Source organism: Natator depressus, chromosome 7 (genome assembly GCF_965152275.1).
Source record: "Natator depressus isolate rNatDep1 chromosome 7, rNatDep2.hap1, whole genome shotgun sequence".
Taxonomy (NCBI): Eukaryota; Metazoa; Chordata; order Testudines; family Cheloniidae; genus Natator; species Natator depressus.
This window is the reverse complement of record NC_134240.1, coordinates 38044644-38522739: the sequence shown is the minus strand read 5'-3', so window position 1 is coordinate 38522739 and position 478096 is coordinate 38044644. Positions and strand designations below refer to the sequence as shown.

Genomic DNA, 478096 nt, shown 5'->3' with positions numbered 1-478096 from the left:
AAACTACCGCCTGCGCCACTCTCAGAAGCAGCCGGCACCACATCCCTGAGGCCCGGGGGCGTGCAGAGGGCTCCGTGTGTTGCCCTGGCCTCCAGGCACCGCCCCCCGCAGCTCCCATTGGCCGGGAACAGGGAACCACGGCCAATGGGAGCTTCGGGGGAGGTACCTGGAGGCATGGCAAGGGCAACACGCAGAGCCCTGTGCCCCTCCCTTCCCCAGGGGCCGCGCAGGGACATGGTTCTGGCTGCTTTGCATCGCGGCGTGGGGCCAGGGCAGGCATACAGGGACGTAGCCCTGGCCCCGGTGCGCGCCGCTGCCACCCCAGAGCTGCCTTAGGTAAGCGGCGCCAGGCCAGAGCCCAAACCCCTCCTGCACCCTGCTCCCCAACTCCCTGCCACACCCCGCACACCTCCTGTACCCCAACTCCCTGCCCTGAGCCCCCTGCCTGCACCTCACACCGCTCCTGCTCCCCAATCCCCTGCGGCACTCCGCACCCCAACCCCCTGCCCTGAGCCCCCTGCCGCACCCCGCACCCCTCCTGCACCCCAGCCCCCTGCCCTGAGCCCCCTCATACACAACCACCCCTCCTCTGCCCCAATCCCTTGCCCTGATCCCGTTCCTGCACACCACACCCCCTCCCACACCCTGCACCCCTTCCTGCACCCAAACCCCCTACCACAGATCTGCATACAATTTCCCCACCCAGATGTGGCCCTCAGCCCAAAAAGTTTGCTCACTCCTGCTCTAAAAGATATGCTCTAGTTCAGGGGTTCTCAGTCCTCCACAAACAAATGTCAGGAGGTTGTGAGCACTATACTCTTTCCATATTGCTAAAGGGATAGACTGGAGGGGGATTTAGAAGGGTCCTGCCTAAAGGTTAAGAACTAATTTATTGTGCTTGATACTGTTCTCTTATGCAGTGATGAAGAATAATTTCTTCCACTATAGGAATCACTGTGTTCTGCAGAAGATCAAACTACATGGTCGTAAAAAGAAAAGGAGGACTTGTGGCACCTTAGAGACTAACAAATTTATTTGAGCATAAGCTTTTGTGAGCTACAGCTCACTTCATCGGCTGCATGCAGTAGAAAATACAGTGGGGAGATTTATATACACAGAAACATGAAACAATGGGTGTTACCATACACACTGTAACAAGAGCGATCAGGTAAGGTGAGCTATTACCACCAGGAGAGTGGTGGGGGAAGGGAGGTGAAACCTTTTGAAGCGATAATCAAGGTGGGCCATTTCCAGCAGTTGACAAGAACATGTGAGGAACAGAAGGGGGGGAAATAAACACAGGGAAATAGTTTTACTTTGTGTAATGACACATCCACTCCCTGTCTTTATTCAAGCCGAAGTTAATTGTATCCAGTTTGCAAATTAATTCCAATTCAGCAGTCTCTCGCTGGAGTCTGTTTTTGAAGGTTTTTTTGTTGAAGAATTGCCACTTTTGGGTCTGTAATCGAGTGACCAAAGAGACTGAAGTGTTCTCCAACTGATTTTTGAATGTTATAATTCTTGATGTCTGATTTGTGTCCATTTATTCTTTTACGTAGAGACTGTCCAGTTTGGCCAATGTACATGGCAGAGGGGCATTGCTGGCACATGATGGCATATATCACATTGGTAGATGTGCAGGTGAACGAGCCTCTGATAGTGTGGCTGATGTGATTAGGTCCTATGATGGTGTCCCCTGAATAGATATGTGGACACAGTTGGCAACGGGCTTTGTTGCAAGGATAGGTTCCTGGGTTAGTGATTCTGTTGTGTGGTTGCTGGTGAGTATTTGCTTCAGGTTGGTGGTCTGTCTGTAACCAAGGACTGGCCTGTCTCCCAAGATCTGTGAGAGTGATGGGTCGTCCTTCAGGATAGGTTGTAGATCCTTGATGATGTGTATGGTAACACCCATTGTTTCATGTTCTCTGTGTATATAAATCTCCCCACTGTTTTTTCCACTGCATGCATCCGATGAAGTGAGCTGTAGCTGACGAAAGCTTATGCTCAAATAAATTTGTTAGTCTCTAAGGTGCCACAAATACTCCTTTTCTTTTTGCAGATACAGACTAACACGGCTGCTACTCTGAAACCTGTCATTATACACGGTCATAGTGGTCCCTTCTTTTGAATCTATAAACCAGACATCATAATAAAATAATTGAAAATTAAGGTTCCAAAATGATGTCCAGAATAGAGGATATACCTTTTATGAATTAGGAATATGTAAACAACCTTAGCAAATAAAAGTATATTTGTTAACTGTATTTTAGCATCTGGACATTTTTCCTGCATAAATCTCATTCATAATCTTATTGAATGGTAGCAAAACAATGAGACAGGAGCCAGTTGCCATCATCACCCTGGCTTTTATACTGCCTGGTACATAATGGATCAGAGTGCAATAGAAAAGTATGAAACTGTCCATTTTAAACTCCCTTTGATTTAGCTGAGTAACACCTCACTGTGCTAGTGGGATAGAGTGTCTGCTGACACATCTATACAGCTGACTCTGGATGTAAGGGAGGTGAGAGTAGGCCTTAGGCAGAGAAAACTAGGGTTTGGGACCGGGATAGTCTGAGGGGAAGACAGTAAAGCCTGGTGTAAAGTAATTGGCAGCCACGCCTGAGAAGAAGGTTTTAGCTGAGGTGTCCTGTACTATTATTTTGAAAGAGTCTTTGTTAATAAGCCAGGCCCCAGGAAGGGTGACTTTAGCTCTGAGTGTGTCACTTTGTTATGAGGGGAGCAGGAACACTCACTTGCCTCCCAACTGTCAGAAAATTATATCTGTGGGATTTCTTCTGTAGCAGCAGTGACATCTATTGGCTAGTTAGAAAAAAAGAGCCCCCTGAAGTACATTGTACATCCCATTATAGTACTGAAATGCAGAGGTCCAAAAAGCAATTGGATCCCAGCAGCTTGTTTGCATTTATTTTTCCTATTAAAAAGTTTAGGAAATACTGCCATGAAAAAAGTTAACCATCTTTGTAGAAAAGGAGGCTGCTACTTCCGCTGTGTGTGGCTGGGTTAGGGGATTACAATGTCACCAATACTCACACTGTTACTGCAAGTGTCATGATTCTGGCCCCTCTTTTAGGGGCTCTCATGAGAAAATGCTGATGGCCGAGGGAATTTTTCCTGAGCTGCATGCTGTTTCCCTGTCCATTGCTAGAGAGGGCCATCTTTACCCATACGCAAAGCACGCAGCTGCGTAGGGCACCCGGAAATTTGGTGCACCAAATTTCTGAGTGCCCTGCACACCTGCATGCTGCTCTAGCTCCTGCTCTGGCTCTTCCCCAAGCTCCCGCCCCTGCTCTGCCCCAGCCCCGCCCCTTCCCCACCCCTGCTCCGCCCCAGCCCTGCCCCCACTCCCCTGAAGATTGCAGCCAGGCCCGACCCTGCACTCACCGCGTGGTAAGTGGAGCGACCTGGCTCTAGCCTGCTCCACTCCCCTGGCTCCCAGCCGCACCACCTGGCATGGCTGAATGCAAGGTGGGATGGGGAGGGGGCAGACTGCAGGAGCCACCCAGGGGATCTAAATGAGCCTGCTGGGACTGAGTTGGAGTGGGGCATGGGAGGGGCTATAGGAGTCTGCCAGAGGGGAGCAGAGAGGTCTCTGGGCAGTGGGAGGGGTGAGGGCAGGCGTCAGGTGCACAGTGGAACTGGTGCCTACATATTCATGTGTTCACATTTTGTATGTGTTATAGGTTGAAAATTCATCCTATACTTGTCACGTGCACACACCATGGGCAGGAAGAGGAAGTTCAAAAAAGTCAGAAAGTTGGCAAAAGCAACTGATTCTTTTTTAAGCTCATAAGTTTTAGGCCAATCATGATTTTTTTGTGTTCTAACCCATGGTTTTCAACCTCTTGAAGTTGGCATTACTAGTTAGTAATGGAGTGTGAGACTTTTCACCACTTGGACATTGATTTAGGTATTGACCAGATCACCAGCAACCAAACCTCATTACCACCTGTATGGGGTTTAGTTTGGTGACCTTAAAATTAACATTGGCCCTATCTTGCAGGAGACTTCTTGCACTGCAAGATGAATTCCATTGAACAACATTGAGTTGCCCCAACATCTAGATGTCACGGAGACAAACAACCTTCTCATGTGTAGAAACTATCACTCTTGAACACATTCACAGCGCAATTTGGAGAAAGCTTGCATTTGTCACTACGTATGTCATACCAACTGTGTGGAATAATCAAAGGGGCCTAGATCCTCTAAGGTATTTAGGCTTCTACCTTCCACTGAAATCATTGGGAGTTAGGTGTCTAAACACTTTTGAGGGTCTTGGCCAGGGTGTCTGCCTCCAATACTGCAGTCTGGCACATTTCTTAAGCACCAAACTCACTAATAGTTAATCAGCAAGTTATTGGTAATTGGTCTGTTCTTTAACAGGTTTCGATTGCAGCAGGCACCATTGTTCTGAAGTAGTGTTGATATACACAGAAACTGTAATCCTTTAACAGATGCACATGTATAACAAGTGAGTTTCTATTAAACTTCCTGGATCTTTAAAGGTGATCCATCACATTTATACTCCCTGATGCCATAAGGGAAATATTAAAAAAGCTAGAGTTGTGTTCTTTCACTTTCGACAAAAAAATAATTTTAATAAAAGTAACAATGATGAAACAAAAAACTCATGAATGTGTGATTCTAAAGGAATTAAACTTAGTACAATGAAGAAAATCTCTGCTTTTCCTTCTAAAATTGTCCTCTGCCAGAGAAATAGCAGGTAATCCACCACAAAGGGACAATCCTTTACCTTTGAAGCCTCATCCCCATTATGTGTGCAGTTAAGTATGCACAACTCATCTCCACCATCTGAAACCATGTAGCCACTAAGCAGCCAATTGTCCATGTATTGAAAGAATATCACTTCTCTGTCACATACAGTACATGTGCCACATGCTTCTTATGTGTCTGTTAGACAAAACGGACCCTCACTGGGCTTACTTTGGATAGAATCCCAAGTCATTTTAATTCATGTAATAGAGATTTTTACATAAGCAGCCAGGTTAAGTGTGGCAGAATCATGGAGCCAAACACTTTGTACTCGTTTATACAGATTAGGTTGTGTAACAAAACCCAGTGAATGCACTTTCTGCTGGTAGAATCTTTACTGTCTTAACAGCTTTGGTCATGTAGATATAACATGTACATTTTCATATTAGAAACCTCAATAAAACCCATGGAAAAAAAATACATGATCTGTGGTCTGTTAACAGAATATTGAATCTCCATGAAACTAATGGGAGTCAACCCTATTTCTAACTATTATTTGAACACACTTCCTTTCTGGCAAAGAAGCAGGTGTGTGTGAGTGCATGTGGAAAGAACATGAGGAAAAGCTGTAAGAGAAAAATTATGAATCTATGCTATTATAAAATGTATTTCAGTGATACTACAAAACTTATGACCTAGATAAGGACCTACAGTCAAGATTTTATGACTGTACCAGTTTACGAAGATAATACTAACAGAGGTCACACCCAGATAAAGAATGTTCCTGTATAGACTGTTTATATTCAGACTGCTACAAGACAAAGTCCATTGGATAAACTCTTTTGGAACATAGTATTAGCATGATTCTTAATCTTCTACCACCATTTTCATTCATATATATATATATATATATTATATAGTTATTTGAGAAACAGCTGCTTCATAAAAACGTGACTGGCTTACAATCTTGTGAAAAATGCTATGATTTCAATTCAGAACTTAATCATTAAAGGATGAGTTTTAAAAATAAGTTTATATAAACATAGTAAAATAATATTTGTATAGTCTGAAAGAAAGCTTTGGAAGTTCAGCAGGTAGGTGTAAGGAAGCATACTAGACATAAGGTGCATGTTCATTTAATTTGAAGTTATATGTTAGATTTAAGGCTAATTTCAGTCTTTGCATATGAAAGTGCAGTGCTGTGGACCCTGGAGCTATTCTATTTTTTTTTGTTTGGTAAATCAAATCACACTTTTATGATCATATTACTATTTATGAAGTGGGGGGAAGATACTCATCACTGAACCCGCACAGAGCCAGGATGTGGCACTGCCTGAGCTCTTCTACTCTTGGACTCTGGTTTTGCAGGGATTTGTTGCTTCTATAGCCCAGTCCTCCAGCCAGGTCAGTTTTCAGTTCAGTCCCCTTCCAGGGTAACAGAATAATCCAAACAAAGGGAAAAAACCCCTAAAGTCTTACAACCTTTCTGCCAGGCCTTTAGCCCCTATCCGCTAGTCAGCCTTTGCCTCTTTTACTCCTGAGACAGAGGCTTGTCCCCAGCCCATCGAGGACCATTACCACACCCAGCGTCTTTCTAACCGCAGTTTGTTGCTTAGATTTCCTAAACAAAACACAAAAACAGTTCCTCAGCCCACCCTGGGCTACAGCTCCCAGGGGATTTTCCCTTTTGCCTTTCACAGTCCTTCCTGCTTCAGGGCCTATTACAGGATTCTTCTGTGCTCTTTCAGCTAAGCATCACTTAGGGACTTCTGGCGGCCATTTTTTCTTCAGCAAGCTCCCAGTTCTTTTCTCCCCTCCCAGGGAATTTCGTGGTGCTTCTGCTTCCTTAGTGGCAGGTACCCCACCCTCTTAACTGGCAAAACTGGGAAGCACCTCTCCTAGCACAGGGGTGCTACACCTGTTTTATTTAAAGGGACCAGCCACTTTGTGACACTTGTATTTCCTTTCTTGCTGGGGAAGGAGAACCGAGGCCCGCTCTCTCCTTTGGGTTCCAGCCCAGGGACCCTGCATTCAGAAGCAAAGGATTATTCTTTACAATCCCTCTCTGCTTCCTTGGGCTACTCCTACTTCCCTGTTTTTTCATCATCATCTCTCACCAGGCTGCAGCCTCTGTTACTCATACTCTGGAGTTCTGTATCCTCATACAGCTTCTTCCCCATTTTCTGGTGGTCTCCTGGCTCCACAGTCCTCTCTTCTAGGATGCTTTGAGCCTGCCTTCATAGAGTGATCCCTCTCCTCCTCAGCTGGGCTTGATACTAAATTAGGTCTGACCTACCCTAACCCAGGTGTAACCTGGTGGGCTAATTAGACCCTAAGGCTCCTTTTACCCCTTTATGTGCCAGTGTTAAGCATTACTTTCCCCCATTTTTAGCATCTCTATATTTCAGAAAGCAAACTCCAAAACAGGAATCATGAAAAAAAAAAAAAAAAAAAAAAACAACCCAGAGGTTTACATTTAGGAATGAAGAACTGATATATGACCAAAGTTTATCATATGGTGGAGTGACTGAGTTGATGCTCGACACGCATACATTAATCTTCAAAAAACAAGAAAAGAAATGAATTATAACCAGATGAATGCAACAGAATTAAATTTACTTCAGAAGTAGGGTAAATGTTTGCAAAGTCAGACAAAGTACAAAAACAATAACTATAACGTCATAATTTCGGGGGGTGGGGTGGGGGGGGAACATGCATCATCAAAACCACATAATTATGTTATATGTATCCAGAAACACAGGAAGAAATCAATGTTTTTTGGAAGTAACAAGAGTGTCTCTCTGCCTCCCAAGTGGAAGAAAAAGCTCCTTTTCTAATACCAATGCCAATTCAACAAACATAAAATGCGTAAATTGCCCAATTATTTGGCTGATGTGCCTATGAGGTCTGTCAAGCCACAGGGTGCTAGTTTGTGCCTAGTCCTGGACAGATGCTCAGAGAAGGTGCAAGTAATCTCCGCACCTCTGCACAGGGTTCACAAATATTTATGTGAATGATGTATAGTTCATATCAGGGCTGTCAAGCAATTACAAAAATTAATCACTGTTAAACAATAATAGAATACCATTTATTTAAACAAATAGTTTTGGATATTTTCTACATTTTCAAATATATTGATTTAAATTACAACACAAATACAAAGTGTACCATGCTCACTTTATATTTATTTTTAATTACAAATATTTGCACTGTAAAAAAACCAAAACAAATAGCATTTTTCAATTCACCTAATACAAGTACTGTAGTGCAATCTCTTTATCATGAAAGTTGAACTCACAAATGTAGAATTATATACCAAAAAAACCCTGTATTCAAAAATAAAACAGTGTAAAACTTTAGAGCCTACAAGTCCACTAAGTTCTACTTCTTGTTCAGCCAATTGTTCAGACAAAGAAGTTTGTTTACATTTGCAGGAGATAATGTTGCCTGCTTCTTGTTTACAATATCACCTGAAAGTGAGAACTGGGGTTCACATGGCACTGTTGTAGCCGGCGTTGCAAGATATTTATGTGCCAGATGCACTAAAGACTCATATGTCCCTTCATGCTTCAACCACTGTTCCAGATGACATGTGTCCATGCTGATAATGGGTTCTGCTTGATAACCATCCAAAGCAGTGTGGAGCGACGCATGTTCATTTTCCCATCTGAGTCAGATGCCACTAACAGAAAGGTTGATTTTCTTTTTTGGTAGTTCAGGTTCTGTAGTTTCCGCACTGGAGTGTTGCTCTTTTAAGACTTCTGAAAGGATGCTCCACATCTCGTCCCTCTCAGATTTTAGAAGGCACTTCTGATTCTTAAACTTTGGGTCGAATGCTGTAGCTATCTTCAGAAATCTCACATTGGTACCTTCTTTGTGTTTTGTCAAATCTGCTGTGAAAGTGTTCTTAAAATGAACAACATGTGCTGGTTCATCATCCGAGACTGTTATAACATGAAATATATAGCAGAATGCAGGTAAATCAGAGTAGAAGACATACAATTCTCCCCCAAGGAATTCAGCCACAGAATTAATGCATTATTTTTTTTTTAAAACAAGCATCATCAGCATGGAAGCATGTCCTCTGGAATGGTAGCCAAAGCAGGAAGGGGCATATGAATGTTTAGCATATCTGGCACATAAATACCTTGCAATGCCGGCTACAAAAGTGCCACACGCACGCCTGTTCTCACTTTCAGGTGACACTGTAAATGTAAACAAACATGTTTCTCTTAGCAATTGACTGAACAAGAACTAAGACTCAGTAGACATGTACACGCTAAAAGTTTTACATTGTTTTGTTTTTGAGTGCAGTTATGTAATAAAAAAAGAAATCTACATTTCTAAGTTGCACTTACATGCTAAAGAGATTGCACTACAGGACTTGTATGAGGTGAATTGAAAAATACTATTTTTGTCTTTGCCACTTTTACAGTGCAAATATTTATAGTAAAAATAATAAAGTGAGCACTGTCAACTTTTTTAAAATGTAGAAAAACAACCAAAAATGTTTAATAAATTTCAGTTGATATTCTATTGTTTAACAGTGTGATTAAAAGTGATTAATCGTGATTAATTTTTTTAATTGCCATTAAATGTTTTGAATTAATCACGTGAGTTAACTGCGATTAATCAACAGCCCTAGTTCATATGACTGTTGAAGGGAAACGAAATTTAGACCCTTAATTGACCTTTATTTCGCGAGGAAACAAAATCTGCTTTGAGCAGAAGTTTCTCTCATTACAGTAGAACCTGTATAAGTAGGGGCATAGCGAGCAGATCGAGGGACGTGATCGTTCCCCTCTATTCGACACTGGTGAGGCCTCATCTGGAGTACTGTGTCCAGTTTTGGGCCCCACACTACAAGAAGGATGTGGATAAATTGGAGAGAGTCCAGCGAAGGGCAACAAAAATGATTAGGGGTCTAGAGCACATGACTTATGAAGAGAGGCTGAGGGAGCTGGGATTGTTTAGTCTGCAGAAGAGAAGAATGAGGGGGGATTTGATAGCTGCTTTCAACTACCTGAAAGGGGGTTCCAAAGAGGATGGCTCTAGACTGTTCTCAATGGTAGCAGATGACAGAACGAGGAGTAATGGTCTCAAGTTGCAATGGGGGAGGTTTAGATTGGATATTAGGAAAAACTTTTTCACTAAGAGGGTGGTGAAACACTGGAATGCGTTACCTAGGGAGGTGGTAGAATCTCCTTCCTTAGAGGTTTTTAAGGTCAGGCTTGACAAAGCCCTGGCTGGGATGATTTAACTGGGAATTGGTCCTGCTTCGAGCAGGGGGTTGGACTAGATGACCTTCTGGGGTCCCTTCCAACCCTGATATTCTATGATTCTATGATTCTATGAACCTCAGAGTTAAGAAAACCAGAGTTATGAACTGACCAGTCAACCACACACCTCATTTGGAACTGGAAGTATGCAATTAGGCAGCAGCAGAGACAAAAAAAGAAGCAAATACAGTACAGTACTGTGTTAAACATAAACTACTAAAAAAATAAAAGGGAAAGCAGCATTTTTCTTCCGCATAGTACAGTTTCAAAGCTGTATTAAGTCAATGTTCAGGTGTAAACTTTAGAAAGAACCACCATAATGTTTTGTTCAGAGTTATGAACAACCTCCATTCCAGAAGTGTTCATAACTCTGAGGTTCTACTGTATTATTATTTGTGTTCCAGTAGTGCTTATTGGTGCCAAGTGAGATCAGGGTACCATTGTGTTAGGCATTGTGCAAACACACAATAAGAGACAGTCCCTATCCTGAAGAGCATACAATCTATAGACAAATAAGACAGGCAAAGGGTGAGAATGGAAACAGAAGTATGAAATGTCTTGTCTAAGGTCCCCCAGGTCATTAGCAGAGCTGAGAACAGAACCTGGGTGTCTTCCCTGCTACCCAGTGCCCTATCCACTACACCACATTACCATCTCAGCCCATTTGATGAAAGACAGACAGGTGTTTCTCTGCAGGAAATCACCATAGCCTGCCAATAGAAGTGCCAGCCCCTGACAAAACTATGGTGGAGGTGCCCATATTATGACTGTCCCCTGGCAATTGCAAGAGGCTAACCATGTCTTTTCAGCAGGCCCCTTTGTTAGTCCCTTTGCACTGCTTCCAATATTCATTCTGGTTGGGTCTACGCTGGACTTTTAGCTTAAAACTTTGCACCACTGCTACCACTGTACAGCAACTGTGTAGTGATGGCCAACTCCATAAGGAGGTAGAAGCAAGAAGGCAAATGGAGAGTTTTTAAGACTGGCAAATATCTGAAAAACGAAGGAGATTCACACCAGAACCAAGACAAAGTTAGACAATGCCATTGTGATACCCACATTGGTCTACATTTCTGAACCTTGGCAAAGGTTAGGCCACAACAGGAGCTTAATGCATTCCATCAGAGATACTTGCAAAAAATACCTGGTATCCGCTGGTAGAATAAAGTAACTGATGCTGATGTGTTACAAAGGACTAGCCGGCAGACTATAGAGACGTTTTGAGAAAGGAGACTGGAGTGGTTTGGACATGTTGTATGGATCTCAAAAAACTGTATTCCTAGACATGCCCTTGACTGGATACCACTTAGTGGGTGACAGAAAGTGGACAACAGATGTCATATAAGAAAACTATTGAGAAAGATGCCATGGTCATCGCAACCAACCATAATGGAGCAAGTGACATTAGACAGATGGACATGGAAAGACATTCCATTGCATATCACAAGACACAAGAGGATCTAATAATAAAATGCAGACACAGTAGGTGTGCTAGTTTAGACCAACTGCCAGTGTTTTCATAAGCAAATAAACTGTTTGCCCAACTCTACAACAGATGTACATTGTGTTTTATTATCTAATAATGCTTGCCCAACTTTGGAAAGCACTTTAGAGATCCTTGAATGGTAGGCATGATATAACTGCAAAGCACCACTCGTTTTTTTTAAGTATTTCAAAGAGAAATTTGATCTGAACCACAAAGTTCTGATCAGGATCCATCCAAACTCTCCCAAAGTTTTGGTGTGTTCAGATTTAATGGGTTCTAGTTTGGATTCATTATAAGCCACAATATTCAGAAAGAAATTTAGACAGAAGTTTTCCCAAAGTTTGGAAGGGTCTGAATATGTTGGATTTGGAGTGCCATTTCATGCTCATCTTCAATTCTAGTACTTCATGTGTATTCAAGTTCACACCTAGGGACAACGGGCTGTTCCAACCCCTCCAGTCTCAGTTGTTGAAACAAGGCATATGGCAAAAGCCAGATTTATTCCCTGTTTATTTTTAAAGAGCTTGCCATCAGGTTAGATTATTATTCTCAAACCTTTACTCCAGATATTTTTCAATAATGAGCAAAAAGTGGTTTATGTCTGTCAGATACAAGAGACCAGTACTAAGAAATATGCCTGTAACAATCCACCAACTCCAGCATGAATCTAAACTTAGTTTTTGTTACAGTGCCTTTCCTAAACGTGCTGTGCATGAAGAAATCTGAAATGAAAGCTATATCTATTAGATTGTAACCTTTACTTGTTATACCAGAGATGAGAACTACATTCAGCGCTGGTCACCCACTGATCCACAGTTTCATGTGTATGTGGCTCTAATCTCACTTCCATTTCACAGTATAGATATTAAAAATGATATGCCAAGAGAATACAAACCTGCCAGGTGCTTTCCCCATGACACAGAGAACATATTGGTGTACAGAGTTCTGATTACTAGTGTTTGATTTCAAGTGTGAAGGAACCAGCTGAAGTGACATGAAGAAGCTGGGTCACGCACGAGTGTCTTCTCTTAACTAGGGCAGCAGTATTTCTGGTAACATTTGAAATATGCTGACAATTGTTTGATAAACTATGTTATGAAACCAAAGAACTTCAGAAACTAAAAAGCTTAAAGGGGGCTATGGTCAGTTGGAAACTGGCTGACCAGAGCTAGTGCCAGCTGGCCAGTTTTGATAGGATGGTGTCAATGCCTCCACTCTATTTTATGTAAAAAGAATAAATATCACACAAACAAGTATTTCATCAGATTGAGATAAAATAGATTCTTCATTTTTTCAGACCCAGGGAAAAAGGCTAAGACACTGGATTGTGACATATCCAACAGGGTAGAGGTAACACTCAGTGCCAATAAAATAAACAGCCAGTGGAACGAGAAACTAAAGAAGCAACATATTACAGATGGAAGGCCAGTAACGGGTTAGATTCAGGAAACAGGCTGATTGCCACAAGACTTACTGCTATTATTTTTAACATTGTGTTGTGCTATTTAATGTTTTTGAGGGATGCTGATTGTCAGCACTATATAGTGAGGTCCTCTATTTGCCCCATAACAGGTACAACATAATCAGTGGCATTTAAACTTCACTTGACACTGCCCCACCAATTGTCCCTGTATTTGGACTGACGTACGAAGTTGCTTCAGAAAAGGGGAAGATGCACAGGTGACCATATAGTGAGACTAGAAATGGAGGTACAAAAAAGGATAAGGATTAAGAACTTTATGATAATAGTCTTCCTGGATGTTTAAAAAGAATGACATACTATGGAAGTAAGGCCCCCAGTATAAACTACCCAAAATTGGAATAAAAGGGAGAAAGTTTTGCTTGATAAGGGATTTTTAAGTGACAGAATGATACAAGTCAAAGTCAGAACAGCTTTATCAAAAACTTAAAAGCTTACAAATTGAACTCTACATGGGAGTATTATCAGCCCTACTTTATATTCCATTATGATAAATGACCTCCTGGAAAGTGGGCAGACGGGAATAGGTATTTCCCTTTTTTCAAATGATTGTGCTAGATGGGCTAAGCATAAAAGACTTAAAATAGTCATGGAAAAGATAAATCAGGCACTCCAGAGAATTATTAAGTGGGGGAAATGACTGGGGATTTAAATTCTCACTTGTGAAAACAAAGGAAATGCTTTTAACTAGGAAAAACTGACTTATTTCTTTGTGGTGAGAAAATTCAGATTGTTCAAAAATGTATGTTCCTAGGAGTAGTGTTTGATAATATATTAACTTGGAAAGGCCACATAGATAATATCATGCAAAAGTGTAAAAGTAGGATGCACTTACTTAAAAGTGTGGTTGGAAGCAAATAGGGTGCAGGTAAGAAGGTATTAATGGTATGTAGAGCATGGATATGACCAGTGTTAAATTATAGATGCCAAACTTTTGGTTCAGCCTGAAAAACAACTCTTAAAAACTTGGAACTGCTTGAGGCCCAAGTTCTGTGATTGGCATGTGGCACAATGATAACACCACCAGCAAGGACAGGCTGATATTGCATTGCCTTGCACCTGGTGTAGTCATCTTATGAAGAGTGGCTGACCAATAACTGAATTACTGTACTGCACTCTCAGTCTTGCAATATTCCTTTTATTAGAATATGATGCCCATAAATGGGCAGAATTTTTTTACTATGTGCACACCTAAGTTAAACTTTGCCTTTCATTATTTTGAGTATTTAGCTAAGACACTCTGCTTTCTTCCTTAGACCTAAAGAAGAGCTCTTTGTGGCTCAAAAGCCTGTACCTTCCCACAACAGAAGTTGAACCAATAAAAGATTTTACCCCATCTAGCTTGTTTCTTTGCTTTTCATTGCAGTAATGGTCATTAGTACCAATGCACTTTCACTTTTGCTGGTACAGTATTTCATGTTTTCATTTGTTATAAAAAGCTAAGCAAGAGGAAATTACAATTAAAAAACCAAGCAAGTTCTGAACAGCCCGGCTACTAGAGTATTTCAGATTGACTGTGTTTCAGCAAGCCATGACATTTCCCTGGTGGCTGCAATTAGTGCTTTTCTTTAAAAAAAAAATATATCCATAAGTCATAGCCCTTATGGATGCGAGGTCAGCATCACAACATAGCAACTGCTGCACCATGTCAGAGGCCCTGTCATGACATGATTAGTGGTGCAGGAATAGCTGGGGACCTGACGTGTCTAATCAAGTACTGTGATGGCCTGGACTTTATTGCAATGCTGCAAGTTTTGTCACAAGCCAAGGCTGGGACCTGTCATGATGTCGCAAGCTCTGCAATGCACCCAACTGGTGTGTCACAACATGGTGAATTCTAGAATGTAAAGGGTTATCATGTCACAATATGCTGATTTCTGCCAGAGCAGTTCTATGTCACAATACAATATGCTGAATTCTGCAGCGTGCCAAGATTACCATGCAGCAAATGTGTATGAGGGGGTGGAATGTTGGCAGTGACTGTTAGGCCGCCTAGACCTATAATGGGTGACAGTGCAATACTGCACCCAGTAAATGCCACACCTCTGTTCGGCGCAAACCCCAGGCATATGCACATCAGCTCACCATACTCCCTTTTGGTTATATGATCTACTTCAGTGTCATGGCTGAAAACGCTCGCCCTGCGGCACTTCAAGGGGTGGTGACACCATTTGACTGTGCCAGGAAGTGATGCTAGAAGTAAATAGCGGTGAAGCTGGTGAGTAGCCCGTAGTGGGGAGGGAGCAAGAGTGGATCGCCTTCTCACCTTTGGTCGGGCTGGTAGGATGGGAGTGGTGGCACAGGGAGCCAGGCAAGCGGATCCTGGGGGCCCTCCTGGGCAGGCAGTGCACCCCATACCTGGCTGCAGGTGTCCTTGTCCTCTGGGGTTCCACTTTTCCTTGGCTCCCGTTCCCTGGGGGAGGGTGTTCCTGGTCCCTGGGGTCCAGCTACCCCCAGCCCCAGTACCTGCCCTTGTCCTGGCTATTCTGCTTGCTCAACAGGTGTTGGAGGAACCCAGGGTCCAGGCCCTAGGTCTCAGCGTGCCCCTCTGAGACAGCAGGTGGCGATACAGAGTCAGTGTCTAACTTTCCTAGCACTGCTCTGAGTTGGGCCTAGTTAGGCCTAGGTTGGAGAAGCCAGGAGGAATTCTTTCAGACCTCATCTGCAGGTCTTAAAAGCTACCTCTGGCACAGCCTGTCCACAAACTGTCAAATTACATTTATTTTCAAATTAAAATGTCTAAATCTTTTATAAAATCCAGGTTCAATAGAAATGTTTCCACTGTTAAAATGTCTTTAACAAAAATTAATTAACCAAACATAGCCATGCCAGGTTAGAGGCCCAAATCTTGCAGCAGTGAAAACTTGAATATGAGACTGGCATTGCTGAGTTTAGAGACAAGTTGAAAGAAATGCAAAAAGTGACAACTTGATGTTTTTTCATGCTTAAAAACATTGGGTGTTACTACAACACTTAAAAACATTGGGGAGGGATAGCTCAGTGGTTTGAGCATTAGCCTGCTAAACCCAGGATTGTGAGCTCAATCCTTGAGGGGGCCATTTAGGGATCTGGGGCAAAAATTGGGGTTGGCCTTGCTTTGAGCAAGGGGTTGAACTAGATGACCTCCTGAGGTCCTTTCCAACCCTGATATTCTATGATTCTAATAACAGATAAATTGGTTTATTTACAAAATCTGACTTTAAAGCTGAGTGTGTCTTATACATATGGTCTATCAGTGGTGTTCCTGTAAACACACGAGACTTCAGCACCTTGTCAAAATACTAGCTTTTTAACTGGAGAAGTGTTTGGATCATCTGGTGGCTGTAATCAAACATCTTTAGTTGCAGAGGATGTAGTGGTTGGGAAGTCAATTTAATTATGTCATGAATGTAGAAAAGACCTTAAATAGGTAAATTTTCATTTTTCAGTATGCTATAAATTTCTGTGGAAAACTTCAGTTTGTATCTCTATTTGGTTTATAACTTATTAAAAAACTTTTCACACTATTGATTCTGAAGGCCCTTTAAGAAAACTATTTGCATTTCTTTAAAAGGAGTTGTTAATAACACAAGTCAAGGTGGAAAGGAATGTCTTGCAGAGGCTTTGTATGTTGCTTAAATGAATTACTTTCAATGTTATTGCTTGTACCATCCTATTAAATTGTATCCATCCGTATCTGGAGGAATAAGTACTCGAGCACAGATGTATTATTATTACTACTAGGCTGAGTAAACTAATACTTGCTTATTACTGTAGAACATCTATAGGATGAGCCATTCTTAGACTGATTCAGCAAGGTACTTAACGTGTGCCTAATTTCAAGCACGGGAATAGGCCTTTTTACTTCAAGTACCTTGCTGAATTGGACTGTTAAGGAATTAAACCTGAATTTATTTTTTTAAAAGTCTTGATGCCTGGTTGCTTTATTTGGGATATTCTTAAAATAAACTTTTTTGGGACATTTCAGAGGTTGTTTAATATTATTTCTTTAAAAGAGTTTCCCAGTACGTGTATGCACCATCCACTAGATGTCTCTGTTCTGATATTTGCTGCACAGAGATTGACAAATCACAAGTAATAGTGTTTGGCATAAATATATGACATTAGCAAAATATACATGTGTGGTAACCATGTACCCAAGAAATATCTAGGTTTTCAAAGGATGGGATAGGCCAAAAAAAAAAAAATCATTCAGATAGACACTATGGTACACCATGCAAAATGAAGTAAAGCTGTCTTGATAGTGATAATTCCATAGTATGATAGAAAACCCACATTCTAACAAAATTAGAATGTCTAAAACTAAGATATAGATATATAGATATTAAACCTTGCTGTATAACAGTAAATGATTTGAGACGCTATTAAATAAGACTTATTCATGGTACCAAAAAATCCAGCTGTTGCTAAAAATACATAAATGCAATGATGCAGTCCTATATGTAAAAAGAAAAGGAGTACTTGTGGCACCTTAGAGACTAACAAATTTATTTGAGCATAAGCTTTCGTGAGCTACAGCTCACTTCATCGGAATGCATCCAATGAAGTGAGCTGTAGCTCACGAAAGCTTATGCTCAGATAAATTTGTTAGTCTCTAAGATGCCACAAGTACTCCTTTTCTTTCTGCGAATACAGACTAACATGGCTGCTACTCTGAAACCAGTCCTATATGTTTTCACAAAATTAATATAGTGTGGAGCACTATAAATAGAATGATGCAGCTTTCTCAATCTGAAATGAGAAAAAAATCAAAACCAAATAGAAGGATGCCCCTCAAAACTTACTAACAAGTAAGGAAGAACATTTGTAAAGAGTAAACTGTGTGCGTGCATGTATGTGTATGAGAGAGAAAAAGAGAGAGAGAGAGATTGTATACATACTCTGAACATAATGTTTGAAACCCTGGCAGAAATCACATCTGATGCTGAATGTGACCTCAATGGGTCAGAAGGGGATTGCATGATTTTACAGGAAGACACGATTTAGTGTTACATCTTTGCTGTATTTAGAAATAATAGAATAACTGAGTGCATGATACAGACCGGAAACACTTTGCACGAGACAGATGTTGCGCAAAGAAAAGTGTAGCTGTGGTTTTCTGAATCTAGCTCTGTTAGATTTCAGAAATTCTCCTGGAGAAGGAACTGCCTTTCCAGACCAGCTACTGAAGGGGAGAAGAACTCAGAATCTTACAGAAGCCTTTCTGTTGCTGTCAGCACCCGTGAGTTTATGGGGTCCACAAACTAGAAAATTGTTCAATCTGAACAAAGATGTGATATAACAAAACTACAGAGCATCTCCTTGCAGTGTTGTAGGGAGATGGTGTTGGACGAGGATCATTGATCTGTTCACATAAGTCAGTGGGAGTTTTGTGAAAAATCAGTGACACAATATGGCCCTGTGAGAATATACTGTATAATCAAAGTGTCATTTTTGGAAGAAAAAGAAGAGTGCTTCTTAAACTTAGGGCTAGATTTTTAAAATTACTTAGGTGCCTAACTCCCATGGAAACCAACAGTGCTTGTAAACTTTTAAAAATCTGCCGTTAATCTCTTAATTATTGCAATGTTTTCATTAAAAATATTTATTTCAATTTAATTGGGGATCTAAAGATTTTTCTATTTGGTATTTTGATTATATGCTTTTTGCACTGTTGATACACAACTTAAATGGAAGAGAGCTCAGAAAACTACTTAGAAAATAGTGAGGTATTAATTTGATGAAAGGAAGTTTTGATACAAAAAGATATGAATAAGTGCTTTTGACAGTGGCAGGATGATTGTGGCATTAGGTGGGTTGAGTGCTGATGATTTTGAAATAAAAGCAAACTCAGTTATCATGGTTGTAAAGTAATTGCTGAGATTTATAAAATATATTTTTTTAAAAGTAATGTCTATTTTATATCTTTCTTATTTTTTTGTGGTTTCATTAACTTGTATTACAATGATTTTGTTTAATTTACCTAAATTGTTAAAGATGGAACACACAACTTAAAAAAGGTTATAGGTTATAGCTTTGATATTTGCATTTTAGTGCTAATAGTGGTAGACATCAGGAGAAATGGCAAACATAAGAAACTGAAATTGTGGGGAGATCTGGTTCTGGGGTACAGCAAAGCTATGAATATTCTTCCTTGTAAAGGGGCTAAGCCGGGGCTCGACCCTCTCCGGGGCGGCGGGGAGCCACACCAGCTCGCTACACACAGTTGACTTTGGGGGAATTTGTCCGGCCACCGGAGTCTCCCTCAGCAGCCCTTGCGGTAACTGGAACGAGCACCATAGGCCCGGGCCTTGAGTCAGGGGGAGGTACCAAACAGTCAGTAGCTCAAGCCCTCAGGCAGGGGCTGAGCAAATAGTTCAGTGTTAACAGGCCCAGGCCCAGGCCCTGGGTCAGGGAGGGGCAACAAACAGTCAATAACTCAGGCCCTCAGGCAGGGGCTGAGCAACACAGCATGTGTGAATTAGCCCAGGCCTCCAAGGACCTGGAAGAGGGGGAGACTGCCACCCACAAGTTGGGTGGCAGGGGGGACGCAGGCCCGCCCACTCCATTGCATCCCAGCCCGGGGCCCTAGCAGCGGCAAACGACTCGCTGCTGGGTCAGTAGGGATCCTGACCGCAACACACTGACGTGGGTTCTGGCAGAGTTACAGCCAGACTAGGGTCGGCTGTCCCTGGGCTACTTCCTAACTCCCCTCCTTCTGGTACCTGGATCACAGTGGTGTTCTCCAGGGGGTCCAGCACCATAGGTTCCTCAGGGCAGGGGACTAGCGGCAGGTCCGGCAACTCCCCCAGATAGCTGGCGCAGGGCAGGGCAGGTCCGGCAACTCCACCGGATAGCTGGCGCAGGGCAGGTCCGGCCAGTCTTGGCGTGGACCTGGGGCCGCAGGATTTTCCCAGTCGCGGGCTAGGCTGGCTATGTCTGGCCTCCCCGGAGGCTGGTCCTCTAGTGAGCTCTGAGGGCCCGCCATTCTACTTCTGGGTCGCCGCCAGTCCCCCTGAGGGGCGGGCTCAGAGCTTCCTGGCTCCGCCCACTCCTGGTGTCTGGAGGGGCTCGACCCTCTCCGGGGTGGTGGGGAGCCACACCACCTAGCTACATTCCTCAATTGTTTTCTGCTCTTAAATTAAGAATGATATTGTGGTTATTGTTCCTACAGATGTAAGGTGATGTCTTATCTGCAGAATGTGCCAAAACTCAGTATTTATAACACTTACATTTATTACACAGATTCTTAAGGGTCCATGATATGCACACATCTCAAGTTTTCCTTCTGTATCCCAGTTGGCTAATACAGAAAGAATTACCCTGCATTTATAAATTAGAAATGTCATATAGGGAATAACCTTTATTAGTTCTGCTATGTTGTGCTTCAAGCAGCGCTGGTTCTTTACTGTGACTGAATGTGATAATGCTACTTTTATTACAGAGATTATTCCACGGCAGTGGAATGGAAAAGAAAGAGGTCTCTGCTCTACCCCATGCCCACCCTCTTTTTTGCTTTCCTCCTCAACACCTGTTTTGCTGCTGCTCATAGTTTTCCCATGTAGCAGCAAGGAAATAAAACTGATATTATTTTTACAGTTCAGTTGTTTTCACCAGAGTTCTGAATAATAGCTGGAAGACAGACCAGAGTCTAGTTAATTTCATGTTACTGCTTGGCAAATCTGTGAGCAGCAACAGAGGCACTCTCTGCCTGAAGACTCAGGAAGACAACATTACGCCTGTTTACATTTGGTGTCTGGAAGGTCATCTTTCACAACCTTAAGGGCTGGCAACCTTTTTAAATAAAAGTTTAAATTCTTCAGAAATTGGGTGGCTTCGGCTCCTATTTTCAGCAGGGGAGGATGACCATTTTCTAGTAGTGAGTGCATTTTTCAGGTCCTCTTTATAATGGAAAAAAACCTACAAAAATAGTAATAAAGTGATATGCCTAGAAAAGCTGTAAAAACAGAAGAAAGAAAATTAGGCCATAAAAGTACAATTTAGATGGGATCCAGATGGAAGTAGGGACTTAGAAGAACTCACAATAAATCTGAAAATAGTGACTACTGTGGAGGTGATATAAATGCGACAATTGGTCATAGGTAGAACTAGCTGAAATTTTTCGCACAAAACATTTTCCATTCAGAAAGTGTTGATTTTGACAATTTTCTGATTTTTCCAATCAGGAGAATGAAAATGAATATTTTTATTTCAAGTCAATATTTAAAAACAAAATTATGTTTTTCATTTCAACATTTACAATTCTTAACTGCTTGGGATTTTTAATTTGATACTTTCACTTTCCATTATGATTTATAATGGAAGCTAATTTGGAAATGTCAAAATTCCTTACAGCAGGAGGAAAATTCTGTTTCTTGATCAACTCTATAGTCATAGGCAGTTAATATTGCACAGTAGCTAGAAAGAACTGGGGCAGTGGGATAGCTGACTACCTTTAAAGTTCGTATGCAGTGCAGGGCCGGATTAACCTTTTGTGGGCCTGGCGCCAAACATATTTGTGGGCCCCCATGGAGGCAATGGAGCATGGTGCGGGGAGGTCAGTCCCCAGAGCGAGGGGCCAGCCGGGGTAATGGGGCATGGCATGGCAGGGGTGACCCCACTCCACCCAGCAGTTGCCAGACACACAGTGGCCTGCCCGGCCCTGTGCTGCCAGCCTACTCCTTCCCCTCTGGGGCAGGCCCATGTCACGCCATACAGCCTCCCTGCACAACACCCTCCGACTCCCGATGCCCAGCGTCCCCCCAGATTCCCCACACACAAATGCACAGGGCCCTGCACACCACCCATGCCCGATGCTCCCCTGCCCACGGCCCCACCACAACGGCCCAGTGCCCCCACAGAACCCCCCACTCCCTAGTGCCCCAACACACACAGATCTTTCCCGCCCCCTCACAGCCTAACATTCCCCCCCCCCCCCAGACCTCCCAGAGACCCACTCCCCCAAACCCTCTCTCCTGGCTGCACTCACTGGCTCTTCTGGGAGGTGATTGTGTCTGCTGGGCTGAGCTGGCAGCACAGCCAGGGCTGGCCCCGGGGCTGGGAATTGCTCCATCCCTTCAGGAGTGGCGCAATCAGTCAATTGCCTGGAGGGGCCCAGCCAAGTCCCCCACACTGTCCCGTCCCCTCCACCTGGCTGAGACTGGCCAGGCTTCTGCACCAGTCCCAGGTGGCTCAGCTCCGGGGAAACAGATGGGGCCCCACAGGTGGTGGGAAGCAGAGACTGCCTGGAGCTGGGGTGCACTGGGGTCCAGCCAGGGGGCAGAGAGGAGCAGGGGGGTGAGGCCAGGGGGCAGAGAGGAGCCCTCAGAGGACCAAGTGGTGGGCAGGGAAAGGAGCGGGGTCTCACGGCGCAGTGCAAGCAGAGTAGGCCAGGGCCCCTTCTGAGCATGGGCCCAGCTCCATGGAGCCACTGGCACCATTGTAAACCCAGCACTGATGCAGTGTTGTTGTAGTCATGTTGGTCCCACGATATTAGAGACAAGGAGTGTGGGGGGGTTATATTACCACATCCACTTTATCTCAGCATTTAAAGGGACACTATCAATCTCAAAATTGCACTTCTGCCTGTAAATATTTTACACTCTTGTTAAATTATAATAAGTGAAAGAATAAAACCAAATTTTTTTTGCAGTCTGTTTACGATGTGCATTTGACAACAGCTTAATATACAATCATTTTCACCTTTAACTCTGTATATTCTGCTATCAGTTTCCTTTCTTCTTGATGTGGGGCTTTTGGGTTAAAACGGGGGAAAGAAAAATATGTAAAAATAAGTTGGTATGAGTGTAAAAGCACAGACACTGGCAGAGGGGCTCAATGGATGGCATACTACTTTATTTTTTGGTCTAGATTAGATTTCAGGTTGATACCCAGCAGCAGGCTAAAGAGATGTCAGTTTTAAAAGTTGATTGTTATAAGTACGTCTTCACCTATGCTATATACACCATGATTGCAAATGAAAGCCCATTAAAAATTAAATTGTCATTATTTGAGCTCTTAGTTGAGAATATACATTTCCCTCAGTTTAGAATATGAAAGTTAATAAAGTCAGATTTACATTCCTTTCCCTCTAAAATTGCTTCACTTTGAGATTCTTAGTGCTGTAAACTTTGTTTTAGATTTAGGGGGGGAATGTTTATTTGCTGACTAAGCATTGTTTTCAGGGAGATTAGTGTAAAATTCTGAAAACATTAGTGTTTGCTTTTTTTGACAGTTCATTTTTACAAAATTTTAAGTTTGTGCCAAATAAAAGTAGATAAAGGCCTTCTAAAATGTAAACATCCCTGGTTGTATGGTATAACTCCAATTTGATAAGTCTTCCATTATAGCAGTCAGCAAAATATTTTTCGGAACTGATTGTTTTATTCACAAATGAATGAAGGGTGGACACTAAGCTTTTTTTCAGACTTGCTATTTGTAGGTTTTGCTAAATTAATTTCACTCATTTAAGACAAAATGTTGAAATATATTAATCAAAGGTAGGGAGTGTTTCTTCCCCATCCAAATCAAATTTGTTTCAGAACTGGCTTTTGGCAACACTTCACAGCTATGTTGATTATCAGGGTGGCCAAACGCTTTGAAGCGACGTTGACCGGGGAGAGGGACACTTCAGTCAGCTGCAGGCTGGCTCTTTACTTGCCAGGTGATTTTTGTTCTTATTCCACCTTCCCTTCTGGCACCCATCTCTTGGATTTTGTTGGCGCTAGACCCGTCTCCAGCTGACTCGAGCATATTCACTCATGGTAACAGCAGAAGCAAATGGAAGAAAGGGGTTGCTGCTCGCATGGGTGCTAAGCTGCGGAAAACAGGCGAATTGTTTAAATACGTTGGGCGGACCTTGCCTAAGATGGCGCCCCGGGCGAGGCTGGGGGTGGAGCTCGGCGGGGGGCGGAGCGGGGCGCGGTGATGGCGGACGGGGCTGGGAGCGGAGCGCAGTGGGTGATGGGAGCGGAGCGGAGGATGGGGGAGGAGTTGGGGCAGGTAGAGGTGGGGCGAGGCGAGACAGGCGGGCGGTGCTGGCGGACCGGGGCTGCGGGAGGAGTTGGGCAGGAGGCGGAGCAGGGGATGGTGGCCGAGGGGGCTGGGGGAGGAGCTGGGCGGACTGGGAGGTGGAGCGGTCGGAGGGGCAGGCGGCGCGGGGGATGGTGGCGGACCGCGGCGGAGGTGAACAGGGCTGAGGGGCGGAGCCGGGCTGGGCGGGGGGTGTCTGTTGTTCTGACACTCTGTAGAGGGAGCCCCCCCACCGCCCGCGCACGGTGCCCTGGGCGGTCGCGCAGCCCCCCCGCAAGGCCGGCGCTGGCTGCTGGGCCACATGTGATTTCTGGAGTGTGCTTTGGCCCCCCTTGAATCTGGTGTTTATTAGGTTTAGTTAGACCAGTTTTGTCTTTGCGTCTCTCTGGCACTGAATGAGCATGTTGAAGAAAAAATGTTCCCGAAGAAGCCAGAACTTAATTTACAGAAGCGGGGTGTGTGTGTGTGTGTGTACACGTGTGTGTTTGTACACACGCACACCCCTCTTCCCCAATTAAATTATCGCTTCTTACATAGAGAGAGGGCTTGGCTAGTATACTAAAGATTTTCTCATTTTGTGTGTTTGTTGTAAATGACATCTGTAGGTTTTGAAAAACAAAACACTGTTAAAATAAATCTCCAAAGCCAACATAATCAGCTCTATAAGTAGCTATCAGGAATGACTCTTCTCACAGAACTTTTGTCTGTTTTTAACAGCTTTAATTGTATAAAATAATGGCAACTGCTGGTAGTGAGGCACATAATCCTCTGGAACCTGGAATCCCAAAGCTACAGTTTGTTCCCTTCACCAGTGCCTTGGATGCGGGATTCTGGCATGAGCTGACACAGAAGAAACTCAATGAGTATAGATTAGATGAGACTCCGAAAGGTATCAAAGGCTACTACTATAATGGTAGGTAAAAACTGAACTTTTTATTAGGCATACCAGATTTTCTCCTGTTGTCTTTTGTTTAATTATATTTCTGTTATAAGAATTTGTACTACGTGTACAAAATATTCCACAGTCATAATAAGACACAGAAAAAAGATATGAGGGGTGGGTGTGTGTGTGTGTATGTGTATAATATATATATATATATATAAAAAAAAATCTGTGGCTATATGAAAAACTAGAGATTCTTATTCTATTCATATTTATTTCAATGGGAGCAGGATTGTACCCTTGGTTCAGGAAACTATATTTGGTCTGTGAAAGCGGCAGAGAGTCCTGTGGCACCTTATAGACTAACAGACATACTGGAGCATAAGCTTTTGTGGGTGAATACCCACTTTTTCAGATGCAAGAAGTGGGTATTCACCGAAGAAAGCTTATGCTCCAGTACATCTGTTAGTCGATAAGGTGCCACAGGACTCTTTGGTGCTTTCACAGATCCAGACTAACACGGCTACCCCTCTGATATTTGGTCTGTTGTTTTTATTGTGACATAGTTGCTGCTGCTGTTATTTAAAAGAAACTTTGTTTTTGTCCAGGTGATCCTTTTGGTCTACCAGCTCGTTTAACATTGGAGTTTAGTGCCTTTGATGTGTAAGTACTTTATGTGATTTTGCAGCTTAAAAAAAAAGGGGGGATAATATAGTTACACCTAATTGACGAATCACTTATGAATATGCTTGGTGTGCATCTTCTAAGAGTATTAGCAGAATTTTAATGAGGATCTACCCACATTTTGATATCTCAATTTGATTTTCACAATTGTCCTCACTAATGACTTTGAAAAGATAGGAGCTACCACTGGAACTATTTGTCTGCAGGAGATTGTAAATGTCACATTGAAACACAACAAAATCATCTCAGAAAACACTGTTTAACATCGGGAACTGAAGAAAATTGTGGAAAACAAAAATTGTATGTACATAAGAATGGCCATACTGGGTCAGACCAAAGGTCCATCCAGCCCAGTATCCTATCTACTGATAGTGGCCAATGCCAAGTGCCCCAGAGGGAGTGAACCTAACAAACTTGTAACTTGATATCAGGGCTATTTTAATTTCTTATGGCAATATTACAACAACCAAGTGTTCACTTATGCAATGAGGAAGAATTCTACTGCGGGAATTACTGGGTGGAATAATTCTCTTACCTGTTTTATGCAGGAATTCAGACTACATGATCAAAATGGCCTCTTCTGGCTTTAAATTCTGCAGAAGTTGCATGTCCTGTATATTTATAATTTTCTGATAATCATTTAGGCCTTGGTCCTACAAACACTGCAACTTTACTCATGTAAACAGTCTCATGGAAGTCATTGAACTACTCACATCCATTGAATAAAGCAAGCATAAAGTATTTGCAGTATTGCAGCCTAATTTACTAAACCATAAATTTTACCAGTAAAGAAATTGAATAAAACACACTAATATCTATAAGGAGCATTGTCTAGTTAATGTTGCTATAGGTAACAAAACCTGTGGATTTTCTGACTTTAACTGTTCAACATTAGTACTATGTTGTTTTATGTTCACTTTGGGATGTCTTTGTTTTTAAAGTACCACTCTTAACTGAATCACTTTTTTTTTTTTTTTTAAAGTTTAAAAAAAAATTGATTTTTTAAAAAAGATGTATTTATCCCAGAGATTCCCCAAGGGGCTCTTCACTGAAAATCATAATGCTCATGGAAAATTTACATTATGATGTGACATAGGTTGGATATTAGGAAAAACTTTTTCACCAGGAGGGTGGTGAAACATTGGAATGCGTTACCTAGGGAGGTGGTGGAATCTCCTTCCTTAGAATTTTTTAAGGTCAGGCTTGACAAAGCCCTGGCTGGGATGATTTAGTTAGCTTTGAGCAGGGGGTTGGACTAGATGACTTCCTGAGGTCCCTTCCAACCCTGATATTCTATGATTCTATGACATTTGAACCTCCTTGCACCTTCTAGAGATAAGTGAGTAACTGCCATGATGTGGAAAATGCAGTAAGCAAGGAATGTCTTACAGGCTTTTATGAATAATAGTAGTAATTTTATTTAAAAAGACGCTCAGTGAGCAATACACTTAATCAGGTGCTTAAGCTGATTACCATTCGATAAAGCACTAAAGCATGTGCTTTGCTGAATCGGGGCAAAGCATCTCCACCTCTGTTAGGGATCTGAAGTACAGCACAAAAACGTCTAAATTAAATTTAAAGGCTATAAACACTTAATGGAGTATTTGGGGAATACTCTTAAAAGGCAGAATTCTCATATGCTTTTGAAAAGTTGCTAGGAATTTACTGAGGCAGGTCAAACCGTACATACAAGACTGTCTATCTTCATAATCTTTGTCAGAAGTATAAAACTAATATTTTCCAGCTCTTTCCTATCTCCAATACCACAGTGGCATTTGTTATTGTGTCATGAGGTGTCCTCTGCATTTCTAAGCCTTCAGTTGATCAAGTCATCCTAATAATTACTGAGTTGCATGTCTCTTTTGTCCCTGAATGCAAGCACATTTTTGTAACTGCCTGCAAGCATTTTAAGTGGAACTGTCCTTGACTCGCCTTCTGCCTCATTGTGATGTGTATATAGTCACCACTCTGCTTGGAAAACTCTGCATCCTTGGAGCTTAATGTGAGAGTTCCCATTAGTTACTGTGAATGAAAGCTCTGGCAAAAATGCTAGTATGTGGTTCCAAGAGTGTCCTTGTCTCCTGTCTAGGAATGCTGCCACCCCAGCACACTGCTGTCCTGCTGTCGGAACGTTATATAACACCAACACTTTTGAATCTTTCAAATCCTGTGATAAGAAGTCACTTTTGGAAAAAGCAGCAAATGAGGTGAGGATAACAATTAAATACATTTACAGAGAAAATAAGATTTGGGGAAAGCTAGTGAACTACTTTGCAGTTTGCGTCCCAGGCAGTGGAGAGACTATCATCCCCCACTGACCCATCTAACCGCGGCTTTGGGATACAGTTGCTTTTGGAGGAGGCAGTTTAGTGTCTTCTGCTTGCTTCTGATCACCTCTGGACAGCAACAGTTAGATGATGGTTCTCAGTAACCTCCATGCTGAGTGCCGCTCAGCGACCCCCCCCATGTAATAACCTCGTGACCCCCTCAAGGATCCCGACCCCCAGTTTGAGGACCCCGGTATATGAATAATCATAACATCACACAATGTACAATAAATGAATGCAAAAATGAACTAATTGGCTACATTTGGGTTTGTTTCTAACTCTGCACAGCATGCCACCTGTCTGCGCTTCTAGACTTTTTTGTGCTTGTGATCCTGCCACTGGGATTTTTGTCAGTTTCAGTATCCTACATATCGCAAGGATGAGAGATCTAGGAGAACAAACCAACCCAAAGCTGCTGTGTTGGTTATGATTCATCCATATGAGGGACTGTTGCAGTAGAAAAAACATGTTAATTGTGAACATTTTTATGTGAAATTATGTAAAACCTTCAAAATTTAAGCCTAGATATCTGCTGGTATAGGCTGTGTCTGTCATATGGGAGACGTAGTTCTGGATGAGCTCTGTGCTTCTGATCCTTACCTGGCAGAATGAAAGTGAAATGTAAAGCCTATAAGAGTAGAACTGTCATTTGTAATTCCCAAGACGCCAGGACAAACCAGAGCTTTGTTGAAATGCCTGCTTATGGGGTGAGCATTTATTAGAGCATGGGCTGAATTAAGTAGGGAAAAGTCTTGCCTAAATTACTGAGAATATTACTTAATCCTGCCTTGGCACAAGGGGGTGGAGTAGATGACCTCTTGAAGTCCCTTATAGCCGTACATGTCTTGTCTATGATTAGTTTGAGCTTTTAACATATATGGAAGAAGGAAAGATGAATGAATCTCTCCATATGCTGCTTTTTTGTGATTTTTTTTTTTGGTCCACTGACAGATATGGGAGACGATAAAATCGGGGACTGCCCTTGAAAACCCCATGCTCTTGAACAAATTCCTGCTTCTGACTTTCGCAGTAAGTAATACAATTTATTCCATACTCTCTGAATAGTGAAACACAAATAACAATGAACCATGTCAGTGAAAAATAGTAATATAACTACTGTAGTTACCAGACTGCATTTTGTACATTCATGTGCTTCTCTACAAATGTAAAGGATTCTTGGATTCCATATATAAAAATAAATAATGGCAATTAAACTCCTGGGTCAAGTGAGCACAATAAAAGTCAAGACTGATCAAAGAACCTGCAGGCTTGATTCACTTATTCCCTGAGCGATAAATTTGCTGGAGAGATGGGAAGATGAGAATAAGTGCTAAAAGAATATTGCTCAACTCTTTCATCACGGGTACAAGCACTCTTATCATAGTATAGCTCATTCAGTCATGGGCACTGACGTTTCGAAGTGCCAGGGGGTGCTCGACCCCCAGCTCTGATCCAGGCCTTTCCCCCACTCCACCTCTTTTCCCCCAATGTTCCACTCCTACCCCGCCTCTTCCCGCCGCTGCTCCACCCCCTTCCGTGAGCACGCTTGCTCCTCCTCCCCAGAGCCTCCTGCGTTCCGCGAAACAGCTGTTAGTGGCGAGAAGGGGGGTGTGATGAGGGAGGGGGAGGCTCTGTTCTGCGGGGCCTGCAGGTGGGCAGGAGGCGCTGAAGGAGGTTGGGGAGCTGATAGGGAGGCTACCAGTGGGTGCTCAGCGCAGTATTGGTGCCTATGCATTCAGTTAAATAGTGCATAACAACAAGTTTATATTCTTCTTTTGCCAAAGGATCCCAAAGTAATTCACAACCCACATACAAACACAAACTTTGCTTAGTAACAGTGAAGGTTGCATTAGAACACCCCAAGCACCCCCCGTAGCCTCCAGTACTGCAGAAATACATAACTCTAACAAATAATGAAAAGCAATACCCACCCTAACTTTAATCAACCTGCACTTGCAAAACCTTAATGGCCATCTCCTACTCTCTTGCATCAACAGATGGGCATGTCTGACTGTCCCACAGTCCGTTAATTTAGAAAGGTCTTCTGATTCAACATTGCTCAGGTCCAACAAGTTAAAAGTTTTAACAAACATTGGCCTGGACAACACATACTAAAGAATTACACGCACTATACCTTAGACTGCTTGTTTTATATTTAAAAGGGATTTGAAGAAAAGGTAGGACAGTCCAGAATTTTTTTTTATCACATGGTGGTTTTTTGGAATAGATTTAACTAAACTCCGGATGATTTTTTCCTTCTCTTTTCTCCCCACTCCTGCCCTTCAGAGTATTCAAATTAATTCTACAATTCAAAACACACAATTTTTAAATAACTTTGTCATTGCTACCAAATTGAAAATTTGGCACAGCCTTAACTGTGGTGTCACTTTTGTGACACCACACTGCAGAACTGAAATGTAGTCACTGCTGGGGTCAAAAGCAGCTGTTTGCTGATGCACAGCACACTGCACAGTAATGGAAAATGTTGATGAAGAGCAGCAGGCCAAAAATCTACACCTAAAGCAATAAATGGGAAAGGATACTTATTGTCCGTTCAAAGACAGAACCTTTCTGGAAACTGCACCAGGGTTTGCGCAAAGTAAGTTTCACGGTACTCCATTTGTCTGCCTTTGAAGGGTGAGTTGATCTGATGGAAATTGAATGTTTCATTGCAAGTATACTATGTGTTGCAATGTTTAGATGACTAGACTAAGCTTCCTTCACTAAGTTGGGTACTAATGTTCCTCTTCCGAGGTAGAGGAAAATGAGAAAATGATTGTAATTATAAATATAGGTTGATGTTTTCAAAGCCAACTAAGTTTTAGCCATGCAACTCCCATTGAAGTTAATGGGAGCTGTGTTCCTAAATCCTCTAGTCTGCTGTGAAAATCTCAACCAAGTATCTTTAACAGTTCCAGTTAGCCCTATATGTCTAGGTTAAGTTTACTGCTTGCTGCACCTTCTCCTTGCCTTTTGTGCTTTCTCTCACCTAACTAACTAAGCATGTGCAAATATACCACTCCTGAAAACATATACACATGCACTGAATTTAAAGGACAGATATAGTCCTACTGAAGTTAGACCTGTGTGCATGTTTTTGCAGGATTATGGCCATAGTTTCCTTTATAACTATAAAAAATTTGTTACGGGTGTATTTCTCAGATTACAAGTACATACATTCTAAAATATCTGGTTGCCTGTGTTTCATTGGACTTCAAGGAACTTTCTTCACTATAGCTAAAAAATAGAAGTGTTATAATGTTTAATTTTTAAGTCTGATACTTCCATATATTTGGCATAGCTCAGAAAGAGATTATTTTATGTTAGAACCTTTCCTCATATGAAAAAAATATACAAAATACTGGTATCAAATGTCATGAGACGTTAATATATTAAACTGCTCTTTCTGATTAAAAGATTTACAGATTCCCAATATAAAAGCTGAATTATGCGTTTAATCAAGTTTCCGTATACTTTGTGTGTGTGAGTGAGTGAGAGAGAGAGAATGGATCTGTGTGGGTGTATCTCGTTTCAAATATAATAATCTCTTAATTTACTATAGATACCACTGTATAGATTACAGAAAACCATGGCCTTTTTAATAAAGATATCCTAGAGCACAAATTATTTGATCTTTTAAAGATCAGGTCGAATTAAAACTGTGCAGAGATAATGATCTCATAAACAGTGCTTACTTTCACTTAATGCCTGTCTGTGCTATAAGGGAATATTTAAATAAGGAAAAGTTCACCATGTTTATTCATGACAACTGTTTGTACAGAGTTGTCACTTTTGACAGCCTTTGGGATAAAAAAATGAGGGTATGCAGACTCAGATGTTTTGGTCATGTAAAGTGCAGCTATGTTGGTAAGAGAGACCAACAGATCAAGATGGAAGGAAAAAGACAGAGAAGCCAACCCAAGAAAAAGTGGTGGGATGTCGTAAAGGAAGACATGTTAGCATGTGGTATGATAGAGGATATGGCATTAAACAGAGCACTTTGGTGGGAGAGGGCTTGTTGAGAGGACCCCAGTTGATGGAATTAACACGAAGAAGGAGAGAGAAAAGTTCAGAGGTAAATCGAGGGTGATTTCTGACTGGGCTGGACTCCACATTGGTCACACATTTGTGGTGACCATTTTAAAAGCTTTCATCCATCTGGTCTATTTAAGTAAAAAAAAAAAAAAAAACCCCTAACCATATGTATGATGATGTGGCATATTTAAAACTCTAGCTTTGCTCAAAAATAGAAACAAAAAAACAGTTGGAATATGCAAAACTGATTTGTGTAGCTGTCCAATAAAATCAGTTTAACAGTAGAAGTGGAGTAAATTATGTCTAGTGCAGGGATTCTGAAATATTTTACAGTGTCTCTCTTGGATACAACCTCTCGTTCCATTCTTGATTTGTATGGAAATCCTTACACAACATATATCTGGCAACTGCAGCAATTGTTTACATTGAAAAGTAATATTAGGATGTTATTTCTTGTATGTTTGGCTGTATTTTAATGCAATTTAGTAACGAGAAAAAAAGAGAGCCAGCCTCATGTGACCAACCATCTATCCATGGACCACCAGTAAGTAACTGCTTCACAAACTTGCAGCAGTCCATGGAACACAGATTGGGAACCTCTGATGCAGCGGTTCTCAACCCATGGCCCATGGGCTGCATGTGGCCCAAGTAGCACACAGCTGCAGCCCAGCTCAGCTGTATGCTAAAGGCTGGCCTGCATGGCAGGGTCTAGGTTCCCGGCTGCTCGGCGTGGTCGGGTCCGGGCTGCTGTGGCAGGGTTGGGGCTGCTGTCCCGCCCTGTGTGGCGTGCATCTGAGGCCTTATTGCAAAATTCCAGGAGGCCTCTTGGGATCTGGGGCTGCATTGCTATATTTGCCAAGAAATTAAAAAGTATATTTAATAATAAAAAAAATGGAATTAACTCAGTTTCCTATTGTGTAATTTGTTGACACAACTCTCATGGTCCCCTAGTCTGCAAACTACTTACACACATTCTTAACTTTACTCCAATGGGTCTGCATGAGCAAAGTTAAAGACCTGCTTAAGTACGTGCAGAATCATGGCCATAGCTGTAACTGGGAGTGCTATAATCACTCAGTTTTTAAGTGGCTAGTTGGGTTAGTAATTATTTGTCTTCTAACATGTGCATATATATTTTTTTTCCTCTAGGATTTAAAAAAGTATCGCTTCTATTACTGGTTTTGCTACCCTGCTCTCTGCTTCCCTGATGGCATACCTATTGTTCGGCAGGCAGTCTGCCTAGGTGAAAGGTTCTCTCCAACTCAGGTACTCAAACACCCACTGTCAAATCTTTAGTACTGATCAATCTTTCTTATTGCTTGTAAAACTACATATTTTGTCCTTGAACTTGGTGAGTTTTAAGTAGTGTAGCTAGTTTATTTCTGAGTTATTGATTTTATACTTTTCTTTTTTACATTATAAAATTCTCATTTTGATGTTTTATTGCCTCTTGCAACAATCCAGTTAGGCGAAGAGATTGAGTATAAATCATGACTGGGCTCATGTTGGTAGCTTTGGACAGAATAATGAATGTACAAAAGATTTTTAAGCATTTCAGAGACAGTGTGGTCTGGGAGAGTAGGTGGTTAATAGAGCTGATAAAGAAATAGTTTTCCTATCTTATGAGAATTTTTGAGATTCTGAAAAAGTTCCCCACTACATACTGGGGAGGGGGGGGGGGGAGTCAAAATTTTCACAAGATCTAAAATTTTCTTGTATTTCTAGCAAGTCGGTTGAAACATGTTCATGATTTTGAAATATTTTGTTTCAATTTTGACCATTTAAAAATGTTTTTTACTTTTTTTTTACTACAAATTAACGTAAAATTCTAAAGAAGAATCAAAAAATAGTTTTTAAAATATCAAAACGGGGCAATTTAAAAAAAATTTCAATTTTTTTTAAAATAGGCAGTTCATTGAAACCAGTGTTTTTCCACAATGGTTTTGGTTTATACAGATTTGGCATTTTCCAATGAAAAAACGTTTCATCAAAAAATTCCCAACTAGCTCTAGTTGTTAGCCTGGTGGGAATACAGAGCCTGGGGAGGGACTTGGTCAGCCTTAAGAGAAATTTATCTTGCTCTCTCCTTTTGTGTGTCGTCTTTATTGAAAATATTAACTCTTCAGGGCAGTGAATGTTTCTTGTGTTTGCACACTACTTAGCACAATGGGGCATGTCTGGGTACTACTGCAGTACAAGTAATATATATTAATAACTTTTGAGTCTAGAGAACATCATGGCTGTCCTGGAAAGAAGAAGGTGGTTGAGGGTATCGTGGATGATGATTTATCTGACAGAAAAGGAGGCTGGTGTGATAGCAAGATTCTGTCATCAGCAGAAACATTTGACTACTGAACTAGAGGTCAAACTTGAGACAAGAAGGTGGTAGCAAAGAAAAAGCTGTTGGACTGGATTAGAAAGTGTAGACATGCAGAGGAATGGTCTCAGGAAAACAGTTTAAAAAATAGGGCGACTGTTTGGCAACAGCTTCAGGCTTCTTGGTTAGAAACTGAAAGTTCACAGGAATCCAATTATTTAATAACATTGATTTTAAATCAGTTTTCTTTAGAGTTATGTCTTTAATAACTGTTTCAAATTCTAGAAAAAAAAGCTAAACAATTATTTTATTATTCTGACTAAAATGATTGTAGATGGAGCATCTTATAGTGAAAGACGAAGATTGACATTATAGGAGCATATTGAGGATACCGTAAGCCCTTTGTACTAAAAAGGGTCTTACCTGAATTTTGTAAATTGAACATGTATTTTTAAATGGTGCTGTTTCATCTTAATGTGTGGACTGTGGTGGAGCCTTTTTCATTGATGGCTCAAGGTGAGACTGCACCTTTCAATTTTTTTCTTTTGATTGAAAGTACGGTGATAGGATAATCTAAAGCAGCGGTTCTCAAACTTATTTGATCGAGCCCCCCTTTTTTGTGTCTGTAGTCATTTACGCCCCCTCTCTCCCAAGTACATATACCTCCACCCAGCTCTGAAGGCAGAGCAGACAGCAGTGGCTGCTGGCTGGGCACCTAGTTCTGAAGGCAGCGCCACACCAGCAGCAGCCCAGAAGTAAGGGTGGCAATGTGAACAGTGATATTTGTCAATACCACTTTTCACAGCAGACTTAGCGCCTCATTGCCACCCTTACTTCTGTTCTGCTGCTGTTGCCACTCCAGGGCAGATAGCCAGAACTCTGCCTCCCCCAAATGGGGGGTGGGAAGGAGAGCTTGAGCCTGGGGTTGCCTCCCACTGAGGGATGGTGGGAAGTGGGGGGAGAGCCCGGACCCAGGTGGCAGGGCTCTGGCTGTCAGTCCTAGTGCGGTGGGGCTCCAGCTTTCCCCTTTATCCTGACTTTCCGGGTGTGCACGGCTGTTCTGCACAAGCGCCAGCCACCTGGGGCTGACAGCCAGAGCTCTTAACCAAAAAAACCCACCCCACAGCTCACGCCTCCCTTGACACATTCCCATGCTTCTGTTGGGAGGCCCGCCCCATAGTTTGAGTACTGCTGGTGTAAAGCATTCTCATTGGAAATAAATCATCATCATCCTTCTAGTTCAGGAAAATGTTGGTTCAAAAGATATGCCTGGATTATTTGTAGAAGTACGGCAAAAAATGTTAACACATGACTGTGCTGGGAAGAAGGGAACTAGGTTATGAGACAGAGGGCAAGTAGGAACTCCTGAGGGGAGAATGAGTCTGTTAGTTCTGTGCTACTAAGGTAGAAAGAAATTGTAGAGTTACTCAGTTGTACCCTTTGTTTTAACTGGGGTGAGTTAGTGTTGAACTGTGAAGTGCTTTTAATGCCACTAGAAATTGGTGGGAAGCTGAGCCCCATAGCGAGGTATGTGGGAGAGACACTTGGTACAACAGCGCAAACTGTACTACACAAAGCATTTTATCATCTAACAGTGGAATACAATTAAAATATACCTCTAGAAATGGGTTAGATGTAGTCTTACAGGAATGTTCTAGGTGGTTACTAATGAGCATTAGAAGAATTGGTTACCTTTACTATAGCAATTTGGATAATAACAGTTGTATGTAGTGGTGGTGTTGTAGCCGTCTTGGTCCAGGGATATTAGAGAGACAAGGTGGGTGAGGTAGTATCTTTTATTGGTCATGCTGTTGTTGGTGAAAGAGACAAGCTTTTGAGCTACAGCTTATCTCTCTAGATATTGCCTCAACCACCTTGTCTCTCTAATTAATAACAGTTGAGTATTTTGAAAGTAGGAAAGAGTTTAATTTTTGTGGTTATTCATACTTCCTTTTTAAACAGAATGGAGGACTAAAGACTGTTTCTCTGAAAAAAACGTAGTTTATGTGGGATGGTATTCAATGGTACAGTTAAAGTGTAGATGTCAGGATATAAAGAAGCAATTGCAGCTGACCACTGAAAACCGATGTACCAAAGTAGATGGAATGGATGATGCTGATCATTATGCAGCATCATGATCAGTGTTTACCAGCATCCGATCCATATTTTTGTACTTCAAGGACAAATCAGAGCTCTCAGCCCTCTCTCTCTCTCTCTCTCTCCAACAGTGGGACTATTATTATTTAGGGGACTTCCATATTTGCAAGTTGTTTTGGCCCTAAGAATAACACTGTAATTTTGTTTTGTCTTTTTTTCCCATATATCAGTTTGCAGCAGTGACAGAAGTGCTTCTTCTGCTTGTTTTGCATTGAGGATTATATGGTTTTAACTTTTGCATATTACTCTCAAATGCTTGGTTATAAATTTTTTTAAAAAACTACTGAATAAATGGTTAAAAACTGTTAGAATAGATACACTTGTGTTCAGCAAGTTAAAAGAAAAAAAGCATTACATATTCAGTAAAGGAAATATTTTTCGACTCCCACAAGCACTGTTGAATTAGGATAATTCCAACCATCTGTTATGATATCTTTTTTGCTTTCAGATTCAAGCGCTCCAGAAAGCATATGATGAACTTTGCCAGATGGAAGGAGTTACAGCCTTGCCTTACTTTTTAATCAAGTATAATGACAAGTCTGTTTTGGTGTCACTGCTTAAAAACTGGAATGATTTTTTCCAAGATCAAGAAGAAAAGGTAAGGGGAATTCTGCACATATGCTCGAATGCCAGAATATTTGCGCTGAATGTACAAACTGTTTAACCTCTGGCTAGAATACTATACTGAGATCCAGTGCTTGTCTACTGAGTAGAGTAGGTCAAGTCTCTGAACACCAATTGCTCCCATTGATTACTCCTGGACTTCAGGGAGTCTAGTTTTAGGCATCTCAACCTGGGTGTCCAAAAGTCCAGACATCCCAAATTAGTGGATGGTTTGAAAATTTGGTACTTGCGCTCTTTATACTCATTACCCCGCCAATAAAAGAGAGATAATAAAACTTAGCTGTTATGAGGATGAGTTAATAATATATCTTAGTCACTTTGAACACCTAGCATTATGTAAGTACAAAACCCACCTATATTATTATTTATTTGCTTGTATGCTGCATGTAGGGGAGGAGTATGCAACAATTCATTTCTATAGATGCTGCACTAGCTTTAAGTACACCTGGAAATGTTATAACAGTGACCTTCTACGAAAGAAAAATATATCATCCCATTATAAATTAATAAAGAATGTTAATATGAATATATTCAGCTTGTACCTTTCAAAGTACCAGCAATAATACAAGAAAAACTGGCTCCTTTTTAAACTCTGCTGAAAAGGAAAATCTGTATTTGAACAGTGTAAAGTTAAGTCCTTCATAGTCCTGTAGATGTGATGCAGGCTAAATGTTGGTTAGATGAGGTTGGAAAGGTTTTTTTATGTTATGGGGAAATCATTCTCTGCATGTCTCCTTTTGAATGCGAAAAAAGCACTCTACATTCCTTGGAGCCACAAGAGAATTTCCATCCTGATCATTCATAAAGCAGAAGGCATCAAGGCAAGGGTTGGCCAAGCTAGTTATACATTACGTAGTACTTATCTGTTTCATTTATCATCATGTTGTCCAGATGCCAAGCTTTGTTAGGTCCTTCTGAAATTCTTCAGAGCCCTCTTTATTTTGATTAACCTTAACTCAGAGCCTTGAATAGTTTTGCTTACTTTATAATCCTAAAAATTTACTGAGGAGCAAAGCTCCATAACAGAGGCTGAGGGAGAGGTAATTGTGCAGAATAGAAGTCTGTAAAGCAATTCATATCTCACACACAGGGAAGAAATTAAAATAGTCATTGAAGTAGTTCAACTCTGTTTTATAGCATTTGAGCTCCTATTATTTCCTCTGCTTTTTCCATTCTTTTTCTAAAATAAGGAAATATTGTATTGTGGCTATGTAGGTATTTTGAAATAAGGAAACTTTAAAGACTGAATTTAAAAAGTGGCACCGTAAGTGTGATTTGAAATAATATTAGATCATAGATACAAGCATGGCCTGTCAGATGGGATATTCCTCTATATGAGAGAAGCCTGTATCATACAAAATAAAGTCCTTTCTTAGTGTTCAGTTTGGAGGGCAATAACTGAGTCTGTGCTTAAATCCTTGAATAAAGGATTGTCCTTGCAGTGACTTTACCTTTACATTGACTGACTGACCCAGCATCTATTACCCTGTCTCCTTTTATACCATGATTATACACCATCCATCAACAGGAAGGCTTGCTTATGAATCAAGGCAATAATCTGACCACTTGGTAGGCATCTTAAGCAGTTTTAAAAAACCCGTTTGGGCTTAGATAGTTGAGGAAATGGATATGATGCAGTGAAGTACAAGTGAATGTTAGGTGGCCAAAATGAACAAAACTGGCAGCTTTGGGAAGCATTAAACTGCTTAAAATGGCATACAATACGTCACAGTTGCGTAGGAGTTGTTAATTCTTTTTTAAATGCCATATGTGATTTCTTACTGACATAACATTTAAAATAACAAGATACACTGACAGCTATTACTGTGAATCTTGTTCTGTTATGCATAGAGTTTTCAATGGGACTGTTTTGTTTGCAGGTGACAGTTGGAGTTTATGATCCCTGCAATTTTACCCAGTATCCAGGATGGCCGCTGCGGAACTTACTGGTCATGGTAGCACACAAATGGTATTGGTTTTATCGCTTATTAGATGAGGCCTTTTTTGGCCTATCTGACTTACACAGCACACCCTGAACCTTAACTTTGCCCCTGAAATATGGAAAACTATATGCAAAGGTGAAAATAAGAAATTACTAGGAGTGTGTTGGAAATGGATCCCTTGAATAGGAAATGGGATTCCATAATACTTTAGAAATTTGTTATTTTGATCTTTCTGTATATTTTTGAAAGTTTTAAGTGGGCAAAGGCAAGGGATGCAGCCTGTTGCTACTTCCATATAATCCTTCATTTCTTGACTCCTTTCCCCACATTCTTAATGGTTTGTTTCTAGATTTTTGAGCCCTATTTTTAAATTCTCTCCACTCCAAATCTTTCTGCAATTTAACCTGCTACATCACATTCCAGAGCAGAGATTTATTTCTGAAAAGTTTGGTAAAAGTTAAAAAAAAAAAAAAAAAAAATCATCTTTTGGGGGAATTTGGAGCAGAGGAGGGTTAATAACTGGGTTTATAAAGGGAAGCTGGCTTTAACTTAAACTAAGGGGCAGCTACTACCACTTCATCATATAGCTGATTTCTACATGAGTAGAAGCAAGACCTGAAAGCCAGTCTAGTCTCTGGATTTATTTGTTGTGTGGTACAGAGTAATTGAGGATGCTAATGTGTGCAAGTGTCATTGGAAAGCTGTCTTGCTCTAGAGAATAAAACTGTCAAATGACCACCAATGGTACATGAGCTAAAGTCTGAAGAACACATACCCTAAAGTTCTTCTGCATTGCCAGGTTGAACATCTGTTTTTGTTTTGTTTTTTCACACTGTCATCTTTTGCATTATAAAATACCATCCATCTAACATTGGGTTGTTTTATTGGTTAACTTAAGCTGAAACTTCAAATTTTTGACCTTCTAGTAATGTGTAATGAGACGACAAACCGTCATGTAGCCACGTTAACAGTGGCATTTTCCAGGCTGCTAGGTGAACGATAGCATAGGAGGGTATATCCATGTGCATATCACTTATCTGTGCATCCTGTGGGGATATGAGAATCCCCAATTCCATTATTTGCCAAACACCTAATTATTTTACTTTGGTGCTCAGCCGTGAGTGAATATGAATAATGGGTGCAAAGCTAAGTTGGTGAAGGGGGAGGATACAAAAACTGAATCAGATGAAGGATTCTGAGGAGCGTGCTAAGTCATGGAGGAAGTAGGATGGCACCTCCTTCTACACTGTCATTGCAGCTTTATTGTACTCTGGGGCTTCTCTGGGCATTATGCCTCAAAACATATGTTGCTTCTAGTTCCCAGTAACATTGTGCAGATGGGTAGTTAACAGTGGGGAAGTCCCAAGTGCAATTTCAGGGGAGCTGCACCAGTTTCCATATAAGAGTGAACTGCTTTAGGTATTCATTAATCATACTGGGTTTCTTCATATTTGATCAGATAGACGTATAGGCACATTATCGTATATGAATCCAATATCAATCGAAGATTTGTCATAGTCTGAGTTTCCAAAGGTTTAAACCTCTATGACACCAGAGGACTAATAAAGCGAAGTTCCTGCTTGACTATCCTTCTTTTCTGCTGGAGGAGTTCCAGATCTTTTATAACTACCTTGCTATTTATTTTATTATTTTAATGCCAGGGGTAGCCACCTCCATTCAGTTGAAGTGCTCTGCTTCAGAGACAGGACCATGCAAGGCGTGAGAGACCTAACACACAGCAGCATCTTTGAAATAAAGCTTCCACAGATGCCACAGAGCCCAGGTAATCCATTGTCAAAGGATGGCTTTCAGAATATGGAAACTAATGTTACTTGACTTCTCTTCTCCATGATCACTAAGAAGATAGAAGAGAGGTTCGTGCTGCTAACTTGTTGCTGATGTTAACCGCTACCTCAAATATAGTGCATCTTAAGTATCAGAGGGGTAGCCGTGTTAGTCTGTATCCACAAAAACAACGAGGAGTCCGGTGGCACCTTAAACATTAACAGATTTATTTGGGCATAAGCTTTTGTGGGTAAAAAACCCACTTCTTCAGATGCATGGAGTGAAAATTATTCACCAGCAACTACATACCACACCACAGAAACACTAACCCAGGACCCTATCCCAGTAAGAAACTTCATTGCCTTCTCTGTCCCCTTATCTACTCTAGCGACACCATCATAGGACCCGACACCATCATAGGACCCAGCCACACCATCAGAGGCTCATTCACCTGCACATCTACTAATGTGATATATGCCATCATGTGACAGCAATGCCCCTCTGCCATGTACATTGGCCAGATCGGACAGTCTCTACGTAAAAGGATAAATGGACACAAATCGGACATCAGGAACGATAATGTACAAAAGCCAGTAGGAGAACACTTCGGTCTCCCTGGACGCTCAATAACAGATTTAAAAGTAGCATTCTTCAACAAAAAACCTTCAAAAACAGACTTCAAAGACAAACTGCTGAGTTACAATTCATTTGCAAACTTAACACCATCAGTTTGGGCTTGAATAGGGACTGGGTGTGGCTGGCTCACTATAAAAGCAATTTTCCCTCTCTTGGTATTGACACCTCCTCATCAATTATTGGGTGTGGACCACATCCACCCTGATTAAATTGGCCTTCAACTTTGGTTCTCCACTTGTAAAGTAACTCCCTTTTCTTCATGTGCCAATATATATTTGTGCCTGTTTCTGTAATTTTCACTCCATGCATTTGAAGAAGTGGGGTTTTTACCCACGAAAGCTTATGCCCAAATAAATCTATTAGTCTTTAAGGTGCCACTGGACTTCGTTGTTTTAGAGCATCTTAAATTATTCAAATGTCTTTCTGAAGAAAATAGTTTTATTTGCTAGAAGGAAAGAGGATAATTTACTTTGAGAGTAAGATTTTTTTTTTTTTTTTTTTTTTTTTTGCCATAATCACCGAGCCTTTATGCTCTCATTTTAATTACAAGCATGATACAGCAACAGGTAATTTCTGTAACAGTGCATACATTATTCATGTATGTTATCATTTCTTATTAAAAGTTTGTTTAATCACTAGACTACCAAAAATACACACAATCGTAATAAGTGCATGAAACTCTCATTTCTGAGAGTACAGAGTAGATTTATAAAACCACAAAGATCACAATTTTGGTATGTTTGGAGTTTGGGGTGTTTTTGTATCTGTCTCGTGGTATTAAGACCTGAAGGAAATTAGAGCAATGCATTGTAAATTTGGGAAACCAGGAATCAGTTGCTATTGATAATATTGCATCAGAACTTATTTATAGGTCCTTTCATCTGAGGGTCTCAGAGTATTTCACAAATAATAGTTAAAACAAAAGTCACCATGCATGCAAAGTCAGCAAGTGGGTTTATACCCAGATAGGGACACCAAGGCATGGAGAAGTGAAGTGACTTGCCGAAGGTCACTTAGCCCCTAGTCCTGTGCACCACTTTAAACATGAGTGTAGCTCTTTGCAGGATCAGGACCTTAGCTAGTCTTTGTCAGAGCTGGGAATAGAACACAGATGTTCTGATTCATATGCCTCTCTTCTAGCTCTGAGAATCACACTGTTTATTACTTATAAGAAGCTTAAGAAATACCTGGGAAAGAACCGTGTAGATATTAAAATAGTTAACAAGCTTACAGATGGAGATAGAAAATGTAATATTAAATATTGCTAATCAAAAGAACCACACATTCTTATTCTTGTAAACTTTTTCCTCCCTTTCTCTCACTTCTTCCCATGTCTTTTCTCAGTCTCTAAAGTGCCTAGCACACTGTGGCTGCTCTGTGCTGAAAAAATACATCTGTAGATGCCAAATTTAATACTCACATACAGGAGGCTTCAGTTTAAAAGCTGATATAGGCACATGTGTGTGGGTGAACAAGATTTTTGGTACTCTTGTGGGGATCTGGAGTTCTGCTGTCCCCTGCCCCAATGATGTCCTTAGGAGAAGACCCATCTGTCTTGACAATGGCCTGAGATTTTGAGGGTTAATTCCCAGCCAGACTCCAGAGACAGCTCAGGGAGACACTCACAGCTGGGAACTAATTAGGTGCAGCCAAGTCTATTTAGGTTCAGTATGTTAGAGGTTATGTCCAGACTAGGAAAACAAGTTGCGTTTAAAAGCATGTTAGCTAAGACTTTTCAACTAACATGCTTTAAAACACTAGAATAAAAAGCAGTGAGTGGTGCACTCAATATGAAAAAAGGGACATTTTCTACCAAATTTTTGCCATATAATAGAATCTATATTGCAGTGAAGAGTTCAGTTATTTAACATCCTTAATGAATTGACAGTTTTGGGAAAGGTGGTGGTAGGGCAGGGGGTGTGTGTGTGTGGTTTTTTTGTTTGGCAAGGTGAGATTTAGGTTTTTAATATGGAGGTTTTTTGTTTGTTTGGCTTTTTGAAAAGTAGATTGTCCAAAAGCTGTTGGATGGGAGAAAAACCAAAAAGGAGGCATGGGTCCAAGAATGGTGAATCTCAGCGAATGTATGGATCCTAAAAGGTATGTGGTGGTTTAAACACATTTATAATCTGATCAGGCCTGAAATATACCAGGCTTTGAGGGTATGGGGAACGAGAATGTAAGGTCCAAAGACTACCTGGATCTTAAATGTGCTTTGTCAGATAAGAAAATATAGTTGTGATAATCCTGCCGTCCATTTTTACCAGGTGCAATGTATACTCCCATGAAAGGTCCCATTGAAGACAGTGGAACTTCTCAGAGTAGAAAGCACCATGCCTAGTAATAAGTGCTTCCAGAATGGGGCACTAATTTGGAAATCCAGATTAGTTATTTTTTAAAGTTAAATTGAATGCAAGCTGTATTTCTGTGTACCTGTGTTTCTGTGCATAGACCTATGTTTGTATTGTTGAAGTCTGTGATTTTATTGTCCTTCCTTTTTAGTTTAACTTCATCAGTGCAGACTCACAATGTACTTAATGGCTGGCAGGACATAAGAACAGGTTGACTGCTGTAAAGAATGTGGCCTTGGTAACTTCCATCATTGTGTCCCTAGGTTTTGATTGTGCAGGGTGCAGAATGGTCCTGTGAGAAGGTGCATGCCCTCAACTGCTGCTGAAGTCAGTGGAAGTTGAGGGTGTTTAGCACCTTGCGGTATTGAACAGTTTTAATTTTATGGATAGTTTTCCACTCCCTCTACTTCTGAGGTCTACAAGTGAATGATGGAAAAGGTAGAAAAGATACACACAGCCCTTCCTGAGGAGAAGCTGGAAGATGCAAAAAAATTAGTGTATGATGCATAGCTGTACTCAATGACTGGATGTGATGTAGTGGATCCCTCTGCAAAAAAGAGGTGATAAAAACAAATCAAGACTTATGTGAGACTGAAAGAGGGGACCATGGTGAGTGTAAGGAGGGCTGGTTCTGGCAGAAAGAAGGCTCCTGTTTGTGTCATTTATCTCCCTCATGGATAAGCTGCTGTGATCTGCTCTGCTCAGAACTTTAAAACCCTGATGCATTGACCAGCCAGCAAATCCGACATAGGCTAAAAATAAAATTGGTTAACTGCTTTGGTATCCTTTAAAGCTTCCACACAGTGATCAATACTGCACTCATGTATAATCATTCTTGTGCAGTGTGAGGGTGATTAGCTGAGTGGCATCAGAGAAAGAATTTAACAAAGTAGCAGGCTAGGGGATGGGACAGATTACCTGTGGCATTTGGATGGAATCTGAGGTGAAAGGCCACTTCTCATTTTCAAACTTGGGTCAGAGGCTGTTCACCTTGAAATATAAAATGTGGGTCAGTGACTTGTCCAGCAGACTTTAGGGGCGTGATCCAGTTCCATTAACTTCCATGGGCTTTGGACTTAATCCAAAGTAATTAAATCATTTTTCCCCACCTTCCCTTACAGCATGGGGCATGGATTGCCTGCTAGAATCATCTGGGCATATCTCACCTCATCACTTCCCTGCCTTTGCAGAGGCCTTGAGCATTGGTGGCATTGTGGTCTCTCCTGTTTTCTGTCTGTGGCACACAGTAGTTTAGTCTCCTGAGGATTGAAATGCTTCAGTCCAACTAGTGTCACTGGGCTTAATATAGGAGTACTTGAGTGAAGTATATAATGGTCTGCGCTATTCAGGAGGTCAGACTGGATGATCTAATGCCCCTTCTGGACTTAAACTCTATGAAAATAAATGTCATTTTCATGGACTGCCTTATTTGGTTTAAAGAACAGGAGTACTTGTGGCACCTTAGAGACTAACAAATTTATTGGAGCATAAGCTTTCATGGGCTAAAGCCCACTTCATCGGATGCATAGAATGGAACATATAGTAAGAAGATATATACATATACATACAGAGAAGGTGGAAGTTGCCATACAAACTGTAAGAGGCTAATTAATTAAGATGAGTGATTATCAGCAGGAGAAAAAAACTTTTGTAGTGATAATCAAGATGGTCCATTTAGACAGTTGACAAGAAGGTGTGAAGATACTTAACATGGGGAAATAGATTCAATATGTGTAATGACCCAGCCACTCCCAGTCTCTGTTCAAACCCAAGTTAATGATATCCAGTTTGCATATTAATTCAAGCTCAGCAGTTTCTCGTTGGAGTCTGTTTTTGAAGCTTTTCTGTTGCAAAATTGCCACCCTTAAGCCTTTTACTGAGTGGCCAGAGAGGATGAAGTGTTCTCCTACCGGTTTTTGAATGTTATGATTCCTGATGTCAGATTTGTGTCCATTTATTCTTTTGTGTAGAGACTGTCTAGTTTGGCCAATGTACATGGCAGAGGGGCATTGCTGGTACATGATGGCATATAGCACATTGGTAAATGTGCAGATGAATGAGCCCCTGATGGTGTGGCTAATGTGATTAGGCCCTATGATGGTGTCACTTGAATAAATATACGGACAGAGTTGGCATCGGGCTTTGTTGCAAGGATAGGTTCCTGGGTTAGTGTGTTTGTGGTGTGGTGTGTGGTTGCTGGAGAGTATTTGCTTCAGGTTGGGGAGCTGTCTGTAAGCGAGGACTGGTCTGTCTCCCAAGATCTGTGAGAGTGAGGGATCATTTTTCAGGATAGGTTGTAGATCTTTGATGATGCACTGGAGAGGTTTTAGTGGGACTGAGGGTGACAGCTTGTGGCGTTCTGTTATTTTCTTTGTTGGGCCTGTCGTGTAGTAGGTGACTTCTGGGTATCCTTCTGGCTCTGTCAATCTGTTTTTTCACTTCAGGAAGTGGGTATTGTAGTTTTAAGAATGATTAATAGAGATCTTGTAGGTGTTTGTCTCTGTCTGAGGGATTGGAGCAAATGCGGTTGTATCTTAGAGCTTCGCTGTAGACAATGGATCGTGTGGTGTGTCCTGGATGGAAGCTGGAGACAAGTAGGTAAGTATAGTGGTCAATAGGTTTCCGGTATAGGGTGGTGTTTATGTGACCATCGCTTATTAGCACAGTAGTGTCCAGGAAATGGACTGCTTGTGTGGATTGGTCTAGGTGGAGGTTGATGGTGGGATGGAAATTGTTGAAATCATGGTGAAATTCCTCAAGGGCTTCTTTTCCATGGGTCCAGATGATGATGATGTCATCAGCATAGTGGTTAATTACTTATGGGCCTCTGGAGTATACGATTTTTCCTAGCCTGAAGTATATGTTTAATGGCAATCTTGTCAAATACCTAGTGAGTAAGTTTTTAAAAATAGGACAATTACTGATTGTCTTGTTCTTGTTTCAGCATCTTTCTAATTCATTTGTAAGAACCACAGTAAACATTTGTATAAAAGTTTATTGCTTTACTATTTTTGGTGTATTGATATATGAGAGGACAATAGGATAGAATGTCAAAATTTGCATAGGTAAATAATGCTGTAGGTAAACAGAGCTTCATCTTTTCCTTTTTTATTACTATATATCTGATTAACAAAATGTTTAGTAGAATTTATTCATAGTACCTTTAAGAATTCTCTGCAAGGGCCAAAGTATATGAGAGTAAATAGCATGGACTGATTAATGTCAAATCTGTTGACAAGGTTCTTTATTCATAGCAGGGAGTGTAATGCTGAAGCAGATTCTGTGATTTTTACTTTTCATTTTAAGTATTCTTAGAGATGCTTATACTGTATACTGATTTAGCTATTTTATTAGCTAGTGCAATGTTTCCCGACCGTGGATGTGCTCCTCTAAAGCTCAGTTAGATACAGATATGCAAGATAAATTGATCTCTCTGTTGTATATCTGCATTTAGCTCTGTAGTATCTAGGCCAGAGGTGGGCAAATTTTTTAGCCTGAGGGCCACATTGGGTTTCCAACATTGTATGGAGGGCCAGTTAGGGGAGGGAGGCTGTGTCTCCCCAAACAGCCATGTGTGGCCAAGCCCCTGCCTCCTATCCGACCCCCCCCCCCTCCCGACAGCTCCCCCAGGACTCCTGCCCCATCCAACCTCCCTGTCTCCTGACCATCCGCGGACCCCCCATCCCTGACTGCCCCCACAGGACCCCTGCCCCATCCAACCCCCCTGTTCCCCGCCCTCTGACCCCCTCGACCCTTATCCACACCCCCAATCCCTGACGATACCCCCAAACTCCCCTGTCCAACTCCCCCCCCCCCCCTTACCGCGCTGACTGGAGCACTAGTGGTTGGCAGCGCTACAGCTGCGCCACCCAGAGCACCGGGTCAGGCCACGGTTCTGCAACTGCGCTGTCCGGCCGCCCAGAGCGTGGCACGGAGGGGGAGGGGGAACAGCAGGGGAGGGGCCGGGGGCTAGCCTCCAGGGCCAGGAGCTCAGGGCCGGGCAGGAGGGTCCCACGGGCTGGATGTGGCTCGCAGACCATAGTTTGCCCACCTCTGATCTAGGCACAAGTGGCTGTGAGAGGAAGAGCTCACATGTAGCCTGCTAGCCTGAGCTTTCCAATTCTGCATCCGTGCTGCTTGGGTCAGCCCTGTGAGCACATTCACCCTTTACTAGAGACCCTTCAAAGGTGGCTATCTCCTTTTTCCCTGTAGAGAAGGATGATCCATTGCTTAGGATGCTAGCCTAACACCCAAGAGACCCAGGTTCAATTCCCTGTTCCACCACAGACTTCCTGTGTAACCGTTGTGACTTATTCTCTGTATGCTTCAGTTCCCCATCTGTAAAATGGGGATGATAATACTTTCCAACCTAAAGGATAAATACAATAAGGATTATGAATAAATATAGGCTAAATACGTTCAGGATTGTGATGTAATCAGATAATTGATGGGAGACATGTAAAAACCTCAGACAGAATATAGAAACAAACTAAAAAGTCAGCGAAGAATAAATTTAAAAATAGAGAAGACAAGGTTTAAAAAGAGAAGGAAAACTCATCTGAGATCAAGCGGACAGAAAGAGAGAGATGATAGCAAATGCTGGGGTATATCACAGAGGGATATGGGGCAATGAGTTGGGGGGGAGCTCCAGCCTGCCGTACCCAAAATAAATAAATACAAACCGAGAACCGGTGCTTAGTTGGAACAAAAGGCCAATGCTGCATTAGAGAGTGTTCAGGAATGATGATGTTTGGTTTTTTTATTTCACTATATAGGTTAGCTGAGTCATCTGTGGATCTTAATCTTAAATTGATGTGCTGGCGGTTGGTGCCTACTCTTGACCTGGAGAAAGTTGTGTCTTCTAAGTGTCTGCTGCTAGGAGCTGGTACACTGGGTTGTTGTGTAGCCAGAACCTTAATGGTAAGTACCAGAGTTACTCCTGAAGGTAACTTGCTCTCTCTCATAAAGGTTACTTTTTTCATCCTTGTGCTAAAGAATGGAAGAATACAATGAAATCAACATATGTATGGGATATGTGTGTATCACAGAAATCTTGCAGTTTTATGTTTTGTTTTTTTAATTAAAAACTGCCCAGTTACAAAGTGAAATTTTGTCCTGAATAAAATAACACATGAGTTCACAAAATCAAATTCAAACCAAAATATTTGAAATAAATAATTGTGCCAGTGAGAGACAGTTCAGTGTGATCAAAAGGAATTTTACTATAGCAAGCTTCTAAAACTGTAATAACAATCTGAAGTTAAACCTAGAATTTGAAAATGTGAACAAAAGTCCACTTACGCTTTTAATGTTATAGACTCAAAGGGGTTTCTGTTACATCCTTTGAACTAAAGTCTTACAGTGTTAAATTAGTCATTACCAATTACTTGGATTTTTTTATTTGTTTAGGGATGGGGAGTCAGACAGATCACATTTGTGGACAATGCAAAAATCTCCTATTCCAACCCTGTACGGCAGCCTCTATATGAGTTTGAAGACTGTCTTGATGGTGGGAAGCCTAAGGCACTTGCGGCAGCAGACAGACTGCAAAAAATATTCCCAGGAGTGGTAAGTAAAATATTTTGGTGGTTACATCTCAACATATTGAGAAGACAGCTGACTTTAAATAGCTCCATAGTATTCCTTTGGTCTTCTCATGTTAATGCTTAAAGAGAAAAGGGGATCAGGAAACTGAAAGGCAAGGAAACAAAGTTTATACTGCAGTCACTGGCAAACTATAGGAGCTATTTTCACATGCAGGGAGCAAGGGAATGAAACTTGTAGCAATAAAAATATGTAACAAAATGAGTTCTAAGGGCTCATCTCGGCTGCCTTTCCGGAGAGTCACAGTAGAGAAATGTTCTCCGGTTTCTCTTCTGTGGTGTGTTTTTAATGTGCTCTCAGAAATGGCTGATTTTGGAACAGTTCCACTGAATGCGTTTAAAAGCACTGAGCATTCCACACAATCTTGAGGCTCTTATCCATGTTCCCTTTTCAGTCACATGTAAATAGTTTGGTGTTTAATTGCTTATGCACTTGAAGTTTTCTTTCATTTTGAGACAATTAACACAAATCAAAGCCATCTTGGTTATTGCCCTGATCTGTCTCCATTCATTGTCTGATATTTTCTCCTGCCAGACTTTCAAGTAATCATTTTTCTGGTATTAAGATCTATTTGCAGTTTGCTATAGAGAGAAGTCTGCATTATATTTTCACAAGTGCATCTAAGACCATTGCTGCTGTTCCTTAAATGTCTGGTTTCCAACCTGTTGAAAAGCCAGAGAATTACCACTGGTAGTGTCTGTTAAATTACAGATTGGAAATTACCGGAGTGGGGGTTAAAAAACTAGTGGTATTGTATGTGTTCTATTATCAAGCTTGGGAATTTTAGATAAAATATAATTAACAATATAGGCATCAATCCTGAAATGAGATAGCACAGGAATCTGCTCACATGCAATCAGTGGAACCTTTTATGGCAGTATGGGTCCCTTCATGTGCATCCAATGGCCAGTGGTGCACAGGTTAGTACCATCTTTTCCCTGATCTTTTATGCAGAGTTTGGTAAAAAGTAAAAAAAACTGGTAAAAAGTTAGGTGGTAGGAAGACTGGGATAACCTAATACCCGATCTAGAAGGGACTCTCTTTACCTGCACATGTTTAATAAGAAAATCTTATTTTAAAATTATTTCCATCATTTAGAAAGTGTCAGATCTTTCACCTTTATCTGGTAATAGTGCCTTTGGACTGAAATGACCTAGTGTTCTCGAGATCACCACAAGAGAACATTATTCATTTGGAATGATCAGTAGTGTAATTTCAGATTTGGAATTGTTTCCTTCTATATCTGAAAGTGTTTGTTTTCTTCTTGGCTGGTTTTCTCCCTAACTCTTTTTTTTTTTTTTTTTTTTTAATAGTAAGTAGCCTATTTGTCATTGAGTAGTCTGAAATACGTAGTTTTCTATTAGATCAAGTGATGAACTGCTGTTGTTTTTAGACATTTGGGAAAGGTTCAGAAAATGATTTGATATAACAATAGAGAATAGAGTTATAAAGATATAAAAGATGTTGATTTAAAATTGGAGCAGTTACGTTTTCCCTACAAGCTTTACTGGAAATATATTCATAATCTTCATCCATGCAAACACTTATCTACATAAGTTTATACACCTGATTACCTGCATTAAGTTCAGTGGGGCTGTTCATATGTGTAGTTACTTATGTGCATAAGTGTTAGCAGGGTCAATGTTTGCCCATATGAATAGATGAGCCTTGAGACATGGCAACAAATGCTGAAGGTGTCCAAAAGAAATTGACCACTGTAAACTTAGTTTCTAAAGTATTAGAAATAATGATTTGGCAAAATATTTCAGTAAAGTTTGGTTAACATTCCAAAGAAACATCATTTGGGCTTAAATTTTGTATCTCGGCCAGTGTATCTAAGCTAGATGGAACACCACTGGACCAACGGATTTGGATCTTTTTGTTTGTTGATAGCAGAGTTGTTATTAGACATTGGAATTACAGGGTTGGAGTTCACAATAGTCAGTAAAAACAGCTTCTTCTGAAAGCCTCTTCGGAATGGAGGGCTGCGTGATGTTGAATAAATATGGGCATCTTTCCTAATATTTGCAGAAGAATCATGACATTCAAACAGCAAATGCCATTAAAAAGGAAGCATTGGGGGTTGCCAGAATGCATATAATGGAGGGGGGTGGGGGAAGAAAGTGAAATGTAAAGTAGTAACATAACACAATTCTACTAGGTGAGAGGTTAAGGCAGGAGAGGATCTTGTGTATTACACTGAATATGTATTTTTATGTCTTATTCCTCTCTGTGGAGCATGCATACAAAACTGTTCACAGGGTTTATTACCTATCTTATTAAAATGTGTTTGTTTATATTTATATTTTTTGCAGGTATTATATCTTGTAAATAGTAACGCTTTTTTTAAAGTGTGAAATAGTATTATCCTGATTTCAGGTGTGAGAGCAAACGTCTGTATATTTTTAATGTCCCCTTGTCATAAATATAAAGGGAAGGGTAAACCCCTTTAAAATCCCTCCTGGCCAGAGGAAAAATCCTCTCACCTGTAAAGGGTTAAGAAGCTGAAGGTAACCTCGCTGGCACCTGGCCAAAATGACCAATGAGGTGACAAGATACTTTCAAAAGCTGGGAGGAGGGAGAGAAACAAAGGATCTGTGTGTCTGTCAGTATGCTGCTTTTGCTGGGGATAGAACAGGAATGGAGTCTTATACCTAGCTAGATTACTTAAAGTTCTGTGTTAGATTATGATTTCTTTAAATGGCTGAGAAAGGAACTGTGCTGAATAGAATGACTATTCCTGTCTGTGTGTCTTTTTTTGTAACTTAAGGTTTTGCCTAGAGGGATTCTCTATGTTTTGAATCTAATTACCCTGTAAGGTATCTACCATCCTGATTTTACAGAGGTGATTCCTTTACTTCTATTTACTTCTATTTCTATTAAAAATCTTCTTGTAAGAAAACTGAATGCTTTTTCGTTGTTCTCAGATCCAAGGGTTTGGGTCTGTGGTCACCTATGCAAATTGGTGAGGATTTTTACCAAACCTTTCCCAGGAAGTGGGGTGCAAGGGTTGGGAGGATTTTGGGGGAAAAGACGTGTCCAAACTGCGTTTCCCAGTAAACCCAGTTAGAGTTTGGTGGTGGCAGTGGATATTCCAAGGATAAAATTAATTTGTACCTTGGGGAAGTTTTAACCTAAGCTGGTAAAAGTAAGCTTAGGAGGTTTTCATGCAGGTCCCCACATCTGTACCCTAGAGTTCAGAGTTGGGGAGGAACCTTGACACCCCTATTGTCCACATTTGCTTCTATATTATTTTTTAAGATTGATACTGAACAATTATGAGTAGAATTTGGCCCAATAACAGGGATTACTCTGGTATTCATTTCATGTGGATCCATGTAATTTAAAACATTGTTCTCAAAAGTGACATAGTCTCTTCTCTTCACAAAAGCGGTGTAGTGTCTTCTCTTCCCAACTCCTAAATAGTCTGTAATACTCCATTTATACTTCAGATGTCTGTATTTCTTCTTGGTTTAGCTGCTGCAAGTGATGACTTTTTTCTGAATCCCATAACCATGTGGGCTTTCCAGATATTTTTCTCACCTTGATCTGTGTCCTTAATATCTTCAAATTGTCAGTGCTCATTATTACTTCAATGAATTCAGCTTCCTGTATGCTTGAAACCATTAACATTTCTGCACACTGTATCCATTGTGGCCTTGTTTAGAGGCCTGTACCCTGTTTGCTCTGATGTCCCACCTGACTTCCATTCTGTTATTAACATGTGAGAGATGGTGGCTTTATGACAAAGATAATTAAGAATATCCTGTTTCTGTAAGGAATATGAGAAGCTGAATGTGAAAATGTCTGTTAGACTTTGGCATTTTTTTCTTCACTGCTCTTTGGTTTTACGCCAGAGACTAAAAAGGCCGGCTCCTAAGAGGTGTCCCTTGTTTTAAGTGTCAATTTAGTATTTTGAAACAGAACACGTGAACATAAGATATTGAGCAGACAGTTGGTGGAGGGGGGATACTTTTAATAAAAGTATTCATGTGTCCCAAGACCAGTGGAGGAGCAGGGTAAGAAATGTGCATACGCACAGTGGCTGTGCAGATTTCCATGAGAGATCAGCACTCACATCTGGGTCCAGATTTTCAAAAGAGCTCATTACATTGGATAGCAAATTCTTTTGTAGATCTGGCCATGACTGTGACAGTAGAAGCTGCAGAGCACATCTGAATATCTGGTCCTATGTGGGTGTACCAGCAATGTTGGGGGGGGCCGGCGGCGCAGTTCTGACACATGACTTATGCTGTCTTGCCTCCTGTTTTCTACAGAATCCTGCTGAAAGGAATTAACTATGGGAAAATATTGCTGTAAATGTATGTCTGAGATAATTAAACTTTACATTTGACCTTATGTGATATCCAGCCAATCATGTAATGATTCTTTAATATATGAAGGTTTCAGAGTAGCAGCCGTGTTAGTCTGTATCCGCAAAAAGAAAAGGAGTACTTGTGGCACCTTAGAGACTAACAAATTTATTTGAGCATTAGCTTTCATAGCTCACAAAATGAAACCTGTCAAATAAATTTGTTAGTCTCTAAGGTGCCACAAGTACTCCTTTTTTAAATATATGAATGTATTAACTCCTTTTCTAATTATTATTATTTTCTCCTATCCACCTTCATTATTAATAATAAAAATAAGGGTGTTTTAAATATTATTGAAAAGCATAAACTGTGTGACATTGCTCTGTTACAGCTGCTCATACCCTACCCAATTAAGTAGACCTTATAAAGAAGCTTCTTTCCAAATGTTTTGGAAATAAGTTTTAATTATTCCAAGGACTACCATACTCAGCTGTACCAGCATATTTCTGTTCTGCTTCTATTTCTTGTTTGTAATGCCATCATTATTCATCAAATTCCCTACTGCCACTAACCTATAGTAATAAATTTGGCAATAGATTTGAGATGAGTTACTGAATTATAAGAAATGAAAGCTATGTTTGTATTTTATTTTAACTCTTAGGTTGCAATAGATGTTTACATGCACCCTATTATTATTATTATTATTATTATTTTTTATTTTGTTGTGCAGTACCACCTGAAGCCTCAAGGATCTGTGGTTCCACTGTCAGGCACTAAACAGCCAAATAGGAAATGACAGCCTCTGCCGCAAAGACCTTATGAGCTAAACCTTACCAGCACACTTTTTGTATGTGGCAAAATGGGAAAATACACAAATATTATACCAAATGAGTCTGTAGTAATTCCACAGCACTCATATTAGTACTTTTTAAAATACAACAAAACAAACACTTTGCCAGTGAAAGGAAGCACAAATTTGCTTCCGTTCAGATCTAACACGTGAGCAAAACGTCTCTTTATACACACAAGGACTTTCCTGAGTAAATATTTCCCAGTTGTTTGATTTTTGTTTTGTTTGCTGCTTTGATCCTCTCCTCCCCCGCTTCTTTATTCCAGGCAAAAGCAGTGTTTTTAAATGCTATTGTAAACAGTATTAAAGTGCTGCTGCACCACTATAATTAAGTTTGCATCATGACTTCTGTTTAAAGGTTGACCCAAGTCCTCTAAAAAATGGCACAATTAATTGGATTCCTTTAAAATTGTGTGTGCTTCAGGAGGGTGCGGGATAGGATTAGTGACCCAAATATGGGGTTATTTGAGCTAGAGGTTGCAGAAATATAAGCCCCCACAGCCATTTTTCAGAAAGTTTCTAGGTGTGTTTGTTTTTGTTTTGCACAGACATTAAGATCAGACTGTTGATGTAACGTTGGTCAAAACAATCTCAATTGGTTGAGTTTTAGCCAACATACTGCATAGCACCACTAAAATCTTTGGTGGACCCAGGTTGAAAACAGTATTAAGGAACTTTACAAGTTCTGACACCCAACTGCTTCTCACCGATGGGGTATATCTGTTGGATGATGGTTGGACTATTTTTCTTTCAAACATAAATATTCTGGAACAGAGATCCTGGCTGTGAGTTCTCTCATTGGCCCTGCCACAAATTCCACCCTCCAACCATTTTGGAACATTACCAGGAACACCTTTCCACTGAAACTTAGTTGTCCTTTGTTTCAGGCACTGCATGTGAGTTGGGTTATAGAAGATGGGGAAGTAGCGGCAATAGAGACACTTGTATACCTGATAGTGAAGACTTCAGGGAGATGCATTCCCTGCTTGTGGTGGGGGAGGCCTGGGTATTGTAGTGGAGAGGGAGCCAGGTTGGAGGGTAGAATGCAGTGAATGGGTCAGGGCATGGTTGGGGAGGTTTGTTGAATCAGGGTCCAGCTGTGGCTGGCTCAGTATGCAGATTGTGGGACAAGAGATGTACAACTGCCCTAAGTGACTACTAATTTCTACCAACATATTTCTCATGTTAAAAAAATTGGGAATTCAGTGTCAAAAACTACATTAACACAGTTAAATTTGTTTGGTGGTAAGAGTGAATGGGTTGTAAAAGGAGATAAAGAATTTGTACATTTTACTAATTGGGGCTGGCAGAATAAAGGTATGTGTTTTAATAGGGCATATTTGGGCATTGCTGAAAGAGGGAATGGGCAACCTTAACTGTGAATTTCCTGGTTTTCAGACGTTTGAATTTTGCTCAACACAACATTCTACAAAGGGATGACATACCCTCAAGTTATATTAACTCTGTGTTAATGTATTTTTTTGCTGTTGAATTAATAGTTTAGTTTAATTGTTGTCTTAAGTTTATATTGTATATAAGCCTCTATCTGTCACAGCTGTATGCCCTCAATCCAATTATAAAATACATGTACAGTGCTAAGGGTGTGAACACTGAGAAATAAAGCGCATCAGAGAGTTGTTACTGAATATGTACAGTGTTGCACATAGTACAGATGACATAGTACTGCCTGTTCTTAATTTCCAAGAGCCAAAATCTGGTCCTAGTGCACAGCCGAATTGACTGAGGTGTGTGCATGGGATCTTACTGTAAAGAATACCCCTCAGGTATTCCATGTCAGCTGCTGCTTTCTTAGAGCCCTCAGTAGCCTTCATTGAACTTATGCCTTCCCCATTATTCTCCCTTAGGGGGAATGGACAAACCTGGCCAGCTTCCACCTTGGCCCCAAACCTAACCTGTACAATTTTGAGGCACCCGGGTGGTGCAATATCCCTTTCATAGGTCCTGGTAAGTGTCCCTGCCTTGCCATATAGTGGAACATTATTAGCTCTGCTTCAATCAAGGAACTTCATATACACAGCGTGGGAGGGGTGGGGGTAGGAAGGGGTCACATTAACAAAAGATTTAAAAGGACATTGGCAAGATAAAAATCTACTTACTCAACAGCCATTCCTAGTCCAATGTTTGAGCAACATGCCAAGCACATATTCATCTGTTTACTGTAAGTTGTCCTGGTGCTTTATCAAAATTCCTGTTCAGGCGCATAAATACTTGTGAATAAATAGATTAGGTATCCAGGATTTTATATCAGTGAGGAAATAGCCAATACTGTCTTTGAGTGTTCAAAAGCCTGGACAATAATTTTAGGTTACTCTCTCCCTGTCTCTCCCCCAGCCATTGTTTCACTGCTGTGGGGAAGCTGGGGCTGGAATGTACATGCTGGTACCATTGAAAAGGGAAGTATTGCCAGAATTACTTGTAATTTACATAGTTTTTAGAGAGGCATTTCTTCCTTCTGTTGTTGTGCAACATTTCTATAGTTTAAACTTACTAGTTGAGGTTTTCAAAGCCAGATAGAGAATTGAGACAAAGATGGTAAAATCCTGGTACCATTGAAGCCCTGGAAAAACACTGATTTCAGTGCCATCAGGATTTCACAGATTGCTCCTCCCATTAATTTTAGTGGGATTGAGTATCTATCCAGTTTTCCTATCTGGCTTTAAAACTCTCAGCCACTGTTTCAACCTTTATGTCTCTTGTACTCATTAATTTTACATCCTGTCTCATTGAGAAGCAGAGTAGCAATTTCGTACAAACTACAAATAAAACAGAAACCTTTGAAAAAGAGCTTGAGGTTTTTTTTAAAAGAATATGTTCGATACTAATTATAGTGATCCGTTTAACTGTAAAGTAGGAGAGAGATTGATTAGTGGAATAGCAGGATTGATGGACTTTTGCCCTTTTGACAGATGTATGGTATGCATTGAGTCATTCAAATCATTCATTGACTGCTTTCCTATAGCCATGATGGCTATTATTGGCCTATAGCATATAATTTTTATGTAATACCCTTCCCTGGACTAATCAAACGTGAAATGCATATGTTTTCAGAATTCTGTCTCCAGTAAAAACATATTCGATAGAGAAAAAGTTCGGAGTTTCATTTAACGGACCGGTTAGGTTAATGCAGAAATCCTGCTTTATATCTTTTTTTTTTTTTCCAAAGGGTTTCACCTGTGACACTATCCTGTAGCTTAGATTTTATTTATGGTCCACATCAGAAGTAAGCATTTACTTTGGTGATGAGGGGGAATATGAATTGTGTGAGGCAGGGAATTAGAAATGCTACTAAAATGACAATGTTCCTGAAAAATTAATCCTAGCCTTCAGAAGAGGTGGTGGCTGTGCCAGAAATTATTTTTGATTAAGATTAGCTTTCTGTTTTTAAGAATATGATAGTTGAAACTACATATAAAAATTTGATCAGCTGTGAAGAGAAGTATTGGAAACTCCAGCATGCATTACTCATTTTTATGATAGTGCACATATTAACAAAAGGCCAAATAACATGTAATGCAATACAATATTCTGATGTTTGTTTCATGTCCTGTTTAATTTGTACAGTTTTGGATAATTGTTCAGCTTTTAAAACTCTGTTTGTTGAGGTGTCAGTATCAGCGAGCAGAGCTGGCCTTAGCCTTTTTTTTTTTTTTTTTTTTTTTTTGTGGTGGGAAACAGTTTTCACCCCAATCACATTGTATGCACAGAGCCAGCCTGAAGTTTTGGAGTTTTGGGGAGGGTTGGTGATGCAAGTTTTGGAGATACAAACCAAAATATCTCATTCTTCCTGAAGAAAAGTATGTGTGTGGCATCTTAAAGACCCTTCCTATCTGTTCATCCCAGCCTTCTGCTACAGAACTGGATTCCAGCTACTTGTGCTGAGGTCTGAGCACAGATGTTAAGATTTTAAAATAAATGTTGCAAGGGATAATTATTTAAATAAGATGAAAGTGTGTGGATACATTAGACATGCACATGCTTACGATCAGCACCCTAATACTAGAGAGTTTTTGTGCATTGTGGTGGATTTGAGCATTTTACAGCTATTAACTACTGAATCATCACAACTTTTAGTGAGTTACCTATTATTACACCTATTTTGCAGATGGGAAAGTAATGGCAGAAAGGGTCAGTGCCTGATTTCCAGAGAGGCAGAGCACCCGAATCTCCCATTGACTTCAACTTGAGTTAGGGGCACTTCTACAAGTTAATTCCCAGGTACCTTCGTTGATTTCTTGTCAAAGCTGTGATTAGTATGCAGGCATCTCTTATCCTTGTGCTTAGTCCACTACACCATTTTGCTTTCAACTCCATTGAGTTTCCTGAGAGAGAGATCCTGCAGGGGCCCCAGTGCTATCAGCAGCCCTTCCATGGCTATGTGTGGATATGGGTTCCGTCCAGGTATATCAAAGGACTCGAAGCCATGGTTTTCATACCCAAATGGTTTGCGTCACTTCACATGTTCAAGGAGATCTTCAAGAAAAGAAGAATTAAAAATTCACCACCTTAAAGAATTTTGTTTTGTTTTTAAGATTCTCCTTTACCTGGTGAGGTTCCCCTCAATTGGGGAGGGGGAAGGAGAAGGAACCACAGCTACAGACTTTGTCACTTCTAGATTTTTGGCAGTACCATTTTCTTATTTTAAAGTGATATTGTTTTAAAAGCTAGCATGGGCGTGGAGATACTATGTATATAATTATTAATTATGTATATTATGGTTGTGCCTGAGGGCCAGCCAAGAGTGGGGTCCCATTGTGCTAGGCACTGTACAAACGGAGCAATAGACAGTCCTTGCCCACAACACACACAAGCAGAGTAAACAACATGATGGAGACAAAAATTGTGTGAGTTCTGAGGTTTTTTGAGGGGAAGGGGGCTTTGTGCAGGGGGATCAGCTAAATGGAAAGAAAATGGAAGGGGAGTGAAGGGGGCTGGACAGGGAACAAGAGGGTAGGAAGGGCAGGTTTTATGTCAAGCGGAGGCGAAGAGACTGTGAGGGCAGGGGATAGGGAACAGTCAATCATCACAGGGTAGAGAAAGTCAGAACTTCCTACAGTCATGACTGGAACATCCAAAGGTGAAAGAGGTCCCTGCTTTAGCTGATTCTGCTCCTGTTGGAGTTTTTGGCTGTCTGTTCTTTACACTTTTCCCCATAAGCTCACATGGTGGGGGAGGAAGACAGGGCACCTTGTGGGGCAGAGTTGGGGTTGGGGGTGAGTCTCCTGTACAGTTTTATATTACTCTGTATGTATTTACTGGAATGTTTCATGAATGTGCTAGAATTTGAAGGCACTGTGTTTGAATTCAGTCGATTCATGTTTGGTTTTTCACATGACAGCAGCTTGGTCAGACAGGGCAATGAAGGTGGCACTCATTTCTGTAAAATACTGTGTACACAGGGTTACACCCAAATTTTGTATGCGTGGATGAGACTTTAATATGCTGCTCCACTATTTGTCATCTTATTTTATTCTCATTCTGTATTTTTATATAACTCTTGTTCTTTTAATAATTTTTCTCTGCATTTGTAAAATTTTAAATGCTGTCAAATGGACCTTTGTTTTTCTGTATAATTAGACTTGAAAGGATTAGATTTTAATCAGTAAATGTCAGCAAACAATTTCACCTTACACACACAAACTGATGGAAAAAATACTTCCGTTGATTGAAATTTACAGATAGGCAATGTCGTAAATATAAAGGGAAGGGTAACCACCTTTCTATATACAGTGCTATAAAATCCCTCCTGGCCAGAGGCAAAACCCTTTCACCTGTAAAGAGTTAAGAAGCTAAGGTAACCTCGCTGGCACCTGACCCAAAATGACCAATGGAGGGACAAGATACTTTCAAATCTGGAGGGGTGTGGGGAGAACAAAGGGTTTTGTCTGTCTGTGTGATGCTTTTGCCGGGAACGGATCAGGAATGCAGCCTTCCAACTCCTGTTAAGTTAGTAAGTAATCTAGCTAGAAAATGCGTTAGCTTATTTTACCAGCCATTAAACAAAAGGAAATCTGTCTTTTTGTAAGTTAAGGTTTTGCCTAGAGGGATTCTCTATGTTTTGAATCTGATTACCCTGTAAGGTATTTACCATTCTGATTTTACAGAGGTGATTCTTTTATCTTTCCTTTAATTAAAATTCTTCTTTTAAGAACCTGATTTTTCATTGTTCTTAAGATCCAAGGGTTTGGGTCTGTGGTCACCTGTACCAATTGGTGAGGATTATTATTAAGCCTTCCCCAGGAAAGGGGGTGTAGGGCTTGTGGGGGATACTTTGGGGGAAGACGTCTCCAAGTGGGCTCTTTCCCTGTTCTTTGTTTAAAATGCTTGGTGGTGGCAGCATATGGTTCAAGGACAAGACAAAGTTTGTGCCTTGGGGAAGTTTTTAACCAAAGCTGGTAAGAATAAGCTTAGGGGGTCTTTCATGCAGGTCCCCACATCTGTACCCTAGAGTTCACAGTGGGGAAGGAACCTTGACAGGCAAAGTAAGAAAAATGCTTCTTGAGAACTTACTGGTTTGATTTAAGAACACTTACTTTGTATATTTTGACCTGTGATGGTGACGATTTTTGTTTTAACGGTTATAAACCTTGAACTTTTTGAATCTCAACATATGCTGTTAAATAATTCTGACCCTGTCCCCATAATTTCCATCTACTGTTAAAATGTAAATAGATAATCAAAAACAATGTTTAAAAACAAACATTGATATTTTTCATAGAAATTATATAAAAAAATTTGAAATCTGTCAAGCCAATTTTAAAATATATGCTCTGCACCAAACTGAACACTTAGTTATTGCAATAGACGTGAACACTGAGGTGCACCATCTACTGGTAAGTGAACTCAGCTACATTACCACCATCACTTAAAAGCACAGTTTTAAAAAAGAACATGTGTTTTAATAATCTTTTACACAATCCCCAAATTTCAGTAGTTCGTGTACATGTGTGTACTTACACACTAAACTTTACACAAAGTGTGTGTGTGTGTGGGTATATACACACACGTATTTATAATGTGTTATCATAGAAATTATAACCTACATTAACTTTTGTATTTTGTCATGCCAGCCGTTAATCTTGTGGACTGTGTAATATTTCATTTGGACAGGAAAAATAATAGACAAAGGCTGATCTTCAGCTAAAAATTCACTTCCCAAATACCACCAGCATCCTGCTGAAACAAAGCATTCATGTGTAAATGAGTGTCTCATAGAAGCCTTTAATTTTGCAGGATTTCTTAGATGAGTAGGAGACATTTTGTGCTAGTTAATTCACAGCTAGTTTTATTTTAAAAAAAGACAAGTGGAAAATGTTCTTAGTTATTTCCCATTTTATTTTTCAGATTAGAGTATTAAAATCTATCCAATAATTATGGAAATCATCCACCCATAAAGATTCTGATTTGCATTATCCTTACGAGTGCGCATACATTTGAGGCCTGTGATACATTTGATATGTTATCTGTATTATGGGCAAAAATATAAAAATGACAGTGATATTAATAGGTTTAAGAAGGACTGTTTGGTGCAATTTAAATAGCCATTCTTTTCAAAGACTTAAAAGATGAATAGCCAGTGTGCTTGAAATTCCATTATACCAGGAAGCAAGTGATTTGATTTTTGGGGGGGGCTATGTCAATGAAAAAAACTTTAGGTTCTGATCAGGGAAAAAGGTTAGAAATTTCCCTGGATCCTGCTTTTGTACATGGCCAAATTATTTTAAACTAATGGAGCTGAGTCAGAGGATTCAGTGTTGGTCAGAATTGCAAGTGTCTCCTGGAATGGAAACGTCATTCAAACTAGTCTCTTCACTTATTCTTCTCCAACAGTTGTACACCCAGTTCTGTAGGGAGGAAAAATTAGTCTTCCTCAGTCATGTATCATTTTGTAATGAAGACTTAAGTAATATCTGGATCAAACCTCCCTGAAGCTGCTGTTCTGCAGCAAGTGCCTTTACATAGAATTCCCCTTAACAATGTGTGTTCATTTTTTTATGGGTATTTTGTTATATATTCTTGAATTCTGCACTAGTCTACGCTAAAGCCTCCTGTTGTTTTTGCGCCTCTCCCTGCATACACACATGCTTGTTTGCTTCATCAGCTGTTATGTTTTGCCTTTAAACTGTAAGCTCTTTGGGGCAGGGACTGACATTTACTGTATGTTTATACAGGGACTAGCACACTAGGACCCTGACCTGGTTGACTCCTCTAAGGCTGTGTCTGCACTATGAGCTAGGGATGCGATTTCCCTGCTCATGTTCTCATCAGGCTGCCACAAGTATAAATAGCAGGGTAGCCACAGTAGCCCAGGTAATAGAAACCTGCCTGAAACCGGTGAACTAATAGCTGCATTGCTATTTATACTATCACTAGCTTGATGAGAACTAGTGCAAATGTCTGTACAGGAGCAGGGGAATCCCATCATTAGCGTGTAGTGTAGACATAGTCTAAGTTGTACTGTAATATATATGGAGGGTCTTTTTCTATCTGATAGCAGATGTTTTACACCTTACCAGACAAGCAACATGGTTCAAATGACCCTTCCTCCATGTATGTCCTTTTTGAACTCTCTAATGTATGTTCAGTTGAGTTCACCTTGTTCAAATATGGACATGGAGGAGACATGTTGTAAGGTTCTGCTGCAGGATGAGGCTGCTCTCAGCAGCTCCGAAGTGGAAGCCTGTAAAGCATCTGACAATAGGAGCTATGAGTCTCGGAAGTGATTTCCTTCTATATCAAGTTAATATGTGGCCATTCAAATTATACAAGTATCACTGAAGACTGAAGATTTTTATATTTTATAGAATTTGAAACAACAAAAGTACAGTGTATGATGCTTCCCATCTGTCTAACGGCAATTGGGTAAAGATTCAATCTCAGATAAGACCTAATAGAGGTCTTACTGTTCACTTTGTGTAAAGTAACTGGGGAGCTGATCTAAGACAAAAGCTATATGTGAATAAAATTAATTGCTCTAGTAGGTCAAATTTGGAGGTTGTTTTAAAGATACTTGTAAGGCATAAATAAAATGGTGCAGTCTTTTTAATCTTTACATTTAAGAAATGATGAGGCAAGACAGTCCGTGCAAAAACTTGGTACAAAAGTCAGTAGTACGGAATTTGATCTTCAAACAGATACTAGGCTTAAGAATGGTTTTTATGAGGTGCAGCAGTTGCTAATGAATTTGCTGAAGGTTTAAGGCATTTCTGTTGGTGCCAGAAAAAAGTATTTAAATCCAGTAATTTACAGAAAGATGATGTGGGGTTTCAGAATAATTTGTAGAGGCAGGGTTCTGCAGCTAATATTGTACAGAATGATTTCCAATTTTGGCCTGAATAGTACAGTGGAGTTGTTCTAATAAAAGAAGAAAAATAGTGTAGTTGGTGAAGAATAATCAGCACAGTCTTTTTTTGAAAAATGCTCAAAATAGTGACTGCTTTAAAATGTTCACATTGTTTACTAATCACTAACTGTGTTCAGCACTGTTCAAAAACTAATATCGACAGTCCCTGCCTTGATGGATTTATAATTGAAGGGGCCTATTTTGTAAACACATAGGCATATGAGTAACTTCATTCATTCTGTTGACATGCTGCGGGACTACTCAGGTGCGTGGTTGTAGGATCAGATCCTTAAAGACATCAGGGCCATAACATATGGTTGAAATGTTGCATTGAGGTTTGTCCAAAATAGAGTTGCATACAGTCCAGTCAACCCTTCCACAGTGAGATACCCAAATATTTTTGCTTAGTATCTCTGTCCCTGTAAAAACAGGGCCACTGCAAAAGTGATTATTCTGTCTTGTAATTCTTGATTGTCCAGACTAGTCAAATGGAATGTGATCTTCTGAAAATCTGGTTGAAAAACATTGGTTAAGTGGGCTAGATCCTTATAGTTACACAATAAATGGAACTATGCTGATTTGTGCGGACTGTTCTCTTCTATATAGGTTTTAGGGCTGTCAGGCAATTAAAAAAATAATTGGGATTAATCGCACAAATAAAAAAATTAATCACTATTAATTGAGCGAGTAAAAAATGATAGAATACCATTTATTTTAAATATTTTTAATGTTTACTACATTTTCAAATATATTTTCAATTACAATACAGAATACAAAGTGTACAGTGCTCTCTTTATATTTTTGATTACAAATATTTGCACTGTAAAAAACAAATTCTATTTTTCAGTTCACCTCATACAAGTACTGTAGTGCAATCTCTTTATCATGAAAGTTGAACTTACAAATGTAGAATAATGTAAAAAAAACCAAACCTGCATTCAAAAATAAAATCTAAAACTTTAGAGCCTACAAGTCCACTCCGTCCTACTTCTTGGTCAGCCAATCACTCAGACAAATAAAGTTCATTACAATTTGCAGGAGATAATGCTGCCTGCTGCTTGTTTACAGTGTCAACTGAAAGTGAGAACAGGCGATCGCATGGCACTGTTGTAGCTGGCGTTGCAAGATATTTACGTGACAGATGCGCTAAAGGGTCATATGTCCCTTCATGCTTCAATCACCATTCCAGAGGACATGCTTCCATTAATTTTTTTAAATCATGATTAATTTTTTTGGCTTAATCGCGTGAGTTAACTGTGATTTAATTGACAGCACTAATAGGTTTTTATACTGCTTTCATTACCATAGTATGTGAGCCCATTTTAAGTAGTGCATTAAGCATTGTGACTATATATCTTTCGCATGGTGTTTTTTCTCTTGTCCTCCCTCCAGGGAAGAAGCAGTGTGTGTTGTTTTGGCAGAGTATTAGGTTTGTGTTTTTGTTTTGTTTTGAAGTATACACGTTGCTGTGTATTTATATTTTAAAAGGCAAGGTTAAAGAAATGCGGGTCAAAGAAAAACTGAAAATCTGACTCAACATGGTTACCATGTATGTGTATAATCTTAAAGATTACAATACTGAGACAAATTTAGCTCTGGTGTAACTCCACTGAAATCATTGGAGGTATATCGGAGATTAATGTATACCATAATCCTTGTCTAATTTTTGAGGTTTTTTTATTCTTAAAAATATTAATCTAAAACTTACTCAGCCAAGCAGAAATTAATCTTCCTGGTGCATTGTACTCGGGTGATGGAATGCTGGAGGTGCTGCACTGAAGCTATGTTTACTTACATATGGTTGCAAATGATTTAAAATCAATTATTTTGGTGACACAGTTTTCAGCAGTCTTCTGTTTCCTGTAGTACTCTATTTCATTCCCCAGTATGATTTCTGGCTATTCATTCTAGCTGTTTTTTCCTTACATCTGAGAAATGTGGACTTTATCAAAGGCTGACTTCTCATAAGGACTACAGTAGTACCCAATTAACTCTTGTCTTGATCTTGACTGTTCCTACAATAATTTAGTGGCTAAGGGCAAGAATAATTTGGCTGTTCTGTGAATAATATCCCTTCAGGTCTGTTTAATACATTGTTCTGAAGTGTCTATTTCCTATGTGTTTTCCCCTAGAATGCAGAAGGATTTAACATGAGCATCCCCATGCCAGGTCACCCTGTAAATTTTTCTGAAGTCACCATGGAACAGGCTCGAAAGGATGTGGCTCATCTTGAACGTCTCATTGATGCTCATGATATTATTTTCCTGTTAATGGACACTAGGGAAAGTCGCTGGCTTCCTGCTGTCGTTGCAGCCAGCAAGAGGAAGGTCAGTAGACATGCCTTGTTAATATTCCTGTAGTCATACTGCAACTCTCACTTAATGACTTGCCATGTGTGGTTAAAAGTACTTGACAGGAACATGCAATCGCTGACCAATCAGCCGGAATTACATCATGCCATTGTAAAAGTTTTTGCACTAGGCATTTTATCAGTAGACTCAAAGACAAAGGTGCGTGATGAGGGGGAATGGCAACTTGTATGTTATGAAGGAAGACTGAAAGAACGACGATGAGAGTGGAAAATGATACAGGATGTCAAAATGTTGTTGACAGTTGCAAACTGTCTTTCCAAAGTAGACTTTTAACTTTTGAGACCTGAAGGCAAACTACACATGCAAAAAAAAAAAGTATGGATTAGCCAACATTTCAAAAGCCAACCAACAACTTTGGATACTTCTCTGTAAACTCACCCAGCAATATACAATATCTGGGCTGATCATATCTATCCAAGGTATTTATGTGGCCAGCATTAGCATAACATCTGAGTGCCTTACTATTTGTAATGTAAATATCTTCACAGTCTCTGGTAAGGAAGTATTATCCCCATTTTACACATGGGAAAGTGAGGTCTAGAGAAAGTAAATGGCTTTTCCGAGGTCACACAGGCAGTCTGGGGAGGAGCAGGGAATTGAACCTGAGTCTTCTGAATCTCAGGCTAGTGTCACAACCACTGGAGGATCTTTCTTCCCTTGAAGGCAGTGGCGTTACATGTGTAAGTGTTTCCAGGATCAGGCTCTGAGACAGTCACTCTGTACGCGATAGTTCTTTTACAGTCAGTTTACCTGCATCAGATAACATACAACAGAATCAGTGAATATGAACAAGTTTACCCATAACTGCATGCTTTTAGGAATCTGTTCCTGAGTGTGATTCTTACTAGAATGTAATAAAAATTGAAATTGAGAATCGGAAAGAACACACTCTTTTTTAGGTTAAGTGAGAATTAACCGCCTCTCTGTAACTCATGGCCCTTTACCTTTCTATTAGTCGTGCTCTCGAGTGTCAAACTGAGTTCAGGCTTCTCCTGAATGGAAGAATATCCTAAATCTCAGATTATAGAATCCTGCCACCAAAATTTTTCAGCAAATTAATATTCCACACATTTGGTCAAATGGGTTAGTTAGGAAACTCTTAATTGCATTGCCCTGCACATTTGATTCCTAAATTATTTTGAGCAAGACTTTGTTAAAGTAAGGTGTTTATAACAACAACTTTGTCACATTTTTAAGAGTTAATGCAAATTAAGTTTACACATCTAAAAGTTACAAAGTTGGAAAATGCACATGTTAAGGTTTTAAAAGCATGAGAATTGTACCACATTGCACGTTCCATATATTTTGTGGCCTAAATGTAATGACATTCACAGCAATACATTGTTACAAATTAAATACAAGAAAGAGTAAAGGAAAATAGTACGTATATATGACACCGCTGAATCTGTGTTAATTTTGGAACATTAACTTTTACACTGTCTGACTTTTTTGTGAATTTTAGCTGTGCACCCTCAACTTTGCACGAACATAGTTTTTGCTTGTAATTTCTTAGTTGGTGGTGTATTTTAAGAATAAGAAAGTGATTGGACAATAAGAAGAGAGAATCCAGAATTGCTTGTGATACTTACAAGCAGGCTTTTTGTCTTGTAAGTTCCTTGCATGTGTGCATCTCCCTTGGAGTGTGCACCTGTAGACTTAACCAAACTTTCTCTGCACTTGATCCTGAACATTTTTAATGGCATTTTTAAATCCTAAACCAATTATGTTCCAACCTAGCAATCCTCTTTGAGGATTATGTCCATGTCAAGTTTTTAAATGTCAACCCACTTTTCTATGCCTCTGTCTAATAAGTGTGAGTAGAATTCTGTTTGGTGGCATCCAACCATGGAATTTTTTTTATTCTTTCATAATTAAAAATTGGTAAAATATTTTATTCTCAAAACTACAACAACAAAAATCACTTTAGAATGGAGCTCAAACATAAAAAAACTCCACAAAAATTGAATTCTTTAGGAAGTTATAAACATATGAACACTGGCCATTTATAATCAAGAAGATTTTGGTATCTCAACAATAGCCCTGATCGCCAATGAGATCTGTGCAGTTGAAACTTCATGCCTGAATGGAGTCCCATTAAAGTCATTGATGTGCCTGAATCCTTTTATCCAGCTCCATCTTAAGGTACGGTGAGTAAAGGTCTGTGCCTAGGACTTCAGTTTCTGGAGTCTCCATAATGAGAGAAGATTCTTATTTTTCATTTACAAACACAATTTGTGTCTTGCCCTCCTGGATGCAAAGAAAAGCTTGAAAATGTGACCAGAGAATAAGTGATGCTTGTTTGACTTTTCAGAAAGCTTGAAACCATAGGTCCAAGAGACATGAACTGGTCCATTCATCTTAACACTGAAACCCGCTGCCAGGCTCTGAGGGGATCGACCACTGTGGGAACCACACATGGTTGTATCTGGGGCTGCAGACTGACTTAATTCAAACCTGCCTCAGTCTGTGCCTGCACAAATATTTCTCCACCAGGAAACCCAGTAGTTTAATTACTTTTTGTTCTGAAATTGATTGCCACTTGTGGTTCCAAGATATTTCATTATTGTTTTCTTTGAATTCCTTGACAACACAGTACCCAACTGGTCACACCAGTTTCTTCTCAGGTGACCTTTGTTCCCACATCCAAAAACATTAAAGAGCTATCTCAGACTGAATACTGTATTTAAGAATCAGCTGCATTGCTGTTTATAGGGAGGAATAGTTAGAGTAAAATATAGCACGAGGACAAGTATGTTAATATGATATGAAGATAGAGGGAGGACATTTTTCATTTAAACAAGTCAGCTAAACTGTTTTGACTTTATTGTGGGGAAGGGAAAGAATCTAAAAGCTAGAATCTGAAGAGCTGCACTATACTGTGCGGTCTCTTCCCCAGCATTTTAATGAGACTATTGTGCTTCAAGGGACAAACTGAAGAAAATTTAGAGTTAAAATAGTAGACAAACCATCAAATATGTCTCTGATCTGTCAGCTGGGGGTAAAGTCATTTATGGTCCACACTACTGAAAAATAAGAGGAATTTGATGAACGATTATGTCCTTTCATATTGACCTGCGAGTCTTCAGATGAAAATGAATGAGAAACTTAATGAGTTTTTGTATAATCCTCTTTCTTGATCCAGACTTTTCAGCAGTCCACACTGTGCTTTGGCAGTCACATCTGAATTTCTCTTAGCTATTTAAATATTACACGCAAAAGACTACATTAAAAGACCATTATTAAGGTTGCAAAGTCAAGCACTCAAAAGTTAAGAAATGGCAGAATTAAGGTTGCCTGTGCAACTGTAATTTGGCCACTTGTTCATATGCATTATCACATAGTCTTTAATTGTAATATCATATTATTTTTCCACGGGACCCCTCCCTCATTCAGTGCACAGAATGAACTGTGCTCACTTAATGAGCAGCTATTCAAAAAATTTTCACCTTGTCATTCAGTATGTGGCCCTATGCCTTATTTACCACACACTCTTCAAACTCTGCTTTGGAGATGGAATTATTATACACTATCCAGATTCTGCAACAAATGAAGCAAGGGACCTACAGACAGCAGCTTTCTTTACTACACAATCCTGATTTATCCCCAGACCAGGTCCATCTTGTGCTGTGAATGAGTCCTCCCAGTTTCAATATCCCTCCCTGGATTCCTCTCCTAATCTCAGTGTCCGCCAGGCTCCCTATCTCAGCATCTTTGCTCTGACATTGCCAATTCTGTCCCCACACTCAAGCTCTTAATCAGATCTGTCTTCCTTCTTCTCTCTGCCTCATTGCTTCTCCCCCCTACTTCCTAATCCAGTCTCATTCCCCCACCCCACGCCCCCCAAAATCTGCTGGCTCCTAGTCTGTCTCATTGCTAGCCAGTCCCAGGTCCACCCTTCCCAGTCCCATATTCTTTGTCCACCCCCGCAAGCCTCCAGTCCCTGTACCCAGGACTCCTTCTCCCAATCTACTCCCTCGCTGCAGATCTGGTTGTTGTCCCCTCGGCATTCAAATCAGGTAGTGTCATCTTCCTTGGCTCAACAGGGGGTATTGGGAGGACAAGTGAGATAAGCTCCTTCCTCTTAGTGCAGGTGGGCCTGGCCTGTAGAAGCCCAGAGCTGCAGTTACTGGGAAGTCCTGCTCAGCCTGATGCTCAGAGTCTTTGGGGAATTTAGTTGCAAAAACTGAGAAGTCTATTGAGCATATACAAACTGTGATTTTTCAAAGTCTGATAAACTTGGCCAAATTTGGGTAGATTTTCACAGGGATGGTAAAAGGTGCATCTCTGACACAAAGGGCACCCCTTGCCAAATTTCAGCATACTTGCTCCGAAGTATGGCGGTGCTAGAGCTTTCAAAAAAGGTCACCAGAAGTTTTTAATGTGGACAAAACAAAGTATATTTCCCTAGCCTCATTCTTGAAAAGAGATGAGCTGTTTTGGCTGAAATTTTTCGAAAACATTCAGCTTGAGGTAGACACCTGACATTAAAAATTTCAGTTCAAATTGTTAAAGTTTGGAAAAGCTATAAGCAAGTGAAAACAGAGTCTTATGGTGGGATGTGTGAGGCAGCCTTAAAAATAGGTGGTGCTACCAATCCCTCCTATACTACTGGTGTTTTGAATATGGGCTGTTCCCTCTTATCAGAGGTCCTGTGTGCTTGATGTTGAAATGAAGTTATAATCTTGGATTGCTTGCTGTTGAACTGGCTGTGTTGTCACAGATTCAGCACTGTGATGTCACTACACAGGGTTGAGGAGGAAGATAAACAATTATATATAATAAGGAAGAAAAACCCTTGTTAGAAATGCACACATTTTTGAAAATCATCACATTCCTAGGACAATCTTTAAAATCATTACAGATAATTATTATTAATAATAAATAAATGTATTACTATAGTGCCTGGAAGCCCTAGTCATAGACCAGGGTTATTTTATTTATTTTTTATTTAAATTAAATATAGGTTTATTTTATAAGATGAATGTATTTAAAATAAATGTGAAATTATTACAACATATGTCAAGGGCTAAACTTACTATTATCTATTTAAATAATTTAAATAAAATAACACAAATTTTAAGCAGGTTTCAGAGTAGCAGCCGTGTTAGTCTGTATTCGCAGAAAGAAAAGGAGTACTTGTGGCACCCTAGAGACTAACAAATTTATTTGAGCGTAAGCTTTCATGAGCTACAGCTCACTTCATCGGATGCAGTCAGTGGAAAATACAGTGGGGAGATTTATGTACATGTTTGCTGCTTAAGTTTTCAAGAAGGATTAGACCATTGAACTGGTAGAAGTCACTGGTGAAGCATCTGGAACCAGAGTTTGTTCAAGTGCTAAACCAGCTTCTGATAGCAGTTGCCTCTTCTGCAGGTGCAGAGAGAATATTTTCTTCACTTCATTTTATTCAACTAGTTCAGTTCAATGATTAGTTCATTCAAAGTTAAGAATAAGTTAAGAATTGAAAAAGCAGGCAAGCTTGTTTTCCTCTCCAAATCTGTGAATAAAAACTAGGTGTGAGAGGGTGAGATCTACTAGTTCTAAAATCTTGAAGGTCCTATTGACCATAAACAATCAGTTCAATTCACTTACTACAGATAATACTTCCTTTGTTTAATAAATCAATTTTAAATGCAAAACATGTTTTGATAATTACTTTTCTTCTATATCCAGGATATTTAAGGTAGTTCTATTTAACTGATGAAAAACCATTTTAAATGTTTTTTGTGCATTTTTAATCTAATTCAATTTCTATCCGAATAGAACTTGGCACAAATAATGAATAACAAAATTAATCATCATCTAGTAAATAAGAAATGTATCATTTAACATTTTCTAACATAAAAATGTAAAAAATAGGAATCTGAATAAATGTAAATTAAGCTACATAATTGCTTAAATAAAGTATGCACCTAGTTAACATAAAGAAGCATGAAATTTAGTGTAAAGGCTATATTTTATTGTAAATCAACATGTTTTTTTGATTACCAACCAATGATGATCCTCTTTTCTTAAGGAAAATAACTACAATATACAAATGCAAAACATGATTAAAATCGATTTAAATCAAGCTGTCCTGTTTGATTGTTTAAATCATGATTAAAATTGATGAGTCAGATCACTTTGATTTAAATCATGTCACCCTGATACAAATAAGAATGTTTTAACACTGGCCATCTTTTCCTGAGGGCTCAAATCCCACTAAATAACTGACATTATGTTTACCATAATATACTGCAGATCGGTTAATTGCTTTTAGAACTGCCTGTCTAGAGTCGGTAACATTACAGTACTTGGCTTGGCTTCACAGTATGCCTTTCAACATGCTAATTGTGCAATTAACTTTACAGCCTGCTATGTCTCATCCATATTTTTAGTGAAACCTGCTGGTCTAGTTGTTGATCCTATAATCAGTCCTATTACAGGCATAATGGTTGTTTTCCCATATCCACGTAGATATTTTATTTTTGATATTCGGTTCCATGCTCAAGTAAATCCCTGTTATATGGTTTGAGGAGAGAATAGAATTGTGTGTATCCTGAGTGTTGGGTTCCTTTTCTGACTCTACAGGAATGAGGGCCTTAAATAGGTGATTACTGGTATTGCTCATTAGAACTTCTCTTTTTTGGATGACAGATTGCTTTGTGTTGCATTTCTGTTTTCACATAGGAGTGTTTAATGAGTTACATTTCAAATCACAATGAAATGAAAATACTGAATAGTATTTCAAATGAAATGAAAGACTGATCCTGCAAATAATTACTGTTCCTTAGGGTACGTCTACACTACCCGCCAGATTGGCAGGCAGCGATCGATCCAGCAGGGATCGATTTTATCGCATCTAGTCCAGACACGATAAATCGACCCCTGAGTGCTCTCCTGTCGACTCCTGTACTCCACCGCCATGAGAGGTGCAGGCGGAGTCGACGGGGGAGCAGCAGCAGTTGACTCAGCATGGTGAAGGCACCATGGTAAGTCGATCTAAGTACATCGACTTCAGCTACGTTATTCATGTAGCTGAAGTTGCATAATTTAGATCGATCTCCCCATGTAGACCAGGGCAAGTAGTATTCAGAATACTTCAATAGCTCTGCTTGAATCTACTGTAAAAAAAACAAAAACAAAAAACAAACAAAAAAAAAAACCCCAAACAAAAAAAACCACACATGGCATATTGGAAAACACAATGTGAGTTGGAGCCAGAAATGATGTTGTTTAACTACTGTGCCTGATTTCAGTCTTAGTCACACCAGTGAGATCTGACTTTAGTAGATCAAAATCTGGCCCTATATTTATAAATGTTACATTAGTTTATAAATGCCCCAATTCTCCCCACTTCCTTAAGTGAAGGACCATCTCTCTGTGCTGGAGATAGTGATATGAAGAGTGCCGCCTCTATGGTACGTTCCCTTAAGGAAGTTGGCAGGACTCTACTAGAATTTTGTCTCTGCTCCACAAAAGGACCCGTGGGGAAGCGGGAACAATTTAATGCAAATTGACTTTCACTGCTTTTTTTTTTTTAAATATGGAAGTCCATCTGAGAGAAGTTCCAGGGTCAGCAGCAACTGAGCTTGGTGCAGCTCTTGTAGGAGCTACAGTGGCCAGAGACCATTGAAAGTTTGGGTCGCTAGGTAGCAGCATGCAGGCAAGGAGCCTTGTCACGTATGCTTGTGCCTCTGGGAAGTGCAAGCAGTGAAGAAAGGACTAACCCATCTCCTGATGGAAGAATTACCAGGAAATTCCAGCACTGAATTACCAGGATTGAAACGTCTGGAATTTTCCACTCCTAGGCAGGAAGAACCTATGGGAGGCAGCATTTAGCAAACTGTTAATGATAATCACCTTGTTATGGAGTTTATATCACTTCTACATCCAGTTCAATTGTTTCAACAAGTGAGAAACTAATTTTGCCATGGGTTTGTGAAAGAATCCTGCCAAAGTTCTCGTAAAACAATAAATTGAAAACCTGTATACAAATGTATGGCTACTGATACAATCTGGGATGTGAAGCTGGCTGCTGTATTTGTAAACAGGCATACACATAAATTATGCCTTTTCAAACATTTTCTTAAATATAACATCTATGCTTGTGTTTGATATAAACAGAAGACTCAGGCTCTCAAAAAATACTTTAAAACAATTGGGTCATACAAGAGCCCTTTCCAAGTTGGAGATAAGTATTTGTCTGAACTAGGGGTCAGCCAATGAAATTAATAGGCAGCAGGTTTAAAACAAACAAAAGGAAATACTTCTTCACTCAATGCACAGTCAACCTGTGGAACTTGTTGCGAGGGATGTTGTGAAGGCCAGAACTATAACACAGTTCAAAAAAGAATTAGATAAGTTCATAGAGGATAGGACCATCACTGGCTATTAGTCAAGGTGGTCAGGGATGCAACCTCTAAACATCTGACTGCCAGGTGCTGCGAGTGGATTATTAGATGGATCACTTGATGATTGCCCTGTTTTATTTGTTCCCTTTGAAGCATCTGGCATTGGCCACTGTCAGAAGACAGGATACTAGACTAAATGGGCCATTAGTTTGACCCAGTATTTATGTTCTGAATGTCTCATTTGAGTGTGGGGGGGGAAGGTATTTTTTTTACACTTTTTCCCCTTTTGTCTTTGGAACACAAATACACACAACTTCTTCTATAGAGAAGCTTGTTTATTGTTTACCCTTTCAGAAAACTCAACCCCATCAAGTCTGAGCACAGCATTTCTGTAGGGCTCAAACTCAGCAATTCAACTCTCTTCATTAAACCTGGTGTCCATGTTGATGATGGGATCATTTTTGTATGTGTTCATCTAACTCCAGATAGTATTTCTGAAAATATATTATATGAAGAAATTTGACATTCTTTAACAGTTTAACTGTGGTTTGTATTTTATTGTAAGTAATAAAATTCTATTTATAATTATCAAAACATATAAGCTGTTTTTTCTTTGGCTATGTGTGCTCTTTATTTTTTTTTTATAGCTGGTCATCAATGCTGCGTTGGGATTTGACACATTTGTTGTGATGAGACACGGACTAAAGAAACCAAAGCAGCAGGAGTCTGGTGATTCATGTTCCAACAGTGCCTCCAGCTCTGCTGATCTCCTGGGATCATCGCTCTTTTCAAACATCCCTGGCTATAAACTTGGCTGCTACTTCTGCAATGATGTTGTAGCACCAGGGGATGTGAGTAGAGCTTTGTGCAAATAGTTACCGTGGACCCATTTCATGTTTGTTTTTATTGCATTAAAAATTATCCCTTTATGAAACCTCATTTGTCCCTGTAATTGATGTTTGTTTATAGCAAATCCCTTTTACTGATATTCAGAGAAATACTGCCACCCTGTATTCATTGAATGATGGGTATTAAAAAATGTCTTGTGTAATGGGGTAGCTAAGTACTTTCAAGTAAGTGTGTGTGTGTATGTGTATGTGTGTGTGTATATATATATATTGCTTTTCTTTTTAGTCCACCAGGGATCGGACATTGGATCAGCAGTGCACAGTCAGTCGACCAGGATTAGCAATGATAGCCGGAGCCCTTGCAGTAGAGCTAATGGCTTCAGTTTTACAGCATCCAGAAGGGTGAGTCATATTTGAGGGGAAAGGGTGGTGTTTATAGGACAAAAGGTATTTTGGGGAAGGAACAGTTCTCTCTGGTATTTATTACACATTAAGTAGACTTAGAGAAGTCCCATAAGTTCTGAATATTAATAAACATACAGGTATATCATGCAATGCAGACTTCATTATTACAATAATACAGTTAGGTTTTTGGTTAGAAAAATTTGCTAATTTCTTGTTTGAAGAGAGGACATTTGACTTGCCTATTGCTTTTGTGCATTTGTTATCTTTAAAAGAAGTATTGAAAACATAACATTTGCAGTAGGAAAAAAATGGTTGCTAATAATCTTAGTGTTCCAGCTGCATATTTCTTTGTAATGAGGACCTACATAACTATTTGCTATGAAGCCCATCAGGGGCTTCATTGTAAGCCAAAAAAATTGTGAGCTTTTTAGCTTAACCCAAAAGTTATTGGGCTCAAAGCAGAAATCACTGGGTGAAATTCTTTGGCCTGTGTTATGCAGGAAGTCCGGCTAGCTAATCATAATAGTCACATCTGACCTTAAAATCTATGAAAAGAAGAATAAATAAAGGAAGTTATGATTTAGGTCTGAGTAAGTGATATGTCTCTGAGGCCCTGATGCTGGAAAGGGATCCTTGCAGGCCTGTGGTGAGTCTGATAGGGACCTTCCAAGTGGGTTCCCTTGCAAGATCAAGGTTCTAAAGCGTAAGCTGGTTATGGAAGGAAATGTCTTAGAGCTGGGAAGGAAACGATGTTTTTTCCCCCATGAAAAATTTTAACACAAATGAATTTTTCTCTCCTGGTCAACAGTTTTCTGCAATTTTTTAGGTTTTCAGGTTTACAACTGGAATGTTTTGGTTTTTAACAAAAATGTTTTGTGAATATGTATGTCATTTTCTGTCAGACATTTCAGAAGATGATTTTCCACGAGCCTTAGGCTTAGTCTTTTGTTCTAATTTTCTTTCTTTGATTTTTGCCAGTGGTTATGCTGTTGCTAGCAGCAGTGATGACAGAATGAATGAACCACCTACCTCTCTTGGGCTTGTGCCTCATCAGGTCAGTGAGCTAGGAATAAATAAGCTTCTTGATACATGTAGTTGTGGGGACTTATTTTGTGTCTTGATAAAAACATGACATAAATTTGCAAAATGAGGTATGCTAACTGAATAAGGAGATATATGGCCCAAACCTAGACTGCACTCTGGCTGCTTTGTGCTGTTTGGATCTGTGTGGAGGAGTCCTGTGGCAGTATACACTTGTGTCTTTGTCCCAGCAATCCCTAGCTGCCAGGACTGCCTTCAGGGAAAGGAGGGATGGCCCTGGGTAGCCAGCATAAAGTAAAGCAGTCTTGAGACTGCTTTGCTTTACACAAAGAACCAGCAGCCAGCTAGCTTCAGTATTGATGGCGAAGGAAGCTAAAAAGATGCCTCAAAGTCACCTCTACTCACCCCTCTGACCCCCACTGTTCCTGAGATAAAACATAGCTCAGCTGCGGCCCAGAATCAGGCATATAATATTTCACTTACCATCATGTTCTTCAGAATATTTGAGTATATGTGGAGTAACCACCTTCAATTGTTTTCTACTTAACACAAACTCCATTATTATAAATTCCTCAGTAGTGTCCTGTAGGCTCTATTGCATATAGAGAAATCATCTGGATCTTCACTTACTGCATTTTAGGGCTTGGGACCCATAGTCCAATCCTTTGTAAAGCTTGATACCACTCTACCAAACTGGCCATTAGTCTACCAAGCTGGCCTACAACCCCTCTTGACTGTGATGCAGTGCTGGGGACTTAAAGCACAGCATTTCCAAGGTGACAGCCTAGTTTCCTCTTTTGTCCAAAATCCTGTTTGTTCAACTGTTCCCAGTGTCCCTCTGAGAATTTTGGCTAATTGAGGTTGTGTGGCATCCTGAATGACATTAATAAAGGGTTAGATCATGTATTTCAGTGGCATTTGGGGTCTTTGTAAATTGTAAAATCAGACTGGACTTTAGTTTAATGTCCCAAAAAGAGAAGGTAAAATGATTGGTGATTGGTTTGTTTAACATCCAAATAATTAAAGGGAATGATCTTTATAAAAGTACATATTCAGTTCAGTTTATATATTTTAAGTGATAAAAATATCCATACTTCCTGTTTGATAGTTGTGGAGTTTTAGGAGATTAATTGAAACAACTCACTTTCTCCAGGGATGTTTTTGTATCTGTCTCCTAGCACAGCTTGCATATTATCTGAACTGAGTGCAAATAAAGATTTCTACATTTATCCAGAGGGGATTGTTTTCATTTTGAGATAAGGAGAAATAACAGCCAAAGCAAAACCTCATTCTCTTTATGATCAAGGCATTCACTTCCAACATGAAAACATATATACTCACAAATATTTGCTTTCTTAGTTAAAAAGTCCTGCCTTTTATTCAGAAAGATTTCTCTTTGTAATATTGTGGATATATCTCCTTCTAAGAGAAATGGGATAATATGGTGAAAACAGTATTTAGTTGAAGTTGGGAGGAGAGGGAATGTGTTTAACAGTGACCACCATTTTTGAAGGTTAAATCTTCAATAAATAGTAATAGATTTGCTCTGACTTCATTGTGTATGAGTTTTAACCTTACACTTGTGACTATATGTATCAAAATATCAATCTTATGCTGGTGTACTCTGTAAAACAAAATTATATTTCCACTTTCTCTTAAATAAAGAATACCGAATCAGTATTAATATAAAAATAATTTCCTGTTCACTGCCTTCCATGTTTGGATGCAAAGAAGATTGAATTTTTTCTTGTTTGTCACTAATGCTGTATTCTGCATGAAACTTGCTGTTCCTGCGGGTATTCTCCAGCCATTCATGTAGGTCAGAAATAATATTTCCCATTCCCTATACTTTCTGTAAATGAAAATTGTGTACATATATCCTGTAAGTAGCCCATAGTTTGTGTTGCAAACCTTGCATGTATTCACTTGCCTCATTGTCCTTTACTGAATTGTATTCTTAAGATATGCTCTTCATAAAATATTAGACTTGAGACTGAGAAAACCTTAATTTAGTTATTTTTCTTGTGTGAGACATGGTTTTGCTTCCACATTTTATGTTAAATTAGTCTTTTCCATCCAGATACTGTTAAGCAAAAGTTTCTTCATTGGGTGTCAAATGTCAAAATAAAGGAATCCAGGTCTTCTAAGTACTATGGCAACTAATCCTATTGTGTATTGCTTATCTCTTTGAGCAATGCAACTGTCCAGCCATTCACTCACTTCACTAGATACTTTTTTCTGATTTTTAGTGTCTAAAGAATTACTTTATTGGCCACTCCTTTGTTTTACCTTCTTTAAGCCCGGTGAATATGCAACCGTATGTGGGGAAAGTATGGTAGCAGTATTTGTGTAGTTACTTGCTAGCGTTATTGCAAATTTTAGGATTTTTGTCTCCCTTCCAAAGGAGGAAATGCATTAAGTCAAGCTACTGTTTTTGTGTCTAGTAAAACTACTTTTTACAAAGTGGTCAGAAATCCTGTGTTTATTACAAGAGACATTTGCACATATAATAGTTAGCTGTGTTGCAATGCCTTCATGCAAGGTCAGCATTTTCTTTCTCACCCTGTCTCCCTGTGTTTGGACAAAGAGTTCCCTGTTGGTTAAGGAGATGTAATCCTATCATTTTGCCCCCTTTGCCCATACCATATTCCTTTAGTATAAAAGGAAGGAACTGCCTTAGTTTCCCAGTCTAATTTCTCGTTAGGAACATTTTAGTTGGTATTTCTTATAACATTGCTGCATCTCTTTTTTTTTTTTTCTTCCCTAGTTATACTTTTTCCTGTGGCTTTTAAGGACATCTTGGCTTCATTTTTCAAATAATTTTCTCTAATTCTGGGTGCTTCAGTCCCAAATTCTGATTGATACTTGCATCAAATAGAAACTTACTTCATGAATAGTCTCAATTCTGATGGCAATAGAACTGCTCATAGCGTAAGGCATTATTATTCTTAGAGTAGTGTCACACACACCTTTGATCGGAGATTTTCACTAGCAGTGTCCATTCAGCCCGCACATGCGCTGCTGATATTCTCATGACCCTCACCAAGGCTATGTCAGACTGCACAGGTGAAGTGTCCTCAGTTCCTTTTCAGCCATCTCTGCCTGAGACAGGTCTTAGCATGTCTGCATTGTGCGTGCTTTGGCTATTTGCTGGCTGCAGTCTAGCTTGGTATATTTTAGTTTTTCGTTAGTAGTAGTTAGTTACTGGTTATTTGGAAGATTATTTTATTTCCTCCCAGTAGATCCTCCCTGAGAGTGGCATGCCTAGTTCAGCAGGTTTAAATACTGCATTATGGGTAGAGAGGGTAGCCCAGTCAGTAACGGACATGCTAAGTGCAGTCACTGCCAAGGGGAGTCTCTTATCCCACAGAAATGTAATTTCTGTTTAGCCTTCAAATCCAGGGCATAGAGGAGCCAAGCTGTGACTGTTAATGATGGACTACTGCCTTTGCTCCACTTCAGTCAGACCACAAGAACCACAACCTCACTTAGTGCTGCAACTCAACTTGGTAGCACAACTCTGCTTGGTACTGCAAGACTTTAGGTACCCGAAGGATCCATTGTGATTGCTGAGCGGGAGTCTCCATTGCTTCTAAGTATGGATGGTCTCCTGGTATGAAGAACCGTTTGGTCTCCAGACCATTATACATCTTCAGTAATGTCTGACTCACCTCCCTTTTCATTATCATCAATCTCTGTTCAGGCCTCTCCTGCATACCCATACAGGAACCCCCTTTCTTGAAGAGACAGGGAGAATCATAGAAGATTAGGGTTGGAAGAGACCTCAGGAGGTCATCTAGTCCAACCTCCTGTTCAAAGTAGGACCAACACCCACTAAATCATCCCAGCCAGGGCTTTGTCAAGCCAGGCCTTAAAGATCTCTAAGGATGGAGATTCCACCACCTCCCTAGGTAACCCATTCCAGTGCTTCACCACCCTCCTAGTGAAATAGTTTTCCCTAATATACAACCTAGACCTCCCCCACTGCAACTTGAGACCATTACTCCTTGTTCTGTCATCTGCCACCACTGAGAACAGCCAAGCTCCATCCTCTTTGGAAACCCCCTTCAGGTAGTTGAAGGCTGCTGTCAAATCCCTCCTCACTCTTCTCTTCTTCAGACTAAACAAGCTCAGTTCCCTCAGCCTCTCCTCATAAGTCATGTGCCCCACCCCCCTGATCATTTTCGTTGCCCTCCGCTGGACTCTCTTCAATTTGTCCACATCTCTTCCACAGTGGGGGGACCAAAACTGGATGCAATACTCCAGATGTGGCCTCACCAGTGTCGAATAGAGGGAAATAATCACTTCCCTCGATCTGCTGGCAGTGCTCCTACTGATGCAGCCCAATATGCCGTTAGCCTTCCTGGCAACAAGGGGACACTGCTGACTCATATCCAGCTTCTCATCCACTGTAATCCCCAGGTCCTTTTCTGCAGAACTGCTGCTTAGCCAGTAGGTCCCCAGCCTGTAGCGGTGCATGGGAGTCTTTCGTCCTAAGTGCAGGACTCTGCACTTGTCCTTGTTGAACCTCTCAGATTTCTTTTGGCCCAATTCTCCAATTTGTCTAGGTCACTCTGGACCTTGTCCCTACCCTCCAGCATATCTACCTCTCCCCCCAGCTTAGTGTCATCCGCGAACTTGCTGAGGGTGAAATCTATCCCATTATCCAGATCATTAATAAAGATGTTGACCCCTGGGACGCTCTGCTTGATGCCGGCTGCCAACTAGACATCAAGCTGTTGATCACTACCTGTTGAGCCCGACAATCTAGCCAACTTTCTATCCACTTTATAGTCCATTCACCCAATCCATACTTGCTGGCAAGAATACTGTGGGAGACTGTATCAAAAGCTTTGCTACAGTCAAGATATATCACGTCCACGCTTTCCCATATCCAGAGAGCCAGTTATCTCATCATAGAAGGGAATCAGGTTGGTCAGGCATGACTTGCCCTTGGTGAATCCATGTTGACTGTTCCTGATCACTTTCCTCTCCTCCAAGTGCTTTAAAATGGTTTCCTTGAGGACCTGCTCCATGACTTTTCCAGGGACTGAGGTGAGGCTGTAATTCCCCAGATTCTCCTCCTTCCCTTTTCTAAAGATGGGCACTATATTTGCCTTTTTCCAATCGTCTGGGACCTCCCCCCGATCGCCACGAGTTTTCAAAGATAATGGCCAGTGGCTCTGCAATCATACCAACCAATTCCCTCAGCACCCTCGGACGCATTAGATCTGGACCCGTGGACTTGTGCATGTCCAGCTTTTCTAAATAGTCCTTAACCTGTTCTTTCACTGCTGAGGGCTGCTTGCCTCCTCCCCATACTGTGTTGCTCAGGACAGCAGTGTGGGACCTCATCGCTTTTGGTGAGAACAATATTGGATGTCACCCCCTCCCCCATATGGTCCTCCATGCTCATATTGGGATCCATGGGCAGTTGATCGCCAGCAGTTCTCCAACCCTCTCCCATCAAGAAGATAGGAATCAAGATTCCACTTCCCAGCACACCACTCAACAGGAGTTCCCTTCCTTCAAGTAGTGCTCCATTACCCACCTCCTTTCCCTCTGCTTCAGAGTTTCCTTCTGAGACTCTGCGGTGGAGAGGGAGCTGAGGGTGGTTCATTTGTGCATCTTGATATATCCTCAGTGCAGGGCACAAGGATATCAACAGTGCATGCGTGGGCTGAACAGACATTGCAAATGACAAGCTCCAACCAGAGGTGCATGAGTCATGTGCACACACCTGAAATGGAGCACCCATAGGGAGACACATTTTGAAGAATTACATTTAGTGAGCAGAGTGAGTAACTTCTCTTTCAGTTTGACTAAGAGGATTGGAGTGTAGTCCTCCGTTTTTGGGTGCCCAATCTGAGACTTCTATGACCTGATTTTCAATTATGCTCAGTTCCACACCATTCATGTGTAAAGTCTGGCTGCTTGCATAAATCAAAGCTGACAATGTAATAAAAATTAGGCTTAATACAAGAAAAGAATATTTGATATGTATCTATTTTTAATAGAAAATAAAAGTAGCAAGTTAATGTAGTTACTTGCCTATATATAAATTCAGATATTGTATGTCAGTGCCACCAAGTGGTTAATTGAAATAATAAGCAACGCAATTCAGAACTGAGATTGAAATATTCTCCTTAAAACTGAAAATAGTGATAGGACCACCTTCTGCCTTCAGAGGAAATCCATCAACGTACATCTGAAGGCAGAATTTGGCCACAGACTGCATGAGTACCCTGTGTTTGGAGACACTCTATCATAAGAGGGTGAGTTCAGGATAATCTCCACATAAGATCTGAATTTATTTGTAGTATTCTTATTTGTTTGTTCAAAACACAGAAGAGGAGGTAGTCCCTGCTACAAGGGCCATGTGATCTAAATGGATAGACAAATAAACCCAGAGCATGGTCCTGTTGTATAGGTTATTATGGGTTTTAAATATAGTTTTATGATCAGTGCATGACACGTTTCTTTCTTAGTTAACTTAGGTTTGACTCTTGGAAGAAGAGAGGGTGATTGCTTTGTGCATGAGGCCATAGGTGAGAGAGAGAGAGGTGCAGAAATAAGGAATACCATGGAAAAAAATAGGAGAAGGAAACAAAATGGGCGATGAGAGAGGGTTCAGGAGAAAAAATAATTTCTTCCTGATCTGCATTTGTGAGCCTGTGTCAGATCATTAAAGTAACAACTTGAACCCAGGGTCCTGTGGTTAAATTAATTTGTTTTATTGTAATAAAAAGGAAAAGTCAATAAAACTTTTAAGTGTTTATGATAATTTTGGCAGGAGGACACCAGAGTTAATCCCTGCCCACCATTCACAATGTACCATTGTAGTAATTCTGAGATAAGAGTGTAGTCTAAAAGAACATGACAGACCATAAATAACAAGGACCCAAACGGACACAGTACAGGCTCAGTGTAAGGGCTGGTCCACACTGAAAAGTTACATTAGCATAGTTACGTCTCTCAGGAACATGAAAAATCCTCACCCTTGAGAGACGCAGTTAAGCCGACGTACCCCTTGGTGTAGACAGCAAGAGGTCAGTGAAGAATTCTTCTGTCAACCTAGCTGCTGCCTGTGGGGGAGGTGGATTACCTACAGCAACAGGAGAACCTCTCTCATCGCTGTACTAAGTGTCTTCACTGAAATGCTACAGCAGCACAGCTGTATCACTGCAGTTGTACCACTGTAGCTTTTAAATGTAGACATAGCATTCAGTGTCTATTTGGGCTCTTGCTTTTGCAGTGGAGCTGTCAATTTATACCAGCAGGGGGACTGTCCCGTTGAGTCTCAGTGCAGGTTTATACTAAAAAGGTAAGTTCACCCAGCTCTGTCGCTCAGGGTTATGAAAAATCCACACCCCTGAGCGAGGCAGTTAAGCCAGTCTATCCCCTAGTGTAGACAGGGTTAGGTTGACAGAAGAATTGTTCTATCAGTCTAGCTATCTCCCTCTAAGGGAGGAGGATTAACTACAGCAGCGGGAGAACCCCTCCCATCGCTGTACTGAGTGGCTACACTGAAGTGGTACAGCGGCACAGCTGCAGCAGCGGTTTAAGAATAGGCATAGCCATACTCTTACCCCAGGATTGTTGACATAGCAGATTGTGACTGCTCTTTTTATTTTAGAGTAGGGATTTACTCTGGTAGGTGTCGTTGCTCCCGCTTATTCTTGTACATTCTTTTGTGTGCCGGTTGCTTGCTGCTGTGACCGCTAATAGCTCTATTTAAGCTATGCTTCATTTGCAATAGGTATTTTGAAAAGCATTTAGGCTCTTCTCCTGGGTTGGCGTGCCTCTTTTTTTTTTTTTTTTGTAGTTAGTTCCCAGGAGATGCTGAGAACAAACTGAAATCAGGAGCCTCTGAGGACAAATTCAACTATCATAGGTTATGTATGTTGCCTGATATCTGGCTTGCCCTGATGTCATTTTCCTACAGCTGTATAAAGTTCACTGTTTAAAAAGTATCAGATGTAGCCATTATGTAATTTAATGTGCAGTTATGGCTTTGAAATTATGATTCAGTTTTTAGTAGACAGGTTAACCTCTGCCAGTCTCTTGTTAAAGTGAAGTGTCTAGACTAAGCAAGTCTGATGAAATTGATACCATAAATGAATTGCTGTGCAGTCATTTGGGGCCAGCTGCTGTCAGTATGAAATACAATATTTTTATGTTGAACTTATCTTTTTTTTGTCTGAAAGGTTTTTATTTTCGTTTGAACTGTATTCTATCTGTATTGGTTTTTAATGTAGCTCCCCAAAATCCAGTAACGGGTGTGAATGTGGGACCAGATTTTGACTCCTGCAAACCTGCTCACTTCTGTTAGATTGTTTCTGTAGTTTGGATAATATATTTTGTCCATTTATTACTGTTACTTTTCACCAAAATAATAGAGCATGGGTCCTCTTGATAAAGAATGTTCTTGGGTTCAGAGCTTTTTGCACAAAAGTCGTATGAGTACAAGCCGTCTAATTTGCCAGTTCAGACCTTTCTATATGTTTTATGTTACTTAAAAATGTGGCCTTCCTTCAATTGCAACGTATGTTTGATGTAAAGGTGATTTGAGCAATGAGAGGCACTTTTTTGATAAATTATTGATCGTGAGTAATTATATTGTCACATATGGCTAACTTAATTGTATTGTTACAGTAGTTACCAAAGTACATGGCAAAATCAATGTAGTTTACACTGGAACGATGCTGTTACTTACTGTTCTCTGTTAGTATTAATCTATTACAACTGACCTGAGTGTACTCTGTGGCAGTGTTATGGGTTTCCCAGCATAACAGAATTACAAAATGGCCAACATAATAATGGTGAAAAGCAGTAATAATGTCAGTACCTCCCAAGCATTTTGGAAGCATCTATAGGAGGACTGACCATCAGAGACACCAAGGTGGTAGTGGGGTAAGGTAATAATAATAATGTATAAATATTAATGCAGTGTAGAACCTGCTAAATAATTAGAATGATCTTGATATAAACAACTGATTTCCAATTCTGTATGAAGCAGAACATCCAGTGAGAGGCAAGGTGAGTGAGGTAGTATCTTTTAATGGACATGTTGTGACATATTAGACTTAATTTTGTGGCCCCTGCCACATAATTTATGTGGCACTGACTCCCTCTATGCCTTTCTCTCACCTCTCTAGTCAGGTTCAAACAGCAGCATCTCCTTTGTGTTTTGATTTATATTTTGCTAATGAACAGTTTAGTCTATGCTGTCCTAAATTTTCACTGTTCAGCAGGTTGCTGATTTTTATATTGATAGTGAATAGCAGAAGGTCTTGGGGGAAACTGGAGGCTTTGACAACCTGGTAGTGGAAATAAAGTGTGGAAGCTGTTTTTTGTTTTCTTTTCCCCATGAGAGAAACTGAGGCTTTTGGCACTGGAGAAGGGATGGGTCTCCTCTTTCCCTCCCCCTTTGGGACAGGAGCAGATTTGACTTAAATTTGGGAATATGAGGGCTTGAATTTCCTGATCCCCATGCTGGTGACCTTTGAGAGCAACTAGCTGCCCCTCTGCATCCATCAATGAAAAATAGGCATGTTTCTGCTAAAATGCTCAATAGTGAAATGGTTAATTACATTTAAATTGTTGTCATATTTCAGAGATAATATCCACTGAGATGAATAGGATAGTTCACATCTCAGAGAGCTATTGTTTCAGACTATCTGCAGACAGGTTAACATTTCCATTTACGTCATTACTGTACATTCAGATCTCATGCGGAAGGTTATCTTTTTAAAACATAATGGGTGAAATTCTCTGGAAATTGTGTGTGTATTAGTTTTCTTTATACTTTTCTAATATGTCAAATAGGTCAGCAGCTGCCTTTTGGTACGGGAATACACAATGTTTACATTTTCAGATTGTAATCTTTATAAAGAGAGAGAAGCTAGGGAAATGCACAGGAGAAGAAAGTTATGACATGGCTGGCTGTTTTCTCAACATTAACTAAAAAGTTCAAACTGCAGGTGGTGCTGTGCCTCCGTTCATATTTAAATATTATTGCATTTATATTGTCCTACCATTACACGTGTCTGTAGAAAAATCAACCAATTCACATATTGTACCAGTACAGATTTAATAGAACAGACTATTGAGGCCATTAAATTAGCACCACTCTGATTTTGCAGAGGTATAGGATGATCATTCCCTTGCTGAACATGTCTAACTCAGCTAGAATTTTGGAAATACGCATGCTGTAATTACATGATATGAATGTACATTTTATTTCTTTCCAGATTCGCGGCTTTTTATCAAGATTTGATAATGTCCTTCCTGTCAGCCTTGCATTTGACAAGTGCACAGCCTGCTCTCCCAAAGTAAGTCTGAGTTGCTTGTATTTTATTTCTGAATATGCAGTGTTTTACAATCAGGTTATGTGGCATCTAAGGTTGGTTCACTCAAAGACACTTCTTTTTCTTGTTTCTTTAGGATCTGGGATCTAACCCAATACTTATTCCTATGTCCTGGCTACAGATTAAACCATTTTGGTCTGACTCCCCTCTCCCTACACTATTTTCTGGTTTTCCTTGGGTTGCATAGAGATGTCAAGTCTGTCACCTACTGTCTCTCTACATCAGAGTTTCATGCTGACATCTAAAAAAATAGATACATTATGGGCAAAGTTAGGAAGCCAGTATAATGGGGCTTTTCCCTTTATCTTCAGTGAAAAGGCACCAAGAACAACATGCTGCTGTACTGTTAATCCAGAGACATTATGACATAGTTTAAAGTGTACAGTTGAAGAATCTTTTTTAATTATTTGAGAAATGATTTCTGAAGTCTGCTTCTGCCTCTTTTTAACACACTTGCACTGGGTGCCTTTTGCAGTTAGGTAAAGTGTGAATAGCTGATCTTTCTTGATAAAGACTTGTATGTAGGGATAAAGTAAAAATTACCTTTATAACTGTGTAGTATTAAAGAGGTGCTTAGTTTTCATGCTAGTGCTGACATCCTGACTTGACTAATGGATTACAGGAGTTACTGGAATTCTGAATTGAATCTTACCAGAAAACTGGTACATACCACTCATGTGTCTGTGTGAGGCCTCTTCCTTGCTGGATTGTTTTCCTGTATTGTATCCTTGAAAACTGTCTTTGGCAACTTTTCTGGGACTGTGTAGTGTAAGTCCTAGTGGTCTTGACTGGGATATCTCAATATGAAGAGTCAGTGGTTTAAGTCAAAATTTGGCACACATGGAAATGCTGTTAATTCAGTCAAGTTTTGTGTACCCAGAGACTCGCTGCAGGAATTTCTTTCCATTCTTTACACTAAACTCATCCTTCATATTTAAAAATACAGATCTTGAGGGGCTGGGGATTCTTTTTTTTTTTTTTTTTTTTTTTTTTTGAAGATTTAGAGTTCTGTCTTGCAGAAACTTCTGTTGATACAGTATACCGCTCACTCCTGTAGTATAGCTTATATGTTAGTCCAGGCCCTCAAGGACTTTTATGTGCATATTCTCTTCAAAAACTCCAGTGCTAAATTTACAAACTCTTAGTTCTGTTGGGAGCACATCTCTACTCTCTTGAGTAGCTAAGCAATATAGTGGTCATTAAAAAAAGTCATTTTCTCTTTATTTCCACTAGTATGTTTTTGCAGAGGTACTCTATGGAGGGTTATCCTATGTGTTTTGTTTTTTATAAAAAAAAGTTAATCAGTTTATCCTGTTTTTTTTGAAAGTACGGAATCTGATATTTCATACTAAATTTGTCTGTCCACCTAAGTAGCCTTTTCACCTCCTGTTCATCTACCTTATGACTAGAGATACTGACCACATACAGCTTTGATGTACACGTACTTGTGTGTACGTGTACACACACACCATTAAATTAAATGCGGGTATCCGTTTTTGTTAGCAAATGATTTCCTCTTGGTGGTCATTTTAAAAGAGCCCTGTTTTACATAAACAATCCTGATGATTTAATAAAAACTGACTTGGATTTTAGCAGCTGTGCTATTCCCATAGAGATCACTTTTCATGCGGTTTGAGTATTAAATTACTTTTGTGCTGAAAAGGTTGCTTCATTGGTACATGTATTTCCTTACAGTAGAAACACAGCATTTGTTTATTTGGCTAACTCCCTTTATTAGCATAGGAGTATGTCACCCCCTATTATCTGGATATCTGATACTAATACTTCGAAATGACAAATCCAATTATATTTTCATGGTTTTTTGTATGTGAATTTTTCTTAATGCATAAACTTAGCATAATTTCATCATGGCTCAGATCAGAGATGCCATTGATTTTACGTTCACTCTCCTGTGCTGTAAATGCTTTTGTAAAAGCTGTTTTTTGGCATTATTGCACTGATTTTAACATTATTAATTTTTATTCTTCTGTCCCCAGTCCCATTCTTGCATTATCATTTTACACCACCTTTGAATAAAAAGAAAAAAAGTTAAACAGCCACAATGTTAAATTTTAACAGGTACAGCTGGTAGATGGTGAAGAGGCAGCTAAACTGCCTTAACGTTTGGAGTTTAGATTTCATTTCACTTCACTTTCACCTAGAAGAGCCCCAGACATTGAAGCATCAAGTTATCCCTTGTCTGTCCCAAATAGGCTGCATGCCAAGGAGGATCTCATTTCTCTGAGGCAGTTGTTCAGGAATATTGGGATGATCACAGCAGGAAACCACTGGGTTTTTTTGTTTTTTTGGGGGGAGGCTGATTTTCCCTCCTATGATCTCCTCCAATCTTTATTAGTGCTGCACATGCTGGAATGGCAAGCTGACTACTGCAAAATTAGTGACCCTGCAGTTTCAGTTTGATAGTGGGTACAAAAGAGCAGTGTAGGGGTACACTCACTGTAGTATCTAAAAGTCTCACCACCACTGGCCTGAGGCAGAAGAGTCCCAAGTTCTTCAATACAGAATAAATCAGTTTATGATAACAAGTGTGTTTTCGTGGGATAAAAGGTTACAGTTTATTAAATGTTGTGGAGATAAAGGTGTCTGTTTGTTCCTCAGTTGAAATAGGGAGGAAAATCAGGCCACCTGCTCCTGGGGAGTGTTCAGATACTATGGTGAAGAGCACTATTACAAGTGCTTAAGTAGGTAGATGGAACAAGCAAGCAGTAATGCTTGTGTGTATCTTTGGATGTGCTAGTAGTTCCATTGACTTCAATGGCATTATTGTTGTGCCCAGTGTGGAGCACCTTATTAGCTGATTGCTCGAGGAGACTAATGAAGAAGCATTTATTCTATAAAGCTATTACATTTCCTTTTTAATCATAACATCAATGTTTACAGTACTGTTCAGTCTTCATTATTTTTTATATTTCATAGCAAATAAATAGGACCCTACCAAATTCACGGTCCATTTTGGTCAATTTCACGATCATAAGATTTTTTAAATTGTAAATTTCATTATTTCAGCTATTTAAATCTGAAATTTCATGGTGGTGTAATTATAGGGGTTCTGACCCAAAAAGGAGTTGTGGTGGGGTCACAAGGTTATCGTAGGGGGGTTACAATACTGCTACCCTTACTTTTGCGCTGCTGCTGGCAGCAGTGCTGTATTCAGAGCTGGGCAGCTGGAGAGTGGCAACTGCTGGCCGGGGGCCCAGCTCTAAAGGCAGAGACGCTGCCAGCAGCAGTACAAATGTAAGGATGGCATGGTATTGCCACCCTTACTCCTGTGCTGCTGATGGTGGGGCACTGCCTTCAGAGCTGGGCGCCTGGCCAACAGCCGCCACTCTCCGGCCACCCAGCTCCAAAGTCAGCCCAATACTGTGACACCCCCCCCCAAACTAACCTTGTGACCCCCTTGCAACTCGCTTTTGGGTCAGGACCTACAATTTGAGAAACGTTGGTCTCTCCCCGTGAAATCTGTATAGTATAGGGTAAAAGCACTCAAAAGACCAGATTTCACAGGGGAGACCAGATTTCATGGTCTGTGACTTGTTTTTCATGGTTATGAATTTGGTAGGGCACTACAAATAAGCTATCTGAAACATAAACTTACTCTCAGCTACCCTTCACCCATCAAAATCGCTGCTCATGCTTATTCCTAGTGTTTCAAGTCAATACATTTCACTTTTTTTTATTTTCTAAAAATAGGACTTCATTGTATCCTTACTAACGGGATTGCAAACAGAGAACAACCCTTTCAACTTTAGTCTATGATAGCAGACACAATTAGGCTGAAAAGCTTTCTGGTAACACAAACAAGATAGTGCTGCAAATGTTACTAAAGGAATATGATTAAAGTGAGGAAAATGCAGTTAGGAGGCATTGATGAACCAGAGCCCTGATTATGGACTTTGTTTCCTCTGGAACCCTGTTGACTTTCAAGAATTTGGTATGGCGGAGTATCATCCTCGTGTCTCAAGATATCTCTCATTCTTTCCTGATGATCTCTTAGAGAAGTGAAGATGATGACATATTTTATGTTTTAAAATGGTTGAATAAACATTATTTAACAAACATAACATTCCTGTGAGATAGGTAAGTAGTATTTATCTGAAGGAAATTAAACATAGTCTGAAGCATAGTCTACACTGATGTGGCTACACTGGCAAACCCTCCTAGTGTATACACCACTTATACTGACAAAAAGGTGCTTTTGGCAGAGGGTTTAATACTGGTTTGGCAAGAGAGTGTGTGAGATACATACAAAGAGTCCCAGATGACACATACCAAGAAAATATGAAGACAGGAATGTGAGTGTGACACCTCCTGGAGGTACCCAAAGTTGAGGCATCTCGCTAACACCTGCCTTTAGCATGAGGAAACCTTGGGTGTGCCTGCTGGGGGTCAGTTCCCCGACTCTACCAACCTCTGGCAACACAAGCACTGCGTTCCAGGCCTCTGCAGGCCCAGCTGTCTCTGTACGTGTTAACAATAAGCACACTCCAATGCCTGAGCATTCAAAGTGTCCCCCTGCAGTTCCCAACCCCATTCCACTGGATACTCACAGAATTCACAGACCCGCTACTCCCAAAGGAATAGTACACACCTGCTTACCAGTTATACCTCAGGATCACCACGCTGCTCAACGCACAGTATTTAAATATTTTTTAGTAAAAACAAGTAGTAGTTTAACAAAAAATTGAAGAAGCATGTAGAATTAATGGACACAACTGGTTACGTATAAAATAAAATCGTAACATGCTTTTTAGAGCCTAAACTTAACAAACAAGACATTTTTTCTCAAAAAGGTTAGCTCACCCAAAGTTTCTCTCCCAGTGTTAAACAGCCAGACCAGCTGTGATCCCCCACTGGCAGCTTATCCCCTGGGTGAAGGATAAGTGGGTGTACCTCAGCACCTCCAGATGTATTTCCAACAATCTGTTGTCTTTGCTTGTAAAAGGGTAATTTTGCTTGTTTCCTGTCTAGAATCTCCATCTAAGCATCTCCTGCCTGAAAGACCCTTGTTTATCACCTTCTTGTGACCAACCCCAACTCAGACCTCAAGAACATAATTTACAGTATATAAACATAAGTTCTTATATATTATCGGTACACATATTTTGCAGTAATTATGATGGGCACTGACACACTGGTTTTCAGTGGAGAACTAGTATGTGGATACCAGACCCAGGGAATCCCTGTAACCCTTAGGCACTCCTGTACCCTCTGCCTGTTGGCACCAAGAGGTCCCTGCTTCACAGGGTGAGCAATGGTGAAATTTATTTCTTTAGAGTTGAGTACTGGCAAACATGGTTAAAAATCTTAAAACCTACATCAGCACAGAACATAACTCTAATGGTGATGTGACTATACTATGGAATGGAGGAAGAGGGGAAGATTTCAATGGGCAGGATCAAGTTTTTCTTATTTGTGCAGGGGAGAAATAGTGGGCAGGCTAAACATGAGCATGAATTGGTAGGAATTTGGGAGTTATGTCACTTTTTAATACGCAGTCTGAAAGAGTGGGTCTCAATCAGGGGTACACATACCCGTGAGGGTATGCAGAGGTCTTCCAGGGGTACATCAGCTCATCTAGATATTTGCCTAGTTTTACAACAGACTATATGCAAAGTACTAGTGAAGTCAGTACAAACTAAAATTTCATACAGACAATGACTTGTTTATACTGTTCTGTATATTATACATTGAAATGGAAGTACAATATTAATATTCCAATTTATTTTATAATTTTATGGTAAAAATGAGAAAGTAAGTAATTTTTCAGTAATAGTGTGCTGTGACACTTCTGTATTTTTATGTCTGATTTTGTAAGCAAGTAGTTTTTAAGTGAGGTGAAACTTGGGGTATGCAAGACAAATCAGACTCCTGAAAGGGGTACAGTAGTCTGGGAAGATTGAGAGCAACTGATCTAAAAGACTCTCTGGGCTGTATAACAAAGTACCATATAGAGTAGAATGGGTGTATTTTGTTCCATAATTTCTCAATTAATCCATAGCAATGGGTGGAAACAATGTGATACGGTATGCAGACAAGAATCCAAGCAATTATACCAGATAAGCCTCCTTGCCCATAAAAGCCCCACACTAAATAAATGTGCACACACAATATGGGATAGGGCACAATAAGCATATGCCCAATCTCAATCCCCACTGCTTGCCAGAAACTACGAACCAAGTGATGTTCTCACAGCATTTGTTGGTTGTTCAGGGAACTGGATACCTTTTGGAGGCAGTTGTGGAAGCAGTTTTTATATCATCATAGCAGTGAGGTCTATGAATGCTCTACACTCATCAAATTCAGGCAGAGTCACGAAGATGCAGATGTACTTACTACTACTAGATGATGCAGGTTGTTACTATGAAACCAGGTAGCATACCAAAGTCAGCAATGCAAGACCAAAATTTGGGTTTCAAGTTACAGTGGTTTATGCTATAAAGGAAGTATGTTACTTTTTAAATATTGGTCAGATCACCATCAGGAAGGCTATGCAAAATATTTACAAGTTTTGCTAATAATGTCTTATTTGCTATAAGTCTCATGACAATCATGGATTCTTTCCAAGCTCTGAAAATGAGAGTACTGTAAATATACTTTTTTTGTAAACAATTGTTTTAGATCCCCTTTTCCATCCAATTTACCTAGTAGTTACACCTTTGAACTACTTATGCCATTCACAAAAATGTATATGTAGTAGTAAAATTCTAGTTGAGGAGTATTTTAAGTCATGTATTTTAACTGTTTTAAATCTGTACACCTTTTCTTTTCCTGAACTCATCTCTGTTATTTTGATGACTGTATTCCACACTCTGCAGAAGTGCTAAATTACCAGACACAAGGATCAGATTAATTCCTGGTGCAACTCTATTGACTTCAAAAGAGATACATCAGGAGCAAATTTGCTGCTGAGGTGAGAAACTGGTATGCTTCTCAACGACGAGTTAGTACGAGATCATTCGATCCCAGTCGATGGCATCTTTTTATGTAATATCCAGAGATGACATGGTTTGTGGAAGGCTAGGAGTCATCTGGCATTTTGTGAGATTAAGCTACCCTCAAAAATATTTTCATATAGTCAAGGCTTGTTTTGAGTTCATGCAAGACTGCTCTGGGCTTTTCAGTGAGGAATGTGTATTTTCAAAGCTTCTGACTCCAGGATGAGTAATTCCCACTCCCATAGATGAGTGGCTGGATTTGCTGTGCCAAATAGGGTATATATTTACGAGATTTTTAATTTTGTAAACTAGAGGGTCACATTGTTCACCCACTTAAGAATGCTGAGCAAACCCAGATCTTGTTACCCAACTCTACCAAGATGAAAATAACTCTTTACTCCAGCAGTTCCAATTACTTTCGGTATAAGAGGCTATTTCCACTATGGAAGGCAAATGTAACAGTTGGATATGTGAGATAAGAATAGAATTTTAAATGCTGCTTGGAGTATAAATAATGTTTAAAAAACAACCCATCCCACAAAAAAGAACTTGTTGGTCGTGGATCTGGGCACTATTGCCCAAGAGAAATGCAGGCTCTGTTCCCATTGAAGCAAATGGACTTATTTAGGAGCATTGAAAAAGCAAGTTAGAAAAATTGACATTCTGGAACATAATAATCTTAGAAGGCTTGATTCTGTGGGGGCTTATATAGTTAATTTTCTAGATGTTTATTGTTGGGGATTGCAATCCAGAAATAACTATTATTAAATTTATGGTCCCAGTATTTATTCTGATATGTTAACTATTGAGAAATTCCTAAGTTTTTAAAGTGTTTTGCAAACAGTATCTTTAAGGGAGAAACTTCCTATCTTTAGTTATGATGTTATGCATTCTGGTTCAGCCTTGGAGTAGGAGTGTGGATTTTGTCTCCTTTAAGTGATTAAAGATGAAAATTGTATACTTGGTCTTGATTGCTTAGCAATAATTCTATATTGTGTATATTTAGGGCTCAATTCAACTCCATTGAAGTCAGTGGAGAGACTTCCATTGACTTCACTGGGAGTTGGATCAGACTCTTATGGTGGAATTTTGAAAAGCTCCTGAATCACATACTCTTTTGAAAATCATACCTTTAAATTGCCTTATATTTCTTCCCCACTCCAATTAGTGGATGACATACGGAAATACTCATTCCTGGTCATAACCATTCCTATTGTGTAATCTTCTGTCACAGTGCTCCCCCATGTAAAACCCTTCTTTTGTGGGAATGGGTGTTCAACACTTCACAGGCTCAGGCACTTTAGAAGGCTTCAATGAGGTAGAAAACCAAATGAGAGACGAGACTATGGGTCATGCCCAGTAACAAGGATTCCTTTTCCCTCCCTCTAGCTCTCACTTCACTTACTTCACCACAGGAAAATCTATAGTAGTGTTGTTATCTTTACTGCTTGGGGCAGGCTGTGATTAGCAAAGCTACTAGACTGAGAATCCATCTTTAGTAAATGAGTAACATATTTTTGCCCTACAGAGCAGATCTGAGGAAATTACTCTCGTTATTTGTTGTTTGTAGTTTTTTTAATCTGGTGAGGTTTTTAAAAGCTCCCTGATATATAAATGATATGGAGTGTCAGTTACACTTATACAGTGATAAGGGACAATCAATGACTTATTGCAGAGAATCCCAGATTGCTGTTAACGGAGCAGCTGCTGGAGCTGACTGGTCACTTGGTGCTAACTGGTTTCCTTGTTTCCAGCTGCTAACTTTGTATTAAGAGAAACTAAAAATATATAAAATGTTACTGTAATTGGCCTGATCACAAATGAGGGGAGGAGGTCACCTCATGCAATTGTGAGGTGAGAAGGGGATAGTCCAGGAGGCAACCTTCCTATTAAGTAGTAGTCCACACATGCATAGGAAACCCTTATGTAAAACTATGGGAGTTGGCAGTTTTCAAAGTTAAATAGCTTATTAAAAAATAACAAAATTACCCCTGCCAAAAATAATTAGTCCACATGATGGAGTAATTACTTTAAAAATTTTGTTTAACTAAGCTTGGTTTTTAAGTTCTGTCCTGCAAAAATATTATATTACTTCTAATGTAAAGATTTGTGTGGTATTATAAGCTCCACAAGGAAGCAAATTTTTCACAGCCAAGTTATAGAACATTGAAAAACTAATATTGTAAGAGACAACAAGCATGCAAGCTTTACTAGAGTAGTGCAAATGGCCTTGATACAATATCTTCATACAGCGTTTACTCCACAATTCAGTCTCTCAAGCCCAATGATGTGTTGTGCAATGTATGACAGTGCGTTTGTATGAATTCTTTTGACTCATGATTTCCTACCTCTGTCTTGTCTTCTCTCCCTGAAGCTATTGTGTTTCTTTTTGGGTAAATCAAAAATATCATAAAAACTCACTTTGATTTAAAGTACATTCTTACTGTCAAAGGTCTTTGAAGCAGGCACATGAAATAATAAAATCAGGGAGTAGTGAATGATTGTCTATAAACCAGTAACATATGTTGTGCTGTGACAAGGTTGATCTCCACCCTCCCCTAACCATCCTCCCAAACTAGCGCCAAATGCAAGAGAAATAAGGTTTTGAATTTCTGTAGATTTCCTTTCCAGAACTCATAAAGTCAGATTTCATCTCACTGGATACAAGTCATTTATAACTGTTCCTCTCATTTCCTCAAGATTTTTGCATACTTAGGGGCTGATGCATTCTGTATGTTTTTATTATTACTTTTATTTGTCAGTTGGATCCAGGATTCTGTGTGTGATTAATTAAGAAAATATGGGCAATGGGTGTGCATCAACATGGAAGCAACATTCTGGTGCAGGGTTGGTTTTTTGTTGTTTGTTTGGCCTATTGAATAATTTTTTATAAAAGAAATAACACTGGCCACATGTTCACCAGCTGGAATTTGAGATTCCATAATTCAAGTAATTACTAATAACCCCCATTATATTGATGCCTCTAATATAGCAAGAAAACATTGGCACAAAATAACTGCTTATATCAAACACAAGCTGTCTTTCCTAACTGCACAGAGTGCCATCACTTTAACATCAAGGCAGGGTGCATTTGATTTAACTTAGATTGATTTAAATCATTATTTAAATCAGTAGTCAGGAAGACTCTATTTAATCATAGATTTCTACATAAAAGTGCATTCCTGTTGGCTGTTATAACCTTAATCCATATTCTTCACAATTCAGTGATAGATGTAGGTTTCATTTTTAGAAGGTACACAGTATACATTTTTAAAGTGATTGATTTATTTTGAAAACTTTTCAGATTAGTTTTACAGCTATATCAGAAAAGGAATGATTGTTTGGTTATTTCATTTACTGAAAGTAACTGAAGCAGATATTTATGAAGTCATTGGGAGGTGAACTATCTCCAATACAACAGGTTAATCATTAATATTTGGAGGATTTTCTTGCCATGCTGTATTAGGAGGAGAACATCACCAGACAGACATTAAAATTGTTTTATTTAACGAAAACAACATTATGTATTCTGGATTTTTTTCTTTAACTGAAAACGTAATATTTTAACAGAACAAGCATATGAATTTTTGGATTTAGTTAAACATTCAAGTTTTTTAAAATCAGGTCTGTTTTTGTTAAAATTGTTTTTAACTAAAATAGTTAAATGAAATATTTTAAAAAAACGCAGAAAATAAGACAGTCAGCCAGGTCAACTTGAGAAACTTAAAATATTGGCTTCTGCAGCCAACTCAGTCATCCTCACCTTCATTTTCCTGTTTGTTCTTCATCTGGAAAAGAAAAACAAGCTTTCCAGCTTTTTCAGATCCCAAATGTTTTCTCAATTTGGAATGAATTAGTCCAAAGGAAGAAAATATTCTTTCTACACCGGCAGAAGAAACTACTGCTGTTAAAAGTGAGATTATCACTTCAACAGTCTCTGAATCCAAGTGCTTAAGTGACTTCCACCAGTTCACTGGTGTGACTTTCTTTAAAACATTATCAGCAAACCTATATTTCTTGACTGGTTCACCCTTAGCTCTGAAGTTTATTATAGTTGGCATTATGGAGGGATCATTGCTGGATGTCCATGTCATAGCCAACTCCTCTTTTTCAGCAGTTTGACCCTAGTACTGAGTATTGGGAATATTTGCAATAAAATGAGCTGGAGATAGTGCTTGTCCCATTCGTTTTTTTAATGCTTGAAATTTAACTATCATTGCATATTTCTCGTTTTAAGATCTCTCAGTTCCTTCCAAATTTCAACAGCATCGGCAATAAAACAGCTATTTCCCTGCATTTTGTTCAACGCTACAGAAATAGGCTTCAGGGTACTCGGCACATGTTCAACCTTTCTCTTAAGCCCAATGTTGAGAACTTTGGCTGTGACAGTGCCATCTTTTTTTGCATGATTTTGTTCACAAACTGTCATCAGATTAGGCCAGTTCTTGATATAGTGCTCAAAACAGTCCACTACTGAGTTCCATCGCATGTCTTGTGGGAGAGTTAGCTTGGTTCCTCCCGGTTTTTTCAGAGCAGCTGCTGCAAACTGGTTGTTATGGAAGTATTTTGCAATTTCAACATTAGCCTTTATTTCTGGAACACTGAAGTCTTTGGCTAGGAGGTGCATCGAATGAGCACTGCAATCATATGTTAGCTTGGGATTCTCTTCATTCTCTCCTAAATTTCTTCTCATCTTGGATACATTTGCAGCATTATCTGTGAACAAGCTGAGTACTAGACATTTGAATTTTTTTCCACAGTTTGTTATAGCTTTTACTGCTGCTACTTGTAAGTATTCTGCTATGTGTGCATTTCCTGATGTATTAATTGTTTCATAAGGAGGACATTCCCTTATTCTGTTGTCACAAAAGCATATACAATGGGAGCATTGTGGATATTGCTCCTCCCATCAAGATTCAGGTTAATAATTTCACCCTCTAGACCTTTTGCACACTGCTCAATTTCTTTCGTACACTTTATCCAGCAATTTGCGTGTGACATCTGTTCTGTTGGGTGGACTGTATCTTGATCTTAATGACTGAACCATGTTAATGAAGTGTGGGTTCTCAATCATACGGAAAGGAGAGTTTGTTTCATAAACAAACCGGGCAATTTTTTTATCAATTACTACTTTTTTGTAGTCTGCTGGTTCTTATCACAAACTTATCTGTGGTTGTTTATGGATGACGGAGATGTTTTTTCTTTTTGCTACAGGTGATATACTGTGGCTATGTGACATACATGATGTGACTGAAACACTATCATTGGCAGATAATTCTGAAACTATAGAGAATGATTATGATCTTGAAGGTGGATAGTCTTCAAAGTCCTGTATGTTGAGGATGGATTCTCCTAAACAAAATAAGTCAGTGCAGTTATTTAATTATTATTACCATAATGCTCATTTAGTATTACTCATTGCATTCACTGACACTCAGTACTACTTTAAAGGTGAAATTGTAAAAGGAAGATCTGCCTATTTCAGCTACCTATTTTTTTATCACAACTGCATCTAAAATGATAGTACCATAGAGTAACAGCTATATTTTTAGCTCAAACATGAGAATTCAAGAATACTCTAGAAGGAAGACAGGCAGTCCTTAAAGAAGTATGAAATAAAAATGTTTACCAACCTGAAGATCCTCCGTGTTCAGACATGTTTCTTTCATCATCTTCAGTGCAGTTTCCTCCTGAGAAGGAACATTTCTCATGATGTTGTTTCATTCGGGTAACCAGGCCTTGCATTTCTTTGTTGCACTGTTTGCATTTTGCATGCATTCCTGTCTTACCCACAGGTAGAGGAACTTCATTAAAATATTCCCAAACTGGGTCTCTCTTACAGCCTGCTGCCATTATAGGTTTTCCCTTCTAGTGAGAGAGTGGAATGGTAGAACTCAAATCAGTGACGGCTAGAAATACCTCAAGACTTCTGGAATATGCTGCTCAAACAGTTTCACTTTTGTTTTTACTGCCTGTCCCTCCCTTCTCACATTTATCTCCAGGCTTCTTCTCCTTGTCCACATCTATTCTGCCCCCACCAATCTTCTATTCATTCAACTTTTTGAAATTTTGCACTTTTAGAGAGAGGTAAGGGATTGACTGTGTGGACACACAGTTTCAGAGGTTGAGGTGTGTTATTTCACACCTCTACCATTTATTTATTTATTTTAAAACATTTTTGCTGTTAACAAGCATGTTCTTTCTGGAGACACAAATCCACAGTTTGAGAACTGAAAAAGTAAGCATCTCTGATGGTATCTTCTAGATTGAGCACAGAGTCCCAGTGGGTAGATAGAAAGATTAACCTAAATAATCTATACAGAAGCCCCTGGAACTCCATAAGATTGGGTGCCTAATCCATGAACTATTGGAACTCATTTACGAAACTTTTCTTAAACATTACATGAATATATTGTCTCTTACTAAAAAATTAGAATTTATAATCCCTATTCCATGATGAGATATCTTTGAGCTATAATGATCTTAATTAAAAATATCTTTAGATAGGTTTTTTCCTCAAAGCATTTTATCAAAAAATCCAATTTAAATAAAAGAATCTGATTTTATTTTTTGTTTTAGTTTTTTTAAATCATTGATTTATCCACGCTACATCAAGGCGTTCACATGAACAGGAAACCAGCTTCTCTGGGAGAAGAAAATCCTGTCATGAAGCTGTTTCAGGATTATGGCCGTGTTTTCTATGGAGGTGATAAGCAGTAGGCTATCTGAACACGGATAAGGCTCCGTGTTTGTCATGGAGATCACGGAAGTCACGGATTCCGTGACCTCTGTGACTAGTGCAGGAGTCCATTCAGCTGGCCTGGGAGCCGCTTGGGCAGCTCCTGGCCTAGGCACACTGGCTGCTGCTGGGGCAGTCTCTGGGTCTCACACCCCTCAGCAGCAGGTGTTTCGGTGTGGGGGGGCTCAGGGCTGGGGATTTGGGATGTGGGGTGGTGCTTATCTGCGGGAGGGGGCTCCCCAGAAGGGCGACAGCAACTCCCCTCCTTCAGCTCCTAGTTCCATGTGCCGCCTCCGCCTACAAGCACCACCCCCGCAGTTCACATTGGCCGTGGTTCCAGCCAACGGGAGCTGCAGAACAGGGGCTTGGGGCAGAGCAAAGGCAGCACATGGAGCTACAAGCTGGAGGTGCTCAAGCACCAGCGGTGTCCCCCGGGCCAACCACCCCCCCCCCCCCGCCCTTGAGCACCCACAGTGCCCTCCAGACCATGCCTCCTCGAGCACCCAAGGCCCCCCCCCCCCGGACTGTGCCTCCCCGCCGCCCCCCGAGTAACCAGGCCACGTTCCTCAGCACCTGCAGATGCCCCAGAATCGACCCTCCCCCCCTCAAGTTTTAGTGAGGGGTATATAGTAAAAGTCATGGACGGGTCATGGGCTATGAATGTTTGTTTGCTGCCCGTGACCTGTTCATGACTTTTACTAAAAATACCTGAGACTAAAACGTAGTCTTAATCATAGATCTTGGTGTGTGATGTTTATGCTTTGGAATTTTTTTTTTTTAATTTAAACTCCATAGATTGGCAAGTTTACATGCAGGTGATGATTTTAGTCATAGAGACTAAATTTTCAAACATGCAGGCACTCTTGTGTATGGGCAGTTTCACCTCACCAATCTCCCAGGCATAGGCGCATACTCCGTGGGTGCTCCAGGGCTGGAGCACCCACAGGAAAAAAATAGTTGGTGGTCAGTGCCTACCAGCAGTCCCATGGATCACCTCCTCTCCCTCCCCCCCACCCCCCAGTGTCTCCCACTTGCCAGTGGCCCCGCTAATCAGCTCGTCCCCATCCCTCCCAGTGCCACTGCAGATCAGCTGTTCAGCGGTGTGCAGGAGGCGCTGGGGGTAAGGGGGCCAAATGGTGCAGGAAGATGTGGGGAGGGGTGGGGCCTTGGGGGGGAAGGGGTGGAGTGGGTGGAGAGTTTGGGGTCAAATGCCCCTGGGAAAATGAGGAAGCCAGCACCTCTACCCCCATGTATGCATACAAATGGGTAATGCCTTAGTTAGATTTGTGTAGTGTGCAAGTTTAACAAGTTAGGCCAAAATAGCACTGAGGCAGGCTCTGCAGCTTCTTTTAAAATGGCACCTGTGACAGGTTATCCCCCCCCCCCCCCCCCGGGTGCCACCTGATATACTGGGATTCCATTGAGTCCACCCATTCCACCAGCCTGGACTCCCTCAGCTTGTCCTGCTTTGCCAGGCCCTCAGGCCTCCTCTAGCACACACAGAGGTAGGGACACACCCACCTGCAAAGGCATACAGACACTGAGATCAACTCTGTGTGGGAAGACTCCGCTCGGGGATTGCCCAGCACTCAAGTACACCCCCCCAGGAGAGTAAACCCAGAATTGTATTGTCTTGCACTGCACAGAAATCTATATAGCATAAGCTCATGAAATCCATCCCCTCCCCCAATGTAGAGGAAGATATGCATAGCTTTTTGGCCCCTCCAGTTATGACTTACACAAACTGGTTTTAGAATAAACAAAAAAACAAGTTTATTAACTACAGAGGATAGATTTTAAGTGATTATAAGGAATAGCAAACAGAACAGCAGATCACTGAGCAAACAAAACACGCAAACTAAGCTAAATACACTAAATTAACTGGTTAATAGTAGTAAATTCTCTCGCTAAATATTGTTTTATGCAGGTTGCAGAGTTTCTTGAAGGTAAACTGCACTGCTTGCAGCTTAAATCTCCGAGTATTCGTTTCACAGGCTAGACCTTTCTCGCCTTGGCTCAGCCCCCCCACCACCCCGCTGTGCCCTGCAGTAGCTTGGTTCCTTTGTTTCTTCAGGTGTTTTCAGCACTCTTCCTTCTTGGGCAGGGAGGCAGTGGAAAAGAACCAAGATTAACTCACTCCCAAGCCTTAAATAGGATTTGCATATGGCGGGAATCCTTTGTTTCCCAGTTTGAACCCCACCCTCTCCTACTGGAAAAATACCAGCCGTTCAAGATGGTGTCCAGTACCAGGTGACGTGATCACAGGACCCTGTAGTGTCAAAGCAGCATCCCAGGAAACTTCTCAGGAAGGAGGGAGATTAGTATCTTAGAAGTCCAGTTGTCCTTCCTAATGGCCCATCCAGGCTGATTGCCTACTGTCTGGTGGGCGTTCCCCACGTGCAAGCATTTTTGTAATTGATACATAGTCCATATTCCTAACTTCGGATACAGAAATGATACATGCATATGTAACACCGACAGACCCTGGTCGTAGGCGGGTGGGATTGAACCGGAGACCTCTGGAGCTTCGTGCATGAGCCTCTACTGTATGAGCTAAAAGCCGACTGGCTGTTAGCTCAGGCTGTAGCGCATACTCATTTTATCTCTCTCTCTCTTTAAGTGGTCTCAGTGCCACTAGATGGGACATAACACCACACCCAGAAGTTGTGTGGGTTACACATACAAATAGGATAATCACATTCAGTAAATCATAACCTTTCCAGTGATATCTCACATGACCCGTCTTGCATAAAACATATCTTAGTTATGCCATATTCATATAACAATATTTCTATGAAGAATATGGGGTGTAATGTCACAGTACCATTATTTCTCATTCAGTGAGGCACCACTTGTTTTAGATCCAAATACGTCCAGTATTAAATGTCTCCAAATAAGTCTAAGGTTTCGTCAAACCTTAGATCCAGGAGTTTTTCAGTTATATGAGAAATTCCACTATCATAGCAATACAGATGTAGATATAAGTAAGTTTCTAGCTCTCCTGGTAGTAGATGAAAGCTTCAAGATGTGATCCAATTGCTCCATAAAGACTCAGAAACCAGAAGAAAATTAAAAAGAACATTAAAAAAATGTGTTTTTTTTTTTTTTTTTTTTTTTGCAATTACATGATATTTTGTGGCCTGACTCATGATTTTTGAACTCTTGGGGTTGGTAAAACTGTACCACTTTCTCAGATGCCCTTTTGCTATTTCTTGGTGTTTTAACTATGCATTTGCAGCATAAACCTCATATCAGTTCATGCATTCTTCTGCATTTCTTGTTGTGTCCCTCATTTGGAATTTGTAAACATCTGTACCTGTTTTTCATATTTGAACTTTGAAAGTTGAAAGCCATTGTCTGTTGGGCAAATACCATTTTAAAAAAACACGCATAAATATATATTTGCACAATTCAAGCTATACATTAGATTAATAAGGTGTTTTGGGGAATTGTCTACATCTGTTTTTACTGGAGTGGGCTGTTAGAGTTCAAGCTTTCAGGACACATTTTTTCTATTTTCTTTTTAAATCAAAAGAGCGAAGGAAATTGAATTAAAAACTAAGATAAAATGTCATTAAGGATCTGGCTGCAACTGATGAAACTTGGTAAATCGATATGGCTAGGATCAAACTCTGTTCCTCAACCCTGTTTGGTCTAGGTATTGCAGCTCGTCCAGATTATAAAATCGACTGTTCTTTGGTACCCTTTGCAATACAGATTTTAAATTATTGGCTTGATTTTTCAGCGGTTCTGAGTGCCCTCAACTTTAATTGAAGTCAAAGGGAGCCTGGGGGCCTTAGAATCTCTGAAAAATCAGGCTACAAACCTTGTTTTTTTGGGTAAATAAATCACCTCATATGGGCAGCAGGGATTTTCCTGTTGGGTTGACTCAGCACATGGAGATCAAAGACTGACATTTCACTTCCCTCTGCTTAGGGGACTGGTTCTGTGCAAGATAAAATTTGGTGGTTCTTTGAGTGCTTGTTCATGTCCATTCCAATCAGGTGTGTGCGCGCTGTGTGCATGCCATCCGGAAGATTTTCCCTTAGCAGCATCTGTAGGGTCTGCCTGGGTGCCCCCTGGAGTTGTGCCTTCATGGCGCCCAATATAGCGCCCTGCTGATCCCCCCCCCCATCCCCTCAGTTACTTCTTACCATCAGTGACAGCTAGCTGGAACATCGCTTGCTCTTGCTTGCAAGCACTTTGGCAGTGTCCTCTGTAGTTAATTGTACAGTAGTGTAAATAGTTAGAAATAGTTTTTGTTTGTTTGGGGGGTTCCCCCCACATCCCCAACAACATCTTCCCTGCCTCCAGGGTATGCCTGGGTCTCCAAGGTTTAAACTCTGTGAGGACTGTGGCAAGTTTATGCCCAAGAGTGACCCACACTCTTCTTGTCTGTGGTGCCTTGGGGAGAGCCACCAAAAGGACAAGTGCAGGATCTGCAAGGGGTTTCGACCTAAGACCCTCAAAGACGGGGAGCAGAGACTTAAGATCCTGCTGATGGAAGCGGCACTACGGCCACATTCCGACCCTGGCACCGCAGAACCCGCACCAAGTACTTAATCTTTGGTTTGCAGTGCTCTGGCACCGATGGTGTGCGAGCTGGTGCTGAACAAGATCGTAAGGCCCCTCGGCACCGCCACGCCTCCGGCCATAAAAAGCCGTCTTCTGTGCGGCACCACCGTCAGTCCCCGGTGTCACTAAAGAAGAAAAGGCCGGATTGGGGTCAGTCCCCCCGCCGCTAAAGTCCAAGGGACCTGTGGTATCCACGATCACTTCGAGCCAGGCTACCTCATCCCTACAGCCCTCTAGGGTTTCGTTAACTCCTGCCCCGGCTGGGGTTCAGTTGAGTCCGAACTGCCCACAATCCCCGGAACGCCAAGGTGACCACCTCCAGCTCCCATCTACACTGGCGGCATTTGAGGTGGCTAAGGACCGTATGTGCCTCCCAGTGCCATCCTCCCCGCAGAGGAGGGACAAGTTGGTGGTGACTGAGTGGCCCCACTTTCAGTCAAGGGGCAAACCAGCACTGATGGCTCACCAGTCCACCTCCCCGGCACACCTCTCTCTGGCACGGCCCATCCATGCAGGGGAGCCACACCAATCCCCGGCCTCTCGGCACTGCTCTCCGGCAGCCCAGGGCACCACTTCTCCATGGTGGTCCTGCTTGGAGACCTTGGAGGCGGACTCGTATCATTCCAGTAGGACCAGGAGCAGGAGGTCCAGATCCTGCCATAGCCATCAGCCATACGTGGCACCGTGGCCTCCGCAGTGGCAGCCTTCATCACAGTGGCCCTTTTGGACACCTTGGGCATATCACCAGAGCCAGGGACAGGTCCAGGGCCAAGGTCCAAGTCGACGTCTGTGTCCTCGTCGTCCTTGGCTCCCCCGCAGGCAATGCCGGCATCACTAGCAGCAGCACCACTGACCAAAATACCAATACTGCTGTTACGCCCCACAGCTCCGGCATTGACCCTCCCATCAGCAACACCGCCGATGGCTTCGGCTTCAACTCCACTGGCGTCGATGAGATCGGCACCGCCGGATCTAGCATTTTCAGCACCAGCCTCGGCACCGATATTTCCAACTCCAGCGGCCCAGGCACCACACACCACGGAATACCACGTGCCATGAGACCCACAGGGCGCTGAAGTCAGTGAGCAAGGTCCGCTGCTCGGCCTCTCTTTCTCATCCTCCCCAGATGAAGCAGTCGTGGGGTTGTCAACGGCCCCAGCTCTGGAGGATAACAGGGCACTCCAGCAGCTCTTATACCGTGCTGCCCAAAACCTGGACATACAGGCAGAGGAGGTGGTGGAGGAATCTGACCCAATTGTTGACATACTCGCATCCTCTGGTCCATTGCGGGTTGCCTTACCTTTGATAAAGATAATTGTTGAGACGACCAAAATCCTGTGGCAGACCCCTGCTTCTCTGGCCCCTTCGGCCAAGAGGAATGAAAGGCGGTACTTTGTCCCTTCTAAGGGATATGAACATTTATATACCCACCCACCCCCTGACTCACTGGTGGTTGATGCGGCCAATCAGCGGGAATGTCAGGGCTTCCAGGGCCCCTCCCCTAAGAACAAGGAGGCGAAAAGATTTGACCTGTTCTGCAGGAAGGTCTGTTCTATCGGTGTCCTACAGCTCCGCATTGCAAACCAGCAGGCCATCGTGAGCACACGCACACACGCGCACACGCACACACACACACACACACACACACCTGCTCTGTGATGGCCAAGTTTGCGGAGCTCCTGCCGCAGGACTCTCGTACTGAGTTCTCTGCATTAGTGGAGGAGGGAAAGCTGGTCTCCCGAGCTTCCCTACAGGTGGCATTGGACGCAGCAGAGGCAGCCTCAGGTACAGCAGCCACGGGGGTTGTAATGAGAAGGGGCTCCTGGTTGCAGGTCTCTGGTCTGCCCCACGAGGTCCAGTAAACGATCCAGGACCTCCCCTTTGAGGGTTTGGCCCTCTTCTCCGACAAAAGAGATAAGAGACTCCATAGTCTGAAGGACTCAAGGGCCACCCTAAGATCTTTGTGGCTCCATACACCAGCCACCCAGCGTAGGCGTTTCCAGTCACAGCCTCCCTCCAGGTTCTACCAACACCAGAACTGCCAGGACGCTTCTCGTAGGTGGAATAAGAGTGGTAGAAGGAGGCAGCACCTCTCCTCGGAGCAGAGCTCTGGCCCTAGACTCCCCTTTTGATGGTGTGGTCGAGGACGGCACACCAGTACCACAACTGGATCCATCCCTTCTTACCTTCTCGTCCCGTCTATCCCCTTTCTACCATGCTTGGTCCCGTCTCACCTCGGACCGCTGGGTGCTCCGCAAGGTAGAGAGGGGACACTCCATCCAATTCTGTGCCCTTCCACCCCCCTTCCCCATCCCTCTTCAGGGACCCCTCTCACAAACAACTTCTAATGCAGGAAGTGCACTCCCTCCTCTCAGTAGGGGCAGTGGAAGAGGTTCCTCAGGAGCAAAGAGGCAAGGGCTTCCAGTCCCAGTATTTCCTAATACCAAAAGCCAAGGGTGGCCTCAGACACATCCTGGACTTCCGGGAGCTCAACAAGTTTGTCAAGAAACTCAGGTTCTGCTTGGTCTCCTTGACCTCCATTATCCCCTCATTGGATCCAGGAGACTGGTACGCTGCCCTTGACTTGAAGGACACACATTTTCATATAGCAATAGTTCCACCTCACAGATGATACCTCATGTTTGTGGTAAACAACAGCCACTATCAGTTTTCCGTCCTGCACTGTGGCCTGTCAGCAGCACCTCATGTTTTCACCAAGTCCATGGCAGTCGTTGCAGCGTTTCTGTGCAAGTGGCAGATACAGGTTTTCCCGTACCTTGACGACTGGCTGATCAAAGGCTACTCCAGATCTCAAGTGGAGGAGCAGGTCAGCTTCATAAGAAGGACCTTCCTCAAACCAGGTCTCCTTCTCAACGAGGCCAAATCCACATTGTCCCTGGTGCAGAGGCTAGAGTTTATAGGCACAGTGCTGGACTCGACTCAAGCCAGGGCATACCTCCCGGAAGCCAGATTTAGGTCTCTGGGGGGACATCATATGGGGCCTCAGACAGTTCCCTACGACCACAGCAAGGAACTACCTGAAACTGCTGGAGCACATAGCCGTGTGTATCTATGTAGTACAGCATGCCAGACTCAGACTTCACTCACTCCAGCCATGGCTGGCTTTGGTTTATCGACTGGCTTGAGACGCTTTGGATGGCATCGTAACCCTGCCCCGCCCAATATTAGACTCCCTCCTGTGGTGGCTCGACCCACAGGTACTCTGTTCAGGAGTGCCCTTCGTCAGCCCCCAGCCATCCCTTTCATTAGTGACGGATGCCTCAGATCTGGGATGGGGAGCACATTTGGGAGACCTCAGGACACAAGGTCTCTGGTCTCAGGCGGACCTAGCTCAGCATATCAATGTCAGAGAGCTGAGAGCGGTGTGCCTGGCGTGCCAGGTTTCAGAGCTCAGATATCAGGCAGATGTGCATCAGTCCTTATGGACAACACCACTACAATGTTTTATATCAACAAACGGGAATGCACGCTCCTCTCCCATGTGCCAGGAAGCCCTTATGTTGTGGGACTTCTGTGTAGAGCACTCGATACACCTATAGGCATCATACCTCTCTGGGATACAGAACGAGCTGGCGGACAGTCTCAGCCGATTTTTTTTCACAGCCTCGAGTGGTCCCTCTGGCCGGACATAGTGAGCTCAATTTTCCATCTCTTGGGCTTTCCCCAAATAGACTTGTTCGCCACGTGCAGCAACAGGAAGTGTCAACTGTTTTGCTCCTTCATGAATCGCAGCCCGGGTTCTATCGCAGATGCTTTTTTTTTTTCATGGGGGGGGGGGGGGGCGTCTGCTTTACGTGTTCCCACCAGTTCCATTGGTCCACAAGGTGCTCCTCAAGATCCACAGGGACTGTGCCCTAGTCATATTGATAGCTCCGGCCTGGCCACACCAACACTGGTTCACATCGCTCCTGGAAATGTCTGTGGTGACTCCGGTCACCTTACCGCTTGTCCTGGACCTGATCACGCACTCAAGCCTAGAGTCGCACCACCTCACAGCATGGATGGTCCATGGCTAAATGCCACGGAACTGTCCTGTTCCGATCAAATCAGACAAGTTCTCCTTGGCAGTAAAAAGCCCTCCACAAGGGCAACGTACTTTGCCAAGTGGAAGAGGCTCTCTCTCTGGTTGGAGCAGCACCATAAGTCGCCGATGCTCGCCTCGGTGCCATTTATACGGGACTACCTCCTCCATCTTAAACAATAGGCTCTGTCTATGTTGTCAATAAGGGTCCACTTGGCCGCCATCTCTGCCTTCGATCCCGGCGCAGACGGCCACTCAGTCTTTGTGAACCCTATGGTCAGCCGATTTCTTAAAGGTCTTGACAGACTCTACCCGCAAACGTGACAGCCTGTCCCGGCTTGGGACCTTAATCTGGTCCTTTCCAGACTTACGGGTCCACTATTTGAGCCACTGACGACGTGCTCCCTGCTTTATCTCTCATACAAGGTGGTGTTTCTGGTGGCGATAACCTCAGCCAGGAGAGTGTCAGAGCTCAAAGCCCTAACATCAGAGCCCCCTTTACGGTATTCCATAAGGACAAGGTTCAGCTCAGGCCTGACCCAGCTTTTCTCCCAAAGGTTGTCTCCCAGTTTCACATCAACCAGGACATCTTCCTCCTAGTGTTCTGTCCTAAGCAGCATTCCTGCGGCAGGGAGAGAAGGCTTCACTCTTCGGATGTCTGTAGAGCGCTGGCCTTCTATATAGAGAGAACTAAGCCGTTCTGAAAGTCCGTCCAGTTATTCGTAGCGGTGGCAGACAGGATGAAATGTCTCCCCGTCTCATCCTAATGCATCTCATCGTGGATCACGTCATGCATTCAGGAGTGTTACACCCTGGTGAAGGTGCCCGCTCTGCCGATCACCGCACACTCCACCTGAGCTCAGGCCTCCTCAGCAGCATTCCTGGTGCAGGTCCTCACTCAGGAAATCTGCAGAGCAGCAACGTGGTCCTCGATACGCACTTTTACGACGCACTATGCGATCACATAACAGGCCAGAGACAATGTGGCCTTTGGACGAGCCTTGCTCCATCAGTGGATGACTCCGACCCCACCTCCTGAACTTTGGCTTGTGAGTCACCTGATTGGAATGGACATGAACAAGCACTCGAAGAAAAAACGGTTACTCACCTTCTCATAACTGTTGTTCTTCGAGATGTGTTGTTCTTGTCCATTCTAATACCCGTCCTCCTACCCCTCTGTTGGAGCAGCTGGCAAGAAGGAACTGAGGGGTCAGGGATCGGCAGGGCTCTATATGCGGTGCCCAAGCTGACTCTACGGATGCTGCTAAGGGAAAAATCTTCCAACTGGCGTGCACACACTTGATTGGAATGGACATGAACAACACATCTCAAAGAACAACTGTTACGAGAAGGTGAGTAACCTTTTTTTCCCCTTCTGATGGTTCTCTGAGTGGTAGGAGCTCTTCTGTTGGGTGAATGTTATGTTGGAGGGGCTTTTTCCTTCTCTGCTCTGTCCTCCAGTGGGTACCATGAATGTTGGTTTTAGCCTGTTTTCCATATGTAGGAATAAGCGTGATGTTGGAGTTTCATACTAGGAATTGAAGCCAAAATTGTGTAACCCTTATAATGAGATAATCAGATTAGCATATGACTTGGGTATGACACAGTGGAAGGGAACAAAGGGATGGACAAAAGTGACAATAAGAAGACCATAAGTTTGTGAAACATCAGCCGAGAGTCAAATGTGGAGCCTGTGTGTGCATGCATGTGTAACCATTATCATTAGGCAGTTCCCCATGAGTGTGGATCTTAAGAAGGGATCTGAAAGAACACCAGGTAATCATATTATTTTGGGAAAGGCATTCCATGCATAAGTTACAGTATGGGCACCTATGGGAGAAGCAGACAGGTCATAGAATCATAGAATATCAGGGTTGGAAGGGACCTCAGGAGGTCATCTAGTCAAACTCCCTGCTCAAAGCAGGACCAATCCCCAACTAAATCATCCCATCCAGGGCTTTGTCAAGCCTGACCTTAAAAATACCTAAGGAAGGAGATTCCACCACCTCCCTAGGTAACGCATTCCAGTGTTTCACCACCCTCCTAGTGAAAAAGTTTTTCCTAATATCCAACCTAAACCTCCCCCACTGCAACTTGACACCATTACTCCTTGTTCTGTCATCAGCTACCACTGAGAACAGTCTAGATCCATCCTCTTTGGAACCCCCTTTCAGGTAGTTGAAAGCAGCTATCAAATCCCCCCTCATTCTTCTCTTCCGCAGACTAAACAATCCCAGTTCCCTCAGCCTCTCCTCATAAGTCATGTGTTCCAGTCCCCTAATCATTTTTGTTGCCCTCTGCTGGACTCTTTCCAATTTTTCCACATTCTTCTTGTAGTGTGGGGCCCAAAACTAGACACAGTACTCCAGATGAGGCCTCACCAGTGTCGAATAGAGGGGAACGATCACGTCTCTCGATCTGCTGGCAATGCCCCTATGTATACATCCCAAAATGCCATTGGCCTTCTTGGCAACAAGGGCACACTGTTGACTCATATCCAGCTTCTCATCCACTGTAACCCCTAGGTCCTTTTCTGCAGAACTGCTGCCGAGCCATTCGGTCCCTAGTCTGTAGCGGGTTCTTCCATCCTAAGTGCAGAACTCTGCACTTGTCCTTGTTGAACCTCATCAGATTTCTTTTGGCCCAATCCTCTAATTTGTCTAGGTCCCTCTGTATCCTATCCCTACCCTCCAGGTATCTACCTCTCCTCCCAGTTTAGTGTCATCTGCAAACTTGCTGAGGGTGTAATCCACACCATCCTCCAGATCACTTATGAAGATATTGAATAAAACCGGACCGAGCCTTGGGGCACTCCGCTAGATACCGGCTGCCAACTAGACATGGAGCCAGTGATTGCTACCCGTTGAGCCCGACAGTCTAGCCAACTTTCTGTCCACCTTATAGTCCATTCATCCAGCCCATACTTCTTTAACTTGCTGGCAAGAATACTGTGGGAGGCCGTGTCAAAAGCTTTGCTAAAGTCAAGGAACAACACGTCCACCGCTTTCCCCTCATCCACAGAGCTAGTTATCTCGTCATAGAAGGCAATTAGATGAGTCAGGCATGACTTTCCCTTGGTGAATCCATGCTGACTGTTCCTGATCACTTTCCTCTCCTCTAAGTGCTTCAAAATTGATTCCTTGAGGACCTGCTCCATGATTTTTCCAGGGACTGAGGTGAGGCTGACTGGCCTGTAGTTCCCAGGATCCTCCTCCTTCCCTTTTTTAAAGATGGGCACTACCTTAGCCTTTTTCCAGTCTTCCGGGACTTCCCCGGATCGCCATGAGTTTTCAAAGATAATGGCCAATGGCTCTGCAATCACATCCGCCAACTCCTTTAGCACTCTCGGATGCAGCGCATCCGGCCCCATGGACTTGTGCACGTTCAGCTTTTCTAAATAGTCCCGAACCACTTCTTTCTCCACAGAGGGTTGGTCAGCTCCTCCCCATGCTGTGCTGCCCAGTGCAGTAGTCTGCGAGCTGACCTTGTTCGTGAAGACAGAGGCAAAAAAAGCATTGAGTACATTAGCTTTTTCCACATCCTCTGTCACTAGATTGCCTCCCTCATTCAGTAAGGGGCCCACACTTTCCTTGACTTTCTTCTTGTTGCTAACATACCTGAAGAAACCCTTCTTGTTACTTTTAACATCTCTTGCTAGCTGCAACTCCAGGAGTGATTTGGCCTTCCTGATTTCACTCCTGCATCCCCGAGCAATATTTTTATACTCTTCCCTGGTCATTTGTCCAATCTTCCACTTCTTGTAAGCTTCTTTTTTGTGTTCAAGATCAGCAAGGATTTCACTGTTAAGCCAAGCTGGTCGCCTGCCATATTTACTATTCTTTCTACACATCGGGATGGTTTGTCCCTGTAACCTCAATAAGGATTCTTCAAAATACAGCTAGCCCTCCTGGACTCCTTTCTCCCTATGTTATTCTCCCAGGGGATCCTGCCCATCAGTTCCCTGAGGGAGTCAGTCTGCTTTTCTGAAGTCCAGGGTCCGTATTCTGCTGCTTTCTGTTCTTCCTTGTGTCAGGATCCTGAAGTCGACCATCTCATGGTCACTGCCTCCCAGGTTCCCATCCACTTTTGCTTCCCCTACTAATTGATGGGAGGCCACCACTGTTGGCAGAGCAAAGGAAATGGGTGGTGACTTGATGAGATAAGAGAAGCACCTTGGAGGTAAGGACCAGAAGTTTGTTTGGTGTTAGAGAAGGGAGAGGAAGAGGAGGGTCTTGAAGAAGGCAGTGACATGATCAGATTGATTGATCTAGGACAGTGGTTCTCAAACTTTTGTACTGGTGACCCCTTTCACATAGCAAGCCTCTGAGTCTGACACCCCCCCCCTTGTAAATTAAAAACACTTTTAAAAATATATTTAACAGCATTATAAATGCTGGAGGCAAAGCGGGGTTTGGGGTGGAGGCTGACAGCTCACGACCCCCACATGTAATAACCTTGCTACCCCTGGGGGGGTCCCGACCCCCAGTTTGAGAACCCCTGATCTAGGAAGATTATTATGTCAGCAGCATTTTGAATGGATCTGAAAGGGTCAGGATTGCAGGACTAAAAAGAGGAGATGAGGGCCTGTATAGAAGTTTTGTCAGTCTGGACACAGACGAAAGGGTGAGTCATGGAGGTGTTAAGAGAAAAGCATCATGATTTGACTAAAATCTTATTGTGGGGGAGGGCAGAGTTAATGATGCCCAGATTAAAAGAGGAGAAAGGGAAATTTAGAAAGATAAAACTTCCAGTTATTTTATATAAAGAAAAAATCAAAATATTATAATACAATAATGCAATAAATTTTATATACATAAAATACAGCATATATTTTAATATGAAATTTAATTTTAAATATGATGGGGCCTCAATTAAGAGGCTTTATAGTGTGTGCCCTTTCAGTGCTATGGATTACTCAAAAATATGGGACATTATAAAGAAATTATCCTTCTGCAAGATGGTCTTGTGGCCTTAGAAGCTGACTTATAAATGCATATTTACTATTTAATAATGACTTTTAAAAATCTACTGATAATGCATTTATTAGTTATAAGTAATCTCCCATTTTATTTTCCCCAGATCTTTTAATATACTACTGTTTCAGGCTTTGCAGCTGTATTATTAATTTAAAAAAGCTTAAACATCACAAAAGATTAAAACATGATGTGATAAAAATGAACATCTAAATATGAGCAAGTTTGTACATCAGTGGTGGACACAAGGACTCTGGATGTGGATTCAGTTCCGGACTCTGTCACAGATTCCTATGTGATTTTTAGGGCCAGATTTAGAGGTATGTACAGTGTACTGTATGGATAGTGCCATGCGCAGAGAGATTCCATCCCAGTTGGGGAGGGGAAGAAGAGTTAAAAGTACTAGTAGCACTTTCTAGTTAAATTCTTAGGCCATCAATTTTAGATGTCATGAAAGGGTTTGCTGTAGGTGAAATATACAAGGAATCCATTTTAGGAGATGGGACAAGCACACTAGGTTCCTGAGAACTTTACACACACAGGCATAGGTGAAGGGGGAAAATATTGTTGGGGGAAGGTTGGACCAGGCTGGGAGAGACCTAGAGAGTGGGGTTCGAGGGCAAGCCCGCTCTGCACTCACCCCAGGCAGCGCTGATTCCTGTCTCATGGGGCTGGGTCCAGCTGTATCCGGGCCCAGTGCAAGGGGAGGATTGGAGACCGAGCCTGTCCCACACTTACCCTGGGGTAGTGGCTGCTCCTGTCCCTTGGAGGTTGCAGAGTGAGCTTGTCCAGGACTCATCCCAGGCAGCAGCAGCTCGTCTCCTGTCCTGTGGAGTTGGGCCTGGGGATTACAGATTGAACCTGCACTCACCCTGGCTCCTGGACCTGGTGCATTGGAGAGCTAGCTTGGGCAGCAGAAATTCCACATGTTCCCCAGTGCTGGTGTGGCCCTGGCTCCCCATTCTGACACACTGGCTCTAGTGGTTTCCTCCAGCTTCTTCCTAGTGACAATAGTGTCATGTTGCACATATCAGGGCATGCAGACCTGGACATGCATGGGGGCAGGGAGGAAGAGAGCCAGGCAGTTGGGGAGTTGATATGTAGTTTGATTTGGAGGGGCTCGGCCCCCTCTAGCCCTAGCCACCTGATACCTATACATACAGGGCAAGGTTACACAAACAGGATACATTAGTAACTTTAAAAATGTTTTCCTTCTCTTCTCCCAGTCCCCTAAAGTAAGGATTGGAATCTGAAGCAATCTCATAGTAGGATAAAAAGAGCCAAACTTGGCAAGACACCTTTGAGGACATGCTGTATAGGAGGTTAATACTTTCTGTTTGCTGTCAATCACACACCCAAAGTAATCTACTTTACATTTAAATATTGACATTTATGAACACTTACAACCTGTAAGGAACAGACAAAACATTTTCAAATTGCTACAGATCCTTCCCCCCAACTCTAAATCAAAGTAACAATTTCTCATTTAGATGAATTTTTAACATAAAACATTTATACTTACATGAGCTGAGAATATTTTTTTCCACACTGATTGCTTTCCTTTTAAATATTAATTACAGGAAAATAGGGAGGCACTTATTTATACATGTGGTATTTTCAGTAATTGGGCACCAGCCAAAAATGATGCCATAGCTGGCTCTTGGTCTATAACCATCCAACTATTTCAACATAACCCCCTCAGGCTTGCACCTGGACTGCAGTCCTTTTCAGAAACTTAATTTTATGAATGAGATCATAAAAATAGTATAATGTATGTATGTAGGTATATGTGTGTGTTTGTGAGTGTGTACTCAAACTCACTCTCAGCCATAGTGGTGTGGTATGATGGTTTTATTGGCATGAATTTGGGATGGTCACAGTTCAATGAGTGGTGCAGTCATAAGTTATTTATGCAAGTCATCATTAGTGATTTCTGATAAACTCTTATATCACATCATGCATTTTTATAAGCCCCCCACATGTTACAGTAACCGATTTTACAAATGTTTCAGTTCTTCTTCAAGTGCTTGCTCATGTCTATTCTACGTTAGGTGTGCACATGCTGCGTGCACTGTTGCCAGAAGTTTTTCCCTTAGCGATATCCGTTGGGCTGTCTCAGTTGCTCTCTGATATCAGGCGCTTATATGACAGTATAAGGGGCACTACCTGTCCCACACTCCCTGAATTCCTTCTTATTGCCCATGACGGTCACTGGAACAAATCCTCTTGCTTTGCCAAAGTGTTATTCAGTGGTTTCTCTTCAGCTTAGTTTATTAGTCTTAGTTTTAGTAGTAGTATAAATATTGTAAATAGTATTAGTGTAGATAGACCCTTTAACGTAGAAGGACTCCCTTTGCCCCTGGGGCTGGGCATGCCCTGGTCCCTGGGCTTCAAACCCTGCACCTCCTGCGGCAAGCCTGTGCCGGTGAGTGACCGACACTCCAGTTCTATGAAGTGTCTGGGAGAGGCTCATGTACAACAGTGTTGTGATATCTGTTGGGACTTCAAGCCTCGTACAAAGAAAGACAGGGAGGTTAGATGAAGGGCTATCTTAATGTAAGCCACACTTAGCTTGGCGTCAGAGCCAAGCTGATTGAATCTGGCACTGAGCACTTCAGCTTCGGTGCGAAGTGCCCTTCCGGCACCGTTGGTTTTTCGGTGCCATTCTCCATCTCCGATACCGAGAAAAAAAGATAAGAAGAAATGGTCCAAGTGGCTGTTCTGGAACCTGTGGGGCTTTCCCCCAGTACCAGGACTGCCGTCCAACTGTTCCTATTCAGTTGTGTCCGACTTTGGCACCAAACCCATACTCTGGTACTGAGCTCAGTAACAACACGTAAGACATTGACCTGGATAACATCCCCCAGGCCCAAGAGGAGGAAGGCCCCCCACCGGTTCAGGCCTCTTCCTTCTCCTCCCCAGATGAAGCTGTCTTGGGACCGAGCAGCTTGGTGCCCCAGGATGACTTTAGAGTCCATCAGCATCTTCTAAAAAGGGTGGCTGTTAACCTGGGGCTGGAGGTGGAGGTACTAAAGGAGTCATCACATAGCCTCATTGACATTTTGGCCACAGCAGCCCCATCCAAGGTTGCCCTACCTGTCAACAAGGCTGTTCTAGGTCCGGTCAGGTTTCTGTGGCAGATTCCATCTTCTCTCCCTCCCATGGAACCTTTGAAGGTGCACCTGAGGGTACTATATCAGTTCCCACATAAGATCCTGCCCCCCTTTTTGTTTTCTGACAGACTCTCCTACTTCAGCCCAGCAGGATTCCTCATCACCTCAGACTGCTGAGTGCTGTGTGCGGTGGTGGACGATTACACCCTTCAGTTTTCTTCCACCCCTCCCTCTCGCCATCCCATACCCATGCCTGTTCTGGGACCCTTCTTACAAGCAACTTTTAGCCCAAGAGGTTCAAGCCCTCCTGCGGATAGGGGCTGTGGAAGAGGTGCCTCAGAACTTGAGAGGGAAAGGGTTTTACTCCCAATATTTCCTAATCCTGAAGGCCAGAGTTGGTCTTGGACCCATCCTAGGCCTGTGTTGTCTCAGCGGTTATCACAAGAAACTGAGGTTTCACATGGTCTCTCTGGCCTTCATCATTCCCTCCCTGGATCCAGGAGACTGGTACACCACCCTCAACTTCAAAGACACCTATTTCCACATTTCCATCTTTGGAGGCCGCAGAAGTTTCCTCAGGATTATCATAAACCAGACCCATTATCAGTTCACCATCTTTCCCTTTGGCCTGTCTGCAGCCCCTCGGCTTTTTATGGTATGCATGGCGGTAATAGGAGACAAGGCGTTCAGGTCTACACATAACTGGATGACTGGTTGATCAAGGTTCCGCTCAGAGGCTCAAGTGAAGAACAGCATAAGCCTAGTCCAAACCACCTTCCAAGCACTGGGCCTATTAATAAACGAGCAGAATCAACTCTTGTTCGAGAACAGAGTTTATCAGGGCAATGCTAGACTCAAACCAGGCCAGACCTTCTTTTCAGAGGCTCAATTCCAAACAATGTTAGATCTGATATCCAGGGTCAAGGTCCCCCCTGTCATGACAGCCTGGTTTTGCCTCAAACTTTTGGGTCACGTGGCCATGTGCGTTTACGTGGTACGGCATGCAAGATTGCGCCTCAGACCCTTGCAGACTTGGTTGGCCTTAGTGCTTAGGATTCCCGCCCTGGTCCTCGCTTCCTTCAACTTGTGGAGGGACCCCTGTCAGTAACTGAGTGTTCCCTTTTTAACCCCCCAGCCTTCAGTATCTTCAATTTCGGATGCATCAGATCTGCGTTCGATCACCTCGGGGCCTGTGGTCCCAGGAAGAGCTTTTCTTACCCATAAATGTCAGAGAGCTCGGGTCTCGGAAATCAGGGCCCTTATATCAGAACCACTGTATGTGGTGTTCTTTAAGGACAAGGTTCAACTGCACCCACCTGGTGTTCTTTCCAAAGGTGATCTAGCAGTTCCATAGTAACCAGGCTATTTTCCTGCCAGTTTTCCTCCCGAAACCACACAGGAATTCATAGGAGTCCTTTGGACATTAGACAGTCCCATGCCCTCTACATTGAGAGGATCAAGCTGTTCCATAATACATGCAACTGTTTGTGGCAATAGCAGATAGGGTGAAAGGCCTATCAGTTTCAGCCCAGAGAATCTCATCCTGGAGAGTCTCCTGTTTTCATGCATGTTACGAGTAGGCGGGCATCCCTCCTTCTGCCATCTTGATCACTTATTTTATGAGAGCTCAGGCCTCTTCAGCAGCGTTTGTGGCCCAGATCCCAATCCAAGACATCTGCAGGGCTGCAACCTGGTCGTCGGTGTTCCAGTCCTCATGTCCATGAATTCTGAGCCCACCTCCTTTGGTACCAGGGCTCAAAATCCATAAGGCAAGAACCCAACTTTGATTACTTTTTAAAATCTATTTATTTTTAAGCCAAACTCACTATTTCGGGGGACCTGACTCATGATTTTTGAACACCTACGGATGGCAATATTGCAGGAGTGCAAGGTGATTATAACCTAAAATTCTTGCTCCATCTAAAGGGCAGTAGCTGGCTGTCACTGTATGAAAATAAAGTATCCTTTTTATGACATTGCACCCACTAATCTGTCACCCCCCAGACTCCATTCTCTCATCCAAAGCCACAAGCAGCCTGAAAAGGCTCTTTTACAAGAATAATCAAACTGCACAGAAGTGTTTCCTCCTTCCCCATCAATATTGCACCTGCCTAAGTCCGAGGAAATGTTCAGTCTTAGGCAAAAAACAGATTTTTCTAGACATGAAAACATCACAGCTTTAAGGTTTGATATTTCCTGTTACTGCAGGGCTAGAAAGAGAAGTGTCATACTACTGGAAAAAGAGGATTCCGACCTTCCCAATGGGATCCAGAACTTACTTCTAGAAAAGCTATCCTATGTCATTTTAGAGCTTTTCATGGCTTCCTCTGAGACTTGTGTGGTTAGCCTCTTGGTAACTAAGGTATTTGGATTTATAGGCAGATGGATATGAAAAATAAACCCAAGATTTTTAAAAAAACAAAACCAAAAAAAAATGGATACAAACCTTTCCATAACCGTTGTTCTTTGAGAAGTGTTGCTCATGTCCATTCTACGTTAGGTGTGCACGTGCTACGTGCACCATTACTGGAAATTTTTCCCTCAGTGGTATCTGCTGGACCAGCTCCAGCTCCCTTTGGTGCTGTGCGCTGTTGGCCCCACACCCTCTCAGTCCCTTCTTGCTGGATAACTCTGACTGAGGGACAGGACAGTGGGTCGTGGAATGGACATGAGCAACACTTCTCAAAGAACAGTTATGGAAAGTTAATAACCATTTTTTCTTTTTCGAGTGCTAGCTCATGTCCATTCCACATGTCGCTTCTCAGTGAGTTAACATTTATAGTAATCTTAAACATAATTATATATTTGAAAACATAAAGCATCACGGTACCTGTTCTGGCTAGCTGACTTCTAGGTGCCTGCAAAACCTGCCAGTGTGTATTATTTTGTCTGACAAAATGTAACTTTCTGTGACCTTCTTTTCTTGAAATGGTTAAACTTTTTTCTATTTTTTGTAGGAGGGTGGGAGACAGACAGAGGGGAGTTATAACAAAGGACCAAGACAAGTTCTTTACTCAATACCAGTATCTGTTATTTCGAGCACAGCCTTAGAAGGTGACTTACAAACCCAATTTATGATTTAATAATGACTTTTAAAAATATAACTAGTAAATCCATTATCAGAAGAAGTAATCTCACATTTTATTTTCCCTGAAGCTTTTAATATACCATTGTTTCAGGCTTTGCAGCTGTATTATTAATTTTAAAAAAAGCTTAAACAGCACTAAAGATTAAAAAATGATGTGATAAAAATGAACATCTAAACTTGAGCCAGTTTGTGCATCAGTGGCAGGCAATTAAAATCAGCAGCTTGTATTTCATATTTTTACTTAACCATATGGTAAATATGATTATATGATATAGTACAAGAGACAGAGATTCTCTTATTGGATCTCTTTCTATCCAAGAGTTCAGACTTCTTTGTGAAGCAGACTGTTAAAAGCATCTAATACCACAGTTATACATCTGTTTTGCATTTCAAAACAAGCTCTTTTACACTAAGTCCCCTATATTATTCCCCTATCATCAGATTCAATTCTTCTACTTTAGTAAAGAGACTGGAATATAAAGGGCTGCTAATGAAATGTATAAGTTACAAAAATAGTTTCAGTACTAGACTAATTAATCCTGGTGGTTATGCAGATCCACAACTTCTTTTATTCGATTAAAGAGCCATCATGTAAGCAGCTCATATGAGGCCAAAGCTCTGCAAAGTGAAGACTGGAAGGGAGGGTGTCTCATCAGCCTAGGAGAAAAGCTACAATCATCAAAGACACGTGCAGATGCATTTGAAAGGGAAATTATTTTAAAAGATGGTGGATCGCTCTAACTCTGAGCCCTGGTCTACACTAGGACTTCAGGTCGAATTTAGCAGCATTAAATCGATGTAAACCTGCACCCGTCCACACGATGAAGCCCTTTATTTCGACTTAAAGGGCTCTTAAAATCGATTTCCTTACTCCACCCCTGACAAGTGGATTAGCGCTTAAATCGGCCTTGCTGGGTCGAATTTGGGGTACTGTGGACACAATTCGACGGTATTGGCCTCCGGGAGCTATCCCAGAGTGCTCCATTTTGACCGCTCTGGACAGCACTCTCAACTCAGATGCACTGGCCAGGTAGACAGGAAAAGAACCGCGAACTTTTGAATCTCATTTCCTGTTTGGCCAGCGTGGCAAGCTGCAGGTGACCATGCAGAGCTCATCAGCAGAGGTGACCATGATGGAGTCTCAGAATCGCAAAAGAGCTCCAGCATGGACCGAACTGGAGGTACGGGATCTGATCGCTGTATGGGGAGAGGAATCCGTGCTATCAGAACTCCGTTCCAGTTTTCGAAATGCCAAAACCTTTGTCAAAATCTCCCAGGGCATGAAGGACAGAGGCCATAACAGGGACCCGAAACAGTGCCGCATGAAACTGAAGGAGCTGAGGCAAGCCTACCAGAAAACCAGAGAGGCGAACGGCCGCTCCGGGGTCAGAGCCCCAAACATGGTGCTTCTAATGATGAGCTGCATGCCATTTTAGAGGGTTCAGCCACTACTACCCCAGCCGTGTTGTTTGACTCCTTCAATGGAGATGGAGGCAATACGGAAGCAGGTTTTGGGGACGAAGAAGATGATGATGATGATGATGATGAGATTGTAGATAGCTCACAACAAGCAAGCGGAGAAACCGGTTTTCCCGACAGCCAGGAACTGTTTCTCACCCTGGACCTGGAGCCAGTACCCCCCGAACCCACCCAAGGCTGCCTCCTGGACCCAGCAGGCGGAGAAGGGACCTCCGGTGAGTGTACCTTTTTAAATACTATACATGGTTTAAAAGCAAGCATGTGAAAGGATTACTTTGCCCTGGCATTCGCGGCTCTCCTGGATATACTCCCAAAGCCTTTGCAAAAGGTTTCTGGGGAGGGCAGACTTATTGCGTCCTTCATGGTAGGACACTTTACCACTCCAGGCCAGTAACACGTACTCGGGAATCATTGTACAACAAAGCATTGCAGTGTATGTTTGCTGGCGTTCAAACAACATCCGTTCTTTGTCTCTCTGTGTTATCCTCAGGAGAATGAGATATAATTCATGGTCACCTGGTTGAAATAGGGTGCTTTTCTTCAGGGGACACTCAGAGGAGCCCATTCCTGCTGGGCTGTTTGCCTGCGGCTGAACAGAAATGTTCCCTGCTGTTAGCCACAGGGAGGGGGGAGGGTTGAGGGGGTAGCCACGCGGTGGGGGGAGGCAAAATGCGACCTTGTAACGAAAGCACATGTGCTATGTATGTAATGTTAACAGCAAGGTTTACCCTGAAAGAGTGTAGCCAGTGTTTTATAAAATGTGTCTTTTTAAATACCGCTGTCCCTTTTTTTTTCTCCACCAGCTGCATGTGTTTCAATGATCACAGGATCTTCTCCTCCTTCCCAGAGGCTAATGAAGATTAGAAAGAAAAAAAAACGCACTCGAGATGAAATGTTCTCCGAGCTCATGCTGTCCTCCCACACTGACAGAGCACAGACGAATGCGTGGAGGCAAATAATGTCAGACTGCAGGAAAGCACAAAACGACCGGGAGGAGAGGTGGCGGGCTGAAGAGAGTAAGTGGTGGGCTGAAGAGAGTAAGTGGCGGGCTGAAGCTCGAATGTGGTGGCAGCGTGATGAGAGGAGGCAGGATTCAATGCTGAGGCTGCTGGAGGACCAAACCAGTATGCTCCAGTGTATGGTTGAGCTGCAGCAAAGGCAGCTGGAGCACAGACTGCCACTACAGCCCCTGTGTAACCAACCGCCCTCCTCCCCAAGTTCCATAGCCTCCACACCCAGACGCCGAAGAACGCGGTGGGGGGGCCTCCGGCCAACCAGCCACTCCACCACAGAGGATTGCCCAAAAAAAAGAAGGCTGTCATTCAATAAATTTTAAAGTTGTAAACTTTTAAAGTGTTGTGTGGCATTTTCCTTCTCTCCTCCACCACCCCTCCTGGGCTACCTTGGTAGTCATCCCCCTATTTGTGTGATGAATGAATAAAGAATGCATGAATGTGAAGCAACAATGACTTTATTGCCTCTGCAAGCGGTGATCGAAGGGAGGAGGAGAGGGTGGTTAGCTTACAGGGAAGTAGAGTGAACCAAGGGGCGGGGGGTTTCATCAAGGAAAAACAAACAGAACTTTCACACCGTAGCCTGGCCAGTCATGAAACTGGTTTTCAAAGCTTCTCTGATGCGTACCGCGGCCTCCTGTGCTCTTCTAACCGCCCTGGTGTCTGGCTGCGCGTAACCAGCAGCCAGGCGATTTGCCTCAACCTCCCATCCCGCCATAAACGTCTCCCCCTTACTCTCACAGATATTGTGGAGCACACAGCAAGCAGTAATAACAATGGGAATATTGGTTTCGCTGAGGTCTAAGCGAGTCAGTAAACTGCGCCAGTGCGCCTTTAAACGTCCAAATGCACATTCTACCACCATTCTGCACTTGCTCAGCCTGTAGTTGAAGAGCTCCTGACTACTGTCCAGGCTGCCTGTGTACGGCTTCATGAGCCATGGCATTAAGGGGTAGGCTGGGTCCCCAAGGATACATATAGGCATTTCAACATCCCCAACAGTTATTTTCTGGTCTGGGAATAAAGTCCCTTCTTGCAGCTTTTGAAACAGACCAGAGTTCCTGAAGATGCGAGCGTCATGTACCTTTCCCGGCCATCCCACGTTGATGTTGGTGAAGCGTCCCTTGTGATCCACCAGAGCTTGCAGCACTATTGAAAAGTACCCCTTGCGGTTTATGTACTCGCTGGCTTGGTGCTCCGGTGCCAAGATAGGGATATGGGTTCCGTCTATGGCCCCACCACAGTTAGGGAATCCCATTGCAGCAAAGCCATCCACTATGACCTGCACATTTCCCAGGGTCACTACCCTTGATATCAGCAGATCTTTGATTGCGTGGGCTACTTGCATCACAGCAGCCCCAACAGTAGATTTGCCCACTCCAAATTGATTCCCAACTGACCGGTAGCTGTCTGGTGTTGCAAGCTTCCACAGGGCTATCGCCACTCGCTTCTCAACTGTGAGGGCTGCTCTCATCTTGGTATTCATGCGCTTCAGGGCAGGGGAAAGCAAGTCACAAAGTTCCATGAAAGTGCCCTTACGCATGCGAAAGTTTCGCAGCCACTGGGAATCGTCCCAGACCTGCAACACTATGCGGTCCCACCAGTCTGTGCTTGTTTCCCGAGCCCAGAATCGGCGTTCCACAGCGTGAACCTGCTCCATTAGCACCATGATGCATGCATTGGCAGGGCCCATGCTTTCAGAGAAATCTGTGTCCATGTCCTGATCAGTCACGTGACCGCGCTGACATCGCCTCCTCGCCCGGTATCGCTTTGCCAGGTTCTGGTGCTGCATATACTGCTGGATAATGCGTGTGGTGTTTAATGTGCTCCTAATTGCCAAAGTGAGCTGAGCGGCCTCCATGCTTGCCTTGGTATGGCGTCCGCACAGAAAAAAGGCGCGGAACGATTGTCTGCCGTTGCTCTGACGGAGGGAGGGGCGACTGACAACATGGTTTACAGGGTTGGCTTCAGGGAGCTAAAATCAACAAAGGGGGTGGGTTTACATCAAGGAGTATTTCAGGCAGGACTTCACGGAGGGTTCCAATAAGAAATGGTGCACCTAAGTTATTGTTCTTATTGGAACAAGGAGGTTAGCCTGGCCTCTGATTGATACATGGCTAGATTTACCTCGCTGCACCTTCTCTGTGAGTGACTGCAGTGTGACCTAGAGAAATGAGACCCCTAGATGGGGGAGGAGGCAAATGAGTACAAAAGAAATCTGGTCTATTTCTTGTTTTGATCCACTCCATCTATCTTTTACATCTTTGGCTGGCAGCAGACGGTGCAGAAGGACTGCATGCCATCCACATCTCATGTCTGCTCGGCAGAAGACGGTGCAGTAGGACTGCTAGCAATCCATATTGCCTGCCTGCTCACCGTAAGACTGTTCAGTAGGACTGACTGCCGGACTTAAGAGAATGACCTGGTCAAGTCACTAAAAATTTAGTCCCTGTGCCCATGTCTGCCCAGGCGCTCCCAGCCGACGTGGCCAGGAGCACCTTGGACATGACGATGACGGCTACCAGTCGTATTGTACCGTCTGCTGCCACAAGGCAATGGGTTGCTGCTACTGTGTAGCAATGCAGTACCGCGTCTGCCAGAACCCAGGAGACATACGGTGACGGTTACCTGAGCGGGCTCCATGCTTACGGTGGTATGGCGTCCGCACAGGTAACTCAGGAAAAAAGGCGCGAAACGATTGTCTGCCCTTGCTTTCACGGAGGGAGGGAGGGAGGGAGGGAAGGGGGGACTGACGATATGTACCCAGAACCACCCGCGACAATGTTGTAGCCCCATCAGGCATTGGGATCTCAACCCAGAATTCCAATGGGCAGCGGAGACTGCGGGAACTGTGGGATAGCTATCCATAGTGCAACGCTCCGGAAGTCGACTCTAGCCTCGGTACTGTGGAAGCACTCCGCCAAGTTAATGCACTTAATGCACTTCTGTGGGGACACACACACTCGAATATATAAAACCGATTTCTAAAAAAACGACTTCTATAAATTCGACCTTATTCCATAGTGTAGACATACCCTGATAGTGGAATGGACGTGGAGTGCAAATAAGCATGCTACTTTGCTGGTCCCTCTTCTACAGGGGTCTGAAGAGGAGCGTGCTGTGTGGGAAAGAAATCGGAAGAAATAGAAGAAGAAAGGAGGAGGTGATGGGATAGTTCCATAGTTTCACAGTAGCTCACATTGGTGGACAGGAGAGGATGGTCTTTTTTGTTGGTTGGTTGGTTGGTTGAGAGTGCAAAAGTACCTAGCAACAGTTCCACTATTCAGATGAGTTCTTCCCAAAAAGGTCCTTTGTGGGGGCTTATGCAAAACTCACATTATTATAGGTAATTGTGACACAAGAACCTCTTAATACCAACTGGCAAGAAGGTACCTACCAATTACAGGAATCTCCTGATTCTGGTATGTACACTCTAGTTCATGAAAGAATGTCATGTGAGGTCTCAAAGAAAAGGCCATGTCTCTCTGGTCAATATCTTTGTGAAATGCATGTACAGATACTGTGTAAGGAGTTTTATGTATATTTAGTACAAGTATGTTCTTAAAGTCTGTCTAGGTACTGGTTTTCTGTCAGACGAGATGTTTATCCATCCATCTGTTGACATGTAAATTGAGTATTGTCTTGTGGGCACTGGATCTCCTAACACTAGGTTTAGAAGGATGAGATTTTTATCAAAATGTCAAATGTCTATTTCACCATACAGACAAACCAGCAACAAAATATTTCCATCAACCATCGAAATTTACAGATATGAAAGTAAGAGAAATGCTGCTTGAGAAATTGTTGGTTTGTTTTAAGGATATTTAAAATAAACATCAATATTATCTGTTGAAATTATCAGAGAAGAAAAATAGAATTTGTTCAGGCCTACCTACCACCAGTCTGAACTGAACATAAATGAGGGATTGTGAGAACTTCAGAAAGAAATTACAGGAAGAAAAAAAAACAGCAGGGGAGAGGGCAGAAACATAAGTTGAGGGGCACTTCAAAAGTTTACTCTATAGTATTTGGTGGGTGAATAAAGAAGACACCCTGGCATCCCTCACTTAGGGAGTAAATGGACAGTGAATTTGTTTCATGAAAGTGGGATCTCAGCCGGGCTTGGCTGATAATGCTCAAGGGAACTTTGGGTGAGATAAACTTCTTTTGACAGGAGGTTAGCCTGTTGGTTAAGTTTAGTCTCTAGAAAGTATGTTATGAGTTTGTTTTATATGTAACCATTTGTTTTATATGTAACCAAGAGATATTACTCACTATCATTTAAATTCTTTGATAATAAACTAATACTTGTTTTCACTATAAATATATCTGAGTGCTCTGTTGTTAAGCAAAATGATGATCCTGCGTTGACTCTTACAAGCTGGTGGATACTGTTCCTTTGGGAACAGAAGGCCTGGTAATACTGTGAGTATTCCGTGGCTAATCATTGAATTGTAGGGCTGGAAGGGACCTTGAGAGATCATCTAACTCAGTCCTCTACATTCATGGCAGGACTAAGTATTATCAAAACCATCCCTGACAAGTGTTTGTCTAACCTGCTCTTAAAAATATGCAACGATGCAGATTCCACAACCTCCCTACGCAGTTTATTCCAGTGCTTAACCACCCGGACAGGAAGTTTTTTCTGATGTCCAAGCTAAACCTCTCTTGCTGCAATCTAAGCTCATTGCTTCATGTACTATCCTCAGAGGTTAAGGAGAATAATTTTTCTCCCTGTTCCTTGTAACAACCTTTTATATACTTGAAAACTGTTACCATGTCCCCTTTCAGTTTTCTCTTCTCCAGACTAAACAAACCCAATTTTGTCAATCTTCCCTCATAGGTCATGTTTTCTAGACCTTTAATAATTTTGTTGCTCTTCTCTGGACTTGCTCCAATTTTTGCACATCTTTCCTGAAATGTGGCACCCAGAACTGAACACGATGCTCCGGTTGAGGCCTAATCAGTGTGGAGTAGAGTGGAAGAATTATTTCCTGTGTCTTGCTTACCACAGTCCTGCTAATACATCCCAGAATAATGTTTTCTTTTTTGCTGCAGCAGCAAACAAAATGTTTTTTTTTTTCAACAGTGACTAATATTTAGCTTGTTCCATTATAACCCCCAGATCCCTTTCTGCAGGACTCCTTCCTAGGGAGTCATTTCCCATTTTGTATGTGTGCAACTGATTGTTCCTTCCTAAGTGGAGTACATTGCATTTGTCCTCACTGAATTTCATTCTGTTTTCTTCAAGACCATTTCTCCAGTTTGTCCAGATCATTTTGAATTTTAATGCTATCCTCCAAAGCGATCAATGGATCCATGTTAGTGATCAATGGCTCCATGTCTAGTTGGCAGCCGGTGTCAAGTGGAGTGCCCCAGGGGTCGGTCCTGGGGCCGGTTTTGTTCAATATCTTCATAAATGATCTGGAGGATGGTGTGGATTGCACTCTCAGCAAATTTGCGGATGATACTAAACTGGGAGGAGTGGTAGACACGTTGGAGGGCAGAGATAGGATACAGAGGGACCTAGACAAATTGGAGGATTGGGCCAAAAGAAACCTGATGAGGTTCAATAAGGATAAGTGCAGGGTCCTGCACTTAGGACGGAAGAACCCAATGCACAGCTACAGACTAGGGACCGAATGGCTAGGCAGCAGTTCTGCGGAAAAGGACCTAGGGGTTACAGTGGACGAGAAGCTGGATATGAGTCAGCAGTGTGCCCTTGTTGCCAAGAAGGCCAATGGCATTTTGGGATGTATAAGTAGGGGCATAGCGAGCAGATCGAGGGACGTGATCATTCCCCTCTATTCGACATTGGTGAGGCCTCATCTGGAGTACTGTGTCCAGTTTTGGGCCCCACACTACAAGAAGGATGTGGATAAATTGGAGAGAGTCCAGCGAAGGGCAACAAAAATGATTAGGGGTCTGGAACACATGACTTATGAGGGAACTGGGATTGTTTAGTCTGCGGAAGAGAAGAATGAGGGGGGATTTGATAGCTGCTTTCAACTACCTGAGAGGTGGTTCCAAAGAGGATGCTTCTAGACTATTCTCAGTGGTAGAAGATGACAGGACAAGGAGTAATGGTCTCAAGTTGCAGTGGGGGAGGTTTAGGTTGGATATTAGGAAAAACAGTTTCACTAGGAGGGTGGTGAAACACTGGAATGCGTTACCTAGGGAGGTGGTAGAATCTCCTTCCTTAGAAGTTTTTAAGGTCAGGCTTGACAAAGCCCTGGCTGGGATGATTTAATTGGGGATTGGTCCTGCTTTGAGCAGGGGGTTTGACTAGATGACCTCCTGAGGTCCCTTCCAACCCTGATATTCTATGATTCTATGATTGCAACCCCTCCCAGCTTGGTATCTTCTGCAGACTTTGTAAGTGTACTCTCTGTCATTATCTAAATCATTGATGAAGATATTGGACAGAGCAGACCCAGAACTGATCCCTGTGGGACCCCACTCAGTATGCCCATCCAGCGTGACTGTGAACTACTGTTGATTACTTTCTGGGAATGGTTTTCCAACCAGTTATGTACCCACCTTATAAATAGCTCCGTCTAGGTTATATTTCCGTAGTTTGTTTATTAGAAGGTCATGCAAGATGGTATCAAAATCCTTACTAAAGTCAAGATATACCCCATCTGCCATTTCCCTCCTGTCTATAAGGCTTCTTACCCTGTTGAAGAAGGCTATTGGGTTGGTTTGGCATGATTTGTTCTTGACAAATCCATGCTGTTACTCATCACCATATTATCGTCTAGGTGTTCGTTCATTGTTTAATTATTTGGTCCATTATGTTTCTGGGTACTGAAGTTAAGCTGACTGGTCTGTGATTCCCCGGGTTGTCCTTATTCCCCCTTTAATAGATGGGTGCTATATTTGCCCTTTTTAAATGCTCTGGAATATCTCCTGTCTTCCATGACTTTTCAAAGATAATTGCTGATGGCTCAGATATCTCCTCAGCCAGCTCCTTGAGTATTTTAAGATGTATTTCATCAGGCCCTGGTGACCTGAAGACATCTAACATATCTTAAGTAATTTTGAACTCGTTCTTTCCCTATTTTAGCCTCTGATCCTACCTCATTTTCATTGGCATTCACTATGTTAGATGTCCAATCACTACTAACCTTTTTGATGAAAACTAAAACAAAGTCATTTAGCACTTCTGCCATTTCCACATTTTCTGTTATTGTTTTCCCCCGGTCATTGAGTAGCGGGCCTACCCTGTCCCTTGGTTTTCCTCTTGCTTCTAATATATTTATAGAATGTTTTCTTGTTACCCTTTTTATCTCTAGCTAGTTTAATCTCGTTTTGTGCCTTGGCCTTTCTAATTTTGTCTAATGATCTGCATACTGCAGCAGGGGCGCTTAAAATTTTTGTAGTGAGGGTGCTGAGAGCCATTGAACCAAACTGTAAACCCTGTATAAAATGGAAACCATTCCAAGTCAGGGGGTACGGTAACACCACCAACACTCCTAGTTCTAGCACGTATGAACAGCAGGGAATGCTCTGAGGACTCGGGGGGTTGGTGTGTGCTTATTACTTCCTGTACAGAGAGCAGGGCCTGCAGAGGCATGGAAGATAGTGCTTGCGTTGCCAAAGGCTGGTGGTTTCAGGGAGTGGATGCATCTCATCACCACCTGCTGTCTCTCTCAACCCTCGGTATCCCTGGTGAGCATCACAGTAATATATTTTAATAGATAAGTGTATATGTACATACCATATATCAAATATTTGTCTTCCAGTAAAAGTCCTGTTCAGACCAATCATCCTGATGTCCTGAGAACTGTATTAGCAGCAAAGAAAATAATTCTAGTGAACCAAAAAAGCAAAACCACACCAACCATAGAGCTTTGGATTCCTGCCCTTTAGGACATCGCTAAACAGGAGAGAATTCCCTTTGTACGCAACAACAAATTGGGCACTTATTTAATCTGGAAATGCTTTTTGGAATTATGTTGTGATTAGCTGATGTCTCGACTGGATTTATTTCTGACTACCTGCAGAGTACGCTTGTGTGGTTTTTTGGCGTGGGAGTTTGGGATGAGTAATTTTCTTCCTAACTCTGTCTTCTGCTTTCTTATTATGTTCTATAGCTACAAACACATCTGATGCTTCCACCTGAGGGTATGGGATATCTGTTAATAAGGATAACATGTCCTCATTGCATTTCTGTAGTACAGTGTATGTTGATCAGATACTGATGCTATGTCAGATACCAGTTGCTACCATTTCTCCCTTTTATAGTTTAATGTTTACTTATTTATTTTTAGTTCAGAAAACTGGTACAACTTTTAATTATAAAGGCCCTCTTGTGGTGATGAAATTTCAGGTTGCCTTGTGGATAAAATCCATGTGGTTCAAACCTCAGCTAACTGTATCTGAGGAGGGAGAACAATATTTGGAAGGGACAAATGCTAAGTCTTTCATGTTTGAGCTCAACCCAGCTCAAACATGGATGTGCTGGGAGAACTTCATGCCATAATCTCTGCTTTGGGTCTTTTTTCCTTCCTGACTGGCAAAGGCAAGTGGGTGGGAATTATAGAATCTTTAGTGGTGGAAACTGTCAGTGACACCTTTGAAGACTGTATGAAGTGTTGTTGTAGCAGTGTTGGTCCCAGGATATTAGACACACAAGGTGGGTGAGCTAAAATGTTGTTGGACTGACTTTTGTTGGTGAGAGAGAAAAGCTTTCGAGCTTATACAGAATTCTTCTTCAGGTAAAGACAGAGTGCCATTTGCACTGGAGAAAGCATGTGCTTGGGCTCTGTATCTCCTGATGCTGACAATATAGCCATTATTGACCACTATCTAATCTTCCATATTTGGTTAAGTTTAGGGACAAGTTTGTGGTAAGAGAACTTTGTGTACCTGGATACCTCTGACTTCCTAGATTCTTATCAGTTGTGGTTCTGACCTGGGTACAAAATAGATACCACACTTGTCACATTGATTGACAGTCATCTTCTGGTGATGGATAAAGATCAGATGTTCAATTATTATGTTTTTGACACTGTGGGTTAAGAGGTGTTCAGTGTCTTGTTTCTGGCTGGAGTGGATAAGGCTGCTCTTGCATGGCTTTGTTCTTTTCTCTCAGAGAGCTCCCAGAGAACAGTGTTGGGTGATAGCTCTTCAGCTTGGAGGTTTCTCTCTTGTGGAGTACCAACAGGTTCTGCACTGTCATCCCTCCTAATCACTCTGTAGATGAAGCTGTTAGCCGAGTTAGTGAGGAGGTGCGTTTTTATTTAATGAGCAATGCAAGTTTTGTTACTCTCTTGCTTCAGTTCAGCTAGTGCTAAGAGTGGGTAATTGTCAGAGTCTATTTAAAATTCATTCTATTTTAAGAGTTTTAAAGAATGGCCAGAGCTTGGGATGGGCACTCTTTCATGAGGTAGTTTATAAATTGAATAAATAAATATGGGCTGGGAATTTCAGGTGGAGTTTAAGGTGTTGACTTTGACCTGTAAATAAATCCTTAAATGGTCTAGGTCTATCCTACCAGAAAGACCATTTTTCTTCCTTTGTGTGATGCTACTACTGTTGAGATCAGTAGACATGGAGTTGTTGCAATGGTATTCTCCATGATAGGTTCCTTGACTTACCAGTTTCTTTTGGTCTAGTGCCTTGGGTTGTGAAACTTATAGACTCTATTCTTAGTTTGGTCCAAGGTAAAGTTTAATTTTTTGTTGTAATACTAGAAATATGCCTGTAGTCAATGAACTATTCAACTTAAAACATATTTTGTTGTTAGCTCTTTTTTAGTTTTGTTGTTCAAAATCTTGGGACCTGTTACATGAATCATAGAATTATAGGACTGGAAGGGACCTTGAGAGGTCATCTAGTCCAGTCCCCTGCACTCATGGCAGGACTAAGTATTATCTATACCAGAGGTGGGCAAACTATGGCCCGCGACCACATCCGGCCCACGGGACCCTCCTGCCCGGCCCCTGAGCCCCTGGCCCCACCCCTGCTGTTCCCCCTCACCCGCAGCCTCTGCTCACTGCGCCGCCAGTGCAGTGCTCTGCGTGGTGGGGCTGCAAGCTTTTGCTGGGCAGCACAGCTGCAGAGGCTCGGCCTGACCCGGTGCTCTGTGCTGCGTGGTGGCATGGTTGGCTCCAGCCGGGCAGCATGGCTGCTTGTCCTGGTGATCTGGGCAGCTCGGCTGTAGTGCCGCCAGCCACTGGTGCTCCAGGCAGCACGGTAAAGGGGCAGGGAGCAGGGCGGGTTGGATAGAGGGCAGGGGAGTTCGGGATGGTGGTCAGGGAGCGGGGGTGTGAATAGGGGTCGGGGCAGTCAGAAGGTGGGGAACAGGGGGTTTGAATGGGGGCAGGAGTCCCAGGGGAGGCAGTCGGGAAGGAGATGGGGGTTGGATGGGGCGGCGGGGGGCAGTCGGGGCAAGGGTTCCAGGGGCGGTCAGGGAGAAGGGGTGGTTGGATGGGGCAGGGGTCCTGGGGGGGGGGCCATCAGGGGAGAGGGAACAGGGGGTGTTGGATGGGGTAAGAGTCCTTGGGGGGGCGTCAAGTGGCAAGAAGCAGGGGGGATCAGATAGGGGGCAGGGGCTGGGCCATGCCTGGCTGTTTGGGGAGGCACAGCCTCCCCTAACCGGCCCTCCATACTATTTCAGAAATCTAAAGTGGCCCTCAGGCCAAAAAGTTTGCCCGCCCCTGATCTAGACCATCTTTGACAGGTGTTTGTCTAACTTGCTCTTAAAAATCTCCAATGATGGAGATTCCGCAACCTCCCTAGGTAATTTATTCCAGTGCTTAATCAGCCTGAAAAGTTAAGAAATTTTTCCTTATGTCCAACCTAAACCTCCCTTGCTGCAATTTAAGCCTATTGCTTCTTGTCATATCATCAGAGGTTAAGAAGAACAATTCTTCTCTCTCCTTCTTGTAATAACCTTTTATGTACTTGAAAATTGTTATCATGTCTCCTCTCAGTCTTCTCTTTTCCAGACTAAACAAACCCGATTTTTTCAATCTTCCCTCATAGGTCATGTTGTCTAGACCTTTAATCATTTTTGTTGCTCTTCTCTGGACTTTCTCCAATTTGTCCACATCTTTCCTGAAATGTGGCTCCCAGAACTGGACACAATACTCCAGTTGAGACCTAATCAGTGCAGAGTAAAGCAGAAGAATTACTTCTCATGCCTTGCTTACAATACTCCTGCTAATACATCCCTGAATGATGTTTGCTTTTTTTGTAACAGTGTTACAGTGTTGACTCACATTTAGCTTGTGATCCACTATGTTCCCCAGATCCCTTTCCGCAGTACTCCTTCCTAGGCAGTCATTTCCCATTTTGTATGTGTGCAACTGATTGTTCCTTCTAAGACCTGGTCTACAGTACGTGGTTATTTCGGAATTAACTGAGTTACTTCGAAATAAAACTGATTCGGTCCACACGACCAAACCAGTTTTTTCGATTTAAAGGGCTCTTTAATTCGATTTCTGTACTCTACCTCGGCAAGTGGAGTAGCGCTAAAATCGAGATCGCAGTTCCGGGTTAGAGGTACTGTGGACGCAATTCAACGTTATTGGCCTCCGGGAGCTATCCCAGAATGCCCCCTTGTGATCGCTCTGGACAACACTCTCAACTCTGATGCATTAGCCAGGTAGGCAGTAAAAGCCCCAGGAACTTTTGAATTTCCAGTTTGGTCACCATCAGCACAGGTGACCATCAGCACAGTCCACCATCACAGGCGATCATGCAGAGTCCACCATCACAAGAGACCACACAGTCCCGATTCGCAGACAAGCTCCAGCATGGTCCAAACGGGAGGTACTGGATCTCATTGCATGCTGGGGAGACTAATCTGTTATGGCAGAACTACGTTCCAAAAAAAGAAAGGCAAATACGTACGCTAAAGTCTCCAGTGCCATGACGGAAAGAGACGCAGAGCAGTGTCGTAGAAAAATCAAGGAGCTCAGGCAAGTGTACCAAAAAGCCAGGGATGCGAATGGGCGCTCTGGATGAGCCACATACATGCCGCTTCTACTGTGAGCTGCATGCAATTATGGGAGGTGACACCACCACTACCCCATCACTGTCCATGGACACCTGCAAGAGGGGAGTAGCATGGAGCGAGGAGGATGAATTTTTGGAGGACGAAGAAGAGGAGGAGGAGGACAGTACACAGGCAGCAAGTAGGGAATCTGTTTTCCCCCCTAGCCAGGAACTATTCTTAATGCTGGAGCCAATAGCCTCCCCCCACTCCCAAGGCATGCTCCCGGACCATGACCCTGGAGAAGGCACTTCTGGTGAGTGAGAGCTTGATCGGAGCCACGCGGTGGGGGGAAACCCAGCCGCGCTGGGCTGTTCGCGTTTAGTTTAATGGGCTCACCCCTGCTCTGAGTCCCATCGGAGCCACGCAGTGTGTGTGGGGCGGTGGGGAGGGAGGGTGTTGTGTGAAGCGATCATCCCAGAGAGCCCGCAGGCCCTCCTTTTATATGGCAAACCCACCAGGCATTGCTTGCTATGGGAAGGGGGGCCCGGCAGATTGAAAGCATTGAAATGAATGTGGAAGAAACAGAATCCCATGTGCCCCTAGGGCTTACAATGGCTGCCTGCAAGCTGAATTCTGTTGCCCGGCCACATGTGATGGCTTACTCACACCAAAGTGGCAGGCACTTCAGTATAAGAGGAAAAATGAGACCTTGTACAGAAAGAACATGTGCTGTGTACTATGAATTGGCTGTTTCACTAAGAAAGCGTCCCCTTTGTTCTCTAAAATGTATCTTTTAAAATACTACCCTCCCTTTTTCTTCTCCCACAGCAGGTGCAAATGTTTCAACGTGGCCCCTATGTACTCCGTCCCAAAGGCTGGTTCAGATTAGAAGGCGGAAAAAACGAACTTGGGATGACATGTTTGCCGAGCTCATGCAGTCCTCCCACACTGATAGGGCCCAGCTGAATGCGTGGAGGCAAACAGTTACGGAGTCGCATAAAGCATTACATGAATACGAAGAGAGGAGGAATGTGCGTGATGAGAGCAGGCAGGATGCTATGGTCAAGCTCAAGGGGGAGCAAACTGACATGCTCCGCTGTATGGTGGCTCTAATGCGGGAAAGGCAGTAAGGCCACAGACTGCAGCTGCAGCCCCTGAATAACCACCCTCTCTCCTCCCCAAGTTCCATAGCCTCCTCACCCAGACGACCAAGAACACGTGGGGGTGGGAGGCTATGGGGACCCACACAGTCAACCCCAGAGGATTGCACAAGCAGCAGAAAGCTGGCATATCCTAAATTTTGATTTGGTTTCTGGACTTGTGCTTCCCTCCTCCTCCACCCCCCAACCCAATACCCACCCACGTCTAGCTTCTGATTTCTCTCAATGTTTTGTGCAACAAATAATAAAGAACGTTTTTTAAACAATTGTGACTTTATTTCCTTTCATATATATAGAGGGTGGGTAACTTTAAGAGAAACAAACACAACTGTCACACCGTACCCTGGCCAGTCCTGAAACTGGCTTTCAAAGCTTCACTGATGTGCAGCGTGCCCTACTGCGCTCTTCTAAGCGCCCTCTTGTCTGGCTGTGCGAAATTGGCTGCCAGGCGAGTTGCCTCAACCTTCCACCCCACCATAAATGTCTCCCCCTTACTCTCACAGATATTGTGGAACACACAACAAGCAGCAATTACAATTGGAATATTGGTTGTGCTGAGATCTAACCAAGTCAGTAAACTGCTCCAGCGCGCTTTCAAATGTCCAAAAGCACATTCTACTACCATTCTGCACTTGCTCAGCCTATAGTTGAACTGCTCCTTACTACTCTCCAGGGTGCCTCTGTACGGCTTCATGAGCCATGGCATTAAGTGGTAGGTTGGGTCCCCGGGGATAACTATTGGCATTTCAACATCCCCAACAGTAATTTTCTGGTCTGGGAAGTAAGTTCCTTCCTGCAGCTGTTCAAACAGCCCAGAGTTCCTGAAGATGCGAGCGTCATGTACCTTTCCCGGCCATCCCACGTTGATGTTGGTGAAACATCCCTTGTGACCCACCAATGCTTGCAGCGCCATGGAAAAGTACCCCTTGTGGTTTATGTATTGGCCGCCCCGGTGTTCCAGGGCTAAGATAGGGATATATGCATTCCGTCTATCGCCCCGCTGCAGTTAGGGAATCCCAGCGCATTAAAACCATCCACAATAGTCCGCACATTTCCTGAAGTCACTACCCTTGATAGCAGCTGGCCAGTGATTGCGTTGGCTACTTGCAGCACAACAGCCCCCACAGTAGATTTGCGCACTCGAAACTGATTCCCGACTGACCGGTAGCTGTCGGGCTTTGCAAGCTTCTACAGGGCTATGGCCACTCGCTTCTCAACTGTGAGGGCTGCTCTCATTTTGGTGTCTGCGCTTCAGGGCAGGGGACAGCAAGTCACAAAGTTCCATGAAAGTGGCCCTACACATACAAAAGTTTCTCAGCCACTGGGAATCATCCCATACCTGCAACACTATGTGGTCCCACCAGTCTGTGCTTGTTTCCCAGGCCCAGAATCCTCGTTCCATGGCATGAATCTGGGCCAACACCACCATGATCTCCCAATCGCCACATGTCATGCTTCTAGGAACGTCTGTGTCCATGTCCTCATCTGTGTCCATGTCCATTGTAATCGCGCTGTCATCGCTTTCTTGCCCGGTTTTGCAGGTACTGCACATACTACTGGATAATGTGCAAGGTATTTACAATGGTCAAAACTGCAGCGGAGATCTGATCGGGCTCCATGGCTATGGCGTCTGCATGGGTAATCCTGGAAAAAGGGCACGAAATGTAGGAGAGCAGAGTGGCAGTGGAAGAGGTGCTGTTTGGTTCACGGTAGCCGAAAAAAGGCAGGAAATGGTTGTCTTCTGTAGCTTTCACGGAGGTGGGAGCCCAGGACAGACAACATGGAGAAGCTCGGAAGCGCGGCAATAGCGGGAGACCAGAGTCGGCAGCGGAAGCTGTGCTGCTCGATTCACGATGGCAGTGGAAGTGTTCGATGAGGAAGAGAAAGAGTGGATAGTAGAGATTACATAGGAAGATGAGAGGAAATGAGAGGTGGATTCATAGTAGCAGGAGAGCAGCGGTGCACCGTCTGCTGAAAGCAGTATGGTGTCTGTACGCCAAAAAGGCGCGAAACGATTGTCTGCCGTAGCTTTCACGAAGGGAGGAGCAACTGACGACACCCAGAAACACCCATGAGAATATTTTTGCCCCATCATGCACTGGGAGCTTAACCCAGAATTCCAGTGGGTGGCGGGAACTATAGGATAGCTACTCACAGTGCACCGCTCCGACATTCGATGCTAGCCTTGGTACTATGGACGCACTGCGCCGAATTCACGCACTTTAGTGGGGACATAGAAGACCAAATGTATAAAATAGCTTCCAAAAATTCGAATAGAATAATTTTGAAATAATTTCATACTGTAGACGTACCCTAAGTGGAGTACTTTGACTTTCTCCTTATTGAATTTCATCTTATTTACTTCAGACCATTTCTCTAGTTTGTCGAGATCACTTTGAATTTTAGTCCTATCCTCCAAAGCACTTGAAACCTCTCCCAGCTTGGTATCGTCCGCAGACTTTATAAGTGTACTCTCTATGCCATTATCTAAATCATTGATGAAGATATTAAACAGAACTGGACCCGGAACTGATACCTGTGGGACCCCACTCGTTATGCCCTTCCAGCATGACTGTGAACCACTGATGATTACTCTCTGGGAACGGTTTTCCAGCCAGTTATGCACCCACCTTATAGTAGTTTCATCTAGGTTGCATTTCCCTAGTTTGTTTATGAGAATGTCATGCGAGACAGTACCAAAAGCTTTACTAAAGTTAAGACATACCACGTCTACTGCTTCCCCCTCATCCACAAGGCGTGTAGAAGAGTGCTCTAGTAGCGATGTCTGTCTAGGGTTGATATTATAGATTTTCAAGACACTGACACCGTAGTGTCATGTTTGCCTTCCTAACCTAAATATATCATCGTAGGATCATGTGAAGCCAGCAACATGTTCACAGGAAAGAGTGTATGTATAACAGAATTGAGTTTCAACTCTAGAAAAATAAAGTTTAAGATCAATTTATAGCAAAAGGAGATTTGGTCATAATAGCATAACATTCATATGCAATTTAAATGGGTTCTGTTATAGTTTAACAGACCCCAAAATAATATACCCTAAGCTCATAGTTTCATGAATTAACATACCTTATTTTATTAATATTCATATTTTATCAACAGACCTTTTTTTAAAAAGTACATTTAATTGGAACTTTCATACTGATCACATTGCAAAGAAGCATTACAACAACATACAAAAAAAATTCCTCCACTTCCAGGTCATACATCGAAAACCAATACTGTGCACTGAAAATGTCAGTGCAATCATGCAAGCTGCTCATTTGCAAGTACACATAATGCAAACATAAGTATTCATGCATAGCTATCCTGGCAAATATAAAAGGGCATAGAGGCATACTTGAAATAAAGCAGGGCAGTTTGTATACAGAACTCTGGCTGCTGAAGGAATGATACTGGGCCCAGGAGGGAAGCAGCAGCAGGAAAGGTTCAAATCTGAGTTGAGTCACAATTCCTGGGAACTTTGGAGATGGGCATTTGGCTAGGATCTAATGTTGTCTGGGTTTAGGAGGGTAGAAGTTAACAGAACTTGGGAGAGGGAAATTAGGCTGGTGCTGTATTTCACTGAGGGCAAGAGGAAGCAGCAGGGGGACAAAGATTGTACCAGGGATTTGACATGTGTAACTACTTGTTTATAGCTTCCAAGTTGTTAGTATTAACAAAAGAAAATACACATGATTTAAAAACTGATTTAACCCTTGAGAGTATCCTTTTAATAATATCAGAGGGGTAGCCATGTTAGTCTGGATCTGTAAAAGTGGCAAAGAGTCCTGTGGCACCGTATAAACTAACAGATGTATTGCCACAGGACTCTTTGCCACTTTTATTAATACTTTGTCACTTGAGCCTGTATTACCTTTTTTCCACTTCCTTGACATTTGATTATCCAGAAGTAGTGTACATCCTTCAGATTTTAACTGTGGGCAAGGACCAATATGTTATGTTATCATCTGCTTTGTATTTGAGATGCTTCTAATTTTTCAGGATAATGCTAATTTTTCAGTTTATGGCAAGTGGACCGTGTGTTGCTGTTACATACCATGAATATAATTTGGCCTATATCTTTAAAGAGATGTCATATAAACTGTGTATTGTGGTTCCAACAAAGTAAATTAATAACAACACATATTGGATAATGATGATAACTCTGCAGACTACATGTCTGAAAGCAGTCCAAGTTTATAAATTGACTTCTATATGCAGTGTTTCACGAAGAGCCAGATGCAAGAAACTGCTGCACATCTGGTTGTTTTTAATAGACTTTTGGAATGGAGAATAGTCATTAAAATATATATATGTATATTCAAAGAGTAGTTTGAAAAGGTATTGCAGTATATGCTAGATAATGTTAAGAAAGGCACATCTTAAATGGAAGGCTATTTCCCAATTCTCTTCATATACATTGTGAGCACTTAGCTAATGGTGTTGTTTTGATTTCTAAGGAGTGAATTTTGAAAAGATCATTATGTAAGAAAGGAATACTTGTACATTTGTAAGCAGTTTGTCTTCTTACTCAGATTAACTTCTCACACAGACCTATGCACTGAAGAGAAAACACAAAACCCCTGGTATGATGGAATACATCTCTGGAGTATTAATAACAGTTTCTCCAGATTTCCTACTAGAACATATAGTGCTATTAACGTCTCAGTATTTAAATGTGTATGGCTTGATTTAAGAAGAAGCTTAATTCTTCATTCTGTTGTATCCATTTATTTGTCCTTCCTCAGATTAACGCTGTTAAGAGATTATTGATGTCAGCATTCAGAGATTTCCATTTCAGTTCATCTCCAAAAGTACCACCTCCAGAACTGTTTAACTCTTTGATTTTTGCACCAGCTTTCCTCCTCTTTAATATAAAATATTTTTCATTCTTTCATAATTGTCTGTAATACTTGGAAACCTAAGTATGCAATAGCTAATTGTGCTGCTAAATGAACATCTAACAATAAGATTTGAGTCAATCTCCCAGGCTCCTTAGCCAATTAAACTTTTATAGTGCGGTCAGCTGAAAACTATTAGATTCCCCTGGGGCAGTTTGCCGGAAGTTCTAGAGTACAGTATGGGAAAGCCCTGTAGACATATTTTGCTGCATCTCTAATGATGAATGCTGACAGTTTGTGCAAGTTCCCACAATTTCTGCTACAGCAATGCAAGGCCTGTTTGTGCTCCTAGGCTTTTGAGGAGGGGTTGAATTAGACAAGAATGAAGTTATTGAAGAGGGGTAAGAGGTGATTTTGGTTTATTTTAAGTGGTTGGGCAAGAAGGACTTCTTTTCTGAGTTGTACATTTTTTTTATAGTACATATACTAGGAGCATTGAATGGATGCTTCATTTAAAATAAAACAAAATATAATCACTTACATTGAGTCTCACTTAGTTGAATCTATGTAGTGATTATTAAAGAGTACTAGCTGCAGCACTTCCAGCTTCTTTTGCAATCCAGGGAGAATGAGCTACTTCAGTTTTAGGGGAAGCTACCTACCTGCTGAAGCAGAGTGAATGTGATTCATAGGAGTTAGCAGTACAGTTCCCAGTTGTTTCACCACAAAAACATTGAAAAGTGGAATATGAACAGTACATAACAGGATAAGTTTTTTACTAAACATTTCAGCTTTGTGTCATTCTCTTGTTTCTTATCCAAAATGCTTAGCATTTTACTTAAGATGTGGTGATTGGGAGGACTTTTCAAAATGGACAGGAAAAAAATATGTGAGAGAAATGGTATATGCTATGTACGTATATCAGATATAGGAAGAAATATAGTAATTTTCTGTAGTATGTGATTAAAAAGTCATACCATTAGGAAATTAAAAATCCTATGTAAAATAGAACTCTTGTCAAAGGAATGACATGTACACTCTGTTGCGATGGCTAAAAATTTGGTCCCAGTTGCACACGACATACAAAACAGAACAAATAAAGTGTAATGGAGGTTTCCACCAGGTTCTACAGAATCTGCAAAATTTTTCTGCATGATTTTAAAGGAGAATACAACTTTTTTTATTGGCATTTCTTGTATGGGTAGTTCTGAAATGAAAGATTCTCTGCAATGGTATGAAAATGTTTGTAATACTGTCAATGCTTCTCCTCATCCCTACACCACTGTGATTTTCTTCATTAGTCATTGCACAATAATTGTATGGGTGTGCAAAAAGCTTACCCTTTATTTCATAGACTATATGTAGCAATGAATAATAGTAAACCTTTTACATGTTATCTTTATATCCTTTTCTGTCTGTTTACTTCACAGGTCCTTGACCAGTATGAAAGAGAGGGGTTTAATTTCCTTGCAAAAGTTTTTAATTCCTCACATTCCTTCTTAGAAGATCTAACAGGTCTGACTTTATTACATCAGGAAACTCAAGATGCTGAGGTAAGAAAATACACTTCAGACTTCAGAGACTAAACACATAATGGCAAAAGGTACCTCATCCTTAATATTCAGCGTTATAAACATGGGAGTAAATGATTCACTGTTAGAATTGATCAGTGACATTTTGTTCACAAAATCATTTGTGCGTGTCACACTGTGCAGTGAGATAACAATATAACATCTTAGGGTTACAGGGTCATAAATACCCTTGCAAGAGTGAGATAACCAGTTCTTCTAAGATCACAAGACCTATAGTACAGTATATATGTTCACAGCCAATTAGACTTCTGTTAGAGGAAAAATAACCACATTTCTCCTTGAGTTTTTGGGGAAATTAATTGTAAGAAAAAGTAGCTGCCTAGTGAGTAGTGTCAATGTGTGATCCTTCCTAAAGAAATCAGTTGTCTCTTAAGTCAATCAAAAGTTAAGTTCTATTTTGTTATGGGGGATGTGGAAAATATGCCACTGCTATCATAGTGACCAAGAAAAAATGAGACACTTTTTGGCTTACGGGAAAATGCAGTGGATAAAGATCTATAAAATTTTGACTGTGTGCCACTTAAAATCAGACAGATAAAAGTTCTGAACAGTGTGTTGTTTTGATGATTGGTGACCCTTTTGATGCCTATAAATGTCTATACTGTTGTACATCTATAATTAATCTTGCAGTATGGTATAGTAATACCACATGAATGTTTTTAAAGTTGGCTGTAAGAAGTGATTATTCAGTTATTGTAGCCTGTATAAAAGGTTTTAGCTGTTTTTTCAGCTGGAAATGGCTCATCAGTTTTGCTTAACAAGTTTGCTGGGATAATGATGACTTGGCTCTTGGTCTCATGTTTTAACCTTTTAAAATAATTGCAGCAGATGCTGGAGACAAGAAACCATGTAATACCTGATGGCTTATTAAATCAGATTATTAACCCCCCAGAAATCATTACTTGCAATGATAGGATCCAACAAAGCGAAACAAGTACCGTACAGTTTTTCAGATGCTACTTATTAGCACAATAGTGGTGATGCCTTGGTCTAATTGCCATACATCAGTAATTTTTTCAGTTTGCTTAGAAGACTGTGTGGCTCTAATGGCATCATTAAAGGGAATAGTATTTGAACTGATTTATAATGTATCCTTTCACATTTATTAGTCCATGAGTATCGTCTGCAAGTTTCAGAATGTATTCAGGTGTTTCCACTTGTCAATTTGTGGATATTCTATAATCTACAAAAATATATAGAGTGATACAGATTACTATGAAGTTGAGGCAGTTTACAACTTCATACATCTATAACTATAATTCCCACTTAAATTGGGTGATTATTATAAAAGCAGAAAGTATCTGATTAAAAATGTGTGGGCAGCAGAGTAGATTACATGCATAAACATTTAATAATATGGAGCATAACATGAACTGTAACTCACAGATTTCAAAAACTGGTTTTTGTTGTTGCATTTCAGAGTAATTACATAATATCAATATTTTCTGGCATAAAGAACTAATAGCTTCTTCCAGCAGAATGATTAATCCAAAAACTGTGATAGTATATTAAATTGTATGCAATAATTAAAGTAGTATTAATTTTTTATTTCAGTTAGTGAACTTTAAAAAGTCTCCTCAGTGCCTAATGTTGGCATGAATTATGCAATTGTCTTACACAATTTAAAACAAACAGACCCTTTTCATGTAAGGAAAAATAAAAAAAAACAGATTTTTAACAAAGCTATTTGTGTGTGTTTCTCTTCTGAGCAAAAAGAGTGACTCAGCATAGGCCACACCCTTAATTCTTATTCTGGACTGTTGTCTGGTATATTGAATTTTTAAAAAATTCTCTTACAAGTGAGACTTTTTTAAAGTGCTGTTTTACATTCATTGTTTCTATTTATGACATGATACTATCAGATACAGAGCTCAGTTTAACCCTATTAATCTCATGAAGAATCATGACTGAATCCTGTTTTCCAGTTTGCTTATATTGTCCTCATATTTGCGCTAGAAACCTTGCTGTTCAGAATGGAAGAATCTTAGCATTATGGTTTTGCCCATACTTCAGTACAGATATCATTTATTCATGGGGAGCCAGTGTGATCTCAATGAACAATCCATTGCACTGCAGTAATTCCCATTGCTTACTGATTAGGGCCCAGATTCTGCAAAGACTTATACATGTGCTTAACTTTGACATCAGTGGAATTACAGTATGGAAAGTTAAATTTATTAAACCTAGATTTCCATAAGCTCCATTTTATATAGTAGGTGCATTGAGGTTGCTGGCATGAAAATTAGTTTATGATGTGAAAGCGTTGCAGATGTTACAATCAGCTCAAGTACCACAGTACTGTACATGCAAATAAACTTTTCCTGATTACTTCCCGCTCCTTTTGAGAGACAACAGAAATTCTTGGATAAAATTGGAATTGCTAAACATTGGAATAAATAATATCTCCTGTATTTTATGAGAACCTCTGTGGCTTGTGGTGGTCAAAACTGTGTTTCTATTACCCCAATGAAATCAGAATGTTCATGTAAAAGAGGGTCCAACAGGCTGAAAATTAGAAGAACTTAAAGCCTGTTTACCTGGAGAAATAACTGCTAACACCTTTCTTTGATTTGTAATGCCTCCTGTATTATAATGCTCTCTTTGTTGCATTTTTGCCACTGCTGACACTTTCATAATGATAAGAATGGATCTTTCTTCAGAGTACAAGGTTTTGTAAAAATTGCTTTACAGAATGTGCACAACTGAGTTTGTGTTACTATTTCTGTTAATGTTTTTTACCCTTAATGACCCGCCTGTGGAAACTGTTTGTCTGAGGTCAGTTTACTTGAACAATAAGGCTGATATAGCTTATACTGGTGAGTTCTGGGGAGCATTGCCTGATGATTTATGAGGCTCACTGAGGGGCATGGTTATTGCTGAGCTACCTTTTGGGGAGACTGTGCTATCCTAATCTTCATATGTGTTTGCATGATTATTACATGTAAATATTATTTTTAGATTGACTCCAGGTAGTCTTATATTTGATATGACTGTTTACAAGGCAAGACTAAATGGAAAATTTTGTATATTGTAAGATATGTGTGTTAGGGTTTTTTCCTGTGAGTTACAGAACTTAATTTACATAAATATCTTCTCACTCGTAACTATACATATATGATTGCTCCTGTTACAGGGCTGCTTATTTTCCAGGACTCATTAGACTTCTCATGGAATTTTTGTTAGATACTGTATGGTACTGGAGACCATAAAAATCAGCTTTTAATAACTAAAAAGATTTTCCTTCCTTCCTTGGTAAAGTTAGTCCATTGCCACAGTTGCAACTGAGGATTAATGTATAAACAAGTTTGAAATCTTAATAGGAAATTGTTTTTGAGTTTTATGAATGGACGAAAAATATTGTAATAATTTTCAAACTATGGATAAACAACCACTTTTTTCCCAAAGTCTCAACAGCTGATCAGCTGTTGTGATCTGTACAGGATGTCATGTTTGTCTTTCTCCCAGAGGATAGAAGTGACTTCATCTGTACAAAGTGCAAACTGGTCTCCATATTGGAAAAGAAGGTTAAAGGACTAGAGACGCAAGTATCAACCTTGCGTTACATCAGAGAAAATGAAGATTTTCTGGACAGAAGTCAGCGTTTGGTTCTGGAGGCACAACATGCTGAAGAATCAGAGAGGGCAGCGCAGAATGCGGAAGAAAATTGGCAGCATGTGACCTCCAGAAGAAAAATGAGGAGAACCCATGTCCCCCCTGTGCAGATAGTGGTAAGAAACCATTTTCAGGCGCTCTGCACAGGTACTACTGCAGCTAATGATTTGGAAGAGCCATCTGAGGCAAAGGATCAAAAGGAGACCCCATCGACCAGAAGGCATGAGATGCATTGTCCTAGGGATGCGGGTTCCACAACCACCACTCCCAAGAGGAGGAGATGGGTGGTGGTGGTCGGGGACTCCCTCCTAAAGGGGACAGAGTCATCCATCTGCCGACCAGACCGAGAGACTTGAGAAGTGTGGTGCTTGCCTGGAGCTAGAATTCAGGATATGATGGAGTGTCGAATTGTGGCGGTAAATGCATGGTTACGCAGATGGTGTTGGAGAGAGGGCTTTGGATTCCTCAATCGTGAAGAAGGATTGCTAGAAAGAGATAGGATCCACCTAACGAAGAGAGGGAAGAGTATCTTCGCAGGCAGGCTTCCTAACCTAGTGAGGAGAGCTTTAAACTAGGTTCGCCGGGGGACAGTGACCTAAACCCTGAGGTAAGTGGGGAATTGGGATACCAGGAGGAAACGCAAGGAAGAGGGTGCAACGGGCGGGGGCCTCCTGATTCATACTGAGAAAGCAGGGCAATCGGCTAGCTATCTTAGGTGCATGTACACGAACGCAGGAAGCCTGGGAAACAAGCAGGGAGAATTGGAAGTCCTGGCACAGTCAAAGAACTTTGATGTGATTGGAATAACAGAGACTTGCTGGGGTAGCTCATGTGACTGTAGCACTGTCATGGATGGGTATAAACTGTTCAGGAAGGACAGGCAGGGGAGGAAAGGTGGATGAGTTGCACTGTATGTAAGAGAGTGGTATGATTGCTCAGAACTGCAGTATGAAACTAGAGAAAAGCCTGTTGAGTCTCTTTGGGTTAAGATTAGAAGTGAGAGCAACAAGGGTGATGTCGTGGTGGGCGTGTCCTATAGACCACTGGACCAGGAGGATGAGGTAGACGAGGCTTTCTTTGGACAATTAACTGAAGTTTCCAGAGCACAGGCCCTGGTTCTAATGGGGGACTTCAGTCACCCTGACATCTGCTGGGAGAGCAATACAGCAGTGCACAGACAATCCAGTAGGTTTTTGGGGAGTGTTGGGGACAACTTCCTGGTGCAACTACCGGAGGAACCAACCAGGGGCCATTCTCCTCTTGACCTGCTGCTTACAAACAGGGAAGAATTGGTAGGGAAAGTAGAAGTGGGTGGCAGCCCGGGCAGCAGTTGAGTTCAGGATCCTCACAAAAGGAAGGAAGGAGAGTAGCGAAATATGGACCCTGGACTTCAGAAAAGCAGACTTTGACTCCCATATGGAACTGATGGGCAGGATCCCCTGGGAGGCTAATATGAGGGGAAAAGGAGTCCAGGAAAGCTGGCTGTATTTTAAAGAAGCCTTATTCAGGGCTCAGGAACAAACCATCCCGATGTGCAGAAAGAATAGCAAATATGGCAGACGACCATCTTGGCTAAACAGTGAAATCTCTGGTGAGCTTAAAGACAAAAGGAAGCTTACAAGAAGTGGAAACTTGGACAGATGATTAGGGAGGAGTATAAAAATATTGCTCAAGCATGAGGAAGACCAAAACACAACAGGAGTTGCAGCTAGCAAGGGATGTGAACAGTAACAAGAAGGGTTTCTACAGGTATGTTAGCAACAAGAAAAAGGTCAGGGAAGGTGTGGGACCTTTAATGAATGGGGGAGGCAATGTAGTGACAGATGATGTGAAAAAAGCTGAAGTACTCAGTGCTTACTTTGCCTTGGTCTTCACAGACAAGGTCAGCTCCCACACTGCTGTCCTGGGCAACACAGTATGGGGAGGAGGTGAGCAGCCCTCAGTGGTGAAAGAACAGGTTAAGGACTGTTTAGAAAAGCTGGACATGCACAAGTCCATGGGTCCAGATCTAATGTATCCGAGGGTGCTGAGGGAATTGGCTGGTGTGATTGTAGAGCCATTGGCCATTATCTTTAAAAATTCGTGGTGATCGGGGGAGGTCCCGGACGATTGGAAAAAGTGCCCATCTTTAAAAAAGGGAAGGGAAAGAGGAGAACCTGGGGAACTACAGACCGGTCAGCCTCACCTCAGTCCCTGGAAAAATCGTGGAGCAGGTCCTCAAGGAAACCATTCTGAAGCTCTTGAGGAGAGGAAGGTGATCAGGAACAGTCAACATGATGAGATAACTGGCTCTGTGGATATGGGGAAAGCAGTGGATGTGATATATCTTGACTTTAGCAAAGCTTTTGATACAGTCTCCCACAGTATTCTTGCCAGCAAGTTTAAAAAGTATGGATTGGATGAATGGACTATAAAGTGGATAGCAAGCTGGCTAGATTGTTGGGCTCAACGGGTAGTGATCAACAGCTCAATGTCTATTTGGCAGCTGGTATCAAGCAGAGTGTCCAAGGGGTTGGTCCTGGGGCTGGTTTTGTTCAACATCTTTATTAATGATCTGGATGATGGGATGGATTGCACCCTCAACAAGTTCACTGATGACACTAAACTGGGGAGAGAGGTAGATACGCTGGAGGGTAGGGATAGGGTCTGGAGTGACCTAAAGAAATTGTAGGGTTGGGTCAAAACAAATCTGATGAGGTTCAACAAGGACAAGTGCAGAGTCCTGCACTTAGGACGAAAGAATCCCGTGCACTGCTACAGGTTGGAGACTGACTGTCTGAGCAACAGTTCTGCAGAAAATGACCTGGGGATTACAGTGGATGAGAAGCTGGATGAGTCAGCAGTGTGCCCTTGTTGCCAAGAAGGCTAACAGCATATTGGATTGCATTAGTAGGAGCATTGCTAGCAGATCGAGGGAAGTGATTATTTCCCTCTATTCGACACTGGTGAGGCCACATCTGGAGTATTGTGTCCGGTTTTGGGCCCCCACTACAGAAATGATGTGGACAAATTAGAGAGAATCCACCGGAGGGCAACAAAAATGATTAGGGGACTGGGGCACATGATTTAGCCTTCAACTACCTGAAGGGGGTTTCCAAAGAGGATGGAGCTCGGCTGTTCTCAGTGGTGGCAGCTGACAGAACAAGGAGCAAAGGTCTCAAGTTGCAGTGGGGAGCGGTCTAGGTTGGGTATTAGAAAACACTATTTCACTAGGAGGGTGGTGCAGCCCTGGAATGGGTTACCTAGGGAGGTGGTGGAATCTCCGTCCTTAAAGGTTTTTAAGGCCTGGCTTGACAAAGCTGTGGCTGAGATGATTTAGTTGGTGATGGTCCTGCTTTGAGCAGGGGGTTGGACTAGATGACCTCCTGAGTTCTCTTCCAACCCTAATCTTCTATGATTCTATTATACATAATGTGAAAACAGCTTGTCCAGTTAGCCTCAAACTTTCTACTGAAAAAAACCCTTATCTGGGCAGAGAGGTAAGCAACAGAGGTTTTATGCAAAAAAACAACCATGTATGAATATAAAGTTAGTCTCATGAGTGGATCTGTCACAATCAGATTTGTAATGTAAAATGTCTTCCAGCCTTAACTATGTAGCCACTTTTATGATTCAGTGATATGATTTCATATGCAGAATAACCACAACTGTCAAATTATATATTGATGACATCCTGTAATATTAGCAGGCCCTCATGTAACAAAATATATCCAGTCACGTTCTGTTTAAGGCCCTAATTCAGGAAAGGCATTTGATCACATACTTAAATTTAAGCCCATGCTTGTGTCCCTTAAGCACATGCTTAAGTGCTTTCACTGCATAGGAATGGACTTAAAATCACATGCCCTAGTGCTTTCCTGATTCAATACCTAAATGTAGCTTAAACAAGTTGCTTCTTAAAGGTTTAACACATTTTTATGTACCCAGAGAAATTTTGCGTCTTAACATGCAGAAGAAACAGGCAAGCGGTTGATTTTCTTCGATCAGTGTATGTTCCATTTAAGAAATATATATCCATTACATCAGTTATACTCAGACATCAGTGGTTCAGGAGCCAAATTAGTGATCAGCATTTCTCAAAAGAACCACAGTAGTCTGAATTCATTTTTCATTTCCTATAATACTATAAATTCAATTTAAACAGTATGATGGGAAATATTGTGTGTGTGTGTGTATTATATATATATATAAATTCTCACAGCAAAATGACTGACCAAATATTATTATTTTATCAATTACAATTGGTGAATAACATAGTAAAATAATCCTGATTGGTTAATAACTTAGATTGTTTAATAATTAAATCACAGTGTTTTAATATCATGTGATGCAAAGAGCTGCAGGAGACACATTAAAGAGCCACTTGCGGCTTGCAAGCCTCAATCCGAGTATCGCTGCATTATGTGAAGCATTTAGTTTTATGAATGCATTAGAATCATAGAATATCAGAGTTGGAAGGGACCTCTGGAGGTCATCTAGTACAACCCCATGCCCAGAGCAGGACCAATCCCCAACTAAATCATCCCAGCCAGGGGCTTTGTCAAGCCTGACCTTAAAAACTTCTAAGGAAGGAGATTCCACCACCTCCCTAGGTAACGCATTCCAGTGTTTCACCACCCTCCTAGTGAAAAAGTTTTTCCTAATATCCAACCTAAATCTCCCCCACTGCAACTTGACACCATTACTCCTTGTCCTGTCATCTGCTGTCACTGAGAGTAGTCTAGATCCATCCTCTTTGGATCCACCTTTCAGGTAGTTAAAAGCAGCTATCAAATTCCCCCTCATTCTTCTCTTCCGTAGACTAAACAATCCCACTTCCCTCAGCCTCTCCTCATAAGTCATGTGTTCCAGACCCCTAATCATTTTTGTTGCCCTTCGCTGGACTCTCTCCAGTTTCTCCATGTCCTTCTTGTAGTGTGGGGCCCAAAACTGGACACAGTACTCCAGATGAGGCCTCACCAGTGTCGAATAAAGGGGAACGATCACGGCCCTCGATCTGCTGGCAATGCCCCTACTTATACACCCCAAAATGCTGTTGGCCTTCCTGGCAACAAGGGCACACTGTTGACTCATATCCAGCTTCTTGTCCACTCTAACCCCTAGGTCCTTTTCTGCAGAACTGCTGCCTAGCCATTCGGTCCCTAGTCTGTAGCGGTGCATTGGATTCTTCCGTCCTAAGTGCAGGACTCTGCACTTGTCCTTGTTGAACCTCATCAGATTTCTTTTAGCCCAATCCTCCAATTTGTCTAGGTCCCTCTGTATCCTATCCCTACCCTCCAGCATATCTACCTCTCCTCCCAGTTTAGTATCATCCGCAAACTTGCTGAGGGTGCAGTCCACACCATCCTCCAGATCATTAATGAAGATATTGAACAAAACCGGCCCCAGGACCGACCCTTGGGGCACTCCGCTAGATACCGGCTGCCAACTAGACATGGAGCCATTGATTACTACCCGTTGAGCCCGACAATCTAGCCAGCTTTCTATCCACCCACTAGTCCATTCATCCAGCCCATACTTCTTTAACTTGCTGGCAAGAATACTGTGGGAGACAGTGTCAAAAGCTTTGCTAAAGTCAAGGACCAACACGTCCACTGCTTTCCCTTCATCCACAGAACCAGTTATCTCATCATAGAAGGCAATTAGATTAGTCAGGCATGACTTTCCCTTGGTGAATCCATGCTGACTGTTCCTGATCACTTTCCTCTCCTCTAAGTGCTTCAAAATGTATTCCTTGAGGACCTGCTCCATGATTTTTCCAGGGACTGAGGTGAGGCTGACTGGCCTGTAGTTCCCAGGATCCTCCTCCTTCCCTTTTTTAAAGATTGGCACTACATTAGCCTTTTTCCAGTCTTCCGGGACTTCCCCCGATCGCCATGCGTTTTCAAAGATAATGGCCATTACCTTCCCTACACATTGTATGATAGCTATGTGTAGATCTGCTTTTATTCTTACTGTAGAGTGTAAGTGCAGTAAAGCGTGCAAGATTTCTGTATTTACTGGATAGGTAGTTTGCAATGTTTATTAATATTATCCATCAGTCCTGTAATATTTGAGTGTTAACAATACCACTTTATAAATATTATAATTCATCTTTTTAAAACTACAAATATAAAATATAACATTAATAACTCAAAAAACCCGAGGAGTGCTTGTGGCACCTTAGAGACTAACAAATGTATTTGGGCATAAGCTTTCGTGGGCTAAAACGCACTTCATCGGATGCATGCAGTGGAAGATACAGGAGGAAGATATATATACACAGAGAACATGAAAAAATGGGTGTTGCCATAACAACTGTAATGAGACTAATCAATTAAGGCTATTAGCAGGAGAAAAAAAAACTTTTGTAGTGATAATCAGGATGGCCCATTTCAAACAGTTGACAAGAAGGTGTGAGTAACAGTAGCGGAAAAATTAGCATGGGGAAATAGTTTTCACTTTGTGTAATGACTCAGTATACGATAGGAGCAGGAATTTGAATTGCACTAAACTGGTAAATAAATTTTACTCCACTTTGGAACAGAATTTGTCATCCAAAGTACTAGCTTTAATATTTTAGACCACAAAACATTTCCCTCTCTAATAACATAAAATACATTGGAAAAGTATTATAGCTATCTGATATGACTTCATTGAAATGGCAATTTACTGCTTGGCAAAGTAAATAATACAATTAACACATGTTTCTGCTGGGTCTTTTGAAATGACACTAGGTTTCTGGCTTCTGCATCTCACATCTGGTTTTAATATGGGTCCTGTGGAACATTTTTTGTTTTTTAACAGTTAGATATTTATGTACAGCTTCATCAACAGTCCAGATGACACACATGGCTTTAGAGGCCAATAGAAGCTGTGGGAAACTCCCACATCAGCACTGCGATCTTATTTCCACAGGAGACAGTTCACTTTGGGAGCAGCCCCGAAGCACTTTTTCTGTCCATTCCTAACCTGGGACTGGTCTGGGTTTGTGAGCCTTGCTCAGCATGCATCTAGTCTTTATAGGCAAAGAGGAATAGTCTGAGTAGTGTTTACTCATTATATCGAAATTGGAGGCATAGGGTCAGAGGCAAAATGAACCACTTCCAGGCTTTACCTTGGCCTGGCCCTACAATAAATGGTTGCATATTAGAGCGCATCTCTAAAAACTGCTACTTACTTGCCATCCAGTTCAGGCATAACTGCAGTGTGTGTAATGTTTAATTGGTTTAGAAAACTTATTGGATTTAATATATTCTAAAATAACAGTTTTCTTGATAGAAATATGACCACTAGGTAGTGCAGAGTAACCTGTATTGATGTGTTAGCGTGCAGAAAGTAAAGACTGACTCTTTAATAATGTTCATGGGTGGGATTATCCCACTGGAATAGAAGAATTAATAACGTTTGTAGAGGGTTTTTGAGATCTTCTTGGTAGTGGCCCCCAATCCCCAAGAGCTCACTCACATGTAGTGGCCATCTCTTTCAAAATCAGCTGCCACTGTTTGTTAAGCAAAACACTTAAGCACATGCTTAACTTAAAGCATGTACTTAAGTGCAATGTAGTCATTGGGAGTAAAGCATATATCTAAGTGCATTGCTGGATTGGAAAGGGATAACTCAAATGCTTAAAGTTAAGCATGAGTTTAAGATGTTTGCTAAATTATGTCCTACAATATCTAGGGTTGTATTAGGGCTGTCTGGAAAAACAGGAATTCCATTTAAAAAAATTTCAGAGGTTTTGAAATTAGTTTTTATTCTGCATCAAAAGAAAAATAAGTCCTTTTGAATTTTTTTGTGAAAAAAGGAGAGAGAGGAGGGCACCCACCCCAGACTAGCCAGTAATTCAATTATGAGGGCACTCATGTGGTATGTGGGAGACCCTAGTTCAAGTCCCTTCTCTGCTTGATTTGGAGTGCCCTAACTGCCAGGCTATAGAGTCAGACTGTGTGAGTGTCTCTCTCTCTCTCCCTCTTCCCCATCCGCTTCTGGAACTGTTCCACTGTAATTAACTATTTTTTGAGCCAGAGGGAGAGAGAGACCATCTTTGCCTGACAGTTCTTCAATATTTAAATCCTCTGAATCTTTGTCAGAAGATTTTTATTGTATTGTACATTATTGTAATTTTATAGCCAGATTCAGCTTTGAAAGGAAAATAGTGTCAGCTGAACGTTATCTATTACTTTGTGAATGGTACTACTGCTATTAAGCAGCTGAAATAAATATTTTCTAAAGCCCTGATATTGCCCAATCCTCTTCCTGTATTTTCACAGCTATTCCTTCTGTTTTCATGCACACGCGAGCATGTACACACATACACACACATTTTTTGCTTGAGTTTTCATTTTTTGAAAATGCTAAAATTTTACGTAGGTTCACTGCATTCAGAAATCTTGCAATGAAATGCTGTTCGACTTGCTTCCAGATTAAAGTTTAGAGACAATTGGAAGCCCTCCAAGTTATGTTTTTAATAGTTCTGTAATGTGCATGCCTAGATGTTTTTTGCTTATACAGTCACACTCCACTGAAGTGTTTCAAATCCTGATTAGATTGTTATTACTGCTGTCATTGGATAATGAAGTAGTCCAGAAGCTTGGTGCTCTGTAAAAGTAAGGTGTGTCCAACATTTCCAAAAATGTCAGGGTGGTAATGTGTACATTTCCCTTCAACAACGATTCATGAAATATTGACATTATTTAATTATTCCCTTGCAGTAGTAGTGCATTCTTCCTGTTGTGGTTTGCTATAAAATGACTAGAACAAAAAAGATTTATATCTACCTTTTACATATCCTCACATTGTCATATCTACAGTATTTTTGTTGCTTACATTTTTACAAGAAACTAAAATTTTTCCATTGATATAAAATACAGTCCTTATTGATTTTAAGTCTTTGCACAAAAATACTGTGAAGAATGTTATTTCTGCTGATAAAACCATTGTCTGATCCCATTCCACTGTTATATCTGACTGTCAGAACAGTAATCTAGCCAAGAGTTTTCTAGATATTAGCAAAATGTGATGCTTGTGTGTTCCCTGTTGACTTTACAGTAGCACTCAACCAATGTAATACTTAAATACCCTTCCCAGAGCTGCAGTGATATCAACAAATAATGTTGAGCACAAATAGTCATTTTTCATGATTCGTATGAAGTGTGTGTAAACTGAAACATTTGTTGTCAATAGGGCTGTGTGAACAGCAAGGTAAATGGTAGTGTATTCAGGTGGCTAATCATTGCTGTCTGCTGCAGATTGAGAGGGTGAAGGGGGTCAAATGGTTCTGTAGAAATGCAGGTGGAAGGGGTTACTAGGGATGGAGCACACCACAGAAATCCGCCATGGAAGAGCTCAAAGATAAGGCAGAATGGCAGGGCAGGGGGGAATAAGGATCCTATAAAAATGAGAAGGCCAGAGCCTGGGGTGGGACAGACGGGACAAATATTCATCAGCCAAATCGCACTAATATTTAGGGAGCAAAGTTAGTCTAGCAGTGAAAGTTGTTGACCACAACAGTGATCGCAGCTATAGAAATACCATACGCAGATAGAAAGATAAGAGACTCCACATTCCTTTGAAGTGTGAGATCTGCACCTCTTTCAAAAGCAGATCTAGGAAAAATGGAAATTAAATTTAGCCTTCCCCTGATGGCTCAAGCCATGCAATCAGCCTCTGTTCCAAGTCTGGAAAAACAGTACATCAGCCTTGGAGTACACTTAATGCCCTGTCAACATCCACATCCCGGTCACCGAGATCCTCATGGGAGAAGAGCGCGGAAGGTACCAGCAAATCTCTAAAGAGTAGGGGTCCTGGATCTCCTAACAGAGATTCGAAGAGAAACTAGTCATTTCAGAGACCATCTGTTCTGGAGACCTCAGGACCCAGCTCAAAGCTGGTCCAGTACCAGGCGTTCTTTGAAGACTTACAAGCTAGCGTCTGTCCCTCACCAAGTACATGACTCACTCAGATTGTGGAGGGATCCCTCCAAACTCTGTTCTAGAGTCCTTTTCACCCAGCCTTCTATAACATTAGATGCATCCCTTGTGGGATAGATACTGCACCTAGGGACCATTGCATCATTTAGGCAGGTGGTCTGCCTAAAAGTGCTTCCTGCATATCAGTATCCTGCAACTGAGAGAAATCAGGAATGCCTACATCCACTCTTTCTGTTAATCAGGAACGAATCTGTCAGAGTTGTGACAGACAACGTAGCCTGCATGTTCTACATCAATCATCAGGACAGCATGAGATCTCCCTCTCTTTGTGACTAAGCAATGAAGCTTTGGAACTGGTGTGCAGCCAATCACATCCTCATCTCAGTCTCTTACCTTCCAGGCATACAAAACGCCACGGTCAACGATCTCAGCAGACACTGCTGTCAACATTATAAAAGGATTCTCAGAACTATTTTTCTGATGTGAGGGTTTCCAGAATTGGCCCTACTACATCACCGCTGCCAACAGGATGTGCAAAAAATTCTGTTCGAACGGAGGACTGTTCAAAAAGAGGTCCTTGTTCCCTAAGAGATCCCTTCCTCACTCCTTGGATGAAGGTAGTTCTCTATTCATACCCTCTGATACCGTTGATTTTGAGAGTGTTGAACAAGATCAAATGATAAAAATATGCCTGCACTTAAAATGCTATTGTGTAGATGCTCACTGCAGTAACAGAGGGCGTTCTCCCATTGCCGTAGTTAATCCACCTCCCCAAGAGTTGGTAGCTAGATTGAAGGAAGAATTCTTCTGTCAGCCTAGCGCTGTCTACATCAGGGGTTGGGTTAGGTTGGCATAGCTACGTATCTCAGATGTGGATTTTTCACATCTTTGAGAGATGTAGCTATGCTGGTGTAAGTTTTCAGTGTAGACTAACCCAAACCTGGAGTCATTTTAGTTGTACAGAACTGGACAAGACAAGTCTTGTACCCTTATCTGATCTGCCTAGCTTTCTGTCTAGCATTGAAACTTCTGTCCGTTCGCTGTCTGCTGCCTCAGGACTCTGGTTGGACTTTATTTTCCATCCTGAGAATTCATCCACTCTTAGCCCTGGTCTACACTGGGGTGGTGGTGGGTGGATTGATCTAAGTTACGTGAATAACGTAGCTGAAGTCGACGTACTTAGATTGACTTACCGTGGTGTCTCCACCGCGGTGAGTTGACTGCTGCCACTCCCCCGATGACTCCGCTTGCGCCTCTCGCGGCGCTGGAGTACAGGAGTTGACGGGAGAGCACTCGGGGATTGATTTATCATGTATAGACTAGACGCAATAAATTGATCCTCGCTGGATCAATCGCTGCCTGCCGATCCGGTGGGTAGTGAAGACATACCCTTAGTTTGGTTCTTTAATTGTTCTTGGGAATATAAACTTCTTGTTTGGCAGAAATACAAGTAGTATCGTTAACCAGCAGAAAGGTATCTATGCAAAACATTTACTTTCAAAAATGGAAGAGATTTCGCTGCTGGTGTGTCCAGCAACAGGTTTCACCTGTTCAGTCTTCCCTCTCCACTGTTCTCAATTATATGTTGAAATTTAAAAAATCATCTGTAAAGTGTTTCTCAGTGTTTGTCCACGCTTTGATGGCAAGATTCATCAAGGGTTTCATTAGACAGCTTACCCCTGTATGGGATTTCAACCTGGTCTTTAATTATGTTATGACACCTCCTTTTGAACCACTGGCTACCTGTTCTCTACTTCATCTGTCTCTAAAGACAACTTTCTGGGTGACAATCATCTCTGCCCGAAGAGTCAGAGAAAGGGTTATAGACATTGTAATGACAGATCCTCCCTTGATGGTATTTTTCAGGGGAAATGTTTTAATATGATCGTACCCTAAATTTCTACTTAAAGTATCTTCTGAATTCCCTGTTTACCAGGTATTCTTCCATTTTTTTCTGCAAACCCACACCTGAACAGGAGGGAGGCTGCTCTTCACACTTTGGATATCCCAAGGACATTAGCCTTCTACCTGGACAGAACCAAACCATTCAGAAAGTCTCTCAGACTGTTTGTTTTGTTTGATGACAGATCCAAAGGATCGACAATCTCCACTCAGAGACTCTTAAAGGTGGATCTCTGGGTATATTATTGTGACGGGTTGGACCCCCCATCCGGGTTGCCCCCAATGTTCTGAGGTCTCACTGAGCCTGCCCATTCCACCAACTTGGGCTTCCTCACTGTGTCTATGCTGTACCAGGCCCTCAAGCCTTCTCTAGCACACTCACAGGTAAGGTCACACTCAGCTGTTGACACAGACTGAAATTAGCACTGTGTGGGAAGAATTAGATCAGGGATTTACTCAGCACTCACGTGCACACCCCCTTTGGGAAGCAAACCCAAAATAATATTGTCTTGCGCTATATAGAAAAATCTGCACAGTGCAAGCTTATAAAAATCGCCCTCTTCCTCAGTGTGGAGAGAGATATGCACAGCTTTTTGCCCCCCTTCCCTCTTGATATGAATTGTACAAACTGGGTTATGTTATAAACAAGAAACAAGTTCATTAACTGCAAAATGTAAATTTTAAGTGATTATAAGAGATAGCAAACGGTACAAAGCAGATTACTGAGCAAATAAAACAAAGCACACAAACTAAGGTTAATATACTCAAGAAACTGGTTACAAAATGTAATTTCTCACCCTAAATGTTGTTTTAAGCAGGTTGCAGAGTTTCTGTAGCTTAGAGTTCCAGTTATTTCTCTTTACAGACTGGACCCCTATTTCAGCCTAGACTCAACCCTGCCTTTCCCTTCAGGTGTTTTTAGCAGTCTTCCTTTCTGGGCAGGCAATGGAGGAGAGTCCTGATTGATTTATTCCCCAACTTTAAATAGAATTTACCTAAGCCTGGAACCCTTTGTTTCCAGCGGAAAAATACCACCAGTGTCCAGTACTCCGTACCAGGTGACATCATCAGATGACCCTGCAGTGTCAAAGCAACATCCCAGGAAGCTCCTCATCAGGAAGGTGGGAGATTAGTATCTTCAGAGTTCTATTGTCCTTCTTAAATGGCTCATTCAGAATGATTGCTTGCTGTCTGGTGGGTGTTCCCTGAAGTACACACATAGTTGTAATTGTTACATAGTCAATATTCTTAACTTCAGATATAGAAATGATACATGCATACAAATTGGATAATCACATTCAGCAAATCAAAACCTTTGCACTGATGCCTCATATGACCCGTTTTGCTTAAAACATATCTTGGTTATGGCATATTTATATCATAACAATATTTTTATGAAGAATTTGGGGTGCAGCGTCACAAGTATCTCTTGTTATGAGGCTGCCAACATTCAACCTCCTTCTTTAGTTACTGTCCATTCCACAAGGTCCCAATTTATTTCTGTGGTATTGTTGAAAAATGTTCCATTTGTTGAAATTTGCAGAGTTACAAATTGGACTTCAGTACATACTTTTGCCAAACATTATGACTTGGTTCATGCTTCTAGATCAGATGCTGTGGTTAGCAATACAGTTCCATCTTCAATTTTAGAGCCAACTCCAAAGCTCCCTCCTCCTGGGGATATTACTCGGGAGTCTGCTGAAGTGAAGTACCCATAGGGACACTACGTGAAGGAGAGGTTACTTGCCTTGTGCAGTAACTGGAGTTCTTCAAGATGTGTCCCCCTAAGGGTGCTCCACTACGCACTCTTCTTCCCCTCTCCTTCAGAGTTCCATCTCACAGGACTTTGTGATAGAGAAGGAACTGAGCACAGTTCACTTGTGCAATGCTATGTATCATTTGTATGAGGATGTCTGGAGTGCACTGGTACTGAAAATCTCTGATCACAGGTGCTGCACACCTGAAGTGAAGCACCCATAGGGGGACACATCTCAAAGAACTCCAGTTACTGCACAAGATTGAGTAACATCTTCTTCTGACATGAGCATTGTAAGTGGCCTTGTACAAGTCAGTTTATCTATTTATGCCATCTGTAAAATGGGGGTTACAAACTTCAAACCAACCCTTCAAAGAACTCATTTGTTTATAAATATTCTGAGATCCTCTCATAGAATTCTGGGAATGGAAGGAACCTTGAGAGGTCATCTAGTCCAGTCCCCTGCATTCATGGCAGGACTAAGTATTATCTAGACCATCCCTGATAGGTGTTTGTCTAACTTGCTCTTAAAAATCTCCAATGATGGAGATTCCACAACCTCCCTAGGCAATTTATTCCAGTGCTTAACCAGCCTGAAAAATTAAGAAATTTTTCCTTATGTCCAACCTAAACCTCCCTTGCTGCAATTTAAGCCTATTGCTTCTTGTCCTATCCTCAGAGGTTAAGAAGAACAATTCTTCTCTCTCCTCCTTGTAACAACCTTTTATGTACTTGAAAATTGTTATCATGTCCCCTCTCAGTCTTCTCTTTTCCAGACTAAACAAACCCAATTTTTTCAATCTCCCTCATCGGTCATGTTGTCTAGACCTTTAATCATTTTTGTTGCTCTTCTCTGGACTTTCTCCAGTTTGTCCACGTCTTTCCTGAAATGTGGCACCCAGAACGGGACACAATACTCCAGTTGGGGCCTAACCAGTGCAGAGCAGATAGGAAGAATTACTTCTTGTGTCTTGCTTACAACGCTCCTGCTAATACATCCCAGTATGATGTTCGCTTTTTTTGCAACAGTGTTACACTGTTGACTCATATTTAGCTTGTGGTCCACTATGACCCCCAGATCCCTTTCTGCAGGACTCCTTCCTGGGCAGTTATGTCCAGTTTGTCCAGATCATTTTGAATTATAATTCTATCCTCCAGACCACTTGCAAACCCCCCCCCCCCCAGCTTGGTATTGTCCGCAGACTTTATAAGTGTACTCTCTATGCCATTATCTGAATCATTGATGAAGATATTGAACAAAACCGGATCCAGAACTGACCTTTGCAGGACCCCACTCGTTATGCTCTTCCAGCATGACCGTGAACCACTGATAACTACTCTCTGGGAATGGTTTTCCAACCAGTTATGAACCCACCCCTGTCATAAAAGAGGTTACTGAGCAATTCCATAGACTGGAAAATTTATTATTCAGTTCATTAATCTCCAGTTGTTGAAATAGTTAGACTAATTAAAACTTTGGACATGCTATAGGGAAGAATAAGTGTGTCATATGCTAGAGAACTAAATTAGCACAAATTATGAACTTTTCATACAAGCATTAGCAATTATTTGCTCTGATGAAATATTTTACCTAGAGGTATTGCAGTTTATTCTTGATAAGAAGAATAACAGAAGCTGTAGCTAGTTAAAAATTCCAAATATATGAAAAAAAATTAAGAACAGAACTACCAGAAAAAAGGTGGAATGCTTGTACAGTATTAATGACATGCAGGTTAGCAGCAGGTGGTTGTTTGAGGTTTTTTCATGGGTTATGGTAAAGTTGTAAATTGCTGTCATGAGGCCAGAACACTGATAGAGTTTAAAATATGTCTGTATAAAAATTCACTGTATATCATAAAACTGCATAGACATTTACAGCTGTTTAAAAGTAACATTTATTATCTCATCAGTTTGTATAGAAGGGAAAAACAACTATGCCACAAATGGCAGTCACTACCTCAGTTTATATGAGGTGTAAAAAATTAGTCTTAGTAAATGTAACACTATTCCAGGTGCTGTGAAAACTATAGCACATGTAACTCCTTGTAAATTTAGTGTGGTTAGTCTTGATTCTTCATAATGTGTTGTATTGCTTTTGAGTACTGTTTTTGTCTGGGTTTATATCTAGTATTATGTATCACCTTAAAACAATAATGCATGGTGGGTGAAACTATTATTAAACATTGGACATTTTCTACCAGTAGCAATTAAAGCTACTTCTTTCTTTTCCCATGGTAACTATAGAGAATACCTCTAATACCATAGCAAAGGAAAGTATTGTGGTATACTAAACATCCATTTTTAAACGTGCTCACTGAATAACTAAGATGAACATTTAAACTGAAAATCTGAAACTTGAGTTTGTCATCACAGTAAATTGGTATTTTAAGGGCCTGGGATGTTTTTACCTGGTGGTGAATAAAATATAAAAAAAAGTTCTTTTCAGTTTCTTTGGGAAATAGTTTGACTGAATTTCCTGTGGAAGCTAATCACTCTTTCAGAGCACAACTTCTTCCTTGGTAATAGTTGTATAATTCCAGTTCAGGCATTAATCATTCTTAGCACCATCTTCTTCCAAAGGACTAAGACTATGACACTCCGCTGCTCCCCAATTGTCAGTATATAACAATCTGGCAAAAAGGAATGGTGTTAATGGGACTGACCACGTCTAACAACCTAACATGAGTTCTTTACTGACTCTTGATATTGTCAGAGAGGGAAGAATGGTTTGAGCAACTGAAAAACAATCTGTATAACAGGGCAGGGTGTCCCTTTAAAGCAAAAGCTCTAGCTTTTTTCAGCAACAAGGGCTTATGGGAATTGTACTGTATAAGTAGGGCCCTACCAAATTTCATGGCCATTGAAAATGCATTAGACCTTAAAATCTAATATCCCCCATGAAATCTGGTCCCCATGTGAAATCTGGCTGATATAGGGGAGGGGCAGGGCTGGGGATTCTTACCATGCGCCAGGCTCCAGATGGTATTCCCGGCCTGGGACTTCCTGTTCCCCTCCAGGGACTGTTCCTGGGGCCGGGTCAGACCCATCTCCGGGAACGTCTTCCAGCTGCAGAAAGCTTCATGGCTGCTTGCTGGGAGCTTAGAAGTAAGGACGATAATACTGCAACCCGCCCCTCCCCCATACAATAGCCTTGCAAACCCCTTCCCCCCTCAGCTCCCTTTTGGGTCAGGATCCCCACTGTTACAACGCCATGAAATTGCAGATTTAAGTATTTGAAACCATGAAATTTATGATTTTTAAAATCATATGTTCATGAAATCGACCAAAATGGACTGAGAATTTGGTAGGGCCCTATGTATAAGGGACTCTTGTAAACTATGACCTGAAGGTGTAGGGTAAGGGATCTGGATGTATAGGCAGCTGGGTCCATCCCTCAGAAGAGCGGGAGACTTTGAGAGAGCATGGTCTGTTGGGAGGGTTCTTTGGAGGGAGGGCCTTGAAATGTGCCTGCAAATGGCAACTCACTTAAACCTCACTTTGTCTCAGTTTCTCTGTCTGTATTCTGCACCTGACATGCCCCACTGGACCCTTCTGAGAAAGTTTTCTACAAGGCTTAAACAGTCCCTGGGTATTGCTGCTGCGAAAGCTGGATTTTTCCCTCCTTTTTCGACTTTGTGCAACAGGCTATGTTTTCCCATTTTTAATATAGGTGAGTTGTTGCTCCGGCAGAACACACAACTTTCTGGTGCTTGATTGGCCCAGACATCAGTGCATATTTCTGCAGCATAAATTACAAAATCTTATTTCATGTCTTCATTTCACCTGTTCTGTATTCAAATGAGGAAATGATGCCTGAGGTGTTCTGAACATTCTCTTGTCAAGCATTGCAAAACTGTCATGATCTCTACCAGCCCAGGCACAGACTCTGCTCACTCACCGTTTGCTGTGGTGATTGATACTTAAAAATCTAATAACTTTCGTTCTTCTTCGAGTGCTTGCTCATGTCCATTCCATGTTAGGTGTGTGTGCTCGCCACATGCACTGTTGCGGGAAGTTTTTCCCCCAGCAGTATCCATAGGGGACAGACTCTGGCGCCCCCTAGAGTGGCACCCGCATGGCACAGTATGAGGGGTGCTGCCAGCTCCCCACACCCTCGGTTCCTTCTTGCCACCAGTGACGGTGCTGGAACATATGCTGCTTTGGCTAGAGTTATTTTGTTTTCTGTTCTTGTGAACTTTGAAAACCTGTAATATAGTTGTATATAGTTAGTAGTTTCTTAGTTACCCTTAGTAATTCTCAACTTTTTGTTAGTCCCAAACGGGACTCAGCTGGGGGACGGGGCACGCCCTAGTCCCTGGGCTTTAAACCCTGAGATCGTTGCAAACAGCCTATGCCCATCAGTGATCCACATACCAGCTCCCTAAGGCGCTTAGGCGAAGGGCACATAAGTGACAAGTGTTGTATCTGGAAGTCCTTTAACCTAGGACGAAGAAGGAGCGCGATATCCGTCTGAAAGCGCTCCTAATGGAGTCGGCACTTACTCTGGCACCAGAGCACCGTCCATGACCCAGCACCGGTCCCCCTCCACGGCTCCAGGGAAGATCTCCTACCTCCCGTAAGGGAAAGGAGAGAGTTGGGGGTGAGCCACGACCCGTGCTGGGCAGCTCAACGTCCCCTTCGGGAAGTTGGGCCCAAGTTCAAGTCAAGCGGTGCAGCCCATTCCATGCTTCGTCTGTCCCCGCAGATAGCGGTGCAGGCCCTAGCCAGCTTCAGGTGCCATTGACGCCCGAAGTTCTTCAAGCAGCTCAAGAGATCCTGACACTCCCGGCGCCAGCCACACCAGCTCCAGCGGAACTGCTCCCCATCTAGAGGGACGTCCCGCCAGTGTTTGCCTGCCCAAAGCCGTCACACCTCATGACTGGAGAGGCAGGCTCAGCAGAGCCCTCTTCGGTCCCCGCACTGGGGGCACCGATCGAGGGACTCGAGGTGTACCTTGCCAGTAGATTGACGCACACCCTCTGAGGTACGTGCCACCTGGCAAGGATTCCAGGACCGGCCCCGACAGTCTCCAAGGACCCGGTACTGATCCCGGGACCGATTGAACACCAGAGACTGTCAATCGCCGGGCTGTCATCGCCTGCCTCCAAGAAAGAGGTCACCCTACTCAGGGCGATCTTCCTGGCAACCAGCCCATAGTAGCTGCCGGTCCTGTTCGACGTCCCAGTACCGGTCGAGTAGCGTGAGGCATGGATTGCAGGTGTCTGACGCAGATCCGCCAAATGCCGTTAGTCCCTGAGAGCCCAACCAAGACAGTCTCGATCAGACAGCTCGGCTTCGGGACACAATGACTGGCACTGGTTGGACAAGAGCCACCGCTCAGCCTGATCCTGGTTGCCCCGTACCAACCGCTCTGCCCAGTACCAACCGCGCCTGCTCATAGCGAGGTTCCCTGACTGCGGGATAAGCCCCAGTACCGGTGGTGCCGACTACATTATCAGCACCGAAACCTGTCCCATGGCCCCAAGCACAGTGGCCATCGCCATGGAATCCATGGAACCCTTGGGGGTTCACCCAACCTTCCCAGGCTCCCCAATCGGTGTTGGGAGCCTCAGAGAGGCCAGCAGCCTTGGTACCCTGTCCCGCTCCGGTGCTCAAGGCTTTGGGGAGGGTAAGACCCCACAGGTCCAGGAGGACCCAGGGGAGCAAGCTGCTGGACTACCAGTGGATGTGGAGGTTCCCGTGGCACCGTCCTCATCGTCGCCAGACAAGGCTATCACGGGGCCCGCTCACCCAGTTCCTCGGGATGACGCCAAAGCGCACCGGAAACTTTTGAAGAGGGTCGCTTCTAACCTGGGGCTTCAGGCAGAGGAATTGGAGGAGCCCTCAGACTCTCTGTTTGAGGTCCTCTGCTCCTCGGCTCCTGCCAGGTTGGCTCTACCCCTTCATGAAGGGGTTTCTAAAATCATTAATGACCTGTGTCAGACTCCCTCTTCCCTGGCTGTTATACCAATAAAATAAAAACCAGCAGGAACTTATTAAAGGGGAAAAGGCAAAATGCCACATTTATTGTGAATACAGAAAGAATCATAGTAAGCAGTTATAGCTATAACATTCCATTCAATCTCATATTTATTCACACATTCATTCATACACACACAGGTTCTGCAAGGTTGTTATCATAGTTACCAGCCTTAGAGTTGCTCATGCCAAGCCACTGGCCAGATGGCCTGGACATGAGGAGGGAGCAGGGCCTTGTCAGATGCTCATCTGATGCTCCTGGAAGTTGGTTTGCAGAATCAGACCCCAAAGTTCTCACTTTCTAGAGTCCATTTTTATAGGAATTTCTTCCTGTGCCAGTCTATGGGAATTGCTTCATCATGCTGTTGCTGAATCAATCAGCAGATGGCACATTCCTGACGGCTCCGTGCTGCCAGATGTTATCTTGTTCTTTGGTTCTCCCATTCTTGAGGCTGTTGGGTGGATTCCAGTCTGCCCTCCTGGGGTCCTCTGGTTATTTCCACTTGACGCCTTCTTCGGCTGATGGACACTGGATTCTTAGGCTGGCACCTCCCTGATCATTCAGTTATTATTCACACCAAGCATCCATCTACATACATCCTCTATCTCTATTTTAATCACAATTGTTAACAAAGCGAGCTGAATACAACAAAAGGGCGGGGAGTCTCTGGGTGTTGTTTCTGTTGTTACAGAGTATTGCTTTAAGTCTCTCTCTGTGTGAGTAGTTGTTGTTACAAAGAATTGCTTTGAGAACAGACTCTGTCTTAGAATGTACTAACACAATTAGCAGCTTGCAAGTTTCACACATAGAGGGAGAGAAACAGTACCAAAAACCAAGAGACCTCTTAATTAGTAATACCCTGGAATTTAAACTATGGGGAATCAAACTCATTTGTGATTTTAATACAGAACTTCTTTAATGTGATCCAACATGGCCCCTATCTCCAAAAGGGCCTACCACAAGTACTTTATGCCAACCAAAGAGCATGAGTACTTATACTCCCACCCAGCCCCCAGTTCCCTTGTGGTTGAGACGGTTAACCACAAGGAGAGGCAAGGACAACCGGGGCCACCCCCCAAAATGAAGATTCGAGGAGGCTGAATGTCTTTGGAAGTAAGGTTTATTCATCTTCCAGCCTTCAGCTGAGAGTGGCCAACTACCAAGCTCTCCTTGGCTGATATGACTTTAATATGTGGCAAGCTGTGGCCAAGTTTGAAGGGTCGCTCCCTGAAGCTTCCAAGAAGGAGTTCCGAGCGATTCTCGATGACGGCATGACTGCAGCCAGGGCGGCCCTCCAGGCAGCGTTGGATGATTCCTGCACCACCTTGAAAACCCTGGGTTTCTTCGTCCCAGCCCTGGCGTATAAGTGGTTCAAACTGCAGCAGCCTCAGGGCCAGAAGAGCCAGCCTCAGCAGGACCAGCCTTGTAAACGAGTCAAGGGTTACAAGCGCCTCCCGAGCCACCCGCCTCTGCCCAGTCGGGCTCAACCCATAATAAGCAGGGGGTCAAATAGTCACTTTGAGGGTGTGTCCGAGGGCAACCTACCAGACTATTCCCTGGATCCATCTTTCCCAGTGTTCTCCGACTGCCTTTCCCCTTTCCTTCTGGCGTGGACCGTTATAACTTCAGACTGCAGGGTCCTCAGCACAGTGGAATGGGGTTATACCCTCCAGTTCCTTTCTACCCCCACTTCCCACCCACCTTCCCTGTCCCTCTTCAGGGACCCCTCTCACAAGTGTCTCCTCATGCAAGAGGTAAAGGGGTTACTGCACCTGGGTGCAGTGGAAGAAGTTCCTCTCGAGTACAGGAACAAGGGGTTCTATTCCTGGTACTCTTTAATCCCAAAGGCCAAGGGTGGCTATCGCCCATCCTGCACCTGCAAGACCTCAAAAAGTACCTACAGAAGCTAAAGTTCTGCACGGTCTCTCTGGCTTCTATTATCCCCTCCCTGGATCTGGGAGACTGATATGCTGCCCTCGACTTGAAGGATGCATACTTCCACATAGCGATCTTTCAAGAACACAGACGCTTTTTCCGGTTTACGGTGGGGCCCCACCACTACCAGTTTACGGTCCTCCTGTTTGGCCTGGTGACCGAGGTTGTTTACTAAGTGCAAGTCAGTGGTAGCGGCTTACCTCAGGCGCAGGGCTATCCAGATCTACCCGTAGTTCGACACTGGCTCGTCAAAGGTGTCTCCAGCTCTCAAGTCCGAAGGGATGTTGCGGTGCTTCAAGCCATGTGCCGCTCTCTGGGCCTACTGGTGAATGACAAAAAGTCAACATTAGTGCCAGTGCAGAGGACAGAGTTCATCAGAGCAGTCCTCGACTCTACCTGCGTCAGAGCATTCCTGCCACTGGAAAGGTTCCACACAATGGCGAACCACATCGCATTCCCTCTGACTGCAACCAGGATCTGCCTGCGCCTGCTGGGCCACATGGCAATGTGCACTTGTGTGGTCTGCCATGCCAGGGTCCAGATGTGGCCCCTGCAACAATGGCTGGTGATGGTCTATTCCCAGTCCCGAGACCCCCTGGAGAAGATCGTTACCATTCCCCAGGCGATACTTACCTCACTGCGATGGTGGACTGACCACAGGACAGTCCTGGAAGGGGTTCTGTTCAACAGCCCCCCTCACTCTGTCGAGTTGGTGTTGGACACCTTGGAATTCGGCTGGGGGGCACATCCTGGCAACCTCCAGAAACATGGGATGTGGTCCCCGGAGGAGGTGCGGTTATACATAAACGTCAAAGAACTCTGAGCGGTCTGGCTGGCATGTGGAGTCGTCTTGCCCCACTGTCAGTCAGGCAAGGTGGTACAAGTCCTAACGGACAACACAGCCTCGATGTTCTACATCAACAGGCAAGGGGGCGCACGCTCATAGGCTCTCTGTCAGGAGGCGCTCTGTCTGTGGGACTTCAGCATCAGCCATGAAATCCACCTGGAAGCTTGTCACCTTCCCGACATCAGGAATATGTTGGCAGAACAGCTCAGCAGAGACTTCTCCTCTCACCACGAGTGGTTGCTCCATCCAGAGGTAGCCTGCATGATCTTCCAAAGGTGTGGAACTCCCCAAGTGGACCTGTTCGCTACCAGACAGAACAGGAAATGCCACCGATTTTTTTCTCGACAGGGTCTGAGCAAGGACTCCCTCTGGTGCCTTCGTCCTCTTGTGCTCAAGAAGCCTGATGTGGGCATTCCCTCCGATTCCGCTCATCAGCAGGGCACTGGCAAAGATCAAGAGAGACCAGGCATGGGTTATCATGGTCGCCCCGGTGTGGCCTCGCCAGCATTGGTTCAGCATTCTCATGAATCTGTCAGCAGTCCCTCCCTGGCCCCTGTCCAACCGACCGGACCTGCTGTCGCAGGACCACAGTTGGCTCTTACACCCCAACCTCGGGTCTCTCCACCTGTTTGGAAGGAATCTAACGGGTCCTTGTAGAAAGTAGGAAGCCCTCAACTAGACTGACTTACCTGGCTGTACTGGACTACCTGCTCCATTTGAGGAACCAGGGCCTGGCACATTCTTCCATTAGAGTGCATCTTGCGGCCATTTCTGCTTTTCATCTGCCGATCCAAGGACAGACCATGTTCTCCCATGACATGACGACTAGATTCTTGAGAGAGACTTCCCGCAGGTGTGGGTTCCCGTCCCGCAGTGAGATCTTAACTTGGTCCTCTCTAGGGTCACTGGGCCATCCTTTGAACTGCTGGGTTCCTGCTCACTTTCCCATCTGTCATGGAAGGTCCAGTTCCTGATGGTGGTGATGTCGGCAAGACAGGTCTCGGAAATTAAAGCCTTGACCTCAGAACTGCCGTACATGGTCTTCCACAAAGATAAGGTTCAGTTGCGGCCCCATCTGGCCTTCCTGCCCAAGGTGTTCTCCACCTTCCATATGAACCAGGACATCTTCCTCCTGGTGTTCTCTCCCAAACCGTACAAGCCCTGGACGTCCGGAGGGCCTTGGCTTTTTGCTTAGAGCATACCAAGCCTTTCTGTAAATCGACTCAACTCTTCATCGCTACAGCGGATAGGATGAAAGGTCATCCAGTGTCCTCGCAGAGGATTTCCAATTGGATCACCTTGTGCATAAGGACCTGTTACAACCTGGCGAGGGTTCCGCTGGCACCAATTGTCAGAGCCCACTCAAGAGCTCAGGCGTCTTTGGTGGCCTTCCTGGTGCACGTCCCTATCTAGGACATCTGTAGAACCGCAACGTGGTCCTCTGTCCACACATTTACCTCTCATTATGCCATAACTCAGCAGGCCAGGGATGACGCTGGGTTCGGCAGAGCTGCGTTGCAATCTCTACATGTCCATGAACTCCTACCCACCTCCAGGGGTACTGCTTTGGAGTCACCTAATATGGAATGGACATGAACAAGAACTCAAAGAAGAAAAGACAGTTACTTTTTCCGTAACTGGTGCTCTTCGAGATGTGTTGCTCATGTCCATTCCATGACCCGCCCTCCTTCCCCACTGTTGGAGTTTCTGGCAAAAAGGAACTGAGGGTATGGGGAGTCGGTGGCGCCCTTTATACCACGCCATGTGGGTGCCACTCCAGAGGGCGCCAGAACTGGTTCCCTATGGATATTGTTGAAGAAAAAATTTCCAGCACCAATGCATGTGGCGAGCACACACACCAAATATGGAATGGACATGAGCAACACATCTCGAAGAACACCAGTTACGGAAAAGGTACTGTCTTTTTCTCATCTAGCAAATATATTACCCTATTCATATCAGTAGAATTTTGCTATGCTGTCTTAATCTCTACACCCCGAAAGATATTTGAACCTTGAAAGTAAAGTAATATCCATGAATATGTCTATAAACTGATGTAGAATTAATAAATTGCATTCAAAAGCTGTAAAGAACTTTCAAACACTTAACTCATACCTTAAGTTGTGGGTTAAGTCTCTGGAAATCTGGCCTTTCAGAACAAATGAGCAACTGGGGTTCTACAAGCTCTGTCTACAGTGTCAAGTCCAAACACCTTCTGCTCTTCAACTTGGTCTGTAACACCTTTTACTGTTTTCCCTCTTTTCCCTTCTTCCTCCCTCGTCTCTAATATGCTAGACCATCTAACCACATATGTTTGAGATATAAAATTGCTAACTAGCCACTAAGGGCCAATGATAATAGCAATAGACCTATGAGTGTAATAAAAACATAACTTTTATAACATTCTTACCCCCATCTAAAATTGCTAATATAACATTTTTACATCTTCATCTTTAGGCCTGAACAGCAAAAATTTGGTGATATGTTGCTACAAGAGGTATAAAGTAGTAATATTGGCAGCCCTTTCATTTTTTAGTACAGGGCCACAGTTCACAGCAAGAAAAATGGGTAGCAAAAATGAAATTTTTGCCAATATCAATATGCACAGTGTGAGAAGGTGTGAGAAGTCCTATCCTATATATTTTTAATCTACGAGAAGTATATTCTGCTTCTTCTTATTACTTATGTTAGGGGCTTATTCCTTCACCTGCTCACTTCCCTGGTCCTTCTCGCATGAACAGAGAGCAACAATACCCGAAGTCCAAAGGTGCAAACAATTCGATGTTTATTGGGGTGAACTTCCAGCAAGCAATGATTCCAGTTTCCTTCCTTAGTGTCCTCCTTCCCAGCTTTGACACCACAGAACCTTGCCTGTGTCCCTGTTCCCATTCCACCCTTTAGCAAAACATGATTCCATTTCCCCCACCACCATTCCCCATTCTCCCCCTTTCTTCCTGATTGACTGCAGACTATATAGTAAAACTTGAGTTCTGCTTAGCTATACCTTAACCAATCATTTTACTGAAATTTAACTAACCTATCCTAACATATTGTAACATGATTATTTAACCAATTATATCCCACCACCTTAATTGGTATATCCCACCAACAAAATTAATTATACAGCAGATAGAGACCATACAAATAAACAATAGCAAAGTGGGAACTATAATGATAAAACAATACAGAAGTAAGGATTTCACAACTACATCTATAAAGACATAAGGGTTTTCGCAGTTGTATCTATTGATAAGTGAGTTCTTACCAAACAGAAAACTATCAAACTAAATTTCCTTTTACATCTTCTAGGCCAGTGTTTCCCAAACTTGGGACACCGCTTGTTCATGGAAAGCCCTTGGCGGGCTGGGCCAGTCTGTTTACCTGCCACGTCCACAGGTTCAGCCGATTGCAGCTCCCACTGGCTGCGGTTCACCGCTCCAAGCCAATGGGGGCTGCAGGAAGCGGCAGCCGGTACATCCCTCTGCCCGCATCGCTTCCCGCAGCCCCCATTGTCCTGGAGTGGCAAACCGCGGCCGGTACGTCCCTCGGCCCCATGCTGCTTCCCGCAGCCCCCATTGGCCTGGAGCGGCGAACCGCGGCCAGTGGGAGCCGTGATCGGCCGAACCTGCGGATGCGGCAGGTAAACAAACTGGCCCGGCCCGCCAGGGGCTTTCCCTGAACAAGCGGTGTCCCAAGTTTGGGAAACACTGTTCTAGGCTCTTCCCTTTCTCTGGAGGTGGTAGATTGGATCACCTTCCTAACAGCCCCAGATTGCCTTATTTCAATATGACTAGTTTGGAATGTGAGGATGTGACCGTATACTTCCCAGTTTATGGCTGCCTCTGCTGCTTGGTCAAAGGCATTAGCCTAAGAACAGGGCCTCAGACTGTCACAGTGTGAGAAGGCTCTTACACAGATTCTTTCTTTTTATACCTCTATAACTAGCTAAATGATAAATATATACCTAAATTCTTAACGTATAGGCCTTTACAGACAGGCCTGAATATCTATATCCTAACAATTTATATATCATGAACTATGAACTTACATCTCAATGACAATGGAGAATGAAAGGGGGTCGCTAAATGCTTTGTAATTCATTAAAATTTAGCAAACATAATGTTTGTGCCACAATTTTTGTGAATAATTTTTTTTTAAATTTGGGGTTTTTTACAGTATTTTATTTTATTTTATTACAGATACCAATAAGACTTCACTGGATGATGTTGGAAATTGTTTTGTAGTGACTGACACAAGGCTAGGACTTATCAAATATAAATTCTGTTCTTTGTTCTGCTGAGGGGCGGATTGTGTAAACTTGGGCAACTCATTTAAACCATGCTTTGCCTCAGATTTGCTATCTGTATTCTGCTCATGATATGCCCCACTGAACCCTTTCAAGAAAGTATTCTACAAGGCTCAAAAAAGTCCCTGGTTAATGCTGCTGTGAAACCTAACATCTCTTTTCTCCTTGGTTATTAAATTAACCCCATGCAGACCACCAAATCCTCCCCTCTTGAATAACAATGCCACTATTGCCTGTGTTCCACAAACACAGAGATAACTGTTGAAGGATCTAGACAGTGATATACTGTTGAGAGTCTCATCTATACACAGGTTTCAGAGTAGCAGCCGTGTTAGTCTGTATTCACAAAAAGAAAAGGAGTACTTGTGGCACCTTAGAGACTAACAAATTTATTTGAGCATAAGCATCCGATGAAGTGAGCTGTAGCTCACGAAAGCTTATGGTCAAATAAATTTGTTAGTCTCTAAGGTTCCACAAGTACTCCTTTTCTTTTCATCTATACACAGTGCACCCTGCCTGACCCTCAAGTATGTGGCCTGGTAAATTTGAGTATCCAGGTAGCCTGTGAGTCATGCAGTGCAGACCTGGCAAAGGGGATAGCCATGGCCTGACCATGGTAACCATTAGGGGCCAACTGTTCGAGTGTGTCTACACAGCCCACAGGAGTGAGCCTTCCTGCCTGGGTTAACAGATTTGGACTAGTGAGCTCACGCTAGCTGTCTAAAATAGCTATGTAGACAGCACTTTGAAGGCTAAGCTGCATCTTCAAAGCACTGTCTCCACAACTATTTTTAGAGCACTAGTATGAGCCCTGCTAGCCCATGTCTGTCAGCAGGCTATGTAGACATAGCCATAGGGGCTAATGGGACTAAGCCCTAGTAATGTCACCATTGTGTATTGACATTGCAGAGTTGGGACAATATTATCATTTGGACAGAAATAGGAATTGTCAGATCAGACTAATATCCTGTCTCTAACGGTAGCCAGTACCAAAAAACTTGCAGTAGACAGTTGAGGAATAATTTGCTAACAAAGAATGATTCTTCCTAATCCCTATTAGTTAGAGGTTTGCTTGTGCCCTGAAGCACGAGGGTTTGTTTAAATAATTATTACAGTAGTCTGTTTCTCTCTGAGCACAATGGTAGATGCTGTATTGCACAAATGGAAAGGGCAGCAGCTGATTAAGGCTTCAGTCCTGCAGAAAGGATGTGTTACAGGATACCTGTACCTCCATAGACTCATTTGTGTGACCTTTAAATGATAGGCATGCTGGAATGTGGCATTTTCATGCCAACAAGTCATTTTTTTTGCATAGCAACGAACAAAAATGGAACATTAGAACATGGTGAAAGTAAAGAACTCCAGAAGCACGCTGAAATAATATTCTGAAGCATATGTTTTATTTAATAAAGAAAATGTCAAAGTAAACAAACTCTGTCAGCCTCAGTTGTACTGGTTCAGTTAAGTTAATGTTGGATATCACTTTCTAGTACCAACCCCATCTTTTCATCATATGAGAAATTTGTTTAGGCATTGTATCATATTGCGTATTTCAGGAGTGGGCTCATTTTATAAAATGTCCTGCTATCTATTTCCAGCTGTTTATAATTCTCATTTGGCTTGGGCCACAATTTTGGTGTGGTATCTGAAGCACAGATGAGAATTTAAAATGTGCATATTTAGAATATTTTTAATAGGTCATTCTAGGTGGGGGTTTCAAAATATATATATATTACCTTTTTACATAGTAAAGAGTCGTTTTAAAATTTTGAGATATTTAATGGGCGGTAAATCTATCCTATTCCAATAAGTTCTATTACAGTGAATAATGAATAGGTTGTTTGAGACACATTCTGTTGCTCTCTTGTGAAGACTAAGAAATTACACAACATGCAGAAACATGTTGATAAACCTTTTTCTATAATTAAGAACATAAATTATACAATGCGTGTCTGAGTGCAAGTGAGCAGTTGCACAGTATATGAGCCCCTGTAGATTATTTGATTTAGGGGGAAAAAAAAGTTGGTTGCTGCTGAACAAATTGCGACCAGATGTAGATTTCAATAAGCACAGACCGTTGCTGCCTTACCCAAAGGTGCTGTGAATTTCTGCAGGCAGGTCTGCATCCAGTAAACTGCTGAGGGTCTGAATGTTAATAGAGTTACTGTATTATGTATGAATATACCCACAGCGCCTGGTGTTTAATGTACTTGAGAACTTTCCTCATCTTATAAAGTCTTAAATGTTGTCCTGAAGAGTATTTAATTGTTAACAACCATGTTTGCATTCTTGTGACCACACTATGTGTATTTCATCTGGAAACATCTGTAAGACTTCTCTTTGGGATTTCATGCTAGAGTGAGCTATGTGAGGGTTGTTACATTATAAATTACATTATCAACTAAACAAAGTGCATTGACATTTTATTATAATTACCATCCTGTTTTAACCACAATATTTTACTACACATGAAGGAGCAATTTTCTTATGCTTTTTGTCAGTTTTATAATCAGTACCAATTTTTATAGGAATAAAAGTATAGGTAATGGTAATACACAGCGAAGCTACCTTATTTATATAAATATTGCAAGATTGAAAAGTTTAAAGAGAGATTATTCAGAATTATGTAAGAGCTCCCTTTAACACTAAGGCTTACTATGCATATTAATTCCTGGACATAATGTAAACATGCAAAATATGTATGATTTAACTTTTCAATAGTAAATCAAGACCAATTTCTGTATTAAAAACCCAATTTGAAAACTCCTTATGAAACTCTTTTTGTTTCACTTTGAATTAGTGTGGGATTCTGGTTTTTAGAATGTGGAATAATTTCTCACTAGCATGATTTGTTGAAAGGTTTACAGAATTGCATATACTACAATAGTACAAAAATCAATTGAAAATTAACACTAATTTTGAGATATTTCTCTGATGTTGCTGAGTGGCTGCTTCATTAACATGAAATCTGAATTCCTTTGAAATGAATACTGACTGCGGTTATTCTTGTATGATGATTTCTTTCTACTTGACTGTATATTTGCATGGTACTTTGTCCTTTTGTGTTTATTATATCACAGCAGTTCCATTTGCCCTATTTTTGTGGAGGTTCTCTTAAAGTTTCCTATATAAATGCAGTGTTGTTGTAGCTGGATTGGTCCGAGGATATTAGAGAGACAAAGTGGATGAGGTAACATCTTTTATTGGCCCAACTTCTGTTGGTGAGAGACAAGCTTTTATGCTACACACAGCTCTTCCTCAGGTCTGGGAAAGGTACTCATAGTGTCACAGCTAAATACAAGATTGAACAGATAGTTTAGCATAAGTAGTTAGTACCTATTCTAAGAGACCATTCCAGATGAAGTGGTGAAGCATGAATTTGGTAAACTGGCTTCTACCTGAAACTTTCGATGCAGTGCTGTACACACTGATTTGGTTTTGTTGTAATAGAATTGGTTATATCCATCAGAGCCCACCTATAAGCATAAAAGTTGTAAAGTAGATGGCACGCTTCCATAGTCGAGAACCATTGGCATAGGTCAGTTATTCTGGTTTCTCTCAACTGTGACTACTGTTGGTTGGTTTAAGTATTAAGTTGCCTAAAAGGAAAGGCCTTGTCCTCCTCAATGTAAGATGTGCCTGACTTCTTGGAAGAGGCGATAAAAATGTTGCAAAAGGATACATGTCATAATCCCATCCAGGGAAGAGGTAGAGCATTAAAACTGTGGCCCCGTTATTAGGTAGGGGACAGTTGGGTAAAGAAAATTTATTTAGGCTGGTTTTGCATGTGTTTTGGATGACTTACCCATTTAAAAAAAAAAAAGTCTCCAAGTTATTAATTAAATTTAGAGAGCCTAACTAATTGCTTTTGCTATTTATTGAAAAAGTGTGAAAGTTATTTAGTCTTGACAATCAGCCTCTAGACATGCAAAGCCTAATTCTTCCATCTATTTTTTCCTAGTTTAGCTTATTGCATTCTTATTGATACCATAATGGCTCATATTGCTCACTGATACAACTTATGATTATTGTTGCTATGAATCCCAGTGGCCTTTTGATTAATGGGTCCAGAGTACCCATTGATACAGTACATCAAATCTGTTGTGAAATATTCCATTTTCTCTAATTGGGTGCTAGTCACTGAAGCAATAAATCAGAATTATTCCTTATGTACGATGTATCATTGAGCAAATCAAGGCATATTGGTGGGGTGTTACAAGGATATTATGATACAGTTTTCTTAGAGCAGTAAGAATGTATAACCTTAAAAGAGAAGCATATCTCGGGTCTTAGTATATGATCAAAATATTATCTTTTGTTCAACCATTTTAATTCTGCAAAGCAAACTGTTAAAATACTGTGATATCACTGCATAGATTATATAGTGAATGGTCTTAGTGAGGTGGAAACTGCCAATTCCTCTCAGCATGTTAAAATGAAGAAGAAATAACTCCTAACCTAAGAATATGTACTTTCATTGTTTTTATAAGAATTCTGCTGGGTTGAAAGCCTGAGAATGGAGTGAAAAGGGTTGACTGAGATGCAGTCAGGAGGAGAGAATGGATCGGCCAATGGAAAAACCCATGTGTGCCTATAACTAGACAAGGAGCAGAAGGTAATGGAGATCAGAACTTGAAGCTCTAGAGCTATGAAAGGATAGGCATATTTTCAGAAGGGCTTCTGTATGCCATTTTGTAAGCAAAAGAAGAGTCTACAAAGTGAACATTGCTAAATAAATATTTTTCAGAACAAAAAACCTTTACCACAATCACAGACTGTCAGTAAATCCTGGATCAAAGAAGGAAGGGTGGGTTGAATGCAGTGCCTTAGACTTTGTTCTTTTAATTTTGTTGCTCTTTGAGCATATTAAAAATTCCTGGATATACAGACAAATGGATGTCAGTGGGAAAGGTTACATATAGAGAAATAGGATGGGGTAGAGAACCATTTCAGGGTGACCTACCCTGAATTCTACAGAACCAGAATGGCCTCCTATCCTGTCAGTTGTAAACCAAATTCAACAGCTGAAACCATTTCAAAATCCCATTGCCAAACAGAAGGTAATACATTGGTCTTGCAGCTGAGGTTATTGCAGTGGGAAGGAACACTATGTAGCTTGAGTGTAGTGAACAGAGCTACCAGGGTACAGAAATTTGGACGGATCAGTTACCATGGAAGACTATTGGGCTGAAAGAAAATGAGACTTGAGAAACCACTACTGGAACCACAAGGGCAGGGAGAAAGCCAGCACAGAACCAGGACCAGACAGAGTTTAATTTACAAGCCAAGAGGAGAAATGCCAGGGGACCACATAAGCCATGAGAAATTAAACCAATACCATTTTGTAAGACATACAACAGAGTCTGCAGTGTCAGAAAAGAGAGATGAAGAGGGAAAACCAAACAAAGCTGGAAGAGTTATTCTAGCATAGAAGTTGAATTAATAGGAGCAACTATCTAACTTCCATTAGAACACTGCTTTATATTGCCAGTGTGCAATGCGTAAATATCAGACCTTATTTCTACATTAAAATTATGGACATTAAACTTGATACAGTTGTGATGTTGCACTCCATATTTTTATAAAAATATGTTTATAAGTGTGGATATGATGTAACTGGAATATACTTTATGCAAAAGGTCTCTTGTAAGGTATCATTACAAAGCTTATAATCTACTGAGTGTGGTCATCCTATAAAATATAACTCTGAGGTCCTATTGTAATTATGCAAAGTGTGGGCCATTAATGGTGGTTTGGAATCTTGATGGTTCCCATTAACCAGGATAATTGGTTGTAAATGGCTCTGTTTACTTGTAAGCCTTCCTGTTTTGCTGGGTGCCAGCAAGTGAGTAATGAAGTTTCACAGGACATGTCACATGATACTGGAATCCATCTTAAACCTGGGGCTTTTCCATTTAGAAGGGAGGGGGGGAACCCAGAGAGAGACAAAGGATTCCCACCTTGTGCCAAAGCCATAAAAGGGGGTGGAACAGAACAAAGGAGGTCCCAGTCACGTGAAATCCCCTGCTTTTCACCTAAGGGCTTGGCTACACTTGCAGATGTAGAGCGCTGGGAGTTAAACCAGCCTTCGGAGACCACAGCAGGGAAAACGCTGTCGTGTTACACTGTCAGCTGCATGCGCGCTGGTGTGGACACAAAGAGCAGTGCATTGTTGTAGCTATCCTAGGATACAAGTGGCTGCAGCGTGCTTTTCAAATGGGGGGGGGGTGGAGTGTGACAGGGAGTGTGTTGTGTGTATGTGGGGGGAGAGACAGGGCAGAGAGTGTGTCAGCATGCTGTCATGTAAGTTCAGACAGCAGCAGACCCCTCTCTCCTCCCCCCCGCCTCTCTCTCTCTCTCTCATTCACAGCAGCAGCATTCCACAGTAATGATTTGCTTTGTCCCGGAGCAGATAAGCATGCCGGATGTCAGAAACGGAGCTTTGAAAGGGGATATCCGCATGCCTGCAGCTGAGTTCAAAACAATGACAAGAGTGGCCACTTGACTTCAGGGGATTATGGGTCATTTCCGGAGGCCAATCACAGTGTAGTTATACAACTTAATTTCCTGGTGCAAGTGCTGGAGGAACCAACTAGGGGCAGAGCTCTTCTTGACCTGCTGCTCACAGACCGGGAAGAATTAGTAGGGGAAGCTAAAGTGGATGGGAACCTGGGAGGCAGTGACAATGAGATGGTCAAGTTCAGGATCCTGACACAAGGAAGAACAGAAAGCAGCAGAATACGGACCCTGGACTTCAGAAAAGTAGACTGACTCCCTCAGGGAACTGATGGGCAAGATCCCCTGGGAGAATAACATGAGGGAGAAAGGAGTCCAGGAGAGCTGGCTGTATTTTGAAGAATCCTTATTGAGGTTACAGGGACAAACCATCCCGATGTGTAGAAAGAATAGTAAATATGGCAGGTGACCAGCTTGGCTTAACAGTGAAATCCTTGCTGATCTTAAATACAAAAAAGAAGCTTACAAGAAGTGGAAGATTGGACAAATGACCAGGGAAGAGTATAAAAATATTGCTCGGGGATGCAGGAGTGAAATCAGGAAGGCCAAATCACTCCTGGAGTTGCAGCTAGCAAGAGATGTTAAAAGTAACAAGAAGGGTTTCTTCAGGTATGTTAGCAACAAGAAGAAAGTCAAGGAAAGTGTGGGCCCCTTACTGAATGAGGGAGGCAATCTAGTGACAGAGGATGTGGAAAAAGCTAATGTACTCAATGCTTTTTTTGCCTCTGTCTTCACGAACAACGTCAGCTCGCAGACTACTGCACTGGGCAGCACAGCATGGGGAGGAGCTGACCAACCCTCTGTGGAGAAAGAAGTGGTTCGGGACTATTTAGAAAAGCTGAACGTGCACAAGTCCATGGGGCCGGATGCGCTGCATCCGAGAGTGCTAAAGGAGTTGGCGGATGTGATTGCAGAGCCATTGGCCATTATCTTTGAAAACTCATGGCGATCGGGGGAAGTCTCGGACGACTGGAAAAAGGCTAATGTAGTGCCCATCTTTAAAAAAGGGAAGAAGGAGGATCCTGGGAACTACAGGCCAGTCAGCCTCACCTCAGTCCCTGGAAAAATCATGGAACAGGTCCTCAAGGAATCAATTCTGAGGCACTTAGAGGAGAGGAAAGTGATCAGGAACAGTCAGCATGGATTCACCAAGGGAAAGTCATGCCTGACTAATCTAATTGCTTTCTGTGACGAGATAACTGGTTCAGTGGATGAAGGGAAAGCGGTGGACGTGTTGTTCCTTGACTGTAGCAAAGCTTTTGACACTGTCTCCCACAGTATTCTTGCCAGGAAGTTAAAGAAGTATGGGCTGGATGAATGGACTATTAGGTGGATAGAAAGCTGGCGAGATTGTCGGGCTCAATGGGTAGTGATCAATGGCTCCATGTCTAGTTGGCAGCCGGTATCAAGCAGAGTGTCCAAGGGGTCGGTCCTGGGGCCGGTTTTGTTCAACATCTTTATTAATGATCTGGAGGATGGGATGGATTGCACCCTCAACAAGTTCACTGATGACACTAAACTGGGAGGAGAGGTAGATACGCTGGAGGGTAGGGATAGGATACAGAGGGACCTAGACAAATTGGAGGATTGGGCTAAAAGAAATCTGATGAGGTTCAACAAGGACAAGTGCAGAGTCCTGCACTTAGGATGGAAGAATCCAATGCACCGCTACAGACTAGGGACCGAATGGCTCGGCAGCAGTTCTGCAGAAAAGGACCTAGGGGTTAGAGTGGACGAGAAGCTGGATATGAGTCAACAGTGTGCCCTTGTTGCCAAGAAGGCCAATGGCATTTTGGGATATATAAGTAGGGACGTTGCCAGCAGATCGACCGTTCCCCTCTATTCGACACTGGTGAGGCCTCATCTGGAATACTGTGTCCAGTTTTGGGCCCCACACTACAAGAAGGTTGTGGAAAAATTGGAAAGAGTCCAGCGGAGGACAACAAAAATGATTAGGGGACTGGAACTCATGACTTATGAGGAGAGGCTGAGGGAACTGGGGATGTTTAGTCTACAGAAGAGAAGAATGAGGGGGGATTTGATAGCTGCTTTCAACTACCTGAAAGGGGGTTCCAAAGAGGATGGATCTAGACTGTTCTCAGTGGTAGCAGATGACAGAACAAGGAGTAATGGTGTCAAGTTGCAGTGGGGGAGATTTAGGTTGGATATTAGGAAAAACTTTTTCACTAGGAGGGTGGTGAAACACTGGAATGCGTTACCTAGGGAGGTGGTGGAATCTCCTTCCTTAGAAGTTTTTAAGGTCAGGCTTGACAAAGCCCCTGGCTGGGATGATTTAATTGGGGATCGGTCCTGCTTTGAGCAGGGGGTTTGACTAGATGACCGCCTGAGGTCCCTTCTAACCCTGATATTCTATGATTCTATGAACACATCGTCCACACTGACAGCCGGGTGTTTCAGCCGGGGCACAGCAAGCTTTATGCTTTTTGTGGAGGTGGATTTCCAGGAGTGCTCCAGCTGCAGAGTCCAGGCGCTCTACACGCCTTGCCAGTGTGAACACCTCAGGAGTTAGGGCACCTGGGGCTGATTTAATGTGCTCTAACTTGCACGTGTAGCCAAGCCCTAAGATGCCTGCTGGAACTAACAAGGCCTGTACCAGGGCAAAGGATTGGGCCCAGACTAGGAAGGTGTCTAGTCTGTGAAAGAAGCTTATTGGAACATCTCTGAGGGTGAGATTTTACCTGTATTCAGTTTCTTAACTGTATTAGGCTTAGACTTGCGTGTTTTGTTTTATCTTCCTTGGTGACTTACTTTGTTCAGTCTGTTACTACTTGAAACCACTTAAATCCTACTTTTTATTCTTAATAAAATCACGTTTGTTAATTAATTAACCCAGAGTAAGAGATTAATACCTGGGGGAGTAAACAGCTGTGCATATCTCTCTATCAGTGCTACAGAGGGCGAACAACTTATGAGTTTACCCTTTATAAGCTTTATACAGAGTAAAACGCATTTATTTGGGGTTTGGATCCCATTGGGAGCTGTGTGTATGGGTGCTGGAGAAAGGAGTACCTGCTGAGTGTTTTTCACTTAAGGCCTGCAGTTTTGGGGGCGTGGACCAGACCTTGGGTCTCTTGCGTGTTTGGCTCAACAAGACAAGGTTCTAGAGTCCCAAGCTGACAGGGAAAACGGGCTCAGAGGTAGTTTCAGCATGTCAGGTGACAGTCCCGAGGGGGTCTCTGTGACTGAACCCATCACAACAGTATTTGTGTATTTCACAAGAACAGTGAAAGCAATGATATGACATTTTCACCGCTTGCCCTATAACTTCAGGCTACATGGGTGCTGTCTAATTATGATTCAGATCCCTGACACCTGTAGCCACCTCACAAGCATAAGGTCTCACCATAACTCTCACCAGCCTAGTTACTCATAACAGGGTGACACCAAAACCCCTCCAGTCCTGAGTCTCCCCAAATCCGTCTTTCCCGAGTTCTTAATTACCAAACACTTGGAACCCCCCAGTTATCAGTTCACTTTGGGATACACAGTCCACAAAGTTTGCCCCCCAGAGACCTTCTTCGGTTGAAAATAAACAAAACATTTATGTACTAGAAAAATCACAGATTCAAATATGAAAAAGTAATGGAAAGCAAACATATACAGAGTACACATAAAATAAACATAAAAACACAACTCAAGCTTTGCATTTCCATATTAAATAAAATCCCTTTTCTAATATAAGTTACCTATTGTCTTTGAACAGTTTCCCAGTGCACCCCTTAGCTATAGAGGGGAACCAGCATGCATGGACAGGTTGCCCCATAGAGGCTGTCCCTCAGTTCCTGGATGGATTTCACGTCAAACCCCTTTTATTTTAAATGGGTTTGCAGTTTTTTTCCTTCAGTCCCTACAGATATTCAAAGTGGGTAAATTCTCAGTTGTCTCAATGTCTTTCAGTTAATTCTGATGGTCCATCATATGTCTCTTCCTGTTTTGTACAATGGATCATTAGATTAGTCTGGTTTTCTATAAACACTTGGCTTGGGAGGTTCCTCTTGCTCTCTGATCCCTCACCACTATGCTGTAAGGTGAAGCTGAGGTTTGTGAGCACAATTCTCTAAGTACAGAAATTCAGAACCATAACCTGAATACATATCTCATAATGATTATTAAGTTTAGAACATTACAAGCTTTCTTCTTACTCAATATATTTTCACAGTACAATAAGATTGTATACAATCAGTTGATTTAGCTGCTTATTTGGAGGGTTTAAACCTTCCGTTCTTCTCTTGGGCTGTCTGGAACCTGATTTTTCACAGATATTCCATATAGTAACATGAAAAGTATTTAATCTGCTTTGAGCTGTTTATATATTTTAATCTTTTGGCCTGGAATTTTTCACTACATTATTAATGTAAAAACATAATTACAATAATTTCATAAAGATGGGTATAAAATCAGTGTGAATTGCAAGTCTCCAGAGGTAGTAAGATAGTTATCTCTATTAATTACTTGCACTGGATAACAGAAAAAACTAGCACCTTTAGTAATAATTTATATCTTACATATATAGTATCTTTCATGATAGCTGTTTAAAAACTATGGCCCTAATTCAGGACAGTGCTTAAGCATGTGCATAAACGCTGTCCTGAATAGGGATGCTTTCCAGAATTAGGGGCTATATGTAGATATGACTTCATACACCTTTTTAGAGGAACACAATAAATGTTTAATGGCACACAGCAACTCTGCACAACTGCTGCTGATGAGAATTTAAGAATAACTGTCGTCTTGAGAAAAGTGTCAGGGGATCTGTAAGTGGTGAGGACAACGAGTTCTCAATCACTCATATGTTGTCATTTTAGCCAAGTATTACTCCCTCGCACCATGTTAGGTCATCGATTCATTAATGACTCTCAGGGAAGATCATCATCTACTGAAATAATACAACTTCCTGTAGCCCAGTGGAAGTCTCCAATTGTTGACCGAGCCTGATTCCCATATATTATCAGATCTGACAAGCATAAAACAATATGGCAGATGAATAATACAAATACTATATTTCGGAATAGCTGTAAATATATATGTAGATGAAGTTTGAAATTCCAAGATGCTTGTTTCTTCTGCAACTAAGCAAGCAAGAAGAAAAGTAAGACAAATAGAGAAGGGGAGCATCTGATGAACCTGAGAAATATTAAGTCATTACTTTCCCCCCCATGGGATGGAGTTAGGAGATACTGTTTAGAAAAGGGATATATTGTTGAAAAGATTATTTGTCTAGTGTCTGCTGAAACTGTGAGCCAACAATAGCAAAACTAAACTAAAAGGATGGGGAAAAAAATAGAAAAGGAAAAAAGAAAACTACTTCTGGATGAGTATGTGAAGGCATAAAAAAGCGATTCAAAAATATTAGAGTGCAACAGCTGTTTTTGCTAATATGGTTCTTGGACTTTTTTTTTTTAATTTCATCGAAGTTTCTAATTCCTTTTGTCTTCTAGCTTTGGGTAATTAAAGTATAATTCTTGCTATCCTATGAGTCATTCTTCCCACAAATAAAATCTCCTTGAGTAGCACTTGTAAAAACACACATTTCATATTCATTGTATTAGTTGGCAATTGTGTAGCTTTTTTTTTTTTTTTTTTTGTGGGTGGGTGATTTATATGTACTAATCTCTGGATCTGTCTGTGCCACACATACTGCACACTAAAACAGTGACAGTGTATATAGTGTGTGATACTTATCAACTTTGTATCAGGCAGTCAAGAAGTATGTATGTTCTTTGTAAGAACAGAATGCTAATGATGTATGTTCGATAGTTGCTGAAAATAATGTTTAACTCTCCTCTGTCCCCGCCCCCCGACTAACAACCCAATGATTATAAGTTCCAGATATCCTCCACATGTCTTCAAGCGCAGTCACTCATATGGTAGTTATCTTACATTCTTAGAGGTTTGGCCTCCAATGATGTATGAGTTAAACTCCCAGTAGTATTAATAGGAGATAATGGATAGAGGCTTGTTGAGAGGAAAATGAGCTATTTAATGTTTCCAGCCTCTCAAAAATACTGTCTAAATGGGCTGACTCACCCCAAGACTGTGGAATATTAATCAGAACAAAAAATCCCACACTCAGCTATGTGACTCTTGGGTGTTTCAGGTAGAACAATTGAAGAACATTTATTTTACTTTCCATGTGGAACTGGCTGCTGTGCGGTCTATTCTAATAATCTCATCATAGGAAGTTATGGAAGTTTTATTATGGAATTGTAATGGCGGTAGCCTTCTTTGTTGCTTGTACAGTAGCCAAGGTTTGTTCTGATAGAACAGCACACCAGGCAAGCTCCTGTGAAGGAACTACATAGTGAACCACTGTAGAAGAGCTATAGATTGGAACTCACCCCAGGAGTCTTAGGCCTTTCTATGACTTCAAATCCTTGTGGGATTAACAGGCAGCAGAAAATATTATTTTCTTGGGACTTTTATTCCCACCCCAAGAGTGGAGCCAGAGCCTGGTTTGGGTAGTGCAGATCCCTTTCCATGTACGGATAGGGTACCGTACGTCTGAGTTTTCCCAGGCATTGCCTCTTTTTTGAGGCTCCATCCTCTGTCCCGGCGATTTTTCAAATAACAGGAAATGTCCAGGATTTTTGCAGAGCAGACATTTCAGTTCAGAAAGAGCCCCAATTGGTCCACTTCTTGATTGGTCCCTCCCCTGCCTCCACAGCTGATTGGTCCCTTCTCCTGCAGCAACAGGTACCAGATCCCGGCCACCCAGGCACTGGCTTCCAACACAGAATACAAGTATACAGTGCTCACTTGATATTATTTTTGATTACAGATAGTACACAGAGCTCTTTCTCAGGTCTGGGAAAAGTACTCAGATTGTCACAGCTAAATACAAAATCGAACAGATAGTTTAGCGTAAGTAGTTAGCGCATATTCTAGGGACCATTCAAAGTGAAGTGGCCTGTTAACACCCCTGTAGTCATAGGACAGAGTGGAGTTAGTGGGTTACAGATTGTTGTAATAAACCATAAATCCAGTATCTTTATCAAAACCATGATTTTTAGTGTCTAGCAAAGTTATGAATTGGTCTTAATAAAGACATTGATGTTGTCGGTAGCTACCGGTGTGGTGCTCTGCTCTTGTTCGACAACAATAACAGTCAGCTGCATGCGTGTTCCCTCTGTGTGCTGCCCCAGCTCTGCACAGATAGCTAACACAGCAGACTCCAAGAGAACCCCCAAAAACTACAGACTCTAGTAAGTTACGGAAGCACCCGGCTAGGTTTATTATCAAACGAAGCACAATAATAGTTCCCTATAAACTCTACAGGGCATACTACGAATTTGTGCTCCATGGTAATGGACACAGCTCAGTCAGTGGTGGGACACTCCACTGCCCCCTAGGCTGGACAAAGATATGCGCTGCTTGACCTACTTTTATACTGTTGCAGGACAAATTACTCCTCATAGTTCAAATGAATCTATCCATCAGGTTGTCCTTTTGACCCTGTCTTTAAGATGCACCTGCCTGTTCCTTGTTATGTCTGTGGAGTGTTCTGCTGCCATCTTGGCTCAAGTTCCTCTCATTAGCACCTATGTGTGTGTGTGCATGTGCTTCTAACAACCTTTTCTTGCCAACTTCTGTGAGTGGGACCTGCCTCTGGCTCACAGCCCAGCTTTGCTTATCACTGCCTGGAAGTACTTTGGTTCAGGCTTTACTTTGGTTCAGGCTTCAGGCCTCAGACTGGGCCTCTGATACAAGAATTTATGTTTCAGGGCCTCCTCTTACTACAACTGGATTTATGGCTGGATTTAAGTAGGTATGTGTTCAGGGCTCACATGCAAAAATGTTAAGCAGATACCTGTAAGTATCCTGGCGTTAATGTATCAGAGAGTTTGTTATTTTTTGCTGTTGATTATTTGTATTGCAGTAATTCCTTGGGGCCTCAATCAGGGTCAGGGCCACACTGTGCAGGTCACCGTCTACACATAACAAAAAGGTTGTGCCTGACCCAAAGATCTTCCTATCCAAGAGCAGCAGGTTAATACTGCAAACTAGTGATAGGCAGGCAGACACTAGACACTTCAAGTACTTTTTGTAATAGGTTTTAACAGCAACCATCCTGTATAGTCTTAGTATCTCAATACCATCTTTGGTTCTACTAAAGAAATGTATGAGGCTTCTTTTAATTATAATATTGATGGCTATACCTTTATCTAACGAATACTATTTTCAGCCTCAGCATTTTTCTGGTGAAATGAAATTTTCCAAAAAGCTATCTAACCATCTGTAGCTCAAAATTAAATCAACAAAGCAAAGAATGTGTTCTTTTCATTTTTCTTATGAAAGTACATTGTTGCTAAATAATAAAATTGACCATTTACCTCCCTGCTTATCTACGTTCTTGTATAGCCATATCTTAGCACTTCTCAAAAATTAATATTATCATTAATTCCTCCTCTTCTTCGAGTGCTTGCTCATGTTGATTCCATTCTAGGAGTGCACGCGCCCACGTGCATGGCTGTCGGAGACTTTTGCCTTAGTGGTACCATAGGGCTGGCTGTGGCGCCCTTTGGAGTGCCGCGCTCATGGTGTGGTATATCAGGTGCCACCGGCCCTGCACCCTCTCAGTTTCTTCTTACCACCCGTGGTCAGCGGTTTCTCTTCATCTGTTTACCCTTGTGCTTCTCTGTAAATAGTTTGAAGCGTTGTTAGTTAGTAGTTAAGTACCTATTAAGTGTTTAGTTAGATAGCGTCCCAGGGGGGACCTCGCCCCCGGCGGGGCATGCCACCATTTCCAGGTTTCAAGCTCTGCTCGTCCTGTAACAGGCCTATGCCTATTAGTGACCCGCATAAGAGTTATTTGCAGTGCCTTGGGGAAAACCATATAAAGGAGCGCTGTTGTATCTGCCAGAACTTTCATCCATGGACTCCGAAGAAGTGTGACATCCACCTCAGGGCCCTTCTGATGCAGGCTGCCCTGCGTCCAGCTTTGGAGCCAGCGCGGCCCGAACAAGCACCCAGTGCTTCAACTTCGGTGAAGGGTTCGGCCACAGGGGGTTCCTCCCCCAAAAAGGACCTGCCACCGACTCTGGAGAGCAGTAAAGGGCCTAAGCTATTGGCACATCTGGCCCCCTCTAGGGCCCAGCACTGGGAGAGTCCACAGCACCTCCGCTGCGTGCAGCAAAAGACCCGGCTAAGGCTCCCTGTGAGGGCAAGCACGCCAGAAAGGCCTAGAACACATCACGTATATGTTGCCGGTCTCTGGACGCACAACAGAGCCAGAGGTCGCCACCTTCTTGGTCTCCGCGTTGGCCCAGGTCTCCGGCTAGCCGCTACAAGTCGCTGGCACCACATGTTCAATCTCTGTTGTCGCGCCAAGGTTCGCCCAGGCATAGTTGATCACCCCAGTACTGGTCCTCGTCTCGCCGTCGGTCAACGTTGCTGAGACCTCGAGGGTGCTCCTCAATGTGCTGCCACTCCCCCTACCTCTGGCACCAATCGGACTGGTCCCAGCAGCAGTCTCTGGCAGACTCAAGCCTCCACAGCCCCGCCTTGGTCGCCGGAGGGAGACAACTTCTTGGGCTCAGAGGTGCAAGTCAGTCCCTCACCCAGACAGCATGAGTGGGCTCCGGAGGGCACATCAGTGGCTTTAGTGCTGACCTGGCACCAAAGCAACCTAAATAGAAGGTGGAATGTTACCTCACCCATCAGTCTCTCCAGTATATTTTAGAGCAGGAAACCAATGTTGTGGGTTTAATTGACTGTAAATGGGAAATAATTGCTATTAAATGTGTGTTGTAGTAGCCACGCAAGCTACTAACAAACTTCAACAGGACTTTATTTTTTAAAGTGGACCCCCACTTCCTGTTTCCTGTCCTTTCAGACTCCCAACAGCCTGTGCTCCCAATTCCAATAATTACAAGCAACATCTAAACACTACAATGTGCTCATTTATATTGAGTTAATCAATAAAGGTTTGCCAATAAACAGGATTTTCCATTATATGAGTTGAAGTTAAGTGAACTTGGCTGTGCAAGTGTCATTTTTTTGAGATTTAACATTGGAATTATCCTTTCCTACTCATACATAACTAATAACTAGTGGAATATGTCATTTGAGTATGTCAGAAAGGCCTTGAATACAACATATCTTAAAATATTTGGAATTTTTATAGAATTTTAACTTACTTATTAAACAAAAAATATTTTCTGTAATTAAGAAATGTTTAATTAATTGAAGACTGGATCTTGTGAGCAATGAGCCACTTCTTTGCTTTGCAAAAGTGAATGAAAATTTGCCAACCCTGTCATAAAATCTACTCACCTGTCCTAACTAAGGAACTAAGAAATTTCCAGTTCCCTAGCAAAAACAATATTAAACTGAAAGATTTAATGGTTTGCTGTGGTAATAAGAAGATGCCTTCTCACTCTAGATAAATATTGATATGTCTTTAAGTATATGCACTATAAATGACCAGAGACTTCATCTACCTTTCTGTTTAGTGTGAGACTGCATTCTGATTAGCATGTCTGTTTTGGAAAGAGTATGCGAAGCATTCTAATTTCATGCTTAAATATGGAACTGTGATTTAATACTTCAGGCATGTAAGGGAGAACAGTAACATTAAGACTTGTTACTATAGAGAGACGCTGTTACAGACATCACAAGACTTGTTATACAAGGAAACATGATTACTGTGGATTAAAGAACTTGCCAAATGCTTGAAGGATTTATGAATGCTGCTACCCTGGGTGTTACATAGTTATAGTGTTATCATTTAGTTATTTAAACCATATTTAGATGCAGATTTAATGAAGTGCAGTAAATGCGAATAAAATGAATCAGCAAATTTGACAGCTAGTAACAGAGGCCAAACTGATGATGAATTTTTATTTTATTTTATTTATATAGCTCCAAAACTGTGCTAGGCAATTTACAGACAGGAAGAGTACAGGGCTGAAGAGCTAAAACTCCATTAAATAAACAATTCACAAATGGGCAAGGGATGCAACAGAAGAAGTGATAGAGCCATAAAGTTTAGCACATTTTATAATGGTTTTTTGTTTGCTTTTTAGTTAGTTAGTTTGTTTGTTTGTTGATTTTGTCTGCTGTCTGACTTAACATTTCTTTCAGGATAGGAGAGGAAATAGAGTCTTTAGACTTCCTAGAAGAGGTTTTGAAATACTTACATTCTTACAACCATATTTCTGTTTCCCAGAGACAAGACTACTGCTTACAGTGTATTTAATAACAGTAATATGCTCTCAACTATATTAGATGCTAGGTCAGTAGTATGACTCAGGAATTCAGCTGTCAAAACATGACTTTCAGGTCCCCTTTGCCATTGAGGTATAGGGCTGGATGAAACCCAGTATGAGATTGGATTTCAGTAAGTCCAGAAAGGTTCTTACCAAGTCATTTTTAGCCTTGTGGATGTAGGGTAAAAGTACATCGAGAACTGGAAAAGACTACACATACAAGCATGGATGATCATTTAATACCATGTTTTTCTCCACAAATAAAATCTGATTATTTATGGAAGGCCCCCAACATTTTGTTTGCTTACAAATTTTATTCTGTAGGAAAGATGTCTAATTTATAGAGTATCTTGTACCATTTTAAATTTCAAGATTTGTGAGTACAGCTACAACACAAGCTCCTGAATCTAGGTAAATAGATGACAGAGTGGAATCATGGTGCATGTCTTCTGGTTTTAGTGAGGAAATGTGCATAAAATACCGTTAAGAATATTTGAAAATAAAATATTAAGTACAGTTTGGAAAACATCAGAAATGGGATGCTTCCTTATAAAAAGGCAATTGTTTTCTTCTTTTACAGTCTGTCAAATGAGTACATATTTCAAGCCTACAGTACATATAAGGGGATCCATCTGGTGGAGCACATTTGAGATGTAATTGTTCAGAGTTGTCTGATTAGGCACATAGTAAAAAATTAGAGAATTGGACAGGGAATACTGACGAACTTCATACTACATCAGCTGCAGCACTGCTGTGTAGCTACCAGCTAGTATATATAGCTAAGCACCTCATTTTCATGAGAATTGTGTTTAACACTATCTCATCAGAGATGTCCAAACACCCTGCTATCTAGACAGGAAGGAAACAGAGTTTGACTTATGGATGCCACTGTGGAAGCAATCTAATGCACATGTGCATGCATGCATAGCCTGTGTTCCAACTAATGTTAGAATGCATTAACTTTGCACTCCTTGCTGCACAGCATCCAATGTATTGCAGAATCAAGGTCTTAGAGTACCAAGAGTCCATTTTGGGAGTGGGATTTGTGTAGGTATATGTAGATATGTGTCTGACACAATTACTGCCTACCAATATGTTCTTTAGTGTCAAACAAACAAATCTGTCAGATTACTGGGAAGAAGGAGAAGAATAGTTGGAAACAATTTAAGTTTTTAGACTTTCCACTCCTTACCCTATTTCAAACAGACTAAATTTGCACTACAATATTCCACACAATGCTTTTAAGATGACATGGTATTTTTAAACTGTGTGGATTAAGACCCTGGTTCTCTCATTTATGCTTTGACTGAAATAATTACTGAGTTTAACATTATGAAATACATTGTAATTTTATATATTTTTCTGAGGTGCTTTAATAGTTGGCTTATGTCTAAACGGTTATATTTTTTTCTCATTGGTTTTTGCTTTTCTTTGATGGCATCAGCCTCAAGCTTTTCTTTTTATCTTTATAATATGTTACGTCTCCTTCTGATATGCTTAAAAGTATCCACATTGTTTTACTACAGATGTCAATAAAATCAGACTGTAGAGTGCAACCCCTTATCGTCTTGTACAATTCTTTACCAATCCTTATATCCCAACATTTTCTTACATCTCAATTTCATCAGCTATTTTTAAAAAGTCTAATTTTCTCTTATTCCAGCATTTTAAAGCTTTTCTGCATTCCCATCCATTTACTTCATTCCCCATCTGTTTTGAACCCTTGATTTGAACCTCCTATATATTTGTTACCCATGTATAATTCTTTAAGGTTAATATTCTCCATCATTCATGCAACTTAACTGCATCTCTTTCCCACTCTGGATTGCTGTTTTGCATCACTATTTTACAGTTATCTCCTGTCTTTCTTGTTTAAAGAATTATATAAACAGATACAGAAAATTTTCATATATTTTAATGTGTGACTGGATCTGTGGTCTTTCTTCAAATCTTTTCTTTTCAACATCCAACTTTACAAAGCTTCTAGAGATATTTCATGGTCAACTCTGAATCTAGCCCCTGTGAGTGGGCCGAGGGTAGGGTAGGTGGTGGGCCTTTTTCTGGACTGGCTGGCAAAAAGGTAGTGGTTCCTCTAAGGGTCCCCACCACCCTCAGGAGTAAGGAGGGGATGACTGATGGGCTTAGGTAAGCCATTATCTCCTGCATCCCTCTAGCCTGAGCACCCTCTGATGTACCTGAGTTACTCAGGGACATTGGGGTAAGCTCTCTCAGTGGAAAGTGGAGATAGGTAGATAGATATATAGTGACTGATGTTAGGGAGGGAATTCTTAAATATATAGGAATCTCGCTGGGGTTGTGGGGGAGGCAGTCAAATTAATTGCTGGCATTTCCTTGTGGCAGGTGCTGAGTGCAAATATTCATTTCATAGGTGGGCTGGTTCCCTGATAAAACCAGAATTGGAAGTGGACTTAGGGGAAGGCATCCCCTAATTCAGCGGAGGAATGGGCTTGGGTCTCCTAATACTGTAGTGAGGAAACAACTGGCTAATAGGTATTTTGATAGTGCTAATTATCACAAGTACCTAAAAAGAAAGTGTTATCTAATGGTTCATAGGCTCCCTGTGAAATTTAAGAAATTTGACTCAAAGTAACACAATATTTGCATTTAACTGAAACTGTGGATAAAATCCTGGTCCCATTTATGTCAATTGGAGATTTGCTACTGACTTAACTGAGAGCAGGATTTCATCATGTGTCTCCATTTTGGGTCAGGAAGACAAATGGAACAATTATTAAACAAAAGAGAGAGAAATTATCCATTCAAGTTTCTGAGGCATCAATGAACCTCATCTTTAATATGTCCTATAAATACCATAATTACAAAACTATAGTAAATGTGGTATAAATCTTTGGTGGGTTCCACTATTTGCTTATGGAATGATGGTAGAATATTATAGTGATACTTGGGAGATATGTGATCCCTAAGTCTGTCTGTGTCTCCTTTATTAATCCCCCCCTTTTGCCCCCAAAATAAGATTTAATGGAAATGCTGAGAGATTCTTAAGACACTAGCAATCGTTACAATTTTAGATCTTACTGGATTTCAGATCTCAGGCAGCTTGTTAGATCTATTCTTTGCTCCACTTTTTTACTGGTTGTTCCAAACCAGTTTATATTTTTACCACATTATGAAATTCATTGTCAATGGCAAAACAGCAGCATTCACTCTCATTGGGAGTGAATTAAGGGGTTAAGTGGGACTTAAGTGGTGAAAAGATCTTGTGCTGGCTCTCCACATGGAATAAATTTCACTCATAGTGAACAGCAGAAATATATTTTATAATTTTAAAGATCAGAGAAAAAACAATGCAAACAATGTACAAAAAAGACTATCCGAGTTTGGGTTATTTTCAAAGTTAAGAGAAAACTAGGATAAACACAGGGGAGGAAAAAAGGAAAAATAACCACACAATATTTGACTTCCCTTTTCCAGAGGCATAAGAATAAAAGCTTTGTTTGATCTATGAAACTATTCATTTCAGATCCTTATCTGTACTTCTGTCCTTTTATATCTTTTACATTTGTTTTAAAATTAAATTTCCATTGAGATATCTTCCTCTTTACTTTCTTGTATTGCTTATGTTGCCACCAGCTGTTGATCGGATAAACACAAGTCTGAACTCAACACTAGTTAGTAAGTGAAGATGGAAATAAATTTTACAATATATTTATTGGTAATGTTTATATATACACAGATATAGGTCTATATCTGGGGTATTAAATATCTTAAAAGAAAGACTTTAAGAAAATCCTTGCAGTTAATCTTCAGGAATTCTGTAAATGCCCTAAATGATTTACAGTACACAGGCATAAAGAGGTAACTAAAGAACAAAGCAAAAAATACTCTCTCTCTTACGGGTTTAAGTAAAATGGCATTTTTAATATAGCTTTTTCATATTTAATTGTCAAATCTATAAAGTAATAGGACATGAGTACATTTACATTAGAATAATGCTTTAGTCACAAACAGTGCCAAGTAGGATTATAGGCAAACAGCACTGCAGAAAAAGGGAGAAGGGTTTGAAAGTGTGTTTCTCGAATTTGAACTTTAAACTATGCCTGACTACGAGCTAACTTAAGTAAAACAAGTATGGACATTTTTCCGTGCTTAACTAGAGGATAATTACTGGAAAATACATGTCTGTACAAGTAGTATTATAGGTCATTCAGTATTTTTCACTAGTAAGAGTTGATTGTAAAGGTAACAAAGGGATAAACACTGGTATAAGTCAGTTTTTGTTTTGAATTTCTACAATACCATATACTTCATCTCACATCTGAATTAATCTTGAAGCAGTAAAGTATTTGATCTTAATCTGGAGGTGAGCCCTTTATGAAGGAAAAAAATTCAAATAACGATTTCTGCTGTTAGACTAGTTTACAGTTTGATCACAGTAATTGTTTATGTAGTGCATTTGAGTTGCCAAAGTAAGCGGTAAAGATAAAAGAGCTCATAAGTATCAAGACTACTTTGGATGTCATCTTAATTACTTGCACAGTTGCAGTGTGAAATAAAGGTAGTAGTAAAGAAAGAGATTCAGTTTGTTTCTGAAAATATTTTTCTCAACACAAAAATTGCCAAAATAATAGCAAACTTTGAAAAAAATGAGAATCTGTTACTGTGTGTCAGAGAGCCGAGTCTGTCATTCAGAAATAAACTCTTCTGAAGCATTTATTTGTTGATTTTCAATCCTACTGTTGTAACATGAGTTATCTAGAGTTGTTTAGTGTCCTGGTCATGCAGGAAGAAAGATAAGAGCAAGGGTTGTGATTTAATTAGGGCACAACTTTATTACTTAACTCATCTGGGAACTAATTCGCAATAACATGTACAGTGCAGGTTATGATTCCTTTTCTTAATCACTTGCACCTGGTGGAGGCCTGCCATCAGCCTCCCATCCCTCCATGGCTGGTCCCAAGGCCATTGCTGGGACATACTGCCCCTCTCTGCATCCCTATGTGAAATTTAAGGGGATGGGGAAAAAGGGTTTTCGGGTATCCTCTCTATCTAGGAATTAGCTAATTCTATCTAAGGATGTTTTGTGGCTCAATACAGCGCATAGATCAGCATGAGTGATAGTTTTAATTTACGGTGAGGTGAGGTGGGATGGGGACCACGTAAGAGTCCAAGACTCTCTCTAGGCTGCAGAAACCTTTCTCATCATCTATCCTGTTTCACAAAGTGCAGCGGGTCATGCTGGAATTGCTATGGGAAGATGGTGACAGTGTTGGAGGGGGAGTGGCTGTGAATTGGCCCTCTATGCTGGGGAGACATCCTGGCACTTGATATGGGAGATTAGGAAGAGTTAGGGAGGAGGGTGCTGTAGCTATGGTGTTGTAACCCCGTTGTGCAGACTTACTGTAGGAACATTCTCATACCTGAACCCTAATCAATGTGACATGCGTATTGACTCTTTCAACACACACTACTAAGTTTTATGCACTTCATAGCAGGTGATATGTGTAGGCTAGTTATGTATATGCTGTAAAAATCTCCATGTATGTTATGTGACTCAGAGTTAAAGATACAGGATTGTTCAAGGTGAAATTTTTACAGGCACTTGTTGTTGACAAGTAAGTACATGAACTGCAAGGGCAATCGAAAATTTAAGTAAGTTACTGTAATACATTAATTCCATATTTTTGAATTGTTGGTTATTTTTCCATATGGATTAGATTATTTACTGTGGCAACCTTAGTGCCATAACATTCATTTATGGGTTATGTTTGTTTCTCTCCCTTTTTTTGGGGTGGAGAAACACAGTGATTGAAAGATTCAGTTTGTTTCTCCATATTTGTGTATTCACAGTTTTGTGTTAAAAAGAGAAATTATTTTTTCCTTGTTTGTGGTACTGCATTTCATCAGTTTATACAGTCCCATAGTCATTGTGAAAAGTTTAGATTTACTTTATATAATTTGAGTTGATTATACATTCAACGCATTGGTTAACTGGGTTTTTCTGCCCCCCCTACCCCCTTCCCGAGTAACTTACTTATCTTTGGAGTCTTCAATTTCTAAAACTCATACAACTCAAATTTTAATATTGGAGCTGGCATAAATGTAGCACATTATATATTTTTAGACCCTATAATCAGCTTTCATGGTTTATGTTCTTTTGTTGTGCTAGCTTTAGCATGTCTGCAATATTAAAGATCCCTTCCCCGCCACCCCACAAAAAAATTTAAGCCAGCTGCCTTTGTTGTGGAAATGTTCTTATCTACAATTCAAATCTCTGTACATCCTGATACACTAATCAGTGTAGTAGAATTTCTAGACTCTTAGGGAGGAGGTAAACTTTTGGTCACCCATAGTTCTTCACAGCATTTACTTTAGCAAAGTCTGAGAATCTTGTTTTTTTATCTCTGGCAAGTGTGTATCTGTTCATAGAAAAATACTGGAAGTTCTTGGAATTGCAGAGATATCAATTAGACAAATTTTCCTTGGCTAAACAGTGACAGAAGCTGCCAGTTGATCAGAGTTTTACATGGTATTTTTCTGATGAGAACTTCTCTACATTCTGAGCTGAGGTCATCCAAATCATTTCAATAAGGACTGTGTGTTAGACTTCAGTTGTTGTTACAGAGATAGGATATGGCTTTGCAACTTTGGAGGGACACTGATCTGATTCTATATAGGTTCATATGCCACTCTCATGACCATAGTATCTAGTATCTGAGCTATCTAGTATCTGAGTATCTTTCATAGCTACATTTGTTTCCCTGACACATTACAATGGAAAGAAAACTCTTTTGCAGCATATTAATAATTTTAGGAGACTACTCTAATCTAAGATGAAATGTTCAGCATGTAAACAGGGCAGTCCAGACAATGGGTATTGTATCTAAGGCAGTCTTATCTAAGGTGGTTTGTTGTCCTTATTTTTTCTGATTTTCCATGTTTAGTTTTTGCTAATTTTTAGGAGTAAAAATTGTTAGAAGTAAAACTATTGGAGTAAAATAAATTATTTTAATTGGTATCCAAAGATATTAGTCTTTAAATTACATTTAAAAAATCAGGTCCTTTTGAAATCCATCATTCTCATGAATGGACTCTGTGAGTCTGGGACTTTTTAAAGACCCTCTTAAAAAACAATTGTCAGCATCGCACAAACAGTGCAGTAATTTCAGGTCATTTTGATATCTATTTTACAATATTCTATTCTCAAGTATTTTCTTCTATGTGGGATTTTGTAGTGCTTTATCTAATTTAACCTAATTTAACACATGGAAGTCCTCCTGATCATATCCTTATACCAGCAGATGGGGAAAGGAAAGCGTTTGGAAGTCAGTTCCATAGAGAAGGACTGTAATTTGCTGTGCAGTTGAGCTCACAAGGGGCCTGATCCAAAGGTTACTGAAGTCAATGGAAAGACTTCAGGCCCTTCACGCTTTAGCAACTGTCAGAGCCTCTTCACACAGCTCTATTTCTTCTTTCATTTGATTTTTAGATGTGGGATTTTTTTAAGTTAATTTGTTGTCTTACTTTATTTTGCATTGGCAGGATTTAATAGGTAAATTTTCTCTCTCTCCCGATTCCTCTAATTTTCCTTGTCTTTCCTGATCCCTCTGGAGTTATCCCTGTGGATCAACCCACTGTATCAGTATCTTCAGTCAGTGTTGGCTTCTCTTGCTCTCCTTGGGTAAACTATTGCCGATCACAGTTTGCATGGACATAGCACATCTAGATTAGGGGTTTTCACCAGTGCAGTTACATGAGCATAACTACAGCAGTGGCTAAAACCCTATTATGGCTAAGGCCTTAATTTTGTGGGCTTTGCAGAAATATGTGTCTTAAGGAGAGAGGTGAGGATTGGCACAGAGGGATTGTTAGCTTGTGTAGTGTACAAGAGGCAGTGCTTGTGTGTCTATTCAACCTCAGACTGTTGTTGGCTTTTGGAGAAGATTTCCTTTAGTTACTTCATAGAATTAGAAACAATATTCTTTCCAAATGCCTTCCCTCTCACCACTGCAATACCTTTTCTCTCAGTGGGCAGTCCAGGATATACTAGGCTCACCGGTTTGCTGTCAGAGTGATGGAGACCCCACTCCAGAGATTTCATACTCTGCAGTTTGCAGGATAAAAATGGCCTTGATCTTGCATCAAACTGTACTAATGTCCATGGACTGAAATGCATTCTGAAGTCATTCAGAAAGCTGGTTTGTTGACTGAACCACTGACAGACCTGTAGCAGAACAACAGTCAGTATAGATCAGGTTTAGGAAGAACAGGAAACCTTGTATTCTCTCTTGGCATAGTAGACTTTGAATCTTGGACAGCTGATTGTATCAGAGTATGAGCAGCTTTAAGACTTGTAGGATTAAGGAAGAAGGGACCATATCAAAATTTGGAAGTCCTGAATTTGGATAGTGTAACAGTGAGCTACAGGCCAGGTTAAGCCAAAAACCTCCTTGGGTTGCTGTTGATGCTGTGCACCAGCCATAATATTCATGTTGCCATTCAGAATCTCAGAAATATGTTTTATTGGATCAAATTCTGTTGGTGAGAGAGACGCTCTTTTGAGGTTACATGGAGCTCTTCTTCAGGTCTGGGAAACATACTCCGAGTGTCACAGCTAAATACAAGGTGGAACAGATTGTTTAGCATAAGTAGTTAATACATATTTCAACATGCTACCCAAATACCCCAAGAGAATCTGCTTCAATATGGAAAGAAAACCACCACTGACCGCACATCTCTAATTGTCACCTACCACCCTGCACTGGAACCCATATGGGGTATCATCAAACACAACTTGATGGGGACTCCATACTGAAATAAATCTTTCCTGAAACCCCTCTTCTGGCCTTCAGACACATCCCCAACCTCTCCAAGCTCATCATCAGAAGCAGACTCCTCACAGACCAGGACACACCAACTCACAACAGCACCAGACCCTGCCAGAACAACAGATGCAAAACCTGCAGACATATCTCCACTGCTACAATGATCAACGCCCCCACAACACACCTTTCAAGATCCATGGATCCCACACATGCTTATCACACTATGGTGAACCTCATCCTGTGCACTAAATGCACCAATAAGTATGTATTTGAAAACAGATAATCAGTACGCTCTTGCATGAACTCAGGCAGGAAAATGGTAAAAGACAAAATCACCCTATCACCTGTGGGTGAACACTTTCCACAAAGAAATCACTCTGTATCTGACCTACGAGTCCTCATCCTCAAAGGAAACCTGCACAACACTTTCAAAAGATGAGCCTGGGAGCTTAAATTCATAACTTTGCTAGACACTAAAAATCATAGACTTAATTGACTTAATGTATGGCTTATTACAAGAAACTATAGCCCACTAACAACCCCATGTCCTCCCCCAGCTGCCTTTTCCTGCCATTCATTCTTCAGTTATAGGGGAGGGGAAACAGGCACTTCACCTTGAATGGTCCTTTGAAATATGTGTTAACTACTTATGCTTAGAGCCCTGTGCAGATACAGATCTGTGATCCACAAAAATGGTCTGCAAATATAAAGTGGGTATATACAGATTTTCAGGGCTCTACATACAAAATTTGTATTTGCATCCAGTCTGCGTTTCGCAAAAATGGTCCGCAGATATCTGCATCCATCTGCGGATATAAAGAGGATATCCGCGGATCTGCAGTGTTCTACTTATGCTAAACAATCTCTTCCACCTTGTATTTAGCTGTGACGCTGTGAGTTTATTTCCCAGACCTGAAGAAGAGCTTTGTGTAAACTTGAAAGCTTGTCTTGAACAACAACAGAAGTTGGTCCAATAAAAGATTCTGCCTCATCCACCTTGTCTCTCTAACATCCAGGGACTGACACAACTACAACAATATTGCAAACAAAAGATAATAGTGTAACAGATCTTAGCGAGCGCCCCTTGACAGCCCCCATTACTAGGACTACTGTGAAGGGAATCCAAGATTCTGTGCTGTGGATCCTCAGAGTGTTTCAAACTCCTGGAGCCTGAATGGAGTCCAGCTACTGCCCCAGTCTCAGGATTCCTAGACACATTCCCAGGCCACAGACCGTCTGTCTGGCAACTGCCTCTGGAAGTTGAAACTCACTGTTCAACCATCTAGCCCCTTGGGCACAGCACTGACTCTTCAGACTCTCCTATATTTAAACACACCTGTCTCACAGAACTCCATCTGATGTTACAAAGCTTCTGGTTCAGAGTTTCTTCAATGCTTGCAATAACTTTTGATCATAACATGACTGTACTCCCTTGTTTAATTCTGACCATCTGGATTAGAGGTTTGTCTTAATCTTATATACAGATTAGGATTCTTTCTTTTTAAACATACTGCCATAACATTTTGGATGATTTCCAGTTTTCCTCATTAAAGCTTTCTTTATTATGGCTTTTCAAGACAGCAGCCATTAAATGGTCGTTATGTTCAGTGGGCACTTGATTATAATTATTTGCTGAACGTGGGAATCAGTTATTACTATAATTCAGTACTGTAATTAAAAGAGAGCATGTTTGTACCTGCCAGGCTCTTTTGAGAGTTCTGATGTGGGGCAGGTGGGTGAGGGAATCATGGAATACCAAGCTCAAGTATTCATGTTAATAAGTTGTTTTAAACCTTTAGTCTGTCAATACTTAAAGTTCTATATGATAGAAGTGTTGTTATTGGCTCAATAACTAAGGTTTAGCCAAGGTTTGCAGTTATAATGGGGATATAAGGACAGTTTCAGTAGTCAAAATACCTTTCATATCTGTTTTTTTGTTTAAAAAGGGAGTATGCAGTTACAGTTTGGGATGGCGAATCAGGGCTTCTTGATTCTAATCCGCATCTGCTATTGCCCCAGGGTATGGCATTTGTCAAGTCATTGAATTTGCCTTCATCAGTTTCCCATCTGTAAAATAGGAGCTATAGAAGGAATATTACTTGACTCACGGGTTTTGAGAGATTTATATTATTACTCATATATGTGAGTATTTGGGGCCAGGTTTACCTGTAATGCTCTGGCTGCTTTTGTGCTGCTCCAGCAAGGCAAAACAGATATAAACCTATTGTACCTGTTTGGCTAAACTGGGATTATGGCCATTTTCTGATTCTGGAATACCGCAGAATAGTCAGAATGTATCAGAGAATCTGGTCCTTGTATCCATTAATGAGTGGTGTTATAGAAGTACGTAATATTGCTATTAGAAAACATAGAATAGATATTTGGTGTGTTGAAATTATGTGACTTAAATTATTATTATTTTTTCCACACTCATGTTTGGGCCCACCATCTGAACCCTCTGCTTTCAGAATTCGTCTTAGAAATTCTGTGCCTGGAGGACTTTGACTTCTGTGTGTGGAGGGCTTGTGGGGCCATTCCTTTTATTTATACCTTTTCATTTTAACTTTGATAAGCATGCTTTTGCTTGAAAACAGTTTTACAATACTACCATAAAACAAGTTGCAACACAAAATATATCAAAATAAACATCAAAATGATATAAGCACTGTATAAGAGAGAAATTCCTAGTTTAAATTTAGCTGTGACTGCACTGACTCATACCTGTTGTAAAGCTTTCCGTGCTTTAATGTACACACGTGTGTGTGCATGCACACAAACAATTATATAGGTTTTTTTAAGTTAAAATACCTATAGAATTCTGACAGAAGGTATTGGAAAATAAAACGCAAAATTAATTGTACATGTCACAGTTTAACTAAGGTAGATTACATTCTTGGCTCTACGATCAGCAATGCAGAATGAAAACATCTGCCTCAGATTGCACCAAGACCTTTAAAAATTAATGTAAGCAGCAAATTTTAGAGAGAGAGGGATTAAAACTCAGTTCACATGATCTAATCAGCATTGCTGATGGGGTAATTCTGAATCAGCACTTTTCCTGAGCAAATGGGCAAGACAACCTTTAATTTGCCAACCCCTTCTTGAATAAATTCAGTTTCCTATCTTTGTATTTATTTAATCTTCCAAGACCTCAGTGATGTGATGCTCTGGGTACTCTTGAGATGTGTAAGCCTTTCAGGATAAATTAAATAACTCTGTAAGACAACACTACCTGAACAATTTCTTCCTTCTTTTATACAAACTTTTTTTCTTTTTTTAAGAAGTTTGTTGATTTTGGAAGAAGTAAAAGGTGTTTCTTGTGAATCTAATCTTCTCAATGGCAAGCTGTTGTGCTGTCTCTGCCAAAAGTTTATTTCATAGGTGTTCAGTGCCAATTTTCTTTTCACATATGTGCAATAACAGTTTGGCACATGGTAAACAAAACATACACAGCAACAACAAAAAAAGGTTTTGTATTTTTTAAAGGAAAAGATTTAGTTTATAAACTATTTTTTTCATTTAGGCAAACAAGATTAAAATAAGATATTATGAGATATTCCACAGTAAATATGTGACTTTTAAGAAATGAGAGTTCAAGGTAATGAAGTATTTTCATTTTATTAGGTTTTTCTTGGAAAAGTACAGTATCATGTGATAACACTCCACAGTGTGTGAGAGCAGTTTGCCAGTTCAAAATCCAAACATCACAAAGTAATTTCCAAAGACCAGATGTTTATCAGTTCCCTCTCATGGAACAGAACAGCAAGGTCTTTATTCTTAGTTTGTCTGCTGGAACTCCAGCTCAGTTTCACAGTTGGCTTTCTTATAGAATGACTCTGAGAGCACTGATGTATGAACCACAATAGAATTACTGTACATTATAAAGTGAGAAGAATGGTTGTATGACTACATCTTCAAAAGTCAAAGCAATAGCCAACAGAATATAAAGTGAGAAAATCAACTGTAGTTATGGCTCTATTCAACAAATACTACATTTTGTGTGACTGTGACTCTGGTCCCAACGAGGCTTGTCCAACTTTTATGAGTTAAGAATGAATGGTTCCTTCTGTTTTTCCTGGAAGATCCTCCGAGCCTGATGACATCATCTTCCCCCTCCCCTACTTTTCTTGCTTTTCTGCCTCCCATACTCTCTGCATTCATTTATTTTTTTATTTTCCGTATATTCGTAGATTATGAGGCCAGAAGGGACCATAGGGACATCAGATGGGGACAAAAGCATTCTTGGCTGCTGATGCTAGCAGGCTGTCCAAAGCAGATGAAGCTCTAACAGGACCAATAGGTTGCAAACCTGTGTAGGCAGGGGCTGCGAGTTATATACACTCATGGTGCCCAGGCTCCAGCAATATTCAGGGCCCGGGGGCCCAGCTCCACCAATGTTTGGGGCCGGGTCTCTCCCCTGGCTGCCCCCGCGCACCTCCCCCGGCCCCGGTGCCTGCAGCTCACACTGACTGCTCCGCCGGCTCCCCGTATCAACTGCTGCCGCAGGGTCCTAGTGCCCCCATTCACTAATGGCAGGGCAGGCTGCCCTTACCCTGCCCTTCTGCCCTACCCCTGAGCCTCTCCAATGCCCCAAAGCCCTCAACCCCAGCCCCAGACAGAGCCCTCATCCCCCCCACACACCCTAATCCTCTGTCCCAGTCCTGAGCCTCCTCCCACACCCCAAACCTCTCATCCTCAGCCCCACAGCCCTCACCCCTGCACCCCCTCTATCGCCAAACTCCCTCCTGCCCACAAACTCCCTCCCATAACCTGCACCCCTTCCCACCCCCAACCCCAGCCCAGAGCCTGCACCCAAACTCCGTCCCACAGCCTGCACCCCTCTTCCCCTCCTGCACCCCTGCCCCAGCCCTGAGCCTGCACCCAACACCCAAACTCCATCCCAAAGCCTGCACCCCAGACCCCCTCCCCCACTCAAACTCCCTCCCAGAGCCTTAGGCAGGTGGGGGGCAGAGTTTGGGGGGGCGGGTTCTGGGCACCACCAAAATTTCTACAAACCTGCCACCCTTGTGTGTAGGTAATAAATGGCATTCATACTTTCCCAATCAACCCAGCGAAAATAACTGTTGCTGCTAATTCTTTAAGTTCTTACCCCCAATTTACAAACACTACTTCAGTCTTCTTTGAATTATGTCTCAACTAGTTAGCTCTCATCTTAACTCTGTTCTTTGACAGACACTGAGTAAGCTGCTAAACTGCACCAATGGGTCAGATGGGACAGAAATACAGAGTTGGATGTTACCACACACCAAAGGCACTTTCACAAGCCGTAATATAGAGTTGCTATGTTTGAGCCATTACACTTGAAGGAATGTTTTTATGCATTAGTTGTCATAAAAGTAAGAGATTTTATTTAGCATTCACATTTTCATTTTTCTCCGTTTGCCATGTATTTTAGTTATTCCCATAAATCGACACACACAGTAAGATGAGCACAAAAACAGAGATTTAAAACAGTACTTTTATTGAAAACATTGTTTCAAGTAACTGCAAAGTGATTGTTTTTCTTTTCATTTGCTCACTAGAGCACTAACTCTGCCATAATAGGCTTTGTACTAATCTTGTAAAACAATTCTAGAGAAAACTCTTAATCACTAATAGGCAAATGCATATTTCAGTAAGCCTTATATAATGAAGTCTTCCTTAACTAGAGATTAATAGTACAGGTAAATAGGTTAATTTTTTTCATATTCTGTTTTCTAAACTTGGGAACATTCTTTTGAATTGGATACTAGACTAGGAAAAAGTTTTCAGTCACTCTAGTTGCTCTGTAAAAGAAGACGAAGAAGCTTCATTGAGCTGCTGTGACCAAAACCATAGAATTCACCTTTTGGTTATAAGCTTATAGGAAGTAACTCATAATTAATCTTTAGTGGAGCTGGAGAGAAACCCAGATTGGCAAAAACAGCTTGCAAAGTTTGAAAATCTCTGTTAGGGTGACATTACTGATGACTTCAGAGGGCCCCTCCTTTACAATCCTGTGATCCCTCTCCTGCACCCTGAGCTAATGTAGTTCTACAATTAATCTAAACTTGTATGAAATCAATTCGTCATGGTCATGCTATCATATAATTTCCTAAAGATGCACTCAATCCCCAGAAGTTATGTTTTGCTCTACCAGCCCCTCTTTCTTTATTGAGGCAAATTTTTTAAAACTGAAATATAATAGTCTTCTCTTTCATGTAGTACCATTCGCATCCAGCCGTGAGCATTCCTTTCAGGAAGTACAGAATTAGTATGACCCAGGAAACTCTTGATGTGTACTGACGGCAGGCACAGGAGGGGATACATAGAGTTTTACAGAGATCCCCTGGGTCACTTATATGCATAATAATTCACTACAGGGTGAGATGTGAGGTCTCTACTGAAAGCCAGTAACACACTTGTCATCATAGCCATTGTGAAGTTATGTAAGGATAATATTTAAGGAGTTATGTACCAAGACTGGAAATTATGTCCTTAAGATCTCAGAGTTAAAGCTGGTCACCAGGAGGTGACAAACATGTTCCTTTCAGATAGGCAGGAGACACTTGTCTGTATGTCTGGTTATATGCAAATTGTGTATTGTGTTCACAAATGATGCCTACTCACATGCTAAAACCACTTGCTAATCAAGATTAAGAAATTAACAAGATTATAATAATTTTAATGTAGCGTGAACCAAAATTATTTTAATAGTGTAGTACAAGTTTTATTGTACCAATGATGCATATTTCAAGGCAGTCTCAGTTGACAAATTAAACTACAGCTAGAGCTGTATTTATCAAAGCCCAGTGTACATATTATTCAGCTGGTTCTTTGCTTTAATGCAGAGCTTTCATTGAATCTCTATTGCATTTTCCTAAAAAACTACTGTATTTCTGTAAAATAAAAATCAATCACTTCGCTTAATTCTGAAAAAGCTATCATTATTACTCCTAATCTAAAATATTTATAGGTTGATATAGTCAAAGAGAATTTTGATCATGGTACCACCTGTCTAACTCTACAGAACAGCCAAGGGACAAAACTAATGTGGTGGTGGATTTATAACACCAGCTGACACCATAATTATGAAAATAAAAAAAAAATCAAAGGTGGACAGATGGGTTAATGCACAAAAGTTTTATACGCAAAGGAAAATTGAATTTTGGCTTTGACTTCACTCTAAGGTAAATTCAAATTGTATATCACACTGTGAGCAAGTATCTAACATTGAAATTACAATTTCTCACACAGACCTTATTTGATGACTTTCTGCCATTTCTGTGGTGATTATTGTGTACACTAACACACAGCTAAATTTGTTTGACATTGGCAGCTGTGTTTTAACATTAACAGAAAAAAATAATTGGAATAGGCTGGGTTTTGGTTCATTTTAATTTGGAAAAAACAATCCTAACACATAATTTCAGCAAACAGTAAGGACACGTTTTATACCAACATAAAGGATTCTATTCATAATCAATATACTAAGGTCATTTTCATGCAAATATCATTTTCTTTCTCACTTTCCACCCCTTTTCCATAAGCCTTTTTTTCTTATGAAGCATATGGAGTGACTACCTGAAGGATACTGGTTCAAACCTTCTTATTGCAATATTAGAATTACTAGTTTATTATTGACTTCATTTATTTATTTTATTATTTGATGTTTTCCAGAATGATTAAAGAAAAAAGTGGTCACTTAGCTTCTCAGTCCAATGCTAAAAATCTAAGGTATTTTTTCATTTAGCAATCATAACAATCTCAATATTTTTAATATAAAAACGTTATTACAGCTATTTTCAATGGGCAGATACTGTTTTCTCTGCTTCTTTTTAGGGGTATTCATATTTTAATGTATCCTTGCAATTCTACACAAAAACATTTGGTAATATTCCTGCTTCATGGCAATAACTGAAGTTACCTTGATAACTTTTCTTTTATGAGCTAGTTCAATAATTATTACTTTTTAAAAAATTTAAATCCCTTGTGTACATCCTTACGTTTGAATTCTCTTGAATGTAGCTCCAGATGCTTGGTTTTGTAGAAACGGTGAAGATTTGTTTCATCTGAAGTTGTGCGTGCTGCCCTTAGCAGCGCTCTTCACACTTATTAGAAAAACAATCAAAAAACCTTAAGATCTTCAAACTCAAAGCCTTGAAGAATGCCTCAGCCTATATAAAGGTGAACTACTCTGATATGCCATGATTTCATAAGGATACTATTCTAGTCAAGCAAAAAAAAAAAAAAAAAAAAGACTTCAACAGACCACTGATCCAATTTCTTCTTGATTTGGGAGAATGATTTCATACCCCAGAACTGTCTTTCAAGGACATCATACACGCAAACATCTTCAGTATAAAGGTGCTCTTTAATGAATTTAATGTAGACTCTTTAGACATGTATGGCCAGCTCTTCAGTTGATATAAATTAGTGTAACTTGATTGACTTCAGAGGAATTATGCCAATTCAGACCAGCTGAGGATCTGGCCGAGAATGTCCCTCAGCTCTTTGCTGATATGACGAAGCAATGACAATTTGCTACACAAAGCCAAGAAGAGACAGTTATTTCTCTTTTGTCTTGTAGTCCTTGAGTTTGAGCAATGCCGGTCAATATCTTCTGGATTGTGAATTAACTTGTAATGAAGGAAAACATAATTGAACATTTTTGGAAAAAATAACATCTTACTCATCTTTTGAATGCTTTTGCTCGCATAGCTGACCTTTTTTGAGCTGTCCACAGTAACTTTTCCATGGTATATTAAAAATGATTCAGACTCCATTAGCTTTTATGAGTATTTGAAATGTTCTTCCTGTTGTTCATTACCTTTTGCTGTTTGTTACTGAATTTCATCAGCTACTAAGCCTAGATTTTTATTACTTTCTTTGGGGAGTTCATACAGTTCTCTTTCCTCTTAGAGAGACAAGGTAAGTGAGGTGATCTTTAATTGCACCAACTTCTGTTGCTAAGAGAGATGAGCTTTCAAGCCATATAGAGCTCTTTTTCAGGTCTAGGAAAGGTACTCCCAGTGTCACAGCAAAATGCAAGGTGGAACAGATTGTTTAGCATATGTGGTTAACACATACTGTAAGGGACCAGTCAAGGTAGAGTGGCCCGTTAACACCTCTGGAGTCATAGGAGGTGGGTTACGGATTGTTGCTATAAGCCATAGATCAGTGTGTCTGTTCAGTCCATGATTTTTAGTGTCTAGCAGATTTATGAATTTAAGCTCCCAGGCTCATCTTTTGAAAGCGTTGTACAGATTTCTTTGAGGATGAGGACGATAGGTCAGATATAGGGTGATCGCTTTGTGAAAAGTATTCACCCACAGGTGATAGTGTTTTTGACTTTTATCATTTGAAAGTGTAGTGATTGTGTGGCTGGCCTCCCCACAGCTGCCTGGGCTCCCTGAGTGGCTCTTACTAGAGCCTACAACAGTGGTCCCCAAACTGTGGGGCACACCCGCTAGGAGGGCACAGAGGAACGTTCGGGCAGGGGGTGTGCGGTGGGGCCTGGGTTATCGCCCACAGGGGGTGGGGAAGGAGCACCACCTAGCCCTGCTCTGCCCCCAGACCCACTCCAGCACCACCCCAGCTCTGCCCCCAGATCCAGCCATGGCTCTGCTCCAGGCCGCTTCCCAGCCACACCTCCAGCCCCGCTCTCGGCTGTGGCCCCACTCCTGGCCCCTTACCGCAGCACCCAGCCCCACCGTGACCTCCATCTCCCACTCCTGGCTCTGACCCCGACTCCCAGGGGTGTGCGGACCAGGTAAGGGGGAGGGCACAACTGAAAAAGTTTGGGGATCCCTGACCTAGGGTAACCATATGTCCTGTTTTGGCCCCACATGGCCCAACTTTTTTGGCAAAATTGGGCATTTGTCCTGTTTGCTCTTGCCAACTGATCACCAGTTGGCAAGAGCAAACAGGACAAACACCTAGTTTTGCCAAAAAAGGGGTTGGGGGGGAGGATGAGTGGCAGGGTTAGGGCCAGCCCTGCGTTGGTGGGAGAGGACTTGGGCAAGTGGCTCAGGCTGGCTCTGTGCGGGAGGGGGAGGGGGTTGGAGAGGGGGCTTGGGCCGGCTCTGCATGGGGAAGGGTGCAGGGAAGATACTAACACTACACAGGCTCCGTTTTCTGGCCTGGCCCAGGGGTATGGCCTCGGGGGGAAGAGGAGGAGCAGGGAGGGGGAGTGAAGGAGCAGCAGGGGGCAGGGTCAGAGTGCTGGTGCTTCTGCTGGGGCTGGGGCCCCTGGGCACGGGTCCCATGGGCCTATGTGGTGATCCATGGGTTTCTTGTCTGTAGGGTTCCATTATTGAAGCTGATTGTGGTGTCCAGGAAGTTGATGTTAGTGTGGAGTGTTTCAGAGAGAGTTTAGTGGACGGGTGATGGTTGTTGAAGTTGTGGTGGAAATCTTTGAGGGAGTTTAAGGCATCTGTCCAGAGGATGAAAATATCATCGGTGTATCTCAGGTATGTAATTGGTTTCATGGTGCATTTGTCCAGAAATTCTTCTTCAAGGTGACCCATGAAGAGTTTGGCATATTGGGGAGCCATCCCGGGTACCCATGGCTGTTCCCATAGTTCGGACAAAGTGTTTGTTGAATGTAAAATTTTTATGAGTGAGGATGAAATGGATGAGTTTGTTGATGTGTTTGGGGTGGACATCTTAGGGTTGCCCATTGTCTTGTAAATATTTGAGGCAGGCAGCTATGCCATCATTATGAGGGATGTTGGCGTATAGGGAAGTAACCATTATGATGGTGAGGATGGTGTTATGAGAGACGTTGTTAATATTGTGGAGTTTGTGGAGGAAGTCAGTTGTGTCACGGAGGAAGCTGGCCCTTTGTGTGGTGAGTGGTTTGAGGATTTCTATGAGTGCTGATATTCCTTCTATAAGAGTGTCCTGGCTACATTTGATGTTGGATTCTCTTGTTTGTGTATCTTGGGAAACATGTGGAAGGTCCTTGGGGTGGGTTCGTGGGGGATGAGTTTGTAGAGTTTTAATTGGATTTCTTTGGAGGAGGATATGATGGTATCCTTAAATTCCTGGGTAAATTGTGGCGTGGGGTCGTCTTTGAGTTCTTTGTAATAAATGGTGTCAGAGAGTTGCTGGTTGCCCTTGTTAACATAGTCATCATGGTTAAGGATTACAATGGCGCCCACTTTGTTTGCTGGTTGGATCACTATCTGGTGGTTAGATTTTAGGAACTGTCTGGCTGTCATCTTGGCTGTGGAGAGATTACGGTGGATGTGATGTTTGTTAAGGATTTTGCCGTCAAGTTTTTTCCTGAAATAATCAGTGTAGTGTAGTTTTGTCCACTCTCAGGTATCCAGTCAGATGATTCTTTTTTCTTATGATTGTCGGTGGGGATGTGGTAATTGTGAGTGGTGTCATCATTGTGGTGAAAGAATTCTTTGAGGCAGAGACAGCAGAAGAATTCTTCTAGTTCTCTACCTAATATTATGTAGTGGTTCTGTAGTGGGGCAGCAGTTCAGTCCCTTAAAGAGTACAGATAATTTGTCTCCAGTGAGGGGAACTCTTTTTCTTCTTGACTAACCTTAACAAAACAAAACAAAAAAAAAAAAGTGTCATCAGTAAATCAGACCACCTCACTCTCCACCCCAATTCTGGGCCATTTGAATAATGCTGGTTCTTGTACAGCTCTGCAGAAACTTAACTGATGATTAAAGCAAAGAGAAAGCTCATGCAAAATACCTGAAGGTAATAAATTAACTTTTGTATTTATGGTTTGTTGTGTTTTGTTTCTAAGGAAGGAATTTAAGAAATCAGACTACAAAAACTGTGATGGGGAACTAGCTAAAATTTTTTTTCTTCTCAGTCTAATATTCAAACTCCATCCCAGTGTATCTATCTTCAGTTCCATGTAGTTGAAAAATAGGGGTAAAATATCTCACACTGCAAGCAAAAATTCACATTCAGGCAGTAGGTATTCTCCCTTTTGAAAACATGTAAAATCCTTATTTTTTGCATGCAAATAGCTGTATAGGTGCCAGTCTAGCCATGTGGACACACAAATCTCAGATTTGCACAAGCAGTTAGAGTTGTGTCCGTAATGCAGGGGTGCATTTATACACTTGTTTACCAATATTTCTAAAGCAAGCGGGAGAGAGACAAAACAACTTTATAAAACTAACCTTGCAAATCTCACTAAACCAGCAAAAACAAGATCCTTGCAGAGATTTTATATCATTGTAAGGATCTCAACAGTGGGTCTGAGCTCTCTGCTATGAAAGATGTTACATGAAAAAAAGTGTTAACAGAACAGTGGTTAAAATAGTGGAGAATCATGTGTTCCCTTCTCTGGGCACAGTAGATATTGATACTTGGAAATATTTATTCTTTCATATTGGTTCTACTTCAGCAGTCTTAAAAAGAAGGAAAGATAATCTGTGGATAGTTATTTTCTGTTTGCAAGTTTCCTTTATAGTGATTTTCCTAATTAAATGTGTTGGACATTTTTGGCATTAGGAACTGAAATTCATGTCACTTGGCTCTGAAGCTATTCTTTTGCCTGCTTAGGGGAAAAATCTTTTTATTGTTAAATTCAATATTCTTATTTGCTTGTTTAGCCTTGGTCTTAATAGCCTCTTAGGCATTTTTAATCGAATTTTGCCTTGTAATCAAAAATGAAGATTATACCTGTTCATTGTTTCATTCTTCTACAGTTTACTTTTGTTGGAATGTTTACCAGTGAGTCACATCTTTGAACAGCCGTAGTGAAATCCAGATTCTAATTAGGAATAAGGTTAGCAAATAGTAAAGGGGCAATTGCTCAAACAGCTCTGATTATGAGGCAGATAGGCTTTATTTGTGTGCAACCAAACATGAATAATTCTATTCAGCTCTGGGAATAATTCTATTCTGCTCTGGGAATAATTTCTATGCCTTTAATGCACTGTATATGCTCTTACAGAAAAGCAGGCTAACATCTAGTACAGTGGCTCTCAACCTGTCCAGGCTACTGTACCCCTTTCAGGAACCTGATTTGTCTTGTGTACCCCTCAAGTTTACCTCACTTAAAAACTACTTGCTCACAAAATCAGCCATAAAAATACCCAAGTGTTACAGCATACTATTACTGAACAATTGCTTACATTCTCATTTCTACCATATAATTATAAAATAAATTGATTGGAATACGAATATTGTACTTACATTTCAGTGTATAGTATATAGAGCCATATAAATAAGTCATATGAATTTTTACTTTGTTCTGGTTTCACTAGTGCTTTTTATGTAGTCTGTTGAAAAACTAGACAGCTATCTAGATGAGTTGATGTACCCCCGGAAGATCTCTGCGTACCCCCGAGGTACACATACCTCGGTTGAGAACCACTGATCTAGTGTACACAATGGAAATGCAGTGTGGCATCAAATATGTATTTCTCCCTAGCTATCTCATTAATCAGACATATCTAACAGAAAAGTAAACCAAACCAATGTCAAAGGAGCTCTTCATTTTTTTTTTTTTAAATTGAACAAGTTATTATGGAGTAGCCCTAGTAGCTCTATAGTTTAGGTTTTATTAAGATTTACACTTAAATCAGAGCTTAAAAACTTTTAGTTTACATACATTAAATACCCACATTAAACTACCATTGGAAAGGGAAGGTCCCATTTGAATTGTGTTCAGCACAAACATACATAAAAAACTGTTTGAGTGATACTAGTGTTAAATTAGAGGGATCCCCTAAAAATATGCTTGGTTGATAAGAGATTGAGGGAGAATATACATCTTATTGCTGGCAAGTTTCTTTTGATAGATATTCTGAATTTTCCCTTTCTCAAGTTTGTCCCATTGCTGTGGGTTATTGCTCTCACTCGCCCACCCCCCAAAATGCTGCAGTTAAACATTCCTCTCCCTCCTTTGTTTGCAGACTGTTATAGTGACTTCTGAAATAACCTACTGGTTGTCACCTACCCAAGGTATATGTGTATATTGAGGCAACAGTTTTCAAAGGGGCCTAAGGGAATTAGGTGCCCAAATTCCATAGAAGTGCAATTGCATTCCAGTAAGCTAAGTCTTAACTTTTTAAGTATCTTTCTTCATAAAGAAATCCCTCCAGCTCCCTAGTCATTTTTGTTGCTTTCCTCTGAACTCAGTCCAAATTGTCAGTATCCTTCTGGTAACATGCCCAGAATCCAATGCTGTATTCAAGAAATGCTGGTGCCCAATCCTACAAGAATGTGAGTCTGTCTCAGCTCTCAACTTGAGAGCTAGTCTCTTTAGCTCAAGCTGTAGATACTCATGCTTTTAGCCTTGGTTCAATCCTTGGTGTCTTAGCAAGATGGCATCAATCACACTTGCACTATAGCTGCATACAGAAAAGGTTACCTTCCTCATCTGTGATATGAAGCTGTCAAGGTTCCTTCCCCACTCTGAACTCTAGGGTACAGATGTGGGGACCTGCATGAAAACCTCCTAAGCTTACTTTTACCAGCTTAGGTTAAAACTTCCCCAAGGTACAAATTAATTTTACCCTTTTTCCTTGGAATTTCCACTGCCACCACCAAACTTTAACTGGGTTTACTGGGAAAACGTAGTTTGGACACGTCTTTCCCCCCAAAATCCTCCCAACCCTTGCACCCCTCTTCCTGGGGAAGGTTTGGTAAAAATCCTCACCAATTTGCATAGGTGACCACAGACCCAAACCCTTGGCTCTTAGAACAATGAAAAAGCATTCAGTTTTCTTACAAGAGGACTTTAAATAGAAGTAAAGGAATCACCTCTGTAAAATCAGGATGGTAGATACCTTACAGGGTAATTAGATTCAAAACATAGAGAATCCCTCTAGGCAAAACCTTAAGTTACAAAAAAGACACACAGACGGGGATAGTCATTCTATTCAGCACAGCTCTTTTCTCAGCCATTTAAAGAAATCATAATCTAACACGTACCTAGCTAGATTACTTACTAAAAGTTCTAAGACTCCATTCCTGTTCTGTCCCCGGCAAAAGCATCATACAGACAGACACAGACCCTTTGTTTTTCTCCCTCCTCCCAGCTTTTGAAAGTATCTTGTCTCCTCATTGGTCATTTTGGTCAGGTGCCAGCGAGGTTACCTTTAGCTTCTTAACCCTTTACAGGTGAGAGGATTTTTCCTCTGGCCAGGAGGGATTTTAAAGGGGTTTACCCTTCCCTTTATATTTATGACAGAAGCCTTCACAAAAGCATCCCAAGTTGATGTTGATATTCTCATTTGTAATGATATCCCATTGCAGACTTGTCTGATTTTCTGTGTGCTACTCTCAATACATCTCTTCCAATGTTAATTCTTCCTGTGTTTCTTCACCCTTGAGTATACTGTACAGGCTTGGAATGGGTTGTCCCCCAGATGTGTAAGCCTTCTTTCTTCCAAGTTAAATATGTTCATTTTCTGCCTCTGTTTCTAATCTCTTTACATCCATTTTTATGATTTCATTGGCCATGTCTACACTACAAATTTATGTTTACTCAAGTTATGTCAACATACAGCTGCTGCAGTTATTACATTGTTTGTACACGTGCACACTTGGCTCCTTGTGTTGATGGTGCGCACACCAGTCATGCTTGTGTTGATGCAGAGAGCAGTGCACCATGGGTAGATAGCCCACTGTGCAACTCAGCACCATCCAGCACACTAGGTCTTTTGGGAAGTTTTTGCAATGCATGATGGGGATGACTGGGAGCATGGGGTCAACTTCCCAATTGCAACTATCTCCATCTCATAATGTTATGTGTATCCCATAATTTTCGCACCTTTTTTGCTTTTTATCAAAATCCCACAAACCCATGTGGCCCTCGTCGCTGTTCACCATTTCTGACAGACTCATGGAGCCTGCACAGCTCTGCACTATTATCATGAGCATTGCAAGCACAGGGTGAACGATCCTAGAGTATTTGCAGAGCTGCAAGAATATCCAGATGAGTGGGGAACATGACGATTTATTGGAGGACAGATTGCTGTGGGACATAGAGAGAACCAATTCAAGGTTGTTGGTGACATTTGTGGAGCACCACTTCTGGACCCAAGAAACAAGCACTGACTGGTGGGATCGCATCATAATGCAGGTTTGGGATGATGAGCCGTGGCTGCAGAATTTTTGAATGCACAAGGCAATATTCCTGGATTTGTGTGCTGAGCTCGCTCCAGCCCTCCAGCACAGGGACACCAAAACGAGATCTGCATTGACAGGGGAGAAGCAAGTGATGATCACACTGGGAATATGCAATGCCAGATTGCTACTGGTCAGATGGATATCAATTTGGAATCGAGAAATCTGCCCCAGGGGCTGTGGTGATGCAATTGTATAGGGTCATTAATTGCCTCCTGCTACTCAGGACTGTTACTCTTGGTAGTGTGCAGGACATAGTGGATGGATTTGCAGCAGTGGGGTTCCTGAATTGCGGTGGAGTGTTATGTGCGTGCCGTCTCCCTATTTTGTCACCAGACCACCTTGCCACTGAGCACATCAACAGAAAGGGCTACTTTTCTATGGTTAGATAACCACTGGTGGATCACTAGGGATGCTTCACTGACCTCACTGTGGGCTGGTCAGGGAAGGTGCATGATGCTTGCATCTTTAAGAACTCAAGACTGGTCAGAAAGCTACAAGCAGGAACTTTCTTTCCCAAATGGCAGATTACCACTAGGAATGTTAAAATATCAATAGGAATCCTGGGGGACCCAGCCTAACCCCTGGCTCCCATGGCTTATGAAGCTGTACATTGGCTATCTCAACAGCACCAAGGAATGATTTGACTACTGGTTCAGCAAGTGAAGAATGACAGTTGAATGTGCTTTTGGTCGTTTGAAGGGACACTGACACCGTTTACTCACAAGATTGGATCTCAGTGAGAAAAATATCCCAATGGTTATAGGTGCCTGTTGTGTCTTGCATAATATCTGTGAAGCAAAGGGGGAAAAGTTTCTGTTGGGGTGGAGGGCAGAGGAGAAGCGCCTGTCCGCTAAATTTGAACAACCAGATACAAGGGCTATTAGAAAAGCTGAACACAGAGCTATGTGGCTCAGGGAGGCTTTGAAAGATCATTTTAACAGAGAGCTTGGGTAGTGTGTGGTGTTGTAGTGTGCTCTACCTGGCCCTGCTCTTTTGTGACCTGGGAGGAATCATGTGGTCATTGGTGAGCATGTAGGAATATAACCTTATCAATGCACTTATTAATTTTGTTTGTGAATGAGTCTATGAGTTGTGTGACAGGTAATTAGTTGCTTTCAGCCCAGGCAGCATATATTGTAAACTAATACAATGAATTATGTTCCAAATAATAGAATTTTATTCTATAACAAAATCAGTGGGGGGAAAAGCCCTGCATAATTTTAAAACAAATACATTAAAACCTTAATAAAATGCAATACATTAAGAGACCAGAACATATAAAGGGGAAAGAACATTCATGCCCATTTCAGCTACACATACACCAACCATGGCTTTCACAGGTCAGTGTATGTGAAACTGTGATTGTTTTTAATGCAGCAACCCCTGATGCCACATGGAATGTTGGGGAGGGGGGAGGGGTTGTAGGGAGGTCCCAGTATTGAGTTCTCAATGGGCTGTAGAGGGAGGAGAGCCTGGGATTGTTGAACCTTGTGTTTGCTGCCTGAGAAGCCCCATTATGTCCTGGTACATCTCCCTCTCCTTTTCCTGCTGGGACTTGTGTGCCTTTCTTTCTTCTGCTCTTTCTTTCTGCAGCCTGTCCACAGTGTTCATCTTCCAGGCCCTCTGCTGAAAGTTTGATGCAGCACTGGCTTTCAGGATCTCACTGAACATGTCATCCCAAGTCGTCTCCTTCCTCCCCCTTATCTGGCTCAGGCATTCCGTGGGTGTGGAAGGGGAAATCCTGAAGGCCGCAGTGGCAGCAGCTGCAGATAAAATATGTGCCATTGTCAGCGTATTCACTATGGAAAGCAAAACTTAGATGCTAAACTCACTCCCCTTGCTCCCCAAAAGTCTTAAGCACCACCTTCTAACTTATACTTGGAATTGCTGGTGAATGACACCAGTCACGACACCATCCAGGATGAGCCATGGCCTACTGGGGAAATGAGGAGGGAATTGTTTGGTTCTATGATTCTAGTAGTATAGACCAATGGCACTGAATACTGGCACCATTTTCTACAGGCATTGGTGATTTGAGTGTAACAAAGGCAGAGAGAGGCTGCTGCTGTCCCAAAGCTTCCCTGGCCCGTATGCTGCTAGCATGTGTACTGCAATGATGTCTGCTGAAGTTATTGCTGAGTGGCGTGGGGAAGTGTCCTACCGTGGAGGAAGAAATAAGGCAGCCCTCTCTAGAAACCATTGGCAGAGGATTGCAGAATACCTCCAGGAAAGTTTCATAGAGATCTCTCAGTAAGGTTAAAGGGGCATCCGTGTGTACATAAACAAACTGTTCTGCATGCCCCCCACTGCCTAATTCTAGAGGGGAATGAAAAGCAGATAGCAACTCTGCCTCTCTTGGTCGTACCACTCCCTCTTCTAGCACAAGTAAATTAATAAAAAGTCAAAAGCTGTGTCATGCTACCTTGGGGATGCCATCCCTGTCACTGAAAATTTGTCTACAGACTTACCTGAGGTTCCTTCCCCTGCATTGGACTTGCCTGAACTTGACTGGCAGGATTGGCTTGACCGTTGTGGAGTCAAAAACAGTTCTTGGCTTGCTGGGCAACTGGATCTCCCAGTCTTCTGTCCCGCAGAATCCTCTTCCTTCTTCTCTTCCTCACCCACTACTTCCTCCTTCTCACTGTTCATGGCAGGGACCTGTGACTCGGGCTCCTTGGAGGCATCCACAGTGCTGGGGGAGTGGGTATCCACCAAGTATGGCATGCAGCTCTTTGTAAAAACAGCAGTTCTGCGACTCAGCACCGGATAACTTGTTGGCCTCCCTGGCCTTCTGGTATGCCTACCACAGCTCCTTGACTTTCACATGGTACTGCTGTTGGTCCCTCGTACCCCTTCTGCATCCCCGAGCAACCTGCTCATCAGTGTCACTGTTTGTATGGCTGTTTCGGAGCTGTGCCTTCAGAGTCTCTTCTCCCCACAGGCCCGGAAGATCCAATATGTCCTGTCTACTCCAGGCAGGAGAGCATCTGAAGCGTATATCCAGCTTGAGCAGTTGCACTCCGCAGACGAGAGGGGCTAGATGTCCTCGCCAAGCCTAGCAATCAGGAAAAGAAATTTTAAAAATATGTGGGGCTTTAAAGGGGCGGGGAGGGTTGGTAGGGGTTACCAGTCTCTGTGATCCCTCGGCAGTGGGACCCACAGGGACCTTCCTACAAACACTACAAAAAGAAGGCTTCTGGGTGGACTCCTTCTGGAGGTCGAAACAACAGACTGGACTTCTACATAGAGTGCTTCCGCCGACATGCATAGGCTGAAACTGTGGAAAAGCTGCATTGCTTGCCCCATAACCTCAGCCGTGCAGAACACAATGCCATCCACAGCCTCCGAAACAACTCTGACATCATAATCAAAAAGGCTGACAAAGGAGGTGCTGTCGGAATATGAACAAGAGGCTGCTAGGCAGCTCTCCAACACCACTTTCTACAAGCCATTACCCTCTGATCCCACTGAGGGTTACCAAAAGAAACTACACCATCTGCTCAAGAAACTCCCTTAAAAAGCACAAGAACAAATCCGCACAGACACACCCCTAGAACCCGGACCAGGGGTATTCTGTCTGCTACCGAAGATCCATAAACCTGGAAATCCTGGACGTCCCATCATCTCAGGCATTGGCACCCTGATAGCAGGATGGTCTGGCTATGTAGACTCCCTCCTCAGGCCCAACGCTACCAGCACTCCCAGCTATCTTAGAGACACCACTGACTTCCTGAGGAAATACAATCCATCAGTGATCTTCCTGAAAACACCATCCTAGCCACTATGGATGTAGAAGCCCTCTACACCAACATTCCACACAAAGATGGACTACAAGCCGTCAGGAACAGTATCCCCAATAATGTCACGGCAAACCTGGTGGCTGAACTTTGTGACTTTGTCCTCACCCCTAACTATTTCACGTTTGGGGACAAGGTATACCTTCAAATCAGCGGCACTGCTATGGGTACCTGCATGGCCCCACAGTATGCCAACATTTTTATGGCTGACTTAGAACAAAGCTTCCTCAGCTCTCGTCCCCTAACGCCCCTACTCTACTTGTGCTACATTGATGACATCTTCATCATCTGGACCCATGGAAAAGAAGCCCTTGAGGAATTCCACCATGATTTCAACAATTTCCATCCCACCATCAACCTCAGCCTAGACCAGTCCACACAAGAGATCCACTTCCTGGACACTATGGTGCTAATAAGCGATGGTCACATAAACACCACCCTATACCGGAAACCTACTGACCGCTATGCTTACCTACATGCCTCCAGCTTTCATCCAGACCACACCACACGATCCATTGTCTACAGCCAAGCTCTACGATACAACCGCATTTGCTCCAGCCCCTCAGAGACAGAGACAAACACCTACAAGATCTCTATCAAGCATTCTTACAACTACAATACCCACCTGCTGAAGTAAAGAAACAGATTGACAGAGCCAGAAGGGTACCCAGAAGTCACCTACTACAGGACAGGCTCAACAAAACAAATAACACCACTAGCATCACCTTCAGCCCCCAACTAAAACCTCTCCAACGCATCATCAAGTATCTACAACCTATCCTGAAAGACGACCCGTCACTCTCACAGATCTTGGGAGACAGGCCAGTCCTTGCTTACAGACAGCCCCCCAACCTGAAGCAAATACTCACCAGCAACCACACAACAGAACCACTAACCCAGGAAGCTATCCTTGCAACAAAGCCCGTTGCCAACTGTGTACACATATCTATTCAGGGGACACCATCATGGGCCTAATCACATCAGCCACACTATCAGAGGCTCGTTCACTGGCACATCTACCAATGTGATATATGCCATCTTGTGCCAGCAATGCCCCTCTGTCATGTACATTGGCCTAACTGGACAGTCTCTACGTAAAAGAATAAATGGACACAAATCAGACGTCAAGAATTATAACATTCAAAAACCAGTTGAAGAACACTTCAATCCCTCTGGTCACTTGATTACAGACCTAAAAGTGGCAATTCCTTAACCAAGAAACTTCAGAAATAGACTCCAATGAGAGACTGCTGAATTGGAATTAATTTGCAAACTGGATACAATTAACTTAGACCTGAATAAAGACTGGGAGTGGATGTGTCATTACACAAAGTAAAACTATTTCCCATGTTTATGTCCCCGTCCCCCCCGAACTGTTCCTCACACATTCTTGTCAACTGCTGGAAATGGGCCACCTTGATTATCACTACTAAAGGTTCCCCGCTTCCCCTGCTCTCCTGCTGGTAATAGCTCACCTTACCTGATCACTCCTGTTACAGTGTGTATGGTAACACCCATTGTTTCATGTTCTCTGTGTATATAAAATCTCCCCACTGTATTTTCCACTACAGGCATCCAATGAAGTGAGCTGTAGCTCACGAAAGCTTATGCTCAGATAAATTTGTTAGTCTCTAAGGTGCCACAAGTCCTCCTTTTCTTTTTGCAGATACAGACTTACACGGCTGCTACTCTGAAACCTGTAGTTATCAGTAGTCTCTCAGGAGGGCTGAGACTTGTTGTTAATGGGCTGGGAGAGTAGGGTCAATTTACAACAGCTTTAACACTGTGGTACCCAGTAGTCACTTTTCTCCAGCACAGTACATTGCCATTTATCATACATAGTTTTCAAGTCGTATGGCAGTTTTCCTCTTCAATGGAATGAATTTTTCAAAAGATATTTTGCAACACATTATGAAATGCTTTACGAAAATCTCTCTTTGTATTACATCTATGTTTCCTCCATCCACTAATTTTAAAATTCAGGTTTCTCTAGCAAAAAATATGCTTTGTGAAACAATTATGCTTGTTCATAGTCCATTAATCTCACTAGATATTTAGCTTTTTTAATTTAATATTTTTGCATTATTTTACTAGGAATAGAAGAAATTAAACTAACAAGAAGGTAATTACTCAAAATACCTTTTTTTCATATTTTGAAAGTTGGTGCTTTGGCTTTTTTCTAATCCTTCAGTATCAGGAGGTTATAACCATATGAAATATAGCTAGCTATATTTATAAAGCACTCATCATTGTGTGAAACTAGATCCATATTCTACTAAGTAAAGGCTATTATAATTCTGACAGAAAAACACATTGGCGTTATAATTTTTGTATACTATTTTTTGATAATGTTCAATTTTTAAATCTTAATGCTCATGATTTATTTCAACAAGCCTGTAATTTCTGAATCTATTTTAATCATTAGCAGCATATTTAAACTGCACTAAACTCTCATATCAGACTTCCTGCTTAAAACATAATGACGAAATCATTCAGATAAGAATCTTAAGTGTATATCCATATGGAAATACAAGAGTTGTCCTTGATTTTATTGCTCAAATAAGCTTTTAATATCTACTTTGTAAATCAGTTGAACATTGTTGTTTATGTTCATGGATTATTCACAGAGTATTATCATACAGCATGGATGGGTAACTGATCTTGATACAGTATGATATAAAAATAGAGACGTTCCTTTGCAGATGGTTATTTATATAAATGAGGCTTTCTGAGTTGGTTTTCTCAGACGTTCTTGTCAACTGCTGGAAATGGCCAACCTTGATTATCACTACAAAAGGTTTCTCCCCCCCGCCCCCCCCCCCCCGGCTCTCCTGCTGGTAATAGCTCATCTTAAGTGATCACTCTCCTTTTAGTGGGTATGGTAACACCCATTGTTTCATGTTCTCTATGTATATAAATCTCCCCACTGTATTTTCCACTGAATGCATCTGATGAAGTGAGGTGTAGCTCATGAAAGCTTATGCTCAAATAAATTTGTTAGTCTCTAAGTCACAATACTCCAGTTGAGGCCTAATCAGCACGGAGTAGAGCAGAAGAGTTACTTCTTGTGTCTTGCTTACAACACTCCTGCTAATACATCCTAGATTCATGATGTTTGCTTTTTTTGCAACAGTGTTACACCATTGATTCATATTTAGCTTGTGATCCACTATGACCCCCAGATCCCTTTCTGCAGTACTCCTTCCGAGGCAGTCATTTCCCATTTTGTACGTGTGCAACTGAATGTTCCTTCCTAAGTTGAGTGCTTAGCATTTGTCCCTATTGAATTTCATCCTATTTACTTCAGACCATTTCTTCAGTATGTCCAAATAATTTTTAATTTTAATCCTAACCTCCAAAGCACTTGCAACCTCTCTCAGCTTGGTATCATCTGCAAACTTTATAAGTGTACTCTCTATGCCATTATCTAAATCACTGATGACGATATTGACCCAAACCGGACCCAGAACCGATCCCTGCAGGACCCCACTCATTATGCCTTTCCAGTATGACTGTGAACCACTGATAATTACTCTCTGGGAATGATTTTCCAACCAGTTATGCCCCCACCTTATAGTAGCTCCATCTAGGTTGTATTTCCCTAGTTTGTTTATGAGAAGGTAATCCAAGACAGTATCAAAAGCCTTACCAAAGTCAAGATATACCATATCTACTGCTCCCCGCCCCCTCCATCCCCATCCACAAGGCTTGTTACCCTGTCAAATAAAGGTATCAGGTTGGTTTGACATGATTTGTTCTTGACAAATCCATGCTGACTGTTATTTATCACTTTATTATCTTCTAGGTATTTGCAAATTGATTGCTTAATTACAGAAGTTAAGCTGACTGGTCTGTAATTTCCCAGGTTGTCCTTATTCCCTTTTTATAGATGGGCACTATATTTACCCTTTTCCGATCTTCTGGAATGTCTCCTGTCTTCCATTACTTTTCAAAGATAATTGCTAATGGTTCAGATATCACCTCAGTCAGCTCCTTGGGTATTCTAGGATGTATTTCATCAGACCCTGGTGATTTGAAGACATCTAACTTGTCTAAGTAATTTTTGGCTCATTCTTTCCCTATTTTAGACTCTGATCCTACCTCAGTTTCACTGGCATTCACTATTTTAGATGTCCAATCACCACCAACCTTCTTGGTGAAAACCGAAACAAAGAAGTCATTAAGCACCTCTGCTATTTCCACATTTTCTGTTATTGTCTTTCCCCTCCTCATTGAGTAATGGGCCTATTCGTTACTTCGTCTTCCTCTTGCTTCTAATGTATTTGTAGAATGTTTTCTTGTTTCCTTTTATGTCCCAAGCTAGTTTGATCTCGTTTTGTGCCTTGGCTTTTCTAATTTTGTCCCTATATACTTGTGTTATTTGCTTATATTCATCCTTTGTAATTTGACCGAGTTTCCACTTTTTGTAGGACTCTTTTTTCAGTTTTAGAAGATCTCCTGGCCTCTTGCCATACGTCTTATCTTTCCTACGCAGTGGGATAGTTTGCTCTTGTACCCTTAATAATGTCTCTTTGAAAAACTGCCAACTGTCTTCAATTGTTTTTCCCCTTACACTTGCTTCCCATGGGATTTTACCTGCCAGCTCCCTGAGTTTGCTAAAGTCTGCCTTCTTGAAATCCGTTGTCTTTATTGTGCTGTTCTCCCTCCTACCATTCCTTAGAATCGTGAACTCTGCCATTTCATGGTTATTTTCACCCAAATTGCCTTCCACTTTCAAATTCTCAACCAGTTCTTCCCTATTTGTCATGTAACTTAGCAGAAAAAAGTAATAACTACTTAATGTAAAATTTCATCATACTTTAACTCATACAATTACAACAAGTACTTCAGTTTAATGGGGCAAATTATAATATATACAACTGAAGTTTCCTTTGGTTTATTTTTTTCTATGGGAGCAGAATTCCCTTTAGATTTTATTTTATCGTCTTAATCCTTCCCCAGTCTACCTTATATCAACCATCACATCTTTTTCCAGAGCTGAGTCAGTTCTGTTCTTTAACTCATCAGCACTGTGGGATCATCTGTGTTAAAGTAGGACATTCTAAAATGACAAGACAGTTTGAATTTAGGGTTAATGTACTTTCTGTCAGAGCCTACAGATCTCCCAGTGCATTGGTGAGGAGCACCATAAACACAGTGCCCACACCTGTTCCTATTGAAGTCAATGGGAATTTTGCAGCTGACTTTATAAGAAGTAGAATTTGGCCTTCAGAGGGCAAACTGTTTAGCCTGAATTTTGGACTTTTAATCTTAATTAATATCTGTATGATTGTCAGATCATCCTCTGCCAACGTAAACTCAAGCAAATACTGTGCTATCAATGCTAGGAGGCTCATTAAATTAAACTAGTGTTTTAATTTCAGACCCTTCTGTTGAAGTGGAGATAAAATAAAAATAATTGCATACATCTCTCTCCTACCTCACAGTATTTGTTGTGGTTAGCCTGTGTAATAAAATATATAGCTTGTTGCTCAGAGAGAGATTAAGAACTGATTAGAGACAGAATTAGCCAAAATCATGTATAAAGTCCTGTAGTTCCCCTATGCTTTATGTTTAAATATATATTATTTTTTAGTTTTCTCTATGAAGACCTCTGTACCTACACTGTAGAGCATAGTTTATATTAAATGAGACACATTAAAGTGCAGTATTTTGAATGTGAAACATGTAGACTTCAAGAAGTACTCTACAAATTAGCAAGTATGGGTACAGTGATTGAAACCGTATAGGACCGTATTACCTATTTTGGAGAACCTTTTTACATATTCACTTTTTTGTTCAATAAGCTGTTTTGCATAGTTCTAACAGACCATTTAATTTATAAACGCCTTGGAAAATCAGGATGAATTTTCATATCTCCTGCTCTCCACATGAAACTTTAAAAATTGATTGCAGCTAGGGCTCATGGAATCTGAATATGAGTCAGCTTAGTTTTTCCAGATCAAATGGTAATCTTTAGAAGGGCTTTAGAAAATATAATTAAGAGAGTAAGCCATGCTGCGTTTGTTATCGTAGGCTTCAGTATGAAAAGCATACACAATACAGTAAAAGCAAAAAAGGATATTTTACAAACCCATTAGCCACTAATGCCCAATTTTAAGTAGACATTGGGCATTCCTGCAAAAGTTTCATTAGAAACATCACTAGTGTACCTATATGCACTGTTTGTGAGTGCACGAATTCACGGAACTCTGAAAGCTTGAACTTGTGTGGTCAATAAGCACTATACAAAAGTGTGCAATAGTTCTTACAGTTTTTCGGTGAAACTTCAGGATGTGTTATACTATTGTAGTGTAGACTTTTTGCAATATGGAAATGCTAAAAAATCATTTATTCAAGGTTTCTGTGGCCTCTCTCAGCCTAGCACAGTGGGGACATTATTTTGTGGAACCAGAAATATAATTGACTTTAGATACTTTTAACTGTTTTCCTTGGGCTAGAAAATTAACTTTTCCATACTCTAAATAGTAACCCTATGAAGAAGTTAGTGTTTCCTGTTGTTAATTCGAGTTCCTCTCTGTTGATTGAGTTGTGTGATTTAACATTAAGATGAAATGATGTGTGTTCTTTCTCAGTCCCTCCCAAGCATGAGACATATTACCCTGTTACAGGAAACACCACCCACTATTGTTTCCAAGACTTTACAGCTCTTATGCATATTAGGTAATTTAATTGAGATATGGTAATTAAAACCAGATGTTATTCTGGTCCATGAGAAGAACTCTATTATGCTTTTTTCAAAAGTATGTTCATTAAAAATAAATAAATAAATATGCGGGGGAGGGGGGGCAGGTGTCAACACACTTGTAAGATCAAAACCATTGAGTATACTGACTCTTCTAAAATGATACATGTATTTATACTACCTGTTGTGTTAGCAATTTTCCATACCACCATCCCCGCTCTCCCTCCCGAAAGTATTGATTTCTTAGTAGTCATCTATTTAAAGATGCTAACTCTGTTGTACTCTTCTAGACTTACTGTAGTGGCCTGATCTGAGAGGGCATTTAAATTTCCAACATACTGCAGAAGCATACTGTTTGGTTCCTTTTCCAAATAAAAGACTGTGTTTATAAGGCAGGAGTGACTTTAAGATGGCTATAATGTCAAGGGAATTAAGAGATCCTATAGAATAATCATTTCTCCATCTAAAAATGGAGACAGCAAGGGATAGCAATAGGTAGAACACTGTGATCTCTCAGAAGACCATAGAAATCAAAATTTTGGGGCTTGTCTACAAAGTATACTATGCATACTATGGGGGGTATGATTTCTAATTTGCATGTTGCACACTAATTGGTCCATTTGGACCCAGCTGATGCACACTAAAAGTTCCCTAGTGCACTTTAACATAGTACTGCCTCAAACTACTTTTTCAAAATACTTTGCTGAAGCTCACTGGAGAACTCTTAGTGCATACCAGCAGGTCCACACAGACCAATTAGTGCATGACATGTTAGTGCGCTTCAGCAATCACAGCTCCGGAGTGTATATTGCCGCACCGTGTGGATAAGTCTTTGGTGAATTAATGCATGCAAATCATCTAGTGAGATCTAAACATGATTACAAGGAATGCAGGACTTTGTAGAGGATTAATTAAACATGTTCAAACAAGACTTTTAAGAACGTCAAATAAGCTACACAAAGTTTCTGCTTTAGACTGACCTGTACACTGATCAAAATATATTCTGTTGCCAATGAATAAATCAAAATGGGAATATGTGACAAAGACCTGTTGCCTTAGTCTACTTTCTGGAAGCCCCCAAACACCATTCATAATTTACCCTTTACCATTTCCTGTTCGGTGCTTACCGTGGTGTGGTCACCATTGAATTCTTTACAGATACCTTTGCAAGTAACAAAATGTTACTATGGTATTGTAAAACGGGAATATCACAAATACTGTTGTAATATTTACCACCAAGGGCCAGATTTTAAAAATTGAATAGCAAATTGGATTAAATGATCAGTCCTGTTCTCAGGGTTATTGTTGACTTTGTATTATTGGAAAATACGAACAACAAAATCCTGAACAATTTTTCCAGTTCTGGGTTTATAATCTTTAGCTCTAATTTTTTTAAAATAAACAGAATTAGTTTTGAGAAGATAATTATTGTTCCTCTAGTACTGTAGCTTAGCTTAAACTGGGGGTAGGTTTTTTTCTCAAGAGGCAGACTGTGGTAAATTCAAGCTGTTTCCAAGTTATTGATTAGGAAGACTTACAATTACATTGCTCCAGACTTACCAAAGCCTTTATTCCATTATTCAAATGTTTCTTGTCTTATTTAGTAATGTTTTAGTAGTGTTGAGCCTTCACATGCATCTGTTTCAAATGTCTGCATTGACTAGACTGTAATATAATGAAACCTATAGGGTGTGTTGTAGCCTTGTATTACTTCAGCAAAGGAGCATCACTGCATAATTGAACTCAGAAAAACTAAAACTGAGACAGTGAGTTTGAAAATAGATGTTGTGACTGGCCATATCATTTCTTGTCATTTTATTTTATTTTATTGAACATGGTACTTTTCCAAAGCTGTTGCACAAGTAACTGAGAGTCTGATCCTACATCATTTACGTGAATTACAGAACTCCTGCTTACTTCAAAGGAATCTGAATCAAGATCTGAGTCACCATAGGACATGCTCTGATTTTGTCATATCCCACAAGCTAAGGAGAGTTAAGCATGATCTCGGCTTGTTTGGAAATCAAAACCTAAGTGCTTGTGGTATTGTCACTTGAGCAAATGGGACATTCCTTCTGAATCAGCACTGAAGCAATATATTAGCATGCTGTTAGAAGGCAGTGTTCTAGTGAAGGTGCCATCTTTCATGACACTGATTACACATTCCATTGTAGTTTCTGCAGTACTGGGGTTCTTATGGTTTTCCTGATTTTTAACAAACAAGAAAAACTACTCCTGAAGTTAGTTGTCAAAATTATTTGTTCATTTCCATATTTAGAAATTATTGTGCTCTCTTAGTGCAGTGCAGAATGGTTACTACGTTCATGGAGGTGGGTGTATTTCATTGGTTTTGTGAGTGCTCGCTGTAGAGCCTCTTCTGGATCCTTTGAGGGTGAAAAGTACTATATAAATTAAGGTGATTATTAATCAAAGTACTTTTATCCCATTCGCTACCAGAAGCTGGGACTGGGCATTCGGATATGGATCATTTAATAATTGCCCACTTCTGTTTAGTCCCTCTGAAGCATTTGGCACTTGCCACTGTTGGAAGACAGGATGCTGGGCTAGATGGAGCATTGGTCTGACCCAGTATAGCCATTCTGATGTTCTTATGCTAGGCTTTTATGCTGCCCTCCCTCCTGTTCACACCTACTCCACTCCATTAATGATACAGCCTATTCCACCTATTTCTCAGGTTTTGGCACAAATGTATCCTTACCTTTTTCCAAGCCACCTTTCATATAGCGTACCCTTCATGAATTTATATGTGAAGACACTAACCCTCTCCTCTTTCAAATCCCAGTTCAAGGACTATTACACAAGAAATCAACCAATTGATAATCATAGAATCATAGGACTGGAAGAGACCTCGAGAGGTCATCTAGTTCAGTCCCCTGCACTCGTGCAGGACTAAGTATTATCTAGACCATCCCTGACAGGTGTTTGTCTAACCTGCTCTTAAAAATCTCCAATGATGGAGATTCCACAACCTCCCTAAGCAATTTATGCCAGTGCTTAACCACCCTGACTGTTAGGAAGTTTCTCCCTATGTCCAACCTAAACCTCCTTTATTGCAATTTACGCTCATTGCTTCTTGTCCTATCCTCTGAGGTTAAGAAGAACAATTCTCTCTCCTCCTTGTGACAACCTTTTATGTACTTGAAAACTGTTAACATGTCCCTCTCAGTCTTCTCTTTTCCAGATTAAACAAACCCAATTTTTTCAATCTTCCCTTATAGGTCATGTTTTCTAGACCTTTAATCATTTTTGTTGCTCTTCTCTGGACTTTCTCCAGTTTGTCCACATCTTTCCTGAAATGTGGTGCCCAGAGCTGGACACAATACTCCAGTTGAGGCCTAATCAGCATGGAGTAGAGCAGAAGAATTACTTCTCGTGTCTTGTTTACAACACTCAGAGGCTCGTTCACCTGCACATCTACCAATGTGATATATGCCATCATGTGTCAGCAATGTCCCTCTGTCATGTACATTGGCCACACTGGACAGTTTCTATGTAAAAGAATAAAGGGACACAAATCAAACGTCAAGAATTATAACGTTCAAAAACCAGTCGGAGAACACTTCAATCTCTTTGGTCACTCGATTACAGACCTAAAAGTGGCAATTCTTCAACAAAAAAACTTTAAAAACAGACTCCAACGAGACTGCTGAATTGGAATTAATTTGCAAACTGGATACAATTAACGTAGGCTTGAATAAAGACTGGGAGTGGATGTGTCATTACACAAAGTAAAACTATTTCCCCATGTTTATTTCCCCCTCCCCCCCCCCGGTGTTCCTCACACGTTCTTGTCAACTGCTGGAAATGGCTCACCTTGATGATTCACTACAAAAGATTCCCCCCCTCCCCCCTGCTCTCCTGCTGGTAATAGCTCACCTTACCTAATCACTCTTGTTACAGTGTGTATGGTAACACCCATTGTTTCATGTTCTCTGTGTATACAAATCTCCCCACTGTATTTTCGACTGCATGCATCCGATGAAGTGAGTTGTAGCTCACAAAAGCTTATGCTCAAATAAATTTGTTAGTCTCTAAGGTGCCACAAGTACTCCTACTCTTGCTAATACCTCCTAGATTCATGATGTTCACTTTTTTTGCAACAGTATTACACTGTTGATTCATATTTTTATAATATTCATATATTCATATTGTGGTCCATGATGACCCCCAGATCCCTTTCCGCAGTACTCCTTCCTAGGCAGTCGTTTCCCATTTTGTATGTGTGCAACTGATTGTTCCTTCCTAAGTGGAGTACTTTGCATAATGATGGCTTGAGGAGCCTATATGGACAGTTGACATTCACATTTTCTCTCTCTGAGTAACAGCAATGCAAATGTATATGTTTATCAATAAATATTGTCTGTATTTTATTGTATCCCTCTGTGCTGCACCCTTTATGTTACTTGCATTCTACTGCCCCAGTTCTGCAACATTTTGCACAAAGATATACTGCTATGTTCAAGGAGAAGCTCACTGACTTCAATGGGGTTTCACACAAGCACAGCAGTTCTACCCACATGGATTGCAATGTAGGACTATGGCCTTAGATGGTAAACTTTTAAGGGTGAAGACTATGTCTCGGCATGTGCTTGTACAGTGCATAGCAAATTATGATCCATATCCTGATAGGGTGCTACTGTGGTATAAATCTAAATTTGAAACTGCATCCTCCCCTCACTGCCAGATACCATGTAGGGCACAAACAAGGTTTCTCCATCCCTGAATAGAATGTCTAGCTTATTGTGTTTCTATAACTTAACTTTTTTTCATGAGGGTAGGTGGTTGGCCTATCATTCGACTCCCAACCTGGAGAACCAGTGGATTGTTTTTCATTTGCTCCCTAACCTTTGACCTTTCCAGCTTGGATGGCCCCAGTGGAGTTAGGGCTCTAAGGATCACTGGTAGATTCTTAAATTCCAAGGCCAGAAGGGACCATTGTGATAATGTAGTTTGACTTCCTGTATAACACAGACCAACAGCAGGATAGCTTCCCCAAAACAATTCCTAGAGCAGATCTTTTAGAAAAACATCCAGTCTTGATTTTAAAATTGTCAGTGATGGAGAATCCACCACAACCCTTGGTAAATTGTTTGAATGGTTAATTGCTCTCACTCTTAAGAATGTATGCCTTTATTTCTAGTACACATAAGCCTTCTCACTACATTAAGGTGCAGTCTCCAAGGAATGATTACACTATAAATATTAAATACTAATAAAGAGCTTAGCAAACATTGGGGAAGATATCAGATATATGCATTTGGATTTGAAAGTAGATTTTGATTCTACTTCATTTTTGCCCTTTTCATATTTGCTTCCTGTGAATGTGTCATTTTTCAAGCTTCACTGACATGAAAAATAAACTGAGCATGACTGCTCAAATGTTCACCAAAATATGAATTGTCTATAGAATTATATTAAAAATTCATGCTGTATTATTTAGTTGTGTAAGTCAACCATTCAAAAAATGCAAATAAATATAATGCAATTTATAACTAACATACAGGTCAAATCATGAGATTGGATTTGCAACAGACTATTTGCAGGCTGTTCAAATAGGGGTGGAATTTTAATGAAGATGTTGGTGAATAATGTAGAATAACATAACGTTGAAAATTTTCCATTTGCTCACAAAGAGGCAATATTCAACTAATTTTTGTTAATTTTCTTAGTTTATTAATAAAATAATACAAAATATGATAGTACCCCCTAAAGAACATTTCAAGTCTTTGAGCTCTAGCATTGGATTCCAGTGGGCCATTCTTTTCTCTCCTGTTGATTGGAGAAAAAGAAACCAAATTCCTTCTAACCAGGAGTCACCATTGCACATCTCATCACAGGTGCCAGCTGTGCCTAACAAGCGAATAGATAGGGCTTACCTTTACTCTGCTGTATGGCTGTGTATAGCAGAAATAGCTGGGAGGATAGAGGACTTTGAGATGTAAACTCTTTCTGTCATCTGTCCAACCCATCAGCTGAGGCTCTTTGTCCTGCCAGTGTGAGAGAAGACCGCCATCCCAACTCACCTCAGGGGCTGCAGAGTGGAGAAAAGCCTGCTCACATCCCCAAAAGATAAACAGGAAGGCTCTACAAGATTATTGGAGAATCCCACAAAGTCCTGCCAAGTGAAGAGAGATATGAAGTAAGCACAGCCAAATGTAGTGAGGTGGCCTCTTCTCCTTTGACTCTCCCTGCTCCAGAGGTAGCGGGCATATTTAATCAGTGTAAAAAGAAAAAAACCTATTGACTTGCACTCCATATGTTTTATGGAAATATGCTTATGAGTATGAATATGATGTAACTGGAATATGCTTTAGGCAAAAGGTCTCTTGTAAGGTATCATTACAACGCTTATAATCCACTGAGTGTGTTCATCCTATTTGTATGCGTGTATCATTCTTGTATCTGAAGCTAGAAATATGAAGTATAACCTCTGAGGTCCTGTTGTAATTATGCAAAGTGTGGGCCACTAATGGCGGTTTAGAATCTTGAAGGCTCCCATTGCTTGGACAAGTGGTTGTAAATGGTTTATTTACCTGCAAGCCTTGCTGTGTTCATGTGAGCCAGCCCAGGAAGAATGGAGGCTGGGGTCTCACAAAACATGTGAACATGTCACCTGATACTGGAATCCATCTTAAACCTGGTGCTTTTCCATTTAGAAGGAGGGGTGGGGACCCAGAGAAACAAAAGATTCCCGCCTTGTGCCAAAGCTAGAAAAGGGGGTGGAACCTTTGTTCCAAAGGGATTCCAGTCTTGAGAACACCCCTAGAGTACACCTAAGATGTCTGCTGACACTAACAAGGACTGTACCAGGCAAAAGGATTGGGGCCAGACTAGGAGGGAGTCTAGTCTGTGAAAGCAGCTTATTGGAACGTCTCTGAGGGTGAGCTTTTACCTGTAATCAGCTTCTTAATGTATTAGGCTTAGACTTGTATGGTTTTGTTTTATCTTCCTTGGTGACTTACTTTGTTCTGTCTGTTATTACTTGGACCATTTAAATCCTACTTTTTATACTTAATAAAATCACTTTTGTTCATTAATGAACCCAGAGTGAGTGATTAATACCTGGGGGAGCAAACAGCTGTGCATATCTCTCTATCAGTGTTATAGAGGACGGACAATTTGAGTTTACCCTGTATAAGCTTTATACAGAGTAAAACGCATTGATTTGGGGTTTGGATCTCATTGGGAGCTGTGTGTCTGGGTGCTGGAGATAGGAAACCTGCTGAGCAGTTTTTAGTTAAAGTCTGCAGCTTTGGGTGTGTGGACCAGACCTGGGTCTGTGTTGCAGCAGGCTAGCATGTCTGACTCAACGAGGCAGGGTTATGGAGTCCCAAGCTGGCAGGGAAAATGGGCTCAGAGGAAATTTCAGCACATCAGGTGACAGTCCCAAGAGCCTCACAAATGTTACAGTTTCCATATTCTTTTCAAATTGTTTCTGTCTTGTCCCTGAAGGGACTTGCTTTGAAATAGCAAATCCATCCATTTAGCTTCTGTGTTACAGACTGACCCATTCAAGTCTTAAGTGGAAAAAGCAGAAGATTTCAGATCTTCAGACTCCACTGCCCTTTTGTTGTGAAGGATCCAAACAAGAGCAAAAAGCTTTTAGATATGCTATAGCCCGGTGGGTAGATTTGGCTACTTTGAGAGGTTAGATAAAAGGAAGAAGCCTGTCTCATCATATTCTGTGATGGCCATGGCTGCTGCTTCTGCCAACAGAGAAGCTGCCACAGTGTTCAGAATGTGCAAAGTGGCCACATGAAAACCATTTGCAAAACGTAGACAGTGGGGCTTCAGCAGACAGCTTTCTTGTTCAGTCACAGTATACTTAGAGTGTCAGCAGTTTAAAAACAAAAGCAGGGTCTTTGTTACTGTCCGATCTTCCAGTTTGTAACTTTCTGATTCATCTTGCTACTATGATAGTTTAGAACTTACTACTGTGGATTGCTAGTGCTCAGAACTCAGAAAGAGGGATTTTTGTTTTTGTTGGTTTGTTTTTACTGCAGTCTAAAAACCCAGCTACTTTCCAAGCTGTCTGTCATTGTCTTTAACTTTACTAATTGGATTACCTAATCTTTTGTAATTCAAGTGGATAATCTACATGTTCCTTGAGAGAGGTTCAGTAGTGAACCCTGGTAGTCAGGAAATTCTCGTTTGATAGGTCTGTTTGCCAGCTAGTGAGAGGAGCGAAGAAGGCTACTAGTGTAAACTGCTAGAACTCTATCCCAGAAACCCATTTCACAGGAAGGAAAAAAATATTTACATTACTTCCCAGTAAAAGGACACAGTCCTTTGTGCCATGGAAGATCATGAAGTTTTGAACCCTAAAGAAGCAGATTCTAAAACAGGATTCCTACTTTTTGATCACTTTTTGATCAGAAATGAGAAGTCTTTGTATGGTTAGCCAAGAAATGGTATTTCATTCAGCTGTAAAGACAGGTGATCTCTTGCCTAGCGGCAAAATGTGTTGAGAAGCAGATGTCCTAAAAATGAGAAGTACTTGGGGATAATATAATTGAAATTTCCAGATGAGAGTATATAGATATAGTATGTAAAAGTTCTTTGAGTGCTTGCTCATGTCCATTCCAGGTTAGGTGTGTGCATGCGGCATGCACCATTGCTGGAGATTTTTCCTTCAGTGGCATCCATCAGGCCGGCTCTAGCATCCTCTGGTGCTGCACGCTTATGAGCCAGCGTAAGGAGCGCCACCAGCCATGCACCCTCGCAGGTGTTTCTTACTGCCTGTGATAGTTGCTGGAGCAACCCCTCTTGCTTCTGCAAGGCTTCTTCTCAGTGGTTTTTGTACTCTATTTTCATAGTTTGTTAGTTTTAAGTAGAGTTTAGTGTATATATATTGTAGATAGTGTTAGTGTAAATAGTTAGAAATCCCTCTCCCTATCATTGAAGGCCTCTCTTCGCCCCCCGGGGCTTGGCATGCCCTAGTTCCTGGGCTTCAAACCTTGTGTCTCCTGTGGCAAGCCTATGCCCATTAGCAACTCACACTTCAGTTGTCTGAAGTGTTTGGGAGAAACTCACTTGAGAGACCGGTGCCAGATCTGTCAGGACTTTTGACCCCGTACAAAAAAAGGACAGAGAGCTCAGACTGAAGGCTATCCTAATGGAAGATGCACTCAGACTGGTCTCAGAGCCAAGCTGCTCCAATTTTGCACAGAGCACTTTATCCTTTGTACAAAGTGCTCCACAGGCACTGCGCACTTCATGGCACCATTCCTCAATCTCCGGTGCCAAGGATGAAGCACAAAAAGCAGCTCACCAACAGAGGGTGGTCACTGGTTCAGAGGAAGGACAAACATGGTGAAGCCAATGGAATGTAACCTGCACAGGGCCGCCACTCTATCCCCGGTCCCACAGTGACACCACCCATAGCATCAAATCCAGTGCTGGACACTCCACTTCGGCACCAGGAGATTGACAGTACCGTCAACCCCGGAGGCCTTTGTAGCTGCCAGGGACTTATTGATGCTTCTGGTCCCACCAATTCTGATGTTACAGCCGATGGCTCCAACGACTGTGAGCAGGAGGAAGCTTGGGGCTCCAAGCTCCTTCCCAGCACCAGGCCTCCCAGGATTTTCTAGGGGCAAGCCAAGTCTGATACCATCTTCATGACCATCTCTGGTCCACCGCTTATCTCCAGATCCTCGGCACCGAATGGAGGCAGAGGTTACCTCTCCAACGTGGTCACCTCGGGGGAACTCTTCATCCGAGACCGAGATGGAACCCTTCGTCTAGCCTAAGGGCCACCACTGGTACCCAACCTATGTGCCGCTGGAGCTCGGTACAGGTCCTCCCACCTGCATCTGGCCAAGTGAACAGTGCCATACTGGAACCCTTAAACTAGCAAGCCCTAGTCAGGAGATACGACTACAATCTCTGGAACTCCTTGTCCAAGTTCAAGGATTCTCTGACTCAGGGCAGGAATTCTCTGCCCTCTGAGAGGAGGATAAGAATGTAACTAGGACCTCACTCCAGGTGGCACTGAATGCAGCCAACAGGGCAGCCAGGACAATAGCCTCCGCTGTCACCATGAGACGATACTTTTGGCTTCAGTCCTTGGGACTCCCTCACGAGGTCCAGGAATCAATCCAGACTCCTCATTATTTTCGGAGCAAACGGACACGAAGTTTCACAGCCTGAAGGATTTGAGGGCCACCTGGGTCTCTAAGCTCCGTCTACTTCAAGGAAGCACTTCAGGCCCCAACGCACACCACGCTTCTTGGCTCTGCCTCTGAGATAGGAACCCTATTAAAAAAAGGGGGGGGGGAGAGGTTACGAGCGATGTCAGCCGCTTCCTTCCACCTTAGCATCTCAACTGGGGTTGCATAGATACTCTTGTGGGCTTAAGCAGGCCTTTTGAAGGTGCACCTGAGGGTGCTATACCAGTTCCTGCCTCCCCTTTATTTTTGGACCTGCTGTCCCATTTCAGCCTGGTGTGGTCCTGAATAGCATTGGACTGCTGGGTGCTAAATACAGTGGTGTTGCCACAACAGACATCTCAAGAAACTGAGGTTCCACATGGCCTCCATCATTTCCTCCCTGGATCCAGGGAACTAGTATGCAGCCTTCAACTTGAAGAATGCTTACTTTCACATTTCTGTCTTCCATGACCACAGAAGATTTCTTATATTTATTGTAAACCAAACTCACTGCCAATTCACTGCTCTTTCCTTTGGCCTGTCCGCAGCTCACTGGGTTTTTGTGAAGTGCATGGGGGTGGTAGTTGCCTTCCTCAGATGGTGAGGCTTTCAGGTCTACTCAGACCTTGACAACTGGCTGATCAAAGGTCATTGAGAGGCTCAAATAAAGAACAGCATCAGTGTGGTCCACGCCACCTTCTGAGCGCAGGGCCTGTTGATAAATGAGCAAAAGTAGACTCTTATTCCAGTTCAGAGAATAGAATTTATCAGGGCAGTGTTCGACTTGATATAAGCCAGAGTCTTCCTCCCGGAGGCTCAGTTCTAGACTACTGATATCCAGTGTCATGATTCACCCCATCACAACAGACCAAGTTTGCCTCCAGTTACTGCAGCACATGGTCACAAGCACTTACGTGGTCCGGCATGCAGAGCTGCGCCTCAGGCTCCTGCGGACATGGCTAGCTTCAGTTTACTCCACGAACAGACACCACTTGGGCTCCATGCTCACTGTTCCATCCCTGGTCCTTGCCTCCCTCAACTGGTGGAGGGACCTGAGGTTGGTGATGATGGGAGTTCCCTTTGTCGCCCCCCAGCCATCAGTGTACGTAGTCTTGGATGCATCAGATCTAGGTTGGGGAGCCCACCTCAACAGCCTCAGGACCCATGGCCTGTGGTCCCAGGAAGAACTCTCCCTGCATGTAAATGATAATCTGCATTTGGGCATGTTATGAGCAAGTGATTGTTCCACCTCTGGCCATCTTAACCTTTCACTGCACGAGAGCTAGGGCCTTTTCAGCAGTGTTCCTTGCACAGGCTCCATTCCAGGACATTTTCAGGGCCGCAACCTCGTCATCAGTGACGCCTTCACATCCCGCTACACCATCACCCAACAGGCTCGAGAGAATACCAGGTTCAGAAGAGCAATATTGCAGTCAGCATATCCTGAGGTATTGCTTGTGAGTCACCTAACATGAAATAGACATGAGGAAGCAAAAATGGTTACTAACCTTCTGTAACTGCTGCTGTTCAAGATGTGTTGCTCATGTTCATTGCACAACCCACCCTCCTATACCTCTTTCAGAATTGGCCGGGAAGAAGGAATAGAGAGGGTGTGTGGCCAGCATCGTCCCTTATACCAGCGCATAATCACATGGCACCAGAGGGCGGGTGCTAGAGCCAGCCCAACGGGTACCACTGAGGGAAAAATCTCCAGCAAGTGTGCACATGGCATGCGCACACCTACCATGGAATGGACGTGAACAACATGTCTCGAAGAACAACAGTTCTGGAAAGTTAGTAGCTGTTTTTTTGTCCTTGGAAGACGAGTACCAACATCTTACATTTATATATATAGTAAATAAAAAATTGAGATGACTGTACCCTTTTCTAGTACCTCGAAGAACGTATGTCAAACCCATGTAATTCACATTATATTTTCCTATCTTGTTTCAGTACCTTTATACTGTGACACAGATCCTTTCAGTCATTTTCACTCTATTTACATACAGTGTTATGTTTGTGTATGTAAAATACAAAGATTAAGTAATGTTAAATCTTAATTTTTAGTACTGTTTGGGTTTTTCTTCCAGGATGTTTTGACTGTATTCCTTTAAGTGTTTTCCGTCCTTAGATGATTGATGTCAGCAAGAGTCAAAACATCACTGAAAAAATTCAAAATGGCATTGAAGGACTATAAAATATTTTTGACAATCAAAACCCCCAAGAAACTCTCTGAAATTTGTATTATAAAACATGACTAACAACATGACTGACATTGGTAGCTATTAGAACAATTCTGCAATCTAAGATAAAATTTTCTTAAGATATTCCCATTTAACTCAAAGAGCCAGGCTATAGCTTTTGAGAGACCAAAATTCCACATATCTTTCATATGATTATGATTTGGTGATTTGAAAATAGTACATTTGAAATTATTTGGACATAAATAGAATAATTCCTGCATTGATGCAAGATAAACTTCTTCCTCTCTAATGTACTCCAGTTGAAGTGAAAAATATGGCCGCCTATATATGACACATCATCCAGGCAACCTCACAAATGTTCCTTTAAAACAAAAATTGTAGGGCATTACCAAGTTTCTAGTTTAGTACCTCAAGAATGAACCAAAGTATAGTGCCTTGGGAATGACGTTAGAGAGAAATGGGTGCTTTTAATGGGGAAAAATCTCTTTTATCCATATGGGAGCATCAAATGTTTATTTTGTGTATTTTTTTATTTTTGTCTTAATGAAACATTATTTACAGTGTCACCTTAATTCTTATTTCCTTTTACATACTATGAAAGACATACCCTGATTACATTAACACAGAGCATACAACAAAGACTTTAAGATGGTCCTGGAAACAAATCTTCACCTTATGATGTAAGAATAATTATGCTGAACTTGATCTGTAATTAGTGCCAAAGCACCAGTTACTAAATCCAGCTGACATATAGAAAGTAGAAAACATAATGAGGTGAGATAAGGCTGTGCTTTGATTGGCTAGAAAGTTTCTGTTCCCACTTGTCTGGTACTAGCTGCAGGTCTTTTTTTCCCCCTGTAGCCATAAGCACTTTGTCATGTTGACACTGGCAATTGAACCATCATGATTTAAAATTAAGTACGAAACAACTTATTTTATCATTTCTGATATGCAGCCTAGGGCCAAAACAAGCAAAGCAATTTTAAAGGACTAGGTTCAGAAGTAGATTGGAATTCCCATTGTACAGCCCTTGGGAATATGACTTCAATAATCAACTCTAAAGCAAATATTTATCATAATGACATCTGGTGATCTTCCTATAATTGTTCAAATGAGCTCCCTATTATTTGTTAGATAATTAGCCCTCTTGCCATCCATCCTTGCAATATGAAAATTAGTTATAACCTATTGAGACATCGGGAAACAACTATATCATCTCATCTACTATTTGAAATTACAATATCACATACCTTCTTACCTGCAAACTCAGACTAGGTCACCATTTGTATGCTGCTTTAGCAGAAAACAATATTTGCTGATTTTATTCTGCTAGCAAAAGAAATCCCAACATAGGAAAACACTTGTAGGAAGTTTAGAACTGGGGTTATGTATTATGTACATTCCAATTGTCATACTCTCCACTGAGATTCTCCTGAATGGCATTAAGAAAGGAAACATACAGAAAATTGAAAGATGCTACTGTTACAGTGTTAGTTAGGAGCTATTGTAAAGATGTGTTCTTGGGGTTGCTTTGTGGAGGACAGAGGGTTGGGGGATGGAGACGGAAATTAGGATTCCTAAAAGATGCTGAATTGACAGCCCTGGAGAATTAAGTCTACCGCTTATAGACAGAACAGGTATAACATAGGCAGAAGCAATGCAAATAACTCCGCAATGCCTCATCAATGTGTTTAAACCCTAACAAGAAAACGAACATCTGTAGGAACCAAAGGGTAGGTGATTCTCCTTCTCTACAAGTCCTTGGTTCCTCTGCTGAGACTGCCACTGAATGCTGCCAGTTGTAGTGGTGGATTTTTTTCCCCCAATGTAGACACTAGTCTGCAAGAGCTGGACAGAGGTGACCAGAAGTTTTTCTCTTTAGAATTATCAGAGGTATGCAAAAGTATCGGTAAGTCATCCATTTCTTTATGTGCTGTGACAAAGTTCCTCCTCTACCTTGGTGGGTCTTGCGCTTATTGGCGGATTTGCTCACCTTGGAGCTTCATGGCAGCCCTCAGTTCAGCCATTTTTGTGAATCCACAGTCCAAGTCAACTCCTCCTCTGTCTGACCAGGAGTTGGGAGGTTTGGGGGGAACCCGGGCCCACCCACTACTCCGGGTTCCGGCCCAAGGCCCTGTGGAATTCAGCTGTCTAGAGTGCCTCCTGGAACAGCTGTTCAACAGCTACAAATCCCTGGGCTACTTCCCCATGGCCTCCTCCCAACACCTTCTTTATCCTCACCATAGGACCTTCCTCCTGGTGTCTGATAATGCTTGTACTCCTCAGTCCTCCAACAGTATGCATTGTCACTCTCAGCTCTGAGTGCCTCTTGCTCCCCGCTCCTTACACGCACACCACAAACTGAAGTGAGCTCCTTTTTAAAACCCAGGTGCCCTGATTAACCTGCCTTAATTGATTCTAGCAGCTTCTTGATTGGCTGCAGGTGTTCTAATCAACCTGTCTGTCTTAATTGTCTCCAGAAGGTTCCTGATTGTTCTGGAACCTTACCTGTTACCTTACCCAGGGAAAAGGGACCTACTTAAGCTGGGGCTAATATATCTGCTTTCTCTTACTCTCCTGTAGCTATCTGGCCTGACCCTGTCACAGTGCATATTTGAAAACTATTTGTTCTTTTAAGTCTGAGGACTGAAAACATGCCTACCAGAATAGTGATAGATTTCATGATTCTAAGGAAAGGAAGGAGTGAGAGCAGCAGAATAAGGACAGTGGACTTAAAAAAAAAACAGACTTTAGCTATGAAAGGTAAAACTGCAAATTATTGCAATATGATAAGTGAGAGGAAGAAATAGTAAGAGGCCAGTATGGCTCTATAAGGAGCTCTTACCTGAAAATGCAAATGGAATCCTACAAAAAGTGGAAATATGGACAAATTGGTAAGGGTGAGTACAAAAGAATAGCACAAGCATGTAGGACAAAATCAGAAAGGCTAAGGCAAAAATGAATTATACTTAGTAAGAGACATAAAAGGCAATAAGGCAAGATTCTTTAAATGCATTAGGAACAAGAGAAAGATGAAGGAAAGTGTAGGTCCTCTACTTGGCGGGGAAGGAGATCTGATAAGTGATGGACATCAAGAAGGCTATGGAGGAAATATCCATTAATGGTGGCTAGCCCAGATACCAAGGGACACACCCCCATACTCTAAATGTCCCTAAACCTTTATCTGCCAGAAGTTGGAACTGGATGACAGAGGATGTATCACTCAATAATTGCCCTCTTCTGTTCATTCCCTCTGAAGTATCTGGCGCCGGCCACTGTCGGAAGAGAGGATACTGGGCTAGGAAGACCATTGGTCCGAACCAGTATGCCATTCTTATGTTAAAACGCTCCTCATAATGCCTGTTGTGATAACATTTGTGTTAGATTATTTTCTCAAATTCCTGCATTTTATACAATGAATTTAGCTAAAGGCTAACCTACATGCTTCCCACTGTTCCCTCCTTTCCCAGTAACATATATAATATGTGTGTTTTTAGAACTCTTTCACTGATGTGCTACACACATTCAACTAAATGCACATGGAGACCAATAATAAAAACAATGAAGTTTTAAAGATTTGCTGTAATGAACAAATGTGTACAAAATCAATAGAAGAAGAATTTTGTTGACATTTAACAAAGTCTTACTTAAACCTTGACTATTCTAAAAAAAATTCATGTTGTGATTTCACATTTTGAAATTCCAGGATCATTTAATGGAAAGAGCAAAACAGCTCAACTGTTCCTTTTTAACTACTCCTTTGGACTGGTACTGTATGACAGGGTATTTGGTGCATCAGTTTAACCTGTAACACAATTAGATTTTGATTATAATCTACATCCTATTCACTAAAGAGTAATCATTTCTTTTATCTGTGACTGCAAAAGCATTTATGGACTTGAAATGTGTAGTAATTTTTCAAAAATGTTTATTTAACCTGTAATTTGTTCCCATAAGAAATCTGATGCCTGGGGTCTTTCCCTTATAACATAAATACACCAGGTCACGGTACTGAAATTAACTCTGAAGTCAGTGTTCGTCTTCTAAATATTGTATCTATCTGTCTGAATGTGGGTGGGTGGGTGCTGAGAAATGTTTAAGAACACTTTATAAATATGTCTGAAATGAATATAGTGAATATATTTGAGAGATCCTGATTATTAACTGTTCTAAGTATCAAAGAGGCCTGTGGCACCCTAGAGACTAACAGACGTATTGGAGCATAAGCTTTCGTGGGTGAATACCCACAGGCATCGGACAAAGTGGGTATTCACCCACAAAAGCTTATGCTCCAATTCCTCTGTTAGTCTATAAGGTGCCACAGGGCTCTTAGTCTGGATCTGTAAAAGTGGCAAACACAGCTACCCTTCTGATACTGTTCCAAGTATGTGAGAATACTACAGTCTCTGATACCACAGACTTGTTAGTATTGGTAGATATTGACCTGCCAATGACTGTGTGTGTGTATTAATCATACCTTGCAAAACATTTTTTTTAATTGGGCTTGCACCCTTCTTTGTTGCCTTTTTTATTTTTATGGTGCATAAATCTGACAGGGTTGAAAATGTTTTGTTTTAATCTTAGGCTAGGTCTACACTAGAAACTTTTGCAAGTATAATAATGTTGAATGGAAATGTGATATTTTATGTCATTTTATAACCAGCAAAAAGCCCTAGTGTAGATAACAGTTATACTACTTATATAGGCAAGAAAGTCCTTTTGCCAGTACAGCTTATTTTGTTTGGGAAATTGGTACAAGCTATACTGGCAAAATAATTCTTGCTATACCCTTGCTATACTCCAGCAAACCCTTTCTAGTGTAGACAAGGCCTTTAAAATGGAATATGAAGTCTGGTCTTCTCTGGAGGACCTCTGGCTGATCTTAGGGGTTGCTTATTGTGAGCACTTCACACCTTGCGGAAGGAGTGAGGGTAGGGAAACTTTAACAAAAGGTTAATAGGTTAATAAAATTAAGTTTTATACAGTCTGGTTAAAAAGCTTTTCCTTTCTCAGTTACTCAACTCATCAGATCTTGTGATGTCACTATTTCACTAGGCCTCCAGTCATTACAGAGTCTTTCAGCCTAGACAAGTCCTAAATTTGTAACGGAAAAACATGTCATAGTATTTGTTTTTGGATAAAATGTGTTCAGGCCCTCTTTGTGTTTCATAAAGGAAAAACAAGGATATGAGCCCATTTTTGTTTCCTTTGCAGGACACTTTAACTTTAAAACTCATAAATCCCTGAGGTGACCTCTACATTATAATTCGTCACACATCGATTTGATACAATATATCATTATAGAAGAGGATGGTATTAGCACTCTTTTTTTTATATTCAAACTGATTTCCCTTGCTGTGCTGCAAAATTATGTCCATAAAATACCCAGGCTTGCTATTTATCTGTAGAATAAAGATACATGTGTGTCAAACAACAAAAATGCATATTATAAATTCCTAAGGTTTCTGGGGCCTGTAACCAAATGTTCAGACTGCTTGGCTGTCACTAGCCTAAAAAAAGTCCCAACAGCATCATATCAAAAATGAATGAATGTGCTGGGAACCTCTTTGACAAACACCAATAGCCAGAGCTTATTTAAATATCTATATGATCAAGAGTGGGGCCACCACTTTTCTAAGAAGTTCATTTGCCATTAGCAGATCTCCTGCTTGCTGTCATACATACAATAGATACACAGATTCTTACTGAAATCAAAGATACTGAGGGCAGGGGTGGTTATGATTGGGATGATGATTATATGTATTTTTAAAAGGGGGATGTCTTTTGAGGGATCTGGGTGCCCCTGCCCTGAATTAGGAAAACAAATTAAATCACCCACAGAACATGAAATTCCCCTCTTCCCTACACATCTGATTTTTCTCAAAGGTCCAGCTCTGCCACAGCCCATACAAATAGATGTGTCTTGCAATATGCTCTGAAAGTCAATAGATTTTGGCTACTTTGGATCAGAGAAGGGAGCCGGTTCCAAAGCTGGGGACCCCTCACAGAGAATGCTCTACCACTAGCTCCCTTTCTTTTTAAAGGGAACAAAGGCAAAGCCAACTCAGGAACTGCTGCAATTTGCATCTGTGCTAGTATGACATGAGGGAAGAGATGGTCTCTCAAGTAACAAGGTCCCACATCATTATGCATTTTAAATATTTAATTGTTATATATTCTGTGATATTAAGACTTGTTTGGACTTTATTCATGTTGAAGTTTTTTAACTCAAAGATACCCAATAAACAAACACTCGCCACATAACAGTGACAAGCACTGCATGTCTCATGGGGCTCTGAGACTATTCTTTGATTATTCATTTGTTAGATTCCATTAAAGAATTGTTTGCATATTAGCCAGGTGTAAGGACAGTCTGAGTGATCATGCCTGTGTGTGTGTTTTGTCTGGAAAGGAGCTGGAAAGCCAGCAATGAGAAACACACTGCACAGATGTTGTAACATCCTTCCCATTTTAGCAGACATGACTAAACACACTTTGTCTGTTCTGAACAATTAAGATGTTTGTCAAACCAAGTTCTCAGAGTGCGTAGGGCCCTGTGCAAGCTCCATCATGTTCAAGAGTGATAGGAGAGATGTTACTCTGTGTAAAAAGTATTACCTGTCACTGTTCTCTGCTTCTTTCTTGCACAAGGAAAAATACTTCTGGGCTGGTGTTGATTCCAGTTCCCTTAGCGCAACATTTACACTGTGAAACAAAGCAAACTTTGCTTTACTTGAAAATAAATATAAGAAAAAACAAAGATGTTTTTATGACCTCATAGCTTTCCTGCTAGCATGACTCAGAATACAGCTTCTTCTGCTAAGAGTGCTACATAATTCTAGCTTAGTGTAAAGGCCATTACAAGTAAATTTAGAGATCTAAAATGATAATCCACATGATATAAACAGAATTTAGGACAGATATTACATCAGTTGAAGTCAGTGGGAGTTTTCTCATTGAATTAAATGGGTGCAGGTGAAGGATCATTACCTGTACCGAATGCATCCGATGCTCAAATAAATTCGTTAGTCTCTAAGGTGCCACAAGTACTCCTTTTCTTTTTGTGGATACAGACTAACACGGCTGCTACTCTGAAACCTGTACCAGGAGAGTGCTTGTAAACACTTAGCATGAGTAATCATGAATTCTGCAGAGGTTCTCAAGAGCATTAAGAGACAAATGAAAATTCAGTTTATCAGGATGAACAATATCTTCAGTAATACTCAGCGAGGCCCTGATCTGCATGACTGGACCATTATGCCTTCCTGGAGCCTCAGTGAGGCTAAACATGGGTTCAAAGGTGCTCCCACACACATCCACTTACATGATAGGGGACCTTTACTTTACAGTAACAGCAGCAGAATTACCCTAATATTTCAATGACTGAGTATGGAATGTAGAATAACATTGAATTAGTGCTTCCCTGTGCATTATTAAACCCCGTTTAGTACGGTTTCGCAGTCATGGAACCCTGCTGAACACTGATACAGGAAGTGAAGTGAGGATTGTTGCTTGGGTAGACATAAAATCTTTTTAACATTTCCTATAAAAATTAATGCTGCTTATTCATTTCAGCTGTGAAGATTGAAATCTGTAATTTAATTCAGCAGAGGTGTAGCACAGGCAGTGGCTTTTTAAACTTTCCTGTATAGTCCCACCAATGTGTTTGTACCCTAATCTAAGGCGATCACTTTTATTAGTGGGGAGAAGAACAGTTCTGTCTTGATAGCCATTCAACCCTTGACCATTCTGCTGGGGCAATGGTGTCTAACTGGAGTTGTGTGGTGACAGTGCTGATATAGACATGTTTCCATTAGGAACTGGAAACAGGCTACCTATCCACCATGTAAAACATGTTTATAGATCATGGCAATAGGAAAACTAATGTTGTGAAACTTTTATCCTTGGGTAGGGAGATTTTGAAATATCAAGCACTTTCAAAAGAAGCAACTTCAGTTAATTTAGCATCCAGTATCAAACCTATGGTAAGACTGTTGTCATCTATTTTAAAAATCCATCAGTGGTGGCGATTGACACTATAGAATTCCTTTCTATTTTGTTATTTTATTTGTAGCTTTGTAATGTACATTGTGAGGATACAGAACCAGAAAGGCCAATAAGAGCACAATCTCCCTGTTAGCAACGCCAACCCCCGAGTACCGAGAGCAACAGTAACCAGAAACCAGATTGTCTAGGAGGCAGCCATATGGGACTACAGACGTAGTGCTCACCTCACTTAGTTTTCAGGAAACCACGCACTAGAGTGAGAGAGGCTTGGTGCAGGTCTTTAGATTAGCATAGGGCACTGGCCGAAAGTCAACAGATCCAGGGGATCCACAGGGAAGGCACACAAGACTTCAAAAGCTACAGCCACCCTGTAAATATGAATTAATTCATGCACTACATCTTTTCAGAAGTCTGGGCCTGATCAGAAGAGCACTGGTCCTATTCCCCAAAACTCCATGGAGAGAAGGCTCTCTGCAGATTTGAGTTTAGAGGAGAGTTAGATAGCAGGACATCTTCTCTTTTCTAGGCAGCCATGGAGTTTCACCCACACAGAGTTCACCTTGTGTAAATGGAGGAGACTGTCCTGACCCAGAACGTTAATGGTTACTTTTAAAAGCATGTAGATGAGCAAGTTATGCTGCATGACTCAGCCCATCCTCAGCTCTTGTGGGGACTGTCAGTGCCCTCCAGAGGGTTCAAATATTTATACTCCCACCCACCCCCTAACTCTCTTGTTGTGGACACTGCTAACCAGCATGAAAGACAGGGTTTCCAAGGGCCCTCCCCAAAAAATAGGGAGGCTAAGTGTCTAGACCTTGTTGGGAGAAAGGTCTATTCTACAGGGAGTCTGCAGCTCCGTATCTCAAACCAACATGCCTTTGTCAGCAGGTACTCATATAACACCTGTGCAGTGATGTCCAAATTTACAGAGCTCCTCCCTTCGGACTTCTGAACTGAGTTCTCGGCCTTGGTGGAGGAGGGGAAGCTAGTCTCCCGGACTTCCCTCCAGGCTGCATTGGATGCTGCAGATGCTGCCACTAGGATCATGGTGACTGGGATCACCCTGTGGACCTCCCATTTGAGGGTGAGACTCTTTTTTTCTGAAAAGACAGACAAGAAGCTGCACAGTCTGAAAGACTCACAAGCCACCCTCAAGTCGTTGGGCCTGCACACCCCTGCCACACAGTGGAGACACTTCTGACCTCAACCTCCTCCAAGATTCCAGCAGCAGAACCGACAGGACGGTTCTTGGAGGAGGAATAGGAGTGGAAGGAGGAGGCAACACCCATCCTCAGGCCAGGGCTCTGGCCAGCCCAAGCTGCCTTCTGGCCCCAAACCAGCCTTTTGAACGTGTGGTCGAGGACAGCTCACCAGATCAGAGACTGGATCTACCCCGCCTTACCTTTTCTTCCCGACTATCCCCTTTCTACTGTACATGGTCCCATATCACTTCGTACCTCTCAGTGCTCCGCATGGTAGAGAGGGGATACGCTATCCAATTCTGTGCCCTCCCGCCCTTCCACCCCCCCTTCTCCGTCCCTCCTCAGGGACCCTTCTCATGATCAACTCCTCATCCAGGAGGTGTAGTTGCTCCTATGGCATAGGGGCAGTGGAGGAGGTTCTTCAGGATCACTGGGGTGCAAGGGCTTCTATTCCCGGTATTTCCTAATATTGAAAGCCAAAGGCGGTCTCAGGCCTATCCTGGACCTGCAAGAACTCAACAAGTTCATAACGAAACTCAAGTTCTGCATGGTCTCCTTGGCCTCCATCTCCTCACTAGATCCAGCAGACTGGTATACCGCCCTTGACTTGAAGGACGCGTACTTTCACATCGCAATCACTCAGACTGACAGGAAGTACCTCAAGTTTGTTGTCAATGGTACCCACTATCAATTTACTTTCATACTGTTCAGCCTCTCAGCAGCACCTTGAGTCTTCACCAAGTGCATGGCAGTCATTGCCGCTTTCTTGTGGAGGCACCAGGTACAGGTGTTTCCGTACCTCGACCACTGGCTGATCAAAGGCCACTCCAGGACCCAAGTGGAAGCTCAGGTCACATTTATCAGAGCCACCTTCAACAGCCTGGGTCTACTCCTAAATGAAGCAAAATCGACTCCGTCTCCCATCCAGAAGATAGAGTTCATAGGCACAGAATTGGACTCAACCCAAACGAGGGCATACCTGCCACAGGCAAGGTTTCAGGTCCTCAGTGACATAATCCGAGCCGTGATGCAGTTCCCCACCACTACAGCGAGGAACTACCTGAAACTTCTCGGGCACACGGCTGCCTGTACCTATCTGGCGTAGCACGCCAGACTCAGACTTCGACTGCTCCAGTCGTGGCTCACATCTGTGTATCGCCTAGCGCGAGACAGCTTGGACAGGCTCGTTACCCTGCCTCACCCAGTCCTCGACTGCCTCCAGTGGTCGATCAACGATCAGGAGGTGTTCTCAGGAGTGCCCTTTGCTGCCCCACAACTGTCTATGTCATTGATGACGGACACATCAGACTTGAGCTGGGGAGCTCATCTGGGAGACCGCAGAGCTCAAGGCCGTTGGTCGCAAGCAGATCTGGGTCTCCACATCGATGTCAGAGAGCTGAGACCAGTGTGCCTAGCATGTCACACATTCTGTCTTTACCTAACCGGACAGTGTGTATCAGTCATGACAGACAATACGACAGCAATGTTCTATATCTACAAACAGGAGGGTGCGTGCTCCTCTTCCCTGTGCCAAGAAGCCTTCATGCTCTGGAGCTTCTATGTAGAACATTCACCTGCAGACGCCGTACCTCCCCGGGGTACAGAACGAGGTGGTGGACCACCTCAGCAGGTTGTTCCACAGCCACGAGTGGTCCTTCACCTGGACATCGCAATTTCAATCTTCCAGAGATGGGGGTTTCCCCTGGTAGACCTCTTCGCCACACGATGTAACAGGAAGTGTCAGCAGTTCTGCTCCTTCCAAAATCACAGCCCAGACTCCAGTGCGGATGGGTTCCTCCTCAACTGGGGAGGTTCTCTCTTATACGCCTTTCCACTGATACCGCTCATTCACAATGTGCTGCTCAAGATCTGCAGAGATCGAGCTTGGGTCATACTCATAGCACCGGCCTGGCCCTGTCAGCACTGGTACATATCCCTCCTAGACATGTCCGTGGGAGCCCCGATTACCTTGCCGCTTTCCCCGGACCTTCTCACACAAGATCATGGACGTCTCCAGCACCCGAACCTCCAGTGGCTCCGTCTTATGGCGTGGAAGCTCCATGGTTAAATCCGTTGGAGTTTTCTATTCAAACCAGATTAGACAGGTCCTCCTTGGCAGTAGGAAACCCTCGACGAGGGCCACGTACCTTGCCAAGTGGAAGAAATTTTCAGTCTTCCCACAGCGCTGGCTTCAGTGCCGCACATTCTGGACTACCTTCTCCATCTGAAGCAGGAGGGTCTCTTGTTGTCTTCTGTAAGGGTGCACTTGGCCACCATCTCAGCCTTCCACCCTGGGAGCGCAGGGCTGCTCTGTGTTTGCTACCCGCATGGTCAGCCAATTCTCAACAGGTTATACCCTCACGTCTGTCAGACGGTCCCTCAACTTGGTCCTTTCTAGGCTCAAGCAACATGCTCCCTGCTCTTCCTCTCTTACGAGGTCACGTTCCTGGTAGCAATAACCTCGGCCAGGAGGGTGTCTGAGCTCAGGGCCCTAAAATCAGAGCCTCTGTTCTAGAAGGACAAGGTTCAGCTCAGGCCTCACCTTGCTTTCCTTCCGAACATTGTGTCGCAGTTTCACATCAACCAGGATATCTTCGTTACGGTTTTCTACCCTAAACTTCATTCCAGCGGCAGGGAGCAGAGACTTCACTCTCTGGATGTCCGCAGGGCGCTGGCCTTTTTTCATTGAGAGGACGAAACCATTCAGAAAATTGGTCCAGTTGTTTGTGTCAGTGGCGGACAGGATGATGGGTCAGCCTCTGTCATCCCAACTCATCTCGTCATGGATAGCGTCCTGTGAGTGCTACAACCTGGCAGGTGTTCCTGCACCTCCACCAGGGCACAGACTTCATCTACAGCGTTCCTGGCTCAGGTTCCCACCAAGGAAATGTGCAGAGCAGTGACGTAATCCTCCATACACACTTTCGCCGTGAATTATGCGATTACCCAGAAGGCCAGAGACGATGCGCCCTTTGGACAAGCAGTACTCCAATCAGTGGACAGCTGCGACCCCACCTTCTGAACTTGGCTTGTGAGTCACCTGATTGGAATTCTTCAAGATGTGTTGTTCATGTCCATTCCAATACCCACCCTCCTTCCCCTCTGTCGGAGTAGGTGGCAAGAAGGAGCTGAAGGAGTGGCGGGTTGGCAGGGCTCTATATTGAGCGCCATGAAGGTGTGACTTCAGGGGGTGCCCAGGCCGGCCTGATGGATGCTGCTAGGGCAGAAATCTTCTGGCCACCATGCACGTGCGCATGCGCACACCTGATTGGAATGAACAACACATCTCGAAGAACAACAGTTATGAGAAGTGAGTAACCGTTTTTTCTTTTCAGCATGAGACAGTTCATTTATAATTTTTTAAAAGAAAGATGAAATCACTGTTGTATGTAATAATACAAAACAGTTCATCTTAAATTGGGTTGGGTTTGAGGCATCTAATTTTTTTTAATTTTTCAGGGTGTGGTTTGCAGGTTGTTGGATTTTTTTAAAAAAATTTATTTGGTATGGTTTTGGTTTGTTGTTTAACTATGAAAATTTTGTTTCTATCTATTCAAAGAGGATTTAGTATGACCGTTCAAAGGAAGACAAAATGACACTCTGAGTTTCCCTAGAAAAATGCTGTTTAGTTGATACTTTATATAGGCAAAGAAGAATCGCTACTGTTTAGAATCTAAACAGTTCTCAAAATTTTGGAAGCTGAGGACCTCTTTTTTATTTAAAATTTTGTCATGGATCCCCAAGCCCACCTCTAATCCCCCCAGGCCCTGCCGCCACTGCACCCCTTCCCACCAGCCCCAACCTGCCCACCTATTCCAGCCTCCGTTCCACCCCTGCCCCTCCTCTTCCCTGCCTCTTTTCACCCCCTCCCTCGAGTGCCCCTTCCCTTCTCCTTCCTCCCAGCACTTCTGGCTTGCAGGAGGCACTGGGAGGGAGGGGGAGGAGTTGATCAGTGGGACCCAGTTTGAGAAACACTGGTTTAGATGATAAAAAGGTGATGTTAAAAGTTTTTGAAAAGAGCAAAATAGCTATTTGAAGTGAAATATATAAAATTAGTGAGATACTGTCACTACCTAGAAGATTATTTTCTGTTGCTTTGGATTTACACTAGTGTAACTGAGAGCAGAATTTCTCCCATTCTTTTGTAAAATAATATCCTGGACCAAATTGTCCTCTCAGCTACATCAGTGTAAATCTAGAATAACTTCTCTGAAGTCTGATGTCAGAGAATCATAGGAGAGGATGTCCAACCTAAACTGTCCTTGCTGCAGTTTAAGCCCATTGCTTCTTGTCCTATCCTTAAGGATAAGCTGAATAATTTTTCTCCCTCCTCCTTTTAACAACCTTTTATGTACTTGAAAACTGTTATCATGTCCCCTCTGTCTTCTCATTTCCAGACTAAACAAACCCATTTTTTTTCAGTCTTCCCTCATAGATCATGTTTTCTAGACCTTTAATCATTTTTGCTGCTCTTCTCTGGACTTGCTCCAATTTGTTCACATCTTTCCTGAAATGTGGCACCCAGAACTGGACACAATACTCCAGTTGAGGCTTAATCAGCGTGGAGTAGAGCGGAAGAATTACTTCTCATGTCTTGCTTACAGCACTCTTGCTAATACATGCCAGAATTATGTTTGCTTTTTTTCCCAACAGTGTTACGTTACTGACTCATATTTAACTTGTGGTCCACAATGACCTTCAGGTCCATTTCTGTAGTACTCCTTCTTAGGCAGTCATTTCCCATCCCACTGATGGTTCCTTCCTAAGTGGAGTACTTTGCATTTGTCCTTATTGAATTTCATCCTATTTACTTCAGACAGTTTCTCCAGTTTGTCCAGATCACTTTGAATTTTAATCCTATCCTCCAAAGCACTTGCAATCCCTCCCACCTTGGTATCGTCCGGAAACTTTATAAGAGTACTCTCTATGCCATTATCTATATGATAGATGAAGAGAATGTTGAACAGAATGGACCTAGAACTGATCCCTGCAGGACCCCACTCAATGTGCCCTTCTAGCTTGACTGTGAACCACTGATAATTACTCTCTGGCAACAGTTTTCCAACCAGTTATGCCCCCACCTTATAGTAGCTCCATCTAGGTTGTATTTCCCTAGTCTCTGTTTCCAAAGGCTGACTTAGCCAAGTTTCATTGGCTACGGGTATTTTTTGAAAGAGGAAGAAACTGCTCTTGACTTACAGAAAAATTCTTTTACATCTTCAGTTTTAGTGTTATTGTTAGTGCCTAGGAACCCCAGTCAAAGATCAGTGTGCCATTATGCTGGATGATCTACAGACATGTAACAAAGAAAACAGCCCCTTCCCCCGAGCTTATGTGCCAGAGGGGATGCAACTGGTAGTCTAAACAGACAAATAGTTTGTGGGATGATTGGAAGGATACCTAAATCTTGGCCTGCCACTTGTCTAACCAGTTCCAGATGGAAGTGATTTGTAGGCATCACAGCAGCAGATTTAGGATTTAAAGAGGGATTTAAGAGAACAAGGTATATGAATTTTGGTAGAGAGCTGTTCTTATGCATGTGGGGCAGCACAAGGAAAGTGCAGAGGTGACTGAAGAAGAAGTGGGCAGTTGAGAGTCTCATTAATGGCAAGTAAACATGGGGGTCAATAGCTCGAAAATCTAGTAAATCAGATAGGTATTTGGAGCTAAATGGCGAAGGGATGGGGTTGCCAGGTGTCCAGTTTTCGACCGGAACACCTGGTCGAAAAGGGACCCTGGCCGCTCTGGTTGGCACTGCCAACCAGGCTTGTACAAGTCCAATTGGTGGTGCAATGGGGGCCCGGGGCTAAGGCAAGCTCCCGACCTGCCCTTGCCCTGTGCTCCTCCCGGAAGCAGGCGCCAGGTCCCTGCAGCCCCTAGGCGCTGGGTGGGGTGGCCAGGGAGGCTCCACGCACTGCCCCCACCCATAGCACCGGCTCTGCAGCTCCCATTGGCCGGGAACTGCAACCATGGGGGGTTGCACCTCTGGGCACAAAGGCAGCACGCACTGCGCAGAGCTGCCTGGGCCCATTCTCCTAGAGGCCGCAGGGACCTGGCGGTCGCTTCCTCAGAGCCATGGTAAGCGCCGCTGGGATCCTGCACGCCAATCTCCTTCCCCAGCCCGCAGTCCCCTCCCGCACCCCAAACCCCTCATCCCAGGCCCAACCCCAGCTGGAGGGGGGGCCCCCCAACCCCTGCCCCAGTCCGGTGAAAGAGAGTGAGGGTGGCAAAGAGCGAGTGATGGAAGGAGGGAGGATGGGGGGCGGGGCCTTGGAGAAAGGGCAAGGGTGTTCGTTTTTGTGTAATTAGAAAGTTGGCAACTCTACAAAGGGACTGAAGTCAAATACAGGAACCTTGTGTTTGATATGGTGTAAAAAGTGGAGTCAGAAGAGAGGGATGATACGGTTGGAATGCAGAGCCCCAAAAAAATGATTCTAGCTGCAACCGTTTGAATAGATTTGAGGGGGAGATGTCTGTAATCTTGGCAGAAGATAATGTGGGCCTTTACAAACATGTTAACAGTCTTGACAGTCAGAAAGTCATTCCTGGAAATGTTTGGGTAGATAGAAGCGGCATGATGTATGGCTCCAAACAGAGAACGAAGTCAAAGATGATGTCCTGATTATGGACTTCAGTGACTGGAAAGATGGTGGTGTTCGGGGAGATTTTCAAAGGCACAAATCTTCTCCAACATCATAATTTTCCCAGTAACGCAGGCCCATAATCTGGGCATCCTCTTGACTCCACTTTCTCACCCGTATTTATACCTTTTGAAAATCTCCTTCATTATCATTATCAAAATCTTTCCTTGTTATCCACCCACAGAGAAATGGAGAGGGGAAGTCTTGGGAGTTGAGAAGATCACTAGCTCAGTTTTGGCCTTGTTGAACTTTTTATAACACTTTTTTAAAGGTTATATAGAATAGTAGTTTATTTAAAATACTCTAAGTGAGGCATCAGAATGAAGTTTCTCAATTACAACATGTTAATAGATAGATTTTTTAAAAAATATTTTTTTTACAATGTTTGTAACCAGTTTCTGGACACCAGAATGTTTAACCCGTAGAAGGTGTGTTCTGTTTTGCAGAGAAATGAAAGAAGTACAACTCCTCTGATCTGCTAGTGATTATGTTTTTGAAAAGTACTGACCTGGGAGGAAAAAACTTACAATGCTCTAGTGTTATTAAACTTTTTCCTTCACACAATTGGTGAATAAAAACTTAATTCTGTATGCCTTTCTGTAAGGGTAGTACACAAAACAAGATCTATGTTTAGGGAACTGGGTTATATGTTGCCAAAGTAAAGAGATACATGATCAGAGTCGCTCTTGTAAGCTGTTTATTTTGGATAGAATCATTTGCCAGGGTACGTCCTCACATTGCAGCTATACAGTACAATCTTCTGCTTCCCTGAATCCCACACATTCAAATTAACATTCTGAAAATGCTTATTAGAAAGTTTGTCATTTTCAACAGAGAAGTCACAAATGATAGTGTTCTGCTTCTCTTTTTGGTACATATAAAGGTTCTTCTATGGTTTAGATGACACCAATTCTTCAGGTTTTGTTCTGAACAAAAAATACAATCACACAATCTTTTTTAATTTCCATCTACAATATTAGTATTTCAAAGACCCTAAAGTTTTTTACAAATTGATAAACAAACAAGTATCACTTTATTCACTATTAAAAAGCAGCCCAGTCTAGCAAAAAGTGCAATGGGATCTTATATGGCTGCAAATGATTAAGGCAGGGATGTCAAACTCATTTCATAGAGAGGACCTGATCTGATACCCTGCCACTTGGCATGGGCTAATTTTGCTAGATAGCTGAGCAGCGATCCTGGTTGGTCATTAAGTACAAACTATTGTTACTCGCTGGGATTCAGACCCAACGTCATGTAGACATGAGGAGGAGACTGCTACGGGTCGACCACCGTCATCTTAAAAAAAGAAATGTATGTAAGTCTTGTCTGGACTACAAGTGTATGATTTGTAGAGTGCACTGGTATGTTGTGCTTTAACTCCCCTGTATGGACCCTGCTGGCAGAAACTAAATATTCCTTAGTATGCATTGATGTAATCCTGTTTGAAACCAGGACAACATTAATGCACACTATCGGGGTCTACATGTAGGGTTGTTAAGAGCCTGACACACTGATGCGCTTTACAAATCTCACCCCTGTAACCTCCTGTAGTGCAGACTCCAGGGTTGTGTAGGCAATTCATGGCAAGTCAACAGGCCAGATGAAACTGTTCCACAGGCCAGATCTGTCCCTTGGGCCATATGTTTGGCATCCCTGGACTACTGCCTTCTTTTTGAATATCATCTGAAAGCCAGTATGCCTAGCAATTTAGTACTGAACCAATTCCTGAGCATGGTGGTGTGGACGCTATCTCAGAAGGAAAAGTGCTATCTAGTGAATCTCCAACAATGCTTTCTGGAACAGTAGAGTATTTTCTGGAGATCTCCCAATCAAATGCTGGCTTGGCCGTACACACGCTCAGGTGAATGAGCTGACAAGGTCACAACCCACAATGGTGTAACTGCAAGCTCTGCTATATTTTGTATACATCATGTTTAAATTATAATACTGTTTCATGGAAAGTGAAGGAGCATCATTTCGCAAATTTATTTCCATTCTTTTGAATTAGTTGGGGAGTGGGAGCGGTTTGTGAAGGAAGTGGGAGATTGAAGATAACATGGAATTAGGGCTGCAAAGAAGGAACAACAGTCTTAATAGTGCAGGATATCTGCTGGCAATATTATGATGTATTTTTTAGAAAATTCATGTAGCAGCCATGGTGCATATTTCTATTTCATGCACACACTAAATACATTTGGAGCCCTCAGCTCAAACCATTAAAAGTAGCTTCTCACACCATCACTCACAGTGGGATTAATGTGTTCTTTCTGCATTCCCTGTTGATCCAATAAAATGAATATAATTGCATTCATATAACAGTCAAAAAGATTAAAGGAGTCCCATGTGGGGGAAGGAGGATTCTGAGCCAAAACAAGCTGTTTGGCTTGTAAGCAGTTGGAAGCCTTTAAGGTGCTGAAGCACATCTGCAACATACTCTGCAATACAGAGCTACGGAGCGTGGTTTGTTACACAACGCATGTAACTATGATAGTGTAGAAATAGTACATGTGTTACAGCACCTCAGTAGGCTTGTGTGCACTGAATAGATTCAGTTTTAATAAAAAAAGAATTCTTCAGCAAGACAGTTGTTACTAATGGATTGGGTCTGTTTCATTTCTCCTCTTGAGAAATCAGTTTCCAGTGTAGTCCAAACAATGTAGTATGACAAAACATGTAGGTACCTGTTAATTCTTAAGTGGGAAGTTAGTCACTACAGTTAAAGGAACAAATTATTTAGGGTGTTCAGAAAGGCCGTATCTGAATGCATTAGAAGAAAAAATGCTGACAGTCTGAAATAAAGTTAATCTATAAAACCAGCAACTGGTTAAAGAGTAGCCTTGCTAGTGCACTCTGGAAATGAAAATAAGACCAACAGGAGAACAAGTGGGTTTCCACTTTGTTAAAACAGCTCTAGGGGGACAGATAAAGAAAGGAAAGGGAACAGGGGAAGATTAAATGAGGAGCTTTGTAGCTAGGTCATATAGAGAAAGTATTTGCAAAAGACCTGTTAATCCTACAAATGTTGAATTTAACAGATCAAAAAATCTGAAGCAATTTTAAAGAGGCTACAGAGTCACGTCAGACTCTCCTATGTTCAGTACTGGTGTGGAGATAAGTGTCTTGCTAATAATTTTCAATGGCCAAGTTTGTTTAGTAGTTTCCCTATTAATGGAAATGGTTTATTTAAAAGCAGGTCTGTGAATTGTGGAACCTTGCAATTGATTCTATGATGGGCTTGTGGCTCCATACCCTGTCTCCTGAGGTGATAGCGAATTTTTTTAGTAAACTTGAGGTTGATTATAATCTGTAGAAAATGCTAGTAAATAGTTTGTTTCTAATACATGTACATAGCAAATATTCCAGATAGTGGACCTAATGTCCAAAGAGGGTTATATTACACTAATGCACAATATGTTCTTTCATGTTAATGTTCTATTTAAAGGAATAGGGGATGCAGTAGAACTAAGTCCAATATAACTCTCAGTCTATAGTATTTCTAGATATTACAGATATTTGAATTGTGAGCAATGGCCCAATGGGGGCAGGGGATGAGAAGGGTCCACATTATTATTATTAAATGATTTAAAAAACGTTTTAAAAAAATGCATTTGTTTCTACATCTCCATTTTATGGCACATAGAATGTAACTGTCCAAATCAGAAGGCAGCCACGGCACAGGGTTGACATCCTTGTTCTTGGGGGAAATGACAAATGATCTTTTTTAGTTCCTTCCATCATTACCTTTGTTTTGTGTTTTACCTGAAAATCGCCCTGTGCTCCCTACTTGATCATCACCACGTCCTGTGGAGCCTGTGGGTCTTTGTTTTTAGGTGGGGATTTATTATTGATGGGGAGGGCAGAAGAGAGACACTTCCCATCCTCCCATTCAGAGGGGTCTTTACAGTGTAATACCTGGCACTCTCCCTTTACCACACCTTCATCACAGGGGCTGACTACGTGGGTTGACAGTGTTGCAGAGACAATGTCAATCTCTACCCCCAAGTCTGCCACATCCTGCTTGTCCCTCCAAGATATAATAATAGGAACGTATGGCTGGAAGCGACTTGGGAAGTCATCAAGTCCAGCTCCCTGTGCTGAGGCAGGACCAAGTAAACCTAGACTATCTCTGATAGGCGTTTGTCCAACCTGTTCTTAAAATCCTTTGATGATGGGGATTCCACAACCTCCCTTGGAAGCCTATTCCAGAGTTTAACTACCCTTGTAGTTAGAAAGTTTTTCCTAATATCTAACCTAAATCTCCCTTGGTGTAGATTAAACCCATTATTTCTTGTCCTACTTTCAGTGGACAAAGAGAAAAATTTAATTAGAGTCCTCTATATAACAGACCTTAATATATTTGGAGATCCCTCCTCAGTTTTCTCTTTTCAAGACAAAACATGCCCAATTTTATCACCCTTTTATCATTTTTGTTGCTCTTCTCTGGGCTCTCGCCTATGTGTCCACATCTCTTCAAGTCTGATTTGGACCCAGTACTCCTCACCAGTGGTAAGGAGAGCCGGACAATTACCTCCCCTGGCTTACACAGCACTCCTGTTAATACACACCAAAATGATATTAGCCTTTTTTGCAACTGAATTACATTGTTGACTCTCATTCAATTTGTGATCCATTATAGTCCTCAGATCGTTTTCAGCAGGACTACCACCTAGTCAGTAATTCCCCATTTTGTAGCTGAGCATTTGATCTTTCCTTCCTAAGTGAAGTACTTTGCTTGTATTTATTGAATTTCATCTTGTTGAATTTAGACCAATTCTCTAATTTGTCAAGGTCTTTTTGAATTTTAATCCTGGCCTCCAAAGCGTTTGCAACTGCTTCCAGCTTAGGGTCATCCAGCAAATTTTGTAAGCATACTCTCCACTCTTTTATCTTAGTCATTAATGAAAACATTGAATAGTACGAGACCCTGGTCTGACCACTGTGGGATCCCACTAGATATGCTCTCCTGATTTCACAGCAAACCATTGGCAATGGTGATGGACAGTTACATGAGCTATCAAGGGTTTCCATTCCCTTCCTGGATACTTCATTCCTTGTAGCCAGGAGTAGGGGAGCTTGGATGGCTGATCCACCATACACAGTGTCCTAATAAGATAAGGTGACACCACACCCTCACTTCCTGCCTAAAGTTTCTTCAGAATTCCACATTAATTAGGAGATTCACTTACGGGTGCTTCACCCCAAGCCTCCATACAATGCACATAAAAAGAGTCTCACTTTTTACCTACACTTTGGGGCTTCTCCTCAACTCTTCATCTCAATTGCACAAAGAATTAAAGGACATACAGTATCCACACAACAGCTGTCTGTATGGGTTTCCGGGTGCATCCTGTCCTTCTATGAAACTGGGGTTCATCCAAGGGTAATTGGTCACTCTATTAGATCTTGATCTATATCTGTGACTCTCCTGAAAAATATACCTATCTCAGACATCTGTAAGGCAGCCACCTGCTCTTCATCACGCACATTTTCTCATCGCTACTCTCTTCTGCCTGCTTCCGGAGCTGATGATGCTTTCGATGATGCTGTTCCATGATCTGTATTGAATCTACTACCTGGAACCCCCTCCTCCATGATGGAGGTACTGGTTGGGAGGCTCCTGAGCACCAAAGGGACACTGCTCAAAGGAGGAAGAGTAGTTACTTGCCTTATGCAGTTTCTGGAATTCTTCAAGATTCGTGTCCCTGTGGGGGCTCCACTACCCACCCTCAGCCTCAAAGTCTCTTGTTGGACTTGGTTGAGAAGAAACTGAAGTGGTGGCAGGTCCACTCCTCCAGTATACTCTTGTGTTGGAACACATGTATATCCAGGCTGCAGACACAGTTGACAAAAATTTCCAATCAAGAGTGCGTACATGTCCGCACATCCTGACATGGAGTGCCCATAGGGGGAACACATCTCAAAGAACTCCAGTAACTGTACAAGGTAACCTCTCCTTTCTATGTATATATTTCTTTTCTTCCCCCTTAGTTGTTATTTCCCTAATTTTTCTCTGGAATAAGCCAAAATTCTGATTTATCCTAAGGACCAAAGACTGTGCTGACTGATGCCCCGCCCCCCAATCTCATTGAGATTGATGGGATTGCACACTGCAAATCAGGTCAGAATTTGGCTCTAAGTATTTTTTCATGTGATGTAGACATCCTATTTTTTTCTTAATTTGAGATTCAAATTCTCATTAGAGTTTTAAGGAGAATGTCAAATGAGAAGTTGTCCTAGATGGATATGAAATTTCATAATACCCCTTGTATATGAAAGGTATTAGTTCATATTCCAGTATGTAACATCGTTAGTTTCATAAAAACTATATGCAAGGGTTGTTTACCATTTAGGTAATAGGAGGATGGACAGATCCCATATTGGAATAGTAACCACTCATGTTTTCATAGTCAGCAAGTCACATTCATTGATTAAATCTGAATAATTTTTTTCTGGAAACCCAACTGTGAATAGCCTTTTCATTAATAAGGATTCTGTACTCTGAAAAATAGTTTGCAGGTCTCAGACGAAAGGTGTGTGTCATAAAGTTAGTTTCAAAGATGTTGTGAAAGAGGACAAGTCCTTCCTTGATTTATGTCAAAAACAAATGAAGTGTGTTATAATTATAATGGAAAAAAAGGCATTGCACCAGATCTGTTTCCTCTGTAGAAATAGTAATAATGTAGTTACACTGATGTATTAATTTACCTTCAAAATATGTTATAAGAGCCCATGGACCATCAAAGATAAGTTTGTATTCACAGCTACATTATTCATCTTTTTTTTTCTTTCAGGCTTTATGTCCGTAGTAAAAACAGTTCAGTAAGTTCAGAGTATTATTATTATTTACTTTATTTATTTTGATATATGAAGTGGGCACCCATTAGAAGAGGAATGAAGTGAAAATTTGAATATGTGGAAAGTTCATACTACAGTATGTTATATATGGCAATGTTATAAATAAGGAAAACTCCAGCTCTTGTAAGATCTGTCTATTTATCTGTCTTGTGTTTTTTCTAGTTCTCATTTGATTTAAATGTTCTGATGCCAAGAGGATTGTACTTGGACACATGGGATTGAAACTCTCATTGACTTAAGTAGAGCCAATAGTTCACCTGTGTGGTATTACAGGTGATGTGTTATATGTAGCTTTTAGTTTTTCTTCTTTAAACCGGCATGGCACACCTCCAGGGTAAAGTATCTGTGGTAGAAACATATAACCCTTGCATTATCTTTTTCTTTTTGTTTAAATGAGTCAGAGTTTGTGTTCAGAGGCTCTGTATAAGGACTAAGCTTAATAGTAAAATTCTTTTCATTTCAATCTGTCTTTGAATATTGTTCAAAGAAATGTTCTGATTTGCTAGTTGACTTCTTTGGCGATATCATAGCTATGTTTAAAATTCTCCACAAAACACAATTAGAACATCACCAGATCATCAAATCTACTTGAGTTCTGTGTGACTCCAGGTTTTGAGAGCCAGCAAGATACTCTGTACTAGATACATTCCTATTAAGAAAACATCACTCCAACAAAATAAACACGGTGCCCTGGGAAATGGCATTTTCAGTACTAAAGCACCCCTGGATAATAAGTCCCATCTGTTTTCTGGGTGTTTTGTTTTTGTTTCTGTGGTTTTGGTTTGGGGGTGGGGGGGTGGCTTGTTTTCATTTTGTTTTTTGGTTTCTTTGCTTTGCTTTTCCTGTTGTCATAAGATGTTAGGGCGGAAACGTTTAAAAAAATATTAGGGAAAGGTTAGTAGGTGTATTTTTCACCTCTTTGTCTGCTGAGGTTTTTTAATGGTGATTTTGAAGTAAAGAACACGCTTTTTTGTAAATGTATACTTGATATTATGACAGCATGAAGCCCAGGCTTTTCTGTATTTTGTATAGAAGTGATTGCAGTTAAAGGACATGCAATCACTTCTGTACATTTAGATTTCTCTCCTATTCCTAGCCTCTCTGAGAGCTTCTAATGTGGTGCTTATATCCAAATTGTTATAGCCCATGCTCAGATGGATGAACTAATGCCACTTAGGTTCAGCAGAAATGCCCATCATGGCTGACAAGTCATGTCACAGACTCTGTCATGCATCGGGTATGAACCCCAGAACAAAGCTAAGCACTTTATATTTATGTCATTAATAATCCTTTTACAGCTGCCTTCTTGCTGCTCATTTACTTTTGTTCCTGGGGGCAAAAAGGGGATAGGGGAATTGCAAAATATTTAATGTGCTCAAGACACATTTTCAGTGCTAATAAGATTAAGTGTCATGCTTCTTCATGTGGTAAATATCCATGATAGATGAAAGCAGGGTGCTGAATTTGATAATTATTTTCCCTTAATCCATAATATGAAGTTCTGAAGAGATTTGATGTTGTAACTCATATGCATTTAATTAATTTTAAGTTACAATCTCATTTGTGCTGCTGTTTCTGAAAGGTGATATCGTCAATTAACTGAAAAAAACATATTGTTAGAATCACACCAGGATTGTTAGCATAGCCCAAGGTGTATAGCATACTGTGAGGGATCACAGGCCTCAACTGCAGTCCTCCGGCTCCGCAGGCAGTGCTTAGACTGTGGCTGCCACGCAGCACCTCACCCAAATCAGTGGAGAAGGGGGCTAGCAAAGCTCTTGCTCACAAAGAGCCATGCCCATGAAGCTTCTGATGTGGGGAGACAGATTTATAATATTTATATGGAGTCCTTGTGGCACCTTAGAGACTAACAAATTTATTTGGGCACAAGCTTTCGTGGGCTATAACCCACTTCATCAGATGCATGGAGTGGAAAATTCAGTAGGCAGGTATAAATATACAGCACATGAAAAGATGGGAGTTGCCTTACCAAGTGGGGGGTCAGTGCTAATGAGGCCAATTCAATTAAGGTGGAAGTGGCCCATTCCCAACACTTGACAAAAAGGTGTGAATATCAACAGAGGGAGATTCCACAACCTTCCTAGGTAATTTGTTCCAGTGCTTGACTACCCTTAGGGTTAGGAAGTTTTTCCTGATGTCTAACCTAAATCTCCCTTGCCACAATTTAAGCCCATTGCTTTTTGTCCTGTCATCAGTGGATAAGGAGAACAATTTATCACCCTCCCCTTTATAACACCTTTTACATAATTGAAGATTTATGTCCCCCCTTAGTCTTCTCTTCTCCAGACTAAACAACCCCAATTTTTTTCAGTCTTGCTTATTACCTTCATGCTAATACATCCCAGAATGATGTTCATGTTTTTTGCAACAGTATTACATTATTGACTCTTATTTAGTTTGTGATCACTATACCCCCAGATCTTTTTCTACAGTACTCCTTCCTAGGCAGTGATTTCTCATTTAGTATTTGTGCAGTTGATTATTCCTTCCTATGTGTAGTACTTTGCATTTGTCCTTGTTGAATTTCATTCAGACCCCATTTCTCCAGTTTCTCAAGATCATTTTGAATTCTAATCCTGTCCTCCAAAGCGCTTGCAACTCCTCCCAGCTTGGTATCATCTCCAAACATTTACAAGTGTACTCTCCATGCCATTATCCAAATCATTTATGAAGATATTCTATATAACTTGATCTAGGACAGATTAAATGGGGTCCTTCAGGGATATGCCCCTCCAGGTTGTGAACCACTGATAATTACTATCTGAGTATAATTTTCCAATCCAGTTGTGCATCCACCTTATAGTAGGTTCATTTAGGTTATATTTTCCTAGTTTGCGTATGAGAAGGTCATGTGGAAAAAGAGAGAGACTGAAGGCTCACAGAGACCACAAAGAGTAGGAGCACTGAGGGGGAAGAGGATAGTGTCATTAGACTGCCCAAACCAAGAGACCGGGGAATGCCCCAGGCCCCATACTGATGTTATGCCTGCTGGGAGTGGGGACACATAGCTGCACCATGTCCCAATGCCAAGGAGCCTATGCAGTGTAACCTGGGGAACTGGGCAGACCCATGCTCCCTAATTCACCTGGTGGGGGTCGCACTAACCCCGCATATATACACCAGACCACCAAAACTGAATGGGGCAAAAACCACAGCACTGGTTGATTTGGGGAGTGCTATCACGCTTATTTCAGGGAAGCTTAGTCAGCTGCTGCAGGCAAAGTGCACAGCGGTGACATGCATGCATGGGACAGTTAGTTATTACCCCACCATCTCGGTAAAAATTGAAATCCAAGGGAACACTACTGAGGTAGCAGCAGGTGTAGTCCCTAAACTCCCACACCCGGTGCTCAGAGGGAGGGACTTTCCAGGGTTTGGAAACTTATTCCCGGTAGGGGGATTGGAGAAAAGGGGAAACCCTGAAGTTAGTGAGACATCCACAGTAGACTGTCAACCCCCACTCTTCTCTGAAATATCCTCAGATTTGTTCTCCACTCCCAGGCATACAGAAAGACGAAAAGGGAAAGGAGGGCGGCAAAGGCCTTGGGAACCCAAATACTGACCCAAAGCCAGAGGGTTGCTCTGGTAGGTAGGTGGACCCGAGCAGCTGAAAAGGAGGCCGCCCAGGGGGGAGAAGCACCCAAGTCTGATCCCCACCCTAATGCCTCTGAACCAGTAGAGGCGACAGAGACTGGCCCCCCAGATCTCAGGCAGATTAGCCCCGGGAGAGAAAATTTTGGACGGGAGCAGGCTGAAGACCCAAGGTACTACAAAATTAGGAAGGAGGTGACAGAAATAGATGGGGTCCCTGTGGAAGGGAAAACACAGGGACCAGGACCCTACTTCATAATGAAGAAGGATCTCTTGTACTGGGTTGCACCAGTACAGGGGCAGAAGGTATAGTAGATCCTAGTACCTCAAAAACACCAGAACACTATATTAAGCCTTGCCCATAGTCATTTTTGGGGGGACATTTGGGGGTAGAGAAAACCCTGGCATGGGTCCTAAGACAGTTCTTCTGGCCCAGAGTACATGAAGCAGTGCGGAGGTACTGTGCGTCCTGCCCAGAGTGTCAGCTGCACAGTCCCTGTCCCCACTTGAAGGCACCTTTAGTACCTCTTCCCATCATAGAGGTCCCCTTCGAGTGAATAGCCATGGACCTAGTGGGACCCCTGGAGAAGACGGCTTGAGGCCACCAATATATACTTGTTGTTTTGGACTATGCTACTCGCTACCCAGAAGCCATCCCCCTGCGGAACACGGCCTCTAAAACGATAGCCAAAATGCTGGTGGGGATCTTTGCCCAAGTGAGGCTACCAAAGGAGATATTAACAGACCAAGGAACCCCATTTATGTCGAAGCTAATGAAGGACCTCTGTACCCTTCTCCATATACATACCCTGAGAACTTCAGTCCGTCATCAGTAGACGGATGGGCTGGTAGAAAGGTTTAACTGTCTTGTCTGTTTAGATTGTAAGCTCTTCGAGGCAGGGACTGTCTATTGCTCTGTGTTTATACAGTGCCTACCACAGATAGTGGGGTCCCACTCTTGGTCGGCCCTTAGGCACTGCTATAATAAACATGATTAATAATAACAATTGAATGAGGATGGTTTCCTGAATCAGAGCCTATGGTTTGTTGTATTTGAAGTTTGAGTAGAGTTGTGTGCTCTTATGTGATACTCAAGCATTACATTTAATACTAGGCTGAATTTCAGCCTTAACATTTAGTTCAATTCTGTTCATGTTTTTTTTTATTTTTTAACATGTTTGTAATGTGTGTATATATATGTATACTATGATACATATTATACACTTAACATTTGCATGTATATATATATGTGTGTGTGTGTGTGTGTGTATTTATATTACATTTTCCTAAGCAGTGAGTGCATTATATGAATGGAAATAGCCACTTTGACATTCAGTTGATCATTTGCATGAGCAGTTACAGTAATACACATGCACGCGCGCACACAAAATCTGTAAGGACAGGCTTGTGTTCTTCCAACTCTGCCTATAAGGCCATAACTAGCTATATATATTTGCATTATATATTTTAATCACATCAGATAAAAGTCACTACATATTTCCACCCATGTACACGCACAAAAAACCCACCTAATACTTTTGTATCTTTGATCTCACAGAAATGAAGTTACAGGTACCTTTGTTGTGAGAAGGAAATGAAAAGTACTTATTGTCCCTTTAATGTTCTGAAATTGTTTTGAATCAGTGACTGAGAAATGAATGAAGAGTTAACCTGATACATTGGGGGGGTTTCCCCTTCCTGTTATGCAGGAAAATAATACTTGTCATTTCAAGAAATCAAGTGTGGAAATGCTTCTCTAATCTTGAATAGATTTAATTTGCATCTGAAATTTAAGAATCCCTAAAGTGAAGTTTAAACATAAAGTAGGTACTTGAACATAACAGGTGCATTCAGATAATCTGTTCAGATCTGTACAAAGTGGGTAGGTTTGACAGCTGGTTCATTATTTGCCTATTTTATTACCTTCCCTGTCATTACCTATAGCTTCAGTAGATTGATTAACCCAGGTGTGCTGTAGGAGAAAGGGAGCTCAAAACAAAACGCAAATTCACAGCTTTTATTGGACATAAGGTGCGAGGCATAACACAGTCATTTAGACACTCCTGTTTTATATTTTTTTCTCTTTTTAAAATGCTGCTCTTAAAAAAGTCACAATAAACTAGCTCCTTTCTTCTTGCCCATCAATGAAGGGAATGTAGCTGTTTGTGTTTAGCATTTTAAACAAATACATTGAATTTGAATTTTGAAAAGGGTAGTAATCATTCATTTGCTTTTTTCCACAATATTTGGATTTCCATCTACTTAAAGCACATTTTCATGGGAAGATCTGTTGCTATTAACTAAGAGCATGTGACATTTATAACTTTGCTGTCAGGGTTGATGTTTATGTAATTCAGATCTAAACATAATATAGTGCTGCTTTCCCTCTAGAGGGATATTTTGCCATTACAGCTTGACATGCCCAGCTAATGTGCATTTTCCAGCTTGCTGTCATTTAGTTGAGTTTTAAAATGTAGTTATTCATTTTTGTATAAAATTATCCTTCTCCTCTTCTAGTTCACCACCTGCCCCTACATGCTCAGTTTCCTTAGAGATAACTTTGACCCAAGCAAGCCACTCCATTCTTCTGTAATCCTCAAAAATCAGGCTGTGACCATCTTAGAAGCTTTTCACTGAGAATATATACACCAGCCTAAGTGTCGACATTCAGATCAAGATCCATATTATGCTGAATGATTCTTGCACTGTTCGTTTGTTTTTGTGCTTTCTCTCTGCAAGCTTTAACTTAGTGTTGAGCTACTTTATCATTCCTCCTGATGTGCACATCATCTTCCTTTCCACTCATTTTCCCAGATTTCTTACAAAGATGAAGCTGCATAATTGTCTAGCCTAACATATTGTGTCTAATCTGGGCCTGATGAGCTTGCTCCGCCTTTGAATTATGAGCTGCCTTGAGGTTTGCTTAATTGTTCCCCCCACACCAAATCCCCACCAAATTTTTTTGTTGGTGTGTTTTTTCTTTTAAAAACCTAGCTGTGAAAGATACTAAAGTGAATCATGGTGGCGCAGTATCTGGTACAAGCAGAAGACTAGTCATAGCAGCAGAGCACCTTAGTATAGGACAAAATTCTGGCTGCTCCCACCGTCTGCCCAGGGGCTGGCCAAAATTTTGTAATGCTATGATCCAGACATAGGGTATTCTTCTGGACTAAGTGATCTGTCCCTGCTGTATATAAAGCCTATTCTTTTGTGACTAAGATATTACCATCCTTCTCAAATATATTCTGTCTCAATCCAGGATGTTTGCATAATGGTTTAATATCTGTAAAACTCAATTCAGGTCTTTTGCAAACATTTTCAGAACTTCTAAAAAGACACTTATTTTGGTAGGAAAATATGTAATCATCTATTTAAATGTAATTCTTTTATATTCTTAGCCTTTCATCTCACTGGTTTCTAAGAGCATGGTTTGTGGAGAGATTACAATTAGGAAACATTACCCTCTTTAACTGAGTGTAATTGGATGCATTCTACAAATAAGAAATGTTACTAAAGTACTCTGCATTAAAGCATTGTAGATATGTAAAGCTGGGCACATGTCCAGATATTACCATCCAATGTCCTTCCTATTACTATGTCATAAGATTTTACACTTTCTAGCTTTCCATTGGAGCATCTAATTGCCAAAAACATGTGGAAGACAGTGCCCTTTCCCCAACGGCAGAAGAAATAAACTGAAATATAGTTGTGATTATTTTTATTTGTATTGTGGTAGAGCTTTCAGGCACTCTATAAACATACTACTAAGAGTCCCTGCCCCATAGAGCTTATGGTCCTAACAGAGTATCAGTTGGTATTTCAGGATGAGATAAGAAACTCAAAATCCTGACCCTCTAGGGAAGTTGTAGATTCCATTGTACTCTTTAAGAAGCAGTGGTAGGATGTCCAGTCTTAGATCCTGGCTATTTTTTATTTTTACCAATTTCCAAAAAAAATCGCTTCTTCTGCTCTTTAGTTAAAACACAACTTGGGGGCAGGTGGTGTTAACTGAGCAAATATTGTGTAGCATAGAAGAAAACTTAAGGTTCTTTTAAAATGTACATTTTAGAACCTTGTATAGAAGATTTAAGATAAAATAAATTATAGTATAGAAAATTCAGTATCTAACTTTACCTGAGAGGAGCTAGGAAATAAAAAATTAAGGCTGAGCAAGGTGACTGGAAAGGTAATGGGATAGGGAGCCTTTCACCTCTAAAGTAACAGTTAAAATCCACCCTAGGTCAGGAGCGATTAATAAAGATGGTCACTTAACAGCTGTCCAGAGGCCTGTCTGAAATGAGTCAGAAGTTTCAGTCCATTTACTAAAGGAGATATGTCCAGATCATAAAAATCTCCAGTACGACTGGCACCCTTGCCATCTACTCTCAGTAAAGAGGTCAAGAAAGCATATAGGGCAAACTTACTTGGAGACAGTGAATAAGGATGTGTTTTTTACCCTTTCATATAACACAAGAACCAGGGTCAGTCAGTGACATTAATGGGCAGCAGATTTAAAACAAATGTAAGGAAGTACTATTTCACACAGGCAACCTGTGGAACCCATTACCGGGGATGTTGTGAAGGCCAAAAGTATAAATGGATTAAAAAAAGAATGAGATAAGTTAATGGAGGATAGGTCCATCAATGGCTATTAACCTCTGATTGCTAGAAGCTGGGAGTGAACGACAGGGGATGGATCACTCAATAATTGCCCTGTTTTGTTCATTCCCTCTGAAGCACCTGGTACTAGCCACTGTTGGAAGACAGGATACTGGGCTAAATGGACCATTGGTCTGACCCAATGTGGCCATTCTTAAGTTCTCACGTGCACTGTTCAGAAGAAGAAATGAGATACACTGCTAGCACAGTGAGGGGAAGCTGGATAGGACCATGATATATTTCTTCCATGGACAAAGAAAACTTTTGGAGCATTTAGTCTGGCTTCCTTCACTATGTTTGTTTAAAAGAAAATTGTGGACACCCTGTCCTCAACTCATCCCACTGTGCAATCTATAAATGTGTTTAGTATCTTTCTTTAACACACAGAAGAGTAAGGGTTAAAATCCGTCCTTGTTGCTATTACAAAGTTTGAAAAACTCAAAGTGGGGTTAGTTGAGGATGGAATATCAGCCTGAACTTTGAATTTCTTGCCTTTTGTCAGCTTGATTCATACCATAAACTCTATTTAAAGATAATTCTTTCATATTTATTTTCCACATCCTTGACCCTGAATGGTGAATTGGACATTTGTATTTTCATTGGCAAACTCTAAGTCGCTCATCAACTCTTTTTTCCTTTTGTAAACAAACTGTTCCTTCAGCATTTTCCACAAGGATTTTTATACCACCATTTTGCAACCACTTTTAGGAATTGAGAAAATCTTACCATTTAAAGTATGTGTTTTACAGAGAGCTGTGTGTAGACATTACTAGGTCCAGATTTTGGTGGGGCTTTGTCAGTAAATATCCAAATTCTAGAAAAGTCATATTTTGCAGGGATAGATTTTATGGAAATTATATGTAAATGTCAATTACAGTCTGTCTGAAAATACAGTTGTTTTTATTTATTATTTGTATTGCAGTAGTGCTTCAGGGCCAACCAAGAACAGGACCCCATTGTGCTAGGCACTGTAAAAATTCAGTGATAGTCAGTGCCCTGAAGAGTTTACAGTCTAAATAAATGTTGGCATCTTACGCTTCTGTTGGCACATATTTTTCCATCAGTCAGGATGGAAAAGTAGAGAATAATCTTGTGGCCAGCCTAATGTCAACACACAACACTTCCAGGCAGATAACCTCGGCCTGATACTCGATAGAGACAGCTAAGAAACAGAAGATCACTAAGGTGATGCTCATAGTTCCTAGATTCAGCTATTATGGTGGGCTAACCTTTTGAGGTCCAAGGCCTATGCCTTGGAAATGCCAATCTTATTCTTGTAGTCAGAAGAACCTGACATGGTAGTCTGTCTATGGGATTTAGCTGGGACATGCATCGAATGGTCCAAGTTTTAGACGAATTTCTTGCACACTTAAGGGTAAAATTATGACAGCCTTTCAGTAAAGCCAAGGACAACCTGCTAGGTAGTCTTGCTACATTCCTTAAAGTCCCACTTTAAGGTATGATTCCTATAGGACCAAATTCATTCTCTGATATAACTCTTTTAAATTAAATGGAATGAATTTGACTCAGTCACTGTAAATGGTAATCAGACAGGGAGAAATATATAAAATCTACAGCTTACATTCAAAGAGCAAGGATTTGGGGAGGAAATTTTTTTTAGTATAAATTATTCTTATTCCTTTGCAAACTAATTTACTTTTCATGAAAATGGCCACACTAGGTCAGACCAGTGGTATATCCAGCCCTGTATCTTGTTTTCTGATGGTGGCCTATGCCAGGTGATTCAGAGGAAATGAACAGAACAGGCAATCATCGAGTGATCCCATCCCCTGTAGTCCACTCCCAGTCAGAGGCTGGGGACACCCAGAGCATGGAGTAGCCATTGATGGACCTGTCCTCCTTGAACTTATCTAGTTCTTTTTTGAACTCCATTATAGTTTTGGCCTTCACAATATCCCCTGGCAACAAATTCAACAGGGTGACTGTGTGTTGTGTGAATTAGTACTTCCTTTTGTTTGCTTTAAGCCTGCTGCCTATTAATTTCATTGGGTGACTCCTGGTTCTTGTGTTATGTGAAGAAGTAAATAACACTTCTTTATTCCCATTCTCCACACAAGTTACGATTTTATGGACCTCTATCATATCCCCTCTTAGTCGTGTCTTTTCCAAGCTGAAAACCCAGTCTTTTTAATATATCCTCATACAGAAGCTGTTCCATACCCCTAATCATCTTTGTTGCCCTTCTCTGTACCTTTTCAAATTCTAATGTATCTTTTTTGATATGGGGTGATCAGAACTGCATGCAGTATTCAAGGTGAGGGCGTATCAAGGATTTATGTAGTGGCATTATGATATTGTCTGTTTTATTATCTATCCCTTTCCTAATGGTTCCTAACATTCAGTTAGATTTTTTTGACTGCCTCTGCACATTGAGTGGATGTTTTCAGAGAACTATCCACAATGACTCCAAGATCAATTTGTTGAGTGGTAACAGCTAAGATCCCATAGTTGGGATTATGTTTTCCAATGTGAACTACTTTGCATTTATCAACACTGAATTTCATGTGCCGTTTTGTTGTCCAGTCACTCAGTTTTGTGAGATCCCTTTGTAACTCTTGCCAGTCTGCTTTGGACTTAACTATTTTGAGTATTTTTGTATTGTCTGCAAATTTTGCCACCTCACTGTTTACCCCGTTTTCCAGATCATTTATGAATATGTTGAACAGCACTGGTGACAGTAAAGATCCTGGGGGATACTACTATTTACCTCTCTCCATTCTGAAACCTAATAATTTATTCCTACTGTGTGTTTTCTGTCTTTTCACTAGTTACTGATCCATGAGAGGACCTTCATTCTTATCCCTTCGCTCAGTGGTTCTCAAACTTTTGCACTGGTTACCCCTTTCACATAGCAAGCATCTGGGTACAACTCCCTCCCCTTATAAATTAAAAACACTTTTTTATATAACATCATTATAAATGCTGGAGGCAAAGCCGGGTTTAGGGTGGAGGCTGACAACTCGTGACCCCCGGAGGGGTCCCAACCCCCAGTTTGAGAACCCCTGCCTTAGTTCTTTATCTTTTCACATCTCTAATTGCAACTTTGGGGGGGGAGGGGAAGGAGAATGGTTATTTAGTATAGCAGACTTATTTTACAACTAAAAAAATTCAAACATAAGTTAGTGGCCTTTACAGTAAACCTTAGCCCAGACCTATGGTACCTTCCACTATTACGGCATACTCTATTGTGGGGTTTCCTTTTCGATTATTCCATTTTGTTGTTTGAAACTCCATGAACTTTTCAGAAAGAATGCAAAGATTTTGAACTTATGGGTATGAAGTCTGGGGCATCCACTCCCTGACCCTCCAGAATAAATGGTGGTAAAACCTGCTAAATGCACCGGCATTTCCATGAAAGAACAGGCATGTCTCTAGTGTGCACTCTAGTGAATGTACACAGGTACGATTGCAAATTTTTGCATTTTTTAAAATGCGGCACTCTGTGTCCTAATAACTGATTGAAAATACAGAACTTACCCTCAATTTGTATGGCCTCTAGGACTCCAGGTTCCATTGAGATTCTGTGAATATGTTAACCTTGTTTTCCAGGTTGAGTTTCCAGGATATGTCTTGGTCATAACCCATAACCAAAGTAAATATACAATTACATCTTGCTGCATAAAATATGTTTTTCAGTAAATTATTGAATGGTTAATAGAACTTCTTAAAAAATGAGGGGGAAAAACAAATTCACATATATATATAGCTTGAATTAAATTTGCTGTTCTTTGTGGGTCATGCTATTGGTTATTCTCAGATATTTGCATGGCCACTGATTCTTCCAGATGATATCACAAATTCCTAAAGTTTTATATTGAAAATGTATTCTTTATTATTCATCATTTGTTATTTTCCTGGTAACAATTTGTCAAGCAATCAGCAAGCAGAAACAATATCAAGTGACCAGCCACACACCCTACATAATGAATAGCAAACAGCCAAAGGAATAGCTCAGAAACAACCAATGAAAATTATTCATCCAGACTATTATAGGAATAAGTACAAGTGCCAAAATGTGTGTGCAACTAAAGAGATTGGTTTGCAAATGATTTACTGATCCAAAAAACCTAGACTCCACTGATTAGTTGTGGATTGGATTAGTGGTTTTATAAGGTATTTTGAAAGCATATTTGAAATACTGAGTGAAATATCTCTTGTTTTCTCATTACAGATTTGGGACATGAGTGATGATGAAACAGTCTGAAAACCAAATGAATGAAGTGGAAGATGACCTGCTTTAGGCTGCAGTGATGTCTTTTATCCATCATTTGACAAGTTAATGATTGCTTACACATTTTGATTTACAAATATAAACAAATATAATCTACATCTGTGCTATGAATGGGACATTATCTTGAACTAAAATAATAGTTCTACTGTGGATGTAATTCTCCCCTGCTTTTCATTTTTATCCTATGCATGAGATAACTATCTTGCTAGAGCAATGTGGTTATGTTTAAATCCCCTTTCTATTTTTTTTTTCAGTTTCTAAACATAGCTTACATATAAAATATGCCACTTTAAATAGCCTTTGGTGTTTTCATTTGCCCCAGTTTTCATTTTACTTGTCAATATATAGGCCTAAATAACATTGTATTTTTCATGTTTCAATGATTTGTGGCATTTTATAAGTATTTAATACTCAGGCTATAAGAAAATTCCCCTATAGATGGGAATTAAATCACATTGTTATTTAAGGGAATGGGGAAAAGGTAACCGAACATCCACCTACGCATTTTTAGTGTGTTAGATCATGTTGTAACATGCTAGCCCCCCTCCTTATTATAATGGAGTTGGTCTTGCATGTGCAGATGGGAACAGACAAAGCTTCAGAATCTTCTTAGAGTCCTGTAAAAGACTTGAGCTTTAGCATGATTCCACACTCTGGATAAAGCATCATTTGACATTGCCTACCTAGTGAAGACCAAACTCCGTTTATATCCTGATTAGGGACTATCATGCTTATAGCAAAATCCATTACACAGTGAAAATTGTTTTGAAGTTAGGTCCTTAGCTAGATAAAAGTGTATAATGTAATTGTTTTTTTATATATATATATATATATATATATATATATATATATATATATATATATAAAGGCAGTGGTTCTCCAGCTTTGTCATTCTTAAATCCCACCACCTAGCATGTTCGTGGACACCAAAACAGTCCTAACTCTAATCTTCCATTGGAGGCATCTGAAATGTTTCATTCTTGCTGGTGCACAAAACCATAGTTTGAGAACCACAGAGAAAAAGTATAATTTATGAAACTCAAAATTTTAAAATATCAAGTGTATTACTACTCTAAATGTAAAGAGAAATATATCTATTGTTTTGCATCTTGAAATAACTAAAAACAAAAAAATTGTTTTAAGCCTCTTTTACAGCTTAAATCTGGTTATTTGCATTGTTTCATTCATGAGGAAAAATGGAAACTGCATTATTGTTTGTTGTCTTCCAACCATTCTTTCCTTTGCATATAAAACCATTCTGTCCTTAGTCTTAAGACAAGGTAAAGCAATCCATCCAATTAGTCAATCTGTCAAATGAACTTGTGTTCTTCCTCTACCTTTAATTAAGTTCCAAGTCCCTGAATGTAGAAGTCAAATCAACTTGTTCATTTGCCTGCTAAGCTGACATACCATTTGGGGGGAAGTTCTTTTAGGGTCATTTTACCCATGAGGGTCAGTTCACTCAATCATGAACATAAGTGACGTTTTAATGAAACACAGCACCCTCTTCATGGGATGTCTAAAATGTTATCTCCTTTTATGCAAACTTACATTTTTTTCAAATAACCATAAACGAATGTCTCAGCTAACTAATGCCAGTGTAGTATCAAATATATTCTATTAATCTAGCTATAAAGTAAGTTATTGAGTCATACTTATATACACACACACACACACACATATCTGATATCTTGACTGTTTGATCATGAACAGTAACGCTGGGAAATTGCAGCTTCCATTGGTATGCATGGGAAAGTATGGTCTTTCGATGAACATGAACTAACAAAATACATATTCTAAGGTTATTTATAAGTCCCTGATTCTCATGCATTCGAAGGAGCTGTAATTTTTGTAGTCTGGCTGTCATCAGACTGGAGTTTGGGCTAGGAAGTATCAGTATGATGGCAGTTTGCATAGAGAGACCAGCATCTACATCATTCATAGTTACAGAGATTGTGAAAAGGAAAAATCTAATTTGAAATTGAGCAGACTTGATTATCTGAAACTCCAAAAAGGGTCATGTCGCCCCCCCCCCCAGGTTTTATTAATAAAATTGAAGATTCCTTCAATTATCTGAAACTATGATTGTCCAAATAAAGTTGTACTGTATTTTTAGGTAGTAAGTATCCCTTTAACTATTGAAGTATAAAGATCTAAAACTCAGGGTTAATATGACATTTCCTTACCTCTGTAATTTCAGTAACGTACAACTGTGTCAGACTGTGCTTCTTCCTGAACATACGCTTCCCAGATGTGTCTGATGTTCCAAAACACTCCAGTTTGACTTGGAAAAACTTCTGTTGTCTAACTTTACTGTTTTCTTTCTCCCTGAAAACCAAAATTGTTCTTATTTTGCTTCTAAAATGTTTTAAGCATTTACTGAGGAGGGAAATTGTGAAAACATATATTCACATGAATGAAAACATATATTAAAATAGTATAAGCAGCTAAGTACTGTTATTTACTGACTTGTACACACTAGCAGCATGGTTTTGGCATAGCTCTCCCATCTGCTGCTGCTGCTGCTAAATGGAGGAAGTTGAAATTTGAACTTCATGCAGGGAGTGGGAGGGTTAATTTTATTTTTGCTGGAATGAGCTCATAGGCAATGCAAAGGCAAAACTCATCCCTTCATTCTACAGGCCAACAGCCCATCCTTCCTTTAGGACATTTACGCAGTCTGGCTGGGGTGGTAGAATGTGTAGCTTCCTCTGAGGTTGCTGTTATTACCTCTTCACAAAACATCTAATGTAAACATAGTGAGATCATAAGGCAGTGCAGGCAGCACCCTAGAGAGCAACTGTGCCATCTGCACAACACATCTGAGGCCAAATTTAATTCTGTTATAACTCCACTGACTTCTGTAGAGATTCATCAGATATGAATTTGGCCCTCGGAGAATTAACATCTGAAAATTGTAGCCTAGATCTCACTTTCAGACATCATCAACTAAAGATAATTTTTTGTTGGTACCACCCTGTCAAAGATGTATTTGCTGGGTACAGTCAAAATGCTATCCTGTCTTAATAATACATTAATAAAAAGGAGAAACCTGATATTTTCCGTTTCAGAGTACATTTTGGACACAACCTATTTTAAGTTATGGCTAAACCTACACCCATCAGGTTAATTCAGAGTGCTGTAATCCCAATTTCATGATTTGCTGCTGTTCATGCACTTGCCATATGTGTTTGTAATCTGTGTTTTAGGAGTGAAATTTACCCACTAGGGCAGATCTTTAGCCGGTATAAACTGTCATAGCTCCACTGAAGTTAGTGGAGATGTGACCACTTGAACCAGCTGAGAATCTGCCCCATGGGACTAGCTCAGGGCCCTTCACATGGCGACATTGCCATAATAAATAAAGGCACAAATACAACGTGGGGACAAATAAAAGAACCTCTTTGCACCGTGGAAAGACTCTCCATGCCAGCTTCCATAGGCTGGCCTGAAAAAACACAATGGAATGGGCCCACAGGGTCTATGTTCACAGAAATCCAGTGGCCCCAAGATCTAGGATGAAATCCTGGCTTCACTGAAATCAATGACAAAACTCTCATTAACAGAATTTTCACTCCCAGTGCACCTGTGGCAGAGGGGCTCTGGCTGCTATCCCTGCCCATGGGCTTATGTGAGCTGAGGAAGGTAAGTTTCAACGCCCTCTGCTTCCTGCCTGTATAGAGCCTGGTTACCCATACCTTGATGCAGGAAGGAGGGATTTGACCCTGAGTGAACTCCAGTGCTATAAACTGACATATCCTTTTTGCTGGTTTTGACACTCTTGTTCCTCTTCTTTCACTGTGCCCTTTCTAAATAAATCTTCTGTGTGTAAAGATTGACTATATTCACCTTTCATCTGAGATGCAAGTACCATTAATAGAATATAGCAATATGTTATATATTTCTTCCCCATCCATCCTACTTGCCTGTTAATTTTTAAATAACTATTATTGGTGTGGGGGGGTTGGACATAACAAAAATTTAACATACATAGTAGAATCCTCTTGTAGTGACATAATTTTTTCCCCTCACAGAATAACTTCACTCTAGGTTTAGCTAGAATTGCAATTTGCACATTGCAATACATTGAAATAGTGGATCATAGGGCTACTTCACTTTGAAGAGTTTCCCTATTTCCAGCTTCCCGGTGAGCTCCATTGCACTTCCTCCTGCTCGATCCACCACACATCAAAGCATGTGAGAGTGCTAAGGAATCAAATCCATAGAATGTACAATTAGCTTTAATTTCCTAAGGCAGAAAAGGATCTTCAATTACGGTTCTGCTCTGAAAAGTGGCACCTTCTTCTTCAACTGATCTGCTTTTTCTGTGTCTATAGCTTTATGTGAGCACTAGTGACAAAGATAAGTTTTTTACTCTGGCTAACGCTGCAGCTCCACCACTACTTCAAAAATATGAATTGAATTCAGTTGTTAACCAGGTTCCAATTTCAGAGGCAGATTCTTCCCATAAGGACACCTGTGCGACTCTTTTGAAGTCCATCAAGGTGCACAGGTGTCACTGAGGGCAGAGTCTGTATACAATAAAATTACTAAGATATGACCAAAGGCAGATTTTGAAATGATAGGATTGCTCAATTGTAACTGAGTTCAGAATTTGGTTATAGAACCTCTATTAATGGCAATAATATATGAAAAAATCTGTAAGATCCCAGGAGATATTTCCAGAGTTGGTGAGCTTGGAAAAAACCTGACCACATTTGCAATGGAATCACTGAGATCCATAAAGATTGATCAATGGTCCAACAGAGCCTTTTTTTACATAGCCGTTTTTCAGAGTATAGCCACGTTTTTAAGTGTTCAAACCTAATTTAGTCTCCTCTCAGTTATTAGGGGGACAGAAGGGATAGGTCACATTGTTTCAAAAATAAATGTGTTCCAAATAAAAATATAATTGAGCTTTCTTCTCATTCTGCCAATATAAAAGAGATGTTTCTATTCTATATATAGAAAAAGAAACACATTTCTCTATCATGGGTGCAAGTAGCCATTCAGTTACCTTCCGTTGATTCAAAGTTTGCTACACTATATCTTCATGTGTTAGGAGCACCTCAGAACGTAAAGAAGGAATAAACACTGTGATGTGTATTTTTCTTGATGCATTATCTGTATTTTAAAATCTAACATTTTTTTTTAAATGGTAATGCAGTAGTTTGCTTAGAGACAAATAAGGAGCCATAGTCCAAGGAAAGCAATTAAAGAAACATGGGAAGGATGGTAAACAAGAGCAGGCTTGCTAAGAAATATAGTCTGCAAGACTTCCCTAGTCCATTATCATTTCTGTCCAAATCTTTTGACAAGGATGGGATCCTCAGCTATTTTGTTTTTCAACATTTTCCAACTTCATTGCAGAGGTTATTGTCCTTGGGGAAAATCCTGCCAAATGATAATGAAATTTCCTGTCTAGGAGACTTCTTGCACCTTCTTCTGAAGCATCTGGTGCTGGCCATTGTTTGAGACAGAATTCTGGACTTAGGTGGACCTTGCGTCTGATCCAGTCTGGCAATTCCTATCTTCCTAATCAATGGAGACCAAATCTAGATGTCCCATTCTGATACCAGGTCTCTTTATTTTTTCCTGCAGCTGATCAGAATCTCTGTGGAGGCTTAGTAGGGTTTAAAAATACCATGGTGCTACATGTATGTGTGATGCATCTTTCCAAATCAGTACAGGGTTTCTCTGCCTTACTTCAGGAATTCAGCATGATCATTAACAAGAATTGCATATTTATTTTCTCATTTGTGCAGCATGTTCAACTACTGAAATGAAAAATATCATATTCCGTGGAGAACGCACCTTCATCCATTATCCTTAGTATTACCAACCTTTGGCCCCTTGCCATGGACAATGGCTAATCTTCCAAATCTTTTTGGACTTGTTTTAAGCATTGAGTCACTGAGACATTGGCCCAGATAGCTCTTGTGGAGCTCTCTACTTTGTGGCAACACTAACTGCTTGACTAAGATAGGCATTTTAATTGTTATTTTAAATAAAATACTAAAAATAAAGATCCCTAATTAAAATATGTTGAGTAATCTAACAGAAATGCCAATAACACATGCATAATGCTGTATTGCTAAGCAAATGTGTGATCTTGATTTGTATCCTTTCTCTTCCCGTCACACTCCCTTACTCTACCTTCTGTTTTCCTCTTCTTTAGTTGTGCCATGTCGCTGTTTAGTCTCCTATCTTGCAAAAACTTAAGTGATTAACTTTAACTTACCTTTGCAGGATCAGGGCCTTAGATTATGAGCTCTCTGGGGAAGGGGGCAAGTCCTTTGAATTTTTTGTGAAGCACTTTGCTCGCTTTTAGGCACTATGTAAAGAATAATAGGAAGAATGAAATCCAATCTCGTTCTCACAGACCAGGTCAGTAATGTTTCCTTCCCCCTCTTCCCCGCCCCCTTCTCTTGGACTTAGTATTGTGTGAACTGTCTTATTTAACTTTGATTCATGCATCCCTGCCAAGAGTAGACAGTGCTGCAGGAAGCTAATTGTGTGCCTGAAGGTGCAGGATGGCTTCTCATTGCTCTAGTTTCCAAATCAAACCGGTATGGGCTGGATGTGGGTGTGGAGGAACACATCAGGAACTGATCCCAGCTAATGGAAACATGCCTAACGTAAGAACTGAGTGGTTCCAAAACCAGTTCAACCTTGGTGGAAATTAACCTTTAGATTGTGTTTTGACAGCTTGCACACTGATGCCCAGTTACTTCACTTTTTTCCTCAGTGATTACTGGGTTGAAGCAGTGTCCATTCATTGAGGGTAAAATATGAATGAACGTGTGTGTGGGGGGAAATATTAATAACCTACATTTATATTTTAGCCACATCCCCCTCCCAAATTAGTGCAAATGAAGAGTAAAGGGATTCTCTTAAATAGATTTGTTTGGTTTGCATGTCCTTTTTTAAAAAAATTGTACATATTTTTAACTCTCTGAAGTCTCCCTCTTAAACAGTAGTTCTGTAGGAGTTGCCACTTCCTCAGGAATCTATGACTCAGAGAGTGTATAAATAAAATGACATCACTGCCAAGCTTTGTTTGTATTGCCCATTTCCTAAATGGAGACTCTGTTGTTCTAACTTCAATGCTTGCATCAATTGTTGTTGTTTTTTTAAATAGTAAAAGCATCCTTGCCAACATTGACTAATACATGTTCAGTGGAATTATCTTTTTGAATCCTTTAAATCACCTATTTTGAAGTTCATTTAAAGCAGTAGACATTATACTTTAATTCAAGATATTATTCATGACTAAAATAATTGTAACATACAAGATATTGTTGTTACACAGTATTCCTAATATACTGTCAATGTGCAATGGAGGAAACAGCTGAGAGTGTGCGCATAATTTTTTTCCATTATTATTCTAACAAACAATGAAAAGAAAAACAATTGTGTCTTCTGAAACATCTTATTTTTACCATGGAAAACAGGCAATAGGTCTCTCTGGAGGAGAAGTGTCATCCAGTAGGTAGAGGCTTTCACTTTTTATGTCCCATACTTTAGCTTCCCATTCAAATATTTGTAAATATTTCTACCCCCCTGCTCCCAATGAGCATGTAGCCTCAAACCACTGAAGGGTAAGAGTTAGATCCCAATTGTATTTTTCCTGAAAGCAACACTTTTCAGTTAGAACTGCCTTTTAATACACCATTGACATAGATAGACCCAAAATACATCCTACTTCTTTGTTGGGAGTCACAGGTGCACCGAGGAAATGAGCTGTTCTCCCATGGGATTCCTGTCTGCTGCATTCTTCTGAGCTCAAGGCCAAATCTGCATTTCCTAGGCAAAATGCCCTGTGACACCACTGCAGAATGTGGCCATCAGACTATCAAGGGCAATTTGCTCATTGTGAAGAGTTAGATTGCTTGTCCAGGTCATTTTATTCACTGCTTTCAGGAAAGAGCATGTTGCACTGGAGTAACATGCAGTGATTTTTGTTGTAGAGTAATGAAGCAGTGTTTCTTTGTTTAAACAGCAGCAAATAATGCTATTCCAGGAATAGATGGACGTTAGTAAGGCAGAGTCTGTAGCTATATCCTCTGACTGTCCTCCGATTATGTCAGTTCTCACCAACTAGGAAGGGCTAGCCTGGTTAGAGCTTAATAGGTGACCTCCAAAGAAAGCCCAGGTGCTCCTAGGTGGTGATCTTTCTTCTGAGTGAGTACCTTACTCAGTACCTTACCAAACCCTGGCACAGTGTTAGGAAGAATTGTGCTGTCACAGCAGTTATCTTTCAGATGAGAAACAAAACAGAGGACCTAAAAAGATCCCCTAACACCTTCTGTAATGTAAGGGGGATTTGTCAATCCTGGTGTCCTAGCCAGGTTCATTTTGGGCAATTTCATTGCCTACCCGAATTGCTGCTGCAGTTTCCCTGGTGTTCTTTGCTGTCTGTCTGACTATCATGTAGGGTTGCTGTGTTGTTAACAGAAAAATATCTTAACAATCTTAATTCAAACTGCTGCATTCCACTCCAAAGGTGACTTTTTTCAGTGATTGTTGAAGCAATAGTAGTATATTGTCATTTGTACTGTGCTTTAGTATCCTTTGAGAGGATAGGTGCTAGATAAATGTAGTAATCTGATTATAGTTTGGTCACACAGATATGAAATAGTGCTACATATTTTCTGTTCCAAATAAGAGTTGGGTAGTTTAGGTTGCTATCATACAGCCAGGTTAAACTCTAATCATACGTTTCCTTAATTTGTACATGAGCATAACCTATCTTCTTCCCAGGCATTTATTGCAGGGTAGTGCTCACTGGAAATATCTTCTCATTCCACCCTTGGATAAGCACCCTAGAAAGTTCACTGGAAAGGAAGATGTGCCTTGACAAGGACAAGGAGGTTTTATTGTGCATTAATGTGAGCAGAGGTTGCTCTTGCATGTTGGGCTTCTGAGCCTCAGCATTTGTGATTTTATGTACAGTAGCATGTCAGTTTGTGGAATGAATGAATGATGTCAATCTTGTAGTATTAAATCTACCAGGCAACCAGTATATGGAATCCAGTCAAAATATTATTGCTGACACAGTGATGTACACCATGCATAAACTAGTGCTTTCACAAATCCTAGCAGTAGAGTACTCTAGTTTCTTAAGCACTGTACTGCATTGAGTGGGAATGCAATTGCATCAACCCCCTCAGATCCAGCTTGACAGACTTAAAATAAGCTTCTTGGAAATTGCTTGTTCTTGTTTGTAGGGATGAGAAGGAGAACAAGTCAAATTATGCTCACGTGATAAAATTATGTGGTGTACAAATAGAGTTTGCCTGTGTTGCTGTTGATGTTCTAGCACTGTTACCGACAAGTGAGAGTATCTGTTACTTTAGTCAGCTGCCTCATAGAATGGTAGCAGCTGTAAATCATGCATAGAATCTGATGGGGACTAGTGTCAAGCACCTGGATGCCTAAAAATGACTTGGAAATGGAGATGGAAATACATATTAACTTGAGATGCTGAAAATGAATGTGATGTAAATGTCATCTGTATCTTGCATGTAGGAGGCAATCAGTCTTCCCACTATGACAGACAGTGTTGTGCATTGTTTTTAACCATGACCTAATAAGATTTAGTCATTATATTGTTGTTCAGTGTTTCTGAGCTCCTGAATGATTGTGACTTCAGAAAATTTCTCAATCAAGCTATTGTACACTGGTATTAACAGTTTTGAGATAATATGAATTGTTCATTTCTGTGACTTCTAAAGATATATTTGTATCCAAGGTAACTTTCTCATCTCCAAAAGCTATTACAGAGTTGGGGAGCCAGCATGGCCCAATGGATAAGACACTGAACTGTGAGTAAGAGACTCTGCCTCCTGTTCCTGATGCTGCCACTGACCTGCAGGGCAAGTCATTTCACATCACTGTTTCCCCATCCATTCTTTTTCTGTCTTGGGTTTTTAACTTGTAAGTTCTTTGGGGAAGATACTGTCTCTCACTATGATTTTTATAGAGTGCCTAGCACAATGGTCCCCCAATCTTGGTTGGGACATCTAGACATTACTGTAATATAAATAATAATAGTATAAATATCTCATCTCTAACACAAGTCTGTTAATGCCTTTTAATTCACTTATTTTGGCCAAGATTTTCCAAAGTGACTAATGATATTAGCCGTCTCAATTTGTGAATTCCCAACTTGAGACACCTTACAGGGTCTTGATTTTCAGAAAGTGCTGCTGAGCACTCACCTAACGAAAACCAGCCTTCTTAAAAGGTGTCTCAAGTTGGGCACCTAAAATCACTAGCCACTTTTGAAAATCCTTGGCCTTCTATTTTATGTAGGGTGACCAGATGTTCCGATTTTATAGGGACTGTCCCGATATTTGGGGCTTTGTCTTATATAGGTGCCAGTTACTCACCCCCCCCCCACCCCCGTCCTGATTTTTCACCCTTGCTATCTGGTCACCATAATTTTATGGCTCAAAGAGGAGCATGATCTCAGATTTGAAGACAGTCTTACCATTTAGTATGTATTTTAAAAATTGCAGTCTATGTTTAAAAGAAGATTGAATAAATGAATCTACTGTTAACTTTTAATATTGATTCCTGGTTTGTATTGCCGTTTGTATTGCTTGAGGTGTTCTATTCTCTGGATGATGCTCTTTCTGGAGTGGTCAGGGAGCTACAAGTAACTAATCAACTGAAAAACTGAGGAGCTGTAATAGAATTTTTGCTAGCCCTGAGTGTGTGAAAGTGCCACAATGTAGACTGTCATGTTGCTCATCCAGGTTATATTTCCTACCATCGTCATCTTTAAAATCGCTGAGTATGTTGAACCTCTTAAATGATTGGGCCAAACTCATCTTAAGGGTAAGTTGCTTCAACTCCCATTAAAGTCTTTCGGATAAATTAATTGAGGGTGTAAATGTAAATGTAACTTGCTCCAATTTGGCATTCACATGAAGAACTAATGTATTTTCCATGGCAAGGGGGCAGAAAGAGTGCAGTGGGAAAGATAACTAACAGGAGCTTATAACATCAGTCTCTCTTTCACATGCCACACGTTATTCCTACTCTGACTTCTGTTTCTTTTGCCACCTCTGCATACACCTTACACTCATTTTCCATAGCGAGTGAATGCCAAATTGATGCAAGTTACACCAATTCAACACTTATATATATATTTGACCCACTGATATCTCATATGTAACTTGCTTTGCATTTAAAGCCACCAGTGAATTTGGACCACTGGCCAAATTGATCCATCTCCACTGACTTCAGTGGAGTTAAGCCAAGGATGAATTTGGCCTATGTTGTTTGAACATGGGGGGCGGGGGGGAAATGTGTGGAGGTTTGCTGGAAAACGGTGCTTTTCAAACAAAGAAATGCCCTTTCTAGCTATTTTGGTCTGTGTTAGAGTTTTGAAACACTGTGCCCAGGAAAAATGAACAGCCAAAGAAACCCTATCTACATAGATCAGGGAAAGTGTTAGAACCTTGGAAGCAGCAACCTTGTGAGCCTGCCTGCTGTTAGCACAGTTTGCACAAACATTAGATGTTGTCTGCTCACAGAGATTGATCTGGTCTCACTGTAAATCTGACAAAGAGAAGAGAACTGAACCCGAGTCAAAGGTTTGATTCTCAGAGTGAAATCCTGGCCCCATTAGGCAGGGTTTCAACTTCAGTATCTATAACCAAGCTATGAATTTTCACCATCAAGTAATTCAAAATGGACTTGGAGAAAATCTTGGCATGGGGCTTCTCTTTAGGGTTCTTGTCCCTTCAAGTGAAAGAGCTGGGTCTCTCAGCAGGAGAAAGCTGGCATGTTGACTTTGACAGTGACAAAGCAGAAGGACTAAGTAGCAAGAACAGATGAAAACTGGTATTTTCAACGTATTTTGGTGTTCCCCTTCTTTGTGGTTGATCCAGAGGCCAGTGCTTCCTCTCACCAAACATAAACATGCTTCCAAAACACCTGCATCAAATATGTTTCTCCTCTGCTGCAAGTCAAAACATCAGTTCTTTTTATATACTTAAAATCTAAATGAGCAACTTCGTAAATTCCTGAAAGATACATTTGGCTTGTGGTAACTATAAACAGTCTATCACCTAACACAGCATACAAGGATCTAGTGCTTACATTCGGAAATTCACATTCATCATCCTCACTTAACCTTTTCTCAGTCAGTCGGAGTTTTTTTTATATAACTATATCATTCTACATTGTATCTATATGAGGGAGAGAATAATAGTCCTTGAGTAATGATATGTTGAATGATTGTTAGATAATTAACTACAGAGATGTAAATAAGGTGTGATCAGCTGTAATATGTTGGAATTCTTCAGATTTTATCAGATTTTATAGCATAGCTGATGGCTAAATGTCCCCCAGTTAACCTTGTGAAAAAAAGAAATATGGAAGAAATTGATCTTCATAAAAATATGCCTGAAAACAAAATGGCCACTTATTTGCCAAAGCAATAAGGGGAACAACTTCTTTGAGTGATGGTCCTGTCAGGGTTCCCTCCCCACTCTGAACTCTGGGGTAGAGATGTGGGGACCCGCATGAAAGACCCCGTAAGCTTATTTCTACGAGCTTAGGTTAAAAACTTCCCTAAGGCACAAATTCTTCCTTGTCCTTGGATGAGTGCTGCTGCCACCACCAAGTGAGTTAGACAAAGATTCAGGAAAAGGACCACTTGGAGTTCCTGTTTCCCCAAAATATCCCCCCAAGCTCCTTCACCCCCTTTCCTGGGGTGGCTTAAGAATAATCTACCAACCAGATAGGTAAACAAGGTAGCACAGACCAGCCCCTTGGGTTTTTAGGACACTAAAAACCAATCAGATTCTTTAAAAAAAAAAACAAAAAAAACAAAAAATAAAAAACACCAGAACTTTATTATAAAGAAAAAAAAGTAAAAGAAACACTTCTGTAAAATCAGGATGGAAGGTAATTTTACAGGGTAATAAGATTCAAAACACAGAGGATTCCCCTCTAGGCAAAACTTCAGAGTTACAAAAACAGGGATAAACTTCCCTCTTAGCACAGGGAAAATTCACAAGCTAAAACAAAAGATACTCTAATGCATTTCCTTGCTATTACTTACTATTTCTGTAATTTTAGGTGTATCATTCAGTAGGAGCTGGATTACTTGCTTGGTCTCTCTCTGTCTCCCGAGAGAACAACAACCCAAAACAAAAACCTTCCCCCACAGATTTGAAAGTATCTTCTCCCCTTATTGGTCCTTTTGGTCAGGTGCCAACCAGATTATCTGAGCTTCTTAACCCTTTACAGGTAAAGGAGGGATTTTATGCTACCCTTAGCTGTATGTTTATGATAGGTCACTGTTGTGTTCTACTGAGGGTTATGTGCATCCACCCTCAGTGGAATATAGATAGGGACTACACATCTTGAAGAACCTCCAGTTACAGGCAAGTAACCGCCTCTTCTCTCAATGTACGAACAAGAGCTATCCAGATTGAAATCCTTCACTACCAGCAGGAGGCATGGGTCTTCAATGTACCCACTGAGATTATTTCTGGTGGAAGAGGCATATCACCAAAGTGCCAAGCACTTCTGGAAATAAGGCCCTTTTTGCCTTAGGTTCAGTGTATACGATTTACCCTAATCAGCTACTTCTTTCCCAGAGTTATACACCCTAAAAGACAAAACTCCTAATAAAGCCTTTCTGACCTACAGTATAATCTGCCTCACAGCCTCCACCATAATTGGATCCCCACTAATCTTTGGTCTTTCTTCCCTCTTCTAGCAGAAAGACAGGAGACATAACGAAGGGGCAGAGTGGAACGGAAAAAAGAAAAAACATGACACAGAGAAGAAAGAGCCAGGAGAAAGAACATCTGGAGAGGGTCAAGAAGGACATCAGTCATGAGAATCATTATCTTCAGTCTTTGCCCCAGACACGAGAGACAGTGGACCAGGTAAGCCCTAATTTTGGGGATTCCCCACCAGATGTGTTGCCAGAGGTTTTGGGCAGTTTGGGACCCATTTATTTTCTTTTCATACTTTTGCTCTAGAGACTTTTTTTCCACTGACATGATTCTTTCCTTCCCCTCCACCCTCATTGCATGGTTGCTGGCAGGTCTCAGCAAATTCACACCCCCGCTATGCCAAGCTATTTTGGGGCCTAGTCCTGACTTCCTCATCTGAGTTCCCCCCACAAGTTGCTCAAGCCCTGGGGATTTTAAAGCTCTCTGAAGCCCAGTTGGAGCAGTCTCTGTGCTCAGCCCAGCCCACCAGTCCTGGATCTCCCAGGTCAGCCAGCTCTCTGCTTCTGCCTCTCCCTTGCAGCAGCAGAGCACCACTGCACACTTCTCACCCCTCACATCAAACACTTTAGACCAGGAGGGAAACACTGATTATTTGTATCTAGAGAGGAATTAGACCTTCTGCATCTTGGTCCTGACGGATCCTCTTACAGAGGATATTCCTGCAGTACCAGAACCCCTTGTTCCCAGGACCTGGCTGCTTTGGAGCTTGAGGTTGTGAGCTTGCAGCCTAGTGAGAAGGTTTTAAAGAGGGCACTTCCTCACTTTAGAGGCCAGGCAGCTTTGTCTTGCATTGTGCATTTCCTAACTTTGGTGTGGGACCTGATGGACCAGCATTTAATTCCCACTCTGGCCATATATCTTTAGTAATTCACAACCTGGAAGAAGGTCTCAATGTATATGAAGTAGGTGATAGATCTCTGACTTAATTTGCAGCTGTCGTTCAAATACTGTTATGTTTTTCCTCCTAACTGATGCATAAACTATTATTTTATACATGCTATATTTTCCTCAGAAGCCAAGGAGATTAAGACAGATGAAATACAGTTGTGAGCCCCTTTCACCTTATCTAAAATTACCTTGTCCCCCTACTTTGAATTCCTGACCCAACCTCCTCCCTGTATCTGAGTGTTTTTGATGTCCCTGAATTGCTTTAGATTTCACTTGTATCTTAATCAAATTCCATGTTTACATTTTCAAATCCCAGAATGCAAGCGCAGGTTATTGGTTTTCCCAGGACTGTACTGCTACCCATTTATCAATCTGTGTGCTTGACTAGTTGGATAGATCACAGTTTTGCCAACTTTCACAGTTTTACCACCAATCTTGTGATATTTGGTCCTTTTCTAAAAGCCCCAGTTCCTGGAATCATGTTGTCATGTGAGAATCTCAGGTTTTGTCTTCTAAAAAGTACATATCTGGCCCTGTGGTTTTGGAGGAAAGTTTGAAAACAGAAGTCAAAACAAAAACAATCCCAGATTTAATGTTTTTTTTAGATCTCAGAATTTTAAAGCTGGTCTCATGATTTTGGGGCCTAACTCATGACTTTAGAATGTTCTGGATTGACGGTACTGCAGAATATACTTCCAATTGTGTGCAAATGCATTTGCAAACTGATCACTGATATATCGCAAATTACAAGTACAATGATGGCACAGGTTAATTATATAATTACTATGAGACAGTATGTGCATGTAGATGATGATGTTTGTTAATATTCACAGAAGCTACTACATTACCTTCTGACATTTATGCAAATAATTTGTCACCAATATACATAGGTAGGAGGTTAGACTGCTCAGCTGTTTGAATGTCTTGCCTGGATATTGATCTATTTTCCACTCCTTCCTACTTTGCAGAAAAAAAGAATAGACTGAGGCAAGTGCAAGTAATACAGAAACAGTGCTATTGCTTTTTCCTCAATAATGTAAAGACAGGAAATCAGCTTGTGAGTGGCGGTATAACAGTGCAAAGAAGTGCTGAAGCGGGGCTAAAGTGGTGGGATTTTCTAGTAGCAGGATCACATATTTGGCAGTAAATATGCATTATTTCCTTTCTATACCAGACAGCTAATCAGATTGGATTAACTGATCATTTTATTTCTGTTGAGTTCTGGAAATTGGCATTCTGACTATAGACTGCTGAGCTATTAATAGTTCAAAGGTGAAACTTATTTTTTATTCAGAAAGTCAGTTTAAAGAACTAGTGAAATACTTTACATGAAAACTATGGCAAGTTTTGATAGGAACTGGTTTACAGGCAGTTTGTTTGCAAAGCAGGTCAGGAAAATCTTTTAAAGTTGTATTTTTTGGACATAGTTTGTAATATAAGAACTCCTGAATTGGCGTTGGTTAATGATCAGTGTAATGGTTAGTACAGCTTTTTATAAACTCCTTATTAATGATGGGTCAGTTTCTGCTCTCGTTATCACTGGCAGTGCAATAACCACATGTATTAGACCTGAGGGGGATAAAGGAACTGTTGCATTTCCATTGCAAGATGAAGATCCTGCCAGCGCTGACCACTACCCTTGAGGGCTGTGTGGAGATGCTCTCCCATCTCCTTGGCTGGCCCACCACCAAGCCTTTGTAGGGGATGAAGAGGAGGAAAGCTCTGTTGCAAACTCCTTTTGACTGCTCCTCTGCCTGTTAAGGGGATACTGAGGGTGAAAGAAGGTTGAATTGATTTGGTGTGAGGCAGGTTCAATTGTATTGATGATATGGGGATGAAACTGATTTTTCTCAGTTCTCACTCTCAGCTCTGAGTGCCTCTTGCTCTCCGCTCCTTACACGCACACCACAAACTGAAGTGAGCTCCTTTTTAAACTCAGGTGCCCTGATTAGCCTGCCTTAATTGATTCTAGCAGCTTCTTGATTGGCTGCAGGTGTTCTAATCAGCCTGTCTGTCTTAATTGTCTCCAGAAGGTTCCTGATTGTTCTGGAACCTTCCCTGTTACCTTACCCAGGGAAAAGGGACCTACTTAAGCTGGGGCTAATATATCTGCTTTCTATTACTCTCCTGTAGCCATCTGGCCTGACCTTGTCACACTTCTCTTTCCTTAAGGATGTGTTTAGTGGGTGTGGGCGGGCCCATTATTGACTCTGACCTTAAGCATTCCCTCAGGCATTTATCTCACTTCCTCTGAAAATTGGTAGGGTTCAGACATCAGCTAACAGGGTGCAGAGTCATGACTGGGAGTTGCAGCCTCCCCAGTGAAGGTAGGAGGTGGCCCTGGATGAGAACTCTAGTAGCGTGGTGTACCAGTGCAGGCGAGGCCATGCCGGAGCTATCAGAATTACCTTTGCTCCCTCCCTGCGGACCTTGAGCAGGACCTTGCGCATGAGGGGGAATGGGGAAAAGGCATAGAGCAGGCAACATCTCCAGGATAGCAGGAATGTGTCTGTGAGTGAGCCCGGGCTGTGACCCTGGAAGGACCAGAACATGGGGCACTTCCTGTTGTATTGAGTGGCAAACAGATCAACCTGGGGAAATCCTCATCTTTGGAAAATGAGGTGTATGACATCTGGCCAGATGGATCACTCGTGTGTGCAGAAGGACCTGCTGAGGTGGTTCGCCAGCATGTTCTGAACTCCCAGTAGAAAGGATGCTTCCAGGTGAATGGAGAGGGCTATGCAGAACTCCCACAGCTGGAGGGCCTTCTGGCATAGGGTAGAGAACAGGCTCCACCTTGCTTGTTGATGTAAAACATGGCGGTGGTGTTGTCCATTAGACCTGCTATGCACTGGCCTTGCAGTTGGGCCTGGAAGGCCTGGCAAGCTAGGCACACTGCCCTCAGCTCCTTGATGTTGATATGTAGGGAGAGCTCGTCCTGTGACCACAGGCCCTGTGTATGGAGGTCCCTCAGATGTGCACCCCCTCCCAGAGCCAATGCATCTGTAACCAGGGACAAGGAGGGTTGAGGGTTGTGGAAGGGGACTCCTTCGCACATCACTTGGGGGTTGAGCCACCAGCGGAGGGATGTGAGGACCTGCCCTGGTACCGTGACCACTGAGTTCAAGCTGTTGCGCCCCAGGCGGTAGGCCGAGGCGAGCCAGGCCTGCAGCGGTCTGAGCCCCAGCCTGGCGTGCCGGGTCACGTAACTGCAAGCAGCCATGTGGCCGAGGAGACTCAGGAACCCCTTGGTGTTGTGGTTGGGAATTGCTGTAGGCTTTGAATTATGTCCGTGATGGCTCAGAATCGGGACTCCAGCAGAAGGGCTTGCACCTGAACGGAGTCTAACACTGCCCCAATGAATTCTATTCTTTGGGTTGGTTCCAAGGTCGACTTCCCCAAATTGAGGAGGAGACCCAGTCGCTCAAATGTGCACCTGACCAAACGGATTTGTGACTGCACCTGTGCTCTCGTGCAGTGCCCGAGCAGCCCGTCGTCAAGATAGGGGAATACCTGCACCTGCTGACAACGGAGGAAAGCAGCCACAACCGACATGCACTTGGTGTGGAAGCACCTATGTGCTAATACGTGTCCTTCATGTCGAGAGCAGCATAGCAGTCTCCCCGATCCAGGAAGGGGATAGTGGTGCCCAGGGAGACCATGCAGAACTTCAACTTTACTATGAATTTGTTGAGTCTGCGCAGATCTAGAATGGGTCTGAGACTCCCCTTGACCTTGGGGATTAGGAAGTATTGGGAGTAGAATCCCTTGCCCCTTAGCTCCTGAGAAACCTCCTCCACCGCTCCCATGGCGAGGAGCGCCTGCACCTCCTGGATAAGGAGTTGCTTGTGAGAGGGGTCCCTGAAGAGGGACAGGGAACGGGGGTGGGAGGGAGGGCAGGAACAGAACTGGAGAGAGCATCCCACTTCCACCGTGCGGAGGACCCAGCGGTCTGAAGTTATTTAGGACCAAGCACAGTAGAAGTGAGACAAATGATTCAAAAAGGACGGGGAAGGATCTGGGAATGAGTGTGGTGCGCCATCCTCTGGCACCCCTTCAAAAGGCCTGCTTAGAACCTGACAGTGGTTTGGTCTGTCCCTGTCCCTGTCCGGAAGGGGGGTTGGAAAGCTTCCTGCCCCTTCCTGTAAAATTCTTGCCTCAGCCGAGGAGGATAGGAGCGCTGCTGTTGCTGTTGGGGCTTGAAATGTTTATGTTGGGTTGCCGGGGTGTGCATACCCAAAGATTTCATGGTAGCCCTTGAGTTTTTTAGGCTATGCAGACGAGAGTCAGTCTGCTCCACAAACAGGCCCGCCCCATCAAAAGGCAGGTCCTGCATCATCAGTTGAACCTCGGGCGGTAGGCCTGAGGCTTGCAACCATGAGGTGCACCTCATGGCGATACCAGAGAACAAGGTGCGTGCCGCGAAGTCTGCAGCATCCAGTGAGACTTGTAAAGAGGTCTATGCCACCACCTTGCCCACCTCCACTATAGCTCCAACCTCTTACCTGAACTCAGTTAGCACAAGCTCCTTGACCTTGAGCATCGAGTTCCAGGAGTTGAAGTTATACCAGCTCAGAATTGCCTGCTGGTTGGCAATCCTGAGCTAGAGCCTCCCCGTGGAGTAAACCTTACGTCCAAACAAGTCCAGGCGTTTGGCCTCCTTGGACTTAGGTGCTGGGGCTTATTGCCCCTGCCTCTCCTTTTCATTTACTGCCACAACCACCAGTGAACAAGACCTTTGAGGGTATGAAGTACTTCTTCTCAACGCCCTTGGCAGTGGGAGGGATGGAGGCCGGGGTCTGCCAGATGGTCTTGGCATTGGTCTGTATAGTTTTGATGAGGGGCAGAGCCACCCTCAAAGGACCCTCTGGGGCCAAAATGTCGACCACCAGGTCCTCTGACTCCACCACCTCCTCATCCTGCTGACCCATGTTGCATGCCACCCTGCGAAGGAGGTCCTGGTGGGCACAGCGGTCTATGCGAGGCAGTCCGGAGACAGAAGTGCCTGCAACGGCCTCGTCTGGGGAGGAGGACAAGGAGGCTAATGGGGGAACAGGGTCCTCCCATCTCTCCTGCTCATCGGGAACCTCTCGACTTGTCTTTCTCGCTGGACCAGGCTCAGGAACCGGAGTTGGAATTGGTTCTAAGGACAGGTGGGGGCACGGCACCTCCTCGGCACCCCTAAGGATGGGGTGACTGGCGGAGGCCTCCAGCACTCTCGGTTCAAGATGTGGCCGATCGCCTTTAGACTGGGTGCCCTGGGCCTGGTGGTATGCCCACGGGGTCCAGAACAGCCTCTGCACTGGTCCCAGCCACTGCGCAGTCCATGGCCCTGCCCCCATCTCAGGCCTGGCCTGTGTCAGCCCTGCTCTGAGTACTTAGATCCCACTTCTGAATCTGAAGACTGGGATCTGGAGCTGCGCAGGGTCCCTGAGCAGCATCAGTGCTGGGTCCAGGACCTGCTGAGTGATGGGGACCAATGTGTAGATCGGCGTCGCGATCAGGAGCGCTGGTATGACCTGGAGCGGTGCCGCAAGTCCACTGGTGCCACGATAGCAAGCAGTGCTGGGATTCCAAGTGGTGCCGTGATTCTGTTGGTGGCAAGGACCGGAGCATCACTGGTTTGCCTCAAGACGGTGCTGTACGATGTGGTACCGGAGGCTTGGCGCAAATTGTGGGTGACCTCAGCGCTGTCATGGCAATGAGGTCCCTTGCAGCTGCAAAGGTGTCCAGGGTGGATGGCAGCTCCACCTCCTTGATGATCTGGCCCGGGGAGTCAAACAGCACTGACTCAATGGTCCCCCTTGCGGGGCTGAAGTTGGCAGTGCCGTCTCTGCAGACTTTGGCACTGGGTACTCCTCACAAGGACGTGCCCCATTGGCTGGGTCTAGAGGGGTGGGGCTCTGGGACGGAGAGCTGCTCCTCCCTTGCTTCCGGTGCCGCTTCTGTGCCGGATCTATCCCACCGGTTTCGGCGCTGGGGAGCGGCGGTGCCATGGGTCTCTGCCAGAGTCTGTCCACAGTGCCACTTCCACCACCAGGTGCTATGCACCGAAGAACTTGGCGCCGGGTCCTGCCGCGCCGGGGGGCTGGGGTCTACGTGCCACCTCCATAAGGAGCTGCTTGAGGCAAAAGTCTCACTCGTTTTAGGTTCTGGGGCGAAACCTTTTACAAATCCTGCACCGATCGGCTTGGTGAGCCTCCCCAAGACACTTCAGACAAGCATTGTGGGGGTCGCCCATTGGCATGGGCTTGGAGCAAGACTTCCAGGGCTTGAACCCCTGAGACTTGGGCATGAAAGCCCTCCCAAGAAAAAGCGGTCGGGATGGAGGGTAAACCCCCCAGCCCAACTGCTAAGTACAACACTAAATAAAAATTAAACTAACTAACCGTATAACGAACAAAGAACAAACTAGGCTAGGGAAATGTGGTAGAACTTGCTGAGCAAGACGCCACAGTTCCAACGATCGTCACTGGCAGTAAGAAGGAACTGAGGAGGCGCTGGGTCGGCAGGGTCATGTATTGAACACCATGAAGGCACCACTCCAGGGGGCTCCATGGCTGACCCGATGGGTGCTGCTAGGGGAAAAACTTTCTGACGACTGTGCAAGCGACATGCTCACACCTAATTGGAATCTATAGGAGCAATCACTTGAAGAACTAAAATGATTTCACGTTTGCTTAGGTCGCTACTCATTCAGGACATCTCTTTTAACACATGGTCCAAAAGTCACATCTTTATCATTGTTAGGAAAGCATTGCGCTGTTCCTGTTAACCAGTGTTTCTAGTTAGACTAGCTATTCTTTATACTTTCACAAGATCCAATCCGTTCTTTCTCCAGAGTCAAAGGTGCATACACTACAGAACAACATCTTTGTTCAAGTTCACCTGAAGACATTATTGTTTTGCTTTAAAATAAATAGGATTACTGGTTTCGGTTACCCATTTGCTAAAACAGTCCCAGTGGTTAAAAAGAAAAGGAGTACTTTTGGCACCTTAGAGACTAACCAATTTATTTGAGCATAAGCTTTCGTGAGCTACCGCTACAGCTCACGAAAGCTTATGCTCAAATAAATTGGTTAGTCTCTAAGGTGCCAAAAGTACTCCTTTTCTTTTTGCGAATACAGACTAACACGGCTGCTACTCTGAAAGCAGTGGTTAAAAAGTGGCTTCCCTTATCTTGCTTTTCAAATTCCTAAGGGAAATATGGAAGCTGCTGGGGAGCTGAGACTTTTGCAAATACTTGATGAAAACTTAGCAGTTGTTGGAGGAAGCAACAAACAAAGGCATTCACAGCACAGGGGAGTGACTTGGTATCAAGGTTCCTTCCCCACTCTGAACTCTAGGGTACAGATGTGGGGAACTGCATGAAACACCCCCTAAGCTTATTCTTACCAGCTTAGGTTAAAAACTTCCCCAAGGCACAAACTTTGCCTTGTCCTTGAACAGTATGCTGCCACCACCAATGGTTTTAAACAAAGAACAGGGAACGAGACCACTTGGAGATGTCTTCCCCCCAAAATAGCCCCCCAAGCCCTACACCCCCTTTTCTGGGGAAGGCTTGATAATAATCCTCACCAATTTGTACAGGTGAACACAGACCCAAACCCTTAGATTTTAAGAACAATGAAAAATTAATCAGGTTCTTAAAAGAAGAATTGTAATTAAAGAAAAGGTAAAAGAATTATCTTTGTAAAATCAGGATGGCAAATACCTTACAGGGTAATCAGATTCAAAACCTAGAGAATCCCTCTAGGCAAAAGCTTAAGTTACAAAAAGACACAAAAACAGGAATATACATTCCCTCCAGCACAGCTTATTTTACCAGCCATTAAACAAAAGGAAATCTAACACATTTTCTAGCTAGATTACTTACTAACTTAACAGGAGTTGGAAGGCTGCATTCCTGATCTGTTCCCCGCAAAAGCAACACAGACAGCCAGACCCTTTGTCCCCCCCGCCTTCAGATTTGAAAGTATCTTGTCCCCTCACTGGTCATTTTGGGTCAGGTGCCAGCGAGGTTACCTTAGCTTCTTAACCCTGTACAGGTGAAAGGGTTTTGCCTCTTGCCAGGAGGGATTTTATAGCACTGTATACAGAAAGGTGGTTACCCTTCCCTTTATATTTGACACTTGGCTTTGACATTCTTTGCATGTCCCTGTATAATTGGTGATAATATGTATGTGCTTTTTAAAAAAAAAAATTAAACAAATAGTGGCCCCTGCCAACTGACTAAGATTGTTAATTCCTCAACCACATTTCTCATTTTAATTAAGCTCATTTTCAAATGTAAATGATGCAAAGAAAATGGGCCACCCAGAGGTGAAGAGGCTCCATTTTTTCATCATTGATTACCTGAGCAACCCATTCCCTTCTAAGTTTTATTGCAATTTTTGCAATAACTTAGAAGGGAATGGGTCGCTCAGGTAATTGATGAAAAAATGGAGCTTTTTCACCTCTGGGTGGCCCATTTGAATCATGCCCTGGATCAGCAGAGATTGAAAGTTTCTGGTTCGAGTATGTCTACCTTGCAGCAATCAGTAGATCTAGTTAGCCTGAATAACAATAGCAGTGAAGCAATGTCAGCATGGGCGGCAGCTGCTCGAGTATGTACCCAAGGTCTTGGGCAGGTAGGACTAGCTAGATTAAAGCTAGCTTGGGTATGTCTGCATGTGTTCGAATGATACCTCCTGATTGCAATGCACGGTATGTCTACCCAGCTGCTGGAAGATGTGATTCCCACTCAGGTAGATGCTACTTGAGCCAGTGTGCTAAAAATAGCTGTGTGAGTGTGGTGAGCTAGCTACCCAAGTACAATCCTGTCTGAGATCCTAGGTACCAACCTGGGTGGCTAACCCAAATCACTGCCCATGCTTCTGCAGCCACACTGCTATTTTTAGTGTGCTAGCTCAAGCAGAACTAGTCTGTGTACATCTACCGAGTTGGAAATTACACCTCCCAGATGATGTCTGCAGCTGTAAGTACACAGAACTTAAGTCACTAGCTGGCCCATTTCTCTGTCCAAATCATAAAATCATCACTATTGAGTCTAATTGGCATCTTCTGGGCATCTCAGCAGAGCAGGAAAGAATTAAGGGGGCATGGAAACAAAACTAACCTTTTACTCCTAGATGGGATCCCTCCACGAGAGGGTTAGGGCAAGTTGGCAGATCAGGGAAATGTTCTGTTGAGGGAAGAAGGCTGGCTGTCATTCTGACATCTTTCAAGTTAGAGGGCACAGCTGAGGTGAGAAGGCCTCAAATTTAAGCTTTTCTTAGATTTATTTTTTTAGTTCTTTTTGTGTGTTTTATTTTCACAACAAATGCGTCAATGCTCATATCTGTATTTTAAAAAATAAAATGAAATACATGGCAGTATCCATAAGCAACCCTACAGTAACAAACCTGGGAATATGCATGATGCATAAAACTGTCAGGTTAAATTCATTTAGTTCAGCTTCCAACAGCTCTTATAAATAAAATAAATTTTTTGCAATAGTGTCAAATCTGTAACAGTGTTCCCCTTCCATTTGGTGCCATAGGTTAATGAATGCAGTGTTTCTGAAGAAATGAATGATCTGGAACTTCCAGCAGTCCAACCTCAATCAGAGCCTTGAGGAAAATGTCACTTACAAAGTAAATTTTGATCATCGTGACATTAATTTCAGGATGTACTTGATTAATTAAATTATAGACAAGCATATAGGAGTGCATACTGGTTCAGCACAGAACAGATTTTTTTTCCCCAGCTATGGAAAGTTTTCTTATTAACTGTAAAATGTAGTTCTCAAGAAACTGTAATTGCACCACTTAGTTTTCAAGAAATAGGATTCAGGGCAGTTGAGTTGTATATTGTTTATACAACTTATATTAAATGTCATAGCTATACATATGGATAACAAATAAATTACTTCACTAGTTCAAGATGTTGAAGGTTTTTCCCCTCATTGTTGAACATGAAAAGGCAGTGTTGGCTCTAATCATGAGTTGCAACACACACAATCAGAAGTATGCTGCTTGCATCATATTTGCCAAAAGTGAGTAAACAGTTTTCAAGATAAGCAGATTTTCAACTACTGAATACAGCAGATATGTGGCTTACTCGACGTCATGTTGACAGATGCCTTTGTATCTGTCTTTGTGTTAGAGAGAAGACAGATGTCTTGCTTGGCATTTATGAAAGCTGCTTCATAACAAAATAAAATATAAAACCAGAGTGAATAATCCAATAGTGAACAGCCTAACTCGTCATCCTATAAGCAAGAAAGGCTGAAATGGTTTTATGTCAATCTTATGAAGTGTGTTCTTACTGGAACTGAGTAACTGCTTTGTCATAACTTAGAATTTCTCTTTCAGTAGACTACTTTTGTTTCTCCACCCCTGTTGAGCCATAAATTCATGAAAATCACAATGTTCATTTATGATTAATCCCACGCCAGCTGTGGCTAACAGAGACACATGTTAGTTGGTTATAAATACTCCTCTGAAGTGATACAGTAATTAGCAAACTATGAAAGACCATAAATTAAAGTAATGTTGTATGATAAATTGGTCTCCTAATTCTACCAAGAAGAGGAATGTGAAAATTTCATATTTAATGACTCCTGGGGATACTTTTGTAGGCTATCTTCAGTATAATGTTTTGTACTCCTCTGAGTCCTGCACTGGGAGTGGGACATATGAGGAATAATCTTAAAACCAAATGCAACAATCCCTATACACCCCTCACGGGACAAAGGGTTTAAGATGAAAAAGTCTGTGTATGTTGCAGCTCCGTGTATTTTTGGGGAAAAGGGGATTGTTCATAGGGCATGCTTCCCTCCAAGCCCGGCCCATTTTAAGGATGAAATCTACAAAGGCCTATTAATGGTAGTCTGACTGCAGCATTCATTCCCCTTCATGGATGGAGCCATGGGGAAGAATTGGCGAGGCAGCGGTACTACAGAAAAGGATCTAGTGGTTATAGTGCATTACAAATTGAATGAGAGTCAACAGTTTGCTGCTGTTGAGGAAAAAAACAAGTGTCATTCTGGGATGTATTAACAGAAGTGTCATATGTAATTGTCCCGCTCTGCTTGATGCTGGTGAGGCATCAGCTGAAGGAAGCACTGTGTCCGACTCTGGGCACCACACCTCAAGAAAAATATGGATAAATTGGAGTCCAGAGGAGAGCAACAAAAACGATAAAAGGTTTAGAAAGACCTGTGAGGAAAGGTAGAAAGAATAGAGTATATTTAGTCTAGAGAAGAGATGGTTGAGGGAAGACATAACAGCCTTCAAATATGTGAAGGACTGTTGTAAAGAGGAAGATGATCAACTGTTTTCCATGTCCACCCAGGGTAGGAAAAGAAGTAATCAGCATAGTTTGCAGCAAGGGAGATTTAAGTTGGATATTAGAAAAAACTTTTTAACTGTAAGGATAGTTAAGCACTGGAACAGGTTACCTAGGGATGTTGTAGAATCCCCATCAGATTAGACAGACACCTGTCAGGGAGGTCTAGGTTTACTTAATCCTGCCTTCGTGTGGAGGATGGATTAGATGACCTCTTGAGGTCCCTCTTAGCCCTGCATTTCTGTGCCTGCCCAGTAAGAACCATGTCTGATATTTTTTTTAAAAATGGTTACATTAATATTTACTATTCTGGAAGTTACGCTGCGAGTCTGTAGGTAAAACTAAGTAATTGTGAGCAGATCTGAGAAAGGGGGCCATTGCCCTGCACATGGTAACAGGAGAGCTTCCTTCATGGAACTGGGAAGAGAGGGAACCCTGATTCTCATTTACACCAAGGTCCCTTTACAACACGTAGACAGTGTGACTTGCAACCATGTCTAGATCCCTTTTCTCTGGAAGGGCAGTGTAAAGAGGCCTTTGTGTTAATAAGCACTGCACTCAAAGTATATTAATTTTGCAAACGTGATGGTCAAATGTAGTCAGTGGAATGGGGCAAGAAAACTTATTAAATGCAAATCAATATACTTGTAAAACTTGTAACCAGAAAAATCAAACCTAATCTAGGAAAAGACACTGAGAATGCCTCTGTTATAGTCAGTTAACCTGTCCTGAAACTGGAAAAAATGGGCGTTGACTCAGAAACAAAGATGACATTCAATGGTGTATACCAAATGAGTTAATAACAAGGAGAGGGAGAGACCTAGGGTACATCTACATTGCAGCCTTGGGTGTTAATGGCAATGTAATACCTGAGTGAGATGTGCTGGTAGCGAAAGAGGTTCACAGAGTAGTTGTGTGCGCACCAAATGGCCCTGAGATCTGGAACAGTGGATCCATACGTACCTATGGATTCCGTTGACTCTTTGAGGCCTGAAGGCAGCACTTGCTGTGCCCCCCCACATGGCTATAAACTTCTCCCCCTTCCTGCACAAGGAGAACATATATCCCTGAAACATGGTGACTAGTACTTGCTCTCCTCCCCCTGGATACGCAGGCCCCCTTGTGCATGTGTCATGGGAAAGAGCCCAATGGAACCAAAAGGGAGCATTCTAGGACTGAAGGACAAGAGAGCTATTAGTTAGCGATCCATACATGCCAAAAAATGAAACCCACAACTAAAGACTGTTGCTCCTTTTAGATGCAGGAAAACACATTTAAGAGGAGAGAACCCATTTGAACTTCCAGTAAGGGATAGTTACAACTCCTATTACTTTGACCTTGTTAAAATACAGTAATTCCTTGCTTAACATTGTAGTTATGTTCCTGAAACGATATTAAGCAAATCCAATTTCCCCATAAGCATTAATGTAAAAAGGAGGGTTAGGTTCTAGGGAAATTTTTTTCAACAGACAAAAGATATTATGTATATACACACACGGTATAAGTTTTAAACAAACAATTTAATACTGTACACAGCAATGATTGTGAAGCTTGGTTGAGGTGGTGGAGTCAGAGCATGGGATATTTCTCAGGGAATGCCTGGCTCCTAAATGATGAACTAGCAGTTGGCTGAGCCCTCAAGGGTTAACACGTAGCCTCACACTCTACAAGGCCGCAGAATGAGGGGAGGAGACACAATAGACGCATGGCAGTGGCTGCAAAATTCCCTGAGGAAATGGAACATGATGATGAACCCACGCTATCCCACTGGAGCGCACCATTCCCTCCACTTTCTAAAGTCGTGGGGTGGGGTGCATATGTGTGTGTGAGACACACACGCATTGCCCCTGTAATTACGTTGACCCCACTCTTAGTATATTGCCTTTTTAAGAAGATCAGCAAGTTGAGTTAACAGCTGCTGCCAGCAAGCTCCCTCTGTCCTGAGCCCTGTCTCCTGTGTCCCCCCTGCTCTGTGGAGATGGGGCACAGGGAACTTAGGGGAGCTGATACAGGGGCTGCCAGCCCACCCTGGTTCCAAGACCCCACCAGCTAGCTCCAAGGGGCTGCTCTTCCTGCAAGCAGTGAACAAAGCAGGCAGCTGCCAAACAATGGTATAAGGGAGCATTGCACAACTTTAAACGAGCATGTTCTCTAATTGATCAGTGACACAACAAAACAACGTTAACCGGGACAATGTTAAGTGAGGAGTTACTGTAGGTGCATTCTCTGATGTGGGATTTGGAGTGTGCATGAACAGTATAGATAACTAGTTATATCTAGCATGGCTTTGTCCTCTTGGGAGGCCTTGATTAAGTGTTTACTTTAGAAAAACCCGTAAGTACATATGACATGCTGTTAGTTAAATATATATTTGGATCTGCGGACAGTCAGTATTCTCTCTCTCCCCTAAAGGAGATGGCCTAGCTGAAACCAGGGGCCTCAGTTTTGGAGTGGCAGTTTCCTGTAGTGCTGGAAGATGCAGATTAGATCCTTGTTGAGGAATGGTGGGATTTGAAACCAAAAATAATGACAAGAAGCAGATTCGTCTCAGCTGAGAATGACTGGGCCAGCCCTGGTGAGTAGAACTCTTACTCAGGCCATTTAAAGTCCCTCTTACATGTCTTGTCATGAAAGTGCTAGACAGGCAGCTTTCTGCATTGCCATGGTATTTAGATATTGGGGGAAGTCACCATTCACACAGCCATTGTGGATTTTAATTCAAAATATGGTCAACCTTCTATAATCTGTAAATGACAGTTATTACTCTGCTATCACAGGGGTGATTTGGGAGCAGGGTTAAAAGAAATCTAAAGGGAGTTCTAGTGAAATCTGATCCTCTCGTGTAAGGACATGGACAGTTGTTAATGGAAAAGTTGCTGGCATCCAAACTAGAACAGAACTTGGTCTTTGTCTAAACTGCCCCAACATTCAGACTACAGGGTGTGAATAGCAGGGCACACCAAAGTGCTGTGCTATAACTCTGCCATGTAGATACTACAGGTGCAAACTAAAAGGATCCTAGTTACTGTAGTCTTGTTTGAAGAGGATTAAAGTGACGCGAACTAGGAACCTTTTTGTTTGTGCTTGCAGCATCCACACAAGGGTGTCACAGCACACCACTCAGATGTGTGCTGCTATTCACACACCCATAGTCCAAACTGCGGGACAGTGTAGACAAGCACTGGGTATTTACTTCAATTACTGCTGCTGCATGTATTTGGCTACAGCTTTATATGGAATATTGAGACTTGCCAAATGCATGCTGCCCCACTGGAAGAGCATAATTTGATGGATAGGTGTGATAACCATTCAGCAGTGACACTGTTAACAAGTTTGACAACTAAGGAGGTATAATTAAGGTTAAAAGTTTCACTCAGTAAGATGGGGGAAGTTCACACCTGTCCTGGTGCTATTGTTTCAATCTGTTGCTATCCTGTTGTCAGCTTTTTAAAGGTTGCTTTTGCAGCTTGAAGAGGTAGAAATATTTAAAGCTTAGATGCCAGTGAAACATTCAGAACAATCTGAATTTGATGGGTAGCCTATATGTTTGTCATCCATGATGTCTTAAATTAAAATTCTGGTATGAAACTAATTTAGCAGAAGGAGATGCAGATTCATATTGTGTTTCCTTGGGGTCTACAGAATAGCAACTTGAAGATGCAATTCAAAAAAAGCAGCAGTAAAATTAAAGAGAAAAATGCTCTTCAGAACCATGCTGTCATCACCAAAAGGAGATACAAGCAATAGACAAGGAGACACATCATGGTTTCATTGTTTTTTGTTGTTTTAGTAATTTACAGTTACTAAATATATTGTTGCGTACAGGGTCTGTTTGTTCATTCTTGAATAGGCAATGACCGCCCCATCAAATAATATGACTTTAGGCATGTCTGTATTGAAATCATAGGCTGTGACTGAAGCTCAAGTAGATATATCCAAGCTAGCTTAACCTAGTTATCTTGGGTCCTGGAGCAGTGAAGCTGTACAAGCCCCCCTAAAATTTCAGGTAGGTAATCAGGTGGCCTGGGCAGAAGCGTGCACTGCTTAAAGCTAGTTCTGCAATCATACCCTGTGATTGAAGTCTAGACATACTCTTTGTTGACTGCTGCTGTGGTTCCTTGATGCACATTATTATAATCCTGTATGATACGGTACTACACTAACACACACTAGAGAACGTGTGGTGTGCACTAGCAAGGTCCATATGAGCCAATTAGTGCACATCGGGATTTTTACACCCCTTCAGTGCTATCTAAAGCGCTGTTCAGACAACAGACCATTGTAGCTGGCTCCCCTTCCAAAGGTCACTTACTTTGTGTGTTTAGGCTTCTTTCCATGGGTACAGGTTTCAGAGTGGTAGCTGTGTTAGTCTGTATCAGCAAAAAGAATGAGGCCATCCTGATTATCACTACAAAGTTTTTTTTTTTTTTTTTTCCTGCTGATAATAGCCCACCTTAATTGATTAGTCTCATTATAGTTGGTATGGCAATACCCATTTTTTCCATGTTCTCTGTGTATATATATCTTCCTACTGTATTTTCCATTGCATGCATCCGATGAAGTGGGTTTTAACCCACGAAAGCTTATGCCCAAATAAATTTGTTAGTCTCTAAGGTGCTACAAGGACTCCTCGTTCTTTTTCCATGGCTAGTTACAGAGAGGGATATTTTTCAAATGTATTAAGCTAATTAATTTTGGTGTATTCTCATAGTCTCCTACACCCAAAAATATTTAACAACCATGTTTGCGTACTTAATTCCTGGCATATTTTTTCAGAAGTTTAGCTGCTTTGAACACAATTTACAACACTGTATAACATCACTCCTATTGGACATCTAAGGCAACACGTTCTCAGTGAAATAACTGTACTGTTTTGTTCTTCTAGGGCAGTATCTTTTTTGCAGACACTCTTCCACTACAGCCTGAGCTGAAATTTGTCTCAGTCTCTGAAGAACGTTATTGAACATCAGGTACTAGCACATTTATTTTTAGGGAATCAGCTTCCAGTCAAATTATTTTCCACTAAAATCCCCTCCTTAGATCAGAGCAGATTTTAACCACATTTTTTAAAACTGTACTGAACACAAGTATCCTCCTCTCTATACTTCTGGTCAGCAGGGGGAGAGTTTTACAGTGTAGATAAGCTCCAAGAACGTGACAGATGGGACAAAGTGGAAAAAAGAAGAAATGAGTTTCTCTTCGCTGCCTGTATAGCAGAGATATATATGTGAATGGCCCATTCGCTCTTGCTAAAACAATGGCTGCTACTTGTTAAGCTGCATTAAATATGAACAGCTGCTTTCTAGTCCCCTATGGAAATGATATGCTGACATCTCGGTGACTTGATCAATGGGAATTGTGCCAAAAATATTTCAATAGTTTCCCTAGTTGCAGGCCTAGCCTACATTCAGAATTTAGCTATCTTGTTCAGGGCTGTAAAAAATTCACATCTCCCGAGCATTGTAGCTATGGTGACCTATCACCTGGTGTAGACAGATGGAAGAATGCTTCTGTTGACCTAACTACCACCACCACCACTCAGGGAGGCAGAGTTCCTCCAGCGACAGAGAAACCCCTTTCATTGCTGTAGGATGTGTCTATGGGTTATAGTGGCAGTGCTTCTGCCCCCCCCAATGCACACATGTCCCTAGTGACGTGCTCACAAAACTGTTGGCATTCTTAAATACTGCTGCAGGAACAAGCCTTTTTTGGAGTCTGCCACGCAATGGTCCATTTGCAGCCACCATAACTGTGGAAAGTGTTACCAACCTGCCTGCAACTAATTTCCCTTGCCAGAGGGAAAAAACAACAGCTACCCAATGCCATCTGTGCTGGCATGTCTCAAAACGTGGTGGGTGAACAACTCTTGGTGCAGGTCAGAGCCATGGCATCTTTTGTATGATCAATATCGTCCCATATACGTGTTCCTAACTGCTATTCGTCACTGGCTATGTTCTCAGCAGGATATATATGCTGCATGGAAAAATGGGGTGCAAGAAGGACAGAGGTCTAGTAGGTCTGACTCCATCTACCAGGGAAAGATCCCAGTTTGATGCATTGTTCCCTTACTCCAACCCTAGAAAAGGTAAGATGGTCATTTTCAATTCTTCCTTTTTAACCAAATTACAAAGAAGAGTATGCACACACCTGTGATTTAAGAGCACTTTATTGTTCTTTAAGGCTACTTTTTAAGTACAAAAAAAGATGGCCTGCCAAACCTTTTTTTCTTTTCCCCAGGTGAAACAAGGCCACAAAAGAATGGTATATTTACAAACACGGAGAGAATCTTTCAGACTGAACTGTAGCAGATAACATGGCTCTGTGAAGAAACTTCACTATGCGTTATTATGGTGAGTTTACTTTCCCCCCCAACCCTTTGGCTTTCATGACATAATTGTGTTTAATATATTTGTTTTTACTGGACATATCACATTAAATCTTTATTGCCCCACATCCATTTACCTATCTCAGATAAGTAAATGTGACCTTGTAAAACAGCTATTACTGAAAATATTAGCTTTAAAAACATGTGTGTTTACAAAGAAATGTAGAAGGAGTCACATTTTCCACAGAGTCCATCTACAGTATTAGTATTTTACTGTTATAATGCTCAGTAGCCTGTAGCAATAACAAACTAGTGGCTATTAATGCTAATGCAGTGTTCTCATAGAATAACTGTGTTCCTGCACTTTTTTAATGTATTACAGACAAATCTACAACAAAAAAAGATCAACTTTTTTCTCCAAACAAAAAATGAATGATTACAATAAAGGAAAGGGAAAAATTAAATAGCTACATATCATTAACAAATTAATTGTTCCTCAAAAAATACCTACAAATTTCTCTGTACATTCTTTACGCACAGCGTAACGATGGTCTTAAAGTTACCTATATAAAAAAGTGTTCTTTTAACAATTTTCCTACAGAGAGTAGGGTACTGAATGCCAAAGCAGGTAAGCGTTGACTACCCAGTAAGATGGTAGTGAAATGTGTGAAACTGGGGGCTTGTTTGTGTGGTTTTTGTTTTTAAAAAAAATTGAGCAGCCACCCTCTCAACATGAGTAAGAGCCAATCTTCTGATATTTTCTCAAATTAAAATAGCTTAACATCAAAACAATTTAAAATAAAAGCCACAATGGACCCAATACTGTAACAGTCCATAATACATCACATGTAGTTCATCTTCCAACTAATCGTAACTTTCTATATTGAACCAGTCTCTTCAGGTAACCCAGTATTTAAAAAAAAAAGCACTACTTGTAACTGTACTGGGATGATGGAATGTATTGGGGGGGAGAATAGTTACATTTAACAAAAAGATGAGAAGCACTTTTATTACTAACACAGCTGTGTTTTTATGCCTGCCTCTATTACCTAATGTCTAGTTAGTAGCTATTTATACAGGTATTACTGCATTTATTATCATTTGCTATATTAAGTTTTCTACTGGAGGAATGTATGCTGCCTTGGCCTAGGTTTATGAGTAAGCTTAAAAATTAAAGCTCATATTTCACAAACTGTAACAATCTGTTGTCCAAGATATTTAAAGGTAGCAGTTTCTGTAGCTAGTTAAAGTTGGATTACACAGACTTCTAGTTTTAGGAAGCAAATTCATGTTAAGCAGACAGTAATGCAAACATAAATGGTTATTCACTCATGCGCAAAGCTATAGCATCCTGTACCACGCATCATATATTTCTAGACTGCTTCATTTATGAGGCCTGTCCTGAGGCTGTCCTCTCTTGCTGGCTGCTAATAAAGTGAATCAGAGTACAACTGTACCAGCAGTAAGTAGATCTAGGACTGTTACTGACAAAAATAAACTAATTCTGAAGAAAAGCTAATAAGTATTATGTTTCTTACGGTCTATACATTAATAGATACCAGCTATTTTTCATAACATGCATCTTTAAGCACTATTGTACTCTCCATCCTCAGCTCTATTCTAACAAACTGCAGTGTTTAGAAAAAAATTAAATGCCCGTGTGGTCTGTAAATTATGCAGTCCAGTTGCAAGCACTAAGCACCTGAAATCTAAAGAAAGACCTATAACCTGTATGAGACTTCCCCTTCCAAAGCGGTTTAAAACAAAAAATAACTGACAGAAATGTCACTTAAACCCTTTTTTTCAGCAGTTTGCCTTCAGGATATTAGCATCATGCATAAAGTTGCCATGCAACTTTAGTCCTCCTCCAATAGTGCAAATCATACATGACAGTTCTTTTCAAGTATATACATACAAAATTACTTCACCGGGGGGGGGGGGGGGGAATGGAAGCAAACCAGGCAAATTGTAGTGTCAAGAAGCTAATAGAAGCAAAAGCATTTGGGTCAACCAACTGTGTGTAATGGCTTTTTTGTGGATTAGCATGCTTTTTTTTTTAAAGGGGTAGCAGATGCTTGCATCAGAGGTTTCTTTGGTAACTGAGGCAGGAAAAAAAGGATGCTACATCATATAGATCTTTATCAAATAGTTCCTGCTATCATCTTTAAGGGCACCCTTGTACAAATACCAAACAAGTACACAAAAACGTGTTGAAAACTAATCTCCCCTCACCCCAACACTATTCAAAGCTCAGTCAAACCATGCAAATTCAGAAGTTTGATGATCTGCTCTCTTCATGAGACCACAGAGGGCGAATGATTATGATTGACCATGTGGGAAGAAGGGGAAGATTGGCCCCGCCTTGAGGCAGACTCAGGACTGCTGGACACTCCATCCTTTGCGGCTTTAATCTGAAGCCATGTATCCCCAAGTGCTTTGGCAAAGTGGTCATCAACTGATCCTGTGATGGACACAGAGTTTGCCACTGGCTCCGGCTCCTTGTAATTCTTGCCAAGGCTTCTGCGGAAGTGCTCTTCCACCACTGGATCACAGGCAGTGGTAGCTAGATGGGAAAAACAGGCAAGGCAAAAACAACATTTGAATATAGACTCTAGCTACTAGATGCTGCTTCCAGATTCTTCCTTCCTCCCATTTTGGTACCAGCTGGACTTTTTTCATCATTTTATTGGAGGACGACTTAAAAATGCAGAAGCAGATCAAATGTTAAACTAGAAAACATTTTTCTTGTTACCTGCACTGGCCAAAATTTGGCCTAGCACTTTTTATACAGAGGCCCCCAGCTTTCTGATAGCGTCCCTTAGTCTGGTAATATAAATTTTAAATAGTTAAATGTCCAATTTTATAGGGAAAAAAATTCCATGGAAAATGTATTCATTTTCCATTAATTCCACTTGAGCCCATCCTTTAAGGACCTGGTGCACAGTCAGTTGAAGTCAATGGACTTTGGCTCAATCCCTGAATTACTTATGGGTGAGCTGAAATGCTTTCTACAGTAGCTGCCAAGAACTAGGTTCAAGGTTCCACTTTTCAAGTAAGTCAGTGAACGGCAGGAACACTCTGCATTGCGTTAGGCATCAGTAAGATGATAACCCACTGTAGGAGAAAGCAAGCATCTGAGAACAGATCTTTGCAGGTAAATAAAGGAGGAATCTTTTTAAACCTTCTTGTGTTAAGAAATACATGGTTTTGTACATAAACTTTAAAACTTGGTAATAAGCTTTTAAAAATAGGTTAAAAATCTTTCTGTGTGGTCTTATCCTGCCCAATTCCTTTCAAAACAATGGGCTGTCGAGCACAAATAATAAGCATTTAAATGAGGAAAACTCGTGCAAATGCAGCAGCTGTTCCACTCTGAAAAGAATTTCTCATCTGAGCCTATATTTTGTTGGGAGTCAGAATGGGAAGCATATTGCAGATTTGTCTAGAAAGTGTGGACCAGCAGGGAGGAGGAAATTAGTATTATTTCTAGGGCTGTCAAGCGATTTAGAGCCTACAAGTCCACTCAGTCCTACTTCTTGGTCAGCCAATCACTCGAACAAACAAGGTGGGTTACAATTTGCAGAGGATAATGCTGCTTGTTTACAATGTCACCTGAAAGTGAGAACAGGCGTTTGCATGGCACTGTTGCAAGATATTTACGTGCCAGATGCACTAAAGATTCATATGTCCCTTCATGCTTCAACCACCATTCTAGAGGACATGCATCCATGCTGATGATGGGTTCTGCTCAATAATGATCCAGAACAGTACAGACCGATGCATGTTCATTTTCATCATCTGAGTCAGATGCCACCAGCAGAAGGTTGATTTTCTTTTTTGGTGGTTGGGTTCTGTAGTTTCTGCATCAGTGTTGCTCTGTTAAGACATCTGAAAGCATGCTCCATACCTCATCCCTCTCAGATTTTGGAAGACACTTCAGATTCTTAAACTTTGGGTTGAGTGCTATAGCTATTTTTAGAAATCTCACATAGGTACCTTCTTTGCATTCTGTCAAATCTGTTGTGAAAGTGTTCTTAAAACGAACATGTGCTGGGTCATCATCCAAGACTGCTAGAACATGAAATATATGCAGAATGCGGGTAAAACAGAGCAGGAGATGTACAATTCTCCCCCCCAAGGAGTAGAGTCACAAATTTAACTAACTCTCTTTTTTTAACGAGTATCATCAGCATGGAAGCATGTCCTCTGGAATGGTGGCCAAAGCATGAAGGGACATACAAATGTTTAGCATATCTCGCATGTAAGTATTTTGCAACACTGGCTACAAAAGTGCCATGCGAATGCCTGTTCTGATACTGTAAATAAACAGGCAGCAGTATCTCCCATCAATGTAAAAAACCTTGTTCGTCTTAGCAATTGGCAGAATAAGAAGTAGGACTGAGTGTACTGGTGTTAGGATATAGATATTCAGGCCTGTCTGCAAAGGCCTGTACTTTAAGAATTTAGGGGTATTCTTATCACTTGGCTAGTTCTAGAAGTATAAAAGAAAGAATCAAAATCACTGTCTGCTGGTGTAAGGGCCTTCTCTTACTGTGACAGTTTGAGGCCCTGTGCTTAGGCTAAGGCCTTTGGCTAAGCAGCAGAGGCAGCCATAAGCTAGGAAGCGACCGGTCACATCCTCACATTCCAAACTAGTCACATTGAAAGAAGGTGCTATTGGGCTGTTAGGAATACAATCCTGTCCTGATAATGCCTATCACCTCCAGAGAAAGGGAAGTGCCTAGAAAATGTAAAAAGGAAACAGCATCCTGTCTGGCAAGAACTCACTTATCAATACTGGGATGTGAAATCCTCACTTCTGTATTGTTTTGTCATTATAGTTCCTACTTTGCTATTGTTTGTCTGTATAATCTCTGTCTGGTTCTGTGATTGTTCCTGTCTGCTGTATAATTAATTTTGCTGGGTGTAAACTAATTAAGGTGGTGGGATATAATTGGTTACATAATCATGTTACAATATGTTAGGATTGGTTAGTTAAATTTCAGGAAAATGATTGGTTAAGGTATAGCTAAGCCGAACTCAAGTTTTACTATATAATCTGTAGTCAATGAGGAAGTGGGGGGGCCTTGGTGGGAGGGGGTGTGTGTGTGGGAGAGATGGGAACAGGGTATGGGGGTGGAGAAATTGGAACCATGTTTTGCTAAAGGGGGAAATGGGAACAGGGAATGAGGGTAAGGAAATTGGAACCATGTTTTGCTAAAGGGGGAAATGGGAGTAAGGAAATTGAAATAATGTTTGGCTAAGGGCAGGAATGGGAACCGGGACACAGGTGTAAGGCTCTGTGATGTCAGAGCTGGGAAGGAGGATACTAAGGAAGGAAACTGGAATCATGCTTGCTGGAAGTTCACCCCAATAAACATCGAATTGTTTGCACCTTTGGACTTCGGGTATTGTTGCTCTCTGTTCATGCGAGAAGGACCAGGGAAGTGAGTGGGTGAAGGAATAAGCCCCCTAACAACTGGTAGGCTCTAAAGTTTTACACTGTTTTGTTTTAGAGTGCAGTTATGTAACCAAAAAAAAAAAAATGCATTTGTAAGTTACACTTTCACGATTGCACTACAGTACTTGTATGAGGTGAATTGAAAAATACTATTTATATTATTTTTTATTACAAATATGTACTGTAAAAATGATAAACAAAAGAAAGTTAGCACTGTACACTTTGTATTCTGTGTTGTAATTGAAAATGTAGAAAAACATCAAAAAATATTTAATAAAATTCAGTGGGTATTCTATTGTTAAGTGCAATTAATTTTTTGAGTTAATTGTGTGAGTTAACTGCAATTAATTGACAGCCCTAATTATTTCTTATCCCTGCCCTGAAATGAAACTAATATCTCAGAAAGGCATGCATATTCAGGTGTTTGATATTTACAGTATTTATATTGGGTAAAATTTTCAAAAGCACCTGAAGTAACTTAGGCTCTTCCTGAGTCCTGCTTTCAACAGTAATTAAGGCCTGGTCTACACCCGTACATTTTGTACCAGTATATACCTATTTTGGTTAAGAAAGACCCGATGCTCCTATAAAGGTGCTTCCACTGGTATAGTTATTCCAATGCTCATCTGGGAATATCTGTTCTGGTAGATGTACTTGCATGTTGGTATAACTGAAATCACTTCTGAAAATGGTACTTGGCTGCTTTTAAAAATATTACCTATTATGTTTACTGCCTAATAAACACACCATGTAAGATAAGAACAGGGGGATAAAGGGAGCCATCCAGAGAGCAAGGCATTTACATTTCCTTTTTAACCCCAAAGGAGGATGGATGAAGTGGAGCAAGCTCACACCACTAACACAGAACATTTGAAGGATTTAAACAAAAATTTTAATTCAGGGGTGAGCAAAGTGTATGGAGGGCCATGAATGCTCACAAAATTGGGGTTGGGATGCAGGAGGGAATGAAGGCTCTGGCTGGAGGTGGGGCCAGAAATGAGGAGTTCAGGGTGCAGGGCATTCAGTTGTTTGGGGTGGGGGCTCTGGCTGGAGATGAGGGATTTAGGGTGTAGGAGAGTGCTCCGGGCTTGGGCTGAAGGGTTCAGAGGGTGATGCACGGAGCCTCCTGGCTGCCCCTAAACACAGGAGCTGGGGAGGGGACATGCCGCCGTGTCTGGGAGCCACGGCAGGCGTGCGCGCAGAGCAGCCACTGACCCCGTTTCCCGGCTGGAGTGTGGGAGTGGGGCAGACCCCACTCCGCAGCAGGAGTTTGAGGGCCAGATTAAATTGGCCGGCGAGCCGTAGTTTGCCCAGCCCTGTTCTAATTGAACTGGGGGAATGTTTAGACTGCCAAGCAAAGAAGGTAGCTTCCTTTCTGCATTTATACACAAAGAGGAAGCTTGAGAGTACATCTAGCATCATCAATCCGGAGTGAAACCTGCCTTCTGTAGTTGCAAAGGCCTGTGTCCATAGCAGAAACATAACCATTCCATGGTGCAGTAAGGGGAGAGCTTGGGAAGCCTGTACTGCGCAAAGTGAGTGGAAGGCAAGGAAAGCTCCCTAAGCGTGCATGCTGCTTTACAAACAGATCACTGCCCTAGACAGTTTACAGGGCATGAGAAGCTGGTTTAGGATTTAATGTCCACCTCCATGTTTATTCTTGTTTTTAAAACCTTTGCCAAACAGTGCCCCTGCTCCGTTGCCATTATTTGATAAATAACTATTTAGAAATGGCACCCACTGACTTGAGGCACAAAACTCCTTTAATGGTGCTCTTGCCTGCACAAGGGGCTGCCCATACAAATCCAGTTGCAACACAAGGCCCCATATTTTTACTGCTTTTTATTCCTGCTAGCGCTGCAGCTCCAACACAGCTAAGAGGGAGCAAGCTGGATTTTGTTCCATCTTGCACATCAACAGAACTGTCTACCAATTTCCAGTCAGTTACATTTCTGCAACACCACTGTGGAATGGAGAGAACCCAGCGTGGCTCTCTGAGGCTAGGTAGAGTTTGTAGAGCTAACAGAAAAAACTTGTTTTCATTTTGATACAGAAATTCGTGATAAACAGAGAACCCCATAAATCTATATTAGAAGGATGGAAAGTGATCACAATAAAAAGCCCTTCCACATAGTTGACTGTAGTAGAAGGGCTACCTCATTCATAACTACTGCAAGATACAATAAGCCATAGCTCCCAAACCTTGCCATTTATTCAGTACAAATGGTGAAGTTTTAAAACAGGTTTGGATAATTTGGCCATCTAGGAATGTTGAAGCTCAAAGCCCCAAGAAAGGAGAGAAAAGGTGAAGCATAACTTACTGCTCGATGGTCTTCTATAACTGGCTGGCATGGCTGAACCACAGCTACTGTGGGCGATGGGGCAGTGGGAGAGGTTACAGTTACGGTTGTTTGCAGAGGCACATGTGATTACAGATGGACGGTTCTGAGAGAGAAAAGAACAGAATTGTTATTCAACAAGGTCACTGGTACAGACAATGCTAGCAGTTGTCCATCACTTAAAAGCACACATTAACTGAAATAATCTTAGCGGGGGCCTGTCAGCTGTGAGCAAATACATTTAATTATGTAAGAGAGGAGGAGAGAGTTATCTGGCTACAAGTAATCCCTAAAATATCTAATTCAATATAGTAGATTAACGCCAAAATAATACGCCACACAGCAAATCCCATTCTGTACATGACACTGCAATATTAGAACAAAACCTGGAATGTTTTCTTTTTGAAAACATTTGTGAAGACAAAGGTCTAAATATCCTGATAAAAAATAAAATTACGTCATAAAAATGACTGTGCATGCAGTAGAATTTGACCTACCTCCCTTCACAGCAGATGTACTCATTTTAACTCTCTCATTAAGTAAAATACCAAGGCTCCTCATATTGGTCTCTCTCATTTTAAAAGAGTCAAGCTCTCCTCTTTCAGGACTGCATCTCAACACTTAAAGTAATCAAAACACAAAGTCTTGATCTCACTTTGGTGTGAGTGTAATGCAGAACTGACTGTCAACAACATACTGGGGGGAATTTTATTAGCTGCTGTAAAGCTTCCACAGTATCTTCCTTCTAAAGAACTTGAAGTACTTTGCAAACATTATTAATAGGTTAACCCTAGTAGTTAGGTAACCTAACTTTTATAGTTGAAGAAACTGAGGCAATAAGATCAGCTGAATTACTCGCCCAGAATCATGAATTCTCAATCCTGTGCATTACTCCCTATATTGATGTAAAGCATGAAGAGTAGGAAAAAAACGCCAAGCGATATCGGAGTCCTGAAAACAGTGGAACAGAAATAGACCAAAATGGCTCGGAAAAGTTTCTCTGGCTCAAGAAGCCATACCTCTTCTGTTGCTGTGGCTTTCCAGCACTGCCTCATAAGCAACACCCTTTCTCCACTTCCAAAAACGCATGCAATTCCCCAAAACTGTTGTCACTTGGCAACCCTGGTAACACCATTATTAAAAACTTCAAACTGATCCATTTCTGAAGTTCTGAGTCATTTCAGTTTAACATTCAGTGGGAAGGGGGGGGCGGGGAGGGAGGGCTTATGCAAAGGAATGGTCCTGGTTTCTCTAGGTGGCTGTCTGAAGAAAGGTGTGATGAAAAACACACACACTTTAAAATATTTTTGCTTAAAACTTTTGGTATATTTTATGATGCAAGTTCATTTTGCTATGCCCAACTTACATGAGTACTGCATTTCTGGAGCACATGACCTGGCTTGCCTGAATCAGCGCAGTTGGCAAATAATTTTCAGTTCATGCCTCACTCTCAATCAGTCGATCTGCAAACTGTACTAAACCTATCCTCAACAGAAAGTCAGTGGAAAAGAGAAATACCAGGGGAGGGAATGGCTTTCATTGTTTAAAATACGTTCAGTTTAGGCACACTGAACAGAGATTTCATTTCACTGCAAGATCAAAGTAAGTTTCTCTGAGTCAAATGCCAGCTACATAAAGCAAAGCAATATTATTTTTTTCACTATTTTTCTAGACATAATGAGCTAAAATGTCCATTCACATCCTACTGCATTGATAGCAAAGTCAAATATACTTAGAGTAAGCAGAGGGGGGGGAAGCTTCAGTTACTTGATTCCTTTGTACGCAAGGCACAGTGGACACAGATTTCATTTTACATGCTGCATAGTTGGCAGTACTGTGTTTCTTCACCTTGCCTAAGATGATATTTCTCCAAAAAACTGTATTTTATACATATGCACAAAAATCTATATATGGCTACTTGAGTTTAAGAATGGATTTATGGGTGAATGAGTTTTCTTTCTGCATCTTTTCCAGACTTCACAAGAATGCCTGTGCTTGCACTGCCTGTTACCACTGTGAATATATTAAAATGAGAAGTACAGAGGAATCAGTAACATAGTGACTACAGTTGCTGAACCTCACTGGCCAAAACCAGTGTTTCTATAGCCACATTAGACACAGAAGCAGATACAGAAACGTGAGCATGTATTACAGTTGTATGAACTTGGTTAAGATGTAATCAAGCCACAGCCTCCTCTTGCTATTTTCCATACACAGTTTCTATACTGTAATCTTAGCAAGGACTCGCCTCACCTCACCATCCTATTTCCCCAAGACACTAGATTGCAACTAAGCTCAAAATGTCAAAGATAACAAAACAAAAATCTGGCCAGCGTGCTTGGGTATTATCCAGTACAAACACCTCATAAGAAACAGCAGAGTATGTCAGTGCTGGCTGCCAGGTTGAGAAACAAGAGTGATATTATCAAAGAGAACCAGTGTCGTCAATGGAAGCCTGTCCCTTCCTTCTCTGTCATCACTGAACAAACTGTTAAGAGGCAGAGAAGAACTGTTGTACATAGAACAATAGCTGTAGAATCTGCACATTTGAGCTATGCAAGATAGCGGCAAACCTAGGGACAGTCAGGCCATTTCCACACAGCAAGACTTTAAAAATAACAGTCCAGGTTGGATGCCTGCACAAGAGCTGTAGAGAAAGAACTGCAGTGCCAGTCTACAAAAGGGAGAAGAGAAAAACCACCACACCGACCATAAAATATGAGCTGGTCATCCAGCCAAAAGCTTATTTGTAAGTTGTAGTGGAAATGTTCCCCACTGAAAGATTCATCCACATATATGGATTTACTCTTTGCAATAAATCATGATAGGGGAGCAAGGAATGGCTGGGTACATGTGCCAGCTTATGTTCCCATGCTGCAGCTAGCCACAACTCACTACGGTACAACTTTTAATAAGTCATTGGCTGAACAATATAGAGGCTGTTGATTCCCACTTGTGAGAAGGGCTATGGTGTTGGGGTGAAAGTGGCTTTGACATATAAAAGAGAGGGATTATTATGTAGCATGCATGAAAATCCACCTCTCTTCACAATGCAGGGATTCTTTAAAAGAAGATGTTGCTCCCAAAATGACAAAGAACAACCACAGAACTAGTATTCCGTGCTTGTGCGAGTGTGTGCCACTGCATGACCTACCTGCTTCATGCCTTCTCCTTTATGTGGCATGGGTTGGAAAGTAAAGCCATTATGGAGAAGAAAGAGATCTCCAATAATAGTTGGGGAACACTATTAGACAATGGCACAACATACTATGTACAGAGAAGATGGTGTCATTAGTTCCACACACAAACCTTTTCACACTGACTAAATTTGTTCAATGACTTTCTGCATTCAGGGTGGGGCTTTAATTCAGTGATGAGAAGAGCCTTTCAGCAATCTGTATCTCATTGGGTTACAGAGTTGTAGGTTATTCCAGCCTCTTCCTCTTCTTTTCATGTTTCTTTCCTTTCCTTCCCCTCTTCAGTATAGCCACAGCAGAGAGATTTTCAAAGGCACATAGGCATCCTCAAAGAGAGCTGAGTGCCCTTAGTGCTTTTGAGTTGATCAGTTTTATCTAGGGCTATTAAGAGCCCTGCAAACTATTATTTGAACACAGTGAATCAGATGTCTCAATAAGTTTGCATCTCTAATTCAAACACATGCACTTACAAGCTTATCAAAATATAAAATATGTGGGTGAATGGAAGAGAGTTTAGGGAAGCGATTTGCTTTCAAACAGCCAGCCATTTATCTCATGGAACACATTGAATCTTAATAAAATTAATTGTGAAACTTAAAAATAAAATAAAATCAAATAAAATAAAATTAAATTAAAAAAAAAACCCCAACAACCAACCATGTTTTGCCTGAACAGTATTGTCGCCTACCTATTGTAATTCATAACATACTCTGCTTATGTCTGGGAAGTCATCAATGTGTGTACAGCAAGGTTTCCTACAACAACCCAGAGAGTCTTATCCATCTAGAAGACAAGTACCTGCTGCCGTTCCACAGAAGTCAGCGCAGGTGTCATGCTGACTGTTCGCGTTGCATCCATGCTGTTTTTGGTCAGTGCTAGAGGTTGATCCATGGTCAAGCTTGGGATTGAGGCATACATGTGATTGGCATGAAGGCTCATTGTTGGGGCAGCAGCCCGTTCTATTGGACTGCGACTCCTGTCTCTGTGCTCCTTTCGATAATCCCCATTGGCAGTCTTGTTTCTAGCAGTTTAAAAAGAAAAAGGTAGTCAATTGTTTTGTTACCACCATTTCATAAAACCACATCACATAACTCTGGGAAGTGCCCTGCACTCCTATACAGCTGAAATGACATTTGCAAGACAGAGGCCTTTTCAAAAACACCAAGAGACGTGTGCTGCTCAATTCTTCGCGATAAGGTATAAAATAGATCAACCCATCCCCTGTCCATCCCACCATCTCCTGTAAAACACGCACTTTAATTAAAGAGTGATTTATGCTTCCAAGCTCTGTCAGGAGATAGTGTCGCATTTTCCCCTAGATTTCCTGATACTTATTTAATGCTTTAAGAATTGAGCCATATTCTGGCTACTGATCATATTTTAAGGCCAGAAACCTACCAATTTAGAATCCTATAAAGTCTACTCCCCTTCCCCACCCTCCTAGCCATAGCTTTCCTTAAGCAATGCTGAAGTGTATGGGAAGAACATGTATCAATCACTGCCTTTCTCTGCAGTGGGCAAACGCTCCAGCAGCCGGACACTACACTGCTAAAAACAATAGTGTAGACACTGGGGCACTGGTTGATTGTGTAAAGAGCCATATACGGTATATATATCCTGGGGATTCAGGCATGTAGGGCAGTTTACTCACCTAAGCAGTGCCTCACCATCCACACTCAATTTAGATCTGTGCTAGCTGGGGTATGCAGTGTGCGTACTCTGCATGCTGCCATAAGTGTAGATTACCTTAGGGCAACCTAATTAACATCAGAAGTAACTCCACTGGAGGCAGTGGGGTTGTTGAAACATGGAACATTTAAAGAGCAGAATCCATTGTTTATTTCTGTCTCAAATGGTTGTATTTTCTTTCACCACGTTTCTTTAATTAGCAAGAGCAGTTCCCACAGAAGATTAATTACAACCAACTGGTGAATTGTCTCCTCAACAGATTCACTCACGTAATTAAGACTTCAACATTTATTGCACTTTAAAAATAAAAGATTTTGTATCGTCTTTTGCTTAATAGATGTGTATTAGCTATTCATCGGGGGAAGTTGCTAAACAGACAAACAATTCAAAAGGAAACTAATGTGAGAGAGAGAATTGCGCTTTCAACTTGATGAATTATGACATACAGTAGGACATAATCACACATCCATCCACATAAGCATTTGTTTGATTGGTATTCTGGAAAAATCAGTATTTTAAAGGTTAAACTTTATCAAAAGCCCCATACTGTGGTTCTGGCACATCAAGTTCATACCAGGGATGAAAGAGAGTTAAAAGAGAAAAGTGGCTTTATGAAAAGGCAGGAGAAAAACTTAAGAGCAGGAGCAGATCTTATGGAACAAGACTGCCAGATACTCAACAGGGATACTTATTAAATAAATCCATTTAAAAACTTTGTCTTACCCAATCATAACAAAATAATACACAAGAGAGACTTTGCAGAAATGCTGGTATGACTGGAGGGTTGGGGCTGCGAGGGGTGGGGAAAAAGAGAAAACAGCTTTTACCATAATGGTGAGATTATGCCAAAATCAAGATGTGAGCATTATTATTCAGTGCTGAAACAACTGACCAGTACAAGAAGCCACTGCATCTTCTAGAGGTCTGGTACGGTTAGAGCTAGCAGGAAAAGGGAAGCTAACAATTGAGAAACTGAAAGTTAAAATCCCACATAACGATTGTAAACAGATGCAAATAAGGAATCCTGAGGCCCGCTAACAAGCAATTTAGCCATCCTTCTTACACAAAATCTAATAGAAATAAAAATGCAAGATTTACGTGAGAGGGTAACCTTTACTTGACTTACCCCTCTACCTGTTTTTATATAGGATTTTTTTTATATTTTAGTTTGTATAGAGGTATTTAATAACTCTGCTTTGACGCCAACTTCTCCATAGTATTCAGAATCAAAACTACACTTAGATTTACATTATTGTTCTGAACTGTGGCTACCTTTTGTTCACATGTGTGCCAGTAAAAGATGGCTGATTACTCCTCTGGAATATTTAACATATAATATTTAAAATATAGGAGGGACCAGGAGGTGGGGAAGAGAGAAAGAGAAGAGCAGGAGAAGGGTATCAGCCACCTCTTAATGGGCTGCAGCATCCATCTATGTTAAGAAATGAAATTTTTTTTTCCTTCTAAATTTTCTGTATTTATACTGACCTAACTGTGATTGATGATGAAGCTAGATATTGGCTCTAGGGCCTCGTTTGGTTGAAAAAGGCTGTTGTACTTTTTCCATGAAAGAATGGGATTGCTGGTGAGAATATGATTAGCGACTTCAGCACCAATTCTTCCTTGCATTTGGACACAGTGTAAAGGAGCAACCGGCTACTACTGCCCTTATAACCAAATACTTAAGAGATCTCACCATAGAAAGCAGTACACAACACACTGGGAAATGTATTCTTACAGGTCTGTGCTTGTGTGCTTTGCTCTATGGCTTTGCCAGCCTAGTAACATTTCAGTACACAAGACAGTCTGCAATATCAGCATTCTAAAGAAAGACGTTTCGGATTGCATTATACTGAGCTAGTGACTGGTATGAGTAGAGACTGGATGGGAAGCACAGCAGTTTCTATATCTGAAGTACAGTAAACTGCTCTTAAAATACAGTACTGAAAATGACCACTGAATGCACAACACAAACAAGCTACGATCTTTCCTTCCGTCTGAAAAGTGTAAACACTGAACCTTATACAAAGTCTCTGCTTAATGAGATTTTTTTGTTCAAAAAAAAAAAATCAATGTAATGAATTAAACCTGGGCAATAGCAATGAAATGGTCTCGTCAATAAATCATTACATTAAAACACGTTCTTAAAAACAGATTAAGTCTAAATACAAATTATGAGCTAAACTCTAATTGCCTTGCTCACATAAAATAGTCCCTTTGAACCACAACAATACATTTAAGCCAGTGAAATTACTTATGTGATCAATGTAAACAGAATTTGGCCCTACTTTATTTTCAAATTTAAGGAAAATCTCTAATGATAGATGCCAACAGAGAGGGATAATTTTTCCTGCTGCAGCACAATACCATCTACAGCTGCAAACCAGAAAGGCTACACTTGGGTGTATGATCACAACTAAAGCCTATATGGTCTAGTACAGTTTGAAGTATTAGCATTGCTTGGTACAAAACCAAATTCTTCCTGCTGATAAATTCAGATTTTCACTGGCTGAAGAGAATACAGTATTTTATCCCCTAGATTTTATTTGTCTGCGTAATGAAGACACATCAGTTCTCAAAGGCAGAAGTCTCTTCACCACAAAGAGCTGTTTCTGCTGTGAAAATGGAACTGTAGGTTCACAGTTTTGCCCAATGTTTGGGATTTCCATGCCAGAATATTGAATTTGCTGATCAAAATGGCAAAGCTTGACCAGTTGTAGGAAACTCAAAAATGTCAGGTTTTTCCATGTATTTACATGCGACTCAAATAGCATATATATTTCTATTCATTTTATATAAAGCTTAAATGCAAACAAACATATTTAACATATATAACTTCCTGTCTGTATGTTTCTATAGAACTTCATACCCATTTATACAGGATTCCAACAGAAAAACCTGCCAGAGGTGGTGGGCCATAGGCTACAGACTTGGAGGGTAAGTAAGTATTGCTAAATTCCACTCCAAGTGAGGAAAGGGAGCAAAACCAAGGTGGCATTATCCCTCCCTATGATGAGGACGTAGGCCTCCACAGGCTTGGGGGAGAAATAGGAAAGGTGGGGATGGAATTGGGAGCATCCGCTATATGTGGATAACAACTCTACAAAATTTCCATAGGAAATGTCTGTCGGAGTTAAATTCTGCTCCTTTAAGTGTCTGCATCTGCTCCACTCCTTCTGCCCCTCTTGGGCGACAGAGGTAATGCACAGCCATAAATGGTGAGAAATTGGTAGGTAGCCTGGCTCCAGAATGAGCCTTGCTGTCAGGCAGGATTCATGGGGGACTATGAGGAGAAGAAACAGCAGCACAGAGACTGGGCCTGAGAATATTGGGATATCCAGACAGAGAGGAAAGCCATGCCTCATGCCCCTCTGTGGACCCACATCCCCTTCTCACACTGTGAGGATGATCACCTCTGGGCAGGGTATGCTTTGGCCCACTGTATTTAAAAATACTTTTCTTAAGTAATTCACATGAAAATCTATCCAGCACTGATAACAATGAGAAATTTTTGCTACTTCTAGTTTTACAGAGGAAATTCACCATTTTTGTTTGAGTCCAGCACAGATCTTTAAGTAACACCCAGACAAGAGCACTACACAGGCTAGAGTATACTTCCATTTCAGTACTCCCAGGATTAAGATTAACACTAAATTCTTCACTTCACTTCTCTTCTCAACTCCTTTTTCACGGGATCAGAGGTGCCCATGATTTTTCGCTGCTCCTTCTGGTCCATGGTATGGGTTCATAGGTCTTGGAGTTCCAGTCTATTTCTCCTCAAACGTCTCTTGACAAAGTCTTTCCATCATATCCTTGGTCCTTCATGTCCATTCTTGCTGTCTTCTTCCTCCCATGCTTTCTTTGTTGGTCATTCTTCTCCCATCCTTATCGCACGTCCAGCCCACCTCAAATGTGTGCTCCCCAGCCTATCACTGAGAGTCCCAAGTTCATCTCTCCCCCTGCCCAATTTCTTCCAGGTGCACTCTGTTTACTCTCTGCTTGTCTGCCATTCTCCTTGATGTATTATTTTCTACTACCTGAATCTTCTTTTCTTCCATCTCCTTAAGACTAACCGTCTCCATGGAGCAAGCATGGACAAACACACACAGCATACACTTTTCTTTTCAGTTTGTTACCTAATTGCCAGTCCAACAAGTACTCTTGCCAGCTTTTTCACTGCCACCCATGCTCAATTTCAGTTCTCCAGATCGCTCTCCGGTGGCGCTAAGAATACTTCCCAAGCAAACAAATTCATTCTTCTGATTCAGCTTCTTTCCTGAAACTTCAATCAACAGGTCTTCTACCACCTTCCCTACTTGCATAACTTCAGTTTTCTTTGTGTCTGCCTTTAAACCATGATCTTTAAAAACACAGATGCCCACTTTGATATCATATTTACCAATTCCTCTTTTCAGCCATCGAGGCCAGATCGTCAGCATACATTTGTTTTCTCTGCATCTCCACAGGCTCGGTTCTCCTACAAATTAACGCCATAACTAAGATGAAGAGAAGCTGAGTACACTGCCTTGTCTCAATGCCGCTGTCACCTCAAAATCCTCCGAAATTCCATGTATTGGTACCTACCACCTTAGCTCTTGACCCTTGATACAGTTCCTCAATCATCTCTACTTGTAGTCCCCTCCCATCCATCTCAATACTCTAAAAACCAGCTCCGATAGAACCAAGTCAAATGCTTTTGCAAGATCAATTAACGTTGCATAGCAGTTAAGCCCTCCATTTATCATTCTATCAAACTTCTGTCTCATGGCAAATATTAGTACTCCTTCACTTCCTAAAGCCACGTTGTTCCTCTCCTATATTCTCCTCCTCGGCTTTCAAAACTCTCTCAAGGACTTTCAAAGCCTGACTTAACATGGTGATGCCCCGATAGGCATTCGGATCATATGCACCACCCTTTCCCTTCTAAAGAAGCACAATCAATCCCGTTCTCAGGTCATCTGGTATCCTAGCTTGATCCCAGCAAACACACAGTAATCTGCTTTATTTCAATATCTCCAACTGCTCGATCTTATTAACAGTTATCTTGTCTTTGCCAGCTGCCTTATCATTCTTCATCTTATTCAGTGCTCCTTCAGTCTCCTCTACAGAGATCAATACTCCCAAAATTGTCACGAGTGCTTGCACTCACAACTCTCTTGTTTAACAGTCTTTGGAAATATTTTTTCTTTTTAGGGTTAGTCACTACACAATTCCCATTCTTCACAAAAAGATTTCTTCAGATCTTGATTTACACTAAATTTTAGCAACTTTAAATTAAACTTATGGCAGAAAAAAAAAACTATCTAACCATATAGATCTCTTAGATTCCATTGGTATGGTGACTGTTCATATACTTGATCTGAATACAAGATTAGCTTTATTGATATTAGTACAGGGAATGAATCAAACTCCTTCACATTACTATTATGTAATTTTAAATATACATATTTTGAAAAAATTACATTCACAATGTATTTGTGCAACTGAAAACACTTCCAGTTATGAGACTAGAAAGAAAACGGGCTGGATATTCTCATTACTGGTAACTCAAAGATGTTTCAAAATTTGGAAAGCTTAAATTTCACTTCATTTGTAAAGTTTAGTAGCACAAGCAGAAGCATCTTATACAGGAAATAGTTGTTTTGTTGTTGCTTACAAGCAATGTTTACACTAATAGTATGAAAACAATTATTCTAATAACTTACACGAAAATAGTATTCAACGAATATTGTATTTATTTCTTTTGATTTTTTTAACTCCCATTTAAATTATGTTTTGGAAAACTGCTCTATGCTTGTTTAGATACTTTATGCTCTTGCCAAAGGGGCCATCAGAATTGCTTCCATGTCTGAAGATAATTGTATTTCACCAAAATGAAGTAGTTCTGTATATCCAGGCTTCTTAAACTAGTAGGGAGATTCATCTTCAGAGGTCAAACATTAAGCCAGAAAAATATTAGGGGTAATTGCTGGCTATCTTTGAAAGCTAAAGATTTGTAATACATAATGAATGACACTATTTAATTGACCAAGCACAGAATCCCTCACTGTCTCCAAGCCTCTCCACCCCTTACAAAATTATTATGGGTCAAATCCTCAGCTGGTCTCAGTGTAGCACAGAGGTGGGCAAACTACGGCCCATGGGCCACATCCGGCCCACAGGACTCTCCTGCCCAGCCCCTGAGCTCCTGGCCCAGGAGACTAGCCCCCAGACCCTCCCCCACTGTTCCCCCTCCCCCGCAGCCTCAGCACACCATGCTGCTGGTGGAGTGTATTAAACTGCTCCGCGTAGGAATGTGCTACTGGTAGCAGTTACGGAGAGCAATTTACTACACTACACCAGCACAACGCTCTGGGAGGTGCGGTTGCAGCGCCGCCAGCCACCAGTGCTCTGTGCTGCGCGGTCAGGGAGCAGAGGAGGATGGATAGAGGGCGGGGGAGTTCGGGGTGGTGGTCAGGATGGGGTCGGGGCAGTCAGAGGGCAGGGAACGGGGGGTGGGGGTGGAATGGGGGCAGGGGTCCCGGGGGGGACAATCAGGAAGGAGGGGGAGTTGGATGGGGCGGTCAGGGGCAGGGGTTCCAGGGGTGGCAGGGGACAGGGAGCAGGGTGTGTGTGGAGGGGGCAGGGGTTCTGGAGGGGCAGTCAAGGAACGGGGGGGTTGGATGGCCCGTCAGGGGGTTAGAAGCAGGGAGCGCGGGCGGATAGGCAACGGGGGCACAGCCTGGCACAGCCTCCCCTAACCGGCCCTCCATACAATTTCCAAAACCCAATGTGGCCCTCAGGCCAAAAAGTTTGCCTGCCCCTGGTGTAGCATCACTGACTACAATGGAACAACTCTGCTTTACTCAAGCTGAGGTTCTGGCCCTGGTGTGTGTAAATTTCAGTGACAGAATGGGTTGTTATATCAGTAAAAGAGAGCACCCTCACCCTGAAACCTTCTATCTGCTTTCCAGTATAATTTTACTAAAATTATACATTGCTCAAATCTTTTCCCAGTGCTTAAAAACAGACATTGTTTTCCATGTTTCTCCCCAGTGAATCATAACCAAGGCTCCAGTGCTTACCAAGCATCATGTGCTTAGATCGATGTCATACCAAAACCACACACATCCTGACTGTTCGATGAAAGTCTGCTTCAATTTGATTCTAAATAACGTTTGCTAATTGAAAGCAATGTTTCAGTCCTGTGCGTTAAGCAGTTCAAAGGTAGTTACCCCACATTGTTCTCAACGATTTTTGAATTGTATAACCTTTAAATGCTGCTGCTGCTCTGGGTACTGGCAGAGAACTGTGGTAATTCACACCCATCCTAGAGGAACAGACTAACTCTGCCAACTGTTTAAGGAAAAGAGAAAAAAGAGGCCCAGTGAAGGGGACAGCTTTGCTTACACTGACTTCCAGCATGCAGTTTCTTAAGGAATGGATGCCAAAATGTTACTGTATCTCCAACTGGAGAAATCACAAATGTCCCAGAATCCCTTTGGCAGAAAAAGTTTTTACTTGAAATGGTTGTACTATAAAAGTATATGGCACACGCAGAAAGAACAAGTTTCCACTTACACAGCTTTTTAATTTACTTTCCAAGATGTTCTTCCTTATACACGCACTATGCATTCTATGGCTAAAAGTAAACCAATGTCTATACCTTGACACAAGACTCAAACATTATTTTAATGTTTTGACAGGAAGTTTCAACATCTTTCTTTGATAGTCAAATTGCTAACACACAGGGGTTGCCATTAAAGAGTCAGCATTTACTACCAATTACAACGGTCACATGACATTATCACTGTTAGAAAAAAGAAACTATTGTAACTGTTTCAGAGTAGCAGCCGTGTTAGTCTGTATTCTCAAAAAGAAAAGGAGGACTTGTGGCACCTTAGAGACTAACAAATTTATTTGAGCATAGCATGCATCCGATGAAGTGAGCTGTAGCTCACGAAAGCTTATGCTCAAATGAATTTGTTAGTCTCTAAGGTGCCACAAGTCCTCCTTTTCTTTTTGTAACTGTGTAGTAATGCTGCACAAATGTTGACATTTCAATGGTTACTTCTGCACACACAATCGTTTGAGGGTTGAAAGAACCCAAATGCTTCTGTTAAACATTATTTAAGGAATTCCGATCAACTGGTAGAAAATATCTTTCCACAGTGTTATTAATGCAGCTTGTATTCCCCCCACCCTCTTCAAAATATACCTATTTACATACTTCACCTAAAACACAGCCAGGTGAGGAAAGAAGCACCTCGGTGCCATTTCACTAATGAATAAAACTGGGGGGGGGGGGGGGGGGAGGAAGTGTAACATTGTTCCTCACTAATTAAGAACCTTTAATTAAAAGAAAAATTAGATAAGTTGCACTATAAATGCCAACCTAATTATCAGAAATACCACTACAATCAGCTAATATAAGCAAACATTCTTTGTGCCTGAATAGAAAAATACAGCCAGGTCTACTTTGCATGGCTAGTAGCCCATACACATTCCTGTTTTCCCTATCATGCTACAGAGATTTTTTTCCCCCTTAATTCTAAACATCTTTATTCTTCCCTGTTATTTCATTTCACAGCTTAGTAGTCAACCCTAAAAAGCCTCAAAAGTAGGCAATTTACAGCAGTCTAGGAATTTGTGGGGGTTTTTTTTAAAGCATCGCTACCCCACAGAATCTGAACTTCAGACTGGTTTTCTGAGAAGGATAATTTTATTTTGTTAGCGAACAATGTAATTTTTGTTGTATATTGTTCCCTTGGGGAAAATCTGCTGATCTAACCTGAATTTACAAATCCTGTTCTGTACTGGCCAACGCATCCAACCCGAAACTAACTACTGATCTTCCACAACAGTTTTCTTGTAGCACCACTGTGGCAGTTCTGCCTCTTGTCACATTTTCGGAGCGTGAGTTTATACGGGTGTACTCTTCTAGAAGTGCAGTTTGTGGCTCAAATGGATACAAAGATGGACTTTAACTGTAGCCAGCAAATTTTCCATGTCTTCTCCAATTCAAAACCATTTATAAGGAAAAAGGCAGGTGGCTCATTTTCATTTTATAGCATCAGGCTGGAAACACCACTCAATAAAAGGCACCTAGCATTTTTAGGTGCTCTCCAGAAGCTTGTCCAGCAATCAATAATTAAATTTTACTTTTCCAGACTAGAACTTTGATTATCTTAGACTGCCAATCAGATTTTTCCTATCTTGAATGTCAGATTCACTTCGGAGATTTGACCATTACATTAGTGAACTGAACCAAAAACAAAATATGGAATACAAAAAAGATGAGGCTAGAGGTAAGGATTAATGAAAGTTTGTGGAAGACAGATGTGTCCTTTTTGCTGAAGCAGAATTTTATGGTTTCTACCCTCTATTACTTGTACTTAACACACTTTTCCTGTGTTGCCGCCATTGGATGTCAGTAGCCATTTCAGTGAACAGTGCATTTCTATGTAAATATGGAGTGTCAAAATACTGAGACATGAATGTGTTTTCTGTCATGTATTTTCATATTACTTAGACATCCTGTAATGCAGCAGCTATTTCAGGTTATTCTTATCTATTCACTGAAACAAACAGTTCATTAGCTGTTTGGAATTATGATGTCCAATTGGATACTTAGAGGCAAACCTAATATCCCTTGGGAATAATTTCACAGCAAAAATAGGACAGATTACCATGAGTTGTAAAAAACAGTAAAGAGTTTTCCAATGCCAATATATGCCATAAGAAAACACTTTCAGGAGGAATGAGGAGCTACCTATTCATGATGAGTTACTATTCATAAAAAAAGTATGTAAGAAATGCAGAATGCACAGAAGCTGAAATACAAATCTAAGGTACAATAAAACAATAGACACAATCGTGGATCCCAACTCTAATTTCTCCATAGGAAATATTGTTTCTCTCTCTTCAGTAAGTGCTGGTAGACTGACAAATGTTTTAAATGGATGTTTTGCTACATGTACTGACATTCCCATATACAGTAAGTAAAGCACTATGTCTCACTAGTTGATAAATTATTTTGCTTTCTGTTGATTCTTGTAGAGTGTGGCTAGAGATTCTCTAGGACATACTGTAATGTTATGGTGTGTGGATATGTGTATTATGCCAAAATTAATTTGAAATAACAGGGAAAGAGCTTCAGAAATGATGAGCGCTGCCAGGTTTGCTGAAGGAACTGCAATTAAAAAGCCTATCTTGACAGAGAGTCTATCTCGAAAGGAAGCTCCCAGTCTACTCATTCAAAAGGTAATGGAAGAGTTTGCAAGAGGATTTAGTTTTAGGCCTTGGATAGAATTTGATGTTGTAGGGGTGTACTGCCCTTTTTCCACTATTAAAAGGGGACCAAAAAGCAGCTATGGTTTGACTCTTGATCACTTCCTGAAGCATGAATGGTACCATCGCATGGCATTTCAATATTATCACATCAGTGAGGAAAAATGTCTGAATACAATAGGTCATTGTGACAGTTGCAGATAGCTTCCTGAAATGTAGGACTCCTCCAGGAGAGTACCCATACCCATAACCCTGTTACTTAGACTGCATCCAGATGGAAGTCAACAGCTGGCCATGACTTTCATCTCTCTGAGCCAGGAGAATTAATATTAAGCCTTGTGCCAATCTCTGGTCAACCACAATGAAGAGAAACACTTCCTGGTCATCTATCCTGAGACATTACACAAGTGGTTTCCTTATCCTAATCTGCTGTGAAATTGTCTGTAATTGAGGGCCCATTTCTGGAAAAAAGCTAAAATATGGTCTGGTTCTGTGTCCTCTCCACTGCTTTAAGCTATTGTTCAGAGGATGGCAGCACCTGCAGCTTGCCCCGAGTGTATGCAGTAAGCTAGAAAAATGTATAAAGCAAGATTTTCTGCAACATGGAAAGTCCAAGAAACAGAGGGCAGAAGGGCTGAACATTTCAAAAGCATCAGAAGTAAATAAAACAAACATCTGAAGAGAAAGGAAGCTATATACTCTGTCTTTACAAAAGACATCAGCTGCATTCACGTCTGAATACTACCGAAGAGCTATTTTTAAAAGGTAGTTAATACTACGTATATTCAAACAGAACTACTTCTCTTCAAAATCAGTATAAGCACTGGAGGCAGTAAGCATAGTCATGAAGTTATTGGAGCGGACTGAGAGCCAAGAGAACTTCGTTCCATTTTGAGGCAAACAGTGTGACAACTAGTGCCCTGCCTGAGACAACACAAGTTTAGAGGCAGGGCACTAGTTGCCAGGATGGTTGTACTCAAGTGATGGCTTCCTGAGCACACACCAGATTAATGCATGTGTGAGGGTGCTCAACAGAATGTCTTCCCAATGGGAAAGTCACTTATTCTCTCTGTGCCTCAGTTTCTCCATGTATAAACTTATACCAGCCTCCTAGGTATGTAGTGAGGTTTAATTCATTAATGTCTATAAGGTGCTCTTGATGGCTTGGCAAGAATGACCTATAGAAGGGCAAAGTATTATATAGAAGAATGGGGATGAAGTTTTGCTGGAAATTTCTAGTTATCACATGAATCATAGGGGTGGAAGGGACCTCGAGAGTTCATCTACTCCAGTCCCCTGCACTCATGGCAGGACTAAGTATTATCTTTCTAGACCATCCCTGACAGGTGTTTGTCTAACTCCACACGGGAAGAAAATCTGAATGTGTAAGTGGCACGCAGGAAGAGCAATGAGAGGCAGAAAAGCAGTTAGAAGCTCGGAGGGGTACTGGAGAGTTCCCCAGGGACAGCTGTAAAATGATTAATCTGTATACAAATGCAGTGCCTCACAAATACCTTCAGCAGGCATCTCCTCTTGCATTCTACCAGTCATGTGCTGGGTCATGGGCCATCTTTCATAATTCAGCCACGTTAAAATCCTTTTGAAGTCTTACTCTTGGCTCATGCAACAGACATTTTACCCCAAGTCACTGGAAATTACTGTAAAACAGCTTATGATCACACAGAGAAAACTGTTGGCCAATCCAAGGAAGCAAGTTTACATATAAAATACACACAGCAGTGCTGTATCTGATTGCAGTAAAATTAGCTGCATGAGTCTGAGGTCCACGTTGCCAAGACAGGAGGTATGTTATCTGTTCTAGAGGAGCTGGGGACCCTGGTGTGGTAAGCTGCTGTTGATAAAGCCAGAGAGTAGAATTCTGTACAATGCTGTTAATGGACACCAAAAACAGTGATTATTTCTCTCATTAATATTTTCTTAGGCTTTGTCTACACTAGCATCTTTGTCAGTATAACTTATGCCACTCATGAGTGTGAAAAAAACCAACCCCTGACCAATATAAATTACACCAACAGAAGCTCCGGTGTGGACAGCACTATTTCGGTGGGAGACACTCTCCTGCTGACATAGCTACCACCGCTCATTGGAGAAAGTTTAATTATGTCAACGGGAGAGCTGTCCCCCGTCGGCATAGAGCAACTACACAAGCGATCTTGCATCGGGACAGCAGTGCCGCTGTAAGCTCTCTAGTGTAGATATAGCCTTAGTTACACTAGTTTGGTCTAAAATTTCTCTAACATATCCACTGTCAACCCTCACACAACCACTTACACAAATGTAATGCACCAAGATAGTGAGCTTATTCTAATCAGTTTATGGGCCCACTCCCTTAGCATACAGAATGCCTTTTCAAGTCTATGGGAGTTTATTCAATTTTTATGCAGGTAAAACACTGCGGGACTAAGCCCTTTTTTGTCCCAATCTTTGTGGAAGCATATATTATGGAAGGTCAAACGGTAACAACAAACAGGACTTGGCAAATTTATTAAACAAGAACTTGATCATGAATAGGAAAGCAGGTGTATGAAAACCATGGCCACTGACTGCCTTTGAAGTACTAAATCTGGTAACTGCGCAAAATTTATTGGCAGTAGATTATAGCGATTCTTATCTCAACCTAAAACTAACAGTTCTTACAACACAGAAAAATAGCTCTGAATCATCCAGTTCTTAGCAGGTACAATCTCTATTCACCAGATGTGCGAGTAGCATTAGTTGGTGTGAACAAGAGACAGCTCAGAAAGTATGCAAGCCTTATGGACAGAGATTTAAAAGATAGTCCTAAAAGAACAGGCTATATACTAAAATGTATTTTTAAAAGCAACTGGTTCTGTAGCCTATGAGCTCTCTCTGGCCATCTCATAAAATAAAGAATAAGCTTTTTACTAAAATGTGATAAAATATGTTCAATATTAAGACCACACGTTTACTCCAAAACTAGAAACTGAAAGACTATATGGATCACACTGATACAGAACCAAACATGAGAATAAGATTCTTTTTTTACCTCATATACTAGGCTAATTGTTATATGTGACTCCAAGTGAAAACTGAATTACTGAAGGACTATGGAAACATTCAGTAACACAAAAAGGCTTTGTCTGTATTTTGTAAAACTCTCCACAGCAACGATGTAAGTAAACATTGAAAAAGAAAAAGCAAATTGGTCACCATACTCATACCTGCAGTAGCCACACTGGCAGAGTATTCTGTGTTTAGTGCTCACAAGGCCTAGTAGCAAAGGATGTCTCAACCCCACAACAAATGTCTTAATAGAGAAACCTCTGAGTTTCATAAGCTTCTTGGTCAGAACAGCAGAACTCCAGCAAAAACAAAAAGTGTTTATTAAGTGATCAATTTCTTTTCATTGCTTGGATTTTAGTTTTGAGTAAAATATGATAATCCATATGAATTCTGAAAATGTTTTTGACTGGCAGCCTGTGACAATATGAGTCAGGAAGTTTCATGCCTTATCACTACTAATAGTAAAACAAACAAGCAATAAATTGTGCACATACAGTTTACACACTCAGGCTATGGACACAGTTTCTATAGACATTGACTCCAACGGCAGGATTTTGGCAGGAACACATTAATTATCTTTAACTTCACTTTAATATTTGACTCCTCCATTATTAACAGTAACCGTACATCTGTGCCACATTAAAGAATACATGAAGCAATCATTAGCGTGTGTTCTGTTTTCTCATTCTGAGACTTTCCCCAGACAGTTCAGGAAAAGTTTTTATCAAAGTACACAGAGTTAATCACACATATCCCATTATTTATCACAGGTATTCTGCACTCAACTCCCAAACCAATGCAAGCAAACACAGCTACTGAATAGCTGATGAAATGGGCAAGTGTAATCCAATTCCTGAACATTATTCCTGAATAATAAGCAAATTTGGTATGCAGGAATGCAAGTTTCCTATGCATATAATAGTGTCTACTGCATTTTAAAAACTATAATTTCCATGGGAGAATGAGAGGACTCTTAAGTTGCAGAATTCACTTACAGCACAGTAGGAAATATAAAGGATGGTTCAATTTCTATCAAACAGTATGGGAGCTGGTATCTCTCTAAACTATTCTGAACTGAGGCAACTACAAAGAACAGGATTCAAACAAAATTTCCACTGAGGAAAGTGATCAAATAATTGAGGTTAGAACCTTTAGACTTCAATTGTTGTATGCATCCAATGAAGTGAGCTGTAGCTCACGAAAGCTTATGCTCTAATAAATGTGTTAGTCTCTAAGGTGCCACAAGTACTCCCGTTCTTTTTATTTCCCTTGTAATTTTCTTTAAGGATAAATACTAAACTAAAAACATACCTACCCCCTTTGGAGGAAATGTTGGCAAAATAATGGCTCAAAAGAAAAGCACAGTGTACTCCTAAATCAGCAACCTGTTTAAGAAGAATGCATCCGATGAAGTGAGCTGTAGCTGACGAAAGCTTATGCTCAAATAAATTGGTTAGTCTCTAAAGTGCCACAAGTACTCCTTTTCTTTTTGCGAATACAGACTAACAGGGCTGCTACTCTGAAACCTGTCTGTAGACTGTCACATGATAATCATGAATGGCACTAACAGGTCAGGCTTAACCTGTAACTGTTACTTCCAATGAATTAGCGAAACAATGGCCTCTGTTACATTAACCCTTATAACACCAGCTGGACTGGTTATCAACAACTGAATGCTGCAGTTACTGCTCTGGCCTCTCTGTAAAGCAAACTACAGTCAGTGTTAGCAATATGGGTCTGATGTGCAGTTGGGAAGGAAGTCACTTCTGGCCCTCCTGAGCAACTAATCGACTCTCTACCTCGGCAGAGCACTTGCTGCCTCACAGCTTAAATTAAGTACAGCTGAAAGTATGGGGTTGCCATCTGGTTTGAAAAAGCAAGGATCAGGGAATAAAATGAAAGGGTTTTTTGGTACTAACCTCACTTTAATCATTGCCAAAGAGCATGAAGACAGCCCAGCGTCCTCCCACAAGAAAGCCTTGGGCCTCACAAACTTGGCAGCAGTCTCCTGCACAAAAAAGCTGGGCAGGCAGAAGCCTTGTCAGAATAAGAGTCCTCCCAGGAAAGCTGTGGTGCAAGGTACATGGGTCTGCCCACATGTTGAAAATAAAACGTTCCCTACACAGTTCTTGGGAAAGTTTAACACATTACTGGAGGGTTTATTTACAATTAAGTTCTTGCATAATTATTAAATGCATCAGCACAAATGTGCTCCATAGACAAAGGACACGTATGTGTTTGTTATTCCGAGGCATTAGGTTTGTTTGAACTTGTTTCTACATTTTTTTAAAAAAGGAATACAAAGGATAGGAAGTTCCTTCGTGAAGTTCACTGCAGGAACCCTCCTGGCTTCTGAAGAAACAAAACAGCAGACTTCAAGGCATTATTATTCAGGAAGCTGGCTCTTGGGTTTCTAAAGGGTGGCCAGATAAGACAAACACAAAAAACTCAGCTTTCCTCCCAAAGTTAATGTTCTTTGGAAACGTCAAAAATAAGACTGGTGGTGCTAGAAGTAATAGATTAAATTGCCCTCTGTGTATGTCAATTTTCTCTCTTAATTTCTGAGTATCCAGTTTCAGATTAGGTAGTAAAGGGGGTGGGGGGATATTCGTTGCTGGAAATGCTTGAAAGTGGTTATTGGAATTGTAAAGATGGATCATAGACTCTTAGAAACAGCCAAAGCAACACTTTTCACCTTTCAGCACTAAACAATAATACCATTTGTTGGAAGTCAGCACTTCAGTAATTTGGAAGGAATGAGTTAAAGCCAGTTAGCATGTTTTTGTAGCAGATTACAGTATGAGAGGAAAATGAAAGGAGATTGTCCAGTCCAGCATTTTTAGTCTGGGGAGAAAAATTTACTTATTCAACCAGAAGTTAATGTAAGTTTTTATTCCAAATCCTGCCCTTAAAGAGTCATTGTCTATAGCAACCGTGTCCATAACATTCTAATTCTCAAGAGTCCAACCTTCTAGTAAATGGTACATCTGTCAAACAGCAGGAAACATCTGGGAAAATGGTTAAATGAAAATAAGAGAAACAAATATGCAAAACCTTTGTGTTTTCATATGCTTATAATATACATCTAGAGTATGTTTTTGAATGTGTACTCGTTCTTTCCTTGCCTCTTGGTTAGCTATCAGGCTCCGGTAGCTCACGAAAGCTTATATTCAAATAAATGTGTTAGTCTCTAAGGTGCCACAAGTACTCCTTTTCTTTTTACGGATACAGACTAACACGGCTGCTACTCTGAAACCTGGTATATGTTGGTGGCTCTAAAATTCACCACAGTGTAGATATGGAATAACTTCTTTTCCCAACCTTGCCACAGACTTCCCTGTGACCATAAGCAAGTCAATTATTTTTTGTATTTGTATTTGCTCATCTGTACCATGCTTCCCTACTTCACAAGGCGGTTGTGGGACAAAGCACTAATGTCTGGATAATGTTTTGTGCTCTTCCCACGGGAGGCACTCCAGGGGTGGAAAGTACCACCAAATAAAAAGCAACCTATGGAGTTGGCTAACAAACCCATTCTGCTTACAAGTGAACAGACTCAAACTGACCAATCATTGCCTATAATATCAGAGAGTAAAGGTTTGTGGTACACAGACAAGGTTTGAAAGGATCAAGTCTCTGGCTCAATCAGGATTTTGAATCATGACAGAAGGTGGACCAAATTCTGGTCCTGATTCAGGAAAGCATCCTGCTCAGGAAGCACTTAAGACTATGCTTGATTGATTTCCTAAACACAGGTGGACTTAAGCATGTTCTTAAATGCTTTCCTTGGCTTCTGTGAGGTTGTGATAGTGACTCCATTACTGATCAAACAACTTACCACATGCTGGGCCTTTTCCTACTAAGAGTGCACAATACCACAGTTAAGGTGGACTTGTTATTTATTCATTAAAGGTTAATCTGCATTTCTTGGCAGGAGTTTGGGATGAAGAGTTTGGGGAGAGATTGAAAGGGCATTAGCAGTCATGAAAAATAAATTTAGTTTATGGTTTTCTGTTCATTCAGCAGAAGTGAGGTGAAGGGAAACACGTTAGGTTTCAAATTGTCCTGTTCCTGCCATATAGTCTTTTGAACAAATTGGTGCCTCTTTAAAAGGGTGAACCAGTTCTAATCAATAAGACCTACGCTGTAAAAGTGCCACTGAGAGCCCAGAGAATTTTAGATTTGAGAGGATCCATTTGAAAATGCTGAGTTGGGTTCTAAGACACTTCAAAAAGCAGCCTCACACTAGGAAGGAAATTCTGGTAGCTCTGGATTGCTTTTTACATTCTGGTTAATCACCCTAAAATAACAATCTCAACATATTTTTAAACACTAAACAAAAACCCAGAGTTCAAGTTAGGGCTCCCCATGCCTCCCTGTTTCCATTTTAATGCTTTTTTACTCTTTCCCAAAGGTCCCTTGAAGCTACTATATCATCTGCATCAAAAAGACAATGGACATGATTCTCTGTGGAGCCCCTCAATGCTTCTTTTCTGCAGGGAATAGGAATAGCTAGAAAGCAACATGAAGTACTTCCTTCTTTCAGGTGATCCAGCACTGCCCTGCCCTGCCCTGTAGAATTCAGGATCTCATTTGAATTCTTTGCTTTGAGCTACTTCTGCTTTGAGAAGAGTTGAAAAGGGAGGCAAATATACAAACCACTGTAATTTCCCACTGAGGGCTCTACAAAGAAAAGAAAATGCATAGGATTACGATAGTAAGAAACCTACAGTGTCCAATGGGATCTTGCAAACTGCAGTGCAGAAATCCAAGGTAGCTGTATGAACCATGTATGACACAATCCTTCAGTAGAAGAACAGAGTGGCAGCCTGCCCTCTGAAGTTTCTTGCTTTGGTCTCAAACTTAACATTTTAGAAGGTATTTGTATGTGCAGAGTTATAAGTGTGAAGACCTGAGCTTTGTCTTATTATGATAAGCCAATTCTTATGTAAGAGATTAATCTTTAAAACTGTGCTGAACAGCTGCAACAGAACTATGACATTTTCATATGCAAGTTCATGTCCACAACAATCCGAATGCTGCACATCTGATTGAATTGTGACTAAGAGTTAGAGGGGGAAACCGTATTTATCATGGTCAAGTCCCAAAATAAAAATATTAAATTTTAAACTGGAGTGATCTACAGGCAGAGAAAAAACAACAGTCTCTCGCCAATATATTTTAAGATGGTAAGACTCATGTATAACTTTAACAGTAAAACAAAATCTAGATGACCCTTCCAAACAGACCAAGATCATCAATTAACACCTTCATTTTACCACAAAATATATTGATTTTTCCCTACAGTTTGCTAAGATGGAAAACATTTTTACAGTCACCACACTGTAATGATTTTACCTACTGTATAATGCCAGCCACAACCATCCTCATGCTGCAAATACAGAGAAGAGCTATGCACATGAGAGTTCCTAGTAAAAGGCAGAGAAGTAAAAAACTGACCAGTGTCACTTTTTTCCAACCTCTTTAGCTCTCGGTGCCCTGGGCATTTACTCATTTGATTTGTTAGCTGGCAAAAAAAAAATGCCATGAAAAGAAATTGCTATCAGGCTTCCCAGCTCTCTGCAAGGACTCTTAAGGCAGAAATGATGCCTGCTGGGAAAAGGCTGATGTCAGCTCTTAAGAGCTCCCTGCAAGGATAAGGAGGCCTTTGTTTTCAGCTGAACTGTGAAAATGAGAAAATGCCTCCAGCCTGACAAACAAGAAACCCACACAACACAGGTCAGGCCTGAGACCTTTACTTAAAGGTACAACACCTCATTAGTGTTATACTTGCATCACAACAGCCAGATCCATTTAAAATTAAACAGAAGGAACCATAACAATAAACCAATTTTCCCTTAAAAGATAATATAAAGAAGGTTACACTTCCCCTGCCACTCCATGGAAAGGTATGGCATTTGCAGGCCCTACATAAATCAATTTCCTAATTACTCTCTATAAAATCACAGGGATTTAGTATAAGAAAACAGTGGCACTTTCCACTTTTAGGTTTAAAATGATGTGGCTCTTTAAATTTTATTAGAAAACAAAGCACCTTTCAATCCAGCAAGGATTTTAATACCCATAATATGTTACAGAATGCTTTTAGAAGTAACATAATAGAGAGATTTTTAGAGAGTAGAAAGTGTGAAAAATAAACAAAAAAGATTCCAAGCTTGTCATATTTCATAGAAAAAGCTGCAAGATACTGGTGGAAGGGAATCGGTTTTTCCCTTTCACCCCTACTAGTTAATTTTAGCCAAAGAAGCATAACAAAGTTTGGAGCTGGCTCCTACAGAGAAGTTAATAGGTATGATTTATTCCAGATCATAAAGCAAGTGGCAGATAATGGTCCTAGTACATCCCAATACATTGCAAAGCTGAAAAGAAGGACAGACATTTCATTCTGGAATATCATGTACTGAATTTTAAATACTCAGCTGGAAGGTCCCAGCCATGTTTCACTTCCCATGCAGCAGAAAATCAGTTCCTCCGAAAACTACAACCTTTGTTAAATTAAATCGTTGTCTAGTGTTGGGGGAAAGGGATTCCATTACACATTTTACAGAACACAGCAGAGTTTCCAGGCTGTTTTGACTCATTCCCTCTATCCCAGATGTTGAAATAAATATACCTGTACATACCATTCAATAATCAAAAACCTACCTACGGGGTATTATTTAGTGCAAATGGGGAGTTACACCTAAGTAGGGAGAACATATCTCCAGACCCATTCCAAAAGAAATTGCTGCCAACCTCAAGTTTCTATCAAACTACTTCTGCAGTCCCCAGGTGTTCAGATGGATACATTCCGTCTGATGTCAAGTGATGGGGGATGCACCGGCACTCCTACTTAGGGCTAACGTCAAACTACGAACAAAAGTTCTACCCTTCATAAAATATATGGTACTGCTGCAGGTCTAATCTGATTCAGTCACATTCACTGCCACGATATACTCCCATGGCAAGGATGAAAACATGCCTACTTCATGATTTCAGCAAGCAAGTGACACAGATTGGACAAGGGTTACAAAAACAGACGGCCCATCTAAAGTACTTTAGAAATACATTGTGGTTGAAATGTCTGCAGTTGATGCAGGGGGTGTAATATGCACCCACTGAACCATCTGTGGCAGCTGTGCCCAATGGGATTCTTCCTTGTAATGGGTGGCAGTGTGTGTATCAGCCGTCCTCATGGGGTTCTGCCATAGGACGGTGGCTTTATATCTACAGCATGGGCTCTACACATAGGCTACCTTGGGGATGTGTTGAATTAACGCACCAGGAGTCCTGGCCATGCCTTCTCCCAGGACAGAGCTGCACACACTTAGACTAGCCATTTCAAGGAGCCTGCAGGCGCAGCCCAGGTTCCACTGGCAGACGCCTGGGAGTACATCAGACCAATTGTCTGTGGTTTAAATAGGGGTTTAACACCAACTCAGAGCAGTGGAACAATCTTCTATTTTGTGGCACAGAAAATATATATCACTTTCCCGAATTCCCAAACCTACATCTTTTTCTTTTAAATTAGTTCAAATAGGCCTGAGCAAAACTGAAATTTTATAATCCTCTTCTCTATCTTCTTGTCTATGTTTAATACAATTAATCTTGCCATCCAGTCTTCAAAAGGACAGAGTTTCCATATAACATGATATTGGCAGCAACAGCAGCTAAACATGAATTATTTGTTTTTCTAAATGAAATGCTGCCAAATTATCTTTTCCAGATCCTCCAAGCCAGTAAACTGTTACTGCCAATAGGAATCAGTACAACACTTCTTTCCCCTAATATACTATGATGTCTTTAGTGATAAAGTAACAAAAACAAGCTTTTACTGCAGATGCTTAATTTTTTTTAAGTCAAAACTTTGTCTAAGCCTTTTACAAAATATTATATAATGCATTTATATTGCTAATTCAAGATCAAACATAATCAGAGACAAAGAAAGAGGGAAAATCTGGAAATCATTAGAGAAATTTAACTTTTTTGTTTACAGTGCAAAATTCAGGGAGTGTTTGTTAATTTTTTTTATTAGAGACATCTGAAATGTCTGAGTTTTGTGACATTTGGTTCAAAGAATTGAGTATTATCTGCTAGAAATCTTTTAGTTTGAAGATTAAAAACGAAGTGAAAGAGGGTACAGTGTGTGCTGTGATAGATTTTTTTTCCTCTCTGAACTAGAGAGTCTTGTTAAAATATATTATTTGATTCACGCCATGGGACCACAGGGCAGACAATACCTACACCTTATTATTGTAGGGGGAGACACATCTTTCCTACACTAAGACACTGAAAGAATCAGTCTGCTGAACAAAAGTGCTTTGCAGAAAAACAAGACTAAGTACAGTCACCTTTAAGATCCATCTAAGCCATGGGACTGCATGAAGGAACTGACTTTACCTTCTCATTTCCAGAGCTTTAGCTTTGAAGCCAATTTAGGCTGCACGTGAATGTGTCAGTTCAAACTCCACCTTTTTTGTGGTCTGCACTGTATAAAGTGGCACAATATACATAACTGCTAGTTATGTTTTATTATATTTCCACCATGTCAGTTTTGAAAATTACACATTTTCCATTAAATAACATTATAATTCAAAAATGTCATAAAAATTCTCCATATATGTTTTTGTATTGCCTCAGAAACAAAGTACTTCATTTTTTCCAAGGCTAGCATTCTCATTTGCAAGAAAGAGAAGGGCTGTAAATAGTTAAGTTAAAGAGAGAGAGAGAGAGAGAGAGAGAGAAAAAAAGCCATGCTGCAAATGAGAAGTCTTTCTCCACTTGTGTGCATCACTGTTTTGCATTACTTCGGCGCTGGATTCCTGATTTGTAACAAATTCCAAGACTGCAGACTGCAGACCCAGCCTCTGACTAACACTATGGTGATTTATTTGAGGATAAATACCTCTGTCCCTATCTTGTGACTGAACACAACAGTCCAAAGCAGTGTGGAATGTGAGGAATGCAGAGGGCCATTTCAGCTGAGGCAGCAGGGAACAGTATGCAGTTATCAAGCTACCTCTGACTGCTGAAGTACTCTGATCACTTCCTCCAGTCAAGAATGAAAGGAATTCTCTAAGCCTAGACTTCATGCCAACCAGAACAGCATTCCCAAGAACAACAAGAACACAGCACAAACGGCACCTCGATGATATTCTCTCTCTCTCTCTCTCACTCACTCACACACACACACATCCCTTCTCCATATATTACCTGTATGGAAAGTTTCACCTCCTAATGAAATGCACTTTTGGGGTCTGAATATGATCACATAAATAACTTCTAGCAACAACTGCAGCCTGTCCAGTTGTCACGGTGGAATCTACTGAGCAGCTGGGCTCAGAGTCTCCTGGCCTTAGAAAAATGTGAAGCACTTTTACCTCTTTTTCTCCCCAGGGTAGAAAGCTTAAGGGTGTGGGATGTGAAGGGAACAGGTTAAAAAAAAGGGGGTATTATTTTAAAAAAGCTATACCTAGATATAAATATTATGATGTACACAATCAACATAATTCCTACTACCTGAGGCTATAAAAACAGTTTTAAAGTGCCATGTAATCCTCTTGATCGTCATTCAGACCTTCCTCTCACGATAGGAAGAGTCTGGCCCTAAATCCAAGGTATACTATAATTTTCAACATGCAAATTTACAAAAAAACAACACATTGTAATTAAAGGGACAGCAGTGGCATTAGATTCTATTTGGCTAGGAAATAAAGGCATTGAAAGAGAGAAACTTACAGGTGCGGGTTGAACATTCGACTCATTTTAGAGACATGTTCATTTTCACAGTCTAACTCATCTTCCCCTTGGTCCATGCTGAACTTTCTCTTGTTGGGGCTTATGGGAGGAGGGCCTGTTCGATGGTTGGTTAGAGCAGAGGATACTGGAAGAGACTGCATTCTGGGCTCACCTCTTAGAGCTGCTTCACCTACGGGAAGAACACAAGGTAAAATAAACACAGGGAAAAAAACATCCCCTTTTAAAAACAACTCTTAAGGGGAAGTTTTTGACACAGTAATGGGGCACAAGCCACACAGCACGTTCAGGATACACTGAAAGAGTGGTTAGAAGCCAAGTATTAGGCATCATTCAGAAGACATGTCTTTCAACCAAGAAACTGTTTAAAAATAAAAATATTGGAATAAAGTAACAGTTGAAAAAATCCACTACAGAAAGGGTAGTTTACTCACCTTGGGTGAGCCTAAAGGTTGAGCCAGTGCAGTCTTAAAAAGTATTTTTATTCAGAAGCATTTCTTTTAATAGGATAGGCCAACTCAACACTGAACTTACATTACCTTCCGATGCAAAGCATGACTGACCGTTTTTGTGTGTGTGCGCTATGTAGCCTTTGTTCCTTCCCTATCCCAACGTCTTTAAATTCTGGGACTACAGTTCACATTTGTGCCAAATACTCAGGATATAAATTATTTATTGAATAAACTTTACATTTATATTATATAAAATATTGCCTGAATCAAACCTGTCAAATATATTAATCTAATTACTCTTGGTGAACATTAAGAGAAAAATTCTGCTCTTGCTGACATTGGTGTAAATTTGGCCCTTTAAAGTCATTTTAGTGCAATGAACAAAAGAATGTGCCTGCCTGGCACAAGGATCATAAAACTTCAATCCTAAACAAGTTAACTTTCAACTAGATAAGCTAGCAGTAAACCCAGGAGATACACCTCATCACAACATCTGAGATTTAGCAGGAAATCTCATTTGCACTATACAGGAGTTGTGTATACAAATTCAAGAAATGATACATTTATATAGCATATCCCTTTGCTGTAATTAAGCATGCCTTACAAATTGGGCTGAAAACTTCTTCCCTTTACAATTAAATGCCAGTGTTCACCAACATTTACAGCTTCCATTGATACATCCACCTCTACTACAATAAATCAGATTTAAACCTCATATGGACTTTTAGATTAAGAAAATCACTTTGGGGGGCTTTTGTGGGAATCTGAAGGTAATCTGGGCTATCAACTTTACCTACCCTGGTAATGCTTCTGAAACACACACTTTTGTTAAAGTATAAAATTGGTATTTTTCCCTCAGTGTCTGAAGCATTTTAGTTTCCACATGGTCACAATTTTGGGAAATAAAATTAGGATAAACTCAAATCCATCTATAGCAATGCGGTACCTAAGAAAGAAATCTTTGTCTGCCACTACACATTTTGAGATCACCACTGTTGAACAGATGATTTATAGAAAGCAGCCCTAATTCACACGGGTGACAAGTACTATTTTGTTGGAAAAAGAATGAGTGAGAAGAAAACCTCCTGAAAGTTTACCAGTAAAAATAAACATTTTGCCAATTGAGTCAGTAAGATATAAACTAGCAAATACACTGTGACCTATATTACACCACAAGTCATGATTTCTATTAAAGACCCTGGCATCGAAGCTAAATGGGAATTTTCCATCTTGAAACTAAATAGCAGAAAGTATGTTCTACAGCAGACATTCTGAAACTGGACATGCAGATCACATGCTGTATTAAAACAGCCAATTGTTAATGTCAAAACCTCCTTTTTGTAAAGACTTTTTCTGCTGGAGTAGGGGGTTTGCAATTAAGAACTTAACCACCTGATTAATAAATTCTATACTACATTTTTCAATCTTTAAGGTTGCCAGTGAAGAGCTTCACATATATCATGGTCACATTCTGACACAAGCCTGTGGCTACAAAACAGCACTAAATCATACCACAATCAGCTACTCCCTACCTAGCACATCTCCCTCATTTCTATCTTTGAAGTGCAAGTTGACACCCACTTCAAAAGATGAAACCTAGATCATTCTGAAGAGTTTGATACTTCCCTTCCCCGCAAGCCTTCCTCCCTCCACCGTGTTCAAGGTCACTTTTGAAGTCTCAGAGTGGATGCGAAAGGCAAAAATCTACCAGTACCATTCATTCGCCAACCTAGAAACTGTTTTGGTTTTCAGGGAGTTTGACACAGTATCACATCAAAGATACACTAAGTAACATTTCTTAAGTTGGTTGTACCTTTTTCTATTTTGCCAAGTATCAGGACCTTTTTCCCCCCTCAAAAATTGTGTCTGTGGTGGCAAGAGCACTTGTTTGAATTACTAATTCAATTAATAAAACACATTCAATTAGAAAGTTCATGATAGCAAAATGCTATCATCTTCTGCACTTGGTGTAATAAAAGCCTTTTTAAAGGAACTTAGTAAAGCATAAAGGGTCTTCCCTAGCTCCTAATAAAACCAATCAAGCTCTACAAAGATTCCAGTGGTCCATGTCTCTCAGCCTCTTAGATGCACTTAGCAAAAAATAATGGGATCATTATTCTAAGAGCAAATAAAGTAATCAGCTAGTTCGGAGCGTTCTAGCGATTTCATCCACGGCATGACTGCCACTCAGCAAAACTAAATCAGATGACTCTCACGACCACTACAACTTCATGAAGATATTGTTACTGAGGCCCTGGGTATCAGAAGGTGCTGAGGACTTTCTTACTGAATTGGATGGCCATCAGAATCTTGCTGGAGGTGCTCAGTACTTCACAGGGCTGGAACCCTACAGGGAGATAGGGCTGGCAGAAAGAACCCAGAAGAAAAGGCGGGGGGATGGGAGAGGGTGAGATCCATGATGAACACTAATGGCCTCACCATCAATTGCAGGGATAAACTGTTTTATAAACAGAACCCCTGCCACATGCATTATGCTGTATTTATCCCCCACTGCAAACTCAGCCTCTCATGTTGCCTTTAAGACTGATTAGGCCTATAACTGGTTTACATTAAAAAAAACTGAAATAAGAAAAAAAAAGATTTGTTTTCAACTCTTTCCTCTTTACAGCACTTTAATTTAAATCAGGGAGAGAGAAACCACAACTCAGTCTACCAAACAAAATGCTGTTTTACTGACTGGATTTGTCTGTCTCTGTCCGACCACACTCTATGGTAACCAGGCTGACATCATCCTACTGGCAAGACAACACTCTGATAAAACTGTATTTCATAAAATTCCACAAGCCTGTACCCAATCTTCAAAATTCATTACTGTACAGGCCGGTGTCTGGGCTGCAACTGAAGCACCGATAGCCAATGCACGTTCATTATGCTTCTCATAATACTTCTCTTTGTTTCAACCAGCAGCTGGGCTAAGGCCCTGCGTATCTGCTGCTTTCAAATAGTTCTGCTTATGGCTATTCATCCCAGTCAACTTTTTTCGTTTTGTTTTCTTTTCAATTAGAACGGTTAGGCAACATGATAAGAGTACAGACAAGCTAAACACAGATCATGACATGACGCACCATCTGCCTACAGTACCAGTACTGCAGTAACATGCAGCTCTGTTAACAGGGTTCCATGCACTCAGCAAGAATGCTCCCTCCTTTACCAACTTACAGGTTTAAATCTGAGGTTTGTTTGGTATAATGGATCTAACCTAAGCTATATGTTTAGAAAAGAGGCATTCCAGATCCAGTCATGCTGATCAGTACTACAATATCTTGCTACGGTCCCGTAAGTACTGGGTCATTTATAGTATTTGTGTTTTCTCCTCGAGTTCAGTCAGCACTGTGTCTCCCTGCCGAAATGTTACATATAATACAAGCTTCATAAAGGCGTAATTCATGTTTTTACAAGTGCTGATTTGACAGCAAGATAGCAGAGAAATCTTAAAATGCATGATATAAAATCTTCTGAGAAGTTCATGACTCACCAAGACTAGAAATAAAAAAAATTAATACACACACATTTGTCAGCCTGCTTCCTTCCTCCCTACCCCAGCATCTCAGTGTGGGCTGCAGCATGCCTATTCAAACATGGCTACTATATCCAATTCCCCCTCCCAATTTCCTCCTTCCAGCTGGCTGCTATTAAGTCCATAAAATCTGAGCATTAATTACACTCCAGAAATGAAAGTCTTCATCTTTCCAACCAAAAACTTACAAGATACACTCCTCGACACAAGGCAGACTAAAATAAAATTCTGAATCTGAGGAACGTGCAGATGAGAGAGCAGTGAAATTTAACCACCACTTTCTGTGTTTTCTACTCCATTCCCCTACCACCTCAAACATACAGGGAGAAATAAAGTGCAGGGAGAAGTGATCATAAATGGGAGTAAAATTACAATCCATGTGATTACAGAACAAGAACTGTGTAATTCATAACTACTCAGTACAGAGTAGGGGACCTATAGCAAGGGGCTGAAATCTAAGAATTACAACTAAGTGAACAATACTAAACAAGGATATTGGATCACAATATGTACCTTGTTCATCACTCCTGTCAACTGATTATAAATCATTACAGTATTTCATAGTATGCTAAATGTTGTGAAAAAGTGAAATCTTAGTAATATGAAATCTAGCAGATATTAAGTCTTCACTGAGATCTGAGATTTTGTGTGAGATTTCTAAGGTACACAGTTTAGCATAGTTCTACTTTAACGGTTATTGGACCAAAGGGAGCACACGCATCCATTTAGATTGTTCAACGGAAAGTCTTGATTTAATGATAAAAAGTCTATAAATAAATATTCAAGCTATCGGAAGTCATGCTATTGATACAAGCGCTGTATACTTTTAACAAAAAATGTATGGATTGAAAAGAAGTTGATGGACTGGAGAATAAGTTTTTTAAGACAATTTGAATACAACTACATTCCTAATAAAACAATGAGAAAAAAAATCAGTGACTAGATACAGTCTAATTCTAACGTATGCTACGAAGGTAGCCCCTGGAAATGGTTTAAAATTGATTTTATGGTATAGTTGGGAGTGCCTCCACGTCCCCTCTTGTGACAGAGCACTCTCCTCAAACAGGAATCAATTCAGGGAAGTTCTATGACCTGTATTATGCAGTAGGTTGATTGATTAACTAGATCAATCACAGTAGTCCCTTCTGGCTTTATAGTTCATAAATCATTCACTTATTCGGCATTGGACCCGATCAGCTTCCTCATAAGACGACACCAGGCTAGCAAGAACCCAAGCTTCAACATATAAAGTACAGCAGAAAAATATTGCTGGGAAACATTTGCCAACATCCAAACCATCACTGAGAACTTCTGGCTAGCAGTGTGAAGAGAGGTGTGCCAGAAAACACGTGTCCAGAAGCTGAAACATGGCCATTATGTTGCCTGTCATATTCTGGCTCCTGCATCTGATAAGGAAAGGGTTTTCTGCAGGTCTGCCCTTGATGGTGGAACACTTAGGGCCTGCCACAGGAGGAACGTACCATAATTTAGTGCCCCACTGGGCTGTTGCCTCGGCACACAGTTCCAGTCACACACACACACACACACACACACACCCCCCTGCCCCGGCTATCTCTACCCTTCATGGGGATAGACTGTATGGAGGATGGGAGGCAGTGCAAGGGGCTGCTTTGGGCCAGAATCTGGCTGCAGCGATATTTTCCTCCTGCAGACGGTGGGTGTGCTCACTGGAGAGATCATCTAGGCAGCAGCCTGTATTTGACCCACACACCGTGAATCTGGTTCAGTAGCACTTGCTAAGACTGACTCCAGTGTGAGAGGCATTGAGAGTGCTATATTCCGTAGAAAGCACTTCATTACTATAGCTTAAAGGGTGCATGGTTAAGCGCTCAAGGGCCAGGAAATGTCAACGTTAAGGTTGCCTGAATAAGCCGAGCTTGTACATGCACCCTGTGCATATTTCTCTATATATTACACTACTATAGAAACAGGTATGTAGTAATTTTAGTAGTTTGAACTACTCTGTAATATGCAGGAGCAGGGAAATGTACATGGTAAGCTAAGCACCTAAACTCCAGTTAAGAACTTATTAGAGAGACATGGTAGGTGAGGTAATATCTTTTACTGAGCCAACTCTTGTTGGTGAGAGAGACAAGCTTTCAACCTTTAAGAGAGAGGAGTTCTGCAGGCCAGGTGCTTTCCTGTGCTGTGGCACTCCTTCGGTGTGCAGGAGCAGGGCTTCATCCTGTGTAACTTTGGTGATCAGCCAGAGTGGCGCTAGGGCAGGTGGGTGGGAGGAAATGAAGCTACAGAGCGGGCGGGCTGGAGCTAACCTGCATGCTTCCACTCCATGGAGCTCCTAAACACCATACGTCAATCTTTAGGGACGCCTATTTCTGTCAATTTTCACTTTTCATACCTCAGCAGTTTTGGCTGTAGTGCAGTTGTAGGCCCCTGTTCAGCAAGGCACTTCAGCACGTCTAATTTTAAGCATGTGACTAGTCCCGGTGAAGTCAAAGCTAGCCATTCAAAATGGGATCCTTTCTGCATTCTCTCACACTTAGTAACTCCTGCTTCCAAGGAGCTGAGCAAGATAACGGAAGATCTTCTCTTTCCAGCTACAGTACATGAATCCAGACAGCCTGCAGCTAAACAAAAGTGTCCACATTAGCTTGCCTGCAAGACCTAATTACAACCAACGTTAATTAATATATTTTCCAAGTCGCAGAAGACAAGCAGGTTCCAAAAGAAACAGAAACCATCTCCCAAGCAATTGCTGCTGTTTCCTGTGATGAAGAGAGGTCTCTTTCCTTGCAATGTAAAGGGACTAAGATGCTTCTTTTTCATCTGGCTCAACACAGAAGGAAGAAGGGGTATTCTTAACTGACACTCTTTCTGACCCACAGGCCAGCTCTCCTAGCAAAAACATACATTAAACATTTAAAATGGTACAGAAGAACCACAAATGAATGCAAAATATTTTTACTTGCTCTCTCCCTGAATTATACTCTCACTTTATTCTTCTCCCAGAAGTATAGTGGTTAAGCTCATGAGTAGAGTCACAATCCACTCCTGCTCCAGTAAAAGCAATGTTGATCAACATATTGCTATGTACCAGGGTCATAGTCAGGATGCACAGGGTCTAACAGCCCCAAGTATGTGATCTTGAGTATGCTTCCAAACCTATGGCATTGTAAAATGGGCTGCTGATGGTTCAACTGCCGAACTCTCCAATTAGCAGCAGTATTTCCTTGATGACTGCAGATTATTTTTATTGGGTGCAGCACAGAGTGGAATAACAAATTATAGCCTCCAAAAGAGAAGAAAAAGGCATTTACCTGCTCCAAGAAACAATAAATCCCATATTTCTTGCTTAATAAAACTATATTACTGTTGACTGTACTACAGAAAGATGCATGTTCCATTTAACTCACTGGCAAAATACCCAGTATTCTAAATGTAATTAGAAGTGCTTGTTTACCACTAACCGCACTATGTGTAGTAATATTGCTCATGGATGAATCACTGAACACTTAAAAAGGCCTATTTCAGATCTAGACAATGATTTTTCCCTCCTTGTGAAGTTTTAAATCTCAAAAACATCTCCATGGGCTGCATTAAAAGCCCACTGAAGTCAAAGTCAAGTTATCTTCAGTGGGGTTTAATCAGGCCCCAAATTGTTTTCATGTGACACATGAGCTGTATATTTCCATTTCCAATATAGAAAATGAATACAGATTTGTTTACTCAAAACCATGGTCATGAAAAACCTGAGTAACAAATATCCTCTTAAATTCAGCTTAATTTTGTTAATATTTAGAGTATTTTACATGGAATATCATCACACTTGTGACTGGAAAACTTCAGGACTGACGTTGGTTAAAAGTTTCTACCTTTGGTTTCCCAAATCTGAACTCAACATCTACATTAAAAAAGGAAAGATAAATATATAATACCTAGTAAAAAATTCTATCTGTGAAAAAGTCATGAATGGCCCACCAGTATCTCAGTTCTGTAGTTCAAACTACCACTCCTTTTCAAAGTTGTGGCAGTTTCTGGGTCTCTCTCTTCTTTTCTCTGTCACCAAGGTAAGTGACTTATCCTGAAACATAAGAGACAGGAAAGCAGAGCCGATCAAAGGCCAGTCTGTCATTAGGTGAAAATGATCAAAGCTTAAAGATTTGCCATCCACTTCAAAAGTAAATCTGAGTAAGAGTAAGGTTACAATAGGAAAGATTTGTTAGATCAGGTGCTTAAGCAGTATTTTAATGGGCTGAGTGGTATCGAGAGACATCGTAAAAAGTTAAATTAAATGTAATGACAAAAAGAGGCAAATAGGAGATTCAATTTGTGAAAGTCCAAAACTGAATAACTCCTTCTGAAAAACAATGTTAAATATTTGCAAAATTGACCAACATTTTATTAATGGACTGTATGTATACATCCTACTCAAATCTGAATGTATGTCAGCTAATATGGTTGGCATTCTGTCCTCTTAGAAATAAGAGTGTGCTGTTTGGTTGCTGGTTTCTTTTCTTTTTTTTTTTAACCTTAGGGCCATGTGGTGCTCTTAACTCTTATTTGCTCAGCTAGCTCATGCATTTTCTGGGATTTATATTTTTAGATCAATGTATTTGTATAAGCTCTACCTAGTTGTTCGATTTCCCTGGTGTGCAATACATATGAAATCCTGCTATTTCAAAATTCCACACTGGTCAAATCTTATAGGAGAACAACACTGGGGTGAGATGGGGTTCTGTAATAATACACGTCTGGGGAATTTTAAACTGGGTAGTTCCATGTAAAATTAAGTACTGTAACATAACTGTAGCTCTTGGCTATTGCACCTGGTAGCTCTTGGACACTCCATCTCCTTCCCGGATATGGCATGGGCAGTATCTCCTAAATGCAAACTTTTTGGTCCAGCCTGAGCCCGAACATCTAAACTGCAATTAAACAGCCCTGAGTTAGCTGAAACAGGACAGTCATGGGTATTTAACTGCAGCATAGACATACCCTCAGGCTCCATGCAAGGAATACACGCCTGACTGATACTGGATCCCTTCAGCCTGTTGATTCTGTAGTGTTCTTTACTAGGGGATGTGAGCCAGTATCCTTCCCCAGATGCTGCTAACGTGCAGCGTTTGGACTGCAACAAGGCTTTTTTCATGGTCCTCTTGACAGAAATACTGTGCAGTCCAAGGCTAAAGAAACAGACCTTAGTCCAAACACTAAAACAACAAACAAAAACACTTGTAACTTCTACCACAGGCAACAGATATTGTGGAGCTGAGGAAAGAGTCAGCTACTCAAGAAGTACAGACCTCTTATGCTGGAGAGCTAATTTCTAAAACGTCAGCTCATGGACAACGGTGTCTTTAGATCAGGGTGTAGAATCATGGGAGAGGAGAAGGGGTAAAGGAGGCAGAAGATAATGCCTGTCTACAGATAGCTGAACCAGGCTGGTCTGCATAATCGCTATGGTGTTGGCTGTGTTCCCATGGACTTTGAGGACCATTTTGTGAAGCTTGCAAGCTCTTTCCCTTACTGAAGCAAAATGACAGGGATTTTAGCTGCTAAGAGATATGGGACAAAGGCCTGGAAGTCTTGCCTCACAGCTATGGCTTTATTTCCTGGAGATGTGTCTGCACCTTTAGGGATAGAAAATGTGGACACAGAAACTATGAAATAGTTTCACAGGTAACATGGAAAGGGGGGGCTAGTGGATGATGCTGATCGGTCTCCGCTGATGAGGAAATGCAACAAGTTTCTACCCTATCTTCAAAACTCAAACAGCCTAGATGAAGAGCAGCCTGGGTAGTACCACAACTCCTCTGGGAAACTGAGATAGAACAGTTAGCTTTATAACAAGGATACCTACCCTGACTGTAACAAAAGGAATACACAAAATTCTGTCTGTATGACATCAGAAGGAAGAAGACTATTTTGACCCAGCAGGCAATATGCCCTTCTTTTTGAGCAAGGGTTTGACATAAAGGTTGCCCATGCAGTTTCCCTCAAATTACAAAAGAACAAGCTTGAATTTAGCAGCATCTTCTCCTCCTACCATATAAATCAAGAGCGTAGCAAAGGGAATGGTAAGGATACAGATACAGGACTGAGATGCAAAGATGCTCTCATGGAGACAATGGAAGATTTCATCAGAGAAGAATGACACCCTTTGGATACATTAAGATGTGGCTTTCTTGGAAGCATCAGAAGTTCTCCCAGCCATTTTATTGTGTATTGGGCTGCATAAAGGGAATGAAGAGAGAAATGCTGGTGATCAAGAACTTGTAAAATCATTCTTTTCCAGGGAATCTCAGGACATGCTGTTCCCCATCAGAGCTAGGGGAAGGATTTGTTTGAAGAACAGATTGGCACAGAGTTTACTTTGGAGCCCAGGGAACTGCGATTCACAGTTTCAACTTAGCTAAACTTTATATGCTCGCAGCTGCACTATGAGGGAAGGATTAACTTAATATCAGGAGCAGTCCAGGCATTACTAATGTCAACATACACTAGCAGATAGAGGGGATCTGTAATATTGGACTTTCCTTCTTCAACAGTAAAGAAAATGGCCAACATATAAGTAATTTGGTTCCTCTAGCATAGTGGTTTTCAACCTTTTTTCATCTGTGGACCCCTAAAAGATTTTGAATGGCGGTGCAGACCCTTTTGGAAATTGTAGATATAGTCTGTGAATCCCCAGGGATCTGCAGACCATGGGTTGAAAATCACTGCTCTAGCAGAAGTCATTCCTCACTTGCAGATGTAGAGCACTTTGAGTTAAACCACCTTTGGAGAGCGCAGTAGGGAAAGCGCTGCTGTTTGTCTACATTGACAGGAACAAGCGCACTGGCGTGGCCACATTTGCAACACTTGTAGCGGCATTAGGAGCGGTGCATTATGGGCAGCTATCCCACAGAGCACCTCTTCCCATTGTGGCGCTGTGGCTTGTGGGAAGGGGGTGCGGGGGTGCGGGGCATTCTGGGTCCTGTCCCAGCGCCCCGCAGTGCATCAGTTCACATCCCAGCAATCCCTGTGCTTCCATCCATATTTTGCACCATCTTTGAACATTTTTTGTACTGCGTGCTCTGTCTTCCCTTTCGGTCTGCGGGAATGGAGCCCGAACTGCTGAGGAGTATGCTGACGAGTCTCACCAGCATGTCACGTTTGGCAGTTGAGTTATTCCTTATGATCCAAAGTGACAGTGAGGGCTCCGACGATATCGACTCGAGTAATGCATGTGACACGAGTTTGCTTGTAGCATTCACGAACATGCTCACCACTATGGAACGCCGCTTTTAGGCTTGGGAAACAAGCACTGAGTGGTGGGATCACATCGTCATGCAAGTCTGGGATGATGACCAGTGGCTGCAGAACTTTCGGATGAGAAAAGCCACTTCCATGGGACTGTGTGAGGAGCTCGCCCCCACCCTGCGGCGCAAGGACACGAGCTTGAGAGCTGCCCTGACGGTGGAGAAGTGGGTGGCTATTGCAATCTGGAAGCTGGCCACTCCAGACAGCTACCGATCGGTCGCTAACCAGTTTGGAGTGGGGAAGTCGACCGTTGGAATTGTGTTGATACAAGTTTGCAGAGCCATTAATCGCATCCTGCTCAGAAGAACCGTGACTCCAGGTAACGTGCATGACATTGTGGATGGCTTTTCACAAATGGGTTTCCCTAACTGCGGAGGGGCAATAGATGGCACACACATTCCAATTCTGGCAGCAGCCCACCTAGCCTCTGAGTAGGTTAATAGGAAGGGGTATTTCTCTATAGTTCTCCAGGCGCTTGTGGATCACTGTGGGCGTTTCATTGACATTAACGCAGACTGGCCCAGAAACCTGCATGATGCACGCATCTTTCGGAACACTGTCCTGTTCAGGAAGCTGCAAGCCGGGACTTTTTTCCCAGACCAGAAGATCACCGTAGGGGAAGTTGAAATGCCTATTGTGATCCTTGCAGACCCCACTTACCCTTTAATGCCTTGGCTCATGAAACCCTAAACAGGGAGCCTTGACAGCAGCAAGGAGTTGTTCAACAACAGGCTGAACCGGTGCAGAATGACTGTGGAGTGTGCTTTTGGCTGTTTTAAGGGCCACTGGCGCTCTCTGTATGGGAAGCTGGACCTGGCCGATGACACCATCCCCGCGGTTATATGCACATGCTGTACCCTCTATAACATTTGTGAAGGGAAGGGTGAACGATTCACTCAGGCATGGAACTCGGAGGTTCAACACCTGGAGACTGAATCTGAACAGCCAAAGAGCAGGGCCATTAGAGGGGCCCAGCACAGGGCTGCAAGGATTAGGGATGCCTGAGGGAGCAATTTGAGGCTGAAAGCCACCAGTAACGTCTGGTGCCCTGCACGGGAGTGAAGTGCAGTGGTTCCAATGTTAGTAGGAATCTGTGTTTGCTACACTGACTTGCAGTGCCTGTTTCTTTCCTGGGCTAAGGTATCTTTTACTTTATGCAATAATAAAGAATGTTTTCAAAGCCAAAAAATCCATTTATTGAAAAGAAAATTCATTTATTGAAAAGAAACACAACTGCTTGGGAAACAGAAAGGGCAATGGGGTGGGGTGGGGAAAGGTACAATCACAGATTTGCGTATGTCCTGTTATCATACTCAGCCTTCCTGTCTGGAGTGCTGTGCAATGAGTGCTGCACTTCAGGATGGCTATACTGCATGGTGATGGGGGTTGAGTGCAGTGGGTAAGAGTCGTAGTCTTCAGGGCTGGGTGGTGAAGCTACAGGTGTTGGAGGCAGCTGGTGGCGGTAAGAACCCGGATGTTGGGAAAAGTGGGTTGGAGGTGACATGGGGGCACAAGGGAAAGAGTTTTGGGACAAGGGCTGCAAGGGGGCTCGGGCACGGTAGTGCTCCGCCTGCATGGCTACGAGTGCCTGGATTGAGTCCGCTTGGCACTCCATTTTGCTTATCAACCGATCCGTACTTTGCTGCCGGAGCACCACACTTTTGTGCCGGCGGTCCTCATTCTGCTGGCAGATCCTCCTTTCACTGTCCTGCCACTCCTGCACTTTTCGATTTTCATTACTTGAATGCTGCATTACTTCATGCAACATGTCTTCCTTGCTTCTACGTGGCCTCTTTCTGATTCTTTGGAGTCTTTCTGCTGGTGATAACACGGACGGCTGAGATCTCAAGGTTGCAGCTGTAAAGGCAAAATGCAACACTTAATAGAGGCAGCATTGTTCACACCAGACAGAGCAATGATTCCCCCGTACTTAAGGGCAAGCACAGTCTACACAATAGCATAATGTGCCCATCCCAAAGCATGCGCACATAATCCAAGGGAGCCCCAAAATAGTAAGCAAGCACAGGGTCAAGCGTGACTGATTGTTTCACAGCTGTACTGTCCTCTGGATTTCTGTGCCTTGGGGAGAGCCAATAGCGGCAGGGCGCCCCTATACTGAACACTGTCCCCACACTTTCCACAGGGATTCTTCCTGGAAGATATCTCGCTGCTGAGGGTGACCTGGGAAGCAAGGGAGGGTCTTCTACTGTAATGCAGCTTGCCTGTGTGCAGCAATGGTCACCCCTCCCTTCACGGCACAGTGGTGCGGACAAGTTAGTCTTACTGCGACAAGGAACACAGTGACTCTCCTGAGAAACCTGCGCAAGCGCATTGCCCAAGTTCTGGATGAGACCTCTGAAGAAATCACTGAGCCGATTACCACGATGTGAGAGAGCACATCAACGCCCTATTCTGCATCTAGGCATGCATGCAGCCCTAACCCTCCTACCCCGAGATACCACACTGAATAACTTCCTTCCCAAAATAAAAGCTGCTTACCGGGAACCTCCTCTGGTATTTGTCCTTCCCCAAGCACCAGCCTCCACGACTGGCTACCTTCCTCCTGGCTTGAGAACAGCTCCTGGCTGCATGCATCTAGGGATTCCGGAGTGTCTTCCTCCACCTCAGCGCCCTTGCTCCTGCTTTGCTGCTCCTCTTCCTCTTCCCGCCTTGTTGAACTGGGCTGTGAAGTATTCATGTTGGTACTCGGAGTGGAGGTGGGGTCGCCCCAAAGTATCGCGTCCAGCTCTTTGTAGAAATGGCAGGTCGCAGGGGCAGCACCGGAGCAGCGGTTTGCCTCGCGGGCTTTGCGGTAGGCATTCCGCAGCTCCTTCACTTTAATCCTGCACTGCAGTGCATCCTTGTAATGGCCCCTTTCCATCATGTCCCTTTGTATGTGCCCGAAGGTATCGTAATTCCTATGGCTGGAGCGCAGCTGAGACTGGACAGCTTCCTCCCCCAAAACACCTCGCCATTGTTCCATACTGGGGATCACCTGGTGCGTGGAAGCATGGTCACCTGGAAAGATTTGATGAGAGCACTTCACGCCTGGCTGAGCAAACAGGAAGGGGATTTTCAAAATTCCCAGAAAATTTAGAGGGCGGGTCTGATGGTTGGTCACCTGAGGGCAGGGCAGTAGACTTCAAAGTGATGACCAGAGTGGCTAGAACAGGCATTATGGGACACTTCTGGAGGCGATCAGAGCGCATTAACAGGCCAGGGCATCCACACTAGCACTGCGGCACTCCAGTGGGGGAGCACAAAACTTTATTCCACTCACTGAGGTGAAGTACCAGGAGCGGACCAGCCACGGAGTCAGAGCGCTCTACGTGCCTTGCCAGTGAGGACTGGTAGTGAGCTAGTGTGCCCGGGGCTCCTTTAATGCGCTGTAACTCGCAAGTGTAGCCAAGCCCTCAGTCTCAGAAAAAGAAGCTGGCTATTCCCTCTCATTAAAATGCACCTCTTCATAGTGACTGTAATAGATGTTATCAGAGACTAAGTGAGCTGCAGGAAGCAGTCTGTCCTGGGGTGTTAAAGGACTGATGGGACTGTACTTCAGAGCAAGAGCTGGCCAATTTATTTTAAGCAGAGGATGGTGGTTTGAGGGCCCACGTTACAACCTCACTTCCAATAAACCTTTCACAGAGAGGAAGCTAAGTCAGACAGGAAAGATAGAGGAAGGGCTGTGTCTACTACTGAGAAATTACACGCTGACTGGACAGGATTTCCTACCACCGACCAGAGATTTCTGGTCAACCAGGATAAGTTTGTCAGAGCTCCTGGAAACTGAGGGAATGAGCATAAATCAGAGCCTCTGAGGCACTCTGGGTGGATGGTCCTGAGATCAGCCAGGGCGCATTCTACATCTCAAAGGACTTCAGCCAGGACTCCATTGTCTTGCTCTCTCACCCAGCCCCAAAGGATTTTCTTAGTCCTTTGCTGGTGCACTCTTTTCTTGGCTCACCTGCCTTCAGGCTCAATATTTCTTCCAGTCAAAGAAGCAGAAACATGCCTCCATCAATCACCCCTACATTCAGCACAGCAAACACAGGGATCTCTGGACAGACTGCTAGAAACAAGATCCAGATTTCACTGGTGTTTCTGCCCATCACTCATGTGAGAACAGCAACTGATCCAAGAACTCTAGCAACCAAATCTCCAACTATGCACTATCATAATATTACATTCCAGCTAATTACTTGCTTCAATAGTTCTGGACTACTAGAAAGTATACCAGTTCCAACTCTCTTAGGGTAACACTTCCCTGCATTACCTTAAAAGTGCATATTTAAAAACCTTGGTGTACCTCCACTGTCCACCACCTATTAAATATGGCATATGCTCCAACCTGCAATAGAGCTTGTGCTGCTCCAAACTCCAGTTACGAATTAGTGAATGGGAAAGCCGTGGTCATTGGACAGCATGGGTGATGTCTTCAGCTGGGAGACTGGTGCCACTGGCCACAGAGGTAAACATGATCTTACCCTGGCTTTTGTGGAACTCTGCCTCGTTGCAGCACGCCCAGGATCCCACAGCTGGATAGCAACTTAGCTGGAGTCTCCCCGCCCCACACCACCTCCAGTATTTCAGATGTATTGACAGATTTTTGGAAACAAACATAAAACAAACTAGCAGTGTGTCTGGCCACATTTTTTTCTTGAACCTCACAACTCTCTAGAACATGGAACACAAAAGTATAAACAAACCAGCTGATGTCTGCAGAGCACCTGCCCTGGTTCATACTGTTGGGGAGAGGGACGGAATTCTGGCTCCTTTCAAGGCCACTCCGAATAATCTTTTTTTAGGACAGTTAGCACCCAATTAGTAGGAATCCTAAAACTTTCCTCAGTTATGTTCAATTCAGGGAGACACCAGGGTTCATTATAGCTGGGAGGCAGGGCCCCTTTGGGAGGCACTAAAGGCTCTGTTTATCCCATCCCATGCTAACAAAGGAGAAAGGATTTAGTTCAGACACTGAGCTTTAAGACACATGCTAAATTTTCCTGACATAGGTGACTCACTGGAATTTTTATTTGCATATTTCAAAAGCAGATAATTGAAAGCATATCTAGGTCACTAACAGATTGAGATCATGATATGGTTTACTGGTTGAGGCAAAGGACTGTAAAGTCAGGAGTTCTGAGTCCCATTCCCAGCTTTGCCACTGATTCACTGTGTGAACTTGACCAAGTCCCTTAACCTCTCTTTTCTTCACTCTCCCCATCTGTAACTAGGGATAATATTTGCCTATTTCACAGGCTTGTTGGAAGGCTGAATTAGAGCCTATCAAAAACTAAGATCCTTTGGATTAAAGGTGCTGGAAGTGCAAAATACCTCACAAAGCGTATTCAAACAGTTGTTTCACTAATCACATTCATTTCTATATAGACTCAGTGAGAGCCACGTGTAACCAATTAGGGTGGTGGTGAATTTAATCCACTGCAAACATAAATTCTGTGCTTCCTAAGGCAAGTGCTGTAGTACCGCCAGGCAGTTACCTACACTGCTAGGAAGTAGGACTTTCAAGATTCTCAAAGAAGAGGATTTCTAATTGTTGGCTAATAAACTAAGCTGTGTCACAGATACCTTAGTTGCAGAAATACTGGAAGGAAGGGGGACACTGGAGAGAAAGAACCAGCCATGCTGCTGTAAGGATCAGTACTAGTGCTGGACATCTTCATCGCTCCAGCTTTGGAGTTTTCTGGTGAATGATGCAGTCTGTTGTCTAGAATAGGGCAGCAGTGAAAAGTTCACCTCTTAACTGTAGCCACTGGTTTCAGACTGTTCAGCAGGAAAACTGTGCATGTCAGCACTCTCTCAGATGGCTCCATGTGATTTAATTTAAGCTGACCACAGAGTGACTGTGATAGCTTTCCCAAGATGCCACAGCATGAAAGCTGAAGGCTGGGGGTGAAACAGCAGCAATGCACACCAGATGTCAGAAGAGGACATCTAAAGGTCTTTAGCAAGAACCACCATATTAAAAAAAAATCCCCTTACACGCTATAAATATTTATACCAAATCCAAGAAACTGGCTGGGTTTTAACTAGTTTGGTATGAATCATGTGGCACTTCCCCTTCCCTCTCCCCATTTAAAATGCATATAAAACCACCACAAAGGAGGTGCTGTACTCTCATGGCTATTTCTTTTTAATGCTAGGAATATGTTTTTCTAAAGCTTCCGCTTCTTAGCAGAATACTTTTCAAACAATAAATATTCAGCACAATTGGATATTCCTGTTTTAGTTGGCTAACTGTTGTATGGTATTTACTCTTCTTCCTAGGTTATTTTAGGGTCACAGAAACAAGATATTTTTGCTTTTTCTTATGACCTGCTGAATTAAAATTAGGAAGATCAAACATTGATCATGAGGGGTGGAACAAGTCTGGGGACGGTCTTAAGACAGTAATACAGATCAACAAGGGGAAATATCTTAGTATCTGATTTCGAAACCCTCAGAGCTGCAGAGTTTAGAAATTTCCAAGTCTGTTTGTTTTACAAGTATGAGAATGGCTAAAACATAGTGGTGGTTAGCTAAGCTGCCTTTCAGTGTGCCACGGGAATAGTGTCTGTCTAGCCATTTCTGAAGTGCCCACCATCATAGCATCCAGGTGCCACTCTCAAAAAAATCAATGAGAATTTCTGCCAGTGAAAAAACACATTCTTCACACCACTGCCTTTTAACTGCCTTCACTTCACGGATTTTCATTGTGAGCTTTGGTCTTGTTTGTGCCTATACGAAGCATTGCTGGGCCACACTCCCACCCTTGTTAACAAGAGATGGTACATGTCCAATCAGCCCTTCTAAGTTTTTTGGCTGAGAAAGTACAATAATCATTTGTATATTGTATATTTCTCCTTGTCTCTTACATCTCTTCCCCATCTAACTATTACCCATGTTGAAGAGCCTGCTGTTAACACACAAGGGAAAAGTTCTATTTTTCTGTATTAATGTTAAGCCCTACAAACTGGGAAGGCATCATGACGAGCAGCCTGCATGGCTGTCCTGCCAATCCTATATCCAGGAACAACTACTGCTTTTCAAACAGTCAGCTCCAAACCTTTTCCTGGGAGAACAAGATATTTCTTGGCACCTACTAACAAAGTTTGGAAGGGTGAGGGGAAAGTTACAATGCTACACACTAAGTAAGCCATCGAGCAAGGATCCCTCAGGAAAGATGGGCAGTGAAAAGTAAAGGTCTGATGATGCACTTAAAAAAACCCAAAAACCAAAACAAAATAAAAACAAAGCAAAGGTAGGGTTCTTGCAACCATGCATGCTGCAGAAAGAAAGAAGGCAGAACAGTGGTGAAGTAACTGGACTGGTAATTATCTGCTGCAACGGTGGATTTGCTATGTAATGCACAGCTTCCTTCTCTTTTCCTGCTGTGATCCAAGAACTATAGACCCTCAGCATTATTCATAAACATTTTACTACTGGCCACATAAATCCTCTAGTAGGAAGCATTACCCTGTGCATGTTATTTTTCCTCCCACTGATACAGCAAGGAAGACACACAAAACAGCAATATGCAAGATTTGTGTAGGGAAAGGCTGGAGAGGTGCACAGTAGCCCTGTACTTCCTTGTATAACAGCTTCCTGTCCTCTGGGACATGGACATTTAGTTAAATCAATGGCCAGGAAAAACAGTGCTCTAATTTCAAAACTCAAACCAAATAGTGACAAAAAACTTAGGAAGAACAAACCTTCTAAACCAAATTCTGCTACACAATTTTCTTCTGTATTTTTCACAAACATTCATTATTTCAACATGGCTACTAGGTGGCTTTGGAATATCTCAGCCCTAAGGGATTTAGGCACCCAGTTTCCATTAAAATTATGCATCCATATCTCTTTGATGGCTTTGAAAATCTCAGCCTCAGTGTGGTTCCTGCTAGCATAGACGACTGGCTAGAAGTGATGCTTCTACTGTCCCAAAAAGCATCATTATTTTCCCCTGGCCAAACTTACACAAGAAAATCTTTATTCAGACTTTCCCTAATAAAATGCTAACATGACTATCTTATTTTGGGACTAATTTGAAAAAAAGATACTGGTGACCCAAACTAACATTAGGATTATAACCTCTCACAACCCCACCCATCCACATGGGGCTGACAAGCTGACATTGATAACCTTAATTAAGAGTTCAGCCACCTATTTTAAATTTCTATCTTTGCTAGATGATCCACTGCCACCCTTCCCTGCCCACACCACCTTCTCCAAACAGTACACTCTTAATAGAGACTACAGACCACACCAAGATGCCATTATACATACATCATGATGGTTGTCACAGATCCATCGCTTCCTGGCCACCCACACACTAGGACTGCTGTATGGGGAATCCAAGGCTCTGTGCTCTGGATTCCCGGGGGTATTTCAAGCTCCTGGAGCTTGGAGTCCAGCCATTGCCCCAAACTCAGGATCTGTGAGCACACTCTCAGGGCACAGATCTTCTATCGGATACCCACCTTCAAGTGTTTAGACTTGCTCTCCAGCCATCTGGCTCCTCAGGGCACAGCACTGACCCTTCCAACTCCCCAGCACTTAAACACCCCCATCCCAAAACTCCCACCTAAGAGGTTTGAATCTTCTAGTTTACCATTTAACTCTCTCAGGTGCACGCAGCAGTTGTTTTAAGTCAACAGGCACACTCACTTTGTTCAGTATCTCAGCTTTATGCTCTTTCTATTTAATCATGGAAAGCACAGGAACGTACAGATTGCCCAAAACAATAAAACATCCTAAACACAATGTCCCTCCTCACTGGCTCTCCCTTCCCTTGGCAGACCATCTGTGTTCCAGCTTGCAAGGTCCTCCACTCTCTAGCCCTATTCTGCTTCTGAAGCAGCCTCCCTCATCTTAATCTTGTGCAAAATGGCTCCCCCTGGCCCCCCACCCACCCAAATTTCCTCTCCCCCCTCCCCCCCCAGCCCCTTTACAGACTCCTGCTGGGAGGTCACCTGTTTCTTTTGTTCTGCCTTTTGGTAATTTTGCATTACTCCGAATTCCCCACTCCCCTTCAGACATGAGGAGAAAGCGTCTTCTCCCAGGAGAGCGAACCTACTGTCCAAAGGTGTTTTACTTTGAATTGACAGTTGAGCGCTGATCATTCACCATTGTTTCTGGCCTGTCAAAGACATGATGAACCTGCAAACTCACAGGGGATCCACCTACATATAGGCTTTCCAGGACACAGTTAATTTCATGACACAATTTCATAAAATCATCCAAAATTAAGAAGTTGTACAGACACAAGACCCTGTGGATCACAATAGTCACTTATACAACCAGGGCAGTCAGAAGGAGCACTAGCAATGCCTTAAAAATATCTGATGAAGCACCAGCGAGAAAGCTGCCCCATAGAAGTTAAAACTGCACTGTGGAAACACATGGCGTATACGTGACTGCGCCCATGGATGGTCCTAGCGTGTCAATACAACAGCCAGCAGTGCCATATCATGCAGTCAATTACCTTCCAAAGCATATGGCTTTTATTGAAAGGGAAAGGAAACAATGGCTCTCTGTGTATCAAGCAACAATTCCATGCTGATTTGTAAAGCAATATTTGAGGGAGATGATACAGACTGTGTGTAAAAGAAAAAGTTGGCTGGCATTAAAATAAAATTAAAAACAAAACTGTGAAAGCACAATACAATTTTTGTAAATACTCCTCCAGAAACTTGTATTCATCACAACCTCGTGCTATTATCAGTGAAGAATTATGGCCTCTGTCCTGCTGGATTATTGTTACTGTAAACAACTTCGCTAAATTGCTTGGCACACTGTCTGCCTGCAGCATGTTAAACTCTAGAGTCTACTCAGCCAGAATCAAAAAAAATAAAGGTCCATTTGTATTAATCCTCAAAAAAGAATTAAGAGGCAACTATTTTCATGCAAAGTAGATGTTTAAAAAAATGCAAGACCAATACATATGGATGAACTTTTTCCATTCATAATTTTAGATGCCACACAATGCGGACTGTTGTTTAAGTTTCTAGTTGCTCTCTAACAGCCCTCTGTACAATACAGTGCATTGTTTGAACTTTGGAGCAATTTAAGCTTTTTCAGTGTATTCTAAAGTCCCTGGATTTACATCCAAAGAAACCTGGCACTGAAACAAATTTCACTTGTGAGTAACAAGTCACAGCCTTTAACCAAATTCCTCATTAATGCAATGCAGTGGAACATTTGCTTCTACAGACCTTACCAAACTTTATCTCTGGAAATGGGCTGCGTATCTTAACCCCTTGAAAGTTGTAGAATACCCCAAGTCCCATATTTATTTGTTCATTCCTGATTTAAGGTCCTTCAATAAATGTTAGAGGGCCTTAGAGGCTCAGAGAAACATCAAAACTCCAGGGAAATATTGTTCAAACCCAAACTTTTCCTGTTTTGCAGGACCAAGGAGGAAAAGAATCTTGAAGTTCACTGAAGAGGACACTCCCTGTCAATGACAGGAGATACTGAAACAAACACTGAAAATAAGTCTATAATTCTTTGTTTTCTGATATGAAAAAAGGTATTTAAAAATAAAAATCTTATTCAATGTTCTATAAATGTATGGAACTCTCTAGGTTTGTCCCAGTATATTACTTTGATTAAAATAATGAAGTTAATCCAGCGGGAAGCAGTCCAGTGCAGTGTAAATAAAACGGAAATTAAGATATTTTAGTTCACTATGTAAGGGGGTTTCCATAGGGTTCAACATTTCCACTCATTCTTATTTGAAGGACAGTGTTGTAAAGCTATTTTTATATATTTAGAAACTGAAACAGGCTTTGGAGTTGATATGAGAAGCTGATTATACAAATCTAGAGTGAAATGCAAGATCAGCAAAAAAAAAAAAAAACAACCACCACCACCTGGTGGAAACTATTCTTTAGAACTTAAAAGAACATGTGGTATTTCATTTAAAAAAGCGTGCAAATGAAGTTAGCAGAATTACTTTCAGGCTCTGTGTTTGATATCTTATATCTATACTGGGCTTTTTGGAAAACAAACACATTTAAAAATAGCTTGCTTTGCACTAAATCACTACACATCTTTACTAGTTGGAAATTGTAGCCAAGTAATTACAGGAAGTCAGTGAAGTAATTATGTAATATGCAACTAACTAGTATAAACTGCCTACATTAAGCTAGGAAACAAAACAAAGTGGTATTTTTCTGTAAATCTGGATCTAATTTTCTTGATAACAAAGTCCAGTTTTCTTGACTGTCCATAAGACACTGCAGAACAAAAACTATTTTGAGTGCTCTGAGTCTCATAACATGCCTAGAGGGATTTCTCTGTATCTTATTGCATTTTTTATACCTTTCCCAGTACAGCAGTCCAAGCCCCGAGAACACAGTAATAATGCAAAGCATTAGACAATGGAAGAGGGAGGAAGGAAGACAGAAATCTGCCTTCCAACACAGAGCCATCTGTGCACTCCATGAGATAAACAACAAAGTGAAACAATCTTCCACTGGAGGACTGCACCTTCTCGTAAATATTTAAGTTGCAATTATCAGGAGCCAAAGTTTACCAATCCACTGCTGGCATTACCAAAGGACCAACTCACCTGTGATTTGTTTTGTTAACTTAAAGCTCTGCCTGCATTACCTCACACAAGACTCCCAGAGAAAGAATATGAAACTAAAGTAAACTGAGTTTCCACAGCAAAACAAGATGCAGATGTTATACCTCAGAGTACAACCCCAGATCAAGTGCTTGTCATTTGATATGCAGCACTAGGAACTTGAGACTGGTACAGAATGGGTCTGCTTTATGGCCTTTTCACCCCAGTGAGGACACCATCTCCCATGAGTTTCCTGATAACTCTGAGCTCATTAGAGAGAGAACAATGAAACTAAAGGACTACTCTGTTAAACTGGCAGTTGTTGATAAATGTCACAAGGAAGATAAATATACATGAGTCAGATTAAGCATCAATATCAAGCACTTGAATCTAGAAGCCTTTATTTTTTTCTTATCTCTAATTGCACCAAAAGGACTGAAAAATAATCTGCTTGAAACAGCTGATCATCAACAAAATGTCTGCCATCATTCCCCTGATGGAAGTGTGAATAGCTCTAGATTGAAGAATTTGAGGCATTTGTCTCTCCATCTAATGAAAAAAACTACATAATTATCAATTATGTTGTAAAATTAAAATAATTTTGCTGACAAGCCATACGTTGATTGAGGCATCACTAACTGTTTAAAGCCAAGAGAAACTACTGAGAACATTCAAAAGGATGAAGGTTACCCACACAAAATAGTTACCCCGACAGACATTTCAGCCATCTTGCAGGAAGTGAATGGCCCATCCAAGGGTAAATTCATTTCTGTTTATACCATAGGTTCCGGCTCCATGAGTGCTCCAGGGCTGGAGCACCCACAGGAAAAAATGGTGGGTACTCAGCACCCACTGGCAGCCCCCCAAATCAGCGCCTCCCCTTCCCCCAGTGCCTCCCACCCGCCGGTGGCCCCTCCAATCAGCACTTCCCCTCCGTCCGTGCGCCTCCTGCACACCACAGATCAGCTGTTTAGCAGCATGCAGGAGGCGCTGGGGGGAGGGGGGAGGGGAGGAAGAGGAGCCAGGACAGGGCACTCTCAGGGAAGGGGGCAGAATGGGGTGGGAAAAGGTGGGGTGGGGTAGGGAATGTGGGTCTGGGGAAGTGGTGGAGTGGAGGCAGGGCCTGGGGCAGAGTGGGGGTCGAGTGCCTCCCAGGAAAGGACAAAGTCGCCACCTGTGATGACTTCTAGATATTTTAAGATGATAGTATCTCTCATACTTGAAGCATGATGATTCACCCGGTATCTACTCCTGCTTCTGCCACTGCTTTGCTGCATGACCTTGGGCAAAGTCATTTCACGTCCCCCATACAACTATTTTCCCTCCCACTTTGTTGTTGGTTATAAAGCTATCTGGGGCAGGGATTGTCTTTTATCATATTTGTAAAGCGTCTAACAGTAATGTGCCAATTTAAGTTCAGATTTCTAAGGCCTATTATAACACAAATTAATAACAATAGTAATAATAATAATTCTCAGTTGTGCCATCCATTTGGCTAACCCTGTAATGCACACACACCCCCATCCGAACCACCCCAGAAGAGGAGGACCACTTTCTGTTGGAAGATCAGAGCAAACTTTCATTTAGGGCATGGCTACACTGGCAAACTTACAGCGCCACTCAGAGAGCGCCGAAGGGAAACCGGTGTTGTGTGTTCACACTGTCAGCTGCCTGCACAATAGCGTATTCACACTTGCGGCACTTGCAGCAGTATTCGGAGTGGTGCACTCTCGGCAGCTATCCCACAGAGCACCTCTTTCTCTTCTGCCGCTAAGGCTTGTGGGAAGGCAGAGGAGGTCACGTGACATTCTGTGTCCTGTCCCTATGACCTGTAATGCATTGCTTCGCATTCCAGAAAACCCTGTGCTTCCGTCCACATTTGACATCATCTTTCAATGGTTTGTGTACTGCGCACCCTGCCTTTTTGGGCTGCAGGAATGGATCCCGCACTGTTGACCAATATGCTGCTCACTCTCACCAACATATCACAAGTGGCAGTGGAGTTATTCCTTAAACTACAAAGGCAAGAAAAATGTAACATTGATCTCGCCACGCGTAGTAGCTACGACACGAGATTGCTTGTGGCATTCACGGAAGTGCTGACCACAGTGCAATGCCGCTTTTGGGCTCGGGAAACAAGCACTAAGTGTAGGGATCACATCATCATTCAAGTCTGGGATGACGAGCAATGGCTGCAGAACTTTCACATGAGGAAAGCCACATTCATGGGACTGTGTGATGAGCTCGCCCCAGTCCTGCGGTGCAAGGACACGAGATTGAAAGCTGCCCTGTCGCTGGAGAAGAGCTTGGCGATTGCACTGTGGAAGCTGGCTACTCCAGACGGCTTCCGATCAGTCGCTAACCAGTTTGGAGTGGGGAAGTCGACCGTTGGACTTGTGTTGATGGAAGTGTGCAAGGCCATTAATCGCATCCTGCTCTGAAAGACCGTGACTCTGGGCAACGTGCGTGACCCTGTGGATGGCTTTGCACAAATGGGTTTTCCTAACTGCGGAGAGGTGATAGATGGCATGCATATTCCAATTCTGGCACCAGACCACCCAGCCACTGAGTACATTAATCGCAAGGGGTATTTCTCAATGGTTCTCCAGATGCTTGTGAATTACCATGGGCGTTTCACAGACATTAACGCAGGCTGGTCCGGAAAGGTGCATGACGCATGCATCTTTTGAAACACTAGCCTATTCAAGAAGCTGCAAGCAGGGAGTTTCTTCCCGGACCAGAAGATCACCGTAGGGGAAGTTGAAATGCCCATTGTGATCCTGGGAGACCTCGCCTACCCCTTAATGCCATGGTTTATGAAGCCATACTTGGGGCAACTCGACAGCAGCAAGGAGCGGTTCAACAACAGGCTGAGCAAGTGCAGAATGACTGTGGAGTGTGCTTTTAGCCATTTAAAAGCCTGCGGGCGATGCCTGTATGGGAAGCTGGACCTGACTGATGAGAATATTCCTATACTTATAGCTGCGTGCTGTACGCTTCATAATATTTGTGAAGGGAAGGGTGAAAGCTTCACTCAGGGCTGGACGGCAAAGGCTCAGGGCCTGGAGGCTGAGTTTGAACAGCCAGAGACCAGGACTATTAGAGAGGCGCAGCGCGGGGCCATAAGGATCAGGGATGCCTTGAGGCAGCAATCTGAAGCTGAAAGTCACTAATATTTGTTGCTATGCTTGGGATTGCAGTGCTTGTAATGCTAGGAGGTGATTGGTGCATATGATGCAAGAACGGGGTTTAACATAATTGTGTGTTACTTTGCAGTACTCTTTTTGCTTTCAATTAATAGAATAAAGATTACTTTCAAACCAACACAATTCTTTTATTAAAAGACAATAACCAGAGGAGAGAGTCAAAAGAAAAAATACACCAGCAGGGAGGGGGATGAAAGAAGGGAAGGTCCCAAGAGGAGGAGGAGGGGTCCCGGGATGGCTAAAGATTTGTGTATGTCCAGGGATCATATCCAACTTTCTCCTTTGGAGTACGACACAGCGGGTGCTGGACTTCAGCAGGGCCAAATTGCAAAGGGATGGGTGTTGAGTGCAGTGGGTAGTGGGAGTCCACACTGCTGGACTGTGAGGAGGGAGGAGTAGAATGCTGCGGGTAGAGACTGGAGCCAGGAGGTTGATAACAGTGTGTTGGTGGTGTCTGGGGGGCGCATGGGAAAGAGTTTTGCGACAGTGGCTACAGGGGAGGTCGGGCACAGAGCTGCTCAGTTTGAAGAGCTAGTATTGCCGGGAGCGTGTCTGCTTGGTACTCCATGTTTAAGAGCCACTCCCTGGCTTCTTTCTGGCGTGCCGTGTTCTCCTTTCAGTCCCTCTTCTCGCTGTCCCACCACTCCTTCAATTCCTGTTTCTCAGCGGCTGAGTGCCTCATAACCTCACGCAGAAAGTCCTCCTTAGTTCTTCTTGGCCACTTTCTAATTCTACGCAGTCGTTCTGCCGCCAATAAAGAGGGAAGCTGGGCTCTCAAGGTCATCTCGGTGAAGTTTAAATGCAACATTTTACGGAAGCAGTATTGTTTGCAACACAGACAACACTGATTCGGTGCTTTAAAACACAGCTACTACTCATACACCTGTCACTAACTGGCTGACTCCAGGCAAGCACACATGAGCCACAAGACCCCCACAATGGTGGGCCAGGGTGGCTCCCCCACATAGGGGCCAGGGTGGAAGCCACAGGGACAGGGTAAATCACTCTTCCTGGACCCTCCTGTACACTGGGCACGTGGCTCTTGGGGAGAGCCAGCACTGTAGTGGGGGGCCTGATAATTATTCCTTCCCCCACGCTTTCCACAGGATGTGATCATTATGGAAGATATCTTGCTGCTGAGGGTGAGCAAGGAATCAAGGGAGGGTCTCCACCAAGCCTGTGGCTTCCACCCTGGCCCCTATGTGGCTTGCCTGTGTGCAGCAACGGTCCTCTCCCACCCGCCCCATGACGGCACAGTGGCACAGGAAAGTTACCATTAATGGGGCAAGAAACAAAGCAGCTCTGCTGAAGAACCTGGAGATTTCTGAGGGAGATTCCCGTGAAACGAGGGAGTCAATCAACAGCCTTTTCCGCCACTCAGACTAGGCATGTGGTGGGAGACAAGCCTGCTTTCTGCAACCCTCCTGTCCCCAACAACTCGCTTCAGCGATTCCCAAAATCAGATGCACTTACCAAGGGCCTCCTCTCCTGTTTGCACTTCGCCAAGATCCGACTGCTGTGACTGGCTAGGCTCCTCTGGGGTAGAAAAGAGCTCCTGGCTGCATGCATCTCTGGCCTCTGAGTCATCCTCTGCCTCTGGGTCCCCATCCCCCACTCCCTCCACATCCTTGTCCAGACTTCCTCTTCCTGGCTCAGTCCACTCTCGACTGGCACGCGAGCCAATGAAGTATCCACAGGGGCCTTCGCAGTGGAGGTGGGGTCACTGCCGAGTATTGCGTCCAGCTCTTTATAGAATTGGCAGCTCATGGGCGCAGCACCGGAGCAGCGGTTTGCCTCCCGTGCCTTGTGATGGGCGTTCCGCAGCTCCTTCACTTTGACCCTGCACTGCACTGTGTCCCAGTCATGGCTCCTTTCTGTCATGCATCGTGAAATCTGACTGAAGGTATCATAATTCCTATGGCTGGAGCACAGCTGGGATTGGACAGCCTCCTCTTCCCAAATGCTGATGAGGTCCAGCAGCTCGGCACTGCTCCAAGCGGGGGATCGCCTGGTGCATGGAGAAGGCATGGCCACCTGGAAAGATGCGTTGAGACCACTGCACGCATCACTGAGCAAACAATGCAATGAACAGGGGGTGGAGATGACGGTTGGGCAGTAGAGTTCAAACCAATGACCAGAGAGGTGAGAAAAGGCATTGTGGCACACCTCCCAGAGGCCAATCGCAGCACTGTACTCGACCACGGTGCCTACACTGGCACCGCAGCACTGTAGCCCTGGGGCAGAAAGCTGTACGCCTCTTGTTGGGGTGGGTTTTTTAAAGCGCTACAACTGCGCAGTTGCTGCACACTAAGTGGCTTGGCAGTGTGTACACCTCGGGAGTTACAGTGCAGAAAACTGCTTTACTGTGCAGAAACTTGCCAGTGTAGACAGGGCCTTAGGTTCCTTCTTTGGCTTTCACCATTCTCATCTTTGTCACATAGTAGAGTGGCTCACAGTTAGGAACAGCACCTGTGACATAAGCAACTCAGAGACAAAAGATTTACCTATTTTGCTTTGGTTTATGGCAGGCAACCCAATTTCTCTCTAAGGTCTCCCTAACCAATAGACTAGCTAGAACACACTGCCAGCCAAAATATTCCCCTAATCATGGCTGTATGACAATGACAATGCCGTGGAGGGCAGTGGAAGCGCTTCAAACATACTGAAAGTACATCTTAAAAAGAGAGGCATCAGCCCAACAAACTGGGAGGACACAGCGCAAAACAGAACAGTGTGATGCCACGCCATACACCAAGCCACAGCTCACTTTGAGGAGAACAGACAGAGAAGTGACAAAGGAGAAAAGAAAGGGCACAACAGTCCAACCAACAACTACATCTTCTCCAAGATTACACCTGTCACTTCTGTGGGAAAATCTGCAGGGCACAAATTGGGTTCCTCAGCCACTTAAAAACCCACTAATGAACCCCCTTAACAGACATCATCGAGGGATAGCCAAAGAAGAAAGAAGAAAAAAAATGACAGAGTGCTGCGTAAGGACAAAATGAGACTCCTCTGAAGGGCTGCTCTCATCCACTAGTCATTTAGCACCACCAGAGTACTGGCACTACTTAGCCATCTGAAAGTGGTGGGTGCCAGTTTTCTGGGCAAGGAAAACAGAGACTAAACTTGGAGTCCAAATTATAGTCCTCTACATCAGCATAATACACTGTGTTGGGCCACAGGGCTGGCCTAAGACATCCTTGTTGGGGAAAGAACCTGCTTTTACTTCTGAAGGGCCTGATCCTATCACCAGTACATCCATGGAATGTGCACTAAAGTCCAGGGTGCTGCACCTGCAGATCCATGGCCAGTCACTATATTGTATTGGCTTGTTTGTGCTAGAAGCGAAATTACCAACAAAGAGGAAAATGGGCAAATCCTCTCCAATGATAACAATGCCCACATTTCACCAGTCCATGAATTGCCTCAAAAAGTGGGGGCAAACAACATTGTTCTTTTAATAATGACTGAGACAGAAAATGAAATGGATAAAGTCAGCATTATTCCATTTTATTTGAAAGGGATAGTTGAGGCAGCTACTCAGGAAAAGCAGCAACATGCTGCCATTTCCAAAAGAGCTTCAGGGAGTAAAGGCACCCACTTCCCACTGAATTCCAATAGGATGTAGGCGCCTAATTTTCTCCATCACTTTTGAAAATCCCAACCTATTATATAGATCTAATAATCACATAGTGTATTTGTATCTTATCTTACATCTGCAAAAGTACTTTTCAGGAGACTGTGTATGTGTAAGTAGTTCAAGTATGATCCTAAATAAAGACTAATTACTTGAATCTGAAAAAACACTTTGTTCTCAAGTATACATATTACTGCAGCGGTGATTTTGAAAAGACAAGATCCATCATTGCTGACACAACTCCCCTGTAAAATAAATACTTTGGCATTGGCATGGCAAATCTGCAGGCATCTCTAAAAACACCCTTCAGAGCTCAGTGCAGATGTGGTCAGTGTTTATACTTTTTAAACCACTTGGATATAAACACCTCACTATAAACACTGCTCAAGTTTTGCTTTTGCTTTTTTCATTTCTTACATGTTTATTTTAGTGTTAAAAATAATAACTTCCATAATAAGGAAAATTGCAACAGATGTTTAAACTAAACCAAAGCTGCTATATTGTATTAGAGTGTGTTCCTTGAGCTGTGCTTTTGCTTTCAAACTATTAAAAGTATGATCTGTCCAAAGAAAGGTGGGAAAACGTCTGGTAAGCAACTTCTATAAATATTAGTTAATAAATACAATTGACTGAAACTAGTAAGACCCAAAGCAACAAAACTTTTTCCCTCTAGTCAGCAAAACCCTCAGAAAAATCCATCGAGTAAGCAAAAATTCTATTTATAATGTTTGCCATTTTTCACCAGGAGCCAACAGTCACATCATAATAAAGCATTTGATTGTTAATGCAGGACAATGATGAGATTAACAAAAAAGATTAGCAACATTCCTTTATCCAATCACTCTTGCATCCACAAAGTTTCAAAAAATAAACAGCACCATGGGAAAGAGCATGGAAGTCTGATTGGCCATGCACAATCTGCACCATATTGTTCAATATTGACTGGCAAGCCTGAAAAATCTGCTGTGGAAATAATTAAGTAAATTTCTACATTAAGATATTTGACTCTGTTCAGATGGAACCTCCCCCTCCCTCCGGAAGCATTAATAGTTCTACATGCAACCTCTCTGCTCCCCTTGGCACTTTGAAATGTGGTCTTTCTGACTTAAAACAGAGGGGGGAAGGGAAAGATCTATTTCTAGAGTGAGCTTCCTGATTTTTGGGTTAGCCTTTTATTAAAGCATGTAAGTGGTTAGCTCTTGATCAAATCTATACATTATTTACTGCTTCTTCCCTGACAACTATAGCAAATTTACTTTCCAAATGAACGTCGAAAATGTTGCTGCTGAATTAGAAGAGAGACTTCTGCAATGTTTGTATGTGGCTACAGGAAAACTTGCCCTCCTGCCAAGCAGAATTAGCTCAGTGGTGCCTTTCTTTCCACTCAAATCCAGGCCATTGCCACTTCTTCAAACTGCACGTAGATAAAAAGCTCAAGTAGATGGAGAAGCTGATTCCCCTCCCCCACGCCGCCCCTAACCTAAGGCACCCTCAAAACAGGGCTACTATTACCTACAGTCTCAGAAGTAACTGCAGACCTACGTCAGCTGGACACAAATAAGAAAACTCAGAGCACGGTGAAGAAAAAAGTTTAAGTTTTCCAGGGTGTTGTGTAATTCTTTCCACCAGGACTATGTGGAGGGCTCTTTGGGGAGGAGGTGTGTTTGTGTGTGGGTGAGGGGGGAGACATCCTTCACTGTCAGGGCTTTCTCAGAGCTGTGCAGGAAATGAGAAGTCAAACAAAGAGCCACTCTGTGCTCTGTAATATGGGTGCCCTTCAATTGCCAAAGTTGAATAGTAAAATTTGTTATTGTTCAGGATGTACACTAAAAACAAAAACTTCGTCTAAGTCTCATTGTCCAAATACATCTACGCTATGTGTTTAAGCGTATACATCTATTTACATGTAATGGTGTAGATTACACATACCCAATGTACATTACAAATTAACTCATACACCATATTGTAAAGTGACTTTAAAATGTTTCCTTTACAACTACATTAACAAAAAAGTTATCCGGGTATTGCTGCTTTAAAGTACTTCAACCAGTACCATCTTTGCTTGCGGGGGGAAGGAGGAGACAACCTACACTTCATATTAATATTGAACAGTAAAATTTCCTTTAAAAAGAATTCAACTTCCATTTCACAAATCCCATTAAACCCGTAGACAGTACAAAATGCACAGTACCTTGTAACAACTATAAATAGAAGGGAGAGAGAATTCACACTGAAAACAACAAAAACACCCCATAAAAAGCATTTTGCAAAATGAAACAATTACCTTCGTAGCACAGCATGCCAATATTGTTGTTCATCTTGTCCAAGTATTGGTAGTTCAACAGGTCCATCTTCATAAATAGCATTTATCGGGCTAACAAAAAAGACCAGCTTCTTTGCTTTTGCCCAGAAACAGGGAGAAGGACGCAGGACAAACGCTGCCTGACTAGCTCCCGGCTCTTTCTAAACTTCACAAGCTCAAGGCCCAGCCTTTGATTAATCAAAATAAAGTATATTAAGGAAAGTTGGATGGGGAGGGAGGAACCTTTCCAGGATTTCAGAGACTGAGTTTAGAGTGTATTTTGTCCCACACCTACAAAGAAAACCATTTAAAAAAAAACAAAAAACTTTGCAAATCTTTCTGGAAATTTAAGTGGGGGGGGGGAGGGAAATTAGGGAAATGTCCTAGGACAAAGACAAGCTAGTTCTCCTCACAGCCCGCTGCAAGTTAACTGCACTGACATGCAGGCTATGCTTGGTATGAGTCGTATGTAAACTAGCTTCCTCTTTCTATCAGGCAGAGAGCACTGAGCATGCTCACTGAATCCCTGGAGCTCTTCAAATGTCAGGGATATTTTCTGCACAAGATCAGTCTCTAAATGTATTGAGTGTTTGAAAGAAAGGAGGAGGAGGAGGAGGTGGAGAGTCTTTACAGAAGGGCCATGTCAGAGTTGCTCTTGACAGGAAGCAGTGCTACCACTGCAAAACTGAAAGGCGAGATCAGAGAGAGAGAGAGAGAGAGAGAGAGAGAGGTCTCTTTTCAAGTACTGGAAAGAAGTTTACCAATCTAAACCTGAAGGCAGGCTTCACTTTCCAAGTGACAGAACCTAGGTTAAACTTTTATTTTAAATTCTCCCCCATCCTCCAACTTTAATTCAAGATACACAGCTGACACTTATTTTTACTTGATCATCAAAATGTTTGCAGTTCCTATTTGATCTGGTTTCAACATATTGTAATAGGTGTCGTTAATGTTAAAATCTTATTATTTTTCAGCAAATTAACAAAATGGAGTTTTAATGGCTCCAGGATGGAAGAATGAGAATTACAACCAAATCACCATATCAACTCTTTGAATAGTGCTGATAGATATGCACACACAGCTTTATACTACAGTTTAATCAGTCTACCACTACATTTTAAATCCCTAAGGGATGTCAGTAGTTAAACATTTCAGGTTATGGCTTTTTAGTGCCTGGAGAATTCATTGTTCAAACTCTGGTATAAATGACAGAAATGAAGGGGATTTTTACAACAGTTTTTCTCATCTCAGGATGTGGCTTGTTTTGCTGCAGTTCGAACCTTGATCTTAAAGATTTCTAATTTATACAGTTGTATGTAGATCACCACAAGAGGCATGTGTATCAGTGCTGCTATGTATGTCAACCTAATGGGTATCAATTGGTGTCTCCTGCAGTCTGAAATCTGATTTGAACGACAAAGCAGTGCCAGTACAGAAGCATGGTCTAAAGTAAACACATAACTAATGGAGTTCTAATCCTACCTCTGGTACACATTCCTTCTGTGGTCTTGGGCAACTTCACTTCAGTTGTCTGCCTTAGCTTCCCTGGAGGGAGCCCAATTCTCACTGCCTTTCAACAGAAGTCAGGTGCATAACTTCAATTTGTTCCTTAGAAAACCTCCCCCCTTGTGTCAAAGGGGCAGACTAGGGTTGCCACCCAACCGAGTTTTACCAGGACAGTCCAGTTTTTGGCTTCTGTGTCTGGGTGCCACTGAGGGTTGCCAGATGTCTGGTTTTTAATTGAAAAGTCCAGTCGAAAAGGTGGCAACTTTAGGGCAGGCACTTGTCATACAGGAGTGTTCCATGGAGTGACATTCTGCCAAAGCACTTGGAAGAGAGTGCAATATAAATCCCAAGGAATTATTGTTCCACTGAGGTTAGACAATTTAATTTAGGATACTGTTTCCATACAAGTGAACTCAATTTACCTTCCAAAAATTACTTTACTTGGAATAGGAAAAGCAGTGCTGTAAATACCTCCTTGTAGGCCATCTCAACTGAAGGGGCACACCACTAAAGTGATCCTAAGAACAATGCAACAGAAAACAAGTTAGTGAAAAGAAATCTTGTTTCATTGGGAAGAAGAAATGTAAAAGCTCTTCATTTTATATGGATCACTATTAAGAAAAACAGATGGACTCTCTCTATATTAAAAGAATTATGGATCTCAGAGATCATGGTGATGAGCATGGCACAAAAACATACACAGATACTTAATGTTCAAATAACCACTTTCTTGTATAATAAAAATAATTTGCTAATTAAAGTTTACCATGATGTTTTTTGGCTCCCAGAATTTGAGACAGTTAAAGCTGCACCCACCTACCTACAGGCTAAAAATAGCATAAGGTACTTTCTAAAAAGGGGAAATTTTTAAATGAAGAAAATGACATTTTTAAGTTTAAAGGGGAATAGGCTGGAATCATTACTCAAGCACTGTAGGGGCTACCCTCTCTGATGCAAAAGCCAGAACTTTGAAGTAAACCTTGAGTCCCACTACAACTAGGGGCTACACTGGTGCATTACTGTCTTTCAGAGCATGTTCATTTACTAAAAGTAAAACAGTGTTTTAATAAATATTGCAACAACAGGATAACAGGAAAAAAAGGCTACTCCTTACATATGTAAATGTAGAGGTAAAGACTGCACAGTTACAACACTGACAAAGGAGAGGCAAGTACCTCCAGCCTGAAGTGTAAATTTCATAGAGCAGGGACACCACCACTTTGAGAATTAAGGAAAGTATTTACACTATGTGCAACTATAGTAGCGAGAGCATTCCTGAATTTCCATTACTACAAGCTAGTTCTATGGGAGAAAAGAGAAGTATTGGCATATTCCAACATATAATATTTGAACTGCTGTTTGGAGTGCTGTGAGAGGGGGAAGCTAGTGTTCTATTTTATTCTATAAAGGTTCTCATACTGCACTCATCACTGAAGTACCCAAATACCTTCTAGTACTATATTAAGCAAAGCGACTAACATCTGTCACATCCTCCAGCTAAATAATAGCTTGGTACCAAAAGTTATATATATTATAAAAAGAAATGCATTCCTAGTGAAGGGACAGGAAGAAAAAAATTCTTGATGCAAATATGAGACAATCAATCATGCCCTACATCATTCCTAAAATCCCTACATACTCAAGCATTGTGGGTACTAATACTAAGCATTCCTAGACTTTACATCCCTGTAATGTGCTCAATGCACTCTTTCGAGGAAAGACTTCCCAACAGTCTTATACATGATTCACTGAGCATTTCACCAATTTGGAATAGCTCAGGTTGAAATGTAATCAATGGCAAATGTATGTCATCAGGTTATATGCCAAGTATATGGAAAAGCAAACATTGCTAATAGCGTATTCCATGAGTTTTGTTATTTATGGATTAATATCACTGCTTAAAAGTTATAACACTTGTAAGTACCACTAAGTACTATATTTCCTGCATTACATGTGAGCTATATGACTTACTATGACACCACAAAATACTTTTCTTTTGTAAAACAGGCCATTATATATTTATTTTCCACACACTCAAACTTTTAGTACAACAGCATCCCCTGGAGGTAATAGTGAAAAACTGCACACACATTTTCACCAGTAATGCTATAACTCTGCAACAAAGTGCATGGACTTTGATTCTGGCTAATCCCTTAGTAGACATTCTAATTCAGCTTCCTTGCAGTGCTCAATTCATCTGTTTATTAGGGATATGCTCCTGCAAATTCAATAGCCAAAGGGTCACCTCACACCATAAGCTTGTATTTTTGGATGAAGAAGGCAAAGAACAATCAAACAGTGGCTTTAATTAATGGTTATATCAAAATTGCCAAAACTAGAAATTGCTGATTACAACGTTTGGACAAGTAATGCCTCAGGAATAGTTTTAACTTGCCCTAGAGGCAGAATTACTCAGAATTAGGGAATTATGAATTTAATCATTGCAAGATCTCTAGCACTCACTCTTCTAACAACTTTAACAAGAGAACAACAATGCATCAGAAACTGTTTACTGCAGGTCTTCTTTAAAGCACATTGTGTGTCTGGCAAATAGCCAATATAAAGAACAAATCACAAAGGACAGTTTGGCCAAATCGCACAGTCTCTACGCAAAAGAATAAATTATAACATTCAAAAACCAGTAGGAGAACACTTCAATCTCCCTGGACACCTAATAACAGACTTAAAAGTGGCAATTCTTCAACAAAAAAACTTCAGAAACAGACTCCAACGAGAAACTGCAGAACTGGAATTAATTTGCAAACTGGACACCATCAAATTAGGCCTGAATAAAGACTGGGAGTGGATGGGCCACTACAAAAATGAATTTCCCCCTGCTGATACTCACACCTTCTTGTCAACTGTTTGAAATGGGCCACCTTGATTACATTTGCTGCCTCAGCACTACAAAAGTGATTTTTTCTCCCTTGGTATTCACCCCTTCTTGTCAACTGTTGAGAATAGCCCACTTCCACCTTAATTGAATTGGCTCGTTAACACTGACCCCCCACTTGGTAAGGCAACTCCCATCTTTTCATGTGCTGTGTATTTATACCTGCCTCTGTATTTTCCACTCCATGCATCTCATGAAGTGAGTTTTAGCCCACGAAAGCTTATGCCCAAATAAATTTGTTAGTCTCTGGGGGTATGTCTACACTACGAAATTAGGTCGATTTTACAGAAGTCGAGTTTTAGAATTCGATTTTATACAGTCGATTGCATATGTCCACACTAAGCGCATTAAGTCGGCGGAGTGTGTCCTCACTACCGTGGCTAGCATCGACTTACAGAGTGGTGCACTGTGGGTAGCTATCCCACAGTTCCTGCAGTCTCCGCTGCCCACTGGAATTCTGGGTTAAACTCCCAATCCCTGGTGGGGCAAAAACATTGTCACAGGTGGTTTTGGGTACGTGTCATCAGTCGCCCCTCCCTCCGTGAAAGCAACGGCAGACAATCGTTTCACACCTTTCTTCCTGGGTTACCCATGCAGACGCCATATCACGGCAAGCATGGAGCCCGCTCAGTTCACCGTCACCGCTGCTGTTGTGGGCAAGTCTACTGTGGGAGCTGCTGTGTTCCAAGTAGCCAGTGCGATCATTGATGTTCTGTTATCAAAGGTAGTGACTCTGGGAAATGTGTGGGCCTTTTTAGATTTTAGGTGCATGATATTCCTGTCCTTTGTCACTGGTGAAGAAGTCTTGCAGCCATACATTCCAGTCTGGTTGGTGCTGTAACACCCCATAGTACTTCTGTGGTTGACACATGTAAGAGCTCCAGGGCTCTTGCTCTTTTGCCTTGGCCGAAGTACCTTGCCCTACGAGGACCTCCAAGCATTTGACACGGAAGCACCTGCAGCAGCTGGCATTGCTACACAGCAGCAATGTGTAGGTGCCTGGGTGCCTTCGCAGCAGACAGTGCAGTAGGACTGCTAGCCATCCTCATCCATGGTGTACGGCTCCACCGCTTCCACTGCAACTCTGCTCTCCTGCGAGCTGGAGGCTTCTGCCTCAGCCTGCTCTCCCAGCCGGCAGCACCGCACGGTCGCACCTACCCCAGCCTACCCCTTGCTCCCATGGCTCATGAAGCCTGGACAGTAGTGAAGAACAGTTCACCTATAGGCTGAGCAAGTGCAGAATGGTGGTAGAATGTGCCTTTGGATGTTTAAAAGCTCGATAGCACTGTTGGTCAGACCTCACCGCAACCAACATTCTTATTGTTATTGCTGCTTGCTGTGTGCTCCATAATATCTGCGAGAGTAAGGGGGAGACATTCATGGTGGGGTGGGAGGTTGAGGCAAATCACCTGGGGTCCGATTTTGAGCAGCCAGACACCAGGGCAATTAGAAGAGCACAGCAAGGCGTGCTGTGCATCAGAGAGGGTTTGAAAACCAGTTTCATGACTGGCCAGGCTATGGTGTGACAGTTGTGTGTGTTTCTCCTTGATGCAAACCCGCCCCCTTTGTTGATTTTAATTCCCTATAAGCCAACCACCCTTCTCCCTTCAAAATAAAGTAGCGATTGTTTTGAAACCATGCATTCTTTCTTTATTAATTAAAAAAAAAAAAAAGATAACGGATAAGGTAGCCTGGGTGGGGTGGGGGAGGAAGGAAGGACAAGGCCACACTGCTTATTGTAGCCACACTAAAAATCAAACTGTTTGAATGACAGCCTTCTGTTGCTTGGGCCATCCTCTGGAGTGGAGTGGCTGGGTGCCAGGAGCCTCCACCCCCCCACGTTCTTGTGCATCTGGGTGAGGAGGCTATGGAACATGGGGAGGAGGGGAGGCGGTTATACAGTGGATGCAGCGGGGATCTGTGCTCTTGTTGGCTTTCCTGCAGCTCCAACAGACGCTTCATTATGTCTATTTCCTCCCCCAACAGACGCTTCATCATGTCCGTTTGCTCCCCCATTAGCCTCAGCATCGTGTCCTGCCTCTACTCTTCGCACTCACTTAATTCTTTCCTGGCCTCAGCCACTGAATGCCTCCATGCATTAAGCTGTGCCCTATCAGTGCGGGAGGACTGCATGAGCTCAGAAAACATGTCATCGCGAGTGCGTTTTTTTCACCTTCTAATCTGCGATAACCTCAGGGTTGGAGATGATAGGGGGAGCGTAGAAACAGTCTACGCTCTATGATTCTGGGGGGACTGCATGGTCACCTGTGCTGCTGAGTTCACCATGCTGACCAAACAGGAAATGAAATTCAAAAGTTCCTGGGGCTTTTTCTGTGTACTTGGCTAGTGCCTCAGAGTTCAAAGTACTGTCCAGAGCAGACACAATGGAGCATTCTGGGATAGCTCCTGGAGGCCAATACCATCGATTTGCGTCCGCACTACCCCAAATTCGACCCAGCAAGGTCAATTTTATCGCTACTCCCCTCGTCAGGGAGGAGTACAGAAGTCGATTTTAAGAGCCCTTTAGGTCGATGGAATGGGGTTGGTTGTGTACGCAGTCATTTTTAAATCGACCTAAGGCGGCTAAATTCGACCTAACCCCATAGTGTGGACCAGGCCTAAGGTGCCACAAGGACGCCTTGTTTTTTTTAATGGTTCTAAATATCTATGGAATTTTTCCACCATTTGAGATTTTAATATGACAAAGAAAGTTATAAAAAATACCCTTCTCTGGCAAAAGTAAGTCCAGACCAATATGAGTGTCCAATTTTGAAGTGAGCTCTGGCTCACAAAAGCTTATGCTCTAATCAATTTGTTAGTCTCTACGGTGCCACAAGTACTCCTTTTCTTTTTGCAATTTTATCAAATGGCCACATGCAAATCTGTATCTAATTTGCACACAGTTACCCTGATTGCAAGGAACAAAATGGCCAGTTATTCCTCTAAATGGCCATTTATAGGCAGTAATTACACACACAAATTAGCTGCCCAACTGTAAGATCGGCTACATGCAACCTTTTCTAAAAAGCAGCTCCAATATGACTAATAATTAAATATGGCAGCTTACTGTTCTCATTCATCACCAATATTTGTTTCTACTGGAAAAAAAATTTAAATGTGCTCATGAAAGATTATCAGCTGAAATGCATTTTGGTTTCACTGTCTTTCGAAGATGCGTGGAGAAAAAACAAGCTGTGTACGCTCTCAAAAATCAGATACCAGAAACTTTCCATCTATTTGCTATTTTTTATGCTTGCATATAGCTGAAAATATTAGACTCCTTCTAATCATATGCAGCTGTACTGAGTCCAGCTTGCCATCTATTGATATTAATGATTTATTGTGAAATTTTAGTAGTATTTAAGCACCTACTCAGGTGATTTGGAAAATGGTATTTAAGGTCCAATGTCACATAGGTACTTTTGAAAATTTTACCCTTCATGATCATAGAATTATTGTCCAGAGCAACCAATTTGCTCTTTAAAAAAATCCTCTTTAAAGTGCAGAGACACCTTATTCCTGAGGTATGTTTTTGTATTCCCATTTTTATATATTTCATATTCGCTCATTACCATTTCTAACATTAGACAGGTTATTATGCCACTTGAAATGTATATTCATATCAGCTGATGACCCTGTCCTTGTTCTACTCCTGGGGGAATTCTGTGCCAAAAAATTAAAAATTCTGCAACAAACAATTAAAAAATTCTGCACACAATATTATAATATATACAGACAACACAAAAGATTCAAGAAATGTTTGACAAATAGATTCCTTACTAGGCATTTTAATACAGAATTCTTGAGCAACAAATCATTTAAAGTACAATACAGAACTGTATTTCCCATACCCCTCAGAAGCAGTGCAAAGGCTTTGGGGAGTCAAGGGTTATAGAGGAGTGGAGGAAGAGAGAAGTAATTACTGGGAAGGAGCCTAGGTATGAATTTGAAAGGTTGTTGGGTATGGGTGGGAAAAATGTGTGGTCCTGAGCCTCCACTCCCATTCAGCCCCTGCCCCAGTCTGTCCTCCCCCATTAACCCTTATGTCTGACCCCCAGCAACCCCACACTGTCTGTCTCTTGACCTGGACCAACAAGCACTGTGAAGAAGGCAGGCTTTTTCTTTTCCCTATTGTAGCTGCACTGGCCAGGAGTGGCTGCTGTGTTCTAGCACCACAGCGCCCTCTGGTGGGCACAAGGTAGAACGTCAGATGTTATGTTCTGCTGGGAGCTGCTGCTCTATTCTAGCTCCACGCTGTCCCCTGGTGGGCAAAAGGCAGAACTGCAGCAACTTTTCAACAGAAGCTATTTTCTGGGGGGAAAAAAATGCATGGCCCATGAAATATGCACACACGCAGTGGCACAGAATTCCCCAAGGAGTACCTTGTTCACTCTCAAGGTGAGAAGCAGGGGCATAAAGCATGACTACTGTTCAGGAACAGATTTAACTTTTTTCTCCACATCCAATTAAATTAATTACTGAATAAATACCAGATGATAGCTGCTAGGTGATAATGTACCTGTAACTAATATACTGCATTTCCTTCTCCACATACCCGACTGTATTAAACAATCTAAATTAAAACATAGCCCAATAAAAATAAAAATATATGCTTAAGGCAAAAAGCAAACAGGAATTCTAATTTAAGTAATTTTTTTAAAAATGGAACAAAATCTAATTATATGGAAGGATGTAATTATTCCAACAACAAGCATTACAAATCCAGGAAATTCAGAGTTAAGGTTAAACTTTAAAAAAGTCAAAACATGCTAAGTTATGGAACTGCACGATTAGATAGTGACATGATGAGAAGAAATTAGTGTCTTTAAACATCAGTTCCATCTAAAGTAGGAGCACACACACTAAAATGCTTTCTCATAAACTGCGGTAGCCAATAGGCGGACTGCGGGCCAAATCTGGACAACCAGACACTTTTGAATGGACCCCAAAATCTTATCATCATTATTGTTGTTTTATGATGATGTTCTCTGGAGCCTATCCTTGATTATACCTTGACCAATAAATGTGGACCCTGACAAAAAATAAATTGACTACCCCTGTTATAAACGTATAACTATTGCATGGTGAACCCACGCTCAGCTCGAGTGATTTTAAGGTCTGATAGGAACATTATTGGTAGTGTTATAGTAATGATGAGGGTATGTGTAGGCAGGGCAAAAAAAAAACAGAAAGAGAAAGAAAAAGTTAAAATAATGAAGACAGTACTTTTTAAATTTACATAGGAGCTGGAAGGGACCTCAGACAAATGGCGTACATCTTTCTACTGTGTGACATCTAACTTCCTTTTGAGCATTCCTCTTGTGCCTATTAGCAGAATGTGCTCCTGTCCAATTGCTCTCACCATCACCATAAAGAAAAAGGTACTAACTGAGGGTAGCATAACTCTTATGGGCCAGATAAATGCTAATGTGGATAATTATATTCTGTCTAATTGCTATTGGATAGGATAGCGTTCTTCACTTCCTGTCCTAAAATGCTGTATAGTGTTCCTGTGTGCTGTTTAACACCTGCTGCATTCCACTCTAGAGACAGCTGCATGACAGAAGTGATTGTATGTAAAACTGATATCAACTTCAGTCAGTTAGTGAAGTAATTATCCAAGTTGGAATTTGGCTAAGAGATCAGTACTTATGCTTATGAAAAGCACTTTGGGAACTTGAATGACTGTAAGTGATTAGGACAGTGAGGGATTGGGAGATTATTTTATTTTATCCTAAAGATGACTCACTTCTCGCAACTTGAACCAGGCCAGAGCATTGTTACCATACTAATTCAGAAGGAGTAGCAAAAGTTATCATCAACAACAGCACTTCCTGCAAAACCCTAACTTTTCCTTGGCTATTGCTCATTCATGTATTTTCTTGGTCTGTTTAGTTTGTGAAATGTGATCACAGCTGGGAGTGGCATACTATGCACAGATTCTTTGTGAGGTTTGTTAGATAGTGCAATTTTCAACAGCCAGGACTTTAAAGAAAACGAGAAGCAACCCATTACAAATCTCAGGGAGTCAAACTGACGTGTTTGCAACTCTTTACTTTTTGATCACAAGAAATTAAAGGCAAATAAATGAGAAATCCTCGCTGTCAAGAATCACTTATGATTTTACCACCTCTCTTCGTACTATACACAGAGGAGAATATTGCACTGATATTTAGAATAAAAGATGATGCAGGAAAAATGACAAATATTGACAGCTGCTTCTGTTTGTAGTCAGAGTATTAGACATACCTTGTTTTACAGCTAAAATTAATTAGCTTTTGACTCACACTTAGATTTAATCAAAAAGGAGAGCATATATATATATATATACACATCATAGTTTGAGTGAATATGCAAAATTAAGACATAACTCATCAGGTTTCATTCCCATGAGACTACAGAAGTTCCTTGCTCATAGCTGTTTCAACAGCCATGCCTCTGAAACTTGCATAAATAAAATATGACTAACTGAATTATTACTGCGGGAGTGGGACACCACAATGTCTACCAACTTAATATATTTTGCATGAAATGGGGCACAAAGAAAAGTTTACTGCAGCAATGGATCTGAGACTTCAATACACCAATTCACCGAGCTCATTTAATTAACTTGCTGATATATGCAGAAAATTCATTTTCTGAAAACAAACTCTTACTTCTCACTTTCACAAAATCTAGATTAAATACAAAAATCATATTAACATAACATTTTAAAAGGTCAGACAAACCCAGCAGGGGAAGGAACAGTGCAGCATATTTAATTTATCTGTCCTTTAAACCTACAAGGATTCAACACTGGCCAATATTACATCACGTGGGGAAAATGACATTTCATTAGTATGACTTGATTTGTTATTAAATATTTCATACACCTGAGTTACGTATAGAATTACCCAAAGCTGTAAATCACAATATTGTGTCTCTCTGTTCACCTAGGCAATCATGAAGTTTAAACACAAGAGACTCTTTAGAATATAAGGTCAAGGCTGACATCCTGAATGTGACAACTCCCAACATAATAAATACCTTTTCCCCCCTTCTTCCATCATTGGTGCAAATCAAGTCTTGTCCCAATGTTAATATCAACATCAGTGCTGGGCAACCTGTTGTGTTTGCAGATCTGGATGTCTGTACTATGCAGTTTTCAGTCTGGCAGACTAACTTCATTCTAGTGAGCTAGCGGGTAATTGAAGTTAACAAGTTTCCTACTCTCTGAAGCTCCAGACCAGCAGGAATCTTGTCCGTTTCAATCCCCTGCTGGCCTACAAGAATGGAGCCAGCCCAGAGAGACTAAAGGGACAGGGTAACATGCCTATGCATATTTAAAGCTGCAAAAAAATTTGTGCTCAGGAATTATGGTTAATGGATTGTTCAGCCTAGCAGCTGGGTTTTACTGTCTATTGCAATCCATGACACTTTTTAAACAATACATCATTGAGATATGGCAAAAAGTGTACGCATGCATGCATGCTGACAAAAGAAAGTATAGTAGCAACTTTGACATGATGTGCATTTAAGTAAACCCTAATAAATGCTTTCAAAAATTCCAACAAACCTGTAACTTAAGCAGCAGGTGAAGATTTTCTGCTCATGTAGCAGTAAAGTTAGATCACATTATTATCCATAGTATTATGGTGGTATCTAGATTGGGGCCTCTCCAAGCTAGGAGGTGTTTCACAAACACAGTCAGCTACAGCCCACCCCATGAAGAGCTTATACTCTAAACAGAAAAAAAGACAAAAGGTGAGGAAAATAAAGTATTATCCCCATTCTGTAGGTGGGAAACTGAAGTAGAGAGGAGGAGATGTTCAAAGGTACAGATCGGAGATTGACTTTCAACAGCAGTTAAGTGTCTAAGGGATTTAGGCACCAAACTGCCATTTGTGCATTTGAAAATTTCCCCCAGAAAGATTAAGTGATTAGCCCAAGATCACATAGTCTGTGACTGAGTTGAGAACTGAACCCAAATATCCTGGGTCCCAGTCCAGATCCTTGGCCAAAAAAAATAATCATCCTCCCTCTTTATACACTTGTTTAATATGCATATTTCCCTTTTTATTTCATTGCACAGCAGACAACAGATATATAAACATTCTTCGCTAAGGGATAGTCTCTGATTTTTGACAAGACACACTCATGTACACGTACAAGTGGGTCATTGAAAACTAAATAAAAAGGTTTTTAACTAAATAAAAAGGTTTCAGATCACTAGGCTTCTTCTTTCCAAATATTATTAGCTTATAACAAATCAATTCATACCAAATAAACTCAAAGAAGTTTTACAGCCTGAACTTTTTAACTAGTAGATATGAAACACCCATTTAAAGCTTTAGAAATTAAACACACTTTAAAAATGTTTGACACTACAGATTTATTCTGCCTTCATCTTACACATAGTTAGTTACACACACGTATGCAAAGTAGGAATAGGACAGGAATAGCAAGATTGCCTATCAATAGACTGTTGATAAATGTGGCTAATAGATAAAGCTAATTTTTGGAGGGCGGAATGTAAAAAATAATTTTCTAGCTAAGATTCTGCACAATCATCCCTGATACTTTAAAAGATACATTAAACTCCTAAATAGGTAGGGCCCTACCAAATTCATGGCCATGAAAAACACTCACTGACCGTGGAATCTGGTCTCCCCCTGTGAAATCTGGTCTTGAGTGTGCTTTTACCATATACCAGGCAGATTTCACAGGGAGACCAGCGTTTCTCAAATTGGGGTCCTTATCCAAAATGGAGTTGCAGGGGGGTTAGGGTTTTGCCACCTTACTTCTGGATGGCCAGAGAGCAGCGGCTGTTGGCCGGGCATCCAGCTCTGAAGGCAGCACCCCGCCAGCAGCAGCGCAGAAGTAACGGTGGCAATACCATACCATGCCACCCTTATTTCTGCGCTGCTGCCTTCAGAGCTAGGCGGCCAAAGAGCGGTGGCTGCTGACTGAGGGCCCAGCTCCGCAGGCAGCAGTGCACAAGTAATGGTGGCAATACCATACCATGCCGTCCTTACTTCTGCGCTGCTGCTGGTGGCAGTTCTGCCTTCAGAGCTGGGACCCCGGTCAGCAGCAGCCCAGAAGTAAGGGTAGCAGTACCGCAGCTCCCCCACCCTGTTCCCCACAACTCCTTTTTTGGTCAGGACCGCTACAATTACAATACCGTGAAATTTCAGATTTAAATAGCTGAAATCATGAAATGTATAAGTTTTAAAATCCCATGACTGTGACATTGACCAAAATGAACTGTGAATTTGGTAGGGCCCTATAAATAGGGGATAATAATGGTAAGCCTAACTCATCATTACTGCAGTAGGTTTGTCATGGGGGGGGGGGGGGGGTGTCACGGATAGCATGATTACCTGGTTTCTCCGTGAATTTTTTGTGTGTGTCTGTGACTCACCCGCAGTGGCAGTTCCTGTTCTGTGAGGATGGGATGGTTTCTCTCTCTGGGTGTTGCAACCAGATGTGCAGGGTCACAGCCCCTCTCAAGTTTGGTTCACCTGCCCTTCTTTAAATCTTGTTGATGAATACTTCCAGTTCTTCTTGTTTATTCCCCTTGCTTTTGTGTATAAACATGTAAGATGCTGAGCAGATGCCACCACTGTTATCCCTCTTGAAATGCAATACCATCACAAATTACATGAGGGGGCAATGTGTGCCTGCATTCTGCTATGGCAGGCCCTTTAGGAGTTGGCAACACTTCCAACCCTTCAGTAGCATGGACCTTGGGGAAAATGGGGAGGCATGGTGGTCACTAGCAGACTCTTCCCTCCAGAAGCTTTGGATCCCTTCCCATTTCCACTGTGCCTAACAAAGGCGCTCTGTATTATGGATGGAGTACTCCACTTGCTTGAAACAGATATTGTCTCCGTCTTGAAGATGGCATCATTTTTTCCAGTTGAACTAGTGACGAACAGCTGCATTTGATGTGATTAATGTGAAGATTTTTGTATTGTTCTGTTACAGAATACTAATAAATGGGTACTTGTTGAAGTACTGAGATGGTTAAATAAAGGGCATTTGCCCAAATTCAGAAAAATCTGTAAGAATTCACTAGATGTACAATACCTCCAAGCTGAAGAATGTTTGCTATATGAGTTCTTGACCTTGATAGCAAGATATTTTGATGCATGATTTTTCAATTAATTTAAAATAAAAATAAGAAAACAAAATAAATCTGAAAGAGTTCGTTCATCAGTTAAAATAAACCGTACACAAAAATGACAATTACCAACGCAAAACACTTCTGTGCTTGAATCCAGTTGTAATTGAATACATTCGTCAAAGTCTTCCGCAGCCGCTTCAACTTGGTCAAGTAGGATTTTCAGCTGTATTCTCATTCCCCCCAAGTTAAAATAAAATGTATTGAGACAAGTAGCATGAACCTAGCTCACTGGTCATTTTAGAACACTATTTTGCTTTATATCAAATTGAAATTAGGCACTCACAATATTTTTTCACTTAGAAAACCCATGAGCCATTCCCTGTTCTGAGGCTAGATTCCAATTAATAAGATCATCTCACTCTTTTCAGGGACGAAGTAAATCCAGTTACCAGGAACTGGTAATTATAGGTTTAAAAAGGAAATGAAGGACCTCATAGTCCTCAAGATTTTGAAAAGGTCTTCTCTTTATTCTTAGCTTGTTCAGACATACGGTACATACAAAGCCAACATTAATTTTGCCATTTCTGAACTTTTGAGTGCTAGACTTTGAAACGCTACTGTTATTTTAATGTAGATATTTTCTATGTAATATTATACAAGTAGTTATTTTAATGTATTATTTCTGTGTCAAAATCAGTTCGAACACAGTTGCAACGTTTATACTGTAGCTCAATATGCTTTACTCATCCTTCACCTTTTTCAATTCAACATATTTTATCATGTATAATTAACTATAATAATTAAAAGCTTAAGAAAAGGATGTTGCATATCTACAGATTTTTTACCCTTAATTCCAGTTGCAAAGAACTTCTCTCTGCTTCTGTTAATGGCATTAATAATGAGGTGACAAAAACTTATTTTGTAGGTGATTGGCTGGCTCAGTTCCCGATGCAAATTAAATTATTTTCATGCTGCTGGGATATTATTGTATTATTCATGTGGTAGGGCACCTAGAACCTTGTCTTGTTATTTAAATCTAAACAAACAAATATCATTGGCCTATCAACCAAACCCAATCCTCTGTTGACTGCAGCAATATGCTCCCTTCTCCTTACACATTAGAAAGGATGGTACATAGCCTTCAGCAAGGCATTGCGTTATGATCGCTACTTACTTACACCAGACGTGCATCCCCGCTGCAGAATTCAGACCTAGACAGACAAAAGTTCAATGCTGTTCAAGTTCAGATTTGTGGTTCAGCCCCTCAACACAGAACAGCACTTAATGGGAAATATGGAACCACAACACAAACCCCAAAAAGTTTAGGTGTGCTGCAATCAATGACTTAATAGAGGAACCAAACTCTGTATTGAAAAATAATGGAGAAAAAAATACAGAAGAGTGAGCAATAGAGAAAGGGAATAAGGAAGAGCTTGCAGATAATCTTGGCACTTCTCCTATACCATCCCCATGCTCTACTGGAAAACAGAGTTCAGTGTCGCCCGCACTGCTAATAAAATCTTTACCTCAGCCCTGAATGAGGTTCAGGAAGACAAGCAAATATCTCCTTCCTGATGCTCTCTGGCACCACGCAGGGGCCTATGAAGTGTAGGAGAATCCCTGGACTCCTCTCCTCCCTCTCCCAAATGCAGCAAGTTCAGAGAATGAAGGGGCACCATACATGGCTCCCCATGCTTTCTGGCCCCATGCCGCAGTCTGGGAAAGTGAAGACATGGTTCCCCCAGCCAGCTCCTTCCTCCCTCGTTTCTAGTGCTCCTCAGCCCCACATAGGGTGCAGGGAAGGAGGTGACACCCTCTTGGCTAAAAATGTTAAACAGCAGCAATTCTGCTTTTGTATTACAACAAGCAAGCAGCCTGTTGCATGGCTTTGAGCAGAATTTCCACATGAGCTTCCCCCAGAGTAACACTGAGAGTGAACTTGTCATGCTGGTGCATGAGACATGGAGTGCAATCAGCCACCAACAGAACCCTGAAACTAGCTATTGCACAACAAACCTGTCAATCGCACAGAGAAACGGATTCTTTAAAAAACAAAAATTGGATCTTGTTCAGTTAGCCTTGGGTGATATTTATAAGGATATGAGCCTCCAGGCAAGGACCATGTCTTTGTATATGGTAGTCTAGTGCCCAACACAATGAAGCCTGATTCCAATGGGGGCCATCTAGTTGCTACTGTAATATTAATACTAAATAATAATAATAGATTATTTTCAGGCAGTAATGTGATTTTTAAGATGATGTGTCCCTTTAATCGATTTTCTCTTTCCTTTCCACAATGTAGTTGAATGAGTGGCACCCCAACTGCAAGGGCTTTTTAAAACTTAAGTGTGTTTTTAAATGGTAGATATTCACTGCTGAAATACAGAATGGGTTATCCACAGTAACTTGATACAAACCCAAGCCACAAAATTCAAATCCAGGTTTTCAAGCCACCCAAAGTTTGAGGGGTATGTGGATCTAGCTTTAGTTCAGGTCTATGTTTAGCTTCATCTCCATTTAGAACTGGCAATAAAGGACAAAACAGTTGGTTCTTAATCTTCAATACAGTAGATATGGAATCACAGATGTGGCCTTCAGAGAGAAAGACCCATGCATCTTAAGAAAACCCAACTTCATAAGGAGTTAAAGCATCTAAATTTCACTGCCGTAATTTCAACAACCACATAGTATAGTTATTATTGTTTTGTAATAAAAATTATAACTTTGTTTTTAAAATGTGAAAGACTATGACTGCATCGTACTGAAGAATGCGTACTTACCTCACAGACAAAATGTTATGTACCACCTATTAAAAAGCCTAATTCTATAACTTTCAATTGACCTTAACTCCACATTAAAATAAATAAATTATGCTGTACTCTTTTCTAAATAGATTTATAGTGGCCTATTCCAACTGAGGGCCTAGTTCTCAGTTCTCTTCCAAGTTAAAAAAAAAGAAAAAAATGTTTTGCCAATTTAAGGAAACCTAGTCCCAAATTTCTCACAGTCTGAAAAACCCTCAAGCCAAGAGGGAACAGTACTCTCCTTACAAGGCACTGGTGAATCTACTCTCCTCTATACCAGGCAGAAGAAAGCAGGCAGGCAGAGCCAACGAATGCAGTTAAATACTCCTCTGTCCATGTGTAGCACTTGCTCCTACTTTCATAATAGTGTACCAGTGTTGCACTTGGCAGAGTTAGAGTTAATCTGTTTTTACTCTGTGTATGTACATGAAATACACTATCGTGTGGATGGAAGAACGCTTTTATAGATATGAGTTTGGAGGGCGCATTGGCTACTCAGGAGTAAAATTGTTCAGGGCTCAGAGGAAGAGAAAACTAAACTAATAAGTGTGAAATCCTCCAAAAATTACTCAAGACCAACTGGTCTAACCACAGAAATATCACAAATTCAAAGACCATTATCTCAAGCCCTTTGGAGACTAGAGATGAATCATGTGGTCTCAGCGGGAAGCCAGGACCTCTATTTTCTAATGAGATAAAGTCCCCCCATTCCTAGTCCTGCATGAACACAAGATGCGACTTTTTCATATTTAAAAAAGCAGTTACCAATACAGAACTGAATCTAGGGCTAACTGAAAATTTTCCATTGAAATTATTTTTCTATGGGAAATTGGGCTTTAGTCTAAACTGAGGAGTTTTGTTTCCCTTTCAAAAAATGGGCTTTTCATGGAAAATTTCAATTTTTTTGTTGAAAAAACCAAACATCCCAAAAATAAAGTTTTTGGTTTTCAGTCAAAAACCAAAATATTTCAATTTGGAAACGCCAATGCAATGCCTCACTGGAGATGTAGTTTGGCTCCCTCACATCCTTATTCTCCTGTATGCATTGGGCCCTGGACTTCATAGAATCATAGAATATCAGGGTTGGAAGAGACCTCAGGAGGTCATCTAGTCCAACCCCCTGCTCAAAGCAGGACCAATCCCCTCATCTCTCATGGCTAGGGCCCTACCAAATTCACGGTCCATTTTGGTCAATTTCACGGTCACATTTGGGGAATGAAGAAAATATTTACCTGGCAGATTGAATGTTTTTTTATTTTTTTAATTTAATTTAATTTTTGAAGCTGCATAGGGAGATTGGAGTGTTAGGTTAAATCTCATAGTAGATGAATTTGTGGGCAGATGATGCAATCAAATTTATTTCACACACACCTGTGTAGTCTAGCATGCATGCACATGCACACACGCGCACACACAGTTAAAAAATAGTTACAACTGAAAGAGTGTTAACATTTGCTTCAAATAGCCAACCAAATATTTGAAAGACTTCCTGTAATAACCATGTTAAAAAAAATTGTTTGACCAATCTCCTTCTGCCATTTAATAGCTCACCCCAACCACTTTCTTCTGCCTATTCAACCACAGCTCTGCCATTTTGTTTAGTTGCTTATTGTTTGCATGGGTGTGAACTAGGGTTGCCAGGCGTCTGGTATTCGTTAAAAGTCCGGTCAGCAGCACAACAGGAGTCCAGAGCTAAGGCAGGCTCCCCACCTGCCCTGGCTCCACATGGCTCCCGGAAGCAGCCCCGAGGTCCTTGCGGCCCCAGGCGCATAGGCGGCCAGGGAGGCTCCGTATGCTGCCTATGCCTGAGTGCCGGCTCTGCAGCTCCCATTGGCCAGGAACTGTGGCCAATGGGAGCCGCGTGGGCAGCGCCTGAGGGCATGAGGGCACCATGAGGAGCTTCCCTAGCTACCCATGTGCCTGGGGCCCACAGGGACCTGGCGGCCACTTCCTGGTAGCCACAGTAAGTGCCACCAGGACCCCGCGCCGCCTACTGCACCCCAACTCCCTGACCCAGCCTGAGCCCCCTCCTGAATCCCTCATCACTGGCCCCTCCCCAGAGCCCCCTCCTGCACCCCAAACCCACCACCGAGCCTGCACCCCCAGCCGGAGCCCTCACCCCTCCCCAGACCCCAACCCCTTATCCCAGGCTGGAGCCCTCTCCTGCACCCTGAACCCCTCATTTCTGGCCCCACCCAGTGCCTGCACCCCCACCCTAGAGCCCTCTCCTGCACCTCAAACCCCTCCTCCCCAGCCACAGCCCTCACCCTCCTCCTCCCCCACACCTCAACCTCCTGACCCAGCGATGAAAGTTAGCGATGATAGGGGAGAGCAAGCAATGGAGGAAGGGGGGAATGGAGCGGGGTGGGGCCTCAGAGAAGGGGCATGGCAGAGGCAGAGCCTTGGGGGAAGGGGCGGGGCAGGGGGTGTTCAGTTTTGTGCAATTAGAAAGTTGGCAACCCAGTAAAAAGAAGAATCTACTACACTGAATTTTTCAGTTTAGCCTAGCACCTCTCTCCAAAAATATAGCTCTCACTTACTGAGAGAAATTCCATTTGGAGACATGGATAGTGATAAAAACAATCCGATTCCATCGTCAAATAAGGCATTAAAGCAGCACTAAATGTTAAATTAAGCCAAAAACAACTAATCTCTCTGAAAAAAATGCCCTGTTGATGGGACATAATCAAATAGAGCAAACACACATTATATACATGAAAATATTGTGTACAAGTTAATCAAAGGTAATACAAACTGTATTTATTATGGATATCAGCCAAGTACAGCTTCTAGCAGAGGTAAAGCTAAGCTATTTCCGTTCTTATCAAAACCAAACATTTTTGCAGATGGCCCAGCAATTTACTGGTCAATTAATATTACCAAAGTGTCTACCTTGGCCATTATCTTGTATAAACTAAAAAGTAAAAAATTTGCTCATTCACAAACACAAACACTCAACTACAAGTGAAGCTGGACCACTTTACTTTTCTGAAAAATTGGACAGTGAACCCTATTAGAAGAGACTAATCCTTAATCAACATTGTTAGGCTGGCAATTTATCATTTCCATATGGTTGCAGAGACTTTTGTTTTCTTTGATGGGGAAAGATGGCGCAAAAGGTGGCTACTACATAAGCAGTATTGTTACCTAAGGCATCCTAGCCTGCTGTTTCCAGAAGTAATAATTTATTAAACAAACAGTTAAATTATCATCATTATTTGGGTCTGGTTAAAATAACAATTGTGACAGCCAAGGGGTGAACTGAAATCTCCAGTCATAACCACTGGTCATAGCTATTGATTTGATACAGTGATGGCCCATGGCTATGCACATATAGACATCACAATCATCATTTATATCACATATGAAAGGAAATAAAACTCGTAATCTTCTCCCCCTAAATCAAAGGCTCTAAATGTATGATCTAAAAGGGGAAATCCATTAATTGTCAGTAGTAAAACTGAGTTTATGTCCTCTTAGTAAACCAACCGAGATGTAAGTCTCACAAATGTGCAAGCAGCTCTGATGCTCTACCAAGCAGATGGCACTAAAACGTACACATGCACGTACACTGGAACAGAACATGTTCTTGCTAGCATTTCTGGCAATGCTGATTTTTTGTTAGGAGGAAGCCACTGCAAGATCAAAAATCTAGGCAGATGTAGAAGCTAAGCAGTCCTCAGTTGCAGTCGTTTTATGGCTTACATCACATTTTCTTGAAGGGACACTGATAAGGTAAATCTCTCTCTCTCACATACACACACACACACACTAACATTGTTGAGGGCCTGTCTTTGTACCTTAAAAGTTAGTAAATGCCAGAATTAAGGTTTTCCAAGCAATCAAAATTCAGTCCCCTTGTGCACACTCATTATCATGTATGGTCTTTAGTTACATGATCACACACTGTTCCCCACCCACCCACCCACAGGACCCCTGCCTCATTCAGTGCACAGAAAGGACAATGCTCAGTTAACATGTAACTATTCAGTATTTTTTCTCCCCATTGTTCAATGTGTGGCCCCATGCCTTAATTTCTGAACATTATTCAAATCCTGTTCTGAATTATTTATTTTCTCTCAGTTTTTTCTATGGTGCTCATCCCTATAGTATCTGAGTGCTTCACAAACATTTATGAATTTATCTTCACAACATCGCTGTAAGATGAGTGGTAATTAGTGTCCCAATTTTACAGATGGTGAACTGATGCACACAGAAATTAATGTCAAAACTATCCACTAATTTTGGATACCCAATTTCCAACACCTAGGACCTGATTTTTCAAAGTTATCATCACTAGATAGTGCTTTATATGTTCAGAGCACAGCTCCCATTGACTTCACATGCAGCTGTGAACGCTCAGGACTTCTGCAAGTCAGACACCCAAAAACCTGAGACTGGCTAGGAACACACAATTAGTGCCCACCTGTGAAAAGTCTGGTGTAAGTGACTTGACTCATATTACACAGGCAGGGACAGAATCCAGTTCTCCAAGGCAGCATTCAACTGCCTTAACCATGAGACCATTCTTTCTCTTCCTGCAGTCTCCTGCCACATTCACTACACACCTTCCAACTTCCACCACAAAATGTCCTACAGACAACAGCCCCTCTGCTACACAACCATGATTCATTCCCAAAATACCATCCATCCCATGCACTGAATGAGGCAGGAGTTCTGCGGGAAAATAGCATATCATAATGTAATTGAAGTCTATATTGTAAGGCATATGGACAAGGAGGCTGCATTAGCAACCTTAATTCTGGCATTTCCAAACTTCTGAGGACTTGATGTTTCCATTTACACCATTATTATTGTAATGTCATTTGTAGGTGTGTAATTTCCTAGGTTTTTTAAAAATACAAACTGACAAAACAAATTCCTTCCTGTGCCATCATACTGACACCCTCATGGTTCATCAGCAGGACTGGAGCCTTTAGATCGGGGTGGGCAAACTTTTTGGCCCTAGGGCCAAACTGTATGGAGGCCTGGGTAGGGAAGGCTATGCCTCCCCAAAAAGCCTGGCCTCCGCCCCCTATCGGCCCCCTCCCACTTCCCACCCCCTCAGAACCCTTGACCCATCCAACCCCCCTGCTCCTTGTCCCCTGACCGCCCCCCCCCCAGGGCCCTAATCCCTATCCAACCCCCCTCGCTCCCTGTCCCGAGTGCCCCCCCACCCCTTATCCACACCCCCGCCCCCTGACAGGTCGCCTGTGGCCCCACTCCCTATCCAACCCCCGCTGTTCCCAGTTCCCTGACTGCCCTGCCCCCTGACTGCCCCAAACCCCTGCCCCCTGACAGGCCCCCCACACCTATCCAACCCCCCCTGCTCCCTGTCCCCTGACTGCCCCCCCAGAACCTCTGCCCAATCCAACCGCCCCCTGCTCCCTGTCCCCTGACTCCCCTCCGGGACCCCCTGCCCCTTATCCAACCCCCCCCGCTCCCCGCCCCCTTACCATGCTGCTCAGAGCAGGAGCAGCAGCCCCACTGGAGCCAGCCATGCTGCCTGTGCTGCCTGGCAGGAGCGGCGGGCCAGACCGCTGGCGGCGGGGCGGCGGCACTGAGAAGGACGGGATGGGGGCTAGCCTCCCCAGCCGGGAGCTCAGGGGCCGAGCAGGACGGTCCCATGGGCCAGATGTGGCCCGCAGGCCGTAGTTTGCCCACCTCTGCTTTAGATGCACCGCACAGACCTCTGCCGCTTCAGCTAATAGAGTAACTGACAGCAGTAGCAGGTTGTCATCCCCTATTGGACAAGCTCTAGAGGAGGATGAGATGCACACTTATCAGTGGGTTTCACGGATATTTTCTGACAGTACAGGAATGGTGAGACTCAGAAATCTAGGGTTCCATTCCAGGCTCTGGAGGGGAACATGTGCTTCTGTCCATTCCTTCCAAGCTTGACCCCTCCTGTCCCATCCCCTCCAATTTGTTCCTGGACCACTCATGTCTCTTCCCCATGTCTGACTCCTCATCCCAGTCCCCTTTTCCCCTCTTAGCCAGCCCAAGTTTCCACTTCTCAGCCTTCTCATCCCATTCCTGTCTCTTTGCCCAGCCAGTTCTAGTCTCCCTCTCTGAGCTTGCTGTCCAACTCCCAGTTTCTCTCCCCCACTCTCAGTCATCCTGCCCAACCATTACCAGTTCCCATCTCCATCCCCTAGCTCCTTGTCCTTGGTCTCCTTGCCCAACCAGTCCCACATCTCCCCTCCCATCTCCTCATCTGTCTCACTCCCTAACCCTGGCCCCAGTCGCACCCCCCCCCACACACTTCCATCCTCACTGGCTCCAGTTCCAGCCTAGCTCCCTTACTCCTTGTGCCATATCAGTGTCCTATTCCACCCCTCAACGTCAGTTCCTTGTACTGGTCTCTTTGCCTAGCATCAGAGGTGACAGGTGGGTAGGGGCATGAGAGGTCAAGTGCCCCTCCCCCCAAGATTTGCTGCTTGGCTTGTACTGACCATGCTCAGTAACACTGCGGAGGCCGGCTGCCCTCATTCGGCCCCCCATTATCAGCAGGCACAGCTCATCTCTGCCTAGCCAGTCCCAGTTCTTCCATGGCATCCTGGCTCCTCATCAAATCTTTATACACTCCCCCATCACTTTCTTCCCCACTGGTTCTCTGTTCCAGCCTCCTTGCCCAGCCAGTCCCAGTTCTTCTTGCAACTCCCAGTCCCAGTTTCTGCCTCCCCAGCTCCTTGTCCCAATTTACTCCCCATGAAGGTCTGGCTCTTTTCCCCTTGTTATACCAATAAAATAAAAACCAGCAGGATCTTATTAAAGGGGAAAAGGCAAAATGCCACATTTATTGTGAATACAGAAAGAATCATAGTAAGCAGTTAGTTATAGCTCTAACATTCCATTCAATTTCATATTTATTCACACATTCATTCATTCATTCATACACACACACACACACACAGGTTCTGCAAGGTTGTCATCATAGTTACCAGCCTTAGAGTTGCTCATGCCAAGCCCCTGGCCAGGTGGCCTGGACATGAGGAGGGAGCAGGGCCTTGTCATATACTCATCTGATGCTCCTGGAAGTTGGTTTGCAGAATCAGACCCCGAAGTTCTCACTTTCTAGAGTCCATTTTTATAGGAATTTCTTCCTATGCCAGTCTATGGGAATTGCTTCATCATGCTGTTGCTGAATCAATCAGCAGATGGCACATTCCTGACAGCTCCGTGCTGCCAGATGTTATCTTGTTCTTTGGTTCTCCCATTCTTGAGGCTGTTGGGTGGATTCCAGTCTGCCCTCCGGGGGTCCTCTGGTTATTTCCACTTGACGCCTTCTTCAGCCGATGGACGCTGGATTCTTAGGCTGGCACCTCCCTGATCACTCAGTTATTATCCACACCAAGTATCCATCCACATACATCCTCTATCTCTATTTTAATCACAATTGTTAACAAAGCGAGATGAATACAACAAAAGGGCGGGGAGTATCTGGGTGCTGTTCCTGTTGTTACAGAGTATTGCTTTGAGTCTCTCTGTGTGAGTAGTAGTTGTTACAAAGAATTGCTTTGAGAACAGACTCTGTCTTAGAATGTACTAACACAATTAGCAGCTTGCAAGTTTCACACATAGAGGGAGAGAAACAGTACCAAAAACCAAGAGACCTCTTAATTAGTAATACCCTGGAATTTAAACTATGGGGAATCAAACTCATTTGTGATTTTAATACAGAACTTCTTTAATATGATCCAACACCCTCTCCATTCAAATTAGGCAGCTTCCTCCTCCATGTTGTCTGGGACCAGTGAAGTGGTGGCAAGGGAGGTCACTGAGAGCACCGGAGAGACAGGCTGGCTGGGCCTGGCCCAGACTGCAGTAGTCAAGACTTGCAATTGCAGGGAAAGTCTAGCTGAGCTCCAGGATGGAACATACTAAGTGCAGCAGAGTCTTTGGGAATATAGCTGCTAAAAAGTCTCTACTAAGCATGTGTGAACTACAATTTTTCAAATGGCTCATAACTTGGCCAGATTTGAGCGGATTTTCAAGGGGACAGCAAAGACACATTCCTGACACAAATGCCACACCTTGGCAAAATTTCAAGTCCCTGCTCCAAAGAATGGGGCTGCTAGAGCTTTTCAAATAAGGGTTTGTAAGAACTTTTTAAACATGGGCATAACAACATATTTTTTCCTAGTCTCATTCTCAGACACTACTGATTTCATTTGGCTGAAAACTTACCAAAACAATTCAGCCTGAGGCAGACATTTCACATGGAAAATCTCTGCCAAAACAGTTCCAATTTGGCAAAGTTAGAAGGAACTGAAAGGAATCTTATAATGGAAAAAAATCTAGCAACTTGAATATAAATTTCAAAATTTTCTTTTTCATTATATTATTACCAAGACAATGGCTTATTAAAACTGAATTAAAGTAAAAACCTAAAATACATTTCACCATTCAGCTATTCACTTACCTTTTTAAAAGAACATATACAACTGAGCCTATGAAAATCAACGAGCCATTTTCATTTGTGTTTATAGTCTGCTTCCGTTTCTAGCTTTTCTTGCATTAGCTGCATTATCACAATGCAGTAATTGTGTGAACTGCAAACACTTCTATTCATTTCAAGTTCAATAGAATATTTTTCACAAAAATTATTTTGGGCCTAAACTAATTACACCCTTTACATTGCAGCAGTGCAAGAATGGAGAACTGTGTTAAAAGTTCTTGCTCTTTTTCCTTTCACTTGATCTAAACTTCTATAAATAAATCCCTCCCACAGCAGCTTTAGAAGCGTGCCTCACAGAAGACAATACAAGTTTTGCCACCAATCAGTAGGGTGACCAGACAGGAAATGTGAAAAATCGGGACAGCGGGTGGGGGGTAATAGGAGCCTAAATAAGAAAAAGACCCAAAAATCGGGACTGTACCTATAAAATCAGGATATCTGATCACGTTATATCAAAGAACAAAACTTTGTTGATCTATACACAAGCTAGAGTCCACAGAGCTCACTGTCGGCTTTTTCAAGTTAAAACCTAACTGCAACAAAGGCAAACATGCTCTCTCCTTCCAAATGTTATCTGCCTCCTTCCTCTCTTTTGCATGTGGATTACGAAAATGTAAATCCTGAAAACAAACCTACAGAAGAAGAGCAATGCAGTAGAAGAGATGTCTCTATGCAAAGACAAACTCTGTCTGGGCATTGCTCTGCTAAACTGCATAACCAGCACCAATTTCAATTCCTAACATGTTTTTATTGGCTTGTGTGTTGTTGTGCCAAAACCAATTGACAGCATGCAATTAGCAAATAACCTGTAGGGCAAGGTGGGAGAGATCTTCTACAGCTGAAGAAAACCAGGGAAAAAGCACCGTCCTTCAGAATGATATCACACACACTCCTGTCTGCACTTGCAGTCACACAAAATGCAAGTCACAAAATATGTTAGTGGATCATTAACAATTTAATGCCATAACTATTGAATTCACTAAAAAAGCCAAAAACAGAAATGTCTTAATGGGATTTTAAAGTATTATGTACAAGTTTCCTTAGGAAACAAAGCAAAGGGGAGGTGGCATTCTGTTGGAGTCCAGAAAACAAATTTCTGATGTATCCGGAGCAATACTCAAACCTTGTGTCTCCAGTGACTGATTGTATCCTACAGTACTAATAAAAACTACAACCTAATAGTGACCTTGTCCATTGTGTTGCAACCATGTATGTGTAGTTAACTCTCATGATACTGGTGTTTTTCTTAAAGCTCCATCTCCTGATGGCATATGAAGCAGAGAGAATGTCAGCTTTCATTAAAAAAAAAAGGTTTTAATTCTCACAATTGAAGAGTAAAGCCTGAAATATGTGACCCCATGTCTCCTAAATACTCAAAACCCAGGAGGCAAATATAAAGAACCTCAAATTATTTTTTTCATCTCATGATTTTTTGGAATCACTTGGGGTTGGCAGTACTGGACTCTCAGAATTAAAAATTTTATTAAGATTATGTTTTTAAAAAGTGAACGGTACAGAGTTTAAGCATAGAAGTTTCTGGTTATCAGGGAATAACATACAGATTATCAAGGGGTGCGAAGTTCGGTTTAAGATCAGGTGGCATAAGGAATACATAATCTGCAATATCCCCGATTGTACTATATAGCGACAATATCCCTTACATTTTAGGATTTCTTGACTCCGTCAGTTACACTAAGTGTACATTCAAGATACTATGCTGTGACAAAATTCTCTCTTCCAGTGCAGATTTACTTTCCAGAGTTAGCTCTGAAGCCAAATAACCAGACAGGCACCTTAGATAACAAAACAATATGTTTCCACACAATGATTTATCTCACAGATGTCCCAAACAGAGAATCTACAGGAGCAGTGGGAAGATAGCAAGAGACTAAAGCAAGCTAAACTGGAGCCACGTGATCCACATTTCGTAAATTAGATGGTTCTCTATTTAAAAATGTGTTGTCATTTCTTATTTGCTGTCAATACTGGAAAATGCACAATGCTTTCATGTACACAGCAATTTTAATTTCCAAAGAGTTTTACAGATATTAATTGTTGTCATCAACCTCGTGGCGAAGCAAGTATCAGACCCATTCCACAGAGGGTAAAATTAAGGCAGCGAGATTATGAGACTTACCTACAGCCACAGAAGAGAGTCAGTTCCTGACTACAAAAACAACAAGGAGTCAGGTGGCACCTTAAAGACTAATGACTTGTGCCCAAGACCACGCCGCCCTCACCTCTTTCATCCACTTTAGTAATTAAAAATAAAAGAATCCTTGGTCCATGTATCCTTTTCAGGCAGAACCTGTCTGGCCTGCTAATTTACTGATAGTGTATTTAAAAGCAACAAGAGTGGCAATAAAGCACCTCTTTACAAGAGTGCTAGCACAATGTCTCTCTTGCAGTATCTAAACTCTACTTCCTTGCTGTTTATCACTGTGCTCATTCTGAGCACTGACCTCTATAAAAAGTTCAGATCTGGAAGACATAGGACACACATGGTGTAGTGGATGGAGTATGCCGTTTATAAAACATGGCTTACAGGAAGTGAGACAAACTAATGCCATCAACAGCAGCATTAAAGACTTTGAGCTGGCTTCCTCTTTTTGTAGATAGAGGTAGGCTGGCAGGGGCTAGGGAGAGGCTGTACTGCAGCAGGAGTCCTCAGGAGGAATCCTGGCTGAGTCAAAATTCCTCTTGTGGCTAGTAGGGCACAGACAGATCTGACCTGCTTGCACTGAGCACAGTATGCATTTACTCCCTTTGCAAGCAACTAGCTCAGGGGTTCTCAAACTGGGGATCTTGACCCCTCAGGAGGTCGTGAGGTTATTATGTGGGGGGTTTCGAGCTGTCAGCCTCCTCTCCAAACCCTCCTTTGCCTCCAGCATTTATAATGGTGTAAAATATAAAAAAAATGTGTTTTTACTTTATGTTGGGGGGGGGGGGGTCGCACTCATAGGCTTGCTGTGTGAAAAGGGTCACCAACACAAAAGTCTGAGAACCACTGAAATAGCTCCACTGGCTAGTGTGGAAAGGGACATGTCTCCCCCTGCAACCATTTTGTGGGTCAAGCTCTCATCAGTGCAGACACTGCCTATGCTTCGCAATGGGATTTCTGCGCAGCCCCTGTGAAGTCAGGGTTGGAGGTAGGGTTGCCAACACTGTTTAGATACATGCCAGGAGGTTTCACCACATGACATAATGGCATTTAATGACTGACCTACTGTACTCTAACACGCATTTAGTATGGAACTATCATTTTGCCTTTAGTGGAAATAAGGAGCGTCGTATGAATCATAAAAAGAAAAGGAGTACTTGTGGCACCTTAGCGACTAACCAATTTATCTGAGCATGAGCTTTCGTGAGCTACAGCTCACTTCATCGGATGAATCATAATTTCACATTTTCAGCATATTGCAGAAATAAACAGTCTTGCAAAATCTCCAGTTGTAATGTGAATCATATTTTTAAATAACGAGATTGGTCTTAGGTTACTTTGCTTGTTAATGCAAGTTTAAATGTTTGTATGTATGCGTGCATGTGTCCATTAGTTAATTCCATTATTTAAAAATACAGAAAATAAAATAAAATACCATTAGAAAATGACAGATACAGCAAAAGCTCATTGATTAGAATTAAAATAAATTTCTGCTGCCGTCACTAGATTTTCTTGAGGTGTGTCCCCTTTTATAAAAAAAGGATGTAACTTGAGGTGTTTGTTTCTGATTTTTCACAGATTCCTTATGTTTTGTATATTCCACATGGATGTTAACAGCTCATCACCCTTCATATTTAACGGAAAATGAACGATAAACACAAAATGCCTTCGGCTGTAAATTCATCAACTTTGTGAAGCCAGTTTTTATAGTCCGGGTCTTTACACCAGTTGTCACTGTAACAAGAATATTACTTTTAACAGTATCTTCAGAGCTGCTATGTTTTGAAGAGCCCCCACCATCATCCATTTCTGTTGGGTCTTTTTAAGTGCAAGGCAGTTGCAGTTCAGTGTAGACTAAAGAGACAACGTGAACGTGCTCGTGTGTGTGCATATATCAGTCAGAGTGCACAGACTTTACATCATAATGAAGTCACAGCCGCACAAGGTAAAGAAATGCCTGCACAGTGCAACTGTTGGGCAGTCGTATGCAAATTACCATGGCATTTTAAAACACTGGCTGGACTACTGCATAAACTGGAGTCAACATTCACTATTCATTTTCAGAATGCCCTATGATTTATCTCCCGGGTTGCTCTCAGCAGTCTCCTGCAGATTTATATTTAATTCCTGGAGACTCCAGGGCAATCCTGGAGGGTTGGTAACTCTAGTTGGAGGCAAGAGCCTTGTGGTCTTTCCCCCTCCTCCTTGTGAACCTGTGCAGGTCTGGGGACACAACCTGGCCCTTAACTTTGCCTAGAATGATCACAGACTGAATTTAGGCTGAGAGAAACTTCCTTCATTTTGGGCGAATTAAAATTGGGATATGTCTGGCTCCTACATTTACGGGCTCTCCTAACTGGAATGGATTTGAATTTTGGTCCATAAGCATTTCCCCAACAGCTTGCATTTGAAAAGATTTCTGAAATTCATCCACTATTTTAGCAAAAGCATTAGCTTGTTGGGGTTAATGAAATAGCAATATTTTGGATAAATATGATACAAGTCTAAAAATTCTCTCCAAAAAGCTCAGTAGGGGTTGGAGCATGGGACAGGCCTAAGGGGTGAACTGTACGGAGTTCACAGCACATTCTCTCAAGAGGAATTTACAGGCCCTTTGAGGACTAATATATATTCACTCCCAACTGTATTGGTAAAGGATACATTTAGCTGGTGCTTTCTCCACAGCAGAACCACCACTTTATAACCTGGTTTCAGCCTGACAGTCCTGCTATAGTTTTCAGAGTGGTAGCCGTGTTAGTTTGTAACAGCAAAAAGAACGAGGAGTATTTGTGGCACCTTAGAGACTAAAATTTATTTGCGCATAAGCTTTTGTGGGCTAAAACCCACTTCATCGGATGCATGCAGTGGAAAATATTACACACACACGCGCGCGCGCGCACACACACACACACACACACACACACAGAGAACATGAAAACATGGGTGTTGCCATGCCAACTATAAGGAGAGTAATCAGTTAAGGTGAGCTGTTATCAGCAGGAGAGAAGAAAAAAACAAAAAAAACCCTTTTGTAGTAATAATCAGGATGGCCCATTTCCAACAGTTGACAAGAAGGTGTGAGTAACAGTAGGGGAGGAAAATAAGCATGGGGAAATAGTTTTACTTTGTGTAATGACACATCCACTCCAAGTCTTTATTCAAGCCTAATTTAATGGTGTCCAGCTTGCAAATTAATTCCAGTTCAGCAGTTTCTCGTTGGAGTCTGTTTTCGAAGTTTTGTTGTTGTAGTATTGCGACTTTTAGGTTTGTAATCGAGTGACCAGGGAGTCCTGCTATAGCTCTGCTAACAAACCATGCGTTGGGCCATGCTGCCTGTGGATACGAGCTGCGTGTATGGAGACAGCCATGTTACAAAACTGGACATGAATCTTGAACCACCTTATCCATGTGAGAACTCCATATTCATACAAGTGATCCTACTTACCTCAACATGACCATTCGTGTGAGCAAACACTTGGCAGGATTAAGCCCTTGGTAAGAATCTGGAGTGCAGTGGATTCCTAAAACCAGAGCTCACGGCAGAGTCTTGAAATAATTAGGCTTATCTACAGTGGGGAAATTTACTATACTAGTTATACTGCTGTAACTCCTCATGTAAACACTCTGACTCCAGAATACAAATGTCCACATGGGCATTTACAGCAGCATACCTAGACAGTGGTATAACTATGCCAGTAAAATTTCCCCTTATAGACAAGGACTAAAGCACTTTACATTTTCCACTCTTCAGCAAACATATCTTGTGTATAGTAGTAAATATTTGCATGTCATTAACAACACTGTATAAAATATACCAAAACATCTTTCCCAATTTTTTCCTTCCATTAAAGCTGTAGTAAAAATCTCACTCAGACTTTGAGAGACCAAAAACAACTTCCTCAGGTAACTCCATACTAGTATTATCAGACTACATTCTTTACAACTCCCGGTTTTTCCTTTACCATGAAGGCACACTTCTGGGCCAAGTCACAACATGTCCAAACACCTCACCCGCTGACTTTCAGCACAGCTTTCACATAATAATTACTCTCTACTTGCACTGTGGGCAGTTCCATCACTCCCATACTGTGATAAGTATGGAATATGTAGAATATTTGAGATCTACAAGCGGAAGGAGCTTTAGAAAATAAAGTGCTTTACAAATACTCATAATTCAGATCTTGCAATATTTGAGCGTATGTCTTCACTGCCGCGTTAACTCAGGTTATCAACGTTTCAGTTAACAACTCTCAAGTTATCCTTAATCATTTGTATTACCATAGTGCCTAAGCGTCCTTGTCAAGGACCAGGACCCCATTGTGCTATGCCCTGTACAAACACAGAACAAAAAGATGGTCCGATTCCAAAGAGCTTTCAAGCTCCGTAAAAGACAAGAGACAATAAATACAGACAGACTGGGAGTACAAGGAAACAAAGAGATTATTATCTACATAGACAAGACAAACACAAGGCTAGGAAGGGGTAAAAACACACACAGATAACAATGTGATGGCAGCAAATACTAAGTGAGAACAGCCACACTGCAAAACACTCAAGCTACACAGAGCCCTCATGTTCGCAGCTGATGAATTGTGGTAACTCAGGCTGTAGCTTGTACCTCTGACAGGCCAGACAATTAGAGTTAAAAGTACCTCAACACTCAAGTGTCGCCATCAAATTAACTCTGCAGTGAAGACAAGCCCTGAGAAACCAACTCTTCCCATTAGCCAGCACAGCAGTTATATCCAGATTAAAAGAAGACACTACTTTAATAGCAAAGGATGCTGCCTGGATAGCTTCAAGGCACGCTGTGTATGGATAGGTGAGAGGTCAGCAAACATTTTTAGTAAAAACCAACTCTCCCATTTTTATTTGAAAAAGATAAAAATATTTTGATGCTTTCAGATGCGAATTTGTTCCCTCTTTGGCAAAAATAAAGATTTTTAAAAGATCAATTTGTAAAGCATTGATTTATGAGGTTTTTAAAAAAGGCTTTAGATAAAAATCAGAAGCAAGCAATGTAGAATGAAGCACATTGTATAATACCTATCAAAATAGTTCTAATAACACTGGATCTCAGTGCAGGAACTTGCATTATGTGGCTTACCATAAACTTGGCACAACAGTTCCTCCAAAAGAAAGACCTACATTTTCAGAGTGACAGCTATAGAAAAATGAGGTTTCCCCATTAAAATACTCACATACATAAACTCCAACAAAAGCATAAGGTAGGTTAAAAATGAATATCAAAGTCTTGTCTATCCACACACACACCAGTTTAATTAAAGGTGACTGATGTAGTTAAACTGGTAAAATCCCTGTGTGGACAAACCGATTTATAATGAGCCTATATTGGTTTAGGTCTGTCCACCAAGAGGTTGCACTGATTTTTAAACAGGTTTTATAGTTATACTGGTGCAACTTCGACATGTAGCCTAAATCTGATAAACTAATAAAAGCATGAGGAGTTCACAGTTGAAAGTCAAAGGTTAATTATTTTATTGTACTGATGCTCAGAGTTTAGTTTTTTTCCGTTGAATGCATCCGATGAAGTGAGCTGTAGCTCATGAAAGCTTATGCTCAAATAAATTTGTTAGTCTCTAAGGTGCCACAAGTACTCCTTTTCTTTTTTGCGGATACAGACTAACACAGCTGCTCCTCTGAAACCTGTCAGAGTTTAGAGGCATCCATGTTAAAAATAAATAAGCCTATGACAGTGAGACACAACAAAACACAATATTCTACTTGTGTCTTCATACTGATACTTAACTATAATTTCCATCATTTTACTCATTCAAACCTCAACTTTAATACTCTTAAGGGCAATCTGTATGCAGATAATTCATTGGTGGTTTCACGGCAACAAATGTTTCACTCCTGGTTAAAGTCAGGTCAGTCAGAGTTTATGCAAAACGAAAGAAACACAGTATTTTGGCATCACTAAGTGTTCGAATATTAGACATGCAAACATCCACCCATCATAGCAACAAATTTCAGGGAGGTGTTTTTGAAGGATGGTGAATTTTGCCTTAATTATGCTAAGAAATTCTGCATGATTCACTCATTCAACATTGTCCAAATCAGGAGTAGAACCAGCTCAGTTAATGGAGTGATTGTTCATCATCATCAACTGAAGAAGATTATCTATCTGCTCTAATTCCATAATCTCCTTAGCAAAGGCTGCTGAATTATCTTTTAACGCTGCCCCTCATGCCTGTAAGGCACTCTTTGTAAACATTCACAAAGCTTTCTCATTATCCTCCTTCAAATCCCCCCTAAAAACTCTTTTGTAATAACACCTACAAAAAATTTTGACAACTATTAGGTAATGGAGTGCTGAGAGTACTGTCTACCATGCTAACCAATACTGTCTCACTGTTTCCTTGTACTTTCCTGTATCTGTCTGTATCCATCTATTGACTCATGCCTTATACCTCAATTGTAAGATTATGGGGGTGTGGCCCATTTTTTGTTCTGTGTTTGCACAATTGGGCCCTAGTCCTTGACCAGGGCTCCTGGGCACTATGGTAACAGAAATAATTTATGATAACTTGAGAGGAGTTAACTCATGTTATCTGCGTTTGGGTTAACTCTGCAGTGAAGACAGCCTCAGATATTGCAGGGTTTGAACTATTAATATTTATAAAGCACTTCATTTTTCTATAGCATCAAAACAATAATAGTTGTATCAAATACTCATGTCTTCTCTGGATTTGTAATATACATGAACGTTTGTTCTCTGGCTGAGAGATTTTGCCAAATAGGTTTGATTTATGATTAGATGACTCAGTGGAATGTAGGTAACCATCACAGCTTACCCTGCAGCCACTATATATATATTGTACAACGTTCATAGCCTTTGTGCAGAAGTACTTTGTAGCCAACTTGTTAGGACGTATCCAGGGGGGTCCTGCATGAGTCTGTCTTGAGTCTGATATTATTTAATATTTGCATTAGTGAGTTGGATAGTGGAGTGGAGAGTATGCTTATAAAATTGCAGATGACACCAAGCTGTGAGGGCTTGCAAGCACTCTGGAGGACAGGATTAGAATTCAAAAGGACCTTGACAAATTGGAGAATTGGCCTGAAATCAACAAGATGAAATTCAATAAAGATAAGTGCAAAGAACTACTCCTACAAAGAAAAAATCAAATGCACAACTACAAAATGGAGAATATCTGACTAGGTGATAGTACTGCTGAAAAGGATCTGAGTGTTATAGTGGATCACAAACTGAGTCTGAGTCAACAATGTGATGCAGTTGCAAAAAGGATGAATATTCAGGGGAGAGTTAACCAGTATGTAAGACAATTAGTCCGCTTTACTGTGTACTGGTGAGGCCCCAGCTGGAGCACTGCATCCAGTTTTGGGCTCCACACTTTGAAAAAGATGTAGACTAAATGAAGAGAGTCTACAAGGAGAGCAACAAAAATGATAAAAGGTTTGGAAAACCTGAGCCCTGAGGAAATGTTAAAAAAACTGGGCATGTTTGTTCCTGAGGAAAAAAGACTGAAGAGGGACCTGATAAAAGTCTTCAAATATGTTAAGAGTTGTTATAAAGAGGACGGGGATCAACTGTTCTCCATGTCCACTGAAGGCAGGACAAAAAGTAACCCATTTAATCTGCAGCAAGGGGGATTTAGGTTAGATGTCTAGAAGGGTAGAAGGGTAGTTAAGCACTGAAGTAGGTTACCAAGATAGGTTGTGGAAACCCTATCACTGTGAGGGACTGTCTAGGTTTACTTGGTTCTACCACATCTCGGGGGGATAGGCTAGATCAGAGGTGGGCAAACTACGGCCCGCGGGCCACATCCGGTCCACGAGACCATCCTGCCCGGTTCTTGAGCTCCCAGCTGGGGAGGCTGGCCCCCAGTCCCTCCCCTGCTGTCCCTGCTCCCCTGAAGCCTCAGCTCGCTGCACCACCAGTGCTCTGGCCCGCCACTCCTGCCGGGCAGTGCGGCAGGCTCCGGCCAGGAGGCGGGGCTGCAAGCTCCTGCTGCTCTGAGAGGCATGGTAAGGGGGCGGGAGGAGGGGTTGGATAAGGAGCAGGGGGTCCCAGGGGGCAGGGAGCAGTTGGATGGGGCAGAAGTTCTGGGGACAGGGAGCAGAGGGGGTTGGATAGGCATGGGAGTCCCGGGGGGGGGCCTGTCAGGGGATGGGGGGGCAGTTGAATGGGGGAGTCCCAGGGGGCAGTTGGGGGGTGGTCCCAGGAGGGGGCGGTCAGGGGACAAGAAGCGGGGCGGGGGGGATTGGATGGGTCAGGGGACGGGGGGGTTGGACAGGCGTGAGAGTCCCGGGGGGCCTGTCAGGGTGGCGGATAGGGGGCGGGGCAGTCAGGGGACAGGGAGCAGGGCGGGTTGGATGGGGTTGGGGTCCCGGGGGGGTGGGGGAGTGGTCAGGGGACACTATCTCCATATATACCTTATGTGCAGAATTACACACGTGATAAAACATTATGGTTTTGTTTCATGTCTGTGCCTTTTTCTGTAGCTGCCAGGATTTCAGCTGAAGTCAGTGATTTAGCTCACATCCAGTATGGACACTCATATGTTCCTAATTTATCTTTCTGGTGCCAAATTTGAGATAATACTACAAATGCATTAGTCCACTTTTCACTCTTCAGTGATTGCCATTACATTTTTCCATAATTACACCAACTCTATTTTTCTGTAAATAGGTGAGAGCAGAATTTATCCATAACTGTGGTCTACAAAGAACTGAAGGAAATAATGACAAAACTGAGATTAATCACATACTCTGAAACTTCCATAAGATCATGCATCTTCTAGCAGCCTTCAACTTCAGCAATCATATATGACCACCATAAAACAATGGTTGGGATGATAACAGAAAACCAGTCTAAGAAGAAACATGCAAACCAGTAGTCAACATCTTTGTATTTAAACAAGAGCAACCTTTGAAAAGCATATCACCTCATATTAATGGAGACTGCACTAGCTCTACCAAACAAAGGTACTGATATTGCAGGTAGCAATTTACTAGGGTACAGATTTAACAGACGCCAGGGACTGTGGCTACGGCTACAAAATTTCTGCTCCAAAAATGTGTCAGTTCATGTACATTCCAAGTGCTATATTATTTTTATTTTATAAACTGTATTAAATTAAGTTGAAATATAAACTCTGATGGCACAATATTTAAGGGTTTTTCTTACCAAAGCACCTGCTTCACTTTACCCAAGACAACTAGTCTATTACAGATGAAGCTATTCTGAATATATTAGTAGGGCACACAGGACAGTACATGAATCAAAGGGCACAGTTCGGTCAGTGGGGCACACAGAACACTGTCACCAATTACAACGTTGGGTTTTCCCCCAGGGAGGGAGATCTCATTATAGTGGAGAGCACTAAAAGGGTTTGAGGGTATTAAAAGTGATGGAGGTTTAAAACAAAAAGACAGCCAGCAACACGTACATGAGAAATGACCAATGGAGACAATCACTGCAAGTCTAATTATTTTAATACAGAGCACATGGAGAAACTGACAAAGTTTAAAATATCTGGGCCCAAATTCTCATAATAGTGTGTGTATACATGCATGCTGTTGCTATGATTGTGCGATTAGCTACATAATCGGTCACCTGTATGTGCAATGGAAAATAATCAGTTAATTTTAGTTTGGAGCTGGGAAAACATGCACAGATTTAAATCAAAATTAAATACGAATATGGATTATGCTTCAAACATCTTAGCACAATGTCCATTTTCTACCGCAACGTTAGTTGCTCCAGATCTCTTGATTTTTATACTAAGCTCTCCTCAATATTGTGCAAAAAAGAAACGTTGCTCAGAATGTAGCATACTGCAATTAATGCTACTGATAACTCGACAAAGCAACACTGCAGATCAAAATTCCATTTGATGGACAACATTCAATCTATTGCAGGTTAACAAAAAATGTTATTTCCATAACACGGCATGTAATTAGATAATCATAATAAAACTTGCTGTTATCTTATCCAAGGCACAACAACGGATTGGCAAAACAGTATCAAAAGTAAGCTAATGCATGTTCAACCAAAATATCTACATATCAATATTGTCAAGCCAAAATGTTCAAAAGTCAGAAGTCAGGCTCCCCAAAATCACAGCATTGACTTAAGACTCAAGATAAGAAAGGAAGAAAGAAAGGAAGAAAGAAAGAAATCTTTGACTACCCTCTTAAGCCGTCTAACACCAGTTTGTACAACCTCCCTTAAAATGGATTCAAAACCATTCTCCCCACCCTTCATAACACAGCTGCTAAATTTCACTGTTTAATATTCACCAACTTTGAAGCAAAACACTGTACAATGCAGATTCATTCGTTTTTACAAAACAGTGCACTTGGGCAGGATTACCCACTTTGAGTACCATCCAAATACCAAACTTGTCTTCCAACAGCAACGTTCAGGAAAGGCAGGGTCCATGGGGAGTGCATGCTTGGGTGGGGGAGAGGAGAGTATGAAGGAGAGAAATGTCTTTCCCATAACTGCACTCACAACCAAATAGAGTTTGTTTTAAAGAAGACTGAAGTAAAATTATTTCTCTTCAATGCAGAGTGGCTGTGTTAAACAGAGGTACAACATAAAGAAAGTGAGCATGCCAAAGATTTTGTTTCTGACAGGGAGAGACTGGGGTGATTCAAAGTTATTGTTATTTAAAAAAAAAAAAATCATTGCTCTTTTGGAATTCGGGAAGAAACATAAAATAATTGTGGCAACAAAAAGTACCAAGAGGGGAAGGACACTGACCCCTATTGCCACAAACTTGGCCATCTCTCAGGACATTCAAGAATGAACAGCCAAGTGAGCAGCAGTTGATAATACAAGTAAAATTATTATGCATGTTTAGGTAAGGGGTGTGGAATTTACTCATTGGTGTGGAATGGTAGTAAGGCAATTATTACCATTTGTATAATAGCAGCATTTAGAGACCCCACTCCAGGATCACATGCTAAGAACTATACACACATGTAATTAAAAACAAACCCTGCCCCCAAAATTTATAATCTTAACATTTGACAAGAAACATGTGGACACAAGCAAACAGGGAGGAGGGCAATGTAACAGTGAAATCATCATGTTTAGCACTATAAGGAGCATTAACACTAATAGCAATACTAGGTTTCGCTATGAAAAGGCACAGCATTTGGGGGGGAGGGGTTTCCACTTATATTACAGAATCTATTTCTTATGCTGGACATCCCATTTCAAAGCTTTTAGACAGGGGATAACTGGTATTGTGGTAAATTTGGAGAAATTAATTTCATTCCACTCATTTTTCTTTGGGGAGGGGAAGAAAGTCACAAACTATTGTCAGTTTCTGGAAGAGTTTTCCTTTAGTACTCTTCAAATTCTTCTTTGAATCGTTCCCCACAATATCATTTTTTATTCTTATATGTAAACATTCATTATATGATCTTACCACTATTTACTGAAACAAGTCAGAGAATTACTGTGAAAATTACACAGAGTAGCATAAACCCAGCTAGAGAAAAGATGACTATTTTTATTCCTAATCCAAGTTCAACTGTGCATCCTTCTGTTAATTTTTGCATATAGTTCATATACCAGCGCCACTGAAGTTAATGGTAGTCCACTGGACGTCAGTGAGCACTGAATCTGAGACATGAGACAAAACCTATTCAAAATGAATTTACAACAACAACTGACTGACTGACTTCAATAAGAACAATATTAATTTAACACAATAATCCCGGAGGCAACAATAGTAATGCACAATTATTATACTGGGTTTGATTTCACATTAAGTGCCTGTCCTTTGTTACTTGAAAAACAATAATATAAAAGATTTATTCACCAAATCTGCATATACATTTTTAAAGAATGTGTGTTTAAACACAGGCTCAGGTATAATGAGCAATAGCTGTTGTCAAAGAAAAAAAACCACAAGGAATTTCCAGAAATAGCACACAATGAAAGCCAAGTGGAGAAGTGTATAAACTATGTAAAATATCTGCCCTCTAATATCTTACTTTAATACACCTGCATTTTTGGAAATCCAAGAATACATGAATATTCTCCTGAAACTCACTGACAATACAGAATAGAACAAGTTCACTCATTTGACTATACAGAATAGAAGCTCACTCTTCTCGGCAGTTTTTTCTTGTGATTTAAAGTTGCCACACCTCTCTCTGAATCCATACATTAGCTCCCATTTTGCTACTGCACCAACTACAAGTTTTTCATCATTGCCTCAAAGTCTTGCATATTCCTGCCCCTCCCTACACACCTATCTCTGCCTTGTTTCACATTGCCCTCCAACACCTCTGCTCTGACAAATGATTCCAGCCTTGTCTTCCTTTTAGTTAGGTTTCACATAATCATATCTGTGCAGTCCCAATGCATGCATCACCCTTCCTATGCTCATCCACAAGGCCCCTATTCCCTCCTTCTTGAAGACCCACTTCTACCAATCTGCCTCAGAGGGAATCTAGCTAGCTAGAACCATATTGCCCAACCACCCCTTTGACTACTTTTATATAATATATCTTTTTGCCCTTTACTTTCTAAAGTCAGACAGAAGGTAACACCTTGGGGCAGTGATTATGTCTTATTTATATTTGGAAAATGCCTGAAATATCTTGGGCACTACCAGAAACAACCAACCACCCACACCATACTAATAAAAATATACTAACAATATTAACCATACACTATCCATAACTGAAACACAGACTCCTCTAGATAGAACACAGTACCTGCTTAACAGTGCACAGCAACATCACACAGCTATTCAAGAAACAAAAGGAAGCGTGTTTCAATTGAAACTTCAGAAGGAATTTAGGTAAATAAAATGTAACTGCCCAACTTGGAACTGGCCAGAATAATGCAGAATGGAGTGGGGGGAATATAGCCCTACTTTAATGGCCACAGGTGGTGAAAAGGACCTACATTTTTTCTGTCCTCACTGTCTTCCCTCTTAACATTTGGTATATGATTAAATTCAGAAAAACACCAAATACAATCTGTTTGCATTTAGGTCAACAGAACAGCTCATAATAAAACAATGTCATATTTCTGAAGAGTAAAAAGCAAATCCATTTTAGATGTATCCAGCCAGATTAGCAAAAAAAAAAAAAAAAAAAAAACCACACCAGACATATGCACACAAATATGAACTAATCTTCATTACCCTACATAACGGAGTTATAAAGATTTCTTTAGTCTTGTGGAGAAAGGCATAAAAACAAGAACCCATGACAGAAAGCTGAAGCCAGAAAAATTCAAATTGGAAATAAGAATTAAAAAAAACACAAAAAAACAGTGAATGTGAGATTAACCATTGGAACAAACTACCAAGGGAAGTGATGGATTCTCAGTCTCTTGATATCTTCAAAATCCATTCTGAATACTTTGCTGGAAGATATGCTTTAGTCAAAATAAGTTATTGGACTCAATACAAGGGTAACTGGGTGAAATGCAATGGCCTGTGCTCTGCAGGAGGTCAGACTAGATCTAATGCTACCTTCTGCCTTAAACTCTATGAATCTATAACGGACATTTCACCAGTGTTTATTTTGCTGAAGGTAGCAGCCCAGCAAATTCACAAAAAAATAAAGATTTAAATCATAGATCTATTCATACCTCTCAAGCATACCTCGGTTCAAGTGACTCACTCATTAGTTCCAAAATGGTGTAAGTTACAAATAAACTAAGAGTCCCCACATTTTTACGGTTGAAAATTAGCATCAGAAATAAAAAAAATATGAAGCAGAGGTTACAGAAAGTGATTTGCACCAAAGCAATTAACCCCACGGCATTTTAAGTTTCCTGCAAAAACAACTATTGTGTGTCCTTCATGTTGGTTCTCTGCCACGTTACTACAGTGACAGATATGGCAATTTCCTGCAGTATCCTTGAGAGACCTTATTAATGTAACTTTAATTATCATTAGGGGGCCATTGCATTAAATTAAAGCCTTCCGTATTATTGTGGGCCTAGTTTATACATAACCTCTTGAAAGGGGAGATGTGACAAGCATGACACCTGGGATTTCAAAGGACTATACAGAACAATGTGCCAGCCAAGATTGGACTTTTGGAACAAACAGTGTGAAATGGTTTGCATGGGGAATATCGAGGGAGAGGTCAGTGCAAATCCCCCACCTCCGATTATGTAAAAACCCCAACCTTTTGAAGCTACACCCTTTGTCTGCTGATCACCTGTTACATGAGGCCAAGATCAAAGGTGCAAGCTGTATAAAGAAAAGACTGAACTCTTTATGGTTCTGGTTACGAATGTGAGGCCTGGTCTACACCGCGGGGGGGGGGGGGGTGTGTGTGTGCGAGAATCAATTTAAGTTACACAACTTCAGCTACGTGACTAACGTAGCTGAAGTTGACGTACTTAGATCGACTTACCGTGGTGTCTTCACCAGGGTGAGTCGACTGCTGCCGCTCCCCCGTTGACTCCACCTGAGCCTCTTGCGGCGGTGGAGTACAGGAATCGACAGGAGAACGATCGGGGGTCGATTTATCACGTCTAGAGTAGACGCGCTATATCGACCCCTGCTGGATCGATCGCTGTCCGCCAATCCAGCGGGTAGTGTAGACATACCTTCAGAGACAGTTATGAACTTGACTGACACCTACCAGAGCCTGAGATTGGAGCTGGCGTGAACTCAAGCTTTTTATCATGAGTGTTTGTTCTTTTACTGTTTTTAATATTTTTTTTCTGTAACACTTTCACCTTAAGAATAAATGTGCTTGCTTATAAAGAGCTGTATGCTAACTTGAGAGTCCTGTCAGTTACAACTGTTCATAGTCTCTGTAGTGAACACAAAGAGCAGACGTTGGCCTGTTTAGACAATCTGGCTTGCTGGGAATATCACAATGTAGGGAGGGAACTGTGCAGCTTAGAGTAAGCCCAAATCAGGAGGGAAAGAGACATGGGTCTTCACTGAAGAGAGTTGATGGCTAAGGAGCAAGGAGCCTAGAGTGGATGCCCTCAAGGGATCACGGAGGGGCAATACAGTTGCAGCAGCCCTGAGCCATGAGTTACATCCCACATTTGGACCAATCATCATGAGACACTGAACAGTCATGGAATCGTAATTTGAGAGTGACATATGATGAATAGCACACAAACAATAATAAAAATTAGACTGGTCACCACGCAAAAGCACCTGGGCACTGCCATCCTGGATCAGACCAGAGATCCATATAGTCCAAAAACCTGTCTATGACAAGAGCTTCAAAACAAGGTCCAAGAAAAATTATGAAATGACCTGTAACATCTTACATTTTCCTGCTTATGCTCCTCCCCATTGGCTTCACTTCAGCCAGGTTTCCATTTTCTGAAAGATGTCTGTTTGGCTCAGGTAATATCTTGAACTTTGCCATTTCACCATTCTGGCTTTTTTCTTGCCTGCTCACTTTTTTTTTTTTGTTTTGCTTTGTTGTAGAGATGCTTACATAGTCCCCACACTGACTCTATGGCTTTTAGATTTTTCACTTTAGGGCTGTTGTCTTGCTTCCATGCTTTGTTTTGTTTATAAACTCCCCATTTTGAAGTTCAGGGTCTCAGTTCCAATTTGTGAAATGATTCCTCTCCATAAGATGTTTAACTGAATTATGCTGTGGTCACTATTCAGAGTGGATTAAAAAAAAATTGATGACTTTTAAAAAATTTGATTTTTTTAATTAAAATCAGATTTTTAAAAAATTTAAATTAAATTTTACTTCTAATATCTGTGTTCCATATTGTAATGTAATACTTGACAGGTTGTATTGTGAGCCTCCGTGATTGTATGAATCGCCATACAGGAGAGGGACATTAATTAGGGTGAAGAGCTGCTCTTCTACAGAATTTGTTATGCCCCTCCCGAAAGAGGAGAGACATTAATACTAGAGGCTCTTGGATCTTACAACAGGAAACTCCCTGTATCTGGATTAAGAAACGGCCAACAAAAGGACTAAAGACTCTTATTGTTCTGCCGTCTTTCCCATGAAGAAGAATTATACAAGTGGACTCCTTCCATCAGCTGAGTTTGCAGCTCAGCACACATGGCAGGAACTAAACCAAAGGAACTAAACCTGAACTAAGTATCTCTATGTAGCTTGGACTTGGGGAGGGGGGAAAAGGAGGAGGAAATTTTTCTAGGAATAAGCAAGATAAAGGACAAATACAGCTTGCTGATTATAGAAGCCTGTATTACCTTTCGAAACCTAAGACGAACTTATTCACGTGTCTACATTTGCTTGCTTTAACTTTGTGAATAACTCTCTAATTTCCTTTTCCTATTTAATAAATCTTCATATAGTTTACTATAGAATTGGCTACAAGCATTGTCTTTGGTGTGAGACCTAAAGCACAATTAACCTGGTTAATTAAGTGATTGGTCCTTTGGGATCAGGAGTAGCCTAAATATTGCTGAGATCTGTGGTGTAAGGGGCTACCTGTCACAGAGATACGCTCACTTGGATGGCAAGACACTGACTGTCACTCCATGTTGTTGCTGAGGCTGTTAAAAGTGCCTCAGGAGTGAGCATCTTTTAAGTTTAGAACTCACAACCAATTAGGGGTTAGTGTCCTGGTTTTAACAGTCTGTCCTGCGGTTGGTATTCATCCTCTTGACTCACCGTTGGGAGTGTTACACAGTTCATTTTAATTTCCATCCAAATAGAAAAGGAGTACTTGTGGCACCTTAGAGACTAACAAATTTATTTGAGCATAAGCTTTCGTGAGCTACAGCTCACTTCATCGGGTGCATGTAGTGGAAAATACAGTAGGGCGATTTTATATACACAGAGAACATGAAACAATGGGTGTTACCATACACAGTGTAACGAGAGTGATGAGGTAAGGTGAGCTATTACCAGCAGGAGAAAAAAAAAACCCTACAGAGTTTGTCATAAATCACAAGTAAAAAAATTAATCATCTAGGAAATAAGTGCAGCATTCACCATTTCCTAACATACCAAAAAAGATAAAAATTAATATGTACTTTAAACTATATAATTGCATAAATAAATGTGACTAGATATAGTGAATCCTCTAGGTTAGTAGAAAGAAGCACCAACTTTAGTATAAAGGTTATTTTAGTTGCAAATCAACAGGTTTTGATGTTTACCAACGAATGACAATGAAGCAATCTTTCTTTAGGAAAATAATTAGAAAGTACAAATGCAAAACATAGTTAAAATCAATTATTTAAATCTAGATTTCCTGTTTGCCGATAAAAAAAAAAATCACAAAATTAAATCAATCCACCCTTGTCACTACTACTAAGTTTCAAGTGTGTGGTTTTTTTCTTGTTGATTGTCAGTGGACATAGAGTAAGAAAAGGCAGCTCTCATTTTAAGGGGCAGCATTAGTAAACTGTTCCCCTGCTGATAAATATTATTTTATCTGTATACAAGTTATTTAACATTAAAAATATTTTAAAGAACGAGTTAAATATTTTGGGATAATGAAAGCAAAACAACAGTCAGTACTCGTTTCTATACCGATCTCACATAACCTACTACAAGTAGCAAATAGAAACTGTAATATGAAATTTGTTACAAGCAGAAAATTTAGATAATTCCAGGGCTTCTTTCCTTGTTCCCCTTTTCTCTGTTAAGTCCGTGCTTCAATACTTTTTTGGGATTGTCACCTCTCCAGAAAAAAATTCTTTTAGTGAAGTTACAGGCTTAGGCTTGGGGCTTGTCTACACTTGAAACACTACAGCTGCGCTACTGCAGTGCTGCAGCTGCACTGCTGGAGCACTTCAGTGTAGACATTACCTACACCAACGGGAGTTTTCCCATCGGCGTAGTTAATCCATCTCCCCAGGAGGCGGTAGCTAGGTCAACAGAAGAATTCTTCTGTCGACCTTGTGCTGTCTATATGGTTAAGTTGGTTTAATGACATCGTTCAGAGGTGTGGATTTTTCACACCTCCGAGAAAGGTAACACACCTATGTAAGTTTCCACTGTTGACCAGCCCTAAGTGTAATTACATGCCATGTCATTTTACTACTGTCCTCCCCTTCGTAAACTATACTGGTGGTATAGCAGAGAGACTACTAGCGTTCCAAAAAGTTCCAGCTCTTTTCTTCAATGCCTTAACTCATGGAAGGAAGGAGGGGATGAAATAAACACTTAACTACAATACATTAGAATAGTGGATCTCTAACTTCTTCATTCTGGCAACTCTGTAAGACATATCCTCTCATAGGCCCCCGCCTAACTCCCAATGCTTCCTCTTCTTCTCATTACACCTCTCTGTGCTGGTAATCTTGTGATCCAGTGGTAATCCCTAAATGAAAGTTGGGAAGCGAAGCATTAAAGGATTTAGACAGACACAAAAAGATGCACACATGCAGTTACAGAAAGATTACCTCAACCCCTTAAATTTTCCATTTTTGAGAATTAACAGACTATGCTAATAAAGTAATATTTACTAACCAGATGTAGTCCAAATATTTTGTTTAAATGTTATGTTTAAATTATGTTTTTAATTTAAAAAATCTACAGTCAAAAGAAATAAAAAACGTAAATAGTGGAGGGTGGTTGGGCAGCCCTCTTTCTCTGAAATCGGTTTCTCTTTCTGATGGGTTCGGTGGATCTATGGAACCTGGAAAACTGAGCAGGACATGATCTCTGAGAAGTTTGTGACCTACCAAACCTTTTCTTATTTTGAGGTAAATATATGCCCTGGGATTGTAAAATAGCCCAAGAGTCCTTTAGACAGTGTGCAAGGACTCATCCATGGTTTCCGAGAACAGTTTACAATCACCAAAGGCGAGGTCCTCCATGGTGTTCTTTACTTCTCAAGGAAACCAAAACAAATGGAGCCATGATGCCCTGTGCATAACCACTGCCATGGAGATTGACCCAGTAGCAGTGTCTGCAGCATCTAAGAATGCTTAAAGACAAGTTCTGGCCATCAACTGGCCCTCTGAGATGATGGACTGGAATTGCCCCCTTGGGTCTCATGACACATGTTCAATAAAAGCCATGAATATGTTATAATTAGTAAAATTTTATTTGGCCATGACTGCCTGATACTTTCCAATCCTCAATTGCAAATAGGCCTTTCACACAAAGAGATCTAGCAGTTTCTGGTCCTTATCATATGGGGTAGATGTAAAGTGCTTCCTACCCTGCTCATTTACCACATCCACCACCAGGGATTTAGGTGGAGGGTGAGATAAAAGTCAGAATTCTTTGGGGGAACATCATACTTTTTATCTGCCCATTTACATGTGGGCAGAATAGTGGCAGGTGCCTGACAAACCATCTTAACCAGATCGAGGAGCATCTCATTGATGAGTAATGCTACTTCAGAAGGTGTTACAGATGACAAGAAATCCAACGGTTTGTGATATGAATCCTTGACCTCTTCAAGAGGAATTTGAAATATCGGCTGCCCTCTTTATGAGGTCTAGAAATTGCCAAAAATCATTGGCCATGGATGATGATGAAGGTATAACTGTCTCATCTGGGACAAGGATGAAATAGGTGTTCTTATCCACTGTAGCCTCTTGCTCCTCAAACATCTCTTGCAGGGGAGCTGGTTGGGGAGAAGAGAGCTATACAGCTCTGGAGTCCCTTTGAGATGGTACTGGTGATCTGGCAAATTGGTGTCAACAGGCAGCCCAGGGGTCCCAGTATGACCACTGAAGGTCCCATACAGAAGTGGTGGTGGCATGCAGGATTGGTTCCACCCTTAATAATGAGCACAGTCTTCCCTATGACTTTAAGAGAATGGGTTCCCGAAGCACTATGTTAGAGAATCCTGAACAGAAAGAGAGGAGATGACTGGAAGTCTCCTTCATCCTCCTCCACCTCAACCAAAGCAGCAGCACCCCCCAGAAAACAGTGGAGAGTCCTGTAGTAATGGAGGATGGTAGTCAGGAGATGAGGGTCTCAGTACCACAAGGAGGAGGAACTCTGGCTCATCAGTTATCAGGAGGTCCTTAGTTATCTGAACTCTTGTGGCACTAAATAGGGGATCGGTAGTGACACAGTAGCCAAGGCCACAGTCGCCAAAGCCAACAGGACCACAGATGGTGGGTGTACTTAAGCAGACGCCAATGGTGTCTAGTGCCATTGTTTGCTTGGTGCAGAAAGTACCCCATGCATGGGTACTGATGGCTGGGCTGAACTTGATGGAACTAGTCCTGAATGTCCATGCTTGACCTCTTTGCTGGTAGAAGGTATCAAGACCCTATCGAACCCACGTCTCCTCTTCATGCTCTGGGATTTTACAGCCCTGCCAGTACCAGAGGAAGAGTCATTGGACTCAACAGTACTGAGTCAAGAGGTCGAGGCTTCACACACCGTAGATCTCACCAAGGACCTGGACTTTTTAGGAGCTGACTCCTTAAGATGAGAGTCCATGCTCCTCTTTCTGGAAGCCTTCACTGAAGCCTCCAAAGACTTCCCTTTCTTAGGGGAAGCCTGCACTGAGATAAAAGAAGCACTGGATCTGTCCAGAGACATAGGAGTTTTTTTTGTTGTTATTGGGGGGTTTTTTTTGGGGGGGGGGGGGAGGGGGTGGAAGCTTCCAATCTGACCCAGAGACAGTTTAATCTCCCTGTTTTTCTCTCTCTAGACTTGAGGGCCAGGCAAAAGTTGCTCTTCTGGAAGATGTGGGACTCCCCCAAGCAACAGGACACACAGAGTAGCTGTCACTCACAAGTATAACCTCTCAGCAGGAGAGGCAACATATGAAATCTGGTGAGCCAGGTATACCATGACAGGAAAAAAAATTAGTCTCCCCCAGGGAAAAGAGGAGTAAAACAATCCTCTCACTAAACTATACTAACAACTAGCTATAAAAACTATATTAACCACTACAGAAATACTAGAAAAGCCAAGGTATGCTCAAGGTGGACACAGGAGGTCTTCGTCTCAGGCTGAGGTGGTTGAGAAGAAACTGACGGCCATTTGCCCAGGCACACCTATATAGTTTCGGTATCTGGCATAAGGAAGCACACGGTGCATGCATGGGCTGAACCAACGCTGCTAACTGAAAATCTCTGATCAAGGGCTTGAAGACACATGCACACCATTAGTGGAGCACCCATAAGGACACTACTTGAAGACGAATCCATGGTTAGGAAGAAACTTTATATGAATCATCTAGTACTTGGCTTCTATCAGTGACAAGATGGAGCATTGGTCTGCTTTGCTAGAATAGTCCCTACAAAACATTTATAAATTACCCCCGAAATACACCATTACATAGATGTTCTGAACAATGATCACATTTTAGAAATTGAAGACTCCTTACCAAGAGTTTCTCTCTGAAACATGCTTCATATTCATTCCCTTGTGTATGCCCTCCTGAGACACAAATTTTTGATGCTGTCCTCCTGAGATGCAAATTTTCCTTACTGCCTCCACTTTCAAGATGGGTAACCTAGATCCCACTAATTGATCAATCTCCTGTGCCCACCTCCTCCTCCTTGTATCAAAGTTATCTGTACAGACTTTAAACTTTTTGAAGCAGGTTGTCCCTTACTGTGGGTTACTACAGTGCCTACACCACAGGGACAAAGTCTTATTTGGGGCTTTTAAGTGCAGCTGTAATACAAATAAATATTATTAATAGTACATATAGATGTGTAAGAGCCTCTTACTGACCCTGTCTTTATTTCATATTGTGTTCACATTTTGACTAGTTTTATTTTCCCCATTCTCTTTTCCTTTTATCATTTTTAACACATCTTCATGCCATTTATTACATTATTAATATGGGTACCTAGAGAGAATTTCTTAAAAATAAAAAATATAAAATACTAAGGGGAAAAGACATTTCCTTGTGTCAAACAAGCACATTCCAGTTCTGAACTATGCTGGCATGCTTTGGGAAGCAAGGAGCAAGTCAGTTCAGCAAGTTAAATTGACCTTTAAAGGCAAAACATCTGTTGAGGGTCATGAGAAGTTCAGTGGAATGGATTAAGGCAGCTGACCAACTCTCTTTTGGCACCAGAAGATATTGATGTCGCCAGTGATTATTACTAGCTCAGACAAAACGTATCTAGTATTTCAGTCAAGAAAAGTAAAAGAAAAAAGAGACACAGAACCCCAAGGTTTCTCTAAAATTATTTCCCCACAGGAAAAATACTTTTGATTTCCATAGAAGGATTGTTCAAAAATTTGCTTCCCTTTTCACACATCTAAAAAGAGGCAGTAATGCATAGATGAAAATCCTTCCCCCCGCCCCCCATACCAGAGCTTTGGAAGTGACATTCCACCTGGGGAGTGAACATTAAATCCAAGTTTCTTTCTTAATTTAATCAAGAGAATTGAAATCACAAGTTTCCAACAAAATATACGAACTGACATTTAGATAGTATTTCAAAAGTAAATAAATCTGTTTTACAATAAATGAATTATTCAGCTATATTACTTTTATGTGATATTTATCATTTAGAAAAATATAATTTGCTTAGGTGAGTATGACAAAACAGAAAATGTTATTTATTATATGTATTATGACAATGCTTGCATTCTGAATAATCATATTTTAAAGTCCCAATAAAAATCAGAGTCCAATTGTGCTAAGTTTATAGGCCTGAATTAAACCCCAGAACCAAACATACCTAGATTTTGGCATGTTTGAAATCCAAAACTAGATTTAAGTTGCCTACTGAAAAGAGAACTTTGTTAGCCTGAGAGTTAAAAAACTATTTAATGGAACAGTTCCTCCATAACTTATAAACTGGAGTGTTATTTTACAGTGCAGAGTAAAATATATATTGTTTTAAAACTGAACACAGAGAATGACTCGGGTAAAAGTGCCATCCATTTCAACCTGAACGTGAGTCCTGCATTTTAGTGTATAAATATTAGAACAGAAGAGACAGACAGAGCCATTGCTGAACTGTAGCCCTTTTGCCATTGTCAAACATCTAAATCTGGGCTGTAAAGAAAGCAAATAAAGGATCAAGATTAATAGTGGCACAGTTACTATTGTGGTGCACAACTGTTCTCTGATGAAGATATTATGGACGTGACCTAGAAAATGAAAGCCATTTACTATTACTGCCTCACACTTTCAGGAGATCTAGAACAAGTTTATATAAAATAAAATAATCCGGTTGAATATAAATAAAAGACAAAACTATTTCCTGACCTAAACCTATTTACCTAAACCTAAAACTATTTCCTGACTGACTAGCATTCACAATTTCTATTACAGCAAAAGAACATAGGTGTCCAAAACAGAACTAATTCCAGTATCATTTGCTAAAACAGCTCCATCTTTGTAGCAGATGAAATTTCAAATCAACTTTTACTGGATATATAGTACTTTCAAGCTCTCAGAAAAAAAAACAAACCAGACCAGGAAATATAAAAATCACCTTTCCCTTTTAATACAGTTCAGCTCTTAGAGACCAACTTGCACGTGATATTCAAAAAGCTTTTTAAAAAATGTAAAAATAAGGGTGAAAATATAGACATGCAATTGTAATGATTTACTGACCCAGAAGTAAAAGTCCTTTGTGTCTTCAGAATATCAAATACAATCAGCTCAGGTTACTCTCTGTAGTGGAAATTCATAGCCCGGCCTACTTGGAAAAGCTGGATCAGGATTGAAAGTGGGAGGGAAGCACACCAAAGAAATAATGGCCCCTATCCATCCCTGATTTTTTTCTTTTAGCTACCTGCCCTGAAAACCTAACCTGGAATCTGAGAATCTTAAATATGTTCTCTCTCTCAGGCTTGTTCAAGGTTTAAACCTGGTTTATAAGAGTCCACACCCAAGTTCGCACCAATTTATCTAAATCAGTAGAAGATCATGCCTTTACCAGCATAACTGTGTATGTTCTCCAGGCCTTGCACTGTAAGAGTATATCTACACTACAGTTAAACAGCTCTGTAGCCCAAACCCCTGAGCCTGAGTCAGCTGACACAGGCCAGCTGTGGGTGTTTAACGGCAGTGTAGATATACCCTAAGACAGGGGTGGGCAAACTTTTTGGCCCGAGAGCCACATCGGGATGCAAAACTGTATGGAAGGCCAGGTAGGGAAGGCTGTGCCTCCCCAAACAGCCTGGCCCCCGCCCCCTATCTGCCCCTTCCCACTTCCTGCCCCCTGACTGCCTCCCCCTGATCCTTGTCCCCTAACTGCTCCCTCCCGGGACCCCTGCCCCTAACTGCCCCCTGGGACTCCACCCCCTATCTAACTGCCCCCCCACACCCCGAACCTCTGCCCTATCCAACCACACCCTGATCCCTGTCCCCTGACCACCCCCTCCTGGGACCACCTGCCCCTAACTGCCCCCCACCGGGAACCTCTGCCCTATCCAACCCACCCCCTACTCCCTGACTGCCCCCAGGACCACCTGCCCCTTATCCAACCCCCCCAGCCCCGGCCCCCTTACCATGCCACTCAGAGCAGCATGTCTGGGAGCCATGCCACCCGACCGGAGCCAGACACGCTGTCACGCTGCCCTGCATGAGCACGCAGCGCCACTGCCTGCATGGTGGCGGGGGAGGGGAGACAGCAGGGGAGGGGCAGGGGGCTAGCCCCCCTGGCCAGGAGCTCAGGGGCCGAGCAGGACGGTCCCGCGGTCCGGATGTGGTCTGTGGGCTGTAGTTTGCCCACCTCTGCGCTCAGAGCTTAGCTAACATTTTTGTATCATCGGGAACAGAGCATTCTTGGTAGTGGTACTCTAGCTACAGAACTCGTTGCCAGAAATGGATCTAGCTAGGCCTATGTTCCAATAAAGATATAACACACGCCTTTTCGATAAAGCGCCCCTCAAGGATCAATGCTCTTTAAAATAAATCTTACACATGCAATATTGTGCTCCTTAGCCCCAAGAAATTAAGAAGGGCAAAAAATGTTTGTTTTTTGGGCTCCTTAACTATGTAGTGCTTTAGTAACCAGGTGAAAGGAACAGTATAAAAATCTAGAATACGTATATCAGTAAATGAGAAGAGAATACAGCTCATGTCCATAATTTGAGTGCCACTAAAAAACATCCACTGGCCACCTGCATCAAGGGAATTTACAGCAGTATTTCCCATTTTTAAACATAGGAACTTCTGCCATGTTGTGTTACTAGCCTATTGTGGTAAATGACTTATTTTAATTATGCTCACTCTACAGGTTCTTTATAGCAGTGGTAAAAGATTGTGTCAGCAATTAACAAGTTTTGACTGAACTATGCATGGGGAGCAGAGAGGTTGAGTATGAACTTGCCACTTAATGAAGTACTGAACAAGCACAAACAGAATTACAAGAACTAAATACTTAACGGTGAGTAAGACACACAAAATGCAGGAGGAAGTTTAAAACAGAACCAAAATGAAGCGGGGGGTGAGGAGGGAGAGAAAGAGGATAGCAGCTGGGTGAATTAAAGTACCCACAGTGATCTAGTAAAAATATAAGCTGTGTGTCATCTGATTTTTACTACTGGTTGACTTTTCATTAACCAGATTCAGACACAAAGTGAAAACAAAATAAAGCTGTACTGCAACCTAAATTTAACAATGCCTTATTGAAAAATATCTGGAAAAGGAAATCCTCGGACAATTGAACAGGGGGAAAAACTCATACAAAATACTACAGTTTAATAAAATAAAAATGCAAGAAATAAATATGAGGAAAAGCAGAGCATCCATAATACAGCTACATCTAGCCCAAACCTAATTATATAGCCAGAAATAAAAATACGATCAAAATGATAAAATCCAGATTATAGGCTACAACCCCAAAAGGCAAGGTCCCCGAACAGAAAACAAAATCTTACCTTTACACTGAGAGGGACTGGGACCCAGTGGGAAGGAGGAACATGGACAATGGAGACCAGGAGAGTGGGGAGAGACAGATCAGTAACTGGACGGGGGAGGGAGGAAGGATTAGAGAACTTGTTGGACAAGATGACAATGATAAGAAGTCTGAGGAGAATAGGACCGGGACACAGAACCAGGAGTGGCATGAGAGGTTGGATAAGGACAGGTTGGGATGACTGGGCAGAAGAGTCTGTTCTCATTAAAAAGAAAAGGAGTACTTGTGGCACCTTAGAGACTAACCAATTTATTTGAGCATAAGTTTTCGTGAGAACCCATTAGCAAAGTGTCCCATCCCTCCTCTAGTGCTGGTCCACACAGAGGATGAAAACCGACTATTGCTATCAGTTACTCCTTTAGCTCAAGTAACAGAGGTCCATGTGGTGAAGCTAAAGATTCCAGCCCTACTCATGTGTTGATACAATGCCACATGATAACTTTTTTTTATTTTTCAGTTTGCTTTTTTTAAAAACGTAGGAAATCACTCACACAAAACTATGTTTAGAGAACTGTATTAAGGTTTCACATTCAAGTATTCTAAAATTAGGACATGTCAGATTTTTTTCATGGGAGGTTTGCCTCATACATTGCACAGCCATGGACAGTGCTCAATTAAGGAGAAGCTATTTATTATTTTGTTCTCTCTGTGTTATTCAATGTGCGGCCCCAAGCCTTATTTACTGCACAAGATTCAGCCTTTACTCTGAAGACAGAACTATTAGTTTCCTCATAGTCTTTTCTACAGTGTGCATCATTATAGTAGCTGATGCTTCACAAATAATTAATTTATGTTCACAACACCCATGTGAGATGAGTGGGCATTACACATTTTACAGATTGGGAACTGATGAACAGAGATTAAGGTCAGAAGCATCCACTAATTTCAGAAGCCCCAACTGAGATGCTTAGTACCTGACTTTTCAGAGTACTTAGAATTATACAGCACTTTATATGTTCAAAGCACAGCTCCCATTGACTTCAGGTAAAACTGTGAGCGCTCAGTACTTCTGAAAATTTGACCCCACGTTCTCAGACTGTTTACCCAGAAATGGAGTAGCCACCCTGTGAAAAGTTGGGTCTAAGTGACTTAACTAACTTCACACAGGAACTCTGCCACAGACAAGGACAGATCCCACTTCTCCAGAGCCGCATTCAACTCCTTAACCATGAGAGCAACCTTTCTCTTCCTGAAGTCCCCAAACTCATGCGCTTCCAACTTCTACAACAACCCCCTTCACTACAACCCTAATGTGTACATTACATACACACACAACCCTGATGAAAGATTTAGAAGTTATCTAACAATTTAAAGACCCCCAACCTAAAGAGAGAAAATGTAAGATTTAACTAGTTTGTCTCTTAGTTTGTCTGTGGAAAACGGTATATCCGGTTTGCCTTTTGGAACAAAACATCCAGTCATATTACACCAAAGACATGCCAAGTCACAGCTCATGTAGAAAACCATCTCAAAAATGAATCAGAGAGACACCTCAGAATCCGCGGAATCTGGGCGATATAATCTGAGTAACTACAACAGCAGCCTTTCGGGAGGAAGCAACAGGGAGGTGGTACAGCACCGTTCTGCAATAGTAAGATGTTTTCCACAGTCCCACTAATAAAAATGTTGCAAAAAGTAACTAAAAACAATAAAATAAGAAAAAAGGTACAGAAGAAAACTGAAAATACCCCAAAACCTAAGGTATTATAGATGTTTAAAATATTTACACCTCCCATTGTGCCCTCCACCCCCAAAATAAGAATAACTTTTCATACATGCAACAAAGGCTTCCAAATTTGTCCTAAATATCTATGTTCCTAAAGCTGTGGAAAGAACACAGTTCTGGAAAGCTCACTGCATTTCATAAGCACAGTGTAAGCCTGAAGTATTCTCAGTTGAGTAAGCCAAGCTACTGTTTGGCCCATTTCACTAAAAACTAGGAGTCCGATTAAATTTAAATAGGTTATAACACCTGTATACTTGTTTTATACCGTAATGTACATAATGTATATTCCTATGAAACAAACTACACTGATGCAAAAATTTAAATCACTTCCAGAAGTACACCAATTTAAGAGAACTGTGCATTTGCAATTTCCAAGCAATTGTTTATATGTGAATCTGTTTACTAACACAGTATTCAGTCAGCTAAAACTTTCACAGCTATGACTGGTATCTGACAACAAATTCCATACTAGCAAGAAGCAATGTTCCCCCCCACCACCACCACCATGTGCCAAGTGATGTGGATTTAGATGGCATTTAAGAGATAGTATTTCAATATTTAAATTTTTTTCCCCTAATACGAACAAAATTTTAGCATCAATCAGGAGAAAAACTAATTTGGAAAGATAAAATAAAGTTGCAAGGCAGGCATCCTTCTTTGTGAATTACAGCAACATAAACAGCCTGACTGCAGAGCTGGCACAGCTTGAGTAGAAACTTCTGCTATCTTGAAAGATGCAAACTTTCACAGACTTTAGACAATTGAAAAATTGTTCATAAGAGGTTCAAAATTAAGTTGAAAAAATGTTTAAGCTTCTTAATTTCTGGGGGCTTTACCATCAGTCCATTGATTATACTAGTGGCATTATGTTATTAAAATACATCTAGACACCAGATGGATAATTGCCCCATTTTCCAACTTATTTAACAAATTGAAAATGTAACTCTAAGCTTTAGTTCTCTGCTACAAAAAAGTTTGAGGAATGGAAGGTGAAGGTTTTCAGGCCAAATAAATAAATAAATCAAGTATACTATGGTCTTTAACACTCCTCTTGCAGGGTTTCCCAACAAAATCCTAAAAGCGTTTAATGGCCCCACCACACTTTCATTTTCTACCCTTATAATCTGCTTTCCAGGAAAGCCTCTCCATTTTGTGCAAGCTGGCCTGCAAATAAGTAGTATGGTCACCCACACCACTGTTGTTGGAAAGTTTTAAACACAAGCAGCACAGGCAGGCTGTTTGCATGCATTCAGTCTTTTGCTATTACTATAACAACCTGATCAAGTCATTTTAAAAAACAGAAGAGAAAGTGCCAGACGGAGGCTATGATCTGCTGGACTGTCCAAAAAGTAGCCCAGTGGCATGCAGTGGACTAGGACGCAAGAAACCTGGGCTCTATTCCCAATTCTACTACTGGCCTGCTAAGTGACTTCTCTATGCCTCAGTTTCCCCATCTGTAAAAGGTGGATGATGATACTGACCTCCTTTGTAAGTGCTTTGAGAGCTGATGATGTAAAGTACTATACATAAGATGTAGGTACTATTAACAGTGGCAAAGACGAGATAATTTACATACAGGAGATTAAGAGGGATGCAATCATGAAACACTGATGACTCAAAACACAAATCCATTTTTTGAACAATGGGGTGTTATTTATGTTCTTTTCCCAAAATATCACAAGCTAAACTGGGCTTTCTTTTCAACTTCTCACACTACCATGGCAAACACAGACCAGTTATGAATTGCTACCCACTCTCACCCAAAGCTTGTGGGAAAACTCTTACGTACTAGGAACTTTAGGCTAATCCAGTTATATAATGAACGGTGTAAAACTTCCTCTCGCCAGCTCCCATTGCATCTTCTGTGGCTGTTGTGGTTTTACAAATGCAAATCCTTGCCAATGCCATTCATCAATTAGCCTTTGCCAAATTAGTGCTCCAAGAAACGTCTTAGTTTTTATTTTGCCTTGCACAGATCAATATACAGATTACTTGTTGAGCCAATCAGTGCATAACTGACAACAGTTCATTTATTCATTGACCTATTTTTTCTTTGCATGAATTCAGCAAAAAGATGGAGTTATTTAGTATCTGAAATTACGTTTAATGTTTTGCAACTTTTTTTAATTCTGTGGTCTGATCATAAAACAGAGCACTATGAATATTATTTGCTATTTGGGCTTTGGTTGTTACTGTTGAAATCAAACACATAATATTGTTTCTGCTCCCTAAGGCATGCTGCAAACACTTTAATTGCGAACATTTGCATGTATATATCTAAAATTTTGTTTCCATAATTACTATCACACATGACTTTCAAATTAATTTCCCACAAACGCAATCACACACATATTCACAGAAAAGAAACTCAAAAGGAGCATAAGCATGGCTTTAGGAAAAAGAATATTGTGTGTCAGACTATATACTCAAAAAGAAAAGGAGTACTTGTGGCACCTTAGAGACTAGCCAATTTATTTCAGCTTAAGCTTTCGTGAGCTAAGTGAGCTGTAGCTCATGAAAGCTTATGCTCAAATAAATTGGTTAGTCTCTAAGGTGCCACAAGTACTCCTTTTCTTTTTGCAAATACAGACTAACACGGCTGTTACTCTGAAGACTATATGCTGATATTTTTTGCAGTATTTGCCCGACCCTATATTGTATACACACGATTGCCTTGCATAGAGTTGGCATTGCTCTGAACTACACAAGATAGAAATGAGGCCTCCAAGGTTACAGAAAGTTTAAAACCAGTTTACAGTGGATTGGGAAATTAGTCTGGAAATCATATTTAAATATGGTTCCACCTCCACCAGGTTCTAACACCAAAGGCTCTTAAACAAAGTAAGCAGTCATGGGATAATAGAGAAGGCTCTCTCATGGATTAGTAACTGGTTAAAAGATAGGAAACAAAGGGTAGGAATAAATGGTCAGTTTTCAGAATGGAGAGAGGTAAATAGTGGTGTCCCCCAGGGTCTGTACTGGGACCAGTCCTATTCAACATATTCATAAATGATCTGGAAAAAGGGGTTAAGAGTGAGGTGGCAAAATTTGCAGATGATACAAAACTACTCAAGATAGTTAAGCCCCAGGCTGATTGCGAAGAGCTACAAAAGGATCTCTCAAAATTGGGTGACTGGGCAACAAAATGGCAGATGAAATTCAATGCTGATAATTGCAAAGTGATGCACATTGGAAAACATAATCCCAACTATGCATATAAAATGATGGGCTATAAAATAGCTGTTACCACTCAAGCAAGAGTTCTTGGAGTCATTGTGGATAGTTCTCTGAAAACATCCACTCAATGTGCAGCGGCAGTCAAAAAAGCAAACAGAATGTTGGGAATCATTAAGAAAGGGATAGATAATGAGACAGAACGTATCATATTACCTCTATATAAATCCCTGGTATGCCCACATCTTGAATACTGCATGCAGATGTGGTCGCCCCATCTCAAAAAAGATATATTGGAATTGGAAAAGGTTCAGAAAAGGGCAACAAAAATTATTAGGGTATGGAACGGCTGCCATATTAGGAGAGATTAATAAAACTGGGACTTTTCAGCTTGGAAAAGAGATGACTAAGGGGGGATTTGCTTGAGGTCTATAAAATCATGACTGGTGTGGAGAAAGTAAATAAGGAAGTGTTATTTACTCCTTCTCATAACACAAGAACTAGAGGTCACCAAATGAAATTAATAGGCAGCAGGTTTAAAACAAACAAAAGGAAGTATTTTTCACACAACACACAGTCAACCTGTGGAACTCCTTGCCAGAGGATGTTGTGAACGTCAACACTATAACAGCGTTAAAAAAGAACTAGATAAGTTCATGGAGGATAGGCCCATCAATGGCTATTAGTCAGGATGGGCAGATATGGTGTCCCTAGCCTCTGTTTGCCAGAAGCTGGGAAATGGGCAACAGGGGATGGATGACTTGATGATAACCTGTTCTGTTCATTCCCCCTGGGGCACGTGGCATTGGCCACTGTCGGAAGACAGGATACTGGGCTAGATGGACCTTTGGTCTGGCCCAGTATGGCCATTCTTATGTTCTTGTTTTTCTTATGAAAAAATGTATCATGCCATATGGGGAGTCTACTACTTTTCAGGAGGTGGAATGATCTCTAACACTGCACATTTTTTGTCTAAATAAGTGACAACCTTCTAAACGGAGAAAATGAATTCAGAACTCTAGATTATACTGAACTAACAGGCACAAAGTAAGAAAATAGCTCTTTTGATTTAGAACATATACAGCCTATCTATGCATCATCTATGTTATTATGGTTCTGGTACAAAAAAAATCCTTAGTCAATCTGCTGAAGGACCATGGAAACAGAAGTCATAGTGAAAACATTTATAGAATGCAGGGGAAATTTCTTTGTTAATCTGATTTATCTGTCCACTTCTATCAACCTAGACAAGAGTTCATCAGCAGCATTCCACAAAACAAATACAGAGTGAGATATTGCTACAGAACCACAGCCAATAGGATCAGGCTTTCAACACCAATATTTGCAGAAGCTGCCACACCAACTGTACTGTAGTAAGTGAAAACAGGTAGTGAAGCCTGGATGCCTGCTTGGTGCATCCACTGTTCATGATGCAGAGACGGCTCTGGTGGAATGAGCTCTGATACAGACAGGAATGTGATATACTGTCATACCTACTGCGACACAGACCCGTGACAGAGATGGTAAAAGCTTTTTAGCATCAGCAAACAAGACAGATTGTCAGACTTCTTATTCTTTGGGGTCATCAGAGGTAAATTTTTGGCAGTTGTTTCCAGGGTGAATAAAATCAACGATTTAAAAAAAAAAAATCAGATGTTTTTATTAAAATGCTTTTTGAGGAAAAAAACCTATCTAAAGATACATTATAGCTCAAAGATATCTCATCATGTAATAGGGATTATAAATTCTAATTCTGTAGTATGAGACAATATATTCATGTAATGTTTAAGAAAAGTTTTGTAAATGAGTTCCAATAGTTCATGGATTAGGGACCCATTTTATGGGGTTCCAGGGGCTTCTGTATAGATTATTTAGGTTAATCTACCCAATGGGACTCAGTGCTCAGTCTAGAAGATACCATCAGAGATGCTTAGTTTGCAGTTCTCAAACTGTGGATTTGTGTCTCCAGAGATAACATGCTTGTTAATGCAAAATGTTTTTAAATAAATAAATTATATATAGAGGTGAGAAATAACAGACCTCCACCCTATTGTCCTGCTGCAAATTTGTGTACACAGAATTAATCCCTTACCTCTCTCTAAAAGTGCAAAGTTTCAAAAAGTTGAATGAATAGAAGATTGTTTTGGGGGCGGACAAGGAGAAGAAGTCTGGAGATAAATGTGAGAAGGGAGGGACAGGCAGCAGAAACAAAAGTGAAACTGTTTGAGAAGCATATTCCAGAAGTCTTGAGGTCTTTCTGAGTTGATTTGAGATCTACCATACCATTCTCTCACTAGAAGGGAAAACCTATAATGGCAGCAAGACATAAAAAATACCCCAGTTTGTGAAAAAGAACCATTCAAGAAATATATGTTTGCTGATGACGTTTTAAAGAAAGTCACACCAGTGAACTGGTGGAAGTCACTTAAACACTTGGATTCAGAGACTGTATAAGTGATAATCTCACTTTTAACAGCAGTAACTTCTTCTGCCGGTACAGAAAGAATATGGTCTTCCTTTGGACTAATTCATTCCAACTTGAGAAATCCTTTGGGACCTGAAAAAGCTGGAAAGCTTGTTTTTATTTTCCAGATGATGAACAAACAGGAAAATGAAGGTGAAGACTACTGAGTTGGCTGCAGAAGCCAATATTTTAAGTTTCTCATGTTGACCTGGCTGACACAGTTGATTTTAATTTTGAGTTTTTTTGTTTTTTTTTAAAACTATTTCATTTAACTATTTTAGTTAAAAACAATTTTAACAAACACAAACCTGATTTTAAAAAAAATATGAATGTTTAACTACATTCAAAAATTCATGTTTGTTTTGTTAAAATATTATGTGCTTGCTGTTGAAGAAAAAAAATCCAGAATACATAACATTGTTGTTTTAGTGAACAATGAAAAGATGGCAACTAAACAATATAGTTTTAAGTAACGCATTTCTTGGATGGTTCTCTCACAGGCTCAGGAGGAACATCCTAATGTTTACTATTTGACTCAGCTTACAGAGGCCCAAAGAAAAGGCAGAATCTCTAGTTTAGCTTGATAAATGTCCTGAAGGAACTGGGACTACCCTTCCACCGTGACAGAGGTGAACACTGCCGTCCCAACAAATCCAACTTTATCCTTCACAATCCCCATGGCTGTGATCTGAGCCATCCCAGCACCACAGGCCCTGCAGGCTACCCTGGAAACAGACATAAGTCAGAGGTTTAAAACTGGCTGTGGAAGTAGACTGCTCACATGATGTTACCACTCTAACAACTCTCTGAGGACTTTGTGAAGTAGAGTGATCTATTGGATAGGGCCCTGGACTGGGAGTCAGGAGACTCTAGGTACTACTCCCAGCTCTGCCACTAACTTGCTGTGTGACATTGGCCAAGTCACTTCACCTCCCCTCCTACCCTATCTCTATCTTGTCTATTTAGACTACAGTCTCTTTCAAGCAGGGACTGTCTCTCCCTGCTATACAGCACTAAGCACAATGGGTCCTGATATCAGCTGAGGCCTTTAACCTCATATTCATACTGGAAGGACAATGCACAAACAAAATGCACAAAGGCTGTGGTGCATTAAAAGTTAATGCTTTTTAAAAGAGCATTAGCAGCTGCAGGAGATGAGGGATTTAGCATGAGGCAAATATTCAAGTGTAAATGCTGTCAACAACAAAAAAAACCTGCACGTTTAATAAAGAAACGTACACTAAAGTGCTTATTTGCATAAGCAACTCCAAGTTTTCTCTAACTTCTCTTTAATTGAAGAATTATATAGAACAATAAAACCAGATAAGCACATTTTATGAGAGAGAAAACTGAAGTAACCTTTTCCAACTATATGGTATGTCCACAATTCTTTCCATTTATTTCCTTATTGCAAGTTTTGCTACTTTGTTCATGTATTTGCAAAATAAAAATTACAGAGAGCAAGTTACAAATTCTTATTCTGTGGGAAATTTTACTAATCCCATATCAAATAATACAGTGGGGTGGAGCATTTGTCCTCCTTAATACACACACGTATAACTCCCACTGATTCTACTGGGAGTTGCGTAAGCCTGTCAAGAAGAGAATAAATACAAACTCTGTGACAAAATTCTATTTTATTCCTTCATTGTAATATTGTGCTACTCATTTTCCATTTTCCTTAAGCATGTGTTTTTTTTCTATTTGTTTTTTAAGGAAAAGATCACCTTACATTAAAGTAACCTTTAGGGATTTTTTTTGAACTAGTTTAACTTATTTAGTTAAATCGATCCCCTATTGTGGGCACTTTTAAAATCCGCTTCACTCAAGTCAGTTGCAAGCCAAGAGCCCGCGAGGGGTGTGTGTTAACACGTTGTGCTCTAGCTGAACTGGGTGCATTCTAAAAAGGTACCCAACCCAGTTCACATAGAATTAGGTTGATGTGAACTAGGTACCTTTTAGGGAGCACCAGCAGCATCTACCCAGGGAAGTTATAGCTCAGCACATTAGTGCACTTTACAAATCGCACCTCTCTGGAGTGCTTCTCCATGCTGTATAGACAAGCCCCAAGATCCTTAACTTATTTAAGACACTCTTAAACCGATTTAGGAGTGTGTTCACACTAGGGCATTGCACCAATTTAACTCAGTGATCTGAGAAAAAAAATGTGATGAAAAAAGTACAGGATGCTGTCCTAAATGTTTCATTGTGTTACACTGAAAATCAAACAGGTGACTTGGAATGTCGAGCTAGTGAAATCATTTTGTGAAGCTGTCTGCCTGCAAGTTCTTCCTTATTATAAACTACATCAATTTTACACCGATAATTCCATAAACATTACACTTCAAAATTAAAAGTTAGTAAAGGAGCAATAACTACCAGGTTCAGGGTTTTTTTTGTTTTTTTAAAACAGGTTAATTTGCATAACCAGTACTACCAAGTCATTTCATTGCATGGAACCTGATTTGCAAATCAGTTACAACATAGTAATAGAACACAATTATATTTGATAATGTTTCTACTACGATAACGACAAAAAGATTATAAGCGAACATGTATACACAGCTATTTCAATAAGCCTCACTTATGTAGGCTGCATCTCTGAAACATTCAAAAATAGAAAAGCTCATTCTGTTGCAATTATTGTTCAAATTCTTACACATAGCTTACTTCCAGCACTGAACAGCTGCTCAAAAGCAACACCGACTTTCAGCGTCCTTTCTCCCCTTGCCTTTGGCAACCACAGTGATTAGCGACAAGACTGCAAGGTGATTGGTTGGTAATGACATCATCTTATTGTTTTCTTTCAAGTGGAATAAGGGACTTGGAGTGCAGATAAGCCAACAATGAATTCAGTAGGAGATGCATCTCTGTGCCCTCTGCCTTAATTATTATGGCTTCTCGAAGAGAATTTCTGTTTATAGTATAAGCGCCTATTTTATTTAGCTACTGTCATCCCCCTCCCCCTGCTTTTTTTAAAGTCCCAAGCCACCGTAAAAGAGGACTATATACCACTGTGCTTATGTCACAGTAGCAATACTTGCAAATACAATTAATTACCTTGGTCATTTATCCCTCCACAATTCATCATTTTCAATGACTCAGGTACATTTGTTTACTAAATATGCTTTGATAGCAAGAAGTGTTTTGCATGTCAGAATGATTTAAACTAGTAGCTGTTAAAGTAACTGCCAGCATCTGTGGCCTAACCAAAAAGGGTTGACACTTTTAAAAGTACTGCAAACAAAGTACAGTGCAAACACATTACTATAAAGTTCAACTTTATTGACATAGGTGCAACTGCAAAAGAGTCAGTCAAATTTGTTTAAGGACACTAACAACAATCCCGGGAAATCTAAACAGCTATATGCAATAGTTCTTTTAAACTATTTTACAAGTTCAATATAAGCCCCAATTCTCATTACACTAAAGCCCCTTTTCATCACCCTAGCGGTGTAAAGAGGCTTTAAAATGGGTGTACAGCGGTATTAAAGGGCCTCACTATAAATAAGAATCAGGCCTATAAGTGCACTGATAACTTTTCTGCTCATCCTTTCTTGTGTTGCATCTTTGAATGCAACAGATGGACCAAATGCTAACGACAGGTCTTATCTGCACAAGGAAATAAAAACCATTTTTAACATGGTTAAACGTCTCATGAAGCTGAATTTCTGTACTGAGCAAAAACATGTTCTTGGCTTATTGTAAATCACCCAAAATGTCACTAAATAAAATCTTTTCCCTGTGGGGGGAAAAAAACGAATTAAAAACTTAAAGGGGTGAACCTTCCTGCAGAATGGTTATTACACAGCAGTCAGAGCCAAACAAAGCTCATTTTGTACTGACACCAGTACTGACACTCACCCTACCACACCAGGTCCCCAAAAAGAATTGAACAGCTGTAGCAATTGCTTTCCCTCGCAGATATGAAGATCAGTATCCTCACAAAATTCATTTCCCCCCAAATGATTTCTTGTAAAGTATTTTTCCACTACAGCAAACAAGTAAAGAGAGTTACATACATCTGGAAAAACAGTATTTTAATATTTGTTTCATCTGGCCACTTAGGAGAGCTGGGAGAAGATCTGTTTCTGTTTGATAAAAGCAGCAAACTAGCTGAAATGTCGATTTGTAATTTTAAATGTGCCAGGGGATTCAGAACCTATATACGGTACTTAAGTGAAAAGGAAATAAAAATTATGATAGACAGGTATAGATGGGATGGGAAAGCTCCAATAATTTGAGCTTGATTATGCCTGAACTAGAGGCATAAAAAGTCTAAGCTATTTTTGCTTTAAAAAAAATTTACTATGCATTACACACATGCACATGCGTGTATATATTTCTCTCTGCAAAATCAAATAATTGGAAGAGAAGGTAAAAAAAGATCAGAGGAATTTTAATTGCCTACAGTGGAAAACTGCTCCGGAGGTAAGCAACTTTGCATGAGACTAGTTAAGATGAATAATGTCTTTAATTCTTCAGACAATTTTATTTGCCCATTTGGCATACCAGGTGTGTAGTCAGTCAGCTGTTTTCCAGGATTATACAACAAACTGATTAGATAAGAATACCTGGTTGATGCGCAGTAAAATTACTTTTATGAACAAGTTTACTTCTTCACTGAAATCTAACGAATAGCTATTTGATAATTGTTATTGCCATTTCTAAATAGTATTATCAGGCTATATTTCATTTGTTCTCCATTTATAAGCAAAATTAAATCTTGACGATAAAAGCCAGCATTTGTCAGTTACACACAATTCTATTCCAGCACTAAAGCAAAACTAAAGAATCAATTTCAGGCAGGAACATGTTTCAGGAAAGATAGCACATTTGGAATCCCTGTTCAAAATTGGGAAATGGGAAACTAAATGTGATGTGGTTCATTTGTCAATGACACAAAACAAAAATGAAAAAAGGAACCTATTAGACTCTACACCAATGAACCAGCAGTAAATTAGCCACAAGTTAGTAGATACATTATAAAAAATAATTTTAACAAATAAAAATGCAGTGATTCAGTCAGACTATGAATAACTAGAAAACTTGATTTAAGACAAAATAAAAAGATTGCATTCAGAGCCAATATTCACTGTAACAAACACTTTACAGATTTTCCATTATGTATAAATATTCAGTACAGAGTACTGGTGCAATGTAGATGTGTTAACCAACAGCAATATTTATTTATTTTTTGTGGAGCACCAGGAATAAGTTAGGCACTTTACTGACAAGCATGAAGATAATGGGCCAAATTCAGAGTATATTCAGTGGTGTCAGCTGTATTCCTCACACTCAGACTAACTTAGACCTAAAAACACCCTTTTAGCAATATTTAAGGAAGTCTGAGTAAATTATAGACAAACGAGGTGAACATGTGGGCTTGACAAAGCCCTGGCTGGGATGATTTAATTGGGGACTGGTCCTGCTTTGAACAGGGGGTTGGACTAGATGACCTCCTGAGGTCCCTTCCAACCCTGATATTCTATGATTCTATGATTCTATGTAAGTTAAAGTGGATCATTAGAGCTACTTACGCCATCCTACTAGAAGTTTTTTCTTGGTCCACTCTCCTCCTTTGGTTCCTTGACATGCAAGTTACACCCAGTGATGAGCTGCCAAAATCTTAACAACCGGTTCCCTCCTCACCCCACGGGGAAAATTTGGTGGGTGCAGCTCCGCTCCCCATCCCAGCTCACCTCCGCCCCACTCTGCTTCTCCGCCCTCCCCCCGGCTTCCCAAGAATCAGCTGTTCACACAGGAAGCCTGGGAGGGCTGAGAAGCAAGCAGCAGCTTCGCGCTCAGATCCAGGGAGGCAAGCTGGGGCGGGGGGCGGTTCCCCTGAGCACCCCACCGGTTGCCTGCTGCGGCATGGGCGGCCCTCCTCGCGCCCCCTCCCCCCCGCCCCAGCTCACCTCCACTCCACCTCCTTGAGCCTGAGTCCGAAGCTGCCGCTTGCTTCTCAGCGCTCCCAGGCTTCCCGCATGAACAGCTGATTCACGGGAAGCCAGGGGGGAGGGGCGGAGAAGCAAAGCAGGGTGGAGTGTAACTCAGGGGTGGAGGCGGAGCACAGGTGAGCTGGGGTGGGGAGGGGTGCTGCACCCACCAAATTTTCCCGTGGGTGCTCCAGCCCCGGAGCACCCATGGAGTCAGCGCCTAAGGCGCCACTTTTGGCCGGTTGTTAAATTTAGAAACCCTTTTAGAACCGGTTGTCCTTCGCGAGACAACCGGTTCTAAAAGGGCTTCTAAATTTAACAACCGGTTCCAGCGAACCGGTGCAAATCGGCTCCAGCTCACCACTGGTTACACCCACTAAGACTTCCTTTCACTCAGTGGGTCAAATTCAGAGGTGATGCAAGTGATATGTTGTAAAAGGCGTGTAAAACTCAATACGTCTAATTGGTACCTCTAAGAGAATGTAAATTAGTGCAAGGAACACTGAAGAAGCCAAAGTGTAAGTAACGTCACTTCAGACTTCTTACCTAAATCCAGCTCAAGATTCCAGCCCCACAGACTTTAAAATCCAAACCACAGCATCTGCTCAAGTAGATGTTGAACCACCGTAGATATAACTAAAACTTCAAGGAATTCACATTATTAAAAGAGTTCAAACAAAAGCATCCAATGAAAAATGCTTTAAAGCTTCTACACTTTCTACAAGTGTGCAAGTTACTTCAAAAGATCAACCAACCAACTCAAAAACATTGTTAAGATAATTTTCTCAGGACTCTTGCTCCTGTTTAATTCATCATTAGTAGGCAAGAACTCTTGCATTTCTTTGATGTATCTGATGTTTTTGAAAGTTACACTGTTTAAATATTTTTTGGCAAGGACAAATGATATTGGCCCAAGAAAGCATCCCAATATGATGGGGTGGATTACATTATCTTTGTAATGTAAGGAGACGAAAAATCAAGATAAATTAATGTTATATACTAAGACCCAACAATTTGTTAAACTATATAGTTTCACATCCGAAGACATTAGACCAAACTTCTGTGATACCGAATTTGCATGATCTTGACTGTTTATGAACACTCCAAATCCCCAAGCCTTCTGAGCTGCATATTGGCAGTGATTTTATTTTCAATTGTAATTATTTTAATGACCTGATTAGAATTGGTAAAGCTTTGTTTCAGTTAACAGAGAGAATCAGCCTTCACTTTTCAAAAGAAAAATATGTGGATTAATGCAATAAAAATACAATTAAAAGACAGAAAAAGAAAAGTTTCATTCCTCTCACTGAGAGCTCTGAGCATTCTGTGATTTGGCAACAGGACTTTGTTATAGACCACCAGCTATGCACAAAGGCAATTCAAAATCTAGAACACCAGATTCTCTTGTCAGCATCTGCTTAGGCTAGTGTCTGTGGTCAGCATTAGGAACAATGGTCAGATGCTGACCAGTCTCACATTGTACAGTAAAACATCAGAGTTACGAACACCAGAGTTATGAACTGACCAGTCAACCTCACACCTCATTTTAAACTTGAAGTACTCAATCAGGTAGCAGCAGAGACGGGAAAAAAAATTTAAAAAGCAAATTTAGTACAGCACTATATTAAACATAAACTACTAAACAAGATAAATGGAAAGCAGCATTTTTCTTCTGCACAGTAAAGTTTCAAAGCTGTATTAAGTGAATGTTCAGTTGTAAACTCTTGAAAGAACCACTATAATGATTTGTTCAGAGTTATGAACATTTCAGAATTATGAACAACCTCCATTCCCACAGTGTTCATAACTCTGAGGTTCTACTGTAATACCACCACATGCTCTACTAAAAACAAAGTTACTAAACCAGTGGGGAGAACAATCTGTTCTACACCGTGTGGCTACTACTTGGCATATTCAAAATGCCCTTCTAAACCCAGTCATACTACCCTTTGTGATTCTATTTTTAATCTTCCCTGCATGAATGGCAACACAGCCACCTTCGATTAGCAACTGACATCCTTTATGGTGTTAACATCAGGTATCCATGTTAAAGTAGCAGTCAAAAGAAAATCAAGTGCTTATGGCTAAATAATCCAGCCTACATTTGTGATATCAATATGTGTAAGGGGACTGTTGCCCCCTTACTAACATTCAGTGAGGGTGTTTTATTTGCTAGCTCCCAGTACTAAAAAGGGGGAAGGGTCGATGGGGAATCAGGACCCTGAGACTGACAGCCCCCAGGAACAATGGGGAGAAGCCAATGCTCCAGGTCAGCCTGAATGACAGGGCGGGCGGGCTAATCAGGGAATCAGGAGGCCAGGGAGGTCCCGTTCTCCGTGTGACGTGGACTTCCCTGGGTCAGACAGAGTGGGGCCGGGCTAAGGAGAAAGCAGAGGGCCCAAGCTAATCTGGGGAGCAGAGCTGTGCCAGATCCAGAGGGACCAGAAAAGCAGCCCAGAGAGAGCAGAACTGCAGCCCCAAAGCCAGAGGCACAGCCCAGAGAGAGCAGACTTGCCCTGGGAGGGAGCTGCAGCGACCAGAGCCAGAGGGGCCAGAGAAGCAGCCCAGGGAGCTGGAGCTAAGACAGAGTGGAGCTGGGGCTGGAGCGGTCTGGAGTCGGGTGTCATGAGCAGCTGGGGAGAGTGAGGGGGGACCCTGGGCAGTGGACCCAGCACAGGGAGACGCCTCAGCCAGGAGGCTCTGCAGACCAGACTCGGAGGGGGATTGGTAACCCTGACAGGGCGGAGGCAGCGCTGGGAAGAAGGGCCCTGCCACCTAGAGCCTGTGGCTACCACCAGAGCAAGTGTCCAACCCACAGCATCCCTGTAGCACAGCCAGGGCCTGAGAAGGCGGCCCTGGGACTTACAAGGAACAGAATGTGAACTGCCCGGACATCCCAGAGACACTGTTTGTGATGTTCCCTGCCACAGAGCAGGTTGACCTTTAACCTTCCTCATTTTCCCTTATTCTTTTTAAAATTAATTGTTGATTAAATAACTTGCATTTGCTTTAACTTGTATCTAATGGTCAGTGGGTCAGAGAAGTGCCCAGTGCAGAGAGAGTACCCCGGAGTGGGGACACTCTAGCCCCTGTCCTAGGTGACCACAGCAGGGTTGGGGGTCGAGCCCCCCAGGAATCCTGGGCCCAGCCTTGTTGGGGTTACAAGGACTCTGCCAGACAGGAGAGTGGATGGGGAGTCCTCAAGGGCAGGGAGGCCACTGCGTAAAGGAAGTGGGAACGAGGACTCAGATCCTTTTGCTAGCCCACTTCACCGGGGTAGTGCAGAAGCCAGGAAAGTTCCCCACGATAGCGGGACTATTCCCCCGCTTACATATAGGTTATGACAACCCCTTCAGTGAATCCACATCACAAAACAAACCCAAGTCAACAACTACAGAGGCTCACGTGTGTGGAATCTTCATTTCTGGAAACATTCTAATGGGTCACAGTATGATCCTTCGACATTAGATACACAGGCACAAATGTCAAAATTAGGTTCTCTTGGAATTGTGCAACTGACTTCACATTTTGAAGATACAGAATTATGAGAGTCAACATGCTATCAGCAAAGCAGAGTTCACTGAAAATTATTTTACCCTTTGTGAAGAAATTAGCTTTGAAGGATTGCGGAGTTTCAGGAGCCGTGATCAGAATTTATCATTAACAGCCACAAAAAGTACATTGCTTCAGTAATAACGTAGCTTTTATAGTAAAAATTCATATTTCAAATTTATGAGTCTTTGAATTAGCAATTTCTGTACGTGTGTTCCATTGCTTATTTCATAAATAATATAATTAATTAAATGAGGTCAGGATTATAAAAAATACCTATACTGCTAAGAGGAGGTTTCATACTTCCAAACTACGTTTCTGGACCAGATCCTTATCTTCAAGGGTGTTACACTGCTAATTTAAACCAGCTGAATGTATTGCTCAATGTGTACAGAATAGGGTTAAATATGCCTCTATAGAACTTTGAAGTCCATTTCTGTAGAGACACTGCTGAATTTATGGAATGTAAATATATGACTGTCAAGGGAAAAGATGAAGGCTACAAACTATTAATGAGGCACAATTTACATGTGCATATTTTAAAACATGTTATATTCTATGAAAACAAATGAGAAAGTTATGTGCTATTTTTCTTTCATATATTTCCATCTTCCTCTCATCCCCTCATGTGGGAGCCAAATCATTTTTGATGCAAGTTGCCAGTGTGTCTCAGTTTTGTGTTCTTCACATATACGAAAAATTGCTTTAGACTGTTAATAAATTATTTTGCTTTTGTTTACTTGTATCCTAATGCATATTAACACATCCTTTTTTAATAGTTAATAGTTTAATAGTTTGCTTGAAAGTGGAATACTTTCTGGAAGCATATTAAAAAAACCCACAAAAATCATCATTTAATGGTTACCTAAGTCTAAATACACATACTGCACCTCCTTTGTGTTCCTTGTCTATTTTTCTGTTTTCATTGCTAGGCAAAAGATTTTTTTTACATTTATGCATTTTATAAACAGTAAGTATGAAGTTTTCTAGATCACGAGTTCTTAACCTGAGGGTCAGGTACACCATCCCTTTTAACAGTAGGGTGTCCTGAATTTTTTCTTTTCTCCCTGTTATAACACATGAAGATGGTATGGAAAAAATGCAAAGCACTGACCCTGACAAATGCTCAATCACTCTAAACAATGCCAGTTATGCTGTAATCTTTTCTAACAAGTTTTACAAAAACCCTATATTCACCAAACAGAATTTCAAATGTACCCCTATGTCAAGCATCCAATTGATAAATGGGTCCCTACTTCAGGTAGCACGATCTTCAGAGAAGAAACCACTTATCTATACTTAACCCACAATACAAAATTCCAAATTAAATGCATTTAAACCTGCAGTCAAATGAATGTATTGTGGAATAGGTCACAGTACACTTTTTACAGCTCTCCCAAGCTTAACAGAGATAATCTCTCTGCTTTTTGTCAACCATTATCTTTTCCTTGAATTCTGAAGTGTTTTTAAGAAGAGTCAATTGGATATAAAAGGTAAGTTGGAGAGTGAATAAAACATGTTATTTCACTACATTACAAAAAAAGGCTTTGACTTTTATCTTAAAGTAGTAAGTAGTGAATACTGGCAGATATCAAGTATAATAGTGATAAGTGTTTTTTGAACACTGAAAAGGAAGTTTTGTGGCCCATCTTCATTGGCTGAGTACCTGTGAGCTTCTTAGGGGATGGACCTAACATACATCAGAGATGAAAGAGTCCTTAGTTTGTCAGAGACTCCACATCAATTTACTACCCAAGAGCAGAAAGAGGTACATGCTCCTCTGAAACCTTGAGCGCATACCAAAAATCAGGAATGTTTGGTTTCTTGGACACTAGATGTTAAAAATGCATTGTTCGGTTTTTCCTTTTGGGAGACTATGAAGGAGCTCATGAAGAGTGCCTAGGGGATTTCAGAGCACAAGTCCCATTTGTACACTTAAATTACGGTGGCACTTTTGAAATTTTCCCTCTATAAACCTTAGATACAGAAAACTGAGAAAGACTAATTAATCCAACACCTAAACTGAGATCCAATATGCAAAAGTAAAATGGCTGCACCAAAATAATGGCAGAGATGAAGCACAGAATTAAATTTTAGACTTACGTTTCTCATCATCAGCATGTACTAGAGATGCTGCTCTTGACAAAACATCCAATGGAGTCTCCATTCCTGGCAGGATCCTATAATATAAAAGAGCCAGGTTTTCTAAGGGTTTCATAAAATTATGTTTATAAGAGGTGAGAAGTTGATTTGTCATTAGATAACAAATCTAACTCCCTATAAACACACACACACACACACACACATACACACACATATATATACATACACACACACACAAACAAACACCACCATATAAACTACTGTAAGACAAGGAAAAGGAAACATCACTTTCAGAAACATTATACCATCACATATAGAATAAATAAGGCTGGTTTCAATTATATATTAACACCAGGGAACAGCCACCATTTTATTAAGATGAACACAATCATGAGGACAGATGCCTTTTACTTCAAGATGCCTCTGCTCAGGGAATCTCAGTTCCATCCCTGGGAGGTAGGCGGCTATAATTATCTCCCTTTGACAGATGGAGAATTTGAGGTACAGAAAAATTAAGTGACTTACTTGCCCAACATCAAACCAAGTCTGTAGCAGAACTGAAATAACCCACAGTCTCCTGAATCCCATTCCTGTGCTTTACCCACAAGATCATCCTTTCATACATCAAGTCCAGATGTGACTGCATTTCAGTACTAGGGGAAGTGATATGCACATCTATGCTTTGGGTGGAACTTGACAATGATCCCGTCTGTCTCTCTCTGTCCCTTTCTCTCGCCCAAACCCTCTCTTCTTTTATCCTTTCTACTGTGATCTTTTAAAAGTCATACAACCAAACAAGCAACCTAGTATCTAAACAGTCGGTCATCCTGCCAGTTGGGCATTTATGCAAGTGTCAGGTTCTGCAGAAGAGCAAAATACTTTATGACTGAAAAAAATCAAAAAGGAACTGGAGAAAAGAACCAAGGAAGTCAGATGCTTGCTGCCCTCTGAACATTAAGTTCACACTGGATTGGTTTTTGTGGCCCTTATAACTTTTCTTCCTCCCGCTGCCTTCCTCCCATCCCAGTCAACCGCAACATAAAGCAACATTCAAAGATGCAATTTGTTTGAAGACGGGAAAAAAGTTAGTATGCCCAATCACTTACAGAAGAGCGACTCCACTGACATCAACAGAATTAGACCCCTAATTCACACTTGTCCAAGTGAAAGACAAACACATCCAAAGATGGAAAGCCACCAAGACATTTTTATTCTATCAAAGGTATTTTTTTTTAAAAAGTCATCTACCAATTGAGAATATGCAGAGTTGTATAATCAGATCTGAATTTTTGCATTTCCCTGTGTGGCTGTTACTTTCATAAATATACACTGATATAAATCTTCAGAGCACAAGCCAACATTTAGCATATCGGGATTAGGAAAGAAACGTTCCTTAACTGCCTTCTAAAGAGTTTCTTGCCCCTGGATAGATGGACCTCTGGTCTGACCCGGTATGGCAATTCTTATATTCCTTTAAAAGGTAAGATTCAAAATTCCCAAGCTTAATCTGCAAATTCCTTGTGGAAGGGACATACGTACTTTATAGGTCCTGTGATGCACCTGCCTAGCACAACTGTGAGCACTGTAAAATAATATTTCTAGATACACACAAATTAACACAGTCAATCCAACAGAAATACCATGCAAAAACCTGTTAATGTTTCACTTTTAAATAACTTAATATTAAAAGTGTCTTCAAAACTGAAAAAGAAAGTTTCAATATAAATAAAACACAAGAGATATAAAAGAGAAGACTAATATGTGATTGTATGTGTACACTATGAAATAAGGTCGATTTTATACAGTCGATTCTGTATGTCCCCACTAAGCGCATTAAGTCAGCGGAGTGCCTCCTCAATACCGTGGCCAGCGGAGCGGTGCACTGTGGGTAGCTATCCCACAGTTCCTGCAGTCTCCGCTGCCCACTGGAATTCTGGGGTAAGCTCCCAATGCCTGATGGGGCAAAAACATTGTCATGGGTGGTTTTGGGTAAATGTCGTCAGTACATGTCCCCTCCTTCCCACCCTACCTCCATGAAAGCAACGGCAGACAATCGTTTCGCACCTTTTTTCCTGGGTTACCCGTGCACATGCCTCAGCTCACCTCTGCTGTTGTGAGCATTGTAAACACCTTGCGCATTATCCTGCAGTATGTGCAGAACCTGGCTAAGAGACACCAGCACAAGGACGATTGTGAGGAGGACATGGACACAGACATTCCTGAAAGCATGGGCTGTGGCAATTGGGACATCATGGCGGCAGTGGGGCTGGTTGATAGAGTGGAACGCCGATTCTGGGCCTGGCAAACAAGCAGAGTGTTGAGGGTATGGGATGATTCACAGTGGCTGCGAAACTTTCGCATGCGTAAGGCCACTTTCCTTGAACTTTGTGAGTTGCTTTCCCCCCGCCCTTAAGCGCGGGAATACCAAGATGAGAGCTGCCCTGACAGTTGAGAAGCAAGTGGTGATAGCCCTGTGGAAGCTTGCAAAGCCTGACTACTACCAGTCAGTCAGTCGGGAATCAATTTGGAGTGGGCAAATCTACTGTGGGGACTGCTGTGATCCAAGTAGCCAATGCAATCACTGATGTTGTTATCAAGGGTAGTGATTCTGGGAAATGTGCAGGTCATAGTAGATGGCTTTGCTGCAATGGGGTTCCCTAACTGTGGTGGGGCGATAGAAGGAACGCATATTCCTATCTTGGCACCGGACCACCTTGCCAACCGGTACGTAAACTGCAAGGGGTCCTTCTTAATGGTGCTGCAAGCACTGGTGGATCACAATGGACATTTCTCCGACATCAACGTGGGATGGCTGGGAAAAGTACATGACGCTCGCATCTTTAGGAACTCTGGGCTGTTCGAGCAGCTGCAAGAAGGGACTTACTTCCCAGATCAGAAAATTACCGTTGGGGATATTGAAATGCCAGTAGTTATCCTTGGGGACCCAGCCTACCCCTTGCTCATGAAGCTGTACACAGGCAGCCTGGACAGTAGTAAGGAGCTGTTCAACTATAGGCTGAGCAAGTGCAGAATGGCGGCAGAATGTGCCTTTGGATGTTTAAAAGCTCGCTGGCACCGTTTGCTGACTAGGTTAGACCGCAGCGCAACCAACATTCCCATTGTTGTTGCTGCTTGCTGTGCGCTCCATAATATCTGTGAGAGTAAGGGGGAAGACATTTATGGCAAGGTGGGAAGTTGAGGCAAATCGCCTAGCGGCCAATTTTGAGCAGCCAGACACCAGAGCGATTAGAAAAGCACAGGTAGGCGCGCTGCGCATCAGAGAGGCTTTGAAAACCAGTTTCATGACTGGCCAGGCTATGCTGGGCAGAGACGGGCTCCATCTTACGAAGAGAGGGAAGAGCATCTTTGCGAGCAGGCTGGCTAACCTAGTGAGGAGGGCTTTAAACTAGTTTCACCGGGGGAAGGAGACCAAAGCCCTGAGGTAAGTGGGAAAGCGGGATACCGGGAGGAAGCACAGGCAGGAACGTCTGTGAGGGGAGGGCTCCTGCCTCATACTGAGAATTAGGAGCGATCAGCAGGTTATCTCAAGTGCTTATATACGAATGCACAAAGCCTTGGAAACAAGCAGGGAGAACTGGAGGTCCTAGTGATGTTAAGGAATTATGACGTGATTGGAATAACAGAGACTTGGTGGGATAACTCACATGACTAGAGTACTGTCATGGATGGTTATAAACTGTTCAGGAAGGACAGGCACGGCAGAAAAGGTGGGGGAGTAGCACTGTATGTAAGGGAGCAGTATGACTGCTCAGAGCTCCGGTATGAAACTGCAGAAAAACCTGAGTGTCTCTGGATTAAGTTTAGAAGTGTGAGCAACAAGAGTGATGTTGTGGTGGGAGTCTGCTATAGACCACCGGACCAGGGGGATGAGGTGGATGAGGCTTTCTTCCAGCAACTCGCAGAAGCTACTAGGTCGCACGCCCTGGTTCTCATGGGTGACTTTAATTTTCCTGATATCTGCTGGGAGAGCAATACAGCGGTGCGTAGACAATCCAGGAAGTTTTTGGAAAGCGTAGGGGACAATTTCCTGGTGCAAGTGCTAGACGAGCCAACTAGGTGGGGAGCTTTTCTTGACCTGCTGCTCACAAACAGAAAAGAATTAGTGGGGGAAGCAAAAGTGGACGGGAATCTGGGAGGCAGTGACCATGAGTTGGTCGAGTTCAGGATCCTGACACAGGGAAGAAAGGTAAGCAGCAGGATATGGACCCTGGACTTCAGGAAAGCAGACTTCGACTCCCTCAGTGAACGGATGGATAGGATCCCCTGGGGGACTAACATGAAGGGGAAAGGAGTCCAGGAGAGCTGGCTGTATTTCAAGGAATCCCTGTTGAGGTTACAGGGACAAACCATCCCAATGAGTCAAAAGAATAGTAAATATGGCAGGCGACCAGCTTGGCTTAACGGTGAAATCCTAGCGGATCTTAAACATAAAAAAGAAGCTTACAAGAAGTGGAAGGTTGGACAAATGACCAGCGAAGAGTATAAAAATATTGCTCGGGCATGTAGGAATGAAATCAGGAGGGCCAAATCGCACCTGGAGCTGCAGCTAGCAAGAGATGTCAAGAGTAACAAGAAGGGTTTCTTCAGGTATGTTGGCAACAAGAAGAAAGCCAAGGAAAGTGTGGGCCCCTTACTGAATGAGGGAGGCAACCTAGTGACAGAGGATGTGGAAAAAGCTAATGTGCTCAATGCTTTTTTTGCCTCTGTCTTCACTAACAAGGACAGCTCCCAGACTGCTGTGCTGGGCATCACAACATGGGGAGTAGATGGCCAGCCCTCTGTGGAGAAAGAGGTGGTTAGGGACTATTTAGAAAAGCTGGACGTGCACAAGTCCATGGGGCCGGACGAGTTGCATCCGAGAGTGCTAAAGGAATTGGCAGCTGTGATTGCAGAGCCATTGGCCATTATGTCTGAAAACTCGTGGCGAACGGGGGAAGTCCCAGATGACTGGAAAAAGGCTAATGTAGTGCCAATCTTTAAAAAAGGGAAGGAGGAGGATCCTCGGAACTACAGGCCAGTCAGCCTCACCTCAGTCCCCGGAAAAATCATGGAGCAGGTCCTCAAAGAATCAATCCTGAAGCACTTACATGAGAGGAAAGTGATCAGGAACAGTCAGCATGGATTCACCAAGGGTAGGTCATGCCTGACTAATCTAATCGCCTTCTATGATGAGATTACTGGTTCTGTGGATGAAGGGAAAGCAGTGGATGTATTGTTTCTTGACTTTAGCAAAGCTTTTGACACGGTCTCCCACAGTATTCTTGTCAGCAAGTTAAAGTAGTATGGGCTGGATGAATGCACTATAAGGTGGGTAGAAAGTTGGCTAGATTGTCGGGCTCAACGGGTAGTGATCAATGGCTCCATGTCTAGTTGGCAGCCGGTGTCAAGTGGAGTGCCCCAGGGGTCAGTCCTGGGGCCGGTTTTGTTCAATATCTTCATAAATGATCTGGAGGATGGTGTGGATTGCACTCTCAGCAAATTTGCGGATGATACTAAACTGGGAGGAGTGGTAGATACACTGGAGGGTAGGGATAGGATACAGAGGGACCTAGACAAATTGGAGGATTGGGCCAAAAGAAATCTGATGAGGTTCAATAAGGATAAGTGCAGCGTCCTGCACTTAGGACGGAAGAACCCAATGCACAGCTACAGACTAGGGACCAAATGGCTCAGCAGCAGTTCTGCAGAAAAGGACCTAGGGGTGACAGTGGACGAGAAGCTGGATATGAGTCAGCAGTGTGCTCTTGTTGCCAAGAAGGCCAATGGCATTTTGGGATGTATAAGTAGGGGCATAGCGAGCAAATCGAGGGACGTGATCGTTCCCCTCTATTCGACATTGGTGAGGCCTCATCTGGAGTACTGTGTCCAGTTTTGGGCCCCACACTACAAGAAGGATGTGGAGAAACTGGAGAGAGTCCAGCGAAGGGCAACAAAAATGATTAGGGATCTGGAACACACGACTTATGAGAAGAGGCTGAGGGAACTGGGATTGTTTAGTCTGCAGAAGAGAAGAATGAGGGGGGATTTGATAGCTGCTTTCAACTACCTGAGAGGTGGTTCCAGAGAGGATGGTTCTAGACTATTCTCAGTGGTAGAAGAGGACAGGACAAGGAGTAATGGTCTCAAGTTGCAGTGGGGGAGGTTTAGGTTGGATATTAGGAAAAACTTTTTCACTAGGAGGGTGGTGAAACACTGGAATGCGTTACCTAGGGAGGTGGTAGAATCTCCTTCCCTAGAAGTTTTTAAGGTCAGGCTTGACAAAGCCCTGGCTGGGATGATTTAATTGGGGATTGGTCCTGCTTTGAGCAGGGGGTTGGACTAGATGACCTCCTGAGGTCCCTTCCAACCCTGATATTCTATGATTCTATGGTGTGACAGTTGCGTGTGTGTTTCTCCTTGCTGCAAACCCTCCCCCTCTGTTGATTTTAATTCCCTGTAAGCCAACCACCCTCCCCCCTTCGATCACAGCTGGCAAAGGAAATAAAGTCACTATTGTTTTGAAACCATGCATTCTTTCTTTATTAATTAAAAAAAAAAAGTGAGATAACTGACAAGGTAGCCCGGGTGGGGTGGGGTGGGGGAGGAGGGAAAGACAAGGCCACACTGCTTATTGTAGCCACACTACAAATCAAAACTGTTTGAATGACAGCCTTCTGTTGCTTGGGCCATCCTCTGGAGTGGAGTGGCTGGGTGCCAGGAGCCCCCCCCACGTTCTTGGGCATCTGGGTGAGGAGGATATGGAACTTCAGGAGGAGGGCAGGTGGTTATACAATGGATGCAGCGGGGGTGTGTGCTCTTGTTGGCTTTCCTGCAGCTCCACCAGACGCCTCATCATGTCCATTTGCTCCCCCATTAGCCTCAGCATTGCCTCCTGCCTATGCTCTTCATGCTCACTTACTGCTTTCCTGGCCTCTACCACTGAATGCCTCAATGCATTAAGCTGTGCCCTATCAGTGAGGGAGGACTGCACGAGCTCGGAAAACATGTCATCGTGAGTGCGTTTTTTTCCACCTTCTAATCTGCGATAACCTCAGGGATGGAGATGACAGGGGGAGCACAGAAACAGTCTATGCTCTACGATTCTGGGGGGACTGCATGGTCACCTGTGCTGCTGAATTCACCACACTGACCAAACAGGAAATGAAATTCAAAAGCTCCCGGGGCTTTTCCTGTGTACCTGGCTAGTGCATCGGTGTACAAAGTGCTGTCCAAAGCGGTCACATTAGAGCACTCTCGGATAGCTCCCGGAGGCCAATACTGTCGAATTGCGTCTGCATTACCCCAAATTCGACCCAGCAAGGTTGATTTTAGCGCTACTCCCCTCACCAGGGAGGAGTACAGAAGTCAATTTTAAGAGTCCTTTAGGTCAACAGAACGGGATTGGTTGTGTCGACACAGTCATTTTTAAATCAACCTACTGTGGCTAAATTCTACCTAACCCTGTAGTGTAGACCAGGGCTTAGACAGTTATCAATTAAAAGAGTTCATTCACAAGCCAGCTGTAGCTAACAGGTCCGTTTTTAATAAGAGGGCAGGCAGCAGTGCTAAGTAAACAAAAGGACAGTAAAAAGCTCAAGCTGTTAACAATTCCTATTGATTTTTCAAAAAGCCGAGTGTGATCCCATTACAAGAATCCTTTTATTTTAAAATATTTCCAATCCTGACCAAAGCAGGCTGGTGGCAGCAGGCAAAATCTCAAACACATGTATACAGGCTTAACAACAAACATATGTTTGGGGACTAGTTTTCCCTGACTTTACTAATAAATCTCTCTGCTCTCCCACTCCCTGCCTAAATAATGTCAAAGACTATAAAAACTAACCTAAAGTTTTTAAAGCATTAAGGGAAGGAGTGGGGAGGAAAACGCTTTCTGTTGTAAATATTTACTTTTTAAAGCCTCTAGTATGTATTTTCAATGGAAGATTCAGAGTCCCTTCCTGCCCCCATTAATTTCACAGGAAGAAGGAAAACATCTGAAAACAACTAAGTACACTAGTTTAAAAATGAAGAAATGGATTCTCATCTTCTAGATTACAGAGGTTCTCAAATTGTGATCCGTGGACCACCAGTGGTCTGAGAGCTCCATTCAGGTGGTCCACAGATAGTTCCCTCTAAGGTGCATGCCTGGGTGGCTGCACAGGATAGAATGAAAGGCCATGCGCAGGCATGGCTCCACTAATTAGGTGCCTGGATCCTGGAAAAGACGCACATATAAGGCGAGGTGGTGGCCTTGGTGGGAATAAGGGGAGGGGGAGTGGGGTGAGCAGAGAGCGTGGGGGGAATTTGGGACACGCAGGGCTGCAGCCACCGGAGAAAGAGACGACATTCCCTAGCTCCAGGGCTGTGGCTGCTGGGGAGAGATGGCCCTCCTTCCCAGCCCCAGCTGAGGGGCTGCTGCAGTGGGGGGAGAGACCCTCCTCCTTCCCAGCCCCAGCTGAGGGGCTGCTGCAGTGGGGGGAGAGACCCTCCTCCTTCCCAGCCCCAGCTGAGGGGCTGCTGCAGTGGGGGGAGAGACCCTCCTCCTTCCCAGCCCCAGCTGAGGGGCTGCCGCAGCGGGGGAGAGAGGGAGAGACCCCTCACCTTCCCAGCTTGGGGGCTGCCGCAGCGGGGGAGAGAGGGAGAGACCCCTCACCTTCCCAGCTTGGGGGCTGCCGCAGCGGGGGAGAGAGGGAGAGACCCCTCACCTTCCCAGCTTGGGGGCTGCTGCAGTGCGGGAGAGAGGGCACATCCATTGCATTAGAAAGGTAAGACTACTGATATTAAAATAGGAGTTGTGTGCTTTTATTTGTAGAACAAAATAACGTTAATTATAATTAAGGTTTTTTTATCCAAAGCGCTTTACAATAGTTAGCTAATGGTACAAACAACATTTGGAAAGATCATTAAGTGGTTCACCAAGACCCTCAGCAATTTTCAAGTGGTCCACAAAAAAAAGTTTAAGAACCACTACTCTCGAATCATGTGCAAACAAAACATGAAAAGCATAAAATTTTGCCCGAGTCCATAAAAATGGCTGACTTTTTAAATTTGAATAAGAAAACCTAGCAGGGAACATTTATCATCAGTTTTTAGTTCTGGAAAATTTATCTTCAGTAGAGCTTTCCCTGTATCATAACACAGACCTTCCCACCTCCACCACACCTCTCTAGTGTCACAGCTTTCACCTCTCCTCTCTATCTCTCGGACTCCATGGGGCCCATCTTTTTCTTACCTCTTTATTCCCATTGGATTACTAAAAGTACCACTTCATCTGCCTCCTGGCATGCTGTTTATGGGCCTGAGCACCCAATGCTCGCCCTCCTCCCAGCCGCAACGCAGTCAAAAATCATATTGACAAAGTTATAGAACTATAATTGCCAATTAATATACTATGTGGATGTATAAAAGTGATAGTTAAAAGCCTCTAAATGCAAACCTTTGTGCTAAATTTGAAGGAAAAAAAACCTGAATCCTCTATTAAGCCTTTAGCAAAAGAAGTGTTCATTTTTCTCTCTCTTGTTTTGATAGTGCAGGCGATATTATGAATAATTTGATACTGGAAGTACAGTTTGCTTTTAATTTTTCAGTAACTTTCAATAAATTGGTTAGTCTCTAAGGTGCCACAAGTACTCCTTTTCTTTTTGCGAATACAGACTAACACGGCTGTTACTCTGAAACCTTTCAAGACATTGGCATTGCAGACACTCAGCCCCTTTCTGGAACACACTTTTAGTAAGGTTATTAACTGGGGACAAATCCAAATTGAGGGAAGGTAACAGGAACCTGGTATTGATTCTGTTCAGGATATTAAATATCTTAAAAACATACAGCTTTCAGCAAAACTGTGTTTAGTACGTTACTATCTTGAGTATCTCTCAAAGTTTATTTCATAGGTGAGACCTACAGAAGTGATAAAAAATAAATAAATAAAATCAGAGATGCATTTTGCGAAAGTTAATATTATACTATACTAATGTTATGTCCATTAGAAAAGGGGAACTTCTTTAATGGGATACTCTTAGTATTGAGATCTGCAGACTTTCAACATTAGCATGGTTAAATGTGTCTGGATTGTCCACATAAATTTTAGAAACTTACTTGAAAATTACCTAGATAAAGCCATACATTTACAGAGTATTTTATAAAGAGAGCAAGGCATGCTTCTTGTCCCAAACATCTCAGTCTAAAGACAGACAAGACAAGACATGGGCCCATTGTTCAGGAAAGGAAAACAGTAGAGATTACTGATAAGAACAAGCAAAGTATTGAAAGGAATCCTTCCAGCTAGTACCTTTCATTCCACATGTAGTCAAAAAGTAGAAGTTTGAAAGCTCAGGGTGAGGCAGCTCCCCTGGCCTGAAGTGGTTTTCATCATATATGTTTGGTTTAATGGCTCTCAGCAACCCCACTATAAAAACTGTTCCAGCACCACTGCCTTATTATGAAATTTATTGCTAAAACGTTCTTACTATTTTTGCTGTTTTGGTGAAAGATCCAAACAGCAGTAAGATTTAAAGGGACACAATCACCTTAATAACATTTCTGTCTGAATTTTATCCTTTGTACCTACTACTGATCTAAGTAACAGCTAAGATTATTGTAACAAATAGATTAGAACAGAAACAGATATCTTCTCCCCTACCCCCACTAGTTTACTCATCACACTTCGGCAGTACTTTGTACATAGTCAATTTCTCTCTTTCTGCACTGTCAATCTGTGTGTCTCAACTGCACAGCAAAAGGGAAAAAACACTTTGATAGATATAAAAAAAAGTGTGATGGTAAAACTATAAAAATTAGCAAGGTGACTCAGGACCATATGTAAAGCTACTTTCAAGGTTTTATAATAAATCAGCTAGACTTCATGACGATGACCCACACATCACATTACATTCAAACTTCACAGTTTAAACTTCACATTCCTCAGATTTAGAATTTGTATTCATCCATATGGCACTCACTGGTAAATAATCTGACTAAAGTACCATGGTTGTTAAATGTAAAAGATAAAGTGTCTGAGGTTTCACAGGATTCCAAATTCTTCATAATGAAGGAGCTGTGGAATTCAGTAGACAGGTTCCGAGACTTTTTCAAGGCTACATCACCAGTTAGGGCCTGGTTCTCATTCACTTCTCACAGTGACCTGAATTACTACCACCTTTTTGGCTGAATGCATGCTTAAAGAATTTTAGTGGCCTATGTGAAATGAGTTGGTGATCTCTGCGGAGCCTAATGTAATGGATAACAATGAGATGTCACTTTTACTGACAGTTTGTTCTGAGAAACCAAAGAGCAAATGGGCATGGAAACTTAAATACTACCCTCCTTCCTCCCAGAGATGGTCCCCCCAAGTCAAGGTTGAGACACGTTGGTACATTCCTACATTCAGTGGGAAACATTTTTTTAAATGTTGTTTTCTCTCAATGTCAGATGGATCAATACATTTTCAGCACACAAAGACAGGTTTCAGAGTAACAGCCGTGTTAGTCTGTATTCGCAAAAAGAAAAGGAGTACTTGTGGCACCTTAGAGACTAACCAATTTATTTGAGCATAAGCTTTCGTGAGCTACAGCTCACTTCATGGAATGCATACTGTGGAAACTGCAGAAGACATTATATACACAGAGACCATGAAACAGTACCTCCTCCCACCCCACTCTCCTGCTGGTAATAGCTTATCTAAAGTGATCACTCTCCTTACAATGTGTATGATAATCAAGTTGGGCCATTTCCAGCACAAATCCAGGTTTTCTCACCCTTCGCCCCCCCCCCCACACACAAACTCACTCTCCTGCTGGTAATAGCCCATCCAAAGTGACCACTCTCTTTACAAGGTGCCACAAGTACTCCCTTTCTTTCAGCACACAAACACACTTTTCTGGAAGTGGAAGATACAACTAAGTATGCTTTTCCTATGATTTTTTTTCATAAAGGCAGTAAATTTGGTTTTAGAAATGTTCAGCAATAAATTGGGTATCCACGTGAATCATATATGAATGATTCGGATTCCATAGCAAATCCTTCTCAATTTAAATATTTAATAAAACTGAATGGGTAATAACCGATGACTGATTTTAGGCCAATACATTTCCCATTTTCCTTGCATTTTTTCCACTACAACATTTATCATCTCTCCCCCTCTTCCAACACTAATCAATGCCATGATAGTTTAAACTATTATTACAGCACATAAACAATTAAAAAGACCAAGTTAAACAAGACAGAATTGTTGATACTTTGATCAATCTAATCAATCCATCAGACATCAATTTCTGGGAGTAAGCAGTGGCTCCTTGTAAGTCATCTTGGTGGGTAAATATCTCATGTAAAATATTAGGATCAAGTCTGTTTTTTTATAATGTACACTACCATTTTTGGTGCTTGAACAAAAATAAATATACAGACAACCACCTTTTGACAATGGGTGTTCCAGATTATAGACTAGACCTTCTAACCTGGTATTCATGTGGTCATTGGATAGATACCTGAGACCCTCTTGGTTCTTTGCAAGTTAAATAATGTAAAATTAGAAGATGAGAGTTGGAAATTTTAATAACTAACATTTATAATGTTTGTGCTAGACTAGAAATGTCCTAATGGTGCAATTCATCTGTTATACAGTCTCTTGTCTTTAAGCTTTTCAATTTGTCTTGCATCATTTTCTTCTTTTGATGAGCACAATCCCCCTTTAATAAAGTAACCTTTTTAAAAGGAAAGTATTAGGAACTATGTTTGAAGTATAAGCCAACAAAAACAATGCAATTCAAAGTAAAGTTGAAATTCCATTCTTATAGTTATAGTCCTGTTTTTGGAAGATATTGCAGCTCACTTTCTGTAACACAATGCACTGATCTGACACCTGCAGTATATAGTGACAATAAGGTGAATTTAAAAACCCTTTCTTTGTAGGGAACTTTCAACTTTATCAGAAAGCAATCTACTTAGCCTGCCCATTTTTTCCCAAATGTATTTTATTTGCTATTTATCAAAGGTATGCATGTTTAAAGAAGAAAATCCTCCCACCTCAGAGCCCAACTTTTCTTATTTGATCCTACAACACAGTCTGAAAGGTCTGAGTACACTAAGAAATTCACCAAGCTCTACCAGCTCTCTATTAGCCATGCTTGAAACTATTTGGGCTCACCTACACTACCAGTTAAACTGCTTTCAGGACCACTTCAACGAAACTCAAGGCATGCCTACACTATGGGCACTATAACAGCACACTTGTTTTAGTTTAGCGCCGTAGCGTAGATGCTTCCTCCATCGACTGAAGGGATTTTTCCACTGATGTAAGTAATCCACTGTTCTGAGCACTGACCTAGCCACACCTACACTGGAGGTTAGGTTGGCTTAATCTATGCCCTGACTGATGTAGCTAGACTGATCTACATTTTAAGAATAGATCAGGGCTCAATGCTGAGAACCGCTGACATCATCTGGTCAATTTCCTTAGGTAGATGGATGTATGGTCTACTGAGTGCTTAACAGAATCAGATCCAGAATGTTGCATTTATGACCTCCAACATTTTCCATGCCAACAGACTGATCCCAAATGCAGGTTTTGGATTTAATTAATGGATTGATCAAGAAGAGACGCTAGGATGAAAAAAAACTTATTGACGACAAATTTCCTCAATAGCAGACAAACAGGAAAATATAGGCCAAGAAAATTTGTAGAGAAATGTTCTCATCAAAGTTATAGATTTTAAGACTAGAAGGACCATTATGGCCAGATTTTATAGATTCTAGGGCCAAACAGGTCACTAATCTAATCTCCTGCATAATAAAGACAGGCCATAGAATTTCATCCTGAGCTTCCCATGTCTACAGTTTCCTGTACTGTGAGTGTGACTCTTTAATCTCACACTCGCACTTTAAAGATAGAGGCAGACAGTTAAAGTGTAGGTCTACTCAAAAAAGTTACTTTGTAAAACCAAAGAAAACAAGCTCCTTCTTACTCAGTGATACCTGTTTACTTTAGTGGGGGGGGGGGGAGGAATCACTTTTCCCCTGCTTCTTACACCTGTCCACCTTCCAAAGCCAACACAACTAAAGTAAGCTGGATTCTGTATCAACAGAAAAAAGTTACTAAATTCCCAGTTATACATGTGAAAGCTCACTGAAGGCAACAGGGTTGCCCAGGTATCACTGAAATCATAGTTTAGCCAGCGGAACATTATTACTTCCAATTATGCCTGAGGAGAACAAATTCAGTATGATGCCAATCGCAGGCTGAGTTCACACAACTGGGAAATAGAGAAAAATCTCTATAAATGGAATATATTTTATACAGAGTCACTTAGACTTAAACAATGAATCCAAAAAGCATTCTTACAGACTTACTTTTCAATACAGAACCACATTTTACGGAAGAAATTTCAGGGTTTGTCTGCAAGGGAAAGTTATACCTCTAAGTTTCATAGCGAAGTTTAAATCAAGGTGTGAATTAAGCTGGCCAAATATAGCTATATGAATGTAACTCCCATGTGAACACTCTTATTCCAGAATAAGAGCATTGAAAATGATAGTTAGACTGGTACAGATATATTGGTATAATTGTATCAGTATAACTAGTGAAACTTTCGCATGTATGTAAGCCTTCACCCTGTGTCAACTCAAATATTAATTTAAAATGATGGGGACCAAGAGTTTGCAGGGCAAAATTTGGATCTCCAACCACTTCCACATAGCCTGGCAGAGCATGAGAGCATTGTAGAAATAGTACAATCATTCCAAGAGATGGATGTTGGAAGGGATATGAAAAAAAAAATCACTTTGCATCCCTTGAGTAACACTCCTGCCTGACTCAGGAGTGGCACTCATGGCCTGCAGAAGAAGTTCCATCCATCCCCTCTTCTGTAAGGAGGTGTCAGTCCTATATGGAACTGAGGGCTAGTCTACACTCGCAATGTTAAAGCACTGCTCCCAGTGCTGGTGCACAGTCTATACTGATGCTTTACAGCGCTGAAATTTGCTACACTCAGGGGGGTATTTTTTCACACCCCTTAGCAAGAAAGTTGCAGCCCTATAAAGTGCCAGTGTAGACAAGCTCTGAGAGGATACGGGACATCAGAGGGAAGATGAGGGGATCACAGAAAACCCACCTTCTGAAATAGGGTGGGGAGTTTTCCTTCCCACCCTCACTAGGATTTAGTAACTAGGATTACTAATAGCATGACTGGTCCTAATAAATTCTGCAAAATGATCTGCTTAGAAGTGAGGCAGGTTTGCTTGGCATTCCCCCCTCAGAATCCAGCATTCCACCACGCTGCCAATTTCCCTGATGATGGAATCATCTGAAATCACTTTGTTTGAGAAACTAAACTTAGGTTTTCAATGCCAGATGGAATCAATGCATTCTCTTCCCATTACACCACAAGCATTACACAGTAGCACAAGAACGCCAACACAAGAACAGAGAAAGGATGAGCGTCCCTTCCACACGCACGCTACATTGAGCTTGCCATGCTACAATCCTCAAGTTAGGTCCTTGGTACCAAGGGAGAGCTCTGGCCAACCTTCTCAGTATGTTGCATGACTGCCAGGGAGCCCAGGAGATATTCTGTGCTAGGAAATCCCCCACACCACAGCACATGCAGGAAGCTCAAAGCTTCCCCAGCTCACATTTCCTCAGGACTATACAGAGGAGGAGTCTGTGGGATGCAGAAGAGAGGTGGCTGCAGTCAGTGCCCGCAGTAATACAGCCAAGCTAAGAGATGCTCCCTTGGGCCCCATAGCAAGGCAAAGACATGGGCACTACCCAAGCATTTGCACTACACTCATCACTGCAGTAGCTGAGGGCTCGTGGGCCAGGGAAGGGGTCACAAAAGGCAGCCAAGGGCCCAGGACAAAAGGAGGCACGTGGCAGAGTCGGGCGTGGGGAGCCAGAGACGCAGGGCAGGTGTAGCCTGGGGTACGAGAAGGTACAGGGGGCCCAGGGCAGGCACAGCCGGAGCGGAGAGAAGTCAGGCATTGGGGGGCCGGAAGCAAAGGGGGGCAGGAAGGCCAGCCTAGGGCACAGCCCAAGCCAGCCCCGAGCACCCCCACTCCAGGTCCGAGGGCCCAGGGCTCCTCTGGTGCAGCCAGGGAGGAACCAAGGCACCAGCCGAACCGGCCTCCTCGGGCACCTGCACCCTCTGCACTTACCCCCACGCGCGCCGGGACCCAGCAGGGCTCTAACCCTGCGGCGACGGACCTGAGGCCACGGGCCCTGGCCAACCCGCTCCCGGGGCCAGAGCGCACCGCCCGCCGCTGCGGCAGCCTCCCTCTCCCCTCCCGCCCAAGCGGCTCACTCACCAGTGTGCAGTGCGCACCCCACGCGGCTGGGCGGGCGGCTGCTCCCCCCCACAGCGCCGCGGCGGGACACGCACCGTGGCCGGGGCTCCAACAAGTGCCAGGCTCAGCGCGCAGCAGGGCTTCGGCTGCAGGAGGAGCCAAGGGGGGCGGGGGGGGCGTTGTTTGTTTACTCCAGAGCCGAGACCCAAACAAGGCGAGTCCGGCAAGGGAGCTGGCGCTGCAAGAGCCCCAGCCCGGCCTCCCCCAGCGCCACTCGCTGCACTGAGTAGCCAAGGGAAAAATCCCAGGCACGGCGGAATTCTCTTCCTAGCAGGTGGGGAGAGCTGGGCCGCCCCATTGGCTGGGCCAGCCCATGAGATCAGCATAGATTAGGATAATGAGACCCTGACATCACATCCTCAGCAGGTAGAGAAAAAAAATAACACACCCACACACACAGGGAAAGGGGAAAGGAAAGGAGAGGGAAATCCCCCCTCCTCCAGGGAGGAGGCAGGCAGGGAAATCCAAGCGGGGCTGAAGGTGGGAGGAGCCCTGGGCTGCTGCTTTACACACAAAAGCAGCCTTGCTATGTTTGGCGAGCTCCAACGGTTCACAGCACTGTTTTCAATGCAACATGCTGTTGTGGGAGGGGTTGGAGAAGGCTTTGAGTGGTGCAACTGCTGGAATGAAGTCTAGGATTCCTGGGGGCGGGGGGAGAATCTCTGCTCTTTAGATTACGCTTGTACTTGGGTGTTTCACAGGCAGAGGGAAGGAGGGATTTTACAAAGGATGTTAAAGACTGTATTACGTATCAGAGGGGTAACCGTGTTAGTCTGTATCCACAAAAACAACGAGGAGTCCGGTGGCACCTTAAAAACTAACAGATTTATTTGAGCATAAGCGTTTATGTGTAAAAAAACCCACTTCTTCAGATGCATGGAGTGAAAATTACAGAGCTTGTGATTTGTAAATAAAAAATAAATTCTGAAATTTTCACTCCATGCATCTGAAGAAGTGGTTTTTTTTACACACAAACGCTTATGCTCAAAGAATGTATTTTCATCTGCCCTTTTGTTAGGCAACAGATCCTATGCACTAGGAAAGAAAGCTGAGATTTCATTGTCTTGTACTTTATGACAAACATTAGAAATATATTTTTCATCTTGCAAATGACGAAGCAGAGAAAAAACAGTTTGTTAAAGCAGAGATTCCCTATTAAAAGCAACATACCTTCATTCCAACTACTGTTGATAGCACCAACTGTATGTGCTCGCTAAAATACATAAACAGGAAGTTTTCTAAAAGAAGAAAATTAAGACCCTAATTTAGATTTAGTAAAACCAAGCTTCTGTAAAAATGAAGGCCAGTAGAATTTATATACACATAAAAGACATAATAGTTTTAAAACAAACAGTTTGTAGTGTTTTAAACCCAAACATTGCAGCATTAAAAGAGCTGAAAGTCAAACTGGCCTATTCATTGTCCAAGCAGATAAAAAAGCCAAAGAAACACAAGGTAACAACTATATTCATCACTGGCCAAAAAACCCCCTACATTATTGCAAGTTAAGGTTGTTTGGTGGTATGCCATCCCTTGTGGAATGCTGAATTGAGCAAAACTCACTTTTGGAAACCAGGAGATACAACCTTAACTCTGCCCTCTTTCAGCAATGCTCCAATACTCTCCGTTAACGCACACTTTTACGCTGCCTACTCTACAGTTGCTAACGTACAAGCTCTTCACCTCCTTTTACAACCCATTCAGTCTCAGCCATAGGATTCCATCTAATACTATTAAAGGGCAAAAGAGAGAGAGAGAGAGAGAGAGAGAATATGAATGTGGCACTGATGGGTGCCACTGCCCCTGTTCTCCAGTCCTATAGATTTTGGGGGGGTGGGGTCGGGGACTGGGTTGGCTTGCACTGGCAGAGCCGTGGGGGGCACTGGCAGAGACTTGAGGTGCACAAGTTCAGGGTGCACTGACAGACCTGTAGAGTGGCTGGCATGCAAGAGATGGGATGCACAGGCATCCCTCACCTGAACCCCCAGGCTATCTCCCCTTCCCTACTACCCATCCCATTTATCCACCTTCCCATAATGTCCTACTCCTTGCTGCAGCCCCAAATCCTTCTACCCCATTCCCCCCACCACCCCTAATACCGTAGCCCTCCCAGGAAGCATTTACATGTCTGTCTAATTTTTTTCCCTCCCAAACACTTTCATTACGTTCCGCAAACTAAAATTGCTAACGGTTACTCACAAATCGTAGCAACCTCCAGCCACTCAGTTCAAAATGCCTTTTGTCTTAGGTTGGGTGTTGTGATTAATCCTTAGATTAGGTTAATGGAAGGGTGAATTCATGGGCATCAAGGTATGACTCATCCAGGGCTTATCTACGTGTAAACACTGCAGCTGCGCCGTTGTAGCACTTTAGTGGAGATGCTACTATGCGATGGGAGAGCTTCTCCCATTGGTGTAGTTAATCCACGGCCGTGAGAGACGGTAGCTATGACAATGGGAGAAGCTCTCCTGTTGACATAGCGCTGTCTACACCAGGGGTTAGGTTGGCATAACTACATTGCTCAGGGGTGTGGATTTTAACTTCCAGGATTTAGTGAGTGCCATATGCAACCTTGGATAAAATTTGACAGATTGAGACCATTTTGACCCACATCATATCAATAGTTTGATTTCTAGGTCTGGTGGAGGGGGTGGGGGTGTTAGCCATTTAAAAAAAAGTTTCTATTGCTAAGTGACATGTCTCTGGAACCTCTGACTCAAAAGACTCCAAATGTGGGTCACTAACGCTACTCTGCACCCTCCTGAGACACACCAAATTTCAGAGAAATCCAACTAAGTATATAGAATTTAAAGGATTTAGCAAGGTCCACAGATATCATGATGCAACTTTAACTAGTGGCATTCCCATGCCATTGTTGTTTTTTTTTTAAATTCTAGAATTTCTAGAAAGCTATGGGGCTACGACTAACAAACTTTTTTTTTTTAAAAGGACATGATTTTTAAGTTGACAGTGTCCCCATAATACTGGAGAGAACCATACAAGTATATTAGGACTGAAAACAACCCTCAACATCTACCACATTTTATTCCATGATTTCTTTTTACTCAGATTCTTTTTAATTAGATTTTAATCATGATTTCTTTTTACTCTGTTTGCCAGAAGCTGGGAATGAGCAACAGGGGATGGATCACTTGATGGATTACCTGTTCTGTTCATTCCCTCTGGGGCACCTGGCACTGGCCACTGTTGGGAAAAAAAGGATACTGGGCTCGATGGACCTTTGGTCTGACCCAGTAGGGCCATTCTTATGTTATGTTCTTTTATTTGCTAATCACTGAAGCTGTCCTTTAAACAAGATTTTGTCTTTATTTCCTCTACCAGTTCCAATGCTGATAGCACTCTCACCCAACTGTTTTCAGACCTGGCCAGGATAAGAGGAAGCTGCCTGAAACGAAACCTGAACAAAACAGAGGTGATGCTGATATATTTTGAAGGACTAGCCACCACCAAAGCCTCTCCCAATATTGAGGGAGGGTACCTTCAAATAGTCAGTTTGGTCCTTAGACTGAAGTTCTTCTGGACTCTCTAGTTTCTTGACACTCAGATATGGCTGAAATGCCAGTGAAATGACAATTTCCTTCTGCAACTGTTAAGACAGCTTGGACACTGCCAGACAATGACCTAGCCAAAGTGATCCAGGCCTTCAAAGACTGGATTACTACAAGTGGTAATGAATACAGCCACCCCTAAAAATCTCAACACACAACTATCTGCCTCTTGAATGACACTAAAATATTATATCCTTCCAATGCTTTGCTCTCTACATTGGCTCCTCACAGGAAGTTCAGTGGATCTATAAAATCCAGAGAACTGAGCAGGGTGAGATCTTTCAGTAGTCTGTGACCTACTAAATCTTCTCTTGTTCATAGGTGTGTATACACAAAGACCGTAAATTGGCCCTGGAATCTTTTAGTGCATGCAGGGACTCATCTGTTGTCTCAGAGAACAACTTTCAACCACCAAAGGGTCGTCAACAGTGTTCTGGATCCTTTCTCGGGAACCCCAAGAATGAAGCTATGATGCCCTGCACATAACCGCCACAGAGATGGGCCTGGAAGTGGTGTCCATGGCATCCAAGGACACGATTGACTCCCCAACATGATGGATGGAAATTATTCCCTATGTTCCTGTGGAAAACGTTCAATAAAAGCTGTAAATCTATTACAGATTGAAAATTATATCTAGCCATGATCACCTGATCATTTGCAGTCGAAAATTGTAGCATCACAGATGAGCAAAACTTCCATTCTTTTAATCCTTGTTCTAGGCGGTTGCTTATCCTGCTCATTTATGGCATCCACCACCATGGAATTAGGTGGAGGTGGGAGAACAAAAATTTTGAATAGTTGGGGAGAACAGATTGGTGCAATGGTAGCAGGTGTTTGCCACACAGCCACAGCTGGGTCCAAGAGTGCCTCATTAATGGGTAACACAACCCTGGTGGGTGTTGCTGACAGTTGGATGTCTAGTATTTGAGTTGCAAGTCCTTGACCAATTTGAATGGGTATCTCAAGATTGTCAGCTACCCTCTTTATAAGGTTCTGGAATTGCTAGACATCACTGGCCATGGAAGGCAGTGGAGGCATAACTGCCTCATCTGGAGATGAGTATTAAATAGAGGTGTGAGGGGTGGCCTCTTTATCCACCATAGCCTCCTGCTCCTCAAATGTCTCCTCTTGCTGCGGGGCTGGTTGGGAAGAATGGGACAATTCCAGGCTCCCAATATGACAGAGCTGGAGGGGGTCTGGCACACTGCTGCTGATATGCAGCCCACGGATCCCAGCATGGCCACGGGGGAGGGGGAGCATATATGAGAGCGGGTGACATGCAAGGTTGATTCCATCACTCTTGTTGTCGAACATGAGGATCTTCCTTGTGAATGTCAAAGAATGGATTCCTATAAAGATACATAGGGTAGCTCTGTACAGAGATAAATGAGACTGACTGGAACTCTCCTTTGTCCTCCTCAATTATTCCAGCAGAAGGGCATCTGCAGAAAAAAGTACCAGAAGGTGATGGTAATCTGGAGATTGGGATCTTGTACCTAGAGATGCTTGGTACCGGTGAGCAGTAGGGACTCTGGTTGATCCGTCACAGACAAGTTCTTAGCATACCTGAATTCTGGTCGTACTGAGTAGGGGACTGGTACTGACATGGTAGCTGAAGTAGATCGCCCTGTTGATGGGTAGTGTACTGATGCAGATACTGATGGTGTCTGGCACCGTGGTTTTCCTGGTATCAATGGCTTACAGAAAATAAGTGCTTAGTCTTGCCTCCTTGTCCCTCGTAGACAGTACTGGGGCCCTGTTGGAACCATATTTTGCTTTAGAGCTCTGGGACTTGCGGCCATGCCAGTACCTGAGAAGCACTCTTTCATCTCTAGGGTGCTGAGCCGAAAGGTCAAGGCCTCCAAGACGGTGGATCTAGTAGGGGCCTTGAGCCTTTTTGGCTCCTTCTTTTGCTCCTTCTGATGCAAGTCCAAGCTCCAATTCTTCGAATCCTTCCCTGAGGCCTCTGTACCTTTTCCTTTCTTAGAGGAAACGTGTGCCAAGGCTGAAGGGTCACCAGATCGGTCTGGAGACAGAGGTACAGGGGAGGGGAATAGGGGGTCTCCTGGCCTGACTCAGAAGCAGGTGGAAGGGAGATTTTCCATCAGCAGTCTCAGTTTAATCATCCTGTTCTTCCTCAGACTGGATTTGAGGGTCAGGCAGAAGTTGCACTTGTGGGACACATGTGACTCCCCCAAGCAACAGACACACTTGGAGTGGCCATCGCTAACCAGGATAGCTTCTCATCAAGAGAGGCAACGTTTGAAACCTGCCAAGCCAGGCAGGCCCTGCTAGGAGAATAAGGCTCCCCAGAGGAAGGGGAGGGAGAGGAAACAAGTCAATCCTCTCACTACTTATATCTAACAACACTAAACTAATCCTAAACAAAATCTATAGGTAAGCTGCACAAAATAATAACTAAGGCATACTCAAAATGGACCTGCTAATGCTCTGTCTCTGGCCAAGATGGTAGAGAGGGTGGTTCCCATGCACAGCCCTCCATAGCCTTGGTGTGGAGCACAAGGATACATAGAAAGCATGTCCAGACTTAATGGATATTAATGGAAAAAAATCTCAGATCAAGGGCTCAAGAGAGACATGCACACCTGAAGTGGACCACCCATAGGGATACTGCTTGAAGAACACAGGGCCCACATGGGATTGTTTCTGCCTCAGCACATTTAGACCACATTTTATATGTCATAGTTGGACTGGGATCAAAGGATAGTAGTCATTCCATTGTCACTGATCACACTTTATCCCAGAAGGCCAGGCACACTGTTTCCACTAGGAGAAGGACCTGTTTTTATGTGCGCCAAGGGCTCTCTCCTGAGGAATTCCATCCTATTACCCTGCTTGGTCAATGTGCATATGGAGCTGCGAGAAAAATCAGTGAGGTTGTAGTACCTTCAGTGTAAATGACACCCATCTCCATCTCATGTGACACGGTCAATACAGCTGCCTTACCCTGTGCTTTACAGAGATGGGGGCATAGATGAAGGCCAGTTGACAGACTGAACTCAGATAAGAATGAGGAGTAACACTTGTAGGTTGGGAGAAACAAGCAAATGAAAGAGTGCAAAGTATAGGGCTTGAAACATCAGATGCTTGTTGGATCAACAGCCATTGGGGGATATCTAGGTAACAGCAATTTCAAGAGTATTTACCATCTGCGCTTGGCAAGGTTGATTGTAACCTTTTCTCTGAGCTGTGGAACTTGCCACAGTTCTTCCTCCATTTGCACCATGATACGGGGATTTCTACAATATGCAGAAACCTGTGGCCCACTTCATAAGTACCGTTTCATACAGCGGGCAAGTTACACTAGTGTTTCAGCATCTGCACTGGCTTCCAATAGAGTTCTAGGTGAAATATAAGGGATTGGTTTGACCAGCTACCGCTATTTATTATTAAACCCCAGTTTTAAACATGTTTTTTATCTGCAGTGTCGTCACAGCCTACTGGTAGTGCTGAAGGCCCAATTCTGTGGTGCCTACTGTGGGAAAGCTCTCACTAATTTCAATAGGGTTACAGGATCAAACCTGACACCTGCTCCATGGCCATATAAGGAAATTAAATATTCCCCCTCCCCCTCACATTTGAATAAAGAATGCCCTAAGCTAACCTCTCCTCGCACACAGACACAAGCAATACCACATTTTACTACTCTGGAGGCGGTTGTGCTAATGCACACACTCCCTGCAGCAGTGGAATACTTCAGCACAGGCTACACTATAAGCCAGGCTTTGTTAAAGAAATTCGTTTTAAAAATTGATTTCAGTTCATATGGTTGTGCAGCTGGCAGGTCTGGGGCACAACGCTGCTATAAGCCTTTTCAGTCACATATACTTGTGCATAACAACAAAGAGCTGAATTTTTTCTTAAGTGTTCATGTGGGAGGTAAGTTGCCAGCTGGCATTCATAGCTCTTACAAGAGAAATTTAGCAGAGTTCAGTGAGTTTCAGCTTCTCCTCTTATTGTGATTTTACAGTTTTGTTAATAATGACATTACAGGCCTTTTCCTTGGCAACAGATTGGAGCTTGTGAAGTCAGCTTTCTCTGAACAGAAGCTCCTAATGTACTACTTGAAATTCTGCACAATCAAGCACAACACAAAGATGATTAGTTTTTGCCACTGTAAGCAAGGCCTTTTCAAAGCTATCACAAAACATTGTCAGCGTTAATAAGGTTTGCTGTTACATTGGAACATTTAATTTGTCAGTATAGTTTATATTCTGGATCTGGCTCTACCTACATCTTGCCTTAATATCATCATGGGTCATAGTTCACAAATGACACCAGCTTTGTAAAATTTACTTCAAGAAATTTCTTATCTAACCCAAATCACATAGCTCCATATGCAAATAATTTTTTAAAAAGATATTTTAGCGTCACTAAGCTTTACATCTAAAGTTCTCATTTTGAAATCTAGATCCATTTACATTGCTATACTATATCAAAAGCATGCCTAAACGCATGACACTGTAGCATATATGGGAAGACTTAAGAAAATACTTCCAAAATTTTAAAATATTGGTGTTTTTTTTCGTCTCTGTTCTCTCTGGGCTGAAGAGACTGGGGCAGCTGAAATACTGTGTAAAGTTTGGACCAGGTATGAAAATTCGTCGTCCATACCTAGAAGAATTCACTGGGACAGGGAATGTTTAGATAGACGCAGTGAGGTTTATTTATTTTATTTTCTGTAAGGCTTGTGGACTCCTCTGTGCTAACTCCAGATGCTTTTGTTTGCTTGTTACCTTTAAGCTGAACCCCCAAGAAAGCTATTTTTGGTGCTTCATTTTTGGAATTGCTCTTTTAAAATCTAGCAAAAGCCTAAGTTCCAGATGTATTTTCTTTCTTTTTGTTTTTAATAAAATTTACTCTTTTTTAAGAACCTGATTGGTTTTGTGTCTTAAAAGGTTTATGCATATGTTTTTCAATTAGCTGGTGGCAACAGCTGGGTTTCCCTTCTTTGTTTTCTTTCCCAGCTTCCCCGAGGGATGGGTATAAAAGCCAAGGGGCCTCAGGGAAAACTTCCCAAGTGAGTTTTTCCAGGATTTGCAAGAGGCAGTTTTTCACTTGGGTGGTGATAGCATTTACCAAGCCAAGGTCAGAGAAAAGCTGTAACCTTGGGGGTTTAATACAAGCCTGGAGTGGCAAGTATTAATTTTTCTGAAATCCTTGCGGGGCCCCACCTTCTGCACTTGGAGTGCCAGAGTGGGGAATCAGCCTTGATAGTTATACTTGGTAAATTTATTCAATATTTCAAGGCAAAGCTTGCCTTCTTCATAGTATAATCAATTGTCTACTCCAGGGGTTCTCAAGCTGGGGGTCACGACTCCCCGGGCGGGGGGGGGGGTCGTGAGGTTATTACACGGGATGTTGTGAGCTGTCAGCCTTTACTCCCAAACCCTACTTTGCCTCCAGCATTTATAATAGTATTAAATATAAAAAACAATAAAAAAATTAATTTATAAGGGGGTTTCACTCATAGGCTTGCTGCATGAAAGGCGTCACCAATACAGAAGTCAAATTCACTGGTCTACTCCATCCCCTTAAGGAAGATTAAAAGAGACAGTACTTTCAATTGGAGCAGGAACAAAACAGCAGCACTGTGTTCAAGAGAACTACCAAGTAACTTCAGAGTCCAATAGAAACAGAAATGACTCTAGTTTTGCTGCATCAGAACGTTGGACCACAATTGACTTACTTGTTTTGTTCTAGAATAGAGGCAAGTCCAGTCCTAAGTACTATAGGTATCCAAGGCTGTTGAAATACAAGACACTTACTGACAGGTTTCAGAGTAGCAGCTGTGTTAATCTGTATCCGCAAAAAGAAAAGAAGGACTTGTGGCACCTTAGAGACTAACAAATTTATTTGAGCATAAGCTTTCGTGAGCTACAGATGAAGTGAGCTGTAGCATCTGATGAAGTGAGCTGAAGCTCATGAAAGTTTATGCTCAAATAAATTTTTTAGTCTCTAAGGTGCCACAAGTCCTCCTTTTCTTTTTGAAGACACTTATTGGTTTTCCTTTTTTGTTAAAGTATTGTAGCATTGTTTGGAATTGTAATATTAAACGGAAAATATTCTCTGGAGTTAAAACTTTGTTTATTTTTAAAGTTTTATTTAAAATATGTTTATTAGAATTAACAAAGTGACCACTTTGTTATTTTAGAAGCTATACTTCCAATAGAGACTTCAGTGTAAAAGACAGGATAGTATAATGGTATGTTATAAATGGTATACAGATGTAATTTTAAAATAAAATCCCTTTAGAAAAATTAGCCTTTGACGTAGTTAAAAATTCAGCACAGTCAGTCTTGGATTACAAGAGTCTTGTTTAACATGCACTTACCCAACAAACACAAACAGTTGTGAAAATTTCTTCAGGCTCCATCCCTTTTCTATTTCATAACAAAAATTAAGCTCAAACTACAAATGCAATGAGTTCATTGTTTTTACCTTAATATTCATACAGGAGAAGAGACAAGTCATCGTACAGTCATGGTTCGTTAAGATCCAGGATCAAGCAAATCTGAACAGGTTGCCTTTTCTGACCAGATACAAAATTACTGTAGCAATATTATAAAGTTAAGGATTTATAGATTGCCTCATTGCAGGGTGTGATGACAATTCTGTATAATCAAAAAGCTATACTTGCTCATAAAATTTACTTTAAAAATTTTGAACTACAATGCCTGTAAACCACTGAGCAAGTGTGCAACAAATACAGCCAGGATTTTCAAAAAGATGACAAATGGAGTTAAGCGTCCAAATATCATTCAACTTCAACAGGAGTTGGGCACCTAATTCCTTGATGCTCTTTTGACCACCACCACCTTTATGGACAACTATCAATTCAGAGAAGGTCTTATTGTACATGAAGAGAGAATTGCCAATTAGGGGCCCCCTCCAGGGTTTTTCCACTTGCTCAAAGTTCCATACGCCACGGAGCCAAGAGTAATCGGGTGCGAAAGGGCATGTCCCAACCACTTTTAATCATTGGTCCCATGCTAAATCAGTACAGCTGCTGCTGCTGGTCTGAAGCACTTCTAAGATCAGGCATTTTATCCAATCAAAACAAGGGGGTATTCTAATCTATTCAAGTTCTCATACTGCCCTCATCACCATATTATCAGTGTCTTCCAGAAGTGCTGTAAGTGACATGACTTGCACCCGTCACATGTGTGTCCCCTTCTTCCTCCTTTACCCCATTTGCTAAAGCCAGCACATTTTGCAAGTGGATGTAAGAGCTATGTTATAGTACTAGATGGAAGCTTCCACTTTTCCAAATGGCCTAGTACAGGTAAAATATGAAGCAGGATTTCTTTTAAAAAAGAAATAACAAATTGACTCCTTTTTACTTGAAGAGGCGTTCCCAGTGAAGTTACAAATAAAGTAGAAAAAAAGGAAGTGACTATTTAGAATACATTATTTAAAGGTAACAAAAAGCAAAGCAAGAATGAAAGAGGCTGTTAAGAATAAATGATAGATTGTGTGATCTCACAATGACCAGAACACATACCTAAGCCTCACAGTGCTGAGTCAGTGGAGAGCAAGAGACCAGCAAGATTTCAGCAATAAATAAATAAATAAAAATATGCTTAGGGTTCCAAACACCTGACTTTACCAAATATCCCAAAAAACAGACTGTCTGTATAGTGCAGGACTGAAGACATGTAGGAAGGGTTCTGTAAGGCAAGGAGTGAGACCTATAACTGGTTCATTAGCTTTCCTTTCTTTGTATCATAAAGCAGGATGTCCATGCATTCAGTAGCAGATCCAGGATTTTAAAGAGAGTCCTATGGCATAATGGAAAAGCAAGTGAAGCAAAATGAACAGGACTGACAATGTTATTGCCTACAACTGCTATTGAAAGGAAGAAGACCACTTCTAGGAGCCAATTCCTACCCTGACTGAAAACTTATGGGAGTCCTCTAAAGTCAACAGGGTTGCATGGGGGTGTAAATCAAGTCAGAAGTTAGCCCTTTGTATATCAGGATTTGCCACTGTGTGCACTTTAAAAAAAAAAAAAAAAAGAGAAAAGGGTGTAAAAGTCTGATTATTCACAGACCAAGGTTTGATCAGATGATTGGATTCTGAAGACACTACTGAGACATATGATTTTAGACTAGGTTCCAAGGGTTACCTGCAATGTTCTTTTTCTGTGAATACACTTATATCTGATCTCAAACTTTGTTTTAATTTATTACAGTTTAATCTATTCTTCAATTTACTCAATTTAACACACCTGAGTAAAAATCCACAAAAACATAGGCTGTAAGCATCTTGCTCTTGTTTCTCCTGTTACCAATAATCATGTCCAAGATTAGTCAAAGGTTTTGTTATGGCAGATTTATAAATTTCAAAATATGGTAAAATGAAATTTTATCAACTGCAAATCTTTGTGGCACACTTGAAACAGTGAGTGTGGCAGAAGTTTTATGTCATTAGCTATATAAACCAAGCCATACTTTATTTCTTCCATCAAAAGATAACATATACAAAAGAATAAACCTTTACACAAATGCAGAAAATAGGTCCAACAAAAAGGGGATTCACATTGCCTTGATAGGAGAGGTAATAATGCTTTGTACTTTTTGAACATCTTACAATGGATCTCATAACTTCACAGACATTAACCCCACATTGATCACCAGAGCATGTTGGTAATTTAAAAATATCTAATAGGAAAAGGCATCCTACAGAGAGGAGTAGTCCTATTCTTTGGTGCTGCTTGGTATGATAGTTATGAGAGAAGGTGGGGATGGGAGGGGATACTCTGATTTAGTCACCCTCTGCTCAAGTTGCAGGTAATGGAAAAGATTCATTTTCTATTGAAACTATGCAAAAGTACCAAGACAGATCCTCTGATTTTCTCTGACAAGACTATTTGCTCAAAGCATCAATGCACATGTTGAAACCACAGGACATTATGGAGGAGCCATGGAAAGTTAGACTTATAGTTCTTAGGTGACTATCTGCTTTTTAACTAATCCTGCAGCTACCTTACTCAGTCTGTTAGTCAAATGCACTGACATGCAAAGTCAACAGATAAAGTATGCCAAAGGAGAGAACTCTTCAGGCATAGGTGAGGATATTTAAAAGAGCCTGCACTTCAATTTCAACTTCCGATACTCTAAATATAGCATTAGATCGTTGAAGCTTCATATGGCTAAACACCTGGAAGAACTGGCAAATCTTAATTATGTCCCACTTATTGCTGCAACAAAAAGAGGACTTACGCAGGGGGAGAACCACCCATCTTTGGTGGACGGGCGATATTAGTTGAAGTGAGCATCCACTCCGGAGCAGCTGGCCAATTTCATACATAATATGCTATATTATATAAAATGTAACCATCTGTAGTATGGTTGTCACTGCACAGCTAGGATCAGGATACAGAAATATTATTTAGATGGTTGTTCATGAGACCAAATTTTTGTTGACAAAGGGGCCCATTCCTGAGATGGGTGGGTGCAGAGAGAAGTGGGTTTCTAACAGACATAGATGCTGCATCTGGACAGGGACTTTTCCATTCAACCTATTTTTGCTACTTTGCCAGCTCTGGTCTGAGAAATCTTGATTTAAAAGTTCCCTTTATCTGTCCAGACAGAATACAGTTTACTGTAGTGTTTCTCAAACTGTGGTCTGAAGAGCTCTTGCCTGGTGTGAGGAGAGCTAGCTGGTCCCATCATGCTGACTCGCCTATGGTAGTGTCTAGTAGCTTCTACCGATGTCTTTCACTGAGAAGAAAGCATGGATGCCTGTTAAAGCACGTCAAAATGAGGAGCCACCCACCTAACTGCTTCTACTGGGCACACTGCTCATACAGGATGATTAGGTGAGGGAAACAAGATCTGGAGCTGCCAGAGACCAGTAAAATGAATGTTTTGGGGAGAAGAGAATGAACTAGGTGGGAATCAAATCCAAGTGAGATGTAACCAAGCAGCAGGGAAACATGCAGGAGAATGGAAGGATGACACGGTTTAGGCAGGAGAGAGAGCAATAAAACAAAGGTTTCAGAGTAACAGCTGTGTTAGTCTGTATTCGCAAAAAGAAAAGGAGTACTTGTGGCACCTTAGAGACTAACCAATTTATTTGAGCATAAGCTTTCGTGAGCTACAGCTCACTTCATCGGATGCATACTGTATCACGAAAGCTTATGCTCAAATAAACTGGTCAGTCTCTAAGGTGCCACAAGTACTCCATTTCTTTTTTCAATAAAACAAAGTTACAGATGTAATGAAAATTTGAAGTAGAGGAAGTCACTAACATTGTAGAAGGGCAAATACACCTTAACACACTGAAGACAGTTACCAGTACATGTTCTCCTAAAACTAGCTTTCCACGTCATGATTGCTAGCTATTTTAGTGAATTATAGCTGTAAACTGCAAGGGGTCATTTCTAACCATTGCTGGGAACGTCAAAAGCAACAAAAATATCTGAAATACACAGAAAAATTAAATGTAAAACTTTAACTGTACAAAAGAGAGGAGCTCAGAATGTGTGCTGCACTTGCCTATGATTCATTCATGGCTTTCTGCCAAAAAGCTAAATACATACAAGACCAATGGCCTCAAGGGGAAAGGTAGGACACTTTTAAAAGCACAAAGATAAATGATTTACAGAGCAGAACCCATTGAAAGAAAAGCTTTCTGCCTACCCGAACCAAAAGAGAAGTTTTTCAAGTCTCTCTTACAAGATTTACTACACAGACTGGAATATTTGTAATGTATCAACAGATGGAGTAAACTAGGCATGCTCAAACTGGGATTTTTAATCCTCTCCTTGGAGAATAAGAAATGGCCTATTCTGTTGCTGTGCACAAAGAAAGTTCACCACTATGCAGTGCATATCTTAGCTTGGCTTACTTCAGTTATGTAAGACAAATAAAACCAACTCAAGTTACAGGCAAGCTCTACAATAAAGTAACACCTGTAATGTGAAAGAGACTGAGTCACTGGAAGGAGCCTACATTTTAAAGCTTTGGAGGGTTTGGCTCCATACAAAACATCTGTTGCACATAAAAATGTTTACTTAGCTGTTGAGCAGAGAGCAATACATCCCCCCCAGAGAACATTACTTATTAAACATATGCCCTTGCTCAGCTAAGTAGGCTCACAATGAAGACAGCTCTGCTCTATAGCAGAAACCGGGGTCAAACCTCACTCTCACAGATCAGATCAAGTTATTTCTAAAGTTCTGAACCATTTTTCATGAGTGGGCACCTCTCAAAACAGCAATCCCACATTAAAACATTATTAGATTTCTGGTTTGTTTAGAAACTGTACTCTCACCCTCTCCTCCACAGCTCAAACTCATCTCTAATGCATTTCCTCACTCACTTTAAACATAACCAGTTGCTTATGCCAAGATCTTGTGTCAGTGAGGACTCTGATGAAAAGAATATGTGAAATATGAGCATGTTACAATATAAAACATCCTAATGGGCTTCTTTTAGTGAAGGGTCTATTCATACTTCCCTATTTGCCTTATTTAAAAAAAACAAAAAAAAAACAAAGAAACAACTGAAAGTAACCAAAGGATGGAAATTTAGTTAGAATCAAATCTTCAATGACCAGTTATATTGAAACATAAATCCCCTACGTGAATAGGGCTTGAGTTAAGCATGTGCCTAAGAGCTTTGCTAATCGTGCTCTCAGCCAGATATTAGCTCAGGGGTATCAAAATATTTTAACTGCCTCAGCACCAGCATATAGGAAATC

The 478096-nt window shown here is 41.7% G+C and overlaps 4 protein-coding genes and 1 long non-coding RNA gene across 12 annotated transcripts; 3 read left to right on the top strand and 2 right to left on the bottom strand.

Annotated features, from left to right (window-relative positions):
- The first annotated feature begins 24467 nt into the window (after positions 1 to 24467).
- On the top strand, positions 24468 to 274532 carry ATG7 (autophagy related 7). 6 transcript variants are annotated; one of them, XM_074958160.1, is made up of 18 exons: positions 24468 to 24902; positions 25481 to 25535; positions 27646 to 27763; positions 28835 to 28912; positions 33068 to 33184; positions 36841 to 36990; positions 38897 to 38985; positions 40621 to 40742; positions 43384 to 43477; positions 48504 to 48648; positions 49138 to 49296; positions 65989 to 66183; positions 75209 to 75412; positions 75696 to 75811; positions 76793 to 76868; positions 87109 to 87189; positions 142582 to 142704; positions 232160 to 232312. In XM_074958160.1, exons 1-18 carry the CDS (start codon positions 24725 to 24727, stop codon positions 232289 to 232291), a joined length of 2232 nt encoding a protein of 743 aa, XP_074814261.1. In that variant the 5' UTR covers positions 24468 to 24724; the 3' UTR covers positions 232292 to 232312. The 6 variants fall into 6 exon arrangements, with proteins under 6 accessions (XP_074814261.1, XP_074814262.1, XP_074814265.1 ...); XM_074958161.1 differs by having other exon boundaries at positions 24469 to 24902; positions 43387 to 43477; positions 232160 to 232311; XM_074958163.1 differs by having other exon boundaries at positions 24470 to 24902; positions 232138 to 232271.
- On the top strand, positions 134949 to 136502 carry LOC141991512 (uncharacterized). The gene is made up of 2 exons (XM_074959832.1): positions 134949 to 135463; positions 135979 to 136502. Exons 1-2 carry the CDS (start codon positions 135157 to 135159, stop codon positions 136278 to 136280), a joined length of 609 nt encoding a protein of 202 aa, XP_074815933.1. The 5' UTR covers positions 134949 to 135156; the 3' UTR covers positions 136281 to 136502.
- A 9941-nt stretch (positions 274533 to 284473) lies between the features above and the next one.
- On the top strand, positions 284474 to 306031 carry LOC141990676 (uncharacterized). The gene is made up of 5 exons (XR_012640232.1): positions 284474 to 287667; positions 302149 to 302311; positions 304622 to 304706; positions 305697 to 305821; positions 305974 to 306031. It is a non-coding gene; the product is annotated as an uncharacterized LOC141990676 (long non-coding RNA).
- A 1971-nt stretch (positions 306032 to 308002) lies between these two features.
- VGLL4 (vestigial like family member 4) lies at positions 308003 to 462909 on the bottom strand. 3 transcript variants are annotated; one of them, XM_074958157.1, is made up of 6 exons: positions 462759 to 462909; positions 446460 to 446536; positions 341800 to 341989; positions 317857 to 318079; positions 313844 to 313967; positions 308003 to 308624 (listed from the first exon to the last, which is right to left on the bottom strand). In XM_074958157.1, the coding sequence occupies exons 2-6, from the start codon at positions 446521 to 446523 to the stop codon at positions 308356 to 308358; spliced, it is 870 nt and encodes a 289-aa protein (XP_074814258.1). In that variant the 5' UTR covers positions 446524 to 446536; positions 462759 to 462909; the 3' UTR covers positions 308003 to 308355. The 3 variants fall into 3 exon arrangements, with proteins under 3 accessions (XP_074814258.1, XP_074814257.1, XP_074814260.1); XM_074958156.1 differs by lacking the exons at positions 446460 to 446536; positions 462759 to 462909 and adding an exon at positions 373791 to 374139; XM_074958159.1 differs by lacking the exons at positions 341800 to 341989; positions 446460 to 446536; positions 462759 to 462909 and adding an exon at positions 333981 to 334085.
- Positions 354356 to 356103, bottom strand: LOC141991511 (uncharacterized). The gene is made up of 2 exons (XM_074959831.1): positions 355591 to 356103; positions 354356 to 354948 (listed from the first exon to the last, which is right to left on the bottom strand). The coding sequence occupies exons 1-2, from the start codon at positions 356072 to 356074 to the stop codon at positions 354374 to 354376; spliced, it is 1059 nt and encodes a 352-aa protein (XP_074815932.1). The 5' UTR covers positions 356075 to 356103; the 3' UTR covers positions 354356 to 354373.
- Positions 462910 to 478096: the final 15187 nt, after the last annotated feature.

Bases quoted from the DNA above. Each gene is read 5' to 3' on its own strand.
- ATG7 (XM_074958160.1), top strand. From the start codon at position 24,725: ATGGCAACTGCTGGTAGTGAGGCACATAATCCTCTGGAACCTGGAATC. The intron at 24,903-25,480 runs GTAGGTAAAAAC...GTTTTTGTCCAG, and splicing joins CAAAGGCTACTACTATAATG to GTGATCCTTTTGGTCTACCA. The intron at 142,705-232,159 runs GTAAGAAAATAC...TTGTCCTGCCAG, and splicing joins AGGAAACTCAAGATGCTGAG to TGTGAGAGAAGACCGCCATC.
- LOC141991512 (XM_074959832.1), top strand. From the start codon at position 135,157: ATGCGAATGGGCGCTCTGGATGAGCCACATACATGCCGCTTCTACTGT. The intron at 135,464-135,978 runs GTGAGTGAGAGC...CTTCTCCCACAG, and splicing joins CCCTGGAGAAGGCACTTCTG to CAGGTGCAAATGTTTCAACG.
- LOC141991511 (XM_074959831.1), bottom strand. From the start codon at position 356,074: ATGGAACAATGGCGAGGTGTTTTGGGGGAGGAAGCTGTCCAGTCTCAG. The intron at 354,949-355,590 runs GTAAGCAGCTTT...TTGCCTTTACAG, and splicing joins AATACCAGAGGAGGTTCCCG to CTGCAACCTTGAGATCTCAG.
- VGLL4 (XM_074958156.1), bottom strand. From the start codon at position 373,872: ATGCTATTTATGAAGATGGACCTGTTGAACTACCAATACTTGGACAAG. The intron at 318,080-341,799 runs GTAAGTTTCTCT...TTAAACTGCTAG, and splicing joins CGAATGTTCAACCCGCACCT to AAACAAGACTGCCAATGGGG. The intron at 308,625-313,843 runs GTAAGTTATGCT...TTTCCCATCTAG, and splicing joins TTATAGAAGACCATCGAGCA to CTACCACTGCCTGTGATCCA.